This window comes from Sebastes fasciatus, chromosome 11, assembly GCF_043250625.1.
Source record: "Sebastes fasciatus isolate fSebFas1 chromosome 11, fSebFas1.pri, whole genome shotgun sequence".
Classification (NCBI taxonomy): Eukaryota; Metazoa; Chordata; class Actinopteri; order Perciformes; family Sebastidae; genus Sebastes; species Sebastes fasciatus.
The window spans coordinates 22,837,094-23,410,331 of NC_133805.1; the positions used below are offsets into that span (position 1 = coordinate 22,837,094).

The 573,238-nt window shown below is 39.1% G+C and overlaps 15 protein-coding genes across 33 annotated transcripts; 11 read left to right on the forward strand and 4 right to left on the reverse strand.

Annotated features, from left to right (window-relative positions):
• Positions 1–45,560: 45,560 nt before the first annotated feature.
• kiss1ra (KISS1 receptor a) lies at positions 45,561–70,182 on the reverse strand. The gene is made up of 5 exons (XM_074651643.1): positions 68,653–70,182; positions 65,046–65,170; positions 51,982–52,117; positions 51,560–51,798; positions 45,561–49,883 (listed from the first exon to the last, which is right to left on the reverse strand). The coding sequence occupies exons 1-5, from the start codon at positions 68,906–68,908 to the stop codon at positions 49,503–49,505; spliced, it is 1,137 nt and encodes a 378-aa protein (XP_074507744.1). The 5' UTR covers positions 68,909–70,182; the 3' UTR covers positions 45,561–49,502.
• Positions 70,183–93,945: 23,763 nt separating this feature from the next.
• atp6v0b (ATPase H+ transporting V0 subunit b) lies at positions 93,946–103,105 on the forward strand. Its single transcript, XM_074651645.1, has 8 exons — positions 93,946–94,214; positions 95,207–95,255; positions 96,400–96,483; positions 98,103–98,180; positions 99,097–99,166; positions 99,329–99,380; positions 100,425–100,615; positions 100,841–103,105. Exons 1-8 carry the CDS (start codon positions 94,130–94,132, stop codon positions 100,865–100,867), a joined length of 636 nt encoding a protein of 211 aa, XP_074507746.1. The 5' UTR covers positions 93,946–94,129; the 3' UTR covers positions 100,868–103,105.
• Positions 103,106–105,453: 2,348 nt separating this feature from the next.
• b4galt2 (UDP-Gal:betaGlcNAc beta 1,4- galactosyltransferase, polypeptide 2) lies at positions 105,454–303,738 on the forward strand. Its single transcript, XM_074651646.1, has 8 exons — positions 105,454–105,901; positions 131,988–133,050; positions 202,320–202,438; positions 203,777–203,893; positions 257,536–257,723; positions 265,501–265,623; positions 284,373–284,477; positions 299,314–303,738. Exons 2-8 carry the CDS (start codon positions 132,645–132,647, stop codon positions 299,462–299,464), a joined length of 1,209 nt encoding a protein of 402 aa, XP_074507747.1. The 5' UTR covers positions 105,454–105,901; positions 131,988–132,644; the 3' UTR covers positions 299,465–303,738.
• Positions 303,739–306,638: 2,900 nt separating this feature from the next.
• LOC141777419 (von Willebrand factor C domain-containing protein 2-like) lies at positions 306,639–311,213 on the reverse strand. Its single transcript, XM_074651647.1, has 4 exons — positions 310,638–311,213; positions 309,370–309,499; positions 308,525–309,120; positions 306,639–307,770 (listed from the first exon to the last, which is right to left on the reverse strand). Exons 1-3 carry the CDS (start codon positions 310,992–310,994, stop codon positions 308,930–308,932), a joined length of 678 nt encoding a protein of 225 aa, XP_074507748.1. The 5' UTR covers positions 310,995–311,213; the 3' UTR covers positions 306,639–307,770; positions 308,525–308,929.
• A 619-nt stretch (positions 311,214–311,832) lies between these two features.
• On the forward strand, positions 311,833–332,383 carry ccdc24 (coiled-coil domain containing 24). The gene is made up of 9 exons (XM_074651648.1): positions 311,833–311,951; positions 312,846–313,007; positions 317,827–318,011; positions 322,327–322,443; positions 322,543–322,647; positions 325,056–325,110; positions 329,772–329,835; positions 330,254–330,371; positions 331,079–332,383. The coding sequence occupies exons 2-9, from the start codon at positions 312,858–312,860 to the stop codon at positions 332,097–332,099; spliced, it is 1,815 nt and encodes a 604-aa protein (XP_074507749.1). The 5' UTR covers positions 311,833–311,951; positions 312,846–312,857; the 3' UTR covers positions 332,100–332,383.
• Positions 332,384–333,942: 1,559 nt separating this feature from the next.
• LOC141777421 (uncharacterized) lies at positions 333,943–362,180 on the forward strand. 2 transcript variants are annotated; one of them, XM_074651650.1, is made up of 26 exons: positions 333,943–334,055; positions 337,095–337,193; positions 338,637–338,766; positions 339,081–339,248; positions 340,158–340,295; positions 340,747–340,898; positions 346,553–346,656; positions 346,779–346,968; positions 347,391–347,522; positions 347,875–348,018; positions 348,227–348,362; positions 352,756–352,906; positions 353,020–353,162; positions 353,876–353,987; positions 354,894–354,957; positions 355,070–355,273; positions 355,360–355,505; positions 355,668–355,786; positions 356,864–356,985; positions 357,120–357,217; positions 358,561–358,694; positions 358,910–359,034; positions 359,179–359,324; positions 360,265–360,367; positions 360,501–360,637; positions 361,494–362,180. In XM_074651650.1, the coding sequence occupies exons 2-26, from the start codon at positions 337,176–337,178 to the stop codon at positions 361,624–361,626; spliced, it is 3,249 nt and encodes a 1,082-aa protein (XP_074507751.1). In that variant the 5' UTR covers positions 333,943–334,055; positions 337,095–337,175; the 3' UTR covers positions 361,627–362,180. The 2 variants fall into 2 exon arrangements, with proteins under 2 accessions (XP_074507751.1, XP_074507750.1); XM_074651649.1 differs by having other exon boundaries at positions 337,152–337,193.
• A 5,439-nt stretch (positions 362,181–367,619) lies between these two features.
• LOC141777422 (uncharacterized) lies at positions 367,620–389,403 on the forward strand. Its single transcript, XM_074651651.1, has 26 exons — positions 367,620–367,734; positions 368,266–368,307; positions 369,983–370,112; positions 370,620–370,787; positions 371,691–371,828; positions 372,282–372,433; positions 373,753–373,856; positions 373,979–374,171; positions 374,594–374,725; positions 375,078–375,221; positions 375,429–375,564; positions 379,967–380,117; positions 380,231–380,373; positions 381,097–381,208; positions 382,117–382,180; positions 382,293–382,496; positions 382,583–382,728; positions 382,891–383,009; positions 384,087–384,208; positions 384,343–384,440; positions 385,784–385,917; positions 386,133–386,257; positions 386,402–386,547; positions 387,488–387,590; positions 387,724–387,860; positions 388,717–389,403. The coding sequence occupies exons 3-26, from the start codon at positions 369,983–369,985 to the stop codon at positions 388,847–388,849; spliced, it is 3,234 nt and encodes a 1,077-aa protein (XP_074507752.1). The 5' UTR covers positions 367,620–367,734; positions 368,266–368,307; the 3' UTR covers positions 388,850–389,403.
• A 5,439-nt stretch (positions 389,404–394,842) lies between these two features.
• LOC141777423 (uncharacterized) lies at positions 394,843–418,459 on the forward strand. The gene is made up of 26 exons (XM_074651652.1): positions 394,843–394,957; positions 395,489–395,530; positions 397,206–397,335; positions 397,843–398,010; positions 398,914–399,051; positions 399,505–399,656; positions 400,970–401,073; positions 401,192–401,381; positions 401,804–401,926; positions 402,276–402,419; positions 402,639–402,774; positions 407,466–407,616; positions 407,729–407,871; positions 409,703–409,814; positions 410,731–410,794; positions 410,903–411,106; positions 411,194–411,339; positions 411,501–411,619; positions 413,070–413,191; positions 413,326–413,423; positions 414,695–414,828; positions 415,045–415,169; positions 415,277–415,420; positions 416,564–416,666; positions 416,785–416,921; positions 417,759–418,459. Exons 3-23 carry the CDS (start codon positions 397,206–397,208, stop codon positions 415,325–415,327), a joined length of 2,754 nt encoding a protein of 917 aa, XP_074507753.1. The 5' UTR covers positions 394,843–394,957; positions 395,489–395,530; the 3' UTR covers positions 415,328–415,420; positions 416,564–416,666; positions 416,785–416,921; positions 417,759–418,459.
• Positions 418,460–419,402: 943 nt separating this feature from the next.
• LOC141777459 (protein THEM6-like) lies at positions 419,403–422,451 on the forward strand. Its single transcript, XM_074651722.1, has 3 exons — positions 419,403–419,522; positions 421,440–421,947; positions 422,033–422,451. The coding sequence occupies exons 2-3, from the start codon at positions 421,444–421,446 to the stop codon at positions 422,138–422,140; spliced, it is 612 nt and encodes a 203-aa protein (XP_074507823.1). The 5' UTR covers positions 419,403–419,522; positions 421,440–421,443; the 3' UTR covers positions 422,141–422,451.
• A 2,289-nt stretch (positions 422,452–424,740) lies between these two features.
• LOC141777424 (protein THEM6-like) lies at positions 424,741–427,756 on the forward strand. The gene is made up of 3 exons (XM_074651653.1): positions 424,741–425,062; positions 426,373–426,877; positions 427,572–427,756. The coding sequence occupies exons 2-3, from the start codon at positions 426,377–426,379 to the stop codon at positions 427,677–427,679; spliced, it is 609 nt and encodes a 202-aa protein (XP_074507754.1). The 5' UTR covers positions 424,741–425,062; positions 426,373–426,376; the 3' UTR covers positions 427,680–427,756.
• Positions 427,757–431,765: 4,009 nt separating this feature from the next.
• Positions 431,766–437,338, forward strand: ftr67 (finTRIM family, member 67). Of its 2 annotated transcripts, none has more exons than XM_074651712.1 (7): positions 431,766–432,495; positions 433,550–433,645; positions 433,803–434,036; positions 435,056–435,215; positions 435,300–435,401; positions 435,862–435,960; positions 436,804–437,338. In XM_074651712.1, the coding sequence occupies exons 1-7, from the start codon at positions 431,887–431,889 to the stop codon at positions 436,869–436,871; spliced, it is 1,368 nt and encodes a 455-aa protein (XP_074507813.1). In that variant the 5' UTR covers positions 431,766–431,886; the 3' UTR covers positions 436,872–437,338. The 2 variants fall into 2 exon arrangements, with proteins under 2 accessions (XP_074507813.1, XP_074507811.1); XM_074651710.1 differs by having other exon boundaries at positions 431,768–432,495; positions 435,300–435,404.
• Positions 437,339–437,655: 317 nt separating this feature from the next.
• On the forward strand, positions 437,656–447,630 carry LOC141777444 (E3 ubiquitin/ISG15 ligase TRIM25-like). Its single transcript, XM_074651685.1, has 8 exons — positions 437,656–438,318; positions 439,956–440,042; positions 440,121–440,354; positions 440,948–441,107; positions 441,197–441,247; positions 443,337–443,396; positions 443,498–444,275; positions 447,590–447,630. The coding sequence occupies exons 1-7, from the start codon at positions 437,722–437,724 to the stop codon at positions 444,022–444,024; spliced, it is 1,716 nt and encodes a 571-aa protein (XP_074507786.1). The 5' UTR covers positions 437,656–437,721; the 3' UTR covers positions 444,025–444,275; positions 447,590–447,630.
• eef1da (eukaryotic translation elongation factor 1 delta a (guanine nucleotide exchange protein)) lies at positions 447,449–460,892 on the reverse strand. Of its 14 annotated transcripts, XM_074651700.1 has the most exons (12): positions 460,838–460,892; positions 460,551–460,649; positions 460,034–460,055; positions 458,558–458,593; positions 455,450–455,564; positions 454,357–454,428; positions 452,804–452,854; positions 451,627–451,708; positions 450,877–450,965; positions 449,366–449,566; positions 448,209–448,403; positions 447,449–447,555 (listed from the first exon to the last, which is right to left on the reverse strand). In XM_074651700.1, exons 1-12 carry the CDS (start codon positions 460,875–460,877, stop codon positions 447,517–447,519), a joined length of 1,041 nt encoding a protein of 346 aa, XP_074507801.1. In that variant the 5' UTR covers positions 460,878–460,892; the 3' UTR covers positions 447,449–447,516. The 14 variants fall into 14 exon arrangements, with proteins under 14 accessions (XP_074507801.1, XP_074507802.1, XP_074507803.1 ...); XM_074651701.1 differs by lacking the exon at positions 458,558–458,593; XM_074651702.1 differs by lacking the exon at positions 454,357–454,428.
• A 6,989-nt stretch (positions 460,893–467,881) lies between these two features.
• ghrhra (growth hormone releasing hormone receptor a) lies at positions 467,882–499,282 on the forward strand. Its single transcript, XM_074651713.1, has 13 exons — positions 467,882–468,196; positions 469,765–469,873; positions 480,977–481,084; positions 484,646–484,746; positions 486,149–486,246; positions 487,000–487,132; positions 488,364–488,517; positions 491,220–491,280; positions 492,220–492,289; positions 493,571–493,665; positions 497,474–497,603; positions 498,808–498,849; positions 499,088–499,282. Exons 1-13 carry the CDS (start codon positions 468,107–468,109, stop codon positions 499,223–499,225), a joined length of 1,329 nt encoding a protein of 442 aa, XP_074507814.1. The 5' UTR covers positions 467,882–468,106; the 3' UTR covers positions 499,226–499,282.
• Positions 499,283–502,212: 2,930 nt separating this feature from the next.
• On the reverse strand, positions 502,213–557,740 carry adcyap1r1a (adenylate cyclase activating polypeptide 1a (pituitary) receptor type I). Of its 4 annotated transcripts, XM_074651690.1 has the most exons (16): positions 557,611–557,740; positions 533,800–534,060; positions 529,662–529,846; positions 525,614–525,710; positions 520,297–520,407; positions 520,080–520,183; positions 519,900–519,997; positions 518,194–518,326; positions 516,544–516,697; positions 515,371–515,431; positions 514,445–514,514; positions 514,206–514,297; positions 512,568–512,651; positions 510,260–510,389; positions 508,608–508,649; positions 502,213–507,449 (listed from the first exon to the last, which is right to left on the reverse strand). In XM_074651690.1, exons 3-16 carry the CDS (start codon positions 529,701–529,703, stop codon positions 507,225–507,227), a joined length of 1,443 nt encoding a protein of 480 aa, XP_074507791.1. In that variant the 5' UTR covers positions 529,704–529,846; positions 533,800–534,060; positions 557,611–557,740; the 3' UTR covers positions 502,213–507,224. The 4 variants fall into 4 exon arrangements, with proteins under 4 accessions (XP_074507791.1, XP_074507792.1, XP_074507793.1 ...); XM_074651691.1 differs by lacking the exon at positions 557,611–557,740 and having other exon boundaries at positions 502,213–507,436; positions 533,800–534,107; XM_074651692.1 differs by lacking the exons at positions 512,568–512,651; positions 557,611–557,740 and having other exon boundaries at positions 533,800–534,106.
• Positions 557,741–573,238: the final 15,498 nt, after the last annotated feature.

Genomic DNA, 573,238 nt, shown 5'->3' on the forward strand with positions numbered 1-573,238 from the left:
ACCAGTAATGTTGTCAGATAAGTCCAGTGCAATCTTGGTTTAAATTAATACACAGTGCAACAGTATTTGAGTACGATAAACATACAAAGTATAGAGAATGGAGGAGATCAAGTAACTTTGATGAGTGACACATTGTCAGTCTGTGTAGTGGGGGTGCAAGCAAGCCCTCAGGAAGAGCGCCGGGCTTTGACGCAAACGGTGGTTACTACAACACAGCCCTGCAGGGTACCGGAGCTGAGGTATAGTGGTTCTGAGATGTGGTCGCCGAGTTTGAATAACTGTTTCCTGCTAGAAAGGAAGGAATCCACTGACAGACAGGACTGGAGACATTATGGAGTTTTTTTTACAGTACAGTTATCGTGTTGGGAGCCAACACGATAACGGAGTTGAGAGCAAAGCTGAAGTCTACAAATAGTATGCAGGCATACAATAAATATGTATGTGTGTGTTGTGGGTGCTGTAAGGATGTAGTGCAGGTTTCTGGCATCATCCACAGATCTATTTGCTCTGTATGTAAACTGCAGAGGGTCTTAACAACACGTTCTCATCACAACTCGTCACATACTGACGCTTTGTCACGCCCCTTGGCGTCACTTTAGGTTTAGGCAACAAAACCACTTGCGAAGGTTTGTTCACAAAGTATTTGTTCAAAAGAATGAATCTTTAGGGTGAACGAACTGACCTGAAAACTACATGGTTGGGCTTAAATCTACGTTTGGAAAGCCCTTCCACCCGCCTTGTGTGTATCTTTTCGCTCTTTAAACTACGTCACCACACTCCAAGCGCAGTTTCTCTGAGCGTTTACTGTTGCTGCAAATGGGTTTACATTGTAGTTAAAGTGGCAGTAGGCAGTATATTTTTGGCATCATTGGGAAAAAATTCCATAATAACCTTTCAGCATATTGTAATTCAAGTGTTCTGAGAGAAAACTAGACTTCTGCACCTCCTCATGGCTCTGTTTTCAGGCTTTAAAAAATCTAGCCTGTGATGGGAGACTTTGACCAATCACAGGTCATTTCATTGAGAGAGCATTCCTATTGACTGTGCTCCGGTCATGTGACCAGAACTTGGCGTTCCTTCGCCAGATTTCACAATGGCGTCACAAACTTTCTCATTTTACAGCTAAACCGTGCACTACAAGATGATTCTGAAAACATTTGAGGTGAGAAATAGGCATTAACGTATAATAATATTGATTCATATTTGATCAGCGCTGCCTAATTTGATCGTTTGGTCGGAGTGATTGATAGCCGGCTCTCATAGACAGCAGATGGATAGCAGACCTCAGATCAGTTCTTACTGCTTGTTTTCCTCCGGTCTGTTAGGAGCACCGGAGGACACAGAGGTACATGATTTTTTTCAGGTTACCTGTTTCATGTACTACTGTCGCGATATAGCGACCGTTTTAAAAAAATATATTTTTTTAATCGTACTCGTCTACTTTAGCTTAAATGGACAGCCCAGTGCATCTCAACAGCTACTAAAGGGTGCCTTGTATTGAGCGCAGACAGCCGTGACAAAGCCTCGGTATTTGATGCCTGGGAATGAGAACGGGCTGGTCTTGGAGAGAATCAGCAATGGTTTTGAGCTGTTGCAAGATGAATCTCTCAAAGCACTTCATGACAACAGAAGTCCTTGTAATCATAATCATCTGCATTTTGTGGAATAGAATGATGACAGATGTTTTGAAGCAGGCTGGCACAATGATGCCCTGATCCAAGGACACATCGAAGAGATCTGTCAAGACAGGTGAGAGCTGTTCGACACAGTGCTTGGATGTAGTTAGTGAAATTCAATCTGGTCAAGCAGCCTTTTTATTTCTAGTCATTTGTTTCTTGAGGTTACTGTAGACTTTGTGTGTGGTGGTAATGGTGTGAAACCAGGGGGGAGAGGGTCATAGCTGGGTCAGACTGTGGTCAGGCTTTGGCTTGAGGTAGACAACCTCTTTTCCGATCTGGAGTAAAAGGCATTACAGTTATTTGCAACTGCTAAACACAATTTCTGAAACTAGGGCCCTGTTTTTGTCGAACACAAAAAACAAGAACAAACACATCTCTTGCAACAGCAAACACTTCATTCAAAACTACACAAACTCCAAAAATGGTAATTTTGCATCACAACTTTACACACAAACACCATGTAAATAGCTCTTCCCACATGCCAACACTGCACACTGAAAACACTTTTGTCTTTGGCATCATCATTTGTAGCATGCTGTAAATATAGTCTATGAACACAAATGCAATGGATAAACAAACAAATGTATTTATTCTCAATAATCATATGCTCAACAGTATCAGACACAATTACTTTAACTGAAGACAACATGAACATAATAAAATATTACAGTCAAACTCTCTGTCCAAAATTGCCCTCCACTGTTGTGCACACCAAACAGCAAACCTATTTAGAGTGTTCAAGCTCTGATTTCTAAGTGATCTAATTGGTTACAGGTGTTTTCACAAGTGCATTCTGGGTGCAGGTGATTGATAATTGAGTGTGGTGTTTCAATGGCAGTGTTTAGCAAACAACATACACAGACCTCCGCTGTCTTAGGAATTTGAATTTTTTTTTATTTTTATAATATTTAAAACCCCCCTCCAGTGCAGCATTTCTATGATATTTCATATTTATTTGAGTCATTTCCTGACAATGTTGATTAGCCACACAGCTTGTGGCTAATTATTGGTGGCATGTAATGTGTTACGTATCGGCACCATGGAAACAATGCCAATGGAAAGTCAATTAGGATTCTATGTAGTGGTGGACACACTAATTCCCAGGTTCAACATAAATAGATTTTTATCAAACTCAATGTAGGGAAGAGGTTGTGGTGGATGGATGGGTCAAACATGTGACTTTCACCCAGGAGACTGTTGTTTGTGTCCCGTGTAAAACCAAAAGTCAACATCGACTTATTTTAAAAGTAAGAAATTACGTAACAAACATAGTTCTTTTAACTCAAACTATGATCTTTTCTTTTCTAAACCTAACCAAGTAGTTTTGTTGCCTAAACCTAATGTTAAATTGTTTCCGTGCTGGTGGCATAGAATTTTAAGCTGGTAAGAGGTCGTGGTCATCGTATGTATTTTTGTGAGATCACGTTGGTTTTACTGTATGTGGTCTTAATAAATCAGACAGAAACTGCAAGACAAAGCTGTACTAATTTTGTTTTGTGCATGGTAGTAATTATTACACATTTGTACATCTCTGAGTTTATGTAGATGTGAAATATATGATCCATTTTAACCCCAAAGTATTTAACTGGAGATGTTCTCATGCTTAAAGTTAATGGATTATTTTTTTACGTAGACTGGAATTTAAAAAGTGACTCAATCAGACAGGTTTAAACAATATGCTGATGACTCTCTGCTATTAACCTGCTCTAATTGACCGTGGCCACACCTGACACCTACTTTACCGATCCCTTTCACTGTGCGCTCAAAGCAGTAAAGAGAACAATGTGGTGGAAAATGTCAGCATCATGAGTCACATTAGGGTTCATGTCAAACTGAAAATCATTACGTGAACAAGCAGCAGCGCTATGGGTCAGCGACTCACAAATTGGAACCATTCACCCTCAGTTTTTGTTTATAATAGCCTGATTATAACTCTTGTTTAGTATCAGGTCACAAATGTCCAGCAGACTAATTCTCTTAGAGATACAAGTTGTTAAACCCAACTAGAGCACATCAGGTCTGAATTATGGCACTTTTACTGCACTTTTCACTGTGTATTTGAGAAATGTCATCTAGCAGTGTGGTCTGGATACCATCTACATGTAGAATTGCCCTCTATACATTTATGAAGACATGCTTTCTATATTTGCCCTCACAACTTACAGCTTTTAAATGAAAATAAACCACCCTGTAGGCTTTTTTATCATCATAATGTAACGCTACATCTTCCAATTACTTCTTCCATTCTTTGTACACAGTGTGAATATGTGTCAGCCATAGAAAGATGGATTTGTAATTAACTCTTCAAGTACAATGATGGATTACTTCCCTGTTCTGATTAATAACAAATGATAGACCGCTCTGAATGCACATGCATATTTTGGATAATTTCCCACCCTTGTCCATGTTCGCCAGATGTAGCAAATAGTCTTTGATTTTTAAACAGCCAGCTGAGACGTGGACCATCATTCACGGCTAATGCATTTGGGAGACGGCTTTGCCAGATCTGTCTTTTTAGTGTGGTGTAGTGCTCACTGGAGAGCCCTCATTGAAGAGACTTGATTTCTTCAGAGCATCTTTTCCCCCTTTCTTTTATATGATACACGCTGTTCATCCTTGAAGGGAAAGGTTTGTTTTTTCTTTTGAAAATTTCTGGACTTTTTGGCAGAATCAGCCAACTTGTGCAGTTTCCCAGACCCATGGATGGATGTGTAACGAGTGGCTTCTGCATTGTTAGTAACAAAGACGCTGTGACACAGGGTATTGCTTTTGAATTGATTTCCATTTATTCTGACAAGGATAAATAATAAAGTAGGACAATAGTATAAATAATAATATATAATAATATAATAATAATAATAATAATAATAATAATAATAATAATTGCCGGACAAAAACGCAACACCTGAAGCAAGATGGATTTTTGTGTAATACTGTATGTGATCTCATAATTCTTGTGTGATGTTGTGACATCTTGAGAATCCAGCTACCGTGCAAGGTAAGGAGAATAGTAAATAGTAAATGTAAATTAAAGTAGTACACTGTGGTACGATATTTGACATGGAATATACATTACAGTAATATACAAAGAAAAACATACTGGACCAGGACAGATAGTTAAGGAACACCTCTGTGGTAATAAAACTGTCCGTTCAGGCTACACAAATGAAATAAATAAGAGGCTAAACACAAGTGTTAGCTTAGTTTACTTTACTTTAAACTAGCAGTATTCAGTTAAGTTCAGCTGAAATCACATTCAATCATCCCTTTTTGCACTCAAAAGTAATGTCAATGTGTTTTTTTTTAATATATTGTTGTTTGTCATTCTTATTACAGTATTTTGCAATTGCTAAAACACGTTTTCTTAAATGAGGACCCTCTTTATCGAAATTCTACAAACAAAAAACAAAATCATATACACAAAAAAAAAAATCTTACATCTCTTGCAAAAGCAAACACAGTTCTTTCCACATGCCTAGAGTCGCATTTTTCATTTGTAGCATGCTGCAAATATAGACTATGAACACAAATGCAATGGGGAAACAAACAAATGTGTTTATTTTTAATACTCATATACTCATAACAGTATCAGACACAGTTATTTTAACTGAAGATGAACATAGATACTGTAGTGTACTGTAAACAAAATACAGTATATTGCAATTAAAGTCCTCTAACTCTCTCTCCAAAATTGGCCTCCATTGTTGCGGACACCAAAGAGCAAACCTGAATCTATTTAGAGTGTTCAAGCTCTGATTTCTAAGTGATCTAATTGGTTACAGGTGTTTTCACATGTGCATTCTGGGTGCAGGTGATTGATAATTGACACTCAGGCGTTTAGTTTTGAATGATGTGTATAATGTAGATAACTGTGTGTAGTTTGCCAAAAAATGTGTTTTAGAATTTCACACTTAGTGTAAAGCAGACAATGTGTTTTAGCATACCTGGTCCATAGATAGGCTACAAGAGTTAGTGGTTCAATAGTTATACTTTTTTTTTTGCGTTTTGGCAATTGCAAAAAGCTGTAGCCTATTAACATAAATGTAAACTGGCAGGCTGAGCACCGGCAGGGGAATGAGAGAAGTTATGCAATTAACTGTGAGATAGGACAGAATTTAAAAATGACACCCACCTCTCCCACAGGACAATATTACAAAAGGGGGAAGGTGCTATAGCTCCAACTCAACTAGCTACAACAGTGAAAGGCTACTTATATGTTGACGCATCAGTATTAATGAGTACTTTTGATATTAAGTACATTTAGCTGATAAAACTTTTGTACTTTTACAGGATTTTAAATGCATTATTTTTTATTTTTAACGGAGGATTTTTACAGTGTTATCGGTATTTCACTTAACTAAAACATCTGGGTACTTCGTCCACCACTTGTTATCTCCTGTCTTGTTCACCTATATGTCATGTTTCACGAAAAATGTTCACATACTAAGTTGGAGGCCTTTCAAGTGTTTAAATAACTATATTTTGACAGTTTTTGTGTACTTATACTGACAAAAAGTTACTGCACATATGACTCAGCTCCAGATGGATGGATGAAGAATGAACATTTTAAATTTTAAAACTGAAGGAGTGTGAGAAAGAAATGAAGCAAATGACGCATCAGTATTTTCATTAAAATAGGGAAAATTTGAAAAACCCTGCAGCTGTACTTCATAAAATCAAGTTCAATCTTTGAATCAACTACATAAGCAGATGGCGAAAGTTCCACTGTTTGGTGGATCTTGGTTTTAAAATGATTTACTGGCAGCACACCACAGTATATTAAGATATTTCTGATGGAAACCGACATCTGTGCCAGTTCTCAAATTCTACTAATCTAAAACATGGTTGGTAAAATCTGTTTTAGCTGAAACATTTTCATCCCCGCCAAAACTCTGGAAAAAACATCATAAAAGCGGGGACAAAATTATAGGTTGCAGAATAAACAATTAAAACTCATGATACATCTTACTGTACACGACTTCTGCCATGAGGATGTGTGTGTGTGTCTTGTTTTGGCTCTTCAGGTGAATTTCTGAGAATCGTAGAGATATTGACGTAAAATCGCCACTGGAAAATCATTTCCCACCTGATACCTTTGTGTATGACTGCTGGGAATACACACAGAGCAGGGTCCGTTGTGTGAGCCATGTGCTTGTGGATATCTGTTGGCATCTGGCTCTTATTTCCTTTCTCCATGTCACAGGCGCAAAGGCTTTAAGCATGAGTCACAGCCCTCAGACCTCCCGGGCATCCCGGCTCTCCTTAAAAGACACGATACACGATCACTGAAAATGTCACGACCATTTTACAGAATTACAGTAACAGAGTCACACACAACCTTCAAAAAAGTGATGTTTGAACACCACTGGGGACTCATTTACCAGCACCACATGTTAACAATTACAGTATCTAAATTCAATGTATTCAACTTTTAGATACCGTCTTGTGATGTTGGCTTCTGTTCTAGAGCTTTATTTGTTATGATTACAGAACTTTTCTCTCGGTGTTGAACAATTTGAAAGAGACAAAATTACAAATGACTTTTTGTTTCTCTTCGCCGCGATGAGCAGGCTGATGGGATCTGCTCTGATTGCACAAGATATCGGTGCACACATGCACAGGAAAACAAACATGCACATTGTATTCAGCGGGAAATAAAAGCCAGGGACACATCGAAAATTGTACCACTTAAAACCTGCATGATGTCTTTGAAACCAGACTGAACTAATGTTTGTTGGATCTGACAATTTAAAAAGTAGGACACATAATATGCTAGCAACATGCCATTTTGATTTCCTCTCCAAATTTAGAATGATCTCTCTGTTTGCATTTATTCTGTATTATAGTCCTCCACAAATATTGTTTTGATACACATGCCAACACGCATCCAATCCTGTTTTGTCCGTTGGACTCTGCGTGATTAGTAGTGGAAGTGTGGGAACAACGCCGGGACCAGAGGCCATGCTTTGTTCTCTTTCTGCTGTGGTCTGGTCCACTCTGGTCTGTAGGGGCCATTTTGAGGAAGGTGGCCATAACAATGATGCTCTGACTCACCAGTGAGTTGCACAGGCGGTTTGGCAATTTCCACAATGCATTCAAATCTGCGTCATTGATACTTGTTGAATATACAATGAGCAGACTGAGGCACTGCGCCAGCTACACAACAGATATCACAGAGGGGCTACAAAGGCTCAGGCGCTGGCAGGATGTTTCAGTCCTCTACGTTTTACTGCTGCTGCTGCTGCGTCTGGTTTGGCCCCGACTCTTATCTCATCCAGGACTGGATATGGAGGAAATACAGTAGGCCTCCGCTTCCAGACCTGATAGCAAAAGTTGAACTACTGTGGGCACATATAAGTTTGAGTCCACTACGTACTTGTGACCTGTTTTTTAAGATCTATGTTTTCAGTAGGAATGAATGGGCTGAGTGCCACGGACAGGGTAAAAGACAGGAAGTTGTAAAGTATTGAGAGATGGACTAAAGCGTTGTGGGTTTTTATTGTCAACAAAAGTGTAGAATAACACCAGACTTATCCTTTAAGTACATGCATAGATGTATTGTCAGACAAATTTACTTTAAGTACCAAAAGTACTCAGTAAACGGAGTGGGTCTTTCCTGAGTTATTTTATTATAGATTATTACTAATGTATTTATTATGTTTAATTACATAAGTAGCATTTTAATGTGCAGGAGCTGTCTAGTGTCATTTGTCTATATGTTATAAGCTGATTATTTGTTTTCAAATATGTATCTGTAAAGTAACTAAAGTTGTTAAAAGTGCAACATTTCCCTCTAAAATGTAGTGAAATACAACTATATTGTAACATAAAATGGATAAATGTGTTGAAGTAGAGTTACCGATTAACCTTTAACACAATAAGTAAACAGATCTTCAGCAACATAACAAAAATAATGACTACAACACAACAAGGAAGCAATTTTATGGACCGGTGCTCCTAAGGGAAACATTGTGCAGCATGTTGTATTTTCATTATTCAGTGTATTGTGTTAATTAATATCGTTTCAATATTACTGCATACAGTATGTTGTAGTTTTCCCACATCAGCCTCTTTCTGATCAATATTACAAGTACTTTTTAATATAATCCTTAATTTTCTAAATTAAATGTCAACCCTTGTGCTATTGACTTTTGCTTACAATCTCTTAATGAATACGGAAAATAATTTGATAGTACCCTCACATAAAACATGGGTTAATTTACGGCTAACATTCAGTAAAACCTTAACACACACACACGCATAAGACATACATGTACATTAATGGAACAAAAACATCATAGTCCTTCATCATTATCCTCTCATATTCTCTTCATCCCCATCTACATACATCATTATTTGCAATATTAAAAGTGTTATTACAGCAATTCATAGTCGTCCTGAACTGGGGGCAAGAAGGGGTGAAGTGTAAGAAATAGTTTCGATGCATACTGTTTCTCTCCATCATATCTCAATTGGGGTCGTACACTCATATTTTCCCACACTGAGGGTCAGACGACGCAGCCTCCGTCTGCTTCTGGTCTGCTCTGGTACAACTGTGTCGTTGTCCAGTCAGCCAGCTGGTCCTGACTGTCAGCAGGGCCTCGGCTCGGGCGGCTGATGGCGGCCAGATGGTGAGGCTCACACACACACACACACACACACACACACACACACAGAGTGAGATGCGTGAGTAGTACATCCTCCACTGGAGAACGGAGGACTCGAAGCTACCTCAGTCGACCCGACTGCATGCTGCTTTTATTTCAGGAAGAGCTCAGAGGGAGAAACATGAACTGAGGCTCAGTGAGTGAGGTCACCGAGATGTGTACCATCAGTTAAACACTGTTACAGATTAGAGACGAGTCATAACAACGCCAATACACTTATGAATGAGTCATTGTATTTTTTAACTTGCCGTTATTGTGATAACACAACGTATCATGTCGGCAAAACATGAAGTTGTTTCACTCACAGTTAAACTGTTAAAGATGTTTAAAGTCAAATTGACTTGACAGTACATCAGAATTGTTTCTGAATTTTTGACCTCTTTTTGTGTTTTTCTTGATTAATTAGATACTTTCTATTAATTATTACATTTTATTTTGCATTTAAATATACATTAATATATATATCATATAAAAACCATCAAATTTATGCATTTTTTCCAGCTGTCAAAACAACTTTTTTAGTGTATAATTTCACTGAGCAGCATCCAAACCTGTCTGGATACTTTTCTTTCTCCAGACCTTTCAGATTAAACTTCTTTTTTTTTTTAAAAGTAATTTGCATATCACACATATGCTTTCACATGATAATGATGATAATGTATCTGTGGATGCTGTATCAGTAAACTAAAAGCATACAGTGAATATGTGTTCTTCAATTTTTCTTTTATGTGAAAAATTAATTTATGTTTTTAAGGTTTTTTTCATGTTAACACGAGTTTCATCAATTATATTGTGCAGTGAAGTTCAGTAACTGACATGAATTAAAAGCTGAATTTGTGCAGAAAAGGGAAATATATAGTACTTGATGAAATACAATATATTTAACAGTTAAAAAAACTGTCTTTAAAGAGATTGATTCAACACTAACATCTACTTCATTGTTAAATGTGTAACCCCAACAGGCCGTGTGTCATGTTTGTCTAAACTCTGCTATTATCACTTCATGTAACTCGTCATTAATCATGTTAATGAAACGTTTGGATAGGCCCTTTTCAATGTGATGTTTGACCAGCTGAACTGTACAGCTTGTTTCCCAACAACGGCCACGACCTCGGAGAGGAACCACAGGCAGAAATGAGGAAAAAATTATCTGTGGTGCACCGGGTTCTTTTATTTTTATTACAAGAAAGAAAGAAAGACTGTCTCTTTCAGCTTACAGGTCTGCCACACTGTGTGCATGCATGCCACATGAAGTGATGAATTCTGATGGGGAATAGTCAGAGATTGCTAAAACAAAAAGCGAACTCAATCAAATAAGAATAGCAGTCAAGTTTTGCCTCCGTTTTTCTCCCCATGTTCGACTGGTGTTTACCAGAACAGAAGTGTTTTTTCTCTTCTCTTTTTTTCTACACTTGGACGCTCACCAACAGAGAGTATTCTGCTCTGGATGGTAGTGCCTCTGGTGAAGTGGACTGGCAGACAGCCGGGTTTTCAACTACAACCATCTGGGGATACTTGAACATTGGTAGTCAAAAACATCGCAACTACTATGTGCTTCTTATCCCCTTGAAGTGTATTTTACTGTGATACTTGTAAAGTGTCTTTCTTAACTTGTTAACTTGTTTTCGTCTTTCAAATAAAAAGGTTGAAAATGTGAAATCGCTTTCAGACTGTTACGTAGCTATTTGAAAGATTTGAGGAGTGGTAACAAAGAAAAAAACAAAATTCAGTCACTTCTTTCTGGTCATGTTTTGGTACCAGATTCGTCTTTCGTTGTTGTGCATTGAAAAAGAAGCAACACTGGGGTTCAGTCTCAATTATGTAGATTGAAATCATAATATGAAATCATGATAATTAGTCCGCATGTCCTTTTGTTTCTAAATTAAAGGATAAGGCTGCACTTATTTTATTATCAATTTATACTGAAAATGCATGAAAAAAAAGAAAAAGCTATGCTTTTGTCAGTGTCTTAACACTTTCTGGCTTCCCTAACCTGTCTGAGGCACTCAGACCAAAGACAACAACCCAGTCGCCAGAAAAAATGTTGGCATTGTACATTTCTGCAAACCACAGGATACGTTGAATGTCGATGTTTCTGAACCAAAAATGTGTTTCATGAATATGTTTTATATCAGCCGATACCAGCCTTGTATCACACTTGCAGAAACATACAATGCCATGTGGTTAACGTTGTGAAATGATTGCTTAGGTTTAGGTAACAAAACTCCTAGGTTAGGTTAGAAAACAGATTATGGTTTGAGTTAAAGTAATTACGCAACAACGTAACGCAACAACGTAACGCAACAACGTAACGCAACAACGTAACGCAACAACGTAACGCAACAACGTAACGCAACAACGTAACGCAACAACGCAACGCAAGCACAACGTTCTCCTGGGTGAAAGTCCTGTGTTTGTTTGACCCGTACACCACCCCTCCCACCTGCCCCTAGTGGACTTTCTCCTTCTATATTCTCATTATCATAACACGTAACTTTCAATAATGGCTGTTCCATATGCTACGTTACCTGCTCCGCACATCAAGGAACATGTCACCAGTGCAACAGTGCGGCTCAGTGATGTGTTTTTAATAGTTTTTGGACAACAAAGCTCTATGGAAAAGAGCAATAAGTTATATAAGGTTACACAGACAATACTTATTATAGATCAATTATGTGTTGGTTTTGGTCTTTTCATGGGATTTGTTTATACTACGTAAAAGATACAGAATTACACTGCCCTTTTAAGCTTAGAATAATGGTTCACTTATGGTTTAACTGTAATATAGTGTTTTGTATTCAGCTCAATATTGGGGAAGAAACAGAGAAAATAAACAAAACTGTCCTGATAAATGTGAATGAAAGTAGTGTTTCATATTGTTCTTTAGTATTCATCCAACAGTGTTTTATTATCCTCTGCGGGACACGCACTGGATGCCTTCCCAAAACCGATTCAGAAAGAAAATGTAATTCATCTTCTTTCCCTCTTCTCTGGAGAAGGATCTACTATAAAAGGCTTTACGGTAGAGACCACCGTCCATGCTCGTCATACTGACAGTTTGTTATTCCAGGCAACTGCACCGCCTGATAGACCTCCAGCACCCGCAAGCAGTCTCATTCAAACTGCGTCTCTCTGATTCCCCGCCACAGACTGTTCCCTCAGACTTAATCTGTCCGCTTTCTGTCCTTTCCCCCCCTCCTCCTCCTCCTCTTTCAGCTCATTTACCCGTGAGTCATCGCTGTGGTTTGGACTGGGGATCAAGAGGGTGCAGATGGATGAATACGTCTCGAAACAGGAATGGAGTTAAACCCGAGGGTTAAGGGAAGCCTGGATACAAACCACTACAAAATTTCTTGACTTAATTATGTGCCAAAGTTGCCGTCCAGCCATTTTTTTAGTTGGTGGTGAAGGAGAAAGTGAAAAACCAGGATGCGCCATTTTTTTAATGTGAGAGGGATGGGCCATCTGGGGCTAAATCCATCAGCCATGTGCATCCACCCTTAAAGGGAGAGGTTACGACGTGAGGCCCAGCATCGGAGAGGCAAATTGAATATTGTATTTCAGCTCAGTGAAGAGTGTCTTCTCAAAGAGAGGTTCAAAGACGACATCGGTGCTGACCACAAAGGGAAAACAGCACATAACCCTTATCTCTTGCATTACACTAAACAATAATTATGGTTTGGGTCTTTTTTTGTGCTTTTGGCCATCATTCATATTGGCAATATAACTAGAAAAACATGTAAACGCTGGGAAAAAGAAGGGCAACACAAGCAGTCAGACTATCATTTGGGATTTAAACAAACCTCCAGATTAGCCAAACCAATGTGAAAGAGATAACAAAGACAAACTTTAAAGCATCATTGTTGTAGTCATCCATCACAGTTTACAGACTGACCTCCTGGTCGACCTGCCATTCTTGCTTTAGTTATGTACATGTTTTCCTGCTCAATGGGGGATTACAACAAATATTTCTGGTGCATTCACATTCAATTCTGCCCCCAATTAAAGTCATCTGGATAAACTGTTTGCTTGTTTACAACCTCTCTGAACATCTGGGGGTTTCTTGTCCCGTTTGACCCATGGATGTATCCTCCGCATCCATGGGGCCCGTAGAGCAGGCACAGTAGTGTTTTCCTTTAACTCCGCCTCCCAGTCCTCGGTCCAGCCTCAGTCTGGGTCTCATTCACATGAACGGAGGAAGGAAAATAACTCTGGATTTGGCTATTAGTGCATTTTACAACTTTTAGGACCTAATGATTTAAATAAGGGCTATTCAAGTGTTCGTACTGGGAAGTTGATTTACAGACGTCTCTCTCCCAATGTAAGTCTATGGGGAAAAAGTATTTTCGGGCCCAAGGGCCTCAACGAAAATTTGCTACAAATCCATAAAATTCAGCATATTCATTTGCAATCACTGTCCACCACAGATTTATAGTACTATATTTCATATTTATTTATGTTATATTTTATCCCTATATTCTAACTTGCACTATTTTGTGTCTTAGATTCTCTTTTCTTTAACTTGGATGATTTTTTCATATTTAATTAGCATTGTTGGAGGGAGTTTGAGACTCAAGGTTTTCATTGACAACAACTGCTTCTGTAATTCTTGTGCATTTGTTAATAAATAATTTGGAAATTTGATTGATGTTATTATCATTGTCACTTCCAGATGTGATTTGTATCTATTATGCTATTTCATAACTCTTAAGTATTACATAATGTAATGTGAGTGTATACATGTGAATATAAATATATTCAACCTACAATCAGTAATATTTGAATATCCAAGGACAATTCAGCACCTTTTTGTGCAGGATATTATTATTTGCTGATACAGTGTATATTCCATACATATCAGAGTTACAGGTTATTTCACTAGTTATTTTATAGTATATGGCTTTTTATTGTATAACATTTAGTTTCTTACCTTTCTATGAAAATAAGACAAAAGAATTAAGTAAACTCCTTAATTTTTAAATATTTACATTATCATAAACTGGGTCTAATTTTAGAAGATTTGATTATCAATCAGAACAACAAGCAGCAACAAAAGCAGTCAGATGATCACACCAGTTGTAAACAAACCTCCAAATTTACCATTATTACTTGGAAGAGATAACAAAAGCAAATGTGAAAATTACAACCGAAAGCGTGGACTCAATTCAATTTTAAACCTATATATACTACATGATTATAACGGACATTTCAGATGCTTTCACTCTCAAATTCAATTCTTAAAAATCTTACGGTAAACTTAACAGCTATTTTTTATTATTCCTGAATGATCCGGCCGTTTAACTTTTCACAACGAGCTGCAGTGAGCCAACAACACCTGCAACCAATCTCACCGTGTGAAGATCTTTTAAAATGGTAGTGTGTCGAGTTAAAGCTATTACTTAAGTATTTTCTCATTGTATATTAGAACAACACAGCAAACACACACACTTGGGTATTTGTACAGAGTGTTTGGGAGGTCTCGCTGATCCTGATGCCGGTGCACTGTGGTGTTTTGGCAGCCATGTTTATGGGCCTCGTGCTTCACGTCTTATTGAGCTAAGGAGTAGAGGGCGAATTTAAAAGTTGAGTTTACAAGGCGCAAGTAGCAAAATGCTTCTCATTAAGCATTTAAGCATCATATTTAGCCTTATTTGCTCCGTACTCATTGTTATCTGAAACGACACGTTGCAGGTGATATCAGCAAATTAGCCGTCAGTGAGATTAGTCATGATATCTGACGCGCCCACTGACGTACATCAGCCCGGACGGATTTTCATTTATTTCACACTAACAAGATTTCCTTCTCGGAGATGTCCATAACTTTTCTATAATTGGGTGTATTTTTCATGGCCATCCATTCAATTTGGCCTAATAGGGTGTATTTTTCATAAACAGACTTGACAAACTGAGCGAATGAGTAACCACCCGCCTTATAATCCCATGTTAAAATATTTAATCTTTATCTGAAGCTTGTGAAGCTGCTGGGGGCTAACGTAAACCAGATCGCAGTTAATCTCAGCTCTAGTCAGCCCTCATTATAAGGCAACAGGGGAGAGATGCAGCAGACCTGAGCCCCAGATTGCAGCCCTGTCGTCTACATATGCTTGATGTGGGAACATTGGTACTGACAGGGACGTATATTGTTGCAGCTGAAATTGCCATGTTGCACAGACTACCTTTGTTTTGGTGTTGTTTTTCCTTCAAAAAGGAAAAAAAAGAGACCAGTTATAACCTGTACATGAATATTTACCCACTGTAACTCATTTTTAAGACCAACTTTTCCAATTTATCCACATATTTTGACAAAAAACAGCCAACAACATGAATCTATATGACGCCAAACTGATGCCAATGAGGTTGTTAAAATGTAAATTCTGTATCTGTGAATGTGCACCATGAGTTCTCTTTTTCATTATCAAATCCAGCACACAACCTGTGAGGTGACTGAGTCCCCAAAAATGCTTCAAATGATACTTAATATGCTGCTTAATATGTGGATTAAGCAGCCCTCCATGGCTTGTATTCATTATACTATATATGCTTGACATATTTCTACATTTATTTGAGCTCAATCTATTATTTTAGATTGTGGCAGTGGGGGTGAGTCCTTGTTTTAAATTGTTAGGACTGTCGCAAATTTGCATCGCTGCCGGTATGAATGGTTTTGATGCAAAATATTCGCAGTCGAGTATTTCGCGTATTTTCGCATTGTGTATTCATCACGTCCCCAGTGTGTAAAGGCCTTTCAGCAAGCGAAGCAATTAAGCATATTTCCCAAAATGTCAAATTAATGTAGAACTACATGAAGGGGCAAAAATTATCCCTGTTTTAATCCATCAAAATGCTGTTAAATTCTATGATTCACCACATTGGTAACACGTACACGAAGCCTTGAAATAAACCTGACAACTTTATAACCCCAGCGTTCAGTTTGTTCACCCGGGCTGTCAGTGAAAGTGAGCAAGAGACAAATTAATCGTTTCTCGACTGCCAGTGTGGCATTAAAAGTGCCTATTTAAACTGCCCACGCCCTCGATTCCTGCGCCACTTTCAATGTCTCTCCCTCTGTGGAAAAGAGGGAAGTGTGCCATCCGGTTACTGGAAGAGCCAGCCGACCATGTGGAAAGTCTGCTTCAGAGTGGCATTCTTTCATTCTTTACACTCACTCTGTAGCTATGTGTGTGTTTATGTAGAAGTTTGGAGGGAAACCTTTCTTTCTTGACTCACTGTTTTGTCTCTGCTCAGGGCTTGCAATCCTGCCCTGTAGCACGTTTGAAAAACATCATGTCACAAATCGGTCCAATGTGTATTTCAAACTAAACAGGATTTTAAACAAGGCTGTAAGGAAAGTGGAGTAGTAACACGTGAGCTCAACCATGCTGCAGCAAAACATTATTCAACGTGAACTTAAATGTGTGCATGCAGAGTGCGTAAAGACTCCAGATTCCTGCTAATGGATGTAACATTAAGAAATAAATTGAAGTAACATTATAATAATCCACTGAACTCGAGGCTGTTGTTTTTACTGGAAAGCAACTTATGTCTCAAGGGGAAGACATAAAGTCAAAGAAGGATAAAGTTTCCATCTTATTTTCCCTGTTTTTATGGGCACTATGCGTCTATATTTCCCTCATTGTAAAGCACTTTGTGATGCATTTCTTGTATGAAAGGTGCTATAGGCTCCAAATAAAGTTTATTATTATTATTATTATTATTATAATTATTATTAATATGCCACTGGGTCGTGGAAGGAAGGGTATTGCTGGAAGATACTGAAACAAATGTGGAGTGGTTTGTTGATTTATTCATGCTTTAACTTTTCTGGAGTGTGTGCTTTTGCAGTTTTTTCTTTTTTTAAAGAAAGGCAGTATTTTCTGATGGAGAGTACAAACATGTAAAGAATTTCCTAACCACTTTTCATTAATGCTGAGAAATCACTTATGTTGTACAATTTTATATATATATATATATATTCTATTTTAATATTAGTATTTTTCTATGTAATTTGTGTTTCAATGTCTGTGAATATCCAATGTTTTTGATTATTTGTGCTGGACTTTCTAACCTTAAGAATATTGATGGCTTGTCAGAATTGACCTAATTATGTGCTCACCTACCTGCTTGTTGACTGCACCTGTGTCAACCATCCAGAGCTCCTCTGATTGTGATTGCCGTGCAGCTGACACCAGCCGTAGTAGATGAGCTGTCACTTGGTTTTACATGCCCCGAGGAAGACTGCGATGACTTATTGATCACATAGCAAAGTCTAACCGTTCTCTTCTTTGGCCGTACTTTTCATTAATCTAAGAAGATAAAAAGTAATTAGTAATTAGTTGATTAGTAATCAAAGTATTAGCCATTAATTTTTTTTTAAGAAATCAAAATGAAACAACTCCCACACACCCTTTTGCTTCCTGCTGGTTTTGTTTCCAACATTTTTGGTCTACACAGCCTTCAGACAGGAATCACAACCGTCCGACCTTGAAATTAGGAAAAGAAAAAACAAAACAAAACAAAATATCAAAGATTATAAAAAGACAATGCAGATAAGGAAAAAAAAGTGCCAATACTCATCATAAATCAGAATAATAAAATTTCAACTTACATAAATAGAGCACTAATAATAATTAAAAGTAAATATGGACATAGTTATAGTATATAAAATATATGGGAGGCTAATGTTTTTTTGAATAAGTGAATGCACAAACTGGGGTTGGTATTATTATTAGATAAATAAACTCGGAAATAAATATTTGGAAATCTGTGTTTGGTGGATTATTTCTCTGTTGTTACAATGCTAATGGTCATTGTATTTTACATGGTTGGAAAGCCTGTTTATTTACCTTCACAATGATGTCCAACTTGTAAGGATCATGCATTTGTGGGATGAGCAACACAGCTGATTATGTGGGTAACGCCCAAGAAAAATTTGCCAAAATGCTCTGCCAATGGTAAACAGTGTATTCTCCAGTTGGTGTTGACTCTTGTTTTGAGTTGTTTGGTGGATTGGATGATTGAACTCTCTATCAGTAACAAGGAACAAACAAGACATATTGGCAATTTTACACTTTATTAATTTAATACACCGTCAGGAGCCTCAGTAGCGGTGGAAGATCCATACGCAGCCACAACAGCCTGGCACCTCCTCCTCATGCTGGTCACCAACCTGGTCACACGTTGCCGTGGGATGGCGTTCCATTCCTCGACCAGGATTCGTTGCAGGTCAAGTAGAAACCCTGTGTTTTTCGACCCATCCACAACCGCAACCTCCAACTTCCCACGTGGACTTCCACGGATTATCATTACAAATATATTTGTGATATGTCACATTACTTAACGTAATTCACAATACAGTTTAATTGTATTGGAAGTTATTTTTTAGGTGACAGGGCTGCAGAGGTAATCTGCTTTGCTTGTGTGGTGGGTCGCTTGTTTTCAGCTTGAATACTGACAGACTTGCATTTGAATTCATGAGCTCTTTTGATATTCTCAGCAAAGCCCTTTATGCAATGCAATGCATCATTGGCATTCAGTAGAAATCAGCGTTTCTTTCATGGTCAGTGTGACTGCCATCAGCTGAAATCTTACCCGCTGTGAGGACCTGCGGACCCCTGGAGAATCTATTCATGTTGATCACGAACATTGTCGGGGGGGTTTGTACTGAGATGTTAATGCATGGAAATGAGAGCTGCAAAAAAAAAGCCTATAGTGCAGGAAAATATGTGACCATGATAAATGTGAAAGGCAGTTTTACATGTAGTGGGGACGATCACGACTGCACAATCTGTGGTCCATCTAGCGTGGTGTAATGTTAGATCACTGGTTATGAATACAGTTCATATTATGAACTCCTTTATCACACTGGAGCAGGTGTTTATGCTTGAAAGGGGTGCATCATCCATTTAGCGATATATGGTGAGTGGATTACACTTAACATAAAGTGACACTCCAACTAAACTCTGTCATTTGAGTGGGAAGCATTTACCCCGTAAGCATGAGAAGTGGCTATAAAAAGTTTGAATCCTGCTCCTTCACAGAGCCAGATAGAATTAAAATGAAATGGTGACCAGATTTTGGCAGAAAAAATATATATATTTTCAGTCATTCTTTCATCAAGATATAGCGATATACACCGCCTATATGTTTCTGTCCACCCCGACGCTCCCCTGAAAGTAGTCCATTTGGACATGTTTTGGTGTAAAGACCACAATAAGCATATCAGAGTAGAAGTGGATTATATATATTATATCCTTAAAAGCTTTTTTTCATCAGGAATTCAACCTAGCAGCAGCAGCTTATCATTAAGTAGCAAACTGCAAATGGTTTACAGCCATTTTGTAAGCCTACAGGGGGTGATTGTTTTTATCACAGGGTGGAATATCGGTGTCAAGGAGAACCGGATATCTTTTCAGCAGCTTTACTGAGTCACATTATGTCACATTTCGAAATGACAAACATTTACAAAGAAAAAGTAATAGTTTGACATTTTGGGAAATTTTCACTTTCTTGTCAAGAGTTAGATGAGAAGTGTGATACCACTCTCATGTCTGTGCAGTAAATATGAAGCTACAGCGAGCGTAGTGCTGCCAGCTGTCCAGTATTAGCTGGGACGTCCCCTGTATTGGGCTAAATTGCTTTTATTTTGACTGCTACTCTACTCTGATCGGCAGACTGCACTCTTACAGATACTAGATCTGGTACAACAGCAGTAGCAGATCATGTGCTGATCACATCACAGGTGAGATCACCTGTCATCCAATCACAGGCCCCCTTATGTGCATCTGTTTTGTATAGCATAAATGCGTAAAAAAAAAAAAAAAAAAATAATGTCTGGTGTTTGGTCGGTTGGCATGTCCAAATACGGATTAACATGAAAATACGGATTAAAAGAAAAGACTGTGTAGCTACAACAAACAATGGGAAGCAAAAAAGACGTGGGTTAAGCCCGTCAGGAATTCTCAATTGGCCAAGGAGAATGACCTAACTCAGCATGCTTCAGCTAGCCTGGCTGAAGGTAACCGCCTACCAGCACCCGTAAAGCTCCCCAATGAACACATTATAACTTGTATGAACTGAATGCAAAGAAGACTATATGTTATTCTCTAGAGCCAGAGACATTGTGGACATCAGTTTGCACATAACCATTCTGAATGGACTTAGTATTGACAGGGTCTCGGAGTATAAACACCTTGGCATCTGGCTGGGCTCAAAACTTTCATTTAAATTTCACATTAATACATTGATACACAAATTGGATATTTGTACAGAAACAGAGCCAATTTTTCCTATGTTCTGTAGCAAGCGAATAATTGAGGCCGTTTTCTTGTCTGTCTTGGATTATGGTGACGTTATCTGTAGACATGCCTCTGACTCCACTCTCAAACCCTTAGATTCAGTTTACCACGCCGCCCTAAGATTTATTACCGGTGATTACTCATCATTGCATTTTGTATAAAAAGTTTGGGTGGGCATCTCTAACAGTGAGACGTGATAGGCATTGGTTTATTGGTTTATGTAAGGGATAATATACAGCGAGCCGGTCACTGTTGTGAAAGAAACCCCGACAGATCGATACCGCACCCCGACGCAGAGCGAAGTTTTTTTTTCACAACATGACCGGCTCGCTGTACATTATCCCGCTTATTACACTGCTACTTAAGAAATCAATAATTGGACACAAAAAATGGTCCGCCAGAGTCCGACATTAGAACTGCGCCCATAGCAACGGTCTGTTATACATAGCAACGGTCTGCTATCAAGAAATAACAGACCGTTGCTATGTATAACGCCGTTATTAACCAATCAGAATCGAAATTTCAACAACGTATTAATTATTTAAAAAGCCCTTAATGGCAACTTGCCGTCATATATCATATCCTCAATAAATTGGTCCTATAGTCATTATTCGACTCGTTCCAAGTGATTGGCTAAAGCTTGAAGTCCTGCGTACAAACACTAAAGTTGGGGAAACTGCTTTTGGTGTTTGTTCTGCAAAAACTTGGAACAGTTTACAAAACTCATTACAATTAAACACATTTGTACCTATAGGGGATTTTAAATCCATAATAACAAACTACATTGTTCTTTTGCTGTCTGGCTGATTGCTTCTTGTAATTCGTTAATTATGTTCTGTGTGTATTTATTCTGTTTTGTTGTACTCTCGACATCATTGTAAATGAGGGCATGCCCTCAACGATCCCTCGAGAATTAAATAAAGGTTGAATTAATGAATGCATATTTAATCTGTACAGAAAGTTGTTTACCCGTCTCCAGTGTTGATGCTAAGATAAGTTAAGTGAAGCGGTTGCTGGCTGTACAGCTTCATATTTATTGTACAGACTAGAGAGTGGTATTGATCTTCTCATCTAATTCTAGTCAAGAAAGCAAATAGGTGTACTTTCCAAAATGTCAAACTATGTTTTAAAATGATTGTGAAATATGTTTAACAAATAATTATTGGTTTTAGACTGCAGGTTAATTATTTAAAAAGTAAACTCTAACACTAGACTTCCCTTTTTAATCTGTACTTATTTCTCTCCAGCGGATTTCACACAAAAGCAAAAGTACACTGTAGGAGGACAAAACTTGACATTTGGCTTTCAGCACTTCATCATAACAGTCGGTGCAAATGTGGTCTCTTTAAACACACTATCCACTTCATACCGCTACCTTCCCACTACACATTTACGGAGGTATCCACTCTCCTCTTGTACTGAATTCATTGGGTATTTGTCTTTCTTTTGATAAACTAAAAATAAAATAAATTAAATAACATATAATAATACCAAGGAAAATAAATAAATAGATAAATAATGATATGACCACAAACATATTTAAATATCATATAGGCTATCCCAACAGGTACAAAGTCAAAGTAGTGGTCTAGTTTCACACAGAAGTCCCTAAAATATCTAGTACACATTTTAGAGATGCTGTTGTTCATCTTGTGGAGTAAAATATATATTTTTTAGATGTTGTTAAACAGCAACAGCTTATGAAGGCTGTTGTAAGAAAAGGATTGAGCCTCCCCTTGTAGGTGAGGAAGGTTATGGCAGTAACACATAAAATCTTTAAACATGTAAATGATTATAAATTATGTGTATGTGGGTGTTAGCATGCTTAACTATGACTAAAGAATTGGAATTTCAGACCATCCATGTGCTCCTGGCATAAACATGTGCTCATGTTTGAATTTGTCCGTGTGTGTGTGTGTCTATGTGTGTGTGTGTGTGTGTGTGTGTGTGAGACAGAGATAGATAGGGAACCGGTTGAGTGACTGGGTGTGTGTCGGGGTGTGACCCCAGTGACTCAGCCACCGGCAATGTTCTTCTTCAAGGTGAATGAGTCACAAACTCCCTCCGTGGGGAGATTTCTCTTTCCAACGAATATTTGCTTCTCCAACGAATATCTGCCTCGCCTTCGTTTCAAAAACTGAACCGAGACCGCTTTGTAAGACACGTACAAATTAATTGTTTTAGCTATAGGTCATTTCTTTATAAGAGACAGCTGCAGGATTCATTTGCTTTTTTTGATGCATAACCACAAGGTTATAACAGTTCATGCAAAACTAAAAGGTAGCTATGATAAGCTGCAGTCACCTGCCAACGCTGGCACCAACATAAGTGCAAATGAGCTTCAATTTCAGATATGCATTTTGCTTTTTCCCTCCTAAATGATGACAATCACATAAATCCATCAGTATGAACTACACTGTGAATAAGCTTTACTTTCTCAGCTAAAAAAAAGGGAGTAAGTGCACTTAAGGTTTGTTTACCATACACTGCATTCCTGCTCCGCTTACTGACAAAATATCAGAACCACTGAATCATATAGTTTTTCTTTTGCTGGAAATGAACATTTTGGCTTGTTCCACTTTTCTCTATTTCTTCTGCCTCTCCCTGTTGTTTCCTCTCCTCCTCCTCTTTTCCTTCCCTTCCCATCTCCGCACCACCTCATTTTCTCCAGCTTTCATCAGCATTGTCCTGCTGCTAAACTGCCCGTATGCTCTTCCTCTTGAGCTCAGCCTCGCTACTCACAAAGTAAAACCGATTTGCAGGCTGAAAGTTATTACAACAAAGCTATTGCCGCTGGAACTGTGAATATTTTTGGTGATATGAGAGTGGTCATCATGGTTGAAGAGTTCTCATCTATTCTAAGCCATGAAGGGGAGAAGTGAGAGTTTTGAAATAGGTGTGAGCCAGGTGTTGAACTATCTAATATAAATCTTTTTTTTTTTCCCAAGTTGAGGTAACAATTACATTTTGCTGTTACACCGTACAACAGTTTGATTTCCGGAGTGTGCACAGAATGTCCTATTTGTATTTGTTTGCGAGAAAAACCTCCATTTAGAGCAGGATGTATGTTTCAACACGTCGAGCCGCTGTTGCCGAGCCACTTGTTGAGAGTACCACAATGCTGCTCTGAGAAACACAGGAAGAGAGCAAACAAAGAACAGCATGGAGCAGACCTGGCTTTCTGGGGGGCGTCATTTGGCAAGGGGTCACACAGGAGGTTAGAGTGATCGATGGGGTAATGGCTTCCCTTTGTCTCTAATGGGCCGAAGGAAGAAGGAGACGGAGGGAGACGAAGAAGATGCAGCTGGACAGAGGAGGAGGAGGAAATAAACTGAACGAGACTGAAATAATGCAACATGTTTATGGGATATGGATTCACTTTTAATGTCAAACTGAAATTTTAATTATCATGTTTTGTGCAAGGGAATATAAACTATTGTGCACATTTTTTCCATTTTTTAAAAGAGTATAAAATATTGTTTTTTGAACAAATTTTTGAAAACAATGCTAAGCTTCAAGCCTCATGCAGAGTGTTTCCCATGGCAACAGAGACTAATATTTAAGAGGTAGTTCACTACTGACTGGTGCACGTCATAGCCCTAGCCTACAAACGTTGATACAAGATCCCCTTTTTCAACAAATACACATATAGCGCTGATTATGTAATATTAGCGATTTAAGAGGTCCCTTTACAGCATTAAACATTTGGGAGGACACATCATGCTGTTATGTTTGCGTATGGTGCCTCCAAATGGGGTCGTATTCACCGTGTTCACGAGAAGAGTCCATATAAACGCCCCCCTCTTGTGGTATTCACAACCTCGTAAGTGGAAAGTTTCTGAAAGTTCTGAGTTTTGTTGACATTGTCAGAAATAGCGGAGGCCATGAAAGTTATTTTTTTGGTGCATAATAAGTTAATATATTGTAATTTTAGTCGTAAATTGTTTTCCTTCTTAATTTTATAATATGTCTGAGGAAATGTTGATATTCCCAACGGCCTCATATTTTTCCTCTGTCATTATGCCTTTGCATTTACTGGCACTGGCATCATTTGAGGGCACCATAACTTCCACTAGTTGCACGCTAACGTTAGCAATTATTCCCACGAGACGTTAGTTTTTGTCCATGTTACTTTAACACATGCTGAGTCATCAGCACCTCCTTCACATTCAGCGTTGTTACCAAGCCGCAACAGCGATGGTATTGTATTGTTTTCATCTTGTGCGTCTGTATGAGTCATCTCTGCAAAATGTGGTCCTGGAGACATCTACTAGTGGGAACTACCATGCAGAGGAGAGGTTTTGAGTACTTTGCCAGGTGTTCATATTTCCTTCTGTTTGTGGACAGATACTATTGACGGTATCGCATCATCACAACCGTGCCAGGTGTGTGGTTGACATCAATGTGAAGGTCGAGATCACAGATGGGCATGGTCCGAGCAAGGGCACCAGAAGTAGGAGGGTTAGGAAGTGGGGAAGGGGCCATTGCCCCCTCACACATTTTACGCCCCTGGCCCAATTTGGTGTCGCAGCTGGTGTGATCCCATCACAAGATGGTCTCTATAGTGTTCATCCTGCATTATAAAAAGAAGCAGGGTGTAGCTAACATCAACTGTGTCTCTTTCCAACACGTTCTCATCCCAACTCGTCACATACTGATACTGTTAGACCCCGCGGCATCGTTGGTATGGCCATATCGGTATGGTTGCATTAAACACATGCTTATTGTAGTGAATTAAACAAAAACACTTGCTTGGGATTAGGAAAAAACTACATGGTTAGGCTTAAAATTACATCTCATTGTAACGTGAAAGTGAAACGTAACGCTCGGACACAAACAGTGGTCTTCTGGATGAAAGCCCTGTGTTTGTTGGACCCATCCATCTTCCCTCCCGCCCGCCCGCCCAGTGTGTCTCTTTCGCTCTTTAAACTACGTCACCACACCAATTTTCCCTGTGCTTTTACTGTTGCTGCAAATGGGTTTACATTGTATGGAAAGCCCAATGCGTGTCCTACCGCAACTAAAGGATGCCTTGTGCGTCTAACGCCGACGGCTGTGACAGAGCGTCATTATTTGACTCCCTGGGAATGACAATGGGCTGCTCTTTTATGGTTCAGTTGTGGCGATTGCAAAGGACTGTCAAAACTTACTACAAACATTGTCAGGTGGAACTAAAAAATCATGCTACCTGGAGAACACTAATGAAATAAAAAAAAGGTATTTCTCTTATGTCTCTTTTTTTTTTTTTTTCGAAATTAGCATTTTTACCAAATAAGTCATCAAATCAAAACAAGCATTGAGGATACAGTATATATAGAGATTTATTTGAATTTAATTTTGACTTTAAAGGCAAAGTTCAGTTTATTAGTTCAAGTGTTTCCCAAAAATTTTCAAAGAAGGTTAATCATCACTCAGCATCTCCAGAATAAAGGACATAACACCCAATCAACGGGAATAAAACGCTAAAAATACACTCACCGGACACTTTATTAGGTACAAGGTGTACCTACCTAAAAGTGGCAGGTGCTAGCACTGGGTGGTCTTCTGCTGCTGTAGCCCATCTGCTTCAAGGTTGGACGTGTTGTGCGTTCAGAGATGGTATTCTGCATACCTTGGTTGTAACGAGTGGTTATTTGAGTTACTGTTGCCTTTCTATCATCTCGAACCACTCTGCCCATTCTCCTCTGACCTCTGACATCAACAAGGCATTTTCGTCCACACAACTGCCGCTCACTGGATATTTTCTCTTTTTCGGACCATTCTCTGTAAACCCTAGAGATGGTTGTGCGTGAAAATCCCAGTAGATCAGCAGTTTTTGAAATACTCAGACCAGCCCGTCTGGCACCAACAACCATGCCACGTTCAAAGTCACTTAAATCCCTTTCTTCCCCATTCTGATGCTCCGTTTGAACTTCAGCAAGTCGTCTTCACCACGTCTAGATGCCTAAATGCATTGAGTTGCTGCCATGTGATTGGCTGATTAGCTATTTGTGTTAACAATTAATTGAACAGGTGTGCCTAATAAAGTGGCCGGTGAGTGTATATCATGGAATATCAAGAGAGAAAAAAAAGCAAGAGTGTGAGAAGACAAAAATGGAGATGGACAACAAAACAGGGCGAGGGAGAAACACAGCGTCTTCCCTCCAGCCGTTGCACACACTAAACCGCCTCTTCTAATTCCCTTGCATTTGGTTTGCATGAGTCTGCAAGAGTTTTCAGCCAATTAATGTTAACTTCTCTGGCAATGGAGATGACCAAAATTCTTTTAATAGTGTTTTTGACTGCTTCAGACGCCTTTTTGACACCTGAAATAATGGCAGTTAAGCCACTTAAACAGATAATGACGACGGTGGTTCTGAATGAACGGGCCTGTGGCAGGCTAATGTCATGGGAATGGGGAAAAAAACAAAAAAGTTGTCTAAATTCTCAGGATTTTTAGTGAGATGTAATTGTGAGCTTTCATTTAACGATTTAGTAGACTTAGTTTATTAAAAAATGATAGCCAGAGGATGTGGTTTTCTTTGCTGTTAATAAACTCCCAATTCCATTTGTGAGGAGCAAAGACTGTTTAAAGCTCTCAAATCATCAAAAATGGGTAGTTAAATTACTTGATACCAGTTTTGATTATTTGTAGCTTGACATGGAACTGGATTTTCATGTGGTACATTATTTGATTCAACTCCTTTTGATTTATTTCTCTTTTTATATTAATTTCCCCTAGCCCGCATTTCGTCCATGTGTTTTCTGCTTTGGAAAAGTTCAAACTATTCCAATATTTCATCGTGATAAGGTTATGTCATTACGCTGGCCTTTTTGTTTATGTTTTGGCAGGCCCGTCAGAACAATAAAGACTGAGTGTTTATAAGCTGACTGGCTGTTAACACTCTCACGCACATACTTCACTGAACGGCGCTCTGTCGAAACACATTGAATAATGTGGAGCTTTTGTTTGCTGTGTAAACTGCTTTTACATATAGCACTGTATATATGTGGTACTTTTATTTTCATCTGTCTACATCCTGCTGCAAGATTTGTTGACTCGTGTTTCAATAAACCCTTAAATTACAGTAAATGTCTAAGATTAAAGATGTGTTTCAGTTAATAAAAGTGGTTCTTTCGAATGGAAAATTTCCAAATAGGAAAAGTCATTCCAGGGCACTCGCTGTGGCACGACGCCGGAGAGACTGTATGTGAACTGCAGAGTGAATACAGAAGTGCACTCTTACCAAAGATATTTACACACACACACACACATGCCAAACTTGCTCCATTCATATTAAAGTGTGGGTTGAGTTTAACAGGGCTGCTTTGTTGTTGGATTTTGTTATTTTCTTCAGGTTAGAACATGGCAGAGGTTGTTTAAAGGACGAGTTCACCCAGATTCATCTCACTGCTAGCGCACTTATCTGTCCATGCAGATAGATTTGGTTTTACTCACTGAGATGTTGAGCTATCCTCTACCATCAAAGGCATTTTGTTTCTGGTGCTAAAAGCATTGAAAAATGTCAGCAATGTGTTTTTTTATTCCCCAGTTGTATGTTGCTGAGAACCATTTTCATTTTCCAAACACGTTTTTCATTAGTAAAAAGTTTTTTAAATGTAATTTTTCAAAGCTTTGATCAAAACCTGGCCAAATACTAACAAAACGATCTGTACAGCTGCTCTGACATGCCTGTTGTTATGATCTCAATACTACATCGTTAGTGACTGTATTTATGCTCAAGAGCTGAGATCCATGGCTTAAAAGAGAAAAATTGTTATCATTAGCGTCGCTCTAAACGCTGGAAACTACACAGAAACACCATCTGTCACAAAATGTCGTGACTGAGTGTAAAATCAATACGCATCCCGGAAAACTGAGATTGTCTGCGGCCTCTGGGCTCTTTCTTACAGTGTACAAATCAAACTGATGTGGTGTCAAGTTCAGGCCTCATGACACACTTTGATAACAACGTTGTACAACTGAATGCCTCATTTCCTGGCAAGCGTTAGCACAACTTCAAAAACTTTTTTGTCACATTTTTTGTTGTTGTATTTTGTCACCTTTTGAACCAGTAAATAACTTAATTATTTTTTGCTTCTAAGAGCTTCTTCTATTTTTTTTTTATTCAATGGTATTATTTTCTATGAGATGAGACTGTTGATTTTGGATACACACACGTGACACAACTTCTTAAAAACCCTCGATTCAAGAACACAAACACTTTCACACTTGCTTGTCTAGATAAATAAAAATAGCACCACTTTCTATTATTAACATATTGATAAATACTATAATATAAAACTTAGACCATTATTAGATTTAGATAAGATTTATATATATATATATATGTACACATATGTATATATATTTATATATTTATAATAATAATATAATAATATATAATATTGTATCTACTTATATTCATTTATAATAATAAGGTTTCATAAATTTAAAATGTAAAATACAAATAAACAGAAAATTATTATTATGTAAAGAAAAGAAAAAAATAATTCACATACAGTATTGAAATAAGATATTATAAAATGAGTTCATTCTATACAGGAAACAAATTATAATTTTGATGCCATTTTTCAGATTTCCCAATAATCATTTAATAAGGGAATCATCTATAATCATCTACAATGAGCTGTGACAATGCAGTCATTATTTTTATGAAATTGCCCAGTTGAATTGAGTAAGAATATAACTTATATTACCTTAAGAAAATGTTTTGAAAAATTGTATTAAAATAAATCCAGCTTAAAAAGTAATAATTGTTGCAACATAACAACTTACTGCTGCTGATTAGATCGCGATGAAAAGTGTCACCAGTGTTTTACACACTGTCTCGCCCTTCAGCCTCTTTACTTACAAAGTTTCTCGTCTGTGTCAGTTTGACCTGAAAGTCGACACCGCAGCCTGGATGCACTGAGAGCGAAACATGTTTGGTACATTGTGTGATAAAAAAATAAAACTGTGTATCAAGTTGATGGCAATTAAACAAATGAGGCAATTATCAAGACCACCCTGATGGATTACATAGCAGATGGAAAAATTGAACCAATTTAGACACAAATAAACGTTCCTGCAACTTCAGGGGTGCAATTATTGAAGCACATTATTACACAGAAAAGTACACAGTGTTCGTACGCCGTAAAGTGACGGGAACATCAAGTGACCCAGAAGACACCTGAAGCGCATCATTTTACTTTTCATCCTCTTGTGTTTCATCAGCTGTGCACATTTTAACACTTTCAGGAGACGACTGTGTTGGAAAAGATGAATGATGAAGGGCGATATTAGAGCCGAGAGGCGGCCGAGTGATAAATTCCACCATCTCTAATAAATGTGTGCTCCTGCTGGTTGAATTTCATCTGCTGTTTGTTACTAAAAATACTGAAGGTGACTGGACCGGCCACTCCCTGTGCATTTCTAATAAAAGACAAAAACACACAATGGTGGGTGAACCTGGGAGGTGTGTAATACTTGGGCTTTGTCAAGCTACCACGAAGGTGCAACCACACACACACACGCACATACACGCAGAGGTCTGATCTGTGCCCAGACAGGCGTGTCTGTACTAGACAGAGTGGCTGCATGTTAAGTGTCTCTTGGCACCATCACTAATAATACCTGCCTTGCTCCAGGTGGCTTGGCATACTCTGCTTGGCACACACACACACACACACACACACAGACACACACACAGACACAGACACAGACACAGACACAGACACACACACAGACACACACACAGACATGCATGTCGACGATGAATACATATGACAGTTTGATAGCATCTATATGTGAGTGCGGTCACCTGCCTCATTTAAGGGCGCCTATGTAGAAAGGATCTCTTGAGTGTGATCTGTGCGGCAATATGTTGCAACTGGCGAAGCGTCTATGCCCATAGCCGTGCTCTGTGTGTGCATGTGTGTGTACTCTGTCTTTGAAGTATGAAATGAATGCTGGTGGAGGCCATGGGAATTTTCCTCGTCTCTACCTTCGGTCCCACATGACGTGAACGCAATGTACGTCACGACACTGTTTTTGCATATACAGCGCGGCCAAATGAAACACAGAAGGTGCCCTCCCTTTATTTTTTTATGAGAAGTTGTGAGGAGCATTACAAGTTCACGGCCTGCGAGGGACGGGCAGGTTAGATGCATGATGGCAGCACATAAGATCCAGGGACCAGAGTACGGAGAAAAATGGAGGCCAAGTGTTTGTTTGTTTTTTCGGAATCTTCTTTGGTTTCATTTTTCCTTTTAATTTTTTTTTCTTAAAATTTTTTTATACAGCACATTTATTACATGATCTTATGTACATATCACAACAGGAGAAGGGGAGGAGGAGAACTAATCCTTACTAGTTCTGACAAAATTAACATTAGTGAAGAAAGGAGGTGAAACACGCTTCAACCGCTTCACAAGAAGCAGGCCTGTCCGGTGCTCACAGAATAGAGCAATCTTTTAACAGAGAGAGACTTAAGAGACTTAAGAGACCAGGTTATTCAAGAGGATGTGAGTCTTGTTTGACTCTGATGAAGACCCAGCTGGCTTCAGAATGTTAGTCTGTAGTAAAAGTTGATTGCCTTAAATCCGTGTGCTCCAGTGTGCTTTGGACCTGGTCTCTGAAGTCTCTCCTGTTAAAACTAACGTTAGAGTGCTAATACTGTATATGTCAGGTTTAAAGTAAATAATAAACAAGATAATGGAATATGGTTTGGAATAAAGTTTGCCTCGGTTTGTGGGTGGTGCTTGGTTTTTCCTCAACTGATCTCAACATGTCACAAACTTTCTCATTTTACAGCTAAACAGAACACTACAAGATGTTTCTGAAAACATTTGCGGAGAGAAATAAGCATTACAGTAACAGAATCCATCCATCCATCTTCAACCGCTTATCCGGGGTCGGGTCGCGGGGGCAACAGCTCCAGCAGGGGACCCCAAACTTCCCTTTCCCGGGCCACATTAACCAGCTCTGACTGGGGGATCCCGAGGCGTTCCCAGGCCAGAGTAGAGATATAATCTCTCCACCTAGTCCTGGGTCTTCCCCGTGGTCTCCTCCCAGCTGGTCGTGCCTGGAACACCTCCCAAGGGAGGCGCCCAGGAGGCATCCGTGCTAGATGCCCGAACCACCTCAACTGGCTCCTTTCGACGCAAAGGAGCAAGGACTCTACTCCGAGTCCCTCACGGATGACTGAGCTTCTTACCCTATCTCTAAGGGAGACGCCAGCCACCCTCCTGAGGAAACCCATTTCGGCCGCTTGCACCCGCGACCTCGTTCTTTCAGTCATGACCCAACCCTCATGACCATAGGTGAGAGTAGGAACGAAGATTGACCGGTAGATCGAGAGCTTTGCCTTCCGGCTCAGCTCTCTTTTCGTCACAACGGTGCGGTAAAGCGAATGCAATACCGCCCCTGCTGCTCCGATTCTCCGACCAATCTCACGTTCCATCGTCCCCTCACTCGCGAACAAGACCCCGAGATACTTAAACTCCTTCACTTGGGGTAAGGACTCATTCCCTACCCGGAGTAGGCAAACCACCGGTTTCCTGCTGAGAACCATGGCCTCAGATTTAGAGGTGCTGATTCTCATCCCGACTGCGTCACACTCGGCTGCGAACCGATCCAGTGAGTGCTGGAGGTCGCAGACCGATGATGCCAACAGGACCACATCATCTGCAAAAAGCAGCGATGAGATCCTCAGCACACAGTAACAGAATATTGATTCATATTTGATCAGCGCTGCCTAGTTTGACCGTTTGATCGGAGTTTGTGAGTGATTGACAGCTGCTCAGAGACGGCAAGGCTCCAGCTCGGCTCTGATTGGTTGTTTTCCACCAGTCTGTGAAATCTTGCAGATGCCCTTAGGAGCACCGGAGGACACAGAGGTACATGATTTTTTTCAGATTACCTGTCTCATGCACTACTGTCAGGATATAGTTACCGTTTTATAAAAATAACTTTTTAAATCCTATTTGCTCTATTTCTACCCACTGCTACTTTAAGTGACTGTGATTCTTTAAATATTTTATTCTAGTGGGGTGACACCTTTGTCTTAGTGCATGAAACCTCTGGCAGAGAAAAACATTAGGGAGACGTACCTCTCCGCGAGTAATTACTAGTTATCAGACACATGCACACTCGCCCTTAGAATAACACTGAGGAAAAATAAGCAGCTCTAAAGTTTCAGTCCACCATTTAATTGCTTGCACCCAGTCTACCATTTAATTGCCTATACAGCGTGGAGTCGATGGTCTGTATAGTTTCCGTAATCAAAGTGACATTACCCCTTCACGTGCAGTCAGCGGTGCACACTTGGTGTTACCTCACCTCGTTGAGTGTGTTTATATGTGTGTGTCTGCGCTATAGTGGGGGCAGCGGGGGGTACAATATTCATTTTCAGCTCAAATAAACCTGGGAAATGAACACACCTCTCCTCTGCACCACTTGCGTCTATACGTCATACACACACACACACATACTATGTTGTGTTTGTGTGCTCCATTTATTTTTAGACCAGAGGCAGGATATTAGGTTTCATTAAATGTCCCAGACCCCTTTTCTTTTCCCTCCTTCCCCAACCATTCCTCCACCTCTCTCTCTCACACACACACATTCAGTCCCAGGGGTAAGGTGGTGGTGGTGGTGGTGCTGGTGTGGTTTCCTGCTTGTGTTGTGACGTGAGGCAGTTCTGCTCGCTGGTAGAAAGGCCTCTTTGTGTCTGATCGTCTCTGCCTTTCCACCGCTGACAATTATTTTCCCCCTCCAACTTTCAGCTGACAGTCTGCTGTGCTATATACGCCGCTGTCGTCATTCTTCATCGTGCTGTTTGAGAAAGGAAGAAGGAAAAAAGACATAAAGAAAGATATTTTCAGCAGCTGCACCTTTCATTTTCACTACTTTAAGTGTGACGACGGCTCAGGGGGCTCACCGGCTGGAAATGGCCTCAAACACTTTGGGCTTCTTTTCTACAGCTTTATTTGCTGGATTTTTACAAGGCCAGGCCACCCAGAATTATACAACTTAATTTTTGTTATTTTACGTTTATCGCAAGGCCATCAAGGCAAAGACCACAAGGCAATTTCCATCTCCACACGTTAAGGAAAACATTTTGCATGTAACGCCCAAATTTGAATCACCAGCCAGTTTACACAACGTTCAACAATTCACCGAGCCGAGAAATCTGTCAGTTGAGTCCAGTTGCTCCATTACGCATCACCAGCCCCGTCTCATGGGCCCCCCCAAAAACATCTAATGTGGTTTCTGGGGCCAGAGCAGAAGCAGTGGTGTCAACAGTCACACTGGTGTTTCTGTTGCAGTTTGAGACTCTTTTTTCTGTCCTCACAAACATACACAAGAGTTTTCTTCCACAGAGCATACACCGTTGCCAAGAAAAGCTACCACAGATCATTAGCCGTCTCTGCCAGACATCCAGTTTTTCTCACAGTGATTTGCTGCTTTGCAACCAAAGTGTTTTCCCAAGTGACTCTGGCTCTCTGTCTCCCTCTTCAGGAACAGCAGCTTGTCGGCTCTCAGGAGATCATTCCCCTGATATTTGCTTCAAGCCTTTCTTGACTCTCTGATGTGTCTACCGTTAAAGGGGGCATATCATTTCAGTGCTTGTGCACATACATTTGGGTATCTGGGGCGCCTACCAAGCCACAAACCAGTGTTTTTTTGTTTTTTGTGGACTGCCTCGATCAGAAAACACGTGATTCAACAAGCCATTCAAATTTGGCTCCCCCTCCTATGTCACATGCACGCTTATTAGAATATACCGCCCACAGCTTGAGAACTACCGTTGCAAAGGTGCACCATATTTTTCTCATAAGCCAATCAGAGCAGACTGGGCTTTTTCGGGAGGGGGTCTTAAAGACGCTAACACGGAGCGTTTCAGGCAGAGGGTGGATACAGGTCAGTGGGCTACCTGCGGGTTTGTGAAGCCAATGCGGAAGTGCCTTAAACTTTCATTCTTTCTAATAGCCAGCAGGGGGCGACTCATCTGGTTGCAAAAAGAAGTCTGATTGTATAGAAGTCTATGAGAAAAGGACCCTACTTCTGACTTGATTTATTACCTCAGTAAACATTGTAAACATGAGTTTATGGTCTCAATCGTTAGTGGCAGGTCTTCATCAATACAGCATGATGTTCATTTCGTAAATTATGGTCCCATTTAGAGTAAAATAGACACTAAAGCAGGGTATGCTTTAGGGCGTGGCTACCTTGTGATTGACAGGTCGCTACCATGGCATTGTCCACTCTGGGAGTTGGCCGTGTTTTCGTCTTAGAACTTTAACCCTTTCACAGTGTGTTTTCTGTTGATGAAAGTTAATTAGGTTCGCCTAATATGTCTTATTCAGCATTCGGTAGTACTTAGCTCCACCCTCTTGTGTCACTTCTGGTTGCAAAAAAACAAGATGGCGACGGCCAAAATGCCGAACTCGAGGTTTCAAAACAGCAGTCCACAAACCAATGGGTGATGTCACGGTGACTACGTCCACTTCTTATATACAGTCTATATTCAGACAGACAATATGAGAAAAACATTAAAGCGTGTAAGCATTTATTATATATGGTTGTCTTTTTGTTCTGATTTACTATTCCTATCATGTGCTTCAGAGCTGAGGAGCTCCTCAGTATCCCATTAAACCTGTGCTTTCAAATGAGCTCAACCATAGCGCTGCCACTTTCATCATGGTGGCAGGAACGGGACTAAAAACCTCTCCAGAGTCCCACTGTGAGAAAGGCTTTAGCTTACTTTGACTTGATGCAGCTCATGGATTTGAGTGATTGCTATTGATCTTGACTTTACTCACATAACAAGATGCAAGCAGTCAATTGTCTTTCAGCAACACATTTGGTCTCGCACTGCAAGAAAGAAAAGACAACAGCGAGATGAAGAAATGTAGTGTTGCTAGCTGTGGTTTGTCCCTGTAGGTTGGTGATGCTAATTCTTCAGTCTTGTATCATTAACCCATTGTAGAAGAAGAGGGAGCTCCAGTCAAACCTCAAACGATGGAAAACCGAGTCGAAAACATGATAGAAATATGCAATTTATGTATGTTTTTATGTTACAGTCTCCTCAGCTGTCTACACAGGTCTGATGTTTTCGTGCACCAAATTTTTTTGTCTCTCCAGTGGAGCGAAGGCTTCAGTGATGTGCTTCATGTAATGATTTATTTGCAAAGTCTGTTTCCATTTACCTTGCATGGTAGCTGGATTCTCACTATCATGACATCACGCAAGAATCCATCTTGTCAGGCTTCAAGTAATGCGTTTGTGTCCGTCAAGCCAGACCACGGACCAATCAGGGTCCTGTACTGTTCTAAACAACAGTGGCAGCTCCTGAAGAGGGTAGCGTAGATGCTGCAATAGCATCAGTTAAATCAGAACTGGAGAGTATTTCTTCATTGAAAGAAGAGCAAAGAACGCCATTGAAGGCTTTTCTCGACGGAAATGGTGTTTTCGCTCTTCTCCCGACTGGCTTCGGCAAGATTTTGATTGACAGATGGTTCATCCAATCACCTGCCAATATTTTTACCTCCACCTTTTCCAAACAGTTTATGTTTCCATTGCACTTTGTAGCGTTTTGTTTTTATCAATACACCAACTTTTCCACCAAGTATTTTTTGGGATATTTCGACTTTTTTTTTGTAATCCAATTTTATGCACACTTTGAAAATGTGCATACAAACTGGTGGATGGACTCGCACTGGTCATGGTTACTGGTCATATGAAACACTGTAAAATTGCTGTGTCATAAAATGAGAAAAGTCACAAGGGGAAAACCATTATTGGACTAGCCAAGATATCAAATTGCTCTTGGCAGTAATTTCAGGTAATTGCTTTGCCCTTTATACCGAGGACACTGAGGAAAATACTTGAGTCCTTCAAGGGTTTCTTCTCCTGGAGGTCTTATACTATATTGTTGGCAAGATAATCAAAGCCATAAACAATGAGAGTTTGAACTTTGATTGATTGTCTGCATCTCCATCAGTGAGTGAGTGATGAATTGCCCCAAAAGAAGCCCAAAACTCATTTGGCGTGGATACAACTCTATTTACCAGCAGGCACTGGCAGGTTAATAATGGCTGTGTCAGAGTGACATTAAAATTATTTTCTGTACTCTATCACACTTCCAGTTTGCTGTCAAGTGGCGAGGCTTTAAACAAGATGGTAAATAGCAGCCCACGCATCTCTCGGCTTTCCTCCAGACCATTTTTTCATCATCGTTGTTGTAACATTTTCTAATCTGAAGATTAATTTCCTATGGGAGCCACACATTCAGCAAGGTGAACATATTAATCATGTAGAACAGTTTGTGTTATATTGAGAGCCAGATGAAGAGCTTTATGAGATCTTAAAAGTCTATTAGATTAAACACAACACCTCATTTGGAGTTGTTTACCAGTGGACAGATAAACACTTTTAAAGGGTATTGATATACCATAAAGATCGACATTATCTATTGTCTGCTTGTCTAAAGAGCTGCTGCCAAGGTAACTGAGAGGGAGTACTGCTGCGACAACAGGTGAGATATCTCAGTTGGAAGGAAGCCCACAGAAACAGGAAAGATGCTATTTGTCTGTCAGGAACTGAGACGTCTAGACAACAAGTGTGGGCAGGTACAGGACGGATGGCAGCGATGTTGATGAGTGATTATCTGTTAGGAAGCCAATGAATGTCAGTGTCATGATCTATGAATCATTTGTTTTCGTTACCTTAGAATGAGACGTTTATATCTACAAACGGAGCAGGTCCTCTTCATGGAGCCGGCCGCCATGTTGCTACAGTAGCCCAGAATGGACAAACCAAACACTGGCTCAAGATGGGGCCATTCGTGTTTTCACATTTTTGCGTCGCCCACCGTTGTTCTCATACACGCTTGGCACCAAAGAGCAGTTTCAGTTGGTTGAATTCGCAACCTCACCGCTAGATACCGCCAAATCCTACACACTGCACCTTTAAGTGTTATCTAATGCACCTTGCACTGGTAAACAGGAAAATTAAATCTACTGTATATATCTAGTGTATTCATATCTTCCCCTTACTGTTTATTCTACATTCTATAATGTGTTCTATATATTACTGTTCTATTACTCTGCACTTCACTGCTTTTTGCATTTCTGGTTAGATGCTAAACTGCACTTGTCCATTTGTCATTTCGTTGTCTCACTACCTGTACTCTGTGCAATGACAATAATCTAAATTGTGAAAGAAAGTAATTTATTCTGTTAAGACATAGGTATACTGAAAATGCAAGGTTTTGGTCATAACCACTTGTCAGGCAACGTTACTACTGTATATAGAAAACACACTACATGGCCAAAAGTATGTGGACATCACTGTACATCCATTTGTCATCTCATTCCAAAACCAAGGGCATTAAAGCTAGGGTTAGTAATCTCAAGAAACTAGCAAAAGTACGCTAGATTTTAAAAATTACAAGCACAGTTTTGACAACTCTTTTCCCAGTGAAGGTAGCTAGCAGCACTAGCTCCAAAAGTCCCTAAATATAGAGAGAAAGTCGCCAAGTCAGCAACACTGACAGTCCGTCCATTCAGGCCTCCCTCCAAAGCCACTCCCCCAAAATTACCATAATGAACATAAACATATAATAAACGTAAACATAATAAACGAACATGGCTATTGTTGTGACTGAATGGGAGCATTTCCCTGCAATCAAGTTTTCAAATCTTGTGGAAACCCTTGCAGAAGAGTGAATGTTGTATTTAAAGCTGGTGTTGGTAATGTCCTTCAAAAACATTTTTTGTTTTATTTTTTGAAATTCTCATTACATCCCGAACAGCAATCAACAAATCAAAAACTAAAAAAGATATCTGTGGCTATCGCAGGACTTCCACAAGCTCCTAGCTTGACAGCTGTGAGTAATAACATTTGTTTATTGTTTTTGAAGGACATTACCAACTCTAGCTTTAAGGACAACAATCACTCTTCTGCAAGGGTTTCCAGAAGATTTGAAAACTTGATTGCAGGGAAATGCTCCCATTCAGCCACAAGAGCATTAGGGAAGACAGACGCAGATGTTGGGCACACAGACTGTGTTCAATTTAAAGCCAAAAGTTCTGGACGGGGTTGAAATCAGGACTCTGTGCAGGCCAGTAAAGTTATTCCACACCAAACTTGGAAAACCATGTCTTTTTTAACTTGGCTTGAAAACTGTTGCCGCAAATTTTAAGGCACACTATTGACTAAAATATCATTGTATGCTGTAGCATTATGATTTCCCTTAAATTGATATTTAAATGGGGTCATAAAAAAAACGTGGACCAAAAGTACACATAATGACACACATTTCAGACATACAATGTAAATTGTAGAGAGGCTATTAGAATTGCCTTCTCAGCATTGTTACGATAGTGTTGGTAATCAGTATAAGTAAGTAGAAGTACTTTTGAGTAAAAGTCCCAAATTTGAAACTTATCACTTCGATGCTGAGTTGCTTTTGTATGAAAGGAAAGCAACACTGATTTCAACATGAAACTTGAGGGCCTAGAGAAAAGACAAATTACTGACGTTAAGGAGCAAAACAGATTGATTACTTAGAGCCTCTTTTACCGCAATACATCATCCTCCAGCCTCGTATGTTTGGCTGTGGATAAATTACACCATCACCGTGAAAACTGGTTCATTCATTGTGTTGCTTTGCATTGATTTATTTTACTAGGCTTGGTCCCATTTTTTGCAATGTGCTTGATGTACTTACAGCACAAAGGGGAGTGGATCAACCAAGAGAGAACGACCTTAATCTTTAATGAAGAGCTAGAGACTACAAATAGAAGGTAAGTAGCAGCATGAAAAAACTCAACAACTCAAAATCCTTTAATAAAATGTTAAAAGAAGCCTTTGATGGAGGAGGTAAAAAAAAAACATCAGGAGTGATATGCCCAGCAGAAAAAACAGCTCAGCTGAGAATTCACTTTTTTCGTTAGTGATAATAGCCATGGTGAAAGGCATGTATACGTTTTGTAGCGTGTTTTGCACTATATGCAGGGTGTGTGTTGCATTTCAGCAACTAATGGTAATGTTACAACAATCTTTTCTCAACATTCAGCATATGTAAAGTGGCTATAATCAATATATTAAGAATGTATCAAATAACAATGTGACAGGGGTTGCTCATAGTGATGAACCTAAGTGAGTTTCAGCCATAGACTGCATTAAGTAATGGGTTAGCTTTCCCCCGTAAGTGTTGCCACACCCCTTAATCACTGAGATTGAGAACTGTTGACACCTTGTTTACTCCCCTAGCCTAGCAGCCTTTTAAAAGAAGCAGTTGGTGGCCAAGCGGAGGCTCGACTCACTCTGTTCTGCCCCATTACTGCTGTTGAGGGAGATGAACATCAGACTAAGGTGCCATTTGCAATCTTATCTACCCCCCTGCGACGCCCGTGCAGCTTTATATGAAGAGTGTGGGTGTGTGTCCGTTAGCGTGCTGGAGGATCACACGTGGGCCAATTGTTCGGTCAGCGTAACTCGCGGAATTTTATTTTTCCTATTTTTGGTTAAGTTACTTTGGGTTTTATTGGGCTGTTGTATTTGATTTATTTTTAATAATCTGTTTACCTGTTTACTTCTAACCTCTGCATTTGTGGTTAATGTGTTTTGCTTTTGTTAATTTTTTTCTTTCTGTTTAAAGTGGTGACCCAACACCAACATAGGCTTCTTGCTGTAGTAGGGGAGGGAGGCATTTATTTTGTTTATCTGTAAACCAACTGTTGTGTAAGTAATTGGGTGTGTAACTTCTGTGTTTCTCCAACTACTGGTGGTGGTGAAGTTTTCTGGATTTCCTCCCCTCTCAGTCATTCCTCCTGTGGGCTTCCCTGGCACCCTTTCTTCTGTGCTGGTAAAGTTAGTGGTGTAGTAACATTTTTAAAAAACATTTTAACTCTATTTTTGTAATAAAGGACATCATTTGCACACGAGCACACCACCACGTATGCGGGTCTCGATCCCCAGCCTGCCATATGTCACTCACACCCTCCAGCTGGATGTTGATGTGAACATTATTTAAAGTTGGAAACTGGAAATTAAGATAATACCGATATGACGTGAATGCAAATGAAAGGTGACCTTCTGTCAAACTCTTCTCATGCTCTGAGTATGCCTCCTATTTCTACATAGGAAAACATTTTATGTACTTAATGTTCTGCTTACAACTGGGCATTATTGGCACACAAGTCATCACCAGTACTATATTTCTTTAATTTATTTCCCTCTTTCACACACAAAACTTTGATAACTTAAGATTGGTTTTGCTTAAAATGTATGTGTTCAGCTACAGTATCCATAAACAGAATCTATACGCTACAGGGTAAATGCATAATAACATTAAGAGATGCGTCATAGAGGAGCGCACAAGCTACAGTACACTGAGTAAAATGGATATACAGTACATGAGTAGTCTGTGGCCTTTGTGCTTCTGGCTTAAAGCTTTTTGGTGAATCAAGCTTCCCACGTTCTGACTATTGTGTCCTGCAGCATTTATTTAGCTCAACCTGGCACCGAATGACGTAAAAGTCGACTGTGCTGTACATGTGTTCTTCAGGTCTAAAAGAGAGTGAATATTGGACACATTTGGTCTACACTTTGGTCTAACTATTGTTGATGGTATCACATCTGATTTGTAATCGCACTCATAGTGAGGGCAAAAGAAAGGATGAGTCAATTCAATAATATTGGTAATTAACGTTCAAATGTTGTCCAGGGTTTTGGAAAATCTTCTAATATGCAACTCCCTCACCAAGTCTGTTTGATGAGGGAGTTGCAGCCAAGCTGGTGTCTGTGTTTTCAGAGCTAAACTGTGCTGCCTATGGTGATGAAAACAGAACCAAATAGGAACATTTATGGGTTATTTCACGGTCTTGACAGGAGTTTAAAAAGACTGAAAGACTTGACTGTTAACGTTCAGGGGTATATAAAAAAGCTTCCTCTGTAAGTTGTGACAGCAAAGTTATATCTAATAGCTCAAACATAAAAATAAAAAGAACATCACAGCATGAAAAATAACTTTAAATCATCAGTTATAATACACGGTAAACTAATAAATGTCATGAACAAATCAACAGAAAAAAACAAAGCAGAGAGCAGTGAGATGTAAACACAACAAATAGCTTTGTCTCTAACTGTCTCTGAAAAAATAAGAAACATAAATAATATATGTATTCTGGATGGGCCCTACTGAAGACTAGTTTATTTCACAGCACAGTTTTAAGAAAAATCTTTTTGGGTAGAAAAGCATTCATCTGATTCACAAGATAAAAATATTCATACATAGTGAATTTTCAGAGGTCAAGAACGTCAACTTGAGCTTTTTCCATGTTCAATTTCCTTTTCAATGGCTCTCCTCTTCAATGCAACCTTACACAAAAGGGCTTTCTTTTGATCTTGTAAAAATGCTTTTGCACAATTCCTCATCAAGGAGATGTACAGTGTTTGAAGGGCTGTCTTTATGATTTAGAATAAAACAGAGTAGATATCCTTTGAAATCCTCCGTAAAAATAGACAATGCTCCAAAAATATAAACGTAGAAATCGTTGAAATTCATCACCAGACATCAGACATATTGAGGAAGAAGCAGCATGACTAATCTAGAGTTATATTAGAACTACATGAATGTCATCTTTTGTTATTTTAAGAAAAAAACTGGGTGCTTAACCTCAAAAACATAAATCAGTTTTAAAGTAAAGCAGAGCATTAAACAGAGTTTAACAGCTGGTTACTGCTGTATACATTTACAACACAATCAAGACAATGACTTTGTTTTTATATAAGATTAGACAATGATCTAATTCAATTAGATCAATGTCTAATCCCACACAGCTGGACAAAAGACCGCACCCAACTTGAGGTGCAGATTCTCAGATTGGCAACTGGAGGCATAGCCACTGTAACAGTGCACAATAATGAGAACAATAATTATTTTTAAGAAGGCAAAACATGGTGCGCTATGTTCAATGTGTTTCATTAGCGTTGAAAACGTAAAGGCTGGGGCATGCTTGAAACAAACTACTTAATACAATGGGTGTTGCTCTTGTTTGTACAAATGAAAGTACAAAGTTAAAAGAATTGTTGAATGGTCGTATGAGGTTTAAAAGTGCTGTGCATTGACATTATAACTCTATAGCCATTACATTTGGGTTTAATTATCATGAACGACAGACTGGCTGATGTGAGGCATCCATGTTTGTTTGATTTTCACTTCTTCACGTCTATATTAATACATGTAGGGTTGGTAGTGTCATATACATTTTTAGTTATATTTGTTGAAATTTTCAATGAATAAATCTGCTAGCTGTGAGTACTAACAATAGCCATGTCCGTTGTTTACATTCATTATGATAATTTTGGGGGAGTGGCTTTGGAGGGAGGCCTGAAGCGACGCACTGTCAGTGTTGCTGACTTTGCGACTTTCTCACTAGATTTAGTGAGTTTTAGAGCTAGTGCTGTTAGCAACTTTCATTGGAAAGAGTTAGCAACACTAGGCTGGGTTTTTCAGTTGAATTGTTCTTTTTAAAATCTAGTGTACTCTTGCTAGTTTCTCAACATTACTAACCTGACCTTTAAGTACCAAGTCGGATGTACTGGAGCTTTCAGAAAAATCCAAGTTTCCATGTCTTGATTCAACGCGATCTCATGGGAAGGCGTATGAATAGCACAACATTACAAGGACATTCTGCGTGTCATGAGAATGCATTTTAGTCTTTCCGTGTGTCATTTGTACGCCTCTTTTTGAGTGTCATTTTAATGCCATGCAACAAAACTACAGTAATGGCCACAGTTAGGTTTAGGCAACAAAACCACTTAGTTAGGTTGAGGAAAACGTCATGGTTGGGCTTAAAATAAGTAAGTAAACTAAGTAAAATATGTACAGAAACAATGTAACAGAAGTATGGAAAACACGTCACAAACGTTACTAAAAAACCTGTGACAAGCATCACTAACGTAAATTCAAAATATCTCAACAACACTTTGGGACACCGGCCTTGAATGTCAATCTCCTGGTTGAAAGTCCTGTGTTTGTTGGACCCATTCACCTCCCTATTGCAGTCAGTACAGACAACATGGCGTAGAAATGAGGCGCCAAAAGCAAGAACGGCGTACTCAAAACTTATTTGTAAACACTATTTAAAGTCGGAAACTAGTAATTAAGATACCAATATGACATGAACGCAGCAAGGTGCATTTGGAAACTCTTATGTACTTAATGTTCTGCATACAAATGGGCATTATTGGCACACAAGTCATCACCAGTACCATTTTTTTCCCTTCATTTATTTCTGTCTTTCAAACACAGAACTTCAATAACTTCAATAAGAATGGTTTTGCTTAAAATGTATGTTTTCAGAAAAACTGCAGTATCCACAAACAGAATCTATACGCTACAGAGTAAATGCATAGAAACATTAAGAGATGCGTCATAGAGGAGCGCACAAGCTACAGTACACTGAGTACAATGAGTATACATGAGTAGTCTGTGGCCTTTGTGTTACTGGCTGAAACCTTTTTAGTGAATCAAGCCTCCCACATTCTGACTATTGTGTCCTGCAGCATTTATTTAGCTCAACCTGGCACCGAATGATGAAGTCGACTGTACTGTACATGTGTTCTTCAGCGCTACAGTTAACTCAGTGCTAAAAGGACAACAATGGAGCTCAGACTAGTTATTGTTATTGTCATCATCATCATCAAGTATATTGGAGCAGAGTGTGGGCAGATTTTCTGTTCAGGAACGGTGAGTCATGGTTGTTGTTTCATTATTGTCCGCTTTTTTGTTGTTTTTTAGCATCTGAAAATCAGTAATGGGAACAGTTCTTTTGTTAAGTTTTCCATTAGGGACCATAGGATTGCTTTATTGCAGACAGATGACACAGTGAAAGAGCACAAAATGGAATAAATAAATAAATAAAATGCACTCACGTCTCTCGCCATGACATTCGTATCAATCCGTGATATTTGAAGATAAAGCTGTTGTTTATATTCTACAGACCGTCCTGCACTCAACAGTTGTTGGTCAAATGCCACTGAACTGATGATTGAATATTTTTTTACTGGATTAAATCTTCTTTCTTACTGGACTAAATCTTCCCTCCCTTACATTCATACTCTTTGGTAACTTATAGCTGGAAAACAAAAGCACTATTCTCTTCCTGTTTTGGTTGTGCAATGGTTGACACATGTTCTTTGTGCTGTAAATTAAGCCTTCATTTTCCCAAGAGATCGTACCCGATGGCAGACAGAATTGCATAGTGAAAGCGAGGTTTATAGGGAACCAATCTAAACGCTGATGGTGTCATTATTCTACAGCCATTAAATTGTGCAATCAACATTCGCTTCATAACGATAAGTCAAAGGTGCAATGTGCGTATTCATTTAGACTCTAATAATTTACTCAGTTAGAAATCAACCAGTAAAGCAGACAAGTCCTTTTTTTTGTTTGTTTAATGGCCGAAAAAAAATAAAAACATTGTTTCCAGATGATTCCCAGTACAAATGTAAAGCTTTAATTTAGCTAATAAGAAACTATGAAGGGCTCTACGACAGCAACACCTCATTTTGCAGGATAATGCATGATTGGCCCCAACAAAATGACTTACAGTTTGAAATGGTCCATTACCTTATTCCCTCTGTTAAAAGTAAACTTACTACAGACATGATTTCACGTAACCCTGAGAAATGATCAAGTCATTTTGGTCTACCCAAACATTTAGTGGTCACTTTGTTTTATTGTTCAGGGTTGAAGCTTAAGTGAAGATATTTCCGAACAACCAGAACAGACGTGTAGTAGAATCACAATGTCAGAATAAGCGTAGATACAAGAGAGTACTTAATGCAAAGCAGAATACATACTGTACATATTACTGATGACCTAAGTCCTGATGGATTCACATTGTACTCTCTGTGGAAGGAATGCAGCACAATTAGCATACATTAAAAAGCAACAGCCAGTCATCTCATTAGCACTAAATTAAACATGTTAAGACGGGTTTTACAGAAGCACTCAGATAAAAATAAATGGATTTGCGATGATCTTAATACCATGTAATTTATTCCATGGTGAATTTGCAGATGAAACAGAGGGACAATTCTTTTTGTTGGAAAAGATTATAATTATAGATGGAGGTCTTATCACTTCCTGCAAAAGTAGAGCAACCTCATTTAAATGAAATTAAAGGGACTGTTTGTAACTTCTTACACGTATGAATCAATCCGGGTCGGTGTCCCATGCACGCTCCCGTGTGGCTACGCTGTTCAGACTCAGACTCCAACACAAACTACACGGAAGCACCAAAACGGCAAAGTTCTATCTAGTGAAGCCCGTCTTGGAAAACAGTGTTGGCCGCGGTCGGAGGACGCGGGGGAGACCGTAGCTTTGGTCTCCAGGGCCGGAGTCTCTGCTCCTCTGCCTGCTTGCCTTCACTCACAGCTCGCTGCACCATGTGCGCACAGTACACACTGCAGAAGAGTTAGTTTAGCTCTGAGAATATGTAGTGAATGTACACTGGACGTTTGCGCAGACATAAATGATGCAGCTCCTCCAGACCAACAGAGGTTTCCCCTGTCTTGTGAAGTGATGGCACTCCGCAACGAGTTACGTTATTGTCCCCGACCAAAACTCCGGTGTCTTCCCTGTTTACTCCGGCCGCGGTCGGGAGGCTGAAGCAGGAAAAGCCAACACTAGGATCAGCAGTGATTCATGGAGAGACATCCGTCTGGTCAGCTAACATTACTGCCAAGCAGGTGAAATATAGAGTGATATTGTGGTTTTAGCTGATGTGTGTCGCCTCACTGTTTTGACGGATGCTAGCTCACATTCACGTAGCGCGTGGACACGGGCGAGCGCGAGCAACAGGAAACTGACTTTCGTTGACTTAACGGCCACAGGTGTCACTGTTACAATCAATTTCTGATTCTTGCAAACAGTCCCTTTAAAATCAAGGTGCTTTTTTCAGTTAAAGTGAAAATGTGTTTATTTGTGTGGGTACCAGGTACATGTGCTAAAATTGTATTCAGGGGTACATATAATTATTATCTACAAGGGCTGTCAAAGTTAATGCAATAATAACGTGTTAATGCAAATTTGTTTTAACGCCACTTGCGATTTTTTTATGCTGAATGCAGTGCCTGTTCGGGTTTCTGGACAATATTTGTCATTGTTTTGTGTTGTTAATTGATTTCCAATAATAAATATATACATATATTTGCATAAAGCAAGCATATTTGTCCACTCCCATGTTGATAAGAGTATTAAATACTTGACAAATCTCCCTTTAAGGTACATTTTGATCAGATAAAAAAATATGTAATTAATTTGCGATTAAATGTGATTGAAAATCATGCGATTAATCACAATTAAATATTTTAATCGATTGACAAACCTAGTATCTACTACTGAACATGTTAGGTTACAGCCATAGATAAATGTTTGTCCATTTATGTATGCAAAATTATGGCAGCCGAAAGCACTCTGGTTCTTTTCAAGACACTTTGATGTAATTGAAATGGAGCAAGTCCCACAACCTCTAAAATTCAAATGAGAATTGCATTAGCAGATTTTCTATGAAGGCCTGATTTTGAATGTCACTGTGTGGGATGGATAGAAAAGGACTCCATCTCGAGTGTGGTGAGCTGGCAGGGTTTCTGCAGACATATTAACAATGATGGATGTATTTCCATCTCCAGACAGCTGCTCACTAAACAAGTGTTCCTTCAAAATGCCCTCTCAAAACAGCTAACAGGTCATACGGGTCACCTCCACCATTTAGAGTTTATTCCGCCCGACAAGACCATACAAGGTTGTTTCTCAAGGATGTCGCAACTAATTCCATTAAACAACACCTGGATGTGCCGGGTGGAAGTGCATGTGCATGCCTGTGTATGTGCATGTTTCTACAGCGTGCACATGTATTGAGGAAGGTGTGAATGTTTGTGTGTGGGACACAAAAGAAAGGTAAATACTGTCCATGCTTCACCGGTCGTAACCTCCGCTTCAGCCAGCTCCCCACTCATCACATTTGGCAGCAGAGAAACTCATGTTCAGCTGGATGAATAACACACTTTAACCCTGTGTTATCCTGAGCTTACTGATACTAACATCCTTCTACATTTTTCAGATGCAGGCTTATGACACCACCTCTATTATAATCTACTCCACTTGAGATGGACAACAGAGAGGTATTTGCAAAATTGGCTTCACAATATTGGGGGGAAAACATGAAAATACGCAGCAACTGATGCTTTTTGATGTTTTGGTTGGTTGTTTGGGTTGCAAGTTGAACAGGGGAGAATAGAGGGGCTCTATTGTTCGGATCCATCCTACAGCAAATGAACATCAAAAGTCTTGTCTCCGATTTTTTTAAAGGAATAGAATGACATGTCTTTATAACAACTTGCAATTTGACGTGAACACTATTTAAAAGTTGGTTTGTTTGTGCTATCGTGTGACTTTGGTGAATCCGAACTAACCAAAGTCACACAATAACACAAACAAACTAACGAATCCATTTTTTCAATGGAGTCTGGTTGCTTTGGCAGAAGCATAGATAAAGGCTTCAGTTCCCCGATGTAAACATAGACTGTAGCTGTAAAAATATTCTAAATATAGCGTACACTAGTATTGATTTTTTAGGTGGGCCTTTCTTTTAGGTGGCTAAAATGCATTTTGCTGCTGCCCCCGTCCACAGCAGCACTTTGCTTTGCTGCCATGCGGTAACTCCTGTCTGCTTCTTCAAACTGGGGGTGTGCTGACCGTCATCTAATACACTGACTATGGATAACTACCTCATACAACCCCACTTCAAAACACTCAAACTATCCATTTAAAGGCTGCATATAGGGGGAATTTATTTCTTACAGACAACCGCAAATTTACAGGAAATGAGGGAGAGAAGGTTCATGGTTGGCATCTTGACCCCTGAGGTTGGATAATGAATCATATCCGATATGTGTTACTTTATGAGCTTTAGAGGTGATGGTCGGCATATTTTTGAAATTTGGACAGATCCCGGCTAGCGGTTTCTCCCTGCTTTCCAGTCTTTATGCTAAGCTAAGATAATCACCTGGGCTCTAGCTTCATATTTAGTGTTCAAACATGAGAGCAGTCACAATCGTCTCGGCTAACTCTGCAAGAAAGCGAAAAGATTTCTTTCCCAAAATGTCAAACTATTCCTTTAATAAATGTAATTGTGTTAGCTGTTTCGCAAAATGACAGATACTGAAAGAGTCTCTTGCAATTTTCCTCTTTCTCTCCAGTGATAGGAACCACATAAATGACGAAAACAAACAACATGTCCATAGGCATCTGTTCTAGTGTATTCATTGTCCATTCAAAATGCACATTCAGCCTTCAGTCATTTCCAAAATACCCTATTATCATGCATCTTTGAATATATAATATCATCAGCTGTCCAAATGATCATTAGTTTATACCAAAGTTGCAGACCCTGTCAGCCATGATCCAAAAGGGATTATAGTATCGGGACTCATGCCGGCAGCTTTCAGGCAAAAATGTCCTCTCTCGTCATCACATGCTGTCCTCTGTGGTGTTTGGCAGCTCGATTGATGACATGTGCCAACGCTGCCTGGCCTTGGCAGTCAACAGGTGACATATTGTGCCAAACACTGTTAGTGTCCATCTGTATTATGAATCTCTGTTTCCCCGCATCGTTGTATTCATTAACATAACTAAAATATGTCTGCCAAACGAGGTCTGTTGCAATCAGCCAGTTGCTCTATGAAGACTTTCACACAATGAACACCAAGCCTGGAAAATGTTCATTATTTTCTTCTTGCAGCGGTTGCCCTGGATTCAAACAATAATCTCTTTCTTGCTATTTTTTAATTGTCAGATTCAATTTGTTGCATTGTTATTGTTGCCTTCCTCTGCAGCAACAAACTTGATCTCAGCGTTGGCAGTCCTGGAAGCCATGCTGCTATCTCTGACTTTGTGCTTGAACAGAAACGGAAAGGTTTTCCTGAAGGACTTTTGGAAGGTGGCTCCCATGAAACCGTAAACTATGGGGTTGACCGAAGAGTTGGCGTAGGACATGCAGTTGGCCCACGTCTTGATCTTGTATGTGGCGTAATTGGGCTGGTAGTTGGGATGGAAAGACTGGAAGAGGACGAAGATCTGGATGGGACCCCAGCAAATGGCGAAGAGGAGGACGATTACTACCACCATCTTGGAGACTTTGCTCCTGATACTGATGGTTCTCTCAGACAGGAGGTTGACCTGAGGAGGAGAAGAGGAGAAGAGAGGAATTGTCTAAAGGTGTGTTCAGACAGAAAGCAAAGGGAATCTTCACCTTGTATTATTTGCGTAAAGTTGGCCACTGGACTGTTTGTGCATTCTGTGTTTATTCGCCCCAAAACAGCCAATGTACAACCGTACAAATGTTAGCGATAAGATAGAAACTTACTGTGTGTGCGGCATGGGTGTGTTAAGGATTAAGTCACTTGGCACATATACGACACCAGGAACTTCATTTGTCACATTTGTTCACTTGTCAATGTGCGTTTATGAGGTAACCATAGATTCATAAAGCCCCAAGCATGATTTTGACGATATGGCCAAAAATCAATATAGACAATTATCACAATATATATTTAATGATAATAATGCACTAAAATGAAGCAACTAATCTAATATCTGCATAGTATTTGTCTATATGAAAAATATAAAGAACTGTTTGAAGGATCATTAATAACAAACAGTAGAGGGCAGCAATATGCTATTGCAGCATCTAGTCTGCCAAATCCAAAGAAGAAGAAGAAGACTTCCGTGGCCGAGTCAGCTAACTTCAGGTTAGTCCTATGCTAACTTAAATGGGGTTACAATAATCAAATTGTGCGGCTCTTCTAGACTTTCCAAATGTTATCGGACCAAATTGATCAAGCACTGATAGCGAAACGAGTCATTTCGTGGGGGTTGTGACGCTCAAAACAATTTATCCACCGTGTTAGAGACGCAGTAGTAGCGTCGAAGTAGGCTATGACCCCGCTGTCCGGCTGTTTGTGTAATGTTATTGTAGGTAGAGGAAAGCGGATTCAATAATTTTATCGAAAATAGATCTCATAAATGTATCATTATCGTGTAAGATCTTATCGCGAAAATTTTCAAGATCATTTATCGCCACGCCCTATTTTTTGCTCAAGTCAAAACATCTTTAACTCAAACGGACGCGTCTTCGCATCTATTCGCAAACACAAACTGTTTCACCTGCAATTACAGATTTTTTTGGCCAATTGGTGGCAGTGTAAACAAGCTGAAAACACAACACAGACATATCATCAGATTTTAAGTTGATATACCAAACTTGTCAAACATTTGTCAACTTACACATCCAGCAGTTACGGAACAACATTACCATTCATTTGGAGTTGTGTGTCTGGCCACCTGAAGAAGACCAATATTCACTCTCCTTTTGGGTCCTCATTTGGTCTCTACCAACTCTTGAGGGACATGTCTTGCTCATTAGCTGCTAAATGCTCCACTGTGTTCACCAGCTACCCTTTGTCTGTGTGTACTTTGGTGCTGAGCAGGTAGTGCATACTGAAAACAGCTGCCTGCTGCAGCTGAGAATAAAGCTAAAGAGAACTACAGAGTTGGGTTACAGTTCTCTCTTGTTATTATGAGCAACACTTTCACATTACACATAGTCATTTGATCCATTGTTATTATGTAAAGCTGCTTTAAACAAAGGTCCTTTAAAAGACATTTTCAAAGACAGCCAATATCAAAGCAAGGCAACAGATATTAAAAAAGGGACAGGTAGTGCCACCATATAGAGAAGCTTTTTAACTTAATTAGCTGACAATAGGATCAAGGGCTTGCTGTCAAATCTTTAAACCAAGTCAAGAAAATACAATTAAGCGCAATAAACAAAGCAAAACAAACCTTGTCCATACCTGATAGTTGTTGTCTACGGGTTCTACAGTGGGCTGGCCCACCCGCTTCACCATCAGAGTGTAGCAGAAGGAGATAGTGAGGACCGGCAACAGGTAGGCAGCAATAAACTGGTAGAGGATGAAAGCCCTCTCATGTGTCTTTGAGGGGAATCTCTCCATGCAGTACTGCCTCGGGCCGTACCAGTAACCCTCCTCTATACGCTGGTACATTAGTATCGGGGTGGACAGGATCAAGGAGCCTGGGAAGGACAAGGACTGTGTTAATTGAAGTTGTTTAGATCATGCTCACTATTTCCCTTACCTACTTTATATACAATTAGTCTTAATTATTCATTAGCTCTGTGGTGAATTAATTAGAAAACAACAATTATACATACATAGAGTAAATGTTGAGTAATTGTCATTAAACGAGCAGGACGTACCGATCCAAATGCAGATGCTGACAATCATGGCTACTCTTGGTGTGCGGTGGCGGAGAGATTTCAGAGGGTAGACTGTGACGTAACAGCGGTCCCCGCTCATAGCCGTCAGAGTGATGCAGGTGGCTTGGACTGTCACCTGGGAAAGACACATATACATGATTTACACATATATGCTGTTCTACAAATGTGTAAATTAGTTGTGTTTCTATTCAATTGTCAAGCGACTACTTTTGAAATGTTGCAAAAAAGAAATGCAAATTAAGTGCGTTTCCATGGAGTGAATAAACTAGACTACAGCATAGTTTGGTCAGAAGTTGGCGCAATCAACTACGCATGGCTGTAATCCGCCAGTAAACAGAGTAAAAGAAGTAGCCAATCGGAAACACAGCAAGTTGGCTCGGCCATCTAACCATCTATGAGAGAATAGTGGACAGAGGTCTTCAGGAATTTGTTTCAATTGGACAAGTTTTAATTGTTCTTTCATGTCAGCTAGTATTGTCCATGTTTCATGGTGTCCCGAGACGAAGACAAGCATTCATACTTTATGGGAATATCCGAGAAGACGCCGAAAGCGGAAACAGCTGATCAGTCATGTGAGTTAAATAATTGCGTCAGAACTTATTCAGCAAATGCGTTTCCATAACACATTTAGCGCATCAACTCTTTTTTCGACAAAGGCATAAAAACTTTCTTTCGAAATTGAGAAAGTTTGATAGAATTTTCATTCAGCTTTTCTAATGTGATACTTCAAAATGTGCATAAAAATATGTGAATGTAAACACGACTATTGTTAATTTGTGTGCCAAGTTGCACTGACACCATATTTAATTTGTTTTTCCAATATCCACCTGTAGCAACTAAAACATGATCAAACTATTTGATGTTTAGGCACTTCAAGTACTTGGTGAGCTCTTGGTTTATGTAAAGATCGTGATCTTAGTTTATAGCCAAAGTCATTTGAAAACCTTGAAACCTTATCCCACCCTATAGACTCAGGATGTGAATCCCAGGAAAGAAAAACATTGCCAGGCAACATAATTCAGGCAACAATATACGTTTCCCTCAAAATCTATTTGGCAGAACAAGTAGTATATAAACATGGATCTATGTTCTTGTTTCAGTCAAAGCTCAAAATTCTGGTTTTAGAAAAGCAATGTCAAATCATGTCTGGAACACAAAGACAGACATTACTCAGAATATCCATCACACTTCCTCCACTGAGGAGAAAGGATTGTCCAGTAAAAATACAAACATCAACTGTGACTTAGATCAGCAATGATCCAATGTTTTGCTATAAATTTGAAAAGATCCCATAGATATAGAGATCTTTTCACAAAGTCAATTCTCACTTCAGCCCCCTGCGTTGCCGTTCTCCAGCAATCCACCAGATGTCCTCAGACTGTCCCACCTGTCCCAGTCACCTGACTCTCATTCAGCTACTCACCTGTTTCCACTTTCCCTCATCAGCGCTGCTTTATACAACCTGCCGATTTCCACTCATTCCCTGCCAGATTGTCATTGTGCTTGTGTCTTTGCTTTCCAGCTGTCTGAAGCGGAAACTGATCTTTTCATATGTTCTGATATATTTAGTAATCAAAGTCCAAGGAATATTTTTAACAAAACAAATCACTTTTTCCTGAAGTGGCCGCACTGTCCTTAAATTTTCAGTTGAAATCTATGTTTTATAAGCATTTATCTTCTCTCCGTCTGACACCCACACATTACGGTTTCTACCACTGTAAATAAATTCAGCCCTTCTGTGGACAATCATGTGAATTTATCCACAGAGACTTCACCAAGCACTGGGTGTTTTAAAAGGGACATACTGTATCATGCTCATTTCCAGGTTCATAATTGTATTTTGGGTTTCTACTTGAACATGCTTACATGCTTTAATGTTCAACAACATTGAACCTAACTAAGTAGTTTTTTTTGCATTTTCATTTTGTTTTGTTTCAATTAACAATGTTAATTGAAAAACAATGACCGTAATTCGGGAGAAATTAGTTTCCCTCAAAACGTATTTGGCTATGCAGCTTAGTAGTTCGGGAACGTCATTTTGTGGGAAATAGGGTTGTATATTCTAACGAGCCTGCATGTGACCTAGGAAGGGAAGCCAAATCTGAATTGCTTGTTGAATCACATGTTTTCTGACTGGATTGTCTTATTTTACAGTTTGTGGGTTGGTAGACACTCCAGATACCCAAATGTATGTTCACAAGCACTGAAGAACTTAGTTTTTCATGATATATCCCCTTTAAAAAAAACAAAAAAAACATTTAGTATAAGTTGTATCACAGTTGTAAAATGATTATTTCCAGCGATACAAATAATACATTGTTACAAGATATAAAAATGCTCCACAATTTGTGCACAAACTATTAGAGGAAGCTGTTTTCTCAGAGAGCCTATCACAAACTTTTATATAGATTGGGTGGCTACCACCTTTCTAATGGTGTCTTGTGCATCGAGGCTTGTAGTTAATCAACCCCTCATTGAGAAGCAAAAGAGTTCAAGCAGACTTTTTTTTTTGTCCTCAAGTAATCATCTGTATTTCCGATTCACTCTCCAACTTGTCTGAGGTTTTGCTAATGAGCTCTTTTAAAAAATTAGCGAGAGAGAAACCGCATACCGAGGAACGGGAGGCTGCATTTGCGATAAGTATTTTTCATTAGCATATGAAAAAATCATTCAATTACATTTTAATAGGGTTCAATGGTGCTTGATTCAATTAACCTCGGCTTAATCACAATGTTAATTTTAGGCTAAATGTGGAATTCCGGTTACAACAGAAAATTTCAGGTTGCAAAACTCAACTCACACAGAATCCACAGTCTCCAACATATTTCATCACCTGCTGCTACAAAATCATTTTACTCAGGTCTCAGTCAGGTTGTACAGTAGAAACATAGACTTTAATAAGAAGCGGACAGTCACCATGATGTCATTTGTGGACTGCCGTTTTGAAGCCTTGAGTCCGGCATTTTGGCCGTCGCCATAGTAGTTGTTTGCAACCAGAAGTGACACGAGAGGATGGCGTTAAGTACAACTGAACGCTGAATTTTTAGACATTTTTAGGCGACCAAAAAGGTTATAATTAACTATCATGAACTGAAAACACACTGTGAAAGGGTTAAAATTGTAAACACGGACAACTCCCAGACCAGACAACGCCGCGGTAGCGACCTGTCAATCACAAGCTAGCCACGCCCTAAAGCATACCCTGCTTTATGGTCTATTTTCTTTGAATAAGACCATAATTTACTAAATGAACATAATGCTGAAGAAGGCTTGAAATTAGTGATTGAGGCCATAAACTCATGTTTACAATGTTTACTGAGGTAATACATCAAGTGAGAAGTAGGGTCATTTTGTCATTGACTTCTATACAATCAGACTTCTTTTTGCAACCAGAGGAGTCGCCCCCTGCTGGCTATCAAAGAGAATGCAAGTTTAAGGTACTTCAGCATTGACTTCACTTTTCAGACTGATAGTAGAAAGTAGCCTGACTAGAGTCGCTATGGATGTTTTCATTTCATACACATCTGTACATTGATTTTTAGTACAGACTGAAAACAAGCCTCTTTTCATCCTCTTCACAGAAACATTTTCTTCACTTCAAATACGCAGACTTCTGAGGTTCGTACTGTGTTATATGCAGGCAAACTCATCCATATTGCTTTGAAATATGTGCAGCAGGGGACACAAATGACAGGTCAGAAGTTCTCTCTATGCTCTTCTCCAAAGAGGATCTAATTTTGTCTCTCTTTTGTCTATCTGCCTCTTTCTCTCTCCACCTCTTATCTGTGACTGTGAAGCCAGCACCCATTACCCTCCAGAGGTTCGTAGCACGACATCAGTGTTTCAAAGGATATGATGAGAGTGTCGGAAAGGGGTCACGATGAGTTCAATGTTGAGGCCACTGAGGAAAGTGGGTACCACAGTCCCTCAATTTCTAAGACGCATGGTACATTAAGAACCCTCTGTTATCTTCACAGCATAATGTCTCTTCAGAGGAAAATGGGCTTGGACATGACAAAGAGAATACATTTAGATCATCTTTATTTCTACTCATTTATTTTAGTGAGATGATAAAAGATCAAATTATGTTTTACAAAAGGTGGATTTGGTGACAGGGTGCACGATAGTGAAATTAATTCAGTGTCTTCATGTTTGATTCGGTTTCCTGACAGGAAGAACCACTTCGTCCTGCTGAGCCATTTCTTTCTTAAACATTTCACCTCTAAATGACAAGTGAACACATTTAGCTTTATTGGGACATGCTTCTGTTTTTTAGGTATAAAATAGTTTCATAGTAATCAGTGAATAGCAATATTGCACAATGTTGCTTGTAGTCTTACTGGTCAGGGGTATTCATGTCTTGGTCAGTGTTTTACATTGTACGTGGTGTATTCAATGTTATATGTTGAATTTAAATATGACTTTACTTCTTGGGAAACATGCTTATTTGCCTTCTTTTCTAATGTCTGTAGGCTATGCTAAATATGCTTAACATAAAACAGGGGGAAATGCTAGCCTGGTTCTGTCCAAAGATAAAGAAAAACGACCACCAGCATCTCCAAAACTTATGAATTAACAGATTATATCTCGCTTGTTCAATCTGTACAAAAATAAAATAAACGACAATTGGTGGTTTTAAGAGGCATTACTATAGTGCTAAAACTAGCCAGGCTAGTTGTTTCCCCTCCTTAAGCTAAGCTAAGCTAACCACCTGCAAGCTGTAACTTCATATTTAAGACATGAGAGTGGTATCGTCTTTATTTTTCTATTTTATTCTGATGAGGTGAGGTCAAAGCCCCAACACTGCACAACAAAGTTGTATTGTTAAGCTTAATAAAGGTCAGTGCATAACGTAATCAACCATTTAGTCTATAATTTTAATTCATTTTAGTACATTTTGGTTTTGGTATTTTGGAAAACAACAACAACCTCTGTACATAATTATAGTACTAATACAGTGCCGGTTGTCGAGAACCGCAAATTGCTCATTGACTCCAAGTGAAGAAGATTTTGGTTGTAACTTTAATATATCCAGCATCCAGCAGCAAAAGTGAACTGCAGTCAATGAGTCACGGTCTGTAAAGGCCCGTCCAGAAGCCCCGCCCCTGCTGCTGCACAGAGCGCTGTGTGCTTGTTTATCCAAAGTTCATTAATATTGAACATGTTACTTCAACACTACACATCCTTGGGTCCCCAGCAATACACCTGCCAAGTGTGAAGTAGATCGGATGAATGGTTCTTGAGATATGCAAAGGACATACCCACATATACACACAGACAGAGATTCCTAGCTTTATAGTTAGACAATGCTGCCACAGCGCTACGGTTCCGAATTTGTCATGGTCACTTAGACGTCATATCCATACATGTCCACCAAATGTGGTTGCAATAGCACAAAGCGTTCATGATCAAGACATTTTTTGTAATATAGGCCCTGCCCACAGCATTTGAGACAACTTTGAGGGTCAGCTATAGCAAAACTACATGGAACATCAACAATCCAAAAGAGTAGCTTTTTCCGGCTTGGTCCAGAGATGTTCTGTACCAAATTTGGTGGCGATTGCTCAAAAGTTGTAGGAGGAGTAGCGAAAAAACTGATTTGGACACAATTTAAAATGGCGGTAAAACGATCTAGACACAAATTGGCGTTGCTGATATGTATAGATTTATATGGAATGATTAATATCTATAGATTTGTATGGACCCACAGATTCCAGGAGACACATTCGACACTGAACTCCCTTGTGTCCTCAGCAATACACCCCCCAAGTGAAGTAGATCAGACAGAGATTCCTCGCTTTATGGTTAGATATCTGCTTTGAAGACCATCCATATGCTGTCCTTTTCATAGATTAGAAGGAATAATAAAGAATACTAGGACAGCATAATGTAGTCAAGTACTGTAGGGCCTCTACATTTTCCTTTTGATCTTTTACCATTATTGAAAATGTAGCTCAACATGTGATTTTGAAGAAAACTCTGATTTATTCAGGCCATTAATTTAAATATACATTAAAAGAAATCTGTCTATCCAATCTATCTATAGGCCTATACTGATGTAAAATGCTGACGTAGGTTTGGAGAGGAGCTGTCTGAATCAACTGCAAAGAAAGAGAGGCTGTATGTACTCAAGCTCTCCTCCCAGAATAGAGAAAGTGGAAAGTAAAAACTCTCTGTCTTGGATCCATTTGTTGAAGATGAAGAGTCCTTCGAGGTGACAATCAGAAATAAAAATGAAAGGAAAGATGGGATTGAAGGGACATACAGTGCCTGCTCTCATCCTACTCAGTGCATGTCAAAAATAAATATTTAACAGGAAGAAATGCAAGTTGCTTCTGGTTAAATTATATGTGCTCTTCTTTTTCAGTACAAAACAGTTTAAAGTTTATTTACTCATCCATTAAATCAAAGACAGATTTTGTTCTTGTCAACAAACTGGAATTAATTTTGTCTTCCAAGTAACACCTCTTTCAATAAGTGCTGAATTTGAGATTGGTTTACATTTCTCGCACCAAAAAAAAGAAGAGGGAATAACAGACGTATGATTGTAATCAGCCTGTACCGATGATGCAATGAGCAGTATGAAATCTAACGACAGCAACAGGTGTCTGCAGCAGATTTTCAGTATTGCACGACTGACAGTGTAAAGCCTCATTAGTCCCTTCGAGAGGCTGCAAAACTCATTACCTCACATTAACATGACAAACAGTGGAAATTTTAAATGGATCTAAAAGTAAAGTCCGTTTGGAGGATGGTGCTAGAGGACAGATCGCTGGGTTATTAAAAACAGGGTTATATTGGATAATGTGTGTGGAGAGGTGCATTTTGCAGCCAAGATTTGAAAGTTTAATGTTGTTTTGCAGAACACACAAACAGTCGGCAACGTCTGACATGATTAATGGATGGATGGATGTTTGACATGCGCTGTCACTGTACAGTAGCTCACTCTTTCTCTCATTCCCCCTATTCCCTTGGAATAAACAATCTAGATGCTGTGTAGTTTCAGTGCATATTATTTTATCATTTTAAAAATGCATGTATGCTAATTAGTTATGTTACGACTTCAGCCAGCTCCTATTCATCTGTCATTCTGCCTGCTCTGTTTACCCTGCAATATGTAACTCTCCTGTCAGCCCGGTCTCAGTCCCAGGGCAGCAAATGCCGATGTTTTGCCTGTGTCTGATACCGACGCACCCTTTAGCGTCTATTCGCTTTTAAGTAACTCCTATGTAAACCCGTCCGTGGCAATATGAGCTATATTAGATGGTCAGAGCAACTGCTCCGGAAGTCAGGTGATGGAGTATAAAGAGCGACAAAGTCGTAAGGAGGACGTTGGGATTATGGATGGGTTAAACAAACACAGGACTTTCACCCAGGAGACCGCTGTTAGTGTCCCGTGTGACACCAAAAGTCAACGTTGACTTATTTTAAGTTATGTAAGAACGTTACGTAACATAGACTATGTTACTGAAGTTACGGAACAAATACAGTTATTTGAACCCAAACCGTGATCTTTTACTTAACCTACGCCAATGGGTTTACATTGCACGGCAGCTGGATTCTCGCAATGTCACGATGTTACGAGATCGTGCGAGAATCTCGGGGATCACATACAGTATCACACAAAAATCCATCTTGTCAGGCTTCAAGTAATACGTTTGTGTCCGGCAAGCCAGATCAAGGACAATCAACGTCCTGTGAGGAGCTACTGGCAGCTATGTGTAACACACCATCTGGCGAGTAAAAAGTGTCGCCATTGGGTACTGGCCAAGCGTCCGCATGTGATGAGTTGGGATAGAGAACAGGTTGCTCCTGTCATCTCAGATCCAAACACTCCCTCCTGCCTTGCAGTCAATCTTTCCCATCACCCGATACTTCCTTCATTAGTCTTGCAGTACTTACAGTATATCTAGCTTTGCCAGATTGTCTAGTTTGCATACACCCTATAGCTTCCAAGCCTTTGCTCTACCTATCTGATCCTTGGACTGATGATTCTCTGCCTGTTCCTGACTGCCTACCTGGTTTTGACCTGTGTCTGTTTTTTTTTTGTTTTTTTTATTCAAGTAAATTTAAGTAAACGTAAACTTTTATCTAAACTTATCTGCCTGTGAGTCGTGCATTTGGCTTCACCCTTGCTGATTTTCAGAGTCAAACTGTGGGTCATATGGATCCTGCACGTCATGCTGTACGCCTTAATAAGTATATAAGGATAAATAAGGATATAAGTTTAATAAAAAATTTTACCATTTAGTGGTATTATCATTCTCTATTGTTAAACATTTTGGAGCGCAAAATGACTTGGATTTGACGTGAGCAGCAAGACTTGAGTCTTACTTGTGACTTGCAAAACAAGGATTTTGTGCGTCTTACATTTTCATAGTCTTGTATGTCGTGGTAGACCTGAGACGTATTAGACAGCTTTAAAGGAATAGTTTGACATTTTGGGAAATATACTTTGTCGCTTTCTTGTTGAGATTTTGATGAGAGGATTGATACCGCTCATATCTGTCCGTTAAATATAACTCGGACTGTAACAAAATCTGCCCAATAGCGCCTCTAAAGCTCACTAAGTACCAGGTTATGTCTCATTTGTGCTAGTGGAAAGTTAGTTTTGAAGCAAACATTTTGGTGCCAGCTTTTAAAGTAGTTGCTGAGACTTTAGTATTGATCACCAATCCTATCAAGCTCTTGGTTGTTCCCTGCTGTGGTAACAATCAATTGTACAATATGAAGTAGTAACAGACACTGATGATGGTTGTAAACACAGCAGGCATAGTTCACTTCACCTGCTTTCCCCCTTTGGTTGTTTTCATCCAACTGTGGACATTTTGAGACTCTACTCTACTTAACAGTCCATATTTCTTTGACAAATGTGTGCGACTGAGGCAGAAAGAACGGCCAGTCTCATTATAATCATTAAAAACTTGATTAACCTTCTCTCATGCACATGCAATAATAAAAGACGGCAGGACTCCCTTCCTAGAAACTGTGTTAAAATTATGGGTTGGTTGATAAAAGGCAGAGAAGAGGTTCACTCATCATCCTCATCTAGGAGTAACAGGGTCCATAGGCTCCATGTTCTGATGAAAAACTAAATCACGTCTCTGTGTTTTCAATTAAAAATGCTTTCAGCCTTCCCACCTGCCTCCCAGACTGACAATCTTCCTCTTTTATGCTCAAATTAGCCGTGAACATCTTGTCATTCTGCGTACAAAAGAAAATCTCTCCATCAGATGATCAGACAGGTCGTCTCCTCCTCCCTTCTAGCTTCATAATGAATGAGGTACTTTTACATCAAGCTCAGTTTTAAAATGTAAAAGTTCTAAAAAGTTCATTCGTCACCGAGGGACAGTTTTGTTCTAGATTTTGCATCATTTGACAGATTTCATATTAACTGTGGCAACCCCTCAGGGACAGTATAGCTTTGTCAAGCTTCTTGGGTCTGGATGGCATATTTTAAGTAGTCCACAGTTATTAATGCTTAAGTAATTACAGTGTAGCAGGAAAACATGGCTTATTAATGTCTGAGCTTTACGCCCACTCACCGCCTCAAGCCCGGGCCACACAGCGCGCTTCATGCTCGCGTGACGGCAACGTCGCGTGTTGTTTTTTATTTCGGCGTCCATGTTAACAGGTTAGAGTGGACACACTGCCCGCATGAGACGCACGTCAGACGCGCGTCAGACGCACGTCAGACGTGCATCTATTTTATAGAATAGAAGGCTCGCCTATTTTTCACGCTTGCCGCTTACCTCTCGGCTGCGTCTCCCAGCAGCAACAGACAGTGAAGGTGATCTATTGACAGTATATGAGCAAGATTACTACAGTTTCCATGTCTAGACATCTGTAGAATATGTCACTGACCATCAATATTTTACACTTCCTATCTAGATTTCAAAATAAAAGTCCTCTAGCGTTTTTAGTGCACAGAATCATTCATTCATTAACACAATGCTTTTATTCTGAAATACTCTAAATAAAGCAGTTGTCTGCTTGCAGGTTTCCATCAAGTTAATATAGTACAGGCTTTTAATTATGTAAACACTGTAGTAGTCATAGCAGAAACCCTACATATGCTATACATATAATAGACTGGGTTAATAGGTTATAAGAACATCAGGTGATAGTTGGCAGTATTTTTCCGATGCGCTCTCTCTCTCTCTCTCTCTCTCTCTCTCTCTCTCTCTCTCTCTCTCTCTCTCTCTCAACAAACACCACGTAACTTTATTGTTCTTTCTTTTAGAGGTGTTATTTAATTTTTTTAAAGATATTTAATAATAATTTTCGTTTTCTAAAGGTTAACAAATAACGAAACTGTTTATTTTGCTTTGTTTTATAATAATAAAAAAAAAACACTTTACTTATATTTATCATTCTGAAATACTTCAGGTGTTTTTCTCCATCAAGGCGCAGTTCAGCAACAAGGTGGTGAAAAGCTCCAAGTTGCCTGAGATGTCGGAACATCAGCATTTATAATGTAAATTGCTGTCCCGCCCCAGATGTAAATTAAGTCGTTTTCGATAAAAGCCACCTGGAATACTGTAGAACAGGAACCCGAAACCCCCTGGAAATGTTGTTTAAAACTGTGCCAGTCAAAGTGAAGAGGGATTGCTGTAGGCTCTCTCTTACTACTAATGTATTTATTTATTTTTTTGTATTAATATATAGCCCACAGAAATCCCTCTTCACTGTCAATGAAGAGGGATTTATATATATATATATATATATATATATAGCCCATAGAAATCCCTCCTCATTGTCAGTGAAGAGGGATTTATATATATATAAATCCCTCTTCACTGACAGAAAAGAGGGATTTATATGGGCTATATATTAATATTTATGTATGAATTTATTTGCTTGTTTTTAATAATATTTACAAATTACCACACAGTTCTTACCCTTTTTTGTCTTAAATAAATATAAATCACATTTATTATGAAGTTAAATGGCCATTAAAAGGCAAACTCTATGTAGAAAGAAAGGGCTGTCAGCAACAGCAAAAACACAGCTGACAGGTAGCTCCGGGACGCTCCCGAGACGTGGGTAACTCGCGTCTAGTGTGAACACCCTAGGTGGGCATGACGCGGCCATGACGTGACGCTGCCGTCACGCGAGCATGATGCGCGCTGTGTGGCCCAGGCGTCACGCTGTGCAATGAAGCGTATTTTAATTTGCTATCCTCTTTAAATAAGCTGCATTGGGTCAACAGATTGCAATCTTTGCTTGGCTTCTCCTTAATTGTGCACTACTTCACATTTTCATATTCACAAAGGATCAAATTAATGTATGTGAAAGTCCAATCACAGTGATTGGTGTGCTTCAATCTAACAATTCTCATCAACCCAGTTTCTAAATGAAGCATGTAGCGCTGGTATGAAACGCACCAGGCATTCCATTAACTATAATGTAAACCCACCTGCGGCAACAGTAAACGCTCCGAGAAAGCGCGCCGGGAGTTACTGTGGTGACGTAGTTTAAAAAGCGAAAGAGACACACCGGGTGGCTGGGAGGGGAGGTGGATGGGTTCACAACGTTCAGTGTCATTTTCACTGTACAAACGTAGTATAAGTAATAGTGGTTTTGATGACAAAAATAAAGTGACAATGCGGCGGTATGTGACGTGTTGGGATGAGAACGTGTTGATTGTCCACAGTGGAAAAAGCTCAGATAAATGTACAGTACTGTATGCTACCTGTTCATCTCCAAAGTTGGCTACTAGCTGGTGAACATAGTGGAGCATTAAGCAGCTACAGAGCCAGATATTTTGCTCAGGAGTTGGTGGAGACCAAAAACAGAGCTAAAAGAAAGAGTGAATATTGGACTTAGGCTGCTTCTGTGAAGATAGATATAAAAGTCACTGCGAACCTATGCAGAGAAGAGTGTTATGGGTAACCATAGGTCACAGAGGCTCACACCTACCAAATCCTGGTTCTATCATGTTAAGCACTTTGTAACTTTGTTTTATTATTATTATTATTATTATTATAAATGTACATACAAGTATAAAACAGGCATGTGAACATGTGATCCCTGTGCACGTCATCTTTGTGCAGCTCTGGAAGCATAATTCACACTTTTGGGTTACAGACATAACTCCAAATAAATGCTCATATTGCTCCGTGTCTGCTGAATGTTTAAATCAGAATCTGCTGGATAACATGTTCACAATAATAGCTTTATAATATATCAGTGTTGTGTTTACAGCTTATTACGTTGCCCCCAGGTGGCCAAAAAATGAATTAATGCTCACATGCAATAAGCCTTTTGTCCAACATGAATGGCTTTCAGGTAACGTTGAGTAAAGCTTTCATTAGTTGTGCATTGTTCACAGACAAACAAGGAGTAAACGCTGCCTCAGTGCTCAACATCTTTGCTCTCTACATAGAAATAAAATGGCTCACATCATGTGTGGAGGGTTTAATGCTCCCTTTAGGGTAGGTGCTGGTTAACTCCTGGGTCAGATGGGGGCATACATCTAAATATTTCTTCAAAATTTGTGTTATTGCAACTTGCTGTTTTGTGCTTTTCCTCCTCTCTGTTTTTTTCTTCTGGAGTTTGGTTGCTGCTTGGACCTCCGACTGTCATCATCTTTCAGCTGTGTGAATGAAACTTCTTTCACTCCAAAGTCTTTTGGGGGAAAAATGGCAATAAATGCAACAATGGCTCTTTTTGGATTGAAGCTTTCTAAACCATTACTGAAATTTGAAAGGACAGGCTGGGACCTCCATGAGTGCATTCAAAAGATGGGTTTTTCTATGACACTCAGTTGAGTTATGAAACCACTGCACATTTTGCAGCTTTTGTACCTAAGTCCACCATGTCATCTCTGTGAGTAAATTTATTGAATTATAATATCATAATCATAATATATTCTGGGTTTGTTCAATTTAAGAGAACATCTGATGAATGTCTTTTTCTCAGGGCCTTTTGTAGAGAGCATAGCAAAATAACACTTCTTAGTGTGTGAAAGCACATTTCTGAGCCAGGAAAAATGTAATTATGGTTGTGATATGATTAAAAAACATGAGTCATGGTGTTACCTGCTGTAGAAAGGCAACGAATTTGCACATGAAGTTGCCAAAGATCCATCCAGGGAGAGGATAGAGGGTGGCGGTGAAGGGGACGCAGCACACCAAGAAGATGATGTCGGTGGCAGCCAGGTTTGCTGAACAGAGAGAAAACAACATAGAGGATGTCAGTGTTTTACAGATAGTGTATGTAAGTTCAAAACACGGCTACGGTTTGGTTTAGGCACAACAACGACTTTGGTTAGGTTTAGGGAAACATGGTACCTTGGGTTAAAATGTCTATTTCGTTAAGGTTAGGGGTTTCTATAATTAACACGTGTTTAAGGTTAGGGAACGATTGTGGTCATGTTTTAAAAATAAATAAATAAAAATGTTGACACCTTGGTTGGAAACTGGAAATGAATAGCGTTCTCCCGGGTTAAAATCTGATGCTCTGTTCACCCATCCATCCACCTCGGCCTTCTCCTTACGCAAACGTTGTCGCTGTATAACAACGTCTTCATTGAACGACTTCCTCCTTTGCTACCGTCATAATTCCTAATTCCTTTGTCAATTGAACGTAAACATATGTAGTTTTGAGGCATTGATGCCAAAATAATCTTCACTGTAGTTGCAGCTCTACACCACATCCAAAAGTTAAATATGTATCCAAACTATTGAGAGATTGTAAATGTGACTTAGTTGAGATTGTGCTGATCGTCACATGGACACATGGACAAACCCCTCCAACCGGTGTAAAATAATGATGATGATGATCAATAACAAAATTACATCATGGATAACTTTTTACTGAACTAAATCTTAATCTACAAGGAGTTGACGTATAACAACAAGCAACATGTGCAAAATCTAATGCAATTCCCAAGTCAAGTATTAGGTTCAGACTGCAGGAAAAGTGGCCCAAATCAGATTTTTTTTTACTGCATATGTGACTCAGATCTGGGGTTTTTTCCCACAGCAGTGTGAACAGCACAAATCACATGATTTGGGCCACTTTCATATATCATCCTAACTACAGGTCGGATTTTTTGCAAAGTGACATCCGAACAGTCATATCTGCATTCATGCGACTTTTACGTCACTTTAGATCAACATCCTAACATTTTGGATGAAATCTGTGAAGCCATTCACGTCACGATCCCACCGCTCCTGGCTACCACTCTGCATCCTCACACACCTCCGCACAGACGTAGCATCCATTACTCCACTAAATCCTTGTCATCCTCTGCTCCCAAATTCGCTGACTTTCATTGCACATCAACTTATAAATTAAACTGTAAACAACGACTTCAGTGGCCAACTTCCGTACGACAGCGTGCTTCGTGTTGTCTGATCTGAGCAATAAATCCAAATTGAGCACTACGGCTTACAGTGTGAACGTTGCCTGAGAACGTACTTCAGATTCAGCATGTGTTTACTTGATGATGTGCTGTAGGTGCTTTTAGAAAAACTGTTGATTCACTGAAAACAGGTCCTAGAGTATACCTACACGCGTGCAAAACGTGCAAAATGATTAATTTAAATTCACATTACCTACCCAGTGTCTTCATATGAATACACACAAAAACACAAATTCATGTTTAGATAGGACACCAAGCAGAGGTTGCAGTTATAACATTGGCTTTTTTCTATTTAACCTGTTATTCTGACTAATAGGCCACACTCTGTTTCCTATTTGTTTTACTAGCTGATCTAATCTCGTTATAGTAGCTGGACCATTATGTTGAAAGGATGGGCAGATGGTGCCGGCACTGATCTAATGCTGCTGAATATTAAACTGATTCAATGCTCTGGCAAGATTAAATTAATGTCACAGACACAAATGGTTTCTACAGTAAATCACAGAATTGCACAAACAGACAAGCTCATTTACAAACTGTATATGTGACATGCATTTTTATTATTTTATGTGTTTTATTATTTTAATTTGTATGTCTTGTGTACTTAATCTCAGTTCATCAATCACTTTTGCAATTCTTCCAAAGTGAAACCTCTATCAGATGTGCTGTAATTGACTTCAACAACAGAAATCAATCACCCGGGATTAAAGTCAGTGTGCCCTGAAAACCAGAGAAGACATGAGGCAGGTGCATGATGGATGAACTCCTTTGATTTCTCTTGTTTTACTTGATTCCATGAGATTAATGAAATCCCCCCCTGACAACATCCACCCATCCACCTGCTTTTTTCAATTTACGAGTAAAAAAGTCTGATTGTAAATGCCGGAAATTTGAAAAAAAGTCAAAATACCACAAAAAAAAGTTGTTATGCTTAGCTGAGGTGAATTGGATTATCAACAAATGCAAAGTACAATAGAAGAAGACGAATAAATTATGACGTACATGACACATGTGACTTAAACATGGAATTCTGCTCCACTGAAGAGAGGAAAATTAGGAAACTGTAACCTTCCCCAAATTAATACATGAAATAACCCCACTAACTGTTTATCTCAAACAGCAACTCTTAATATTCACATAACAGTAGTGGATGGAAGCGGACATTAATTTGCATTCACATTTTCTGGAAATTTGCTTAAAATTTCCACGTAATTCGCATGGAGACCAGACTTTTATCTCCTGTTTGCAGATGGCAACAAATTTCTTATCAATGATGTACTTTTTTTGGGACTTTCAACATTTTTCATTGTTGATTACTTTGATATCCAGCCCAGTCGCACAGCAGTTCGTGAAATAGTCACAAAATTGTAATGCATTGATTCGTGTACATAGACACGAATTTCAATTTTTTTTCGTGATGGTCAGCACGAAATCAATTCGTATCTAATCCACATCCTTATGAAACGAAGAGTATAAAGAGCGGCAAATGCCATATAGGTAGGAGGTCGCGGTGGATGGATCGGTTAAAAAACACTGTACTTTCATCCAGGAGACTGGTGTTCATGTCCCGTGTGAAACCAGAAGTCAGTGTTGATTTGTTTGTCACGTAACTTCTGTACTTAAATGACAGCACTTCCGGAGTTATATAAACCCAAACCACCATCTTTTCCTAAACCTAACTAAGTATTTTTATCTTGAAAAGATCAATGAGGAAATTCGCAGGAAAAAGCACAAAAAATAAGTTGTTAAAAGTCGTGCTGAGCATCACGAAAGTAAAGGGAAATTTGTGCCTATGTAAACAAGAGAAACACATTTTAAGCCCAGAGCTCTTGAGCTATAAAAATTGCATACTTGCACAAACCAGTTTCTCCAAATTGAATGCTGGAAGGCTTCTAAAACACCCCGGCAGATAATTACTCACCTGTTTAGAATTTGCAATTCAGGACCCATCTGAATACCTGTCTCTTCCTCTAAAGGTAAAAGTGAAAACTCTATTTATTTATGTATTTATCTTGTAATTGACATGGACATTTTACACATCGCTGTGTACTATAATGGGCAAATAAAGTGAGTGAAATTACATTCAGGTTATTCGTGAGCCCTTGAAGTTCTTTTGAACCCACTGTTGGCATGCAAAGACACGTTTCTGGATAGATGAAAGAGACCTGCATCAAATAACTGTAGAGTATATTTGATGTCGATGCACTGTGAGTTCATGATAAAGTAAACATGATCTCCAGGATGTCCTGTGTTTGAACCTAGTTTTTGCTCTTACTCACCTATGTAGAAGTTGGTTGCCGTCCTCATCTGCCTGTGTTTGGAAATGACATAAATAACCAGAGAGTTGCCCACCAGTCCGACCAGCATGATGAGGGAGAAGAAGAGGGGGACCAGCCAGGCATCTGTGAGGAAGGGGTGCTGATCTCCTTCCTCCTCCTCGTCCTCGTCCCTGCGTCTTCCCAGAGAGAAGTTTCCCTCAGAGCCGTTGATCCAGACCGGCTCGGTGGCGTTCCAGAGCTCCTCGGAGGAGTACATTGTGACAGGACGGGTAGGATAATTGTGAGGGAAGGTGAGAGAAAAAAGCACTGAGAGACGACGAGATGGCAATTAGGAGAGAGAACGAGTATGTGTTCAAACGCCGAGTCCTGGGTGCCCTCAGGCTCAAGACAGGAGAAAAAAATGGATGGTTGAAAATGGAGACAGAGGAGAGGACAAAAAGGGGGGGAAGGAAAAAAAAATCAGGCAAGGGACATACATGAGAGAAAAGAGGAAAGTGCAAGGTACAATGTAGGATGAGGAAGAGGTGAGTTTGTAAGAAAAGAAATAGAGGAGTGACAGAAAGCGGTCAGGTATCAAAGGGAAAAGTTTGCTTTGTGAATCAAAAGGTGAAGGTATGGAGGAGACAGACTGAAAAGGGGGCAGACAAGATGGGACCCCTCAAGTTGCAGAGAGGTGTTCATGATAAGTGAAGACACAGAAGAATAGATGGTGAATGAGAGAGAGGAGAAAGTGCTTCTTTCCTTAACATCAGGTTGGAGGAAAACCGCCCTTCCTCTGACGCTACATTGCCCCTCACAGCATGCTGTGCTGCTCACATGCGAGATAAGCCTCCAAGTAGCCCCGGGGATTTGTTCCCGAGCTGCAGAGTGTACGCTGAGAGGCAAACAGATTTCTTCTATGAGCTCGGTCACCAAATACCCAAAGGTAAACAATCCACTGTACTCACAGCTTCCTTGTGTTGGTTTTCACCTCTCTTTGTTTTCCGCCGCTCCGTGGTGAGGCTTAACCTTCCATTCAAGAGTCACTTGATTCAAAGAAAGAAGACACAGCCTTGTGTAGGAGTTGATATGCTGCTATATAACCTTGACAAAAGTACGTCAGCCAAAATTCGTTGTATTAAAAAAAGGAAAAACCTCAAGCACGATCCGTTGTTCATTCTCCAGACACTGCTGAGTTGACTGTAATTTAGCCTTGACTTTACTCGAGCAAGAGAGCAGAGCGAAAGAGATGCTGCCGGCTTTATAGTTCGAGCAAGAGCAAGGACACACAGACGCAGCAGGGAGAGGAGGTGCACAGACACACACACACACACACACACACACACACACACAGTCTGAATGCACGTGCGCTACAGCATGATTCTGGGGTAAATAGCTCTTGTCAGGGTTTCCTAGCAACGTTATCCCTCAATTCGTCTTTTTGTTCTTTTCCGATTCTGTTCCACAGGGAATTACGATATAGCGTAACTCCTTCATCTGACATAGGTCCCATACCGCTACACAAGAAGAGTGCAGACAGGAAATAGCAACAGGGTACATCTATCCCTGTGAGCTTCTCTATACATTTAGTGAAGTTGTACCCATAAATACCAGTATGTATCATTAAAACATCACCCCTAAAGGTCGTTATTTAGGATGTATTCAAAATATAGAGGATTCACTTTCTGACAGTATTATTGGTGATAATGTATTTTGTCAATGTGTTGGACCTGAAGAAGACCAGCCGAAAAGCCAATTATGGCTAGATAGAATAAAAAGAAGAATTGGGTAGGCATTTTTTCATCTTTCACTGCTATTTGCTTCCAGCACCTGTGAGGAGTTGAAGGACGTGCAGCTGCCTCTTGCCTAACTATATGTTGGCCAACCAAATAGCTGCAGTTTCTAAGTCTTCACTGGGACTAAAAACAACATAGAAAAATTGATAAAGTGTCAAATCAAGCAATTAAGTACAGAAAAAACTGAAAAAAATTATTTTCTGCGGATATGTTAACTTTGTTGCAAGCAGTATGACAACCAGCAATAACTCCACCAAACAGAAATAGCTAAACTAATGAGTCCTCCAAAGAAAACACCCATGTACAGGGCTTCTTCCCAATGCAAATTAACTATTTACATATGTACATTATGCACACACTACTAGGCCAGCATGTACTGACAGATGCAAGTACTGCTGCTTCAAGCCAAGGCAACAGATGCTATGAGCTTACCAGCCTCATAGGATTTTAGAGGGAAGGAGAAGCACCCTTGCCAACACACCAGATGCAAAGCCGAATAGAAAAGGTTTGAGTCCTCTCATATCTGGGATAACTGATGTCCAGCCAGTGAATTATTAATGTGTCTTTAGGCAGGAACCTGCACAGGTCGTGATGGACAAGGACGGCCTTCATTCTTTCAGCCTCTTGGTAGGTGCCAGCGTCAGAAGGTAAGAAGTCTTGACTGACAGCAACTTCAAGGTCCTAATGTGGCCTTCTTCGGTGCCTTGAGAACCAACTCCAAATGCCAGGATGGGATGGTCTGATGACAGCTTTCTCTCCTAGCAGAAACCAGTCTGCAGTACTCTGGCCAACTGGTCTTTCCCTTTTTGTACAGGTTTAATTGCCATTCCCCTAGACTCTACCTAGAGTCTAAGGCTACCTTCACACCTAGAAAGCACCAGAGGACATAATGAAACACATGAGGTTCGGTTCTGCATGACTTGCTTTCAGTCTCCAGAATCGGATTTCGATATAGAGGTCCATGAAGTGCTGATGATGCAGGATAACAGTCCCCAAAACTCTCCGATCAATGAGTTACCCATCAATCCATATGACATCAGATTTACTCCAATGGATAAACCAGATTCAACACAAAGTGGACCAGAACTATTGTTTTTTCCTTGGTCAAGACTAAATGAACCAAACTAAAGGTGTGAAACCACTCCAAGGATGTCCCTGGTGTTCTCTTCTCAAACCTCCTCCACCTTTGCAAGTAGATGTCAAAGGTGCCCAAGCCTCCTGCAGTGTCGCCACCTACTCCTGTGGTAGTTCTCTATAACTAACAGCTCAATCCTTTCAGGATGCTGGGGGCCAAAACCTCTAGTCTCTAGGGGAAGGGATGTGGTAACAAGCCCTGTGCCTGCAGCGTTATGTCATGCCGATTGGGGAGTTTCCATTGAATACTATCCAACAATGGTGGGATTTCTGGCATACCTAACCTTCACTCATTGCAAAACTGGTGGAAGGAGGGAGAAGCTTGTGGCCAATGATGGATCATCGTGTCCATTCTGAAAGGACGGGAGTCGTTCCGTAGACGGAATAACAGGGGATGATGGATTGCTGTGGTGGTACCAAATTCTTGCAACCCGTTGGAGGTGCAGCTTCCACCTTTCTGGGAGAGCTGATCTGCTGCTGAGAGGGGAAAATATCCTAAAGTAGACCACCTTTCCTGATGTAGGATATTGCACACCGTCATCCTTACCAGCACATTTTGGCCTTGAAGATGAGGAAAGAAGCAGCAAAGGACTAGATGTACCTTGCACTATGAACAGCTCCTGGGTGTTCTGGATTTACTGATTCTTGTAATGTAGAGCAGTGTTGTAGTAGCCTACTCGAGATCGTTCTTGGTCTGGAGACAGGTCTCAAGAACACTTTTTGAAGGTCTTGGTCTTGTCTCGGAATTATCCACATTTTTACTCGGTCTTGTCACGGTCTTAGACAAAGAGGATTTGAGATTTTACTTCAAGACTGGTCAAGACCACAACTCCGGGGACAACACTAAATTGTTTCTTGGTTCTTGGTCTTGACTCAGTTTCGCCCTGCCTTGGTCTTGGTCTCAACTCCTCAAAGTCTTGGTCTTGTCTCGGTCTTGATAGACTCTGGTCTTGGTCATGACTTGGTCTTGGTTTCGGCGGTCTTGATTACAACACTGAAGTAGAGTATAATTAAACACTTTTGATGCAGGTGTGCAAGTGTTTACAGTGTCTGCTGTAAATGTATGTATATAAACAGTCCTTAGGCTTCAGCACGCTTTAGGTTAGGCTGAGCATCTTCTGTGTCGTTCTGGGAATCCATAATTAGGCCCAGAAAGCTCTCAAGAAGACTCCACTGAAAAATAAATGTTCTGGGAACAAGACAGATGGGCCCTGCAGTAATCCTCTGACTTTGCCCACAGGATCCAGTCGCCTAAATTATTCAAAATCCGAATTCCTCTCGTCATGGGCTACTCAACATTTGCATATGGTTATTAATAACGCTTTCGTACAGGAGATGTGCAGATGAGGTCGACTGAACATGTCTCCAGTACATTTGACCCATCCGTGTATAATTGCTGATGGTTCAAGACTCCAGTCTGCAACACATTACTCCAATACCATAGAGGAGTTACATCACTTAAGATTCAAGATGTTTATTATCCTGTTATGTTAGTACTTGTGAAATTGTGTGAGGCTCCCGGCAAATTGCCTTCCTCTTACGGCATTTCAGCATCAGCTGTCTCTGCACACATACTCGTTGCTCTTTGACTTTCTCTCTATTTAGTCAAGCGACAAAATCTGTTGAACGTTTAGACGTCAATATGCAAAAGCCTAATAGAAAACCCCTGTTCACCAAAGCCGGTTTTCAACTGTCAAGAGGACGCTGCGTCTGTCTAATGATGTATTTCTTTTTATGATTGTCAGCAACACACATTTAGCTGGCGTCGAGCTCTCTGTCTGAAAGAAGCATGCATAATCTGAAAGAAAACAAAAAACTGTAACAGAAGAACTGTAGCAGTTTGAGCACTATGCATGAATCTTGTGTCTCTACGACTGAGTATATCCAGATTTAACACCCCTATGGTGTTGTCTTTATCTGAAGCTGCTGGTAAAGGCTGCATAAATGCTGTAAGGAGAAGGCCCACGGCATGGATCGCTGACAATTCATGCCAGTAAGAACACACGGTGACATTTTGGAAAGTCAGATTTTATGTTTTTTACATTAAGATCTGTGCTCAGTTACAAAATGGTTATATATTTATGAGGCATCTCTCAAAACAACACACTTGTTTCAAGCAGCCTGTTTTCATAGAAAAACAAAAGCAATCATGTTAGAGTGGCAGTTATCCACTGTAAGGATAATGAGACCAGACAATCCCAGGTGAAGTGGAGCCTCTCGTAAGATCACGTGGGTGTTATACTGTTCAACAACTGTTTACCAGTAATTACTTGCACTGTGTGACACAGGAGGACAATACACATTTTCTAGCGTTCCCTCTTGATTTTGTGAAATACCGTAGAATTAAATCACTGTTGCATGGACACAATGTTATTATAAGTTCACACACTGATGCGTTTTGACAAAATCTCTGTTTCCTTTGAGTCATAACATCTCTGATTGCAGAGTGAGCAGTCGATGTGCCTTCGGGACTGACTTTTAGAGTGTCCATTTGCTTTAATACATTTGTGTAGAAGAGCAAAATAATTATAGACTTAAAGAAAACCAGTCAGTCGGATGTTTTGTCGGAGGTATAATGGGAAAATATCGCTGTTAAAGATTGATTCACATACACAGCAGACAAAAAAGAGATTTCCTTAGACTGTGTGGTTGATAAATATAAGGCTGTGAAGCTATTCACAGTTTGTGTGTAATGTTTATTTGAATGTTTATTTATTTATTCCGCACACACACAAAGCGGTTAAAATCCCCAAAAGAAACATAAATCTATTTATAAAAAAAATCCTTGGATAGAAAAAGAGAACAAAAGTAAGACTCACAAGGTCACAGGATGACATAAAGCAGTCCCAACTTGTAGATAAACAAATTACTTTAGACCATACATATGACAAAACAGCAGGAAAAATTCAATCAGAAAAACTAATTAAAGTACTTTACAAAGAAGCCCATGTAAACAGGATCCATCTTCAACTAAACCTTTAATATTTTCTCTATTTCTTTCGTATCCAGTATTGCGGCGATATGGTACAAGAAAGTCAAAGTAACAACCAGTGTCACATACATTCAGACTATGTGGTGCTGCAATATACCAACGTATTGACGATAACCATATTTTTTTTTTAATGAAATATTGATATCATATTAATAATACACATATGATAACAATGTGTAAATAATCCAGCACTTTTTAAATCATTTTTTCTCCTTACACTCATATTTTGAGTGTAATGATTTGCCAATAAAGAGACAAAACGCACAAAAAACAAAGTTAAAGATGAATTTGACTAATAGCATTATTATTGTTTTCTCAAATTTTCTATAGATATCACAATAATATTGTTATCAGGATTTTTTTTCCTAATTCAGACCAATATTGTCTCCTAGAAATGAACTTCATATAGCAATTTCTTCCACAATTACAATGTGATGACGAACACAATCACTACCTGGATTGTGTTAAAAGGCAACGTTTTTTTGAGTGAAGGAAGCAATAAATTTATGAACCACACTGGAGTTGAACTGGTCAGGGTGGATGGTGGTGACAGGACTTTGACACCAGAGACTGGGGTTCGCACCCATTGGTGGTTATGTTTAGTCAACAAAAGCACTTTGGTTAAGATTAGGGAAAGATCATGGTTTCGGTTAAATATTGATAAAAAACATTGTGTCTCAAGTCACTGTCACCTTGAGTCACGAGTCCTTAAACCAGACCATTATCTTTCCCTAAACTAAGTTCTGTGACTGTCTAAAACGTAGTCAATATATGCACATATTGTATTGCGAGAACTGATGACACAGACCATTTCGGTAGAATATGACAATAGAACAGAAATAATTTTGTTTTACGTTTTTATGGCACTTTTTAGGCGGCCGTTTTACTGGCATCCGGTTGTCAATTTCAGTCCAAAATGGTGGAAACATAGCTTTGCTGTTGGGCGCTGATGTTGCAATGGAACGACCAATTGACTTTCACTTCTTGGCAAAGTACGTTCTTTGTTAAAATGCCCATCTTTACTGCAGAAATAATCATGTTTACAACCTGGTATAAAAAACGGTTTTGGTCTCTATATTCCAGTCCATGACAACTGTACGTGGGGTGAATTTTTATGTAACCCACCAGTTTAAATTATGGCTCAAAGTTTGGCATAATTGAGGGCGTGGCCACTTTGAGTGACAGGTGGGTGCCATAGGTCACTAGCTGTGAGTTGTCTGTTCTGCTGCGTCGCCTTAGCTACATCGACAATCCAACTCTTTGACCATTTTTCGATTAGTCGGGAGTTAAACTGTGTTGTCACTGCCGGCGACGGGCGAAGCTACCCACTTTGAGCTTCACAGCCTTCAGAAACCTACGGGTGACATCACAGAGACTACGTCTGTATTTTATGTAGTCTAAGGTAATTTCTAGGAGATGGGGTTGATTCGTACACATGATCCTTGAGCCTTCCAGAGAAAGACAAAGTAACAAGTGAACAGCACCGCATTAGCTGGGATTTAATCTCATGACGAGTCGGAAACAGACTGAGTGTATTGATTTGTGTTTTTCCGTGGAGGCTCTGAGCTCGGTGGTGGGGCGGCTCAGACATTATTTTGCATTCTGAGGACTGAGGACCTGAACTTTCGAAATCCATCAATAGAAGGCACAGAGGAAGCAATGGCAGAGGGAATGAGTAAACACTGACAGTGGGGAAGGAGAGAATGGGACGGAAAGATAATACGAGAGTAGAGAGAGGGGGTGAAGTGGGAAAGGCGAGGGGAGACTGAGAGGAGGAAGACGGAATAAACAACTTGAGTCGGCTTGACATGCAAAGCATTAGATGAGCATGAGTGCACAAGGTGTAAATCTGAATTTTAATTTTAACCTTTTGTCCTTTTCATACAACTCAGAATACAGGCATTTTCCCAGCGTATGGACACGCTGTGAATTAATGTGTCAGAACATTTTGTTTTAAGCCGTTCTATGTTGTTGTACTTTGTAAGAGTGAAGGAAAAAAATCAATACAATTAGTCAAATCATTATTATTATTATACTATTGGGCTTTAATTAAAGCTGCACTAATCAATATTTTCACATTCAAAATGGATCAAATGACAACAAATCCAAAGAGAACACCAGACTCTGCAGTTCCCCTCAGCTCTACAGAGCATTTTAACATCTTGGATCTCAATGTTTTGGTTTTAAGCTAACATTACTGTTTTGGTTCAATTCAATTCAATTCAATTCAAGTATCCTCAATCAAGAAACAACTCTACAATTACATTTTGTTTACAGTGTGTTTTATATGTTTTAATTATTTTACACTTTATATGTTATCATTGAGCAAACCAAGCTCAAAAGAGTAAATAGTTTACATTAAATTATTTCACATAACCACAATGACTGTGGACTATGGAAGTCAACAAAAGGGGGAACGTGTTGAGCAGCCAAGAGAAGTAAAGCTGTATTTAGTATTATGGTAAATTAATATTATCAGTAATCTTTAAGATTGCCTGCAACTCATTATTATTTTAATAGTCCGCTAATCTGATGATTATTTCCTTAAGTGTTTTTGAAAATTGTGGAAAACGCTGACGGCAGTTTTCCGTCTTCAAATGTCCTGATTTGTCAGACCAAAAGTCCAAAAGCAGCAGATCCTCCCATCGGAGAACCAGATAATCTTTTGCAATTCTGCTTGAAAAATCACAGAAACAATTAAGTGGTTATTAAAATAGTTGCATATAAATTTTCTGCTGACTGACTAATTTAATTTAATTACATTTCATCTGATTGTCTATTACAAGTTGGGTCTTATTTTTGTAGTTTTTGCCAGCATTTATATCAGTTATGAAAACATTTTAGTCTCCAGGGTAATTGCTGGTCTGGGTGCCAACGACACCGTGAAACTAATGCCTGAAAAACACAAGCAGTCAGAAGATCAGACAGGTTGCAAACAGCCAGATTATCTTAACCTCTTTATTTGAGGTAAAACAGAAAGTGAACTTTACTGCAACACAACTGTGTCTGAGGAGGCTTCATTATCCAAAAGCTCAGATTTACACACCAAAATGTGAGGATGGCATTTTCAAATGTATCCACTGCAGAAGGCCTTTTTTAGGTGTGAAAAATGCATTTCAATATTAGCCAGCTTGTGACTGTGAACAGTCTTAATGAGGAGGCTCAGTCAGTGCATATGCAGTACATTACTCACATAGAGTACTGACACGCTAATGCAGCACATACCCATACACAGAGTAGAGGAAAAATAATGAAAATATGGCGTGTGGGGAATTTTAAGATACTCACATTGTGAGTCTGTGCATTTGTGATGACCTTTAACAGCAATCCCAGAGGACTGCTTCTTTCAAAATGAAGGAGCTGAGTACGAGACGCGAGGTCCTCACATGAAATGAGCATCCAGTAGTAATACCCATGTGTGCGTATGTGGGAGAACGTGACAGAAGAGGAGAGATGTGAGAGATGTGACATGCATTCAAATGTTTGAGAAAGCATGTGCAGGTCTGACCACTAATACTACCCTCAAGTACACCAAGTCAACATATTGCCATTAAATCAATGTATACTGTATATCTGCCATTTGTTTTGACTTGAGTGTAGTGTAATTTAATTGGTGAAATATCCGTGTGGGCAGGGGCCTACAAATATTTTGTTATATCACTTCATTTTCAACAGCCAAAGGGGCCGTTTTGAGCACAGAGCAGTTTGAACTTGGGCTTGGCATTGTTTCCTGTTACTATGAGTTTTGATAATTGTTTTAAGGATATTTTACATTACTTAAATTTAGGAGATGTAAGTAAATACGTTTTTTTTTGGCCCTTTAATATTCCAAGTCCAATCCGACAGTTATTTAACCATTTATTAAATATTCTGACACATTGAAATAACTGCAATTGTAATTTCAGTTTCTCTTTTAAGTCTTTTTTCCCTTTCATAACTTAAAGTGTTTAATCGAAATAAAAAAAAATGTAAAGCTGCATTAAGCCACTAGACTGCCACCAGACTGACCATTAGGGGGCAGAATAAGAAAACAGTAGTAAAGTCCCAGTTGTACTCTCTGGCCCTGTTCAGACCTGGCATTAACATGCGTCCTGAGTGATCCGAACACAAGTGGACAGCTCGAAGTGCGTCTGTTCACACCTGGCATTAGGACGCGTCTCCACATACGTCTCCAGTGACCACTTGTGATCCAATCTCACTTCCCCGCTCTATATGCAAATAAGCACGTAGTAAACACATGGCTAATACAGCAGACGTTGTGATGTAATATTACAGGAATGTCAGTAGTATTATCCTATTTGTGAATTCGGGTACATTTTATTAACATCGAAATTTAAGTTTATTGTACCGGAGGTCCCCGGGGACCGTCCACCAGCACCGCTATCTTTGCCAGATAACAGCAGGGTATAGAGCTTCAGAGAGACGGGGATGACAGAGATCAATAGGGCGGGTATCAGCTCAGAGCAAAGCAGCGGAACAAAAACACTGACACATCTCCGACAGTATAATAATAATGCGCTTTGTGTGCCTAGTCTGACAATCTGTAGATTATGTAGCCTATAGATACATAAGATATATCTTAATGAAATACAGTTGTACCGTCAGAATACAGTAGAGCACAGAGGCCGTTTTCTGCTGCGAGGCAGACAAGCACTCGCGTCTGCCTGTCTTTTCACTTGAGGAGCGCAGAGACCCGCAGATCCCAGCGAGCGTCAGTTGATAAGAGGTCCTTAACGTGGCCCAGGACACATTGGCGTACACACCGCTAACAGAATGTGGCCATATGTGGCCCAGACCACCTCTGAATGTGGTCTGAGCGATCGGATCTCAATGCGTCCTTGATGCGTCTTGAGTGCGTTCACACCTGTACTTAGAGCTGTCCATGTGTGATCCAATCACTGATGTTAATACCGGGTCTGAACAGGGCCTCTGTATCCTGGTGACTGCAAAGGGGTCCAAGAGTTTGCGCGATGTAAAATTTGTCTGTGCAGACTGTCCGACTGCACACGCTGACAAACACGTGTGAATTTGATCGTCTATGCAGAAACTCAATGTAGTATTAATAGAACCACACGTGCACACACTATTTTTTACAAACAATACGGTAAATGGACTGAGCGCTTCACAAATGTGCCTTTCATTTACACACACACACACACACACACACACACACACACACACACACACACACACACACACACACTCACACATCATCGCTGGCCTGGCCATCAGGGGCAATTTGGAGGTCTCATTCAAGGACACTTCAACATCAAACCACCAATCCTACGTTTAATGGACAATCCACTCTACCTAAAAGGTCAACTAATGATAGTCGGGTTGTTCATGTAAATTTAGGCTTGTGGCAGTAACACAACTTTAAAAAAGAGGTGGAGTTGTGCACGACAGCCCTGCACAGCATTTGTACTGAGAGAAGATTAACAATAAAGGGAAATAGATGTCTGTGTTTGTTACCTACTGATTGGATTGTGCACCGCTTACCAACTGTGAACAGAAATAAGCACCCAGCATTGTCAAGGCATGATGGATGGCACACGGAAACAAGTAATCAGCCAAATAATCAACCAATCTTTGTACAAAACAAATTGATATAAGAACTTAAATTGTCCCTCGGTAACAGTGAGAGATGAGCAGATGAGCCGAAGGCTGAATTGAATTCCAATCTGCACCGCTGCACAGCCCCAGGTTGGACAGAAATAGCCTGCTGTTTTGTAAAAGCTGAAGATGAGGCTCAGCCACCACATTTAACAGAAGTTGCACAAATGGACCAACAACTTTTTACACAATTCACATGGTCGGGGTGAAGACCTTGTTTTCAGGCTGAAAGCAGCATCTTTTGTGTGAGCTATCATAATGGATGCTGAAATCAAGATTTTGTGACATTAGGTTGCGGTTGTTTTTCTTTAATTCAAAGCAAATGTAATGAAAATGATGAATTAGGCTGAGTGTCCATATTGGCGACTCCAACGCGGTCTCATCCCAACTCGTCACATACTGACGCTTTGTCAGACCGCTCGGCGTCACTCTTTTCGGTCGCAGTAAACACGTGCTTCATGTTGTAAAAACAAACAATAACACTTGCTTAGGTTCAGGCAATAACATCTCTATAGTTAGGTTTAGGAAAAAACAACATGGTTGGGCTTTAAAACTACTACGTTTGTTCAGTGAAAATGACACTTGGATGTTGTGAACGCGGGACACGATGAAAAGCTGAGTGTAACGTGACGCACGGCACACGAACATCAGTCTCCGGGATGAAAGCCTTGGACCCATTCATGCTAAAGGGTGCCTCAAGCGTTGGTATCTAGGGCCGACGGCTGTGATAAAGCGTTGGTATTTGATGCCCTGGGAATGAAAACGGGCTGGCCTTTCTGTAAAGTTCAGATATTTTCGATTAGAAAGTATCTGAACTTATAGCTTAGCAACAAAACTCTTAGCTTTTTCACAGTTCAAAACATTCATATATTCCATCTATGGTGCTCAACACTTTATTCCCTTCCTGTCAGCATTCAGAAAAGAGGCACCCATTCAAATGTAAATGTTGCTGAATGAAATTAACACAGATTTCAGCGCTTACGTCTCTCAGTCCAAACAAAGATAACTAAAGGCATCCGTATGCTTCAAACTAAATGGTTGCTGGATTGTCGAACAGCATCTGAAGCAGTCTCACTCTACAACATGTCGGGGTTGCGTCAGACAATTTTTGTAACTGTCTGAAGTCTGACAAGCACGTTGGAGTTGGAGCACTTCTTTGTTGGTAAGGTCAAGAGGATTTGGACTTTTTAAATTCTGCACACATCTTCTTTCATTACTATTCACCGAGTGCAACAACATCAATCTTTTATGGAAATACTGTTCAAAAGCGAGTTCCGTTATCCCCATTTGTATGATTTATTGCATCTGGCCACTCATTTGGTAGCAGGCATAAATTCTTTTGCCTTTGGATCGGACAAAACTTCGTATAAACAAGTTTGTTTCAAGCATACCGAGCCTTAATTGTTATAGGATCAAATCTACTGTTGTTTCTTTAAAAGTTAGACAACTAAAGAAACAAAAGTATCACATTTTTGTAACCAGCCTTTCAAGTTCAGCATATTTAGGGACAGTCTTATGCTGACCATTTAATAAAACTGTTATTCATTGACATTTTCAGTGTTTTATTAAGCATAACTGTTGTACCTCAGAGAACAACTTCCATTAGCTTTTTTGCTCTAACGTACATTCAGTTATTCTTTTACGAATCAAAGGCTTCTGCAGAACAAAAAGAACACTACATACCAAAACTTAATCACATAATGAGACATTTTGTAGAAGATTTAATGACTTGCTTTCATCAGCTCACTGTATCGTGAAGAAAGCACTTCTTATACTTCTGAATAATTGCCACTTAAACTGCGTTAACGCCCTGCAATGTTTGTCCTATCCACTTAACACCACTAATGGTAGGCTTTAATTCTTCATATGTCGACTCATGCTGAAATATGCATGTAAACAGCTTAGTATATAATAATTATATATTATATAATATCGCACTGCAGATTGTCATTATAAAAGAGTTTTTTTTTCCAAGGCTGTCCTGTCTGGGAATGAACAACAGTCAAGTCAGTCCATGCTTGAGCAGTAATTCTTCTTTATATGGCAGCTTTGCTTCAGCTCATCAAGCCTATTTGAATCAATCATGACAGATGAGGTGCTTCACTCTCTCTCCACTGCAGTTACTGCAGTCCAGGAAGGAGGGAAGACAGACAATAGATTGTGCCAAGTCAATTTCTCGTCTTGCGTAATTAGGGTTTTATCCTTTTATCTCAGATTATGCATTAAAAAGTCTCTCTGAATAAAGAAAATCCTCCATCCTCTCAGAATGTCTTTCCATATTCATACCTGCAGTCATATCTGTACTGGCAGCATTTACTGTAAAACATGTTTACTTTTTGAACTGGATTTTTCAACCTGGACCCTATTTCCCCATGTTTTTGTGTCTAACTGCCTAATAGGGACAACAATTTCTTTGAAATCGGTCCAGTATTGAGGGAGAACGTTGTAGACGGCAGCTGCTCACAGGCTGCAATATGGTGCTATTGGGGCAAGCTGGCACCGTCATTTACGTCCACTAAAAGTGTTTGTCTTTGCCATGACATGCTCTGATTGTGATTACAAATGTTTGACATTTTGGAAAGAGTCTCGCTCAAGGAGAAATCTCGTTCTGAAATCTGGCAAGGTGACGTGTTTTCAGAAGACGAAGGTGAAATAGTGAAATACATCCATGGTGGAAGCACGAGTGCCAGCCGGGCAGAGTTTGTTGTGTTGGAGTACAGAAAGAGCAGCTTAAGGATGGCCCATACTAAAAGATTTTTTAAAATCTTAACAGATTTTGAAAATGTGAGAGACCCTACACATAACGACATGCTATGTTAAATTTAACAGTTTGGTTCCTATAGTGTGTGGTAAGCAATGATTTGGCCAAAACAGCACACCACACACTAACAGATTCAATTCGTGAACAACGAGACTCCAGGCTCTCTCGTAAAATCTCTCGTGATTAAACGCAACTTTAGTGTAAACAAACATGGTGGACGACGTGCAGTAAGTATTAGCGATTAGCGTTTTTGCAATACTTACTACTGTACTGAAAATTGACAAAGGATGGATGGATGAAGTCATGGAGACACGTTAAATAAACACTTGTGTTGTTGCCACAAATCAACAAGTTGGTCCTCCATTTCTGAGGTCCATCTTACTACTACTTTATGCTTCACGTTTGCATTAGCCACGGCCGCCATGACTCGCCATGACCGCAGTTGCCGTCCTTCCTTCTTCAGTCAGCTCGGTTCACAATTGGCTATTGTTCTTTCCCACGTGACAGCGTCAAGGGCTGTCTTTGGGTTTCCCCACACACAACATGATATTCGATCGTAAATACTTAGCATGTTTGATATTTACAATCTGAAATCGGTGCAGCCAGGATGGACATCCGAGCAGATCGGGGGATGTAAAGAACACTCTTAACATACCTCACACCACAAGAATATCAGAAAAGATCATCTTTAACCATAAAGAAAATTACGACTTTGCTGTCAATTGTCGAGAGGGGGGTATTGGGCCCAAAATCAGCTTGATTGTCGTGTAGTGTGTTCCCTGCATTAGTGTTATCCAAAAGATTTTTAGTGTCATTGCTGAATATTTAGATGATTTCGACGATGTGGATGAGATCTTTGAATTCGATGGCCGCCAAGTATACGTATATTCAGATTTCACAATGAGACTTCTCCTTGAGCGGAACTTGGACACAATAACAAACAGACCAGATCAAATAAAAAAACATTTTATTTCCCTGTAGGGTCCTTTCCATAATGTTGTCAGACACTTTTAACAATCTGAGCCTGTCAGTGGCAAAAACAAGTACTTTTAGTGAACATAACATTACATTGATGCTGCTCACTCACCCTCGAAGCTCATTTTTCTCGCAGCTGCCAGTACAGCGTTATGTTATTATATATATATATACAGTATATATATTGTCAAGATGACTCAGACAAGTAGATGGGCGTTAAGAGGGCAGGTAACAAGCAGATGATGGCAGGAAGTCTAAACTATACAGGGCTATACAGACAAGAATGACATTAAAGTAAAACATGGATTGACATAAATACAAAAGATTCATGGTGAATATAATTAGATTGCACAACAACATCCCAGACAGGTCGATACCATTATAGGTTCTTTCTGCCTGCTGTTCCAAAACACCAGCAGTTAGATGATGAATGCAGGAACGGTACCTGAGCCGAAGGCAGCGCATGGTTGATTACTCTATCAAAGTGTTGAAACAGATTTATAAGTTATACACGGTAGGTTATTCATTAAAGCATTGGTTTATTATACTATGGTGGCTTGGTGGTTGAGTATACTATCAAATAGTTGGAACAGGTTAATACATTATTCACAGTGTGGTATAAAGTGATGGTGAACACATTTAACACTTAATTTACAACTACAGCTCTTACTTTTAGAGTTTAGGAATCAATGATAGAGACTTTTTATTATATAAAAATATAATTTCCATATTTATTTCAATGGACCTCATTAAAATCAGCTCTAATGTATTTTCACTATGATGTGGCCTTCATCCTTCAAAATGCTTTTTGAATTATGTCGAATTACGAATTACCTTTTATGACTGTGGCAATAAATATTTCACATTTGCATATGTTATGCTGTTTCCCAACAACATCAAAAACTTTCATTTAAACCTTCCATCTACAGTACATGTATGTGGCACTCATCCATCATACTGTAGGTTGTGACAGATTATGTGATCAAATTATATTTGTTTCTCAGTTTTGACCATTTTGCTAATTCTTCCGGGCTGCAGTGCTTGAGTACGGTCTTGGTCTAGGGATATTTCTTTTCTCACCAAAGTCCTACAACTTAAACAACAAAGTACATAATTTATCCACGCCCTAAAACGACATAATGACGTCTCCATCAGCAGGACATAATTTTTCGGTGGCTTCCAAAACTGCACAAAAACAACTTGGTTAGGTTTAGGTAAAGATCACTTAAGAGTTAGAGAGTGATGATTGTCGCAGATATAAGAGGCTGCTCTCAGTCAGCTGTCACTTCCCCCAAAAATGCAATATACATGTGCACTTTTCTGCACAGATCACTTGTCATTTACAAGTGCAGGTAATACTTCCAGTATATTCCATACTCCACATACGCTGCCCCTTCCTGCTGGAATAATGTACAGAAGGACTTTGTGATATTGTCAGAGCTGATTAGTGTTGCCAATTTAAGTTACAGAAACTGGAAAATACTTCTCTCAGTCAGTGTGAATGCTTTTGAATGTATCGTTCTTACTTTATTTTGGAATATCATATACTGTACCTGTTTATGCAATAACTGGATTTTGTCTTTATTCTTTTATTGCATGACTAGTCTGTTTATGTTATTTGTATTGTAATGTTTTTACTCTGCCCTCTTGGCCAGCTCTCTCTTGAAAAAGAGATTTCAATCTCCATGAGACTTTCACCTTGAATAAAGGAAAATTAAATGAATTAGTTGTGTGTTGTAGTTTGTATGCTCAAATGTGAGAAAAGATCATACATTCATACAGTATAGCTTGTAACATTGTGTGAGAATATTTTGTTTCTCATAACACTTTAGGTAACACATTATAATACAACCCACGACTTCATCATAACTTCAGGCGTAATATCGTTGTATGAACAGATCAGTACATATAAAATACTAACCGGTCACATACTGGTGCTTAAATATAGGTAAGGAAAAAAAGTGGTAGGCTACTGTATTTTAATACGGGGTATTTTAGAGGAAAAGAGAAATTATTTATACTGTAAGTATTTTTTAAGTACTGGGTACCACATTTGGTAACACTTTATAATACAGCCTGCATTGTTTGTGAACTATTAAAGGTGCAGTGTGTAGGACATCTAGTGGTGTGGTTGCAAATTGCAACCAAGTGAGTACCCATCTGCTCACTTCTCCCTTTCCAAGACTGCGGTAACGTGAGCCGCCGAGTGCATAACCGTGGTAACGCCGTTCGCTACTTTAGAAGCAACTGAAGTTAGACGCCGGCTGGCGCTACCACTGTTTTGCACTCTGCGGCTCACGTTGCCGCAGTTTCACAAGCGTGTCGGAGAACTACGGTGGCCTTCAGGCAACATAAAAACGTAAAAGTCTCTCTCTAGAGCCAGTGTTTGGTTTGTCCGTTCTGTAGAAATGTGGCGGAGCAACATGGCGGGCTCCGTGAGGAGGACCAGCTAACGAAAACACGATTCTTAGTTTCAGGTGATTATACACTAAACATAGTTATGAATATTATATTCCATTTCTGCTAATAGATCCCAGAAATGTTACATACACACTGTTCCTTTAAGTAAAAAAAAAAAGGTCTGTGAGTAAAAATTTAAAAAACAATCTCATTCCGTCATGTGTTTTTCTCAGCCGAGCCAGGAAATTAACAAAAACAAAAGAGCCTGAGTTGAACAGAATGGTTGTTATGAATCAAGCTTATGTAAGCAGCCCATAACTAATGCAAAACCCTTTTTTTTTTTTGGTTATCCCTGCCTATTATTGAGACTCAATGTACTTTTCTAAAGACAGTTAATTTGTGTGGATGGACGAGGATAGACGCATCCGTAGCATCCACACACACAATTATGGACTGTGATGATTACATGAACAGAAAGGCCTGGAGAAAACAGTGTGTATGAAAGCTTGCATGCTTATTAGAGCCTAATTTTAAGACGAGCAGCGTTATGCACCTCATATCCCAACCTCAAATCTCTCAGTACATGTAGAGGAGAAAACTACTGTGGCCCTGACAGCTCAGTGCATTGCAAATTAAGAAAATACATGCAACTACACACAACACAAAAAAAAAATATCTTCACCAATTTGACGACACACGCACAGCATTTACAAAACATGTACATTTTATATTGAATAAAATGGAATTCCATAATATTCTAGCTCATGGCTGTAATGTTTTCAGGATCAGGAGTATGTAATTACTATATGCAGCAAAACCTCAGTATCCCAGAGAATAACAGGGTGCTAGTGTGCCCGTAAACACACTCAATGGGGCTTTGATAATGAAGCTTGATGATCTTGAATGAAACATTATGCTTTCTGTCTTGTCTGTTTTATTAACCCCTGGCATTTGTCAGCATCTTAAGAGGGGACATTTGAATTTAGAGTGTTTCATTCTAATGGGGACAAAGTGGGGAAAAGACAGACGTCTAAAAAAAAAGGCATATGTGGGAACACAACGTCCTCTCTCGTAATGTGAAATGCATCACTCAGTGGACTGTGAGCGTAGCGCATGTAAATTAACTCTGGTCACTGTGACCTTTTTTTGTATTTGGTTTAATTTTTTTCCACGAACTTCTTCAAAACCGAACGGAAAATGATAAACAACATCCTTTTTAATCATCAGGATAGTCACATGTTTAAAAGTGGGTGTTTCATACCATTTGAAGGAACACTGTGTAGGGATTTATTGGCAGAAATGGAATATGATATTAATATATATGTTTTCTTTAGTGTATTATCACCTGAAAATAAGAGTTGTTGTGTTTTCGTTACCTTAGAATGGGACGTTTATATCTACATAGGGGCCGTTTCACAAACCACCCCCTACATCATCTCCCTACCCACTTCCGCTCCGTTTGCACGTTCGTGTGGAGGGTCCGCCATATTCAATGCCATCCCAAACCAGATAGTGGGCAGTGAAATTGGGTTATATAACCCTCCAACAGCGAACCTGCATCGATGCCGACTTATTTGCCACGCGCAACGCTGTTTTATGTTCATCATGGTACACGTTCCGCACAAATGTAGTTCTGTGCAACTACTGCTCAAACTAAGATAGACATTGAATATGGTTATACAGACGTTAACAACTTAAAGGGACTATTTGTAACTTTCAGAAATGCTTGTTAACAGCGACACCTGTGGCCGTGAAGTCAACGAAAGTCAGCATCGGGTTCGCGCTTGCTCGCTCTAAATAGACATGAACAAGCATCGCTCAAAACAGTGAGGCGACACACGTCAGCTAAAACCACAATATCACTCTATATTTCACCTGCTTGGCAGTAATATTAGCTGACCAGACGGAGGTCTCTCCATGATTCACTGCTGATCCTAGTGCTGGCTTTTCCTGCCTCAGCCGGACACTGGTGGCAGTACACCGGTGGCAGGAAAAGCAAGTCGGTGCCGGGGCTGAGCAGGAAGAGAAACGTTATTGTCTCCCGACTGCGCCCGCAGGAAGACACCGGCGTTTTGGTCCGAGATGGTAACGTTTCTCGCTGCAGAGCCCCGTCACTTCACACGACACGGAAAACCTCTGTTGGTCTGGAGGAGCTGCAGCATTTATTTCTGCACAAACTTCCACTGTACATTCACTAGATATTCTCAGAGCTACTAACTCTTCTGCAGTGTGGAGTGAGCGCACGTTCACGTCTAGAGGTGGAGCGAGAGAGCGAGAGAGCGAGAGAGCAAGGACGCGTACGCGCTGTGTCAGTAAAGGCAGGCAGGCAGAGGAGGAGAGGCTCCGGCCACACGCGAGTGCACATACGCGAGCGCGCATGTGTCCCGACTCGGTACATTTCTACGTTTAAAAAGTTACAAACAGTCCCTTTAAAGGTTACATCTTCTACACGCTTGGCACACGGGAGAAGTTGCAATCTGCAACCTCACCGCTAGATGTCACCAGATGTTACACACTGTACCTTTAAGCTCTGCATTCTTGGATATCATGGAAATCTTTATGAGTGATTATTTCCTCAGAGTCTGGCGCACTCTTGACTCTTCATTGTTTTGCTGTTGGACCGATTTATATATTTTCTTATATATTATGCTATTTTCATTATTTATTATACATATTATACTACACTATTATATTTTATATTCTATGCTATATTTTTGTACTATATTATACACATGTCACCTAATATATTTTATATCCCATACATATTATGTTAATATGTTATAATGTATTTACATTAAATATTTATTTCTGTATCAATACGGACAAACACTAAGTATCAATACTGAATCATGTATTACTCTGGTGTATGCTGTTTGCATATACATATATATTGCGGTTACTAATCACACCACAGTACAGTATAGTCACACTACCTTGTAATTTCGACTTTATTGCTCTTGTATAGTTTCTCTTTTTATTCTTATTTTTATATTACCTTTAATTATTTATTTTTTACTTTCTGTCCTTGTGCTGCTGCTGCAACACCAGATCAATAATATCTTATCTTAATGTCAGACATGATCGTCATATATCCCGGGGCATCATCCCAGACAGCACAATGGGTTTATATACATAACATTTCTATAGTTCTGTTTCCATGGCAAGATTTACATTATTCTATTTCTACTTGTGCTAGGGGCACAACACAAATAAGGCCTGGCTGGGTTTTGGGGCTATTTAGCAGAATGAGAATGCCGTGTGCATGTAAACACATTCATTGACACTGCGGCCTCGGAGCCATTGATATGGGGAAATGTGCCTTGAATGCAAACTTGTCATTTAGGACAATAAAATGTGTTTAAAGCTGCATGCATTAACATGAGTGCTGATGGGGTCAGTTATGACATCAAACCAATGTTCTGTTCTGTTTTATGAAATGTTCAGTGAGGCATGCACATTCATAGTTAGCTGGCTGTTTTTTGGATGCCAAAGGACGATTCAAAAGTTGAAGAAGAATCAGTTCTGCAGTTTTAATCAATATAGGTATCATGCACACCCATCACACCCATGTCTGATTGTTAAACATTTCAAAATCAAGGGTATGAATATGTTGATATGACTGCCTGCACTCTTCTGGGAAGGCTCTCCACAAGATTTAGGAAGCTTAGTTTGTTTTTCTGGCCAACAACACTCTCGCCCCTCTGTTTTCAGCAAAAAAAGCTTTGATAAACTGACTGTTAACTACTTGCCCAACACCAAACAGCAGAAAGACAACGTTGGCAACTAGCTTGTGGCTAGTGTCTTTTTTTGCCTTTCCAAAACCAAAAAGCATAAGAACAAAAACGTTTGGTTTCTATGCATAGTGTGTTCTAACTTGCAAATGTTATTTTTAAGGCTCATTTATATGGTTCTCATTTTAAACGGGTTAGCTGGAAAACGTTGGCTTTGTGTACAACACTAGGCTACACAAAAATTGGTATTGTAGCTTACTGGTGACACACATTTCTGTGCACTGATGGCAGTGGTGGAAATGAACTAAGAACATTTAATCAAATACTGTACTTAAGTACAATTCTGAGGTTCTTGTAGACTACTTTACTTGAGTATTTCCATTTTCTGCCACTTTATACCTCTACTCCATTACAATTCAGAGGCAAATATTGGACGTTTTAATCGATTTATTTTATCATTTTATTTAAGCTACTACTGTGCAGATTCATTTCAATAATACTAAATATAATCAACAAGTAAATTATATATTATTTTGGATAAAGATAAGACTTTATTGATCCCTTGGTGAAATTCACAAGCTAACTGGCAGTATACTGTGTATAGTTGAAATAAGCCACACCTTTACCAGCTGCAACATTAAAGTGATCCTTACACATAAATGCATCAATAATTATAATTAAATAATGTGATGCTTATTATTCTGAAATGGACCATTCTGCATAATGAGTACTTTACTTTTGGTGCTTTAAGAACATTTTATTTTTACTTAGGTTAAATTTTGAATGCAGGACTTTTACATGAAACAGAGTATTCGTACACTGTGTTAGATCTATTTCTTCCACCACTGGCTGATAGTGTTTGTACGTCTGTCTGTGTTCATCTTGCATTCAGACTGATAGTTTCTTTATTGATTTCCGCTCCGTTTGAAATTGATTCCTATATGGGAAACATTTGCTCTGTTGACATTCAGTTAAAGTTCAAATATATATATGGACTTTTATGACAAGCGTGTCTGAGAGAACTACTGAGACAGAAAACAAACAAACGGAACCAATTTAACCGTAGCTCAGCAATGAGTCCAAGAAGAAAAAAAGATTGCAAAAAATGTGTCAAAGTTACCTGGAACAAAAAAATGAAATGAGACATTAGACCAAATCAAAGGGATTCCTCACCAATACTGTATGTGCTGGAGCTGTGTGTTCCTATATCTGCCTTGTCATGTGATTTTATTCAAGATTTCACCCTTAATGTAAAAGAAACAAACAAATTATACCCAAATCCATGTAGAAGTTATAAAAGAAAATACATATACAGTGAATGCTTTATACTTTATTGTGGTTTACTGTAAGGAGAAGCCTGAGTTTTTGTCCAAAGATCAAATAAGCAGATTTTTTTGTGATTGTACATAAACTAATATGGAGAGACCAAATGTTGGGTAGGAAATTAATTAACTTTTTATTTTACAGAAAATGTAGAGGAAGGTTTTCTGAGCTCAATCATCAGGCACTGAACAGTTCTCTAGACACAAAACTCCTGATAGCCCATGGCGTTGAGAGCTAGAGGGCATGGAGGAACATGCTGAGTCCATGAGTTGAGATTATAATGGTAATCAGAAATTGTACAATATGTGGGCAAATATAAAGTATTTTGTTTTTCCACCATCCAGGACGCCTCAAGTGCACAATGCAGAGTGACAGTCGAGTTGAGAGTGTGGAGGCTTGTTGATGGAGAGAAAAACAGCCGCAGGTTAGATGCAAAAGAACGTCAACAGTTGTCAATAAACACAGAATCAACTATATTCATAATTTCAACAATTGCTAATAAGAAAGGAAGAAGTCCTTCTCTGCAGAAAGGCTGCATAAAACACACTCTTTGCATCTGTTTTTTCGAACACTAAGAGTTAGGGAGACTGAGGGTGATGTTGATTCTGTAGCTTTACGCCAGGCTTACATATCCATAGAAGAAGACTCCTGAATGAGGAGAAATACAGCTTAAGGCTTTATTTATCTTTTGTTTTTCTCTGAATAGAGGGATCTAGAGACTGTTTGTACAGAGATTAAAAAGGAGCTTTGTTCCAGTGACGTACAACTGATCAGTCTTGTAGGAACAACCACAGAATCTGCACTCAGTCTGCCTCACAAAAACAAATAATCTCATTTTCACTGGGATGTGAGGAAGAAGATATTCTTCTTCTTTTATTGCTGTTATATTTGTGTCTACCACACTTGGCACTCAAACATTTTGCACCTTATTTTTTGGTGTAAGCTCTGTGATAATGGAAAAATACTACTTTTCCATTTGTGTCACAGCATGCAGATCCAGATCCAGGGTGCTTCAGTTGGCAAGCTTGGGAGCTGAGAGCCTACATGTGTTCAAATATTGAGGCAGTCCTCTATATATTCATTTCTTTGAGCACATATAGTCTACAGTGACCGTTTGACACAAATTGCATCATTATTCCTTTGACTTACATGGTAAGACAGAGGGCTGGAGTCAAGATCTCAACAACAGTCAATAATATTTCTGCTGTTAGAAGACCTATGCAGGTATAGCAGCTACTGATAATTGCTCCTGACTGCCGGTTGGTCCTTTGGATGAAGAAGAGCAGAATCTATCACTTCCCAAGCTGCTGTGAATAAACCAATTTAATAAGGACCTCCGGGGCCTGCAGCCCTCGTTAAATAATTTCTGATCTGTGATGGAATAGAAGAGAAAAATAATAACTTTTATATAGCTGAGTGACTTCTGTGGCCTCAGAGGTGAAACCTGCCGCAGATTGCCTAGAATTATAAGATGAGGATGGGGATATTATTCTTGAAGGTAAGAAGTACTATAGGCAGAAAGCCTGTGTTTAAATTAATTAAGAGGAACATTCATATTTCTTTGTTCTGTCAGTCTTACAGCTTTGTCAAAGTTTTGTACTGTTGTTGTAATTTCTTTTATTTTCCTTGAGAAAAACATTATTTTATATCAACAGGGATATATCCAACAAGTTGGATGCTATCCATTTGCAGGATAACGAGGGAAAGCTTCACAGAAGGTTAACAGTTATGAAAAGGACTCCCTCTGGTGGATCATCAAAAGTCATTGTATCAGCTGCAACCACATGTCAACACTGTCTTATTTCATAGATTTAGTATTGCACTTCTATAATGTTGGGAGACTCCTAAGAGACATATTAAAAAGGAATAATGATCAAAATCAAAACAGCAGAAGCATAGTACCCTGACGTTTATTCTCTAATATTATTATTTATTTATTCCTACATAATGCATGCGTCATAGCATTTTTAATTAGATGCCTATGCTTTTCAACCTTCACAGCCCTAGTTTCTAATGCAGGATTACTGTTAAAAATGTTTGATAGAATATTTAGTCTCCAAGCCAAGATACATTATCAGGGTATCAGGGAGCACTGTATGGTATGGATGTACTAGTCCATTTCATTTATAATCATTTTAAATAAAGGTTTTTCAGTTATAAAATGTATTTTTGTGGCTGTGACTTTGCTAAGGTGATAAAAAAAAGATTTAGAATATAATACTGTTTTTACTGTGTACTACATACATTATATATATATATATATATATATATATATATTAATAATATACTGTACTCATACACGACTACAAGAGTGACATCTAGCGGTCCTCTACACGTACTGCAGGCAGCTCTCACTGGGACGCATTCAGTTATAACACTCATCTCTCTAGGGACTTGGCTGCAAACCTTTTTCTATCCTGTGAATAGTAAATAGTAAATAGTAAATAGTGAATAATACAATTGTTGGTACTCTCTGTGGTAACAGATAAAGAATAAATAAACATTTACATTAACGCCCGTCGCTGCAAAATCACTTCAGCAAGGTGACGAAAAAACATAGCGGGACGCAGCCCTCCAGTGTCCTGTCACATGCTAGTCAAGCTGGATCAGCTGACATCAGCCTGCTTCTCCTTTCTGATGCTCTCTGCCTCCTCCATCGGACTCATAGCGCTTCTTTAAACACTATTATTTCCTATTTCTGAGCTGAGTTACTGGCGTCAAATCTTGAAGTGTGAGCCGAGTACATCTCGCTGATCTTTTCACCGCCGGATAGATGCTGCTAGAGTGGATGATGAACGGACACGCTATCCTCTACACCGGGGTCACTCTGGCCTTCTGGACCACCATACTCGTCGTCGGTAAGATTACATATTATCTGAGAATTAGCCAATGAATCAATGAAATATTATATTTCTTACAATTATGCAACAATGACAGAGTAGTCAGTCGTTCTTTCTTCATGTTAAAACATTATATAGAGCTGATATTTAACACAAAGCGAGCTGATATCCTGTAACCAAGGTAGCAGTTGCTATGCTACGTAACGCTAAGCTAATGTCAGGTTAGCTCAGAGCTATAACAGCTTGCAGCAAAACAGACGTTCAAACGTTGGATAACAGTGTTTGCGACTAGTATTGACTAGTAGTTTCAGCCTCTATGTGATGGGGTTAGGGTTGTTGTTATTTCAGTGGTTAAAGTAGTTTAGCTTGGCTCAGCTAACGTTAGCTGGTTAGCTTTGTATTCGTGTACACACACACAGCTGACTGGATTGGAGACGGTCCCTAAACAGGAACTGCAGCAGTGTTTCACGTGAGTGTGAGCTATCTGTCACACTGAAGTTACAGCTTCTTTCCATGGCTGTTAGCACACAGATGTGACTCTGTTTCATGCATAGTTCAGGGAACAAGTTTATTAATGCAATAACATACTGTAAATGTCTGACTTAAAGGGCTCTCTCTATCTCTCACACACATCCACTGAGCTTAATGGTAAATAATAATAATAATCTTTATTTGTATAGCCCCTAAGTGCTTGCACAGATACAATGAAATACAGACACAATAAAAACAACAATAAAAGAGCAAAACATAAAGATCAAATAATGAGAAAACTAAAACCCCTAACCAGTGGTATCAAAACAAATAAGTTACTAGACATAAGCCAAAAGAGGACAATATAAGGTTTGGGGGAAAGGTGCACCAAGCTGTTGCCTTATGGAGTTAAAAAAGCCTTTTTATAAAAATGGGTTCTCAAAAGAGATTTAAAATTGGTATTAGAGCTACCTAAATATGCATCTGACTGACATTTTTTCCTCTTTCACATCCGATGTGTTATTTGTTTGTTTCCACAGGTCTCTGCTACACCATATTTGACCTTGGATTCCGCTTTGATATAGCATGGTAAGCAATGTTGGGATAAAGCTACTTTCTGTAGGTTAACAATAAGCTGGATGTGGGTAACTTTAGGACAAAACAATATTTAATTGTGGACTCAAACACTGGCACCAAACATGATTACCCAAGCTCTTTGTTTTCCCTCTGCCACCTGTCAGAATAAGACAGATGACAAGTGGACAAGAACTTCTGTTGATATTCTTACTTAATGTGAAGTAGAGCTGCAACAGTTAAATTGACAACTATTTTGTTAATTGGTTTGTTTCAGTCCTTTTTCAAGCAAAAATGCCAAACATTTGTTGTTTTCAACTTCTCAAATGTGAGGATTTGCTGCTTTTTTGTCACGTATAATGGCCGATGAAATCTTTTTTGTGTTTTGGACTGTTAGTTGGACAGAAACAAACTTTTTTTTTTAGATGTTGAAACAGACGGTTTACAGTAACAAAACTCCATTGCCCTTTCCTAGATTGCACAATTGTGAGAATATTGCTATAGTGCTTTACAACAAATACCAGTTTCAGGCGGTTCAATCTAGCACAGTGCTGTTGTAGTGAAGTAAAAGTTCTGCTTTTGATATTGCTGTGACAGATTCAGGGCCTGCCCTTCTCTTTATAGGGTGGCACTAACCTGTCTTCACATGACTATTATATGGAAGCATAAGAGACGATAAAGCAATTTTGCCTTCAGAGACTCATTCCAACCTTGTTTTATTTACTTAAAACTATGGATAGCTCATTTTAAAGAGGTTTAATCATTGTTCTGCAGTGAACATTAGAATAGAAGGTTGCTTTTTAACTATATCTGCATTGCCAAATACATTTTGGGCTTTAAAAGAAGCATATTGTCGTTAATTCTAATTGGTCTGTACCTACTGTATGTTTAAAACCAGTTCTCCTGTTTTGATGTAGTTGTCATGATCTACTGTATCTTCGATGTGGCCCTGGTTTCCATTACAGGAGGCATGTCAGCGGTCGACTGAATAGGCTAATTAGGCTAATGGGCATTATTGTTAAGTTATTAAGTTATTACATATTTAAATGAATCATCAGGTGCATGAGCCAGTGAAGAAAACCAAACTTCTTTACCACTTTAACACATTACTTTTCCTTATTAAGTGTAGTCTTCATCAGCTGTACTTCTTTGCTTGCAGGTTCCTGACAGAGACTTCTCCTTTCATGTGGGCCAATCTGGGCATTGGCTTGGCCATCTCTCTGTCTGTGGTGGGAGCAGCCTGGTGAGTACCTAACAAGGAACACTGTTTAAGGTAGTATGTTGGATGTGTGAGCCAGCAGTGATGGTACTTGAAGGCCTAGAATGCCGAAATGACATCCTCTTTCTTAAATCACTCAGGAATGTACGTCATGTGTAAATGTGGAACTGGAAAATGTTGGAATTAGCAACATAGGAACACGCTCGAGTATCTTTTGGATCTTTTTGTTCCTTTATTTAGTGTCTGAAATGAATTGGTGAATCATAAGCTATTCTGTCAGTTATAATAACAACATGTTTGCTGAGCTTTATTTTTACATTTGGCTTCAGAGGGGCTCTGACAAACTAAGTTGCTTGACTGATGCAAAGCGTCATGTCTGAGATGAAAAGTATAGAGAAGCTGCCATTAAATGGGCGAAATCATTGATTCACCAGTGTGAACAGTCAGTCAGAGAGCTCTCTCTCTCACTAACTGACTTCCTTTGATGCAGATTCAACAAGCAGAATTTGCTGAACAGCTGCAGATGAGGGCAAGTTAAAGCCACTGGTGCGGGACAAACAGCTTAAACTACAGTCAACCGCTGTTGGCTTGGTGTGTTGAGGCCCAGACATGTTGTATCTATATAGTCATTAAAATTGATTTAGCTGGAATCAGAGGTGTGGACTCGAGTCACACATTTGATGACCTTAGACTCAACAAAATCAAAAAAGACCTGCAACTCTACTTGGACTTTAACACCAATGACTCATGACTTCTTTTGGACTTGAACCTTTTGACTTGAAAATACTTGATACCTTCCCCCAAGCCCAAAGATTGAAAAGAATGTTACTTAAAAAGTGTGCCACAAATTAATTAATTTCCTCACATTTCCTGAATCAACTAACGTAAACATTATTCATTCCCAGCAAGTCAACATTTAATCTAATTTCTTTTTTTTACAAGTTCAGTTGTACTTGTTTTAACAATCTTGTTTTAACAAATGAATACACATTTTAAAAAGGATTCATGATTTTTGTATATTTAACATATTATTACTCTTTTGTTAAAATGACATTACATTTGGTGAAGAGCGCATTGTGACTTGTTTAGGACTCAAAACTCAAAGTTTAGGACTTAAGTGCAAAAACTTGATACTTGCAAAACAATGACTTGGTCCCACCTCCGGGCGAATTACATTTACACATTACACTAACGTTGTGTCTCTAATCTACATGTTAAATCACTGACACCTTCCGTCATTAGATGGACATTATGCATATGACTTCTTCATGTAGCATTTACATCATTCAAAATTAGTTAGCGGTACCTCATGTGTCTCATAGGTTCTCCATCCATTCAGCATCCTGAAAATCAATTTTTGGCTTTATGTTGCTGTGAGCTGCCTGCTTGTTTTGCATCCTATTGGATATTTATTCTCATTTAGTTATATCCATTTAGTAGATTTTGTTTTAGTTGTCACTATGATAGCACACATTTTAGGTGATCAGATTGGAAAGAGGGGCTTTTACTGTGTGTGTCTGGTTGTGTGCAAACCAAGTAGTTTTTTTGGGGGGGTGTTCTGCTTCTTCTTAATCCCTTCTCACCACCTGGTAGTTTTCTGCCGTGTTAAAGACATTGTGCTGATTGTTGTTTTTGTTTTCCAGGGGGATCTACATCACTGGCTCAAGCATCATTGGTGGTGGTGTCAAGGCTCCACGAATCAAAACCAAGAATTTGGTCAGGTAGGATCATTCAAGAACGCAAAGTTACTTACTGTCCAATTCTCCTCTATTTTATAGTATTTTCATATTTTATCTTCTCCTTTCTTTTTTTTGTGATTTATGTGAAGTAGCTGCAATTTCCCTTTGGGATTATGAGTACTGTAACGTAATCCATCCATCCTTCCTTCCTGAAACTTGTAGGCTCAGCTGTGTAGTATTATCTAGTTAAATGTACTTGAATGATGCTGCTAAATGTAAAAGGTAGTTAAAAAAGTCAGATTTTTGTGTTCATTTCTAACCTCCTGTAGACTCCAAAAATACTAGGCAAAATGTTTTGTAATTTCATTTCTCATGGAGAGATGTCGAAGCCATTTAATATCAGAAAGTGATCTCTTAACAGGGTTGATGTCAGCTTGAATATGCCGGCTTTTTGCTGGTGTCACGTGTAGTTACCGGGCAGATTAAATGATCAACGGCCAAAATGTCCGTTGGGAAATATTCCAAATGAATTAATAGCATATGAAATACCCTAATATTTTTTAAGATATGTTGCCAAGATAACTTAAATATAAACTCATATTCAAAAGTAAATCCTGTCTGTAAATACTTCTCATATTAGAAGTGCAGCTTTATGCAAGTGTTGGTTATCTACATATTAAGGACCTGACACACTAAGCCGACGGTCAGCTGTTGGCTAGTTTGGGGGCCGTCGGTGAGCGTCTGTCGGCTCTAGTCTGGCTGTTCAGCTTAAACAAAGTGTCTGGGTCTTAAATGTGTTCAGTGCATCCCAAATAAATATACCTGCTTTAAATTTTTATAACAACGAGAGTCCAGCTTCGAGTGAATTTCACTTTGTAGTGACTTGGGAGAACAAGCTGCCAATTTAAAACCCAATCACTTCTCTTACTGTGTTTCTGTTTGTTATGTCTCCCTCCAGCATCATCTTCTGTGAAGCTGTAGCCATCTACGGGATCATCATGGCCATTGTGATCAGCAACATGGCGGAGGTAAGCAAGTTATCCATTTTGTCTTTAGAGGGGGAACAGCACAGCCATAAATGAAAGCATTATAGATATGGAACAGAAAGAAGTTTAATATGATTTCGACAACAGAGCAAGAATGTTTTTTTTTTGGGGGGGGTGCTCTAAAAATAAACTCTCATCTTCCAGAAATTCAGTGGAACAACCCCTGAGACCATCGGGGCAAGGAACTACCAAGCTGGTAAGAAAGCAGGGATAAAGCTACTGAAGACATAAAAAAAACTATTTTAACATTTAACAGCCCCTGGAATTCACTGAATATCACATAAACTGCAGTATTCAGGGTGATTGTTTCTCGTTTTTAACACACATCAGTTTAATATAGACAACGGCGCTTCCAGCTGCAAAAATAATATGTTCTAATGTGACAGTCTGGTATTGAATGCTTGTTATGGTCTGGTATACATGTTTTATGCATTACTTATGGTTGCAAACAGTAATGAAAATCTTAAAGGGACAGTGTGTAGGATTTGGAGGCACCTAGTGGTGTGGTTGCAGATTGCAACCAACTGAGTACCCCTCCGCTCACTCCTCCCTTTCCAAGTCTGCGGTAACGTCAGCCGCCGAGTGCAAAACCGTGTAAACCCCATTCGCCTCATTCAGAGGTCATCCTTACCATAATAACTCTACTTTAGGAGCAATGGAAGTCAGACGGTGGATGGCGGTAGCACGGTTTCGCACTTTGCGGCTCACGTTACCGCAGTTTCACAAGCGTGTCGGAGAACTACAGTGAAGAGGACCCACTCCTCATGTAGATATGAAGGGCTCATTCTAAGACAACGAAAACACAACGATACTTATTTTCAGGTGATTTTACACTAATGAAAACATAGTTCTGAATATTATATTCCATTTCTGCTAATAGATCCCCCAAAATGTAACACACTGTTCCTTTAAGGTACTTTCAGCATTCATTGTAAGTATTAAATATGGATTGCTCAATACAGTTACAACATCAAATGGATTTTTGACAGATCTATTAAATTGTATTAGACCCCAAATAAAATTGAATTAACTCATAAAATACTAGGTATGAAAAGATGGCAATACTTTAATTCAAAGAGATTCAAGAAATTGGTATTTTAAGATGCTTTAAAAGTGACTTTGAAATTGAATATCAGCAACTCTTACTGTCTGTCTGATTTCCAAACCTGACAGGGAATTAGATTTTTGTTTGCCAGTTCCACTCGGAGGTCTCTGACTCATCTGATTTGCGTCCCACCAGGTTACTCCATGTTCGGAGCCGGTCTGACCGTGGGCTTTTCCAACCTCTTCTGTGGCATCTGCGTCGGCATCGTGGGCAGCGGAGCAGCACTGGCAGACGCCCAGAACGCCAACCTCTTCGTGAAGATCCTCATTGTGGAAATCTTTGGCAGTGCAATTGGCCTGTTTGGTGTCATTGTAGCCATTCTGCAGGTGAATGAGACAGGCTGCTTCACAAGCTGTCTTCTTTTCCCTTAGAGGAGGAAACTATCCAGAGCTGTTTGTCTGCAACAATGGCCTTTTTGTTGTGGATTGTTGCAGACGTCTGAGAAATGTAGTCATTATTTCCACAAAAGTCCAGATGGATCTATATTGTGTAGATGTGATGTTTGTTATATTTGAAATTGTAATAACCAGTTTTTCTTTTTTCTCCCTCAGACATCGAAAGTAAAGATGGGTGACTAGAAGATGCAAATCACACGCTGAGAAGATAAAAAGACACTGCTGGAAAATAAGATGGATTATTGTGTAAATACAGCGTAAATTATTTAAATGTCTCTATTTGTCTGGTATTGTTTTTAACCATCATTTATGCAAGAGTGGTACGTGCACACCCCGACTGTCTTGTCTTGAGAGAAACATGAATTTTGAATGAGAAAAGAATCCCCAGATGCCAGTGTTCTGCATTTCTTGATATAATTGAGTGAACCCTGTATCTCTCCTTCAGTTCAGCTTGATGAGCAGAATGTACACGAATTGTAGGATTTAATATCTGTTTCCTAACACCAGCCAATCTGTATTCTTGAGCAGCTTCATCACATGGATTGAATCGCTCTCAAAACTTACGGATAGGTTCATAGAAGTTGGGGGCATTTTCATGACTTCTCTGACCACTCTTGGATGAATGATGAGTTGAAAATGACACCAGAGTATTTGAAAATATTTGTGTGCGTGTGTGTGTGTATGCTGGACACGTGATTTTTCTTTTTTTCCTGTGAAGCATGAGGGTGTTTACCATTGTCTTTATTACTGTAGCCTGGTCTGTCAGTTGTTTTTTGTTTTTCTAACTGTTCTTCGCTAATAATAAGCAAGTGGTCCTTAATCCACGCAGTGGCCCAAATACAGTATTTGTGTGGCCTCCAGCTGTAGAAGTGACAGAGAATATATGAAGTTTTGAATCGGAGTACTGATCTGGAATCATTAGGAAGGGTCACAGGAGAGTTGGACATGCTCTTTGGGAGGCCAAATGGAGTGGGATCACAGCAGCAGATCTGCTCTAAATATGTCATCTTGTCATTCATTTCCTTAGTTCCCCAAAATGTTATGGAGCTAAGATGTCTACATGAGAGCCTCCTGAACATAGCTGCCAGCCATAACTTCCTTGTTTACCCCAGAGTCTCCTATATTTTTCTTTTAACCAGGTTCCTCTTCCGTAGTTTTTACAAGGATGAATTGGACATGAAAGTGTTCAGTGTTGACTAGAGAGAAGCCAAAAGATTGTGGATAATCAAAATACTTTTCTTTGCAGACGCCCAAGTTAAAGTTCAAATTGTTATCCTCTTTCTCAAGTCACAATTCAACCTTATATTATCTTAGACAGGAAAGAGGGATTTATTTTAGAGAGCACCTCAGTTACTAGTATTACCTTACGTAACTGTTAATATTTGCTGTAGCGTCACCATCATAGTCCTAGATGTCTTTAGGGAAAATTCGTTTTTGAACAGACTGGTCCTCTGTCTTTGATTTTATGTGATCTCAGGTGGTTTGGCACCCAGAACTCTGGGTAAAAACGACTCCATTACATAATCAAACAACTTTATGGATACATTTTAAAAAAAGATATCTTTATTTTACATTTATTTTACCCATAAATCACATTTCTTTCTATTTTTTATTAAACTGTCTTGTTTTGAATGTACGTCTTAACATGCTAGCTGTTCAAGTCTGTGTTCCCAAATTATTTTCTAACATTCCTTAAAAGTAGTTGGTTTTTTTGTGGGTAGAGTGCAATTTGAATGGCAAAACTTAGACTCCTGCTACATCACAACAAAGCCATCACAAAAATCTTTCATCCAAGTTGGCACGTACTTTCTATCAGCTGGTAGCTATGCAGCGTTTCAGCTGTTTCTTATTGATGCTGACTCGTAAATCTGGGTAAATAGATTATTTTTCTGAACCTTCGGTTGACAGAAGAATCAAGTTGATGTCGGCACAGAGAGCAGAATGCTTGTTGAAACACATTTTGTTAACACCTTTTGTTCTTGATGCATCATTCCACCTGTTAAGATGACAGACCATGGCGAAGTGTGAATCGTCTCAAATCTTTCCAGTAATTTGTCCCCTCCAACCCTCTCGTGGAGTGAATGAGTGTAAACTTTGAATCTTAACATGGGGAAACTGGATTGTGTTTAATAAATCCAGACCTGGCCTCCCAAAGGTGTCGAAGCAGTAACAACGTCTTTGCCCTTGTGATGGTTTTATAATGAAACCGAGGTGTAACTCCAGCATTCCTTTGGTAAACCAGGCTCTGAACCAAACCCCAGGCTTTCAGTGAGTGTAGTTGGTACCGTGTGTGCATTATGTTGATGTGATGGTGATCAGAAAATAAAGTCATTGTTTTTGACATTGTGTATGATGATAACAAAAACAGATCTTCCTTCTGGCTTCATAAATGTCCTTGAGAAAATAAAATTGTCCAATCAAGATCTTTTGGATTTGTTTCTGAGTCATAACTGTGTTCGTTTTATGGTTTGGACAGTCCTGTAGCGATAACCAAGTGTTCAGGCATCATAAACAGTGCTGAGTACTGCTGTAGTACACAGCCAGGCCACTGATATTAGTCTTTCTTCCTGCAGTGTTTACTTGCTTCCACCAGATGGAGCAGAGAACCACAACATCTGTCCTACTGAGACTGTTCACACTGAAAATTCAGCTGAGGAAACAATTAGACTCACATTTCCTGTTATTATTCAACATAATATTCATTTGTTGACTGGTGTAGCCGTTAACCTCGATTATACTGTAGTGTGAAATTCAATAAATTAGCATCAGTATAGAATTATTCAAATTATCTAAAAGTGATCATTAGGCTTCACAAATATATTGTTGTCCAGTTGCAGTTGATTCATACTATCTCATAATATCCAGTAATAATAAAGACAATATTTGTGAATATCATTTTGAGGCCAGATGTTTTAGAGCCATTTTACATTAATTCTAAATGAATAATAGCTTATTAAAGAGAACATACTGAATAAGCAATCATCTTAATCTAAGGGATATATAATCTAATAAATAAATTCAATAATTAAATAGATTAAAGATGATTTATTCGATCGCCATATAACCAGCTTGTTAACTAATCGAGTAAAAGGTCGCAGCTCTACGAACTGTTCTGGTTACCAAAGCTTAAAAAAAAGCAAAATCCAGTAAGAAGTCCATCTGCATTTTAATAAAAAACATAAAATTGAGTTAGTCTTACCAAGACTTTCTGACATGTTAGTCAATTAACTGAGTAAAAAGGAGAAAGTACAACATGTCATAGAAAACCTTTAAAATATGTCTGTTTTAGGTACAAAAACAAACAAACATATAAAGCAGAATTAGCCTGTTTATGTTGTAGATACATTTTTATTAACATGTCTTTTGAAGCACTCTGTAACATCCGTATCGAAAAGTATTAAACATAATCTTCATTATCAGTTGGACAACTTTTAATAAAGACCAAACCATATTTGTGAATATAATTGTGATGCCAGAATAAACAAGTGGAGTTAATTCATTAAGACCATAATGATCAATTAGTTGACTAATTGGGTAAAAAAGGGAGCAACCATACAATCTGTTAGAAAAAAACTTTAAAATATCAAAGGTTAAAAGAAGAAAAATACAAGAAAACCTTGTAAGAAGTCCATCTGAGTTTAAACAAAAATTGTGGTAAAAGGTGTTTTATTTACACATTTTCATGCTTTCTTACTGCCTTGTGAAACACTTTTTAACATCTGTTATGAAGTGCAATAAAAATAAAAATGCACTTATGTTTTGATTTCATTTGGATGTGTATTTGGGCAGAGTAATGGACTTATTGCAGATGAAATGTATTTCTATCCAACAGTTAAATTGTACTTTTGTACATGGTAAAGTTTATCAGCCTAATTTATCTGTAGTTTGGGATTTATCGAATAATAAACATTAATGTCAATGTTTACTTTATTTTCTCTTATTTATTTTATTTTAATTTTTTTAATCTTATTTTCTTTTTCTTTTAAAAAGAAATTTAATTATGTTTTTGTTCTTTATCTTGTTTGCATTGGCACTGGGTGAGGGTTGGGTGGGAGGGGCCTTTGGGGGAAAAATAGCAAAATAAGGAGGGACAATCATTTACATCCGTGCTCTATTTGTATGTTTCTGTACACCTGCTGTTACTCCCAATAAAAAAAATAAAATAAACTGTATTATTTGTATTTGTATTTTTTATCATGAATTGTGTTTTATTATTATTATTATTATTATTATTATGGTTATTCTTCTTATTCTTGTTATTCTTATTCTTATTATTTAAAAGTAATATGATTATTTCCTGTGTGTTCCTGTGGGTTGGGTGGGAGGGGACTTTGGGGGAAACATACCAAAATAAGGAGAGACGATCATTTACATCTGTGCTCTATTTGTATGTTTCTGTACACCTGATGTTACTCCCAATAAATTATTACAGTAAAATAAATAAATAAACTGTATTATTTTTATTTTTTATTATTATTAGGAATTGTGTATTTTACTATTATTATTATTATTATTATTATTATTATTATTATTATTATTATTATTATTATTATTATATTCTTCTTCTTCTTCTTCTTCTTATCATTATTCTTATTATTCTTATTGTTGTTGTTCTTCTTCTTCTTATTATATTCTTCTTCTTCTTCTTCTTATATAAAATATAATATGATTTCTTCCTGTGTGTTCCTGAAAAGTGTGTTATGAAACTACCAGCCTCCTTTCTATCAGATGAAGTAGAGAAAGAAAAGGGAAAAGCGTTTCTGGCCCGCCCGGGATTCCGTAGACAGCAGGAGCTGAAGGGACCTGCTCGCTGCTCAGCCTCAGAGCATCCTTTCTCTCTTCGCTTTCTTATCAGCCTCACCAAAACACAGGCGGGATGACGGAAAATCATGAGGATAGCATCTCTCCACTCACCGGTTTGCGGTAGAACATCGTTAGTCGTTCTGGCTAGCGTACTGCTACACAACATGAGGCTTTCTTCCTGATGGAGAGCAGACATAATAGCCTTGTGTCTGTGGAAAGAATATAGTTCTCCTTCTAGCAGCTCAGCTCGCTGGGCTCAGCCTCTAGCTTTTTACTGCTTTTTCTTTTTTTTACAAACATTTCTGGCAACAAAATGACTTCTTTTTTCCCTCCTTTGGCTGAATGAAACCAGTGGTGCTCTATCTAGTGAAGAAGATGCACAGATAAAAGTGGTCGCTTGACAACATCATCAAGGTAAGGTGCTCTGTGTGTGTGTGTGCTTTATCTGGGATGCATCATTGTTTCACAGTCAGCATCGCAATCCACGCTTTTCCTTTGTTTCCATCCAGCCTCCATGCATTTATCCTGCAGCCTTGTGTGCTTTTTTTTTTATTTCAGCTTGGGATATATTATGTGAACATGGTCTGCATGCACTGCCCCCTATCCCTCTTTTGTTATCATGCACATTTCCACCAACTAGCAGCATCCTTTACACCCGCCATACTAGAGGCTCCACTCAGCCTCCCTGCACTGCTCCTCTACTGTAAATGAACCATCTCAAGCACACACACTGCTGCTGAGGGGAACATCCAGCCATGCAAATTTTTTTTTTTTATTCCAAGCTTTTAAAGCTCTTAAAATCCACTTTCTACAACAGCTGTCTGAATTTGCTGTGACTATCCCCCCCTCCCACCCAGGATATCTATGGACCACTACAGCATCTCTTGTCTTGTGATCTGGTCACAAAGTGTCCAGCTTACTCAGGGTAAATGAGAAAAGAAGAAGAAGAAGAAGAGGAGGAGGGGGTTTCTTCTTCATCATGAAGCTTAACCTAACCAGGCGTTTACACAGAAGCTCTGTACCTAGACCATAATCCAATCTGACATCGCTCTCATTTATGACACAGCATCTCTTTAGGGCTGTAGAGGCTATATACTGTAGGAGCAAGTGGACTGGAACTACCTCGCTTTCTTTGTGATGTAACTAATAAGTTGTCCAGTGTAGAGTCGCCTCTGTTGTTTGAATTTTTCATGCTGTATTATACAAAACATTTTCTTGTCATGTTAAGGCCACATTTTAATATTTTAGGAGAACAATTTATTTAATTTTTAGTTCAGTGTGAGTACAATGTCTGTACTTGTATTTGTGGTTTAAAAGTTGCTCAAGAGCTATAAGTTAGGCCATTATCTATTCATCTTCTGATTATTATCTTGATTAATTATTCTATAAGATGTCAGAAAGTAATGAGAAATCATCCGTCACAATTTCTCACAAGCCAGGTGATGTTATCAAATTGCTTGTTTTGTCCGACCAACAGTCTAAAAGAGCCTAAAAGATATTCAGGTTGCTGTCACATAAGACAAGAGAAAAGCAGAAAATAGTCACAATTTAGAAGCTGTAATAAGGCAGTATTTGGTGTTTGTTGGGGCTGTCAGTCGATTCAAATATTTAATCGGGATTATTCGCATGATTGTCCATGATTAATCATGATTTTTTATCTGCTCAAAATGTACCTTAAGGGGGAAATTTGTCAAGTATTTGTGAGCAAATATATTTGCTTTATGCAAACGTATGTATATATTTATTTTTTGAAATCAATTAACAACACAAAACAATGACACGTATTGTCCAGAAACCCTCACAGGTACTGCATTTAGCATGAAAAATATGCTCACATCATAACATGGCAAACTGCAGCCCAACAGGCAACAACAGCTGTCAGTGTGTCAGTGTGCTGACTTGACTATGACTTGCCCCAAACTGCATGTGATTATCATAAAGTGGGCATGTCAGTAAAGGGGAGACTCGTGGGTACACATAGAACCCATTAGCTAGTATTACATGTTGGTACCAATGGATTCCTTAGGTTTTCTAGTTTCATATGATACCAGTATCTTCGCTCTAGCTTTAAAACAAAGCCTGGTAAAACCCGGTAAAACCTTGCGTTAATGCGTTAAATAAATTAGCGGCGTCAAAACAAATTTGCGTTAACTTTGACATCCCTAGTATTTGTACTTGAAATTTGACTGAAGCGTTTAATAAATGATCAAAATGGAAAAAACGGCCAGAGTATAGTAATAGTCAATCGACTACGCTCCTCTTCCATAAACAGAGCAGCCATCAAAAAGCCCCTGTTATGCAATAATCATTAATTCAACTCAATGAATGAGTTGAAACAATACACATGTTTATGTGTTAATCTGCTGCGCCTCTCATGTATGTGAATACAGCCTGGAAGAAAGTCCCCCACTTGACAAAACAATCTCAACTCAAGGACCAGTTTCTCTCTTGTTCCGGAGCTTTTGACTGCATCACATGGTCATCATGAATAGATTGTTGTCTGCCAAGTTGTTGTGGAATGATGAATAACACCTGTGCTTTTTCTTCTATGACAAGTAAAAATGTCTGCTGTGAAAAAAGCCCAATTAGTGGATTTTTAAGTCACGTAAGAGGTGCTCAGAATCATGAATATATCTAGAGTAAACTCTGCTGATGAGGACTGTGTGATGCAGTTGAAAGCTCCAGAACAAGCAGGTAAGTGGACCTTGAGTGGGCATCATTTTGTCAATTTCCAAGTTTCACACGGTTTCAGTAAACCAGTTCAGTATCGCAGAGCGCATATCTTCGTCCAGTTAAGTTCCTGTGCTGTGATATTGCAGAAACATCTTTTGGCCATCTGTTATGAAACCTGTGACTTGACTTGAGGCTGATCAGAGAGCAGAGAGCTGGTTATGGCATTAGGCTGTGCAGTTACATGGTGGTTTTGTTTGTTTTATTATTTTCTCTCTCTGTGTGTGTGTGTGTGTGTGTGCAGATGTAACTGTTTTCTGTAGATTGGTTATCACATGATTTGTCCTTTTAAAAAAAAAAAGAGAGCCTACATTACTGCTGTCATACACGCTCCGATGAAGGCTTCATGCGGAAATGCATCAGTAGATTTGTCAGCCTATTGATTGCAAATGAATTGACCCTAAAGATGATAACGTGGGTGATTCTTTTGAGGTTTTTGTCCTCTGGAGTGCTGCCTTTTTTTTTTTTTCTTGACGTTGTTTTTCAGAAATACAGACCGTAGGCGGCAGGGTGCTCTCTGTGGCTATTCAAGCTATCCTGGAAGCAGGAGGTCACAGGTTCACTCAGGGTTGCACCAGCTATTTGTTGATTTCTTGCTACGTTTGTGTGTAAAGTCTCTCCTAAATTCTTGGTTATGTTGCTTGGAAACATTTGTAAAGCAGTCAACAGTCACACAACTGCCTACATTGTAGGGAGTCTAGCAATATTAAAATGACAATCCTTTGTAAAGTATGACATTGTTTCATTTATACATGGAGATTTTCAGAGTTAGTTGTGTTCATGTAGTTTAGAATGAGTTGGAAACACCAGATCGTGCTAACCTAACTGAAGCTATAGTCAATTAGTCTAACTTTATTAGCAAAGAGTTTTGCAATTTGTGGTCATTGTGTTATTCTTTAAATGTTTTGATCAAGTGTCAGGTCAGACAGGTTGACCATATTTCATATTATACTTCTTTTACTCTTCAATTTAAACAGGTCGTGCTGTTTATTAGCATATTAATAACTTGGCTAATTTGTAACTTACGGAGAGCTTTGTGTTGAAATGTCCTCAGGGCTCTGATTTGATTGTGGAAGCGGAAACAAATTTCTAAGTAGAGGCTTGTCACAGTGGTGTTTTTTTAGGAACCTAAGTCTGCTCTACTGTTCCATGAGCTCGGACTGAAGGTTTATATATCGTTATGATGAGAAGAAATGAGTCTGGAGACACCTTGTAAAAATGTTTTTTCAGCCAAAAACAGCCTTGACCGGAGCATGTCGGTGTCACTATTGCAACTTAGTGTTCGTATCACCTCCTCCACGGCTTGATTCCATCTTTGATGAAGCTTTGTGAAGAAGGCCTAAACCAGTGATCCAGTGAATAGCAAAACCGCATGTTTCACATTGGACTCCTCAGATTCATCTCCACACCTTGCCGGCCCTATGTAACAGGTTGGGATTTGTTGTCATGGGAACTGACTAGGTCAGCCCTGAGTAACCGAGGTTGGTGAGTTCAGAGAAGGACAGCTGTGTATCTGTGTGTGTTTGCATTAGTGTCTTTTATTGTCTACATTTGTTCACTTTTTCTTTTCTTTAGACGCTGAAGTGAAGGTCCAGCTATCAGCTTCAGTTCATTAGTACAGTATTATTTTCTATTCTATTCTATTCTACCTGCCAGGGCAATGAAAACTAGTGCTGTCCTCAAACAAAGAAATTCTTAGTCGACTAACACTCATACGATTTTGTCGACAAATGGATTAGTTGATTTAATTGACAGACTTATAAAACTGAGTTTCTCCACAAAGAATCACGCAAAAGCACCTTTTTAAAGTTTGGTGACAACAAACAATTCCCGGTAGGTCTGTAGGCACTGGCCAAAAACGACTTAAAAAACCCCCACATAGGTTCGACCTATTTGAATATGTATTGTTGCACATTATGTGTTATGTTATATGACGCTGTGTCTTATCAATGCGAGACGGACGAGCGTCAGTGTCAAAATAAGTTTGATTTCATTGTTTTCCATTGGAATGTCCGAACTGTACGGGTCATATTGAGCTGAACTTTTGTTGGACGCCCTGTTTCTATTTATTCCTGTTTTTCCTGTTTATTCCTGTCGCTCGCTTTGAAAGCACCGCAATGGACGATGAGCGGCTGATTCATGAAGTTGAAACGAGGAGGTATCTATATGATACCTCCTCGTTTCACAACAAAAACCTAAATAAGAGCCTAATAGTTTTCCTACTTGCTGTTGGCTAAGTCATTTCTAGTAAATATCACAATATAAAACGTGTGTTTTGTTAAGCACTGAGCTCACAGCTGATTGGTTTGTTTTAATGACGTAACGTAACGCTTATTGTTAGGACACGGTGTCACTCTCGCTGCGGCCATCATTAGTTCTCTGCCATCATTACAGTTGTTGTTGAATTATTCCTCGTTCAGCTTGACCTAGCGTTACATTCCATTTTTAGTTAATGAAAGTGACGTTGTGTGACTTCCGTAGTGCTGTTTGCACAATGGAATATTCATTTTCATATTGGAAAGTTTTCTTTTACAATTCAAATTTATATATTCGTTGACAGCCCTAATTCCTTAGCATAGCTCCACTCAGCTTCAACCTGACTAGAGGTCTATTCAGCCAAGCGATTGAAAACATCCCGGTGGCCTCAGGAGAGGTTATGATGGCGATCATGGACCACAACGTTCCCGGTTAGTTTCCTGCCATCATGTTTCCACTATCACAACCTAATAATAACAGGCACAAAATACACACCATCTCCACGGGGGCCAGTGCTGTTTAAAGAAACAACTTTGACATTTTGGTAGATGGTTGACAAGCGGTGATGACTCCAGAAAGTTGCTGCTCCCGGCCAAGAAATAGTCCCGCACGTAACCCCGCATAAAACATAAAAGTTGTCGTTTTTATGCTTTGGTTTTGTTCAGATTAAACAAACGAGATACAGCGTGCTAATCAGGGAGCTTTAGAGGTGCTGGCAGACAGATTTTGTTACCTTTGGACAGAGCCAGTCTCACTGTGTCCCCCCTGTGTCCTGTCTTTGTGCAAAGCTAAACTAACCAGCTATACTGGCTGTAGCTTCAGATTGAACAGATAGACATGAGAGTGGTATAGATCTTCTCATCTAACTCTCTGCAAGAAAAAACAATGAGCCCAAAATGTCAAACTATTCCTTTAAGGCATTGAAGTTGTCTTGTAGTACCAAATAGGGGAACATTTAAGTAAAGCCTATGCAACAGCCCGTGATCAGATAACGTATATCGGGAGGTTAAATACTCCAGCTATTCACTAAATAACGTTACAAAAAACATCCAAGGATTCAGGTTGATTAAACCGACAGCCATTGAAAGCTTAATTGGACAGTAGTGGCCTTAAGCCTAATGTCCCACTGATGTTTTAAGCCAAAAAAAAATTACACTCATTTAAATAAAACTGTCTTTAAAACCCCTCACCAAATCCTCATCGCACTCCCTCTACCCACAATCCTTCTCCCAGCGAAGCCTTCCTTCCGCCGAAGCACTTCATTTATTTCTTTGCTCCATTGCCAAATGAGCAGCTGGATCAGAGAGCGAGAGACGGAGGGAGACACAGAGACAGAAGAGAGAGAGAGAGAGAGAGAGAGACATGATGATGTTTCCACTGTAGTCTATGGATTGTAGCTACAGACGGGACTTTGTTGTAATTGCGTAACGCGAGTGCAGCCTGCAATGCTAAGAAACAGCCGACGTAACGCTGGAGGAGAATTCCTCGAATGGCTTTCAGCCTCCGCCTTAACGTGATAATCCTTCTCCGGCGTCGGGAGTGGCATCAAATACCGATGTGTCTCGTTGATTTCATCTGTCTCTTGTCAATTTTGTCTGGCAAAACAAATTTACAACAAAAAAACGTGAAAGGGAGTGGGGACCTTTTTTAAAACAAAGCAGGGTGCACTTGTTCTTGGATGAGAGAAAGAAGAGCAGAGAGGCGATGTGATATCAGACTTTTAAACAGTCCAACCTCCTTCAGATCACAGACAGCTGAGAGGCAATTTAATATCCGAATGGGCAGAGCTGAGTAGAGAAGGGTTGAGCGCGGAGAACACTGGAGTTTTGTTCTGATTAGCTCTGCTTTTACTCTCCTCTCGTCTGTTCTGCCTCCCTCCGCTCGGCTCTTTTCATCTTTTGTTCTGTTCTTTTTTTTTTCTGCCGGGTTCTGTTTTCAGCTTGATGTCTTTGTTGCGTCAGTAAAACGCCCGCACGAGTCCACCCGCTTCATTAGGTGGAATTTGTCAAACACAATAATCAGATAACAGTATTGACTGATCCCTCAATCATGATTTCTAACATAATAAACAGTGAATAGTTCTCTCTGTAGTGAGCTGCAGCTTAAGATTTCAGACACTTTCATCAGGTGTAGTTTTGCATATATCTTTTTGAAATAATATTTTATTTCAGAAAAAGAACGTCATTCACAGATATTTAACATACAGCATTTTTTACTTTCTCCCACCCCCCACACTGCCTAGACAATATAACATATAACATATCTACACAGGGAATGATGGTGCAAAATTGAGTAGTAAGATTAAAAAAAAAAAAATGTAAATAACAAAATAAATAAATAATAAAATAATAATAAAAATGAATAATAAAAAAGCCAGCAATCACAAAATTAATAAAATAAAACATACATACAGATTAATTAATTTAACATTTTGCATAGGAAAAGATACATATACATTGTTTGAAATATAAACATATTTGTGTATGTTCAAGTAAATAGGCTTATTTACCATCAGTTATCAACACTACAGTCTAGTGTCTAGTGAGCGAGCGGTTCCTGTGCTGGGCTAATCATAACCAATAAAATGAACGCGTCTGCTTAATTTTGGCGAAGGGTCTTAAGCCTTTCAAAATAAGATACTAAAGGGTCCCAATTTTTGGGTTGACCCCGGAATAACTGTATAACTGTAATTTTGACATCTAAGGTGAAGCATAGCAGTGCGAGTGGCACACTTCTTTTATTTGTTCCATTGTGGGAAATAAAATGACATAACACAGGCTTAGTAAGATACTGAATTAACAGGTCAGGTGGTAACATTTTTAGCCATGCTAGCGTCATGGCTCTAGAGATGGCAATGTCGGTCGATCCAGAATGAAAACTCAAAGACTTTGGTGATCCCTGACCTTTCCTCTATAGCGCCATCCTGAGGTTGACATTTGTTGTTTTTAGTGAGGTGTGTCATCAATTATTGGATGGATTGCAATGAAATTTGGTTCACACATTCATGTCCCCCTCAGGAGGGATGCACCGATCTGACTTTTTCAATTCTGATACCGACACCTGGGCTTCGGGTATCGGCCGATACCGTGTACAGATCCAATACCAGTGTTTAATTATTAAGCTGTATGCCTCACTGTGAAGAATGATCATTCTTTTATGTGTAACATTGCTTTCTTAACTTTGTAAAACAAAATGTAACAAATAAATACCCCCCCTCTCTCTCTTTCTCTCTCTCTCTCTCTTTACAACCACGAAAATCAAGTAGGCTAAGAAACCGAACTAAGAAACCGTGCTTTGTCTATCGATTTCCTCCGCTCACTTTCAGTACTACGGACAGCGCCGCACCTGCACACAACAAAGAGCGCTGTCCATGGTCAGTCAGCGGGAGTCAGTGACAGTGATCAATTATCGTTTAGCTCGTTCCTACAAGTTTTGAGAAAAAACACAGATACAATTCAGGCTTTTAATATTGAAGCTTCCTCTGTCTAAACTTGTAGTCTTGCTTGAAAAATGTATTGTTCATGGAATCTACTTGTTCCTGACAGGGCGGCACGTAAAAATCACCCAACAGGACCATGAGAGTTATTCCCATCGACTTTAAACTGAAACGATGTCATGCTCATAAATTACTTTGGGAAAGTTGGACAAACATTTAATCTTCAAGGCTTAAAAATTAATAATACAAACCTTCATAATCAACATTGTTGTTTGATATGTCCTGTTTTACAGTTTTTACGGACGCTACACAGACAACAGCTTGGAGTTTTATGGCCGAACTCACGGATGTTAATTAGCTCCGGATGATTAAATTTTCCAGCGACAGATATCATTGTAGCTGGTGAAATCAACAACCACCAGCTAAAACTCTCAGCTCCTCTGGCTTGTCAAAACGACAGGATACGGTTAACTAAATGCAATTAGGATTAGAAAATTGCACTCTTTCAAGTTGAGATTTCCATATAAAAACAAGTAGGCATCCAGGTTGGCTGGCTGGATAGATGGATGGATAGAGGGTGGAAATTGGTCATTCGTCTCGTCTCTGTCGTTTTGTAAGCAGAGGACGACAGTGGGGGAGGTCAGAGATCACAGCCACTCTCATTTACCACTCCTCTCCTGGCTTCTCTTCTCCTATTTTCCACTATTTATTTGCTCTTTACTCTTTTTCTCTCTGTCAGCGGCAAACTTGCCTTTCTCTCTGTGGATCATATTTATAAGTAAAAATATAGGCCTGTGTATTGCATTTGCATCAACAAACATCTGTCAAAGTGACACACAGGCTCCCCCGGCTCAATGTAAACACGGTGCCGTCTCAATCCTACCTTCAGGCAGGACAGACTCATGATTTAGGCGGGCACCTCTGACAGCCATCGATCATGTAATCTACACTTTGGCCTTGAGTTATCAGACCCATCTGGGACAAATCAGAGGTTATCACGGGACAGCTTTCTGCTGCAGGATCCACTTCGAGCCGCGGTGTCTTCTGTGGCTTTGCTGAAGCAGATAAACATGGAGCAAGTTTTTAAATCTGACTTTCAGTTTTTCACCTGTCTGTTGTTTGTAGAAGTTGTGATGCTCCTTGTTTGTGTTGCAATAACTTTGTGCCATAAAGCAATCCTGCAGATATACGATAACATTTAAAAAAAGCTAGTTGCTATTTGCTCTCCTGCAGTACAAAGAAGAAAAGAAAAAAATAGAAGTATAAAATTAGACAAGTTTAAAACCAAATTAATAAAATACTATAAAAAATCCCATAAATAGTAATCTCAAAATAGTGAAGAATGTGGCTCATTTTGTTCAATTTATAATGATATAAAACTGAGTAAATCAGAAAATCATAATTTTTGAGAATTTAAAACCAGTCAATGTTTGACCTACACTACTAATAAAAAAAATCTAAACATTTTTTGTTTTGTTTTTATTAATCGAGTTCCAGCACATGAATAACCAAGCAGAATAGAGCTGTGTAGGATTAAGAATAGTGACATCATTTTGCTGTGCTAGAGCCAGAAAAAATGCCAAAAATGGCAACAAGCATGGATGAGATTGAAGCATTCATACAGGGTTTTTTTTTTTTTTTCAATTGAAATTGTCATATTTCTTCATTGGACATGACATGCGTTAAGTGACTGCAGCTTCTGTGTCGATTGAAAATGACAGAGATGGGATGGATTCATCGGTGAAACCTCGCCTCCCAAAATAGAAAATGGGTAACATAAACATGATGTCAAGCTGAATAATGAAATGAAAATGAAATGGCAGTTCAGTCAGATTTTCAGGCTACTCATGACCTTTCATCAATGTAGCAGTGTTGTAGTCAAGAGCTAAACCGAGACCAAGTCATTGCCAGTGTATCGAAACCGAGACCTTGAGGGGTTGATACCAAGTCGAGACCAGACCAGTGCGAGTGTCTTCATGACACACTTATGATAAAATTGGAACATGCAAACCTTACTGTAGGACCTCCTCAAATCTGAAAGATCCACATTCCCATTAAAACACACAGAAAACAAACGGATTCTCCTTCATTCACTTCTTTTATTGCCATATATACAGTGTATGTGTGTATGTGTAAGTGTACCATGACACAGGTGATAAAATAATCAAAGCCATTGCAGAGGTAAATTTTACATGTGGGAATTTTTCTTTGTTTTCTATGAGCAAACACAGCAATGATGTTCACAACTGTACTTTAGTGATATCCCTGCAGTTGTGGTCTTGAAATAAAATCTCAGGTCCGCTTTGTCTGAGCCGAGTAAAATGTGGTCGATTCTGAGACAAAACTGAGACCATCGTAAAGTGGTCTTGCCCCATTTACCAAGGCTGAGTCCTTACTGCACTGCCCACGGTTTGAATCCATCTGCGACCATTTACTGCTTGTCACCCCTTCTCTCTCTCCCTTTCATAACTAAGACAATCTTGAGACAGATCTCGAGTACTAAAACGCTGCTTTGTAGCCTAAAGTTCCCCATTATTATCATTACTTGAAACTGCAGTAGTCTTGTTTATTGACAGTAATTAAACTTATGTCATAAAATAAATTCATGTCAAATATAAGCCATAGGACAGCTATGGGTGTAAACAGGTGTTTTTTCACTCACACATATCACTTCAGCCCTGTCAATATCATTTATTTCCTTTTGTCTGATGTTTGTTTTTTCACTCACATGACTGCCACTCACATGTTTTTCTGTAAGGATGAGGGACGAACTCAGTAAACTGCTGAATCCAGTCAGTTAATGAACACTGAAAGGTCAGCGTTGTGGAGGAGCTGATTCATTCATGACGCACCATCATGCGTCTCCACAACGGCGAGACTGAAGCTCGCTCGCTGGAAAAAATAAAAAAATCATTCCATCAGTGGCCTCAAACTCAGTGACTGAGTGGTGTAATATAATATAGGTGGTTACATAACACACTGATGATGCATTTATGAGGTTAGAGCACAAAAGAGTTTGATTTTGACAGAATAGCATGCTCAAAGCTCAGAACTAGGGCTGTCAAAGTTAACGCGATAATAACTCGTTAACGCAAATTTGTTTTTAACGCCACAAATTTCCTTAACGCATTAGGACAACATGTAATTTTTAGGTTGTAGCCGGCTCAGTTTTAAAGCTGAAGGAGGCTAAATAACGCTCCAAACTTGAATTTTGGTGAGGAAAAACTGGCATGGGCATTTTCAAAGAGGTCCCTTGACCTCTGACCTCAAGATATGTGAATGAAAATGGGTTCTATGGGTACCCACGAGTCTCCCCTTTACAGACATGCCCACTTTATGATAATCACATGCAGTTTTGGGCAAGTCATAGTCAAGTCAGCCCACTGACACACTGACAGCTGTTGTTGCCTGTTGGGCTTGAGTTTGCCATGTTATGATTTGAGCATATTTTTAAGCTAAATGCAGTACCTGTGAGGGTTTCTGGACAATAGTTGTCATTGTTTTATGTTGTTAATTTATTTCCAAAAATAAAAATATACATATATTTGCATAAAGCAGCATATTTGTCCACTCCGCTGTTGATAAGAGTATTAAATACTTGACAATTCTCCCTTTTAGGTACATTTTGAACAGATACAAAATGTGGGATTCATTTGCGATTAATATGCGATTAATCACAAATAAATATTTTAATCGATTTTACAACTCCACTCAGATGTATTTAAGTTAGTAGCTGATATCTAAAATTTTGAAGTTGTTTATGATTTTACACACCTTAAAAAAAACAAGCTGATTCAGACTACCTGAAATGGAACTTGTTTGAATATTTTCTTTATTAATTTATTGAATATTTGGTCTAAAAATTGTCAAAACATTTTAAAATGCCCATCACAGTTTCCCAGAGCCAAAAGTGACATTATGAAACATCTTATTTTTTCTGACCAACAATCCAAATCCCAAATTTATTCAGTTTATATTCAGAGGACAGAGAAAACCACCAAATATTCACATTTGAGAAGTAAATGGTAAATGGACTTGGACTTATATAGCGCTTTTCTAGTCTTCCGACCACTCAAAGTGCTTTACACTACATGTCAGTATTCACCCATTCACACACACATTCATACACTGATGGCAGAGGCTACTAAGGTGCCAACTTTGCCCATCAGGATTTAATCTAAATACTCATTCACACTACGCTATGCCTCCGGGAGCAATTTGGGGTTAAGTGTCTTGCTCAAGGACACATCGACATGTGACCCAGAGCAGCCGGGGATCGAACCACCGACCTTCCGATTGGTGGACAACCTGCTCTACCCTCTGAGCCACAGCCGCCCACAAGTTTGAAACAGTGAATTTATTTAGGCATTTGTGCTTAAAAAAAACAAAAAAACAATTAGGGCTGCAACAAACTATTAATTTCATTATCGATTAATCTGTTGATTATTTTCTGTTTTAATCGATTAGTTGTTTGGTCTATAAAATGTCAGAAAATGGTGAACCAAAGATGACGTCCTCAAATGTCTTGTTTTGTTCACAACTCAAAGATATTCAATTAACTGTCATAGAGGAGTAAAAAAACCTGAAAATATCCACATTTAAGAAGCTGGAATCAGAGAATTTTGACTTTATTTCTTAAAGAAATACTCAAACTGATTAATCGATTATCAAAATAGTTTGTGATTAATTTGATATTTGACATCTAAACGATTAACTGATTAATCTTTGCAGCTCTAAAAACAAGAGAAACAATCACTTATCAGTATTGTTTCTGGTTCATTATGTCTTGATCCACTAATCGATCAACCGATTAGAAATTGTTGCAGCTCTATTTTGAAGATGAGAAAATGTGGGAGCAAGATTATATTTGGATGTCTGATATGTTTAAAATGTCTCTGAGCTTCGGTCTCAGTACAAGGCCAGATTATATTATTTATCTTGGCTGAAACACAACAGACAATGGTAGAATATGACAGTAGGTCATTTTCTGTACAATATGTAGTATCGTTAGCATCATGCCCTGCTTCTCAGTGACGTGACCCAGATCCTTCGTAATGACAGTGTGTAGTGTGCTCTGTCTTTGTCCCTCTGTTTCCATCCTTCTTCTCCCTCCTCCTTCCCTCTCTTCATTTTTATGATATCACTGCTGGGGGTTATAAATCTTCAGCGCAGACCCAACTGGACGTGTTTTTCTTTGAAAATTGATTTGTAGTGTTGAAAAATGTTTTTTTTGCAGACTTAAGATTGACTGCAAAAGCTCTGACTACATTTTAAAATTGTAAATAGAGATAAATAAGTCAAAACGTGTAATTTTATGAGACATGCTGCTTTGTGACCTCTTTTTGTGTGTAGTGAATGCAGATTTAAGCTACTTTTTCTAATACATTAGACGCACACTGTTGAAGCTGGTAGTGCCAAGCCAAAGATAACTTCTGTCTGTCCCACTGTGCGCCGGTTGGCTTGTGGGAGATGAACTCGCCTACAGCGAGATGTGCCGGAGCCATGAGAGAGCTCCGAGGCTCCACACTATCAAGTGTAGCATGGCTAATGCATTTTTGATAAGACCAGGAGGGCTGGGTTGTAGGTTAAAACGCAAGAGGCCCGGGGCTCAAGAGACACAGAGAGAGTGAAGGAGGGAAAAGAGAGAGGAGAGAGAAACATAGAGAGTTACTTTGGCTGTCTTCATCCAGCTAAACATTTTGCCTTTATACCAGGGCTCACTATTCATACCATAACTTTCTGTCTTTTTTACTCGCTACTTTGTTACGGTCAAAATATGTGTTTAGACCTGCAATAACAATTTAACAACACATATTATCACCTTTTAATTGTCCAATACTCACTTTCTTTTAGCTCTGTTTTTGGTCTCCACCATCTCCTGAGGGAAACATCTGTCTCTTTAGCTGCTTAATGCTCCACTATGTTCACCAGCTAGTTGCTAACTGTGTTTGTCTGCTGTTTGATGCTGGGCAGGTAGTGTACAGTGAGCTTTTAGAGCGTTTTCATTGAAGCGACTAACTGGTATGGCCGAAAATTACGTTATGAGAGCGAACCAAAACAGTCAAATTACAGGCTGGAAAATAATGAGAACAACAACAATGAGTTTAATGTCGTTATTAAAGCAAAAGTGTGACACTTTTGGAAATAAGGTTGTTTGCGTTCTAGTGGGGAAAGCCAGTCTGTGCACTAAGTATGAAGCTTCAGCCAGCTGCCGGTTATCTTAGCTTAGCACAAAGACTGGAAACGGAGGGAAACGACTAGCTAATAAAATGCGTCTGCCAGCACCTCTAAAGCTCACCAATTACCATGTTATATCTCTTTTGTTTAAACAAAGTGTGAAAACCACATGTCACCGTTTTACAGTCGGGGTTATATGCCGGACAATCTCTTGACTCTGAGCAGTTGCCAGGCAACCAGAGGAGACTCCAGGAAGTGGCTGTGCCTGGCCGAGTGGCCAGCTGTAGCTTCATATTTAACAGGGCAGGCAGAAGAGTGGTATCGATCTTTTCATCTAACTCTCGGCAAGAAAGCAAAAAATCCAATTTCCCAAAATGTCAAACTATTCCTTTAAACTCTGTAGGTTCATCACTATTGACACCTTTTCACATACAAGTAGTCATATGATCCACTGTTAATATGAAAGTATTTATTGAAGCTTTAAAGGAACAATGTGTACCATTTAGGGGGATCTATTGGCAGAAATGGAATATAATATTCATAACTGTGTTTTCTTTAGTGTATAATCACCGGAAACTAAGAATTGTTGTTTTCTAGCGTAGCCCAGAGCGGACAAACCAAACACCGGCTCTAAATAGGGCCATTCACGTTTTCACTTCGGCCACCCTAGTACTCCTACGCTTGGCACACGGGATAAGTTTCAGTTGGTTGCAATCCGCAACCTCACCGCAAGATGCCGCCAGATCCTACACACTGCACCTTTAATGGCTGAAGGAAGATAATATATGTGGTCAGAAGTATAGCTGTCACAGCTGTAAGACCAAATAAATGTTCACACGAGGATGAAAGTGGGATTCATTTATCTGTTGTCTTCCACATCAGTTGGTAAAGATAAGTATATAAAATAAACAAAACAAGGAATATAGCCTGAGGGCTCCGCTGAGAACATATGCTAATGTTGTGCTAAAGAATCAGTGTGAGATAGAGACTCCGGATGTAGCAGGGTGTGTGTGTGTGTGTGTGAAGCATCTCAATGCTGCTGGGAAAGGACAGCCTTCTGCTCCGTTGCATTAAACCTTATTATAAATTATCAATGATGATGTTACTGACAGGAAAATCAAGCCCTGTGTACAGTCTCATATTCTTAGTTTATTTGACGAGCTCAGCTCTCTGATGCTAAATGGATAGAAATACATTATGTGGAGGAGTCGGCCTCAGGCAATACAACTGTATTACTTAACATTCAAACAACTCATCTTCAATGCATCCCTCTGCAGCTATAAACTGATGTTTTCAGTTTGTTTGCATCTGCACCTGATTCACAGCTTTCACTCATCCTGATGCTCCAGTCCCCGTCCTTTCGTCCCTCTCTGATCTTCTGCCATGTGCTTCAGCAAGGTGACCTCGGTTAAAGCCACGCGTGTCCTTGCGTTTCTGTCCTGCTGAGGTGCCCTTGAGCACAATGACACTGGTCTCATAACAGCTCCAGTGTTGCTCTTCTGTGCTTGAACCTCCTTAGAGAAATTATTAAAAGGCCACATAACCCAAGTGTGAAGGTAATTCTGTGTTGGAACCTGTGAAATGTTGCGTTACGTGGCTGCGACTCACCTGGTAGGAAGGCGGCCTGTTGCAATTAGAGGTGTTAGAACGGCCGAGAGAACGGGTGGATTTTGTAATAAAAGGAAACAGTGGTAGAATGTGTGTGAAGACGAGAGAAAACCGGAGGTGTTTTTTCATTATGATTATGCAAACATCAGACTTATCTGGAATCCGCCAAAAACCAATAACTGCAGTGAAAAGCAGCCTTTTGTATGAAAGATGCCAATCTGTCTGCTCTGGCTTTTGATAGGTCCCATCAAAGCAGTGATGCTTTCATATATTAAAGGAAATGAAACTAAAGAAAAAAATCCCTGCTTGTAGCTTGTAACTTAAAGTACTGATGCATTTCCTTTTACATAACTAATCTGATGCTTCTATGGTGCACTGCAGGCAGCAGAGTTGCAGCATTGCCAGCAGGAATAGAGATAGTAATGTCACAGTGTCCCTGCAATACATAATGTAGCTATTATTGCATATTTTCTATGGTCTGTTCTAGAACTGAAACGATTAGTAGATTGACAGAAAAATAATTGGCAATTTTTTTTTATAATTGATTAATTATCTCCGCCAGGCGTAAGCGTCTTGGGAGATCATGCGTCTGGTCATGTGTGTGCTTGTGTGTGTGTGTGTATCTGTCTGTCCACGGCTAATCTCCCATACTACTGGACCCATCAGTCTGATATTTTTTGTGCTCATTTATGACTGTATGCTCAAGGACCTCTCGTGGTTGCAGTGATTCACACTTTTTAAAAACCTAATTTATTGTCTGTTTTATACCGTCCTTGACTGCTGACTTCTCACTCCTCTTAACCGGCTGGTAGGGGCCACAAGTGTGAACAACTGCTTCAGTAACAAAAGGCAGTGTGCAATTAGCTAGGATAAAAACAAGCCTCACCTAGTCTGTTGCAGGCCACATTTTGGCCTTTGTCGTAGCTCAAAAACTGACATCCATAGAAAAGTCTGGTCTCATTTTAAACCGGAGCATCTGCAGATTAATTCCATACCCAATATGTTAGGATCCCCTAAAGTTGGGCATGATACCTGTCGAATAAATCCCTATTATTGTTATCTTCGCCACCATCTTGACTAAGGGAGCCTGAAGGAACTATTGGGTGAGATTCAACTCTTCTTTATTTGGGAGGGGAGATTGAGACACACCTGGCAGAGATCTGCTTTCTAAGTGCACTTTTCTTGTTGTTTATGTAATATTGCCACCAAAAAATGCCCAAATCCCTCTAGTTCCAGCTTCTCAATTGTGCATCAGTATGTGCTGATGATTTTTCTTTTTTGTTTTAAATAGTAAACTGAATATAATATGGGTTTTGGATAAGTCAACTTTGGCTTTAGGAAGTTCTGATATTTTATTGACAGATCAATTAATTAATAAAATAAAAAGAAAATCGATAATGAAAGTAATTGTAAGTTGCAGCCGTATAGTACTCTATCATATGGAGACAAGCTAGTAGGACAGCTATCATTACATGCAGGGTTTTCATTATTTTCAATACATCTGCTTTATTACATTCAGAAGTTGGCATGTTACAGAACATTTGGGATTTTGTTAAATATTTGGTCTTTTCTTTTTGTTTATAAGAACATCCTGATTATAGACGTACTGTACACTCATCTTAATGATACAAACTGAATTTAAAAGGTGCACATCTCTCAAATGCGTTCTGGTGATTCCTTTTGTGTTCCTGTCCTTTTGGAGAATTTGAAGCACGGCTGCATTTTTGAATATTTGACAAGTCAAGTTGCTTGTTTGGAATGAGAGGTGGCCCTGCACAGATATAACTACTACACAGTATGAGTGGAAAGAAGAATTTAGAAATCGTTTAACTTGCACTTAAAGATTCCTCGCCTCCACACACTGACATTCAGTAAATCAGAGCTTCGCTGTAGACTGACTGGACTGAGCTCGGGTACTTGTGACTATAAAGTTACCGGTTAAAATTCCCCAGCTTTGCTTTTGACCCTTTGACCCTGCATATACTGTAGCTGAAGCTGAACTCAACCCACAAATGCATCAGTGGAGCTGACCAGTGGTTAACAGTGGAGGATAAAAAGTCTCCAGAGCAGCTCTGCACTTAATGCTACAAACTTTAAATGAAACCATCATTGGAACAGACTGGGATGATTGCTATTTATTGCTATAAACGTGGGCGTTGTGACGTTTGTGATGATAAAACCACTGATGTGACTGTGTGTAACAGACATTTCAGCTCAACATCTCGATGTATTGAGTTGTCCCTTCACATTAAACGCCCTCGGTTCAGTCGCAGACCATCTCTCCTTCCAGCATATGCCTGCTCTAGACTCGATGAATTATGTACAGTCACAAATTACCAGTCTGGCCACCCGTCTGGCAACCAATTAAAATTTTAAGATACAGATGTTGTAGACATTCTGCGAGCTTTAGTTGGCACTTCATCTGAATGTGCTTTTTGATACGTTTGTGTGTGTGTGTGTGTGTGTGTGTGTGTGTGTGTGTGTGTGTGTGTGTGTGTGTGTGTGTGTGTGTGTGTGTGTGTGTGTGTGTGTGTGTGTGTGTGTGTGTGTGTGTGTGTGTGTGTGTGTGTGTGTGTGTGTGTGTGTGTGTGTGTGTGTTAAGTCTAAAAGTGGAGGCATCCGTTACATTTATGTGACAAGAGCAGGAATTATTAAACAAGTACAGTGTCTTAAAGAGTTCCTTTAAAGCAAATGTGCATGTGAACGTAGAAGTGTTTCAACCTATATACTGCCACTTAACGCCTTGATTTGACTGACTGCACTTTGTGACAGATTGGTTTGAACATCCACACACTGTCGCTGAATCGTGTACATATGTTATATCCGTCTAGTTAATCTTAACATCCGTGTTCTTGTGTAGCGTTTCAATGCTAAAATGACATCAAATTCCACTTAGGTCGGGAATCCATCTACTGTACGGTGTTATTGAGGTCTGTGAGAGTCACATCTGTAATTGTGTACAAAGCACAGCCTGAAACCACAGTACTACAACTAAGCCCTGCAGTGTTATTAAAATGTAAATTTCAGGGCTGCACCTTGAAGGATGAACTTGGCAAAATAAATAAATAAATACAAGTTTAACATCCCAAAGGGCATTTTTTATTCTTAAAGTAAGAGTTATCAGAATGAGAAGGGAAGCTAATTTGCATGTCAATAACCTATACTAAATGTTGTGCATTTTTAGTAACAAACATTTCATCATACAAAGAAGAGGCAACATTTAGATTTGACCTTTTTATTTCAATTGATTCAAATATTTAATCGCATGATTGTCCATAGTTAATCGCGATTAATTGCCAAGTATTTGTCAAGTATTTAATACTCTTATCAACATGGGAGTGGGCAAATATGCTGCTTTATGCAAATGTATGTCTATATTTATTATTGGAAATCAATTAACAACACAGAACAATGACAAATATTGTCCAGAAACCCTCACAGGTACTGCATTTAACATAAAATATATGCTCAAATCATAACATGGCAAACTGCAGCCCAACAGGCAACAACAGCTGTCAGTGTGCTGACTTGACTATGACTTGCCCAAAACTGCATGTGATTATCATAAAGTGGGCATGTCTGTAAAGGGGAGACTCGTGGGTACCCATAGAACCCATTTTCATTCACATATCTTGAGGTCAGAGGTAAAGGGACCCCTCTGAAAATGCCCATACCAGTTTTCCTTGTCAACATTTTTTAAGTTTAGAGCGTAGATTAGTCTCCTTTCTGATGAGGTATGACATGGTTACCAATGGATTTCTTAGTTTTTTCTAGTTTCACATGATACCAGTATCTTCACTCTAGCTTTAAAACTAAGTCTGCTGCAACCTTCGGAATATCGATTACATTAATACGTTAAAGAAATTAGTGGTGTTAAAACAAATTTGCGTTAACGCGTTCTTATCGCATTAACTTTGACAACCCTACCTTTTATATTAGTTTTTTCAAACATTCAAAGCTCAGTTCTTTGGCCTCTGGCTTTAAGAGATCTAAAATATTAGTTTTCAATGCCATATTTATGCACACTTGATTTTCTTAACTATAAAAATAACATTTCAACCCACCGATTGGCAAGTTGCACGAATGCTGCGGTGATAGAATCCGTAGTTTGTCACGTGTACGTCAAGTGAAACATATTGTCTGCTGTCCTTACGCCCTGTTGTGCCCCAATAGCTACAGTATTTCCCTCCGCTGACTGGCGCTTACTGAACAAACTGTTTATTTTCTGATGACAAATGCAGTACAGTGCAAAGAGAACATTTTTGGAAATGTACAATCCCAGTACATCCTGTCACCGCTGAAGGCAACAAACCTGAAAAGGTGTTAAAACTTTCCCCTGACGGCACATTTCAAAATATAAATCCAAAAGTGCAAAAACAAAGTGTCGGTGGGTGAAACAGGGAACAAAAAATTATCAAAATGTTTGCGTCATGTCTCACTGACAGATGCATCACAACATTTCCCCTCTAACTGTGTGCTTGCATGGATGTTTTTATGTTGTGATGAATATAGCACTGCACACATGGAAAGCCAGAAGGCTGCATTTGTAGAGTATTTGAAAATGTTTCATAAGGGCAGTAGTCCATATTTAAAGTATGAGTTCAAAGAGCTCATTTGGCTTGTAGTAGGAACTGAGGAGTACGATGATCACAGCAACACATGAAAACAAGAAAGTGGCATTAACATTGAAAGATACTGGCAAAAATGAAATAGAAATGACAGTCTGTTAAGTTTGATGTTTTCTCTGTCAGTCTTTTTCCTCTCTTTCTGAGGTCAGTTGATCCCGTATGTTAATATTCTATTAAAAGCTTTAGTGATTCAACATCTTAAATTCTGGTTGAAGGGGTGCTTGAAACACTCTACTCTTTTATTTTGTACACAGCTCTTATGTGAAAACTTGTCAAAACATCATCCTCCTAACTCGAGATGTTCTGTAGACTTTGTAGAGAAAGTTGTCACATTTAACATAGTCAACATCAGCGAGTAAGCACGCTGCATTTCTTTCAGAAAGATCAAATGCCGAGCATTGTGTGGGTGAAGTGAGAATCAAGGTTACAAGTTCAACAAATACCAACACAAGTTACTAGAGCCCAAAGTTATTTATTAAAATTCTTTATTTAATTGCAAATTAAATTACAAATTGCAGCGTTACCAAACAGATAAAAGCAGCAGGTCCTCATAATTGAGAAGCTGCAACCAGCAAATGTTTTTACTGCATAAATAACTCCAAATTTACATTGATTTGTATGTTGTCTATCAGCCAATCAGTTAATTCACTGACGGTTTCAGCACTAATGACACACTGTGTTAGTTCAGGCAGAGCACTGATGTTGCTTTCTCATTAGCTGATTAGCTGATTCATTCATGCTCCGCAATCACTGGCTGTTTGACAACCAGCTGACTAGTTACATCCAATCATATTCATACAGGTGTACAACGTGACCATTATAATATCATACCTCTCACTATTAGTCTATTAGTTAACGCCCTGGTTAAACAGAAAATTTACGTTTTTATGCTTCAGTTATTATACGGATTAAACGGACAATAATGTGTTAAAGAGGATCATGTGCGTTTCCCCTTTCCTTTAGTGTGTTATATCATCTTTTTGTGCATGTAAAAGGTCTGCAAAGTTACAAAGCCCAAAGTCCACGCCAAAGGGAGTTACTATCCCCCACAGAAACACTGCTCCTGAACTGCCTGAAACGCCTTGATTGAAGTCCCGCCTTTTCTTCCTTAATGTGGTGATGTCACCAAGTAACACATTTGCATAATAGCTGCCTAGTAGCTAGTTTGACACGCCCTCAAACAAAGCTAGTTAGAGCGGAGCTGGAGCAGAGTCCGAAGAGTTTGGTTTGGTTGACCAATCACAACAGAGGGTGAAATTAGGTGTTACAGCAAGCGTTTTTTTAACCCTATGTAAACATGTTCTAGTATGAACCAAAATACAAGTATGACCCTGAAAATGAGCATAATAGGTCTTCTTTAATCAGTGAGCTTCTGCTGGTAGGTGGATTTGTTTTAACCTTTGGACAGAACCGGGCTAGCTGTTTCCTGTCTTCAGCTCCATATTTACCACACAGATGTTAAAGTGGTATCAATCTTCTCGCAAATCATTGATCCCCCAAAATATCAAACTATTCCTTTAATTATTAGTTTTTGCTTTAAAGTTTTGAAGTTCTACATTACATTTTAATTCAAGTTTGATTAATTAATTTGTAATATCTTTTTTTAAATTGGTGATGAATGCTCACCTTGGTGAGGTGTAACCCATTACCTCATGATCCCACTAGCTCACTGTGACTACATCCTCTTTCACATTCTCTCCATTGCAGTATTATAATTAATCTACAACCCATTGAACAATGAGTTAGCACGGTTGTTAACCTCCGTGACGGAGGCTGCACTTGCTGCAGATTAGAGAGCCCATTGCTCTCTGTGGTAGGGGGAACAGTGAAATCCTTTCAAATTACAAAGATTGGCCACATTGGGACCTCTGGTTTAACTGGGATGAAACTAGGAGGCGTGACAAAGTATTGTGTCCTTGATTGGTTTAAAGTGTACCTTTTACATTTTAGCCACATTCTTCTACCGCTCCATCATCGGTTTTGTTTACCATCTCTTTGATTTCCTGTCACCCTTTCCTTCTTTTTGGTTTTCCTCTGGACTGTACAGTCTTTCTTCTACTCATTTAGAAACAGCCTTGAAACTTAATAGAGACAGAAAAGGTCAGTTGTATTCCACTTCACATATTTTCATAGCATTTCTATGTGGGTTCCTTGGCGGACATGATATGACGGGGACTATCATAAAATGTATTGCTGTTAAAAAAGGAGTTACAGGCATCCTTGAATAAGCTGGTGACATAATGGGTCTATTTCTCTCTGTCGCTGTGGCCATCTCTGTCTTTTCTTCTCTCTCTCCATGATTTACAAGCTTCAAATACTTCATAGACTCGTCCCTGACTTTGTTGGTGACATTTACATTTTGAGTTGAAAAAGAAAACACTCGGCACCGCCTTGTATAGAGATGTCCCATTGAGATAGGGAATAAAGGGAGACAGGAGCAAGTGAGAGATTTCCTCTGCAACCTTTTATTGTCTTTTGTTTCAGTCTGCTGACCTTTTTCAAGACAAAAAAAAAAAAATCAAATCCCAAGATAGAACTTGTTGCCTTGAGAAAAGTCAGTTGAGTGAAATGTCAGCAAATAAAGAAGCCGAGGTGCAGATGGATTTAGTCCCGATGTGTGTTGTATCTACATTGATCTCTGATAAGTCCTGTGCAGCTGGTCATCCGCGGCAAAATAGGATCTCAATCCTGTATGCATCTTTTTTTTTTCTTCTGTTTCTCTGCTGCTGATTTTCAGCAGAGCCCCGCTGTACTATCACATGGTTCACCACCTGTTGGACACCGAGGGCAACCCGCTTGCCCCTGAGCTCTGTAGCTGAAGCAGAAAATGGGGCAAGACTCTTCTGTCTGTCTGACTGATTATCTGTCCTCCTGCCTCACTACATGTCATGAATTCCCTCCTGATGCATTACATGCCAGCCTGTTTAGTCACTGAAGAGCAGCACGGCTGGGAAATAAATCCTGACCTGCACAAGCATTATGGTGCGACTGGTGTGCGGCGTCCCGGTCAGCAGAAATCCATCTCATTAACTAGCAAGATTCTCACACACACACACACACACACACACACTCAGTCTTGGCAGTCTCAACTTTGCTGCCCACAGACAAAAGACAGACAGCAAGAAGCAGCCAAATTTCAGGACAGGCAGCAGCCATCAGCTCAGTCACTAAACATATGTTTCAATTTGCTGCATTTTGCCCCAACCTGCCTCAACGAGCGACATAGAAACTCACTTACAGTAACCAGTCAAACACAGATCTTAATTTATGCTGCATTTGACCTCATTGGGTTTAGATGTTTTTGGACAGTTTAAGAGCTGAGCTTGGTATAATTAGAATTTTATTTTTTATACAATATAGAATTTTGTTACAGATACCAACTTGATGGTACCATGTTATATCGTATACTTTAAAGGCTCTCTACAGGATATTCAGAGCATTAATATAGCAGCAAATTAGCTATGTAAAGATATAGAGGAATAACATCTACCAGAGCAGAGAATGAAGTCACTCTCCCTCTGTGTTTGTCTCTCTGTGCTTTCTTTACATAGCCGGGCCGGCCGCGTTTGTCAGTTTTGATGGACTTGGATTCAAGCTCACACTAGTCTGCACCTTCCTGAAGTTAGATTTTAGATTTGAATGTAAGTCAGAAGCTATCTGATCATAGAATAAGCAAAGGGAGCTATGAATCAGACCTTTAATCCCAGCTTTTGGTAGTTGACAGTATAAAATACTTGGTGTTACAATCTTTCAAAGAGGTTTGAGGTTTGATTTGAGTATTTAACATTCAGGCCAGGAGCCAGTTGCATAAAAATAGACCTAGTCTTAAATATAACTTTAAGTCAGACTTGCTATAGACACCTAAATGTACATGTTGCATAAAGCTTCCCTATGAGTGACTAACTTCTGATGCCTTCAAATGAAAACTCGTGAGCTTGTGTGTACAACATGGGAAGTCGTGTACACGATATGCTTGGTGTTCAAGTGGTTAAGTTGTAGTAGAACACTGCTGCTAAGCAACGGCAATATTCACGTTACTGTCTAGAAGCCACAGACGCTAACAACTTAGCAAGCTAGGAAGTGGGTAACATAATGCAGGAAATGCGAAGGCATAATGACAGAGGAAAAAGATGAGGCAGTTGGGAATATCAACATTTTCCTCAGACATATTATAAAATTACGAAAATATACTTCTAAAATTACAATATATTCACTTATTATGTACCGAAAAATTAACTTCCATGACCTCCGGCATATCTGACAACGTCAACAAACACGTAACAACTCGTGAACTTGGAGCTTTCAGAAACCTTCCATTTGTGATGTCTTGAATACAACAAGATGGGGGCGTTTATATGGTAAACACGACCCCATTTGAAGGCACCATTAGATAGCCTGTCCCCCAAATGCATTATGGGTGAAATAAGTCACTTAACAGTCACAGAAGAGAAAAAATGGCTAATGTAACAGCGACACCACACCAAGTATGGGAGAAAATAACAGAAAAGGTAAACAGCATAAATCCAATGGTCACAAGAACCATTAAAGATGTTCAGAAACAATTCAAGATATGATACAAGAATCCAAAAAAGTAATGGATAAACAGTTGAAATAGACTAGTCTAACCTGACAATCAAAGACCATCTAAGGCCAAGACTCGTCTTAAACTAAGTTTATGTAACTGATTACAGGTCAAAGTATCGGATATGTGTGAACAAAATAGACCAGAAATAGAATGAATCATTAAAAGTAATTTGTTAAAGACAGTCTAAGCGTATGTCTCCTCCTGGCTGATGGAACAGCCAATTTCCAGACATACAAGATATTTTTCAAATATCTTACATTTTCCTAATTTGAGGGGTTTTCCAAGGGGATATCTGTGATGTTAAGTACCATTTCTGAGCTGACATGTGCATTGGATAAACATCCTTTTCCAATTAGCAGAATTAGCATTTCAACATTGATCACTCCGTCTCGTTCTTTCTCTCTGACTGGTTGGTTTTTCATGAGAAAGTCTGGTGTCGGTCAGTGTTTTTATCGTCTACTTCAACCCCATCTTCTTATTTTATCTCAGTGATTGGAAAAGCCATAAAGCCACAATAAGCATCGCCTGTGGGAGAGCTTTAAGTGTCCGCCGTTTCTCTCCTTTGCTCATATGTTCACTGCATTGTGTATTCCCTCTTGCCGTCTCATTCCATCATAAATGCTTTTTAAACCACTTGACTGGAAAATTGACTTGGCATGTCAACAGCCCCAGTCAGAGCTTTTTGTTTGTCTGCATCTGTAGATGCTTTTGTCCTTGGTTCTGTTTCTGTCAAATTCTCATGTGTGTGAGAATGAACTTCTAAATTTATTTCACTGCTCTTCAACCAGGCGTTTATGGAATACGAACAAGGTCACTGAATACTCTTAAAATGCCAGAGGAAGATCAACGATGTTCAATTTGATTCCATATACAGCAAAGTCACTGTATTCAATGAGAATGTGCAGCTTTAATTAATGGCACTTCACCTGCATTGGTTTAAGTAAGCAGTCAAAACATTAACATCACTCAGCCATCCTTTCACTTAAACATTTGATAAAGTAGTGTAATTAAATTGTATTTAATGTAATTTAATGGCTTCATCCTAATTAATTTTTTCCCATGCCTTTTATTTTCCTTCAGGTGCCTGAAACTTTCCTGGTTTCAAACTTTCCAGAAAAGAGGGAAGTACTTTGGAGATCAACAACCAACAAACTCTGCGAGTCTGACTGACCTGATGCCATAAGAGGACATCTCGACTTCAGACCCTCTTTTTTACATCGATGAATGTTTGTCGGCAGCTTCCACTTGTGCTCCATCACTCATCAATTGGAGGTTTTAAGCCTTAGTCGTTGGACTAATTGGACTGGCTTTTAACATTGGGATCCCACATGGCCATAGCAGCAACTTGACACTGGGATAGTGATTAACCCAACATAAGATCACATGCCCATTTCAGCAAAGATTTATCTGAAATCGGGGCCTTATGTCTTAGATTAAACTGAATTTATCACCAGTGCTTATTTGCTATATCTACAGTTAAGTGCGTTAGTGAATAAGTTCCTGGATCATCTCACTCAGGGATTGAAGCTGATTAAAACATTTTAGTACTTTTGTCATGCAGGGAATCTGGGGACGCACCAGAAACAAGCTGGCAACTCCGACTTTAGGTACAGCTGACTGTGTAGCCTCCCTCTCCTCATTAATGACCCCATGACCCCTGCAGAAGTCAGATAGTCGGGTATCAGCTAACCACATGTCCTTATCAGAGATCTTAATAGCAGCCATCACGATGAACGCATGTCTGTAGCCGCGCCGCGCCAGCGTTGTCGAGGCTGGCGGTCATCGTCCTCGGCCATGACCCGGCTGATGTTGGGCCGGACTCTGGAGCGCATCTGTAAAGGCGTCCTGCTGCTCTGCCTGCTCCACTTCCTCATCATGATGATCCTGTACTTCGACGTCTACTCGCAGCGCTTCGACCTCTTCAGCCGCTTCAACAACGGCCGCAACGGATCCAGGAATAACGCCAGCGGAGCGGCAGGGAGCGGACACCATTTTTACTACTACAACCTCTCTAGGCCCAACGCGACATTAGCCAGCTACCTGGCCACGGGGGAGCAGCTGGTGCCGAGTGCGCAGCCGGAGACCAATCAGACGCCGTCCCCCAAACCGCTGCCGCCGTGCCCTGAGATCCCGCCCGGCCTCGGTGAGTAATAATGTCATAGGGTACTCCTCCACTTTCCATTTCCAAGTGCTATTAAGAATGAGTCGTATATCAAATTGACTCTATTTTTTTTTTTTTTGTACAATGTGAAAAATGTGTTCATCATGAAAACAGAGTTATTACAACACAAAAGGGTTATTTTCAGTAGATGATAGCTGGCTACATTAGCTGTCTTGAGTCACAACAGTCCCGTAAACTGTGTTGTGAATAGTCATAACAAGCTCCGCCAATGGTTTGAAATGGTATATACTTCCCACTCCTAAGTGGATGTGGTCATGGCGTGTTTGCCTCCAACCCCCCATGTTCGCCTCTCTCCCCCATTCCCTCTCCTCAATTGGAAGAGTTGTGAACGTCGTGTGAATGGCTCAAAGCACACTGGGTTATATTTAAGGTTATTTATATATTTATATTTATGGTTTATAAATGCCATTTTAGAAGTTTACTTCGGTGACTATGGGGCGAAAGAATCAGTCATAATTTGTATTCACGTTCACTTCTCCTATTGGAGTTAATAGTCCCAGGTCATGCCGCTAGTCTCCTAAAGAGGCGTGGCAGTGGTGAAACCCACGTGACACAGATACAGGAAACTGACTCTCAGAGCACCGTCTCCTTTCTGAACTGTCTCTGGTTACACTATTGTGACTCCAGGTATCTCCCGATTTCAGGCGTGGCTAATTTCCTGCTCTGGCTATATCTCGTGGTAAATTTAAACCGTCGCGTCCACACGAGTGACAGACGCAAAGACTGCAAACTGGTCTGCGCTCTCGTGTTGTGTTTGTTGACGAGGCCTCCGCTCTGGTTATGTGAGGAGTTGATGGAGCAATGTGTGCAATATCCAGTCTGTCTCTGGCATGTTACGCTATCTAGCCAGCAGTCTGCAGATAACAGGCCGGTGTCTTGTCGAAAATAAAAATGGCACGAGCAGATGTGAAGCAGACATTTGCAGACTGCTCTGCTCTACCTGTGGTGAAACTGATCATTAAAGTGGATATGTGCGCTCTTCTTGAAGCATGACGCACAGACAGTCTGCAGCTGTATCGGATAACATGTTTTTTTTAAATGCTTACGACAGCCTTGCAAGTGTTGCAGGTCGTTTTATCATTCTTGCTTAACAGTGTTGCTCACAAAGTCATAAAAAACATGATGCTGCAATCACTTTTTCTGCATTTTGCTGGGGAAAAAATCAACTTCATGTAATTGTCTCCAAGCTTGAAAATAATCAAGAGCCCAGCCCTATGTTGGACTGTCTCGTGCTTTGAGTACAATATGTTTGGGCTCTCGTGTCATTTTAAACAAACACCACAGTTATCCTGCTTCTATTCTGTAAACTCCTATTATAGCTTAATATACAGTAGCTTATATAGTCATATAGAAGTTTATGATCTGCATGAGTTAGCTTGAAATGTGACTTTTCCATTTTAATCACTTTCTATCTTGCTTAATCACCTTTTCTCATGACCTATTTGTTTGATTTGTTTATCCAGCCGGCTTGTTGTGTTTGTTGTTATGGCCTGTACACACATTTATGCCCGATAGCAGAGGATTTGCAGATCATTGATTAGTGTAATGAATGGGGAAGATGAGACCTTGATCGGAACTCGAAGCCGGAGCGTACTATTTTATATTCAGTAAATAAATGCATCTCCGGTCTAATTCCAATTAGCGGGAGAGCAAGTGTAGCCGTAATTTAATTTTTCCGGGTCAGCCCGCAACATAAAATGGATTTAATGTCAACAATTTACACTGTGGTATTTCAACCTTATACTCACAGTGGGGCTATTAGCAGAGATTCATGCCGTCACACACGGAAGCACACACTGTAACACATGTACACACCAGAGCTATAAGAATAGCTCTTTTGTGCTTTCATTTTCTTGTTGAAATAACTTTGTTGGGGCGGCTGTGGCTCAGGGGGTAGAGCGGGTCGTCTTCTAATCACAAGGTTGGCGGTGCGATCTCCGGCTCCTACTGTCTGCATGTGGAAGTGTCCTTGAGCGAGACACTGAACCTTAAGTTGCTCGCACGGGCGCTTCACAGCAGCCCACTTCTCTTAAATGCTTAGGATGGGTTAAATGCGGAGGTCACATTTCATTTCTGTACCAGAATCAAGTTTTAAGTTTTTTTGTAGTGACATAGTGGTTAGCAGTTTTTCTTCTAACGGTATAGATAGATAGATAGATAGATAGATAGATAGATAGATAGATAGATAGATAGATGTAATTTATTGATCCCAAGTTGGGTAATTATTGTTACAGCAGCAGGTTAGGCAATACACCAGAACAGTAAATAAAATATACATACTGTATCAGCACTAGAGAAATATATCTATAGAATACACGCTATAAAGAATATTACAGTACACTATAAATATACCTGACTACTACAGCCAGCATAAACTATAAACGTAGAATAACATACTATAAACATTAACAAAGTGTGCAAGTTACAATGTTGTGTTTTTAAATAAAAATTAAATGAGGTAGTGGGTTATTTATTCAGTGTTTCACAGTTTGTTACAGTCTGCATTGCCTGCATGAGCCCAGACAGTGCTTGACAACAAATCAAACATTAATCTAAGTAAGAATTTAAGTTAAGAAAGAAATGTAAAAAAAAAAGAAAAGAATAGAAACCGTGTTCTGCAGTTGTGAATCTGTAAGTGAGATGATAGAATCCCATAATCCTCTTTGTGTATTCATAAAAATAATCCATACATCATCACTGTAAATGCACCGCTGGACTGTACAGACAGAGAATTGCCTTCATTGGCGAAAAGCTTTCTAATTAACTAGCAGTGGCATTACATACACACACTAGTTATACCTGTCTTGGGATTACAATAGGTAATATGAATGTGCAGTTCCTCTGCACACTGGTACACACACACCTACACACACACATGAACACACACACACACCTCATCATCATCATCACTATCCATCCACCCAACAAATCAGAGGTTGATTGAGTCACACTAAGCCTCGGGTTTACTAAATCTATAATTACATAGTGGACACACACACACACACACACACACACACACACACACACACACACACACACACACACACACACACACACACACACTCCACAGCTCTCTGTCATGAATACTCACAGATAATAGAGCTCAGGCAGGAGGAACTAACTCCGGCTGTTTTTTTGTTTCACATTAGCCAGAGAGGCCTTAACCCGATCAACTGATCCTGATACCAATGACGCCCCAAAAAAAACCCTATATTATTCGGCTTTAAAGGACTAATTCACCATTTTGGGAAATACAGTTTACTCACCTTTTTGTTGGGAGTTGGATGAGAAGGTCAATACCATTATCCACTATATGTCTGCTAAATAGGAAACTGTAGTCAGGAGCCAGTTGTTTCCCTCTGTTTCCAGTCCAAGCTCAGTTAACCAGCTGCAGATTGTTGCTTCATATTTACTGTACAGACATGAGACTGGTATCATATCAATCTTATCATATAAGGGCAGAAGCAAGGTCAATACAAGTACGCGAATGCAAATGACAACCCCTGGCCCCGCTGGCATAAACGTGCGACCCCGGTAAACATACTCGTTGTATGTGCGTTCTTGCACACCAGTAGAGGTAACAAACGTCAATCTTCTATAGAGCTAATCAAAGCGTTTCCACGATCTTTGTAGTAAACACGTGCATCTGTGGAGGAGTGTGTGCTGCTGTACTTACAGCATAGAAGGAAGAAAAAAATAAAACATAGATGATTGGATGTGTGTCTGAATGAAGAGGTGACGAAATGTCATGCTGACGCATACATACATGTTCAGTTAGAGCTTCGTCAAACTGGTCCGACTGCAGTTCGCGCTTGTGTTGCTTTACGCTATTCAGGTGACAACGATCGAAGCGTCTCTGTTCGCGTACATGCATGGACGATGTTCCTGCCCGAAATCTCTGAGATAGAAAATGTGTATTTCCTAAAAAATGTCCACCCTGGCTGGATATTCTTACTATACACTTGTAGTGTACCTTTGATAACATTTTGCATCTGACCATGTTGCTTTTTTTTTAGAAAAAAAGAATGTTGTTGGTACATTTTATGCCTCTAGCTGACAATAGGGAGATGGCAGGAAACAAAGTGAGAGAGAGAGATTGTGAAAGTGATGCAACAAAGATACCTAGTCGACTACAAACAAGGGACAATGTGGCTCACGGTTGGCACCTCAGCCCGTTGCTACATTGCTTTTTTGCAGTTTATATGTCAATAATAAAGCCTTACCCCATAATAAACAGTGTGAGAGAGATGGTTGCTTATTATCATGCACAGCTCTGGTTGTCTCGCACTGTTACCTCCGTGTGCTCTGATGCTTAATAAGTAAAAGCAAATTAATTGGACCCCCGCCGTCCTTTTTTGCTCAGGTGTTATGTTTTGTCTTTCGTGTCTTCTTAGAGAGCTTGGACGGAGTCATGAACCAATGATATTGTCGACCTAAATGTCCATTTAGGACATACGAATAAACCTGATTTGATATGACACACATGATACATATAATTGATAATATATATATTTCTATTCACACTATTAGGCTTTCTTTCTTTCTCACAATCATTAATTGAGAAATATTTTTGTTACTCGTATGCAGCCTATTATTGCAGCATGCAGTTGTTGATGTAACAGATTTATCTTCCTTTTGTCAAGTAACACTCCGCTGTATATTCCACTGATGAAATGAAAACATGTTTCTTATTTTCTTCCACCTGTTCCATCTGTAAATGAACTTAATCCCTCGCAAGCACCATTGTGGCAGTGTCAACATTTTTCTTTTTTTTCTTTTTTCTTTTTTTTACTTATTGCTTTTCTCATTTGATAATGAGGTTTGTAACGGTTTGGAATTGGGAGTGGGAGATAAAGCTGTCAGGTTGATTTGTCTGAAGCTGAGGTTCGCTGATTCCATTATTTGGCCTGGAATTGGCTGTCACTGACTCTGGATTTGGCATTCACACCAGGCACAGGTGTACTCTTGTAGCTTATCTCTGCCTTTTCTGTGTGATGGAGTGGCTGCCTGGGGGGGCTGTAATGAGCAGGAAGGCAGTGAAAGACTGAGCGAGTCTGTTTTTCAGTCACAGGTGCAGAGAAGGAGAGAAGGAGAGAGAGAGAGATCTCTAATGGATGGTGGTATGATGGTTGGTATGAAGTGAGACAGACAGAGAGGCGGGGTGGAGTGAAGGAAGGAACGGCAGGTGGAGAGGTGAGGGGGTGTTGAGGGAAAAAGAGAGAGACCGTGGATAGATGCACACACACACACACACACACACACACACACACACATGAGAGAGAGAGAGAGAGAGAGAGAGAGAGAGAGAGAAACAAACAAACAAGCCCTTGGCTGTCCCAGAACACCAGCTGACAGGTGCTCCCTCTATGAGTGGCCAGCATCCACAGTTTATATCCTGGCTGCATGTGTGGGTTTGGGTGTGTGTGTGTGTGTGTTGGCATGTGGGATATGCAAATGAGCTGTTCATCAAAAAAAAAAATACAACCTTGACATTGAGAAATATTGTTAAAAGAAATGACCGTCTTTGTCGTTGAAAAGTCTTTTCTCAGTAAAAATTGAAAAAAATCTGGACTATAAATTGAAAACGGCAAACACATTAATCATGTTTTCATCTGTGTTTCTGAGGTTATTTCAACCCTGTTTCCTAGAAAGCAGTTGATTAATCAGTCAATAGACTGAAAATGTATTATTTTATAATTGATCAATAGTTTTAAGTTGATTTTTTTAAAGCAAAATTGGTTCCAGCCATAGGCACAGTTTGTGTTGGTTCAGAGGGCTCACTGAACCCCCTAGTGGCCGTAGTCAAACATGTATGTAGGGATTTAAATATTATATCTATATATTTCACAATTTCACAATAATACAGAACTAATGATTAATGTAATGATGAATAATATCGACCTTGTGGCGTTTTCTTATTGACAGAATAAGAAACCAACAATAACTTTTTGTGGTCTTTTTATTTACTTATAATAACATTAAAGCTCTCTGTCCACACTGAATCCGTTAAATATGAACTATCAATGTTTTGCGAATTGCCAGATATATTAAATAACAGTTTTTCCCCATTATGTATAAAATGATATCTGGCCGGCATATGTTACCGTCGAAACTGTTGCAAATTAACTGTTTAAAAACAGTCTAAAAATAGAGAAGAGTAAGAAAGTATTACTGTCTTCATATTGATATGAACTTGTCTGATTACTACGCTGCCTTCTCTCCGCTGTGTATTATCATGGACCTGTTTAGGAAGCCCTTTCCCACTGTTACCTGTGAATTATGTGATGTGGGACCAGCCTTTAAATTAAAAGCAGGTGCAGTCTTCATTGGACGGTGACATGAGCTTTAATGCGTTCGGTTTTGATCTGAGAGTTTTTAATAAGCAATTTCCTACTTATAGCCAGTGTGTGCTCAGACATCCTTGTGTGTCTTTGTGTGTGAATTATTCTCACGCCTGAACCCTATTATTTATTCATCCTATTAATCACTTCTTCCTACACACGCGACGTGTGGACGCTTGAGCACTCACACACACATGCAGCTCAGTGGGAGTTTAAAAGCTATTTTCCAGGCCTTGTTGTAATTGGATGCTCTACAGGGGTTTTCCCAATTACAATTAACTGTCTTCTTACATCGTACACAACCACAGATACTAGACGCAGAGCAGGATGTACCTGAGCTGTCCTCATACGGCAAGACATGAATTATTATTTCTTTCTACCTGCATTATCTCCGTGGCATGCTGTACCGTAGTGCTACTATAGAAAAATAGTACATTTTTGGAGTTTCTTATTCCCTACTAGTTGCTACAGGTCAAGCAGAGCAGCCCAAACACCCTTTTTTATGATAGAACAGGTGGAAGTTGTAATTCATGCACCGTCTCGTGGGTCTGCGTTGCCTGTCCCTGACGTACAAGAAGTACAGCGAAGAAGCAGTGGCTCAATACTGAGATCCCGCTGCAATCGCTGAGCTGCTCATCCATCAAGCAGCGTGAGACCAGTTAGGAGATCTCTCTCTAGAGATCTCATCTCGGCTGCTCGACTGTTCATTCAGTCACTGTTCAAAGCATGTGACACCTGTGAGAGTTGGAATAATGATTGAGCTCTGCTTCAAAGCATCTTCACGCACTACTCGGTAACACTTCACAGTAGTGTTTGTGTAATGAGCAGTTTAATGTGACTGTAAGTATATTTACTCAAGGACAGTAAATTTGAGGTACTTGTACTTTACTTGAGTATTTTCTTTTTATGACACTTTTACTTCCACTTCACTTCACTGCAGGTGGAACTATTGAACTTTTTACCCCACTACATTTATTTGACAGCTTTAGTTATTTTAAAAATGAAGATTTTTGTATACAGAAGAGCATTTAAAACATGATGCTTTGTTATCAGTGGGCTTCCTCCGGGTCTGAAAAGTGAAGCCAATGCAGAAGTGCCTTAAACCTGCATTCTTTCTAACAGTCAGCAGGGGGCGACTCCTCTGGTTGCAAAAAGAAGTCTGATGGTATAGAAGTCTATGAGAAAATGAGCCTACTTCTCACTTGATTTATTACCTCAGTAAACATTGTCAACATGAGTTTATGGTCTCAATCGCTAGTTTCAAGTCTTCTTCAATACACATGATGTTCATTTAGTAACTTATGGTCCCATTTAGAGTCAAAAAGACCATAAAGCAGGGTATACTTTAGGGCGTGGCTACTTTGTGATTGACAGGTCACTACTATGGCGCTATGTCTTACAACTTTAACCCTTTCACAGTGTGTTTTCTGACTGTGAAAGTTAATTATAACCTTTTTGGTTGCCTGAAAATGTCTTATTCAGAGTTCGGTTGTACTTAGCTCGACCCTCTCGTGTCACTTCTGGTTGCAAAAACCCAAGATGGCGACGCCCAAAATGCAGAACTGGAGGCTTCAAAACGGCAGTCCACAAACCAATGGGTGACGTCACGGTGACTACGTCCACTTCTTATATACAGTCTGTTTGTTATAGACTAAACTACCTAGTAGTATATAGTACAGTTGAAACGATGAATCGATTGGTAGAAAATTAATTACCAACTCTTTGGATAACCGTTGATGCAAAAGTGACAAATAACAAACTAACTATGGTTACAACTTCTGAAATGTGAAGATTTGCCGATGTTCCTTTCCCCTAATTTATTTTCAATAATTTTGAGCTTTTCTGCACTGAGTATATTTACTTTTAATACTCTAAGTAAATTTTCCTTATTATACATACACACTTTTACTTGAGTAACATTTTTTTAAATTTACTGGTAATGAATAGTGAAAAGGATTACAATTTTATGGATCATTTTACACAGATTACAGTACAGTTAATAATCCCAGTAATACTTCATCACTTTGATGTTTTGGTGGCTCAGCTTGTTTGCTGTCTGACCAGGAGGTGGACCGAGGGTCGATATCAGATTCATATCCCTGGAGACACTGGTCCAGGCTGGAGACGGGCTGAGTAACTGAAAGTAGCAAATAATGAACTAACAATTACTTCTGCTGTTGCGTAAGTGATGAAGCAATGCAATTGCCTTTTCAACAAATTGATTACATTTCATCAAGTAACTTCCCCAACACTGATAAACACATGTTAACATTCTTAAAAACATTCACAAATACACACACAAGCACAGCTGTAATTGCAGACAGTTTGTAGACACTTACACATACATATGTACACTTTGCGGACCACTTCTCCTCTTCTGGAACCAGAGAGGTGTAAGTCGTGTTTTATTCATAGCCAGAGAGTAGTATGAATGGAAAAATGTGAATGTACTGTTAAAACCTCTTTTTAAAGCCGGGTTGAATCCAGGGAGGCCTTTCACTCCTTAGACCTCCACCTTCCCAAATGCTCAGTGAACAGTGGGTTTGTGGCACAGCATGTTTTATGACCTTCTCCTGCATTTTTAATAGAAGGTTTAAACAGGGCTGCTTCGGTTTAGAACAGTGCTCTGTGTTAGCTCAGTCAGTGGAGCTCAAGACACATACATCATATTCTGGTTAGACTTTGAAAAACATCTAAAAACTTTGGAAATGTAAATCTGATTTTAGAGCCTCAAGGTTTGCAATTGACAGATGGGCCCTTTAAAAACAGCTGGTGTTTTATTTTGAAAAGGTATTTCATCTAAAATTACAAACAAGGAAACACTGAAAATGGGTATGAAGATTGATGATGTGTGAAACACACTGCAGAACTTGGTTTGTATTGATTTCTTCCCTGTAAATTATATTTCCTACACAGAGAGAGAATATCTTTTTCAACGCTGAACATGAGTTGAATTATGTTCATGTGTTTACCTCGGTGCTCAAAGTGAGCAGGAGTGAGTTCAGGATGCATGGTTGCTTTTTTATGATGGTATTAATCGAAGGCAATATTAGGTCACTTTCAAAACACTTGATCTGTAAAGAAAATTATATATTGTTGCCTTTTAGTTGTGGTGTGATGTGTCAACTGTTTTGATTATCGTTTAATCGGTTTGAGTAATTTTTTTAAGAGAAAAAAAAGTCAAAATTCTCTGATTTTAGCTTCTTAAATGTGAATATTTTGTGGTTTCTTTACTCCTCTAAGACAGTAAAGTGAATATCTTTGAGTTGTGGACAAAACAAGATATTTGAGGACGTCATCTTGGGCTTTAAGAAACACTGATCGACGTTTTTCAACCATTTTCTAACATTTAATAGACCAAACAACTAATCGATTAATCGAGAAAATAATCCACAAATTAATCAACAATGAAAATAATCATTAGTCGTGGCCCTAGTTTCGACCTTTTCTGCTTTATTTCCAACTTACATCAGATTAACCGTGTACAAGAGTTCCAAGGTATACCTCAAAATAAAGCGTACTGTACATTGGAACAATTATCAACCATATTATTCACATGATATTCTGTTTTACCCTGTAAAAGGTTGTAAACTATGCAAATAAGATGACGAAAAACAACCCCAAATTGAGCTGAAGTAAAATAGCCAAGAATGTATGTCTCATGTCCGTGTTTCCTCACCTATCGCTGCGTTTATTAGGCAAGAAAATGACATCAGTCCGGTGAGAAAGGAAAACAGCCCATTTCCTTCACTGCCTTCAATCAAGCCAATAAACAAGGTCGTTCCCCTCAGAAACACATTGCTATTCACTCCCACACAGCGAGGAAGCCGACGCAGCCATGGCCGCGGACGCAAAGGGCTCTTGACAACATAATGGCTGCCATAACTTCATTAAAATGGCCCTGCTTCCCTTCCTCGGTGCCATTCACTTCTTTCCACAGGACCATTCTGCTGTGTGTGTGTGTGTTTCCATCCACGCATGGCAGCATAATTTCATATTTTCTAGCCAATTAATTGGTCTGTCATTTCATCAATCTATCTGGATATTTGGTTATTGGGTGTTCAATTTTTTTTCCTTCTTTGCAAAAACATTATCTCCACAACAATGTTCTGCATTTGCCTCATTTAGAACCTGATTACAAGCAGTATTAGCAACGTCTGTGCTTTCATGCAGTGAAATAAGAGCTGGAACTCACTCGTTTCAAAAGGTGAAACGAGACGTCCTCTACCGTCTCACTGTTTCCTTTCCAGGCAACTGTGTTGTTACACACTGATACTGTATCAGTTGTCCCAGCGGCCTCATCAGCCCTAGTGATGTGTTGGGCACAGGGCAGAATTAGATCTTCACCAACGACTGTGTGGATTCAGGAAATGTGATATGAGGCTAGAAAGGACACCTTCAGGGCTTGTTTAGAGTGGTGTGTATGCTGAAGTTGATTGTTTAGCTGTGTGTCCGTGAACAATGAAGAATGGCTGGTGACTGACAAATACACAGAACAAAAATGATTATTAAGCCCAGGTGAGTAGTAAGTATATGGAGGATGCTGTATGTTGAACGATAGCCATATATCATGTCCAGTAGAATTGTAGCAGTATGTGCGAGACCGTTCTCCGAGGAAGAGGAACAGCAGTCGTTTCAGCAAGGGCCCCAAAATGACATGTTTATGTTCAAGTGACAAAGAGCAGCCATAGTAATTATGGTGGGAGCAAAGGAGGAAGTCAAGTGGTATTGTTCTAGAGCGACAAAGTCCACGTAGGGAACGGTGTGGATGGATGGGTCAACAAACTCTATCACAGGAGATTTTTTTACTGTTTCCAACTGTTAGTCAAAGTTTTAACCATTTATTATTGTCACCATCACAACAATGCTTCCCTAACCTTAACGGAGATGTCATTTTAACCCAAACCACGATGTTAACCAAGTCGTGTTTGTGCCTAAACCCAACCAACGGTTAACCATAGCGGTTTTGGAAAGCACTGACAAATTCAAATCAGATCAGAAAATACTTCTCTTTGACGTTTGCAAAGACGTGACACATTTTGTCATATAATTTGGAGGACTTTTTGGTGTACACATGTCATTTTCTGTGCATCTTTGACCATGTTCATATGGACACCAATGGCCAAACTCAATGGTGTCACCAATAGAACAAATCAGGGCTGTCACCTCTTAGTCGATTAGTCGACGATGTGGTCGTTTTTGTCTTAATCGACAAAATTTCTTTCGTCGATTAGTCATTTTTTTATGCTTTTTTCCATGCTGAATGACTTATTTCTAAGAAACTTATGAGCACATCTCTGGTAAACACAAGATTTAAAGTGGTGCTTTTGTGTGATTCTTTTTTGGAGAACCTCAGATTTACAGATTCTTCGATTAAATCAACTAGTCGATTAGTCATCAAAATCGTATGAGTGGTATGAAATATTGTATTCTTTAATCCTCATGTTATTTAAATGTGTGAAAAATCATTTCTAGAAAGAGAAACCAGACATCCTTCTTTGCTGCTATGCTTCCGCTGGGCCAATTCTGGGCTCTCATAGTGCCCAGAATTGGCTGCTGGCTGGTACACAGAAATGTGTAACAGCCACCAAGGAATCTATAAAATCGTCAGTATAGTTGTGTGTGTGGCTGCGTTTTTGCAGCCATATGATTGCTTGTATATCCAGACATTTTTTGCAAAGATACATACATGTGTGCATATTGTTCTGTTTTGTGTGTTTACCCACAGGAGGGTGTGTTTCTGCATGTCTGTGTGTGTGTATCCTAAATGTTTTGTTAGCATCGTGTGTGTCCGTCTGCACACTCTCACATTATACTGTGTGCTGCATGTGTTTGTAGTCTTGACGGGGTAATAAAATGCCTCCTCTCATCTCGGTTCTCCCGGTTCAGAGAGACTATTAAGATGTGTGTGCTCTAACAAGCGAGCTCTTCAAATGATAAATGACAAAACACACACTACTGCCTCCACACTGCTGCAAAACACTCTCTCACATGCACACACACACACGCTCTCTCTCTCTCTCTTTCGCTCTCACTCATTTCTTTCTAACCTGCCTCAGTTTCATTTTCTCTCTCAGATCTGGGATTGTTTTTTTTTCCTCACACACGTCGACAGATAGAGACGAAACGGAAATAGGGAGACGAGATGGGGAAAATATTTTGAAGGAACAAAAAACGTCTGCTGTGGCCCGTCAATGTAAACACAACAACATTTGAGGAAACAAATAAATATACCAGATAACAACATTTCAAAAACCAATATAAGGAACAGAAAGCATAGCTGCAGTGAATGTAGGATGGGAATGACATTTCCATAGATTGTATCTGTGTGGCAGCGTGCAGTGAAGGTCTGTTTTTAGTTTCCAATGTGGTCCAGGAGACACCTACTTTTTTTAATACTTTGCCAGATGTTTATGTGCCTGTCAATGTCAACGCGATACCGTCACAACGTTGCAAGATGCAGTCACAAAACTTTACAGGTGTGTACTTGAGATCAAAATGAAAGTTTGAAGATGGGTGTGGTCTGAGCAAGGGTGCCAGAAAGTAGGGAGGTCATCCCTGGCCCGATTTGTTGCTGCAGCTGGTGTGATCTCAACGCAAGATGGTCTGTAGTTTAAAGGGGGCCTAGTATGCTCATTTTCAGTTGCATCTTTCTACTAGAATGTTTTTACACACTTTAATGTTCGAAAAAAACACTTTACTTTTCTCATACCGGCTGTGCTGCAGCACCTGTTTCACCCTGTGTCTGAAGCCCTCTGTTTGAGCCCCCCCACACGAATACCCAAGTCTACTCTGATTGGTCAGCTGCTGGCCCACTCTGTTGTGATTGGTCAACAGAACCAAACTCTTCGGACTCTGCTCCAGCTCCACTCTAACTAGCTTTGTTTGAGGGCGTGCCAAACTAGCCGCTAGGCAGCTATTATGCAAATGTGTTACTTGGTGACATCGCCATGTTACAGAAGAAAAGGCGGGACTTCAGTCAAGGCATTTCAGGCAGTTCAGGAGCAGTGTTTCTGTGGGGCAGAGTAACTCCCTTTGGCGTGGACTTTGGGCTTTGTAACTTTGCAGATCTTTTATATGTGCAAAAAACTATATAAACACACTAAAGGAAAGGGAAAAAGCACAAAGCATAATAGGTCCTCTTTAATTTTGTTCCCAAATTAATTTAAAAAAATATTATTTCAAAACCTGAAAAAATCCAAACATACCACTGACTTAGCTGCAACTAACCTGCACTGTCAGACTGGCTCTTGGACTAAACTAATACTGGCATACAGCGTAGATGTGATGACTGTTTTATTTGGTTGCTAGGTAACAGTAGCACATGGAGTGTGAGGTTAAGTTAGCCAGATCAGTGTGTAAACAGGAAAGGAAGAGAGAAACTCTCTGCTGCAGACAGGAGGGCATCGACTGATCAGCCCAGTGCATTTTTTTGCCTTTTGTTGTGTTTCCTGTTTGTGATGCTCTGAACACATAGAGGTAGAAATGAAAAAGTAAGAGAGGTGACAGAGTCCTCGCTGTAGGAACAGAGAAAAAGTATTCCTCCTGCTGCACAACAACATGTCACAAAAGGTTGATATAGGTGGTCTGCTGGTGTGGAGAGAATTGGGCAAATCAGCAAAAATGAATAGAAAAGAAAACACTTGTGCCTTTTTATAATAAATCCCTGAGGGAGGGCAGCTGGAACCAAGTTAGTGCCTACAAAGGAATGCCCATAACGGGTGCACACAAGAAAAATGAGTGACCCTCTACTTTCTTGTAGTTATGTATCAAATCAGATATCTATTTTGGGGTTTTCATTTTTTTGTATTTTTATTGTCCTTAATTTGCAGTAATAATGTTTTTTTCTGTATTTTTTTGATCATTATTATAATGTTAATTTGGTATTTTGCACCTCGGGGCCACCTTGAAACATAGCTACTTTGCAGATTTGCATATGTCTTCACCATAAAAATTAACAAAGGAGATTGTTTGTTTTAAAGGTCTGTTTTCCTTTGAGCCCATTGGGTATCAATAGTTGTTGTGAGGAGGATGCGGTGCAGCTGAACTCTTTAGTGATGATGATTTATTAGCTGCATTGTGAGACTTCCTTTCTTCTTTGTCTCAGTATTTGTTAGCTTCTAAATGTGTTTGCCTCCGAGCATGTGTGAATGTTTGTCTCTGTGTCTAGATGTATCTGTGTTTGTGTGTTTAGTACGTGCAGTTAACAATAGATGGCGTGAAAAGATCAGAGGGATTAGCTGACATCCAATATGGGATAATCCTTCAACCTGTTAATGCAGGAAGTTTATCTGATTGGTCATGGAGAGAAGAGAATAGTTGATGATTTGATAATGATTTAAACATTGCAATGATGTCTCCTCCATCTCAGGTGTGCTAAAAGGAGACAATAGTGTCAACAATGCACTCGGAAATTAATCACATTTTGCCTGCACGCTGACATCCTTGAGTATGCTTAAGCCGTGTTTCCACTGCATGGTACGGCTCTGCTCTACTCGACTCACTTTTGGTACGAGGTCCTTCTCTCTAGCTGTGTTTCCACCGCAGATAGTACCCCCTCGGTGTAGGCTGACTTCATCTTCAACGGGACACTTGCTGAATCATTTGTACAGCAACCAAACAGAAACGTCTACACTTCGTCAATTGCACGGCGTACAGTAGTTTACGTTGTAGTTTTGCGAACTGCCGTTTTTAAAAAATCTGGGTCGAATGTATTAAAAATTGCGGTAGCTATTGACGACAGCTTGGCTATTTAAAGATCGCTGGTTTGTGTAGGATGTCCCATGTCGCGCGAGTGTTGATTCTCTCTGACCAATCAGTGGTCTGCAGTGTTTCAACTCCACCTTTTAGTATCGGCTGAGCTCTCTTGGAACCTCTACCTAGGTGGTACCAAAAATGGAATGGTTCTATTGGTACCATCCATAACTTTTGCTAATGGAAACAAAAAAATAACCGTTCTACTATGTAACGAACTTAACTTGACTTCTTGTTGCAGACGCGCCATTATTCTTATCGCTTTGTCAGTATTTTGTTTTCGCGTCATTCCCTTTTAATCAGTAACATCTGGTATCAAATGTGACCGTCACCGTTTTGTGCATATCAAAGCATGGATTATGGTTTTGTGATACCTTGATTTGTTTATTTTATTTCTGTAAGTGGACGGCATTATCTACCCATTCCCAATGGGGGCAGCCAGGTGGTTTCTAAAGTGTCTGGATTTGACAAGTATTTCCCATAGTATTTCCTGCAGTGTTTCCCAGTTCCAAAAAGAGAACAGTGTGACTGAGGTTGTCTGAAATCACCCTATTCACTATCAAGTGCACTATATTTACTCGCGGCTGTTTTCTTTGAGTGTCCCAATTAGGGCTGCTCCCTCTTAGTTGATTAGTCGACTAATTGGCCGTTTTGGTCTCAGCGGACTAAGATTTATTTTATTGATTAATCTTTTTTATGCTTTTTTTCATGCTGAATGACTTATTTCCAAGAAACTTATGAGCACATCTCTGGTAAACACAAGATTTAAAGTGGCGCTTTTGTGTGATTTCTTTGTGGGCGGCTGTGGCTCAGAGGGTAGAGCAAATTGTCCACCAATCGGAAGGTCGTGGTTCGATCTCGGCTGCTCTGGGTCAGATGTCGATGTGTCCCTGAGCAAGACACTTAACCCCAAATTGCTCCCGAATGCATAGCCATCGGTGTGTGAATGAGTATTTAGATTAGATCCTGATGGGCAAAGTAGGCACTTTGGTAGCCTCTGCCATCAGTGTATGAATGTGTGTGTGAATGGGTGAATACTGACATGTAGTGTAAAGCGCTTTGAGTGGTCAGAAGACTAGAAAAGCACTGTATAAATGCAAGTCCATTTGTGGCGAAACAGATCAGATTATTCTATCGATTAAATCAACTAAACTAAACTAAAAATCCAACAATGCAATGCTTCACTTTGTGTACAGATGTGTAAATCACAAATATTGTCAAACAGTTCAAAATCAAATCTCAATTCAGTGCTCAGCATAGAGAAAACGGTTGGTGTTTTATTAGAGTATTATTAGAGAAACTCACGCGGTGTTCAGCTGAATACATAGTGAAAATATCCAGTGTTCACTTGGTTTTCTAATAAAACTCACTCACTGTCCAAATGTGCAGAAAGTGTTTGATGGGGTGAGAGGAGGAAGAGAGTAAACAGTTTGTTTACAGTAATCTAATGTGTTCCCGCAAACATTAAACATCTTATCATATTTTTCAATATTGCAGCAGCTTGCCTTCTGATTATAAAACTAAAGTAGCTGACCTTAAGCCGTCTACAAATTTGCAGTTGATGTTTAAGAGCTTTTTGAGTAGATGTTGGAGCCGGCCGTTGTTGACTTCATTAATTAGGCCTCTAATCAGGGCTGAGAGTAATCTCTGGCGCCAGGCAAAGAATCCTCTGGAAGTTCTGTGAAAAGAGGATGGAGATACAGTATGTCGGTAATTAGCTATGCAGCTCTGCAGGAAGTTTGAGTCACAAATCAAATGTACCTTCCGTAGCACTTAAATGTTCAGAGTCACAGCTAGTAATGTTGGAAGAAGTCATTTTGTGGAATTGAAAAATGTTTAAAATTCTTTCACTATCATCCTTTAGAACTGATGATACTGAAAACCATGTGAATATTACGCTATCCGTCCTCCTACTGGTTGTCAGATTCGGATAAGGCTTTCCAGAAAAATGTGTAACAACGCTAAGAACAAGAAATCTCAGTCGATTAAGACCAAAATGGACAATAAGTTGAGTAATCGAGAAAGAGGGTTCATCCCTACTACCATCAGCATGTTAGCATTGTGAGCACGTTGGCATGCTGATGTTAGGATTTAGGTCAAAGCACCGTTGTGCCTCAGTACAGCCTTTGAGGTTTGTTTAGTGCTTTGACATGGAAATACAGAGTACACACACATCACGTCAAAGTGTTGCCACAGGCCTCGTATGACAGATGACAGTTCATATTGTAATATGCATAAAACTCTAATATATGCCTCCATGGAGTATGTACCACATACATGCACTGACCTCAACCCGGTTTCATTAGCATGATCTTAAAGAGCGGGCGCACTGCCAGAACACTAGCAGGGGAGAAGCAACGGTTTTCAAAAGTCCAAAGTCGTGCTCAGATCAATCACATCACGTCATTTAGCTGAATCCCCCGTGTTCGCATGCAGACGATAAATTCGATGAGTCGGCCGACGTGTTGTCATATTCACCACCCTGAGAGGTTAGCTGTTAATGCGTCTAAGTAGGCAGATCTCAGTGTTTTCAACGAGGGAATTGCTGTGCCTTGAAACAAGCGTTCATTCACAATGCTTTGCATATATTCATTAGCTGTGCAGAGGCTTGCCGCTCTAATATGCAGCCGCTTTGCAATGTAATGCTCCCAAAGTAACAACTGAAGGCCGAATGGATGTGTTTCATGCAGAAAATGTATAAAAAAGAAATCTGCAGTGCACTGGTTATATAACTCTGAACAGGCTTGCAAGATTTATCAATATCTCTATCTATAGGTCTATAATATGGTTTAAGCCTAAGCCTGTGAGGCAGTTACGTCACCACATTAAAGAGTCGGGACCTATTATTCGAAGAATGAGGTCAGACCGAGCGAAGCAACGTCAGCTGGTTTGGGTGTTAGAATAGGCAGGTTTTGTTTGTTTCGCACTTTACAAAATGTATTGTTTGATTCATTGGTGTTGCGATTTAACACATTTGCAGCACAGCAAAAATAAGGAATGCTCAAGAATGCTTTTCAATTTCCTGTTAGTTATTTTTTTCATTCAACGTAGTTTATTTGAGACTTCAAAATGAAACAGTGAAGCCTGCACGAGCCATTTAGAGTGGTGTCTTAGCAGCACGTACAGAAGAAACCTAAGCTGTACTTTAAAACATTCACATGTTTTCAGTATTGTAGCAGCTTGCCCTCTGGTGATATAAGCAAATCAGCTGTCTTGATTTAAGCTTTAATATCCAGGAGATGTTAAACTAAGTTAAGATCAGGTCACTGTGAAGGCCAGCTTGATTTACTTCATACATCATTTGGACCATCATCTTGGTGTGAGCTATAGATTCATTTATAAACATAGCCTACATTATTTTATAAGCATGCAAGATTTTAAAAGCAGGATTAAGTTAGCGTAGCTGCAACAGCATCAGTTATATCCGAACTGGAGAGTATTTCTTCATTGAAAGAAGAGCACTGAAGGCTTTCCGTTTCAGGGGTCAGGTTATGTTATTTGTGCTTTTATGTGTGACACTTTTATGCTGCCGTCTTGACCAGGACTCCATCGGAAAAGAGATTTTAGATCTCAACAGGCCTATCCTGGAAAAATAAAGGTTAAATGAAAAAAAAAAAAAGAATTACATAGTTTTGATACTCAATAGGTGTGGAAAATTGTTTGATTAACATTAAAATTGTAGGCCTATAGGTTAGGGATGCTTATTTTGAAAAAATGTCTTAACCGAAAACAGACTCTCGTTAAGCGATTATTAACCATTAACCGTTGAGATTTGTACCTCGCATGCAGCGGTGTGCCAGCTGCAGTGTATGAGCAAAACAGACAACTGATGTCCCCAGTTCACCCGTCAGGAGAGTTACTGTAGCAGCCATGCTGCTGCGTGTAGTGTCGAGGACATTCAGCCACTTTCCCAGTAAAGGTCTCCACCGCACATTTAGTTTAGTTTAGCAGGTTGTCAGCTGTGAGTCTGCCCGGCGTAACTTTAGCGAGTGTACGAGAAACAGTGTGTGTGTATTTGTGCTACGTTAGCAGCTCTAGCGTTTGTCAGCGCGGCGTGACTTTAACGAGTGTCCGACAGACCGTGTGTGTGTGTGGCGGCGTTGAGAGTGGGGTTGTTGGTGGCGTTATAGCTGTGAACGTAGGTGTATCAGTGTGTGTACAGTTTATTTGTCGGTGAATAAATACGACAACTCCTCCGCTCAAGCGAGCTCCGAGAGACCGGAGCCAACTTCCTGTATCCTGCAACTCCGGCTCCGCCTCTTAAGGTGGGCTGTTGAGGTGGACCAGCTTTTCTCTGTGACAAGCCACTCCTCTGAGCCGCTCATCTTTTTAATTCATTATTAGCATTTCTTTAATAAGCGTTAATCGGTTAAAATGCTTAATGTCGGTTAACGGTTAAACGGTTAATTATAAACATCCCTACTGTAGGTATCTCTCTAGGCACTTTTACATTGGTTTCAACCTGTGATGGTTACCACTTGGATTCACTATAGGTGTTGAATTTAGAGCCTTGTGCTGAATTTATTAATACCATACATAACAAATGCACAACAAGTTGTCAAGATATAAGAAACTCTTTTGGAGGCAAAGACTGCGTCATGGCGAAATGATGAGTCCATTGTTTTTTGGCTTTACCGGAAAAATAACATTATCGATTGTTTTCCTTCTAACTACTGCCGTCTCTACGTAGCAAAGGCAGAAGTACAACACATGGGGTGGATGGAGCGGTCAAAAAGGTGAAACTCACGTTTCTCATTGTACCAACATTCAACAGGTTTTCTTTTAACCATGAGGCCAATGTTTTCTAACTTTAATCATGACCTTTTTTCTTTTTAACCTTAACCAAGTAGATGTATTTGCCTAACCAGACCTTAACCATAGAGGTAGCAGATCAGAAAACACTTGGTATGACTTAGTTTTTGAACGATCATATTTTGGCAACCTGTTTGGTCTGCCTGTCGAATGATTTCTTTATAGTAATCTCTTGCTGCCCATCCACCTAACTACTATCTATTGCATCCATATATGTTTATTATGTACGTTTCATTCAAGTGTTTAGCACACTGAAACAGACATGCTGTGACTTTCTCTTTTCCCCCATCTTTGGTTATGTCACGCTTGTCTTGTACAAAATGCACAACGCTGCCTCGTCCCACCCCATTATGAATAAGTGTGAACCCTCAGCACATGAATAGTTAAGTCACTGCCAAGCCCCAGCAATACAACAAATTAGCATCACAATTTAATTATGCATGCCAGAGCACAGTTAGAAGTATTTACAGATGAATGGCTGCCGTGGACCGTCATGCCTAACGGATTAGCATTGTGAGAGATTTGATGTGGATTAGTTAAAAGGATTATTTACTAGTTGTGGTGCTCCAGCGGACTACAAATAAGGGGTTTGGATGTACTGTATTTGGAATCTGAATGAATGGGATGAGCGCTTGCTGCTGTATCACAGGGAAAAGGATCTACTGAAGAATTCACATTTGAATAGAAATGTCACCTCGTCCTACTTACTCTATTTTTGTCGTATGTGGTGTGGTGTTACTACCACCTACTGCAAACACTGTAGCTCTGTAAAACTCCCTCCAGACCTTTATTACTGTCTTACTTTTTCTTTTTTGAAAGTGTCAAAACAATGATAATGAGGGAGGAGGTCGGGTGGATGGGTGGGTCTAAAAACCCTGCATTGGTATGAATCCAGGAGGTGTTCATACCCGTGTGAAACCAGAAGTCTACGTCGATTTATTTGTCACGCAACATCCGTACTTGAGTTACGCCACTTCCGGAGTTATTTTAACCCGAACCATGATCTTTTCCTAAACCCAACTAAGTAGTTTTATTGCCTAAACCTAAGCAAGTTGTTTCCTGTGAAGACAAAGGTTTATTTTGAAAAGATTGTCTGAATGTAAGGAGCGGAAATTGACACGTGTTGCTGGACATTCGTAGGAAAACGCACAATAAATGAGAAATAACTTTTCGTAAGATATCATACAAACCTTTTTTTTTTCTCAACTCCACACCTGTAAAGTTTTGTGACTGCATCTTGCTCGGTTGTGCCTGGCAAAAAAACACTTCTGTGTTAGTTCCTGCTACAGTATGTGTCTTCAGGATGACACACACACACAGACTGGTGAAAGGTGAAAACAATACCAGCGTTGCTGTCGTGGCTAGCAAATATACCTGCCAAAAACGAAACGAAAAGACTGTAGACTAGCTTTTGCACCGTAGTGACCATTTGCACCGGACGTTTCGTTGTCTTTAGTGTGAGCACAGTTTTGTGCTTTCTGTGCTGATTTCTCAAGATAACTGGACGTGATGTATGAGATCAGATTATATATCGTATCTATTGCGTCATGTTTCATGTTAAGGTGTTAAGGAAGACTAAAGACCTCTCGGGTTAATAATTCACCACAGAGGAATGGGCGACGGAGGAGGAAGAGGCAGGACAAATGAGAACGGGGAGCACAAAATGAGGAAGGAAACGAAAAGATAAGTAGAGGAGGGCTGGAGGAGAGAGAGATGAGCTGATGATGAACAGATTAAAGATAAAGAGAGGAGGTGGTGGCGAGGAAGAGGAGGAGAAGGAGAAGGAGAAGGGGAGGGGTCGTGAGAAGAAAAATAAAATAAAGAAGAAGGTGGATTGAAGAGTTTAGTATGCCAGAGGCAGCAGCAGTGTGGTGTCTGTGCAAGAAGCCACATCCTCTATGGGAAGAATAGATCCATTTAGACTAGGGTCACACACACGCACGCACGCACGCACGCACGCACGCACGCACGCACGCACGCACGCACGCACGCACGCACGCACGCACACACAGTGAGCTAAGTGGATAGTTGTTTTAATTGATAACTAGTGTGCATTAATGTTCACGAGCAGCCACTTTCTCTCTGTAATGAGACACTGTATTAAGGAGCAGAGACGCACAAGAGTCCTTACGATTCAAGAAAAGGTTTTAATTGGACATTTGTCACAGTAAATAATTATGATGCCACTGTGCTTGTTTTAATTTAAAAGTTCTGGTTCCCCCAATTTTGAATATTTGTGTATTTTACTTCTCCTCTAATGATACCATCTGGTGATTCATCTTAATGGAGCAGGCTAATGCAGCAGCTAACACCTCTATTCAGGCTGCTAGGTGACTCACACGACGCCCAGGCGAGGCAAAGAGGATGAAAGATGGTTTATTTAGCAGGGCTCCGCAAATGTTTGGACAGGGAGGCCTTTGTTTGATGTGTCATCTCCATATACACTTTGAGGGTTTGAGATTTACTCAACAGGTCAACAGACGTCTGGCAAATTAGTTGGACGGAAGGCAAAAGTTGTTGCGTGAGTCAAAGACGGTTGCAGGAAGCAGGGAGAAAGTTGATAGCAGAGTTAAGTCGGTAGCGAGAATGTGGGTGTGTGAAAGTGGGACAGAAGGAGGAAGATGCTGGTTGGAGACTGGCAGAGCTGTGTGAATGAGAAATTTGTTCTAGTATTCTGGTTTTGACGTGGGTGTCATTTTTACTTTAGCAGTTCTTGATTATTCTAATCAGTTGTGGTTCTTATCAAATTTGTTGCATAATCTTTGAGTAAGGGCTGCTCGATTGTGGCGGAAATCATAATTATGATTATTTGGGTCAATACTGAGTAAATGGACTTGCATTTATATAGCGCTTTACACTATATGTCAGTATTCACCCATTGATGGCAGAGGCTGCCAGCTTTGCCCATCAGGATCTAATCTAAATACTCATTCACACACCGATGGCTATGTCTTCGGGAGCAATTTGGGGTTAAGTGTCTTGCTCAAGGACACATCGACATGTGACCCGGAGCAGCCGGGGATCGAACCACCGACCTTCTGATTGGTGGACAACCTGCTCTACCCTCTGAGCCACAGCCGCCCAATAGATAGTAGGGCTGTGTATTGGCAAGACTCTGGCGATACGATATGTATCACGATACAGGGGTTACAATATATTGCGACATATTGCGATACTGTAAGTTAAGCGATATATTGCGATATTTTTAAATCAAACTTCAGGAAAACTGTCATAGTATAAAGAACACACCACCATATGCATAAAATCTGAGTTAAAAAACTTTTTTTCCAACATCATAGCACTACTTTGAGAGGGTGCTTACCGTTGCAAATTAAATAAAGTATTGAGTTAATCTTTGCATATAAACTATTAATTAAAAATCAATACAGTATCACACAACACAATATCGCAATATTCAATTATTTCTATATTTTCTTACACCCCTAAAATTGATTAATATTGATAATCATGATTATTTAACACAATTACTCATTGACTTTGGAAACATCATGCATTCAGCAAGTCATTTTTGTAGCCTACATTTTAGAGTTAAAAGCATCAATCCAGTGCACTTTGAGAGCAGGGAGCTCCGTCCCTCCCCGTAGGAAGAGAGGACACCGTGAGCACTAAGTGGCGAGGTCTGCCTTTCCAAGCCAACCTAGCCGGTCATGGCGCACCACCACTGAGCAAATACGCCCGGCAAGAACCAGCCAACGCTGGATTTATGAAACAAGACAAAACAAGGTCGCCATTGTGAAATGTAATGCGGCATAATAATAGTTTTATGTCGATCTTATCTTGTTTTCATGGAAGCCAAAATCATAATTGAAATTCAATTAATTGCGCAGCCTAACATTGAGTGAGAAGAGAAACCAAAACTGTCTTTATTTCCAGCAGATGTTGGCCATGAAAGGTAATTAGTCTTAAATGACTTTGTATTTAGTGATTATGGTTTATAAAAATGTCGAAGAGATATGTAGATATTTTTCATCTTTACTTGCTCTTTGACATTTTGAGTTTGCTTGAACCTGAGCGTGAGCATTACCTGATTCTGTATCTGGGGACAAAACAGTGCATTCTCATTAGAAGTCGTCACGCGTCCAAACAGAAACTCGATCTGGGACTCGAGTCATCCAAATTATATTTAGTCTACTCTTATCCAATCCTGTTTTATTGCAGCAGGTCTCGGGTCTGTGTGTCGATATATCTCGTCTGATGCAGTGCTTGAATGGACTCACATTTCACATCAGCTCTTCATCGTGTGGTGCTTTGTAATCATCACCAGAGAAACATGTTTTTTGACACAAGAAGAAGAGTGTGAACTGAGAAGTGCAGGAAAAATGATAGGTATTTTTGTAAATTGGTGGAGCTTCATGCTGCTGCCAGGTTTGTTGTTCGGTCTGTTCGTGTCGACTGCATCTTGTACCTGGTGTTGTTGTCCTCGGGTCTTTTTCGGATCAGGTCTCTTTAAAAATAATAATTTATGGGGAGTCTCAGTGGCTTCGGGGCTGTGCCATGTAAACTGAAACCTCCCCAGTTTGATTCAGGGTGTGGAGCTTTGTTTCATCTCAGTCTCTCTTCTCTCTCTCCTATGCGCCAGATTCGGGTAGCCTTTTCACGGGTTCATCTAGGTTTGGGTTTAAAATTTTGGAGCACTGTAGACTTATTATTCTGCTATGTCATTTCAGTTATTTGAGATGCTTAGTAGCGCCTGTCCGCCGTATTGTAAAAACTACACCACAGACTGACCCCTGCTTTGTAGATGAAATCGTGTAGGGTCCAAACTTTCACCTTTAGGAAATGAAAAGCAGAATATTTTTTTTTACGAATCCACAGTTCTTATTAACGGTTCAAATTGAGAACCCAACCCAAATTTAAATCCATCTTCTACAGATACTGTGTGCATGAGGATGTGGAGGGGCATATAAGGAAAAGGTCAGAAGTAGGGATGCACTAATCCAGTCTGCCAACTCTGTATCAGCACTGTTACTGACCTTTTCAGCGGCTTGCATATCTGCCGTGACGTCCACATTAAACGCGGTTTCTCTGTCAGTTACATTGATTTACTGTAGTCACAGTGGGCTGGCGACTCAGTTTTTGGTTCCTGGCCTCATGTTACCTCGTATAAAAAATATTCCAAAGACGCAGCGAGGTTTGCATATTTCAAATTATTGGAAAAAGACAGCACAGGTATTGGATCAGAACTCGATATCTGCAGAAACTTTCAGTTGAGGTTGCGGAATCGATAACATAATCGAGAGAAAAGGCTGGATTCATATTCAGAAGCAAGTTTTAGCATTTTCACTATACTGGAAGTACATGCAGTTCTTAGCAGGGTGTGTACAGTATATATATGTTGTTTCCAGTATAAAAATAAATGACACAGTGGCAGTAAGGAGGTCATGTCGCAGTTGATAATAAATGGTTATGTAGTGATGATAAAGCTGACAAACAGTGAGCTGCATAAAGTTATTGGCACATTTTATTCCTCATTCGAAAATGATGCAGCGCTGTTACAGGCTTTCAGGTGAAGGATGGTATTTTTAGCCCAGTTCTAGTCATAGCCCTTCATTCAAAGACATTTAGACTCACTGAAATTCAAATGTAAATTATTGAAATGTAAATATTCTTGCCCCGCAATGACTGGTACGCAACCGATAAACACCACATTCCTCTTGACACCTCTGCTTATCTGTCAAATTCTTTTTCCAGCCGTTTTATGTTTGAGTTTATTTTTATGATTTAGCTGCGACTCCCCAGGGTGCTAAATTACTGTTCGGCTGCATGGTGTGCATGATTAGCTGACGGAACGCAAGTACATCAGGGTGTGATTAACCCAACCTGCTTCGCGTCTCCGAGCTGCTGCCTGAGAGCAAAAAGAAAAGCACGACATGTAACGGTTCATCTGGCGTGAATGAAATTACCATCCATTTAAGAAACAGCAGACTCTAACACCGCAGGCCTTTTATTATTTCACAACCGTAATGGAGAGCATCGAGCCAACACGTCGAGCATGTGGATACCTGCTCCCCCCTCTGAATTTAATCAGATGGTGATGATTAGCAGATTAGTCCATCAACAGAAAATGTAACTGTTTTAATTATCGATTAATCATTTTAAGTAATTAATTTATATCGCTTTGAACTAAATAATTTTTGTGTTAACTCTTGTTCCAAAAAAAAAGCAATTGAGAGATGACGCGTTGGGCTCTTGAAACTGACATTTTACAGAGTTAACGACTAATTAAATAAATAATCAATAGATAATGATGACAACAATCATTAGTCCTCCTAGTCCTACAAATAATAAAGAATGTGGTAAATCAAGAACAATGCACAAACAAGTTGATGCAACAACAGCTCAGGGTTCTCACAGTGTTTTATAGTGAAGTCCCACTATATATATATATATATATATATATATATATATATATATACAGTATATGGCTGTCAATTGATTCAAATATTTAATCGCGATTAATCGCAAATTAATCTTATCAACATGGGAGTGGGCAAATATGCTTTCTTTATGCAAATGTATGTATATATTTATTATTGGAAATCAATCAACAACACAAAACAATGACACATATTGTCCAGAAACCCTCACAGGTACTGCATTTAGCATAAAAAATATGCTCAAATCATAACATGGCAAACTGCAGCCCAACAGGCAACAACAGCTGTCAGTGTGTCAGTGTGCTGACTTGACTATTACTTGCCCCAAACTGTATATGATTATCATAAAGTGGGAATGTCTGTAAAGACGAGACTCGTGGGTACCCATATACCCATTTTCATTCACATATCTTGAGGTCAGAGGTCAAGGGACCCCTTTGAAAATGACCATGCCAGTTTTTCCTTGCCAAAATTAACGAACTAAGTAACTAACTTAGTTAAACTAACGTGCCGTACATATATATATAGACATAATATTAGGCTTATTTAATATTTAATGAGTGAGCGATTAAAGCACAATAATTAACTGTGTCAGGACTGGTCTTATTCAGCCTCAGCAGGTAATTGATCACATTGTACGTTTGCTTCGCAGTAATGAATCAGAACAACATGTTGTAATGCTGCAAAAAAAGTAAAGGTGAATCGGTATGTATCAAAAACAGACATGTGAGTCGTGGACTTGGCTACACTGATACACAACCGGACCCAAATTCTGCATGAAATTTGGAAGAAATCAATATGACTGTCAATCGTTCCAAATAACTTTTTGTGCCTCTACTGTGTGTGTGTTTGTGTCGATGTGTTTGACCTCTCCTGCTGGCTCACTACTTTTTCCAATCACATACTGTACCTGCTTTGAGCCGTCCACAACATCCCCACACTGAAAGAAATGTCGGGAGTACCGTGTACAACGCTGCTTACGTGTATCATGAAATTAGATGCCGTTGGCTTCTCTACAGTAAAGTTACAGTATTGAGAGAACAAGACAAGTACTGCTAGAATAAACAGCTACAGCAAAAGATGCTGCTCACCTTCATGACACTTTGATTTGACTCAATATGAAGTAAGCACCTGTCACCTGCGGCTCTTCATACAGTATATAATCAGCTCATTGTGGCCGCTACATCTCTCACTATTGCTCCCTTTAGATATTTATCTTTAATCTATATCAAGTGTTTCATAGTCATCAGTGATCATTGTCAGTGAGAGACTACTGCACAGGGGCCTTTTACCTCCACAGAGCAGCACTTTATATAAGAGCACAGTCACCGCTTCCTCTAGAGACAGGCTCATTGACCGCACTGTCAGTCACACACACACACGCACACACACATACACACAACACATCGGCGTGTAACATCCTGACATACTGTGTTTTGTTGCGTAGAAGCACAAAGACAATCACATACATGCAGACACTTTTGTATTAACACATATACTAACATGCACATATTTTGGTAATCTCTCTCTCTCTCTCTCTCTCTCTCTCTCTCACACACACACCCACACACACACACACACCCACACACCCACACACACACACACGCACACACTGGCCTATACAGATACTCCGTCAGTTCACCTAAATTTAGAGAAGAGATATTTTGGAGCTGTTCAATTTCCAGACAAAAGCAAAAGCCCCAAGCAAAGACCCACCTGGGACTGTTACCCTCTCACCTCGCCTGTCCCAATTTGTCTGAGCGTGTGTGTGTGTGTGTGTGTGTGTGTGTGTGTGTGTTTGCTTCAGACAGACACTGAGTTCCAATTACAACTCCTCAATCTCACCTCAATTACCTGTGAGGAGTTCATGTAGGCCGTTAGGGAGACACAGCCTTCTTTCTCTCCCCAGACACACACACACACACACACACACACACACACACACACACACACACACACACACACACACATACTTGTACAGACACACACACCTGCACACATCGACTCAGTAACAGACAGTTGGAAATCAATGCACTGAACAAATCAGGTAGTTCCCTTGAGTTACTGTCGGCTGCCGGTTCAGGTGGTTGTTATTTAAAAGTTTGGTCCCTTGATCATTAAACTTATCATGTTTTCCTTCATTTGTTTATTACAGCTGCAGTTAAATTTGAACTTTTCTCTGGTTCTTCTCACATTACAGTAGAAGGTATAGGAGCCAAATGTTTTTTTAAGCTTAAATGTTTACAAAAAGTAAGTAATTGCCATTTTTCTGCTAACTTGTCTTATCTTCCTTAATACCTCGGTAGAGATTTCAACTCCCTCGCCACCGTGTGATGCCACGCAGCTCAAAAGAAAGTTTCAAGCCCCCTGTTGTCACACAGCAACAGAATACGACTTAATCATAAACCGTCCACAGTAAAACTTACTGATTTGGTTCATTTTAGCTGTTTAGCTGCGCCACTCCCCACCGGTGTTTACCATCACAGCTAGTGGTCGGCGGCTCGGTCTTTATCATCCTCGTTATTGATGTTGCTCTATGTTGCCCAAGTCTGTGCTTCTTTCTTCTTAACGCAGCAAGGGCCCTGTGACTGTGGCAGAAAGTGGCAAAGTGCAACATACAGTATATATGAGGTTTATTAGTAATGCTCGTGGCGTGTCTGTCAGTCGACCACTCTGGTCCAGACTGAAATATCACAACTACAGTATCAGATTGATTGCCATGATATTCTGCACACATTCACTTCTTCCACCTCAGAAGGAATTCTACCAACTTTGGGGATCTTAACTTAACGCCTCAGCTGTACTTTGTGTTTAGTGCTAATTAGCAAATATTAGCACGCTAACATGCTAAGCTTAGATGCTGAATATGGTAAACATTATAACTGCTGAACATTAGCATGTTAGCATTTAACTCAAAGCACTGTACCCAGTTACAACCTCATGTAGCTGGAAGAGTAAAAGACAAAGACGCTGATGTTCTGTATATAAGAAGTGGACACAGTCACAGTGACATCACCCGTCGGTTTGTGGACTGCTGTTTTGAGCCTCGAGTTCGGCATTTTAGTCGTCGCCATCTTGGTTTTTTGCAACCAGAAGTGACAGGAGAGGATGGAGCTAAGTACAACCGAACACTGACATTTTTAGGTGACCAAAAAGGTTATAATTAACTTCCATGAACTGAAAACACACTGTGAAAGGGTTAAAGTTGTAAGACGACAACACGGACAACTCCCAGACTGGACAACGCCGTGGTTGCAACATGTCAATCACAAGGTAGCCTCGCCCTAAAGCATACCCTGCTTTATGGTCTATTTGACTCTAAATTGAACCAAAATATACTAAATGAACATCATGCTGTATTGAAGAAGACTTGAAACTAGTGATTGAGACCATAAACTCATGTTAACAATGTTTACTGAGGTAATAAATCCAGTGAGAGGTAGGCTCATTTTCTCATAGACTTCTATACAATCTGACTTCTTTTTGCAACCAGAGGAGTCGCCCCCTGCTGGCTGTTAGAAAGAATGCAAGTTTAAGCCACTTCCACATCGGCTTCACTTTTCAGACCCGGAGTAGGACCACTGGTATAAACATTTTGAGATGTCCACAGAAAAGTCTCTTGGGTTAAAAAAAAGACATCACAAGAGGGTCAAATATCACAAACATTCTCAGTGAAATAATGACGGAAATGATTAATTCCTCTTTGACAACATCTCCGCGTGTGCTCCTGTAAGAGCTGTCACCTAATGAGGAAAAACTACAGATTGCCATGAGCTGATCAATACAGCAGCTTCGCAATAGCAACAACAAATGTTCTCATCTCATCTCATCTTATCCCATCTGATCTCCTAAACAGGGGAAATTAAAACTGCCTCTGCCCTTCACGCTCCAGTTTGGAAAGACAATCCACGCCGGGTGCATTTCATCATAATGACATCATCTGACTATGCTTCGTATGGATGTGTCAGAGCGAATTAGAGCTCACATAACCAGCCAGTGATCTCGGAGATAAAATCCAGAGTAAAGTCAGTTCGGTGTGGTACATGCTAGTCCTGAAATCTTTGATCAGTAGCCTGTCAGAGCTTGGAGCCGCCTTATGTTGCATTTACATTTAAGATACCATATTTCCGTTTATACAAATTACCTCAGCCGTACCCCTGCATTTAAAATTGCTGTCGTTGTGTCACCAACTTACAATCCCCTGTCAGCTGTCAGAGAATAGCTAGCTAGAGAGATTGCATCCCAACTGTCTCCTAAACCTCTTATGCCTCCTGTCCCCCTGCCGGAAAAATGCAGCTTCCCTCCCGCTGCGCTTCATGCCTCATGTTTTCATGCTCTCTGTGGATGATCAGCCACTGATGCTTACAGTTGCCTCTGACATGTACAACATTGTCTAATCTGAAATTAGTCCATAACATGCTTGACAGCCGGGGGTGGTTGTTGTCATTTTGAAATTTTCTTTTCAGCATCAGGAGCAGAACAGTCTGGTTGTACAAGGCAGCAGGTCTGGTCAGCCTGGCATTTGAGTTGATTAGAACTGATGAGGCTTAAAGCGTGCAATACAGAAATAGCTTCCTAAAGCCTTTGGATGACAACTAAAATGTAAGCTTGAGATTTGACCTTTTGTTAAGTACGGGAAATATTAGAATTGGAGAAATATTTGTTGACGGATGAGGCGCCAACGTGATATTTTGAGGGATGTCATCCTGAAACCAGAGGATCCACGTTTCAGTTGTCTGTTGGGAAGAATCTGTGATCTTTATTTTTATTCTGGGAGTTCAATGAAAGAAAATGTTAATCATTCGCTCTCTGAAAACTCACATCATATACTCATACTGTAAAGTTATTATCGATTACTCTGTCGATTACTTTTTTGATTAATAATTTTGCCTCTAAAATGTCAGAAAATGGTGAAAATGTCCCATTACAACTTCCTAAAGCTCAAGTGGAAGTCTTTAAACTTCTTAATTTGTCCGACCAACATCCTGAAAGCAAAATATATTCAGGTTACTATCATAGAAGAGAAAGAAAAGCAGCACTTTCTCATATTTAAGAAGCTAGAACCAGCAAATGTTTGGCATTTTGTCTTAAAAATGACAGTTAATTTTCTGCGGATCAACTAATTGCTTTACTTTATTATATTAATTTATTTCTCAAAAACAACACACATAAATTAACTTCAATATGATGTTAATGTGTTAGAGCCAAAAAGCTAATTTTCATCTGCAGACCGTCAGCAGGTTGATGTTATACAAAGCAGAAAACAACTTTAATATATGTTTAAAATATTAATAAATTGGTTAAGCGACTAATTGTTTTAGCTCTAATTCCCATGAATATTAGAAGAGACAGGGACACTTTATGAAACATGAAGTCAAGAAACAATATCTCGTTGATGTTCACTCATTTAAAGCTGCAGTCGGTTGAATTGAAGCAAATATGATTAAAAAAAGTTATTTTTATAAAACGGTCACTATATCCTGACAGTAGTGCATGAGACAGATAATCGAAAAAAAATCATGTGCCTCTGTGTCCTCCCGTATCCTCCGGTGTTTTTAACGGCATCTGCAAGATTTCACAGACCGGAGGAAAACAACCAATCAGAGCCGAGATGGAGCAGCTGTCAATCACTCGCGAACTCTGATCAAACGGTCAAACTAGGCAGCGCTGATCAAATATGAATCAATATTCTGTTACTGTAATGCCTATTTCTCTCCTCAAATGTTTTCAGAAACATCTTGTAGTGTACTGTTTAGCTGTAAAATGACAAAGTTTATGACCCGGCAGCCATGTTGAGATCAGTTGAGGAAATACGAAGCACCGCCCACCAGCCGGAGCAAACTTTCTGATCAGCGCTGTCTAGTTTGACCGTTTGATCGGAATTCGCGAATGATTGACAGCTGCCTCTGTTGGATGAACAGCCAATAGGAACGCTCTCTCTCTGAAATGATCTGTGATTGGCCAAAGTCTCCCGTCACTGGCTAGATTTTCTAAAGCCTGAAAACAGAGCCATGAGGAGGTGCAGAAGTCTAGTTTTCTCCCAGAACACTTGAATTACAATATGCTGAAAGGTTATTATGGAATTTTTGCCCAATGATGCCAAAAACATTCTGCCTACTGCAGGTTTAAGTCATAAAATTGAAGAGATAAGTTGTGCAAGAAACTGAAATTACATATTAAGGTGAATATAAATTGTTTATTGCACTTTTAGAGCCTGATTCAGTCTGTGTAGAATATTTATATGGATCTTAGAGAAGAGTTTTCAAAACTCACTGTTATGATTTTAGGCGTTCTTTCATGTTTGCAATAAAAAAGTCAAGGCCTTGGTTTCTTTGTCCTCCTTAAAGGAGCATTATATAAAACCTATTTGTTTGATTTTTAATGTTTGTCTGCTGAGGGACTAATCGAGTTTTGTGAAGGATGATTTCACACAAAGATTGTGTCAGACACTTGTACTTTGTATCATCGTTACATTGAAAGAACTTCACTTTTCAGTGGAAATCAGAAGTCTTAGTTTGTCTCGCATCGTGCCTGGATCATTGTGAGGATTAAAGGTCCGTCCCCTTGGTACCTGGACTATCAGGAGGGAGGGATGTTTGAGCGATGTAGTTCTTCACATCATCCTTCCGCAGACAGCACAGCTCATTGATTAAGAGCTTATTTATGTAAAAACGCTGGATGCACTGGGCATCTGTTAAACTAAGCACATTTAAAGGATTTGTTGGCATCCTCCAGGCACCCTGTTAGGGCCGTCTCTTTTAATGTTCCTTTTAAGATTCTGCCGACTTGTGGGTGAGCGTGTGTTCGTGTGGTGAGGGCAATGAAATGTGAGGAAACGGCTTTAAAAGTGATCCTGGAGAGATTTGGTGGGCTGACATTATCATCATTTTGTCTTATCCTGTTTGATATCTTTGGTGTTTATTAATTGGGTTTGATTCCTTTTAAATAATGGATACCAAAACATCCACAATGTGTTGTATTATCTGAGGGAGAAGTCTCACCAAAGCAAACAATTATCTCACTAAGTTGCATGGAATTCACAAAGCAAATGAATAATTGACAGGAAATGTGAAAACTGTCATTTTTCAGACGTCGTCTTGTTTATTTATTTTTCCCACTCCTTCTGTTTGCGCCGAGTGTTTGCATAAAACAAAGTCCAGGAGTGTTTGTGTTTGTTTGAGAACCAAAATGCGGCAAAACAATATTTTGGGTAAACAGTCCTCTTCCCATTACTTTCATCCAAATCAAAGTAGAGAGGAGATTTAAAAAGACACATATACACACACATATGAGATGATGTGCGGTGCCTTGTAGCGCCGTGTTGCCAGAACTTGTTAATTTCATCTTCAGTTCACCAGTCATGAGGTGATTATATTTAAAGTGCCGACGAGGGAAAGTTATTTCCTCTGCACTGCCTTTAGTTTACAAGTATTACTTATTCTTCTACTTCCAGCATACAATGTCTGCAATGTTTTTAGATTTTTCTAGGGAGGTCTACAATGACTCAAAGCCCCTTATTTGGTAGGAGAGCCTCCATGAAAAAGCATATTAGTAAAATATTGGCTTCTTTTCAAGTAATTGATTACTTTTAATGACTGAGTGACGGCCTTTACACACCCGGGGCATGACGAATAAACGACAAGAAAATACTTAAAGGGATTGTTTGTAACTTTTTAAGCGTATAAATGTACCGGGTCGGGACACACGCGCGCTCGCGTGTGGCTGAAGTCACTGCTCCTCTGCCTGCTGGCCTTCACTAACACACCGCGCGCGTTCTCGCTGTCTCGCTCCACCTCTAGACGTGAACGCGCGCTCACTCCACACTGCAGAAGAGTTAGTTTAGCTCTGAGGATATCTAGTGAATGTTCAGGGGACGTTTGTGCAGAAATAACTGCTGCAGCTCCTCCGGACCAACAGAGGTTTCACGTGTCTTGTGAAGTGACGGAGCTCCGTAGCGAGAAGCGTTACCGCCACCGGCGCAGTCGGGAGGCGATAACGTTTCTCTTCCTGCTTCAGCTGAAGCAGGAAAAGCCAACACTAGGATCAGCATTGATTCATGGAGAGACCTCCGTCTGGTCAGCTAACATTACTGCCAAGCAGGTGAAATATAGAGTGATACTGTGGTTTAAGCTGACGTGTGTCGCCTCACTGTTTTGAGCGATGCTCGTTCATGTCTATGTAGAGCGAGCAAGCGCGAGCCCGACGCTGACTTTCGTTGACTTAACGGCCACAGGTGTCGCTGTTAACAAGCATTTCTGAAAGTTACAAATAGTCCCTTTAATACTCGCCTGCGAATATTATATGTCCAGGACTTTTATTGTGAAAGGTAAGAATGGAGGGAGTAGATCTGGTCTGTGCTGCCTTTGTCAAGGTCGAAAGGAGTAATAAAGTTTGCCGTCTTGGTTTGGACTACAGAGCCTCCGTGTTTTTGTTTCATAAATATAGGCGCAACTGAACTAGTTCATCACAATAAATGCGGTTGATGTCTATATTCGCGGTGCAAATGCTCAGAAATCGCTTTTTTCGTTGCGTAATATTTGCGTTCTGTTTGAAAGTATTCATGACTAAAACAGTTCTAAAAAATATATATTGACCTACAAATTAATTGCACGAAAAAAAAAACCCGTCCCCGGTGTGTAACAGCCTTAAGTTGGCTCCCAGTATAGTGATTATTGTGGTCAATCAGCAATACTGTTGTAGATCTGACATACACTCTTTTATTATGTCTTACAAAGTGCTGTCCTGCAGCACATTGAACAAAAACAATGAAATCTCTCACACATGAAAGTTAGATATTGTCACACATCAGCAGTTTATTCTACACTGTATTCTGTTCACTGCAGAATTATATTCCACAAGTTTTGGGGGGATTGTTCTTGAAGTTTTGAGATGGTTTTGTGTTACGTAAAAAAAGGTTTTATATAAGAATTCAATGGAGACCTTTCTGTGATAAACCAAGGGCCTGCATGCCAATGTGTTCGTATTTAAATTAAGAATACATCAAGAATGAGCAAACAAGCAGAGTCAACAAATCCTCCAAAATATGCATAACACATCTAAGCATCCCTTGGCACGACAACATCTTGTCAATGTTCTTCCAAAACCGTTGGGAAAAAAATCAACCAAACAAATGAAAACCGTTTTCTGATGTGACTCTGCTATGATTAAGACTGGATTAATTGGATTTAGGTGCAAAAACGACTAAATTAGTGTGAGAAAAAGATCATGTTTGGGGTTATAAAATAACTTTCTTGGTCGAGGTGCACTTTGCTTTCCTCTACTGTGTCTCATAATTAAGAGAAAGTCATACTGACAGGGTCAACACTGCAGGGATGAACTCGCTGACTGTTTGAGATATACCTTATTTATATTTCATACGCTTGGCAACAATTTTAAAAGGCACCATATTTTCCCACCGTTGTCATAGTGTTGAATGGTATTCACATATGGCCAGGTCTGCATTGTTCTGCAGTGTGGGCAGGCAGCAGAAGCTTAAGTGGTGATTTGTCACCTCGTCCTACGTCTCTCATTGTGCTTTATATCTCCGTCTATTGACGGAGGGGACGGTAGATTTAGCTTCACACATAATTCAGTCGCTATAAGACCTGACAAACAGGTCGTAATTATTGGAGTTTTATTCTTAGCTATAGTTTTTACCTCCACACATGTTCTTAAATGTTCTAATCATTTGAGCCCACATCCTGTGGCATTATACGTAAAAGCATCTTTTACATGGAGATTTTTCTATTCTCGTATCTAAATAAAAATGCTGTGAAAAGAAAAAACATTGCACACTAAAGTGTCTTGCCACTGCAAGGTACATTGAAGATAGAAGAGCACTGGGTCCAAAGGAAATGGCTCCAAATTTGGTGTATTCAATAGCTGTTTTTCAGGCTATAGAGAGAAGATCCAGTATACATTACCATGGTACCTGTACTGTATTTAGGTCACAGCTTTGAACTGTGGGATACCTTTATCTCTCTCTCTCTCTCTCGCGCGCGCTTTCACACACTAGCACATCAAGCGCACATATGCTGCCCGAATGCAAAGCATGTATACACTTTCACATGTATTGGGTCCATGCCACGGGGGAAAAAAACTCCCTGGAAACCTCCCTGAACAATCAGTAGTTGCAGCAATCAGTAATGGCTGACTAAAAGGCAGGCAGGCAGTATGAAAAAGTCTTGATCACAACTCAAAAGCTGCAGCAGTGACAGTATTTTGCTGTTAGTTGAAATCCTGTAGTCGATCTTAAAGGGCGAGTCTCATTTCATTCTATGTTTTTTCTTATCGTCAACAAATCTCATAAAGGCAAAAATCAATGAAATGATCCAACTAGCATGTATTGCCTGTGTATACAAAGTCTGATATAGTGTAGCTTATTCATCCGTGACCTCCATTGTTGTCCAGAAAATAATAGAAACACAATATATGAGCCATATCGTTGGGGGCACTGTAGTTTATTCCCCCGACATGCATTGCCCTGCTGCCATGAATACTAGCTATAGGTGAAAACGAGCTATAGGGCTGGAGCGGGTCGTCCAATAATTGCAGGACTGGCGGTTTGATTTTTCCTGTCCACGTGTTGAAGTGTTCTTCAGCAAGACACTGAACCCCAAGTTGCTCCCAAGAAAAGTGCTATTTAAGTGCAGTCCATATCTTAATCCGTGACTGAAAATAGTCCACAACAAATGCACGATTTACTCCTGTTTGAGGTTTTCAAAAAAACTACAATGCCCAACTGTTTTAGGAAATTACTGCGCATGTTTTTAAAATTAAACTACATATTTTGTATTTTAGAGATTCACAGCTTCAATAGGAATAGGGTAGAAAAGTCAGAACGTATGGAGAGACAGAATAACATGTTATTTTTATGTTTTTTGTTGACAATAAGAAAAGAATAAATAGAATAATGCCAGGCTTGTCTTTCAAGATCATTGGCCTATTTTCTTTGACTTCAACATCAAACTGGAAACTGAAAAGCTCTGTACATGTGGGCCGATGAAGTTACGGTTTATTCACACATAAAAAGATGTCACCAGGCAAAAACTAGGAGAGAGATTAACAAGAGGAGCAATTAAGTTAGAATGGAAATGAATTGTATTCATGATATTTAGTTTGAGGGTGTAAAGAGACTGAGGGCACAGACTTTTGGGTTTGGGACTTGTCCACACTCGGGCCAAAACTGTCTGGTTTGGAAATGATCCTTCTTTCCTCTTGCCCTAATTAGGCCGAGATACTGGATCAGCCTCGCAGCATTTGGACTGGGACTCAGCCATCTGTGTGTTCAGTACTGTTGTTTCTGTGCCACGACGTTTTCTGCTCTGTTGTGTTATGTTCCGGCGTTTAGTGATGCCTCGTGTTCTCCTATAATCCTATACAGAACAGAGCTTTAATTAATGATTAATTAAGTTTTTACTGGTACACTTTTCTTCTTCCTTCATTTGTCACCATAGTATCAAATTATTGAAAGAAAATTTCCAGCTCCAGTAATTATATTTGTGTCGACTTAACTTAAGTAAGTACTGCCACAGCTATTGAAGTACTGAAGTTGATTAATCAATTAGTCTATTGAAAGAAAATTAACTATTTTGATAACCCATTAATCATTTCAGTCATTTTTCAAACATAGAAGCCAAACATTCTCTGCTTTCAGCTTAAAAAAATATATGATTTTCCTGTTTTTCTTTGTCATATATGGCAGTAAATTGAATATCATAAGTTTTTGGATTGTTAGTCAGACAAAACAAAAGTACTGAACGTGTCACCTCAGGCTCTGTGAATGTCATTTTTTTTTTACTATTTTCTAACATTTCATAGACCTTAACTATTAATCAATGATGAAAATAAACATCCATGCAGCCCTATACTGAAGCAGAGAAATATATATATATATTTAATGTTGTGATTATTACTATTATTTTTTTTAAAGGTACCCTATGGAGTTTATGACCATGAGTAGCGCCATGGAGCAGTGTTGTTAAATATAACTTTTGTTTGTTTACAAGAAAACTCCACAGGGCAGCTTTAAGTTGTAGTTGCACATAAAACAGAGAAATATAACTCTCCAGCTAAAAAGAGTGTTTGCGACTTTGGTTTACATTTCAAAAAGGGACGTTCTTTGCTTTACTTTGCTTTTATTTGCTCTGTTTAAAGCAGGGCAGCAAAGAGTCTGATATATATTTATTTATTTATTCATTTTGATCTTAAAAAAAAAGAAAAAAGCAGGAATCTGTTTTAGACTTTTCCAACTTTACGCAGATACTTCACTAATTATTCATTTGAGTTGGCCTGTAGCTTCCAGGCATGAGCTGCCTTGAAATGCTTCCCTAGTGGGAGAGGAATGGGTGAAATGAAAGGAGAGAAAAAATGAGTACGGGATTAAGGAGAGTACAAAGGGCTGAAGAATGGAAAACACAAAGGAAGAAAGAAACAGGATTTCTGTCTCACCTGTGTGTCTTCAATATACCTAATTTATACTCTCTCTGCTGTTTTGTGTCCTGTGTGACGGTTATCTCTCCCCTTTATATTGTCTGTATTTTATTTGTTGTCGTAATGCTGCCTTCATGCTGCCTTGGTGCCGTTTCTCTTTTTGAAAAAGAGATGTGTAATCCCATCGAGACGTTTACCAGTTACATAAAGAAAAAAGCAAGAAAATCCCTCACAGAAAAACATTACAGATCAAACAATAAGCCTAAAATGTACTCGGAAAACATGCATTTATTCATCTTTTAAACATGTAAGAGAGAAATATAAGTTGATCCATGTAACTGGTGGTCTTTACTGGAAAAACAAGGTAGTAGTAGAAAAGGGGAACAGTGTGTGACAATTGTAAGAGTTCCCCAGCTGAGATGAAGGTCCGTCTCTTGGTGATAAAATAGCAGGGGATTAAAATAACAGATAGTTAATGATACTATATGTATACTCAATACTGTATGTTTTGTCTGAATTTAACAGGAGTAACTCTTTGTTAGTTTGACATCAGAAAGATAATAAGACAAAACTCAGTTGGTCTCCAAGGCAGCTTTTATTTATTTTTTTAAATCAAAGTTTCTGTGTAATTGTCTGACTGCCGCCTCGCTGAGGGACATTCAGGCTCTTATCATAGTGTTTATTGTCAGTAATGGGTAGTTCAATTTTCTCTTTTTAACTTAATCCTATTCATACAACTGATGTGTGTGTGTGAGCATGTACTGTGAGAAATGTGTTATTATATTATTGAAGTTATTGAATACAGGAATAAAGCACATTTTGACCCTTTAGACAGATCAGTCCGATAGTTAATTCCTGTGATCAGATGGAGACAGCTAATCCCAATCAACACCAGGTCCATCTCACCAAATGGATACATTTCCATTTTAACAAATATTCCAGTCCAAACCACCCTGAGAGAAACCCGTGTTGCACTTTTTTACGCTTTTTAAAGTCTTTTTTTTTCCAAACCTCTCACAGCTTGAAGTATAATCTCCAATCAAACTGCACAACTCCCAATGTCTATATGTTTTGAAATGATTACACCTGCCTACTACTGATTTTTTTCGTCGCTTGGTGGCAGCGGAAACTAGCTGTGAACACAAAAACTACATATTATCGTCTTTTAAATTGATATGACGAATAAGTTAGCAAACAGTTACCTGTTTAGACATCCTGGAGCAACATCAATCTGGAGTCGTGTTTCTGGGGAATGTAAGTCAAATATTCACTCTCTTTTAGCTCTGTTTTTGGTCTCCACCAGCTCCTGAGGGAAATATCTGGTTCTCAAGCTGCTAAATGCTCCATTATGTTCACCAGCTAGTCTCTAATCACTAGTTATACAGTTGTTGTTTTTTTTCTTTGCTGAAAACAGCTGTCTGATGCTATGAGAATGGTGAGAGTCAAAACAAAGTAAAGTGGTCGGCCAGAAAACCAAAACAGTGAGCTGCAAGAAGCTATAAAACTCTGTAGAGCTTAGTTTATCACTACGAGTGACCCATTTCACATACATGCAGTCATGTGATCCATTGTTATAATATTAAATCAGATAATTGATTATAGTCGCTTTAATTATATCTGTAATGATTGATCAAGGCTGGCAGGTTTTGCAATGTAGAGGTACAGCGGGCAGGCCAAATAAAATACATGAATCAATAATATATTCCTGTTTGCTTCTTACCTTCTTGAAAACTTCTTTTGTCTGTTCAATTTCTGATATTAGCTAGTTTAGTAAAGACAGTTTGTTCTGAGGACAGTGACGTTGCAACAAAGAGTTACTTCTTACTGGTGCAGTTACTGTGGTTAAATGGGTTCTGAATTGGAAGACTAGCTGGTGCCATTGGTATCAGCTATTGGGGATCCTTTTTAATTAAATAAATAAATAAATTAGTTAAAGATTAGATATTGACGGTGGTGGAGGAAGTATTCAGATCCTTTAATTCAGTAAAAGTACTAATACTACACTGTAAAAAAAATGCTCTGTTACAAGTAAAAGTCCTGCATTGAAAATATTACTTAGGTAGAAGTATAGTATAATCAGGAAAATGTAGTTAAAGTCCTCAAATGCATTTGAGAAGCTGAAACTATGAAATGTTTGGCATTTCTTCTTAAAAAAATAATCAATTATCAATATAGTCGCCAAATAATTTTGTTTCAGCTGTACTTGTATATATTGTTGGATAGTATTATTTATAACAAAACATCATCTTTTATAAGCTCTTTGTATATTTTGTACACAAAAATCTTAATTTGTATTGTAACTAGCAACTAAAAACTACAATATTCCTCTGAACTGTAGTAGGGTAGAAGTAGAAAGAAGCATGAAAAGAAAAGACTCATAATTAAGTACAGTACTTGAGTAAATGTACGTCGTTACAGTCCACCACTGGATATTGAGGTATACTCGAGACTGGTTCTGATGGACAAGAGGATGCATTCCTTCACTCTGCTATGACTTGTCGTAATTCATGTACGTAATTGTAATTAGATGTAGCTGTAACTGTAGCTGTAGGCATCTAAAATGAACAAGTCTGAAGAAGTTATAAAGTGACTTCATCATTATTAGCGGCTGACTTTTTCAATCTCACACAGAATTATACATAAATTCATGAAATACAGAATGGCAGGAGTCGAAGCTCTGTGGCTTTTCATTCCTGTCAAGAGAAGGAATTTATTTATACTCTCTCAGTAATTAAAGTTTAAATAAGCTGAAATAGTGAATCCATCAATGATAGCAGTGTAGCTGCTGCACTGGCTATGAATGTTCCTCTCTGCCACCCTGCTGTTATACAAGGATGAGCATCTGCCATGTTAAGCAAGTGATCATGGCTGTATGCGAAATCATTATCTTCTTCTCATCTAGTTGGAAAACACTACAGAGTGTGTACACTGCTGAGAGGGAGCCCGTTGTGTTCACTCGAGCAGAGAAAACAAAAAAATCTGACCAGTGAGTTCAACTGTATTTTTTCTTGAGCTTTAATTCATCGACAGTTTTCATTTCAAATATCACAAGCCCAGATTTTCCTTTTCTGACAGTTGATGCAACAGAAAGCTAGAGAAATATCTTTCTCAGCGGATTGGTTTTGATACTGTAATAAAACTTGACCTCCAGAGAGCAGCTCTGCCGTCACTGATCTGCAGAAGGAGAGGAAAATTAAAGCTGCAGAGCAATTAAACACTTGAGCGTCATTTCTTTTTCTGCTTTTGACTGAAGCAGCATAACAGATACGAGCACCAGAGACTGTGCCGTTGGATGTGATCCTTGCAGTCGGGCCATGAAATCCCACAGCCAGATTTTCACTGTGATAAAACTGTCACTTCTGCCAGCGTCTTTGGCAGAAAAGTAGCCAGTTGGATGCAGTTCTGAAATGTAATTTAGCTACTTACAAAAAAAAGTTGTTAAACAGCTGAGTCAAGAAGCCGTGATGGCTTGTGAAGGCAAAAAATTAATTTGTAGGACTGCTGTGATTGCTGAAAGGTGATTAATTATACTTACACATCATAACTACAATACAGTACATGATAATACAACATGTAGTATATTATCACACACCTTTGCAGAATGTGCCTCAATAAACACATATTGTACTCAGTACAGAGAGGGGTCACATGATTAAAGAGTTATTAAAGGATATAGGGTCCTCTTCACGGAGTCCGCCATGTTGCACCACCATGTTTCTACAGTAGCCCAGAACGGACAAATCAAACTGCTAACTTTTCCTGCTTGGGCCGGAGTTGATAACGTTACTCGCTCCCGTCGCCGCCGCCGCTCTCTCTCTCTTGCTTCATCACTCACTTCCCACGTACACATACACTCTAAGCACTGGCTCTGCTCCAAAAGACGTACAGCTGGCTTTAGAGAGGGACGTTTGCGTTTGTGTGTTGGCCACCGTAGCTCTCCAACATGCTTGGCACATTGGAGAAGTTTCAGTTGGTTGCAATCTCAACTTCACCGCTAGACACTGCCAGATCCTACACATTGCACCTTTAAGAAAGACAAAGAATATTTGTTTTACACAAAACTATTAAAAAAAAAAATATGGTACTGATATATGGTAATATGGTATGATACTTTTTCCCTTATTTATATAATCCAAGAAGGAAAAATTTAATTTTGGTTAAAGTGTTAATGTTCATGCTAAGTCCATAACCTGTGATAATGGGTCACCAGTAGACATTCAAGGTTCAATGTTAATGTGTTGTTGTTTTTTTGTTTTAACTTGACCGGTAATTAAAATTGACTTGACCCACTTGCCTGAAGTCCATTTTTACTTGCCCCTATACAAATATTTTTTTTTATTCGCAGTTATCAAATAACAACAAAGACCAAAGTGAATTGTTATGTTTCATCTTTATTTAAGTAAATAAGTCTTGAGTTTCGACCACATCCTCCATCCAACTACTCCTGTTTTCAGGATAAATTAAATGAATGCTTCAGCTCATAAACTTTGTCTGTACCTACCGCCATGTTCTTGCGAGAACCCTCCCAAAAGAGATAAGAAGGAAGCGAGATGGCTTACTCCTTAGCTACTATTATCATCAGCTCTAGAAAAAAACGATGTGTTTAATTCTTTTAGGGCAAGTGAGGTGCTAGATTTACCGGCCCTACGTGGCATTTTACTTGCCCCCGGGCAAACAGGCAATCCTTATTGTCGAGTCTTGACATTGCTTGATTTTAAGGGAATCCCTGCTTTATAATATGATGAAGAGTATTTTCTCCTGCTACTACCTCACAATTATCCAGACGGAGGAAAAAATATTGTTAATGTGACAACTTTCCAGAGTTGCAGTATCCTATCTTAGTATTATAAACAGATGTGAATTGTTTCAGCATCTGATAAACCTTCAAACTCATTGATGTATTAGCTGCACATCAAAATCTTCTATACACTTTTTGAGTGAAGTATCAGTCTGTGTTATTCATTGCGTCCTGGGAGCTGTTTTTACGATGAAAATCTTTTTGCACTCACTTTATTGCAACACAAATATTTATTCCACATTTCCCAGCATGCATTAAACAGCTCCCAGAGAACAGTTGTTTCACTTAACAATGTGGAGAGAGCAATGGTCTTAAAATAAGAACAAGAGTTTTTTTTTTTTAGCTGAGTTATAACCCTTACTGAAAATACTCTGTGAAACATGAATGAAATCTTTATAAGAACTGCTCACAACTCAGACAAGCACCCTGGCATCAAAGTACTGTTTATTATAAAGGCTTTCGAGAAAAATCAGTATCAAATTATCATTAATTGTTCTTTATTGACACTTTTTAATCCCGCAGTTCATTTTGTTTTCCAGCTTGTCACTTTCACTCTCTCTGCTCCTGCATGTTTTACCCTTTCTAATTCCCCTTTTGCCTTCATTTCCCTGCCTGCCAGTCTCATTTTCCATCCACCCATCCACCCATCCATCCATTCATCCACCCATCCATCATCTGTGATGCAGCCGGCGTCTGCCACATAGCTTATCAAGTCTCACAGAGCTCGGGCTATGCTAATGTGGTGCTCGCGCTGTCGTAAACAGTCTGTGTTCCCTGTTTGCATGGCTTAGCAGACAAAGAGTGATGCCCCTTTACCAACCCCTGCACATGTCTGGCATCTGTTTTCATCAAACCTCCAGCTCTGGTTTTTGTAGTTTGTTTTGGCATCGGTGGTTACATTTCCTCCCTGTATGCAGATGTTTCATCGCTGATTGTTCACGAAGTGATGAAATCCTCTTGGTTTGAGTTTCGGCTTTTCTTGTAGCTGCAGAAATGTTGAATCCTTTGACTTGTTTTGTTTTTTGCTATGATTTTAGGGGCAGACAGTGACCCCCATTTAAGATGAAGACACTCTGTGTCAAAAATGCCTCATGACAAACTAGAAATACTGTAAAAAGAAAAAGATAACTGGAGGCTGCAGTGACACAACGTTTTTGCAGGACTCAGACAGCATGATGTATTCCAGCGGCGGTATGTGTCAGGCTGGCATTTGAATATCGGCCCCATAACACCTGCGTCAGCAAATGTCTGGCAATACATCACATTCAAATACTCCTCCTTACTCATATTGCTTTCATGCAGCTGCCTGACATATTCCACACAACAATGGAAACTCTTTTTTTTTCTTTCAATCCCCAGCTGACCTGTCCTCTGAGTCGGCGTTGTGAGCAAAATATGCTGCAATACAAAAACATAATCCTTTCCAAATTACTTGCTTTTGTTCTGAGTTGTTCTTTCATTTTATGGAGAGCTGCTGGCTGTCTATAGATTAATGACTTGTAGTTTATTCAACAAAGTTTTACATGAAATTTCGCACGTCTACTCTATTCTAGTTAAGCCCTATCTGTCTTTTCAATACCGCATCGCATTGCCCCAAAATGCTGTAATGCATTCACTGAGAAAAGTATTAGAAAGTACAAGAAACAATATTAATAATTCATCAAAATCATGAGAGGGGGAAAAAAGAAGAAGAAACAAGAGCAGTGAAGTCCCAGATAAACAAACCCCTCACACTGTGAATCTGAATGCGCCTCTGAATGCAGGTTTTGTGCAAACAAGAGAAGCCAGAAGACCTGCAGGCCGTGTTGCTGATGAGAGCAGCAACCGTAGCTCGCAGCGCAGGGGAGCACAAAGATCGGTTTACCACGAGATGTGATGCTAGTTTTATCATCCTCTCCTCTTCCCTTTCCCTTCCTTTTCACCCCGCCATCCTTCTCTCTCGTCGTAGCCGCAGCACAATGATGATAAATATTTCAGACGTGGCCTCCAAATATATTCACAGTGATTTCTTGCTTGATACTGTTTCGGTCATTTTTTTAATACATCACTGAAATCCGTGCGAGGCGAGATGTTTTATGCAGAAATACAGGCAGCTTCTCAGCCTGAATCACAAAGTAGGGACGCGGTACAGGAGAGCAAATTAAGACCCCATGGATTTATATACTCTTTTTTGCCATGAAATCTTGGTATTTTGGTTGTCTACATATAGAAAAAGGGGTGTAAATTGTTCCTGTGTGATATATGATAATATTATGTGACATATACAATATGTCAGTGTTGTTTTTGCAGCTCCCAATAGGCCTAAAAATTGATTGTCACTACATAAACTGTATGTTTCCATACAGCAACAACATTGTCACTTAAAAATGCATTCCTAAACTACTTCTCTGCGTTAGCATATGTTACTGCAGAGCCACCAAGGTTATGTTTGTTTAGTCAACATAAAAAGTTAAATTTTAAATTAAACATATCTGCAAACTGTCGCCTGCCAACAGAAAATGTTTCAACTGCCAACGTATTTCAGTTATGTGCCCTGCTGTATCTGCTCCTGCGCCATTGAAGCAGGATAAACAGTTTTGTTTAGGTACCTCAAAACATTACGTTATGGTTAGAGAATAATCATTGTCTTGGTTAAACATTTGAAAACATCAACAGCGACTTGAAGCAAAAGATGGGACAGAGACTTTGTCAAACTCGAACCATGATCTTTCCCTCACCTTAACCAAGTTTGTAGCAGCCTCAATCTATCAAAAGTCCACCCAACTTCCTCTTCGTAACTTCTGTCCAAGAGCAAGAAACTGACTGGAACAAATGATGCCAGTGAATCCAGGCAGCAATTAAATTCCATCCAAAATGGATTTGGCAAAACAAATTACTACAATATAAAGAGATTTTGCAGGAGACAGGGTGGATCTGTGTAGTGCTTTATAAAAACATTACATTGAATTAAAAGCGCAACAGTCACTCTTCTGCGTCATGACATGTTGTTGCTGCATCCTAAGAAGACATTTATGTTATTTTTTTTTATGAAAGATTTTCTCTTAATTTCCAATTCCATATCATGTGTTGTTTTTTTCGCTGGCCGCTATTATTCAACTTCCTGTATCCACAAACTGTTGAGTCAAGACGCCATGATGAATTGTGGAGGCAAAAAAAGTATTTGTAGGACAACTGTACTGACTGAAAGTTGATTAATTGTACTATCTTGTACTAATACATGATAATACATACAAGCAGTATATTATCACACATATGACATGCCTTTGCAGAAGGTTTCTTCTCCACAACAGTTGGCAGAACATTAGGACTCCCTTTACACCGAACATTAAAATGCGTCTCATGTCCAGATTGTAGATATGATTTAACTTCATTACATTTACACTTGGTTCTAATATGTGTCTCCAGTGTCCAGATCAGATTCGATTGAGAGTTCAAACAACTGAACGTGAACTGAATCCGTCCTCAATGCGTTTCGGGTGCTTTTACACCTGTATGTATTTTCATGTGGTCAAGCACTATCCGATTGCAATCCAATCACCCAAGATACATTTTAATGTCAGGTGTAAAGGGGTGTGTGTTTAATGTCCACACTGCCATTAGCGCGGCATCAATAAAACACATATTGTACTCGAAGGGTCACAAGATGATTTAAAGAGTTAAGAAAGAACATTTATTTTACACAAAATTACACTCTTTTCTCAAATGTGTGCTCTTTTTCCTGTCAAATAATTGATACTTTTACCTTGCCAGGCCTCCAAAAAATCATATGAAACAATGCAAGAAGGAAACTTTTTGGTTAAATTGTTCATGTTCATGCTAAGGCCATAACCTGTAGTGATGGGTCACATGCAGACATTCACATTCTGCCTTATAATATGAACAGCATTTTCTCTTGCTGCTACTTCACAATTGTCCAGACGGAGGAGAACAATTTTGCTTTTGTGATAACTTTCCAGAGTTGCAGTATCCTATGTCAGTACTATAAACAGTTTTGCAATGTTTTAGCATCTTATATCCTTCAAACTCATTGACGGATATTAGATTGAACCGCATGTGCATTTTTTAACCAACACAAATTCATATATAGTATCTTTGAATGCATGAAATACATGAACCCGTTTTCCTCATTCCCATGTTGACCATGTTTGACAGGCTCATTGGGTGATTGGCGTTACTCCATCGTGGTAGCTGCAGCACAACTCACTCAGGTTTCCACAGGAGAGAGAGAGAGAGAGAGAGAGAGAGAGAGAGAGAATAAAGACGGGAGAAAGATCAGTTTACTTTGCTAATGATCTGTAGCAGTGTCCTCCTCTCCTCTCTGTCTCTTTATCTTTGCATGGCTGCAGACGAAAGAGCATGTTGAACAGGAAGGAGAGGACAGCGGCTGATGGAGAGGAAACAAAAGAAGCCTTCTGTCCTTACTCTCTCCTCCTCCTCCTCCATGCCATCCCTCCATATCTCTATCTCTATCTGTCTCTCTCTGTCTTGTTCATTCATTTCTCTCTCTCTGTCGCTGTGTGCTTTACTTTCTCCCTCTGCCTCACTTGACATCTCTCTCTCAGTTCATTATTCTCCCCCACTTTCCTCAGCTTTCTATTTCTCCTCCTCTGGCCTCCTCCTCGTCCCTCCAGCGTTCTCCTCTTCCCTCTATTCTCTCAGGTCTTTCAGAGCACTCTGTTGAAATCGGATCTGTCACTGTGTCTTTGGAGACAGATAGAGTTCGGTTGCCAGGGCTTTCAACCCAGTAGAAAAGCAAAGATGCAGTTACATCAGTTAAAATCAGCTCCCGTTAGAGCCACAGCCAAAGTCTGTGTATCGTGTGTGTGTATTGTATGTGTGTGTGTGTGTGTGTGTGTGGGCTGTGTGTCATTTGGTGAATGTGGCTTTGAGACGCTTTCTGTCCGTCTGTAGGTGGGTTTACATCCAACCGTGGTGTTTCAAATGAGATAAGTGGAATGGAAACTTAAATAATTCCAACAATAACTGTTTTAAGATTATCTGAGTGCAAATTTTTCTCAAATAAGAAATTATGTGTTAACTAGTATGTTAACTGCAACGACTACGTTTCATCACTTTTTCTCCTGGAAATGCCCGGTCTCACAAGAAGGCGTAATAATACCACGACATTACACGGACATTCTGCGTGTCATGAGTAGTAGTTAGGGTTAGGGAAAACGTTAGGGTTGGGCTTAAAATAAGTACATAAACTTACGTAAAATACGTACGGAAACAACGTAAACCAACTACTGAAAACACGTCACAAACGTCAATAAAAAACGTGACAATTGTCGTGTGACAAATGTCACTAACGTAACTTACAAAACACCAGTCATCAAAGGTTTCGAACACGGGTCTCCTGGTTAAAAGTCCGGTGTTTTTGGGCCCAGACACCTCACCACCTGCTCACCATAAGTGGTCTTTCTCGCTTTTTATTAGGGCTGTCCCAAATACCATTTTTTGGGCTTCAAAGCTTCAGTGAAAAATATTCAAAGGTATTACCATGGCAATGGTCGAAGCATCGAAGCATTCGGGTCCTACTTTTATACTGCGTCACTATCTCTGAGTGTGGCATTTATACGCGGATGCTTTACTTTGCGGTCAGTACAGGATTGAGGGCGTACAAATGACACATGGAAATCAAGAAAGGCGTACTTATTGCAACGCCTTGCACATTATCGTGGCATTTATACACCTTGTTGTGTGAACGGGCTGGAACTGAACATAAGTATGATTCTGTTATCATTTTATGTTGTCGTTCATATACTGTATGTTACTGTTCCGCCAGCAGGACACGAGCAAATTCCATAGCAACAGCCTGCCAGAACTCTGTTACACTACAAGTTGATATGAACATGTAACTCATACACTCAGTTGTCACTTATCACTTACTTGTCACACTTATTAGTTACACCTAGCTAAAACTAATTCAGTCTAAATCCAACATCATGAAGGTTGTAATGTTCAGTATTTGTTGAAACTAAAAATGTGTTTTTTTCCAGCCCTTCGAAGCAGTCGAGCAGTTCAACAAGTCAATAAATCTCTGCGACGAAAATTGAGAGCAGCAAGAGACTAACGATCAAAAATAATTTGTTCTAATGCTGGAGGAATTGGGTTGGTGTTTGCTCAGCTTGCCCACTATAATTAATTAGCCAATATCATTAATGCTAAATAATAATTAGTTCTTGAAAAACGTTCTATTTTCCATTGATTGAAGAAGCCAATTTATTCACGTCGGAGCAGCGGAAACATGTCCATTTCACATTTTATTTATTGTGATATTACAAATGTTTGTGATTCATTACTTTTGATGGAAATATAATTCTCTCTGTTGACTTTAGTGGTTCATTCATTATCTTTCTATTGCTGTATTTTTGCTTCACATTACATCAGAAGCAATGCAGAAGGTCGTCCTGTTAGATCGCCCTGCCATGTTTTCAATTTAGCATTTTGTTCTGTTGAATCAAGGATTGCTGCAGTTTTGGGGCACAGCACACGAGAGCAAGAGGTGAAAACAGCTGATTTGTCATGAAGGCTTATGATTTATTGTTATTGAGCGGTTCCCTCTGCGTTTGTATGAGTGTGCATCTGTAATTGAATTTGCTAAGGTGGCGTGTGTTCTCTCAAAACTGAAAGGAATCACACCTTGCTGTCTGTTCTCATTCCTACAGATAGATATCATCATCAGCTGCACACACACACACATGCATCAGGTCGTGATGTGTTTGTGTGGTGCTCTTTATGTTGGTACTTCTATATTATTGTGCTGTGGACATCATATCTCTTTGTATCAGTGTAAGCATACTCTAAACTCCACTTTCTGCCTAGTTTCTTTCTCTGTGTGTGTATGTGTGTGTGTGTGTGTGTGTGTGTGTACTGTATTGCTTCCTGTATGCAGGGTATAAAGTCATTTTTCATTGCTCATTTGCAGGACACAGAAGCAGCAGCTAAAGCAATGGAAATGGTGATTTCCAGGCCAGGAAAAAAAAATGTTTTGAAAAGAAAAGGTTTTAGAAATGTATTCATTTTATTTTCTCCGTTGCTTTTTCAACTACACAACAGAAGAGTTTACAGTAACATTTGAATCTAAATGCAGAAACACGGCAGAAAAACAAGACTCTGAATGTGCTGTCAGGTCGCACGCAAACGGCTTTTTAACAGCGGCTGCTGACTGGTGATTTAAACTACAGCTCAAAGCATAAATCATTAACGTATGCAGGTACGCTGCAGCTGAGGTTACTGAATAAGAGATTCAGGAGAAGAACATGTTTTATCTTTAGAAGTCAGGCTAATAAATGGAGAGAGGAGAAACCTCAGGTGTGGGGAAGTCTGTAGCAGCCTGACAGGGCTGCTGGCTGGGCGAACACCACCGGCTGGAGAGATTGAAAGCATCCCGCTCTCTGTTTCGCTCCGTCTCTGTCTCTTTAACAGTCGGCACTTTCCTTCATACCTCAGGCTGTTTTCAGCCATTCATTCCCTTTAACTTTCTGTGTTGTTGTCTGTCTTACCTGCAGCTCCGCTTAATAACATTTTCTGTTGTGAGTAGTTGGGACTAAATGACTAATTTGAACACATTAGCTTCATTGTTTCATCCCCATTATGAAGGGCACTTATGTTCATATTTTCTTTTTATGCAGTCAGTACTCTTACTACTCTTATCAGCCTGATTTCCACAGCCCATTTCAACAAAGTCAAAGTACGGCTTTTAGTGAATGTATTGCCTCTATTTCAGCTTGTTTGGACAGAGTAAGATTTGGCTTGGTAATTAAAAACATTTGCATATATGATCCATGTTTTATTTCATATACTGTGATTTGGATTCTACCTCATTTGTTGCTTCAGAGGAAAGCATCTGCCAATGTTCACAAATGTAAATGCACTCACTCACTGCATCTGATTGAACCGCAGAACAGCTAGAAAAACAAAATAGCTGTAGTTTAGGTGACGCCACCCACATTTTCAGCTTGGGTCAGCAAATGCAGCCTAGCAACATTTTGCATATGTATCCCAAAACCATACCCATCTGGTCTGTGTAGGCAGTCACCTAGTCCTGTCCCATCAAATGACTATTATATACATACATACATATTATATACATTATTGTTAGAGCTAATTAAACCTTTCATTTCAAGATGTCCTTACAGATTTCTAGTATTGTAAAGTAGAAGCAGAGAGAGGACTTGCTATTGGTTTCTTTTTGATTCTTAAGGCTATTCTTCTGACACAGCGCTGGTTCCTAAACAACGGCTGTGTGCAAAATGACTCCCTCCTCACTCGTTCATTTTCCCCTGTAATATAGATACTTAAAGGAGCAGTGTGTAGGATTTGGTGGCATCTAGTGGTGAGGTTGCAGATTGCAACCAACTAAAACATCTCCCATGTGCTAGGCGTGTAGGAGAACTACGGTGGCCGACCAAGGTAGAGCGGCGGACTGTGAAATTTGACATAGTGGCCAAACGGTGGTACTACAACTTCCCTGTCCGCCACGTGATGCCATTGGGCCCAAAAATACTTTTTCCCATAAACTTATATTGGGAAAGAGACGTCTGTAACTCACCTTTTTTTGAGGTAAATCAACTTCTCAGTTTGAACAGTTGAATAGCCCTTATTTAAATCATTAGGTCCTAAAAAATGTAAAATGCACTAATAATCCAACTAACGAATCCAGAGTTATTTCCCTTCCTCCGTACATGTGAATGATATCCAGGGCTGGGAGGCGGGGTTAAAGGAAACACTACTGTGCCTGCTCTTTGGGCCCAATGGATGAGGAAGAGCGCCGGATGATCCGGGTGCTTTATCTCTCGGCTGTCGAGCCATTTCGGCCTCATGCACCACTAAGCAACTCTCATAGGAATGAACGGGAGCCCGCTTCCAACGCTGTATCCAGTTCTCTATATACGTCAATGTGGCCGACGCGTGAAAATGCGAATGTCCCTCTCTAGAGCGTGTTTGGTTTGTCCGTTCTGGGCTACTGTAGAAACATGGCGAACTCCATGAAGAGGACCCGCTCCTAGACATTAAGGGCTCATTCTAATGTAATTAAAACACGATTCATATTTTCAGGTGATTATACACTAAAGAAAACATGCTTATTAATATTATATCCCATTTCTGACAATAGATCCCCCTGAGTGCTACACACTTTTCCTTTAATGTAATATTTTATATTCTTCAGCTGATTGCTGATTGAGTCGTAGAACTGTAATTTTTGCATCTATAAAATTTGATTTGATAGTGCATACTTTCACACTTAGAACTCAAATACTAACTGAACTAAAATAAACTGGCAATGTTTCCATATAGTACATAGGGGAGTAATTTCAGAAACAGCCAGGATCTCACACCATGCCTACACGGCCCGCATAGCGAAAGCAACACGTTAGTAGAGCAACAGCAGCTTCAGTGCTCTGCCTGTCTCTACAGAATGCGTTCAGGCACAGAATTGAGTGTAAATCACCTGCGTTTTGGCAGCTTAACACACAATCACTGGAGCTACATTTGAAGCATAAAAACTCACTTAGGGGCCATTATACGGCCTGTGTAGACAGCTGGATTGATTAAAATAGAAGTGTATCTCTTCCGTTGGATTCACATGAGACGACTGAAAAACGTGGCTGAAACACCTCTCGTGTAGACACACCGTTACCTGCAAAATAATGCCTCTTCCACACCTTTGAACTTGCTTTTCTCAAGCTACGTCGTCACCAAGTAAACCTTGTCCCCTGGCAACCATAAGCACCTCCGGGCAGCTGCAAGCATTGTGAGCATCAAGAAGAAAATATGAACAATGTAAAAATCTAAAAGGCTTCATTTGTCATGTGCCTTTATTTATTTATTTATTTATTTATTTATTTATTTATTTATTTATTTATTTATTTATTTATTTATTTATTTATTTATTTATTTATTTATTTATTTATTTATTTATTTATTTATTTATTTATTTATTTATTTATTTTCAATCCAGAAATCTTGGACTTGGTGTGACATCACTTTGACACAATTCAGACGGAAACTGTCATTTTCCAAACAGGCACTCTGTTAATAAAGGTCGATCTGCTACTTTAATGCTTCCACACTTCTATTTCTACTACAAACAATATAGTAATGATACGCAGCACAGTTGAAATCATATATTTTTGATTACTCAGTAAACACAATTTTCTATTTTTGTTATTTCCTGTGAGAATTCATCCGCGACTCTGTGTGGCTCCTAATTTTAGTGATGCAAAGGAGGGTCTGACTTATCGAGTTGCTTTTGATTCATTGTGCTACTTCTGCTACAGTAGCTGCGAGTTTTTGAGACAGGCGTGGCTGACTTGTAGTTTTTCTTTGCTTGTTTCCCTAATTGAGCAAAGTAACAAAAAAAAAAAAAAGCCATATGGTGTAGAGTTGAAAAACACTGAAAGTGTTCTGTTCATTTCTTGTAGCTGCTCTCAAATGAAAACATATAGTCTGCACTTTATCCCCACAGTCATTAAGTCATTTTACACCCAATACAGTATAATTGCAATGGAGTGCAACATCAATAAACAATGAGCCACTTTGTAACCACTTTTCAAGGTCAAATTAAGCTGTTTGAGATGATTTAATGAAGGAATCCGCTCAATTTGAGGACTTAGCTACATTTTTAATGAGGATCCCATCAGCTTTTGATGCATAGACTCTTTCATTCCTCGCACAATTCATCTTCATTCAAAGTCCCTGTCTCTTCTGTCTCTTTGTGTTTATGTTTAGAAAGCCGTGCCTTTATATCCATCCTCCATGATTACTGTAACTCCTTATGTTTCAGTATCACTCGTCCTCTTCTGTCCCGTCTCCAACTACTGTAGATGACTTTTAGGCTTTTAACAAGTTACATAATTAGAAACCATATTACTCTGATTATTACGTCCCTCCACTGGCACCCTGCTAGCTCTAGATACTCAGCTCTTCCTAGTTTCTCAGTAGCTTTCCCTTTCCGTCTTCCATTTGATCTCCTCCCTATTAACACTTTTAAGATTCAACTTAAATTATATTTGTGTCAATTTGTCCCTCAATTTGTCCATTTTCTTCTTTCCACCTTTGCACGACTGCTTTGAATTAATTTAGTTTCTTTCAAGAGGTCGGGTCCAGCTGTCTACACAGGCCGTCTGATGTCCGTGGTGTGCGTTTAGCATTTACGTCCGCACACAGTCGGACGTATTTGGATAGCCTTTAATGGTGACGGACAGAAGAAAGACGTTCCAGGGAGAAAAGAAGGAAAGGAGATTAAAGTAGAGGAAGATCAAGACAGACGTGAACAGAGGGACACTGATACTCTCAGATGGGTTTATGTGTGTAGGTGTCAGACACATGCAAATACACACATGCATGCAAAGACGTGTCAAAGTATACAGCCTTCAGAAATGTCAAATGTCAGATTCAGTCCAGAGAGGAATATGTGCTCGACATGAACTGATCCCTGAAAGAGTTTAGTTTTTCCTTCTCTGTTTGAAATCACTGCTTTAAAAAATCCTTCTAGTCTACATGTAGGTCAGGCAAAGACGATACACTCGCTGGTTTGTAAATTGTAAATTCATTTTTGTAGGCTACAGTTCATCCAGTCGTCCACATTGATCTAGTAGCCATCAAAAAAGTTGCTAGCATTTTGAAATCTGATTGATGTTGTATGAGATGAAATAACTGTATTCTATACAGTATATTTGATATGCCCTCAATCAGCCCGAAAATAGCTCTTGTCTCCTGAGACTATATTTGGACAAATTGTCCCACATGTGAATTAAATAGCCTTTGGGTTGGAGATGTATTTACAGACAAACAGCCCAGACTATACAAATGTTAGATGTGGCTGTGTTGTAATTATAGCTCAGTTGTCTCTAAAATTATAAGCAATTGTCTATTTGTGTTGAGTCGTAACATTTTAGCCTTGATATGGTGGACCAAGTTAGCGACTAACATTCGCCTTAGTCAAAAACGTTATTGACATTATTGACCATTTAAGCTTGTTGTTAGCATAACTGACATTGTAGCATTAGCCTTTATGATTAAAAAACGTTTAACATTATTGAAGTTTAATTCATGCTCAGTGTTTGCTCTTCTGATCAACAAAGTTGCTAACGTAGTTCACATTATAAGGTTATTGTTTTAGCTTAGCATTAGCCTATATGAACAACAAAGGTAGCTAATGTTATCGATGCTTCATTTTGCATTTGTGATGGATAAGATTAGCAGCAAATGTAACTGATATTGGAGCATTAACGCTTAGCATTAGCCTTTATACCGTCAACAAAGTTAGTGACTAACATTATTGACGTTTCATTTACGCTCAATGGTATCATCAATGGTAACATAATCATAGTGTCGGAGAGTAACTAGTTATATATGTAACAGAGTCACGTAATTAAATGACAAAATAAATGTAATTGTAATCAGTTACTGAGAAAAATATGTAATTAAATTACATTACTAATCAAATGTTGGGGCTACATCCCAATATATTTTTGTCGGTAAAAAGCTTATATGTAGAATATAACATTGCTCTGTTCCAAACTTAATTCAAGTTACATTGAAGAACTTTCAATAAAGGTTTGACACTAATCCGTGTTGAGTAGGCCTTGTGAGGTTTACACCGCCTGGTTAAGTTTATGTTTTTAGAACGTTTCAGCTTTATTGGCCAATTTAAAACATTTTTTGTTAGAAAAGTAATCAAAAAGTAATCAAGGTCAATAAGTTACATTATTTTGATGAAGTAATTAAAATAGTTACATGAGTTTTTACATTTTTAACAAGGTAATTAGTAATCTATAACCTATTACATTTCTAAAGTAACCTTCCCAACACTGTATAATCATTTTAGCATAGCAATAATTGGGCGGCTGTGGCTCAGAGGTAGAGCGGGTCATCCACCAATCGGAAGGCCGGAGGTTTGATCTCTCCAGTCTGCGTGTCGAAGTGTCCTTGGGCAAGATACTTAACAACAAATTGCTCCCGATGCCATCAGTGTATGACTGTGTGTGTGTGAATGGGTGAATGCTGACATGTAGTGTAAAGCGCTTGGAGTGGTCAGAAGACTAGAAAGGCGCTATATAAATGCAAGTCCATTTACCATTTACCAATAATAAGGTAGCTAACTGTATTGATTTTTCATTTTACCTTCATGACGGATAAAGTTAGCAGCTAACATAACTGACCTTGTATCATTTTAGTTAATTTTAGCCTTTTTTATAGACAAATGTTAACCTGTAGGATCCACAAAACAGCTAACCTAACTAACGTCACAATGTCAGTTAACGTTACTGACATTGTCTCATTTTAGCCGTTTAATACTTCTGTGATGCACAGTTCAGTTTTTTTTGTGTCTGTCTGACACGCATCAAGGAAAACTCTGAGTCCAGTTCAAATTTACAAAACGTGAAGATATACTGTATATTAAAATTGCATCATGCTGCTTTTTTACTTCTGAAGTGTGACTTCAACTCAGTTCTGGACCAGTGTTGAATATATTTCGCACTGTTATTTCTGGCTGAAGCGTCCTGGCAGCATAAAAAGTTGAGTCTATATTGTAATCCTCTGGCAGCCTGAACCCAGCTCCCAGCACCATTTCATGTCTGACCACACCGAGCCACACTGCGCTCTGACAGCCTCATGACCTTGGAGTCTTCATGCGCTTGGCTACGGCTGATTCAGGGTACTGATTCTTCTGAGAATAGTATTTGCAATGTGTGTGTGTTAGCATATGTGCCAACTACCACATCAGTACGCCAGCTGGACAGTGGCAGTGAGACCTGTAGCTGTACCGCCAAAAACACACACAGACACACACACACATGCTGGCGTGCTAGTGTCGACTCCACTGCCAGTCATGCAGATTTGATATCGTGTAATAGGGAGAATAGTCCAAATCACGCCAAAAACAGCATCTAGGGAAATACACAGGCACGTTTGCATGGTCGGTAGAGCCAGAACACAACACAGGCGTACTGCTGTCCCTAGATTACTTGGAATAGATTAATTCCAGATTAATAGGATGATGATAATCAAGGAATCCGTTTGCATAATTGGAAACTGAACAACAGTACATGATAACAAACAAAAACACACGTTTTGTTCTGCTTCTTCTTCTTTTTCCTGTGATTTGTGAAATGCAAAAGGAAAGCCTCATTATTTCTATTGTTGCTAAAGTAAATCTAGAAGTAAAACATCTCAAATGCACCCAATATTACCAGACATAATTGCGTTTCTTCATACTACATATTATAACATTCTGTATGTACTTATGATTTACAAGGTAATTAACAGGAATTAATCAAACTTTGGAAAGCTAATGCTAATCAACTTTAAAGTGTAAAATTAGAAAATGTGTGACATTGGTGCGTCCCAGTGGGTAGTAGCCTGTCCATCCCCGGACACTGAGATAAATAGGCTGAAAGCAAAGCAATTTTCACCGGAACCGTGTTAATTTGTCTGCGAACAAACACTTAGTAGTATGCCATGAGAATAATTTGCAAGAAGTTATTATCACATAATAATTAGATGGAAATTTAACACATAGAGAAGAAAATTTTCTCTGAGCTGTCTCACCACCATCTGCAGTTTGTTTTTAATTCCAGTTGTGAGTTGCGCAGTTGTTTCCTTAATTCATAGCATTGTAGGAAAATAGTGTCCATCAACGTCACACTCAAAACTTAAGTGAATTTAGTCTCCAAACTTTCCTCAAAATAAAGTTTTTAAATTACACACTTATGAATTAAAAGTGGGCTTACTTTGACGATGGATTGTACGCATACTCAATTGTTTTTTGTGGAGTTTCAGTCAGAACCGAAACGCTGAATTCACACCAGTCGGCATCGAAGTGCGGCTCTCTGCAATAATTAAATTATAATTTTTCTGCGGCCGGGAGGCGTGTTCATGTGTTTCAGGCGCGAAGAAATTATTTGTAACATAGGAGTCACAGGATCTATTTACTGATTGGCTGTAGGTACTCTCTGGCCACACTTTGCTGTTAAAAGTTCAACTTTTCCGAACTTTTATTTGATCGCACTTCGCCAGAGAATCAAACAGCCGCAGCTCGCAGAGCTCAGGAGTGGCTGACTTTAGCAGAAACTTAAATTAACTTAAACAAATTATGAATTATTTCATTGATTAATCCATCTATCTATTTATCTGGGTCAAGTTCATGTTAATTTAATTAATTATATAATTAAAACATATTACTATATACTGCTGGCAGGTACTGAAAAAGCGTGCTATGATAATAAATAATTCCATATTATCCCTACTGGTTCTACTTTCATACTTTCGCCAGTATAACCATGTAGGTAAACTGCATTATATGTGATATTAAAAAAAGTCTTTAAACAAGACACCTTGCATAAAATCTGATTCAAACAAACCAACTAATGTATTTTCATAATTTTTACCTAGCTATCTAGGTAGCAAGCCACCATGTTGGAGTGACGTCATTGCATAAGTAACGGGGTTGGTTCGCCTCCAGTGGCGGACGGTCAGACAATCCAAACTTTGCGTTGAAAAAGTGCGATATTGTTCGAAAAGGAAATTATTGTTGCTTACGTTGGTTCGTAATGGCTATGATAGTTTTTTGAGTATTAAATTTAAGTTTCTTAACAAATAAGTAGTTTGATTATGCAGTAAATTAATTAATGAAGTAATTGAGGCAACTACACTCTTATCATTACGGGTTTATATGTAACATCAATATGAATTTCTCTGGATATTTTAAGGGACGACAGCCTGTGTTATAAAGCAAATTAGAAACTTGACAGTTACAGTAACGTTGCGTCAGTGTAGTGAATGAAATAACACCTTCGTTGTCACTGGTGTTGTGTTGCCATGGAATCTGTCTCTGTCGCCCCCCTTCGCTTTGTGTCTCCATTATCTTCCTCTGTTTCTTCAGCTGTTTCATTCCTCTCTTTGTCTGTTTATTCTCCCTCTGCTGCCCTTCTATCTCTCAAGTAGTATCCTCCCTTCTTTAATGCTAGCTTTGTTCCTTTATTTCTTTCTGATGTCGTCCTTGTCTCTCTTTCACACACACCCCGTGTTTCTCGTGCCAGGATACAATGTTGCTCCTACATGCATTCTCCATCTGTTTCATGCCCCCCTACTTCCAACCTCTTCCGTCTCAGAACAAAAACACGTCGGTGAACATACTGTGCACATGGATTCGAGCCATTAAGTGCTTCTTGGGTAATGATCCACAACGCTGCTATTGAATAGAACATGGAGTAGTACTTCAGGACATGCTGATAAAAGTACTCTTACTTGATGTAAGAAACAGCACTTTTTTTCCAAAATCAATACTTGTATCTGAAGTATGAAACACTTCATCTATAATTAATTCCATCAGCTTCACTCATTAATGAAATTTCCCTGTTAAGGCTTGTTTGTGTACACGCAGGTTGCTTGTCGTGCAGAAAATGAAAAAAAAACACTCTATTTATGGCTGCAAGCGTGTCTGAACATGGGAACAAAACAAATCCAAGGGGAAATGTGCTCTTTGATTTCACGTTGCAATAAGTTTCAGTGGCTTTTTAATGAAAGTAATATACAAAAACTAAAATGAGATGAAAAATATTTTTATTTTATTATTTTATTTACACACACACACACACTGTACAGTAGTTAAAAAAACACAGAAAGTTATGAACAAGTCAGCTGATCAGCAATCTGACAAGCTCTCACTCTTTCCCTGTTTAAAGCTGTCGCTACTGGCTCTCTTGTTAATAGAGATGCAAAGTACTAATAGCTGCTGGTACTGGAAGTAATTTTCCCCACTTTAAATTCCCATTTGAAGGTTTTCTTTTAATGATATCCTCAGTGTGTCTTAACGTAGAAACACTGGAGTCATTTAACGATATATTTTATGGACTTTGTTTCTGAGAAATGATGTTCTTCAATCAGTTTGGTTTGGCTCCTAACACTACGATAAGCTTCAACCGCTGTTGCTGCAGAGACAAATTCAGGAATCAGAGCCGAATTTATAATCCAAAAGTGAATTTATTGAAACTTCTGAATGACTCATGTTTCTACAAAGCACACTTTTTAGGTTCCACCTGCCGTTAGCAGCGCATGCAGCAGAATTTTAAGCTTCATGAATAGTTGTTTATTACTGAAATGCACTTTGGGAAGTCGTGATTTACTTCTCTCCTCACGTATTTATGTATTTTTCTTACACAGTTGCTCCTCTTTTTAATGAATAAATCAGGAGAGAGTCACGCAATCCAAACCTCCGAAATGCTCCAGCTGTCCATCACTGAACATGAAATGAACAGGACTTCTGGAATAATCCTCCCACTTTGCAGCTATATTTCTCTCTATTTGTTATCTCTTGACTTGTGGGATGTGTATGCCATATCATCTCTGTTGTTTGGCATTACATCTAATGTAGAGGTGTAAGAAAATAATAAGTATAAGTATTGTGATATTATGTGTTGTGATACTGTATCGATTTTTAACTAGTAGTTACAACGTATTTATATACGGTTTGTGATATTTTACGAAAAAGTAATTCCTCCTTATTCGTTCATTTTCCTACAAATGTCCAGCAACACGTGTCAATTTCCACTCGTTACATGCATACAGTCTTTTCAAAATAAACTTCCATCTTCACAGGAAACATCTTCCTTAGGTTTAGGCAAAAAACTACTTAGTTAGGCTTAGTAAAAGATCGACTTGGTTAGGATTAGGCAACAAAGCTACTTAGTTAGGTTTAGGAAAACATTACACACAAATTGATTTTGTGGGATATACACAAAATACAGTGCATAACTTTTCGTACGTATAGCTACGAACGGTGTACGAGACAAGCCTGATAGTTTACATGAAAGATTCGTGACAGACAGTGGTTCATTTTGTGTTGCATTTAGATTGCAGTGTTGTAATGTAGATTATAAAATACGATTTTTACAGCTTTCCTAAAATTAGATTTAAAAACATCGCAATATATTGCCTCGCTAACGGTATTGCAATATATCGTAATACATTGAATCGTAACCCCTGTATCATGATACGTATTGTATTGCCAGATTCTTGCCAATGCAAAGCCATAACATCTTTCCAAGAAGCCTTTTGATTTCTGTTTATTTCACTGCAAGAGATAAATACAACTTCAACACTTTTCTTGTCAGGTTGTGTTGAAAAATTCAGTTGGACTAAAATGATCTATATTGTGCTCTCAAGGACACCGCAGCAACCTTTTGTACCCAAGAACCGACCAGTTTCACATTATCCGTTTCCTAACGTTCATGTTTCCTTTTGTCGTCTGGGTTTCATTTCCCAGCAACATGGCTTGTGACAACAAAGCTGTCAGTTTCGCGGATGTCGCGGCGTTCTTGGCAACCTTTTGTGCTTGCTGTTTGTGAGCTGTGAATACACCACTGTTAACCCTTTATCTCTTCCTCTACAGCCCACACACACACACACACACACACACGCACACAAACACACACTGGGTGTTATGCATAAATACACACCCACGCAAACAGATGACTGGGTGTTTTGCATGTCGAGGAGATTCCTAGATACCATTAATCCTCTGATCCAGTGAATTCTCACGAACACACACGCAGACACAGCTGAACGCAGCCTTTGCCACTTTCAGAGGATACATCCTCAATGAGGACTCTTGACAAAAGAAGAGGAGGATGACAACATGAGGAGAAAGAGATAAACAAAGTGAACGATATTGTAGATGGAGAAGAAAAAATACATTTTGTACACATAGAAGACTTTCATTTTCCCTTTCTTGTTCTCTCACACACATATTCCTCTCTCTCTCTCTCTCTCTCTCATGTCCTCCTTCCATCACATCCCCTTTTTCTCTGCATTCCTCTACCTACATCTCTTTTTCTCTCTTTTCTCTGGAAGAATTGCAGTCCACAGTTGGTGGAGGCACTTGTAAATGATTGAAAGAGAGAGAAATGGAGGACAAAGTTAGAGTGGACGGGCTAATAAGATTCAAAGAGCCGAAAGTCTCTATTGTCACAGAGTCTGTGTCAGTGGGAGGCAGGAGGAGAGCTCCCTCCTTCTTTTTCCTCCTTTTCACTTTCTTTTCTCCAGTTTTTTTCTTTCCATTTATTCACTTTCTCTGACTTATTTCCCCCCCTTATGCTGGAGCCAAAGAACCAAACTCAATTATAAACTCTCTCCGTTGAATCTGACCCTGGCACTGCTTCAGTTGTCACTTAAGGCATGAAGGCACAAAAAGTGTCAGAACAGGACCGCTGATTAACAACCAGCCTGTCGTGTAGTTTGCGTGGTCAGATGGCCTGACCAGTGACTCTGTAAGGACTCGGCCAGTCGTGGTGTTATGTTCACGGATTCAGACTTTAGAGGAGAGGGAAAAGAACGTTTTTTTAGTCGCTACACTTTTTGTTCTCTTTTTATTCAGATTTAATCCCAAGCACGCGCTGGAAGACGTTTTGTTGTGGTTGGTTTAGCATTCAGTTACTGTGCATGAGATGTGGTGTGAAATTAAAGATTTGATTGCAATCACTGAACAAAGACATCATTTCAAAGTTTGTCTTTTTATGTTATGCATAGCAATGTTTTAGACAAAGCAGTAAATACAGTCTTTAACAAGATGATGCTTTTTCCCTTAAATACAGTGGAAAAAAACCTATGCAGGATAATTGTAGACTTGATGACTCGTACAGTGTAGTTGCTAATCCATGTAAAAGTAGTTACTCTTAAAAGCTTATCCCACTGATTTAACATCTATTATGTTGTTGGACTCTCGATTGACAGGCAAAAAGTATCAAAATCGAGGCAGCAGAACCAGAGATATCATCTCTTTTATTCCATGCATTCTTCTTTTTGTCAAAATTTGGCGCCTACATTACCCACAATGCAACTTAACCACCAACTGTTTGGTCTGAGATTTGGTTGTAATGCTAGTTTTTTTCATTTTCAAACTTGCAGTCATCAGCTTCAACCGAACGCTGACTCAAATGACATCACCTGAGGCAATTTATTTGATTTAATGCGCAGTTCCTTGAGGAGCCACAAAAGGCTTTATACAATTTCTTTCACATAAGGTGAACATTCCCTTTAAATAGGACATTTGTGCAACTATTTGAATGGCATAAAAAAGTATTTGAATAATCGTTTTATCATTACATTAATCATCAAAATGAAACATTCCAAATATTTGTCAGTAAAACCTTAAAACGTAAAATCAATTTGTTTACTTTTTACAACTTTGTAACACTATAAGTTGAGTGTGTTATTGGTAAATAAGATATTTGAAACACAATTTGGGCTCTAATAAGTTGTGATTGCCATTTGTTGTTATTAATAGGATTAATTGGAAAACATAATCTATATATTAATTATGAAAATACTCTACAAATTGCAGCCCGACAAGATAATCTGTGATTGAAACAGATTTTAGTCTGCAAATTTAACATTTCTGATTTTACTGTGGATCCCACCCCACCACTACGCCCCACCCAAAGGGACCCGAGGTAATGAGATCCAATTAGAGCTACAACGATTAGTCGACTAATCGATAAATCGATCGACAGAAAATAATCTGCAACCATTTTGAGAATCACTTAATCGTTAAAGTTATTTTTAATGCAAAATGTCAGAAAATGCTCAGCTTTTCAGCCCCTCAAATATGGAGATTATCTTCTCTTCTCTGATTTATATCATATTAAAGTGAATATCTTTGGGTTTTGGACTGACAAAACAAGACCTTTAACATCACTTGGACTTTGAGAAACTGGGACGGACATTTTTCACTATTTTCTGTCATTTTATTGACCAAACAATTAATCGATTTAATTGAGAAAATAATCGGCAGAGTAATCGATAATTAAAATAATCATTTGTTGCAGCCCTAGACCCAATCCAAAATGCGGTCGACCCAAACGGATCCAAATAGAGAGCGAACATCAGCAGTGGCAGCAGCATGAAGCTCCACCAGTTAACTTGCACTTCACAGATCACACTCTCACTCTCAGCATCAAAAACCACATTCTTCTCCTGCAGTGATTGACACACAGAGCCGATATCTGCTGCAATAGAATGATCCAAAACCGATTAGACTGAATATAGTTTGGCTCTTTGCCCCTTCTTATGTTTGGGTCAAGTCTCTCTTACCAGGAAACAGTCGGCCCCGTTAAAACCTCTTCACATGGAGCCCACGTTCAGAACCACTGGCCTGGTGTGAGTGTGATGGAGAGGTGTGAATGTTGTCTTGAATATTTCAGTGATCTTTCAGCTTTGATATGTGAATTATGTGGTGAGAAGGACGGAACAAATCAAACAAGCTGAGACAGGAAGAGAGAGAAAGAGAAGTAGTACAATCTGCGGACGAATGCCACGTCTCACAAAACCCTGAAAACCAACAAAGCTCTCGAAGGCTCCCATTTCTCTCCTTGTTCTGTTTCCTTGTTATCCAGTTTGACCCAGGCTGAATCACAGCCTCAAATAGGCCGAGTCGCTCCGTTCTTGTGTGTGTGTGTGTGTGTGTGTGTGTGTGTGTGTGTGTGTGTGTGTGTGTTTACAGTGCTTACTGCCTCAGGTCTGCTCTCAGTATATTGTGTCGGTACATGTGCTACTAACCTAATAGCTCAGAGATTCGGTTCATTATTATTGTGGGGGGGTGAAATTTGGTGTGTGTACAGTTTGTGTGTTTGTGTGTTTGTGTGTGTGTGTGTGTGTATAGTGTATATTTGCAGACAAAGCAGTGATGTATCCCCCAAAGTGCAGTGGGTGTCCCAGATAGAGCGATCTAGCAGCGTGATTATAATGTATTACTGTAATATCACCACGTAGATAAGCATGAGATATATTACGTGTGTGTGTGTGTGTGTGTGTGTGTGTGTGTGTGTGTGTGTGTGTGTGTGTGTGTGTGAATGTGAAGTAATTCCACAGCTATCAACCTACCACACGTTGCAACTCTCATTTATCACTTCTTCCTTCACCAACTTTAGCTCAGACCCACATTCTCCCTTTTTTCCTACATGCACACGTACATGCACATCTCCTCCCAGTCTCCCTTTACAGTATGCACACACACACACACACGCACGCACACCCACACACACCCCCCCACACACACACACACACACACACTTTGTATTATTCATGTCTTCTGTGTCAGAGTAAAACAGGATGATGTCAGTGTTTGTTTTAAGAGGTTCCTCTTCTCACGTCACCGGACTATTTGGAAGCTTTTTCTGACCTTCACCTGTCACCATCTTTTTGAATCAAAACAACAACATGCGTGCGAGTCGAGCTCCATCAGTTAAGCAGTGAGAGTGAAGTGCATCACTTCCTGTGGAGATCGTCAGTTTTCGTCCGTTGGTTTGAACATTTTGTTGTCAACAAAATCTGGATCCCATTGTTTCTATCCCGCAACACAGAAGATTTCTTATGCCTAGTTCACGCTACACGACTTCTGCTCCCCGACAGTTTTTGGAGCTCCCCGACAAAAGCCCCACATTTTTACTGGGAGTTATGTGCTGTAGCTATCTTGGCAAAAATGTTATCCATCCAACTTCTGTGCAGCCTCTCCGCTGGTTGTCTGACAACCTAATTGTTGACAAGACTCCTAGAAGTCACTGCGTCTGGCTGCTTTTTGCCAAGAAAAAGTTCCAGCACATTCCTCAATACTGTAAAATCATAAATAGTTGTTTCTACATTTCTGTTTGTGTACGGATTAAACTAACAAAACATGTGTAATATAGTGAGGTTTAGAGGTTGAACTTTCGACAGGCTAGCCGTTTCCCTCTGCTTCCAGTCAGAGCTAAACTAAGCTCCCGACTTTAGCTCCATACTTTTTTTTCATCTTAAAGGTGCTATTGATAACATTGATGTCATTCAGCCACTACATGTCGCATCCTCCCTCCCCCGTTTCATTGCATTTACTTCACAACAAGTCATAGCCAGCCACTTACCATCAATCTCAAAGACTGTTTTTTTTCCCACACCAACTAAACAAAACATTAATTTTGGACCCGCCAAAATATAGTCATAATCTTCTTTTTTTCAGGAAAAGACATACTTTTATTCTGCACCTTTCTAAAAGCTCTGAGGATGTATTTATATATATATATATATATATATATTTGTCTACATAAACATGTTATCAATAAGACCTTTTACTCCTGGCAAGAAAGTAAATACTGTAAGTGTATTCCCTCCAAGTGTCGAACTATTCCTTTAAAACGATTGACGTTTGGCAGGTACTGTAACTATGAAATATTGGATGTCAGAGTTCTTCAACAGCACCTGAATGCTCAAACTAATGTAAAGACACTGATCCTTTAAATACTCTGTGCCTCTAACACTACGTGGTTATCAGTTTCATTCACACTCGGGCCACATTTTAGATTTTAGTGCAGTCATGTTGCTGCATAATTTTTGGATAGAGACTTCTCTGAAAGCCTAGTTTTTAATCCTCAAGAGATGATTCCAGAAAACCCAGTGTATACTGTGCAGCTACTGACTGAACACACAGTGAGAATATAATGAGGGAGCCTGGTCTTCTGCAGAAACACACAATGCTCCCAATGCCTTGTACTGGATTTAAGACTTGCCCTAAATAATGCATAACACAGGTCTCTGAAGTGGGGTTATTTGTTTATATTTAAAATATATATATTTAATGTGGCTTCAAGAGAAGATGTTTCTGCACTATTAACCCTAACCTGGTACCCAAAAGTAACTACATTGATTCATTAAATAATTTTAGTGTCAAAAAACAAAACAACTTATGATCTAAAAATAGCATCTTCTTTGTGCTTGTATTTTCTGTTTGCGGTCTGAGCACTAACTCACATTATTCTGAGACAAGATGAAAACACGGTGATCCACTTACCGTCTCATTAGTGTGAGAGAGGAAGAGAAGAAAAAAAAAGGGACCATGAGTGGGGATGAGAGTTGAGAGGATAGAGGGTGACGGGCAGAAGTGGTCAGACGAGGAGGCTGTTGGGACTATTTGCATTCAGCTCTTGTGGGTATGATGAAGAGGTGCGTTATGAACACGTAACCTTGTTGGCATCGATCACGCTGCTCGCTGTGCGGTGTTGATTGGAGGAGACCTCTCAACACAAAGCTCATACGTCAATGCTAAGTGGATTATTAAGTCATGTACCTGTATTGGCCTCTCTCTCTCTCTCTTTCTCTCTGCGGTACAGTGCTCTCATACTGGGTACTCAAACACATATGCAACTCATTATCTCTACTTTTGATCATTGGAAACAGAATCATTTATCTGGTTGCTGTGATTATCTAAGTGTCTTAAAAGAATATTCTGTTATTTTAATAGTTCTCTTATTGTCAACAAATCTCATGGAAAGCCCAAAACCAGCAATGTGTTAGTCCAGTCTTCAAAGAGTGCTGTATAGGAATGAGTCCAAAAACCTGAAAGATAGTTAGCACTCCCTTGTCTTGAAGTCAGCGGGTCAGTTTTTGGTTACATGCCTGAAATAAGGTTTTGTTCTACATATAAAATACGTCATTAAATATCTCCCTCGTGAATTTTGAAGCTTTTATGTGTCTTAAAAAAGGGGCGGTTGTACAGAGGTCACACGAATTTAAATTACAAGTTTGAAGCGGCTGGTGACGTTGAAGTCGTGCGACCACGGTGTAGTTTGTTTGTGAAGATTATCTTGCCGAACAAAATGTGTAAGTTTCATAAACGTTTGTTTGCCACAGAGCTTATTTTCTGCAATAATCCAAAACCAGATGGAAAAATCCCATTGGCCTTTTGTCGAGGGAACCCAGGGTGTTTGGCCTACAAAAATACATCATCCCTGGAGCGCTCTATGCTTCCGGACTTCCCTACCTTGACTACTTAAGACACCAGTATGCTTAAAAAACAGTTTTTGTTGAGTCACCAAACAGGGTCTGAAACCCGTCACACACAATCTTTGTAACTTTCCATTGATCAAATGTCTTCCACAGACATGATCTTCTATGTTTATAGATTTGTAGGGACAAACATCATGTGTAATATGTTTTTGTTGCTGTAAATTACCTAATGACTTATATTTCTGACACTGATATTGAAGAAAAAGATGCACTAATGAGTGTCATTTTGCCGCAGAAGGAGTGCTCGCAGTCTGGTTTGTTAAAACGAGGGTTATGGTTGCAGGACTTTTGGTTGAAGCCCAAACAGCAGAGCTTGCTCGTGCATTTTAATGATCCTGGCTCCCGTAACGAGGGGCTAAATTTATTGTGCGGGCCAGAGATTTAAAGCCAACCCTTCTTTTTAAATTAGTCTGAACCAGCAATCTCATGCACACAAACACACACATGCGTAGCCAGCATTTGATCCGGGAGTACTCAAAGGAGTGATGGATAGATTTGTAGTGATATATAACATATGGTGAGGCGTCATCGCAGAGCAGCGTCATTACCTTTCGTGTTGTGTTTACACTTACTGACTTCAAAGTCTTTGTTTATTTTGTAGGAATATATGTTTTCCAAAGCCTGTGCATCTTATTAAATGCTGCATTATGCAGAGCATATCCCTGGAAACCATTATTTCTGCACATATTGCTTTGATACACGTACAGTATTGCTTTGAAGCTAAAAACTCTCTCCTCTGTCCCTCACTCCCTACATCCCTCGCTCCCTCTCTTGCTTTCTTTCTCATCTGTTTTTTTTTCTTCCCACTTTATCTCCTGCCTTCTCCGTTATCCTCTTCATCTGGCTAACTCTTCCTCTCTTTCCTTGTTTCCTCAGTGGGACGTTTGTTGATCGAGTTCAGCTCCCTGATGACGATGGAACGAGTGCAGAAAGAAAACCCCAACGTGACGGACGGAGGCCGCTACACGCCTCCTGACTGTCGGCCCAGATGGAAGGTCTGTGTGTATTTGTCTATAATTCACATACTTTAAAGGGGACATGGTATAAAAAAAACTGAATGACTTGTTGAATCACGTTTTCTGATCGAGGCAGCCCACAAAAAACTGATTGAATTGTCTTATTTCACAGTTTGTGGGTTGGTAGGCACTCCAGATACCCAAATGTATGTGCACAAGCACAAGTGAGTTTTTCATGACATGTTCCCTTTAAATAAAGTATATATACTCACAGATTTTATTATGGAAGCCCATTTCTGGCAGTGATTAAAAAGAAGAAGTTATGCATGAAAAAATCTAATTTAACAGTAGTTTTAAGTTAAAATTATGATTTAGTAAGTACAATTTCGAGTCACAATGTCACAATCAATGAGCTATTAAATCAGAATTATGAGATTGTAAAACAATGAGAAATAAAGTCTCATTTTACAGTAACTAAGTCAAAATTATGAGCAACTAGGTTAAAGTTTTACTTGCTCATCATTTTTAATTACTAAGTCTTATATTTTTTCAATTTTATTTTTATTACATCTAACTTTCTATAAATTTTCCATTTTCTTGGAATAAATGTGGCTTCCATATTTTCTCAGTATTGTATTAAATTTAGAAAGGCAAACCAGAAGTCTGTACATAATCTTTTTTCACATTAAATGTGGCATCATATTTAGTTATAGTCATATATATATATATTAGTTTAGTTTATATAGTTTATATTAGTTTTAAGTCTTTCTCCTCCACATATGACTTGACTGAGGTCAGGGTGTTTCCTTTAGCAGTAAAATGACAGCAATCACCATCACAATGCCTAACTATACAGAAACCAAGGTCAGTTTGCTGTCAGTCTTCATCTCAGTGCGACATTACCGTGCTTACACGGTAAATTACAGTTCGACCTTGAACTGTTGGGACATCTGAGAACGACTCACTTAAAGCACAGAGATACAGGACAGCCTCGAATCTGTCTCAAATCTGCAATGCCACTGAGAGCTCCTTCCTTGAGCTGCTTCATTCATAATGAATGAGCACCAACTTTATGTACACTGTGACACTAACCAGGGGGATTTTCTACGGAAATGATTTTCTGGTGCAGAACAGTTCAGCGTAGGATGAAACAAAGCTCATTTAAGCATAATAACTCAAACAAACACTCTGAAAGACTGTCTCACAATCTCTGTCCATGTCAGCGGAAACAGTTTCAGGTGCTGCATCTTGACTGGTTATATTTGTTCTTTGCTTTCTTTACCAGTATTGATTTAAATATGATTTTGAATAGTTCTCCATCTGATACAAATGTGGAAATGTTTAATAGTACAAACCCAAACTATCCCCGTTGTTTAGGTGGCCATCATCATCCCGTTCCGTCACAGAGAAAACCACCTAAAGTACTGGCTCCACTACCTCCACCCTATCCTCAGACGGCAGAAGATTGACTACGGCATCTACATCATCAACCAGGTCAGTCAGCTGAGATATGCTGCAGATATACTGTAAAGTAGCACCAGCAGCCCAATGGCGTACGGCGAAGAGATTCTTGTTCACGTTTCGGTTCTTTGGGGTTGGTCCAAAAAGGAAACAATCTCGAGGTTGGGTCTTAACAGTTCTCAGCAAAACACAAACGGGTGTCGGCTCTCTCTCAGTGCAACCGTAGCTCAGCAAAGTCAACACCTCGACGCGATTCTCATGTTAAGGACTTGTGAGTGTTCACTATGGATGTCACGGTGAGGACATTTTCCCACCAGTTAATAAACTTGTGACAACACCGGTGTTACCGATTACACCGGACATTTTACAAGAAAAGACGGCGCTCGATATCAGTAGAGCGCTTACTTCGATCTTTACCGTCGGATGGTTGTGTGTCTGGCCTCTCCGGTCCAGCCTTTTTACTGCGAGGCTGCAGGTGTCCACCTGGAGCTTCTCCACGCACACACCGGCTGTGATCGCTCCGTCCTCCGCACAGCGATTGCCTCATTAACGTTATGTTTCCCTCATAGCATTGAATCCAAAGTATTGCCAAATAGCCGCTTTTGCTTTTCACTTCAACACCAAATCCTCCGCCATCGTCTTGTCTGTCAACTCGCTCTGTCATCCCGCGTTTGAAATCTGACTCCTGCTACTCTGTGCTGAGACTCCATACGGAGCAGACACTTTCACTTTCAGTTTGTAGCGTCCGTAGTCCGACTACGTATTGACAACACGGCGCTGATACGGCAAAATTAACTAAATGGGTTTTATTGCTATAAAAAACATCAAAACGACAGTGGGGGCGGTGGTAATGTAATCGGTGTATGCCCGACCACCGTGTAACACCGGTAACACCAACTACTGCGGCAAGCCTAGTCTTCACTTCATCAAGACAGTTGTATTATTAGTGTTGGTCATGTGGATTAAAATCCTGTGCATTGATAATATAACACCATTCAATTTGGGCTTACTTACATTGAACTTTAGTCATTGGCTGACTTGAGGCGTCCATGTTTGTTTTGTTTTCAGTCACTTCTGTATCAGCCAGTGCTACAGTCGTTATGGCTCACAACAGTACAGTATTTTGTAAATCCACAGATACTTTCTGTGGTGAGACTATGATTTGGATCGTCATTGTTTGTTCGTGCTTTTTCTCATAAAGTTTTTGTATACATTTCATTTGTTCATTCTAAATTCAGGGAATTAATTGTTCTTGCGTTGTTATATAACACTAAACATTAAGTAACCTGGACTTCAATTATGTAGCATATTAGCCCGGGATCATTCAATCTCATTTTCTGTAGCAGTATTATTTGTTATTATTTGTTGGGTCAAAATTCACCAACGCCTGCTATAAACAATCCAGCCCCTCCGTAGCTCCCCCAATCACAAATCTCTGATGCCACCGCTGATAATAAAAGTAATTTTGTTTGTTTACCAAATATTAAATTGTGCATGTAGGGGGGCCCAAAAAATACAGTCAGCCTAGTGTAATCTATTCATTTAATCCGGCTCTGACTGTGAGCTTGATAACATGAGCCTACTCAATCTAACATAATAGATTTATCGTTAATAGAATATCACAATTTCCCAGAGCTCAGGGTGATGTATATAAATTGTTTGATTTGACCAATCAACAGTCCAAAACCTGAAAGATATTCAGAGATATAAAACCGTGAAAAGCAGCACATCCTCACGTTTGAAATGCTGGATCCTGTGAACTTGGGCATTGAATAATCCATTGACTACCAGGATCTCTTCCTTATTTTACAGATTTGAAATCATCGCCTCCAAACCTGTCTTTTATGATAAACTGTATTACAGGTCAAGTAAAAAGGCTGCAGGAATATCTTCTTGCAAAGCTCAAATTACTGTCTGACAAGAAGTAGACCTGAACTACATCGATCAGCTCAGCTTAAGTTCTAAGCGTTGCCACCATCAGGTATTTGAAGTCATTACTGTGGTGGGAAAAAGTCAATTTGCAGGTGGTTGTCCTTCCTCTTCTCTCATCCCTGACTGGTCTTCATTGACTTGTTTCTTCTTCTGACAAAAGCTCATCTGCAACAAATTTACTTTCACTGCGCTCAGTTCAGCAGAAGCACAAGGAGCCTGATTTTCTAAGCAAACGTTGTGCGAGTATGTGTGAGTCTTTCACGCTGCGTTGGGTGAGAGGTCTTCTTCTTCTACATTATGGGTAATGAGATCTCCTTTCTGGCCTTTCTCTCCCCTGTGGGCCTCGCGCAACGCCTTAATCACTCCCCCGGTAGAACAGACCTTTGGTTCCGCCTGCCCTGCTGTGCTCTGCTCTTGATATGGCGACGTTCCAATGTCTTACTCTCTCGCTTATACACACATATAAACACACATATTGTCTCTGAGCATCTCTGAATCGTTCTTATCTCAAATGTAAAGCTGTTAGAGAGGGTAAGGTTTGTGTAGAGCTGTTAGAGTGGGCGCAACATTCGGAGCATTTTTTAACTTAACCTTCCCTTTCCTTTCATTTCTCTAAGAATGGGCTCATTTCTCAATGAAATTTCAATCACCGCTACTTCCGTTTCATCTCGAGGCAGTTTAGCTTGCTCCGAGGTCTCGGCACATGCCATGTAGTTTTAATCTGATTTATGACTGGTGCTGCATTCATTTCATTTTCTGTTCATCACTTGATTCAGATCAATCTCAACTTTGGAGGTTCTGCAAAAGTGAAAATGATGATAACAATAATACACTTTATTTATTTAGCACCTTTCAAAACAAAACATCTAACTCCTTTTCATGGGGAAAACAGCATTAAAACAATTAAGCACTCCAATTAACTACAACCAGGCAAATTAAAGTACAGATAAGTAAAGTAGAGTAAAATACCAAACAATAAAATAAGATCAAAACAGTCAAATAACAAATAAAACACATAAAACACAACTGACAAACCTAATAAGAATGATTTTTTTTCTAAAAGAAGATGTTACTAATTTTGCAAGACACTTTCTGAAGAAAATGTTCAGCCTCTCACATTAAGATTCAGATTTAAATAAAACACGGTAGTTTGGATGAACCATTGTAGACAATTCTCTTCTTGCTCATGTCCCTCTTTCAGAAAATCAAGGACAGTTTTACAAGGTAGACTGTTGGCACAGGAGCTCAATCGTCAATCTTCCAGCTGAAGGGCAGTCTAGTCATTAAGCAAAAGTCTTTATGTAATGTCACACCGCGAGGTAATCAGATTTTACAGTTGACAGCGACGTCAGCAGAGCTGCTGTTGCATCTTCAACTCTTTCACGTGCACTTCAAACAGACACAGATCCGGTGCCTGGCTCCAAACGTACTCCACTCTCTGATATAGAGGTTCACAGAGGGCTTTGTTTGAAGTGGACATTACACCTGATGTGTATTTCTAAATGCATTTGAAATTTGAGATTCTTAAAACCAGATATATACTGTGGCATTGTGTAGTGGGGTTAATTTCTGCCTCCCGTTTTTGGAGGATTTTGAACTGACCCGAAGATATAAATACCACAGCTGGAGGCATCTACTTCACTTCCGCTGCAAGTAATAATGACTGTTGAGAGTGCCTCTCTTTAAAACTGTTGTTTTCAAAAAGGCCTGGCTCATCAGCAACTGCTTACGGGTAAAAGAAAGAAACTTTTGGTTTCTCCTTGATTGAAGTTTACTTTTTATACTAATTGGTAAGGAAGGACATCTTAAGGTTATACTTTTTTTTTTTTCCAGCAGTTGCTCATCTAATATTATCATTGTGTAATTAGCTCCAAATCTGAGCACTGCTGCTGCTTCAGACCCAGGATTTATATTAGAATTAAGCTCTGGACAAATGCTTCCTCCAGATTAGTCTGAAAAGTTAGGTAGTTTGAAAACAACATGGTTTGGAGCCTGGATTTATTACTTATCAACATAAATGTGCAACGTTGATTCCACCTGTAGTGGAGTTTTTAGGCTAATCTTGTTGACGGATGATCAGTTTTATTTTTAGGAGCCTGATGACCCCAAATTAGAAAAAAATGAAAAAGGGCTCCTAATCTGCACCTCGACACATCAATAACTGTATCCTTAAAGGAGCTTGACGTAAGAAATCAGAAATGTCTTGTTAACGCTGACACTTGTGGCCGTTAAGTCAACGTCAGTCAGCGTCCTGTTGCTCGCACTACGTTGACGCGATCGAGCATCGGTCTAAACAGTGAGGCGACACACACGATACTGAATGTGATTGACAGGCATCATGTTGATTAATGTTAGCAACATTAGCCAGCTAAAACCACAATATCACCATACAGTATATTTCACATGCTGGGCAGTAATGTTAGCTTACCTGTCCAGTAGGAATTTTACCAGCTCTGGGTTCGTTTTGATACCCAAAACCAAAACGAAGGTCCCTCCATCAATCGAAGGCCCGGCTGATGTTGATCCTAGTTTACCCCCCGACATTGGTCACATTCCTGTTTTGCAAGACGGGCTTCACTAGATATACATTTGTTGTAATGTGCTTTCTCGGAGTTTGTGTTGGAGTCTGAGTTGTGGTGGGGGCTGGTCGATTGTTGCCGTTGGCGGAGTCTATTTCTAACTGAACGTTAGCTGTGGTTGCACACTGTTAGTCCTGGAGCGGAGCTGAAAATAAAGGCACTCGCAGTGCGCATGACGTCACATCTGTTGGATTTTCCCGGAAGAAACGTCCCGCATTCTTCACATTTAAAAGCAGACTAAAGGCTCGTAGAGGAAACCCAGAAAGTTGCAGAAGGTCTCACTTTTTAGTTTAGGTAACAACCTGTTCACACATTGGCAATAAAGAACAATTAAAAAACGTTTATATGCGTGAAAACTTACAAACAGTCCCTTTAAAATACAACACAAAACAACCAAATGTATGCAGGGGCATATATTAGAATATATCTTTGCATTCGGTTGTGTTTTGTTCCATGGTACTTTGTATCAAATCCTCAACCTGGATTTCCTTTAGAGAGGTCAGACAGGACTCACGGATACTTTAACTGCCAGACCGTGACGCAGGACGACTACAAACAGGACGGACAAGCAGGCAGATTGAGAGGAGCCGAATCAAAGCGACAGAGGTGGGATCTTGATGACAAGAAGTCCTGATGGGCGATTAAACCTTTACACCTGGCGCCACTTTCCGAAAGGACGATGGAGAGCAATTTTCTATCGTGCTCGCTCGAATGTTAAATGAGTGGAAGTCTGGAACCTTTTAACACAGAGTCACTGGAGGGGGATCTGAGTGTGGGGGGGCGGGGGGGTGAGCGGTGATAATTTTCCCCCTCAAGTCTCATCCTTGCTAACAGATAATGGCTGTCATGTCCTTAGAGTCAAAACAGGCATTTCGTGGAAAGGCCCCCTTGGAGATTTAAAAGACAAAAAACAAAAGCACAACCAAATATGCGAGCCAAATCCCTCTCAGCTCCTCCCATCATCCCCCAGTCATGTTTTCAAACTGGCCGGTGGCCTGGTCATCTGTACAGACAACAGCCAGCTGTTCGATATTCAGAATAGAAACAGGAGCTGGTGAAGAGAGATGCTCTTTAGAATATACTTGCTGTTTCCATTTGCATATTTTTATTCACATTTTGAAGTATTGCATTAGAAAAGCTGTATGGAAACCATAAAATTCGATAAAACTTCCTAAATTGCAAAAAATGATGCTTGAGGTGGTTTTTGCGTTTGTCGAAAGAGAGTTGATGCGCTAAATGGATCATGGAAACTCCTTTACTGAATAAATTCTGACATAGCGAACATCTGTTTCCGCTATCGGCGTCTTCTCGGATATTCCCATAACGTGCAAATGCTTGTCTTCGTCTCCGGACAGCATGAAACAACATGAAGGATACCAGCTGACATTCCTGAAGACCTCTCTCCATTTTCTCTCCTAGTTAGATGCATGGATGTATAAAAGTTAGATGGCCAAAGCGCTTCCAGTTCGCAAACCTGTACTTCTTCTTCTCTGTTTACTGGCGGATTACAGCGATCCGCAGCCTATAGAAACAACTTCTGACCAAACTACGATGTAGCCAAGTTTATTCGCTCCAAACACGTAGATGGAAACAGGCCTAATTCACATTTCTTTCTTTTTTTTCAAACATTTCAAAACTTTGCTTAAAATTTGCTTGACAATTGAATGATTATTTATAGATAATAAGGATTGTCACTTTGGTTGAGATTTAATTCTTACTCATTTTCCACCTTCAAAACACATATTTCTGGTAACTAAAGGTTCACTTACTATCTTTTTCTTAGGCTTTCAACAATATCTTCTTCAGCGGATGGAATCTGCTATTTCATTCCCTGTCCCCTGTCTCTGTTTAGGATGGTTTTCATCATTGAACAGAGAAATATAAAACCCTTGTTATCACATGACAGAAGTTTCATACTTAGGTCACTGAAGGTCGCTCAAGAAGATAGATAGTGGGATATGGTTGAAAGCTCCTGGAAAAAGCAAGTAAATATGTTATCACAAAAAATGTTTTCAAATCACAAAGTCTCATTTTCCATATCTTAAATAAGGCACCTTTAGGGCTGCAACTCATTTCTTCTTTCTCGATTAGCAATACATTTTTAGGTCAAATAAATGTCTGAAAATAGGGGAAAATGCATGCCACAATTTCCAAGAGCCCAAGGAGTGGTCTTCAAATGTCTTCTTTTGTCCCGAGCAACTGCCCATAATCCAAATCTATTCAATTTACTATCACTCAAGACAAAGAAAAGCTTTTAATCCTCACATTTGAGAAGCTGAAAGCTACAGTGTGTAACATTTCGAGGGATCTGTTGGCAGAAATGGAATATAATATTCAGAACTATGTTTTCATTAGTGTTTAATCGCCTGATAATAAGAATCGTGTTTTCGTGACCTTAGAATGAGCCCTTTATATCTACATAGGGAGCAGTCTCAGCTCCTAAAGAGCACCACAGACTGCTCGTCATTTCCTATTAAAACAGCTGAATCCATGTGAACATTGGTTCAGCTTGAAGGCTGGTCTTTCTGCATGCTGCACCGTCCCGCTGCCCTTGTTTTGGCCTCAACTGGACATTTTTAAGAAGCTATCATTTCGCTCTGCAAAGTGGTGTTGCTGGTGAGGTCCGGTGAGTAGGCGTTGCAGACGGATCATGCGGAAAGTTATATAGCAACCTTGCTGTTCTGCCCTGCTGCTCCGTGTCCTCTCTGCCCGCCGCGGACCGGGGCCAATGTTTGTTTTGCTGGCCACCAGCTCATCATGTAAACTGGAGGAAAGCCCAGAGAGAGGCAGAGAGAGAGGACGGAGCAAACAGAAAAACAGGTGAGAACGAGAGAGGGAGAGGGAGGTGAGTGACAGAAGTGATGAAGAAAGAAGAGCCATCTGCTGTTGTGATTTTTATGGGAGCTTAAGGTCGATCCAAAAGTGGATATCATTATTGATTTATAACGTCTAATACTCTGCAGCTATAGGGGAAGTCTATGAGGCTAAAGTCACATAATATCCTGCCTTTTCTTGTTTCCTCACTGATATTTGCAGTGGTGGAAGAAGGTACAGAAGTATTATCAGAAAAGTATGCTTAAGTTATCAAAAGTAAAAGTAGAGGTTCTGCAATACAATTCTATGACTGTATTAGATTGTTCATACTTATGCTTCAATGTGTTAGCAGCTTGTTTGAACTACTTTATATGAAGTTATGTCGTTTAATGTAGTCGCTCTTACGATATCCAGAGCATTGATATAGCAGCCAACAACTATTTGCTATGTGGAGTAATGTCTACCTGAGCAGAGAATGAAGTCGCTCTCCCTCTGTGTGTGTTGCAATCAGAGTTTCTCTGTGCTTTGTTGACATAGTCAGGTCAGCAGTGCAGTGCTTTTAGTGCATGTTAGTGCATGTGAGCGTGCCCCACTGGCTAGCTCAAGGCCGCTGCTCTGCACTACGCTCATACGGCGGTTAGAGCTGATACTGTAGTTTTCACTGTTAGCGCTGTTAGCACCGTTAGCTGCGTTTACAGGTGTTGGCGAGTACTGCTGCATATTCGGAAAAAAACTTGTATAAATCCTTTTGTGACCAAGTACCTTATAATTGTAGTCAAACACTGTACTTGGGTACTTAAACTTTCCACCACTTGATATCTGGTGGCAGCCGATATGTTTGGGCCTTTCCGCCTATAGTGTTAACAAAGTACACAACACAAACACAGCAGACAAACACAACAGTATACAAAAATGTGCATATTCTGAAAAAAGGAAATACACTGCTCAGGCTGTAACTCTAATATTCTGATGTGCTTTTGAAAGTAGTCTTAATCTCCATTTCCGTGGCATTTTTATACCAGCAGAAAATGGAGAGGACAAAAAGGAAAGCGGGATAAAATGCAACCTACTGACATCTGGTTTCAACTCACACAACACTGTAAGCTTCTGCTGCGCCGCTTGCTCCACTAATCCACCAAGATATGACCCGCTACCCCCTTTCTCCTTCTGCCACCCCTCACACACACACACACACACACGCTCTGACTGTTCAGTAACTCCTCTGCATCTGTCGAGAGTCTCAGGTTGTGTTGCAGAGGAATGAGAATCCAGTCAGCCTCTACACAGTTGGTTCTTCTCATTCAGGTCTACACTTCAGCTCCAACAGTGTCCGGCACTGAGGGGACACCACAGGATCAGGATGGATAACGCTCTGTGTGTTCTGTCTCTTTTTGTTTGGGTTTCATGGTTAAGGTCACATTAAGGAGGACCACATAGTTCATTTTGGGTGAAACTAAAGCACTTCCTGTAAAGGATTTTATCCATAATCATCAATTGCTTGTCACTTTTTTTCTTTCTCTCTTGTTGCCTTTAGTTTGAAACCTGCCAACGTTTTTTTTGATTTCAGATTAGAAGCCAACTCTGTTAGAGGAGATGTTTCCTATCTGATCAGTGCTGTCATACTGGAGCGATTAGTGTGCAATGCTACAGTACGGTGGTGCAAAAGTAAAGATTAAAAAAACTGGTGTCATTTGACACGGACTTGCAGTACAGCATATCACTTAGGGCTGCAGCTAAGAATCATTTTCATTATTGATTAGGCAATTAACTTTTGGTCTATAAAATGTCAGAATTAGTGAATAATGTCCATCACGGTTTCTTAAAGGGGAACTCTCCCTTAAAAAATTTGTTTACAGATGTAGGGGAGCACTACTGCATATGATAGCTGTGTGAAGTCTGGTAAATTGCCTCAAGTGATGTCACTTGAATCAGCGTTGGTTGGAGCTGAAGTCTACAAGTTTGAAAATCTTGAGGTGTGGAGTTACGCCGAATTCAAGTGCGACCTGCGGTGAGCTGACATGCATGTCTATGGAAAGCTGCGGTGAGCGCTCCTGACCTCAGTGAGCTGCGGCCGTTGATTCGGCGACAAAGTGAAGCCAACTAAAAGTTTAACATTTAGTGGTGAAGTGCGCCCAGAGAGGACCCGCAGCCAATCAGTAAACACATCCTGTGACTCCTGTGAAACAGGTGAACACGCCTCGCGGCCGCAGAAGAATGTAATTATTGTGGCGAGCCGCACTTGGCCGCTGCCTGTTGTGAATTCGGTGTAGCCCACTCCTTATCTGGAGGCAGGTTTTGACAAGGAAGAAGAATCTGTGGAATAAAAAAGACGATATATATATGACGATAATTTAGCAATGCTAAATTGGAGGAGTGCTCTTTTAAAGCCCGAGGTGATGTTGCATTCCTTTTTTTCCCGTCCAACCTAAATCCCCAAACCTTAAAAAATGACAGTTTACTATCACATAACACAAAAAGGCAGCAAATCCTCACAACTGACAAGCTGCAGTCAAGGGATTTAGGGCATTTTTGCTTGACAAATTACTCAAACAAATTATCAATTATAAAAAGTGTTGCATTATTATCGATTTATCGTGACATAATTCATCTGAAAATCCGTTATCAGCTTTGCTGAAGTGTGCAATTCGTCTCCAGATCAGTTTATTAACACCAGCTTATGTGAAGGAGCTTGTGAAGATTACTTAAAGAGTATAAGGACATCACGCTGCCACGGTGCATACAATTAGTGACCCCTATAGCAAAGGAAGATACGTCTGTCTTTGCATTTGTGAATTAAGTAACGAGTTTCAGTTTGATATAAGAGTGCGATTGTAAAATCCACTCCACATAGAATATTCTATGCATGGTGCTCTTTATCTTTAGTCGGTATTAGCATTTTTTTATTCAGCTGATAGACAGAACAAAGCCTATTTAATTATAACATTCATTATTTTCTTATCTACTTGGAAAGGGTGCAGGCTTGGGTGAGATATTTAGACCTCTTAGAATAAAGAAAAAGCTGTTCCAGGCCTTAGTTTTTTCTCCCTTTCAGTCTCCATTTCTCTCTTCCACTTTCATCACCACTCTACCCATGCATGGTTAATGCACTTTCCGTCTTCTACTACAGTAGAAATTGAAAATGTAAAAAAAAAAGAACATGAGGGAGAGGGAGTTTTTGTGCAGTTGACCATGGAATAGGATATTGATCTGATGAGCAACAACTCTGTTTCTTTCCTCCTCTTTGCCCCCTCTTCAACTTTATGTTTCAGTGGAGCGTTGTTACTGTTTTGTAGACGAACTGTACAGTAAAATAATGTTCTCATTCACTCCGTGCCCTTAGACCCCACTGAGTCCCAGGTGCAAAGTGCTTGATGTGATTGCGCCAGCCTGTGCTGTGATGAATTATAGATTTAGCTGCAAACTCTGCTTCTCCACAAAGTAGCACAATGTGGGATGTCGACATGACTTTACGCCCTGATATCCATTATCACCACCTACAGTGGATCATAGTGAGATAAAAACAGTGTGACCTTTTTAAATTCAAAACTCCTAAAATGTCTATCTTACTTTTTTAACCTTTTAAGCAAAACAAGTAAACCTTAAGCCGCACAGACAACGTACAAATATAGTCTGTATGTATGAATGAATGAAGTCTTTATCATTGGGTCATGCTTACAGTCCAAAATGCACGACGCAGTATTAGGGTCATTGTAGGTAAAAATATAAAAAAACAAATTGCAGAGCCGGGGGAGGAGGGTAATATTCTGATAAAAACTAATTTGATTAAAGTCATAAATTTGCGAGAAAACACTCGCCAGCCGCCGTCTAAATTTTGTTGCGCCTAAAGTAGTGTTATTATAGTAAGGATGGCCTCTGAGCGGGGTGAAGGTCCTGAAAGATACATACACATGTTTTCTTTCATGTTCTTTCTGTGTTATTTTATGAACATAATTCTGACACAGCATGCGTTGTACTTTATCTTTGAGTTAGATATGTTGTAGGTTTTATTTTGCCATGGATTATCAGATACATCCTAATATATATATATATATATATACGCAGCCCCATACACAACAAACTGTGATGCACTGTGTGTTCTGACACCTTTCTATCGGAACCAGCATTAACTTTTTCAGCAGTCTGAGCTCCAGTAGCTCTTCTATTGGATCGGACAACACGGGCCAGCCTTCGCTCCCCACGTGCATCAATGAGCCTCGGGTCTGACCCTGTCGCCGGTTCACCGGTTTTCCTTCCTTGGACCACTTTTGGTAGGTCCTTTTTTTTTCTCGTAAATTTGTGATTTTTTTCTCGTAACTTCACCACGTTAGTCTCAGAGAATATCCAAGCTTTTTTCTCGTAAATTCTGAGTTTTATCTTGGAATATCACCCCCTCTCCCTCGACTCCAGATTTTTTTTTTTTCTACCTACAATGGTCCTGATGTGCTTTTGTGAAAAAGAAGAAAAATTGACTCCAACATATTTCACAATCAAATCTACAAACCTTTATTGTCTAAAACAACATTTATAAATCACTGGCAAAAACATTTACCATATAATACTAGATCGTTCAGAATAAATACTATCTTGCCCTCTTCACCAAGCTTATGAGACAACATTAACAAACTTAAAGACATCAAAATGAAACAACCATTCCAGTTTTTGATCATCTGTACACCAAAATATTCCATGGAAAATTAACTCTCTTAAATCAATAAAGGACTCACTTTACACCCAAATCACACAGCTCACACAGTCTGTTTCCTGAATAATTTTCAATCTGCCAACCTAAATGACCGGAGGAAGAATATCTGTTAGTATTTAGCATGTGTTCCTTTTTCCAAATTTCATTATTTTTACATTAAAATCCCCCCAAAATAGCCTAAACTCAATTTAGCAGCTGATCAACCACAATAATGATTGATAAATCACAGAAGACAAGCCCAGTATAGACAAGCACATACACATGCATCTGCTGACGCTCCTTGCAGTAAAAATGCCAAACATTAGCTGCGTGTTTACTTGGATAAAGTGCACTGACGTAATTTGAGGCACGGCGCAACAACAGATTGACATTTCAGCATTTTAGTGATGCATAATTTAACGTGCCTTTCGTCCCTCTGCTTCCCCTTCAATCAAGCATCCATTAACACCGAGCTGTTGAGACAGCGGAAGACAGCGAGAGAAAACACAAATATGGTCCCTACTCACACATTACACCTCTACATAATACAGAAGTGAGGCAGTTATTTTACTTTACAGAGTTTTGTCTAACTTTTATACTCAGTTAAAGTTCTAGACAACTTTATATTGTCCCAAATGGGCAACAGAGATGCAGCAAGCATACAAAACAAATACACAGCACTCAGCATGGACCCAAGAGTAAACAGTACAAGATGTACAAACATAAAATGTGGAGGAACTGACTCAAAACCAATATTTAGTGTATAAGAGAGCTTCTCAGAGGCAGGCTCAGATGTAAAGGCGCACATTCGGTACAGTAAATGTAAACATACACACTGATACACGTCAACAGCACTATACATGTACATGTACATCATCTTCTGTGTCTTCATCATCTACAGGATCAGCATATTGCTTCACCCTGGCAGCAGATTTTGCACTGTGGATGGTGCTACGGTCTGTAAACACCAAATAACCTTCGTTTAAACTACGTTTAACTCAGACATTAATGGAAAAAACTGGCGTCGGCTCACAGATCAGAAAAACGGATGACAGAAAATGCTTAATGAGAGATTGAAGATGTAAAAGTGTTGTTCTTTTTCTTATTTTTATGTTGTTTTTATGTGCTTTAAGGATTCTCTGTCAAGTCCCGGCTGCATCATTTTAAGTTTGATGAATAAATAGAGATCAAGAACGTGTTATTCCAGGCCTCTGGCTCAATATTTTATTGGACTTTTACCAAGAGCTTCTGTGTTTTGGGGGCTACTTTGCACTATAATCTAATAGTTCTCCAATTATCCCTCATTTAAAGTGTCTTGGTTTGTGAATGTTTGAGGATGTGTGTAATATCTCACATTAATAACATGTTGTTGGGGTTTTTTATACAAACTCAAACTCTTCAATCATCCCCTTTTCCCTTTTCTTTCACCTCCACTCACAGCCACATTGTTGTGATATTTGGACAGCGGCCCTTCACTGTTCACACTTTCCTCTTGTGCTGTCAGCCAAACAGCCAAAAACTTGACGACCTCGCTATTCAGAGCGCTGAGAACAGCTGTATGAAACCTTCTAACCACCTTGACAAGCCTTCGTTAAAACGGCCCGGAAATGTCACTCTGATTCAAACCCATTCGTTCCTCGTTTCTGTTTCCCCTCCAGCGCTCACCTCCAGTCTCACGCTGAAGCTGTTTTGGCTGTAACTCTGCTCTGTTTACCTCCTGCACACTGATTTGGCAGGAAAGGCCAGGCAAATAAATGTTTTCTCTCCTTCCCTCTCGTAAAGGTTATGAGAGAAGATCAATTATGAACACACTCCCTTGCTTTAATGGTGATTGAATAGATTTTAGTTTGCCTGTAGGTGGCTTCAGTAGCTGGTTGAATATTGCTGCTATTCAGCAAGGAAAACAGACTAATTCACAGTTGGAACATTGTATTTGTAGTTCATAGATTGTTGGATTGCTTCACAAATGGACATGTTATTTTGAACTTTTGGTGGTTTTGGACAGGGAAGCGTGGTGATCTAGTGGTTAGCACTGTTGCTCACAGCATAATGGGTCTGAGTTCAAAGCTAGAGGCCAGCTGGAGTCGTGATGTGTGGAGTTAACCCCCTTGTTTTAGACATGCAGTTGAGATCAATGGGCTCTAAAGCGAACAGTTGTGTTTGCCAACCGTGTGATAGACTGGCTAACATGTGAACATCTTTACACACCCTTTATACTGTATATGAAATAAACTATTTGTACTTGGTGTTAGCACTGCTTTTGCAAAAAAGCAAGAGTGAACAAAAATATGATGTAACATTAAATAGCCCAAGATTATTTGTGCTGTAAACTAACAAATGTCATTTTAAAGGGGAGCAAAATCTGTTACTTTACTTTAAATAGGTACTCCAGCAATTTAAAGGTAGGGTCGGTAATGCTGAGAAACTAGCAAAAGTACACTAGATTTTAAAATTATCCAACCGAAAAACCAAGCACTATGTTGCCATCTCTTTTCCAATGAAAGTAGCTATCACCACTAGCTCTAAAAGTAACTAAATCTAGTGAGAAGGTCACCAAGTCGGCAACACTGACAGTCCGTCCTTTCAGGCCTCCCTCCAAAGCCACTCCCCCACAATTATCATCACAACGTAAACAATGAACATGGCTATAGTTAGTACTCACAGCTGTCAAGCTAGCAGCTTGTGCAAGACTCTGGTGACGCACAATGAGTGCACGGGCATAGTGCACGCAGATAGACAGGTAGGAAAAGGCAGGTAGGGCTTATTACAGTCCTGCAACAGCCACAGATACCTATATAGATTTTTTTTTTTGTCAGAGCATTTGATTTATTGATTACTGTCAGGAATTAATGAGAATTTCAACAAATATAATAAAATGTGTATTTGAACAGCACTACCAACAATACGTTTAATATTCGACTCATACATTTTTATGGAATTGGGAGCTATCATCATTTTGTGATTTTGCAGGGAATTTTAGGGGTAATTCGACTACTAACCGGGCATTGCAGACCCAAAACAGTGTTGCGTTAATAAAACAAGTACAATACAGCGGTCTGTGTTGGTGGGGGCATGTTGCTTTTCAGTTACGGGTGAGACAATGAATTGAATCGTAGATCCATGACTTGGATGGTTTATCAGACAATAAAAACACTGCACAGTGTCTTTTACTTTTATCCTCTGTTGTGAGGTTTGTGAGGAAAACAGTAGAATGACCTCCACGTTACAAAGTCTACCAGGAATGTGTAGCATGTATTTGATTGGCCAACGTAGTGCCTTACCAGATGACGTTGCATTGTGTTGCGAGCCAGGTTCTTTTTTTTTTTTTGCAGACGAACGTCTCTTGCGTTGGCACCCCCCGCTGCTTCAACACAGTGGCCTCATTGAAATGAATGAGGAGGGTGTGGTTTTTCTTTTTTTGTTTCAGTATGCCTTTAACAATAACATCCTGCATGAGTCCGCCTTGTCATTGACTATGTTTTATGTACTGTATATAACAACTCCCATTTCCTGAGTGCGGGCCATCTCTATAAAGAATTTAAATGATACTGTTATTGTCGACGAGACTTGAGCTGCAACCTTTCAGTGTGGGCTGAGGAAATCAATATTAATGTGGAGTGTGAATTTAATAATGGCTAGACACAGGGCGGACACGTGCTAATCTCAAGTAGGCGGCCTTAGATAGAGAGGTACAACTGAACGGATGAAAACAGAGGGAACGTTTCAACGAGGGTTATGCTTTATATTTCAAAAGGGAGAGACTTTATAATCAACCCACAGGTTTTTAATATTCTGCAACCTGCACGCAAACGCAAATGCATTTCCTCATAAAGGCCAGCGTCCCTTTTTAGTTATCTCTCCGTCTCCTCTCTTTGTTTCATTCTGCCCTGCCTCTGCATCTCACCCTTTGAGCCGACTACTGACAAGAAAAGGAGAGGCTGCACTGAAGATGGGTTATAATAATGTCAGCAGTATTAGAGATTACAAGCGGGGACAAGATCATTGTGTAAAACATACCGCGGTGTGTGAGCCATAAAGCACAAAAGTAGAATGGGAGAAAAAAAATAGTGTTAGTCGTAATTGGCCCCAAAATGCTTCCCATTTATTGTCGTTTCGTCCTAATGGCTGTGCAGTGTGATTCCAAAGCAAGATGGGGATAAGTGAGATATCCTGTAACTTTCAATTCTCTCTGTTATTAGAGGAGCACTTTGTTTTTTCTCTCATCTCTAGACAAACATTTGTCAGCACTGTCGCTGTTTTTGAGAAGATATACTGTATATGTGTGTGTGTGTGTGTGTGATCCCAGTTCCTGAGCACATCAGGTTCTGCAAACCACAGCATCTCATCTGTGTGGTAGTGTTGCGCTTCAGCATGCCAGATGAGGCTTACGAGTACACAATAGAATCAGAAGCAAGTGCTGTTTGTCCCCAATAACATTGGTACAAATGCATTTATCGTAAATAAATTTTTTCTTTTGATCTTGATGAAAAGCCCGCCTTGTCTACAGAGGGACATATTTAATAGTTTATCACACAACTACACACAAGCACTGCATATTTATGCAGAAATGTTTGTTTGATCATGTGATAATGAGATAAACTGCAGACATTGTGATATTAATCACTATACTGCAACACTCAGTGCAGTCTAATATAGAAAGAACCCAGAAGTAAATTAAGCTAATATGCATATGAATGAGATTTTGACAAATGTTTTAAGTAATTTAGTTTATGGTGAATCTAAAGATGTTGCTATCAAGATGAGATAAATGAGGAGGTTACAAATGTATTTGGTTTTGAGTCTCTGTTTTGAATAATCACATCAGATATCACGTGTTTTTGACATATATTGTACTCCTTTATTCCAACTTGAGTCTTATTTTTGTAGTTTTGACCATAATCAGTTATGATGGAACTGTATGCACCAAAGTAATCTCTAAGATCTAAGATGTGGGAACACTACAACAACGTTTTACATGCAGTCAGATGGTTGTAAATCCAACAATTTATAATCCAAATTTGAACCCTGATGAAGACAAGCCACTAAACTAATAAAAGCATTTCATAAATACTCCACAAACTACCACTCCTTTGCGTGTATAGAGTATAGAGTGGTGCAGGAATGAGTCCTAAAACCCGAACATGAGTTAGCGTTTTAGCATTTCCGGCGTCCTCGTTTGGAAGTCATTTTGTTAGTTTAATGGGTTTTTAGTTAGATGTCTGATATAAGGTTTGTGGTTTACACAAGATTAAGAGATTTTAACATTTTGAGGGGTGAAATAAGGGTTTACTTCAACCAAACCAGAGTTGGTGATTGTTGGAAAGACTAACGACGAAAGTTTTGGTGAGTTTTATTTTGTTTCTGTCAAGTTTGAATGAAGTGTTTTACAATGCTCCTCCACTATAACAGCTGATCTCAACATAAACAAATACACGTGGATGATAACGCAAGTGTACTCGGGTACGGAACAACATTACTAATGTGAAAGCTGAGCGGATCAATCATACCTAATATGAAAACGCCCTGAGACTACTAAACGTCATCACACCGACTCGTCCGCCTTTACTGCCTCGTTGTGTATACTCGTGCTCATGCGACCGTGGTGTAGTTCGTTTATAGTCTAACGTTAGCTTTTTACCTCTGGCGATTGCATTTACTCTTCAAAGATCATAAAAGTGGTGTTCATTTATCTTACAGAACAAAACGTCTAAGTTTCATAAACGTTTGTTACCACAGAGCTTATTTTTTGCAATAATCCAAAACCCAATGGAAAAATCCCATTGGCCTTTTGTCGAGGGAACTACGGCGATGCTAACGTACTGGGTTGGCCTACAAAAATATAACATCCCTGCACCACTGTAGTTGGTGAAAGTTGAACCAGTCTGTTAGCTATAATACAGTATAAGCTTAAAACGGACAGTTTGGGTAATGCTTTTACTGTTTACTTCCTCTTCCAAATCATTTTGGCTGACCTAGGGGTTAGATTGTCTGACTGCTCAAGTGTTTTTGTTTCATTATAGCATTGTTGTCACATCTCAGCAGTTACAAGGAGTGATGGCTAAAACTACGTAAATAGAAGTTGTATTATACTGTCATTATTCTGACGATGTGAGGGCTAAAAAGCAAAAAGAAAGAAATGTGTGACAGCAAAGCACCGATCACATTTTGCAGTCAGTTGTGTGTCTTAATACGTTGAAGCTCCATCTCTTGTTGTTTAGGGTAATTGAAAATGAAACAAAGTCATATGTTTAAAATAATATGTCTAATATCAGCGGGTGTGCAGTTGTCACAGTATTTATTATTGTCCTCTTTGGACCCCCTAGAAGTTTAAAGCTGTAAGTCAAGGATAGTGCTGTTACCATTGATGATGATGGATGTTTAAGCGATCAATGTAGCGTCCGCATGATGGGCAATGGGATGTAGTATGATAGCAGGAGCTACCGGGCAATAGAACCATCCCTCTGAGCGGACTGACCTTCAACTTGTTTATCTTTACCTTCCTGTCAGCAGCCCAGCACTCAGAGAAGCTCTATGAAATGAGAAAAGGTATTCGACATCTTGATGAGGTAACCCAGAAGGATATGAGCAGGGATGAAGCACCATATTAAATCTGTCAGATAGAAGAAAAAAAAAAAAAATTCTCTGTCGATAGCAGCTATCACATCTTTGAAAATAATACATATTGATTCGGCAAAATGGAGATGATACTGTTCTCCTCGAGGTCTCAGCGGGAGAAGCCTGTTGTACTCGGAGCTGTGAGACAGCAAAAGCTTCTTTTTGAAAAATGAAACAAAGACAGAGATTGTAGTGTGTTGGGAGAGAAGAGCATGACCTTCACTCTGTGAAAGACATCATTCTGTCTCTTTTTTTTCCAGTTACTCTCCATCCTTTTCTCTCAGTGGTATGGTATTGAATAGAAGTGAAAACTGACTGACTTTCAGTTTGTGTGTGAATATATATATATATATATATATATATATATATATATATATATAGAGTAGCTGTGTTCTGTATGTACAGTCCTTTTGTGGTAGAATCACCTAAAGAGTGTGAACAGGTCGACAGATCATCTGAGATTTTAAAGAATAACCGTGATTTCACATCAGATGCATCCAAGGTTATAAAGTGTTAAATAGAACTTTGACAAGAGGTGAACACTCTGACGGCACATTCTCTATTTCACATCGAGAAGGACGGAGGATTTGGAGATTGAGGTTTTTTGTTACTGTGTGTAACTCTCTTCTCTTATCCTACCAGAACTTGGGTATAAAATATCAAACGGGGCACAACAAAAAAGCTATTTCAGAGAGAAGCAGACAGAAGGGTCTACAATGTGCATTTGAAGGCTACATCCAGGATGTCAAACTGACTCAGCAGCAAGAACAGGTTCAAAAGATAAAGATAGAAGCTAAAACCTACAGATCACAGTGTAAAAGTGAACAACCACACTAAAAGTGCTTGTTTTTGCCACTGACAGGCTCAGGTGGTTATTATACGAATACAATCCTTTTTGTTTAACCAGAAACAGCAGCAATATCGCTTTCGCCAAATACACCAGACCCCATTGACAAAAACAATCATTTTACCGTATCTTAAAACACTTCTCATTCGAGTCGACAGAAACAGATGCTCTGATACCATTTTTTCCTTCCCTATACTGATTCCGATACCTGAACTTGTGGTATCGGCTGATATCAAGTACCATCCAGTACTAACGTGATGAAAAAATATAAAGTTATTATTATTATTATTATTATTATGTTGTGATTTAACAGCTGTTTACTGCTGGCCATGTATGAATGTGATATGATTACTATCTTTGTTATATGGTCTGGCTCAGGTTAAAGCCTTTGTGAAACATGAACAAATACATACAGAGAATGAATGCAAAAGAACTTTCCTTTATTATTCTGTTTGTAATTTACAAAGAACATAAATAAATGAAGCTAGGAATAAATAACAATTCTGTATTCTCTTAGCTGTCTCCTCAGTAGACAGCCTGTGTGCTAATTTGTCCTGCAGGGTGCAATATTAACACACCCTACTAAGGTACTGCCACCCTTCGAAGCCTTACATATTTTACATATCGCCGTTTTACTTGTTGGATTTTCCACTGTGAAACATTGCCCAATGGCTGATATTTTCCTCGCTCTGACTACCGTTAACACTCTCCATTAGCATCGCACTGTTGTTTTCTATCGTCACGTGGCAAACTACCTGCAATCAGTTCTTCTTCGCTGTTCTAAAACAGTAGTTGCCAGAGGCAGCCATGATACATCCAGAGTGACAGCACAGTGAAGGCTACTGCTTTGGAGCGGCGAAGAAGAAGAATTGATTTCCATTTAAACAAGTTGATTTTTTTTCTGGGTTAATAAATGATGGTATTGGATCGGCGCATAGACTGGCATACTTGCCGATACCGAATTTTGGGCAGTATCAGACGCATTTCCAATACTAGTATCGGTATTGGAGCAACTCTAAAACTCATTAAACCTGTTTTGGTTCGTCTTTCCACTGGTCAGAATAAATCCTTAATTCCTCGCGTTAGATGTGAAAATATTCTGTCTCTACAGCTATTTTTCCCCGCTGCTTCTCTGATGTCTGACCTCCCTCTCACTCCTCTCCCGATATTTTCACACCTAACGCGGTGAATGGTTTATTCCGACCAATCCAGAGTTGGTGATTGTTGAAACAGTAGAAAGATGAACAAGGCGGTTCCAACTCTCTTTTTTTTCGCTACTCTATGTGCAGACTTTTGAGTTTGTATGCAACGTTAGGATCACAGTAATTCTTCCTCCTCCCCATACTGCAGTGTTAAATGGAAGAAACGGCGACAAACATTTGCAAGTAGCAACAAAAAAAGTATTTTCTAAAGCAGTCTTTCAAGTACTACGACGTCTTTTCCTCTTTGTGTTTTTTTGCTGCATCAGCGGAGAAATGTATGCTGTTTGTCCCCACAAACACACAAACACAACATACATAATATTCTTAGGTACACACACTGGAAAGGCCAAAGCTCAGTGACATTTGACTCACCAGTTGGAAACAAAAGGAGTGGAAGTGAGACAAGGCTAATGGGGATTAAGTTAGGGCAAGCACCTTGACCTAGCTGACACAATTTCATTCACCTGCAAGCTCACAAAGTCTTATTACAGGCTGAAATGCAATGTTCCCTGAGACATGAAAAAAACACCTTTTGTACATAGAGAACAAAAGCGCTTTTGTGTTTGTGCGTGAGTGAGTGAGTGTGAATCGGTGGGAGGATGTTGATTTCAGCAGCTTGCAGCAATTTGAGACGGTTTGTCTGTTGCTAAGGAAGCAGCCATTCAACCCTGACTGTGTGTAATAGGCTAGTGTATCTCTGTCTAGCCTCACGCTACGCTCTTCCTCCTGCCTATTGTCTTAGATTTTTCTATCCCCATCGCCTGTTTCTCTCTTTCTGTTCGCTGTCCTTCCTCCCCTCGTCTTTCCTCCTCACTCTCCACCACCTGGCGGCTCCCAAAGAGAGTGTGTTGGCCGCTGATGACTCAGGGGAATGTGTGTTGGAGGAAAGGTAATTCAGGGAATCATGTCCATGCTCCCTCTTCCTCCCGCATGATGGATTACCCGGCTAGGGAGAGACCTCACAGAGCCTGAATAACCACCTCGCTGTGCCATGAGTCTATAAAATAACCTTTTTAACAAGCTATTCAACAAAGAGAAATAGCAGACAGATCTATATAAGCCTTTGCATGTATCTGAGTATCTGTCTACTGCCTGCTTTGGTTTGTTCATTAGTTGCTTTGTTATCTAGTGACTAATGAACCTCTGAGTCAAACACTTGTGATGCAAAAAGTCCTGACTTCAGCTCTAGTGCCGTGTTAGCAGAATTTTTAAGTAGTTGTCAAGCAAAGGTAATACACCACCTGGGACAGTCTGCACCCACAATAACTGTAACAGACTCATCTGTCACTAGAAACTAAAAAAAAAAGCAGCTAGCCCCTGAGCTGTATTGTTTATTCTCACCACCAAATAAATAAACCATACAATCATTTACGTTTTAACATTTAAAAGTCCTCTGAAATGGTATTGTTACTTCCTAAATGTGCAACCCCATATCACACTAAAGGCAAATCGCAACAAAACCACTTAGTTAGATTTAGAAAAAAACATCATGGTTGGTCTTAAGTACGTAACCTACGTACAATACGTACAGAAACAATACAACATAAGTACGGACAACACGTCACAAACGTCACTAAAAAGCACGAACACCGGTCTCCTGGTTGAAAGTCCTGTGTTTGTTGGACCCATCCACCTCCCCTCCAGCAACATCACTAGCTCTGAGTATAACATATTCACATGGAATAGGATTTGAGCAGTTTGTAATGACTTTATCGGTTCGATTTATTATAGTAGTTACACCTAGTAGTGCGGGATGATGAGTCATCACTGAAGATGCCACTGAAGTTTGTTTTGGAGGATCTTTACAGCCCTCATGTACTCCGATACGGACATGGATGGGCAGACAATGGCCGTGCACGCACGTCTGTTTAAGCTAATTATTGGGTGTTTGCGCCTGCAGACACACTTCAGTTCACACTTGCATTTACAGTCCACATGGTCTTAACATTTGGGCTGTAAACAGATGACAGATGGCAAAATCAATGTTTCACAGGTGCATACCCGTTTTCTGCAGACTTCCAAATAAACTACAAAAATGAGACAATAATAAAATACACATAATTGTGATCACTGATATAAAGCTTTTTTTTAATAAGGCTTCACTCTTATATACTCACATTTTCCTTTTAGAAATATATACATTAAAATGATTGTGTTGGTCATAAATTATCTTCACTTTTGAGAGTAAATTATGAAGAAAGATTTAAACTGAAGCCTCTTTCATCTTCCAGAGTGAATAAATTGTTACACGTTTACTTTTTTTGAGCAGCCCTTCTCCTTCCCAGACTCACTTAAAGGTGCCAAGCAGTACTGATTCAATATATCACTACCTTCAGAGGTGTTTTAGCAGTTTAAGAGCAGGTTGAAGGTTTACAGGGACCTCACTGACATAAGGTTGTCTAGACTTATACATGAATGATTTAGCTCAGGGGAGGAGAGTTTTATATTGCACATAATTTCAGCAGTTGCATGAAAGCAAGATGAACAGCGCTCAAGGCAGAAACTCAGACTAAATTAACGCTCATATACTGAAGCTTTGCACACACACACACACACACAAACATTTAAAACAACTTAAGCTGCTCAACTCATTATGTAAAAATGACTTAATTCAAGGACAGCTTTAGTTATTATTTCCTCAGCCCATAATATTTTAAATAACTCAATTTTCAAGCTTTTGAAACATATTTGAGGAGATAAAAATCCAACAGCAGTCAAAATTGAGATCGGCATTAAAAAGAAAGTGACTCCTGTACTCCCATTTCCCCGAGCTTTCAGTGCCGTGTACTGGACAGTCCTCTGAAAGATCTTAATTTGTGGTAAATGTGCACTTGGGAGACGGAGGTCACACGCTGTGTTAGCCTGGTCAGTGGGATATTGCCACTTTCCTTCACCATCCCTCTTTTTTATTATTTTTTCCCCCATCATATGTATGACCTTTAAAACGTTGCAGAGTGGAGGGCAGCTTCTGTTGGGGTTTAATTATAAACTGACCCGAGGTCACATCATATCACCGAGTGCCCTTGAATATTATTCAAGGATTTAAGACCAATGACGTCCTGTTGCCGGGCTACTGGCAGCGGACAGATGATGAAGAAAAGCAGCACAACAAATGTGGGAAAGAGGGCAATCTATCAAAAGCGCTTTAAATCAAGCCAATATAATAAACATGATACTGTGTCGTATTTTGGTATCAAACCTGTGCTCAATATTGAAATTCATCGACTTTCTCCGCATGTGGCTAGAAAGAAGGTTCTACTACAAAGAGGAACTAATTCACTCTAATCCTCTTCTGATGATCAAACCAATTCTGATCCTCTAAATCCAAAACAAAGATATTAAATCAAATCCATTATAATCCACTGTAGCAAACTTTCTGCAAACGAAACATCAGTGTCTGGTTTAAAAGGGGTTTTAACTTGGTTTTGATTAAATTTCTCCCAGAGATTGCTTTTCATTATAATTTCATAGTTAGAGCTAATTGGATTGTTAATTAGAAGTTTCAGAGGTGTCTCTAAAACACTTTGTACCCTCCACTCCACTCTCTGTTGGAGTACTATTTAACTGAGAATCATTAATACACGGATTAAAGCAGTTTGTAGACGGTACTTATATAAATGATATTGATCTCTTCCAATGTCATAGCCTTAGTCTGGAACAGATGGCAAGTATTTGACCAAAGTGGGTCAAATCTTTATTTTAAAGATAATATTGAGTGTGATTCTGGTGTTGCTATAATGCTGCTCTTATTCTCCGCATGTAGGCTTGTACTGTAGCCGTAGCAGATCTCCAGAGTCCGCTGGTTAAAAACACAAACATTTTGATTTTTGTTGACGTCACTTTTCTAGTTTCATATGATACAAGTATCTTCACTCTAGCTATAAAACGGAGTCCGCTACAACCTAAAAACTGCAAGTTTCGTTAATGTGTTAAAGAAATTAGTGACTTTAACGTTGGATGTTTTCACTATCACCATTACAAGAGAACCGTCTTTCAGGATGAGGACCAAACCGTGGTTTTGGGGAAATGTTATTATGTCTCTCGTAACAAGTTTGGTTGAGTTACTGGAGTGTAAACTTGCCCAAACCAAATAATGAGTCAGACAGCGCCGCTAACGTTAGCAAAGTAGCATCTTGGCTCCCACAAAGTGGATGTGGAATAATGTAGATAACTAATGATATGCTCCTAGGTTTTGAACGTAGACCTTTGTTGACCATTTGTACGCAACGCAACAAAACTACGGTAATGGCAACAGTTAGGTTTTGGTAACAAAACCATTTGCTTAGGTTGAGGAAAAACATCATGGTTGGGCTTAAAATAGTTACGTAAACTAAGTAAAACATATACCGAAACAATTTAACGTTTACACATTACAAACATCACTAAAAAACACATCACAAACGTCACTGATGTAACACTAACGTTACAAAACGTAACACTGGTCTTGACACTGGTCTCCTGGTGTTTGTTGGACCCATCCACCACCCCATTCCATCCGCCATAAGCTGTCTTTCTCGTGTTTTATTCGACGTCACTAGCTCTGATCGTAGCATATTTTTAGTCAGTACAGATTACATGGCGTACAAATGACACGCCATAAGCAAGAACGGCGCATATTTTTGTCATTCATACACCTTTTCGTGCGACCGGGCTCCATAAACACACCTTTTAATCCATTACTTGTAATTTTGTTCATGTGTTTAAAAACAAAAGACACAGTGAGTATAGCTCTTACTGCAGCACACAACAAAACACATACCTGAAACTATGTTCTCTATGCACGCATGAGACTGGGAAAGTGTGATATTCTGTTATGTAGTTCATTATGCTCACTTTGAGATATATTATAGCCATCAGTCTGTTATCATTTAGGATTTATCTGGCCGTCAACGGGTATAATTTCCTCAGTGCACATTTTTGAACATATTGAGACAAGAGCAGGCAGATGGTTGCAAACTAATTTCTCATGGCATCTTGATCACATTCCAAGACTCCAACCCTACTGGGACCAGTGCTCTAATTTCCTACATAGAGCTTAATAACATGAACTTCCTCAGCAACCACTCACCAGGTGTAAAACTGGCTGGGAAACACGCGGGCGACTGACCTTAATGACATGCTTGTGAATTATTAATTGAATCCCATTTGGTGCATTTACATATCAAACCGCAGAGAACAGGAATGTATAGCTGACGAGAAGCAAGAAGCGAGGTTCATATTTTTCAATCAGAGCTTTTTGTGTATTGATTACTTTCAAAATTCAATTTCAAACCGGTTATCTCTGTTGTGTTCCGCTTTATGCTTCCCTACTGGGTACTAGCAGCACAATATTAAAGCTCTGTTAGTGCTGAATATTTGTGATATGCAGCATGAGAACCGTCTGCCTCTCTATTGTCAGTGCTACTGTATAAAACAGGAAATTTGGGACATATTTTCAAAGTCTACTACCGACAGGGAATAGCTGACATTTATCTTAAAATAACCTTTAGTCAAATGGCCTTCAGTATCTCACAGCGGTGGCTTAGTCCTATTTGGCTTATCATATAGAGAGGGTATAATGAGGACAGCAGATAGGCGGAGGCTTAGGGAGACACCTTTAAAAAGCCACAAAGCACCAGTGAAGCAGCCGCTCTCTGTTTATAACAAAGAGAAGCCAGGGTGTGTGCGAGGATAACGGCTGGTTACTTCGGATAGAAAAATGAAATTAGATTTCGACCACTGAACATTTTTGGTGTAAATGTGAGCGTATGTTTTTCAGTGACATCATTTGTATTTGAAAAGCAGATTTGTTCACTCAGAGAGCTGATATTGTTTTATTGTTCTATGAACACATTTACACTATTGGTTTTGCTGTATCATAAAGCCAAGCAGGGTATGTTTTGGGTCCCGTTTGTCAGTTAGTTGTCAAGATATCCCAGAAAGATGGCTGGGAAATTGAAATGAAATGTAGTGGAGGGTTAAGTCGGTGACCAAGGAAAAAGAGATTAGGTTTTGGTGTGTATCCAAATCCAGGTGTTGACAAAATTATTTATTGGCAAAAGATTTTCAACACAACATTAACTAATAACAACAGCAGCAGCAACAACAGAAACTGATAAAATGCATTCACATTATCAGTGTTGTTAGTGTGTTCATTTGTTGCTCCGTTCGATGTTGCTGCTCTGAGTCTCATAGAGTAGAATATATAGAGAATATTGTCCATTTTTCTCAGGAGTCAGTTATTCCATTTGGAAAACAATAGCTTGCCAGGGGTCCTTGTCAGAGGAGCTATTTTCCCCTAGTTTGTCATAATAGCTTATTTACTTTCCACTAATAGTATTTTAAACCAATATAAATCACTTCCTAATACAGTTTTCTTCAGAGAGAAAAAGCACCATACAACTCATAGGCACCTTATATCCTACCTGCCTCAGCACCATGGGTGCTAGGGTTTTCAACTGCACTGCTCCCAGGCTCTGGAAGTCCTTCCCTCCATACATCCGACAGTCTGACACTATTACAACATTCAAATCCCACCTCAAAACTCACACGATCAAACTTGCCTACTTACTGTAGTGTCCATCACTTTGTGTGCTGCTAAATGTCTCCAGTTACCTCCGCCAAAGCCGAAGGCCTAGGAAGGAGGTTATGTTTTCACCGGCGTTGGTTTGTTTGTTGTTGGTTTGTTAGTCTGTTTGTTGGTTTGTCCGTTTAGAGGATTACTCCAAAAGTCCGCGATGGATTTCTTGAAGGGGTGGGGTGTGGCACAATGAACAATCCATTAGATTTTGGTGGCGATCCAGATCATGATCCGGCTTTGGGAATTTTTTTTAATAACTCTGCTCAGCCTGTGCATCAACACCACAGGCTTTAAGACATGCACAGTGTAACTGATGATGCGTTCATGACCTGTCACCCTTCCTCTTTCCTTCTGCCTGTAGAGAGACGGGGTGGAGGGAGAGGGGGACAACTGTGGAATCTGTGTTTTTTCATATTAAACTCTGTGAAATTACAGTTGAGTTATACCAAAGCACACTTGGTGATTGTTGGAAAGAGTAACGACGACAGTTTAGGTGAGTTTTACTTTGTTTCTGTACAGTCTCCGCTACGTACAGCTGATCTCAGCATAAACAAAAATACACGTGGATGATGGCGCAAGCTTCACGGAGAGGGGGGCGGAGGTCTGCGCTCTCCGAGTGTCATTCTAGTTATATTTGCTTTGCTGGTGTTTTTGTTATGTTTTCCAGTTAGGTTTAGGCAACAAAACTACAACTTATTTAGGTTTAGGCAAAAAAAACAGTTAGGTTTAGGCAACAAAACTTCAACTTCTTTAGGTTTAGGCAACAAAACTACAACTTTTTCAGGTTTAGGCAAAAAAAAAACACTCACACAAAGACAACTACACATTAATTAATTAATTTCTCCTTTCCCTTTTAGTCATTCTTCCTGCATGTCCCTCCAGCTAAGCTTTCTCTTCTTCCCTGCATGGATAACATTTTCTTCCACCATAGCCTCCACCACTGGGTCGGTAAACTGGTGCTGACAGCTAGAGCTCAAACTCCAACCGAGGCACTTGACTGAACAGTCCTCCAGGAGTGTTTTAGCAGCAAAAATTTAACCGCCAGCCGAAACAATTCCATCATCTCATGAGGAGTCATGGTTGAAATATAAAACATCACAGTACAGTAGGTCTTTGAGCGCTCCTCGTACGGATCGGATCAGAAAGGGGCACTCCCTTTGGAACAGCAGCACATCAGTCCAAGACAGAGGAGATGCACTTGTCTGTCAAGGACTGAAATATACGTCCATCGCTGCCTCTGTGCGGTATGGAGCGGTTTGTACGAAGTGGTTCATGGTTCAGTGGACATATTTGAGATTAAACACTCCAGTGGGTTGATTATCTTTCCATGAGTGAAGGTGAAGCTTATACACCAACCTACGCTGCTGCCAACATGCTGGATGACTTTCCTCTGCCTTATTCCATCTATGGGGGGTGGACACAATGACACGAACACCTGCACATTACTCAGTCCAACACCATAGCCCTGCAATGATTACTTTTGTTGAGAAAGTGGCAGAGAGGTGCTGATTAAACTTGGTAGCTTTTTTGGGTCAAATGTATTTGTTGTCACTTGATATTTTTTCACCTTACACCAGGAGAAAATTAGGTAAGGAGCATTATTGCAGACCTTTAATATGAAGACACTTCCCATGCAGTTTGAATTTATTTAGTTTGATCCTTTTTTGTGGTTAATCTTCCATCACGGCAGCATGTCTTTTATGGCAGTATTTAGTCTCCAGACATTCTGAGTAGGCGCTGATTGTTATAATAGCATTTGTTATTGTGCTGTATAGCGTTATTTAGTTGTACCAGGCTGTAAAGTCTGTTTAAACTGTTTATTTTTGCTGTAAAGTTTGGCATTTTAACATGGGGGTCTATGGGGATTGACTTGCTTTTGGAGCCAGCCTTAAGTGGCTATTCAATGAACTGCATTTTTTGGCACTTCTGCATTGGCTTCATTCTTCAGCCTGAAAGGTTGCCGCTTGGTAGGAGATAGTGTGCGCACATTTTTATCACAATTTAGATTACAATCTGCGACTACATATGGATAATCTGCATAGTAATGTGTATTACCATATAAGCGTAATAACATACGGGATCATATAATATAATCACATGACATTATATTATGCAACACCTTGGCTTGCGAGCTTATTGTAATTTGAAGTAATTAGTAATTTAAGTAATTTAAAAACATAGTCTGTGCCAGTTAGTTGGTTCTCTTGCCACAGATATGGCTTTCCTAGAAAAAACTCTCCCTTCGAACTCTGCATCACTACACCGTCAGCTCTTTTAGCCTCAGTAATGTCTTTCAACCATCAAAACGTCTTTTGAAGAGTTCCTGTCCTCCTCCTCCTCCTGCTTCCGTCCTTGAACATCTGCCTTCCCGTGTGGAAACATCCATGAGAAAATACGGTCGATATTCTGTGATCAGTCGGGCTAAATGATCTGATGAACGCACCGATTAAAGTAACATCTAGTGGTTATTTTGCATTGCACGATATGTGGAGTCAGTAATCCTCTCTCTCATCTTTATGTGTTTGATCATCTGCCAATCATAAAAAGTTGATTTCCATCATCCACATCATTAAATCACTGCTCTCTAAATTGGCGGATGATAAGAGCTGATTATATACAGTATATGGTGGAAAATAAAACCGTCAGATTTCTTTTAGCATGTGATAAGAGGAAAATCTGTTGCACTGACTGCTTAGCGGAGTGTTGAGTTTAAACTCTAGTGGGTGTTTTGACGTGAGAAGTGCGAGTTAATAAGTGCATTAAGGTACTTCAAAGGGAGCTGAGTGCAAGTAAATTTCTTCATGTGTATATGCGAGATGTTGAGAAAAGTGAGAGGATTATGGTGCAATTAGTCAACCGTAAAAATATTCTTGTTGCTAACAGAAACCCACGTAGTTTTAAGACAGGTGCATGAATGCCACATATGTTATTGCATATTACATGAGTGGGCTGCTTTGGTTACATTGTGCATCAGAATATATCCTCTCAGTTATTTGTGAGTAGAAATGTCTGCTCAGTGTTGCAGGAGAAAATGTGGTAAAAGAAACCACCGCACGTGTTGATATCGTTAGAGACTTCATATTTGTCAAAGTTATTCCTCAAGCATAAGTCCCACGCATTATGTCAGGCATGAAAAATAAAGAGACCCAGGAGGAAAGTATTATGAATTAAACAGCTTAATGAAAGTTTTTAGCGCTGACAGCAATATTCGTCTCCCTCTTCTCATTGTTTCATTGCTGGAACAACTGTTTGTATGGTTTATAGTGGTGGTATTCCCTGTAACTCATTTCTTAAGTTAATCCTCTAAATATATTAGCTTAATAACAGAAAAAGAAAAGCAAATGCAAAGGCCGGTGAATCGAATGTATCCAGATACAGATCACATGTTAATACCAGTGTAAACAGGGCTTCTGTTACAGTTGCACAATGCATTCAAGAGACTTGGCAGTGTCCCATGGGCTAGAATTTGGTAACAATAATGACATGTCAAAAAAGTAGCGACTGCTTTTTGGGCTCATACAGATACTGTGAGTTATGGACAAAATATAGCAGGTGTGATGAAAAACTGCTTTGCTAAAACTTCAAAATGTTCGAGGCATATACTGATAGATTTGTGTTGAACTGAGGGATCCAGATAACAATAAATCTAGCTTCTATTGTTTGACTCACAGTTGAAGCTGAAACAAAAACTGCTTTATGAATGCTTTTTGTATTCCGATATGAACCAAAGACTAATCACTTGTTCCTTTTCCCATTGGCCAATTGTAACAAAAAAACATTATTGAAATCTGTCACATACTTTTTTTTATCAAACAAATAAAAACACAAACATCCAGTAAAGAGCCACTGTTATCCACTCAGGAGGGACATTTTATTGCCTTACAATGAAGATGCGTTTTTTGTTTGTTTGTTTTTTAACAAATAACCAAATGTACTCTTTTAGAAACCAGCTTCTGCAGTTGTATGATGGAGCTTTTAGCATAATTATTCATTGTCATTCACAGCATTATTTATGAGAGAATCCTACAAGTAGCATCTTAAGTTGAATTGTTATTAACTGGATCAGCTTCCTTTTTGCTGTTGTGGTTTATGGTATGTTGTTACTTTTACTCTGATGATGATGGAACCCCTCTTCTTATTTTCATTGCATCATAACCCCTAATATCACCCACGTTTTAATACATAGGCGTACTGGGGCTCAAGTCCCAGGGCCCGGCTATATAAAAGGGCCCACGAGGCTCATGGGGACAAAAAATAAATGTGAAATTCACAGGGAGAAGAACGAAATGCTCCGCAGGGAATTTTACTCTGACACACAACCTGCCAGGAGAGAATAAAAAAACTTTTTTCTAGCATCTGTATATAATACACATACACACTTGCACATCTAACCACAAACACACAGCATTCCTGCTGTGCAGTAAGCTGACTGGCCACATTCTGGGTTTACGTGCCCCATGGGGCTCTATCCTCGCAGTGCTCAGTCTGAAAACTCCTTATCTCTCTGTCTCCTATCTCAGCTCTGTGCTCGGCTATGGCAAGGGCAAACCGCGGGCGTATTACTTTATTGGATGACAGAACAACATGCTTCCATCCAGCTATGAGCCAAAGGTTGTGGCCTTTGATTCAACAACAACTTTGAACAAAAACGCATTACAAATAGATTATTCTTCTCCTCTGACTGCTTTCTATTTGTTCCACTGCAAATCCAAAACACAAATAACACAGATGTTTTCTGTAAAATGATGCTTTACTTTGAATAAGCAGCTTGGCACAGCATATGGCCTCATGCCATTTATGACCCCAAAATACTTGTGATCACTGGAGAGAATGTCAGCGATGAGATGAGGCTTATATACAACCGTTACCAGTAGACCTGAGTGTTGAACCTAAATAAGGTTTGAGTACTGATTGAATTTTGTACTATCGAGAACTTTTATTTATCAAAAGTTGGCTCTAAATGCCTTGTTAGATCTTGTTTACTTATTCTAGGGATGAAAATGCCTTTTTTTCAGACGATTGGTTGGTCCACCACTTTGGTCCAGATTGAAATATCACAACTATTGGATGGATTCTTGTTTCCCATAAGATGCATTACAGTGACTTTGGTGTTCCCCTGACTTTTCCTTTAGCATCCTATGGTGTTTTTAGTAGGGAACCACTGATCCAACTTTTTCAGCCCCGATACCGATAGCAATACCTGGGCTTTGGGTATCGGCCGATACCGAGTACCGATCAGATACTAGTGTTTAAAGGGACTCTCTGTAAGAATCACAAATGTCTTGATAACAGTGACACGTGTGGCTATTAAGTCAACGACAGCCAGCATCCTGTTGCTTCACTAGATATAACTTTTGTGTTTGTGTCGGAGTCTAAGTTGTGGTGGCGGCTGGTTGTTTGTTTGCATTACTGGACTCCATTTCTAACCAAACGTTATAGCTATGTCTAAGGCACTCGCAAGCGCGCATCACATCACATCTGTTTAACTTTCCCAGAAAAACGGGCCTGGGTTCTTCACATTAAAAGCAGTCTACCGGCTGATAGAGGAAACCCAGAAAGTAGCAGAAGGTCGTTCATTGATTTGAATTGTCACTGGTACAGAAACAATTTTGAGCCAGCTCTACCAATGGAGAGGTACTGTGTGGAAAGTGCATTAAAGAATAAAATGAAAGATGGCAACAAATACTACTAAGCAAAGCTTGCTTGAAACCCTTAAGAGTTAACGTAGCAGCCAAGAAAGTACAGTTAGTTGCTGGGACACCACTTTCATCAACCAAATTATTCAGCTGAGGTTATCTTGTATTTAAAAGTTTGTCACCCATCATACATGCTCCATATCTTAAGCAATATAATTCAGCTCAGCAGTGTCCTCCTGCTGGTTACAGATCCATGCCAACAAAGTTTATGACCCTTTTGGCCCTCCGTAGCCATCGAGTTAACATCAAGTTAACACATGTCACATAATTCACTTAGAGGAGACTCAGCTGAAGGCTGTAAAATTTATCTTGAATGATACAGCGCTTTTAGACCTCTCATTCCCAGAGCGGCTATGTTGTTGACCCCAGCTAAACATGGCTATGAATAATATGGAGCAGCTTTAACATCCCAATAGATCATACTGCCTATCTCTTCAGAGTACATCCACTGCACATTTGTTTTAAAAGTCTGATTTATGTTTCTTTACCCATGAGGAGCTTATCTGCATCCAGTGACGTAAAGTAAATGGTTTTCCAATCACTGTAAAGTAAAAAAAAAAGTAGAAAGGAGAGACAAAGAAAGGAAAAGAGATTTATGAAGACGCCGCTTACGGCACGCTATGACTTTTATTACTTTAATTAGAGCTGATTGGTATTCATACTGCAGCCATGTTACCAAAAAACGTTAACAACTCCCAGGCTCTCCATGCTTCCTTCCTTTCACAGCAACATACTAATTAATAAATCCTCCTTGGACAGCTATCGGCTGTGATTAGATCCGCATACTTGTCCTTACACCCTCCTGACGGCAAGAACAGATGATGCAAGCTTAAGTCAATTGTCTAGAAGTGCGGCAAGTCACACTAATTTCAAGTTTAAAAAAACAAACAAAAGATGTTTAGTTTTTGAAAGATGTCATAGGTAGGATGTCAAATGTTAGCTTGGAAGCAGCCGATAAACAGTTTCACTTTCTTTTTTTTTAAGATTGAAAAATGCAGCGAGAGACAGCGATGTTAATGACTGCGAGTTTTAAAAAACAATATGCAAATATTTGCTGTGTAACTAATGAAGCAAAGGACAAAATCGAATTAGCTGATGAAGCATCCCTATCATTAAAGATTTTGTGACGTGAAATGTTTTAGGTCTTGACCCAGGTCAGGCCCAAAAGTTGGAAAGGCAGGCTCAAGAAAGAAGGCAATGAAGTAGGAAAGATGGAGAGAAACAAAGAAGGAAGGAAAGAAAGGTTGCAATAAAGAAATTAAGTTAGGAATGAAAGAAATATCAAATGAAAGAAAGAAGGAAAAAATAGGTAAGGATGGCAATGAAGAAGGAAAACAATGGCAACAGTAGTTAGAAAAGTTCAGCGAAACAATGAAAAGAGAAAATCAAAGAAGAGAAAGGCAGACAAAGGAAAAGAAAAGAAAGCACTTGAAAGGAAAGATATGAAGTAATGTGGGTAATGCACATGTCCTTGAGATATGATTTTCACTCACTGTCTCTCTGCCAGTAGATCATCTGTTTTTGTTGTTTATGTGACAGGGTTTCTTCACAGTAGTGATTCTCAATGGGACGTGCAATTTCTCACTGTTGGGTCAACCACCTCTCTGACAACAGTAACAGTCAATTTTCATGGGACTGAATCCTACAGGATGACGACCAAAGAACTCCAAAGCTCGAGTCCCGGAGCGAGACTAAATTTCTAATGTTGGTTCCTCTGACTGACAAAAAACGAAGAGCTCCCTGCTTCACAGGAGTTCGTCTCACTGGATGGGTTTTCATTATGCCACAACAGAAGTTTGAGATGCATGTGGAGAGAAGCCCCGAGGTAAACATTTTGTATGAAGTCAGTTGAAAAAAAACGTTCTTCAGAGGCTCAGGCTCAAGAAATGCGTCTTCCCTCCATGACACCAGTTTAATCAATAATTAAAATACCTAATTACAAATGCCATGTTGGAAGTCATTGCCCATGTTGGGTCCTCATCTTAGCTGCACTAATGAATAGTTATTATATCAACAAATCAAAAGATGATGAATAATGAGAAACACACTGAACCAAACTCTGCACTCCCATGAGCGTTTTGGCTTCTTGTTTTGGTTTTACGGTCTACAACTTTACTGTTTCGGTCTTGCCGTTCTCATCAACATTTCCTGGAACAGCAGAAAGGTTTTAGCAAAAAAAAATCGATCCATCCATGTGACTTTCCCAGCACCAAACGGCACAAATAGAAAGTTAGTGGAAAAAAAAATTTGCGGGTAGCAAATGAAAGTAGGCTAGTTGAGCACTTGGCAGCTAAAGAGACAGATAGTTCCCTCAGGAGTTTGGGAAGACCAAAACTCAGCTATATAGAAAGTGAATCAGATCATTGATCAGCCGTTGCTCCGTGTCTGACGGATGTGTTAATAGGCAACTGTTTGCTATCACTTTTACCATATCAACTTTACAAGGTGATACTATGTAAATGTTGTGTTTTCAGCTTTCTCCGTTGTTTCCATGGGAAACAGAAGAACTCAACAGCAAGCTAACAGACACACAACACTGCCAAGTCATCATCACCTTGTAAAGTTGTTATGGCAAACATGTTTGCAGACATGATTGCTTATTTCACATCCAGCAGACATGGAGCAACATAAGCATCCATTTAAAGTCATGTCTCTGACTGTCAAAGACTGTAATAACAATATTGTATAAAAACAAATCTACAGTCAACTGAGGGGAAATTCTGAAACAGTCTTTTCATGCTACACTAGCTTTCACTCCCAGAAAGGAAAGAATCATGATATCATTATCAGCTTGTCACATTTCTGTCTCCTAGTCCATACACTAACAGAGGAATGTTTCCGGATTCTTCCAGCAAGATCGGAAAAATAACTCAGTCTTCATTTGCTTGAGCTCAAACATAAACACACTGTCTGACACCCACGCAGGCCGAGCAATATCTCAACGTAATGGGGAAATTGGAGAAGGCTCTGTCATTATTAGGGGAGAGGCAGATGGTGTCCCGTATCGGTCCTGATGTGGAATGTGGAACGGAGAGCTGACTGTATCATCGAGCTGTAGGTTTGATCGACATGCAGCATGTAACACTGTATTTGTGTGTTTGTTTCTGTGTGAATGTGTGTGTCTTACGTTACATAACGAGGAGAGGGACAAATTAAGTCCTCAGCAGTCCTGCTGAAGGCGTGATGTCTTTGTGCTGCATGTTTTAGGGACATCATGCCATTTCATTCCTGTTTCCCACCTACGGACATAATCATGAACATTCTGTATTAACCATGTACTCTTACACTTACTTGGGATCTGATACTGTACATACATATCTATATGCAACCAGTGCTTGAAGTGGAAAATAATAAGTACCTGTAATTACGTTTATCCACATGTTGGCCGGTATTCGCAATCATTATTAGGCCTACATTCTGAATTTCTGCAGTCAAAAAATATATTAGGAGATATTGGGTTTGGAGGTCGTCCCCCAAGAAAATTTCAAAAGTTTTGTGACTAAAATTATGCAATTTTACATCATTTGGCCCGTTATTATTATTACTATAGATAATGCCCAATAAGCTTAAAGAAAACTTGCTATATTCAACTAATTATCTGATGATTTACACATATCACAGCCCTGATTCTTCTGGAAATGTTTGCCCTGTTAAATCATATTCTGTTAATCAAAAAGACCAAATTCAACTTTTCAGTGTTTCATTAATTATATTTTTTCTCAAATAAAATAAAGTTATGACAAACAATTTCACAAGAAGGACGTGAATATTGTATCGATAAATTACAGCACCCTCGTTCTCACCCCCCTCCCCCGTGCTGTGCGTCGGCTCGTCCAAATGCTCTCCACATTGTTCTTATATTCCAATCATACGGCTTATAAAAAATGTAAAATATATATTTAAAAATGCTGGTGCTGCGATGAATCTCCCAGAGAACCTGAAATGGAGAGGGCAGAGAGGAGTACCGGCAGCTTGTGAGAAGTGCTTGTTAAACTTAAACCTTTTATTTGCAATCTTTATATTAGCACTCTTCCCACTTTGTATTGCAGCTGCTGCACAGCAATTTCCCACAGGATGAATACAGTTTTATCTTATCTTATCTTACAGTAAGATGGCATTTGGTGTTTTTTAATGAACAAATTAGCCTCACACATGTACCCCATATTTTTATCAACCACCAAGGTGATATAGAGGCAGATGCCTGGTCTGAACTTGATCCCAGATACACAATCTCCCGATACCTCTGCTCATTTTATTCTCAGTGTTTTGGAGCTTTTTAGTGGAGGGCCAGCATAATGGCAGCATGATATTAATGTAAAGGAAACAAACACAAGGTTTGCGCCTTTTCCTTTTCTGAGGGATTTGAACAGATAACCTTGCAAACCATTGTGGAAGTTCAGGTAACACAGGACTGACCAGCAGTGACCCTGAAAAATGAGTCATTGAGTTCAACATTTTTAACTTTATGCAAATGAGAATGAAATTTGCCTGAATGCTCCACAGTTATATGTTATAAAAACGACATTGAAAAAGTGATGCAGTGGTGGGACAGGAAGTTAAGTCTTTACCTACTGTGGATACATGTCTGTGGAGGAGCGGATATTGTAGTTTATGGGATCACTCTTTTGTATTTCCCTTCACAAGATACAGATACGAACAAAAACAAAGTTCTGCTTGACGCAAAGTCACATAAACTGATACAAATTATTGATACAAACTTTTCTACAAATATAGAAAAGCACATATCGAGAAGTGACGGAAGCTTTGCCGCATTATTTTTTTGCTCGCAGTGGGTCTTCACCGTGTTTAGTTGAGCAATTTTGATAATCAATAGACCATATGAGTCATTTTGTTAAGCAAAAAAGCCAAACGTCAGCTGTTTCCAGCTTCACAAATGTGAGGATTTGCTGTTTTTCTCTGTTTTATGTTATAGTGTATTGAATAGCAATTGAATGCCGTCGCCTTGGGCTCTGGGAACTTGCAATTTTTCACTATATTCTGACATCTTAGGGACTAAACCATTCATCAAACAAATGATTGACAGAATAATCAATAATGAAAATATTTGCAGCCACACAAATGCCTTGTCTACAGTTAAAGACGCTGGTATTGCAGCTTCAAAAAATCTGTTTCCGTCAGGCACTCAGCTTTTTCGGTGCACAAATTGAAATTAGGCATAGGTGGATCAAAACATACTTCAAAATAAAATACTCCAAGATGCCGACTACTTCCAGAAACGTGTACTGATTTTTCACAACATCGGCTCCAATTTGGTACTTTTTCTGACATACTCTGCAATGTAGTCCTTTTTCTTGTGGTTGTAATGCTGCCATCAAAAATTGCTTCAACTCAAAGCTTCTTTGTAATGAATACATCTTGCCTGCATGCGTTCCCTTTGTGGCTATTTAATATGTTATTGTGGATGCATTTTTGTATTTTTACATGGACTTTTTATCGACCATCGTGAGCTTAATGTTAGAAATGAGTCGGTGCTGCTCGGAGCCTGATGTCTAACACTGCAGCAAAGGTGGTTTGCAGGAATATAGTTTCCAGCTGGGAGTGTTAGAGTTTGTGTGTACAGAGTGTCCTTGATGCTGGAGAGGTTAGATGTGATGAGGCATGCTAAGGCTGTGATGCCTGACAGAGAGAAAGGGAGAGGGAGAGAGACTCCTCTGCCTCTGGAGAGTGCCCCTTTTTTGGTTTTTACAGCACCACAGTTGTTTTTGTCACAACCAGAGCCCCATATGTCTGTGAGAGCAAGTCTGGCACAGCAGGTCAAAGCAACAAGCCACAGCAACCATCTGGCCCCATATTTGTCATAATGTCAGGGGGGTTTGGTTCTCTGCCCTTCACCTCCCTGACGCTCTCCTTTGGTATGCCAGTCTCTCCATCTACGCATGGCAGGTGGCAGCTCCAACAATATAATATGTGTGTGTGTGTGTTTTCTGTACGAGTCTGCTTTTTTTCTGAGTGACACATGTCGGCCAACTCCTACAGGGCAGCTCCAACCTTTTCTGTCATTTCTCTTGGCAGCTACTCTGTCATTATCATCCTCATCATCATCATCATCATCATCATCATCTTTTTCTTTCTCTCTCCATCTCCCTTTGTTTCTGTCCATCCGTCTTTTATTCTCTCTTTGTCTGTCTGTCTTTCTGTGTGTTTCTGACCCTCTTCCTCTGTGGCTTTATGCTGTCATGTTGATATATCCGGTTCAGTGCAAGTTACCCGTTTCTCTTCTCTTCTCTCTGTCTCTCTCTGACTGATGCTGTCATGTCAGGGCGGCTGCTAACTGTACTCTGGTTTGTCACTCTGTGGTCTCGACCTCGCACTGTACTCTCTCTGTATCGTTTACTGTCTGCGTCTCTGCCACATACTTCAGGTTTTTTATGGGACACATCTGAGTCTAGGTTTGAGGCCTATTTTCTTGACTTGGCTGCAGCCAAACAAATCCAGCTTTCAAGGTAGCTAACTGTTAAAAGACACCTAAAGAACTTATAAGGGACCTGGGATGTTAATGCAGACATAGCAGGGACAATGATACAGCAATGAAAATATAACATTGTTCAGTCAGAAACCATATTTGCCATTGGGCCAATTATTGAACAGAACCTTTTTTTTAATTTCTTTAAGTTTTGGAAAATATGTATAAAATCATCAAACATCTAGAGTATTTCCATTTAATCGAAAGGTGAAGCCTTTAAAAACATGGAGTCTTGGGTTTGAATATTTCACTCAGTGTAAACATCTTATAGCCTAAAAGGAGATCGGGAACAAGCTGATCGAGAATATATATATATATATATATATATGGCGGTATGGATAAAATCCTCTATTTTGATTTATGTAATTTTATACATCAATGTAATGAATCGTATGTAAAATTAATTGAGGAACTATTAATGAATACAATTATCATATAGGAATGTCTGTTTTTGGTTAAGCTACCATATTGAATATCTGACGTATCAACATACAATTATATAGAAATCTAATATAGCTACAAAGCCGTCTGTAGCAGTACTCATTAATTAATTTTTCCATAATAGGCTCATACGCCTACAGAATGTCAGACAGTTGACATGTTTTTAATCAACAAATCTGTATATCTATCAGACACTGTGGAATGATATGATTTTTCCTTAAAGCTACAATACTTACAAGAAGATAATTAAATAACCTATAGTGTCCGTAAATGTCAGCTGTGTCAGACGTTGGCTACACAGACAAGACAGGATCAATTGTTGTTTTTATGAAATTTGTTGACAATAAGAAAAAATACAATAGATCAGCATTTATCCTCTAAGTAAGAAATTATGTTAAGTTGCTCAAACTTTGTATAACTGGAACTTTTATACTTAAAATTAAATGCATTAGATTTTTTTTCTACAGTTTTGAGTCTGTGTGAATTAATCCTGCACAGTAAATCATGTTATATGCTGACATTTTAATATCCAGTGTTATTTCAGCTTTGCTCTCTTGAGACTATTTGGCCTTTCCAATGAACCGTTGGAAACATTACAACCTTTAATTAGGAATAAAACCATCACATTTGCTGTGCATGTCATACAGAGTATACATGTACCATATAGTGGGCAGAATTATTGTGATTTCCTTCACTCCTTGTGCACAAAGTATTAAAAAACACAGAACAGTACAATATTACAACATTTTAATTCAGCTCTGAGCCCTCGACACAACATCCCAGAAATAAAAAAAAAAGAGCTTTTCACTTTTTATTTCCATACGGACATCTCAGCCCAGATCCCTGCAATAAAAACTAAAGTTAGCCCGCTGTACAGTTTATATTGGGAGTGCTGTCCTGCACTTATTTACTCACAACAAATTACTTGCTCCATTGTTTCAGTGCAGCAGACTAGCATATCATCACCGGCTGTTGTGTTGATGTTGCCCTGATCTACGTCTATCGACTACGCCGAGGCGGAATAGTAATTGAATTGCCCGTCGTGGCCCGGCCTTTCGCTTTACTTGGGAGCTCCTCTGTGTCCGGACTGCCAGAAAGTCATTACAGCAAATTAGTTATTCTGGCCCCACGCCAGCTCTGTCACGCTCTTCCCTCCTCACTCTTTGTGTTCGGTGCCAAGCTCTCATAAAGCAGGGAACATGCTGCTGCGAGTATGATTGAAGATGTTAGGTTATGAATTAGATATACATAGCCTGGTGTGTGTTTGTGTTTGTGTGTGTGTTTGTGTGCATGGTTGACTGCAGTATCTAATCAAGCTTTGATGAGCCTCCTGTTTCCCAGGTGGCGGGGGAATGAAGGGATCATCATCTTTTATTAAGAACGCATGGCCGAGTGCATTTAGTCACAAATGTTCATACAGACTCTAATGAACACCACAGCTCTCTCTCATTTTCTCTCGCATGTGTTTTTTCTTCTACCAGGTGACCGTTCCCTTAGTTACTGTTGCCATCCTGTCAAGTTTTCCTTTCTTAAACGGCTCATGTGCAGTTTACAATAACTGTGGCAGATTTACCACTCAGAGGTAGAAGTAATTTTTTGAGATGATGCATCCTTGATTTCAGACAGAAGTAGACATAAGAAGCTTCTCATTTCGAGCCAGCGGCAGTCGATTTTGCCTTCTGAAATGCAACCGTTGCTAGATCTGTAATCTAGATCTGTAATTTTCTACATTTCAGACAGTTAAACTGTCACACAGATTCTAAGTTCATAAGCTACAGTCAAATAAGGGTAGACAGAGCTGCTAACGTTAGCCTAAACTCTTATGGTACAGGTCCACATGGGCGTGAGGGATTGCCTCGCTTCTCAGCATTGGACATCTGATGGGATGCTATATGCACTAGGCGCGTGATTGGATGAACGCTTTGACTCGTGGGATGTTGCTCCCAGCTTTCAAACCAACATGGTGGCTCGTTTGGAAACTTTTTTCTCGTATATTACGAAAATAGTTCACCGAAATGTGTTTCTGAAAACATTTTAGGCGAGAAATAAGCCATAAAGTTGCTGAATCTGTCTTCATTTTAGATCGACAACGATTAGTTAACACGTTTTTCGTGAGTTTCAAGAGGCGGTGGGTCGCGCCGGACGCCCCTGATTTGCATAAAGTAGCCTAGAGCCTCAACTTTATGCAAATGAGGAGCGGGCAACGTGACGGTCCGTCTCTTGAAGCGCAACGCTACGTTACTAGAATGCATTGCACGGGTGCTTACATAGACTATGAATGGGAAGCGTGAAACGGACGGATCCTGTGGACATGAACCATTAGCATCCAGGACCTTCTTCCACAGTTTACAAATGGGTGTTCTAGCTGTGAGCGGGCCTCTTTTTTTACGTAATCTGTAACCCCACAAACTAATGCAGTTGGTGAATAAGGTGACGTCACCCATAGGTTTCTGAAGACCCGGTGTGAAGCTCAAAGTGGGTTGCTCTGGCCATCCCCATCTTGGCAGTGACAACATTCCCAAGTCCCCAGGAAGAGCGCAGGGCTTTGAAGCTAAATTTCGTGGTGGCCAAACGGTGGTACTACAACTTCCGTGTCCATCATGTGATGCCATTGGGCCCAAAAAGACTTTTCCCCATAGACTTACATTGGGAAAGAGACATCTGTAAATCAGGGGATAATTTTTTTTAAGGGTAAAATGAACACTTGAATAGCCCTTATTTAAATCATTAGGTCCTAAAAATTGTAAAATGCACTAACAGCCGAATTCAGAGGTATTTTCCTTCTCCATTCACGTGAATGAGAGCCAGTCCAAGATTGGACTGAATACCTCATTTTAAGCCTTAATATCATTTAAACTAGTGAGTTATATAAAAATTCACCCCTGTACAGTTGTCATAAACGTGGAAATTAGCTATAGAGACCAAAACGTGTTTTTTTCCCAGGCTGTAAACATGTTTATTTCTGCTGTAAAGTCTGGTATTTTAACATAGGAGTCTATGGGGATTGACTCGCTTCTGGAGCCAGCCTCAAGTGGCCATTCAATGATGTGTTTTTCAGTTTCGCGTTAGCTTCATTTCTCAGCATTGGAGGTTGCCGCTTGGGTTAAACATGGTGGACAGACCTGCTGTGGCTACAATTGCTAAGCTATGATTGGACAATTGCTGTTCGGGGGAGGTCAGCTCCTTTTTTCCTCCTCAATCTCCATTAAGTGAGATAAGGTGAAATCTCTCTCTAGCTCTCCTGTGGTCTCTCTTTCCCTGCACTCACTGACCGGGCCAAATGATAGGATGAGAGGCCCCACCTCCGTCTATCTGCAGGAGACTGATAAATCTTGTCACACACACACACATGGACACTCAAAATCTGTGCACGGACATACACACACATTACATTAAAATACGCTCACACACGCTGACTCGCTGTCTGGTGACAATCAGTCAGGCAGAGCACTGGCTGGGCCTTAATCCATCTCCATGGCAACAGTCCAGGTATGTTTCGAACGTGTGTGTGTGTGTCCGGTGACCAGGAGAAAGTTATATGTTCATCACACACACTCACAGAGGGAGCAGCGATGGATTTATCTGGTGATACTCAGATATGGCTGATAGGGTTAATTGGTTTTCAGAGAGTATGGAGAGAGAGAGAGAGAGAGAGAGAGAGAGACACTGACCAGATAACCGGGAAGCACTGCCAGAGACAGAAAGAGCATGACGCATGAGAGGAGCAGAGAGAAAATACATGCAAGTGATGACATGAGAGCAGGAAGTGCGCATAGAGAGGTGGAAGAAGATTTACCTTTTACCTTAGAGTCAGAGTGAATAGAAGAAGAAAGGATCAAAGATGTGAAGGATGTTTAAGGTCATTTAAATTGGACCCAGCAAATGTTTATTTCCCTAATTTCTTTCTTTTTTCCGTGTTGTTCAAGGCCTTTTAAACTAATTGTCCCACCTCGTAATTTGTCACCGTACTTTCACTCCGTATTGATTGGAGTTTGGATGCAAAGGGTTTGAATTAGAGCCAGTTTTGAGGTTGACAAAACAGTCTCAAAGTCCATTTAGTGGTTGCTCTGGACCTTTTAATCATATAGCATGATCCTTAAAAACAACACATGGCGTTTGCCCCAGATATCGTGAAATTGTAGATGTTTGTCATTTAGATCATGTAATGTGATTGAAAGCCCACAGAACAGCTACTGGATGTTCTGGTACTAAATTGACCTTGAGGTGAGATTGTTGTGTCAACTGCTGAATTCAGTTTGTTGCATCTCTCCTTTCCTGTCATCTCTCTACTGTCAGCTCACTAATAAAGTCATAAAATACCCAAAAAATCCTGCTGTGTGAAATTCATGTTTGAGGTCATTTAGAAATACACCGTTTGTCTCCCAGAAGGCAATTTAGCCCATTTTACAACCGGTTATTTATTAACTGCAAAATATCCCACTCAGTACATAGCTCGGTCATAATTCATTCAAATCTAATTTAATTGCTCCTCTTCAAAAAAAATATATGTTTATGTAAAAAAAAAAAAAGGAAATTGGCCAATCAGAATTTTTTTCGGCTTCAAAAATCTAGCAATGGTCACAATAACAGTTGTGATAAAACAAAGTTAAAAAAAAAAAAAAAAAGAAGCAGTCATTTACAATCAGGCTTAAAAGTATTTAAAGTGTGATACCGATACTTGAGAATAAGTAAGGGATAATGAACAGCAAGCCAGTCATTGTTGTGAAAGAATCCCTTACAACGTGATGCTGCTGTCTCTCATCGCCCTGAAGGTGATTCTTTCACAACAATGACCCGCTAGCTGTACATTATCCCACTTATTACACGGCTACTTACTTAAGAGATCAATAATTTGACACAAAAACGGTCCGCCAGAGTCCGACATCATAGCTGCGCCCATAGTAACGGTCTGCTATACATAGTAACGGTCTGCTATACATAGGTCTGCTATACATTGCAACGGTTTGCTATAAAGAAATAGCACACAGCAGAACGCCGTGATTAACCAATCAGAATTGAGTATTCAACAACGCCGTGTAATAATATAAATTAATTAAGTTGAGTTAACTTTATTACCATCACAACAAACATTGTTAGCATAGACATCGTGGAGGACAGTCTATCTGTGCTTATTCCTAGATACAGCGTCACCATTTTGCTTTCACATTCTTCTCTTTAACAGAAAGTACATTTTCCAGATGACTTAATTTAATGAATAAATCTACATCAAAAATAACAACGCTGCACAAAGATGCACCTCTTCAATCAATCATTCGTTATTGATGCGACGAGGCTTTTGGTCTCCTGAAGCTTCGACTTTACAAACTTCACTTCAACTTTTGAATAAAATTCCACTTAGGGGGGAAGCAACAAAGGGGAGGTCAACGAGGGCATGATAAATGACTGTTCGAATGCCGAGTATGAGTGCAAACAGCGAGCTAAAGTGGTTTTAGTGTGGGTGGGTTTGAGCATCAATGTTACCTTCCACCGAGCTCCCTTGCTCTTTCTAACACGGCTAAAAAACAAGAACTTTTCTCACGACTCGTTTAAAACATTACTCTTTTTGTAGTGAGGTTCGTAAAAATGACACATAGCATTTTACATCTAAGTCCAGTTCCCCTTGACTTAGCACTTTGCAAGAGTAGCTGTCACTTTTTATAAATTGCATCAATCTAATTATGTAATAACTTTCTATTGAGATCCCCTCCTTTGTTTAAATAGCAGTGCGATGTCGGAAGGTGATGTTTCAGATTTATGCCTCTATGTCTCTGGGCATTAAGTCAGCAACAAGTTTTCTTCCAGACACTATAACCAGAATTTACACATCTTCGCTTTGCTGTGAAATTTCTAAAAACAGCAACACGTTCCATCACATTCGACAGGTGTGTGTGCAGAGGGATTTCTATCACTCAGGAAAACCCTTTTGAAAAAGTTTCAAGTGCACATTGAGCCTTCGAGACAGCTCAGATATCGGTGTCATGAATATTTCAGAAGAACCCTGAATGTCTGATGGCAGTTGTTTTTTACTTTCAGTTTTATCTTCAGGCTTGTTGAGATGGTTAATTGGCGATTTCACTGAAGTTGATAACCAGCTCCAGATGGTCCAAACCTCGTCACGGGAGACGGTGTTGAAATCTTTCCCGTCAGGATCGACTAAACACATTTCTTTCAGCGGTGTCCTGCCTCGCACACACCGTTGAACCCATTACAGGGAGCGTTGCAGCCACAGCATCCTGCTGTCAGTCTCTGAGCCGATGCAGTGGAGCAACCGGACACCTTGATGGCAGATGATGAGTGTTTTCCATTCAATTACCCGACCCATATTTTCCCAGGCAGCCAGTGATTCACCCCAGCGGTTTTCCAGTCAGAAGTCTGCTTTCCCAGCTGCTGCCTGCACTTAATCCCAGTTATCAACTGAAAGGTGACGCTTGTCACTAGAGCTGCAGTGTCTACGGAGGCATCTTTCAGCTCATTGTTTTGGTATGGCAACTTTATGGTTTTTGGTTAATTTGCACGGCTCTAATCAGCATCATTTTTCAACGGAAGCAGGGAACTGTTTTTAAGCGAAAAAGATTGGATAATCCCATTGTACACCTCCTGTCCAGCATCAAACAGAAAACAGACAAAGTTAGCGACAAGCTGGTGAACATAGTGGAGTGTTTAGCAGCTAAAGAGCCAGATACTTCCCTCAGGAGTTGGTAGAGACCAAACCAGAGCTAAAAGGATAGAGGATATTTCTCTTAGATTCCTCAAATGGCTGAAGCAAATGTATCCTCTTACAACTGTTTGCATGATAAGCTATCTTATGAAAAGTTGTTGTGTTATTTTTCAAGTGTTTTCCTTTAAATGTTGCCAACTTGGTTAGGTTTAGGAAACAATTGTGATTTGGGTTCAAATAATTACGGAAGTGGCATTACCTAAGTATGGATGTTACGTAACAAATAAGTCAACATTTGTGTTGAATTAACTACAGAAGTTACTTCTGGTTTCACCTGGGTGAAAATCCGGTGTTTTTGACCCACCCGTCCACCCTGACCTCTTCTCTAAACAGACTTTATCGCTCTTTATACTACGTCACCTGTGCTGGCTAACAATTGTGTGGATTGCATACAAATTGATTACATGGGTTGTATGTGAATTATAGTGCATTACTTTTCGTAGGTGTAGCTATGAACTGCCTGCTGAAGCGTGACTCCAAATGGATGATAATGTTGCTCTATAACTACTCAATATGTAAATATGCAACTGTTTGCTACCACTTTCACCATATCAACATACTGTAAGTAGATGAACTTGTTGCACTGCCCCAAAGTGGCCAAAAACAGGTGAGAAATTTAAGCAGAAAAGTTAGTGAGTAAAAGATGGATGTGCTGTGGGCTGCTGTTATACTTCAACCCAATAAGATGACACTTGGGTGACCTGATCTTTTGATACATACAGATCCAAAGATGGATATGAAAAGTAGATAGATAAATCAATGTCAAGCAGCTGAACATTTGTAGTTGCTTGAGGTATGCACTTTTCTTTTATCACATCTAGTTTTTCTTTCATATAGAGGCTGAATGCATTTATTGTAACTCCCTCTGGACAAAAGCATCTGCCATAAGAGTGTGATTTAATTTAATGTGAATTATCAGCACACAATGATTTCTATTATTTATCAATGCCAATTACTGCACAATGCACAAATAAAAGCATGTCGTTTGGAGACTATTGTCTGAACTCAAACAGTCCTGGCCAATATTTAATTCAAAGAGCATTGCAGCAGTGCGGGTCGGCTTGTAAAACGAAATCTGTCATTTTGACGGCAACCTGTTTGGTTCAACAATGAATTATGTGATAAATGTGGGGAAGTTTTATAAGCAAAGTAAGGGCCTGAACACACTGAATTGAGGGTTGAGGTGCTGGATGTTTCCTCCAGGTATCTGTGAGCTTGAAGAAACCATGCTTTTGACACACACATACTAGTCACACCTGTCAGTAAACTCATTTACACAAGACTGAGACTATGCTCACATGCAGATGCACACTGCATCATGGGTCCAGCCTGGTGAAAAGCTAATGGAGCAGAAATGTCCTTGAAAGTTAAAAGATGCCTGTGAAATTGCAAATGTGGCGCCAAAAATCGCCGCCTGCTAAATTGGAGTACCCTTTCGCGTTTCACCCTGTCAACATGTAATTTGTTGATTTGTCAAATATTCACACATGAGCGGTTTTACTGTCCCCTGTGGGCCACTGTAGGCAAATTGTGCAGTTCTTTCCAGTGCATTCTGGGTGAGAAAAAATGGAGACAGCCTAAAGCAGGAAGGACACAAAATGACAGAAAAAAAATGCAGCCAGCAGCAGAGGAAAATGCAGAGTCCACAAAAAAACATTGTCCCCTCAAAACAACCAATATTGAAAAGAAACTCAACAATGGAGTGGTGGGAGATGGACTGGTTTGAACACAGAGGAAGACTGCACCCTCCTCTTCTTAATGGATTCTTGCCATGTTATAAATGAACAAAATGCAGCTAAAAATAAATGCAGACTTACAAGCCTGCAAACCACAGTATCCATCAATTGGCCTGTCCAATATAATGGCTGTCAGTTTATCTCACATCCTGCAAGTGATATGAACTCGCTTATGGCAGGAAGTGATTATGGAAGATGTAGAGCGCCATAAAGCTGAGATGCTGGGAGGTTCACACACAGACGTCTTATTAAAATGGCATACACTGGCCGCAATAATGCTTAATGAGGTTAGGAGCACAAAAAGAGGGCTTTTTTTTTTTTTTTAAAGATACGATATAATATATCTAATGTTATTAGATCATCTGCAGGGAGCTACACAGTAGATAATCTCTTTCTTTCTGTCTCCTGCACTCCCTGACTCCTTGTTTGTATCTTTAATTTTATTTCTCATTCTTTCTCTCTATATATTTTCACGAAACTTAGAAGCTGTGTCTAAATTGATTGTAGCTTAAAGCACAAGAACGCTCTTTTTCCACTTTTGAGATGAAACTTTTTACAGAAACCTAAAGTAATTAGAAGTAAAAGAAGAGAAAACTAACACTCAAACGATAACACAAGGATCTTGTAACTTTTCGTTGTTTTTTTTCCCAGTAAACCTTTGTAACAGAGCTACCGGCTTCTGAAGTGTAAACTTTGTTTTGTTCCGTGTCAAGCTCACAAAATACTGGTGATAATTTGGAAAACAGAGTGCTGTAACAAACTAAAATCAATCTAAGTTAAGTCTTTGTACACAATGCATTATGTATCAAATACAAGAAAATGACAAAACATGCCACAAACGGGAAGTGGTAAAGGGGTTCTCGAAGTTCTTTAGCTGACCACACGGTTTCCTAAATTTATCAGATTTGAAATACCAAACAGACAAAAAAAAAAAACTCAGGACGCAAATTCAGTAGACATAAAAATATAGTGATAATGTCTTGAAATGTTTCACTTTTTAAAAGCTTATCATTTTAAATGTATCTGTTACCAAATATCAAAATGTCATTTACATAATGTTTTGATACTTTTAAAGCAATTTTGAATAATTTAACTGGACTCAGGACAAGGTGTCTTTTGCCCGAAAAGCCCAGTCTGCTCTGATTGGTCAACCGAACCAAACTCTTTGGACTCCGCAGAGCTCCGCTCTTACTAGCTTTGTTTGAGGGCGTGCCAAACTAGTCGTTATGCAAATGAGTTACTTGGTGACATCAACACGTTACGGAACAAAAGGCGGGACTTCAAGAAAGGCAGTTTCAGGAGCAGTGTTTCTGTGGGGGATAGTAACTCACTTTGGCGTTGACATTGGGCTTTGTATCTTTGCAGACCTTTTACATGCACAAAAAACTATATAACACACTAAAGGAAAGAGGAAAAGCATAATAGGTCCCCTTTAATCATATACAAGCAGAACTATATGAGGTATAAATTCAATTATATATATTTTTTTTAATTAATTATATTTCATTTTGAATTTTTCCCCAAAACTCACCTGTTTATTTACAGGACCTATCTTGTCCTAGTTCCCAAGAACCGCTGGATATTGTATTATTTATGTAAAAGATTTATTTTACTTTTTTGTTCTGAAATATCAGCTGCTGATCTTGCTGCCCTTAGTTTCTGAGCTGACATCAGCCATATTTTGCTCTCCTAACCTCATAGATGTTGTGCCAACCTACTGAACAGACTGTCGTTCAAAAACAGACAGAGGACCACTTCAGCTGATATTTGGAGCCGCAGTGGATTTGTGACAATAGATTTTTTGTTACCTGCACAGGGGATTATGCTCTCAAATCTCAGGTATTAGTGGGTTTACCAGGGGGATTACACATTGTACTTGATTCACGGTCGGTCCGACCAGATAAAGCACCAGTGTGGAAGCAAGTGAACCTCCAAAATAAACTGTATCCTGAACAGAATTAAAGACAGGCAGCAGATGCATTAATCATCTCGGAGAATCTCTGTACTGTCAAAAGTGGGTGGTTTTCCCTAATGGCCAAAGAATACGTGACAGCAGAAAATGTGTAACAGTAGTTCATTGTTCTGCTGCATACTGTAGATACTGAGACATTCATCAAACTGGGACCTTTTTTTATAATATGAGGAATGGAGCTCCGCACTGGGACCCAGTCACATCTACATAAACACGTAATCTTGTCATGTGGGGCCGCTCACGTCTTAGAGATTTTGCATAAGTACTGAACAGAACTACACGAGTCAGATTTGCATGAAAATCGTTACAGTCATGATAATTCAAAAAGCTCATTTTTCAGTGTGAATACAGCAGGTTTCTTTGTAGCTCACTATTGTTACTGTAACTGTATATCAGGAAACGTAACTTACACACAATGTAACGAATGAAAGAATGAATGAAGTTTTGACAAGTTTTGCTTACAAGACACCATAAAATCATATCATCCAACAAACATTACTACAAAAAGTCCTAAAATGAAGAGCAATTTGAATCATTTTCACAATCCGATTTTCAGATTTTAATGTCTGCACTTTCATTAGGTTTGTCTATTGCAAGTATTCATCAACTACTGGATGATAAATAGTTGTCATGTTATGATTGCTATTTAATCATATAATGTCCAACCCTGCTGGACATGAGGTATCAAATGTAGTTCTTGTATACAGTAGATTTTATTCCACCAAAAATAATTTGAAGAAACAGGATTAAAACACCAACCAAGGCACCCTTTCGCGGCAGTAGGAGACGCACCGGTCTTTCCATTAACTATAATGTAAACCCATCCACGGCAACAGTAAAGGCTCCGGGAAAGTGCTGTGATGAGTGAGTGATTGACAGCCGGCTCTCAGAGACGGCAGCTGGACAGCAGACCTTAGATCAGCTTGTTTTCCTCCGGTATGTGAAATCTTGCAAATGCCGTTTGGAGCACATTTTTATCTTAATGTTTTGCTGACCAACAGTCCAAAACCCCAAAATATTGAGTTTACTATCACATAACAGCAATAAAAGAAGCAAATCCTTACTTTGCTCTTTTTTTTGCTTGTTAAGTGAATAATTTATCATCACAATACTTGATGATTCATTTTGGCTGATGCTACAATGCATATAAAGATTGTACTTGCACTTGCGGATGTACTCGAGGCCATTGTACTGAAATAAATGGACTAGTTGTACACTAAGTGAATAAAAGCGTTTCCTGGGGACGGGGGGGGGAATCGTCTTGATGACTCAGTCTGTTAATGCATGTCCCAGGTACTGACAGTACAAGGGGTTTACATTTAGATCTCCCTCCTGGCCAGCACATCCCAGTCTTTCTATCCACTTCCTGAGCTTCCTCGCAGTACTTGTCATGAAAAGAAGAATAAATTCAGAGAGTATTCGTAGAGGATGGGCTGTCAACGTGCGTCAGAAAAGCGTCTGCCAAAGAGTGTCAGGATGCACAGTAGCTTCACTTCTTGCTGGCTGACCTCCCTGCAGCTTGACAAGGATTTAACCAAGCTGCACAAGGGCTCTGCAGAAAGAGATATAAAATACCTCGTACACTATTGAATTCATAACTGTCATATATATTAACCTCGACTATCTTACACTGCTGTGCTGCTTGGCAAGAATGCATTTATCTTAGCCAAAGAGTTGAACCTGGGCCATGCATAGACTGAAAAACAGATGCGTTTCACTGCAGCAGCAGCAGCCGGCTCTCTCGGGGTCAATGCAAGCATTAGTTCATGCTGCCTGTAGAGATAAATACAACACAAATACCAGCAGTGCAGACACTAAATACTGATGTTCAATACTGCTCTGAAACTGAAGCATCACCTCCGCTTAGCTTAGGTTCATTTTGAACTTTGTTATAGAGATTTTGGAAACACGGCTCTGGCAAAGCATTCATCAGGGCGAGCAGCACCTTCTAAAGCTTTCTGGGCAAATTAGAATTTAAAAAATGATTTCAAATGCTTGTGTCTGAGTCCAAATATAAGAAGTTAGCCCCCTGAATTAGCTGTTTGTGCTGAATGTATGGGTACGGGCAATGGTGATTTTAGACTCTTTTTAGCGGTGCTCAAGCATACCTGAATTTCATCTTAGCACCCCTATAAAATGATTATCAAGTCCTCTGAGACCTGCGATCCTGGCTGACATTATTGTCTTTAAAGGGCTGTAGTGGGCTTAGATACTTGTATCTTATGAAACTATAAAACCTAAAGAATTCATAGGTATCAACCATGTTATGTTAATCATGTTAGCTTGTCGGGAAGGAGGCAAATAACGCTCCAAAGTTAAGCTAAATTCTGGGGAGGGAAAACTGGCATGGCCATATTCACAGGGGTCCCTTGACCTCTGACCTCAAGATATGTGAATGAAAATGGGTTCACTTTATGCTAATCCTATGCATTTTTGGGCAAAACCCTTGATTTTTTTGGCATGCAGTATAAATGTGTTATTTTTGCATATTCTAAAAATGGTGTATTTTAATATTTCTGCATATTGGGTTCCCTAAACAGTCTTGGAATTGCATAAATTGGGTATGACTGGAAAGCTGTGACTCTTGTGGATCCAATTAATTGAATTGTCACCTGGCACATGATTTTTGTGTTTTCCTTTACATAAATAAAGACCTTTCTACAATAACTTGATGCAGAAATCGGTGCATTCAAATTCACCAGAATGCAGGAAATGAAGTGCTCGATGCTTCAAATTTCTAATAACTAACATTTATTCCGTATCATTTCATATATAGTATGATTGTACTTCAACAGAGTAAAGCGGATATTACAAAAAATGATTGCTACTGGACTTTCTCTTTAAGGTGTTGAACTTTAGCCAGACAGAGTCTCAGAAAAAGTGTTTTTTGCTGCTTCAGGCAACTGATCTGTTCTTGGGGTCAATAAACACATCAGTTCATTTTGGATTAATACAGAAAAACACCTTTCATGCGAGTCTAACTGCATTTGGTTTGGTCTGACTCATATTGTCTTTGTTTTTGGTTACAGCGCCTGTGGCAGTTAAGCATCCAGTAGTTGTTTCCATAATGAAATAGCATGTTTTATATATTTTGGCAGTGTTTCTTCTTTCTTTCTCATTTAGTGCCCCTTCAATGCCTCTTTAACTCTTGTATTAGTCTACATTTAACCTTACAAAGTGGCAGTTTGAAAGTACATGTTGTATCTTATAAAAACATTAATTGAACATGTTATCAGATCCTGAGTTTGTGTTTCAGACGACGACACGTTCCAAGCTGTTAAACTTTATTCACACAGAGCCGCTCAAGCAGATGACGTGCTGATGAAGCTACATGATCTGTCCTCCTCGTCGATATGTAAACAATGAAATAATGATCTTTCCCGTTGTGTGTTCTTGCAGTTGGGTGAGGACACCTTCAACCGTGCCAAGTTGTTGAACGTCGGCTACACGGAGGCTATGAAGGACGCAGAGTACGACTGCTTCATCTTTAGCGACGTGGACCTGATCCCAATGGACGACCGCAACCTCTACCACTGCTACGACCAGCCGAGGCACTTCGCCATCGCCATGGACAAGTTTGGTTTCAGGTGAGGTGATGGTTTTCAACTTGGCATGTGATTTTTTAGCGCTGACAAGAGTGCATGGTACCCAACTTTTTAGCACAACTTTCTACTTGCATTTACCTCAAAAAGTATTGATGCTTAGGAACTCTAATGGTAGAATAAATTAAGTCACATATGCAAACACACACACACACACACACATACTTTTGCAGGTGCGTTCTGCACCTGCCTGTCTGCTCAAATTATTACTACATATGACTCACACTTTCTAAAATGTAAATATGTAAAATATAAATATGCAATTGGCTGCCTAACAAAAAGAAAAGAGATGGCCCACAGTCTGTGTTCTGACTGACAATAGACAGAGAGCCGTATTTAATTTGACTAAATCTCATTATACTTTGAAATCCTTGTCTGAAGCCTAAATTAGCATGAAAATGCACCACAGTTCACTGCTGCCAAATTTGATTTGGTCATATTTCTGTAGTCCTAACAAGAGCACATGATGCAAAGCGTAACTAACAAGTCGAGACTACACTGCCAAGAAGACCATTATTAACTTTGAAGACTGTGTTGGTATACTGGACCTGCTAGATCAACTTGATTCTGAGGTCTCCTGCAGCTTTCTGCAGCATGAAGGAGGTCCACAAGGAGCCCATTATGTGTGTTTTGCATATTTTATAACAGTGAGGCACTGACTTTGTTGGCAGTGTGCCATTGTTATTGGTAAATTCACTGATGAAAATCCGAAAAACTTGACTGCAAAACACACTGTACACATGGAGTAAAATGACTGCATTAGGGAAGACTATTTGTTTTGTAAGATTTGCTCTTTTGTATTATTTGTATAACTTATTTGCTGGTACCTGCTCATTTGCACTATTATACTATATATTCTGCTTGTAATCTGCATGTCTGCTGTCACTGATATGAACACACATGACGCGACTAATACTTCAGCTGTCAATCACAGCTGTCAAATAACTAGTTAAACCAACCTTATAAGAAAAATTAACATTTGAACATACATCAGCGTTATAAAAACTACCTAAAGTGACAGAAACCAATTTTGGGAAAATAAAATGTATTTGACGTATACTCCACTAACATGGAGGGGGCGGGATTTATGACCTATACTGCAACCAGCCACCATGGGGCGATCAAGATATTTTGGATTCACTTTTGGGGAGCTGTCATGTCGCCCATCTTTATATTTTAAACAGTCTATTGTTGAGACCATTAGTCAAGTGATAGACAAATAATCTGCAGCAATTTTAATAATCAATCATTTAGGTAATTTTTAAAGCAAAAATGCCAAACATGATCTAGTTCAAGTTTCTCAATTGTTAGAATTTGCTGCTTTTCTTTGACTTATGTGATAGTAAACTGAATACTGTGTTTTGATGTGTTGGTCATAGGCCAAACATGGAATCAATCAATCTAGAAAATAATCACCAGGTTAATAGAAAATTAAACATCTAGAATCTCCCCACTTGATTAATTTTGTGTAGTCAGCAGCAGATTTGTTACATTTGTCAATGTGATGATTGATGACTTGTTACATGTTAATATGTAGAAGGTCAAAAGTTCACTCTACTTGGCTTTGTGCGCAGACTTCCCTGTTTAAATGCTTTTATTTTGAAACTCCTTTATCACAAACAAGTCTCAAAGGACTTTACAGAGATAGAAAAACAAAACTGGAGACTGGAAATAGGTAAAAATCTTACTAGACATAAAACAGAATGAGAGGGCAGATTATAATGTAGCCTTAACCAGCACTATGAAACTTAGAAATCTTTGAGGGAGGAAAACCAAGGAAACCTGAATAGGAACAAGTTAGCACAAGTCGAAAAGGTACGCCCCACCTGGATGGTTGAGTGTGCAATGGATGCCAGGTTAAAACTAAGGAATAACCATGAAAATAGCAGGGATCTGCAGTATATAGTCTAAGTTTGTAGGAGATGATTTGGTGCATTGTAGCCAAAAGAGCTCCAGAGTTTACTGCATCCTTACAGCCAGCACTGAACGGTAGCGTTCTGTTTTAGTTGTGTCTTTTTGCATAATGACACCACACCTGCCCTCAATTATCTAAAAGCACCAGAAGCATTGATTAATGGTCTAAACATGGCCGGCGAATGCGACCTATCCAATCCAAGAGCTGTCATTCCACAAGAGTTATCCTACTGAAAACGCTCAGGAGCTTCAGCAGGTCTCTGATATAGTGCTCAATACTCTAATGCTATCTGGCAACAAATGCAACACCAGGTGGTAAGCGAGGTTGTTGTAGCTAACATTTCTTATTAGCAATGAATCAGTAAAGGCTTAAAACGAGTTGTTTTGGCTGCTAGAAAATGAAGGAAAAGAGGGATGGAAGTAAAGCCTGGTGTTTTGAGCGAGTGGAAGGTCACAGGATTGATTGCAGTTAATTGCTGATGTAGAAATCAGATCATTGTAGAAAATTGGTTTCCAAGGTCAACGTGGTCTGAGTCAGCCTATACCACCTTTTTTGTTTGGCAGTTTTAGCATTTAGGAAGTCTCCAAACTAAAGGAAAAAAGCAAGAAACAAACAAAGAACTAATGACATTTTTTATTTAAGCACCATGACACGGATTTGGGGCGAAAGAGTTAATGTTGTATTTTAGCTGAGTCATTTCAGGAAGACAACCTTAGCTGCTTTCAAATGTAAAAGCATTATACGTTTTTTGAGAAATGGTGAAAACATTGCCAGTGAAAGTCAGGTCACATTAAGTGCTATTCCATTACCTCACAACACCTGACAGCTCTCTGAGCAGAAAGGGTCACCTTGAAGTCCATTTCACAACGCAGCTCTTTCAAAAACATTTCACAAGTTATACTCTCTGAAAGGACCTTATGCAATGTGTTAAAATTATATCACCATTATATTCTACTTCATTTTTGGGATGTTTAAGTACTCGTTCCCTGGGTGAGCTCAGTATGAGTGTGCTACAGACCATTTGCACATTTACAGAGAGCAAATTTATACAAGGTCATGACCTGCTCCTGGCAGCATAGGCACGGTATTCAGGGATGTACATGGGTCAACATGTACTGTCAGTTTTGATAAAATTAAAGAAAGCAAAATGTGAAATTGGTAAAAGGTAACAATGCACCATTAAAAGCTGAGGAAAAGGAAGCAAACTGATATTTTCCACCTCGTTTGATGGAGTTTAAGGATAGACATTAAATGTAAAACATGACAGGTTAAAACTTAGTTTCACAACTTAAGTATGTATCTGTAACATTAAATATGCATTAATAAATAAAGAGCAATGGATGTTTAAGTAAATAAAAAAGAAGCTGTCTTCAATATAAAGAGTTTAAAAGTCAAAAACTTCTTTAGATTTGATTGACAGTGCTGGCAACACAAGCAAACAACCCCAAAACCGTCATCAGATTCTGATTCATAGGCTAAACTCAGATTCTCTGAAATAACCTGTGATTGGCCAAAGTCTCCCGTCACGGGCTACATTTTTTAAAGCCTGAAAACAGAGCCAAGAGGAAGTACAGAAGTTTAGTTTTCTCTCAGAATACTTGAATTACAATATACTGAAAGGTTATTATGGAAGTTTTGCCCAATGATGCCAAAAACGTTCTGTCTACTGCAGGTTTAATGTCCATCTAATTTACAACCGTGGGCTATTTTGACCTTTAATTACGGCATCCATATTAGGAAAATCAGTGCAGTTTGTGTGGATAGCTGCAAGTTTTGTGTGAACTGGACATAAAGTTGAAGATTTAGGGCAGGTCCACCTTTCCAGCTAATCGATGTAGCCTTAAATGTCAGAACACAATGATTAACTTCATCGTCTGTCCAGTGCTGCCTGAGAGGTATTTCAAATAGTTTTTTTATCTGCAGAATGAAATCAACTTAATGTCACAAGCAGAAACATGAATCATCTGCCTCAGATGTTTGTTTCTCTGCCATCTCCATGTTATTACTGCCTGTAAACAAGTAAACCGGAGGAGCTGACGTGACCTTTGACATGTGTCAGTCACTCATGAGAGAGAAACATAGAGACGAAGTGCAAAATAAACACACCACATAAGAACATTCACATACAATTAAAATCAGTCATTAAAGAGCCAAGAGAATAAAACATGAGTATAAGCAGCAGACCTGCAGTTTGTTCCAGATGTTATGGAGCATTAAAAAATGAACACTGCTTCTCCATGTTTAGTTTTGATTCTGGGGACAGAAAGCAGACCTGTCCCAGACGACCTGAGAGGTCTGGATGGTTCATAATGTAGCAGCAGATCAGAACTGTGTTTTGGCCCTGAACCATTCAATGCTTTATAAACCAGCAGTAGTATTTTGAAATCAGTTCTTTTACAGACAGGAAGCCAGCTGCAGCTGTTTCATCGATTTTTCAGGGAGACCTGTAAAAACACCGTTACAGTAGTCAAGTCTGCTGAAGATAAATGCATGGACATGTTTTTTTCAAATCCTGCTTGAGAGGAAAATATTAAAACTGAGAATGATGGTGCAAAAATTCAAAAAAGTTATTGTTGTACAGAATAAAACGAGGACAAGAAGTTAGTTTTTGTTTTTTTGTAGGACTGTCAACATTAACGTGATAATAACGCGTTAGCACAAAATCGTTTTAAGGTTACTAATTTCTTTAACGCAATCGATCTTTCAGAGGTTGTAGTGGGCTCAGTTTTAAAGCTAGTGTGAAGATACCGGTATCCAGGGTTGGACATTAGCACCAGCCACTAGCCAAATGCTGGTAAAATATGCAAGTGGCTGCTAGATTTGCTTCACTTACCAGCCCAAAAAAACAATGGTAATCTATAGATTTTGGAATCAATCATCCACACTGGCAGGTGGACAAAAAAGCACTCATAAAAATTTCCAACACTGCTGGTATCATATGAAACTATTCATTGGTACCTACTAGTCATACTAGCTTGTCGGGGTTAAATAACGCTCCAAAACCATCATTGCCATTTTCGAAGGGGTCCCTTGACCTCTGACCTCAAGATATGTGAATGTAAATGGGTTCTATGGGTACCCACGATTCTCCCCTTTACAGACATGCCCACTTTATGATAATCACATGCAATTTGGGGCAAGTCATAGTCAAGTCAGCACACTGACACACTGACAGCTGTTGTTGCCTGTTGGGCTGCAGTTTGCCATGTTATGATTTGAGATATTTTTTATACAAAATGCGGAGTATTAAATACAAATCTCCCTTTAAGGTACATTTTAAACAGATAAAAAATGTCTGATTAATTTGCAATTAATCGCGATTAAACATTTTAATCGATTGACAACCCTAGTTTTTTTTTAAATTTCATACATTGTGTCCCTAAATTGACATCCTACCATTATTGCCAACTTTCCGTCGAGCCTAAACTGTACCTCAGTAGAGTTTGAGATTTAGCTTTTCATGACGGATATCACACTTCTCCTAGGAAATAATCAGACAAATAATGGAGTTTATGGAGTCACAACTGTTGAACATTTTATATATGAGTTTTGTTTATCCTCCTTCTAGCGAGATTTAATAAAAAAAATGAACTCAGTTATTAAGTTCTCAAGAAAACATGCAGTTAATCAAATTTCAAGTCTCTCTTTCTGTCTTCCAACACACACCTACACACGCACACACACACACACACACACACACACACACACACACACACACACACCATTTTGACGCTGGGAGAATTTGTGCAGAAACATACGGTCTCATTACTTTCTTCTTGTCATCTTTCAACGGGGAGCTGTCATACTTTTGACAACACACACTGTCCAGAATATACACACGTGTACATACACACACACACACACACACACACACACACACACAGAAACACACTTGCATCAGCCTCTGGCTAGACTCCAGGCGCCTGTCATGACACTCGCAGCTGACGTCCGTCCCACTCCGCTGGCTCTCACGACTTTTGAGGAAAAAATAAAATGCCTGTCCGCCTTCTTTTGTCCACTGTCTACATACACACACATGCACACACACACACACACACAAACACAAACACACACGCACGCACACAATTTACATGGCTGGTACTCTTCTCCATCATTTCATCGTCTTGTTCTTTCTGACTCTTATATTCTTACTGTTTCTCTTGTATTTGTTCTCTTCATTTCTCTTTTCCTCATTCATTCTCCTCTAAACTTATTTCATGTCGGGGCAATTATCAAATTTAAATTTAGCGTGATCTGACATTTCCATTGTCAATGGCCAACGCCGCTCATAGGAAACTTCTATTATCAAGCTAACAACTTAAAGCAGCCTTTGTCTGTTTGTTTGGCTGCCTGTAAGCACCAGAGGCCGACAGTATGCAGGAACACTGTGGCCCCTCTTTACACCCGCTCATTTCATGTGTCTTGAGTGGATTATGTATGGATGCAGATTATCCACTTACTGTAGAAAGGCACCCATAAATTATCCACTTAAAAATGCATCCAAGACAAACACACATTAAGATCTGATTGCCTAAAACACTTCAAGATGTTATTCAAATATAAGTCCTGCCATCTCTACACACCACATATAAAACCTGTGATGCTGCTGATGATGATATTTCAGATCAACAAATGCTGAGAACATGCACAGAGACTGTAGCTTGCATCATCCAATAACTTTAAGAAACTGCGGAAAAAAAAATATTTTTCACAATAATCTGAGTTAGGGTTTGGTGATAAGGCCAAAATCCTCTATCACGATATAAACCATTTCATATCTCGATAACTATATATATCACGATATAGCATGTTTTCTGGTAATTCAATAAATAAATAGTCTATATGGAATAAGCACATGGTAAAGCCTATTTTTTATACTCCTGTGTGAATTAAATACTTGACAAATGAAAAGTATGGATTATTTTCTCATTTTAAGAACTTGAGTGCAAAATGAACAGAACAGTTTTAAGTGAAACTTTAGAGATAAAAGAAATAAATATAGGCCTAGCCTATATCACGATAAAAATGATATACAAAAATGTATACGACAGGCATTTTTAAAAAGGTTTGACGATCGTCATATCGTCATATTGCCCAGCCCTAATCTGAGTGGGTAGCCATGTTTATTGGTGTCATGTCATATATTAGTCTATGTGATTTCATGATAATTGTTTATGTTTATTGTTGAAACTCTGTGTTGCTGCTATTATTGGCCAGGACTCCCATGTAAAAGAGTTTGTCATACTGTGTTAACACAGACTTAAAGGAAACCCCAACTTCCTTCATAGGTTGCACTGAATGTGTGTTAAATGTATGTTGCTCCATCTTTCTCAAATTATGAATGATAATACCGGCCTATACATGCTGGAAACAAATGGTTAAGATGATGGTTAAGACGATGGTAGTCCATACCGGGGTCATTTTTGGTGTTGTTGAGTCCACATTTACCATAAACGCTGATGCTTCCTGTTGCAAAGATGCTCCTCTTTGACATGTTAAAAGTGATTTTTAGTTTGTTTTTTTCACTTTACCGGTTGAAGCTTTAACTCTTTTTCCACATTAAGGACAACACAAATTTTGTTTGTGTTACCAAAAAACTAATATCAATTTCTTTCATAAAGAAATGCAGAACATTTTCTCTGAAATTCAATTCTTTGACACAGAAGCAACATGCAGCTGAGCAGAGAGTTGAGGCTGCCAATCTTCTTACTGTCAGAAGGCTCTTGTTTGTTTAGGCAATTCTCAATGTATTTTGTAATAATATATTCATTCACTGCTTCCCTTATAACCTCTCACCTTTCCTCCTTCCCTCATCGATCCCATCTCCTCCTCTCTCTCCTCCTGCAGGCTGCCCTACGCAGGCTACTTTGGAGGAGTTTCAGGCCTCAGTAAAAAGCAGTTTCTGAAGATCAACGGCTTCCCCAACGAGTACTGGGGCTGGGGAGGGGAGGACGACGACATCTACAACAGGTAACCGTGGAAGGACCTGGCATAACCTGCTGGTTCTGCCCATAATATCTTCACAATAAAATGTGACGTTATCCTACCTAATAGATTTATATTTAATCCTCTATAATGCATGTTTGTTTTACTACTCTAGATTAGCATTTTGCAATGAGTACAGCACATAGAAAAAACAGAAATATACCATCTGTCAGGGTTATGTTCGGTAGTTTGGTTGGACTAGAATCGTCACACCACCAACTGTCACACAGTCACACACATTCATGCGCACCCAAATATGCACATTATTTCAGCCTCCACTGCCAGTAAAATGTGGAGAAATCGAGTCTCTCGACTGAAAGTGACACTGAAGCTCCTCGTGGAGTGGATGATTTATTGTAATTGTTCACAGAAGGAGAATGATTAGCAAATAAATTAAGCTTTTGAAGCACTTCAGTCAGCTTTTAATGACTTGCTCAACTTCACTGATAATATTACGGTGGAAATGTGCTGGAATCAAATCTGGGAGAAGAATATCTGTTTGACAGGAAGACGGAAAGGTGACTTAAAAAACGGATTAAATGAACCACTTACAGGACCATTAGTTTAATTTATCGTCTACTCGGACGGTTGTTTGGACTGAAAACTGTTGAATTACCTGGTGAACTGATGATCTGACTATTAAACAAATTATAACTACAACAATGCACAGTCATCCATCTGTGTTTGACAGTACAGGGATGAAAGAATCATGAATGATACAATAAATAAAGATTTAGCATAGAAAAAATGAAACTACCTACCTTAATCACAGCTGACATTTTCCGTATATTCCTCAAGAGCCGCTGTGTTACACGTTTACCTCCATCAGTCACATCAACAAGCTGGAAATGTCCGCTTCACATTGCTGCACAACTGAAATCAACACAAGATTTTCATATAATGTTGAATTAGCGTCAAAAGAAAATTTATTTTAGTCACATCAACAGATACATTTGCATCCAGAGAATCGGTACACTAATTATAAACACACACACACACATGGCTGCACAGACTCACGCAGCAGCAGGACAGTTCCACACAGACAAAATGCGATCGCCATCTTTATTGTCCTGTATTCTTCACTATGAGTTTTTTATTGTTCACTCTCAGTGTCCCGCTGTCACCCTCACACTATGAAGCTTATCTTTGTCCTTTCAGAGTAATAGCATTATAAGAAAACTGAAAATACAGCATTTTGAAAATTGGTGTATTTGAGAATGGGTTTTGTCAGTAGACACAGTATTCAGGAGATTACAGTTGTTTGTCAGCGTCTGGCAAGATGTGATAAAAGAGATATATGTGTGCGATTCACTGAATGGTTGTCTGGATGACAGATAAAGTTAAAGCTCTAAGTTTTTTATTGGATGGTAGCTGCAGTAGGTCATTAGATGCTGTAGATTTCCCTCGAGATCTTTTCTGCACTCCAACAGAGCTAAGATAAGGGAAGCTACGTGCGGGAATATAATTGAAAAAAAAAAAAAAAAAACTAATTCATTCAGTCATTGATTTTTTGCAATTCAAATTTACCCGAATGCATATTGTCCATACACTCAGAAAGCTACATTAAAATCATCCTTAGCTCACAGAGCTTTTCACTGGACAACTAAACAATGCTAAATGTTCATATTTCATTGGGTAAAGTGCAAAATATAAACAAAATGACATCCTTTATTTTGAGCACAGCCATAAAATGTGGATATTGTTTCCTCTGAATCCAAGAACAAATGTTTCTTTGAAACTTGTCCTTCCTTTGCAGTATGCTGCACTTAAAGTGAGACTACATAATGTAACTATTGCTGTTATGTGTGGACACTCTGGCTACATGATGCAGTTACAGAATAATGGCTAATTGAATTTCCTTTTGATTTTCCAAGCTTGTCTGGGGTCAGTTGCGTTAATGATGTCAGTGGGGCATCCTGGTGGCGTAGAGTTTTAAGATACCATCCATATAATCACTACAGTGTGTCCATCCAGGGGCCGCACTCTCTCTTTTATTTCCTCTCAGCTCTTCACTGTACACCAGAGGATTAGATTCAGTGTGACTTACACTTTTCAAGGATATCATTATCTCTGTCCATCGTGGAGAAATGTCCTTAATTCTGTTAAGAAATATATATAGAAAAACGAAACTCCTCATATCTCCAGAACTTGCCTGAGAATCCCCACATTTTTTGATACTTCAGTATCAAAGTAATCCAGTCGTAGTTGTCTGGAGCTTCTAATAGCTAATTTGGTGTACTTTTAATGGTGCAAAATTGACAAAATGTAAACAAATACTTGCTAAAAAAAAACTTAAAGTTACAATCTCGAATATCTCTGTTTCGTTTTCTTTGGCGGTACCTACTGTATGGCTATAGGCGGTGATTGCAGGTGTGTTTTTGGATCTCTCTTCCCAGAGATCCAAACAGTGTCGCCACTTGTGATTTTTCCCGGGAATATCGCCACAGACACCCAGTTCGTAATACTGCAAATGCAAGGGCTATCATCAGTGGGCCATAGGCTCAAACACCATTGTGTTACCTCATCCAGTAATAGATAGCAACTTAACAGACATTTATTCAAATTAAGTTTTAATTTATATTAATCATTACTTTAAGTTGGAGCCGACAACGTAACTCTAGATTTTGTCAAACGGGCCCACAGTGTGCCAGACTTTGAAAAACCTTTCTATGCAATATCTAATAGAAGCAAAAATACAACTTTTGTTTTTTTTCAGAACAAATATGTTCTGTTGCATGATAAAATGTAGTGTAACTGTAGCAAATGTCAAAAAGTCAACATATAATCTGTTACTTGTCAGCTATGCTGTTACCAAACAGCATCTAAAGTTTGCTAACTAAAGCTAGCTGTCATTTGCCACCATAATCTACCAAGGCTGTAGCTGCAAAACACCGCAGTGTATTAGCAAGTTTCAAGTTATTTATTATGCACATCAATTACAGAGAAGCAGTCATTGGCAGTGAAAATCTTAGATCTCCAGCAATGCTCATTAAATATGAATACAAAGAAAATCCTGCAAATAAAAAATGAGAATGTAAGACCTACAATAGTGTAAGTTAGCAAACATACTTGGGTGCAACAAAGGGGAACTGCTAACTGTGCTGTGTGTTTGCAACATATTGAGAATCCAGATGGACAGTGGTGAGAGAAGTGGGTTGTGCAGCAGGAGTTGTTTAAGAAGTTTCTTTGGACATTTTGATACTTTTTTCAACATGAATCTGGGTCACCGTTGGAATCCACTGTAAGATTGTGAATATACACCGACTTTAAGTGCTGTCTTCTGTAGGAGAACGCGACACGCCCGCAGGCAATGAGTATTAATGGCCACAGTGTTTTTGGTGGAGTCAGACTTTATAGTTCTATGCAGCATTTAGACACTTTTAAGATATTGCTTCAGATTTACAGCCCAAATATAATCCATATGGATGACTCTCACAATCATCATCAACCCATCCACGTAAAACTGTAGACAGAGCCAGGTGTACGCCACCTAGCCAGCATGAAACGTCAGAGCTGAAGTAAACAAATTAGAGCTGTCAAAGTTAACGCGATAATAACGCGGTGACGCAAATTTGTTTTAACGCCATTAATTTCTTTAATGAATTAACGCAACCGATCTTTCGGCGGTTGTAGCGGAATCAAATAATGGTAGGGTGAAGATACTGGCATCATGTGAAACTACAAAAAACATAAGGAATCCAGTGGTAACAACTATGTCATACTAACTTGTTGACAAGGAGGCTAAATAACGCTCCAAACTTACATACATTTACATAAAGCAAGCATATTTGCCCACTCCCCTGTTGATGAGAGTATTAAATACTTGAAAAATCTCCCTTAAGGTACATTTTGAACAGATACAAAATGTGAGATTCATTTGCAATTAATCAGGATTAATCATGGACAATCATATTTTAATCGATTGACAGCCCTAAAACCAATATATGGTGCACAAAGTTGAACATCTAGCAAGCTAAAATTCTGCTATTTTTTCTCAGAAGTTGGTGAAGACCAAACCAGAGCTAAAAAATAAAAAAACAGTAATATTGTACATGCATTCATCAAGTGGCCAGAAACATGACTCCAAATGGGGTGTTGATGTTGTTCTGTGTCAGCTGGATGCTAACAGTCTTTTTACCTCCCAGTGGTCAAAAATTGCTCAGTGCTCCTTTAATCGGCACTGCAGCTGATTTAAGTTTCTGCTGGTAGTAGTATTTTTTATATTAACATGGTGATTGGTTTAATGCATCATTATAAGAGGCTTTTGACAGCATGTATATATATCCTGTTCTGTATTTGGTTTTGGCTGTGTGGTGCAATCACTGAAACGTACCATGAGATGTGTTGAGTTTTATCAGGGTTGTGCATCAAATGGAGGTAATGATAGAAACAGGATGGACTGGACACTAACAGTCAGTTCTCTTCTTCTCTTCCTCTTTTTCTCTCTGTTTTTCTCTCCCTGTTTACTACAAACTGAGACTATAAAAATCCCAAAGTCAAATTTATAATAAATTAATATAAAAAAAAACATTGGCAGAAACAGGCGAATATAGCTGAGCGTGAAGGTTTTGCCTTGCTTTACTCTCCGGCTCACGCCCCCCTCCCACCATCCACCTTCGCTTTTCAGGGCTGGCTTGTTTTTAAGCCTTTCACGGAGCAATCAGAAGGGAAATGCCCTTGAAAACACACTTGGACAAGCTGTTGGAAGAAGACGGTGTGTGGACAGGGCTGTGTGTGGATGTTGCCGAGGTTATCGAAGCAAACAGAATAGGCTGCTACTCGCTTTTTTTTCATGTACAATCTTGTTATTGAATTTTTGTGGATTTTTAGGGAAGGCAATGCCGGTCAGTTAGTCGGTCCACCACTTTGGTTCAGACGGAAATATCTCAACAACTATCAACTGGATTAACATTAGATAAGATAAGATAAGATATTCCTTTAGTAGTCCCGCAGTGGGGACATTTGCAGTGTACAGCAGCAAAGGGGATAGTGCAAAAAACAAGATGCATCAGCTAACACAGTAAAAAAAGAGCTAAACAAAGTGTAACAACATGACATATGGTACAGATGTTCAGGTTGTCCAGAGGTTGACATGTGTGGTTTTGAGTAAAACAACTATATGGATTTCCTTGAAATTTGGTACAGACATTCATGTCCCCCTCATGAATCGTAATCATTTTGGCAATCATCTGAGATTTGATCTAGTGCCATCCTCAGGTCAGAATTTCACTTCACACTAATACTGTATTTAGTGCTAATTAGCTGACTAGCTGCTTTCTTTTTGAAATATAAGCATTATTTTTATGTGATCTGATGCTGAAATAGTTCCAACAATGAAAGCTGTAGTAGCGTGCAGTGGAGAGGATGGAGTCTCCAGCTGAGTGAACTAACATGTTAGCCAGCTCCGTCTCTCAGGACTCAGCAAAACGACCAGAGGAGGGGAGGGATACAGAGATAGAGAGATAAAAGAACAGTGGTATATATCAGAGAGTGTGGCGCCTGTGAAATCTGCCTCGTTTTTTTTTCCTCTGTCGTTAAAAGGTAGCAAAGTTCACGGGTTTGAACCGTGCGAGCAGCCGATGCGTCCATCAGCCCGGCGTCCAATCGAAGTGTCCTTGAACGTGGCACTGAACCTCCATCTGCTCAGTCTTTGAAAGCTGCTCTGGAAAAAAATGACTAAATTGCTCTTATACTCTCTTCTTCAGCCCCCTCACTCCCTCACTCTATTTTTTTTCCCTCTCCTCTGCCCCTCTAACTCTCCACGTCTCGTTTTCTATCTCCATCTCTTGCTTCCCTCCAGCAATTTCCTTTTTTATGCTGGTTTTGATGCCACAGACCATGGCACAACCACTGCCTGAAATGGGTCCTGCTAGCTTAATGCCCGCCCGGGGGAACCGGCTGTCCCTGCTGCTCAGCGTGGCCCGAGCCGGTGGCGCAGAGGACACATGCCACTTATACAACTGCCAGTGCCACTTGCCCCACTCCCACCCCCCCCCCATCTGAAAAGTTGGTGGATATTACAGAGAGAGAAGGAGAGAGGCGAAGGGTTTTCTCTCTCGCCCTCTCTGAACATGCAGCACTAGCCTTGGGCAAAGGCTGTCCCAAGGGCCTCCATGGCGGACCAGCCTTCAACACAAACACACACTCTCTCTCTCTCTTCTTCCAGTGCTCCCTCTCTTTCGTCTTTGCCCTTTCCCCCCTTCCTCCCAGTAAAACCTCCCAGCGGTGGCTTTCAACAGAGCCTGAGCCAGCATCATGTACACATGCAGCCACAGCAGCACAAGGACTGCACGTGTTCCTGTGAAGCCTTGACAATGGTGTAAGAGTCGGGATATTTTGGGCTCAACACTTTTGAGAATGCCACGCCTTTGATAAGTTCAATCACACCTCCAGGTTGTGGAAGTCTCCACCCTCGGGTCAGGTCATGAAAACACTGTCGGGTGTTTTAAATCTCATGTTTAGACCTGTCTTTCTTCTCTTTTTATTGATATTCTCGCTCGCCTTGATTAATCCTCGGGTTCTTGTTTGTCTTTGTTTCATCAAACATTATTTTTCTTGTTTCTGTGTGTTTTGTTTTTTCTTTTCACTTCATTTACAACTGTGAGCCACTTTGTAAAGTTTCAAAAAAGAGCTATATTAGGCCCTATTTAGACAGAGAAATGCAAGACACACTGAAAACTAGTAACAATACTACGAATACTTACATACAAATACCCAAGAAAAGGGTGCTGTTGTGTGCATGCCTGCAGTGATCACCTAATTAGTTCAAGGAACACAATAAACATTTTTTGTTATTTGCTATTAAAAGCTTGTCTTAAGTACGTGGTTAATTAATAAACAGAGAACAATAAGAAGAAATGCCTAATGTTTGGCAGTTTGCTCAGTAGTAATACAAATTTATTCAGAAGGCTATTAATGATGCATTAAACTCATAAAAACTCTTTATTATAAGTGTTACATATATAACCGAGTACAAAACTATGAATGCCTTCAAAGCTCGTCCTTGTGAAAGTGTGCTTTATTATCTCAATATGTATCATTCGTTGCGTCTTGTTTCTCTCTATAGCGACAGGCTTTTAGCCCCCACCTTCGAGTTTGGCCATTCAAAACAGCTATTAACACTTAATGGATTAAAAGGTTCTCTACATGATATCCAGAACATTAATATAGCAGCAAACAACTACTTGCTATGTAAAGATATAGTGGAGTAATGTCTACCAGAGCAGAGAATGAAGTCACGCTCCATCTCACTCTCTGAGCTTTGTTGAAATCGCCGGGCCAGGCTCGCGTGCCTTTTAGTTCATGTTTGTGCATGTGAGCATGCCCCACTGGCTAGCTCCCGGCTGCCAGTCTGCACTGCTCTCATACGGCGGTTAACACCATCCCGACTGACGGCGCCATTGCAGAAGCCTAGCGCCATGGGTTTTTATTCATTTCAGCAAAACATCTCCATGTGAACAGGCCATTATTCACTTTCTTTTTCAAGGCCTGCATCAAAAGTCACTTATTCCAAGTACTAAAAGGTACAATGGGTTTGCAAGCACGCACATTTTTCTCACGATATGATACTTACAATACGTCACAGAACAGAAGTCAACGCGACGCATCAGAGAGCTCCTCCTTGATATTGAGTGGAATCGATGTGAAGGTGAAGGCGAGGTGACAGCAGGGAACAGAAGGAGCAGCGTGAAATGTGAAGCAGAGATGAGGTCAGCTGAGTGTTTTACCGCTAGCATTGTGGCTCGTGCACATCATTGATCAGTTGATATCTTAATGTGTCTGAATGAGGTGATCTTCTGCAAACTCCATTAGCTTAAAAAGAGGTTATTAGAGAGGAACAAAAGTTGTCTTCGGTTGGATCGTGCCGCCAGACATTTTACTTCAAGGCTGTTGAAGCATGAAGGTGGTGCTCCTCATTTCCTCACTCGCCATTGTTTTGTAATCTTAGTGTTGGGTACGAAGACTCAGAGGCAGCAGGTCTGTGCTTATTCAGAGTCCCAAGGCCACTGACCAAGTCAAGTTATTATTGATGCTGACCTGAATTTTGATTCGCACATCAGCAGCATCACTAAAATAGCCTTCATCCTCTCAGGGATCAATGCTTTCCCAGTCAGATTCTTGTCCATGCTATTGTTTGAAACTATTTTGTTTAGTGCTGTCAAAGTTAACACGATAATAACGTGTTAATGTAAATTTGTTTTAACGCCACTCATTTTTTAAAGATGAAGATGCTGTCATCATATAAAACTAGAAAATCTCAGGAATCCATTGGTACCAATCATTTCATACTAGCTTGTCGGGGTTAAATAACGCTCTAAACTTACGCTAAATTGTGGCGAAGAAAAACTGGGGTCCATTAAATTCTGACCCCAAGATATGTAACTAAAATGGGTTCTATGGGTACCCACGAGTCTCCCCTTTACAGACATGCCCACTTTATGATAATCACATGCAGTTTGGGGGCAAGTCCTAGTCAAGTCAGCACACTAACACAGAGACAGCTGTTGTTGCCTGTTGGGCTGCAGTTTGCCATGTTATGATTTAAGCATATTTTTGTATGCTAAATGCAGTACCTGTGAGGGTTTCTGGACAATATTTGTCATCGTTTTGTGTTGTTAATTGATTTCCAATAATAAATATATACATACATTTGCATAAAGCAGCATATTTGTCCACTCCTATGTTGATAAGAGTATTAAATACTTGACAAATCTCCCTTTAAGGTACATTTTGACCAGATAAAAAAATACTTTGCAATTAATTGCGATCAACTATAGACAATCATACGATTAACCGCAAATACATTTTTTAATCGACTGACAGCCGTCATTTTTTTGTTTAATTTGGAGGACTTGTTGCAAGGGAGGGGTGCAGTGGATTACTGACAGCTAATTATTGTAGTGCCCTCCACCTTCTAGAGATGTAAATCAGTATGCCAGGTGTTCAGTAAAAATTCTATTTTCTGCAGAGTTGTTTGACACAAACAACTCTTATGCATTTGCATATATCTGATGCAAATTGTGTGTCTTCTAAAGTGCATTTGGTCTCTGAACACACTATGCATGTGTTAATGAGGAATAAGAATACAATCCGAAGCTCTGTGGGACTCTTACATTTCTATTGCAGCCACATGTAACCTATCCAGTGATCCGAAATCTGTGCTTTTACTTTATTACCCTCCTACAGTAGTAAGGGCTGGACCTTTTTAGAGTTTTAAAACTGGATACATACAGCTCTGTCTTTTTCCCTTGTGCCCCCTCCGCATTGAATTGAGGGCACAATAATGAGGGATGCACTAATAGACACATCAAGTACATGGAGGCGAGGGAGGGATAGAGAAAGTGTAAGATGCTCAGGAAGAAAATGAGAAGCAAGTGCAGGGAGTGGAGAGGAGAGGGTGAAGGAAGAGGAAGGGAGACGTTCAGAGAAATGAAGCATTGAGCTGAAGGTACGGTCGGGCAGAGCGGCCACAGTCAGCAGTTGGTACAGGAAATCCACATGTAAGAAAGCAGTGTAGTACAAACTGACCAAAAGTCATCGTACTCACCTTTTTATTTTCTGAAAAATGCCTGTCTTTGTATGCAGATTCAAATCTTTATAATGTCAGTAAGTGGTATTAAAGGGGACATATCATGCTCATTTCCAGGTTCATATTTGTATTTTGGGTTTCTATTATAACATGTTTGCATGCTTTAATGTTAAAAAAAACACGTTGTTTTTCTCATACTGTCTGTCTGAATATACCTGTATTCACCCTCTGTCTGAAACGCTCCATTTTAGCGCCTGTCTCTTTAAACCCCCTCCTGAAAAAGCCCAAAACAGAAGAACCCAAAATATCCAGACGGGAGGGTATCGATATTGCAACGATATTGCTGGGCTGACCATTGGTGCTTTTACAAAATATTTACACAATGATATTTTTGATAAATAATCATCAGTAATGTGGATATAATGAACAAGTGGGTAAAGGCAAATAATAGAACAACTACAGTCTGGAAAGTTCAGAAAATGATATCACTTTAATGTAGCCTTTAAAACCAGGAAAAGACAACATTTATGTCATATCACAATATTTCAATATCCAAAATCTAGGACGATATCTAGTCTCATATCACACATATCTCGTACATATCATATCATCATATCATATTGATATAATATCGATATATTGATTTGTGTTCCCTGCTCATGCTTCTGAAAAAAGGCATCTTCTCAGACATAAGATCATTTTATTTCAGTCATTTTAATGGATACAGTGTCATTAAACAACCCTTTTTTAAGCGTACAATCTTTCAGTTTGTGTAGGAAAAAGGCCATTTGAATGTGTCTCACTCGTGCAGCACCCAGATGTGTTCCTGCTGAGATAGAAATCTTTCTCCTGTTCACACCCACCTTACTTTTCTATTACTTTCTCTCTGCCCTCCACACACCGCCACCGTCATCATCATCACCACCCACTCCTCGTCTTCCTCTCCCATCTCATTTCTGCAGGCGGAGGGAACTGAGCCAGGACATCAGACTTAGCTCCCAATTCTACTCCACTCTATTGCTCTAATGCAATTAACTCCACTGGTGGGAATAGACGAGGAGAGCTGGAGAAATTCCTGATTAATCCAATCAAATAGGTCCATGGTCTGTGAGTGTGTGAGTGTGTGTGTGTGTGTGTGTGTGTGTCTAAACCACTGTCCAAAACTGCTATAATAATGGTCTTTAATGCATACACACACACACACTCCTCCTCTGCCTCAGGCTGCTAATGAAACTTTTCATGTAGATCATATTAGTGGGCAGATATTTTTGTAAGGGGGAGAAGTGCTGGCCAGTCCACAGCTTTTCAAATGGACAAGATGCCTCCGTTAGTTAAGTTGACCGTACTGTTTAATGGATTCACTCCAGGGGTCCAACAGTAGCTGCTATATATGGAGCCCTTTATTTCACTAATGACCAGAGTAATGGCTCAATCAGAATAAAATAGCCTTATGTAAAGTTATTAGCAGTACAATACGCTTCCTGCGACTGCTTCACAATAAAAGCCAGTTGACTGTTTTTAACGTGAAGCAGCAGCAGCAGTATGAAATGTGAAGGATCTCATTAGCATCTGAACATAATACTGCTCTTATACGGTGTAAGGAGAGTGAACTGTAAACAGTGAGGCTGGCATCAATGACATAAAGTTAAAAACTGGTAATAGTGTGGGGAATAAACACAACATATCATAACAATTGCTCATTTTGGGATAAAAGCACCAAATTTGGCAAATGTGATGATTGATATATTGGGAACAAAACTGGATATTAGCCAAAATCGTGATGGACCCTGGTTGTCGTGGCAGCCATATGACCACGAGCAGTTGGTCAAACTTTCCTATCCCATTAGACCCACAGGCAATAGAGCGCTCCTGGGATGATGTATTTTTGTAGGCCAACCAGGGAGTTAGCATCGCCCTGGTTCCCTCGACAAAAAGCCAATGGGATTTTTACATTGGGTTTTGGATTATTGCAGAAAATAAGCTCAGTGGCAAACACAAGTTTATGATACTTACACATTTTGTTCAGCAAGATAATCTTCACAAATGAACACCACTTTATGATTTACACAATCGGCAGAAGTAAAAAGCTAACATTAGGCTATAAACGAACTACATCATGGTCGCATGAGCGCGAGTATGACGTTTAGTAGTCTTATTTAGACACTTGTTAGCAACCGCCTTTTTTAAGACTTATAAAAGCTTCAAAATTCACAAGTGGGGTATGTATTGATTTATTTTATGTCGCACAACAAAACGTTAAAATCTCTTAAGCTTGTGTTACCTTATCTCAGGCATCTAACTAAAAACCCATTGACTTCGAGATGAGGGAACCAGAAGTCCTAAAATGCTAACTCATTTCCGTGTTTTAGAATTCATTCCTGTAGTACTCTATAACGGATATAATTGAGATCCTAGTTACCCTGAGAATCAAATAATACTCACTCACAATTGTATGGACTTGTCTGGTCCTGGACTGATCATTTTCATTATATAAAAATGTTATTAAATAGTGCCGTGAATCAGTAAAAATAGTTCACGTAGTATTATTTGGTCATCAGAATGCTCCAATGGCCCAACAACCAGATTTCTTGGAAATACATTAAGCTATATTTGTACCAAATTTGGTTAGGTATATAATACAGTATATGTTTATAAAATGGGTAGATTAAATCAAGCAATCTGATTGGTTCATAGCTGTGATATATTTCCCACATAGCACTGCTCTAACCTTTGCACTTTCAGTATCACTCCGCGTCTGAGAAAAAAACATTTGACTCCTTAGATACCTCCGCCAACACGGCACAGGTTACAGATACAAAGTAACAACAAAGTTAACGACAAAATGGAACTAATTAAGGTTAACTTCTATGGAGGAGTGGAATGAGTCGTGTCCATCTCCAGAAAAACATCCACCTGCTAAACGACATGCAGAGCAAGAGAATATGCAAGCAGGAACTCCACGACTCAGACACTCTCTGATGCGGGTCTTGACACGGGAGAGATTATGGCCGTAATTGGATTGGCAACCGAAACTCATACTCATATTTAAATGTATGTAAAGTATGGCACAAGCATCTAATCCTGACCCAGTCTCTGAAGAACAGAGTGGTCTACTTCTGTCTCCATTTTTTTGTCCTACTGCTCCCAGTCGTATTTACTTGACTCTCCAAAAAAAAAAGTCATAAAATGCTTAAAGGTCCCCTACAGTGGGGGATTTCACAGCAGCCACCCACCTGCTGTGTTTCGGTGGAGGTGGCTGTCGAATGTGTCGGCTCCGGATTATATACATCACACAGGGGAACGCTGAAGCTTTCCATCCTGCAGCTCCACTGTAGCATCAGTGTCCTCTCCCTTACATAATATTCACACTACGCTGTCATGCCACGTTACTGCCTACTGCCTGTCAGAGTAGTGAAAAATAATGACTGCACTGATGTGTTAGCGTGTGTGTGTGTGTGTGCGTGTTAGTTGATGCTCCAGCTGAAGTTTTGTTTTGGTCAAGGACACAATTCTGTGCTGTCTACAAGAATGAAGAGAAGCCAGCTAATTGGCTACTTCACAGCTCATTACAACAAACACTTATGCATACACAAAAACACACTCGCTAAAGCACACAACCCTGCAAGGTCGCAGTCGAAGTGGATGTTTCTTTTAGACAGTTTTTGTCTTATTTCAAAGTGTCCCTCTATAACCAAACGAACCCTATTAGACACAACAACCCTGAGCTTCATTTATCAAACAATGTGTGAGCGAGCGTACGTGTGGAATAATAACAGTTTCTTCTTTGCCTCGTGTCCGTGCCTGTGTTCCCTTTTTGTGAACAAGCATCTTGGACCAGCATTAATCAACATGCAAAGTCTCATATTGACAGATGATGAGATGGAGAGCCAGCCCACCCTCAGTGAGTGTTTTTTGGAGACTTTCAGAGATGATTTTTTGAAAGCAGGCAGAGAAGTTAACAAGCAGAGATACAACAGCGTAGCAAAAGATACAGATTTCAAAGAAGCTCTGATGATAATTTGCACAAGCAAACACAGTTTTGAGGGGAGCTGCAGAGATGGATAATAATTCTCTGTGGGTTCATGACTATGAGAGACCCCTTTCACATTACACATAGTTATGTGATCCATTGTTAGTATAAATATACTAATTAGAGAAGTTTTAAATGGTGATGATTCAAAGACTATAACTTTAAAGCACCAACTAAACACTCTGAGGTGTTTGTGCATTCACACCTTTTTCGAGCTGTCAAACACCACTGATTATATCATCTGCAGACTTTGACTCGCGATATTCCTCACCTTCTAAACACTTCACAGTTGCTTAGTGAGTGATGTATTTGATTTTAATACCTCCCATATGTACATTAGTTAAGTGGCTATACATCAGTCCTTGCAAAGTCAACCACAAATAAGACCACAAGCACAGATCTTAATGTGTTTTGTCCCCTCAATGCATTGTTACACAGAATCACCGTCACCTCTGTGGTGGTTTTATGTCCATGCTTGGTACTCTTGTTTGGGCACATTTTTTCAATTGCTGAAATGTAAAATGTATGGAACACTGAAAATGTACTATATGTTATGAGTTATAGAAAACTGTCCAAATTATCATTATTGGGTGAAACCTTGAACCACAGTATTTAATGTTGATTGGGCCTCTTTTTTGTTGATGTTCACAAGTCCAGTCCAGTGGTGAGCTTGTAACTAAGAACATTTATTCAAGTACTGTGTTAAGTACAATTTTAAGGTACTTGTACTTTACTTGAGTATTTCCATTGTTTGCCACTTTATACATTTTATACCACTACATTTCAGAGACAAATAGAGTACTTTTTACTCCACTATATTTACCTGACATATATAGTTACTTTTCAGATTCAAATTTTATACAAATACACGTATGATATGATTATATAATAAGATGCATTGTTATAGATTAAAGCAGTGTTTTCCACCTTTTTTGGCTTGTTAATCCCTACAAAAAGTTGTGTCCAGTTGGGGTCCCTTGTCACGTTTCAGATGTCTATGAGTTGTTATTCCACCGAAGAAACATTTCCCCTCTAAACTTTCTGTTTATAAAACCGGTACCTTGACCAGCTACAACAATAAAATAGTTAATTCATTGATGCATCTATATTAATAATGTCATATATAATCATTTATCTGTCGGACAGGCTGATTTTCTGCAAAAAATGGGTACTTTTAATATTTAAAGTTAATTGAGCTGGTAATACTTTTGTACTTTTCTTTAAGTAGGATTTTAAATGCAGAACTGTTACTTGTAATGGAGTATTTTACACAGTGGTATAAGTACTTTCACTGAGGATCTGAGTATTCTTCCACTGCTTCAAAAGTCTCATCAAAAGGCAAAACACAGCCAACAACAAATAGTTCTTTGCAGCAAACAACAAAACAAACAAATTGTTGATCTGCTCTAAAATATCTTTTACTGAATTGAGTCTCCAAATATATAAAAATACCATTTTGAGATTCATACTGAATCAGATGAAGCGGGAGGGATTCAAATTTCTAGCTGATATCACCACAGTCGAGCCGTGCACACTCTGCAGGGCAGCGGGCACAAAGCAGATTATTTTAAAGATGCAGAACTGTGCATAATGTATAACTAAGCTCACTGCACTGAAAAGCTGAGGAAGAGAAGGAGAGGAGAGGGCTGGCGCGCTCACTCTCCCACTCTCACATTATTTGCACCATAATAAATCTCTAAATTATGCAAATGCATGCATGCTCGGATGTGCATGCGCAGACACTGACAAAGGCAATCATCTATGCATGTGTCAAGTCAGCAAAGTCACTGAGACATGAGAGAGAGAGAGGGAGAGAAAAAGATGCGTTATTTAGTTTTCCGATGAATTTATTTATGGGAGGGTTGCATGTTTTTATGGAGTTTGGGTTTCGCCTCTTACGGGTTGATGTGCTTCTGATGGCACATTCAGGGTTATTTACATATTGCTGGTTAGTGAAGAAGAAGAGAGCAGAAAAATGAAAGGTGAAGGGGAGAGGAGAGGAGAGGAGAGGAGAGGACAGGAGAGGAGAGGAGACGAGAGGAGAGGAGAGGAGAGGAGAGGAGAGGAGAGGAGAGGAGAGGAGAGGAGAGGAGAGGAGGAAGGTGAAAAGAAACAAGGCGTGAAGAGAAAAGCATTGAAGGGAAGTAGAGAGGTGAGGCGAACAGAGGAGAGGATGAAGAAGCAAAGAGATGAGCTGAGAAGGAAGGAGGGAATAAAAGAGATGGAGAAAGGACAGTGCAGAGAAAGATTTAGTCCGATAAACCAATACAGACTAGCTAAATATTGGAGGCAGAAGGAAACAGCTAGAATAGATGACTCTGTCCAAAGTTCATAAATATGCATACCATCACCTCTAAAGCTGACTGATTGGAGGAATAGTTTGACACTTTGGGAAATACCCCTTTCTTACTGAGAGCTTGATGAGAAGATCGACCAGTGTTGCCAACTTTGCGAATTTGTCGCTTGATTTAGCCACTTTTCAGACCTTCTATAGCGACTATTTCTAAAACACAACTAGCAACAAATTTTGTGATTTATCCACATCAGGGATGTGAGAAAAACCAGAAATATATTATATTGTAATTCATTCCAATGCATGCCACTCAGAGTAATCACAGTCCACAGCTCTTCTGCCAACAGCACGGGGTCTTTCCCATCTCCTCTTGTCAGCCGACACAACCACTAAGCTTTATTCAAAGATATAAATGAGCGTACGCCGTCATCTGGCGACTTTTAGTGCTTGCTACTTTCATTGGAAAAAACGTTTGCAACACTGAGATCGACACCACTCGCATTTCTGTACGGTATAGAGCCAGCAGGCAGCTAGCTTAGCTTAGCATAAAGACTGGAGGCAGGGGGAAGCTAGGTAACCTGGCAATGTCAAAATACACCTGAGAAGATTGATGCCACTTTCCATGTCTGTACAGTAAATATGGAGCTAGAAGGTGGTGAGCTTAGCCTAGCATGAAGTCTGTTAGCTAGCCTGGCTTCTGTCCAAACTTCAAAAACACGTCTACCAACACCTCTAAAGCTATAGTTTGACATTTTGGGAAATTCACTTATTTGCTCTCTTGCTAACAGATGGATACGACTCTCATGCCCATGTGTTAAGTTTAGAGCTGGAGCCAGGAGGTGATAAGCTTAGCATAAACAGATGAAGTAAGGGGATTAACTAGCGTGGCTCTGTCTAAAGTTATAAATATACAGTATGCCTACCACCATCTCTAAAGCCAACTAATTAACATGTTGTATGTTGTATCTCACACATAAATGTAAAAACTACAGTTTGTTTTTTGACTGTTTATCTGCCAGTAGGCCTGCTACTTCTGTGTGTTATGGCTACAGTTCAGGTAACCGGAAGAAAGCAAGTACTGTAGGCATGTTTACCAAAATGTCAAAACTATTCCTTTAAATAAGAATTTGCTCCTTGGCCTGCATAAAAGTTGAACATTTATTTTCCTCACATTTTATTAATTAATTGAACTGAGTTAATCGTTCAGCAATGAGTGGATTCACCCTGCATTAACCCTGAAATGTTTTCATTGTTATTGGTTTCAAATGCCATTGCAGAGGCTTTTTCACTATTCTACTGCCAATAAACGCTGAATCCTTGACATTTTACATCAGCACAAAGTACCAGCTATTAACCTTCAGTAGGCCTATACTGTACAAATATTTGGTATCTGCCCTCAATGACCCGTAGGTGGAAAGAAGAGAAGTCGGAGAGAGAAGGAGTTAAAAGAGGGGGAATAAAAGAGAATAAAGAGAAGGAAACAAAGAGACAAGAGAGGAAGAGATATAGGAATAAGGGGAGGAGGTGAAGATGTGAAAAGAAGAGAGAGAAGACGAAGCGAGGCGTTTGTGGACAAGAGGAGGCGTTGGAAGTGTAGACGAGCAGTTGTTGAGGAGTAATATCAGGCATGGATGCTTTTTAAGACAGAGAAACTGCACGAATCAGAGCATTACGACAAATAAGAATTCCGTACACACAAACACAATCCGTTATATCATGCAGGTATTTCAACCCGTGGGTTTAACTCGGGCTTTATGTGGAACAGATCCGTTGTTTGTGTTGCCAACACTCCATTTGTTGTAGCATTAGATATAAATCTCTGTGCAGATGTGCCCTTGTATTGTATCTTAGTGGTAATACAACGTTACCACTTTGTCTCTGAGTTGCGATCTCATGCTTTGTTTAAAGTGAAACACACTGTAAATCCTCGTCTTATTCCCCAGCTGGTGTCCGCGCACAGCTCCTGAAGTTGAACAATGTTTTTCTCTTGGTGTTATAAAAGTCTCTGATCAGAGTTGTTCTTTCTACTTTTTTTTTTTTTTTTTCCCAGTAAGAGCCAGGGGGGGTCTCTGTTTGTTTGTTTTTGTGTGCAACACTGTTTGCAATGTGCTGTGTTTAGGGCAATTATTATGCACTCTTTAGGGCAAACACAGCCCCGAGAGCTCCGTGTGAAGGAATGCAGTGTGTGCTTGAACGCCTTGAGCAGCTGTAGAAGTCAAACAAGCTTATTTTGGTGTTAATAAGTAGAGTTTTTAAATATTTGCTGACTCTATTCAGGTATACCACCACAAATTTAAGTTTAAGGTCATTTTTCAGGCAACAATTTCAAACATTTTCTGCTTCCAGTCTCTAAAATGTGATGATTTGCAGCTATTTTATGTGTTATGTGCCACTAAACGGATCTTTCTTTTTTCTTTTTTTGGACTGTTGGTTGTACAACACAAGCTATTTAAAACATCATCTTGGCCTTTATATATTTGTATATTTGTTATGTTGTGATTTTTTTGACATTTTGTAGACCGAATAATTTATAAATTAATTGAGAAAATAATTAGCAGATTAATTGATAATGAAAATATATTTTGAAAATATAGTTTGTCACAGCACTATCACCTTGGGCTATGCAAACTTATGATTGACATTTTTCTCTATTTTCTAACATGTTATACACTAAATGAACAATCAATTGATTAAAAAAAACATATTAAAGGATAATGAAAATAATAATAAGTTTCAGCCCTAATTAATTTTTTCATGAAACCTCAAGGTGTCTTCTCCTCTCCTGCTTTTTTTTTATTCAGCCAATTTTCTTTCTTGTCTGTCTCTTTGTATTTTTTTCCCCTTTCTCTCGCTAACAGATATTGTATCTGTGTGTGTTGCAGGATCACTCTGAATGGGATGAAGGTGTCCAGGCCAGACGTTCGCATCGGCCGCTACAGAATGATTAAACACGAGAGAGACAAACACAACGAGCCCAACCCACAGAGGTACTGCATCATTGTCCAAACTCGTTCTCTGGCTTCACATTTGGATCGATAGCGCTGCTTTTGTCTCGTAGCTACCAGCTCAGATGTTTCTTTCCAACTTTTTCATCTCCATTTGAGAGAATTATGATTATGTTGCGCTGCAAAGGGCATACTATCAATAATGTGTCCTTATAATTAGAGTTAGCTACAGATACATACACTGAAACATGAGCAACACAGGCAATATAAGGCCAGCAGTGAGAGGTAAAAACAGTTTATTATGATTCCTTTGTCCATTGTCGTCCACATTTTCCGCTTTGATTCTGTCCAGTTTTGCTGAAATTACATGCTAAAGATATTTAACATTTAACCAGCTTTGCCCTTTTTAGCTATTTCTTGTTGCACACTCACATCGTGCACATTCACACCTAAGAGCTACTGTTAGTCTAGCGCTCCTGCTGTTGGCCACTGAGCAGCTCCTCATAAGAAATTGCAAGAGAAATGATAATAGAACACATTATAATGCATTTTAACTGATTTAAAGTGTATTATTATAGACTTATTTTGCAAACTGCATCACTAGCTGGTGAAATGTACTGTATATGCTTAGGGCAGGGGGACTTTTAAAATACAGAAGTCATGAGTCAAATTCTCCTTAATTCTTGTCCTTTATTTATTCAGTTAACTGTTCACTTATCGTTTCTGTAAATTTGATTTCCTATGATTCATTGTCTTCTACACACTGCTAGGAATTCCAGTATTTTCTGTCTGCTGGAGAAATACTGAGTCCTTATATATATATATACATATATATATATACAGTATATTATTTGTACGCACTGCCAGTCATCAGATACCCAGCTGGGATCATAATCTGGCCAAAGGAGGAGATAGAAGCCACAGATATCAAGACAAGAAAGCTCCTTACCATGCATGGAGGGTTTCACCCCAAGTCCAGCAACCTAAGGCTATACACTAAGCGGAAAGAGGGAGACCGAGGACTAGCGAGTGTCAGAGCCACTGTCCAGGATGAAACATCGAAAATCCAGGAGTACATCAAGAAGATGGCCCCAAATGATGAGCTGTTAAGTAAATACCTCAGACAGCAGAAACCTGATAATACTGAAGAGGAAGAGGAGCAGACAACATGGAAGGACAAGCCCTTACACGGCATGTACCACCGTCAGATAGAGGAAGTGGCTGATATCAAGAAGACCTACCAATGGCTGGAAAACGCTGGACTGACAGACAGCACAGAAGCACTAATCATGGCAGCACAAGAACAGGCCCTAAGCACAAGGGCCATAGAGGCCAGGATCTACCATAGTAGATCAGACCCAAGGTGCAGGCTGTGCAAAGATGCCCCTGAGACGGTCCAGCACATAGTAGCAGGGTGTGAGATGTAAGCTGGATCAGCGTACATGGAGAGGCACAACCAAGTGGCTGGGATAGTGTACAGAAACATCTGTAACCAGTATCGACTAGAAGTACCCAAATCCCAATGGGACATACCACCGAATGTGGTTGAGAACAACAGGGCTAAGGTCCTGTGGGACTTCAGATTCCAGACTGACAAACAGCTGCTGGCTAACCAACGGGACATAGTGGTGGTTGACAAACAGCAGAAGAGGGCAGTGGTGATAGATGTGGGGATACCAGCTGACAGCAACATCAGGAAGTATACTGTATATTATGATACGATATTATCACGATTCTTAAGTTACAATACAATCTTATTGCGATATTAAACATTTTGCAATATGCTGGGTATTGCGATAAAATATATTGCTGTATTATATTGTGATTTTTTACCTTTTTTTCAACTGCAAATTATGCAGTTTGTCAACATCTGTTTCATCTAATAAGATACAGTGTTCATCTCATAGTGTTCATTAACATATTTTAAGGTCAGAGGTCAAGGGACACCCTTTGAAAATGGCCATGCCAGTTTTTCCTCATCAAAATTTACTTTCAATTACCTTTGAAGCGTTATTTAGCATACCGATTGATTCATTAGGTTTTCTAGTTTCATGTGTTACCAGTATCTTCACTCTAGCTTTAAGACTGAGCCTGCTACAACCTCTGAAAGACAGAATAGCGTCCAGAATTGTAATCGATACTTGACGTCTGTGTATCGTTACAATATTGCCAAGCAAAATATCCCGATACTAAGCTGTAGGAATTTTTTCCCCCTCACCCCTTTGTCATGTTTAAGTTTCTTCTTTCTTCTTCTTAGTCCTCTTGGCCCCCTTGGGAGCATAGGGCGTCCACCATGGATCTCCACCTCACTCTCTTCTGTGCAGTGGTCTTTGCTTCTTGCCAGGAGGTCCCGATCTTGTTTAACTCGTCAAGCATAGACCGTCTCCAGTGGTTTTTTGGTCTCCCTGGCTTCCTCTTTCCTTGTGGGTTGTAGTCCAGAGATTGTCTTGTTATGTTTGTTTCTTGTTTTCTGAGTGTATGCCCGATCCATCTCCACTTTCTCCTTTTGATTTCTTTGTTGATTTGCTCCTGGTTTGTTTGTTTCCACAGGTCTGTATTTGTAATTTTTCTGGGCCACCATATCCTCAGTATGTATCAGAGGCAGTTGTTGATTAAAACTTGCAGTTTGTTGGTGATTGTGTTTGTGGTTTTCCAGGTTTCACAGCCATAGAGAAGGACAGATTTTACATTTGAGTTGAAAATTCGGATTTTTGTGTTTTTGGAGAGCTGGGAAGAGAGCCATACAGGTCGGAGTGTTCTGAAGGCATGTCTTGCTTTGCTGATGCGTAGCTCCACATCCTTATCTGCTCCTCCGTCTGTGCTGATGTTGCTTCCCAGGTAGACAAACTCTGCCACATTTTCTAGGGGTTGCTCCTTGATATTTATTCCTTGGTGGGATTTAGTGTTGATCCTCATGACCTTGGTCTTTCCAACGTTGTTTCCAATGTTTAAGTTTGGAAATATGTAAATGCCTGAGGTTGCTAAAAAATATCTGAGGGCCTTAGTGTCCTAAATGGTAGCTACAACCCTGAATATATGCCTCCCCACAAAAAAATGACCACCATCACTTCTGCTGCTATTACAAAGAGAAATGGGAGCATAAAGCCAGAAAAAGCAATAAAACTGGTATCACAGTAAGTCATGTATTGTTTTATGTTTGAGGAGTTACAGACCACCCTGCAGAGAGACACAGAGAAACATGTTTCCTATGACTGACATTTCACTGATAAGAGGATGTCAAACGATTAATGCAGGAAGACATGAGGACATTTTAAAGATGCCATAGTAATTTCTTGTCTTCTCAGTATTTATTAAAATGTGGTTTCTGCTAATATGCAAGTTGCATAAATACTGACACTATTGAATGTGTACTATAGTCTTAGTTTGCTGTAATGTCATTAGATATTAGCTGCAGATAAGGATGGGGTTTCATATATAAAAGATGACTGTAAAATGTATCGGGATGTAAATAAAAACAGTCCTTTGAAGACCACAGCTTGGCCTTTCTGGTCACTGAAAGATTGGAAGATTTTAAAATGCCAAGGACAAAACATTTTCAATAAACCCAGAATTGCTTTTCAGAGATACAGCTCAAGGGCTTAAATGTTGCTCTTTTGGCTACACCCATTTAAATTGCTTTTCAGACAAATGTGTAAAAATGCTTCCCGTATAAATGTGTTATTTTATGGTTTGATGAATGGGACCCAATATGCAGAGATGAGCCCTTCTAGACACATTAATCACCAGGAGTATAGCACCTCACATTAAGCTGCTTAAACGAGGATTATCACTGTTTATTCTCCTCTAAGAGCCCCCTGTTTTCATGCCTGGATAGACCAGGCAACGACGCCTCCCAACACAGAAATCGATAGCTGCTGCAGCTGAGGGCAGAATGAAGATATAGTGAACTCTGTTCCCTCCTTTGATATTGTTTAAGTTTGATCTCATGTGACATTATTATATCAAAGCATGTTGACAGGACTACGTCACGGCTCACAGTTGAGGTCTAGTTAAATTGGTTTATAAGAAGATTAAAAACGAGAGTCATGTGAAAGAGCAGTGACAGCCAAACAAATTGTAACATGTTTGATTTGGATTTTGCATACAGCCCCTGAACATATGTTGTTTGAGTCTCTGATACATGCTATATAATGTGTTTTATGAAATATCCCATTTGGTTTGAGCATTACAATAATTTATTTTTTGGAAACCTCCTTTATTTTATGTTTTATTATGTTATTCAACTTTAATTTCTTTTAACTTTCAATTTTCAAAATCAATCAAATCATACCTAATGGCTTTGCATAACTGTGTTTATCGCTCTATATCTTACCCTCATTCAGCTGTCTATGAACTCTTGTAGCGGCACATTCATTCAGCACCAAGTTAGTGTAATAAATGCCTGAGTTGACACTTTAAATGCATTGTTCAGTCGTGTATTTATGATACGAAGAGTCTGATCCTGACATTATAATTACTGATGTAAGAAATTAAAGCTTTTAAATGGTAATTGATATTGTAGGAAGCAGCAGGCAACCTATTTATCTCAAAAGATGATAAAACAAGAAATGTTTAATTTCTAAGCGGCAGAGAAAGTGTTGCTCACATCCTGGCTTTAGTTACATTCATACCTTTTACTGACTGTACTTTGATGTGATCACATATAGAGTGCCCTTCTCCGTTTAACAGTTAAAGATAAAATCCACCCCTACAGGTGTGGGAGGAAGGAAAATGAACCTCAAGTAGACTGAAAAGAAATGAAAGATTTTTTTTTTTTACCTGCAACAAGCATCTGCTGATTATGAGGAGGATATCTTTATATGATACCAAACACCTTCACAGGCAGTTTTGCTTCACTACAAGACAATTTGCTAATCCTGTAGTAATTAGCTGGCAACTTGTCTAAAATAAGGTTGGAACAAGCTTTGTTGGAGAGAAAAGCCCTGTTCACCACCTGGCCTTGCATTTATAAACTTTTTATTGATTTTATATGCCTCCTTATTTGGTCAAATCACCTGCAGGGGGCCCTTCTCAGACGGCAACCTCCAGGTCTGAAAACTGAAGCCAATGCAGAAGAGCTTGCATTCCTTCTAACAGCCAGCAGGAGGCGACTCCTCTGGCTGCAAAAAGAAGTCGGATTATACAGAAGTCTAAAAAATGACCCTACTTCTCACTTGATTTATTACCTCAATAAACATTGTATGATTGAAGCATGAGTTTATGGTCTCAATCGCTAGTTTCAAGTCTTCTTCAATACAACATGATGTCCGTTTAGTAAATTACGGTCCCATTAATATAGTCAAATAGAGAATAAAACAGGGTATGCTGTTAGGCCCTGACACCACAAGCCGACGGTCGGCCGTTGGACAGTTTGGGACCGTCGGGGAGCGTCTGTTGTCCTAGTTTTTGCAGTGTGTCCCGCACCGTTGGCTCTAGTCTGCCCGCGTCTGAGATTTTTTCACTGATTCAGCATGTTGAATCGGCGGCAACGCCCGTCGATGAGAGAAATCACTCTGATTGGCTGTCCAGCTTAAACGAATAAGTGCACGAGAAGAGAAGTGAGGGAAGCAAGCGAATGAGTGAAGTCAAGAGGACACACACAGAAGGCTCTTCTTATTTTTCATCTTCATCTTACACTGATATTTTCACGAGATGGCCATCTGGAATGAAGCTAAGTGCTGAGTGAGAGTGGTGTGAAAATGATCAGCAAACGCTGCTTTGTTTCATGTACGTATCATAACAACGGCTTGTATATCTGCAGTCCTCGGTCTTCCGGTTTCCCTGTTTGAATGAGAAATACAGACTACCGTGACCTGCTGGTGTGGAGAGTTATTTCATCTCACGCAGGCGCAGAACGTACGTGGTAGTTGGCCGTCAGCTGTAGTTTTTGTGGTGTGTTCGAGTACAACTTTTTGGCCAAGACGAAAATTACGTGAGGCGACGCTAGTTCTTTGATGTCGGCTTGGTTTGCCCCCAGCTTTAGGGAGTGGTGACCTTGTGATTGACAGGTCGCTATCACAGCGTTTTGCGGTTTGGGTGTTGTCCATGTTTTCGTCTTAGAACTTTTACCCTTTCACAGTGTGTTTTCAGTTCATGAAAGTTAATTGTAACATTTTAGTCTCCTTATAATGTCTTATTCAGCATTCGGCTGTACTTAGCCCCACCCTCTCGTGTCACTCCCGAACTCAAAGCTTCAAAACGGCGGTCCACAAACCAATGGGTGACATCACGGTGACTACGTCCACTTCTTCTATACAGTCTATGGCCCTTCTCATTGCTAACCAGAGATAAAAATCCACCCCCTCATACAGTTGTGGGAGGAAGGCAAATTAGTCAAAGAAAAGTTTTTACCTGTAACAAGCTCCTGCTGAAACTATAGTGAGATGTCAGACATCCATCTAGAAGTGGTTTAACTTTAAAACTAACAATCTATACCGTTAAATGGCAGCAATAACTTAAATGTGACGGCGTCTAAAATAACCAGGCCAGCGTAATATGTCATCCATCATTGTTGTGTGTGTGTGTGTGTGTGTGAGAGAGAGACAGTGTGTGTGTGAGAGAGAGACAGTGTGTGTGTGTGAGAGAGAGAAAGATTCAACGATCCCTCAGTAATTGCTTGCTGAAATGACACCAATAGAGATGGGAACCGGCTAGGTCAGACTAGTCGAGTTGCCTTCATCAAAATCAATAAATCCGCCACTAGACTGAAAGAGAGTGTGTGTGTATGTGTTTGTGTTTGTGTTTGTGTGTGTGTGTGTCTGTGTCTGCTTGATACTCAATTCCTGTTTTCCTCCTCCTGTCTCTCTCTCTGGTCCGTGGATCAGACTTCCTCAATAAGAGGTGACACCAACAGGGACGCTATTTATTTGGGGCCGATACATTATTCATAACTGCAGCGAGGGGCAGAAAATATCGGCCTATTAGTCGGCAGTCCTTCTGGACACTCATTATAATGTCTCGGAAATTTTAGCTTAAAGGATTTGTTTGAAAAGAGGTGGTTTTTGGACTTAAATAAAGCGTGGCGGCTCAGAATAATCAGGAGGTTGTGAAAGGTGGATTGGCTACCTCATGGCAGTATTCAGGCAGTGTGGGTGGAGGAGAGAGGGGTTGTTTCCCCCCCCTCCGCTGTATCTCTCTTCGGACAGAAAAAATTAATTCATCACTTTTCATGTCCTGAGGAAAGGTTTTCAAATTTCTGTCAGTGCAGTTTTGAGGGCTTTTTGATTTCGCTGCCAGAGATTGTTCAACCCCGAGTCTGTCAAGTCATCTGATATTTTGTATGATTGAAAAAAGTCATGAGGGGAAAAATAGGTACGGACAAGAAGAGTTGTTTGGTTACCAGGGTAACCCTGGTTCTTCAAGAAATGAGTGAGGTATCTCACTTTCGGCGGCTGTGGCTCAGACGGTAGAGCAGGTCGTCCACCAATCAGAAGGTTGTTGGTTCGATACCCGGCTGCTCCGGGTCACACGTTGATGTGTCCTTGAGCAAGACACTTAACCCCAAATTGCTCCCGAAGGCATAGCCATCGGTGTGTGAATGAGTATTTAGATTAGATCCTGATAGATCCATCAGTGTATGAATGGGTATGTGAATGGGTGAATGCTGACATGTAGTGTAAAGTGCTGTATAAATGCAAGTCCATTTACCATTTACTTTAGGAAGCATTAGCTTTGAGCTAACTTGTTTATGCTAGCATGCCCACAATGACTATTTTTAAATCAAGGCTGAAGACTTTTCTGTTTGCCGCTGTTTTTGTTACTAAATCAGTTCTTACACAGCACTATTTTAGATTGTTTTTATTTTCTGTTCTCTTGGATTTTTAATGACTGTTTCTAATTGTATTTAAATGTGCTTTTATAATGTGTCTTTTGCACTTTGTCTCAATGCTTTTGATGTTTTATGTAAAGCGCTATGTAAATCAACTTTCCTTGCCTATGCTAACATGCTGATTAAGCGAGTTAGCGTAGTCCTTTTTGCTAAATAGCACTAAACACAAAGTACAGCTGAGGCTGATGGGAATGTCACTAGTGTTGCAGCCATTTGGTCATAAACCAAACTAAGTATCGGACTAATTCAAATGTTGACCTGATGATGATGCTAGAGGAAATGTCAATCACAGAAGTGATTACAATTCATCCTGAGGGGGACATGAATGCCTCTGCCAAATTTCATGTCAATCCATCTGATAGTTGTTGAGATATTTAAGTCTGGAGCAAAGCAGTGGATCAACCAACCCAGTAACACATCAAAGTGTGTAATAGACCCGCCTACATGCGTGTATGATGATAGGGTCACCTAGGATTAGGCAACAAAACCACTTAGTTAGGTTTAGGAAAAATGTCATGGTTAGCCTTAAAATAAGTACGGAAAACACGTCACTAACTGACTTACAAAGCACCAGTCTCCTGGTTGAAAGTCATGTGTTTATTGGACTCATCCACCTCCCCTCCTGCCCGCCATAAGCAGTCTTTCTCACTTTTTATTCTACATCACTAGCTCTGAGCGTAGCATACTTTCACAGATACATAGCCTTGCGCATTATCGTATCATTCACACGCCTTTTTGTGTGACCGGGTTGGATTAACTGACATCGACATACCACACTACGCCACTAAAAGAATAACTAAACAGAACAATATTTGAAAGTTAGTTGTCTAGTATAAACAGAGAAGTACGATAGAGAAAGGGTGTGTTTAGATCTCTTCAAGGACTTTTTGAGATTTTTTTCAGTTTCATTTTTCCAATTAGAAAAATGCCTTTAATTACTTTCTATTCCCTGAAGAACTCCAGTGTTTCCAAGATCACACTATACAACATGTTTGTCTTTTGAGATGATCACTGTGTCAGAGTATAGGCCATCATGGACTTGTCTTGACTTGCCAATAGATATGGCTAGATGTCGGCCCTTGATCTGAATTGCTGTTTATGACTAATATGTATTTATAACACAACACTTGAATGACCTCTAAGGTGCAAGGGATCAACAAATGCTTACTCACATTTTTATGAATGAAAGTGAACCAGAAATCTCTCACATCTACAGCAACAACCTACTACAATCAATTTGTCTTTGAGTTTCAGGCTGTACACACAGAGGCCTGTCACTCAACTACACAGATAAACTGAGCTTCTGTTTCCGCTCTTTGTCTTCAGGTGCAGCGTCGCCTTTCTGTTTAGATCCAGAATCATGATTGAGCCTTTGGGGAGAGTTTATCTGGAGTACTTGCGTAATGTCCAGCATTTACCAAGGGAGGCGTAGGCGTTGTCTCGACTGTTTGATGAATGTTCCCCATCTCCTCTGCATACGCACACACACATATATATAGCCTACATATACATACACATTGACACAAACGTGCACACACTCTCACACAAGAGTCCATTCTCTCAGCCCTTTCGGAGATGCTGCATAGCAATGAGATATTGGGCCAGCGTAAGTAAGAAAGAGGCACATTCATCACCAGTCGCGAGTATCGCTTTACACACACACACACACACATTTTGTCTAGAAAATGGCGCTTCATGCATTGCAAATGAATCAGTCGCTCAGTAACATTGTTCAATATTCCATTCATATGTTATCATCCTGGGACAGTGCAGATACAGGGTGGATGGGGTGTGTTTGTGTGTGTGTGTGACTGGCTTCTGTAAAACTGTATTTACCACGAACACAACTTTAAGTTTACCATCTTATTTAGAATCCCTTAGTCTCGCTTAGCCAGATCTATCTCCACAGCGCTAAAGAAAGGTCTGGCTCCGCACGTTCATCATTCTGTATATGGGGAAAAAAATGCTCTGGCTTGTTTGTATTTCTTTAAACCAATCACAATTGTCTTGGGAAGTGCAAAGCATAGGATGAAGTGACAGTGCCCTTGCAAAATACATAGCGCAGACAGCGGAAGGGGAGGAGAATGCCGGCTGAAATTGGCGGCCAATGGCTGGCTTATACTCACAGTCTACATCCAGAGAGTCAGACTAAGAATCCCTTAAAGGAATAGTTTTACATTTTGTGAAATACTCTTACAGAGTGTTGGATATACTGTTAATATGATGCTACGGCGAGCATAAAGACTGGAAATAGGGGGAGAGTACTGGCCTGGTAACAAAATCCACTTATTAGCCCCTCTAAAGCTCAACAATTAACATTATTATATATTAACGTTAAATCTAATTTGTTTAATCCGTACACAAATTGAAGAGTATAAACAATTGTAGGAAGTTCCAGCCAAGAGACTAGTGCAGCACATAGCCCCCCATTAAACAACGGGAGACTCTCGACAGACAGAGCTTTTACAATGTTATCTAATAGACCACACTGACTGAAGGTTTGACTGTGTTGTTATATGAGGTTTTATTTGTTTAAAAAATGGTTCAATGGACACATTTCAGTAGGAATTGACTTTTGAAAATCACTTGTTTTCTAATAATTACTTTGGCATTTACCTGTGTCTTCTTCATTATCAATATTTCCTTAGATATTCTGAACAGAGTGGTGACAGACCCACAAATTTGAGCGAAACTTTGTGATGCAATATTGATTAACTATAGAAATTATGTGTGAATGATTATTCACAATGCATATAATGTCATATTTTGGAGGGAGGTTAGCGTCTGTGCCTCTCATGATCATAGTTTTCATATTTTAAAAAGTTTAAATGGTTCAAATCACAATTTTATCAAAACTTCAGGTGAAAGAACAAAGAAATGTGGCACATTGATTAACAAGCGTTACTGTGTTTGTCTTTTCGCTTTAGACATTTTTACTTATTTTTCAAGGACGGTTGTGTTATGCAGTTCTTCACTGTTTACCTTCTTCAACAGTACAAGTAGACCTTGTGTCCTGTCTTTGTGCTAAGTTAAACCAACCAGCTGCTCACGGTAGCATCATATTTAGCATACAAATGTGAGGGTGATATCAATCATCTTATCTCTGAAAGCGAATTAGCGCGTCTACCCAAAATGTCAAACTATTCCTTCGAGACATTTTCCTACAACAGGGTCAAGTGGGCCAGCTCAAAATATATGACACCAGAACAAAATAAGCCTCAATAGCTGGCATGACGAGCTATTGTTGAGATCCTAAACCAGAAATGTTTTCCTGTGAGACCCTCGGTGGAATTAAAATAGAGCTTTACTTAGCCCAGTTAGGACTCCATCAGGAAATCAGGCTAATGAATATGTAAGGAGGACTGCCTTTGTCTCGTCCTCTAGAATAAAAGTAAGATAAGCGCGACCAATAGAAACGATACATACAGATTGAAAAGAAGTATTTTATATCCTCTGCATGTATGTAGGGATTAGTTTATTGCTCTTAATCTCTCTCTCGCCGTTTGATAGATTTCATCCAAAGATTTCTCTTCTCATATTTTTAATATCAGTCTATCTTGCTCCCTCCATCTGTCACTCTCTTTCTCAGATATATATTTATCTCTCTCTCTGCTTATCTGGCCTCCATTTGTCTCTCCTGCCACCCGGCCCTCATTTCAGTTTAAAGGTACAGTGTGTAGGATTTGGTGGCATCTATGGTTGCAAATTGCAACCAACAGAGTACCCCTCCGCTCACTCCTCCCTTTCCAAGACTGCGGTAACGTGAGCCGCCGAGTGCAGAACAGTGATAACACCGTTCACCTCGCTCGGAGGCCATCCTTACCATAATGACACTACTTTAGGAGCAATGGAAGACAGACGGTGGCTTGTGGGGCCACGGTTTTGCACTTTGGGGCTCACGTTACCGCAGTTTCACAAGCGTGACGGAGAACTACGGTGGCCTTCAGGTAACGTAAAAATGTGAAAGGCTCTCTCTAGAGCCAGCGTTTGGTTTGTCCATTCTGGGCTACTGTAGAAACATGGCGGTGCAACATGGGGGACTCCGTGAAGAGGACCCGCTCCCTATATGAAGGGCTCATTATAAGCTAACGAAAACATGATTCTTAGTTTCAGGTGATTATACACTAATGAAAACATAGTTATGAAAATTTATTTTTCATTTCTGCTAATATATTCCCCGAAATCCTCCAACTACTTTTCTTCCTCACCTTCCCTTCCTTTCCTTGCACTCTTTCTCTTAATCTAATTCCCCTTCCTTTTAGAAGTGCCAATCCTTAGAACACGTAATTCTATTTATATCTTATTGTGTTATATTGTTCAAGGGAAAGATGCTTGACAACATTTTTCCTGCGGCCATTCATGCTATTACAACCCTTTTTGATTTGATTTGCGAGAGACAGAGGGAGAAAGCGATGCAGAGGGAGGAGAGAGATCTTCACTAGTCAGTTCTGACAAGGCTCTGTAGGCTCAGTGGTCCATGTCGGACTGAAGTGTCAACTCCAATTGTACGTCCAGGCATATCATTAAGAAGACGTCTTTTGTTAGAGTCAGTCACAGCTGTCTTTTGGGAAGTGAATGTGCGCGGCTGGGCGTTTGCACACATCAGCTCTTTCTCTGTTCACACACCAAAAATGGCATTTTTAAGACAAGAGTGTTGTGAACACGCTGTTAGACACTGTGGCCTCATTTCCACCCCGACTGGCTGCAAGAACTGATACTACTACGCTGGTGACAGGATAGTTTGTGTTATGAATCAGTTTTGATGCCAGAGGTTGCATCACAAACTGAAGTGAAGCACAGCAGCAGCACCGCTGTGTAACTCTCTGACACACTGTGTGAATTATTTTCCCATCTTAAATACTAAAATCAGAGCAGATTTCTAATGTAAGAGCAGATTCTGATGTAACTGCTGAATCACAGCCAACGGGGAAGGATATTCCAGCATAATTCAAACAAACCGAGGCGGATGTGATGGATAATACCGGTCAGTGAGTCACAGTGCAGCGCTATAGCCCCACCTGTTGGTCAAGATCTACATAGTAAAGGAAACTGGATGTGTACTTCATTTAAAATAATCCAAGAGAACTGTTTCTTCTCTGCTTTCAGGTTATTGAACATGTACAGTTACCTAGAGGGGTTCTTATAAACATCAGGTTCTCATCAGGGTTTAAATGTGGATTTATATGTCAGTGTTCACGCTGTAAATGGAGTTTTGCATGTGTCTGATGGTTGTAGTTACAGCACTTTATAATGACTTGTTTTTCTCTCGTATTACTTCCGATATCTATTTACATTATTTGATTTCCTGTATTGATTTATTCTCCACTTGTGGGTTGTGTTTGTTTCCTATGAGACTCTCTTATGTTTTTGGACCTTAGTTTAGTTTATTTGAATGAAGGGACAGTGCAAGTGTTACACAAAAACATGAGGTCACATTTTTGTGACGACGGCCATCAGAAATGGTGACCCTACTGTACCTATCTTTAAATCTTCTTTTCGAGTTTTTTGAATATATCTTTGAATTGAAAATATTAAAATACATTTATGTTTTTCAAAAATTTAGTTTTTTGTGTTTTCTGTCACATAGTTGTCTCATTTATTATAGTGGTACAGTGGGGTCACATTTTCTGACGACAGCCATCAGAAATGGTGACCTCGTGTTGCTGACTCTCTGCATTCACAGATTTTGTTGTAACACTGGAATTAGCCAACAGGCTACTTTTATTCTCTAGTCCCTGGCCAAGGTGTTACAAAAGGCTTTCTAAAATACATCAAAACAGAAACAAAAATGTGCAGTGTAAAGTTTGATACAGGACCTTGTGAATTTCATATCTCCTACCTGCATGACATGTGCTCTATTTCAGTAGTTCCCGACCTGGGAACCGTGACTCCCATAAAGGGGTTGCTAATAGATTTGAGGGGTTGAAAAGAAGAAGAAAAAACACAGTTATGTGCTTTTTGTGATGTCATAGGGTATAAAGTGTGGAGCGGCTCCATAGACAATGAATAGGGAGAGATGTTCTAGATGACACTGAGGGTGTTTTCATATTAGGTAGGATTGATTCGTACCGTGCCCGAGTACGATTGCCCCCCGTCTCCACTTCCCCACCGCTCAGCTTTCACATTAGTAAAGTTGTTCTGTACCCGAGTACACTTGTGTCATCATCCATGTGTATTTGTTTATGTTGAGTTCAGCTGTTCTAGTGGTGTAGCATCGTAAAACACTTCATCCCAACTTGACAGAAACCAAATAAAACGCACCAAAACTGCCGTCTTTAGTCTTTCCAACAATCACCAACTCTGGTTTGGTTGAAATAAACTCTTATTTCACAGAGTTTGATCTGAAAATATTCCGGCTCTGCAACCCCCGCTTCCTCTCTTATCTTATTATATCTCTCTCTGCCTGCTGAGCAGCTGAGCTGCTCTCGTTCTTCGGAGGCAAACCAATAAATTAGCTAAATAAAATAACAAACATCACCCAATACCATCACCTACTATTGTACTATTATATTTTAAGGAACCTCTCGCCTGCCTTCCTGCTTTATCACCCATGACTGTGCAGTTCAGAGCACGGTGCATGTCATAAGGAGCAGCTCCAGACTTTACACCCTATGACATCACAACTGGGAGAGAGTTGTTCATGTTTACGAATATTTTTTAGACTGTCTTAGACCATAGCAATAACATGTTTGAATTTTGAAAATGGGCGTAGTTCCCCTTTAACATTGTGTTCTAAGAGGAGTTATCGTTCAATCCAACAGAAACCACAGTCAGTCGTGTAATTATCTGCATTTCCTGAAGCATAATATGCAAACACAATAACCCAGACCTCCCAGTCTCCAAGCAATCAAACACACTTATACACCCACAGAGACTCACACAAACATGCACTGATATAGAGGCAAAGATTTTACTTTGAACTTTTGTCAGTATTGTTTTTAATCACATTTTCTTCCTTGTCTCCCCATTTCATCTTTACATCTCTTCCACCTCTCTCTCTTTCTTTCTTTCTTTCTTTCTTTCTTTCTTTCTTTGTCCTTCACCCTCCAGGTTTAATAAAATCCAGAACACGAAGAACACGATGAAGAAGGACGGCATCAGCTCTCTGACCTACAGAACGATCCAGGTCAAGAGGTGCCCTCTGTACACAAATATCTCTGTGGAGATCGGCAAACCGCCCCCCCGGCCTATCAAGGGCTAAAGAGAGAGGAAGACGAGGGGGTCGACACACGTATTGACTGGAGGGAACAAGACGACAAGAAGAGCGCCTTTAGGAAGGGAATAAAGAGATCTCATATCCTAGACATCTGGAAAGATGCAGGAGTGAAAGAGAGAGGACAAAGACACATCCTGGTCTCTTTCTCCCTCTTTACCCCTCATCTCTCTCCGTTTGTTCGTTTTTTTAGATTTCAGCTTGCCGTTTCTGTAACCAGGACTCAGGCTCTTTCCAATTTTTTCAAGCAGCCAATGGCTTCACACCTCCTACCTTTACCAATCAGTGACTTCAGCATTTAAAGAGTGTGGACCAAAGCTGGAACATCAGTGACCGACCGAAGGTTGGCGTCAAAACTTGGAGTCTTTCCATTAACAATCTTTTGTAAACTGGAGGGCATCCAGTGGCTGTTGAGGATATTGACAGGAACTACTGTCGGGAGATTAGAGGTGAGACAATAACACCATTTGGAAGTTTGGAAAGTTTTCATGACCTTTTCTGAAATACTGGACGGCATCGAGTGGGATTTCTTGGAATATTTGACCAAGTTCATAAAAGCAGAATGAAAGAAACGGCTTTTTACATGGATACAAAGACAGATAGACAACGGAGACATTGCTGGTTTGGAAATGAAATATCTGGAGAACAACAAACTTGGCGGACAACAGACGCTATCAAACATTTTACTTCCCAAGCATTCACAGTGATGCTCAAGAGAATGGGGATTTCCATTAAAGGCAAACTGTAACGAAATATGATGACATGCAGTGATGCTCCATGGACTTGTATCTGATGGATCGCATATCAATGAGATCGTCTGACTCTCGTCTTTACAAATGATGCTAATAGACGATTTAATATTGACGTCTTTGTCAGGGAGTTTGGATCTAATTACTCAATCGAGTCCTCCGGTATCAATTAATGAATGTGTATTGTGCCTGCATCTACAGTGCTGGGACACGCTGATACAACATGTTCGTCAGCAGCAACAAACTCCTGAGAACTCTCTTTTTGTTCTCTTTTTTTACATATATATATATATATATACAAACTAAAACTTTGGAAACTGACATATTGGCGTGACGGAAAAGTTTCGCAACAAAAGTAAAAATGTTGAAGACGTGAGGAGTTTTGTGCTGAATGCAACGTTGTGGAACTACCCTGGGAATGCATTTGAAATCAAATCGAGGAACTGAAGACAACAAGGCAGATATACACTGACTGCTCAGTCGTGATTTTAACCCCATGTGTGGCACATGTTTTTTTTCACTCCACTCGAGGAAAGATGAGAGGTTTATTTTGGTAATCTGGGCTTTAAACGTACATTTTTGTCTCTACAAGGTGCAAATGGCTTGAGGTACATTAATGTTCCTTTAGGTACAGATTTGATTAAGTAGAAATATGCATTTTTTGTTAGAAAATTAGACATTTACCACATTTTTTGAACACATATGGGACAGAAAAACTTAGCTATCAGAATAGTGTCACGGCTCAAGTGTTATGGAAACAAAAGCTGAGTGGAAACTTTTACACTAGCAGACAAGAACAGGTGGAAAGTCATTTTTAGCCTTCAATGTGACCTGGACATCTTCTTTTTTACCACAATTCATTAAAACTCTATTGATACTGTTACTATGCCATTATCTCTCTCTGCTATCTTTTTCTATTTATCTTTAGGGAAAAAGACGATCATATCTGTAAAGAGGAAATTATAAAGGTGATAGGCTCCTGCTGGGGGAAATTGTGAATTTCATGGCAGTAATGAGAAGTTATCGTTTGAGCAGTTTGACTGACATCTCCATTGCTGCTTCAGATTTTATCATCATCAGCTGTCAGTATTGCACTTTTTCATAAATGATGATTACCTTTTTTATGTTAATTTTCAAACTTTTTTGTCTATGAGTTTCATAACTTTCCCTGTGTGAAAAAGGAACAAACTAAATATTTGATCATGATTTCCTAGTCAGCGTATTGAAGCCTTTGACTGTCTTATGCTTTGGTACATCACTCTTCTTCCTCTGTTTAAACTTCTCCTCGTCTCTACTGTTGACGCCTAAACACCAAACTGATGCCTTCAGAAGTTATCCATACTAAAGGGGCAGAGAAGGTTATTTTTTTATTTAAAGGTCATCTTAGGGTGTAAAATCAGTCAATGATGATGTGTGTTTTAAGATGGGTAATACAGAAATGAACCCATTTTTGTTTTAGACTCATATTTTAAACTTATACAAAATATTTCCACTTCTCTTTTAAATGCTAAACAGGCAGAGGATTTGTGTGCAATGCTGTAACTGTAATTTTGTATCATTCAGAACAGTTTGGGGCTTTTATTTTGGTCACGATTTGTGTATTGTTGGCCTCCTCTTTGGTCAGCCTCAAGGCAAAAATCCCCAAAATGTTCCCATCTGTTTGGCTCTCCGTTATCTTCGTCTCAAGCCTGTCGGAAGCTTTGATTACTCCTCTCTCTCACACACACACACATTCACACAGTCTTCCCTTTTTTCTTTGCATTATCTCGCCTTCCATTGCCTTTTCTTTCTTACTCTGCCGGTCCAGGCTGTGTGTGTCAATGGCACTCTGTTGTGCTTTGTGGTGGGCCTACTTCAGGCACAGCTGTGTCTCACAAGAGTGCTTCTTCTTTCAATAGATATCGACAGGGCCTCTCTTTGTGTCTCTGAATCTGTGCCACTTACTGTATCTTTATCTGTCTATCTCAGCACACATCCCCATTTGTGAATCCTTCTGTGCCCCCCCCCTTTTCTCCCCAACTTTATCTGACTCTCCTTTTCCTTTTCACCCTCCCTTGATTCTCTCCTGGTGAGTTTAAGTGTCCTCAGTGGGCAGACTACCTATGGAGAGGTCAATACAGTCCCCTCTCTGTACCGTTTACAGCTTACCCAATGCAATATTACAGGTTGGGTTGAATTCAGTTCGGGTTGTCATATTTTTTTTCCCTCAATCCTTTTAATACGTACACAGCAGACAATATGACAGCTGTTGCTTTGATTTTTCCAGTTCTTACAGTATTTAAAGGGACTCTATGTAAGAATCAGAGATTGCTTGTTAACAGCGACACCTGTGGCCGTTAAGTCAACGAAAGTCAGCGCCCTGTTGCTCGCGCTCGCGCTTTTGCTTGCTCTACATAGACATGAACGAGGATCGATCAAAACAGTGAGGCGACACACGTCAGCTAAAACCACAATATCACTCTCTATTTTACTGCTTAGCAGTAATGTTAGCTGACCAGACGGAGGTCTCTCCATGAATCATTGCTGATCTTAGTGTTGGCTTTTCCTGCCTCAGCCTCCCAACCGTGGCCGGAGGGAACAAGGAAGACACCGGAACCCGGTCGGAGACGATAACGCTTCTAGCTGCAGAGCCTTGTCACTTCACAAGACACGGAAAACCTCTGTTGGTCTGGAGGAGCTGCAGCAGTTATTTCTGCACAAACGTCCACTGTACATTCACTAGATATTCTCAGAGCTAAACTAACTCTTCTGCAGTGTGGAGTGTGCGCGCATGCACGTGAGAATGGAGCGAAAGAGCAAGTGAGAACGAGCACAGTGTGTGAGTGAAGGCAAGCAGGCAGGCAGAGGAGCAGAGTACAGCAGAGACTCTGGCCCTGGAGACCAAAGCTACGGTCTCCACCGCGTCCTCCGACCGCGGCCAACACTGTTTTGCAAGACGGGCTTCACTAGATATAACTTTGCGGTTTCGGTGCGTCCGTGTAGTTTGTGTTGGAGTCTTATCTGAACAGCGTAGCCACATGCGAGCGCGCATGGGACACCGACCCGCAATGATTTATACGTGTAAGAAGTTACTAACAGTCCCTTTAAGAAGTATAATGATTCAGTGTTTTACTTCCATAAAGTTGGGTGACTTTTGAAAAAAAAAAAGAATGGTAAAAATTGGTTGTGTCTAGAAGGTAACCTACAATTTGGGAAACCCTCACAATATGGTTAAGGTTAGGCATTGACTTTGAATAGTTAAAGTTAGGATTGGTCGTCGGGCAGCAAGTCTCACAAGAGATTTTTATTTGCGGATTAGCTACTAGACACGGACGTCAAAATTGAAGCAGCAGAGGCCAAGATATCCTGAATTTTAGTCCCTATATAGTCCCTATATCTGGATTGTGTCTCTCATAGTGTTGCGTAGTTGGAGGAGCTATTTGGGGTGTAAAAGTAAAAGTCTCATAAATTTTTCCCAAAGGCAATATTAACATGTCTCACAGTTGGAGCTCTTACCGCTCGAATCACCATGAAACTCTTCTGGTTAAATCATCCGTACAAAAGATGAACAACTGCGTTAGAAAATATCGGACTCTTTCATAAAAAGTCAAAGACCCAGGACTGTGTACATAAAAAAACATTATTGGAGCCGTTAACTACAACTCCCAAGGTGCATTTCGGCAGGAAACATCCAATCACAGGGCTTAAAGGGGACATATCATGAAAAACTCACTTATTTCACTGCTTGTGCTCATACATTTGGGTATCTGGAGTCCCTACCAACACACAAACTATGAAATAAGACAACCCACTCAGTTTCTTATGGGCTGCCCGGATCAGAAAACATGTGATTCAACAAGCCATTCAGATTTGGCTCCCCTTCCTATGTCATGCATACATGCAGGCTCATTAGAGTATATCGCCCATGGGTGAGAACTACCTTTGTAAAGGTGCACCATATTTTTCTCGCAAGCCAATCAGAGCAGACTCAACTTTTTCGGGAGGGGGTCTTAAAGAGACAGGTGCAAAAACTGAGCATTTCAGACCGACAGTGAATACAGGTATATTCAGACATGAGAAAAATAAGGTGTTTTTTGAACATTGAAGCATGAAAACATGTTCGAAGTATGAACCTGAAAATGAGCATGATATGTCCCCTATAAAAACATATCCATTTTGGATTTCTGGATCCATTATGGACACATTTGCCAACTACGGCGTTGCATTTTGTTCACAAATTCAAATGGGAAATGAATGAAAAATGACTCTGGAACCAGCAGCTCCTTCCACTTCAACGCTATTAGACTCTCCCTTCCTCCTAAATGCCCACTTTCAATCCCGACACCTCCAGTTTATAAAGCAAGCTTTCTCAGGTCTCAAGCCCAAGCTGAGATAACCCTGATTACCCGATTTATTTTTTATTTTGCTCCCTCCACAGAAGATGTTGTACAGCTGTTTTCACAGGCTGAGTAGTACTCCTCATGATGAGTAAATTGAACTTTAAATTAAGATAAATTCTAGCTTCATCAAGGCTACTCTGACAATTTACAGGCAACCCTTTATGAGGTCAGTTACATGAAGAAAGTACAAGCTGAGCAGTGACAGTTAGTTTTGGAGACGATGACAGATGCAGCAAGAGAGGCCCTAGTGTGTATAAACAGTAACATGATGGGATATAGATGTAAGAGAGCAGCAACAGAAACTTCAACAAAAATAGTATTTGAAGCATTTCCTTTACTTGAGAATAAGAACAACCGTGAGGAGTGCTTGATGTTTCTTAACGGACTCTTGACTTTTGAAGCTGTTCCAGTTGTCGAGCACACCTCACGGGTGGTGAAGTATTGGAAACGCTTTTTCGAATACATTTCTTGCTGCAGAGAGCAGACAGACGGGACTTTCAGGCCTGTGGGCATTTTTAAAAACTTACTGTATCTCTAGCTATGTTTTTTTTTGTACATTGAATGTTGAAAATGTTATATCTTATATAGAATGCATTACGTCATATCAAACCTACTTTTTCTATACAATCAATAAATCTGAGTTAAAGATTATGTGATGGTGTTGTCAGGTGTGTGTGTGTGTGTTGCTTTTCTCAGGTTACTGAAGAAGACACTCGAACTCTGCTGGATGAATAGAAACTTCATAATGAGTTTTCACCTGCAGGCTGAGGTAATCCCAGAGCCTTTCAATGTAATATCGACAGTTTTTGGCACCCCTGTTTCCTGTTGCCATGACAACTCACATAAATGTGTTTCTGTGTGGTCCCGGTGACTTAGCAGACTAAAAGGCTAAACCACCTTTTGGATTACATTCGGCTTTACTTCTGCAGTCTTTCATTTTCTCGTCTTTAATCTCTTCTCTAATGCTACAAAGTGAAGCTTTCTCTCTTTTACTTTTTACTTCTTTTCTCATTCTTTTATTGTTTTGCGGGGGAGCACTGGTCCCAAACTGTCAGCAGAAAAGCTCTGCAGGGAAATAAGGATTTGGTTGTTTATTTGTTAGTTTGGATCCCCATTAGTTGCTTCCAGGGTAGCAATTATTCTTCTTGGGGTCCACACATAAAAACTAGGGCTGTCAGTCGATTCAAATATTTAATCATGATTAATCGCACATTTTTTATCTGTTGAAAATGTACCGAACGGGCAGATTTGTCAAGTATTTAATACTCTTATCAACATGGAAGTGGGCAAATATGCTGCTTTATGCAAACTTATGTATATATTTATTATCGGTAGTCAATTAACAACACAAAACAATGACAAATATTGTCCAGAAACCCTCACAGGTACTGCATTTAGCATAAAGAATATGCTCAAATCATAACATGGCAAACTCAAGCCCAACAGATGACAACAGCTGTCAGTGTGTCAGTGTGCTGACTTGACTATGACTTGCCCCAAACTGCATGTGATTATCATAAAGTGGGCATGTCTGTAAAGGGGAGACTCGTGGGTACCCGCACAACCCATTTTCATTCACATATCTTGAGGTCAGAGGTCAAGGGACCCCAAAATTTAGCGCAAGTACAGAGCGTTATTTGACCTTCGCAACAAGCTAATATGACATGGTATAGTACCAATGGATTCCTTATGTTTTCTAGTTTCTTATGATGCTAGTATCTCCACTCTAGCTTTAAAACTGAGCCTGCTACAACCTCCGAAAGATCAACTGCGTTAATGCGTTAAAGAAAATAGTGGCGTTAAAAAGAATTTGCGTTATTACCGCGTGAACTTTGACAGCCCGAATAAAAAAAAACACACAAACATTCATGAACACTCAACAACACAACCCACACGTGTCTCAACAAAACCCCAGATTCCCCTAACATCCACCCAGCACCCCTAGATCCCCCCGTACCCACAGAAACCTCTCAACCTCACAAGAAAAACATCAAATCGTTGAAATACAGTAAAAAGACGCAACTCGAGGAAAAACAAAGTGAGAGATTTTTAATGGACATGGAAAGGTGTTTTGATTTTGGAATATTTTACAAGATGCCAGTGTATATTACCAGCAGAACACACTACATGTTGGGTGTGATTCATATTGGTTCCCTTTTCTTATAGGCAGTAATTGAAGCTCCACTTGACATTTTTAGCTAATTCTGTTAGCTTTGGACGGAGCCAGGCTAGCTGTTTCTACCTGTTTCCAGTCTTTATGCTAAGCTAAGCTAACCTGCTGCTCGCTGTAGCTTCGTATTTACAGAACAGACATGAGAGTGGTTTCAATCTTCTCATCTTAACTCTCAGCAAGAAAGCAATATTTCACAAAATGTCAAACTCTTCCTTTAACCTTGTGTCATTCTGATTATTCGGTAATTAGGATGATAACTACGGAAGAACAGCTTTCAGATCTCACTCTTACACTGTTTGATTTGACTACCACTCCCCTCAAGGAAGCAAGAAAGAGTGTGTTCATTCATAAATTCTCCTGATAAAATAAGATTTAAAAGGTGTCCATAGCCGTAAAAGTTTCATCTTAATCCCAAACCTTGCATAAAGAAGCTTTTCGGGGAGAATCAAGTCAGTGAAACATGTCAGTTGTAATGATTCATACAGCAGCAGCTTGGGAGTCTTATATATAAAGTAAATGCCATTATAGGCTCCGACACTGCACATAAACGTTTAATAAGACAAGGTTATTTTTGGTTTTCATTCAAAGGTCCCTCATGATTAAAGTGGTAGATAATGACAAATAACAGTAGGAAAATCTGCTGCATATAAACCTATATCAAAATGACACCTCTTTTTCATCAAGATGTTTCTGAAGAAGTTAAATGACAACTGATAACAGTGCAAGGAAGGCTGTTTCTAGAAAAGGCTTCACATTCTTTCCACTAGTGAAAAATCAATAAAGCAGTTCATTACAGATTGTTTTTCCTGCTCTACAGTGTACATGCACAAATAACAACCCTGTTTTCAAATATCGCTCGTGTCTACAACTACTGTACGGTCATATGTTAGGCCATAGTCTCATACCTTATATTTCAATTAGCCTAGAAAATGAACTGCGGAATTTATAGGACAGTTACCACTTGTTAATTGCTTTGCTCAGCCATTTCCTCGTCTGAATTGCATCACAGCTGTGCATACATTTGGCTGGTGCATCAACCCGTGACAGGTCAATTACAATTTCTTATCATCCAATAATCTCATTGGTTTTGTTATGTTGCCAGTTTTTTCCCCCAAAGCAGTTGTCTGGAAATTGAAAATATGCCTCCTGGGCTTCTATAAAGTCTCTCTCTTAAAACATAGACTTTTTGAAGAAATCATAGTCGGGCAGATAAAATATAAAAGGGTAAATATCTGGAGTGTGGTCACCTTTTAAGGGTCAAGTTTGTTTGTTCTAGTTCCTGTCAGATTTGTTAAATTATGGATTTACCTATTGTTTTTACAGTACATCTTATTTTTACATCACTGCAGTCCATATTAAATGGAGAGGGCTTTAATCCTGTTTTCAGTGGTTTTCAAGGACTGTAATTACCTTCCCAGATAGCAGGGATTAAGTCTTCTTCTTACAGTACAGCACAGCCAGATTAAGGTATTGGGGGTCTATTGATCCTCCACCAACCACGCTCTATGCATCGTATACCTGGCCACAAGGTCTCTGTGCCTCAGTTAGTTTGTAGTAATTTGAGTAAACACAACTTATTTATGAATATGCACCATGGAAGCACAACATAAACTAAACTAATGAGGGTCTTATATCGAGATATTGACTCAGTGGCCGCCTACATGACAGGACCACAACGTTAGACAATAACGCCTTTGTTAATATTGTACTTTGCACTTAATCAAATTGCCAAAATCCACTGACATGCAGAGAACCTGGAGGTTTGACCGGTCTGTAAATCCGCCTTGAATTTCAACCTTGTTTGTAATATGCAGCTAAGGCCTGATAATGGGCCAGCCTTGTCCACCAAAGTGACAAATTCAGTGGGTCTCATCAGTATTTTGCAGAAATCTTGGATGAAAAGTCCTTGTGGAATGGCAGCTGATCTGTTCGGATGGCTTTTGGTGTTTTTTAAAATGATTAATTTGGTTCTTGTTTGGTTCTGTTCCCAAAAAACTGATGTAGAAAAAAGTTGAAAAAGTTGCATTTTATCCATTTCCAGCTGCACACGATGGACCGGCGTGTTCTTGATGGAAGGTGTGTAGTCGATCCGTCATCAGGGATATTTGTATATTTTAGGGTATAACAGCTGGTTCTCTGGTGACAGAGTGAATCAGTTTTTCTTGGTGGATGGTTGTTCAGGCGTACAGTTTTTGAGGCGGGAACAGGTGGCGAGGCGGTTTCCCTCCCAGTAGCCGGCATCCTGGCCGTCGTGACAGCGACACTTGGTGCAGGAGTCGACCCAGATGGGCTCTCCTGCAGGAATCACCTGTTTGCGTGATGCATCAGTGTAGCAGTTAGGACCTGGAGGGAGATGAGCAACAGAGGTAAGTGAAACTACAGCTGAACAGATACTACAAACAGGGGAGCAAATAAAGTCAAGTACACTCGGGATGAGTGTATGCATGCAAATGCTCAAATGCATTATAACTACACTTGACAGTGGTGTTAATACAGAGAGGTTAAATCTCCTGTGGCATCTCTGAGAGGCCCTCTGTGTTTTTTTTTTTACTTACTTTCTACATTTTTAGTTTTTCGCTATTTGCAACTTACCATCTCTGCATTCAGGGCAGCATGTGCCAGGCTGGTAAACAGGGTTGACACATGGTGGAGGGGCACAATCTGCAACTAGACAGCGGGCGATGCCATCACTGTCACAAGTGCACTGCTCACATTCTGATGGCTGGGAAAATGCATGCACACACACACGCACACACACACAAACAACGTGAGCATCATGGATCTCATTTCTAACCAGCACCTTTCACTGAGCCCTCCTCATGCCATCTCAAAAGGGGGCGCCATTCACCTCCAATCCCCAGCTGTATACTCGAGTTGCATACCAACATACCAGAACTCATTGGTTCAGAGTTTGGGAATACACTGAAAAAGGTGTATAAAGGTTTATAGGTATGGTTATAACACACAAGCTTAGGGAAACTGTGACATAAAGTTCCATTTTAAAAGTATGCTTGTGCATAGTTACACATTTGAATGATAGGCAACAGTAGAACAGGATGAAACCTGCATGACCTGAGGTTTACACATAAACAGTATTGAGCCGCTGCTCACCTTTTGTTTTTGTGATATGTGTGATAGACACTTTAGTTATTTACAATCTGGGTCTGCTGCATATTATCTAAAGCTGTCTCAACAACAAAAAAACTTGATATTAATTATGCTGTGTCTGGGGAATTTGACACGTTGTCCATGCCGTTCTTTTTAATAATGTGGTATTCCTTTAACATTTCAACAGTTGGACATTAGTCCTATACTAGTCTATACAAATATACTGTAAAGTATAGCTTTGCAGTGACATTTAAACCAAGTCTAAACATGATGACATTAAAGCCTTCATAAATGCTATAGTAATTAATTTGAGAGAAGCAAATTTAGATTTAGTGGCAATATGTAGCCTATGTAGGCCTTTTTTCCCAACAGAAGGACACACAGCATACTGCTGTATTTGTGTACTCTACCCTTACCTTTCAGGAAAGTTAGGAGAAACGCATTTTTAGATAAGGTAAAAACTATCAAGTGTGTTATAAGTAAATAGCAAAAATTAAGAAAAAAAATGAATATACTTAATCCCTTAGATTTTGCTTGAGACCTGAACTCCAAAAGTGGAAACACTGCGTTGTGTAGGCCAATATTTTGTGGTGGGTATTATTTCTATATTCTGATTCCATATGGGAAAAGACAACTAAGTAGCCTATAATGTCAAAACATTTAACGCCCTATAATAACAAGATGATCTATATGGTCACGCAGTCCCCATCCACCAAGCTATAGCTACCAGGTGTCTTTGTTTTCAGGATTACCTGGAAGTCCTGCCCCAGCTCGTACACCACTCCCCGGTACTCGCAGCCGATCTTCTCGCACCGTGGGCAGCAGTCGGTGGGGTAGTGGCTGACATGGATGCAGGCAGCCGGCAGAGAGGTGCACTCAGTGCGGGAGCATGCGGAGCCCTCGGTGGTGCATTCACACTGGGTGCAGTGATCCGAGTCCAGAAAATACCATTCTCCCACGAAGTAGATGCTGCCGTTAGCGTCGCAGGTGCTTTCCTGCTGTCCGGCCACTGAGAAGCCCAAACCGGCCTGTGCGTAAAGCAGCAGTGCCAAAACGGCCGTGCGCATTATTACGCGCTCCAAGGAAACGCGCTCGCTCGAAAAAAACATGATGATGTAATTTGATTCACCTTATTGTCCAAAAACAAAAAAAGTTGGGATTGGGTAGACAGATTGCAGAAGTTTGTTACATTGTTGGAGGCAAATATTCTTGGCGTTACTTCAGTCCTCCTTCCACAGCGGTGTACTACTACTGGGGCTGTGCAGACTTCTGCAAAGAGCCCGGAAGAGGGTGGACGGTGGACGATGGACGGTGGAGGGCGTAAAGTAAAGAGGGAAAGTTATATTCAATGCCTCTCTGAGGGTTCACACGACCAGCCTCAGCAGCATAAAGTATGTCCCTCCCACAATTTAACATCTTGAAAGAGGCCTATATAGTAAGTGCAGACTTTTACTAGAGCGCAGGTGGCCTAGTGTGTTCATTATGAGTGATTACTGATGTCTACAAAGCATATAATTGGGTATTTATAGGTAATTTGTGCAATTTTTATTACGTTTATGCAAAAGAGAAAAAACAACAACAAAAGGGTGTTAATGTAGGAGAAAAGTCTTGTAATCACCTTTTACAGTCACAAAACATCAGGACTTTTCATTGTCAGGTCTATTGGGGAATACAACAGATAAAATATATAGTGTGAAATTATTCTGTTTTTAAGATAAACTGATCTAGTTAAACAAATCTAGAGTCCTCATTATTATTATTATTTATTTTTATTTTTATTTATTTATTTATTTATTTTATTTCTGCACAATCTCCTGCTCCACACTCCAGTCCAGATGGTGGCGGTAATGCACCTCTAAGATGGTATGCCAACCTCCAATAAACACCAAAGAAGCAGAAGAAGAAGAAGAAGAAAAGTGTTTAGATGTCTCAAGAGAACCAACTGTTGACAAATATCGCAATATTTACCCCTCCCTAGCAACCAACTGTTGACAGATCTCGCGATATTCCCTCCCTCCCTTAGCAACTGAAATCGTTACCTTGGATACCTGCTAGATACAAGTTGGGTGAGCGTTTTGTTTTTCCTCATTATTAACATTGAAAACTCATGTTAAGAAATGTTTCAGTGGTTTTACACAAACAGTTTTATCACTTGAAGGTTAGCATGAAGCTGTACACTTGTTTGTGAGATATTCGGTGATGTTTTGCAAAAGTTATTAGAGGAAAGACAACAGAGTAGTTCAGAAAAACAAGTCCCATGATCCTTTGGGGTTGGAAGTGTTATGTTTTATAAAGTAAGATACTATAAATCTGTAGCAATGATATTTTACAAGACAAATATATATTTGGTAGACACATCTTAATCTGTATAAGTAACTAGGAACTGTAATTTAGCTGTCAATAAAATGTAATGGGGTAAAAAAGTGCAACATTTGCCTCTGAAATGTAAAGGAGGAGAAGAAATATAAAGTGGCATGAAATGATAATACTCAAGTAACTATCTGCACTACCTTAAACCTAAAACACACTATCTGGACTATGTGCACTACCTGCAACCACCTCTCCTAACCACTGGTGCACTTTAAACTTACTTTACACTACATCCCATATACCATTTAATAGACTGCACATATTACATCTATTTATTGTACACTACATTTGTTTATTGACGTACGGTACACGCTATGTCCATTCACTATGTTCATTCACTATGTATATTATGTATTTCTATTTATTGTTTTATAATCTTTTTGTACACCTGTACCTCTGTATCTGCGCTTTGCTGCTTTGACACCTGAATTTCCCCCCGGGGATTAATAAAGGTTCATCTTATCTTATCTTATCTTAAAGTACAAGTACCACAAAATGATTGTTAAGTACAGAATTTGAGTACTGTAAATGTACAGTTACATTTTTACCACGATGTGTTACTGTTTCTTTCTCTGTTCCTTCACTCCTAGATTATCATTCCTATGCAGTCTCCGGATGGAAACCAGCTCTGGTGCCCTGGCCAGTCCCTGTGGAGCCTGATCGCTGAACATGTCACTGGGTCAGAGCTGCCAAAGATCCACACAGCACTGGGCCACTCTCTGGTTGACATGTACACAGATGTGCACACTGAGGTACATGCTTTTAAGTTGGAACATTCCTCTTTAGATTCAGCGGGTAGACCTTGTTTCATCATTCATGTTTTATTCGTTTAAAGAATTCAGACATCCTGAAGTAGGATCCCACAAGAATACCACCACACCATCAACAATAATTTCCTTTTCAGCTCAGTTTCGGGGTGAAACAAAAAATCTGCTCAGCTAAGCATTCCTGACCAAAAGAATTTATGAACTGCGGTGTTAGGTTGTGTAAGTAGGTTAGTTTGGCTGCATACACTCATTAATTCCCAGACTCCCTAATAAAAGTGAAATGTGGGTTAACTGGCTGTGTGCTGCAGTGAAGTCCAAATGGGAGCCAAGCAGACGGACATCAATATTTACTCAAGGTCAGCTAAACTCTCTGCCCCAAAGCTTCTTGCATGGAAAGCACTAAGCTCTAGCAAAATGACCTCACCCTAGAAAGACTTGTGGGTTGATGAGAAACATCCCCAGCTAAGGTGGAGTGGCACACACCTCACTAAATAGGCCAATTCAAGGTCAAGAGTGCTGTTAAAGTATTTAATTGAATTTGAAAATGCAAGCATTTTGAAAAGGAGTCAAAGTGATGTAAAAAGGGAAAACAAATCCAAAGAAAAACAGTGTAAGTTTGGTCACAAATGATGAATACAAATTGAAGAATTAATATATATAATACAACTTTATATAACAGGACTTCAGTAATTGTTGTAGCTTGCACAGTTTGCTATGATACTGACATGGAGTATATCCTGACTGTGTTAAAATGACTCTAGGGCTGCAACTTATTATTATTTTCACTGTCGATTTGAATTTAAAAAAAATTCTCAATTAATCTGTTAATTGTTTCATCTATAAAATGTCAAAAAATAATTAAAAATGCCCATCACAAGTTCCAAGTGCCCAAAGTCACATCATTTAATGTCTTGTTTTTTCCAACCAATAATTTAAAGCCTGAAGATATTCAATTTACTGTATAGTGATATAAAAAAGAGGAAAACTGAGAAAAATAACTCAAATTATTACACTATTATCAAAATTTTTGCGTGTCGATTTACTGATTGATTACTCGACTAATCATTTCAGCTCTAAATTAAACTCAAAACATTACAGTGCATCAATATTTACTCAAGGTCAGCTTTACTCTCTGCCCCAAAGCTTCTTGCATGGAAAGCACTCAGCTCTGGAAAAATGACCTCACCCAAGAAAGACTTGTGGGTTGATGAGAAACATCAACACACACCTCACTAAATAGGCCAATTCAAGGTCAAGACTGGTGTTAAAGCATTAAATTAAATTTGAAGAGGCAAACATTTTGAAAAAGAGTCTAAGTGATGTAAAAGGGAAACATTTTAAATAACAGGACTTCATAATTGTTGTAGTTTGCACAGTCTTATATGATACTGACATGGAGTCTATACTGACTATGTTAAAATGAATCTAAGGCTGCAACTGATTATTGTTTTCATTGTTGATTGATTTAAAAAAAAATATCTCAATTAATCGATTAATTGTTTCATCTATAAAATGTCAAAAAATTGTGAAAAATACCCATTACAAGTTCCCAGAGCACAAAGTCACATCATCGATTGTCTTGTTTTGTCCAACCAACAATCCAAAAGGCAGTGTATAAGTAGTGTAATCACCTGAAAATAAGAATCATTGTGCTTTTGTTACCTTAGAATGAATTATATCTACATACGGAGCCTCGGGTCCTCTTCACGGCCGCCGTGTTTCTACAGTAGCCCAGAACGGACAAACCAAACACTGGCTCTAGATATGGCCATTCGCGTTTTTCCGTTTTCATTTCTTCTCGTAGGCCACCGTAGTTCTCCTACATGCGTGGTACACGGGAGACGTTTCACTTGATTGCAATGTGCAACCTCGCCGCTAGATTTCGCCAGATCCGACACACTGCACCTTTAAATGATTAAACTATAATCACTATGACTAAAATGGTTGCGTGTCTAGCAACTGATTGATTAATAAACTAATCATTTCACACTCAAAACATCACAGTGCAATGAAAGGGACTCAGCGGTTTACTTTAAAGCTATGTGAGGAAATGTGGACTAGTCTACAGTACTGAGGGAACATTCCTTTCAAGCTGAATAATAATATTCAGTAAGAGAGGTCATGCCATGTGCACAGAAGACCAAGTCTGCAGCTGTAGATTTCACACAGACACAAAGAATTCCTCTAAACAGTACTTTCTATAGGTTATCGAAACCTCTGTATTTGCTGTTTTCTTGCTCACATTGTATAGTGTATACAAACCCAGCCTGTCTCTTTCGCTTTTCTACTCTCCCACCTTCTGCCATCTTCTATCGTTTCCACTTTTCATGTGTTCAGTAGTGAAATCTCTCCATCTGTAGATGTTATCAGCCCGCACTGAGCCACCCGGCCAGTCGCTGTTTGCAGAAAAACATGTGGATATAGTCTGTCTCAGCTCTCAAGACGTGCCATGTAGACGCTGACCACGAATTGTTTTTGTGACAGTTAACATATAAACATCACCGTTTCACACACATACACAGGCATGTACATGTACACACCCTCATCCACTCATATTCAATTCACAATTAAATTATCAAATTAAATGTCTTTTTACATTACAAAAACTGGATTTAAAGCACCATTCAAAGAAGCATTAAACTAAAAATCAATCCAGAATGATGCAGAGTAATTCAGCTCATACACACACACGCACACGCACGCACACACACACACACACACATATATACACAGAAAGAGGCCCAGTAAGCTTAGTGAGTCAGGGGGTCGGTATAACAGGGTTAAATAGGCTAATCCTCAACTGTTGATAAGACCGTTAGTGACACATATTCTCTGACTCGCTTGTGTCCATGTAGAGAAAGTAGATGTGTGCATGTGTGTGTAACATGTGTGTGACTTTCAGTATATTTTTTTCACTTGCATTTCAGTCGGTGTATGCAGTGGGTGGCTGTGAAGCCCTCAGACGGAAAGAAAGACTTTAGGCTGAGAGGTTTAAGACATTTTCAGGAAAACAAAACAAAACAAAGCACAGAGCGCCTTACAGTAATCAAGTGTCAGACTAGTACATGCAGGTTTCCTTCAGTTATTACGTTTACTGCAGGGTGGCTCGCTTCCTTTTCTTTCTTTTTTTCCCTGTCCATGTCTGCTTGTCTCCATGTCTTTCTGTTTTTTCATGTTTCTCTTACAGCCGTGTAATGAATTCCATCCCTCAGTGAGCCACTGTGAAAAGTAATAGTTGATCTGCAGGCGACTCCTCCATTCCTCAACATCGCCATTCCTCCCTCCATCAAGGTCTCCATTGTCTCCGGCGGTTAGATCAGAGGGAACATTAGCCTCTCTTTTCAAGTCTCTCTACAAGGCCAATCTCTCTGTAGCTCCCTCTGCACTCTCTCTTCTTACTCTCTACTCTGAATGAAAATGAGACCTTTACGTTAAATGTATTCTAAACCCCAAGTTAAATAATTCAACAAAATAGCTTCTAGTAGCTTTTTTTTTTTTTTAACTGACAGGTTTCAACAGCGCTCCCTTAAAATAGCTCCTGGATGAGATCAACAGTCTCACAGCAGAGGGAAGGAGAGGGGGGGAAATATCCAGGAACAACTTGTTAGCTAGCGAGCCATGAATCCTGTAACATAAACACCTTGACACCCACCGACAGACAGAGGAAACCAGTGTGAGTGTGTGTATATGCGTGCTGGTATGTGAGTGGACACGCACACTCATCGACACACGTGCAAAGACCAGAAGCGTGTGTGTTTAGTATCCTCCAGTGTATTCCTTTGAAGACTGCGACATGACAGAAAATGATTGGCAGGCAACAGGTGTGGAGGTGTTAATGTCATCCAGACTTCACTGACATACGCAGACAGGCATTCACACGCACTTTTCCTTTGGCTGGAACATTAGGGTTAAACTATGGCGATTTTTCAGGACAGGTTTTTGTAAAGATGCAGAAAACAAGCTGCTGATTGTAAAAAGTACACCTATAGTCCTTCTGGGCGCTCTGCCCTTCTACCAGCTCACAGAGGAAGTCACGCATAAAGACTGACCTTTTCCACATTTTTCTTTTTTTTTTAACAATTCCTTGATCTGCAGTTATAATCCGACTGAATTACAAAGACTAAAAAGCTGCCTGGTGGTATTCTTAACATTCTCATTCAGATGTTTGCATCATTGATATTTTTATCTCATATATTTTCACCATTCTTAATAGTTAAAATAAACACACTTTTATTTCTTTTCACCTTTTTCTTTGGCAGAATATTTTGAGCCTTATGTTTTGTTTTGTTTTGGCCCAGCCCAGGATACCTTTACAGGTAACTTGGTCAATAATGCCTCTTTATCCTGTACAAACAGTGTAGCGTTCAACTGAGGTGAGAGGCATCCTGCACCTACCCGCACTGCTGAGTATACACCGTACACTCACAGTTGAATTGCTTTTTCACAGATTATAGTCATAATTTGAACTTTAAATAAATAACATTATCCCCCAGCGCCTTCCCTGAGACATGAACAGTCCTGCTATCATCCTCAATCAGGGAGGCTGTCAGGTGAGCCACTGGATGATGGACGTCTGGAATATTGCTTGCAGCATATTGCAAGTGGACTGTCCACTCTGCTTTAAAAGAGTGGTTCACTAAATCAAATGAAAATATTTTTCCATTTATCAGTACCATAACTTGGTGCAGGATCATAAGCTGTCAGCTGGGAATGTGTCACCTCGACAGACAGAAAAAGTCTAAGTTAGTATGATACATTATTGTATGTATAACCCCTTCACTAATCATTCTAATAATATTTGCAGGCGGAGATGTGGTACAAGATGTGGCAGGAGAGCCAGCAAGGGATCAATAGCAGCAGGACAGGGACCCCGCTCCCACGTCAGCAGGCCTCCCCTCTAGCCGACCCCCCTGCCATCAAAGAGCTGGTGCGAGCCGAGGTCAAGATGTTACTCCAGACTCTCAGAGAGAGAGCCAACAGGGAGGGAAGGTAGGTGTAAGATTGCACACATACATCTACTCCACTGTGCATTATTAGGGAATTATTGAAAGGTTAAGGCTGCGTCCGATATCGCTTACTTTGCACTACATACTCAATATGTGTACTATTGTTCAACATACTTTTGTGTGAATAAACAGTAGTGTGTATCTTTTCGAATGCACTGAACTGTAATTACCACGTCACTAGTAGTTTAAATCAAACACAGCGATCTGTCTTTTTCACAAGCCAAGGCATGGTATGAAAAGGAAGGTTAAGACCCTGCTCTCATACTCTCTGCGTCATTTTCCCCCCAACAAAGAGTGCCATAAAATGCTATATGGTGTTCCCATGTCAGTTACGAATGGGATGGAAAGCGGAGGAACAAAGGTTTTTGGTGTTGGGATGTTGCAAACTGGTTTGGGAATTGTGGAACAATGGGACAATTATAGGACGGAGACTTCCATGCATTCCACACCAACAACATTAGATTTTAAAAGCCCAGTCACTGCTAGCTTTATTGGATTAATTATATGTTTTTATGTTAAATGGGAAGCTAAATACTCGTCTTAAAATTTTAAAGAGTGTACAAAAATGCGCAAAAATGACCTTGATTCAGTTGTTTGTCAGTGAAGTGCTCACAGGGAGAAGACAATGAAGCTTGGTACTCTGTTTCCTATGACGCACATTCATCGGGGAGTTATAAGCTCCTCAAGAGGTCGTAATAAAACTTTCTAATTGCTGTTTGGTTTTTAATTCCTACAGCATTTGGCAATTTAATAACATGTATTAAAATGCTCTGAAGAATGTCATAAAAACTGCTGGCAGGATAATATTGATCAGCGATACTGCCCTACACCATTACATTACAATTTAAAGGTCCAATTTATGTATTAAAATGTGTTAGTGAGGAAGTGTGTGTGAAAGTCTGAGTATGTATGAGCTAGTAGTAACTATCCAAGCAACCAGCTCACAGCGGCCAGGAATGCTTCCCTGTGTCAACCCTCAGGTTTTGTCGAAGCCTTTTAGGGAACATAAGATGGATTGTTCTCCGTTTTTGTGACAAACCATTTATCGCCTGTCAATTTGTCGACTTCCTTGTTATTGTGATTATGTTGTGTTGTTAACCTATAGGCTGCAGGCAGCTCTTTTGTGGTTTGGGTCGGGTTTTTTTGTGCGTTTTTGTGCTTATTTTGTGTATGCCATCATCCCCAGTCCTCTGTTAGGAACCACTGGTCTCACAGATTTGCTCTATGTTAAGCTGTTCTTAATTTTTTACCAAAATTGCTAATTCATTGTATTTTGATGTCTCATTTGATCCAATCCATCCCCATGCTAAAACAAACAACATTAAGTGTCATCAGCCATGCTAGGGACTCTGTGAGTGAGCTAAATAACTTTAGCATACTAACCAACACTCATGATGCTAACATGCTCACAATGACAATGCTAACATGCTGATGTTTAAAGCAGCAGTGGTTAGAATTGGAGCAAATATAATTAAAAAAAATTACTTTTATAAAACGGTCACTATATCCTGACAGTAGTGCATGAGACAGGTAATCTGAACAGAATAATGTGCCTCTGTGTCCTCCGGTGTCCTCCAGTGCTCCTAATGGCATCTGCAAGATTTCACAGACCTGAGGAAAACAACCAGTCAGAGCCGAGCTGGAGCCTGCCGTCTCTGAGGAGCTGTCAATCACTCGCAAACTCCGACAAAACGGTCAAACTAGGCAGCACTGATCAAATATGAATCAATATTATGTTACTGTAATGCCTTTTTCTCGCCTCAAATGTGTTCAGAAACATCTTGTAGTGCACTGTTTAACTGTAAAATAAGAAAGTTTGTGACCAGCCATGTTGAGATCTGTTGAGGAAATATCAAGCACCGCCCACCAGCCGGAGCACAGCCAATAGGAACGCTCTCTCTCTGAAATGACCTGTGATTGGCCAAAGTCTCCCGCCAGGGGTTTCGATTTTTTAAAGCCTAAAAAACAGAGCCATGAGGAGATACAGAAGTCTAGTTTTCTCTCAGAACACTTGAATTACAATATGCTGTAAGGTTATTATGGAAGTTTTGGCCCAATGATGCCCAAAACATATACTGCACTGTATGTCTGTGCCAAGTTTTGCAGCAATCCATCCAATAGTTGTAGAAACATTTCCCTCAAAACCACAAATGTGAGCCTCATGGGGATGCTGGAGAAAAAGCCAGAGGATAATAATAATAATAATAATAGCTTGGATTTATATAGCGCCTTTCATGAAACCCAAGGACGCTTAACAAAGACATAAATAAACACAACAACTGTAACAGAAGCTAGAGGCCATAGGCCTTGGTGAAGAGGTGGGTTTTGAGGAGTCTTTTGAAGGTGTCCAGAGATGGTGCGTTGCGGAGCTCTATGGATCACCTAAGTCAGTAGAATTCATCCTCTGGGGACCATGAATGTCTGTACAAACTTGTATGTGAATTCATCCAATAGTTGTGGAGGCATTTCAGTTTGTACCAAAGTGATAGACCGACCAACATTGCCATCCGTAGAGCACAAACAGTTGCAGCATTGTTGTGTGCGTCTTTACTTGTGTAGTCCCCTGCAGAATCTAAGATATTTCATGCATCAAAAGAAATATAAAATGTATAATGTAACTGCGGTGCTTGTTATGACAGCTCAGTTGACAGGGATTTATTTTGAAGTAATTTTACAGGGGGTTCTTTTAAGTTAGGATGACAGCAAGGCCTGATGTTTAAGCTGACAGTCCAATATCTATAAGGCCACAGGTCTGATGCCCACAACAGCACTGTGTCTTATTAAAGTGTCACTGAGCAAGACCTGAAGAGAGGCCTTACTAGTTCGCACACCACAAGTCACTCTTGTAAAGTGCTTCGGCCAGGATGTAAATGGATTACAAAAAGTCCCATTCAGAGGGGAAAACACAGCCCATTGTTATTGGCTGTGTAGGAGCACTACCAAAAAAATATTTGTGCCACACAGACTGTGCCAGCACAAATCGCTTTTCCTCTTTGAAGTTGGCTTCGGTGTACTTGTAGACCTTGATGCATGGTACCGTGGTTGTGTGTTTCAGGCCTTTGATCATTCAATTAGGCTAAATCCCAAGTGTATATCAGCTGAATGGCTTTCACGAGTAAACCCAACACAATTCCCCGTAATAACACTTCCACTTAATAATGCTCCACAGCCCTCTGTTTGTCAATTTAGTTCGATTTAATACGCTGTGTTGGCATGGAAATTGAGAAAATATTGCCAAAGCATCAAGATAGAGACCAGCATCATTCTCTCTCTCATACTCCCCACCGGAAATTGTTTTGTGTGTGTGTGTGCATAATGGTAACGTAATTTACCAGACTTATTAGCTAAGACCACTTTCCTAGCAAAGGCCCAACTAAAGCCACATCAACGGGAGGGGGATATAAATAGCTCTCATTCCTATACCAGATTTGATTTGAACCATTTGAGGGTGTGAAGGTGGGTGTGTACCTTGTAAAAGTCAACTGATTTATCTTATTGGCCTCCTCCTCCTGTGTGGTCCTCATGCCCTAGCCATCCACCCACATTCACAGCCACACCTCCCTTTCATTGTCTGAGTGGCTACAAAAGACACATTTTCCCTCTTGTCGGGACTATAAAATGAAGCAGGGCTGACCAGGCTGTCACCCCGCCTGCTGCTGCCTACACCATCTGCTTGTTTCTTTTTCTCCCAGGCATCATTCAGAAAATATATTTAGATATTTAGATAATATATATAAATATATATTTTTTTAAATAATTATTGTAGATATTGTAAATTGAGCCCAGCTCTGATAATGGAGTTCTAGTAAATGCACGTGTTGTACAGTCTTTATGGATCTGAAATCACCACCAGATCATCTTGCATAAAGACAGAATGTGATCTCTGTTCAGGCTATTGGTAATTCAGTCAATCATTTAATCAATCAAACTTTATTTTTTGTTGTAGTTTTCATACATATAAGTTCAATTAGAAGTGCTTTACAGGTGAGTGACAAATATATATATATATACAAATATAAAGAGTAAAACATCAAAAATACAAATCATGAAAGTGAAATAATCAAATATATGATATGCATTACAAACATTACAAACAAAAATACAATAAATAAATACAATAAAAAATAAATAATGTCTATAAAACATTAGAATCGAAACCCAAACAAGCATAAACTTTTAAGTTTATGTTTAAAGACATCAACAATTCCAGCGCTGCGGAAAACTCATTTATATAAACACTGAAAGAGCTGCAGATCCAGTAAACTAACTTTATTTATCATGTGCTGTCGTTGCTATAGAGACAGTGAGGAGCTCGTGTTTCGATACAAACCTGAGACGGTGGACTACGCCCTGGGTCACCTTGACAGCTGTTCCAGAAACTTTACCAACCCTGGAGATACTGATGATGGAAGCAGGTAAGTAACACTGCTACGGCATAACTTACTGAAATGATGCAGAGCTTTACATCATGCATAAAATCTCTTTTAAACTTCTCTTCATGTCCTCTCCTTCAGACGGAGCTCTCACTGTTCAGTCCAGCCCATTGCTGAAGATGAGATTGAGGCAATGAGAGACAAGCTGAATGTCTCTGACATTGACCAGGTGGTGGACCGCCTCAGGTAAGAGAGCAACGTGTCTGAACCTTCTTGGCTTGTGACTATAGCCCGGCCGATATCGGACCGATGGCCCCGATTGTAGAGGCCGATACTGAAAACAAATCTGATAACGAGATGTATCGACTGATGATAATCACATAAACACCAATTTCGACGCGGCTCCCATAGATTTGTATTTTAAAAGAATTGTGACCACGATACATACTATGCGGCACACCGAGATGGAAAAAAACTCAACCTTTTTTAATTCAGCAAACGCACCGCAGTTAGCCAAACAGCTCCACAGGACTTGCTACACCCTTTCCGTCCAAGAACATCACAACATCTGGTTGAAAGGTCAGCCAAACTGAAGACTTTTTTTCCACAAACAAATCGAGCAGTAAAGCTACTGTGAGGGATTTACGGTGTTGGAAATCCATTTATCTTAGTTTTGATTTTTTTCGGTTTATTTATGGTATAGGTCCACAGGGGTGTTTTTTATCGCGAGGGGTCGCCTTGCTTAACAGCATTGGAAACTTGATAGGCTGCCACTAGACACAAGGCACTCAGCCCCTGATTGGACAAATGCTTTCACTCGTGGGCTGCTACTCACAGCTTTCACACCAGAACCAACATGGCGGCTCGTTTGGAAACTTTCTTCTCTTATATCACGAAAATAGTTCACCGAAATGTGCGGCCAACGTTACGCCCCGTCTCTCGAATCACGCCGCTACACTACCAGGATGCATTGCACGGCTGCTTACATAGACAATGAATGGGAAGCGTGGAAAAGACGGAGGCTGTGGACACGTACCATCAGTGAGGCTTTTACTGCTAAATTACCACAACTTTATCATCATCATTATCGCAGCGCGTAGGTTTTAGTTGCTTAGTAACAGCAGGCGCGACAGGAGCGCAACCTCTCAAGCACCATGGATAAAAGGATGAAAGCGGCACGGCTGGCGTTTTCCACGTGTTTTTAGACTCAACATGTGAATGACCTACCAAGACGATTGTGACTGGTTTAAAGGAACACAAACAAGCCAGAGCGTTTTTTCCCCCTATACCAGAATGATAATGGGTGGAGCCAGACCTTTATTTAACGCTGACACAGCACTGTGGAGACTATGCAAGACTACAGGTTATGTGACATGAGTTGTGAGGGATTTTTCCTCTAGAGGTCTATCCAGTTTTTCAGAAGAAAAAAGAAAAAATGAGACAAGTGAACATAATGTTATGCAACATCATTTTCTTGAATTACTCCAAGACCTGTCAGCATTTTCTTGGAACTCCCTGGGTGGTCACGACCGGTTAGGAACCACCAGTACAGAGGATTAACCTGGAGACAACAGGACATATACAGTATATACAGATTGAGTAAACAACACATGTCACACTGGTACAATACAAAGACATGTGTTGTCTGGACAATCTTAGATTTGTAATACTAACTAGCAGAGACCCATCATGCAGATTGTTTTTCTTTGTGGTAGAGATTCATTTGTTGTAAGTGATATACTGTAATTCAAATGTGCTCTGTGAGTTCCTCGAAGCTCTTTCCTTTTCCTCTTTTTTTCCCCTTAATTTCCCCTCAGCTCTCCTCGGTGGCTTCTGTCCCTCCTTTCCTTCCTCCATCCCTCACTTTGAGGCCCACAAGGCAGCACAGTCACTGGGGCTACCTTAGAAGAGAGCCTCCCTCCCTCTCTCTCTCTCTTTCTATCCCTCTCTTTCCCATTTCCTGACTCGACCAGAACAAAAGGCCCCATTGTCAGAAAATGGATCCCAGAGCAGGCATAATTTTGTTTTTCATTTGAAAGAAGTGAATAAAGTCTACTATGGTTATGTAACCAGAGAAGGAGAAAGTGTGTGGGGGGAGAGAGGGAAGGAAAAGAAAAATAGGACAGTGTATCCTCGGTATCCTTTATGAAAACTGTAGAGGATAAACTCTGAGCAGACACCAAGCGCACCTATTCTGTTGTCACTGCCTCGTCTGTGTGAGTGGGTTGTACCCTTTTGCTCATAAATCTATGAGTGTGTGCCTTTGCAACATTTTGAAAATGTTATGTTGTGAATACTCGTCAGATTCAACTACTGCACAAATCTGTAACATTTTGCAAATTTCACCTGCTACCTTCAAGTTGATAATACTCATAAAAGTAGGATATAATATCAATAAATCAATATTAAATATGTGGACACATTTTTACTGCATTTATCAAAAAAAAACATCGACTATGAAAAGAAGACTCAGCTTCTAACTAAGGTGTTTGGCTGTGTGTGCGTGTTGTGATTATCTAATGCAGAATTTCCACTTTGACCTAGATTTTAGATTTTGGCTCAATAGTTTTTTTTGAATGAAAAACAACTGGAGTACTGATGATAAACACCGTGGCTTTCTTTCTCTCTTTCTTTGCTTCTATCTATCCACCTAGGTCTGTTCTAATGGAGGAATGTGAAGCGTTGAGCAGGCTGATGAAGCATTTTAAGGTAAGAAGAACAGCATGAAAACAGCCAACTACCAGCCAAAAACTAGCTGTTTCTCAGCTACCAGTGCAATGCTGATCCAAATCCTACTATTATTTATGGGAAACCAGGCCAACACCTAAATATTGATTTGCTATATTGATGCTACTGTGAATAGATTTTACAATCAGATTTCATACAATATAACTTCGTAAGCAACCTGAGTTATGACACTACGCTGCACTTGCATGTCTGGACATAGTATTCATATTACAGTTTATGTACACTTGACATCATTTTACCTACCAAAAGCAAAAAAATCACAATATTAAATACTAGTGTTCTTTGTAGCTGCACTTCCTCGACCAGGGTACTCTTTTTTTTACCAAAAGAAAAGTTTGAATACCAGCTTGAACCCCCTCAGGTAGATATGCTAACTCTCTATTGGCACTAAAACCCTGCCAAGGTTTCCATCTACACACACACACACACACACACACACAGGAAACCTGTGAGGGCTCAGTCTGAGCTTGTTTTTTTCCATCCGTCTGGCCAAGAGCTTTGCAGTGCTGAGTAAGATCGATCTCTTTCCAATCACTCAAACGACTTATTACATGCAGACAGAGACATTTAGACACACGCAGTACAGTAACAAAGAAGCACACATGCATGCCTGCAGTCTGGCTACACTGTCACGCTTGTCTGAGAGAACCAGAGTGAGTTAGTTAGAGGCGAGATGTGAGACATTTCTGCAGACCAGATGTGGAAGTTATCTCTATGTACCCTCTGTGTGTGTGTTTATGTGTGTGTCTGCCTGGAGGTCTCTCGGTGTGTGTTTCAGATGTTTGTTAAGAACCAAAAGTGAATATGGTGTGTGACCGTAGGGTATCATTGTGCCTATTGCATGAAGATCTTCTTATTCTGTTAAGAAAAAACAAATAGTAGTGACGAGAAGATCATTTTGCAAAGATAAACCAAACAGCAGTGGTATTGTCTGTGGAAAACCCCATCAGGCATTTTCACTATAGGAGAAAACTAAATGAAACTGTGTCCAGGAAAGTGAGGAGGGGATGTTTAAGGGTGTGTAGTTCCAATTTTAAAGACTGTGAGGTCTTGGTCGTCATCAGACATTTACTGTCAAGACAGTTAAAGTTGTATTAATTATTATTTTTTCAAAACAATAAGTTCAAATATCTTAAACAACTAGTTTGTTGTTCACAACAGATTCTTATTTCTCATTCATTTTAGCGAATTGCACAAGTTTTAGCACATGTGTGCAAAAGAATATGCACAAATGTCTTCAATTTGCACATTAACCACTTCCACATGGCTCACTGATCAAAACTGATGAGTTGATTCTCAGTGAAATTGTCATACTCTTCACAACTTCTAAACTTAACTTTACTTAAACTTAACTCTAAGTTCTTTCATCGTTGGAGCCATCACATGCAAAATGATCCATTCAATTATCAAAGCCTATCAGACATACATGTATGTTCCATAAATATCTATGACATGGTGTTACGTACTGTGAGGAGGTATGATTTGTTGTTTTTTACTGAACTATCACAGGTTTTTTCATTGTTGCACTGTTTCTGTTCACTGTATATGACTTTACATAAAAGATTTAAGGTGAATTTTCTGTTTATACTGTAATACATGTACCACATTGCTACACAAATAGATTAACTGTACAGATGTGCATACCTTTTTTCTTCATTTTGGTGGAATTTACTGACACAATCACTAGGTTTTGAAGCATGAATGAATTGTTTTGGGTGAGTTACTACCTTCGGCAGACATACAATAGAGCTGTGGTGTCCCATTAAATAGTTTTGGCGATTGCACTTACAGTTTAGAGAATGTTTAAGACTGTTTTAAAAAGAAATGAGACAAAGTGATTGAGAAAAACTGTTAAACAAAAAAAAGGATCTAAAACAGAAACATGGCACTTTTCTCTGTAAAGAAATTGTTTCGTCAAGCGAAGGGTTGCTGTCTGGTGGTTAGGCAGGTGGGCAGGTGGGATGAAGCCGTGGCTCTGGTGGTGCTGTGCTATTATGGCATGAGCTTATTGTGCATGATGTTGATACTGTGCGGTGCAAGACATCTGATGACTTACCAGTCTTTGGCTGTGAAGTCAACCATTAGAATCTTCTGCGTGATTTTTAGTTTTTAGAGTAATACACATTTTATATCTACAAATATGTTAATTCACGTCATGTCTTAAGTTCAAGCTTTCATTTAGCTGCTGAGACGATCATACGATAGTGAAACTTTTCTAACTACTGAGCAGAGTTTTAAGAGGTGAATGAGACAGAAACAACCGTTTTGAGTTTAATTTTACATGCAGAAAAAGAGATATCTACACTATCCTTTCAGTCAGTCACTAATCCACTGCCTCAAATTCCCAGTACGCAGATGTGTTTGATGGAGTAAAGGAATTTGGATTCTGATCCAGATTTGAAGATTTTACCCAGAGTGCACGTTAAGCAGGAAAACATTCAGACTTTCCGACTCAAATCGTGTTTTTTCAGATTGTGATTGTTAACATCTGTTGTATATTTCAAGGCTTGTCCTAATTAGCTATGCCTGTTGCAGTGTTTGTGAGGAAAATATGCTAAATGTCATGAAACATCTTGTATCAGTGTTTGCCAGTAAGCTGTGCTGCACTTCAAGATGATATAAGTTTCCTGCCTGACTGTCATGTCACGTTTGATGCAGCTGAGTTTAGTGTTATTCCATGTAGTAAATTATACAGTTTTTAAAATGGATGTTAAATGGAGCCAAATCAGGCATTTAGAGGCTTTGATACGGTATGATCCAATCGTAAATTTTCTTGTAATGACCAGGAGGGAGGCTCATATAACGACTTGGTAACTTCCACATGCATTCCTACAGTACACAGTCTCAGTTGTTCAAAGCATGTGTTGATTATAAAGTGTGTTGATTGGGAAAATCGTATATCACCCTCAAGCTGTGGAAACTATGCGTAAGTTACTGCAGCTTTACATATTAATTCACTGTAACTGTAATAATTGAATATTTTCTAAACCAGTGTAGTGGACACGACTCAGCGGGGTAGAGTCATGATGAGGGCTCTTATGTCTGCTTACTTACTTATTCAGTCCTAAAGCCACATCGTTCCCTATCTTTGGCAACATTTTGAACTCGTTTGTCACAGACTCACAGTTCTACACCAGATCATTTTTTATTTCAGTGATGAAGTTAATGCTTTTAGGTTTTTTTTAGGTTTTTGTGTTGTCCTTCTGTCCGTTCGACGTCCATCCATACGACTGTCCGTATGTCCGTCCCATTCTTGTGAACGCGATATCTGAGGCGCTGAAGGTTTCACGGTTTTCTTTGCTCTGTTGGTGTTTTATGTAAGTTGGTTAAAGTTTACCTTTCTGTTGCATTTGTTAGTAATATTGCAGATGATGTGGGTTTACACCTTCAAAGCGTCCTGAATGCTTTCATAGCCTCAGCCATAGACGCTTTTTTCTTTTGTTGGTCTAAACTGGGCAAAGGTGGCCCACAGATCACACCAGACAGACATGTGGTCAGAATATAACTTAACACTGTTAAACCACCATTAAACCAGTATCCACAGTCAGAGCATGACCTTTATATGCTGACCACACAGAGTAAGGAATCCAACCCAGATTTCTCCGTCAGGATATTGAAGGTTTTTGCTGGTAGACCAGCTAGATGAAACTTGGCCAGCATGGTTCCAGTATAGAGCAGAGCAGATGGCAGCCATCAGTAGATTATGTAGCAAGAACGGTAACCCCGTTCTCCTGTTTCTGGTTCTGCATCAGCTGAGGGAGATGCTGTGTATGTTGGCTGTGTGCAGATGTGGATTTGGGTTCTAGAGATTCATGTCTTAGACAGTAACAGCTTTCCTAAAATATCAGCAAGTTAGCGCCATGGTAATGGGTTCAACCCCCACATGGACCACAAAGCCTATTTTCAGAGTATGTGTGTGTGTACGTGTGTGTGTGTGCTTTAGAGTTGTTTTCCATTTCAGTCACTTGACTGTCAGAGACACCAGACATACTCTGTCTGCCGCTCTGAAAGACAACACTAGGAGGTTTGGGTTTGAATCCCACTGGGAAAAATTCCCAAAATATATGTTTTAACTGTCAGTCTCCAGGCCTGTGGGTATGTTTGTGTGTGAGTGTGTATGTGTGTGAGTTAGTGTAATATAAGTCTGTGGTTGCTATAAAGACTCTTCATTAGTGTTTGAGCTGGTGTAAAACGAGGAGGGGAGGCTGCCAGTCACTCAGAACAAACACACCAAGACACACTTTTCAATCATGTCTTTGGTTTTACATTCTATAGGCGCACACACACTCACAGCACTATGGTTTTCATTTGCACATGATGGAGATATATGAGGCCAAATTATGATGGAAGACTACTGCTCAATCGTTTAGTGGTCACACACACACATTCCTCTTTCTCCTGCTGTTATTTTTATCCTTTTTGTTCCTTTGCTATTTCCAAAGGCTCATGCTTTCTTGAACATGTTTAAAACATTTACCTCCTATTTTTCCACGTCCACTAAACTGTCACTAGAGGCTGAATGTGTCCTAGTTTGTGCCGTAGTATTATGTTAAGTGCCCTCAAACTGCATGATTAAACATAAGCGCTGCTTCTCTCTGTTCTGTGATTTGTGTTTCTCGCAGGGGAATATTAAACAAAAGTGTCTGAGCCAATGTGAATTTGATAAATCAGAGCCTACGCTTGCAGGTGAGTCCACATATACCAACATGTTTGTGTTTTGCTGCCATCTGGTGGCACATTATTGTTTAACACACGGTGTGAGAAGGTCCCATTTAATCTTTAGCTCAGTGAATAGATTAACAGATGATAATTTTACCCACCCTCAATTATCTGGTAAAACTCTAATAATATAACATGTTTATGAATGAAAAAAGAGCAACTGAGGACTCCAGCCAGACCCATCTACTCTGGGGAAAACAGCAATAACGTTCATTTTCAGAACTCTATAATGACTACTTGCTTTTTTCTTATGCTCTAAGTGATTGTTATCTTTTGACGGTTTTCTGTACTTAAGTATCTGAGAGTGTGTTTCATACTTCAGAGTGATGGTTTCAGTATTTTCAGACTTTTTTATTGTACTTATTTTGTATATGTGTATGTGCAGAGCTGAGAGAGCTAAGAGGAGCTATACAAATGGACTTGGAGCTCTACCCCTCTTCGCTTGCTGCTTCACCGTCATCTTCCTCCCCTTTCCCTGTGAAGGAATTGAAAAACAGGTGCAGGTCAGTATGTTTTGCTGTTACAACCCCCAGAAAGACTCTATTTTATGAGAGCAATAACATTGTTCACAGAGTCGAGGAGTAGCAGAAAAACAATAATTTAATTTGATAATTTTCTTGAATTAAAAAAAAGAAAAAGAAATACAAATAAAATAAAAAGTATATTTAAATAATGTCTGAAAAGGCTGAAAAGTGAATTTTCTCTTATCATTCTATATCTAGTATTTGGGTACATGGGACTACTGTTTTTGCTTCATTATATTTTAGGAAAAAAAACAGTAGTCCCATGTGCCCAAATACTAGTTATAGTATGATTATAAAATGGCTCTATCTCAGAAACCACAAGGAGCACAATCAAGTATTTGGTATCTATGAACTCATAACAAGTTGAATATCAAAGATATTCACACATATGTAGTGTAAAATTTCATAACATTCATAAAGCATGAATGAACACAATGTTATTGTTTTTTCTGATTTTGACTATTAATAAAAGTATGATCTAAAAATTGTAAAGTTGTACTTTTATATACTTGCCCAAAGTATGTCTGTAGTACCAGATTTCAAGAATTTTAACAAATCAGAACAAATGTTTTGGCATTTTTCCTCATCAAAACTAAGAAAAACAAACTAAATATTCTTCTTTTCGTTGTCTTCATGCAACAAAAATGTCTCTCGATCTGATTCTCTTTCTGTTTCCTTTCCTCCAGACTGTCAGCAGGACAAAGCGTTACTGATGAGACTCAGAGCTTGCGAGCTTTAAGCACTCCTTCAGCCCTAAGACCACATCCACCTCCTCCTCTGAGCCTTCCTAAACCCAGGCCACCGCCGGGCGCTCCTCCTAGCAAGACCTCTGCATCACTTAAACTAATTAATAATTCTTCACTGTCTAGGACTCATGGACAGCATGGAAGCACATCAGCCTCCACTGGAGCTCGTAAAACAAAGATACCTATCTGCAACAGGATCACCACGTCTGGGCATGTGAGCCGCCAATTCACCGCTTCACTACCAGGGTCTGACAGTGACGAGATGATGGTTAAAACCCACTGCAGTCTTTCTCCAGAGCAAGATAGTGCCGGTCTCCACTGTAGGACCCCGACTTCTAGTCCTAGTTTTCAAATAGAAACTCCAAGAAACTCACCCATCCACGAAACCAGTCTGTCATCCCATCGCAGTATTCCTAGCCCGAGCAGAAAGTGTGATTTGTCAGAGACGGAGAGAAAAAGCAGCCCTGACTGGAGGTCAAGAAACATCAATACTATCCCCTCATCCCCTCGCTGTGAGGATGCAGGCAGTTACAGCAGCAATAGTACTGACCCTTCTGTGTCAACGACGCGGAAATCAAAGACACAAAATGGGCAACAGAATAGTACCTGCGGAGGTAGTTTAGTGTCAACAACAGATCATGTCACAAGGAAGAGTTCTTCTGAGAGATTTAAGTCTGAGACTGGGAGCTCTCCTGCAAAAACAGGAAGTAGGAAGAGCAACGTTGGAGTTAATAGAAATGAAAATGGTCATCTTGGGAAGGACGTCACCCAACAGCAAAGCCGTGTAGCCGCATGCACACATCCAGAGCCTATACGGATAAATGGACAATTCTTTACTTCCCCCAAAAGACCGCTTCAGGGCACCACAAGTCAGCTGAAAGGAGTCCAAGAGACACAGACGGAGCTGGAGTTCATCAGCAACTTTTACCAGCCAGTCCCTCCTTCAAGGGTGTCAACTTGAAGTCGGGCCACAGACCAGACAGCTGAGGCTGAAACAGGAAGATAGTCTGAGTCTGTTGCAGGAAAAATGCAAGGGATGTCTGGTATTGTCTTTTATGAGATTGCAAACTATTGAACATACTGTACCCTCTGGAAACATCACACACTCACTACTGTATTATATTTGGGAGCATAACTACTTGACAGTTGCATAAATTGTTTTACTCTGGAATCATTTCACAACGGTGTCTGGTCCTTGCAGGGTTTAATTTCCATAAAGCAAGAATTAAAATGAATTTGAACTCTGTTATCTACAGACAAGGAATTTGAGTGCTTGTAATTTTGCACTGTTTAAATATTTGATTGAAAAATGTGTGTTGTTAAGACAGGTGCAGCCTCTGCAGCCCTGCTTTCATGAAACACACAAATAACACTCACACACAAAGTAAATGTGTTTTAACTACTTAGGGGTGTTTTAACTAATCATTAGAAAATGACAGTGTATCTCTGTGATTCTTACAGGTATAAATAATAACATTTATGATGGGTCATATCCATTCAGCTGCTTCGTTAATGTTCTTAGTAACACCTGTGCTTCACCTACAGTGATAAGTCAAAATGTCTGTTGTTAAAAGAAAAGGCCTATGTTACTGAAAGTGTTGGAATATTATGGAAGTAAAACCAAACCAGAGAGATAATTATCTAAAATGTGGCACAATACATTTAAATATTATTAAACAAACACCATTTGGGAGTCCTGCATGACAGAGCCTTCAAGATCTTCAACAGAAACCTCAGGTCAGTGGTGAAACAGTACAGCACAATGTACATAATAATAATAATTGCTAGTTGCTCCAATAGGATGGTCCAACAGCTGGATGTACACTTTCTTAGCACATTATATATAATGCAGAGCTTTATATTGCTTTATAACAAAGTATACTATAGAAATACAGATACTATTATGAACATATAGATACCTTATTGATATATCTAAAGAATAAAATCAGTATTGATAACAGTATACATTATATATTATTATTTCAACGCATACAGAGGTGTAGTTGCTCGTGGTCACCTCGGGAGGACATTGTATAGCCATGTCAATTATTGGTCTTAAGCAATGATAACATGACAAATACACGACATTTAGTGTAATTTTTCATTTTCCTGTATGGCTTTCTTTGTTTGAACACCTGTCTAAAGTCTGAGGTCCTGGATTTATTTTTTCTGACAGAAAAATATACTGGAGGGAGCAGAGCTTAGGCTGTTTCATATTATATTATTGGCTGTAATCAAGCTTCAGATTTAACACACACACACATAGGAGTTTACTGGTGGATTATGATATAAACATTGATTAGGATTTTTATGCAATTCCTATAAGGCTCTTCTCTCTTTTCGTTAATATACAGGTATTTTCTGGTGTGTTTACATGTGGATTTGCAGGCCACAAATCTAAATGATTTGCAGTATTTTCATAAAATTGTTGTAACAGAACATCATGCACCACTTGTCGAATCATGACAGTTTTGAGTAAGCTAAATACTCTGAAAATAGCAATACATAGCATGTAGTGAGTCTACATTAAGCCTGTTAATGATAAAGGAAGTAAAAACCAGCCCAGGGTTCAACAACATTCACTCTAACGTCCTAAGGGACAAATGTGGCCAAGCAACCAACAGATCTCCAGATATTTGATGTTGGTGCTCGTGAATGTATAAAGAATTGGTGTTGCTTTGCTGACATTTTCAGTAGTTTCGTTTTCTCCAAGTCACACCTAATCCAGTGAATAGAAACTGAAACTAAACAACCGTGTCACATGATCTTTGATATGTAAAAAAGTCGATTTTTCTCTTCATTTCCATTTACTAACGGATTAGATTCAACTACTAGATCGTACTTTTCGATGCAACAGGATCTGTGTGTTTTCTCCAAATAGAGTTGCCTGGGAGCGGCTGTTGTTCTCCAAGACAAGGTAACATCTCAGTGTTTCTTCGAGCTCTAACTATAATAATAATAATTATGTCATGTTTTCTCTCTTATTTGTTATATTGTAGTCTATAGTTTTTTAACTTGCCAATTTAAGTATTCAAGAAAATGGTGTTAACCGTGCTAAACTGTCGTGGAAGTAACGAACTACATTTACTTTTGTTACTATAACAAAGTCGTTTTTAGCTACTTGTACTTTTTGGAGTAAAAATACTGTTTATTTTCTCTCAAGACTCTCACAAAAGTCTCAAAAAACAAAAGTCACATGAAAAGAAAAAGTCCTAATAGCCTTAAATGAGAATGAAGACAGGTGACATATAATATAACATTATAGGCTATATACATAGCCTAAAGCGATGTATTAAGCAGTATGCTAGACGGGGCTTTAATCTTTAAACCAGCTCTTAAAGCATTTTGTTTTTGTTGTTTATGTTATGCTTGTTTACTTTACAAGATACTGCGGGTTTAAACTATTTATTCTAACAGCTCATAATGAAGTCAGACAAACAGGATCATCAACGGACAAAATTTACGTTACTCAAACTGCTTTTTCAGTTACAGCAACTAAACAGTGGACTGATCTCCCTCCAGATATTAGAGAATGTTAAAAAGGGTCATGTTGTCTCAGCAGGTATCTCTCTGCCCCGTCAGAGGCTGCTCTTCCTCTCTCCTGCTCCCTCGCCTCTCTGCTGAATGTGGCCGCTCTGAGAGCGTCACTGGCCGGCTGGCGAGCTACGCCCGCGGGCGATTGTGGAGCTTTTCAACTCCAAAAAGTCAGATAATCACAGGTTCCTGTTAATTTATAATGGACATCTGTGTTGTGATATTTAAACAAACTATCCGTCAACAAGGAAAAACAAGTCTCTCATCTACAGACCGGTCTCTAGATCGCTCCAGCCAGCTCATAGCGGGGTCTCTGAGAGTGACTACCCGGCTGGCTGGCAGCGACCCCAGCAGGCGCTCGCTAGCTGTCACGGCAGTTTGTGGAGCTTCTAAACTCCAACAACGGTGGAGCAAATGTTCGATTCGTCATCTAACTTCGTAAAACTGCCGATATTAATAATCTACACAGTTGATTTCTCGCCTCAAAAACTTTCAGAAGTGAATTTAGTGATGAAATAGCTACAAAAAAATGTAAAAAAGGAGCGGCTTTTGGCTGCTGTTTTTGTAACTGTAGCTTTAAGTACAGGCCCTGTACTGTTCCAGTGCTTTGCATTGTGCGATACAGTAGGCGAGATAGACTGGGCTGCGTTCGAATAGTCAAATAATTACGTCCTAACGTCTTTTCCTAACCACTTTTCCTTGACCTCAGTGGAAAACGTCATGAGGTCAAGGAAAGATGAGAAGGAGAATTCAGAAGGAGTTAGGAAAAGACAACAGCGGTGTTAAGAGAATCCGACTGCTCTTTCACTAGGCTCCGTTATTATGATGCGACGGCGGCGGATGCTAGTGACGTCAGTTTGCTGTGGTGAAACTACAATGTTCTGAAGATGGACTACAAAAGGCGCTCCTTCTCCACGTGCGTTATTAAATAGGTCTTTCAGTGACAGACTGCTTCACCTGCGGTGTGTGAAGAGAGATACCACAGCTCCTCCTCCACTCTATCAACAGATAATAAAGATAATATGACCTACCGTGGAAAAACATCACTTCATTACCACGGTTGGAATAGAAATAAACAGGAATATATATAAATATTGAGTTAATTGTTGGAGTTATGGAGAAGGGGTTGGACCATATACTGTAAGTGTAGGCTGTACTGAAATATGTATTTATGTTGATTATTTGTTAATTGGTTGTTTACTGTTCATTTTATTAGTTATTCTTGTTTTGTTTTTTACTGAGGTATTTGTTACATGTTCAAAATAAATAATTAATTAAAAATAAGGTGAAACGAAATGGTTGTCACCGTCCACTCATATTAAACATGAATTCCAATTAGTGTATGAGCGTATGAAAATAATATGCAAGATAAGCATATAGTTTGTTATTATGAACGGCCCAATGGTGCGTCGCTATAAATGCTACGGCCGCAAGGAATTGTGGGATGTTATTCTCTCGTTTCCTTTGGTAAAGGATGGTCCAGTGTATCCTATGCTAAAGGAGATAATAAAGGAAGGATTGAAGCTCCTTTCCTTAACTTTTGGTGAATTCGAACGGCTCTTACGGTACGTGTCCACAGGCTCCGTGCTTTCCACGCTCCCCATTCATTGTCTATGCAAGCAGCCGCGCAATGCATTCCGGTAGCGTGGCGTCGCAATTCGAGAGACTAGGTGTGCAGGAAGCCTGCTCCTCATTTGCATAAAGTTGAAGTCCTGGCTACTTTATGCAAATCACGGGCGTCCGACGCGACTTGCCGCCTCTCGAAACTCCCGATAATCTTTTAAACTAAACGTTGTCGAGCCAAAATAAAGACAGATTCAGCAACTGCATGGCTCATTTCTCGCCTCAAATGTTTTCAGAAACACATTTCGGTGAACTATTTACATGAAATAAGAGAAGAAAGTTTCCAAACGAGCCTCCATACTGGTTCCGGTTTGAAAGCTGGGAGCAGCAGCCAACAGCGGGAAAGCGTTCGTCCAATCAGGAGCCGAGTGCCTTGTTTCTAGGGACAGCACACCAAGCGTCCAATGTTGGGAAGCGTCGCGTCCCCTCGCGATAAAAAACGCCCCTGTGGACACGTACCATTATCATGGCTGCTACTGAGGTACTTCCGGGTCATTTCACTCAGTTAGGAACCTTCCTAAGCAAAAAGGACTATTCGAACGCAACCCTGGTCCGATGCATACTGGAGATTTTTCCAAATCAATACGACATCCGGGTATTTTTGGCATACTGTAGAGTTTGCTTTTGTTCGCATACTGCATTTTGGCCAAATCAGTACGTACTACTAGTATAGTATTTCGAATTTGATTATGTGATAAGGTTTGCATACTTCTGCCTTGTTAAAACATGTTGCATCCACCTTAATTAAACGATGACGTAATGGACCAACCCAACAGGTGCATGCTGGGTGTTCTTACAGGTGCATGCTGGGTGTGGCTAATTGCTAGATGCTGAAATGCTCATGGCTTTCCTCCAGGTGGATTTCTGCCTTCACTGAGGAATGTCGACCGTTAGAGAGGTGTGTGGGGACTTTCTCCTGTTAGTCTCTGGCACAGTTGTGACTACATGTGTTACAGCTCAAAATGTATTAAAACAAAAAAACAACTTTGAGCTCAGCAGGAGAGAGTAAGTGAAATGAATGCCATGATTTTTAGCTAGTTTACACATTCATATCCCCTTCATGATGAATTATAATAACTTTGGTAATTATTTTTTTTTAATCTTGCACCATCATCAGCATGTCAATATTGTCATTGTGAACAGGTCAGGTCATGTTAGCATCATAGATATCATTTCATTTCATTTCAAAATGTATTTCGAACATGTAGAATACAAAAAAAAATAAAATAAAGAAAAAGAATGAACAAGTGAACAGTCAGAAACAAGTAGTATTTACATACAATGAAAAGCATAAGAAAAATAAATTGTCAAAAACTTGATGCCTTGATTTACATATTCAAAAAAGAGTGAGAAGAAGTATAAATGTATTTAATCCCACCCTTTCTCCATAAGTCACTTATTAATTATTAACCAGCTTCCTTATTGAGCCATACATATACTCTAATTCAATTTTCCTAAATTTGTCTAACTATAATTATTACCTTTTATCTCTGTCATACAGAAATATAAATTAATTAATGATATAATTATCCTTATCAAAATATAAATATAAATAATAAATAATATAGTTTTAACAGTTAGCATGCTGGCATTAACATTTAGTTCAAAGCCCTGCTAGCATGGCTGATTAAGTTAGTCCTGTTTCCTGCCTGAAAAAAAAAGTAATTAATTGATCTGAAAAGTTAGCAATAAAGTTGCTACATTGTGAAGTAATTCTACCAAACCTTTCCCCTGTGTGCTTAACCTTTCGAGTTCAGTTATATGACATTTTATAAACAATAGCATTTAGCTCAAATCCCTGCTTGCATGGCTGTAGTTAAGAGTAGCTTGTTAGTGTAGTTACAACAAACTGACTTTTTGTTCACTGTGGAGTTTATATTGTTGTATCTGTTGTCTGCCTTGGTGGTGTTTTATTGTGCTGTTGATTCTATGTCCATAGCTCTTTTTATTTAGTGTCGGTCATTTATGTTTAATTGATTTTTTGTCCTCTTTTCTGGTTAATGTTAATTGTACTAAGGCTATATCATAGACTGTGTATGTAATGCCGATGGGCTATATAGAGGAAGGAGGTTGTATAGCCTGAATGTAATGTTGGTGTTGACATCAGGGCTCTGTGGTATAATGTTGTTCCACTTGTGTCTGTTTTTGAAATATAACATAGTAACTTTTACTTTTAACTTTAATTTTAACTGACCTATTTTGAGTTTTATCTGAGTACATTTTTACACAAGTACATTTACTTCACTAAAAGTTCTTCAGAGGAACCCTATATTTACTTGAGTATAATATTTTCGTATTCGTTAAATCGCTGTAAATTAAGTATCTTGATGTATTTGTTTAGATGGATGCAATATTCAACATACTTAAGCAGTTCAGACTGCAATCTTACTACGACCAGTTTGTCCAGTTGGGCGTAGAGGATGAAAGAGATTTCCTGGACAGCGTAACAGATGAAGATCTGAACGACATGGGTGAGATGAACCTCAACTTGAAACCAAAGATATGTTTATTTTTAATTGTTGACACTGTTAGACATGTTGATTCAACTGTATGGTAGTTTTGTAGGGTATATGTGTGATAGTTTTATAAGGTAGCAGACTAACAAGTGTTTCTAATATATGCATTACCCATGTACAATGAAAAATTGTGTTCAGTGCCATCACACATGACAATGAATAACTTAAAATTGATCAAAACAAGTCATTTTGAGTTAATTGTCCACTTAATTATAAAAATGTATGTAATTAATTAATTAAATACTATTTTTGCGCTTACATTTTTACAGGTCTAACTCAGGTGACGAAGAACCGATTTTCAGCGATGAAAAAGTTCATTCAAGGACCCAGAACTGCAGAGCTTCATGTTCAAACTGTGATGCCTGTGCAAAAGTCACTGGAGTCGTTCTGTCTGCAGTACACTTACCCCAAATGTCCTCAACCAAAACATATTAACGGTAAGAGGAACATATCTTTTTATAATCCATTGTCTGATCATTAGATGAATAGCCATTGACTTGTTGATCACACAGCTGGGCTGTGATGTGTTAGAAATAGGGCTGTCAATCAATTCAAATATTTAATCCCGATTGATCGCATGATTGTTCATGATTAATCACGATTAATCACAAATGAATCGCACATGTTTTATCTGTTCAAAATGTACCTTAAAGGGAGATTTTTCGAGTATTTAATACTCTTATGAACATGGGAGTGGGCAAATATGCTTGCTTTATGCAAATGTATGTTTATATTTATTATTGGAAATCAACAACATAAAACAATGTCAAATATTGTCCAGAAACCCTCACAGGTACTGCATTTAGCATAAAATATGCTTCAATCATAACATGGCAAACTCAAGCCCAACAGGCAACAACAGCTGTCAGTGTGTCAGTGTGCTGACTTGACTATGACTTTCCCCAAACTGCATGTTATTATCATAAAGTGGGCATGTCTGTAAAGGGGAGACTCGTGGGTACCCATAGAACCCATTTTCATTCACATATCTTGAGGTCAGAGGTCAAGGGACCCCTTTAAAAATGGCAAGTTTGGAGCGTTATTTAACCTCCTTGGTTGTAAAGGGAGTATGACATGGTTGGGACCAATGGATTTTTTAGGTTTTCTAGTTTCATGTGATAACAATATTTTCACTCTAGCTCTAAAACTGAGACCGCTACAACCTAAAATTCTCAATTTGCGTTAATGCGTTAAAGAAGTTAGTGGCGTTAAAATGAATTTGCGTTAAAGCGTTATCGCGGTAACTTTGACAGCCCTAGTTGGAAATAAAATGTGATGATTGTGTGAGTGATCATTGTGCAGACATCGACATCCAACTTAACACAATGGTTATTTCAAACTTACAGATTTGGATCCAGCGATAAACACAGTTGAGGATTTGATGTTGAGGATCGGCCATCTTGAAAGTGTTGGTAATTCCAAAGGAGTCTGTCTCTACACACTCGATGGGATGCCCTTGACAGATGATCCCTTCTTCAACACATGTGAGTAGACCTGAACACATTTTACGGTGAAGGTTTCCAGATGTTAAAGTTTATTTTGCTAAGATTTTGTCTGTTAGTTTCATTTCACTGCGGTTGTAAACAATGACAATGACTGCATAGGTACTGAAGCATCCATAACCTTGAACCAGGATCCAGCTCTTTGTTTTGGTTTTACAGCCCTCGTCTTTACTGTTGTGGTTCAAGCATGCAGCTTTTTCAGAGGAAAAGCTGTAAAAAACAGCTGTACACTACCAGCTCACCCCAACGAACATAGTGGGACATTTAGATTTTAAAGATACAGATATCAAAAACAGAACTAAAAGGAGTGAATATTTGACTGGCATTCATCAGGTGGCCAGAAACACGACTTCAAATCAATTTTAATTTTGCTGTGGATGTGTAAATGGATGTTTGTTAATAAGTTCACTTAAAATGTTGTCTCCTCATACAGGGTCTTTGAAGGACAGACATATTAAAAATGGAGCTGTGATTTATGCCATTTTCACACCAAAGGAAAACCTGAAACAGGCTCCTCAAATACCAAAGCGAGAGTTTGGTGAAACCTACGGAGGCAATGTGGTTCGATGCCACATCATGCTCAAGGTGCGTCTTAACTACAGTATATTGGTCATGATGCAACTAATGACGATATTAACTGATAACAGTATATGGATATTATGTACAATCTGATTATGTTTGATTTATGGCCCTGTGTTAAAAAACAAAATTCACTGATCATATACACTCACCGGCCACTTTATTAGGTACAAGGTGTACCTAATAAAGTGGCCGGTGCTAGTACCGGGTGTCCTTCTGCTGCTGTAGCCCATCTGCTTTAAGGTTGCATACCTTGGTTGTGACGAGTGGTTATTTGAGTTACTGTTGCCTTTCTATCATCTCGAACCACTCAGCCCTTTCTCCTCTGACCTCTGACATCAACAAGGCATTTCCGTCCACACAACTGCCGCTCACTGGATATTTTCTCTTTTTCGGACCATTCTCTGTAAACCCTAGAGATGGTTGTGCGTGAAAATCCCAGTAGATCAGCAGTTTTTTAAATACTCAGACCAGCCCGTCTGGCACCAACAACCATGCCACGTTCAAAGTCACTTAAATCCCCTTTCTTCCCAATTCTGATGCTCGGTTTGAACTTCAGCAAGTCGTCTTCACCACCTCTAGATGCCTAAATGCATTGAGTTACTGCCATTTGATTGGCTGATTAGCTATTTGTGTTAACAAGCAATTGAACAGGTGTGCCTAATAAAGTGGCCGGTGAGTGTACATTATACATTCTTGGGATCACATCTCCATTTTAATCACACCTCATCATTAATACTTTTTGTAATCAAGGAGTTTCCAAATTGTGTTTGTTACATTTAATGATTGTAACTTTTTAGAAATCAAATTGGTTCAAACAGATGTAAACGGTCAGAAACTACTTTATGTGCATTTTCAAATTTAAATTCAATAAATACATTTAGATTTCATCTTTCTAGCCCAGCTGCTGTAGGCAGTGCTCAGAGCTCTAAGGTAGCATCATCTATTGTTCATTAACCACTTTGGGAATGGCAGTGTGTTTTTTTAAAGGTATAATCTGTATCGGTTGTCGGTTGTTGTTTGTAAACACACAGCATTCAAAGTTTTCCCCTCCTCGGCTCGACAAGCAGAGAGGGAGGGAGGGAGAGAGAGAGAGCAGCGATGGTCGAGAGAGCTATAGAGTAACTGAAGAGAGTGCCGCTAGTGAGAACAAAGCAGCAAATCGGAGATATAAAACATTATTTTCTGATTGTTTCCTGGCGGTTATGTTCTAAAACACAAAAGTAACTCCGCACAACGCCGCATAATCCTGCGGGAAGGTGCCAAATTGCCGGATTTTGAATGAATGCAGGCTTCCTGTCAGTGCTGCTCTAGTTAAGCTACAGACACACACCAGTCATAGCTGCACTCACAGCACAGAAAGAAGGGTCTGGGTATCATCGGATAATCCGTTATTCCTTTTGAATTCAAAAACGAAAAAACTATTTTTTATTTTTTCGTTTTAAACCAAAAATGAGAAAATGGCCGTTTTCTCGTTTTTGGTTCCTGAATCAAAAAAACGAAAAACGGATCCAATCCGGGCCGTTTTTTGTTTTTGCGAATTCCTTTCATCATTATTAATTTTTAATTGAAGAACAGGAGTCACGTGGGTTTTTTGTTTTTTCGTTTTAAACCAAAAACGAAAAATGGAATCACGTGGGTCTGGGTGGTCTGGGTATCATCGGATAATCCGTTATTCCTTTTGGATTCAGAAAGGAAAAAACGTTTTTTTATATTTTCGTTTTAAACCAAAAACGAGAAAACGGCCATTTTCTCTTTTTTGGTTTCTGAATCAAAAAATGAAAAACGAACCCAAACCGGGCCGTTTTTTGTTTTTGCGAATTCCTTTTCTCATTATTCGTTTTTAATTGAAGAACGGAAGTCACGTGGGTTTTTTGTTTTTTCGTTTTAAACCACAAACGAAAAATGGAATCACGTGGTGCTCTGTTTGTTTTTTGTTTCCAAACGAAAAACGAAAAAAACAAATTAAAAAAACGATCCGATTTAGTTTCTTCAAGTTTCTTTCTGTCATTTTCTGTTTTGAATCAAAGAGCGGAGAGCGGCAGTCACGTGACCAGGAAGTGAAGGCAAACATGTCAAAATAAAAGCCAAGAAGATAGTTTGGTCATTCTATAAAAGTGTAACATTATTTAAGCACAGGATCAAAGTAACAGTAGAAGATAAATAGGCTAAATAAATACACAAATAAGTACACACATAGATATTTTTTTGTTTTGTTATTTTCATTAACACATGAATGTCTTTTATCCAAAAAGTGTGTGATAAATCACAGGGAGGGTCTCTACAGATGTTATACAACAGGGAGGGTCTCTACAGATGTTATTCAGATCTCTCACATAATTGACAATTTTCTCTCTCACACCCTTACTATGGGCTGTTTCTTTATGTCGGCAGGTGAGAAGCACTATGTGGCTAATCCTTTCAACACACATGACACTTCCACCTGATCCCCTGCACTCCATTAGGAAGACTGTAGCCGAGTAGTTCTACACCATGATAATGCTGATTTTTGAACCAGCGATTATGACATTAATGCCAGCTAGACAGAATAAAGCTCTGTCTGTCATGACAATAGTCACTTCGTCACTCCAGATACTGTAGATTTAACAGATACCTGTTGTCTTCAGATGGCTGTAAAGAGTCACCCGAGTAAAGGAAAGGCCTTCAGTACAGTTCTATTGTCATGACAGACAGAGCTTTATTCTGTCTAGCTGGCATTAATGTCATAACCACTGGTTGAAAAATCAGCCTTATCATGATGTCGAACAAATTAACTAAATTACATATACTACCAAATAGACTAGAAATGATTGAAAAGCATCATAAACCACCAAACAGACTAGAAATGATTGAAAAGCATCATAAACCACCAAACAGAATACAGAAAGTTAGTGATTTCAGTTTTTTAGTGAACTCAGGCTGATTAATCCTCATATTAGACTATGATGTCTGAAGGTTGGCAAACATTCTGATCAACCATATTTATCTATCATTGACCATGTTTATTGACTTGACTTTTCATCTATAAATGCGTCAAAATTGAAAATTTGACTGAAAAGAAAATCCTTGGGGATTGAGGAGTGGTGACCTCTGACCCCTACGGTGGGTAACGTCACAGAAGGCCCACTCATAAAATGTACTGACTTCACTGGTACCGAATCTCCCTCCAAACTAAATTGTAAAGCTGACGGCCCCTCAATATGATCTGATCAATACAATACAATCAAACTTTATTGTTCACCAGGGTGGAAATTTGTCTTCAGCTCACAAAACACAGAAAACAACAGACAGCAGTTAGTAAAAAACAGAGACAGGTTATGTTACACATTAAAAACAGTTAATATCAGTGTCTGTGGCTCAGATCTGCTCAGTCACTGTGTTGAGGTAAGAATATTGATGGCATTTGGGATGAAAGACTTTTTAAACATATGTTTAGTTGCCAGAGGGGCTCTATAGCGCCTCCCGACTGGCTGCAGAGAGGATAGGAGCTATCTGCCAGGATACTCCTCGCTTTCTTCCTCGTCCTTTCTGTAAAAAGTTGAGTCAAGGGCTTTTGGGGTTTACCACCTATTTTGCCTGCCATTGACACAATCCTAGACAGTTTATTCTTCTATCTACAGTGTAGGTGACCGTACCAGGCAGGAAGGTTACAATAGTTTTGTACACTAATTCTAAAATCTGCCGGCTGACACCGAGGCCACTAAGTTTCCTTAGAAGATAAAGTCGCTGTGAGCATCTCTTGAAAATATACTCTGTATTTTCAGAGAAGCTCACCTGGGTGTCCAGGACTGTACCGAGGTATTTAAAGTGTTCCACAGTTTCAACATGTTGGCCATCAAGTGAAACTGACTCTGTGATCAAATGTTGTTTTGTGCAGCACATGATTAATTCTTTCTTCTCGGCCACATTGATTTCTAGCTGGTTAGTGTGACACCATGTCTGAAGGGTGTCACACTAGCCAGCTAGAAATCTGTAAAAAAAAGCTGTAGTGTGGGCCAGATAGGCAGCTTCACCTAGTGGGCCTGTTTCCTGTAAAAGGCCAACTAAGGCCATGTCATCCACATACTTAAACAGTCTAAAATGTTTCTCATTGATTATAAATTCATTAGTAAAAAGAGAGAATAGCACAGGGGAAAGAACACAGCCTTTGGCAGCCTGTGCTCACAGTGAGCATCTCTGACATGTTCTCCCTGACACAGACCCTCTGATCCACACAACTAACCCTGTGTTGATGTTGAGATCAATGAGCCTTTTCAGGAGAATATGTGTCTTCATTGAGTTAAAAGCTGAGCTAAAATCCACAAATAAAGCTCTGGCATAACCTTTAGGATGCATAAGGTGTTTTGTGGACGGTGTTAAGCAGTCAGCACAGCGTCGTCTGGGACTCTGTCGCTCTTATTTAAGCGAACTGGAGCAGATCTAGCTTAGTAGCCACTGTGCTGGTCAGGTGGCTGGCAAGAACTCATTCCATGGTTTTACACAATATGGAGGTTATTGCGATAGGCCACAGATCATTTGGCTTACTTGCGCCTGGCTTTTTTAGCCTAATTATTGAGAATTTCCATGATTTTGGCACAGTGTATGTGTCGAGGACATATAATTAATTAGGCTTTTTTAGGTACAGTATGTATTTATTTAGCCTATTTATCTTCTACTGTTACCTCGATCATGTGCTTAAATAATGTTACACTTTTATAGAATGACCAAACTATCTTCTTGGCTTTTATTTTGACATGTTTGCCTTCACGTCCTGGTCACGTGGCTGCCGTTCTCCGCTCTTCGATTCAAAAGAGAAAATGACAGAAAGAAACTTGAAGAAACTAAAATTAGATCGTTTTTTTAATTTGTTTTTTTCGTTTTTCCTTTGGAAACAAGAAAACAAACAGAACACCACTTGATTCCATTTTTCGTTTTTGGTTTAAAACGAAAAAACTAAAAACCCACATGACTCCTGTTCTTCAATTAAAAATGAATAATAATAAAAGGAATTCGCAAAAACAAAAAACGGCCCGGATTGGGTTAGTTTTTCGTTTTTTGATTCAGAAACCGAAAACGAGAAAACGGCCGTTTTCTCGTTTTTGGTTTAAAACGAAAAAATAAAAAAAAGTTTTTTCGTTCTTCAATTCAAAAGGAATAACGGATTATCCGATGATACCCATACCAAGAAGCAGGGGGATCACTGGAACACATGCACATAACACAACCCGCCCCCAATCCGTGAAATACGGACGCTTTGTATCTAACAAAGTAAAGGGGGACTTGTGAGTCGGTATTAGAAGCCAAGCATGACAAAGGGGGGGTATTGACCAGCTGAACAGGTTGCACACCCTGCACGCTGTTATTGGCTGGGGGTTACACCCCGACATTGGGCCCAAAGGCTGTTGGCTGAAGCCCAGCAGCGTCCCAAGTAAAGCAAAATAAGAAGAAAAGAGAAAATACAGGCAGAGGGCTGCAGGGTCTCTACAGAAACAGACACTGCCGCACACTTCTAGTGAGGCAGAAGTGATGATAGAGATGGATTATTTTCATATCAGTCTATACATTGTTTGTTAATTCATTCTGGCATATTTACCTTTAACATACGATATAAACACATACATAGTATTTATTTCAAATGAATCTGTTCTTTATCATAATCTTTATTTACTTATTTCATACAGGGAGACTTTGAGGTGACGGTGAACTTGTCAAGTGACACCATAACCAGTCTGAGAATCAAGCTGGCGAATGAAAGTGGAATCCCAGCACACATCCTTCACTACAAGTAACTCAGAATTACCACACCAAGCACAGATCTTATGTCTTGTGACCCTCTTTGTCAACACAGTCAGATTTCTTTTTTCATACAGTACTTCTGTTCTCTCCTGTGCTTTATTATATTTGCAGAGGTCAACATTGTGGTGGTGACACACTGCAAAGCTGTGGGATCTCTGAAGGGTCGATGGTTAACTTCTCTTTGTCCACATTTTCTGACGAGACTTCACACCATGAGACTTTCTTCATTAATGATTTTGTGCCTTCAGTCCAACAAACCCAGAAAGGAATCAGTGTGTTCTTGTCTTCACTTTATGCTGTTGTAAGTTTTACCCCGCGCTTTATCATCTGTATTCCTTTATATAACATTGTGCAGAGACTAGAGACACTCAATGCACTGTTGAAGACTCCTCCATGGAAAGCAGCTAATATTTACTCAGTAATCTTTTCACTATGTTTTCAGCCATGCTAGCAGCGTGACTATAGGGATGGCAATGTTGGATGGTCAGTCGGTCCACCACTTTGGTCCAGACTGAAACATCTCAACAACTATTGGATGGATTTCAATGAAATTTGGTACAGAAAGCAGCACTAGCATGGCTGCAGACACTTGTTTTTTTAAAACAGTAAATCTGAAAAGATGGCAAATCTAGCAATAACGTTGCTACATTGTCCTTTTACCCTTCCTTCCCATGTGAGCTTAATCCTGCTTTGAAATACATTTTATTAATTGTTTTCTTCTAGAAAGTGCATTATATAAAACAGCAACTGAAGAAACTGATTTCCTACATACGAAAACTGACTGGATGCAACCCTCTCGCACAAAGTTTGCATCAGTTACTCTGCAGGAACGAACCGGTAACCAGGAATCAGAAGGTAAACAACATAAGCTGATATAATTCTGCTTTTAATATCCATTGCATTTTATTCAAGTGGGTGTTCTCATGCTGCATTACATTTCAACAATTCACACATTATATTAGGCTACTAGTGCTGTGAAAACATTTAAATTTTGTGCAGAATTGCTGTGCTACAAAAAGAAAAAAAGCCCATTCACCATCATTGTATTGGTCACAGCAGCAGATTTCTCAGCAGATAGAATTCAAATGATCTGCGTTGTTTCGGGAAGATGTTTTCCTGTAATTTGGGTGAACTGAACCTTTACACAGTGACGTGTGCTTTTTCACCAGTACCCATTTCTTCAGACACACTTGTTCTTTTGTTGTAGATTGCAGTCGTTGAAGGCTTGTACATGCTCTTCAGAGAGCTTTTGCCTCAACGTGGAACACAACAGGGGGAGAAACTCATTAAGGACCTGGATGTGTTTGAGAATTCACTGTACTGCTGGGCACATCTCCTATCAGAAGCAGAGGTATGAAGATACTTAGGTTTGACTGATACAGCTTGTGACGGGTAAAACCAGTAATTTTAGACTGAAATCCCTAACTGCCAGTGTTTTATGTGAATAGAAGTTGCCATTCATTTGAGCGGTTGTACATGGCTTGAATGTATTTATGAAGGCATTAAGGTAACATTCCTATTTGATGTTTGACCACGTAGGTAATGCCTTATTTTGACAGAAACTAGCAGCAGATCATGAGGACTACGCACCAATCACTCTTGAGTCTGAAGATGGCAGCCGCTTTTCTGAACCAGTCAGAGTACCTGGAGTACCTGGAGCTTTTGAACGAGCATACGTTCGCCAGAAAATCAAAGGTAAAACTCAGTGCACTTTCACAAGCCAACATTTAGTCTGTTTTAGGGATGTTAATGATTAACCGTTTAATTGCTAACCGACATTAAGCATTTTAACCGATTAACGCTATCGGTTAAAAGAAATATTAACAATTAATTAAAAAGCTGGGTGGTTCAGAGGAGCGGCTTGTCATTTTAAGGAGAAAAGCCCGCCACCTTAACAGCCCACCTTAAGAAGCGGAGCCGGAGTTGCAAGATACTGGAAGTCGTCTCCGGTCTCTCAGCTCGGTTGAGCGGAGCGGAGTTGTAGTTTCGTAGCATTTATTCACCGACAAATAAACTGTATACACACTGCTACACCTACGTTCACGTTCACAGCTATAACGCCACCAACAACCTCACACACACGGTCTGTCGGACACTCGTCAAAGTTACGTTGGGCAGACGAAGTACGATCCATGTGGAGACGCATTATAATGCCAGGTTTGAACAGACGTACGTATTTAAAGCTGGCCACTTGTGATCCGATCACTCAGGACGCATCTTAAAGTAGCAATAGGCAGTATATTTTTGGCATCATTGGGCAAAAATTCCATAATAACCTTTCAGCATATTGTAATTCAAGTGTTCTGAGAGAAAACTAGACTTCCGCACCTCCTCATGGCTCTGTTTTCAGGCTTTAAAAAATCTAGCACGTGACGGGAGACTTTGACCAATCACAGGTCATTTCAGAGAGAGAGAGCGTTCCTATTGGCTGTGCTCCGGTAATGTGACCGGTACTTGGCATTCCTTCAAGCCATCTCAACCTGATCTCAACATGGCTGCCGGGTCACAAACTTTCTCATTTTACAGCTAAACAGTACACTACACGATGATTCTGAAAACTTTTGAGGCAAGAAATAGGCATTACAGTAACAGAATATTGATTCATATTTGCAGTGCTGAACTGCCTAGTTTGACCGTTTGGTCGGAGTTCACGAGTGATTGACAGCCGCCACTCATAGACAGCAGATGGACAGCAGATCCCAGATCAGCTCTGATTGGTTGTTTTCCGGTCTGTGAAATCTTGCAGATGCCGTTAGGAACACCGGAAGACACAGAGGCACATGATTTGTTTCAGGTTACCTGTTTCATGTACTACTGTCACGTAGGACTGCACCTAACGATTATTTTTTTAACGATTATTTTTTCGATTAGTCGATTAATCTAACGACTAATTCATCAATTATTCGAAATATTTGTTTTTATAAATAAATAAATATCAAAAACTTGACTCATTATTATTTCAATACTTTATTCAAATATCTTCTCTTATAAACATATACATAAAACACAAATATTATTATGGCATTATTTCACAACAAAAAATATCCCAGTCTTTACTGGTAATTTGTTTTCAGTCCAACATACAATTTCTCCAAAAAAAAATTCAAACAAGAGCTTGTATTGTAAATTCATGTAAAAGGAATAAAGTGCAATGTTCTTTTTGTGGAAAAAGTCCTCCACTCTGCTTTGTCTTATCCTGAAAAAGAGACACAGAAAGCCCATTAGAATAATAATAATAGTGGCACATTTTAAAACAGGTCTAATTCCACAGCACTGTTGTGTTATGACATTAGGCTAATAATAATAATAATAATCCTCATCAGTATTTTTACTTAAGTACTTAACTTAAAACTTAAAATGGTTTAGACATGGATTTATTTCATCACTGTAATAATATGCAGTTAAGATAAACACTAGCAAATGTACTTTTGCATCAGTGTGGAGCAAGAGAGAAATAGTTGAAACTATTTACAGACTAACAGTCACAGACTTTAGAACAATATGTAATGTTACTATAAGCCATTTTCTCACTCGTACATCGCCGTTAAAGTAAACAGAAAAAGTTACGTTACTATAACAGTGGGCCATAAAATACTTTTAACATGGTGGTGATGAAGAAACATTTTAAAAACAAACTTTAAATGACTACTGCTAACAGAAACACGCCCGTGCTTTTACAATCTTAATATATCATGCCTGGGTGATGAAAAAGTCAACAGGACTTACAGCGGTGTCTTGCTGCTGTCTTCTTCACGCAGCGCTCCGGGATGCATTCTTGTCAGGTGATGGTGCATTGCACTTGTACTGCTGTGGTACACCATCTCCATTTAGCACAACTTACAGAGCACCACATTGTTGGGTCTCTGTTTGAAGTATTCCCACACTTTAGATGAACGTTGGCGAGGGTTTTTTGACCAATCTTGCTCTCTGGGGGAATCAGAATCCATGCTTGGACCGGGCGCAGCGCATTTTCATTACGTCATCCGATGCGTCGACGCACGTTACGTAAATCGACGTATTTACGTAATCGACTACGTCGACTACATCGACGAATCGCCCCAGCCTTACTGTCACGGTATAGCGACCGTTTTATAAAAATAACTTTTTTTAATCATATTTGCTCCAATCTCGCGTACTTCAGCTTTAATGCCAGGTCTGAACAGGGCCTTACTGTAGTTTGCATGAAACATCAAACCTAATTATTTTTGTGCATGGCATGGGTGTCCCAACTGTATGGAAACCGCATTAGTAATTATTAGGGCTGTCAATCGATTAAAATAATTACTTGCGATTAATCACACATTTTTATCTGTTCAAAATGTACCTTAAAGGGAGATTTGTCAAGTATTTAATACTCTTATCAACATAGGAGTGGACGAATATGCTTGCTTTATGCAAATATATTTATATATGTATTATTGGAAATCAATTAACAACACAAAACAATGACAAATATTGTCCAGAAACCCTCACAGGTACTGCATTTAGCACAAGAAATATGCTCAAATCATAACATGGCAAACTCAAGCCCAACAGGCAACAACAGCTGTCACAAGGCCTTTCCCATTTCTGAATTTATACGGCTTGATTCCTCTCCTCGACTCCTCTCCTCGTCTCTTAGTCCTGCCCATGGGAGATGCGAGCGGAGGATGCGAGGAAGAGACTCGAGGAGAGAGGAAGAGAGGAAATATGTTTTTAGAGACATGAGACGTCCTTTCCTCTGAATCGTCACGTGAAGCAACGTATGTTTCTGATGACCGCAGCAGCTGATCACAGTTAGATCAGCTGTCAGTCGACTTTAACAGCTGTTTATGTCTGAACTGTACTAATACTAATGAAGAAACAGAGTTATCAGAGTAGCAGTGTTTCTCTCTGTAGCATGTTACCTGTTTAACAAACACCTGCACATGAATAACAGCTGCAGTCTGTATTTCTACTGTGGACTGAGTCCTGTTTAGAGGACCAGAAACCATTTCTACTGGCACAATGCCTTTATATTATTTATTCATTATTAGCGTCTGTTTTTATTGATATTCTGACACTAGAAATTATTTATTAGGCTGAATGTTTCAGGGAAAATGTAAATGATGTAACTCATATCAAACCCGACGTTCAGGAATTATCAGCCTCACATGTGACTGAATGGAAATGATTTAAAAGGTGTAAAAGACAGACCCTCCTTCTCTCTGACTTAAATAGTATCCTTAAAAGTTAATGGGAGGAAATAACAGATCATCAAAAGAAAAATCGTTCTAATAATTGAACAGAGTTTACCATCTATTCGTTGTCAGGTCTCATAAAGCTCTTTCAGTGTCAGACTCCTTCAGCCGCGGTGTGTGAAGGAGAGATACTGCAGGCCCTTCTGCTGCTGGAACACTTTACCATCAACATGGTCCGTCCGTTGTTCACACCTACAATTAACACAGATTTTAACTAGATGGTGAATCAGAAGACAACTAAACTATACAACTTTTAATCTGTGATTTGTCTTCACTCCGGTATGAAACTCCAGTGATGTTGAGAAGTAAAGTTATCAGATCAGTCCGATCGGCAGCAGTGTCCAATCAGTAACTGATATCCAATAAGGGGGCGTGTCGGTCAGTAAAAGACTTCCTTGAAGGCTGCTCTTGTGTATCCTCGGTCATCGCTCCTCAGAGATCCCTCCTTGCTCCACGATCCTCGATCCTCGATCCTCGCTCCTGCATGCAGAAATAAGAGCTTTGGGACGGTCTTCAATCAGGCGCACCAGAACAACTTCCGGTTCAAGCGAGGAGCGAGGAAACGACAAATAAGAGCTTTGGGATGCACCCATGGTTGATACCAATGGATTCCTTAGGTTTTTTTGCCAGTATCTTCACTCTAGCTTTAAAAATGAGCGAGCTGCAACCTAAAAATCGCAAGTTGCGTTAATGCGTTTAGGACATTAGTGGCGTTAAAACAAATTTACTTTAACGTATTATTATCGCGTCAACTTTGACAGCCCTAGTAATTATACAAACTCTTGCGCACATTTTTCTTTCAGAACTGTATTTAAAATATTACTGAATATACTATCAGCTTCACTTGATTTTCTATTCTTTTGGTTTAGATGGAGAGAGAATTCCACATTGCACTGAAGAGGTTTTGCGAGAGACGTCAGTACAGCGAGCCAATGACATTGAAAAAATCCTGCTCAGTTTGCCTCCATTCGTCAAAACTTATCCTCTTTGGATTGACCAAGATAAGACGACTGGTCAAAAGTATGTATCCTCAAAGTTTTACTTTTCTTAAAAGTACTTCAATGAGATGCTTTTTTTCTGTTTGATTTAGACTTGAGCCGTGTTTTTCAGTAACCTGTACAATCTAATGGCAGCTTTCAGATAAACATGGAGAAGACCTTTGGAAGTATGGTGGAAGAATTAAAGTCTCCCCACAATCAATACCTCAATGTGACCCCACCTCTGCATTTGAAGGAGCTGGGACAGTGTGATGCACGCCTTCTTCTACTGAGTGAAGGTGCTCCTTTAAATACTTTCTGACTGTGCACACATATACTGTATGTTTGAAATGGTATTGTCTCCTTAAAGGGTAAGATTCATTGAAAGGTTAGACAGAGAAAAAGTAAATAAAAAATGAAATACATCTGCAGATGAGGAAGGAACCCCTACAGGCTTATCTATATAAAAAAAAACTCACCTAAAAGAGAAATTATATATATATATATATAAATAAAAACGATGCAAAATAAAATATCAAATAACATGCATGTCTTTTATATGCCTAATCACATTATATTTTACAAGTTATGCTGCTATAGATGATGGCAAATAAGGTTGAAGACAAAATCAAGATTATTCAATACAATCTTTTTGACATCAAAGCACTTTTGAGTCTCATTTTGTATAAAGACAAAGACGGAGAATCATTCAGTAGGTACAAGTTTTATTGGACTGTATTGAACGAGTACTGTCCTCGAGATGTACACTACATTGGTAGGTAAAGGTTATTGCTGTTTGCTTTTACGTACAAAAGATTGTATCTCTTGTTGCATTATTTATAGATTAAAGTTCCTGCAGAAAAAAACAATAATATTATGCACTACATTCTAAACTCATCTGAAAGGAGCTTCCCATTGGTTTCCTTATTGCCTCTGATATTTAGTACCATGTTTGTGGGAAGCTTTGTGTTGTACATTGTTTTACTTAATGTTTATTTTTTCTCTTTGTCAGACAACATTGGCGTATGTTTGTTTAAAGGAAAAGGATCTCCTGGTATGATTAGAGTGCACGATTGTTTGGATGGCAAAGACAAAGCAGTGGATGTGAATGTGTTGGCAGCCAGGTAAGTACCTTACAGTATTTACCTTAAGTTTCTGTTATGCTGTGATGAAATATTTTTTCTTTTAAATTTCTGTTTATGGAGGAATTGGGAACATGAATTATTGTTTTGTTTGACTCTGGATGCCTGTGATCACCGTGCTCCTGCATTTTAGCTTCCAGACCCAAATTGTTCAATGTTAGATAAATAAATATGACATTAAATAACAACAAAATTAAATCAATAAATACAGGTAATATACAGTATATACTACAATCATACATTTGTAAAATAACATATTTTTAAACTCAGCGTTATTTTGAAATGTTGTGTCCTGCTTCTTTCATAAAAACAAAGAGTATATTACAGGTCTTTTTTTATCACATTTTTGTATTTCAAAATGGCCTTTTTCAAAGTAAACAAAATGAAATGTGGACTGCATGACGTCTATATAAACAACCAATAGAGATGACCAATAAATTACAATATAAGAGGTAGGTTAATTATATTTTGGTGAATAACAACTCAAACTCTTTCGCAATGTGTTTAAATATTTTTTTAACTTTTAAAAACGTGTTAAAGTTAACTTTTTATTGTATTTTTTACATGTTTAATGAAATAAAGGATGTACTGTAACTGCAGAAAACATCTTTTTTTTTGTTCTTTTTCTAAAGCCAATACCAAAGGCCTATGAATCCCTCTTCTATCGTTTCTGTATACGCTTTACATATCCTATAGATTTTTTCTAGTTTCTACAGCAATTTGTATTTTGCCTGCACAAATAGGGACGACAAAGTGCCAATCAACCCTTGTTGTTTGATACAGTAGCACACAAAATAGTGAGAACAGATGTAGCAGCAGTAAACTGTATACTCTGTAAAAGTCACTACAGCATTTTGCGGACAGTTGCGTTTTTGACACTTCACACAGGACTGGTGACTATAGAGATGACCGAACATTTGTCACAACCAGGACTCCAAAAGAGGCCATACTGGTAAGTCTTTGTCTGTCTCTTGTTTGATCATTTCTTTTGAGGAATGTGGGACTGGCTGGGGAACACAGGACTCGCCTAAAATGTGATTATGCTTGACTTGATTTTTCATTAGGTGCTGATAGACACAAGCTCCTCCATGAACGAGGAGTGCTATGCAAGTGCAGAAATAAAGAAGATCAATGTTGTGAAAGAGCTCTTTGACAACTTTGCAACAAGAACCATGGCTTATGATTTTTATCATGTCATCGGCCTCGTGAGTTTCGACTCCCAGGTGAAAATTCTCCACACATTTACAGAAAATCTGGAAAAGTTCAAGGTAAAGTCAGTGTTCAGATCTGTCGTAATTTTATTACAATTTACGTCTGGATTTAATGCAGTAATATACCCTTTTTCTCATTGTAGGAACACGTACGCAACATCGAGGCAAGTGGATGTACTAAGCTCTACGACGCCCTGCAACATGGGGCGTCTGAGTTGGAAAAGGTCAAGACGAGGTTCCCAGATTGCAGACTTCGCATCATGTGTCTCACTGATGGAAATGATTATGGGTACATTTCTTCCTCTGTTCTTATCAGTTATGGTACCTTTTTATATTTGACATCTTCGTACATATATTGAACATCTTACTGTGAACAGTAAGAAAATGTTAGGAGTAACAATGACTTCAAAATGTCAACTAGAGATTATGATGATCTCAATTCTTTCCATAGATCCTCCATGAAGCCAGACGCTGTTACAGCCAAACTGCTGAAATCTGACATCATTGTGGACTCAATCCTTCTTGGAAAGGTGAACAACACTATGCTGCATGGAATCAGCAATGCAACAGGTATGGCATCTTTGAAAGACAGCTTCCTAAATTGAATTCCTGTGATGTACTTATTAAATCTTGCATCAAGTGTAAAATAATGCAATATATAGTATATGCCATCAAACATTCTGCAAATCCAAGACATCTCATCCAACTCATCATTGTAGAGTCTTATTTAATGTTGTTGACTGTTATTAACATTATTGCATTTTCATTACAAGGTTCAAAGTTTTTGACACCAGACAGCTCAAGCATACATCAGTTGTTGGTATGATGTTTTAGCCTAACACCAGGAGTCACTCTAAATTGTGTTTCCTGGCTGAAAGTCCTAAACTAAGAGAAAGATCTGGGTGGACCTTTATGCCACAAGCCGTGTTGTCTCTACACGGCTTAGGGAGAGTACATTTAGCTCATTCAGGCATCTGTGTTTTACAAAGTCACAATTAGCCTTCAGTGTTTTAGTACAGTCATTCCCAAAGACTGAGAGATTTTATTAGAGTCACAAAATAAATGTGCAGAATGTATTTCATAGTCTTTTTTTATATATATCTGTGGTACACCTTTGAACCACATGAGGGAGCCTGAATGTTCGTATTGTTCTAATAATTGTAGCCTACTATAACATTGACTCTAATATGAAATGTTGCGTACCTTCTGTTTGTTTTACTGATGGGAGGAAAAAAACAAGAGCATGTTAACTCCGCCTAAATGCATTTATTTGGTCTCATTTAAGTACTTAACATGTGTATATGTTTTCAATAGCACGTGCATAAAGCAAAGTAATTATTTATCAAACGTAAATCTCTTCGAAATAGCAGGTTTACCTATTCAAGATAATATAAGGTGATGCGGAAATGTCAGTAAAAATGGTCAGGAATGTTTTCGCTCTTCTCACGATTTATAGATGAAGCCTATTGAGAATTTGGGAAGTTTTTTTCGGGAAGGAAAGGTTTGGGAAACACTGTTCTAGTAAACATATTGTAAGGCAGGAAACTGTATTGTAACTCAAAACATGTGTTTTGATGGATGTTGATATGTACTCTAAACAGATCTCTATTCAGACACTTGTTAACCTCACATCCACATTGCTTCCAGGTGGTTGCTGTTTCAAACCACAGACAACCAAAGAGGGTCTGAAGCTCTTTGAGATTGAGACACTTCTGTCTTTGGAGCAGAGGAAACTGAAGGAAAAACTTGACCCGTCTTCCATCAGTCAGGTTAGTTATTGTAGATTGTTTTCCCTCGTTCTGTTGATAGTGATATGAAACTGAAGCGCATTACTGTTACACAGGCATAAACTTTGATGTGTTGTCTTGATGTATGTGATTCATTTGTACCTCTCCTTTTACAGCAGAGCTTGTTGAACTTCTTCACTACTATTGGGTATGACGAATGTCCAGAGACATCCTTGCCAAGCCAGATCAACAGCAAAGCGACGGTGACAGAGAGGTGAGTGATAGAAGCAGCAGTTCCATAGAGGCTAATAATAAACCTGGTCAAGTAAGTAGGGCTGGGCGATACGGCTTATAAATAATATCTCGATCATTTTAGGCTATATCGTGATATACACTATATATCTCGGTATTTACATATTTTCTCTAAAATAAAATAACTTTGATTTAACCCATTGATGCATATGATCATACCAGCGTGATCATTCTAGCAAACTAATCTGAACACTCACGAGGTGGTGTACTTTCAGATTGGTCTTTGGAAATGTATTCTTATTAAGTTTGACTAATTATTCACAGAATTGAAATAAAATTTTCTTTCTCCGAAATACAGTTTGCAGGCGATATCATTCATTTTATTTAATATTTATTTATTTTGTTTTATTTCTTTATATATTATTAACTGACTGACTGACTGACTGACCGACTTATTGAATTTATGCGTAATTGCTTTCGCTTTCACCGGAAGAACACTTTTATTTTTGAAGTATGTTCTTGGTTGATTTTATTTGAAGCCAGTTCTTAGACGCTCTTATCGTAATGCCTAGTAGGTTATATACTTCCATGTAGGTTATATACTTGTACCGCAAAACAACGTGGGGGCTAGTTTGACCGTCTTTTTCGAAGTGGAGGCTGACATCTTCATCACCTTTTCCGACCTCAGCATGCTTCATGGCTCGTTTCCTGCTTCCCTTAAGACACAAAATCACACGCCCCATACGCACATCCATGCTCATACTCCACACACTCGCCCAGGAGAGTGTGTCTGTGATATGGATGTATAAAGAGAGCGAGAGAGCTGCAGGTGAAGCAAAACACCAAAGCGAGTCTCATGCCGGCGGCTTAAAGAAATTACGTGACGATTAATATACTCGATCTTCGTCATTTACTACATCCCACATAGAACAAGCTGCAATACATTGAGTATATTCAATATATTGCCCACCCCTTACTCCAGTGAGATTATTATATTATCCATCTGCTGATGACCACTTTATTTACCTGATGTTATACTTTGTCTGAGTTGTCGAACAGAGAACGAGTTGACAAAGTGAAGGTGTCGCACATAAAAAGAGGCATCCTTTTTTTAAATTGAACTGATTACTCTGACAATACTTACAAAAAATAGTGTAAACAAGACAAAGACTCCAGCCAAGCTGGTGGCTGTAAAACATGCTGATGATAGGAAATACATTATTTATTATGTGAAAAGAGAAGTGGTATAGTCTCTTAGACCTATGATTTCAAACTGCAATAATTATATTTTATACTTATTATATTATATTTACTGTCTTCAAGTGTTGGCATTACATTTGAAGCATTGATAATCTTTCTAAATAGTGCTGTGAAAAAGAAGATTTCGAGGGGGGATTGGGGGCTTCTGGAGAAGGACAAACGTATCCTGGAGGAGCTGAAGAGCCTGCATTGTAACCCACATCCCTTCTTCAGAATCTTTCCATCAGAGTCGGACTTTAGTAAGTGGCATGTTCTCTTATTTCACATGACTGGCACGGGGTGAAGTTTTAGCCATATATTGTTATTATATAGATGTACAGGATGATACATTGCATTGATGCACAATACCCAGTACTGTGTATACCTTGTTTTCAGGTACATTGTTTTTTTATTCATGCAAATAAATGTAGTTTTCAATAGCGACAAGGTTGAAGCTTTTTTGTAATCTTTTCAGCGTTCTGGAGGATCCTCATGCAAGGCCCTCCTGACACACCGTATAAGAAAGGCGTGTTTGAGCTGTACTGCCAGTTTGGTCCCGACTACCCAGCGAAACCTCCACTCGTCCGCTTTGTCACACAAGTATCCTGCCAAAATACAAATTACTGAAGAGTTATTTGTTTGGGTTTCATTTGCATAATATATAGACGCTCATTGCAATTGTTCATCACTAATAAAGTAATGTTATCGGTTAGAAATGTGCGTGTTTTCTTAACATGGTAACAGGTGTACCATTGCAATGTCAACAGTGTGGGCCGCATCTGCCACAACATATTTGACCGCAACTACAACGCCCACATCTCCATGAGAGAGATCCTAGAAGCTGTGTATGGACTGCTCATCATCCCTGAGCCTGATGATCCCCTGGACAGGTGAGAGAGATGTACTGTATGTATACACTTTCATAAATAAGTCATTGTTATGGGCACCAAAGCTCATTTTTACCATGAGATGTTTCTTATGCTGAGGATGTCTTTGATCCATTTCAAAACTCATTCCAACTAAGGCTGCTTTCACACCTAACCCATTTGGTTCGGTTAAAACAAACTCAGGTCTGTTTGCCCGGTTAGTACGGTTCATTTTGTCTGGTGTGAAAGCTGTCAATCGAACCCTGATAAGCACCAGAGTCCTGCGGTTCGTTTGTGGTGTGAAAGCAAACAAACCAACCACAGGATGTTTTTATAGCAGATATGTGATTTTAGCATGATTTTTAAAAACTAAACTACTAATAAATCCATCTGCTGATCGTGAAATCTGTTCAGGAAGCAATCTGTGTTGAAGGCCATGTATATAAGCACTTCAGCGCGTGTATTTTCCCTGATTAATACAACAAAAGCTGTTAAAACTGCTGTGCTTGTATCCGACTCCATGTACTTTGTCAGTTCATTAACTCCATTTAAAAGTGTGACAGCAATCCCACAGTACGCCGATCATGTGCGTGTCCGTGCGCTTCCTGACGTTCGGACTATGCGTTCGTTTTTTCGACATGATACAAACAACTGACAGACATATGAAACGGTTTCAAAATAGATTTTGATGTTCATGAGTGGCGCCGCTGCTGCCCTATTTCATTCTACAGGCTGCATAGAAATCAAGGACAAACTGTTAAGGGTTTCAAAAACACAATAACAGCCTCACCAGTACAATGAAATGCAGTAGCTCTTCGTAATCATACTGCCATTATAATGCTATTTTTTTGTGAGATTGTGTAAGGGAGGTGTTGATTCAGCTCTGTAGAACAAGCAGCAAACAGACAAACGTATTGGAAGATATAATGTATCTGACTTACATATTAATTTTTTTCTTTGGAAGCATTTTGGCTGAAGAGTTCCTGACGAACCGTGAGACGTATGAACGAGAAGCCGAGAAACATACAGAGGAAACTGCAGGAAAGTCCCTGGATGACATGGAGAAAGTAAATGCGCACCAATATATACATATTTGTGGCGGATATCACCTTTTTTATGTCTTACATATATAAATGTGTCTTGCCGGTTTTACATTAAATTACTCTTTTATAGTGTGTCTTTTCTTTGTTTTTATTTAAGGAATTGGTGGAGCCTGTGCCACAGTTCATACCTCAACATCTGATCTGTCCACTCACCAAGAAGATGTTTGTTGATCCTGTGAAAACAGTGTATGGCACCTTGTATGAACGCAAGGCCATTGAGGAACACTTGAAGCAGTGAGTTCATTTACTAAAAATGTGTTACCAAAATAATCATAACTGATCCCTGTTTAGAAACCACAATTTTACATATGAACTAGGGCTCTCATATTTAATGCGTTCATGCAAATTTGTTTTAACGCTACTAATTTCTTTGACGCATTAACGCAATCGATCTTTTGGAGGTTGTAGCAGACTCGGTTTTAAAGCTAGAATGAAGATACTGGAATATGAAACTAGAAAACCAACTGAACCAAGATAAGGAGTCTATTGGGACCAACCATTTCATTCTAACCTACACAGAAGGAGGCTGAATAATGCTCCAAACTAAGTTTTGGCGAGGTAAAACTGTCGTGGACATTTTCAAAGGGGTGAAAATGTGTTCTATGGGTACCCCCGAGTCTCCCCTTTACAGACATGCCCACTTCATGGTAATAATCACATGCAGTTTGGGGCAAGTCATAGTCAAGTCAGCACACTGACACACTGACAGCTGTTGTTGCCTGTTGGGCTTGAGTTTGCCATGTTATGATTTGATCATATTTTTTATGCTAAATGCAGTACCTGTGAGGGTTTCTGGACAATATGTTTCATTGTTTTGTGTTGTTAGTTGATTTCCAATAATAAATATATACATACATTTGCATAAAGCAGCATATTTGTCCACTTCTATGTTGATAAGAGTATTAAATACTTGACAAATCTCCCTTTAAGGTACATTTTGACCAGATAAAAATGTGCGATTAATCCCTATTAAATGTTTTAATCAATTGAAAGCCCTAATATGAACCCTTCTTTTAATCACCCTTGAACACAAAAACTCATCAGCTGCATTGCCATGTATTTTCATCGTTAACTGTACGCTCTTTTGCAGACACCAGTACGATCCGATGGCTGGCCCAGGACATGAGCTTGAAATGAGCTTCCTCAGAGCAGACCAGGACATGAAGAAAATGGTGATGGATCATCGCTCTCGTCAAATTCAGTTTGACAATCCAGTTGTGTAGTTTTACATCAGGTTCATGTTCATGTATTACTCAAACTTATGTTTTATGTATGCAAGTTTGTTCTGCCAGTTGGGAAAGGTTAGTGTAGGTTATTTTCTCTCCTTACCTGACATCACTTTGACTTAGTATGAACAGTGACGGGCAGTTATTTGTTTTCTCTGTTGAGATGCTTGTGTTTAGAGTTCATTGTTGCTTTTAACTTTTGATTGTTGAATTCACTTTTGCATGCCGTATATTTCCTTAATCACTGTTTTAGCACTCAATCATGTTGTTTGTAACATTTTAAATGTTTTTCTTGTAGTTCAGTTTGCATTGCATTTGTCTTACTAGTGCTAACCGAAGAATGAAGGATGAGAGTAATTTAGTGAAGGACGGAGCATTTTTTCTTTCATCAATTTAAAATATACAGAAATGCTTCTTTTCTTTAAGTAATCCATGTTGAAGCTCATGTGTATGCAGGTAAGCCATAGCCCTATCTTTATAAGTGAAAGTAACAACTAATATTTATGACTTTGATGCAAAGATTATTAAAGACAAATAATTTCTCAATAAAATTAATCTGGTTGTTGTCAACTTTCAAATAGTTCTATATTATAAATAGTATATAGATAGTAAAACATTACAATTTGGACATACAATATGTTACATTTTTAATTTACATGAGACAGTTTGTGAAGTTTATAAACTCTGTCACATGCACATTAAAATAGTTTGGGTGATAGCTTAATGTGACAATAATAAAACTGCAAAACACTCAGTCCTGGCTTATAATTAAAACTGTTGAAGATGAAAACATAAAGGTAAAAATTCCAAGATTGATATTAATTTGATGATTCTTTTCCAAATAGGACAGATGATTGGTCACTAAGACTCAGTCAGTAGTTAGGCTTCAGCTTTTCACATTTATCTCCAGTACGTGACTTACATGAACTGAATAATTAATACGGTATTATTATTGTGTTAGGTGTTAGTAATATTAAATTCATTATTTATTATTATAATGAGCTATTATATATAATATAATTATAATCTATATATATTAGATTTTAGATATTATTTTGATTATAATTATATATATGTATGTATGTATGTATATGTATATACATATATACATATACATATACAAATATACATATATACATATATATGTATTATCATTATTATTATATTATTAATTGTGCATACTATGAAACCAATCACAGCTGCCCAGTCTGCCTCTACGTCACGCCCCCAAACAAGAGAGGAAATGAATCACTTCAAATTAAATTTCCTCGAATTAAGAAAACAATATTAAAGGCCTACACGCTATACTAAAGGGTCATTTCACAACATTCTAAACGGATTCCTTAAAATATAAATCCTGTTATTCATGTCTGTACGCTTTGTTCCCGATTTAATGTCGAAAACACCTGCGCCAGCTTTTATTTTGAAGGCTTTAGCCGGAAGTGTATTAAACAGTGTATGTAGAGCTTCCGGTTTTCCACACACACACGCAAAAAGGATGTGCATGCCTTTTTTTCTGTGTACAACACATTGTATTAACCTTTCCCAGTAAACTTCAACCTTTAGCTGGACAAAACTGGCATTCTTGTATACAGTAAGCAGTCAGCATCAACAATCAGAGATTTGTATATAAGAAACATTTCTAGGGTTTACTGCCATGGTGAAAAACATGTAAACATTTTGACCAGTACGGCTCACACGATGACAAAACAACTTCATTTTGGTGGAATTTACTGACACAATCACTAGGCTTTGAAGCATGAATGAATTGTTTTGGGTGAGTTACTACCTTCTGCAGACATGCAATAGAGTTGTGGTGTCCCGTAAAACAGTTGTGGTAATGGCACTTACAGTTTAGAGAATGTTTAAGACTGTTTAAGAAAGAAATGAGACAAAGTGATTGAGAAAAACTGTTAAACAAAAAAAAGGATTCAAAACAGAAACATGGCACTTTTCTCTGTAAAGAAATTGTCTCATCAAGCGAAGGGTTGCTGTTTGGTGGGTGAGCAGGTGGGATTAAGTCGTGACTCTGGTGGTGCTGTGCTCTTATGGCATGAGCTTATTGTGCAATGATGTTGATGCTGTGCGGTGCAAGGCATCTGATGACTTATCAGTCTTTGGCTGTGTAGTCCAATTAGAATCTTCGGCGTGATTTTTAGTTTTTACAGTAAAACTCATTTTTATAAAGTCTTATTATCTACAAATATGTTCATTCACGTCATGTCTTAAGTTCAAGCTTTTATTTAGCTGCTTACGATCATACGGTAATGAAACTTTTCTAACTACTGACCAGAGTTGTAAGACGTGGATGAGACAGAATTTGCTTGATATTACTTGATCAAGAAAATGATCAAGTAATATTTGATCATTTTCTTGAATTTAAAAAAAAGAAAAAGAAATACAAATAAAATAAAAAGTATATTTAAAATGTATATTTAAATAATGTCTGAAAAGGCTGAAAAGTGAGTTTTTTCTTATCGTTCTATATCTAGTATTTGGGTACATGGGACTACTGTTTTTGCTTCATTATATTTAAAATAAAAACAGTAGTCCCATGTGCCCTAGATACTAGATATAGTATGATTATAAAATGGCTCTATCTCAGAAACCACAAGGAGCACAATCAAGTATTTGGTATCTATGAACTCATAACAAGTTGAATATCAAAGATATGCACACATATGTAGTGTAAAATTTCATAACATTCATAAAGCATGAATGAACACAATGTTATTGTTTTTTCTGATTTTGACTATTAATAAAAGTATGATCTAAAAATTGTAAAGTTGTACTTTTATATACTTGCCCAAAGTATGTCTGTAGTACCAGATTTCAAGAATTTTAACAAATCAGAACAAATGTTTTGGCATTTTTCCTTATCAAAACTAAGAAAAACAAACTAAATATTCTTCTTTTCGTTGTCTTCATGCAAGAAAATGTCTCTCGATCTGATTCTCTTTCTGTTTCCTTTCCTCCAGACTGTCAGCAGGACAAAGCGTTACTGATGAGACTCAGAGCTTGCGAGCTTTAAGCACTCCTTCAGCCCTAAGACCACATCCACCTCCTCCTCTGAGCCTTCCTAAACCCAGGCCACCGCCGGGCGCTCCTCCTAGCAAGACCTCTGCATCACTTAAACTAATTAATAATTCTTCACTGTCTAGGACTCATGGACAGCATGGAAGCACATCAGCCTCCACTGGAGCTCGTAAAACAAAGATACCTATCTGCAACAGGATCACCACGTCTGGGCATGTGAGCCGCCAATTCACCGCTTCACTACCAGGGTCTGACAGTGACGAGATGATGGTTAAAACCCACTGCAGTCTTTCTCCAGAGCAAGATAGTGCCGGTCTCCACTGTAGGACCCCGACTTCTAGTCTTAGTTTTCAAATAGAAACTCCAAGAAACTCACCCATCCACGAAACCAGTCTGTCATCCCATCGCAGTATTCATAGCCCGAGCAGAAAGTGTGATTTGTCAGAGACGGAGAGAAAAAGCAGCCCTGACTGGAGGTCAAGAAACATCAATACTATCCCCTCATCCCGTCGCTGTGAGGATGCAGGCAGTTACAGCAGCAATAGTACTGACCCTTCTGTGTCAACGACGCGGAAATCAAAGATACAAAATGGGCAACAGAATAGTACCTGCGGAGGTAGTTTAGTGTCAACAACAGATCATGGCACAAGGAAGAGTTCTTCTGAGAGATTTAAGTCTGAGACTGGGAGCTCTCCTGCAAAAACAGGAAGTAGGAAGAGCAACGTTGAAGTTAATAGAAATGAAAATGGTCATCTTGGGAAGGACGTCACCCAACAGCAAAGCCGTGTAGCCGCATGCACACATCCAGAGCCTATACGGATAAATGGACAATTCTTTACTTCCCCCAAAAGACCGCTTCAGGGCACCACAAGTCAGCTGAAAGGAGTCCAAGAGACACAGACCGAGCTGGAGTTCATCAGCAAGTTTTACCAGCCAGTCCCTCCTTCAAGGGTGTCAACTTGAAGTCGGGCCACAGACCAGATAGCTGGGCCTGAAACAGGAAGATAGTCTGAGTCTGTTGCAGGAAAAATGCAAGGGATGTCTGGTATTATCTTTTATGAGATTGCAAACTATTGAACATACTGTACCCTCTGGAAACATCACACACTCACTACTGTATTATATTTGGGAGCATAACTACTTGACAGTTGCATAAATTGTTTTACTCTGGAATCATTTCACAGCGGTGTCTGGTCCTTGCAGGGTTTAATTTCCATAAAGCAAGAATTAAAATGAATTTGAACTCAGTTATCTACAGACAAGGAATGTGAGTGCTTGTAATTTTGCACTGTTTAAATATTTGATTGAAAAATGTGTGTTAAGACAGGTGCAGCCTCTGCAGCCCTGCTTTCATGAAACACACCAATAACACTCACACACAAAGTAAATGTGTTTTAACTACTCAGGGGTGTTTTAACTAATCATTAGAAAATGACAGTGTATCTCTGTGATTCTTACAGGTATAAATAATAACATTTATGATGGGTCAACTCCATTCAGCTGCTTCGTTAATGTTCTTAGTAACACCTGTGCTTCACCTACTGTGATAAGTCAAAATGTCTGTTGTTAAAAGAAAAGGCCTATGTTACTGAAAGTGTTGGAATATCATGGAAGTAAAACCAAACCAGAGAGATAATTACCTAAAATGTGGCACAATACATTTAAATATTATTAAACAAACACCATTTGGGAGTCCTGCATGACAGAGCCTTCAAGATCTTCAACAGAAACCTCAGGTCAGTGGTGAAACAGTACAGCACAATGTACATAATAATAATAATTGCTAGTTGCTCCAATAGGATGGTCCAACAGCTGGATGTACACTTTCTTAGCACATTATATATAATGCAGAGCTTTATATTGCTTTATAACAAAGTATACTATAGAAATCCATCCATCTGCAACCGCTTATCCCGTTAGGGGTCGCGGGGGGGCTGGAGCCGATCCCAGCCGACATTGGGCGAAGGCAGGGTACACCCTGGACAGGTCGCCAGTCCATCGCAGGGCTGACACATAGAGACAGACAACCATTCACGCTCACTATAGAAATACAGATACTATTATGAACATATAGATACCTTATTGATATATCTAAAGAATAAAATCAGTATTGATAACAGTATACAGTATATATTATTATTTCAACGCATACAGAGGTGTAGTTGCTCGTGGTCACCGCGGGAGGGCAGTGTATAGCCATGTCAATTACTGGTCTTAAGCAATAATAACATGACAAATACACGACATTTAGTGTAATTTTTCATGTTATACAGAGTATTTATTTAACTTATATAATGGGAAAACTATTTTCCTGTATGGCTTTCTTTGTTTGAACACCTGTCTAAAGTCTGAGGTCCTGGGATTTATTTTTTCTGACAGAAAAATATACTGGAGGGAGCAGAGCTTAGGCTGTTTCATATTATATTATTGGCTGTAATCAAGCTTCAGATTTAACACACACATAGGAGTTTACTGGTGGATTATGACATAACATTGATTAGGATTTTTATGCAATTCCTTAAGGCTCTTCTCTCTTTCCGTTAATATACAGGTATTTGTGGTGTGTTTACATGTGGATTTGCAGGCCACAAATCTAAATGATTTGCAGTATTTTCATAAAATTGTTGTAACAACATCATCATGCACCACTTGTCAAATCGTGACAGTTTTGAGTAAGCTAAATACTCTGAAAATAGCAATACATAGCATGTAGTGAGTTTACATTAAGCCTGTTAATGATAAAGGAAGTAAAAACCCAGCCCAGGGTTCAACAACATTCACTCTAACGTCTTATAGGGGACAAATATGGCCAAGCAACCAACAGATATTTGATGTTGATGTATTTCAGTAATTTTGTTTTCTCCAAGTCACACCCTCCTCCAGTAAATAGAAACTGATAACAACCATGTCACATGATCTTTGATACATGAAAAGGTAAGATTGTTCTCTTCATTTTCATTTACTAATGGATTAGATTCAACTACTAGATCGTACTTTTTGGCGCAACACAATCTGTGTTTTCTCCAAATACTGAGGTGCCTGCAGGCGGCTGTTTTTCTCCAAGACAAGGTAACATCTTGATGTTTTTTCTATTATTTGTTATGTTGTAGCCTATAGTTTTTAACTTTCCAAATTTAAGTATTCAAGAAAATGGTGTGAGTGCTTAAGTGTCGTGGAAGTAACGAACTACATTTACTTTTGTTACTATAACAAAGTTGTTTTTGGCTATTGGAACTTTTTTGAGTAAAAATAGGTTTTATTTTCTCTCAAGATTCTCACAAAAGTCTCAAAAAACAAAAGTCACATGAAAGAAACAGTCTTAATAGCCTTAAAGTAGAATGAAGAAAGGTGACATATAGCCTATAATGTGTACCTTCACTGGCTGAGTAGTGAGGTAAATGCATATAAATGGAAAACAATGTAATTATGTGGTACGGTTTGCATACCTGCGCCTAGTTAAAACATGTTGCATCTACCTTAATTAAACGTAATGACGTAATGGACCAACCCAAAGGAACAGGTGCATGCTGGGTGTTCTTACAGGTGCATGCACGGTGTGGCTAATTGCTAGATGCTGAAATGCACATGGCTTTCCTCCAGGTTGATTTCTGCCTTCACTGAGGAGTGTCGACCGTCAGAGAGGTATGTGAGGACTTTCTGCTGTTTTTCACTTAGTCTCTGGTAGAGTTGTGACTACATTTGCAGGGTCGGCGAGTGTTACAGCTCAAAATGTAAATAAAAGAAAACTTTGAGCTCAGCAGGAGAAAGTGAGTGAGTGGAATGAATGCCATGAATTTGAGCTAGTTTACACATTCATGTCCCTTTCATGATGAATTATAATAACTTTGGTTATTTTTTATTTTTTTAATCTTGCACCATCATCAGCATGTCAATATTGTCATCGTGAAGGTGGTTAGCATCATAGATATAATATAGTTTTAACAGCTGTTTTATATCTATATCAGGGGTCTGCAACCTGCGGCTCTTCAGCTCCTCTCCAGTGGCTCCCTGTGGATTTATAAAAATGGAAATGAATAACTTTTTATTGACATTTTCATTTATATTTATCATTGTTGTAGGTCTATGGCACGACGGGGTATTAGGCCCACATTGAGGAAAATAAAAAAAAATCAGAGATTTTGAGAATAAAAGTCATAGGTTTACGAGAATAAAAGTCGTAATATTACAAGAGTAAAGTCATAATATTACAAGAATAAAGTCATAGGTTTATGAGAAAAAAAGTAATATTATGAGAATAAAGTCATAATATTATAAAGTAGTAATTTTACGTGTTATTTTCTTTTTTTTTTCCGTAAGGTTATAATTTTATTCTTGTAATATTATGACTTTATTCTGGAAATCTCAGATGTTTTTTCCCTCAATGTGGCCCTAATACTCTGTAGTACATTTGCACTTTGGCCCTCACTGCATTAGACTTATATACTATATACTTGGACTATAAACTGTGTTACCTTCATCACAATGCTCTAATGTTTTGCGGCTCCCTTTTCCTTTGCCAAAAATGGCTCTTTTGATAGTAAAGGTTGCTGACCCCTGTACTATGGTTGGCATGCTGGCATCAGCATTTAGTTCAAAGCCCTGCTAGCATGGCTGATTAAGTTAGTCCTGTTTCCTGCCTGAAAAAAAGTAATTAATTGATCTGAAAAGTTAGCAATAAAGTTGCTACATTGTTAAGTAATTCTACCAAACCTTTCCCCTGTGTGCTTAACCTTTCGAGTTAAGTTATATAGCATATAGCTCAAATCCCTGCTTGCATGGCTGTAGTTAAGAGTAGCTTGTTGGTGTAGTTACAACAAACTGACTTATTGTTCACTGTGGAGTTTATATTGTTGTATTATACATCTGTTTTCTGCCTTGGTGGTGTTTTATTGTGCTGTTGATTCTATGTCCATAGCTCTTTTTATTTAGTGTTGGTCATTTATGTTTAATTGATTTTTTGTCCTCTTTTCTGGTTAATGTTAATTGTACTAAGGCTATATCATAGACTGTGTATGTACTGTCGATGGGCTATATAGAGGAAGGAGGTTGCATAGCCTGAATGTAATGTTGGTGTTGACATCAGGCCTCTGTGGTGTAATGTTGGTTCCACTTGTGTCTGTTTTTGAAATATAACATAGTAACTTTTACTCAAGAGTACATTTTAACTGACCTACTTTGAGTTTTACCTGAGTACATTTTTACACAAGTACATTTACTTGAGTAAAAGTTCTTTAAAGTAACCCTATATTTACTTGAGTATAATATTTTCGTATTCGTTAAATCCCTGTAAATTAAGTATCTTGATGTATTTGTTTAGATGGATGCAATGTTCAACATACTTGAGCAGTTCAGACTGGAATCTCTCTACGACCAGTTTGTCCAGTTTGGCGTAGAGGATGAAAGAGATTTCGTGGACAGCGTAACAGATGAAGATCTGAACGACATGGGTGAGATGAACCTCAACTTGAAACCAAAGATATGCTTGACTGCCACTCAGTGGAAAACAATTAAACCTATATCTAGTGGGATCTTCTTTAGCTTGAATTGTAATGTATTTGCAATTTCATTTAAGGCTCATTGCACTGGGTGACCGGAAAAATATATATAATGTACATAGCAATACAATCTAATACAACACTATAATAAATACCTTTTGTAAAACATTTTATCTATTATAAATTTTAATTGTTGACACTGTTAGATGTGTTGATTCAACTGTATGGTAGTTTTGTAGGGTATATGTGTCATAGTTTTATAAGGTAGCAGACTAACAAGTGTTTCTAATATATGCATTACCTATGTACAATGAAACATTGTGTTCAGTGCCATCACACATGACAATGAATAACTTAAAAATGATCAAAACAAGTCATTTTGAGTTAAATGTCCACTTAATTATAAAAATGTATGTAACAAATTAATTAAATACTATTTTTGCGCTTACATTTTTACAGGTTTAAGTCAGGTGGAGAAGAACCGATTTTCAGCGATGAAAAACTTCATTCAAGGACCCAGAACTGCGGAGCTTCAAGTTCAAACTGTGATGCCTGTGCAAAAGTCACTGGAGTCGTTCTGTCTGCAGTACACTTACCCCAAATGTCCTCAACCAAAACATATTAACGGTAAGAGGAACATATCTTTTTATAATCCATGTCTGATCATTAGATGAATAGCCATTGACTTGTTGATCACACAGCTGGGCTGTGTTGTGTTAGAAATAGGGCTGTCAATCAATTAAAATATTGAATCCCGATTGATCGCATGATTGTTCATGATTAATCACGATTAATCGCAAATGAATTGCACATGTTTTATCTGTTCAAAATGCACCTTAAAGGGGAGATTTGTCGAGTATTTAATACTCATATCAATGTGGGAGTGGGCAAATTTATTATTTACTATACACAAAACAATTACAACTATTGTCCAGAAACCCTCACAGGTACTGCATTTAGCATAAAAAATATGCTCAACTCATAACAAGGCAAACTGCAGCCCAACAGGCAACAACAGCTGTCAGTGTGTCAGTGTGCTGACTTGACTATGACTTGCCCCAAACTGCATGTTATTATCATAAAGTGGGCATGTCTGTAAATGGGAGCCTTGTGGGTACCCATAGAACCCATTTTCATTCACATATCTTGAGGTCAGAGGTCAAGGGACCCCTTTGAAAATGGCCATGCCAGTTTTTCCTTGCCAGAATTTAGTGCAAGTTTGGAGCATTATTTAACCTCCTTGGTTGTAAAGGGAGTATGACATGGTTGGGACCAATGGATTTTTTAGGTTTGTAGTTTCATGTGATAACAATATTTTCACTCTAGCTCTAAAACTGAGACCGCTACAACCTAAAATTCGCAATTTGCGTTAATGTGTTAAAGAAGTTAGTGGCGTTAAAATGAATTTGCGTTAAAGCGTTATCGCGGTAACTTTGACAGCCCTAGTTGGAAATAAAATGTGATTGTGTGAGTGATCATTGTGCAGACATCGACATCCAACTTAACACAATGGTTGTTTTAAACTTACAGATTTGGATCCAGCGATAAACACAGTTGAGGATTTGATGTTGAGGATCGGCCATCTTGAAAGTGTTGGTAATTCCAAAGGAGTCTGTCTCTACACACTCGATGGGATGCCCTTGACAGATGATCCCTTCTTCAACACATGTGAGTAGACCTGAACACATTTTACGGTGAAGGTTTCCAGATGTTAAAGTTTATTTTGCTACGATTTTGTCTGTTAGTTTCATTTCACTGTGGTTGTAAACAATGACAATGACTGCATAGGTACTGAAGCATCCATAACCTTGAACCAGGATCCAGCTCTTTGTTTTGGTTTTACAGCCCTCGTCTTTACTGTTGTGGTTCAAGCATGCAGCTGTTTTCAGAGGAAAAGCTGTAAAAAACAGCTGTACACTACCAGCTCACCCCAACGAACATAGTGGGACATTTAGATTTTAAAGATACAGATATCAAAAACAGAACTAAAAGGAGTGAATATTTGACTGGCATTCATCAGGTGGCCAGAAACACGACTTCAAATCAATTTTAATTTTGCTGTGGATGTGTAAATGGATGTTTTTTAAATAAGTTCACTTAAAATGTTGTCTCCTCATACAGGGTCTTTGAAGGACAGACATATTAAAAATGGAGCTGTGATTTATGCCATTTTCACACCAAAGGAAAACCTGAAACAGGCTCCTCAAATACCAAAGCGAGAGTTTGGTGAAACCTACGGAGGCAATGTGGTTCGATGCCACATCATGCTCAAGGTGTGTCTTAACTACAGTATATTGGTCATGATGCAACTAATGACGATATTAACTGATAACAGTATATGGATATTATTTTCCAATCTTGTTTATGTTGATTTATGGCCCTGTGTTAAAAAACAAAATTCACTGACTATATACATTCTTGGGATGACATCTCCATTTTAATCACACATCATCATTAATACTTTTTGTAATCAAGGAGTTTCCAAATTGTGTTTGTTACATTTGATGATTGTAACTTTTTAGAAATCAAATTGGTTCAAACAGATGTAAACGGTCAGAAACTACTTTATGTGCATTTTCAAATTTAAATTCAATAAATACATTTAGATTTCATCTTTCTAGCCCAACTGTCGGTAGGGCAGTGCTCAGAGCTCTAAGATGGCATTGTCTATTGTTCATTAACCACTTTGGGAATGGCAGTGTGTTTTTTTTTAAAGGTATAATCTGTATCGGTTGTCGGTTGTTGTTTGTAAACACACAGCATTCAAAGTTTTCCCCTCCTCGGCTCGACAAGCCGAGAGGGAGGGAGGAGAGAGAGAGAGCAGCGATGGTCGAGAGGAGTAACTGAAATAGAGTAACTGAAGAGAGTGCCGCTAGTGGAGAACAAAGCAGCAAATCGGAGAGATATAAAATGTTATTTTCTGATTGTTTCCTGGCGGTTATGTTCTAAAACACACAATTAACTCCGCACAACGCCGCATAATCCTGCGGGAAGGTGCCAAATTGCCGGATTTTGAATGAATGCAGGCTTCCTGTCAGTGCTGCTCTACTTAAGCTACAGACACACACCAGTCATAGCTGCACTCACAGCACAGAAAGAAGCAGGGGGATCACTGGAACACATGCACACAACACAACCGCCCCCAATCCGTGAAATACGGACGCTTTGTATCTAACAAAGTAAAGGGGGACTTGTGAGGTCGGTATTAGAAAGCCAAGCATGACAAAGGGGGGGTATTGACCAGCTGAACAGGTTGCACACCCTGCACGCTGTTATTGGCTGGGGGTTACACCCCGACATGGGGCCCAAAGGCTGTTGGCTGAAGCCCAGCAGCGTCCCAAGTAAAGCAAAATAAGAAGAAAAGAGAAAATACAGGCAGAGGGCTGCAGGGTCTCTACAGAAACAGACACTGCCGCACACTTCTAGTGAGGCAGAAGTGATGATTGAGATGGATTATTTTCATATCAGTCTATACATTGTTTGTTAATTCATTCTGGCATATTTACTTTAACATACGATATAAACACATACATAGTATTTATTTCAAATTAATCTGTTCTTTATCATAATCTTTATTTTTTATTTCATACAGGGAGACTTTGAGGTGACGGTGAACTTGTCAAGTGACACCATAACCAGTCTGAGAATCAAGCTGGCGAATGAAAGTGGAATCCTAGCACACATCCTTCACTACAAGTAACTCAGAATTACCACACCAAGCACAGATCTTATGTCTTGTGACCCTCTTTGTCAACACAGTCAGATTTCTTTTTTCATACAGTACTTCTGTTCTCTCCTGTGCTTTATTATATTTGCAGAGGAGTCAACATTGTGGTGGTGACACACTGCAAAGCTGTGGGATCTCTGAAGGGTCGATGGTTAACTTCTCTTTGTCCACATTTTTCTGACGAGACTTCACACCATGAGACTTTCTTCATTAATGATTTTGTGCCTTCAGTCCAACAAACCCAGAAAGGAATCAGTGTGTTCTTGTCTTCACTTTATGCTGTTGTAAGTTTTACCCCGCGCTTTATCATCTGTATTCCTTTATATAACATTGTGCAGAGACTAGAGACACTCAATGCACTGTTGAAGACTCCTCCATGGAAAGCAGCTAATATTTACTCAGTAATCTTTTCACTATGTTTTCAGCCATGCTAGCAGCGTGACTATAGGGATGGCAATGTTGGATGGTCAGTCGGTCCACCACTTTGGTCCAGACTGAAACATCTCAACAACTATTGGATGGATTTCAATGAAATTTGGTACAGAAAGCGGCACTAGCATGGCTGCAGACACTTGTTTTTTTAAAACAGTAAATCTGAAAAGATGGCAAATCTAGCAATAACATTGCTAGATTGTCCTTTTACCCTTCCTTCCCATGTGAGCTTAATCCTGCTTTGAAATACATTTTATTAATTGTTTTCTTCTAGAAAGTGCATTATATAAAACAGCAACTGAAGAAACTGATTTCCTACATACGAAAACTGACTGGATGCAACCCTCTCGCACAAAGTTTGCATCAGTTACTCTGCAGGAACGAACCGGTAACCAGGAATCAGAAGGTAAACAACATAAGCTGATATAATTCTGCTTTTAATATCCATTGCATTTTATTCAAGTGGGTGTTCTCATGCTGCATTACATTTCAACAATTCACACATTATATTAGGCTACTAGTGCTGTGAAAACATTTAAATTTTGTGCAGAATTGCTGTGCTACAAAAAGAAAAAAAGCCCATTCACCATCATTGTATTGGTCACAGCAGCAGATTTCTCAGCAGATAGAATTCAAATGATCTGCGTTGTTTCGGGAAGATGTTTTCCTGTAATTTGGGTGAACTGAACCTTTACACAGTGACGTGTGCTTTTTCACCAGTACCCATTTCTTCAGACACACTTGTTCTTTTGTTGTAGATTGCAGTCGTTGAAGGCTTGTACATGCTCTTCAGAGAGCTTTTGCCTCAACGTGGAACACAACAGGGGGAGAAACTCATTAAGGACCTGGATGTGTTTGAGAATTCACTGTACTGCTGGGCACATCTCCTATCAGAAGCAGAGGTATGAAGATACTTAGGTTTGACTGATACAGCTTGTGACGGGTAAAACCAGTAATTTTAGACTGAAATCCTAACTGCCAGTGTTTTATGTGAATAGAAGTTGCCATTCATTTGAGCGGTTGTACATGGCTTGAATGTATTTATGAAGGCATTAAGGTAACATTCCTATTTGATGTTTGACCACGTAGGTAATGCCTTATTTTGACAGAAACTAGCAGCAGATCATGAGGACTACGCACCAATCACTCTTGAGTCTGAAGATGGCAGCCGCTTTTCTGAACCAGTCAGAGTACCTGGAGTACCTGGAGCTTTTGAACGAGCATACGTTCGCCAGAAAATCAAAGGTAAAACTCAGTGCACTTTCACAAGCCAACATTTAGTCTGTTTTAGGATGTTAATGTTTAACTTTTAATTGCTAACCGACATTAAGCATTTTAACCGATTAACGCTATCGGTTAAAAGAAATATTAACAATTAATTAAAAAGCTGGGTGGTTCAGAGGAGCGGCTTGTCATTTTAAGGAGAAAAGCCCGCCACCTTAACAGCCCACCTTAAGAAGCGGAGCCGGAGTTGCAAGATACTGGAAGTCGTCTCCGGTCTCTCAGCTCGGTTGAGCGGAGCGGAGTTGTAGTTTCGTAGCATTTATTCACCGACAAATAAACTGTATACACACTGCTACACCTACGTTCACGTTCACGTTCACGTTCACAGCTATAACGCCACCAACAACCTCACACACACGGTCTGTCGGACACTCGTCAAAGTTACGTTGGGCAGACGAAGTACGATCCATGTGAGACGCATTATAATGCCAGGTTTGAACAGACGTACGTATTTAAAGCTGGCCACTTGTGATCCGATCACTCAGGACGCATCTTAAAGTAGCAATAGGCAGTATATTTTTGGCATCATTGGGCAAAAATTCCATAATAACCTTTCAGCATATTGTAATTCAAGTGTTCTGAGAGAAAACTAGACTTCTGCCCTCCTCATGGCTCTGTTTTCAGGCTTTAAAAAATCTAGCACGTGACGGGAGACTTTGACCAATCACAGGTCATTTCAGAGAGAGAGAGCGTTCCTATTGGCTGTGCTCCGGTAATGTGACCGGTACTTGGCATTCCTTCAAGCCATCTCAACCTGATCTCAACATGGCTGCCGGGTCACAAACTTTCTCATTTTACAGCTAAACAGTACACTACACGATGATTCTGAAAACTTTTGAGGCAAGAAATAGGCATTACAGTAACAGAATATTGATTCATATTTGCAGTGCTGAACTGCCTAGTTTGACCGTTTGGTCGGAGTTCACGAGTGATTGACAGCCGCCACTCATAGACAGCAGATGGACAGCAGATCCCAGATCAGCTCTGATTGGTTGTTTTCCGGTCTGTGAAATCTTGCAGATGCCGTTAGGAACACCGGAAGACACAGAGGCACATGATTTGTTTCAGGTTACCTGTTTCATGTACTACTGTCACGTAGGACTGCACCTAACGATTATTTTTTTAACGATTATTTTTTCGATTAGTCGATTAATCTAACGACTAATTCATCAATTATTCGAAATATTTGTTTTTATAAATAAATAAATATCAAAAACTTGACTCATTATTATTTCAATACTTTATTCAAAATATCTTCTCTTATAAACATATACATAAAACACAAATATTATTATGGCATTATTTCACAACAAAAAATATCCCAGTCTTTACTGGTAATTTGTTTTCAGTCCAACATACAATTTCTCCAAAAAAAAATTCAAACAAGAGCTTGTATTGTAAATTCATGTAAAAGGAATAAAGTGCAATGTTCTTTTTGTGGAAAAAGTCCTCCACTCTGCTTTGTCTTATCCTGAAAAAGAGACACAGAAAGCCCATTAGAATAATAATAATAGTGGCACATTTTAAAACAGGTCTAATTCCACAGCACTGTTGTGTTATGACATTAGGCTAATAATAATAATAATAATCCTCATCAGTATTTTTACTTAAGTACTTAACTTAAAACTTAAAATGGTTTAGACATGGATTTATTTCATCACTGTAATAATATGCAGTTAAGATAAACACTAGCAAATGTACTTTTGCATCAGTGTGGAGCAAGAGAGAAATAGTTGAAACTATTTACAGACTAACAGTCACAGACTTTAGAACAATATGTAATGTTACTATAAGCCATTTTCTCACTCGTACATCGCCGTTAAAGTAAACAGAAAAAGTTACGTTACTATAACAGTGGGCCATAAAATACTTTTAACATGGTGGTGATGAAGAAACATTTTAAAAACAAACTTTAAATGACTACTGCTAACAGAAACACGCCCGTGCTTTTACAATCTTAATATATCATGCCTGGGTGATGAAAAAGTCAACAGGACTTACAGCGGTGTCTTGCTGCTGTCTTCTTCACGCAGCGCTCCGGGATGCATTCTTGTCAGGTGATGGTGCATTGCACTTGTACTGCTGTGGTACACCATCTCCATTTAGCACAACTTACAGAGCACCACATTGTTGGGTCTCTGTTTGAAGTATTCCCACACTTTAGATGAACGTTGGCGAGGGTTTTTTGACCAATCTTGCTCTCTGGGGGAATCAGAATCCATGCTTGGACCGGGCGCAGCGCATTTTCATTACGTCATCCGATGCGTCGACGCACGTTACGTAAATCGACGTATTTACGTAATCGACTACGTCGACTACATCGACGAATCGCCCCAGCCTTACTGTCACGGTATAGCGACCGTTTTATAAAAATAACTTTTTTTAATCATATTTGCTCCAATCTCGCGTACTTCAGCTTTAATGCCAGGTCTGAACAGGGCCTTACTGTAGTTTGCATGAAACATCAAACCTAATTATTTTTGTGCATGGCATGGGTGTCCCAACTGTATGGAAACCGCATTAGTAATTATTAGGGCTGTCAATCGATTAAAATAATTACTTGCGATTAATCACACATTTTTATCTGTTCAAAATGTACCTTAAAGGGAGATTTGTCAAGTATTTAATACTCTTATCAACATAGGAGTGGACGAATATGCTTGCTTTATGCAAATATATTTATATATGTATTATTGGAAATCAATTAACAACACAAAACAATGACAAATATTGTCCAGAAACCCTCACAGGTACTGCATTTAGCACAAGAAATATGCTCAAATCATAACATGGCAAACTCAAGCCCAACAGGCAACAACAGCTGTCACAAGGCCTTTCCCATTTCTGAATTTATACGGCTTGATTCCTCTCCTCGACTCCTCTCCTCGTCTCTTAGTCCTGCCCACGGGAGATGCGAGCGGAGGATGCGAGGAAGAGACTCGAGGAGAGAGGAAGAGAGGAAATATGTTTTTAGAGACATGAGACGTCCTTTCCTCTGAATCGTCACGTGAAGCAACGTATGTTTCTGATGACCGCAGCAGCTGATCACAGTTAGATCAGCTGTCAGTCGACTTTAACAGCTGTTTATGTCTGAACTGTACTAATACTAATGAAGAAACAGAGTTATCAGAGTAGCAGTGTTTCTCTCTGTAGCATGTTACCTGTTTAACAAACACCTGCACATGAATAACAGCTGCAGTCTGTATTTCTACTGTGGACTGAGTCCTGTTTAGAGGACCAGAAACCATTTCTACTGGCACAATGCCTTTATATTATTTATTCATTATTAGCGTCTGTTTTTATTGATATTCTGACACTAGAAATTATTTATTAGGCTGAATGTTTCAGGGAAAATGTAAATGATGTAACTCATATCAAACCCGACGTTCAGGAATTATCAGCCTCACATGTGACCGAATGGAAATGATTTAAAAGGTGTAAAAGACAGACCCTCCTTCTCTCTGACTTAAATAGTATCCTTAAAAGTTAATGGGAGGAAATAACAGATCATCAAAAGAAAAATCGTTCTAATAATTGAACAGAGTTTACCATCTATTCGTTGTCAGGTCTCATAAAGCTCTTTCAGTGTCAGACTCCTTCAGCCGCGGTGTGTGAAGGAGAGATACTGCAGGCCATTCTGCTGCTGGAACACTTTACCATCAACATGGTCCGTCCGTTGTTCACACCTACAATTAACACAGATTTTAACTAGATGGTGAATCAGAAGACAACTAAACTATACAACTTTTAATCTGTGATTTGTCTTCACTCCGGTATGAAACTCCAGTGATGTTGAGAAGTAAAGTTATCAGATCAGTCCGATCGGCAGCAGTGTCCAATCAGTAACTGATATCCAATAAGGGGGCGTGTCGGTCAGTAAAAGACTTCCTTGAAGGCTGCTCTTGTGTATCCTCGGTCATCGCTCCTCAGAGATCCCTCCTTGCTCCACGATCCTCGATCCTCGATCCTCGCTCCTGCATGCAGAAATAAGAGCTTTGGGACGGTCTTCAATCAGGCGCACCAGAACAACTTCCGGTTCAAGCGAGGAGCGAGGAAACGACAAATAAGAGCTTTGGGATGCACCCATGGTTGATACCAATGGATTCCTTAGGTTTTTTTGCCAGTATCTTCACTCTAGCTTTAAAAATGAGCGAGCTGCAACCTAAAAATCGCAAGTTGCGTTAATGCGTTTAGGACATTAGTGGCGTTAAAACAAATTTACTTTAACGTATTATTATCGCGTCAACTTTGACAGCCCTAGTAATTATACAAACTCTTGCGCACATTTTTCTTTCAGAACTGTATTTAAAATATTACTGAATATACTATCAGCTTCACTTGATTTTCTATTCTTTTGGTTTAGATGGAGAGAGAATTCCACATTGCACTGAAGAGGTTTTGCGAGAGACGTCAGTACAGCGAGCCAATGACATTGAAAAAATCCTGCTCAGTTTGCCTCCATTCGTCAAAACTTATCCTCTTTGGATTGACCAAGATAAGACGACTGGTCAAAAGTATGTATCCTCAAAGTTTTACTTTTCTTAAAAGTACTTCAATGAGATGCTTTTTTTCTGTTTGATTTAGACTTGAGCCGTGTTTTTCAGTAACCTGTACAATCTAATGGCAGCTTTCAGATAAACATGGAGAAGACCTTTGGAAGTATGGTGGAAGAATTAAAGTCTCCCCACAATCAATACCTCAATGTGACCCCACCTCTGCATTTGAAGGAGCTGGGACAGTGTGATGCACGCCTTCTTCTACTGAGTGAAGGTAATCCTTTAAATACTTTCTGACTGTGCACACATATACTGTATGTTTGAAATGGTATTGTCTCCTTAAAGGGTAAGATTCATTGAAAGGTTAGACAGAGAAAAAGTAAATAAAAAATGAAATACATCTGCAGATGAGGAAGGAACCCCTACAGGCTTATCTATATAAAAAAAAACTCACCTAAAAGAGAAATTATATATATATATATATATATATATATAAATAAAAACGATGCAAAATAAAATATCAAATAACATGCATGTCTTTTATATGCCTAATCACATTATATTTTACAAGTTATGCTGCTATAGATGATGGCAAATAAGGTTGAAGACAAAATCAAGATTATTCAATACAATCTTTTTGACATCAAAGCACTTTTGAGTCTCATTTTGTATAAAGACAAAGACGGAGAATCATTCAGTAGGTACAAGTTTTATTGGACTGTATTGAACGAGTACTGTCCTCGAGATGTACACTACATTGGTAGGTAAAGGTTATTGCTGTTTGCTTTTACGTACAAAAGATTGTATCTCTTGTTGCATTATTTATAGATTAAAGTTCCTGCAGAAAAAAACAATAATATTATGCACTACATTCTAAACACATCTGAAAGGAGCTTCCCATTGGTTTCCTTATTGCCTCTGATATTTAGTACCATGTTTGTGGGAAGCTTTGTGTTGTACATTGTTTTACTTAATGTTTATTTTTTCTCTTTGTCAGACAACATTGGCGTATGTTTGTTTAAAGGAAAAGGATCTCCTGGTATGATTAGAGTGCACGATTGTTTGGATGGCAAAGACAAAGCAGTGGATGTGAATGTGTTGGCAGCCAGGTAAGTACCTTACAGTATTTACCTTATGTTTCTGTTATGCTGTGATGAAATATTTTTTCTTTTAAATTTCTGTTTATGGAGGAATTGGGAACATGAATTATTGTTTTGTTTGACTCTGGATGCCTGTGATCACCCCGTGCTCCTGCATTTTAGCTTCCAGACCCAAATTGTTCAATGTTAGATAAATAAATATGACATTAAATAACAACAAAATTAAATCAATAAATACAGGTAATATACAGTATATACTACAATCATACATTTGTAAAATAACATATTTTTAAACTCAGCGTTATTTTGAAATGTTGTGTCCTGCTTCTTTCATAAAAACAAAGAGTATATTACAGGTCTTTTTTTATCACATTTTTGTATTTCAAAATGGCCTTTTTCAAAGTAAACAAAATGAAATGTGGACTGCATGACGTCTATATAAACAACCAATAGAGATGACCAATAAATTACAATATAAGAGGTAGGTTAATTATATTTTGGTGAATAACAACTCAAACTCTTTCGCAATGTGTTTAAATATTTTTTTAACTTTTAAAAACGTGTTAAAGTTAACTTTTTATTGTATTTTTTACATGTTTAATGAAATAAAGGATGTACTGTAACTGCAGAAAACATCTTTTTTTTTGTTCTTTTTCTAAAGCCAATACCAAAGGCCTATGAATCCCTCTTCTATCGTTTCTGTATACGCTTTACATATCCTATAGATTTTTTCTAGTTTCTACAGCAATTTGTATTTTGCCTGCACAAATAGGGACGACAAAGTGCCAATCAACCCTTGTTGTTTGATACAGTAGCACACAAAATAGTGAGAACAGATGTAGCAGCAGTAAACTGTATACTCTGTAAAAGTCACTACAGCATTTTGCGGACAGTTGCGTTTTTGACACTTCACACAGGACTGGTGACTATAGAGATGACCGAACATTTGTCACAACCAGGACTCCAAAAGAGGCCATACTGGTAAGTCTTTGTCTGTCTCTTGTTTGATCATTTCTTTTGAGGAATGTGGGACTGGCTGGGGAACACAGGACTCACCTAAAATGTGATTATGCTTGACTTGATTTTTCATTAGGTGCTGATAGACACAAGCTCCTCCATGAACGAGGAGTGCTATGCAAGTGCAGAAATAAAGAAGATCAATGTTGTGAAAGAGCTCTTTGACAACTTTGCAACAAGAACCATGGCTTATGATTTTTATCATGTCATCGGCCTCGTGAGTTTCGACTCCCAGGTGAAAATTCTCCACACATTTACAGAAAATCTGGAAAAGTTCAAGGTAAAGTCAGTGTTCAGATCTGTCGTAATTTTATTACAATTTACGTCTGGATTTAATGCAGTAATATACCCTTTTTCTCATTGTAGGAACACGTACGCAACATCGAGGCAAGTGGATGTACTAAGCTCTACGACGCCCTGCAACATGGGGCGTCTGAGTTGGAAAAGGTCAAGACGAGGTTCCCAGATTGCAGACTTCGCATCATGTGTCTCACTGATGGAAATGATTATGGGTACATTTCTTCCTCTGTTCTTATCAGTTATGGTACCTTTTTATATTTGACATCTTCGTACATATATTGAACATCTTACTGTGAACAGTAAGAAAATGTTAGGAGTAACAATGACTTCAAAATGTCAACTAGAGATTATGATGATCTCAATTCTTTCCATAGATCCTCCATGAAGCCAGACGCTGTTACAGCCAAACTGCTGAAATCTGACATCATTGTGGACTCAATCCTTCTTGGAAAGGTGAACAACACTATGCTGCATGGAATCAGCAATGCAACAGGTATGGCATCTTTGAAAGACAGCTTCCTAAATTGAATTCCTGTGATGTACTTATTAAATCTTGCATCAAGTGTAAAATAATGCAATATATAGTATATGCCATCAAACATTCTGCAAATCCAAGACATCTCATCCAACCCATCATTGTAGAGTCTTATTTAATGTTGTTGACTGTTATTAACATTATTGCATTTTCATTACAAGGTTCAAAGTATTTGACACCAGACAGCTCAAGCATACATCAGTTGTTGGTATGATGTTTTAGCCTAACACCAGGAGTCACTCTAAATTGTGTTTCCTGGCTGAAAGTCCTAAACTAAGAGAAAGATCTGGGTGGACCTTTATGCCACAAGCCGTGTTGTCTCTACACGGCTTAGGGAGAGTACATTTAGCTCATTCAGGCATCTGTGTTTTACAAAGTCACAATTAGCCTTCAGTGTTTTAGTACAGTCATTCCCAAAGACTGAGAGATTTTATTAGAGTCACAAAATAAATGTGCAGAATGTATTTCATAGTCTTTTTTTATATATATCTGTGGTACACCTTTGAGCCACATGAGGGAGCCTGAATGTTCGTATTGTTCTAATAATTGTAGCCTACTATAACATTGACTCTAATATGAAATGTTGCGTACCTTCTGTTTGTTTTACTGATGGGAGGAAAAAAACAAGAGCATGTTAACTCCGCCTAAATGCATTTATTTGGTCTCATTTAAGTACTTAACATGTGCATATGTTTTCAATAGCACGTGCATAAAGCAAAGTAATTATTTATCAAACGTAAATCTCTTCGAAATAGCAGGTTTACCTATTCAAGATAATATAAGGTGATGCGGAAATGTCAGTAAAAATGGTCAGGAATGTTTTCGCTCTTCTCACGATTTATAGATGAAGCCTATTGAGAATTTGGGAAGTTTTTTTCGGGAAGGAAAGGTTTGGGAAACACTGTTCTAGTAAACATATTGTAAGGCAGGAAACTGTATTGTAACTCAAAACATGTGTTTTGATGGATGTTGATATGTACTCTAAACAGATCTCTATTCAGACACTTGTTAACCTCACATCCACATTGCTTCCAGGTGGTTGCTGTTTCAAACCACAGACAACCAAAGAGGGTCTGAAGCTCTTTGAGATTGAGACACTTCTGTCTTTGGAGCAGAGGAAACTGAAGGAAAAACTTGACCCGTCTTCCATCAGTCAGGTTAGTTATTGTAGATTGTTTTCCCTCGTTCTGTTGATAGTGATATGAAACTGAAGCGCATTACTGTTACACAGGCATAAACTTTGATGTGTTGTCTTGATGTATGTGATTCATTTGTACCTCTCCTTTTACAGCAGAGCTTGTTGAACTTCTTCACTACTATTGGGTATGACGAATGTCCAGAGACATCCTTGCCAAGCCAGATCAACAGCAAAGCGACGGTGACAGAGAGGTGAGTGATAGAAGCAGCAGTTCCATAGAGGCTAATAATAAACCTGGTCAAGTAAGTAGGGCTGGGCGATACGGCTTATAAATAATATCTCGATCATTTTAGGCTATATCGTGATATACACTATATATCTCGGTATTTACATATTTTCTCTAAAATAAAATAACTTTGATTTAACCCATTGATGCATATGATCATACCAGCGTGATCATTCTAGCAAACTAATCTGAACACTCACGAGGTGGTGTACTGTCAGATTGGTCTTTGGAAATGTATTCTTATTAAGTTTGACTAATTATTCACAGAATTGAAATAAAATTTTCTTTCTCCGAAATACAGTTTGCAGGCGATATCATTCATTTTATTTAATATTTATTTATTTTGTTTTATTTCTTTATATATTATTAACTGACTGACTGACTGACTGACCGACTTATTGAATTTATGCGTAATTGCTTTCGCTTTCACCGGAAGAACACTTTTATTTTTGAAGTATGTTCTTGGTTGATTTTATTTGAAGCCAGTTCTTAGACGCTCTTACCGTAATGCCTAGTAGGTTATATACTTCCATGTAGGTTATATACTTGTACCGCAAAACAACGTGGGGGCTAGTTTGACCGTCTTTTTCGAAGTGGAGGCTGACATCTTCATCACCTTTTCCGACCTCAACATGCTTCATGGCTCGTTTCCTGCTTCCCTTAAGACACAAAATCACACGCCCCATATGCACATCCATGCTCATACTCCACACACTCGCCCAGGAGAGTGTGTCTGTGATATGGATGTATAAAGAGAGCGAGAGAGCTGCAGGTGAAGCAAAACACCAAAGCGAGTCTCATGCCGGCGGCTTAAAGAAATTACGTGACGATTAATATACTCGATCTTCGTCATTTACTACATCCCACATAGAACAAGCTGCAATACATTGAGTATATTCAATATATTGCCCACCCCTTACTCCAGTGAGATTATTATATTATCCATCTGCTGATGACCACTTTATTTACCTGATGTTATACTTTGTCTGAGTTGTCGAACAGAGAACGAGTTGACAAAGTGAAGGTGTCGCACATAAAAAGAGGCATCCTTTTTTTAAATTGAACTGATTACTCTGACAATACTTACAAAAAATAGTGTAAACAAGACAAAGACTCCAGCCAAGCTGGTGGCTGTAAGACATGCTGATGATAGGAAATACATTATTTATTATGTGAAAAGAGAAGTGGTATAGTCTCTTAGACCTATGATTTCAAACTGCAATAATTATATTTTATACTTATTATATTATATTTACTGTCTTCAAGTGTTGGCATTACATTTGAAGCATTGATAATCTTTCTAAATAGTGCTGTGAAAAAGAAGATTTCGAGGGGGGATTGGGGGCTTCTGGAGAAGGACAAACGTATCCTGGAGGAGCTGAAGAGCCTGCATTGTAACCCACATCCCTTCTTCAGAATCTTTCCATCAGAGTCGGACTTTAGTAAGTGGCATGTTCTCTTATTTCACATGACTGGCACGGGGTGAAGTTTTAGCCATATATTGTTATTATATAGATGTACAGGATGAGAAATTGCATTGATGCACAGTACCCAGTACTGTGTATACCTTGTTTTCAGGTACATTGTTTTTTTATTCATGCAAATAAATGTAGTTTTCAATAGCGACAAGGTTGAAGCTTTTTTGTAATCTTTTCAGCGTTCTGGAGGATCCTCATGCAAGGCCCTCCTGACACACCGTATAAGAAAGGCGTGTTTGAGCTGTACTGCCAGTTTGGTCCCGACTACCCAGCGAAACCTCCACTCGTCCGCTTTGTCACACAAGTATCCTGCCAAAATACAAATTACTGAAGAGTTATTTGTTTGGGTTTCATTTGCATAATATATAGACGCTCATTGCAATTGTTCATCACTAATAAAGTAATGTTATCGGTTAGAAATGTGCGTGTTTTCTTAACATGGTAACAGGTGTACCATTGCAATGTCAACAGTGTGGGCCGCATCTGCCACAACATATTTGACCGCAACTACAACGCCCACATCTCCATGAGAGAGATCCTAGAAGCTGTGTATGGACTGCTCATCATCCCTGAGCCTGATGATCCCCTGGACAGGTGAGAGAGATGTACTGTATGTATACACTTTCATAAATAAGTCATTGTTATGGGCACCAAAGCTCATTTTTACCATGAGATGTTTCTTATGCTGAGGATGTCTTTGATCCATTTCAAAACTCATTCCAACTAAGGCTACTTTCACACCTAACCCATTTGGTTCGGTTAAAACAAACTCAGGTCTGTTTGCCCGGTTAGTACGGTTCATTTTGTCTGGTGTGAAAGCTGTCAATCGAACCCTGATGCGCACCAGAGTCCTGCGGTTCGTTTGTGGTGTGAAAGCAAACAAACCAACCACAGGATGTTTTTATAGCAGATATGTGATTTTAGCATGATTTTTAAAAACTAAACTACTAATAAATCCATCTGCTGATCGTGAAATCTGTTCAGGAAGCAATCTGTGTTGAAGGCCATGTATATAAGCACTTCAGCGCGTGTATTTTCCCTGATTAATACAACAAAAGCTGTTAAAACTGCTGTGCTTGTATCCGACTCCATGTACTTTGTCAGTTCATTAACTCCATTTAAAAGTGTGACAGCAATCCCACAGTACGCCGATCATGTGCGTGTCCGTGCGCTTCCTGACGTTCGGACTATGCGTTCGTTTTTTCGACATGATACAAACAACTGACAGACATATGAAACGGTTTCAAAATAGATTTTGATGTTCATGAGTGGCGCCGCTGCTGCCCTATTTCATTCTACAGGCTGCATAGAAATCAAGGACAAACTGTTAAGGGTTTCAAAAACACAATAACAGCCTCACCAGTACAATGAAATGCAGTAGCTCTTCGTAATCATACTGCCATTATAATGCTATTTTTTTGTGAGATTGTGTAAGGGAGGTGTTGATTCAGCTCTGTAGAACAAGCAGCAAACAGACAAACGTATTGGAAGATATAATGTATCTGACTTACATATTAATTTTTTTCTTTGGAAGCATTTTGGCTGAAGAGTTCCTGACGAACCGTGAGACGTATGAACGAGAAGCCGAGAAACATACAGAGGAAACTGCAGGAAAGTCCCTGGATGACATGGAGAAAGTAAATGCGCACCAATATATACATATTTGTGGCGGATATCACCTTTTTTATGTCTTACATATATAAATGTGTCTTGCCGGTTTTACATTAAATTACTCTTTTATAGTGTGTCTTTTCTTTGTTTTTATTTAAGGAATTGGTGGAGCCTGTGCCACAGTTCATACCTCAACATCTGATCTGTCCACTCACCAAGAAGATGTTTGTTGATCCTGTGAAAACAGTGTATGGCACCTTGTATGAACGCAAGGCCATTGAGGAACACTTGAAGCAGTGAGTTCATTTACTAAAAATGTGTTACCAAAATAATCATAACTGATCCCTGTTTAGAAACCACAATTTTACATATGAACTAGGGCTCTCATATTTAATGCGTTCATGCAAATTTGTTTTAACGCTACTAATTTCTTTGACGCATTAACGCAATCGATCTTTTGGAGGTTGTAGCAGACTCGGTTTTAAAGCTAGAATGAAGATACTGGAATATGAAACTAGAAAACCAACTGAACCAAGATAAGGAGTCTATTGGGACCAACCATTTCATTCTAACCTACACAGAAGGAGGCTGAATAATGCTCCAAACTAAGTTTTGGCGAGGTAAAACTGTCGTGGACATTTTCAAAGGGGTGAAAATGTGTTCTATGGGTACCCCCGAGTCTCCCCTTTACAGACATGCCCACTTCATGGTAATAATCACATGCAGTTTGGGGCAAGTCATAGTCAAGTCAGCACACTGACACACTGACAGCTGTTGTTGCCTGTTGGGCTTGAGTTTGCCATGTTATGATTTGATCATATTTTTTATGCTAAATGCAGTACCTGTGAGGGTTTCTGGACAATATGTTTCATTGTTTTGTGTTGTTAGTTGATTTCCAATAATAAATATATACATACATTTGCATAAAGCAGCATATTTGTCCACTTCTATGTTGATAAGAGTATTAAATACTTGACAAATCTCCCTTTAAGGTACATTTTGACCAGATAAAAATGTGCGATTAATCCCTATTAAATGTTTTAATCAATTGAAAGCCCTAATATGAACCCTTCTTTTAATCACCCTTGAACACAAAAACTCATCAGCTGCATTGCCATGTATTTTCATCGTTAACTGTACGCTCTTTTGCAGACACCAGTACGATCCGATGGCTGGCCCAGGACATGAGCTTGAAATGAGCTTCCTCAGAGCAGACCAGGACATGAAGAAAATGGTGATGGATCATCGCTCTCGTCAAATTCAGTTTGACAATCCAGTTGTGTAGTTTTACATCAGGTTCATGTTCATGTATTACTCAAACTTATGTTTTATGTATGCAAGTTTGTTCTGCCAGTTGGGAAAGGTTAGTGTAGGTTATTTTCTCTCCTTACCTGACATCACTTTGACTTAGTATGAACAGTGACGGGCAGTTATTTGTTTTCTCTGTTGAGATGCTTGTGTTTAGAGTTCATTGTTGCTTTTAACTTTTGATTGTTGAATTCACTTTTGCATGCCGTATATTTCCTTAATCACTGTTTTAGCACTCAATCATGTTGTTTGTAACATTTTAAATGTTTTTCTTGTAGTTCAGTTTGCATTGCATTTGTCTTACTAGTGCTAACCGAAGAATGAAGGATGAGAGTAATTTAGTGAAGGACGGAGCATTTTTTCTTTCATCAATTTAAAATATACAGAAATGCTTCTTTTCTTTAAGTAATCCATGTTGAAGCTCATGTGTATGCAGGTAAGCCATAGCCCTATCTTTATAAGTGAAAGTAACAACTAATATTTATGACTTTGATGCAAAGATTATTAAAGACAAATAATTTCTCAATAAAATTAATCTGGTTGTTGTCAACTTTCAAATAGTTCTATATTATAAATAGTATATAGATAGTAAAACATTACAATTTGGACATACAATATGTTACATTTTTAATTTACATGAGACAGTTTGTGAAGTTTATAAACTCTGTCACATGCACATTAAAATAGTTTGGGTGATAGCTTAATGTGACAATAATAAAACTGCAAAACACTCAGTCCTGGCTTATAATTAAAACTGTTGAAGATGAAAACATAAAGGTAAAAATTCCAAGATTGATATTAATTTGATGATTCTTTTCCAAATAGGACAGATGATTGGTCACTAAGACTCAGTCAGTAGTTAGGCTTCAGCTTTTCACATTTATCTCCAGTACGTGACTTACATGAACTGAATAATTAATACGGTATTATTATTGTGTTAGGTGTTAGTAATATTAAATTCATTATTTATTATTATAATGAGCTATTATATATAATATAATTATAATCTATATATATTAGATTTTAGATATTATTTTGATTATAATTATATATATGTATGTATGTATGTATATGTATATACATATATACATATACATATACAAATATACATATATACATATATATGTATTATCATTATTATTATATTATTAATTGTGCATACTATGAAACCAATCACAGCTGCCCAGTCTGCCTCTACGTCACGCCCCCAAACAAGAGAGGAAATGAATCACTTCAAATTAAATTTCCTCGAATTAAGAAAACAATATTAAAGGCCTACACGCTATACTAAAGGGTCATTTCACAACATTCTAAACGGATTCCTTAAAATATAAATCCTGTTATTCATGTCTGTACGCTTTGTTCCCGATTTAATGTCGAAAACACCTGCGCCAGCTTTTATTTTGAAGGCTTTAGCCGGAAGTGTATTAAACAGTGTATGTAGAGCTTCCGGTTTTCCACACACACACGCAAAAAGGATGTGCATGCCTTTTTTTCTGTGTACAACACATTGTATTAACCTTTCCCAGTAAACTTCAACCTTTAGCTGGACAAAACTGGCATTCTTGTATACAGTAAGCAGTCAGCATCAACAATCAGAGATTTGTATATAAGAAACATTTCTAGGGTTTACTGCCATGGTGAAAAACATGTAAACATTTTGACCAGTACGGCTCACACGATGACAAAACAACTTCATTTTGGTGGAATTTACTGACACAATCACTAGGCTTTGAAGCATGAATGAATTGTTTTGGGTGAGTTACTACCTTCTGCAGACATGCAATAGAGTTGTGGTGTCCCGTAAAACAGTTGTGGTAATGGCACTTACAGTTTAGAGAATGTTTAAGACTGTTTAAGAAAGAAATGAGACAAAGTGATTGAGAAAAACTGTTAAACAAAAAAAAGGATTCAAAACAGAAACATGGCACTTTTCTCTGTAAAGAAATTGTCTCATCAAGCGAAGGGTTGCTGTTTGGTGGGTGAGCAGGTGGGATTAAGTCGTGACTCTGGTGGTGCTGTGCTCTTATGGCATGAGCTTATTGTGCAATGATGTTGATGCTGTGCGGTGCAAGGCATCTGATGACTTATCAGTCTTTGGCTGTGTAGTCCAATTAGAATCTTCGGCGTGATTTTTAGTTTTTACAGTAAAACTCATTTTTATAAAGTCTTATTATCTACAAATATGTTCATTCACGTCATGTCTTAAGTTCAAGCTTTTATTTAGCTGCTTACGATCATACGGTAATGAAACTTTTCTAACTACTGACCAGAGTTGTAAGACGTGGATGAGACAGAATTTGCTTGATATTACTTGATCAAGAAAATGATCAAGTAATATTTGATCATTTTCTTGAATTTAAAAAAAAGAAAAAGAAATACAAATAAAATAAAAAGTATATTTAAAATGTATATTTAAATAATGTCTGAAAAGGCTGAAAAGTGAGTTTTTTCTTATCGTTCTATATCTAGTATTTGGGTACATGGGACTACTGTTTTTGCTTCATTATATTTAAAATAAAAACAGTAGTCCCATGTGCCCTAGATACTAGATATAGTATGATTATAAAATGGCTCTATCTCAGAAACCACAAGGAGCACAATCAAGTATTTGGTATCTATGAACTCATAACAAGTTGAATATCAAAGATATGCACACATATGTAGTGTAAAATTTCATAACATTCATAAAGCATGAATGAACACAATGTTATTGTTTTTTCTGATTTTGACTATTAATAAAAGTATGATCTAAAAATTGTAAAGTTGTACTTTTATATACTTGCCCAAAGTATGTCTGTAGTACCAGATTTCAAGAATTTTAACAAATCAGAACAAATGTTTTGGCATTTTTCCTTATCAAAACTAAGAAAAACAAACTAAATATTCTTCTTTTCGTTGTCTTCATGCAAGAAAATGTCTCTCGATCTGATTCTCTTTCTGTTTCCTTTCCTCCAGACTGTCAGCAGGACAAAGCGTTACTGATGAGACTCAGAGCTTGCGAGCTTTAAGCACTCCTTCAGCCCTAAGACCACATCCACCTCCTCCTCTGAGCCTTCCTAAACCCAGGCCACCGCCGGGCGCTCCTCCTAGCAAGACCTCTGCATCACTTAAACTAATTAATAATTCTTCACTGTCTAGGACTCATGGACAGCATGGAAGCACATCAGCCTCCACTGGAGCTCGTAAAACAAAGATACCTATCTGCAACAGGATCACCACGTCTGGGCATGTGAGCCGCCAATTCACCGCTTCACTACCAGGGTCTGACAGTGACGAGATGATGGTTAAAACCCACTGCAGTCTTTCTCCAGAGCAAGATAGTGCCGGTCTCCACTGTAGGACCCCGACTTCTAGTCTTAGTTTTCAAATAGAAACTCCAAGAAACTCACCCATCCACGAAACCAGTCTGTCATCCCATCGCAGTATTCATAGCCCGAGCAGAAAGTGTGATTTGTCAGAGACGGAGAGAAAAAGCAGCCCTGACTGGAGGTCAAGAAACATCAATACTATCCCCTCATCCCGTCGCTGTGAGGATGCAGGCAGTTACAGCAGCAATAGTACTGACCCTTCTGTGTCAACGACGCGGAAATCAAAGATACAAAATGGGCAACAGAATAGTACCTGCGGAGGTAGTTTAGTGTCAACAACAGATCATGGCACAAGGAAGAGTTCTTCTGAGAGATTTAAGTCTGAGACTGGGAGCTCTCCTGCAAAAACAGGAAGTAGGAAGAGCAACGTTGAAGTTAATAGAAATGAAAATGGTCATCTTGGGAAGGACGTCACCCAACAGCAAAGCCGTGTAGCCGCATGCACACATCCAGAGCCTATACGGATAAATGGACAATTCTTTACTTCCCCCAAAAGACCGCTTCAGGGCACCACAAGTCAGCTGAAAGGAGTCCAAGAGACACAGACCGAGCTGGAGTTCATCAGCAAGTTTTACCAGCCAGTCCCTCCTTCAAGGGTGTCAACTTGAAGTCGGGCCACAGACCAGATAGCTGGGCCTGAAACAGGAAGATAGTCTGAGTCTGTTGCAGGAAAAATGCAAGGGATGTCTGGTATTATCTTTTATGAGATTGCAAACTATTGAACATACTGTACCCTCTGGAAACATCACACACTCACTACTGTATTATATTTGGGAGCATAACTACTTGACAGTTGCATAAATTGTTTTACTCTGGAATCATTTCACAGCGGTGTCTGGTCCTTGCAGGGTTTAATTTCCATAAAGCAAGAATTAAAATGAATTTGAACTCAGTTATCTACAGACAAGGAATGTGAGTGCTTGTAATTTTGCACTGTTTAAATATTTGATTGAAAAATGTGTGTTAAGACAGGTGCAGCCTCTGCAGCCCTGCTTTCATGAAACACACCAATAACACTCACACACAAAGTAAATGTGTTTTAACTACTCAGGGGTGTTTTAACTAATCATTAGAAAATGACAGTGTATCTCTGTGATTCTTACAGGTATAAATAATAACATTTATGATGGGTCAACTCCATTCAGCTGCTTCGTTAATGTTCTTAGTAACACCTGTGCTTCACCTACTGTGATAAGTCAAAATGTCTGTTGTTAAAAGAAAAGGCCTATGTTACTGAAAGTGTTGGAATATCATGGAAGTAAAACCAAACCAGAGAGATAATTACCTAAAATGTGGCACAATACATTTAAATATTATTAAACAAACACCATTTGGGAGTCCTGCATGACAGAGCCTTCAAGATCTTCAACAGAAACCTCAGGTCAGTGGTGAAACAGTACAGCACAATGTACATAATAATAATAATTGCTAGTTGCTCCAATAGGATGGTCCAACAGCTGGATGTACACTTTCTTAGCACATTATATATAATGCAGAGCTTTATATTGCTTTATAACAAAGTATACTATAGAAATCCATCCATCTGCAACCGCTTATCCCGTTAGGGGTCGCGGGGGGGCTGGAGCCGATCCCAGCCGACATTGGGCGAAGGCAGGGTACACCCTGGACAGGTCGCCAGTCCATCGCAGGGCTGACACATAGAGACAGACAACCATTCACGCTCACTATAGAAATACAGATACTATTATGAACATATAGATACCTTATTGATATATCTAAAGAATAAAATCAGTATTGATAACAGTATACAGTATATATTATTATTTCAACGCATACAGAGGTGTAGTTGCTCGTGGTCACCGCGGGAGGGCAGTGTATAGCCATGTCAATTACTGGTCTTAAGCAATAATAACATGACAAATACACGACATTTAGTGTAATTTTTCATGTTATACAGAGTATTTATTTAACTTATATAATGGGAAAACTATTTTCCTGTATGGCTTTCTTTGTTTGAACACCTGTCTAAAGTCTGAGGTCCTGGGATTTATTTTTTCTGACAGAAAAATATACTGGAGGGAGCAGAGCTTAGGCTGTTTCATATTATATTATTGGCTGTAATCAAGCTTCAGATTTAACACACACATAGGAGTTTACTGGTGGATTATGACATAACATTGATTAGGATTTTTATGCAATTCCTTAAGGCTCTTCTCTCTTTCCGTTAATATACAGGTATTTGTGGTGTGTTTACATGTGGATTTGCAGGCCACAAATCTAAATGATTTGCAGTATTTTCATAAAATTGTTGTAACAACATCATCATGCACCACTTGTCAAATCGTGACAGTTTTGAGTAAGCTAAATACTCTGAAAATAGCAATACATAGCATGTAGTGAGTTTACATTAAGCCTGTTAATGATAAAGGAAGTAAAAACCCAGCCCAGGGTTCAACAACATTCACTCTAACGTCTTATAGGGGACAAATATGGCCAAGCAACCAACAGATATTTGATGTTGATGTATTTCAGTAATTTTGTTTTCTCCAAGTCACACCCTCCTCCAGTAAATAGAAACTGATAACAACCATGTCACATGATCTTTGATACATGAAAAGGTAAGATTGTTCTCTTCATTTTCATTTACTAATGGATTAGATTCAACTACTAGATCGTACTTTTTGGCGCAACACAATCTGTGTTTTCTCCAAATACTGAGGTGCCTGCAGGCGGCTGTTTTTCTCCAAGACAAGGTAACATCTTGATGTTTTTTCTATTATTTGTTATGTTGTAGCCTATAGTTTTTAACTTTCCAAATTTAAGTATTCAAGAAAATGGTGTGAGTGCTTAAGTGTCGTGGAAGTAACGAACTACATTTACTTTTGTTACTATAACAAAGTTGTTTTTGGCTATTGGAACTTTTTTGAGTAAAAATAGGTTTTATTTTCTCTCAAGATTCTCACAAAAGTCTCAAAAAACAAAAGTCACATGAAAGAAACAGTCTTAATAGCCTTAAAGTAGAATGAAGAAAGGTGACATATAGCCTATAATGTGTACCTTCACTGGCTGAGTAGTGAGGTAAATGCATATAAATGGAAAACAATGTAATTATGTGGTACGGTTTGCATACCTGCGCCTAGTTAAAACATGTTGCATCTACCTTAATTAAACGTAATGACGTAATGGACCAACCCAAAGGAACAGGTGCATGCTGGGTGTTCTTACAGGTGCATGCACGGTGTGGCTAATTGCTAGATGCTGAAATGCACATGGCTTTCCTCCAGGTTGATTTCTGCCTTCACTGAGGAGTGTCGACCGTCAGAGAGGTATGTGAGGACTTTCTGCTGTTTTTCACTTAGTCTCTGGTAGAGTTGTGACTACATTTGCAGGGTCGGCGAGTGTTACAGCTCAAAATGTAAATAAAAGAAAACTTTGAGCTCAGCAGGAGAAAGTGAGTGAGTGGAATGAATGCCATGAATTTGAGCTAGTTTACACATTCATGTCCCTTTCATGATGAATTATAATAACTTTGGTTATTTTTTATTTTTTTAATCTTGCACCATCATCAGCATGTCAATATTGTCATCGTGAAGGTGGTTAGCATCATAGATATAATATAGTTTTAACAGCTGTTTTATATCTATATCAGGGGTCTGCAACCTGCGGCTCTTCAGCTCCTCTCCAGTGGCTCCCTGTGGATTTATAAAAATGGAAATGAATAACTTTTTATTGACATTTTCATTTATATTTATCATTGTTGTAGGTCTATGGCACGACGGGGTATTAGGCCCACATTGAGGAAAATAAAAAAAAATCAGAGATTTTGAGAATAAAAGTCATAGGTTTACGAGAATAAAAGTCGTAATATTACAAGAGTAAAGTCATAATATTACAAGAATAAAGTCATAGGTTTATGAGAAAAAAAGTAATATTATGAGAATAAAGTCATAATATTATAAAGTAGTAATTTTACGTGTTATTTTCTTTTTTTTTTCCGTAAGGTTATAATTTTATTCTTGTAATATTATGACTTTATTCTGGAAATCTCAGATGTTTTTTCCCTCAATGTGGCCCTAATACTCTGTAGTACATTTGCACTTTGGCCCTCACTGCATTAGACTTATATACTATATACTTGGACTATAAACTGTGTTACCTTCATCACAATGCTCTAATGTTTTGCGGCTCCCTTTTCCTTTGCCAAAAATGGCTCTTTTGATAGTAAAGGTTGCTGACCCCTGTACTATGGTTGGCATGCTGGCATCAGCATTTAGTTCAAAGCCCTGCTAGCATGGCTGATTAAGTTAGTCCTGTTTCCTGCCTGAAAAAAAGTAATTAATTGATCTGAAAAGTTAGCAATAAAGTTGCTACATTGTTAAGTAATTCTACCAAACCTTTCCCCTGTGTGCTTAACCTTTCGAGTTAAGTTATATAGCATATAGCTCAAATCCCTGCTTGCATGGCTGTAGTTAAGAGTAGCTTGTTGGTGTAGTTACAACAAACTGACTTATTGTTCACTGTGGAGTTTATATTGTTGTATTATACATCTGTTTTCTGCCTTGGTGGTGTTTTATTGTGCTGTTGATTCTATGTCCATAGCTCTTTTTATTTAGTGTTGGTCATTTATGTTTAATTGATTTTTTGTCCTCTTTTCTGGTTAATGTTAATTGTACTAAGGCTATATCATAGACTGTGTATGTACTGTCGATGGGCTATATAGAGGAAGGAGGTTGCATAGCCTGAATGTAATGTTGGTGTTGACATCAGGCCTCTGTGGTGTAATGTTGGTTCCACTTGTGTCTGTTTTTGAAATATAACATAGTAACTTTTACTCAAGAGTACATTTTAACTGACCTACTTTGAGTTTTACCTGAGTACATTTTTACACAAGTACATTTACTTGAGTAAAAGTTCTTTAAAGTAACCCTATATTTACTTGAGTATAATATTTTCGTATTCGTTAAATCCCTGTAAATTAAGTATCTTGATGTATTTGTTTAGATGGATGCAATGTTCAACATACTTGAGCAGTTCAGACTGGAATCTCTCTACGACCAGTTTGTCCAGTTTGGCGTAGAGGATGAAAGAGATTTCGTGGACAGCGTAACAGATGAAGATCTGAACGACATGGGTGAGATGAACCTCAACTTGAAACCAAAGATATGCTTGACTGCCACTCAGTGGAAAACAATTAAACCTATATCTAGTGGGATCTTCTTTAGCTTGAATTGTAATGTATTTGCAATTTCATTTAAGGCTCATTGCACTGGGTGACCGGAAAAATATATATAATGTACATAGCAATACAATCTAATACAACACTATAATAAATACCTTTTGTAAAACATTTTATCTATTATAAATTTTAATTGTTGACACTGTTAGATGTGTTGATTCAACTGTATGGTAGTTTTGTAGGGTATATGTGTCATAGTTTTATAAGGTAGCAGACTAACAAGTGTTTCTAATATATGCATTACCTATGTACAATGAAACATTGTGTTCAGTGCCATCACACATGACAATGAATAACTTAAAAATGATCAAAACAAGTCATTTTGAGTTAAATGTCCACTTAATTATAAAAATGTATGTAACAAATTAATTAAATACTATTTTTGCGCTTACATTTTTACAGGTTTAAGTCAGGTGGAGAAGAACCGATTTTCAGCGATGAAAAACTTCATTCAAGGACCCAGAACTGCGGAGCTTCAAGTTCAAACTGTGATGCCTGTGCAAAAGTCACTGGAGTCGTTCTGTCTGCAGTACACTTACCCCAAATGTCCTCAACCAAAACATATTAACGGTAAGAGGAACATATCTTTTTATAATCCATGTCTGATCATTAGATGAATAGCCATTGACTTGTTGATCACACAGCTGGGCTGTGTTGTGTTAGAAATAGGGCTGTCAATCAATTAAAATATTGAATCCCGATTGATCGCATGATTGTTCATGATTAATCACGATTAATCGCAAATGAATTGCACATGTTTTATCTGTTCAAAATGCACCTTAAAGGGGAGATTTGTCGAGTATTTAATACTCATATCAATGTGGGAGTGGGCAAATTTATTATTTACTATACACAAAACAATTACAACTATTGTCCAGAAACCCTCACAGGTACTGCATTTAGCATAAAAAATATGCTCAACTCATAACAAGGCAAACTGCAGCCCAACAGGCAACAACAGCTGTCAGTGTGTCAGTGTGCTGACTTGACTATGACTTGCCCCAAACTGCATGTTATTATCATAAAGTGGGCATGTCTGTAAATGGGAGCCTTGTGGGTACCCATAGAACCCATTTTCATTCACATATCTTGAGGTCAGAGGTCAAGGGACCCCTTTGAAAATGGCCATGCCAGTTTTTCCTTGCCAGAATTTAGTGCAAGTTTGGAGCATTATTTAACCTCCTTGGTTGTAAAGGGAGTATGACATGGTTGGGACCAATGGATTTTTTAGGTTTGTAGTTTCATGTGATAACAATATTTTCACTCTAGCTCTAAAACTGAGACCGCTACAACCTAAAATTCGCAATTTGCGTTAATGTGTTAAAGAAGTTAGTGGCGTTAAAATGAATTTGCGTTAAAGCGTTATCGCGGTAACTTTGACAGCCCTAGTTGGAAATAAAATGTGATTGTGTGAGTGATCATTGTGCAGACATCGACATCCAACTTAACACAATGGTTGTTTTAAACTTACAGATTTGGATCCAGCGATAAACACAGTTGAGGATTTGATGTTGAGGATCGGCCATCTTGAAAGTGTTGGTAATTCCAAAGGAGTCTGTCTCTACACACTCGATGGGATGCCCTTGACAGATGATCCCTTCTTCAACACATGTGAGTAGACCTGAACACATTTTACGGTGAAGGTTTCCAGATGTTAAAGTTTATTTTGCTACGATTTTGTCTGTTAGTTTCATTTCACTGTGGTTGTAAACAATGACAATGACTGCATAGGTACTGAAGCATCCATAACCTTGAACCAGGATCCAGCTCTTTGTTTTGGTTTTACAGCCCTCGTCTTTACTGTTGTGGTTCAAGCATGCAGCTGTTTTCAGAGGAAAAGCTGTAAAAAACAGCTGTACACTACCAGCTCACCCCAACGAACATAGTGGGACATTTAGATTTTAAAGATACAGATATCAAAAACAGAACTAAAAGGAGTGAATATTTGACTGGCATTCATCAGGTGGCCAGAAACACGACTTCAAATCAATTTTAATTTTGCTGTGGATGTGTAAATGGATGTTTTTTAAATAAGTTCACTTAAAATGTTGTCTCCTCATACAGGGTCTTTGAAGGACAGACATATTAAAAATGGAGCTGTGATTTATGCCATTTTCACACCAAAGGAAAACCTGAAACAGGCTCCTCAAATACCAAAGCGAGAGTTTGGTGAAACCTACGGAGGCAATGTGGTTCGATGCCACATCATGCTCAAGGTGTGTCTTAACTACAGTATATTGGTCATGATGCAACTAATGACGATATTAACTGATAACAGTATATGGATATTATTTTCCAATCTTGTTTATGTTTGATTTATGGCCCTGTGTTAAAAAACAAAATTCACTGACTATATACATTCTTGGGATGATATCTCCATTTTAATCACACATCATCATTAATACTTTTTGTAATCAAGGAGTTTCCAAATTGTGTTTGTTACATTTGATGATTGTAACTTTTTAGAAATCAAATTGGTTCAAACAGATGTAAACGGTCAGAAACTACTTTATGTGCATTTTCAAATTTAAATTCAATAAATACATTTAGATTTCATCTTTCTAGCCCAGCTGCTGTAGGCAGTGCTCAGAGCTCTAAGGTAGCATCATCTATTGTTCATTAACCACTTTGGGAATGGCAGTGTGTTTTTTTAAAGGTTTAATCTGTATCGGTTGTCGGTTGTTGTTTGTAAACACACAGCATTCAAAGTTTTCCCCTCCTCCTCGGCTCGACAAGCAGAGAGGGAGGGAGGGAGAGAGAGAGAGAGCAGCGATGGTCGAGAGAGCTATAGAGTAACTGAAGAGAGTGCCACTAGTGAGAACAAAGCAGCAAATCGGAGATATAAAATGTTATTTTCTGATTGTTTCCTGGCGGTTATGTTCTAAAACACACAATTAACTCCGCACAACGCCGCATAATCCTGCGGGAAGGTGCCAAATTGCCGGATTTTGAATGAATGCAGGCTTCCTGTCAGTGCTGCTCTACTTAAGCTACAGACACACACCAGTCATAGCTGCACTCACAGCACAGAAAGAAGCAGGGGGATCACTGGAACACATGCACATAACACAACCCGCCCCCAATCCGTGAAATACGGACGCTTTGTATCTAACAAAGTAAAGGGGGACTTGTGAGTCGGTATTAGAAGCCAAGCATGACAAAGGGGGGGTATTGACCAGCTGAACAGGTTGCACACCCTGCACGCTGTTATTGGCTGGGGGTTACACCCCGACATGGGGCCCAAAGGCTGTTGGCTGAAGCCCAGCAGCGTCCCAAGTAAAGCAAAATAAGAAGAAAAGAGAAAATACAGGCAGAGGGCTGCAGGGTCTCTACAGAAACAGACACTGCCGCACACTTCTAGTGAGGCAGAAGTGATGATTGAGATGGATTATTTTCATATCAGTCTATACATTGTTTGTTAATTCATTCTGGCATATTTACCTTTAACATACGATATAAACACATACATAGTATTTATTTCAAATTAATCTGTTCTTTATCATAATCTTTATTTACTTATTTCATACAGGGAGACTTTGAGGTGACGGTGAACTTGTCAAGTGACACCATAACCAGTCTGAGAATCAAGCTGGCGAATGAAAGTGGAATCCCAGCACACATCCTTTATTACAAGTAACTCAGAATTACCACACCAAGCACAGATCTTATGTCTTGTGACCCTCTGTCAACAGTCGGATTTCTTTTCTCATACAGTGCTTCTGTTCTCTCCTGTGCTTTATTATATTTACAGAGGTCAACATTGTGGTGGTGACACACTGCAAAGCTGTGGGATCTCTAAAGGGTCGATGGTTAACTTCTCTTTGTCCACATTTTCTGACGAGACTTCACACGATGAGACTTTCTTCATTAATGATTTTGTGCCTTCAGTGCAACAAACCCAGAAAGGAATCAGTGTGTTCTTGTCTTCACTTTATGCTGTTGTAAGTTTTACCCCGCGCTTTATCATCTGTATTCCATTATATAACATTGTGCAGAGACTAGAGACACTCAATGCACTGTTGAAGACTCCTCCATGGAAAGCAGCTAATATTTACTCAGTCATTGTGTCACTATGTTTTCAGCCATGCTAGCAGCGTGACTATAGGGATGGCAATGTTGGATGGTCAGTCGGTCCACCACTTTGGTCCAGACTGAAACATCTCAACAACTATTGGATGGATTTCAATGAAATTTGGTACAGAAAGCAGCACTAGCATGGCTGCAGACACTTGTTTTTTGAAAACAGTAAATCTGAAAAGATGGCAAATCTAGCAATAACGTTGCTACATTGTCCTTTTACCCTTCCTTCCCATGTGAGATTAATCCTGCTTTGAAATACATTTCATTAATTTTTTTCTTCTAGAAAGAGCATTATACAACACAGGAACTGATTTCCTACATACGAAAACTGACTGGATGCAACCCTCTCGCCCAAAGTTTGCATCAGTTACTCTGCAGGAATGAACCGCTAACCAGGAATCAGAAGGTAAACAACATAAGATGATATAATTCTGCCTTAAATATCCATTGCATTTTATTCAAGTGGGTGTTTCTAATGCCGCATTACATTTCGACAATTCACACATTATATTAGGCTACTAGTGCTGTGAAAACATTTTAATTTTGTGCAGAATTCCTGTGCTACAAAAAGAAAAAAAGCCCATTCACCATCATTGTATTGGTCACAGCAGCAGATATCTCAGCACGATTTATTCAAATGATCTGCGTTGTTTCGGGAAGATGTTTTCCTGTAATTTGGTTGAACTGAACCTTTACACAGTGACGTGTGCTTTTTCACCAGTACCCATTTCTACACACTTGTTCTTTTGTTGTAGATTGCAGTCGTTGAAGGCTTGTACATACTCTTCAGAGAGCTTTTGCCTCAACGTGGAACACAACAGGGGGGAAAACTCATTGAGGACCTGGATGTGTTTGAGAATTCACTGTACTGCTGGGCACATCTCCTATCAGAAGCAAAGGTATGAAGATACTTAGGTTTGACTGATACAGCTTGTGACGGGTAAAACCAGTAATTTTAGACTGAAATCCCTAACTGCTGTTTTATGTGGCTAGAAGTTGCCATTCATTTGAGCGAATAGGTTGTACATGGCTTGAATGTATTTATGAATGCATTAAAGTAAAATTCCTATTTGATGTTTGACCACTTAGGTAACGATCGCTTTGCCTTATTTTGACAGAAACTAGCAGCAGATCATGAGAACTACGCACCAATCACTCTTACGTCTGAAGATGGCAGCCGCTTCTCTGAACCAGTCAGAGTACCTGGAGTACCTGGAGCTTTTGAACGAGCATACGTTCGCCAGAAAATCAAAGGTAAAACTAAGTGCACTTTCACAAGCCAACATTTAGTCTGTTTTAGGGATATTAATGATTAACCATTTAATCGCTAACCAACATTAAGCATTTCAACCGATTAACGCTATCGGTTAAAAAAATATAAACAATTAATATAAAAGCTGGGTGGCTCGTCTGAGCGGCTTGTCACTTTAAGGAGAAAAGCTGGTCCACCTTAACAGCCCACCTTAAGAAGCGGAGCCGGAGTTTCAAGATACAGGAAGTTGTCTCTGGTCTCTCAGCTCAGTTGAGCGGAGCTGAGTTGTAGTTTCATAGCATTTATTCACCGACAAATAAACTGTACACACACTGCTACACCTATGTTCACAGCTATAACGCAACCAACAACCTCACAAGCACGGTCTGTCGGACACTCGTCAAAGTTACGTTGGGCAGACGAAGTATCATTACGCCAGGCAGACACATAGCTGACAACCTGCTAAACTAAACTAAATGTGCGGTGGAGACTTTCACTGGGACAGTTGCTGCATGTCTGCGACACTACACGCAACACCGTGGCTGCTAAGTTAACGCTTCTGGACGGGTGAACTGGGTACTCAGTTGACCGTTGTGCTCCTACACTGCAGCTGGCACGCAGCATGCGAGGCACAAATCTTGTCGGTTAACGGTTAATAATCAGTTAACGGTTAATAATCGGTTAACGAGGGTCGGTTATCAGTTAAGACTATTTTTCAAAATTAGCATCCCTAGTCTTTTTTAATCTAACTCTGGTGCGGTTCAACCTCTGGTGTGGTTCGTTTGGGCAGTTGTGAATGCAGTAATTGTACTCTGGTGTGGACCAAAACAAGTGGTCCGAGACCGCTTGTGAGATGTGGTCTCAAACCGCTTCCAAGCGAACCCTAGTGTGGTTTGATTACAGTGGGAACATAATCCAAACCAAAATGCAGGCTGCCTGTGCGGACATTTGTTTTGCTTGACATCTGGGCCAAAGAGAACATACAGAGTATGTTAAAGTCCACAAAAATAATGATGTTTATAAAGTAATCTTAGATGAAGGATAAGGGATTCGTAAACACAGATGAGTGCAGAGTCAAAGAGAAACAACTTCAAAGTCTGCGATTCCCTCCATAGAAGTGGCAGCTCTGGAGACGAGTTAATTTGTAACCAAATGGACTATGGCTTGTGGAAGCGCCCTAAAACATTTACAAGTCATAAAACTTTTCATACCTAAAAATGTGTAGAAGAGACGCATAATAGAAGATGTCTGAAAGGAAGCAGAGGTCAATTAGAAAAAGCCGTTAGCAGGATGTAATGCAAACGGCTTCTGTGCTCTACTGTATTCTGTCGGTACAACTGTATTTTATTAAAATATATCTTATCTATAGGCTAAATAATCTACAGACTATCAGACCAGGCACGCAAAGTGCATTATTATCATACTGTCGGAGATGTCACCCGCTCTTCCGCTCGCTCTCTCTCATCCCAGGCTCTCTGAAGCTGTGTACACCGCTGTTGCCTAGTAAAGACAGCGGTGCCGACGGTATGGAGGTCCCTGTGGACCGCCGGTACAATGACCTTATATTTTGATGTTAATAAAATGTACCCGAATTCACGACTATGTAGGATATTACTACTGACATTCATGTAATATTGCGTCACAACGTCTGCTGTATTGGCCATGTGTTTACTACGTGTTTATTGGTATATAGAGCGGAGAAGTGAGATACGATCACAAGTGGTCACTCACGATACATGTGGAGACACATTATAATGCCAGGTGTGAACAGACGTACATATTTAAAGCTGTCCACTTGTGATCCGATCACTCAGGACGCATCTTAAAGTGGCAGTAGGCAGTATATTTTTGGCATCATTGGGCAAACATTCCATAATAACCTTTCAGCATATTGTAATTCAAGTGTTCTGAGCAATAACTAGACTTCTGCACCTCCTCATGGCTCTGTTTTCAGGCTTTAAAAAATCTAGCCCGTGACGGAAGACTTTGACCAATCACAGGTCATTTCAGAGAGAGCGTTCCTACTGGCTGTGCTCCGGTCATGTGACCGGTACTTGGCGTTCCTTCAAGCCATCTCAACCTGTTCTCAACATGGCTGCCGGTTCACAAACTTTCTCATTTTACAGCTAAACAGTACACTACACGATGATTCTGAAAACATTTGAGGCGAGAAATAGGCATTACAGTTACAGAATATTGATTCATATTCGATCAGCATTGCCTAATTTGACCATTTGGTTGGAGTTTGCGAGTGATTGAAAGCCGGCTCTCATAGACAGCAGATGGACAGCAGATCCCAGATCAGCTCTGATTGGTTGTTTTCCTCCGGTCTGTGAAATCTTGCAGATGCCGTTAGGAGCACCAGAGGACACAGAGGATCATGATTTTTTTCAGGTTACCTGTTTCATGTACTACTGTCACAGTATAGCGACCGTTTTATAAAAATAACTTTTTTTAATCATATTTGCTCCAATATCGCCGACTTCTGCTTTAATGCCAAGTCTGAACAGGGCCTTACTGTAGTTTTCATGAAACATAAAACCTCATTATTTTTTGCATGGCATGGGTGTCCCAACTGTATGGAAACCGCATTAGTAATTATTAGGGCTTTCAATCGATTCAAATAATTACTTGCGATTAATCGCACATTTTTTATCTTTTCAAAATGTACCTTAAAGGGAGATTTGTCAAGTATTTAATACTCTTATCAACATGTGAGTGGGCGAATATGCTTGCTTTATGCAAACGTATTTGTATATTCATTATTGGAAATCAATTAACAACACAAAACAATGACATATTGTTTTTATTGTATTGTTTATTGTAATATTGTCCGGAAACCCTCACAGGTACTGCATTTAGCATAAGAAATATGCTCAAATCATAACATGGCAAACTCAAGCCCAACAGGCAACAACAGCTGTCACTAGGCCTTTCCCATTTCTGAATTTATACGGCTTGATTCCTCTCCTCGACTCCTCTCCTTGCGTCTTAGTCCCGCCCACGGGAGATGCGAGCGGAGGAGGCGAGGAAAAGACACGAGGAGAGAGGAAGAGAGGAAATATGTTTTTAGAGACATGAGATGTCCTTTCCTCTGAATCGTCACGTGAAGCAACGTATGTTTCTGATGACAGCAGCTGACCACAGTTGGATCAGCTGTCAGTTTACTTTAACAGCTGTTTATGTCTGAACTCTACTAATACTAATAAAGACACACAGTTATTATCAGTGGCAGAGCAGCAGTGTTTTCTCTCTGTAGCCTGTTACCTGTTTAACAAACACCTGTATATGAATAACAGCTGCAGTCTGTATTTCTACTGTGGACTGAGTCCTGCTTAGAGGACCAGGAACCATTTCCGGCATAATGCACAATAACTTTATATAATTTATTTATTATTAGCGTCTGCATTTATTGATATTCTGACACTAGAGATGATTTATTTGGTTGAATGTTTAAGGGAAAATTGAAATGATGTAACTCGTATCAAACCCGACGTTCAGGAATTATCAGCCTCACTAGTGGCTGAATGAAAAATTATTATAAATGATGTAAAAGGTGTAAAAGACAGACCCTCCTTCTCTCTCTGACTTTAATAGTATCCTTAAAAGTTAACGGGGGGAAATAACAGATGATCAAAAGAAAAATCTTTCTAATAATTGAACAAAGTTGGTTAATGTCTGTTCGTTGTCAGGTCACATAAAGCTCTTTCAGTGTCAGACTCCTTCAGCCGCGGTGTGTGAAGCAGAGAACACTTTACCATCAACATGGTTCGTCTGTTGTTGACACCGACAATTAACACAGATTTTAACTAGACGGTGAATCAGAAGACAACTAAACTATAAAACTTTTAATCTGTGATCTGTCTTCACTCCGGTATAAAACTCCAGTGATGTTGACATGTATCAGATCAGTCTGATCGGCGCAGCGTCCAATCAATAAATGATAACCAATAAGGGGGCGTGTCGGGTCGGTAAAAAACTTTTGTGGAGGATACCCTGGAGGATACACTGGTATATACACCGGTGTATCCTCGCTCATGGTTCCTCTGGCAAGCCTCCTCGATCCTCGCTCATCGCTCCTTGAGATGCATTTCAGAAATTGGGACATCCTTCAAGATGGAGCGCTGGGATCGATTTCCAGGTCACAGCCGGAGGAGCGAGGAGCGAGGAGCAAGGAGACAAAAAATCAGGAAATGAGATGCAGCTTATGACTTGCCCGAAACGTCATGTGATTATCATAAAGTGGGCATGTCTGTAAAGGGGAGACTCGTGGGTACCCGTAGAACACATTTTCATCCACATATGTTAAGGTCAGAGGTCAAGGGACCCCTTTGAAAATGGCCATGACAGTTTTTCCTCGCCAAAATTTAGCCTTTGGAGTGTTATTTAACCTCCTTCGCAACAAGCTAGTATGACATGGTTGGTACCAATGGATTCCTTAGGTTTTCTTGCCAGTATCGTCACTCTAGCTTTAAAATGAACCTGCTGCAACCTAAAAATCGCAAGTTGCATTAATGCGTTTAAGACATTAGTGGCGTTAAAACAAATTTGCGTTAACGTATTATTATCGCGTCAACTTTGACAGCCCTAATAATTATACAAACTCTTGAGCACATTTTTCTTTCAGAACTGTATTTGATATATTAATGAATATACTATCAGTTTCACCTGATTTTCTCTTCTTTTGGTTTAGATGGAGAGAGAATTCCAAATTGCACTGAAGAGGTTTTGCGAGAGACGTCAGTACAGCGAGCCAATGACATTGAAAAAATCTTGCTCAGTTTGCCTCCATCCGTCAAAACTTATCCTCTTTGGATTGACCAAGATAAGACGACTGGTCAAAAGTATGTATCATCAAAGTTTTACTTTTCTTAAAAGTACTTCAATGAGATGCTTTTTTCTCTTGGATTTAGACTAGAGCCTTGTTTTTCTGTAACCTGTACAATTAAATGGCAGCTTTCAGATAAACATGGAGAAGACCTTTGGAAGTATGATGGAAGAATTAAAATCTCCCTACACTCATTGCCTCAATGTGACCCCACCTCTACATTTGAAGGAGCTGGGACAGTGTGAGGCACGCCTTGTTCTACTGAGTGAAGGTAATCCTTTAAATAATTTCTGAAAGCAAAGTCTGCTTTTACTTCTATTAGTCTTCAAGAACCAGCAGAAACTCCCATCATCTGAGATAAATATAACATGTTCTTCACAAAGGCTTTATGTAATTACACTGTTTAAACAGGTGATATGAAATATTAATTTGATGTCATGCATGTAGAAGAGTACAGGTAGTAAATAGTGACTGTAAGCAACACAACACATTTCTGTTTCACAGTCAAACTTTATTTGAGTAGACAGATGACAATATTAATTATACACAGCATTTTTAATTCCACCTTCAGTTATGTTGACATGGTACACGATAAAGTCTTTCAGCTCCGGTAAGCTCCGGTGAGTGTAACGTCAACCGGTCCGTAGTCATGGAAACACAGAGACAGCTTCTACAGTAAATAATATACCAGCACTCTGATTACTTTACTATGTTTATCAGGTGTCTTTTACCAGAAATAATGAACTGACTACTGTTTAACGTCTTCTATTTTCCACCCTGATGTTCGCTGTGTTTACACACCGTCTCATAGCATGTTAGCTCTGTATCTCCCATCTGCTCACAGCAAATGTTTTCTTCTCCTCTGGGATGATTCTGTCGGTCATTTCTCACAGATGGATCTGTAAAGACAAACGTAAAACAGAGTGTATGTTTACGGTTTACAGAGTTGATGCATGAGGTAAACACTGAGCTAACTAACAGAGCTATAAATAGTATTATTTACCGGCGAAAACCTGGAATCTGGACCACAGATGTTGTTCATTTCTCGCCGATTTCTGATCAGATTCCTCCGGTAACGTGCGCTGGGTGAAGTTTCTGGTTTATAAACTTTTAAGTAGTTTATAAACTCTTCTTGCTGCTTCTCTTCGTGTAGCGCAGGGGGAGCTGCACGGAGGGGGAGAAAGTGGCGCTGTGTTGAGGGCGTTTGATTGACAGTGGACAGTAGGAAACGCTGACCAATCAGAGCAGACTGGGAGGAGACAGGCTCTGAATCAGGGGTTTTCAGACAGAGGCTGAAAAAGGCTCTATGCAGGCAGACTGAGGCAGACAGTATGAGAAGAATAACGTTTTTTTTTAACATTACAGCATGTAAACATGTTCTAGTACAACATTAAAATACATCTATGAACCTGGAAATGAGCATAATATGAGACCTTTAAAGGGTAAGATTCACTGAAAGGTCAGACAGAGAAAAAGTAAATAGAAATGAAATACATCTGCAGATGAGGAAGGAAACCACTACAGGCTTATCTATAAAAAAAAAAAAAATCACCTAAAAGAGAAATTATATATATATATATAAAAATATATAAAAATGATGCAAAATAAAATATCAAATAACATGCATATCTTTTATATGCCTAATCACATCATATTTTTTACAAGTTAGGCTGCTATAGATGATGGCAAATAAGGTTGAACATAAAATCAAAATTATTCAATACAGAATCTTTTTGACATCAAAGCACTTTTGAGTCTCATTTTGTATAAAGACAAAGACGACGAATCAGTCAGTATGTACAAATTTGTATTGGACTGTATTGAACGAGTACTGCCCTCGAGATGTACGCTACATTGGTAGGTACATGTTATTGCTGTGTTTACTTTTACGTACAAAAGATTAACTTATAAAATATGTTGCATTACTTATAGATTAAAGTTCCTGCAGAAAAAAACAATAATATTATGCACTACATTCTAAACTCATCTGAAAGGAGCTTCCCATTGGTTTCCTCATTGCCTCTGATATTTAGTACCATGTTTGTGGGAAGCTTTGTGTTGTACATTGTTTCACTTAATGTTTATTTTTTTCTCTTTGTCAGACAACATTGGCATATGTTTGCGTAAAGAAAAAGGAACTCCTGGTATGATCCAAGTGCACGATTGTTTGGATGGCAAAGACAAAGCAGTGGATTTGGATGTGTTGGCAGCCAGGTAAGTACCTTGCAGTATCTACATTATGTTTCCGTTATGCTGTGAAGAAATATGTTTTCTTTTAAATTCCTGTCTATGGAGGAATTGGGAACATGAATTATTGTTTTTTTTTTTACTCTGGGTGCCTGTGATCACCGCGCTCCTGCATTTTAACTTCCAGACCCAAATCGTTCAATATTATATAAATAAATATGACATTAAATAAAAATTAAAAAAATCAATAAATACAGGTAACATACTACAATCATACATTTGTAAAATAACATATTGTTAAACTCAGCATTATTTTTGAAATGTTGTCTGCTTCTTTCATAAAAACAAAGAGTATATTTCAGGTTGTTTTTTTATCACATTTTTGTATTTCAAAATGAACTTTTTCAGGCTAAACAAAAAGAAATGTGGACTGCATGACATCTATATAAACAACCAATAGAGATGATCAATAAATTACAATATAAAAGTTAGGTTAATTATATTTTGGTGAATAAAAACTCAAACTCTCTCGCAATGCGTTACATGATTTGTACTTTTTAAAGTTAACTTTTTAATGTATTTTTTACATGTTTAATGAAATAAAGGATGTACTGTAACTGCGGCCTGTGTGGGCCTCCTCTATCGTTTCTGTATACGCTTTACACATCCTGTAGATTTTTTCTAGTTTCTACAGCAATTTGTATTTTGCCTGCACAAATAGGGACGACAAAGTGCCAATCAACCCTTGTTGTTTAACACAGTAGCACACAAAATAGTGAAAACAGATATAGCAGCAGTAAACTGTATGAATCGAGATATGTGCAGTACACTAATGGCCAGAGCCACACTGTTGCTGCTGATGTATTTTCTTTTATATACTGTATACTCTGTAAAAGTCACTACAGCATTTTGTGGACAGTTGCGTTTTTGACACTTCACACAGGACTGGTGACCATAGAGATGACCGAACATTTGTCACAACCAGGACTCCAAAAGAAGCCATACTGGTAAGTCTTTGTCTCTTGTTTGATCATTTCTTTTGAGGAATGTGGGACTGGCTTGGGAACACAGGACTCACTTACAGTTTGATTATGCTTGACTTGATTTTTCATTAGGTGCTGATAGACACAAGCTCCTCCATGAACGGGGCGTGCTATGCAAGTGCAGAAATAAAGAGGATCAATGTTGTGAAAGAGCTCTTTGACAACTTTGCAACAAGAACCATGGCTTATGATTTTTATCATGTCATCGGTCTCGTGAGTTTCGACTCCCAGGTGAAAATTCTCCACACATTTACAGAAAATCTGGAAAATTTCAAGGTAAAGTCAGTGTATCAGATCTGTCGTAATTTTATTACAATTTACGTCTGGATGTAATGCAGTAATATACCCTTTTTCACATTGTAGGAACACGTACGCAACATCGAGGCAAGTGGACGTACTCAGCTCTACGACGCCCTGGAACTTGGGGCGTCTGAGTTGGAAAAGCTCAAGACGACGTTCCCAGATTGCAGACTTCGCATCGTGTGTCTCACTGATGGAAATGATTTGGGGTACATTTCTTCCTCTGTTCTGATCAGTTATGGTACCTTTTATACTTCACGTGTTCGTACATATATTGAACATCTTACTGTGAGCAGTAAGAAAATGTTAGGAGTAACAAAGACTTCAAAATGTTAACTACAGATTATGATGATCTCAATTCTTTCCATAGATCCTCCATGGAGCCAGACGCTGTTACAGCCAAACTGCTGAAATCTGACATCATTGTGGACTCAATCCTTCTTGGAAATGTGGAGAACAATATGCTGCATGGAATCAGCAATGCAACAGGTATGGTATCTTTGAAAGGCCACTTCCTAAATTGAATCCCCTCTGATGTACTTATTAAATCCTGCATCAAACAAGTGTAAAAATAATGCAATATAGAGTATATGCCATCAAACATTCTGCAAATCCAAGACATCTCATCTTTAATGTTGTTGACTGTTATTTCCCCTTAACATTATTGCATTTTCATGACAAGGTTCAAAGTATTTGACACCAGACAGCTCAAGCATACATCAATTGTTGGTATGATGTTTTAGCCTAACACCAGGAGTCACTCTAAATTGTGTTTTCTGGCTAAAAGTCCTAAGCTAAGAGAAAGATCTGGGTGGACCTTTATGCCACAAGCCGTGTTGTCTCTACACGGCTTGTTGAGAGCACATTTAGCTTATTTAGGCATCTGTGTTTTACAAAGTCACAATTAGCTTTCAGTGTTTTAGTACAGTCATTCCCAAAGACTGGGAGATTTATATTGTTCTAATAATTGTAGCCTATTATATTATTGACTCTAATATGAAAGGTTGCGTACCCGCTGTTTGTTTTACTGATGGGAGGAAAAAAACAAGCATGTTAACTCCGCCTAAATGCGTTTATTTGGTCTCATTTAAGTACTTAACATGTGCATATGTTTTCAATAGCACGTGCATAAAGCAAAGTTGTGATTTATCAAACGTAAATCTCATCGAAATAGCAGGTTTACCTATTCAAGATTCATCAATCAATCAAAATGTATTTGTGTAGCCCTTTACAATAACCAAAAGGTACCCAAAGTGCTTTACATTAACATCAAGAAATAACAGGAATGAAAACACAACGTATCATAAAATCATAAAAAGGTACATAAAAAGCACAGGAAAAATGTCACCGGGTTACTGGGTATTAAAAGCCAATCTAAATAAAAAAAGTTTTGCGTTTAGATTTAAAAAGTACTAGGTCAGTGACAGTGCGTATATCAGGGGGTAACTTGTTCCATAGTTAAGGAGCAGCGTCAGCAAAAGCACGATCACCCCACATCTTATACCTCTTCCTTGGGACTTCTAAAAAAAAGTTGACCCGATGACCGCTAAGCCCCGTTATGCTCGCGGAGAGTTAAAATCTCGGACAAATAAGGTGGGGCGAGGCCGTAAATGGCGTTAAAAACAAACATCAAGAGCTTAAAAATGATTTTAAAGCGAACTTGAAGCCAATGGAGCGAGGAAAGTACGGGGGTAATATAAGGTGATGCAGAAATGGCAGTAACAATGCTCAGGAACGTTTTCGCTCTTCTCACGATTTATAGATGAAGCCTATTGAAAATTTGGGAAGGAAAGGTTTGGGAAACACTGTTCTAGTAAACATATTGTAAGGCAGGAAACTGTATTGTAACTCAAAAGATGTGTTTTGATGGATGTTGATATGTACCCTAAACAGATCTCTATTCAGACACTTGTTAACCTCACATCCACATTGCTTCCAGGTGGTTGCTGTTTCAAACCACAGACAACCAAAGAGGGTCTGAAGCTCTTTGAGATTGAGACAGTTCTGTCTTTGGAGCAGAGGAAACTCAAGGAAAAACTTGACCCGTCTTCCATCAGTCAGGTTAGTTATTGTAGATTGTTTTCCCTCGTTCTGTTGATAGTGATATGAAACTGAAGCGCATTACTGTTACACAGGCATAAACTTTGATGTGGTGTCTTGATGTGTGTGATTCATTTGTACCTCTCCTTTTACAGCAGAGCTTGTTGAGCTTCTTCACTACTATTGGGTATGACGAATGTCCAGAGACATCCTTGCCAAGCCAGATCAACAGCAAAGTGACAGTGACAGAGAGGTGAGTGATAGAAGCAACAGTTCCATAGAGGCTAATAATAAACCTGGTCAAGTAAGTAGGGCTGGGCGATACGGCTTATAAATAACATCTCGATAATTTTAGGCTATATTGCGATATACAATATATATCTTGGTATTTACATATTTTCTCTACAATAAAATAACTTTGATTTAACCCATTGATGCATATGATCATACCAGCGTGATCATTCTAGCAAACTAATCTGAACACTCACGAGGTGGTGTACTGTCAGATTGGTCTTTGGAAATGTATTCTTTGACTAATTATTCACAGAATTGAAATTAAATTTTTTTTCTCTGAAATACAGTTTGCAGGCGGTATCATTCATTTTATTTATTTATTTTGTTTTATTTCTTTATATATTATTAACAGACTGACTTATTGAATTTGTGTGAAATTGCTTTCCCTTTCACCGGAAGAACACTTTCATTTTGAAGTCTGTTCTTGGTCGATTTTATTTGAAGCCAGTTCTTAGACGCTCTTACCGTAATGCCTAGTAGGTTATATACTTGTACCGCAAAACAACGCGGGGGCTAGTTTGACCGTCTTTTCCGAAGTGGAGGCTGACATCTTCATCACCTTTTCCGACCTCAGCATGCTTCATGGCTCGTTTCCTGCTTCCCTTCAGACACAAAATCACACGCCCCATACGCACATCCATGCTCATACTCCACACACTCGCCCAGGAGAGTGTGTCTGTGATATGGATGTATAAAGAGAGCGAGAGAGCTGCAGGTGAAGCAAAACACCAAAGCGAGTCTCATGCCGGCGGCTTAAAGAAATTACGTGACGATTAATATACTCGATCTTCGTCATTTACTACATCCCACATAGAACAAGCTGAAATACATCGAGTATATTCGATATATTGCCCACCCCTTACTCCAGTAAGATTATTATATTATCCATCTGCTTTTTACCTGATGTTATACTTTGTCTGAGTTGTCGAACAGAGAACGAGTTGACAGAGTGAAGGTGTCGCACATAAAGAGGCATCCTTTTTTTAAATTGAACTGATTACTCTGAAAATACTTACAAAAAATAGTGTAAACAACACAAAGACTCCAGCCAAGCTGGTGGCTGTAAAACATGCTGATGATAGGAAATACATTATCTATAATGTGAAAAGAGAAGTGGTATAGTCTCTTAGACCTGATTTCAAACTGCAATAATCATATTTTTTACTTATTATATTTACTGTCTTCAAGTGTTGGCATTACATTTGAAGCATTGATGATCTTTCTAAATAGTGCTCTGAAAAAGAAGATTCAGGAGACGAAGGGGAAGTATCTGGAGAAGGACAAACGTATCCTGGAGGAGCTGAAGAGCCTGCATTGTAACCCACATCCCTTCTTCAGAATCTTTCCATCAGAGTCGGACTTAAGTAAGTGGCATGTTCTCTTATTTCACATGACTGGCACGGGGTGAAGTTTTAGCCATATATTGTTATTATATAGATGTACACGATGAGAAATTGCATTGATGCACAGTACCCAGTACTGTGTATACCTTGTTTTCAGGTACATTGTTTTTTTATTCATGCAAATAAATTTAGTTTTTCAATGGCGACAAGGTTGAAGCTTTTTTGTAATCTTTTCAGCGTTCTGGAGGATTCTCATGCAAGGCCCTCCTGACACACCGTATAAGAAAGGCGTGTTTGAGCTGTACTGCCAGTTTGGTCCCGACTACCCAGCGAAACCTCCACTCGTCCGCTTTGTCACACAAGTATCCTGCCAAAATACAAATTACTAAAAAGTTGCTCATTGCAATTGTTCATCACTAATAAAGTAATGTTATCGGTTAGAAATGTGCGTGTTTTCTTAACATAACAGGTGTACCACTGCAATGTCAACAGTGGGCCGCATCTGCCACAACATATTTGACCGCAACTACAACGCCCACATCTCCATGAGAGAGATCCTAGAAGCTGTGTATGGACTGCTCATCATCCCTGAGCCTGATGATCCCCTGGACAGGTGAGAGAGATATACTGTATGTATACACCTTCATAAATGAGTCATTGTTTTGGTCACCAAAGTTAATTTTTACCATGAGATGTTCCTAAGGCTGAGGATGTATTTCATCCACTCCAAAACTCAGACTGTTCTGTTGATTCAAAATGTTATGCACAGTGGAAATCCTTAGCTTCATTGTTTTACTATTAATTTGAAATAGAACGTCTCTGAACTCATGATTATGTTTGACATTGATTATTTGATTACTTAGAGGGAAGAGGGACCTATTGAGTAATTCACACCCAAAGTCCAAAGTGTATAGAGGAGGGATTTTGTTTTTGTTGTTGTCAAAATAGCCTCAACTAAGGCTGCTTTCACACCTAACCCATTTGGTTCAGTTAAAACAAACTCAGGTCCGTTTGCCCGGTTAGTACGGATCATTTTATCTGGTGTGAAAGCTGTCAATCGAACCCTGATGCGGACCAGAGTCCTGCAGTTTGTTTGTGGTGTGAAAGCAAACAAACCAACCACAGGATGTATTTATAACAGATATGTGATTTGAGCATGATTTTTAAAAACTAAACTACTAATAAATCCATCTGCTGATCGTGAAATCTGTTCAGGAAGCAATCTGTGTTGAAGGCCATGTATATAAGCACCTCAGCGCTTGTATTTTCCCTGATTAATACATCAAAAGCTGTTAAAACTGCTGTGCTTGTATCCGATTCCATGTACTTTGTCAGTTCCTTAACTCCATTTAAAAGTGTGACAGCAATCCCACAGTACGCCGATCATGTGCGTGTCCGTGCGCTTCCTGACATTCGGACTATGCGTTCGTTTTTTCAACATGATACAAACAACTGACAGACATATGAAACGGTTTTGATGTTCATGAGTGGCGCCGCTGCTGCCCTATTTCATTCTACAGGCTTGATAGAAATCAAGGACAAACTGTTAAGGGTTTCAAAAACACAATAACAGCCTCACCAGTACAATGAAATGCAGTAGCTCTTCGTAATCATACTGCCATTATAATGCAATTTTTTTTTGTGAGATTGTGTAAGGGAGGTATTGATTCAGCTCTGTAGAACAAGCAGCAAACAGACAAACGTATTGAAAGATATAATGTATCTGACTTACATATTAATTTTTTTTCTTTGGAAGCATTTTGGCTGAAGAGTTCCTGACGAACCGTGAGACCTATGAACGAGAAGCCGAGAAACATACAGAGGAAACTGCAGGAAAGTCACTGGATGACATGGAGAAAGTAAATGAGCACCTATACTGTATATACATATTTGTGGTCTTACATATATAAATGTGTCTTGCAGGTTTTACATTAAATTACTGTTTTATAGTGTGTCTTTTCTTTGTTTTTATTTAAGGAATTGGTGGAGCCTGTGCCACAGTTCATACCTCAACATCTGATCTGTCCACTCACCAAGAAGATGTTTGTTGATCCTGTGAAAACAGTGTATGGCACCGTGTATGAACGCAAGGCCATTGAGGAACACTTGAAGCAGTGAGTTCATTTACTAAAAATTTGTTACCAAAATAATAACTGATACCTGTTTAGAAACCACAATTTTACATATAAACTAGGGCTGTCATATTTAATGCGTTCATGCAAATTTGTTTTAACGCCACTAATTTCTTTATTGCATTAACGTAATCGATCTTTTGGAGGGTTTTAAAGCTAGAATGAAGATACTGGAATATGAAACTAGAAAACCAACTGAACCAAGATAAGGAGTCCATTGGGACCAACCCTTTCATACTAACCTACAGAGAAGGAGGCTGAATAATGCTCCACACTAAATTTTGGCGAGGTAAAACTGTCGTGGACATTTTCAAAGGGGTGAAAATGAGTTCTATGGGTACCCACGAGTCTCCCCTTTACAGACATGCCCACTTCATGGTAATAATCACATGCAGTTTGGGGCAAGTCATAGTCAAGTCAGCACACTGACACACTGACAGCTGTTGTTGCCTGTTGGGCTTGAGTTTGCCATATTATGATTAGAGCATATCTTTTATGCTAAATGCAGTACCTGTGAGGGTTTCTGGACGATATGTTTCATTGTTTTGTGTTAGTTGATTTCCAATAATAAATATATACATACATTTGCATAAAGCAGCATATTTGTCCACTTCTATGTTAATAAGAGTATTAAATACTTGACAAATCTCCCTTTTAAGGTACATTTTGACCAGATAAAAATGTGCGATTAATCCCTATTAATTGTTTTAATCAATTGAAAGCCCAAATATGAACCCTTCTTTTAATCACCCTTGAACACAAACTCTCATCAGCTGTATTGCCATGTATTTTCATCGTTAACTGTACGCTCTTTTGCAGACACCAGTACGATCCGATGGCTGGCCCAGGACATGAGCTTAAAATGAGCTTCCTCAGAGCAGACCAGGACATGAAGAAAATGGTGATGGATCATCGCTCTCGTCAAATTCAGTTTGACGATCCAGCTGTGTAGTTTTACATCGGGTTCATTTGAAAAAGAAAAATTTACTTTATTACTCAAACTTATGTTTTATGTATGCAAGTTTGTTCTGCCAGTTGGGAAAGATTAGTGTAGGTTATTTTCTCTCCTTTCCTGACATCACTTTGACTTTATATGAACAGTGACGGGCAGTTATTTGTTTTCTCTGTTGAGATGCTTGTGTTTAGAGTTCATTGTTGCTTTTAACTTTTGATTGTTGAATTCACTTTTGCATGCCGTATATTTCCTTAATCACTGTTTTAGCACTCAATCATGTTGTTTGTGAAATTTTAAATGTTTTTCTTGGAGTTCAGTTTGCATTGCATTTGTCTTACTAGTGCTAACCGAAGAATGAATGATGAGAGTAATTGAGAGAAGGACGGAGCATTTTTTCTTTCATCAATTTAAAATATACAGAAATGCTTCTTTTCTTTAAGTAATCCATGTTGAAGCTCATGTGTATGCAGGTGAGCCAAAGCCCTATCTTTATAAGTGAAAGTAACAACTAATATTTCTGACTTTGATGCAAAGATTATTAAAGACAAATAATTTCTCAATAAAATGAATCTGGTTGTTGTCAACTTTCAAATAGTTCTATATAGTATAAATAGTATATAGATAGTAAAACATTACAATTTGGAAATACAATATGTTACATTTTTAATTTACATGAGACAGTTTGTGAAGTTTATAAACTCTGTCACATGCACATTAAAATAGTTTGGGTGATAGCTTAAAGTGACAATCATAAAACTGCAAGACACTCAGTCCTGGCTTATAATAAAAACTGTTGAAGATGAAAACATAAAGGTAAAAATTCTAAGATTGATATTAATTTGATGATTCTTTTCCAAATAGGACAGATGATGGCTCACTAAGACTCAGTCAGTAGTTAGGCTTCAGCTTTTCACATTTATCTCCAGTACGTGACTTACATGAACTGAATAATTAATACGGTATTATTGTTAGGTGTTAGTAATATTAAATTATTTATTTATTATAATAAGCTATTATATATTAAATAATTATAATCTATATATATTAGATTTTAGATATATTGATTATAATTATATATATGTATGTATATATATATTTATATATATATATATACAAATATACATACATATATGTATATGTATGTATATATATACATACATATATATGTATGTATATATATGTATACATATATACATATACAAATATACATATATACATATATATGTATTATCATTATTATTATATCATTAATTGTACATACTATGAAACCAATCACAGCTGCCCAGTCTGCCTCTACGTCACGCCCCCAAACAAGAGAGGAAATGAATCACTTCAAATTAAATTTCCTCGAATTAAGAAAACAATATTAAAGGCCTACACGCTATACTAAAGGGTCATTTCACAACATTCTAAACGGATTCCTTAAAATATAAATCCTGTCATTCATGTCTGTACGCTTTGTTCCCGATTTAACGTCGAAAACACCTGCTCCAGCTTTTATTTTGAAGGCTTTATAGCCGGAAGTGTATTAAACAGTGTATGTAGAGCTTCCGGTTTTCCACACACACACGCACAGTGCTGGATTGAATGTTGTCGACTCTGCAAGTCTGAGTGGAAACACACAGCAGGTGAGTTTCACTGGATTTCTCATAAAAGTCTAAATCATTATTGTCTTTACTTTGTCATTATTAAGTTAAACTCTTGTCTGACAAAGCAGTACTTTCAGACTATAGTACCAACTAGACTAAAGGCAGTAATTTCATGTCCACTAGTTCTGCAGTCATGGCACTGATCTCTTTAGTTAATTATTATTAAATACGTTTTTATGTCGCTAGCAATAATCTCAGAGTTGGCATAGCCTTGGTAACAACACCTTTAGTGGGTGTGATTAGTGTATATAATATGTTTTAATCTTTTGCTCTGAACTGATCATGCACTGAGGTTGAGAGCAGCAGCACCTGTCTTTCCTGCAGAACCTGTTCACACAAATCAGTTCACAGGTATCCTCCTGAAAACTTCCTTTTGAAACAGTCAAGTTGAATGTCAATGGATCGGTTATCTGTGTTGTGTTTAATGCCAAATAATGGAAGACTTACCTTCAGGATGGGCCACAACTTTCATGTCAACACAAAGATAAGATAAGATATTCCTTTATAAGTCCAGCAGTGGGGAAATTTGCAGTGTACAGCAGCAAAGGGGATAGTGCAAAAAACAAGATCTAAACAAAGTGTAACAAAATATGAACCATTTAAATAGAAGGGAGAATAAAAAAGGAGCAGTATATACAGTGGAAAATGATATTGCACAGTATGAATTACACCTGAGTAGTACTGATGTGGTCTACTGGGAGCAGTAAGGGGAGTTAACCTTGGATTAAATCCATTAAAACACACCAACATACTGCAAGTTTATGTGGTTGAAACACCACACAGTCTTTCCTCTTACTTTTCTCAGAAACATTAATTGAAATACAAATGCCTGGATAAAAAAAAGATGAGAATTATAATAATAATCTTTATTTATGGAGCACTTTTCAAAGCCCATGTTACAAAGTGCTTCACACAGGCATGCAAAAAAAACAGACATGTCATAAAATAATTATTATAAACATTATTTAAAAGAAATAAAAGACAGTTCAATTACTTGCCTTATTATTATTGGCCATTATAAAAATCAATCACTGTGATCTAATGGGCATTGAAGTGAGTCTTAAGCAGATACAGAGCCCCTGTTTGCCATTTGTGTTTCTGAACCAATCAGACTATTATTTGCTATAACACCATTTAGAAAAAATGCAGATTAATTAAAAAAAAAATACCCTTTTAAAGCCAGAAAATCTGAGACAAATTTGGACAAATTATTCTCTCATACTACTGAGAGGTTCACAAATGCCTTTTTCCTGGAGAAATGTTCCCTTAGAACTGCCAGTCAAAGCAACACATCAGAAACCAATAACAGCTAAAACATGCAACAATGCAAATTGGGCATTAATCTAAGAAATAGAATATTTATATAGCGTTAATAGTAGCTGATATTAAGATTGTTACTTTGTCATTTTCTTTTATGTAATGTAGCAATATGATGAGTACAAGCTGTGGAATAATTCATTAAGATTAGTTTTTCACTTTTACTTGTCGTAAAAACATTTTTTAGTTTTTTTTTATTTCTTAAATAACTGGAATCAAACACCATAACTATCATACATCTACCTCAGCTTGGCTTATTTAATTATACACATCAGATGGTGCGGCAGTAGCTCAGAGCGTGGGGACTTGGTGGGGACTTGGCGGGGATTAGCTGGTTCAAGTCCTCGGACGGACCAAATAGGGGTGCCCGAGGTGCCCTTGAGCAAAGTGCTGTATCCCCAAACTGCTCCATGGGCAGCTGTATAGTAGCTCCCCACTGCTCCTAATACTAGGATGGTTTAAATGCAGAGATTAAATTCACTGTGTGTGCTGTGCTGTGTACAATACAATGTGTGACAATTAAAGCTGATTTACATTTACATCAAAGTAACCCCACTGCCTTCTCTGTCCTTTCTCCAGAGAGATGTGGTGGGTGCTGTGGGTGCTCGCCGCCTTGCTGGCTCTCTTCTCCACTTTTGATGTGTGGTACTTCCTCCGGGTAGCTGCTGTGGTCCTTCGAGCCTGGTTCCAGCCTCCAATCTGGGACGTCACAGCAGAGCAGATCCGAACAGGCCGGGTCACTTCCAATGACATCGACATGTGCCACATGAACAATGCTCGTTACCTGCGGGAGTGTGACTTTGCCCGCATCTCTCTCTACATGCGTAACGGTGTGTTCAAGGCACTGCGAGCACTCAAAGCTACAATGGTAGTGGGGGCCACCACCATCCGTTACCGCAGGGCTCTGTATATAGGCGAGGGGTACGAGCTGCGGAGTCGCATCGTCACTTGGGATGACAAAGCTTTTTTCCTGGAACAGAGATTTGTGTCAACAAAAGATGGGTTGGTGTGTGCAGTAATGTACTGCAAGCAGAGCATCATACGCAGCAGCCCAGACAAGATCTTGGAGCACCTGTGTAAGCGGAAGGTAAGGAATTAATGATTAAACACACATGCAAATTTGACTCCGATAATTGAAATCAAACATTGAGTCTATGGTGTGCTTCTTGCAGGTGGAGTGCCCTGAGTTTCCGGAGGACCTTCAGCACTGGGTCAACTTCATCTCCGCCAGCAGCCAGACCCTCAGAGCCGAGAGTGGACTGGAGGAGAAGAACAAATAAGACATTACGTGGACAACTTTAAGATTGGCTTTTTGTGAAACAGCTAATTCACCAGCTCAGGATTAAAAAAGACATTTGTCTTCTGTTCAGAATTACTTGACTTAAACACACTTGTGCCTACTGCACACTAAATTAGCTTTACTTGGAGCCCAATTCTTACCTATGTCAACACTACAAGAACTAGCACACCAGTTTTGAGAGGCTGGAAATTGATTACTTATTCAATAATAATAATAATAAAGTAATAACATTGTATAAAGTGTATCTTTGTGTACTATGACAGCAATAAAACAAATCAGTTTTGAAGCAAATGTGAGACTGTAAAAACAGTTTGTTATACAGTATAACACAGCTAAATCAGTGATAGTGGTCCCAAATCAGAAATAGATGCAAAACAGCAAATGAGAATTTGACCTACGGTATTATAAAAATGAAGAAGTACAGTGACAAGAAAATTGGACTAAATGTAACATCAGACACACAGTTATACTGTCTCTCTGTAGTGGCATATACCAGGTAGAAAGAAACAAATCACCAGAGACGGAGCAACTACACAGTCATTCACGTAGTAAACAGATTCCACAAGAGCAATAAAATACCTAACATTAACAGTGAGCTATAATGTTACATTAGCAACACATTAGTTTAAAGATGCCAACATTTGCTTGGTCACAGATCTGACAAAAGGCTGTAACAATGTCAGTGGTGGTTGCAATAGCAACCCACTACCGGTTGCAAAATACACCGATTTTTGTCTGAGCTCTTAAACGTATTTTTAGGTTTTGTTTCCAACTACAGATCACTTGTTTTTCTTCTGTCTTTATAGCAATACTTTCTGGTGTGATATGTATTTTTATTTTATTTTTATTTAACCTTTATTTAACCAGGTAGTCCTCATTGAGATTAAGAATCTCTTTTGCAAGAGAGACCTGGCCAAGACAGCAGCATTTAAACATACATTAAAGTTTCAGACGCCACAACCTAAAACAAATGCAAAATAAATACATAGCATAATATCATACAAAACACATTAAAATCAAGTGTTTGAAGCCAACGTTAAAGTGAAAATATTCAGAAACACAGACAGCTCCCGATTGACTCTGCTTATAGGTCTTTCATTAATGAAATGTATGATTGGCTGGAATCAAAAATATTTTCTCTCCCCCATTTTACTAGAAAGTATATTTCATTTACTTAATGTATTTTTGTATTTTTTTTAATCCATAAATATATTAAGGACCCTTATTGGTGTTTTTTTTAATGAGAGAACTAGCACTGTGTTGCATATGAAAAGGAAAACAGCAGAAAAAAACAGTTATTATAAGAGACCCTTTAGCTGTTTTAATTTATTATTTATTGTCTTTTATAAGTTATAATTCTGGTTGCATTGTGTGCTCCATTTTCTGAAGAATTAGCATCATCATATCCATATGTTGTTTTTCTACTTTAATAAAAAAAAATATCTATCAAACCAGACACTGTAGGGGTTAATTAACTCCAGAAGATGGCAGTGATGCACCACAGAATGCCAGCTGCAGTTAAAACCTCAAAGAAGAAGAAGAAGAAGAAGAAAAATTTGTGCTAAGACTGCACATATATATTATTCTATTGGGTTCCAGCACATGAGGGGGTGAAAGGGAATGAGTTTGCAGATAAACCAGCAAAAAGATCACTGCAAAAGAAAACAACAGTACCAGTTTTACTTGGGAAAGGAGAAGGAAAAGCGGTGATTAAAAGGAAAGGAGTGGAGATATGGCAGAAAAGATGGGAGGAGGACCAGAAAGGAAGGGGATATATTTCAGAATACAAAAGTCGGTCATAACAAAGAAATATTAAGAAAGGAACAGAAGGGAAGAAATCATCATAACAAGACTCAGACTGGATCACACAGGTCTTAATGGTACTTTGGCTTTAGTGGGGGAAAAGGAACAGTGACAAGTGTGGGGGATTGTGGTGTCAAAGGAAATGTGCAGCATATCCTAATTAATTGTAAAAAGCTAAAACTATTAATGTTATTATTAATGTTCTTAGGAGACACAGGATTGGTGGGTAGAATTTTTTTATTTCATTTTTTTATTTCATTTTTTTATTATTATTATTTCAAAATGACTAGTATACATAGTAACAGCAGAAATCATTAAAACATTTACATACAGAAGAAGCATAGCGAAAACGTAAACAAAGAGCTGTGCCAAACATAAAAGGACAACAGAAATTAAACAAAACCAACATAAAAAAAACTAATTAATTAAAAAAAATTAAAAACACGCGAGAGTATGACAATAATTTCCCTTAAAAACTTTAAAGATATTGCATACATTCATTGTTTTCATTCCTTTTTTTGTTTTGTGAGGAAGAAATTGTTGACAGATAAAGATCCATTTCCTTCATAAATACAAAGAAGTTAGGCTTTTTTTTGGGTAAATCTAAACCTGTGAATGTGGAACTTTGCGAGAATTCAAATTAAATTAATAAGAAAAAATGCATTACTGTCTTTGTCACTGTAATCATAGCAACCAAATATAATATTTCTCAAATATAGTGCAAAATCTAAATAACAAGTATAAAATTATTGACATCTTTCCACAATTCACATGTAAATCTACAGGACCAGAATAAATGAGAGCAAGTTTCAGGATGTGATTCGCAGAAGGAACAATTTACATCTATGTCACTCTTTAACTTGTGAGTGGGTAGAATATAAGAGTAGCAGTAATGTGTAAAATGACATGATGTTACACCCTCTTGTACAGTAGGTGGCGGTAAGAATGCATAAAGTTGGTTGCGATCCGCCAGTAAACTGAGAGAGGAAGAAGAAGTAGTGTCGTCACAGACCCGGTAGTCATGTTCATTCATCCTACCGGTTTCTTCAAGTTACACTGCACATCGCATCCCATGGTAGCACTCTCTTCTGGACGCACGGTGAGTACTACAGACGCAACAACATAACTCTACCGTATTTGTGGTTATTGATTAAATTTTGAGGGTGAGAAAACGTAATATAATAGCGACTTTAACGCGTCCAGAGTATATCTCTATACTGCAAGGCCACATACTGCAGGCAGCTAGCAGCTAGGCTAACAGATTCAGCTGTCACAGCAGGTTGGTTCATCTGAACTGAACTGAGCTGTTCAAGGTTGAAGTGGATGATTATTATGGGGATGTGATGCTTCAATATTTTTAGCTATAATATTAAGCCAGCGAGTGAAAAAACCCCACTAACCTCTTGTTTTTCTACACATCTGCACTGACATTGATGAGGTCAAAGGAGCATTTGATTACATGTTGAGTGTGGTCAAGATTAATTTAGTAAACAGCTTCTTTATGTAAGCTTTTTTTTTTTTTTTTAAGAAAATTTCTCATAGTCATAAACTTTGGAATTGCTATTGTAATATGTGAATCAAAAACTCATTTAAAGGCAACTTCTATAAGTTGCCTTTAAATTAGTTTTTGATTCTTGTCACTGATATGTATTAAAATAGTATATTATTAGAATATAATATACCATGCTATACTTAAAAAAAATAATAATAATATATATGTATGTATATGTGTGTATATATATATATGTATATATATATATGTATGTATGTATATACAGTATATATATACATACATACATATATATATACATGACTTATGTCACATATATGCTATTGTAATATGTGACATAAGTTGCACTTTAAATGAGTTTTTATTGTTGTCACTGATATGTATTAATATAATATATTATTAGAATATAACATACCATACTGTACTTTAAAAAAATAAAAATAAATAAAAAAAAAATATATATATATATAGATATAGATAGATAGATAGATAGATAGATAGATAGATAGTAACTTTATTGATCCCGAGGGAAATTCAAGTTTCCAGCATCACAGTTCCATAGTGCAAAACATGTTAGTAAAAAGGCAGTAAAAAAGTTAATAGTGCAAAGTACAAAAAAATATACCAGATATAAAAATACAAGGAGATGAAGAAAACTGTTAAAACTGAATATAGTGAAAAAGTGAAATGTATATATATATATATATATATATATATATAGTTCAGAAGAAATATATATATTTGATATTGTATTCCATTCTATATTGTGTTATATTTCTGTACTATTGATTTTACTTTCTCTATTCATCTGTATTATTGCTGTCATTGTGCTGCTACAACAACCAAATTTCCCCACTGGGAATCATTAAAGGTTTATCTTCTTTGGACTGTCATTCCAGAGAGATGTTGCTGCTGGTGCTGGGTGCCCTCCTCCTGCTCTTCTGCACTCTGGATGTATGGTACTTCCTACGGGGGGCCCAGGTGTTCATCCAGGCGTGGTTCCAACCCAGGATATGGGACTTGCTGGCTGAGCAAAGCATTGATGGCATGGTCCTTCCACATGATTTGGACTACATGGGCCACATGAACAACTCCCGATATCTACGGGAGTGTGACTTTGCCCGCTTCCACCATTACATGCGAAACGGGCTGTTCATAGCCTCGCGCAAACTGGGGGCCAGAATGGTGGTAGGGGCCTCCACCATCCGGTACCGGCGCTCCCTGGCCTTCCGTGAGGCTTTTGAGATTCGGACCAAAATAGTGGGATGGGATGAGAAGGCGTTTTATGTGGAGCAGCGCTTTGTGTCCAAGAAAGATGGTTTTGTCTCTGCTGTCATGCTCTGCAGACAGAATGTGGTGCACTGCAGCCCGGAGACCATCATCGAGTTTGTCTGCAAAAGGAAGGTGAGGAATGGCAAAAAGTATTTGTATGACTGTAGTAGGGCTACAACTGATGATTATTTTCATCACTGATTCATCTGCTTGTCATTATCTCGATTAATCGTTAATCACGTCATAAAACTACTGAAAAATGCGTTACAGTTTCTTAAAGCCCAAAGTGGTGTTATCAAATTGTTGTTTTTTCCCCAAACAACACTCAAGAATATCAAAATATTCAGTTTACTATTGAATAAGACAAATAAAAACAGCAGATTTGCAATGTTGAGAAGCTGGATGTAGAAAATATTTGGTAGTATTGTTTGAGAAATAACTTAAAGGGATAACTGACCATTTTTCCGTCGATGGAATGATTGAATAATCGATCATTTCAGCTCTACTGTTTGGCCTAAAAAGTAGTGAAAAACTGTCCCATCACACATTCTTAAAACCCGAGGTAAATCCTTCAAATGTTATGTTACATTATGTGCAACTAGCTGTCCAAAATCCAAAGATATTCAGTTTTCTATCACACAAGACAAAGAAGAACATCACATTTTGGGAAGCTGAAACCTGGGAATTTTTAGCATTTTTCTTAAAAACAAAAACCTTAAAATGATCAAACTTGTTGCTAATTAACTGTCTGTCAACTAATAGTGTCAGCTCTAGACTGTGACTTTATTCTACTTTGGCGTTCTGCTAACTTTGTGTTGGTGTGCAGATCGAGTGCCCCGAGCTTCCTGAAGACCTCAAACACTGGATCAGCTTCATCTCAGCCAGCAGCCAGGCTCTGAGAGCAGAGAGCGGACTGGAAGAGAAGAACAAGTGAAACCCCACGCCATGACACCATGTGTCATGAGTGTAGGTCCACATATCATTAGCATTGCACGCACAGTATACATACATGCACACAAACAGTTAAACATCGTACTTTAGAGAGTTTTTAGTTGACTTACAAGATTCCATTTATCTCTGTTTTTGGTTCGATCCTTCCTGCCGTATATTTTTTTTTATGATGTGAACAGATATATTGAACTTATGAAAACTTGAACCGTAGGGTATTCCATGTTTTAAAACGCACCGTGCATTGGCATCGTATTGAAAGTTCTCTCAGAATAAAGTGACACAAGAACGTAGCTTTATCCTTGCAGATTATAGGCTGGCATTAGACATCTTCATTTTCATTTTAGCAAAATCCTCGAACTTCAGATAAGCATGTAGAGCGAAATTTAATCTTCCACCGACACCAATGCATGTTTTAAAACAAACATACGATTTTTTTTGTGCCTGTTTCTCTTGATTAGCCGTAGTTTACAGTTATGATCAGAGAATTATTCATTTTTACAAGAAGAAAGTGTAGGTGTGATGAAATACTTGAATGGACATTATGAACATGTACTGACAATTATATTCCCATCAGCATTTTGTATAGAAGTAACCCAAGTGAGTAGACAAACAATCGACCTCAAAGGGAATGTTTGATTTTGAAGGATCATTTAAACAGTACTGTATCGTTCTTTTACCGAATGTCTAATACATGCATTTAAAGGGCGGGCTTTATGATTGGAATTGCATGTAATTTGAAGAGAAGGTGCTCAAATTAAAATTAACAGGCATAATGCTGATATGAGGTTGCTAGCAACTTTTCAAAACCTGCAACGCAAAAGAACCACTGATGTTAGGATGATGCTTGGCCTTTTGAAATGTGGAACCTTCCCTTTAATGCATCAAAGCTTTATTTTGTGACCAAAGTAATGTATTGTTCTGTATGAAGAGGAAACAACCTGTCGAACCTGTTATTTATGTTGTTGATACACTGAAAATTATTTGTTTGAAGATGTTCACTGTCCTTTTATTTTCCGCACTTATATTATTTATGATCTATTGAAATGGGTTAATGTACCAAACTTTATTTATTGTGTTTGTTAATTATTTAAAGGAATTTTAAATTAAAAATGCATTGGAAACTATGTTTCTGTGACTGGGCTTGCCTTTTAAGTGCTTGTTATTCATCAATAACCCGAGCTACTAATGTACTGTGGTTTGTGGTCCTATATTGAAGACCAGTATTTGTACCTCACTAAGTATTTACAGCTCAATAAGGCTACTGGATATGTATATTTGACCAGTACAGTCAGCATGTGAAGTATGTTCTTCAGGAACTCAACAAAATGAAGCGGATGTTTACTCTCCACACACAGCTCTTTTTTACCCCTGAAGTTTCTGTGTTGAAGAATTTGTTTCCTTTTTGGTCAAACTGGATGTCGGTGCCCTGTGGCGTTCCTTGAGATGAAGTTAAATGTACTTTCTTTCCAGAGTGTAGTACATGGCTTTTGGCAGTGGTGGAAAGTGTATATTAAATTATTTCTTTTTCATAATGATTTTAACAAAACATGAGGCATCGTTATAGATTAAACTACCTTTAACAGTATATAAAGTAGTTAACATTAACTCCATCTTGACCAGTTACAACATAAAGATGCTGTTTACACGTTAATACATCAGTAATAATAATGTCTGTTGTAATAAAAGACTTTGAAATGGGATCGGATGGAGGAGCTTTACTTGTAATGGAGTATTTATTTTTAATCTTTCAAAATATACATTAAGTATTACCAGTGGCGGAATAAGTACTCCGATCTTTAGCAATACCACAGTGTAGAAATACTCAGTTACAAGTAAAAGTCAATTATTCAAAATGTTACTTAAGTAAACGTACAAAAATATTACTATCAAATACACTTAAAGTACAAAAAGTAAAAGTACTCATTATGCAGAATGGCAGAAAAATGTGTGATATTGTTGAATTATAGTCATCGACCTTTTACGACACTGTGGTGGCATCAGCCATTTTTTATGGAGTGGTCTACTGGGGCAGCAGCATCCCGGCTGCGGACAGGAAGAGACTAGACAGAGTGATCAGGAAGGCCAGCATCTCGGCTGCGGAGAGGAAGAGACTAGACAGAGTGATCAGGAAGGCCAGCATCTCGGCTGCGGAGAGGAAGAGACTAGACAGAGTGATCAGAAAGGCCAGCATCTCGGCTGCGGAGAGGAAGAGACTAGACAGAGTGATCAGAAAGGCCAGCATCTCGGCTGCGGAGAGGAAGAGACTAGACAGAGTGATCAGAAAGGCCAGCATCTCGGCTGCGGAGAGGAAGAGACTAGACAGAGTGATCAGAAAGGCCAGCATCTTGACTGCGGACAGGAAGAGACTAGACAGAGTGATCAGAAAGGCCAGCATCTCGGCTGCGGAGAGGAAGAGACTAGACAGAGTGATCAGAAAGGCCAGCATCTCGGCTGCGGAGAGGAAGAGACTAGACAGAGTGATCAGGAAGGCCAGCATCTTGACTGCGGACAGGAAGAGACTAGACAGAGTGATCAGAAAGGCCAGCATCTCGGCTGCGGACAGGAAGAGACTAGACAGAGTGATCAGGAAGGCCAGCTCTGTCCTGGGATGCCCCCTGGACCCAGTGGAGATGGTGGGAGAGAGGAGGATGCTAAGCTGTCATCCATGATGGAGAATGACTCCCAACCCATGCAGGACACCATCTCAGCACTGGAGAGCTCCTTCAGCGACAGGCTGCTCCACCCAAAGTATGTGTGCTGGTTGTCAGACTCCACAACCAGCACTGCTCCCAGTAGACCACTTACTTACACACCAAAAACTGACAATAACTGCACTATACTGTATAATGTCTGTGCAATATCATTATCATTATTACTACTAAGGTGTAATTCATACTGTGCAATATTTTCAGGTGGCATTTAATTTCATTCTCACTGTGCAATATCATTTTCCACTTGTGCAATTTTGTTAATAATCTGTTTATTGTCAATACTGTATATACTGCTCCTATTTTTATACTTCCTTATATTTAAATGGTTCATATTTTGTTACACTTTGTTTAACTCTTTTTTACTGTGTTAGCTGATGCATCTTGTTTTTTGCACTATCCCCTTTGCTGCTGTACACTGCAAATTTCCCCACTGTGGGACTAATAAAGGAATATCTTGTCTTATCTTATTGATGCATATAAATACAGTATAAATACATAAAGTCTTATCTTTACTCATAATAATACATCATAATTTATTTGTTGATGACATAACATTTCAAACCTTCTTGTAATGTGTACAGATCCGGACTAATGTGGTCTTGGTTGCGAAAAACATGTGAAATTGCCATTTTTTTAAATGTTTTTTAAAAGTAAAATAACCCAGTTTCACTAATCTAATCTAGTCCAATATTAAACCAAAAGAGCTGCATTACTTGTTGATCTAGACCTGGTCTAAAACATAAAAGGACAACAGAAATGAAACAAAACCAACATAAAATAAAAAATAAATAAAAAAACAATAAAAAATAAATAAATAATAATAAAAAAGACCACGAGAGAGTATGACAATTATTTCACTTAAAAGCTTTAAAAATATTGCATACATTCATTGTTTTCATTGCTTTTTTGTTATGTGAGGAAGAAATTGTTGACAGATATAATTCCAGATACTGTCATTTAAAAAAAAAAAAAAAAAAGATTAAATCCCCTGCTTCCGTTTCCGGTGACGCCTCCGCTCTGATCACGACCCCTACGTTTCACTTCCTGTCAAGAAAGCAGCAGCTCTCTGTCAGAATATCTTTAAAGTTTTTAGGTGAAATTATTGTCATATTCTCTCGTGGTCTTTTTTTATATTATTTATTTACTTTTATTTTTTTTATTTACTTTTTGTTTTTATTAATTTTATGTTGGTTTTGTTTCATTTCTGTTGTCCTTTTTTGTTTGGCACAGCTCTTTGTTTATGTTTTCGCTATGCTTCTTTTGTATGAAAATGTTTTCTGCTGTTACTATTGATACTGTCATTTTTAATAAAAATAAATAAAAAAGATTAAATGCCCTGCTTCCGTTTCCGGTGAGACCTCTGCTCTGACCACGCCCCCCTACGTTTCACTTCCTGTAAACAAAGCAGCAGCTGTCTGTCCTGTTGTGTGTTTTCACTCTAAATCTAATCTAACGCCAAACTTCAGCGTGTTTTCGACGATGGCTCAAGCCGGAGTGGTCCTGGACAAGGACCAGCTGAACTGCTCGGTGTGTCTGGACGTGCTGCGGGACCCTGTGACGATCCCCTGCGGTCACAGCTACTGCTCGGGCTGCATCAATAACTACTGGGACCAGGACGACTACCTGGGCATCTTCGTGTGTCCGCAGTGCAGGCACAGCTTCAACCCGAGGCCGGTGCTCAACAGGAACACCATGCTGGCCGACGTGGTGGAGAAATTCAAGAAGACTGGACTCCAAGAAGTCCCCACGTCGACGCCGACGTCTGTGAACCAAAGTTACGCTGAGGCCGACGACGTGTGCTGCGACGTGTGCACCGGGAGGAAACACAAAGCTGTGAAGTCCTGTCTAGTGTGTCTGGCCTCCTACTGCGATGTCCACCTGCAGCCACACTACGAGTCCGCTGCCTTCAAGAAACACAAGCTGGTGTCGGCCTCCAAGAAGCTCCAGGAGACGATCTGCGGTCGACACGACAAGCTGCTGGAGGTGTACTGCCGCACCGACAAGCAGTGCATCTGCTACCTGTGTCTGACGGACGAACACAAGGGCCACGACACGGTGCTGATTGAGGCCGAGATGCAGCAGAAGCAGGTAATCGATTCAATCAAATCATCTTGATTGATTCAAGACAAGGCTGGTGATCTAGGCTGGTATATAGACCTGGTCTGATGTGATCTACATGGTGTAAACGCAAATACAAATTACAAATTGCTTAAAGGCTTCACAACTTTTTTGTATTATATTTCAGGAAATAAACATATTCAATATAAATATATGGACAAACAGAAATTCACAACAACACACACAAATATACATTTGTTCCACATTAAATAAAACAAGTACAATACATTAAAAATATCCAAAGTATAATGTTTTAATATCTGCAAAATAAATACAATTTCAAACCTTCTTGTAATGTGTACAGATCCGGACTAATGTGGTCTTGGTTGCGGAAAAAAACTGTGAAATTGCCATTTCTTCCTGTTTTTAAAAGTAAAATAACCCAGTTTTTCCATAATCTAATCTAGTCCAATATTAAACCAAAAGACAGCATTACTTGTTGATCTAGACCTGGTCTGATGTGGTCAGCATGGAGAAAAGGGTACAAAATGCAGTTTTTCCTGTTTTAACAAATTACTTAAAGGTTTCACAAACTGGATTATCTATGATCAGTGTCCATGATAATCAAATCTAAAATTGAAATGTCTAAATAGATTCCTTTTTTTAATCTAATGTGTCTAAAATTTGATATGGTCGAGGACAAGTTTTTTCCTGCCACTGTCGCATAAGAATGCAAGCTCTTTGGGGGTCTCTTGTTGGGTCTCTCTAAATTATAGAGTATAGGTCTAGACCTGCTCTATATGAAAAGCGTCTTGATATAACTTCTGTTATGATTTGACACTGAATTGAATATGGTCTTGATGGAGATAAAGCAATGAAATCTACTTTCTATTTTCATAAACAGAATAAAGGCTTCGCAAATCTGGCAAGATATTTTAAACAGTCTCTAGAGAACAATATAATGAAACCAGCAGTCGTTGTATTTGCAAAATCCAGCACGTAGTGATGTAACCATAAAGATGCTGAGATCTCCATGAAGTGAAGAGTGACTTTGATTTAAATTTTTCACAATATTTTTCCTCAGAGGCAGATTGGTGACATGAAGCAGAGCTCTCAGCTGAGAATTCATGAAAGGGAAAAGGAAGCCCAGGAGATCAGACAAGCCATTTTCTCTCTCACTGTAAGTGGCAACATCCCGCTCGGTCTGATATATAAATACAGTAGATCACTACATAGATGCTAAAAATATGTCTCACCTCTTCCAGAGTTGTGTGAACAGTTCATAATTAGACAATTTAGACAATGCCTGCTGTATGTTGCTTTGTGTCTCCCTCCAGCGCTCTGCTCGGGCAGCAGCCGAGGAGACCGACGCTGTCTTTACCGAACTGATTCGGTCGATCGAGCTGAAGCGTTTCGAGGTGAGAGAGCTGATCAAAGCCCAGGAAAAGACCGCCGTCAGTCAGGCCGAGCGGCTGCTGGAGAAGATGCAGAAGGAGATCGCTGAGCTCAAGAAGAACGAGGCTGAACTGGACAAACTTTCCCACACTGAGGACCACGTCCATTTCCTTCAGGTAACAACGCCTAGATTGTAGTGGAAAGGGAGAATAGAGAAAGCTCAACACTATACATAAAAAAACAAATGGGAATCAGCTAAAGAAATTTCAGACGAAGAATGATATAAAATGTGTTTGACACAAAGTTTGTTTGGCAGAATCTGACTAGGTTCTTTTTATTTATATATATATATATATATATATAATAAAACGCCATCAAATAATTATTTTTTTGCATATTGAGTACTTTTTATACTTAAAGGGACTGTTTGTAACTTCTTACACGTATAAATCTACCGGGTTGGGATCCCATGCGCGGTCGCATATGCGCGCTCGCGTGTGGCCGGAGTCTCTGCTCCTCTGCCTGCTTGCCTCACTCACACACCGCGCGCGTTCTCGCACCACCTCTAGACGTGAACGCGCGCTCACTACACACTGCAGAAGAGTTAGTTTAGCTCTGAGGATATCTAGTGAATGCACAGTGGACGTTTGTGCAGAAATAACTGCTGCAGCTCCTCCAGACCAACAGAGGTTTCCCGTGTCTTGTGAAATGACGGGGCTCCGCAGCAAGAAACGTTATCGTTTCCGACCGGGTGCCGGAGGGAGACACCGGCACCCGGTCGGAGACGATAATGTTTCTCTTCCTGCTTCAGCCCCGGAGGCTGAGGCAGGAAAAGCCAACACTAGGATCAGCAGTGATTCATGGAGAGACCTTCGTCTGGTCAGCTAACATTACTGCCAAGCAGGTGAAATATAGAGTGATATTGTGGTTTTAGCTGACGTGTGTCGCCTCACTGTTTTGAGCGATGCTCGTTCATGTCTATTTAGAGCGAGCAAGCGCGAGCCCGACGCTGACTTTCGTTGACTTAACGGCCACAGGTTTCGCTGTTAACAAGCAATTCTGAAAGTTACAAACAGTCCCTTTTAAGGTATATTTTGCTAACAATACTTTGTCTATCACTTGAAACTAAATGGGCTGATTTTTTTCTCGGATTTCCAACACCTCAAACTCTCTGCCTCTGTTTTTGTTATTCCAGAGTTGTCAGTCTCTCCACGCTCCACCCGTTCTGTCAGCTTTGCCTCCGGTCACCATTGACCCCAACCTCACCTTCGGCCCGGTGATGACAGCTGTGTCCGATTTTAAAGGACTGTTGCAGGAGGTCTGCCAGGGAGGATCTGTCAGCATCTACGAGAAAGGTTATTAGATACAAAGGGGTTATCATCAAATTTGTGTTTTTATCCGATACAAATTATTCTGTCAACTCTGTTTCTCTTTTGCAGTGAGAGATATAGTGATTGTAGGTCCTCCAAATCCTGATGTACAGCTGGACACAACACAGCCCAGTGACGGTGAATCAGCTGTACAAATGGAGGCAACACTCGGTAGTGAGTCTATAAACCTGTTCATGCTTGTCTTCAGAATATGATTTGGATGAGTCAGTCACAAAATTACAGCTTTTAAGATAGGTGGTAAAACACCCCAAAACTTTTGATAATCAAAGATGCATTTATCAACTAGTATTGACAAAACTGTGATATGAATATCAATAAATTCATGCACTTGGTAGATGATTCTAAGTTGTATCATCCGCACTGCTTTATATTGATATTTTTCATACTTTGATTACATTCTATGTGATAAAAAGGTCTTAAATGTAACTCTGTTTGTGCATCCCATCCTAACCACATTATTATAGAGCACAAACACCTTACCCAACTTGTTTGTTTATAATAGAGTTTGTTGAGTCTGCTCAAGTGGATGGATGACAGTGCTGCAGATTCTTACAGTTTGGACAGCTGAGACTCTGCAGTGTTACAGTGTTTGTTCTCTTTGTTCCTGCAGTGTGCCCTCGACCTGGCCTGGACCAAAGACCTGTGAACCCTCTCAACCCTTTCCTCCCTCCTGGAACTGCTGTGCCCACCTTTGCCTTCTCACCTTTCGGTAAATAGAGCTATTATCAAAATGTTTTATATATATCAGCATTAAAAAATGTGCGGAGCCGATTTTACACGAGAAAACCAAATGCAAATCGTATCAAAAATTTTACAATTTTAGTGACTGAAAGAAAGAAACATAAATCCTGCAGTGGTGGAAGAAGTATTGAGATCTTTTACTTCAATAAAAGTTGCAATACCACACTATGAAAATACTCCTTTACACTTTACTTGTACAGACATACAAGTTTTATACAGAAGTATTAGCGGTAAGGCTGCGTTCACACCAGATCAGGCATTGCGGCGATTTACCACAGGATTACGCAGGGGTGTGGGAGAGTCACTATAATGGCCCATTGACTACACAACGGTTAATGTCTTCTGTTCCCTCATGGCTGGGTTGTACAGCTCTGGATCGCCGGTCACGTGATTGGTCACCCGCAGTGTGACGTCGGGTTGCATTTCTCCAAAAGTTGATTCTGTTTCGACTTGGGCGGATTCAAAATGAAGACATTTGAAAGGGGAGGACTGGCATTTTCACCGCACTGTCTGATCTGATGTGAATGCAGCCTGAATGTACTTAAAGTATCAAAAGTAAAAGTACTCATGAGGCCACAGAATGAACCCTGTCAGAGTGTTATATTATATTACTGGACTATAATTTCTGATGTGTAACTAAGAAAGCAGCATTTTAATATTATAGCTGGTTTAGGTGGAGATCATTTTAGCTAGTTTACAGTACCAGTATGCTACAGATCACGTCCAGGAACATATTTGTGATTTGATTTGTGAGCGTTTTTTTATCGCCTCAGGGTGCTGTAGACTACTAATCCCTGTTCTGTCTGCTCAGGCTCCAAACTCTCCACAGGATCCAGACAGAGGCACCTTCAGCGACGCGCTCACCCGCGGAGGAAATAGACTCGTAGTGGACATCATAATCGACATTTCACACGCACCTACACGGTTCTGAATGTCTTTATACCTCAGTGCTCTTCTCTCACACATCTGTACTGACACTGAATTGTACATTTTATAATTCATCTTTTGGTAATAATTTAATAGTATTTTCACCAATCAGCTGCATCTTGTATTCTAGTGCAGGTAGAAAAGAGTATTTAGAACCACAGAACATACATAGACAATGCATTTACTTTAAGTATAAAGCAGCATGAAGGACTGACTCACTACATCTTTTTTTTTTTTCATTATTTTAAAGGAAATGCCTTGAAACTTAGTAACGTTTTAGGTTGGTTTTTTTTAAACAAGTTTATGCTTTTTTAATATTTTAACTAAAACTTCTAATAATAATTTTGATTTACAGACATGTGTAATAATATATTGTGATTTGTGACATTAAAAAAGGAAAACACTTGTACAAACAAAAAGGCTTTTTAAACGGTGGTGTTTATTTGCATGGAGGCTGGTTTTACATTTCATAGTGCTTTGAACAAATATGGTCACTATGGTTTCTGGTGTAGAAGTGGAATAACCGGTTGATCGTGTGCACACACACAAAGTGCAGTGCTTTTGTGTCAAATATTTGTGTCAAATAACATTAGTGCATCTAAAATAAACTCATCTACGTGGGAGAGGTGGTTCAATAGAAGGGTTGTTCTTTTATTTGGGACAGCCTATTATTAGCTGGCTCTCTGGCTGTGATTGGACGCTTCCTGGTGCAGGTGCAGCAGGTGAAACCTGATCCTGTTATCAGCACACCTGTGAAGCTACGCCCATCTTGTGTCCAGTTTCTGTTCAGAGTGAGGAGGAAATGGCAGCAACAACTATTTCTATTGAAGAAGACCAGTTTTCTTGTTCAGTGTGTCTGGAGGTTTTGAGAGACCCGGTTACGATCCCCTGTGGACACAGCTACTGTTTGGACTGCATTGACGACTACTGGAACAGGGCCAAGCAGAAAGGCCAGTACAGCTGCCCACAGTGCCGGCAGGTGTTTAACCCGAGACCTAAGCTGAGTAGAAACACAGTTCTTGGGGAAGTGGTGGAGAAGTTTCAACGATCTGGAGTTCAAGCTGCAGCTCAAAACTTGGCCAAAAAACCCGAGGAGGTGATAAAATGCAGCGTTTGCACGGTGCGTAAAAGCAAAGCTGTTAAATCGTGCCTGGTGTGCTCCGAGTCTTACTGCGCGGCTCACGTGAAAGTCCACGAGGAACACTTTCACGGGAAGAGCCAGCACAAGTTGATCCCAGCTGCAGATCAGCCCAGAGAGAAGTTACTGTGCCCACATCACGATAAAGCACTGAGGCTGTACTGTCGCACCGACCAGCAGCGTGTGTGTTCCCAGTGCGTTAAAGAGAGACACAAGGGCCATGACACAGTCTCCGTGTTCGAGGAGAGAGCAACACAACAGGTGAGTTTGGTTATTTCATGAGGCAGTAATGAATTATTCATTTAAATTGTGTGGGCGTTTGCTTTGCAGTCAGATATACTTAGATTATTACTTACTTACTTTTTATTTTAGTGCTTTAAAATAAGTACATCATTTAAGTTTGTGCACCAATATCCAGACAGAGGATTTATCTGAAAGTATGTATTTGATATTTTTTTTAAAGGGTAGGCTACTCAGCCTGTGATATTTTCTTTTCAGTGAAGAGTTTTGTCAAGTTTGATAAAATAACATTGATTACATCACTATGACATCACAAGGGTTATTTTAGCTGTGGTATTGACAGAGGTGTAAGAAGTATTCAAATAGTTTACTTAAGTGAAATTATAAAATACCACAGTGTAACTAAAAGTCCTGCATTCAAAATCTTATTTAAGTAAAAGTACTAATTATAGGCTACAGAATCACCCATTTCAGAAAAATGTATAGACCTATTATATGACTGGATTATGATTATAGATACATTAATGTGTTCATCAAAACATGTATCTGTTTTTATTTTATTTATTTTTTTCCCACTCACAATGTTTTGTTTGGTTACGATTGCCCAGAAGTCTTTATAGATATTTAAATCAATATCCTCACAAACACTAACCACACACACACACACGCACACCCACACACGTCTTTTTTGATATATTTACTGTATTGTTATTGTTGTTATTATGTATATCTTGCCCTAATTGTTTATCACTATTATGTAGTCATATTATTTATTTATATTAACCTTGTCTGTAGGTGGAGGCTCCAGATAAGCCCAGTGTTTTTTTTTGCCTCTTCCTGCACTGTATATTATTCATTTATTTTTTATGTTATGTTGTATAGTCTTAAATTGTGCAAAAAAAAACATCAATGCTGCAGCTGCTAAAGGTGGAGCTAATTTTAATTTATGGATAGCTTGTGATTTTCACCTTGGATCAATTGTCTTATCTTAACCGATCATAAAACATTATTATAATTCATTTGTTGATTTAAATTTTGTATTATTAATTTTAAACTGCAAAGTAACTAGCAACTTAAATTATTAAAAAAAAAGTAGTGGAGTAAGAAGTAGGCTACAATATTTCCCTCTGAAATGTAGTAAAAGTATAAAGTAGCAGAAAATGGCAATACTCAAGTTAAGTACTAGTACCTCAAAATTGTACTTAAGTGCAGTTCTTGAGAAAATGTTCTTATTATTTTCCACCACTGGGGATTGATGGTAGAGATAAGAACCTACCGTTTCCATAATGCTCTGGGGGATGTAAACAGGAAGTATTATGTTGTCATGCATTCAGTGAGTTATCCGCATGGTTAGCTGTGGGTTACAACATTTTTTAGCCTTTATATTTTTTTTAGTGTCTTTTATAGCCTGGTGTGAAGGCCTTAACATTTCAAATATCAACTGGGGGATGTAAAATGTGCCCTGGTCATGCAGCCATATCTTGTGCCCTGATGTTACTGTGTCAGAAGTTTAGGTTGATAGACCAAAGGCCTTCCAGTGCAATCTAATCCTTTTGATTGTAAAATCCAAAAAGTTGAAAGTCAACTGTGGGGGGAAAAAATGACTGAGCAGCCTGAGGGACTGCGTTGTGCGATATTCATCTTTTTTATTCTCTTAGAAAAAACTCCAAGAAGCCTCTTTGAAGTCTGTGCAGAAATTGAAGGACACTGAGAAGGAACTTAGATATGTTGTCCGATACATCAAGGTGAGTGCATTTTCAATATAGGAGCTTTACATATGCTGTTGACATACACTATAAACAGAAAATGTTTCTCCTCCACAGCACTCCACAGAAGCAGCGGTGGAGGAGAGTGAGAGGATTTTCTCCAAGCTGATCCGCTCCATAGAGAAACAAAGCAGTGAGGTGAAGGAGGTGATGAGAATCCAGGAGAGAGCAGCTGTCAGTCAGGCTGAGGAGCTGCTGGAGAAGATGCAGAGGGAGACCGTCGAGCTCAGGAGGACCGATGCCGAGCTGGAGAAGATTTCTCGCACTGAGGACCACATCAACTTCTTTCAGGTTTGGAGCAAAACATAACTCGGTGATGTGGGAAAAGGTCTCTCTAACCATGTATTTATCACAGTGGTGGAAGTAACTAAGTACATTTACTCAATTTTTTTAGGTACCTACTAGGATATTGCCATTTTCTGCTACTTTATACTTCTACTCCACTACAATTCAGAGCCAAACATTGTATTTTTCATTCCACTACATTTTATTGAGAACTTAAATTGCTGGTTACTTTCCAGATTCAGATTAAAAATATAATCAACAAATAAATAAGGTTATATTAATAAAACTTAATTAATCCCTTGGGAAGTCCACAAGCTACCCAACAGTATATAAAGTAATCTATATAAAATATACATAAATAAATTGAAATGATCCCTACCTTTACCAGCTGCAACATTAAAATGATGTACACATTAATGCATCAATAAAAACATAATCTCAAGCAATGATTATTGCAAAACTTGGCTACAGACTGTATACACTGTACTACATGTTTTCAGGCTTTTAACCAGAACTAAAAGGTGTGACCTTTGTCAGGGTTGTTGCCTTTTGCATTTAAATACTGTCCTCTAATTTGGCTGTGTTGCATGTCACCGCAGAAGTGCAAGTCTCTTCATTTCCCTACAAAGACTGTGGAGATGCCCAGCACTGATGCACTTCAATACATGATGTATAAAACCATGAGAGGAGCCCTGGCTGATCTCAGAGGCAGTCTGGATGAAACACTTGAAAGAGAATTCAACAGGATCTCTGATAAAGGTATGATGTCTCTTTTACACATGATTACCATAAATGTGATTATTTTGTGAACAGTAAATACTCACTATTTGCTTTTCTGCATTTCCAAGTAATTTCACTGAAGGAAACCAACAATCAAAGTACATCTGAAAAGACTAAAGGTAAGTGAGTTTCTTAAGTGGTTACACTGACTAAACCCCTCCCCCGAACAGCGATTGTCCAATCACAGTGTAAGACCAGATTGTTTCACGAGTAGCCAGTTTACAAGCTAATTTGAAACCAATAAAAAGCTAAATCATCGTCAGACGATAGCCAGTGGGTTCTCAGATTGCATTTCTGCCGATACGTTCTGCCTCTTTTGCTCTCCACGCGGACTGTTTACCCGCATTCAACCAACCACAGCCTGCTCGAACGTGATTGTTCAATACTACTCGGACTACAAGCGGAAACCAGAACGCTTCTGGTACAAAAACCTTTTGTTGCCTACAGATTCAACATGAATGCAGAATCTGTTTGTAGAGATTATGGCAAGTAACTATGGAACGGAAGGTCTGTAAATACAAGGAATGGATTATTTTAGCACGATGTCATGTATGTAGTCAGTAAGGGCACATTACTGCGTCTTTGAGATCACTAAAAAGCGCTATATAAATCTAATATATTATATTATTATTATTATTATTATTATTTAAGATCTCTTTTACAAGATTTCAGATTTAAAATGAGTCTGCTTGACACCATTAAAAAGACAACCCGACTGCGTTTTAACCAATTTATGGAAGCAACTCTAGCTTAATCTAGCCATATAGTTTAGCTACAGTTAATAAAATCTATCAAGCCAGCTTTTGTGTACTCTGTCTGAAGTCAAACCCTGACCTATAGATCACTGAAAATTTGCCACCGTTGCCTTTGTCATAGGTGGAATTTGCTTGATGGTCAAAGTCACTGTGACCTCACAAAACATGTCATTGACCATAACTCAAGAATGCACAATGCCAGTTTCACACAATTGTCTAATAGGATAAAATGATGAAGTGATGACATTTTGGACAGACATGGATGTAATCTAATTAATCCAGTTAACTAATTCTAGTTAACTGGATGTGTGCCTTGCCAGAAAGGGAAGGTTTAAAGGGACAATATGAAATATATTTACTGCATTAAATCATAAAATAACCATGATATGTCATCAGAGATTAAGGAAACATACTAAATTGAAATACTGGTTTCTCTGACAACAATGCTACAGCCAGTATGTTCTCCTTTTTGAAAATTTCCATTCCGGTCCGGAACGTCTTTTTGTATTTTTGGCCTGTGTGAATCCCGTCCACTGCCCATTTCAACACCCTGTGTTGCCACTTGTGAAACAAATTGGCAATTGTTTAGCCATGGAAGCAAGCACACAAACTGGATCAACAGAGATAATGTTGGATTCTACCTGACCTAAAAAGCCTCGGGATCTTTCTAAAAAGCTACATGACTTGTTGGATTTGCAGGGCTTAGCTAACTGTCAGTTAAGTTTCTGTCAATAAGAGACACATGAAGAGGGAGGAGTCGCTGGTTCCTCAAGTGTTCTGTAAACATTCTGTTTTCCCATTTCAATTTCATCTTTACATAATATCCTCAACTTAACATAGAAACACAGGACTCCAGACAATGTAACGATCCTGTAGGTTTATGTTATATCCACCAGTTTTAATAATTTCAACTTTGTATCTGAGAAATCATGTTTTGTCTGTTATTTTAGCATGGCAGACTGATCTAAAAACTACAAAACCCACGAGCCTTGGCCACCGTTGCCATGGAGGAGACTGTTGGCATATTCAAAACGACTTTGTCATTACAGCTGAGACCAAAAGATGGCACATAGTTGCTGAATTCATCCACAATTGACCCAGAATTTAAACGCTGAAATGCACCTTGGGAGTTGTAGTTAATGTCTACCTTTTTTAAGTTTTTACGTACACAGGCTTGTACCTTCAATTTTTTTGTGAATGGGAGAACCAGCTGTTTCTGAAGGAATATGAAATCTTTAATACTGATGATTTAACCAGGAGAGTTAATGCTGATCCAAACAGCAGATGTGCTCCAACTGTGAGTCATGTAACATTGTCTATAGGAAAAAGAGTGTACGTTTGACTTCTGGAACCAGGAACCATCCGACATGGCACCTCCCACTCCATTACTTTATTTTCTTGTATTTAATTTTTTGAAAAAATGAATGTGTTATCCCCTACATCTGTCTAACAGCAAAAGACACTGATATACCATACAACTCAGAACCGAAGACAAGAGCTGATTTTCTACAATGTAAGTACAATTATTTTATAAACCCTAAGTAACATCCATCTTTATGAAAACCAATGACTAGTATTGTTATTAGTCTGACAATGTGCATCTACTGTGTCCAGATCACAACGATATAATCCTAGACCCGAACACAGCCAACCCTTATCTAAGCCTCTCTGAAAGTCGAAGAGCAGTGACCACACGGTCGGAGCCACAGCCCTACCCAGACCACCCGCATCGCTTCTCCAGCTGGGCCCAGGTGCTGTGCAGAGCTGGGATGGCTGGACGCTGCTACTGGGAGGTAGAGTGGGCCGGTAATGGAGGGGTTTCCATCGGCGTCTGCTACAAAAACATGGGCAGGAGTGGAGGAGGGAGCGACTGCAAGCTTGGACATAACTCCAAATCCTGGAGCCTGGACTGCTCTCATTTGGCCTGTTCATTTCAGCACAACAAGGAGAGTGTAACCGTCGCCGCCATCTGCTGCACCAGAATAGGAGTGTATCTGGACTTTAGGGGTGGGATTTTGTCTTTCTATAATGTTTCTGATGCAGTGGTTTTACTCCATAAAGTCAAGACTACATTCACGCAGCCTGTATACCCAGGGTTTTGGGTGGGTTTGAGCTCTTCTTTGAGGCTGTGCTCTCTTTAAATATACAGATGAGTGCACTCCATCAACAGTTCTCAAGTAACCTTGTAAGTATGGGTTTCAACATATTTACGTTTGGCTGGGAATTATAATGAAATTCAGACAGATGTTTGTCATTTTAATAACTGTGCAACCCAAAAGCCCCAGCAGCACTTTGGTGGAGCAGGTAAACAACTGGTGGAGCTTAGGTCTTATGGAAGGCAGCAACATCTACTCTCTCGATCTGTAAAGGAAGAAACGTACAATAAGTCAAGGTGTGTATTTGTCTTATATAGTGATTTTTTTGCATGAAATTCATTTTATTTTAAATTAGTAATTTGTACATCAAAGCTATTTTATGAAATTAATAATAAAGCATTTAATATCAACAGACTACGAATATTTTTTATACTTCAAGGATGTAATTCCCCCTCAACCTTTAGAGAGAAAGTTTTGCTATTTTCTGGAATAATATATACTGTACATACTATACTATGACATTTTTAAAGAAAATGTTCTGGCATACTATAGTATGACTTTTTATGACATACTATACTGTGACTTATTATCGACATACTATACTATGACTTTTTTTTTTTTTTTACCAAAAAAACCATATAGTATGCCATAAAGTCATAGTATAGTATGTTGAAAAAATGTCATAGTAAAGTATGTTGGAAAAAAAGTCATAATATTGTATGACGGAAAAAATGTCAATATAGTATGTTGAAAAACAATTTAAAAAGTCATAGTATAGTACGTTGTAAAAAATGTGCTTAGACTCGGGTGTCTGTACAAATTAACTTCAGTATTTCCCAAACATCCACAGAAGACACCTGGACAGCTCTGAGGCAGGCCAGGGCAAATCCACCGGTCAAAAAGTCTGCAGACTGTCAAGATATTATACTGACAACATAGCATAATGCTAATTTCCTTTTGTGTTCATCTTTTTTTCCCCTCGACTGTTGTCAGGCTTCCTAGGGGCCTCCCCGTCCGTCCAAGTTACACTGGGATGGTATACTTCTGTTGATGTGAAGGTCAATCATTGGCTAACTGGCTGAAGAAGTTACAAGCTTTTCAGACGTATACAGTATGTTACATATTTAACTTTGTTTCTACAGCATTTCACTGAAATGACGGAACAACAGTTATACTTTATGTAACCAAACCAGTAAGTACTGGTGGTTTTAAGCCCAGATGTGTAGGTTCTGTGGTGGAATAGCCTCTAACTAAGTTAATTTACTGTAAGTATTGTACTTAAGAACAAACATCAGGTGCTTATACTTTGAGTAGTTTGTGCCACTTATGTGGCAAAAGAAAAAATAATCAGTGTTGTATGTCGAAAACATAAAAAAGTAATGGTATAGTATGTCGACATTTTCTAAAAAAGTTATAGTATAGTATTTTGAAAAAAAAGTCAGAGTATACTATGTCGAAAAAATAAGTCATACTATAGTATTTCGAAAAAAAGTCATACTATAGTATGTATAAAGTCATAGTATGGTATATCGAAAAAATAGTCAAAGTATGTTGAAAAAAGTAATATGGTATATCGAAAAAATAAAAATCATAGTATAGCATGTCGACAAAATGTAATTTTATAGTATGTTGAAATTTTTTTTTTAAAGTCATATAGTATGTCGAGAAAAAGCCATAACATAGTATGTCGAAAGAAAGTCATAGCATAGTACGTCGAAAGTTATAGAATAGTACGTCGAAATTTAAAAAAAAAAGTCAAGAGTATGTCGAAAAAAGTAACATATGTAAAAAAAAAAATGTCACAGTAGTCTGTCGAAAATTTTTAAATAGTAATATAGTATGTAAAAAAATAGTCATTAGTGTCAAAAGTCATAGTATATCGAAAAAATAAGTCATACTATAGTAAGTCGAAAAAAAGTTACAGTATAGTATGTCGAAAAAAAAATCAAAGTATAGTCTGTCGAAAAAAATAAAGTCATAGTATGTCGAGAAAAAGTTATACTGTAGTATACTATGTTGAAAAATAAAGACATAGTATAGTGTCAAAAAAAATCTCATAGTATAGTCTATCGAAAAATTTTGAAAAGTCAGAGTATGGTATGTTGAAAAAGTCTTAGTATAGTATGTCAAAAAATGTAAAAAAGGTTAAAGTATGTATGTAAAGTATGAACATTTTCTTTTTTAAAGTCAGTTTATTGTCAATTTTTTTTTAAATCCATACTATAGTATGTCGAAAAAATAAAAAGTCACAGTATAGTCTAAAGAAAAGGTAGCATATTATGGTTGAAAAAAATCAAATAAAGTCATAGTATAGTATGTCCAAAAAAAGTCATATGTTGGAGAAAGTCATAGTATGTGTTGAAAAAAGTCATAAAAATATCAATGTCTTCAATTAATTGTTTCATATCAGACATTTGTGTGGAATTATAAGTAGCTTTTGAGTTCTTGAGTTATGCCAAAAATGTGTATCGTGAGGTCGGTTACCTCGACCTTTGAACATCAAAATCGTATTATCATCCTTCAGTCCAAGTGGACGTTTGTGCTCAATTAGAGAAAGACGTTCCTGAGAAATTGCGTTCACGATAATGGACCGGATGGACGACCTGAAAACATAATGCATCTGCCTGTCGCAGATGAAGTCTTACAAATGTCATAGTATAGTGTGCCATAAAAAAATCATAGTATAGTGTGTCAAAATCATTTTGATTGCATTGTTTTCTACTGGAGTGTTCTAACTGGCGAACGATGCAGAGTGACTGAACTTTTGTCAGACGCCCGGTTTCTATTTATTCCTGTCGCTCACTTTGAAAGCCCTGAAATGGACAAAGAAGGGCTCATTTGTGAAGTTGAAATGAGGAGTTATATTTAGGGATACGATCGGGAGATCGGCATTAACGCTTTCTAGCCACTGATAGCAGGCGGGGGGGCAGCATAGTCCTGTTTTAATATCATAAAAAATGTCATGAGTCATCGTAGAGAATGCCATAAAAATAAAAATAACTTTTATGGCATACTATACTATGACATTTTAATGATATTTTTCTAATACTAGTGCACTGCCCCTTTGTGACGTGGCCATTTGCTTGGCCCCAAAGAAATGTCTGAATGACTGAGTGCCAAATTAGGGAGCTAGCATGTGATTGAGGGCCGCCAGGAAAAGTGCACACATAAAGCAAAATATTTTCCATCTCACTTCCACATTAAACTGCTAAGTTGTCCTTTGAAATCACTAACTATAGCTAACAGCACTAGCATTGATGACCAAATGTATTTGCAGGGACACTCGCAAGGTGCCACTAGTTGCCAGACTACATTCGCCCAGCCTGTATATTCAGGATTGTGGGTGGGTTTGAGCTTTACTTTGAGGCTGTGCTCTGTAAAGATGACTGCACTCCAACGATTCTCAAGTAACCTTGTAAGTAAGGGGTACACAATATTTGTTTGACTGAGAATAATAATGAAACAGAGGTTTGTGCTCAAAACTTAGCATTTTAATAACCGTGCAAACTGGAAGCAGCAGCAAGACTTTGGTGGAGCTTAGATCTTATTGAAGGCAGCAACATCTACACTCTGGATCTGCAAAGGAAGAAGAAAAGTTGAATAAGTCAAGGTGTATATTTAAGCATATTTAGGTTACATAGTGATTTATTGTGCATCAAAGTTATTTTATTTAAACTTTCTATAATTCAAGCATGTCACTTATTCCCCCTCAACAGTTTGGGAAAAACGTTTATTCTGTTTCTGGCGAAGATTTAAATGAGAAGATCAATACCACGCTCTTATCTATTCTGTTAAGGCTACAGCAAGCAGATGGTTAGCTTAGCTTAGCACAGAGACTGGAAATGGGAAAAGAGCTAACCTAGCTCTGTCCAAAGTTACAATATATGTCTACCATCACCTCTAACGCTCAATATATGAACATGCTACATCTCATTTGTTTAAACCCGAATTCTGGTCAAACATTAGGCCTTTTTGTGTTTATTGAGCTTAAAAACAATTGATAGGCCTATCAATGATGTGTGTAGATTGGAACACGCATTTATGAGTACAGCAGTTTTCCAATGCTCTGCGTACCACAAATTAAATTCCATACATCTCCATAGTATTGGGGTGGAGGCAGAAGTATAACAGATGTCTTAAAATCAAAGCGCTCTACATGGCACACGAGGTAAGATAATTAAGTCCTCTGATTATGGTGTAAAGATTACATCAAAGTGGTTGTTACTTACATAGTCCTCAAACTTGGTGATCTCCTCCTCCAGGATGTCGGTGCCAACTTTGTCGTCCTCGACCACGCAGTTGATCTGCAGCTTCTGGATGCCGTAGCCAACTGGCAGCAGTTTGGATGCTCCCCACAGGAGCCCGTCCATCTGCACCGAGCGCACACACTCCTCCAGCTTCTTCATATCTGTCTCATCGTCCCACTAAAGGAACACATGGAGGAGAGCAGACACACAGAACATTAATTTAACCAAAGACACAATTCAACACAGTTTGCTGCAAAAACTTCAACATATGTTGAATGACTCAGCATACTTCCTAGTTTTGACTACATGCATGTTTAACATCATTTTGCTGGAGTGATGAATAAATAGATTGGGTTTCATTTTGGCTGAATGATTTTAAATTATTTAAGTTTATTTAATGAGTCAAAACTGATTTAAAGGACATTAAATACAAACTTTTTGCAAGTTTTTTCTTAACCTTTTCCAAAACAGAAAAAAAGTTAATCATTATACCAGCAAATTCATGGCCTGGGAAGAAAAATGTTATGATTTTAATAAAGTTATGTGGTTCTTAAAGGACCAATATGTTATATATTTACTGTAATAAATCATAAAAAAACCTTGATACGTCATCAGAGATTAAGAAAACATGCTAAATTGAAATACTGGCTTCTCCGACAACAATGCTACAGCCAATATGTTCTCCTTTGACATTTCCATACCGGTCCGTAAAGTCTGTTTTTGTTTTTGCCGGTGTGATCCTGTCCACTGCCCATTTCAACACACTGCTGCCACATATGGAACAAATTGGCCTGCATACACAGCCTTCTGCAGCCACGGAAGCAAGCAAACGAACCGGACCAACAGATATAACGTTAACGTTAGATTCGACCTGAAAAGTCTCGGCACATCTCTACTGCTACACATCGACTACTGCTGGCCAGAGGCTAACACAGTCGTGTCTAGAAGGTAACCCTCAAATTGCAAAAACATGTGCTAACTGATATCAGTCACACTGGAGGAGCAGACGGGCCACAGTTCCAATGTTCTGAATTTGGACTGCTTTTACCGAAGTGCTACACATTGATCCTTTAAGTTATATGAAAACACAACTGGCATTTTAATATGAGCTACACGATACAGGTTAGGAGGACACGTACGGGCTTGACGTCCAACAGGATAGATGACTTGGCGATGAGGGTGGGTTTCTTGGACTTCTTGGCTGCATAGGCATCTATGCGCTCCTGCTTGAGGCGTTCTGCCTCCTCGTCGTCATCATCACTGCCGAACAAGTCCATGTCGTCATCATCATCGTCGTCACCATTTTCCACCTTTACTTGAGCAGCGTGTACAGGGGCAGCCTGGTCAAAGCAATGGAAAAGGACAGGATTACATCTGTTAAGGTGTGCTCTTCTGAGGGCTTTTTCCAATAAGGTTTTATCCTTCCCTTTTTATCTCCATTTGTTCGAACAATTAAAACATCATACATTAATAGAGCATCTTTAGATATGGGCGGGGAAGGAAGGAAGCCAAAGGGATTATACAAAGTCCTCCCCAATACAAAACAATTTCATCAAGTTAGGGCCGATCCAAATGTTTCAAAGCTTCGACCATTGCCATGGTAACTGACCTCCAAATAGAGGTATTCGAATGCTTCGTTTTCTTATATACAAGAATGTAATAATAATGTATAAATCACAAAATAGCCCATGAAATAAGGAATAATCCCACAACATTATTCATATTTAGCATTAATCATTATTAGTTATTCTCAGACGGATATCGCTGTTTGTTGTGTGTAGAGGTGCGTGTGTGTACAGTAGTGCGGCAGCAGCACTGTCCCAGGCACTGAAACGGGGGAGATGGCAACCGATAGACAGAAGAACATGTCAGCCTGCCGCGCCGCGAAGCTTCAAATACCTTTCTTCGAAAACATTTCTCACCAAAGTTTCAAATCCCAAAAATGGTATTCGGGACAGCCCTAAATCAAGGATTATCATAAACATCAACACCAAGACAAAGCAAACTAAAATAACAAAAGCAGATAATCAAAACAGAAAATAGGGAATTTACAATAAAAAAACGAGGAAAGAAATAAAACATAAAAAATGTCCTTGCCACTGTAAACGAGATTATTTTTTTCAATTACACATGTAACAAAATAGATTACATTATATTCTATTTCAAATTGCTCCAGAGAGACAAGGTTGTCTTGCCTCTTTCAGTTGTTTTTTAAATACAGAGAGCGTATGCATGTAGTACGGCTGCACAATTAATCAAAAGCGCGATATGGCCTACTGCAATTTTCAAATCACAGGATAAGGAGGATATCACATTATTTGTTAGGTGAAATGTCCAAATACTATTTTAAATTAAATATAGTTGTGCTGCAGAGATGTCCTGATCTACACATCATATTCTACAGACTTAACAAAAAATCTTGTTTGGTACATATCCCCGCAAAAAAAAAAAAAAAAAAAAAAAAAAATCATTTTAATGTTTTTCAATGAAAATTAGAATAATGATGTAAAAATGATCATACCCTTCCACATCGCAAATCATATCGCAATTGCAATATCAGTCTAAATAATCTCAATTACATATTTTTCAAAATCGTGCAGGCCTAGCATGTAGTAAAAAAACAACAACTACCACATTCTTAGTTATCTACCTTAGCACATGGGACGCCTGCTGGGCTCTTTTCCAGCTGAGCCACTCTGGACTCCAACTTCTGCAGGGCAGCTCTCATCTCCTCCACCACTAACAAGCAAACACAACAGAATAGAAAATACTTTGTCTACTTTTTGCGGACAAAAAGGAACAAATTTGTCTCTGGTTCGCATGTACAAAATCTATTAAAAAAGGTACATTAAAACAACAAATCACATCCAGACAAGACGCATTAAAACACATTTACATAATAACACGATTGAAGCTACATTAAAAGGAGCGCCAGGTGAGGACTGAATCAAAGTTAAATAAACAGATAGAAGATGTTGTGTGCGGAGGTAGCAAGCTGGCTTCAAAACGTAGCTCTCCTTACTGAAGATATTTTATGGCAACAGGGACAAACTATTTTTTATAGATGTTTTTCTTTGCACAGGGGACTGTACCTTTTCCCTGAAGGCAGTAGCTGAAAGTGGTGATTTAAGGGACGGCTGTGGTCGTCTAAGATTTTGACAGTGAGGTTTGCTTGCAGCCTGTAATTTTACTGCCCAGTTTGACTACTTTAGAAAGCTCGGTCTTGCACTTAGGTGCTCAAACCAGGACACAATGTTAGAAGTAAATATACTTTCAATTAGGGATTGGTATACTCTGTTTAAAGTGCAAAAAGGAAAGAGAAAAGTAAGTATGAATACTGTGTAACATGTAAACAAAAGCTCAAGAAGACATGAAATAAAAAACACACAAACACACACACCTGTGTGCAGAGTGTGGTTCTCCAGTTCCATGCTCTTCATGCGTGTAACCAGCTCCTGGTCTCCTCCTCCATATGAAGATGACTGTGGAAAGATGAACACAAATTAATTAGCAAATGTCGCAGGTCAGGGCTCAAATGGTGACAAAGCAAATGTACTCTCATCCAGGTTGAGAGCCAATCGAAGCCTGGAGAGAAGAAGCAAGCAAAATTCAAAGTGGTGAGGTTTAAAAAAAATAAAAACAAAAACCATGCAAGGCTGAAACCGATTACACAATGATTTGGATACATTTCAAACACACACACAAACACACACAATGCTAATGCTAAAATGAACTCCCTTGATCTCCAATAAAGAGAGGATTTAATGTTTAAAATGACAGCATGCAAGCAAACTCTGTGCATGAGAACTTTAATTTTCCCCACCAATAATAATCCTTTAAAGGGAACAGTTCAACATTTTGGGAAAAACGTATTTGCTTTCTTGCAGAGATAAGAAGAACGATACCAATCAAAAACAGACACTTTGGTATTTGTATGAATTAAAGTAACAAGATATAATGTGTTAATTAGTGGAGGTGCTGGTAGGTAGGTGGATTATTTGATATCTTTGGAGAGAGCCAGGCTGGCTGTTTCCCCGTTTCCAGTCTTTGTGCAAAGCTAAGATAGGACAGATATGAGTAGTATCGATCTTCTGATGTAACTCGGCAACAATGTGAATAAGTGTATTACCCAGAATGTCAAACTACTCCTTTACGTTTCAGCAATTGTTGATCACTTCATTCAGAAGTTACACAAAAGGTTATCTGTCACTGTGTATAAGAATTGAGCTTTCAAGATAGAATATGTTGAAAGGAAATACTTGACTTCTGAACTTTGTTAGAATCTTAAATGGCATTTGATAATAATGATCACCATATCTAACAAAATCACCAAGATTGTTATAGTTTCCACCCCCAAACTCTGAATCAGCAAGTGGTATTGTATGAAGCTTAAAAAAAGAAAAAAGAAAAAAAAGGTGCAGGATGGTAAGACGGTGATTGAGGATGAGAAAGTGCTGTGACAATAGTAGCACACTCCACTCCAGGCAGCAGCAGACACAACCAGCTCACCCAGCTGGCTGTCTCAGCCATGCAGCGCTTCCAGGCCTGAGCAGCAAAGCTGGATGAGGAAGACTTACGTTTCTGTGCTGCCGTTTCTGCTGGCGCCCTTTGGGCAGGGCTGTTTTCACCTGCACCCGGTGATGTACAAAGTTGAGGTAAGGAGGAAAACACGAAGACAAAAAGAAAAGTACTGGTTGTAGATAGAAAGTCGGATGCTACACATGCTACAACTGCAGAGTTGTCAGTGAGAGGATAGAAACTGATGTCAATATTGTCAGAGATGCGATGAAACATTTTAAAACTGCATTAATCAACTTTTTACATCACAACTAAATCAACCAATCCAGAAGCTCAACAGAACCTTTTAAAACTGTTTTAGCACATGTTTGTCAGTGAATACCATACAATAGCTATTTTTGATTTGACGAAGCCTGGCTTACACTTAGAAATATAAATAAAAGTATATAATAAGTCATATAAATTGTCCAAATTAGTCATTTTAATATGAAACTCTCTTCTAGTTACTGCCACAGACAGCATTTGTTTGCTGAGAAAAAGCAAAAGGTAGTAACTCAAAGAGGGAATTTGGACAGTATGGACAGGAGGAACAATTACAGCTACCATTAATGCTTTTAATGTGCATAGGGACATGCTAGTATTGTTTTTAAACGGACTTAAAGCTGCAGTAGGTCACTTTGGGGAAAATATGCTTAAAGGTTATTTTTATAAAACAGTCACTACATCCTGACAGTAGTGCATGAGACAGATTTGTGGAAAATATCATGTTCCTCTGCCTCCCCCTCATGCTCCTAATGGCATTTGCAAGTTTCTACTGTGCCCGAATGAAAACAACCAATCAGAGCCGAGCTGGAGCCGAGCTGGAGCCGGCCAGTATCTCGGCAGCTGGCAAACTCTGATCAAACGGTCAAACTAGGCAGCGCTGATCAAATATTAATCAATATTCTGTTACTGTAATGCCTATTTCTCGCTTCAAATGTTTTCAGAAACATCTTGTAGTGTACTGTTTAGCTGTAAAATGTAAATGTAAAAGCACTGCCCACCAGCTGGAGCAAACTTTCTCTCCTCGGTTCTGATTGGTTGTTTTCCTCCAGTCTGTGAAATCTTGCAAATGCCATTAGGAGCACTGGGAAGAGGGAGAGGAACATGATTTTTTTCAGATTACCTGTCTCATGCACTACTGTCAGGATATAGTGATCGTTTTATAAAAATAACTTTTTTCATATTTGCTCAAAGTTACTAACTTCAGCCTTAAAAACATGTTAACTTATCCTTTAAGGTAACACAATTTGAGAATCTACTGATGAAAAAAAGCTGATTTTCCTATTGAACACTTGTTTATGCAAAAATTACCACACTTACTGTATACTGCTAACATATAGCAAACGACATAAAGACAAACACAGACGCAACTTACTGAAAGACTGCAATGAAGATTGTGGGAGAAGCAAGCAGAGGCGAGAGGGAAAAAGAGCGTCTGCAGCATGCATATAGCACTTGTCAAATATAAACTGCCATTACCCTGTTTTAAGGCTGGTACACGAACATTAGTGAGTACAGTCCTGCCACTACAGGGGGTGTGCCTGCGGCTCATTTGTAGCACAGTACTCACTCCGTTTAGGGACTGCAGGATATTCTGTCGGGATTTAGCAATGTCCTGCAGGATGGCATTTACGTCTCTCTCCTGCAGGTATATGTGGGTAAAGCAGTGATGAAGCGGGAGCAGTGAGAGAGATGGAAAGCAGCAAGCAAAACAGACAAAAGCAGGATGGACTATACACCCAACATTCAGTATGACTCAATGTAATTGCAAGTAGCAAATAAATGTGACCTACAGAGTTATCTAGTTGTGCCTCATGATGAAATATAAAAGGTTACACACATGTTGGCACCATGCATGAGGGTAACACAAACCCAGGATGATGACCTACAACCCTCAGGGTGCAGCTTCATTTTCCCACTTCAGTACATGTTGTACCAAAATGGGAACCATTTCCATTGAAACTACTTTCCAGCCAAGAAATATACCCAGCGAAATAAGAACGTGAGAGTGTGAGCTGTCGATTACAGAAACAATGTCCTGGTTATTTAGGATAAAGATATGTTTCACTCATCTCTTTTGCATTTGGGCAGCACTAGAAGAACATATCTCAAAAACTCAGCACATGAAACCAAAACTATCTGCATCGCTTGAAATCACAAGGCGTAGTGAGCACATATGGCTGTCTGTGTTGTGGGTGAAACAGAGCTGGAAGTGATCATTCTCTGATCTCCATTGTTTACCAGGCTTATGTAGTAAACTCTCTGCTGCCCTAGACAGCATGAGTAGCAGAGGCAGCTGCCAAACCACCTGACCCCTCTCACTAGGACGTGGCACTTCTAAATCGAGTGGCTTAAACTCTCATGCACACAGCTGCTCCGGGCTACAGAGGGCTGACTGACAGGGCAGCATGAGCTGGGGTGGTGGCATGGCAAGGGTCAAAAGGAGCTTCAAAAGACGGCAGCAAGAGACAACAGGAGGATTGGAAATAAAGGTTGTCTAAAAAACAAAATGTCCTTATTTCTATGAATGATCAGGTTTATGCACAATAAACAAGGTGCTGACAACAAAAGAAACACATTTGCTCTTGAGCTGCATAAAAATCAGTCAGGCTTTAAAAAGCGATTTTTCTTTGTGATTTTAACAAAATGTGTTCTTGTTCTACCTGTGAAGACGGTCCGTTGGCTCCCTCGTAGAAGCACTTCTCAGCTTCATCGTAGCGCTGTTTGTCGAACCAGATGTTCTCGGAGGCGAGGCACTGCAGTCCACTCATTTTGGTACTGAGGAGGAAAGTCAGAAAGTCAGGAGAAATAAGATAATGCAAAAAAAAAGACCCAACTAAACATTGATTTGCATCCAACATTTTATCTGCTAAAGCAATAGCCATGACCAGGTGTTTAGTCGTTACAGCCAGCACAATCAGTGACAAGAAATGAGTGACAGAACACGGCTTAATTAGATGCTTGTCCAGGTATATTACAGGTTACAACATCATGCAGAGCCACAGATGGTGTTGTGGGTGGAATAGGGAGTGACAAAACAAAGCGTAACACAGACAGTTTCAACTAAATACACAGTAAATGAATAGCAGAATAACAGGTATGTTTCTGTAAAATAAAAAGAAACATTTAAAAAATGAGTGAAAAGACTACTGCATATACTGTATGCTTCACATCCCTTCTCATTTTGCTGACGGGTTACTGCAGCAGACAAGCATCTACACATTCCTCAGTCAGTGAGACACAGTTGCCTCGTCTGCAAAGTCTGGATTATAGGACAAAAGGTCAGTCGCTGCCTGCTAACAACCCCCTGATAGCAGAGGTCCACTTCATTGTTCGATTATCAAGTGGGCGTTAAAAAAAAAAAAAATGCAAGGGACTGCACTGATATAGGCGGAGATACCAGTGAGACAAATTAAAGGCTCGTCAGATGCCAAAACACTCCAGAGCGCTTTATAATATTCTGTGACAGGATTTTACGAGTTTTATCACAGTGAAAATCATTTTATCTTTTGCCACAATGATCGTGAGATAAATAGTAGAAATACAGCTATCACATTACATAATCACCCGGCCACTGCAGCACCTTGAGATGATGTGTTGCTACAATGGTTGACAAAAACGCGAATGGCCCTCTCTACAGCCAGTTTTTGATCAGAGTAGAGTGCTTAGAGCGTGTGTACCTGGGAAGTGAGTGGTGAAGCAAGAGGGAGAGTGGCGGCGATGGGAGCGAGTAACGTTATCGACTCCGACCCAAGCAGGAGAAGTTAACCACAGTAAACATGGCTGTGCAAAATGCCGGACTCCATGGAGAGGGGACAGCTTCCGTATGGAGATATAAACGGCTAATTTTAAGATAATGAAAACACAGTTTTTATTATATTCCATTTGTGCCAATAGATCCCCCTAAATGTTACACACTAGTCCTTTAAAATCAGTCTGAATGTGGTCTAAACAAAAAAACTCCAAACAAAGGCTCATCTATAAACCTGCATCTCAAAAATATTATACACAATACACAAAACAGCATAACTGAAAAAGGCCAAACAACAATGCGTGACAGACAACAAATACAAAAAAAACTTCATAGAAGTTAAATTATCCGAAAACACACATCACGTCTCTCCCATTCCCTGTGTGAGAGGTGCCATACTTGTCCCATCTGGGCCTGCTTTCCGTCTCAGAGAAGCCCCTCTTCCTCTGGGTCGCCCCCCTGCTGCCTCTGCCCCCCTGCTCGGTCTCAGAGGAGGTGCGATTGCGGCCTCTACTGTACCGACGGTGGGGGGTACCAGAGGCCTTCACAGTGGTGACGGGGTGCCCCTGATCCTGCTGTTGACCGCGGCCGAGTCTGGACTGGAAGGTCATGTAGCTTCTGGTGTTTGGACTCCTTGGAGAGGATGACAGCGGTCCGTTGCCATTGGAGGCGAGCCACCGTTGGTAGTTGTGCTCAGCCTTCTCAAAGGCACTGCGGTTGTACAATGTTCCCTCTGCCTGCATGCCATGGAGGTTGGGGCTTTGACCATAGGATCCGCTTGCTTTCATGGAGTTGCTCAAACACTCCTCTTCAGCCCCAGAGCTTTGGCTCTCGGTGTGTTGCCGCAGCCTCCCAAACTGGACTTTGTCTCCGCTGATGATGCTTCTCTCCATAGTGGGATTATTACCCTGCCTGAAGGTCCCCACTGGTACAGCATGCTGAGGGGCTCCTCCTGGCTGATGGTTTGGCCCAGACTGATCCATTTCTCTATTAAAGGGGTCTCTTCTCTACTCACTTTTGTGTTTATGAGGAGAGAAAAGAAGCAACAGGTGGAAGCTAGAGCCATTAGTTCAGTGTGAAGTTAGCAGTACTTTAGTTAACGGTACTTTGGTTAGACGCATCAAAGAAAGCTCATAAAACAGCTGATACGTGATGCCAATGTGGTCTTGAGGGAAAAGAGACGGTGGATTGATCAATTACTTCGATTCTCCAGAAAATGTCATATTTTCCTTTAGAGCTGCAACGATTAATCGATTGTCAACTATTAAATTAATCACCAACTATTTTGATAATAGATTAAAAGGTTTGAGTCCTTTTTTAAGAAAAATAAAAGTAAAAATTCTCCATCTTTGACTTGTGGACAAAACAGTCGTCTGAGGACGTCATCTTTGGTTTTGGGAAACAATGATCCACATTTCTTTTCACCATTTTATAGACCAAATAACTAATCAAGTAATCAAGAAAATATCGACAGATTAATTGACAATGAAAATAATCAATTGATGCAGCCCTATTCCTTTACAGAAGAGTTCAGAATGAGTTTAACCCTTCTGAGAATAGATCAACCAGACAAGGGACTCATTTTAGGATTATGGAATAATGTCCAAAAAGGTCGAAACCGCTCATTGATCAATCTCACATTGGACTTTCAAAAACCAAAGCCAAACCAAACGATGCAAAACGTGATGCGGCTAACACAAATGACAGGTGAAAATGGCCAACATTCAGGTTAGGGTGTGTTTGCAGTGTTTCCTCAATATTCATCTCAAATCTAAAAATAAATGTAGTACAATTATTTACTACACATTTTTAAATAATTACTTTATGATTAAAAATAATTCAATCTTAACTTGAAACACACTTGGTGAATTACGCCCAGATAATGACAGGTGTGATGCTAAACTTGACCAAGGCTATCCCTTCAAACCCACAGCAGCTGTGTCCATTAATGAGGAAACACTGTGTTTATGCATTAAATATGTTTCTTTTGAAACATTCAGAAACTCAACCTCTGGCTCACCTTTGTTTTGGCATGCTGGAGGATAATGTACCCTGCCTATTGTGGAATGGAATATTTAAATAAATCAAAGTAATCACATAAATTTGAATAAAATTGAAAAGCACAGACGTTTCACTAAAGACAATCCAAATGTTTCTGATAGCATCGCTTCCTTTAAACATGCAGGCAAACAACCAAAAGACACCATTTACATTTTCAAGCCTGAAATAAAAAAGGAAACCACATAATGAAATTAAATAAATAAATAAACACTCACAAACATGAGCAATGCATTATTCACAACACAGTGCAGATACATAATCTCAGTTGCCAGTTTGTTAGGTACACCTAGCGTAAACTAATGCAGAAACAGCCCCGTAATAAATACTCCCCAACTGTCATCAAGAGGGGTTTTCATTGGGTCATTTTGGAGGCTACAGATTTTAGCTGTTGAATTATATTGTGTTAATCTGAGAGGAGTTTCTAATAAGGGTGTAAATCACAAGTTTCATCACGATGCAATATTATATTGATTATTTGGACAACGATAAGATATTTACTGATGTCACAAAGTCTACCATGATACAATTTAAAATTGATTCAATTCAGGTGCCTGCGATCAATAGATGACACCATATGTCCATTTAACACAATCAGTTACATTTATATCAACTCAAAAAAAGGAACTAAAGTATGATTTGACAATTTTATTACTGGGAAGGAGGGGTCGCTTGGATGGAAATGGTGACACAGACGTGCCACGGGAATGTCAAAATAAATGTGTATCTTAATGATGACGATGTGTAGCAATGTTTTCACTTTGCATTGATTATATTGGATCGTTGAATCAATATATCAATCCAGATTGATGTATCAACCCATTTTATATCAGTGCCAATTAAATATTTTGGATTTTGGACTGACGGTTGGACAACGCGAGCAATTTGAATATGTGACCTTAGACTATGGGAATTGTGATGGGTATTTAAAAACACATTTCTGCCATTTTACAGACAAAAAAGATTGATAATCTGAGAAAATAAATCCACAGATCCAGATGTTATCATTGATTTTGGTGGCTATTTTCTGGGGACAGAAGAGCCCAGTCATAAGCACTGATGACTGTAGAGCTGACATACATTGTATTTATTATTTCACATTTTTTACACCTTTTCAATCAGCCTCTAGTCAAAACAGCCTTAAACAGGAGAGTAGACTAAACACCTCTTAGTGTAATGCATTACAGTTCAAGTGCACCACAAACTACAGCCTCCAACATGACCATAAAGTTGAATCAACACCTCTCTGAAACAGTTTCAATGATAACATTTTAACCTTCATAAAGGTAGGATTTATTGCACGTCTGCTGTATTACTTTTAACTAGGTGTATTTAATAAAACTTGCAACTGAGAGCAAAATATTTCCATTACATCATAAAATCAGTGCATGTGTTAAAAGAGCATCAACTGAAAAGCAGCTGCAACACAAACACTCACCTTTGGTAACTTGAATGGGAAGCTAATGCCCAACAGAGAAATAAGAGATGTTCATAAACTTCCTTATGGAAAGACAACCACAGCATGACTATTATGTATACAATGTTTGAGGAATACCACCATCAAAACAAGATGAAATGCATTCACATTAATGGAAATAGGGGACACAAATAACCAACAATGTAACAATTCACCGGCAATGTGTCACTTGAGAATCACTGAAAGAAGAAGTGTGCAATAAGTGTATAACACCAGTCATAAATCAGGCAAATGGCACAGTTTAAGTAGTAGTAATAATAACAGTAGAAGTTGTATTTCATGTGCTGTTGCTCACAAAGACACTAGATAAAGTTTTGGTGTCACAAGTTTGTTTGACAGCCCGGCAACTTGTAGCTAGTTCAGCTGACCACGTGGCGCTTGGAAACTCTACATTAAAAATGAGTTGTGGGTTTTTCACAAACAGTATAACTTTTTGTTAACTTCCAGGTGGTAAAAAATACAGCTCTTCTGCACTTACTCTTGGTTTTATTCGACGTTTTATGGCTCGGTAAGCGTCCCGTTAGCGTGCTGCCTCGGCTGTAATCCAGAGAGAAGAGGACTCGTATTAGCGGACCGGCTGTATTCTACAGAGACAGAGGGGGGAGTGACGTCAGTTTTACCACTTTATACATGATTATACATTTATTATACATCGTTTTTGTTTAATGTGTATTTAAAACTAACATACAAACACACAGGAAAACAAGTTATTGTCTATGAATCCTGAAGATAAGTTCCGTGCTTTCGCTGCTATTTACGTCCTACCTTCATATTGGTATGATCCATTTTTGGCCAAATACTTCATTTCCCAGGATTCTATGCGATTCTAGGGGCCAGCCATAGATGTTTTTTGTGTTTTTTATTGAAGAAAATTAATTTACAAACATTAAGGCACAACTGGATAGGAAAGATAATTTAAATTATAAAAAAATAATATCATAACAAAATAAAAGGGGGTAGAAAATAATTCAAGGAACAAAAAAAAAAAAATGTATAAATACATAAATAAATAATAATAAGACTGCAATCTTCCATAGTAGCTCTAGGGGTCATCATCATATATGTTCAGTTCTTCATAAGCTCTGAGGAGAGACTTTGCATGTTGTCCTTTCATTAGTCTTAAAGCACTGAGATGATTGTCCACAAGGTCCCTTTTGAAAGGCCAGCCATGAATGTATGCATAGGATATATGAGCCAAGCATCCCATTTTATTCATATGGGCCCAGCCTCATACATAACTGTGATTTTATATGTTTAAGTTTGAACAAAATGCAATGTTGCTTTTGTCTTTCCAGATGGCAAAATGGACCTCTGTGAGTACATCTTTTAAAATAAAACTAGGCTAAATGTTACGAATTTAAAGTTTAGCTCAGGTTTAGGTTCCTTGTGGAGCCAAATCCTGCAGAAAAACTATTCAAGGCTACTGAATATTAATAATAATATTTTGTATAGACCAGAAGACAGATTATTTGGCGTGATAAAGTTTGATATAATTTTAATTTTAGCAGAATTTAGCTAGTTTTCAGTGTGGCTTAGGTAGATGTATTTGATATATTATTATTTTTATTATTATTGTTATTATTAATAATAATAATAATAATAATAATAATGTATTGATGTGTTTTTTTGTTGATTACAGGCTAACACTTACAAATCCAGGCTTTTTACTATATCTTTATTGCCAGGTGGAGGTAAAGTTACAATGACTGATTGAATGATTACATTTTACATAATTTGTAAGGTATTGTACGAATAAAGAAATTAATGCCAAATTATTGTTTTATGTTAAGCTATCATAGAATCACTTCATAATTTGTCTAAGAAGGACTTAAAGGGTCTAAAAAAGCTAAATACATAAATAAAATTTAAAAAAACATACTACCATCATCACAGTTCCACAGTAAATTGACCACAATCCCCAGTCAATACATTGAAAGCAATGCTAACATTCTTTTAGAACTGTGAAAACCTCAGAGGAAATATATATATATATATATATATATATATATATATATAAGAGATATAGATTTCAAAATGAGTGGCATCAGCTTTTAAATCTATCCTGTGAAACTGAGATTGATGTGTTAATCCTGACAGCTTCAGAAATCTGACAGAAGTCAGAAAGCTGGCCTCAGCTAACCTCCTGTTTCAAGGAGTGTTATCATCTTGTGTAAAATGATGAGAAAGGTTTTGACCCATGACGACATCACAGAATCAGACCTACATCTTATTCACATCCAACCACTCTGGTTGACAAATAATTTACAACTTTCATCTAATCTTTGCTCTTCGAAAGGCAAATAGGGCAAGTATGAAAAGCAGCAAAAGCTAAATTGTGAGCAAAGCTTGTGCTCTACTTCGTACCAAAGTGATGGCATCAGTACACTGCAATTTATGATTTATCATTTACAGGAGACCTACTCTTTGCCAAAAGGACAAATCTGCATCACTACAATTAGTAAAACAACTTCCTTTGACTTTGTTCTGGGAAGGAGTTCAACACTATTTTCACTGATTGGCTGATTCATTCCTGCATCATCCAGCCCTTTTCTGACCTAGTTTGTTATTACTAACAGTTCTTGTTATTGCATTTCTTTATTTTTGCATTATGTATGTCCCATATCTGGGTGATACAGTATGTCTCTACTGGGTTCTGTTCTGTAGTGCTGTGTATTGCTTCAGGGTTTGTTTTTTATGATTTATTATACTTCTACAATTCATTTGAGGACCCATTGCACGCTAAACCACCTCCACAAATAAAAGTGCACATATCTGTTACAATAAATGGTCTAAAAGTCCTTTGACATACGTTTTTCTTACTCAACATCAAAGGTGCTTATTATAAGAATGAAATATTTGGGCTGTAAAATTAGCATTTATGAATGAGGCCAAGAGCATTGCTAACAGGTATGAACAAAAATATAAACAATTCGGTTGCATGAACTGACACACATCACATTATATGGGACAGAAAAGTGAGCGTTTCATTTTTACACACAGCAGAGCCTTCTTACACCCCTGACATAAAAAATGAATGGTTATTCGCTTCAGGTTTTAGGAAACACAATTACACAAGTATTGCCTGACCGATGTCTCAGCCTCAGGAATAATACATGATGTTTGAAATTGGGTGACATTCCTCTTTTTAAGCAATCCTCATTATGTATATGTCCTGTAGCACTGACAAGGTCTGCGCTGGGCTTCAGGGCCATGACTAAGGAAAAACAACGGAGAAAAACAAGGAAAAACATGTCGCAACCTGTGTTGAGTCAAAAATCTATCAGGGAGAAGACTATGAATGGCAGGGCAAACACATAATTTGGCGTGTTTGCATAATTTAGTGGAACATAACATAAAATAGCATAACAGTGCTGATCTTGTTTGTAGTCAGAACTTCAACTTGTAGCAGTACTGTCTTCTATTTTCATTATCAAATAATCTGTTGGTTGTTTTATCAATTCACCTCATCTATTAAAATCAGAAAGTTCAAGTCCAAGGTCACGTCTTCACATTGCTTGCTTTGTCAAACCAACAGTACAAAAACCCAAACATACTCCATTTACAATGATATAAAACAGAGAAACGCTGCAAATCCTCAGATCGGAGAAGCTGAAATGAGAAAATATTTGGTTTTTCTTTGTGCTTGAGAAATGACTAAAACTAAATAGTTGCCGATACATTTTCTGTTGATCGACTAATCAATTCCTATTGTAATGCCTTTTGTCAATTTAACTGCAATGGAAATTAAAATGATATATACATATATTATTAAAATAGGCTATGTTTATACAGCCTCATATGAACCTCCGCAGGGTGAATGTGCATCGGTAGATCTTCCCTCGACTCCTGTATAAAATGTCTCTTTACTCACTGTCCTGCATTATTATGAACTCTATTAACAATAAGTCACTGCTGTTAAATCTAATGTAAAAGGCACAACAAAATGCTATTTTGTTTATTTATTTATAAGCACGAGTGTTCACTGCCCTCTATTGGTCACTGTGAACAACTGCAATATCAAATTTGTCAAGTTAGCGTCAATGCAGCCATGTCAACATATTTGCACTTCTTGGAAATGTACACTTTCTTAGCACATTACATGATAATTGGCAAATCATCAAATCATTGACAAATGACAAATCATTTCAAAATAAAACTTTCAATGTATACAGAGGTGTAGTTACTTGTGTTCACCATGGGAGAGCAGTGTATAGCCATGTCAGTGATTGATCATAAGCAATAATGATAATTAACAACATGTCAAATACACAATATTTAGTATAATTATTTAATGTTATACAGGGTATTTTTTTTTAGGGATTATTTTGTATACACATAAAGGAAAAGAAGCACAACATCCCAATAGTGTTTTCCTTTGTATTCCCCATTTGTGTTGACAAGAAGATGCAGGGATCAACAATAAATCATTGCTGTTAAATCTAAGGTAAAAGGCAAAACAAAATGCTCGCAGGTTGTCCAAAGCAAAGAGATATAACCTGTGTATTTAAAATTACGAGTGTTCACTGCCCTCTAGTGGTCACGGTCAAGAACTGCAATATCAAATTCATCAAGTTAGCATCACTTCTGGGAAATGTACACTTTCTTAGCATATTACATGATGCAGGGCTTTATATTATTTTATAACGGAGAATACATCAGAAATACAGATACTATTATGAACATAAAATGTATTATTGATATATCTAAAGAATATAATCAGTATTGATAACTGTATTATTCCTAAAGTCTGCAATGGCGCTAGCTTGACAAATACTATGATGCAGTTCCTACTTGTAACCACTGGAGGGCATTCAAACCCGTGCTTTTAAATACACAGTTCAAGTAAGCAACAGGCCATTTTCATTTACCACTTGTTTAACCTGAATAATGTATGTATTTATTTAGTATTAGCAGTTCCTGAGTCTACCTCTATGCTGATGCGACAAATACACAATATTTATTTAGGTATATTTAATGTTATACAGAGTATTCTTTAGGGATTATTTTGTACACAAAAAGGAAAAGAATAAATAACTGCTGTTAAATCTAAGGTAAAAGGCAAGACAAAAAATGATCGCTGGTTGTATAAAGCAAAGAGATATAACCTGTGTATTTAAAATCACGAGTGTTCACTTTGTCAAGTTAGCATCAATGCAGCCATGTTAACATACAGGAAGGACCCCCAAATAGGTGAAATACAACAACAAAGCAATGCAAAAGAAGAAACTAAAAATTCAAAATAACTACAAAGAGATATGAAACAACCTAAAAAAGACACAATACAACTACAGAAAGATACAAGCTGACCACAAAAAGACATATTACAAGCACAAATCTGAATATTTTCTGAGGTTTTGTAGTCTCCTATGATAGTTAAACTGAATATTTTTTTGGTTTTGGACAGTTGGTCGGACAAAACAAGACATTTTAAGACATTGCTATGGGCTCTTGCAACTTGTGATTGGCATTTTTTGCTATTTGCTGACATTCTATGGACCAAACCATTAATTGATTCACCAAAAAACTACTCATTAGGTTAATCGATGATAAAAAATATTGTTATTTGTAGCGCTAGTATCAATCACTGATCACATCTGACCTGTGCTTTTCCCATTTTCAGTTTGCTAACAGTACAATCGGTTCTTGTGAAAACACTCATCTGTTTTCACTTTATACAAGAACCTTACTCTGTTGTTCTCCACAAAATTGAAAGGAGTGATCAAACAGGTGATGCAAAGCCTTGTTTAAATGCAAATAATCAGTATGTTTGAAAAAATATGCCATTAGCCAACAGCAGTTGGTGGTATCACACAAACCTTTTGTTAACCTGTGTTTGTAAACGGGTCACAGTATTTTAGGATTAGCTTTATGGGAAGCCCCACGCTGTATGATGACCGGAACCTGATAACATGCTACCAAGAGGTTTGTTTTTAATTAATTTTGAAGCCAGTGGGACACCATGTTTCACACTGAGGGACTCAAATTCAATTGTAGTGTACCTCTGTTTGCAAGGAGGATAAAAATGTTCCTGTAAATTAATCACTATAGCTCCAGAGGAGCAGGTGAAGGTTGAATCCTGTGTTCCTGTTCTTGGGAACCTATTCTGTAGGGAAGGATTTAGCTTTTTTAGCGTTGGCCTGCTCCACATTCACACCTGCAAACTGCCACATGTCCCCAATTACTGTCCATAAATCAGCTCCAGCGGAACAACAATTTATATTTATATACTCTTTGTTCAAAGATACCAAGGTGATAACAGCATTCTGGAGATTTTAACCTCTATCCTTCAAGTCATGGTGGCACACCTTGCCTTTAGCTACCGCATCCTCTGTGTTTTGGAGCCCCGGGACCTGCTGGTTGGTGATCCAGCCTTGTTAACAGACACCATGTCAGTGGGGGAAGCATTCACATCCTTAAAAGTAGTAAAATAACTAATACAACATTGTAAAATACTCCATCACAAGAACAAGTCGCACATTCAAAGTCCTAAGAATAGAGAAGTATTATTAGTAAAACATGATGTAATATCAAAACGTATATGATTTGATAATATCAAAAGTAAAAGTACACATTAGGCATCAGAATGATCCCTCCCAAATGCTAAGAAGCATTTTGATGATGTAACTTCTTTCTTTTAATCTACAACAATGCATCATATTTTGTCAGTGGTGGAAAGTAACTAAGTATTTACTCAAGTACTGTACTAGAGTACAATTTTTGAGACATTTTACTCAATATAATACAGAGTATTTCAATTTTATGGCACTTTATATTTCTATTCCACTACATTACAGGGAAATATTGTACTTTTTACTTCACTACTTTTCAATTCATAAAATATGATCCTGTTCCATAGATTAAACTCTCCAACAATAATAGGCTACTGTATAAAGTTAAAATAGGCTCCAGCTCTCACATTAAAATGCTGCTTACGTGTTAAAGCATCATCCTCAAATTTCTCATAATATTATATCTATAACAATATAACTCTCTTGAGAGGAAGCATTCTGCCAAACAAGTGCTTTTAATTGAATACTTCCATTTTGCTGTGATACTTTTGTACCTTTAGGCAAAGTGAAATCTTGAATGTATCATATGAGTATTTTTACAGAGCTGTAATGCTACTTTTACCCTAGTAAAATATATTTATTCCACCACTGTATTTGATAAACTGATCATGTGTTCTGCATGTAAAATCTTAAAGGGGAACACCACCCAAATAAAAAAAATTCTAATATGTTATTTCCATGGCCTAGGAAAGTTCAATCAATACTTGTGAACATGAACTCCTCTCTCTCAAAGCCAGAACCAGAGAAGTGAGTCTCAAACTTGTGTTGTCATAGGGTATAAAATCTCGCATATGCAAGCGCGCATGGGAAACAGACCCAATAGATTTATACCTGTAAGAAGTTACAAACAGTCCCTTTAATACATTAAATTTCGTAATTATTTCACAAACTGCTGTGCGACTGGGCTGGAATAACATGTATGAATTTTGAAAATGGGCATAGTTCCCCTTTAATCTGCAAAGTAGGCTAACAAGTAACTGTAGTTTGCATATAAATGTAGTGGATTAAAAATACAATATTTGCCTCTGCAAGTAAAGTACAAGTACCTCAAAACTGGTAATAATGAACAATATATCCTCTGTTAAATATGAATTACTTTGCCTATCATAATAATAAATACATATTTATGTATTTTATGACTTGAAATCAGGTCATTGGCTGTTTGTTTTATCACTGTCAAGTCTGTGAATGGAGAGAGAGAGAGAGAGAGAGAGAGAGAGAGAGAGAGAGAGAGAGAGAGAGCAGATGTGAGGCAGCAGCTCTTCACTCCCGCAAGTTTTGCAGCTCTCACCAGGAGAACATGGGGATTCATCTATTTTAAGGTTGACAGAGTGCATTTTCATACCGAGGATATAACGAAGAAGTCACAGTCTTTAAGAGGCTCCAGAGGAACAAATAACCTGGATTTGTCATCATCATCATCATCATCATCATCCGATGAGGATTAAAGAAGACAGAGAAGAAAATGGAAGTGTATTATTGTAAGGCGCTGCCGGGACGACAGGAGACATTCATACTCCTCATCTTTTATCTTCATCTGTGCTACAGGCCTATGGTGAGTGTGTTTATTCTTTTATCATGTATATATACATTCTCCCTATATTTGGGATACAATACTCTCATTCATGAAGTGATGAAAAGTTTAATGAAAAAATGTTTAATCTGCAAATTAGGAAAAGCTACTTACTTATAGCCTAGTAACAAAGTCTATTTATTGCAGCGCTATTACCTTTATTATCCTCTGTCCTTTCCTGGCTCCTTGGAGCACACGCACATCCTCTTGGACAGCAAATGTCCTCATCTAGCTGCCGGCGCTAATTAGTGCTTATCAAGGCTGGAGACCTGATCCATCACCACCTGTCTGTCTGTCTGGTATCAGTCTGTCAGTCAGAGACAAAACATCAACAGGGGAAACAGGGATAAGAAATTAAATGAGTCCAGATGTTGTCTTATAGTTTCAGCATGCATTTGCAACATGCATGTTGGTAAGAAATTAGCTTATCAATTATGTTATTATTTGGAGGCAAAATGTCAACTTAAACCTGCAGTAGGCAGAATTTATTCGGCATCATTGGGAAAGAAATTCCATAATAACCTTTCAGCATATTGTAATTCAAGTGTTCTTAGCGAAAACTAGACTTCTGCTCCTCCTCCTGGCTCTGTTTTCAGGCTTTAAAAAAATCTAGCCGCAACAGGAGACTTTGACCAATCACAGGACATTTCAGAGGGAGAAAGAGCGTTCCCATTGGCTGTTCATTCAATGGAGGCAGCTGTCAATCACTCGCAAACTCTGATCAAATGGTCAAACCGGGCAGTGCTGATCATATGAATCAATATTCTGTTACTGTAATGCCTATTTCTCACCTCAAATGTTTTCAGAAACATCTTGTACTGTACTGTTTTGCTGTAAAATTAGAAAGTTTGCTCCGGCTGGTGGGCGGTGCTTAGTATTGTCTCAACTGATCTCAACATGACTGCCGGGTCACAAACTCATTTTACAGCTAAACAGTAAGATGTTTCTGAAAACATTTGAGGTGAGAAATAGGCATTACAGTAACAGAATATTGATTCATATTTGATCAGCGCTGCCTAGTTTGACCATTTTGTCGGAGTTTGCGAGTGATTGACAGCTGCTCAGAGACAGCAAGGCTCCAGCTCGGCTCTGATTGGTTGTTTTCCTCTGGTCTGTGAAATCTTGCAGATGCCATTAAGAGCACTGGAGGACACCGGAGGACACAGAGGCACATGATTTTTTTATTTTCCAGATTACCTGTCAGTACTGTCAGGATATAATGATGATTTTAGAAAAATAACTTTTTTTAACCATATTTGCTCCAATTCTACCTACTTCAGCTTTAAAGAGCAGGGACATTAAAAATGTATATATTTATTTTTTACTTTTACAAATTTGGGCATCTTACGAGAGGATTTTATGACAAAAGGGGACATATAAAAACTAATTCCTTGAAAAATAAACATGCATGAGTGACAAAAATAAGAAGTTCTCTATCCAAAGATGTGTGGCTGTCTGATATGTTTCACCCAAGCAACAAGCAAAGAGCATTGACTTGTGGCACATGTGCTGCTTTAGGCTAGATAACTTAAGTTGTCTGGTATTTTCAGGCTGAAGCCATTCATCCGGACTGCGCCATCATCTCTCAGCACCTCAGGGCTCGGGAGGTTTGCAGCCAGACGAGGAGGAGCGAGGCGCAGAACCAGAGCGACCACAGCGGTGGGTTCATTTGAGATGCTGCTGCTGCTTTGTGTTTCTTTGAGAGATAACTGGGAAATCCTTGGCACACTGCGAGAGGTTTTTAATAGACAGGAATGTGAGCTAAACTGAAAAAAGGAAGAAGAGAGAGGAAGGAAAATGATGTGCGTTAAACTTTCTGTAGGATGTTTTATTATCTGCCAGTTAGTTTTTAGATTTTCTTTTGTGGTTTGCTTTTTGTAGCATTGTGAGCATCTTTGCAGCTCAATTGACCCTCTGATGACCTTCATGTCAAAATACAGTCCAAATGTTTAAGAGTCTTTAACAAAAAGTCCAGTTGTCTTTTAGACTCAGTACATAGCACTTAAATTACAATGTTTTTTTAGGTGTCTTTATCTGTATTGTACCTGGATGTCTTTAACAAGACAGTAGGGCTGAAACTAATGATGTAATGCCTAAGCCCAAGGTGATGTCTTCAAACAGTCCAAACCCCCAAATACGCAGCAGTGGGTAGAATTGGAGCAAATATGATTAAAAAAAGGCAGTCATGTTGAGATCAGTTGAGGAAATACCAAGCACCGGCTACCAGCCGGAGCAAACTTTCTCATTTTACAGCTAAACAGTACACTACAAGATGTTTCTGAAAACATTTGAGGCGAGAAATAGGCAAAGTTTGCTCAACATGGCTGCCGGGTTTATAAAAATAACTTTTTTTTGCCCTGAGAAATGGAGTCATGCAACATATCCTCAGACAACGGTTCGTACGATATCTTATGAAAAGTTATTCCACATTTTTCTTGCGTTTTCCTACAAATGTCCAGCAACACGTGACACGTGTCAATTTCCTTTCCAGTCTTTTCAAAATAAACCTCTGTCTTCACATGAAACAACTTGGTTAAGTTTAGGCAACAGAACTACTTAGTTAGGTTTAGGAGGAGATTGTGGTTTGGGTTAAAATAACACCGGATGTGGTATGTGTGTTATATGACAAATAAATCAATGTTGACTTGACTTGATTTTACATGGGGTATGAACAGCGGTATCTTGGGCGGAAGTGTTTTTTGACCCACCGATCCACCTCGACTGCGCGGTGTTTGTCGCTCTTTATACTTCCTGGTTCACAAGTACGTGGACGAATTGATTTCATGGGATGTTTACGAATTACAGTACATTACTTTTCATAGGCTACGAACGGTGTATGAGACCAGCCTGAGTCATGATACCCATATAATTTCACTTTAATTTCCTTGTGTGGGATCAATAAAGTTACTTATCTTATTTTGAAAAGACTGACAATGCAGAGACTGACTGAAATCGGTAACATCTAATCTTCATCATACTGATCTAATATCCATACTGACACCTGTTGTTCCTCCTGGTGAGGCTTCACCTGCTTGTCCCTCCAATCTGACTCGTTGACGTCATTGTATACTAATGGATCTGGCGTCTCCCAGAGGGCCGCACTGCATGTCTCCATTGCGAATTGTGTCACTGAAGCCGAGCCTTTCACCACTTCATCAGAAACTGCCCCAGAACAACAACACTCTGGCAACTCCCCTCCGCGAGAGTGATGAACTTTAACATTTCCAGACTAATTTGATCTTAATTACCACTGATGACTGAACGTCGGAGCAACACAACACGTTGGCGCAACATTGTCCTCTGCTGCTCGTTATGCAGATAAATGTCTGCTGATGAATTTCACTGTCGAAGTAAGTGTGTTTGTGCGTCCATCAGTGTGATGCCGACCATGCCGCTGACATGTAATCATGCAGAGCTGGAGAGCCATGCAGAGTTGAAATTTCACTTTTGTGAAATAATGTCATCAGTGGCTGACTCCTGGTGGTAATGGGCCCTAGTAGACGTCATGTGCTGCATACTGCTGTGAGACGTGTTGCCATTGGCCAAAAATAAGTCACTGGTTTGATTTAGGCTTCCACAACTTTGGTCCATAACTCAACAACTGTTCGATGGATTGACATGAAATTTGGTGCCCAGTGGATGAATCATCATGAGTTTTGTGATCCTGACTTTTCTAGCACCACCAGGTTGGCATTTGTGGTTTTAAGTGAAATATCTCAACGACTATGGGATGGATTGACATGAAATTTGGTCCAGACATTCGTGGCATTGTAACTTTGTTGATCCTCTGACTTTTCATCTAGCGCCATCATTAAATTTCTCCAATACTTTGGTTTATTACCAAATACCTACCAAACTTATGGCATGGTGAACATGGTAAACATTACAACTGTTAAACATCGGTATGTTAGCATGGTCACTGTGAGCATGCAGACAGTAGCATTTAGCTGACAGAGCTGCTAGCATGACTGTAGACTCTTAGGCCCCCGTCACACTGCGTGGTGGACTAAACTCCGTTTGTAGTCACACTCACAGCTCAATGAAGATTCTTTAAGCTGGAGGGTAGAAATACAGCAGCCACTTTGGGACGAACGTCCCTCTCTCTGGCAAGGAAATAAATATCCGAATCAGAAATACTTTATTGATCCCTGGGGGGGAGATTGAGCTGTGTTTTGCTCCCGTTATAGAGTATAAATATAAAAAAATAAAAATAGAAAAATCAGAAGAAAAATATAAATAACAAAGATATATAACAGCAGTTCAAATAAAAATGCTGAAAAATAGGATCTCTGCAAATTATATAACTGCATGCATTTATAAAAAATCGTGAATAGTGTAAAATAAGAATATTAGCTTAAATGTTCAGTATAAATAAATGCAGTGTTAATGCCGGAGTAAACCAGATTATTGCACAGCTGAGTTTTTGCACTAAATTATTGTACCGTTAAATCTGTATTGCACAGTTGAAGATATAATAAATTATGGGGTTATAACTCCTGATTGGTTAAAAAATAATAAATATACTGTATGTGGTATGTATATATATTCTAGACTGGACAAGGGTATATTTGATTCTAAATACAATCTATTTACTTTATGTTGTTGACATCTGTATGACAGGCATTTAATTTATTCTACTTACTTTATTCTACTATCAGTTTGAGCAGTTTACCAGTAAATGTTTGTACTAGTAGTCGCACAGAACTGACATTGGAGCGTGTTCCATGACGAACACAAAACGGTGTTGCACGTTGTCAGTAAAGGCAGCTGGTTAAGTCGGCATCGATGCAGACTCGCTGTTGGAGGGTTTCATAACCCACTTCCACTCCCCGTGAATTGGTTTGGAATGGCACTTAATATGGCAGACCCTTCACGCGAACGTGCAAACAGAGTGGAAGTGGGTAGGGAGAGGGTGTAGGGAGTGGTTTGGAATTGGGCCAGAGTCTTGTTCTTTATTAAACAACTACACAATTGATCCATTATTGGAATTGGTACCGATGATAGCACTTTACAAAAAACACCGAAAAATGAATTGACTATCTGTTTCAGCCTTAGTTTGGTTCTGTGTTGATTCTGCAATTCATCAGCAATCAAACATGTTTTTGTGATATTAATCCAAATTTTCTGTAAGAACTGATCATTTTTTTGGGCATAGAAATAGATTGCAAGTAAAGCTGTTTAAAACTGGTTTGAAAAATCAGTCATGTTTTGTCAAAAAGCAATGATATACTTTCTGTCAAAAACACCCAAATTTACACTAATCATTACCATTAAAACATTAAATCCCACTGAGAAGTCAACTGAATGCATGCTGCTAAATAAATGAATTTAGAAATGAAATGAAATAAAAGATGTCATCCAGTTCTTCCCTCAGCGGCTCTCTGGAAGCACTCACTCTGTGTCCAAAGTCATTTCAAACGTCATTGTTAATCCTAAATGAGGTGACACTCAAGTGGTGAAATGTAAAGCTTCCTCTAGATCGGTCTCTTGATAAAAGCCCAAGAATAGAGCCCTGCTCAGTGGGAGACAAAAGCTCTTGGTCGATCTGAAAGGAAATGTTTGAAACTAGTCATCAACCTCTTGACATGAGTGTTAATTGTGAACTGACAGACACAGCAGGGGACATTATGGTTTCCCCACATGATAGTTGAAAATTCCCCCTATGATTAAGCACCAACACAAAGATGTCAGTCGCAGTGAAACAGTGTAAGTTTCCATAATTCTAGGTTTCCACTGCACTCACTGTGGAAATTTCTACAAATGTTTCTTTTAAGACAGATCATATAATTATGACTCTTTCTTTTCTTTCTAATCTCAGGCTAAAAATTAAATCTTTTCATAATCATCACATCAGTCTCAGTGTCTGTATGACTCAAATCCAGAAATCTGAATTTATGCATCTAGGAGCAGGAACTCCCTTATGGGAATATTATTCCACCACTTGACAGACAGTAAAACTTTAATTCACACTTGCAAGCAATTTAATCTGCAAGAGCAATCCAACAAACAGCTTGAAGTAAACAACCTAGATATAAACTTTGGTTGAGACACAGTGCAAAACAGCTGATCTGTGCAGAAGGCTTACAGCAGCATGTTGAGATAGTTTCCTGAAAAATCTGTGCACACAGAAACACCCAAACAATAAGAAACAAGCTGAAGAGTCTCCAGACAGCTCTGTGAGGATCATCAACATCAACATCAGCATGCGGACGTGATCACACAATGGGTGTTTCTCAAACTCAAGGAAGGATCCTTCAATGGCTGAATTTCAAGGATGCTATACGTCATCGAATCCCGCCGAAGGACTGTTCCAATGTCAAGGATCCTTTGAATTCTACCAAGGACTGAGTCCTTCTTTCAGAGGATTTTCAAGGAGGCTTGTGTGTATACTCCGCGCTCGTAAAACACCCACAATCCTGTGTGCACGATGCATTTCCTGTCCCCCGTTTTGGAAACAGAGGAAATATGCTAGTAAACTTTAAGTTATTTCACTTAAGCAGTTTGTGAAAATACGTTTCTGAACTTGAGGTGTGAATTTGAGGTGAGAAATCACCAATCCAGTTGCTGAAGTGAATCTTCACTCATATTAGATCTACAAGGCCTAATTTAAAAGTCTGTTCCGACTTTCATCGCTCAGCGACAGACTCGTTGAGCGACGGATTTGATTAGTTTTATTTTGTTGCTGTCAAGTTTGAATGAAGTGTTTTACAATCGGCAAGGTAAAATTGCTTTTTTTCAATGGAGTCTTGTGGCTTTAAGGAGAGCATATTAATTGTATGTTTTGTATGTTTATGATGTAGATGCTAAATCAGCATTTTGTTGTCATCCAGCACCAAATTGGAGAAAGTACAAAACTTCCCTCATAACATCATTTTAATATTGCTCATGTCAAGTAACAAATTGGGAGACAACCACCCAAAACTAACCGACATAGGCTGCACGTCAAACACCCACATCCATTATATTCTATGTGAGCCCACATACTGTCATCGTGTCCGAATATGCTGTCCTACACTTGACATCCTAGCCACTATACCTTCACTACTGATCCTGTTTGTGTGGAGCATGCTGTGTGTGTGTGCTTCATGTGTCAATTGATGGCAAATAATGCAACACCACAGTACATGATGGGGCTCCCATCACCGTTTCCTCTGCCACCTTAAAATCAGACCTTTTTGATGAAGCTTCTTTTAATGAATTCATCTGCTGCTTTGTTGCCGTCTACTGCCAGTGCAGTAATTTAATCAGTTCTACCTTCAGCTCTCCTGTCCTTAAGTGTCATTAACTCCGCAGCTGGGTCTGTACAAACACTGCTGTTTGGTTTTGTTTGTTCAACCCACCAAAGTGCCCATAAACGTGCCATGAACTCTGCCGTGAAAACTGAAATACTATTTGGAAGCTGTTTCCTCTCTTGATTAGACGCCTTGTGTTTTTCTATTAGGATTAAACCCATGTAAGACGATCCTCCCACATACGATATGTTTCCCCTCTCACCAAATCTAAAATTTAGAGGCCAACATCCAATTCCGGAATTAAGAAACCACAATATTGGAGAATAAAATCTCTTAATCCTTGATACCAATTACCTCAACACAGTTATTTAGTCACTGTATAAAGACACCGTATGTCTTCCTTTAAACCCTAACAGATAGTTAACCGTAAGCTTGTAACCACGTCCGTTATTTTCAAGCCTATACTTCACTGCCACTCTTAATCGTCTTATCCACAATGGATTTCAACAAGATGCACTTGACAGGGGGGCGGTTTGAAAAGCGTTATTTTTTTGGAGTGATTAATTGTGGCTTAGTGTGGATGGAAGCCCACAATGGAGAGAAAAACAATGCATCTTCATATTTAGCAGGCTTATAGTGTGTGGCCACATCAAGAGTTTCAAGTTAGCTCTCTAAGGAATCAATCTTTTCAATAGAACGCAGGCCATAATAAAGGAGGAATGGAGTAAATTGTACATAACTCAAAAACAATAAATGAACAGGCAAGGAAAAGATACAATGTGTGGCGAGACTGCACTATCTGGGAGGTTGGTGTAGTGTTATAAGTAGAAAAAGGAAATTGTCACAAATTATGTAGGCAAATTATGAAAAAAAAAAACAGTACACGCAAACCAAATCGAAAATGTTCTACAACACTCAAATGTACTCACAGCAGGCTAAGGTGACTCAAACCACACAATAAAGCACACATGCAAGATGAAAACTCTACCACTAAGTCCCACCTTTAACACAGCAGAAAGCAACACAATAAAAATAAAACAGAAAATGGTTCATTCAGTTGATTAGTTAAAGACACACTGAAATCTAACAGGTCTGGGAAAAACAGTGGTTGGCTCCTCTAGTGTTAGTTGTCTCTCAAAAGGACATTTTACAATAAACATTTTACAAAACATATGCAATGTAAAAGTAAATAACATACCGTACTAACCTGTAACACAGTCCCCTACCCCAGTTGGAGACATGTAGGTGACTGGAATCTATATTTATAAAGAGCCATGTTAATTTTGTATTAAAGGGACTCAAAACCAATTCAAAAACATCTGTTCTGCTTGAGCAAATCTTGTTTCTTGGATGATGTGCCTAAGCAATCTCTCCAAGTTTTAGTCCCTCACCATGAAGAATCTGACAAATAACACATTTCAACAAACACAGTCTTTCATTTAGTGTCTTTGAGCTAAAAGGAATATGTTTTGGTTCTGCAGTTTCACTATTAAAATCATACTTTTAAACGTATTTTAAAAAGAAGCCTCCATCCATCCATCTGCAACCGCTTATCCCGTTAGGGGTCGCGGGGGGGCTGGAGCCGATCCCAGCCGACATTGGGCGAAGGCAGGGTACACCCTGGACAGGTCGCCAGTCCATCGCAGGGCTGACACATAGAGACAGACAACCATTCACGCTCACACCTACGGGCAATTTAGAGTCCACAATTTAACCTAACCTGCATGTCTTTGGACTGTGGGAGGAAACCGGAGTACCCGGAGAAAACCCACGCTAACACGGGGAGAACATGCAAACTCCACACAGAAGGGTCCCAAGCCGGATTCGAACCTGCAACCCTCTAGCTGTGAGGCGCCAGTGCTAACCACTGCACCACCGTGCAGCCCTAAAAAAAAGAAGCCTATCAAATTTAATTCAAGTGTCCTAGTGAGAATTGTCCAGGAACTGATCGATTATGAATGTACTTTTCCTGCTATAACATGTCCAAATGTCTTCAGTAAATTAGGGTACAAGCTCTGCAGAACCCCAGATTTGTTTTTACTTAAATGTCTTTTTTGGTCCCCAAATATAGATCTATAAATATTGTATACTTTAATTTCACGCTGCTCTGGCTCCATCAGACTCCCTCATAATTTATTTTCTAAGATATCATCCATGTTGTTTTCTGAGACAAAGCGGAACGAGCAGAAATACAATTTGTCAAGTTTTTTTCTCGTGCATACTGAAGCCAAGTTTTTCTCCCCTGGCAGATTTTGGTCAGGAGACGACTGAACCCAGAATATAAATGAGGAATGGGTCCAATAAAAACTGTTAATTACTACGTCTAACAATAATAGCATACTTTATTTAAATAGCCTACCACTTGGCATACAAATAGATGAAATTAGAATGTGTTTCACAAGAGCTGAATAATAAACCCAAAAAGACAGATGCAAAAGGACAAAAACATAACAAAAAGACAAATAAAAGTTTTTTAAAAAGTACATTAAAAGTAGTTAAAAAGAGGAATGTTCCCTGAAGACAATGATTGTCATAAACACCTGCATGTGTTAGCTGAGTTTTGGCTGCTGTGGGAATCAACGGGAGCTTTAAAACACATCTGGATTAGGCTTTAATGCCCAACAAATATTACTCATGATTAAGCTGCTCATGCACATCACTCTCACTCTCTGTTGTGGTAAAGCCTCACAATAAATAGCACCGCCCCTGAGACAACCACTCACTGAGCTAACAGTCAGTGAAAAGACAGACCTGAGATATGAAAGTGCATTTTGACACAATCCCTCTGCCCCTCCTGGATCCTCGGCTTCAGGAATATCAGTCTGACTCAGCCTGACAGCAACACAGCAGACGCTGACGTGTATTCTAAAATGTGCAGGTCCTGCGTGAATAACTGCAGCCTGTTGCTTCCCAGAGTTACGTTGGAGGTGACATCATTTTTCGTGCGACCCCCTATTTGTATGTAAGTTGTTTTTGTGAGATAGGGACACACAGGAGGAGTGGATAATATATTAAATACGCTGATATTTCACCCAGACAGACTGCTGCCTTTAAATCAATGCTCTGTCTCAGATTAATGTCAGCAGCCACAGTGGATGGCTCGAATTACTTGGACTCTTTATTGTGATCAGTTTTTTAATTTTAATTCATTTTCAATGATAGGTAATTAAAGAACAGAACTTTTGAGGTCTTATGAACCAAATCGTGTTATTATATATTCTCAGTGTAGCTCTGTGGATGTCTTTGGTTCATGACCTGCTAGCGTGGCTGCAAACTCTATAGTCTTGTTATAACCATAGACTGTATAAAAGAAGTGGACGTAGTCACCGTGATGTCACCCATTGGTTTGTGGACTGCCGTTTTGAAGCCTCAAGTTTGGCATTTTGGCCGTCGCCACTTTGGTTTTTGCAACCAGAGGTGACACGAGAGGGTGGAGCTAAGTACAACTGAACGCTGAATAAGACATTTTTAGGCAACCAAAATGTTACAATTAACTTTCATGAACAGAAAACACACTGTGAAAGGGTTAAAGTTCAAAAACAAAAACACGGACAACTGCCAGACCAGACAACGCCGTGGTAGCGACCTGTCAATCACAAGGTAGCCACGCCCTAAAGCATACCCTGCTTTATGGTCTATTTTACTCTAAATGGAACCATAATTTAAATTATTGCATTTAATGTTAAATGTATGGATAAATGTTGTTCACTAATGTCCTGAGAGAGAAGAGGAAGAATCAAATTTTACATGCAGTCAGACTGTGTTTATGTTCCAGTCAGAAATCACTCCCGGCCCTTTGAAACACTTTTATGTTCCTAGAAACTTAAAGCGCCTGAGGAGTTGAAACTTTTTTTTTTACAGAATAGATTTCCTGCTGAAAATGTATTTGACATTTATTTTGGTCTTAACTGCAGCCTTGGGGATAAATGAAAGAACTCCTTGCAATTCCTTTAATGTTGACATTTACCCACTGTGGATGAAGATGACTGCAGATATTTGCAGCACCACACACACCACGTTTTTCACAATGTATTAGAGTTACTCCGTCCATTCATTCATTTATTCACTCCTGTCAAACCTGTCACCTTGCCTCAGGAGACCACGTCCTCATTGATATGTGAATGAGTCCATTATAAACCGGTAAGTAATCTTGAATCTGGGAAATATGGGACAGTAGATGGAAAAACCAGAGCGTGTGTGACATTACGCAAAAGCTTTTACCGCGCAGTCCATTTACAGAAACAAGATGAGGTGAGGACTGTGGATAAGACCTGTCAACTGGTGTAGATTTATTAGGCCTGCATTAATAGAAATATCCTCATTTGGTTACATGAGAAGAAGTATGTGACTAGGTAATAAGGTCACCTGCATGTACAGTACTGTTGTCTCTGTGGTTAGTGTGGGTGGATTTTCTCCAATGAAAGGCTGGAGGTGGGCCGAAATGTTTCAATCCTCTTCTCAATAAATGTATCGGCAGGGAGTCATGTGAGGAACTCATCATTCATAGAGGATGAATCATTTGACTGATGCATAAATAGTGCTGAATCTGCTTTTCCTTAGTAACATTTGGTTACATTTACATGCACACAATAATGTCACCATATTGTGAGAAAAACAATATTCTTTTTAAGCCGCTTATGTGAATGCATAAACTGGCTCCTCCTTATTATAAGCAGAAAATATTCTTTTAATCATACAGGGGTTGCCCTGTTGTGCACTTGCATTGCAGAAAACACAACATATTTCAAAGAAGACCACTGCTAGCAGCTCTGTGAGGCTTAGTGCAATGCTTTGAGCTAAATGCTAACGACAACAAGCCAACAGCTTACAATGACATGGTATTGCCATGTTGTTGAAGAAATGTGAGTGACAGTTTCAATCTAGCAGACAGAACCACTCAACTGATGTTAATGTGATGACACAGGACTGACAGAACGCATGGACTCTGCAAGAGTTAGATATGAAAGAAGCCAAACACAAGAAATTATTCAAATGTAGTAATAATACTAAATAATAAATGATGGATTTTGTATTATGTATCTATTGTCTCTTGTCTGTTTGCAACATGCTCTATTTTTAATTGACCCTTGTCTGTTTTTGACATGCTTTATTTTATAATTTTTGTAATGGCCTCCTGTCTTGGCCAGGTCTCCCTCGAATTTTTTTTTTTTTCAAATTTTAATGATTTTAATGACTTATTTTGATTTGAATCTCAAGGGACTTCCTGGTTAAATAAAGGTTAAATAAAATTAAAACATGACAATTGTTATTAATTAATAATATTTTATTTCAAGTGGTAACACTCCCTTATTATTATTATTATTATTATTATTATTATTATTATTATTATTATTATTATCATTATTATTATTATTATTATTATTATTATTATTATTATTATTATTATTATTATTATTGGATATTTTATTCCATTTTATTATTTTATTATTTTTAATTGTCTGATTTTATTTGCCTCATTATTATTATGTATTATTATTGACTTACCCTTCTTCTCTGTCTGTGTTTGTAGGATGTAACACAGAGTGGGACGAGATTGGCTGCTGGCTGAGAGCTGAAGTCGGGCAAGTGGTCAACATATCCTGCTCTGAGGTCTTCCAGCATTTCTCCAGCAATCAAGGTTTGTTTCCATGTTAATCCCAATCTCAACAAACACAGACAAGAATAACTCAACTCAAGTCATGCAATCAATACAGTAGTTAAAATACAGAAGGTAATGTAGGAGTCCCATTCTCTGCTGGTGTAACACAATTATCTGTGCTGTATAATCTGCATTGTTTATGCAGACCGGAGTAGCTCTGATGCACAGTATGAATTATTCATACATGTTTGTTGGCAAGGATATATTTATATATGCTTTGGGAGGTTTCTGGCAGTAGAAATTACATGAAATCTTGTCTGTTTCACATGTCAGTCTCACTTCCTTTCGGGCATTTGTGATCTGCGTTTCCAGAAAGATGTTGCTAATGACACCAAGAGAGACATATTCTGAAGTTACAATGATATATTCATGAGATTAAAAGTGTTGTCGAGTTTCAGAGGTTATATATTTAGAGTAAAAGGTGCTCTATACATACGATATCCAGAGCATTATTATAGCAGCAAACTATTTGCTATGTAAAGATATAGAGTAGTAATGTCTACCTGAGCAGAGGTCGGGTCGGCTGGGTCGGCAGCGTGTGCGTTTCAGTCCATGTTCGTGCATGTGAGCGTGCCCCACTGGCGAGCTCACGGCCGCCGCTCTGAACTGCGCTCATACGGTGGTTACAGCTGATAACGCCATCCCGACCGACGGCGTTGTCATGGAAGCGTAGCACCCACCCTCCTGTTCCTGTCAAGGTTAACACTGCTAGGTCTGACAGCACTGTTGCTATTGTTTCCACTGTTTGGGCTGTTAGCACCGTTACGTTATTTTCGAATTGTTTCACAGTGGTTGCATTCTAAAGCACAAATAAACACACAACTAACTCTGCATAACCCTGCGAGAAGATGCAGAGTTGCCGGATTTTCAATGAATGCAGGCTTCCTGTCTGCTGGCTGTGGCTCAGCGCTGCTCTCGTCATACCACAGACACACACAGATCATAGCTGCACTCACAGCGTGGAGAGGAGCAGGGGGATCACTGGAACACATGCACACAACACAACCAGTTATCATCCATGAAATATGGCTGCTTTGTATCTAACAGAGCTAAATGACTTGTGCCTCTGTATCAGACGCCGAGGAGCGTGACACAGCAGTGGTATTTAACCACTGGAACGGGCTGCACGCCGTGCGCACTGTTATTGGCTGGGGGCTACACCCCCACATGGGGCACGAAGCCACTTTGATGCCCAGAAGCGTCCCGAGTAAAGCAAAATAAGACAGGCAGAGGGCTGCAGGGTCTCTGCAGAAACAGACACCACCACACACTTCTAGTGGGGCATAAGTGATGATAGAGATGGATTATTTTTGTATCAGTCTACACATTGTTGTTTTTTTTTAAAGAAATTCTTGCATATTATACCTTTAATATGCGTTTAAACATAGTTACAGTCAAAATAATAAAATGTTATATGATAAGTACATTTAAATCAATTCTTAATCATTTGCTCCTGTAAATTTGTGTTTATAGGACAGCTACATTTTGGGAACCATTGTCCTCCAGTCTAAAGATACACATAAAAAATGGGACTGTTTGTACTCTGTTGTCTTGACAGGATTGCCATTATGAAAGCATAATTAAAGGAGGAAAGGTCAGGATCATTGAGGAATAATGTTCTTCCCCTTCTTACCTTGATGGAAATCATGGCTCATTATGATCTGAATTGCAGATCACACAAACAGACCAGAGTCTTTGCTTTGAGCGGTGCAGTTGGCAGATTTAGTTCCTGTTTGCTCAGCTCAAAGGGAATAGAGAGAGAAAAAAAACACTGTCATGCATTTCTGTATGTCTTTGTTCAAACAGTCCAGCTACAGCCTGCATGCACTGTCTGGTACACACATTTAGATGTTCAATTCCACAAACACAGCAGTGCAGAGAGCAATCCAGCTGACAACCTTCTCCCGTCACCTGCTGTGTCCAAATGGATGTTAACCAGATCTAAAATGTCAGTAGACTTGAACATGAAAGCTTCACATTTTTTCTGACTGAAAGCACTAATGGAGTGAAATCCAAGTCCAAGAGAGGAAATATCAAGTGTAGCGGCCCAAATGTGCACAGGAATGACAACTTTCTATAACGGTGTAGTTTACAGTACGTCATTTAGAATATGTATATACCGTTTCTTATGCTCAAGAACATAAACTTGAAAATAATGCAGTTTGAAGCAGTACAATCAGCTTTTTTAAGACATTGTTTTTAAGATGTTTCCCAGTGGTGTTGCACAATGTCAGGGGCTACAGGATTTTAGGACACTGATTTAGGACTATATAGGACTTTAATGTAGTAAATTCAATTATAAAAACTGGTATTAAACAGAATGAATTGGCTGAATGGTCCATAAATATTGTGAGGCTATGTGGCATGCACACACAACAATGGTAAAACTTTTGTAATATTAGGCTGTAAGAATATTAACAATCATAGGGTTGGAGGGCCAAAACACCGGTGGAGGAGGAATTAATCATATCCTTTACTCAAGTAAAATGTAGCCTGCAAGTAAAGTACCGCAAAAAGTACTGCATATCTGTATATCTATATGGATATCTGTATGCTTCCGTGTGGAATATGTACAGCTGTAAAAACAAATCTGTCTCTGGGACAATAAAGACTACCTCTCCTTACAAGTCAAAGTGTTGTATTGATATAAAATAGGATAACATGCCTAAACAAATATAACATATAAGATTCATTGACCTTTTCCATTGAACAAACATTTTGAGAAATCTAGGAACCTTTTTAGGAACTCGGGAACTTTGACCGAAGGGACCAGCGTCTAGATTTCTGTAGTGCTGAATGTAACGAGCAGTGGTGGAAGAAGTACTCAGGTCTTTTACTTCAGTAAAAGTACTAATATCACAGTGTAGAAATACTCTGTTACAAGTAAAAGTCATGCATTCCAAATTGAACTGAAGTAAAAGTACAAAATTGTTAGCATCGAAATATACTTAAAATACCAAAAGTAAAAGTTGTCATTATGCAGAATGGCCCATTTCAGAATCATACTATATATATTATATTATTGGATTATAATTAGTGATGCATTTATTAAGTGTACATCACTTTGATATTGCAGCTGGTAAATGTGGAGCTAATTGTAACAAATTGATATACTGCCGTGCTGCTTTATCTATAATAATACATCATAGTTCATTTGTTAATTATATTTTGTATTGATAATCTGAATCTGCAAAGTAACTGAAGCTGTAAGAAGTATAAACAAGCATAAAATAGGAATACTCAAGTAAAGTACAAGTACCTTAAAAATTGTACTTAAGTATTTGAGTAAATGTACTTAGTTACTTTCCGCCACTGGTCATTTGCATATTAAACCATTTTCAGCAGCATTTCACAGCACAATTAATTTAAACTACATGTTCTAAGAAGTTCATGTTCAGACAAAATGAAGCCACGGAGAAGATTAAGAAGAAAGTGAAGAATAACAAATTGGTTGAGCTGAATAGATTGTACAATGTATTCTGGAAATCTTTGTAGTTGTTGAATCCCTTCTTGTCTCCTTGCTGTCTGCTCCCACATCAGGGTATGTTTACAGGAACTGTACGGCAAACGGCTGGTCTGAAATCTATCCTCCCTATGACGAGGCCTGTGCTTTCAGTGATGACAGCGAGCCAGAATCTGAGGTATACACACATGTTGTTGTAATCATGCCAATCAGTTAAGCTCATTCATATTGTCTCTGCTTCCTCTTCGCTCTTCCTCCCTCGCTGCTTCCTATTCAGTTCAGACCTATTTGTAGGTTTAGTGCAAAGACAACATGCATTTGTGATATTTTTGTTCTAAGAATAGAAGGACTTAGATCTTTTATTTAAGTAAAGGTAGCAATACCACAGAGTAGAAATATACTCTGTTTCAAGTTAAAATACTGTATTCAGCATTTTACTTAAGTAAAAGAACAAATATATTAGCATCAACATATACTTTAAGTACCAAAAGTAAAAGTTCTCATTATGGGAAATGGCCCATTTCAGAATAATGTATATTATATTATTGGATCATAATTATGATGCATTAATGTGTATATTACTTTAATGATACAGCTTTTAAATGTGGAGCTAATGTTAACTAATTTATACACTGCTAACTTGTATATTTTCCCCTTATCTTATCTTATCTTATAATAATACATTAGAATTTATTTGTTGATTATATTTTGTATTATTAAACTAAGTAACTTAAGTTATTAAATACATGTAGAGGAGTAAAATGTACAATATTTCCTTCTGAACTGTAGTGGAGTAGAAGTATAAAGTAGCAGAAAATGGAAACTCAAGTAAAGTAGAAGTACCTCAAAATTGTACTTAAGTACAGCCCTTAAGTAAATGTAATAAATTATCTTCCACCACCCCTTACCAAATGAAGTTTATTCAAGTGTGCTATTAGTATACTTCTTTTGAACTTAAAATAAAAGAGTATACTTTTAGTTTACTTTTTATGTACTTATCAGAGATATACTTAACAAAAGTATACTTAAGTATACTTGGCTCATACTGACAAGTATACAGAAAAGTCTTAGTATATTTGGCTTATAGGCCTACTTACTTAATTGTTTGATCATGATATACTTTTAGTATAATTAAATATTCTTGCCTTATAGGCCTACAGAAAAGAACAATTGGCTTAGTTGTGCTTACTTTTTGATAGACTAGACTATTCAAGTGTGTGAGAGTTTGTAAAAGGTTGTTTTGATATGAATTTACTTCAATTCATCAAGTTTTTGGATTATCCGTTCCCCGTAGAGGCAACACATTTTTTATTTTTTTTTATCTTATCACAAATCATCAAGTGAAATAGCAAAAGGAGCAAGTCTCTTTATTTAATACATCAATCATTGGCTAAGTACTATAAGTTAAAGTATACAAAGTATACTTTCATGAACTCCAAGTCAAGTCCAGGTCTTACTGCACTTCTGTCGGATCAACACTTTAAGACAAAGTGTGTGACATTTCACCCATCGAGTCATTTCCTATTCACACATTCGACAGCATCACAATTTACTCAGACTCTCTGTTTGTCTCTCTGCAGACGAGTTACCTCTCTACGTTCAGACAGGTTTACACTGTGGGCTACGCCACCTCGCTCATCTCCCTCATTACAGCCATCGTGGTGTTCACAGCCTTCAGGTAAGACAAGAGCAGCACACAATTTATCAGTCTCTATAAGCACCATAGATGTGGGTCAGTAAGGGCCTACTACTCCTACTACGTTATAAAAGTGAAAGTAAAACTTAAGAGCAACACGTTCTAACACGCAAAACTGTAACATCCTGTTTTGAACACAAAAGGCTCAAGGCTTCTTCAGGTTTAGGCAACAAAACTACAATTTATTTAGGTTTAGGCAAAAAAATAACAACACTTAGTTAAGTTTAGAGAAAAACCTTGTGTTTTTGGTTTAAAAAACGACAAACACAAAGACAACTACAAGTTGTTGGTTTCACACAGGATGCAATCTCTGGTCTCCTGGAGGAAAACCCTGTGTTTTGTGTCCCATCCCTTGTGCCTGACCTCCACCCCTTATGGAGTTTTGCACTGTCTATACTACAGCACCTGACTTCTGCTTCTGCTCCTGTCATAATTACTACGGTCGCTAGAGGTCACTGTTGTGTTCTTTTTACATTTTTTCTGATGATCTACCATGTGAATAGATGATAAAACCTACTAGTTGGTGTAGTAGGCCCCTATTGACCCACATCTATGGGGCTTATAGCGACTGATAACGTCTATTTAATAGCCTGACAACAGTCTAATCGCCTGGATATTCAGATGATCGACTGTCAGATCAACAAAGGCCCCTGTAAAGCCTCTGTTATATATAGAGGCTTGGGAATATATTAGTAGTACTTTTTGTGTATATGTGAATTTGTGATTTTCTTTCAGGAAGTTTCGCTGCACTAGAAACTACATCCACATCAACCTGTTCTCCTCCTTCGTCCTGAGAGCCACCGCTGTCTTCATTAAGGACACCGTGCTGTTTGCAGACGAGACCCTGGACCACTGCTCCGTGTCCACGGTGAGCACGCTAATTAGCCAATCATGTTCCCATCATAAAGCAGATTCCCACATCTGCTGTATGATTGAGTTAACAATGGAAAGAAGAGTGAAAGAGGGGAAGGCACGTGATGAACGGCAGCTGTCATTTCGCAGCAAATATCACTTCATTAGTCGACAAGATTGATTAATTCTTTTAGCGAAAACATAGTTTAAACGTAAACAACAGCAGGTGTTTTATTTTTTTAATACCGTGAATGAAATGTTGACGAAGTGAAATGATAAATCTATTCCCAACTGTAATTGCTTTGCCATTTGTATCATTACCAAAGCATGTAGTGAATTTTGTAGTGATTTTTTGATTTTGAAGAGAGAGGGCCAACAATGCGGCCTGTAGTTGAGGTGGAAGGTCCTTGATTTTCACCTTTTACATAGTTCCTGTCTACTGTGCATTGTTCCAAGTGGTTGTGAAGTGGACCGTGTTAGCAATGACGTCAAAAACACAAATATTAGGAAGCCATAATGAAAACAGACTGTTTACACACATTATTTCGCACTGTGGTGGAAATTGCTTAGAAAAAACATCATTATATAATCAATCCATAACCTGCCATCTCAAGAGTGGTCTGACAATGCTTTGTTGAGGGACATTTTGTTACAAAAAAATGACATTTTATGAAAAATATACGTACAATAATGGCCTGAACATTGAAAGCTTTGCTTTTTAAGTTGCCTTATGTGAATGGAACAACAGCAAAGATGAAAGAACCAGATATACTGATGGAAACAGAGAATCAAAACAGGAAGAATAAGCTTTACCAAGTACTACAACTAGCATTTGCAGTACTTCTACAAAAGAATTCCAATTTGCAGCAAAACATTTGAGCTGTTGTACAAAGGAAGTAGTTTGTGTGAATCATTGAGAAAGTTGTTTTAGGCGTTGTAAGCTTGTCAAAGACTTATTTCTTTTACAGACACACCTTAACGATTAAACCTTTTCAAATCCTGCACGAACAGATTTGTATGTTGTTGCCGTCCACTGAAAACCATGAATCCCCAAATTTGGGGATTTTGAATTTTTCAGCTAAATCGAACAGTTAAGTGTTACTTTATGTGTTGAGAAAATGCTCCTACATCTTAAGCTAAATAAACTATTTCAAAAACAAATAAGAATATCTGTTTTTCTTAGCTCATGAAAAGTTGACATTTTGGAAACATCCACTAGTAACTTTGTTTCGCTGTGTCCTCTCTAGACAGCGTGTAAGTCAGCCGTGGCTTTCTTCCAGTTCAGCATCCTGGCCAATTACTTCTGGTTGCTGGTGGAGGGCATGTACCTGCAGACCCTGCTGGCCCTGACCTTCGTCTCTCAGAGGAAATACTTCTGGTGGTACATCCTGATTGGATGGGGTGAGTATTGAGGATGACAAGCCTATGCCAGACTAACAGTGTCTGACTGTGATGTCTGGATATATAATATCATAATGTTATTCTATATTATATTTTTTGGAGGCCAAGACTTCAATGGGTGATTTTTTGTATTGCCATCGATAAGCTTAATCAGGGAAGCTAAAGGGGGAACTTTCTTAATGTGTTCAGACAGAAAGTAAAACGAATTCTTGACTTGTGTCATTAGTGTGAATTTGACCGCTGGACTGTTTACATTTATTTTTTTGTTACTGTGTGAGGATTTTTGCTGTTTATCTTATGTTTTGTTGTGAACTTTTATTGTGAAGTTTCTGAGTGGTGCAGATTTTTTTAGAGGCCGTCCATCTACTGTATGTTACTAGTTCTCATTGGAAAACTGACAAAGTTCAGCCGTCTTGCAGAGTATATGGCAGTGTTCGAACTAAGCTGTGGCTTTCAACATGCACGGTGAGATCAGAGAGAATCTATAGGCTATCACCACGTCTTATACCAAACATTACAAAGAAAAAAATAAAATAAACTCACCACTTTGTGAAAAATGTTGGCCTGATTCAATACTTTGTCATTGTGACTCTATTCCGAAATCTTGCTTTTGTGGCTGATGGATAGAGGAGATACTCAGCTTTAATGCATGGCAGAAATGATCAGAGGGGCTGCTGAACTCAATAAGTTAGCAGGAGAGCCCATGAGCCATGATACATAAAAACACCCTGCACATGTCCACATCAATCATGTTACACACATTATTGACAGGTTAATTATCAGTTTTTCAAGACTCAGGTCTATATTGGCGGAGCTAAGCCCCCCTGGCACCTTGACACTAATATATCAGCCCGGTTGCGTGAAAAGGCGTGTGAATGACACGATAATGCGCAAGGCAAAAGCGTGCAGTAAGAACGCCGTTCTTGCTTTAGGCACGTCATTTGTACACCATGCAGTCTCTACTGACTGCAATGTAAATGCATCTTCATAAATATGCTACGCTCAGAGCTAGTGACGAAAGAAAAAAAACAAGAAAGTTTGTTTATGTCGGTTGGGAGTGGAGATAGATGGGTCCAACAAACACAGGACTTGTGGACTCGTGTGGTTTGTTTTGTAAGTTATGTGAGTGACGTTTGTGATGTGTTTCTCAAACTTTTTTGTACTTATATTATGTTGTTACGTATTATACTTATTTTACATACTTATTTTAAGCCCAACCATGATGTTTTTCCTAACCCTAAGTAAGTAGTTTGGTTGCATAAACCAAAGTAAGTGGTTTTGTTGCCCCCTGCTGGTAGCCTACTGCACCTTCATACACGTGTATCATTTTTACACCTCGGCGAAGCAAAACGTGACCCTGACACGCTATCCTCTGACGGACAGGTGGGTCTATTACACGCTTTGACGTGATACCAGGTTGGACGAAGGCCCTAAGCTGAAATGCATTGCTGAAATAAAGATGATTCTTCCAGTCAGTCAGCTGGTGTTACAGAGTCGTTTTCACTTTCCGTCTTTGCAACTTGATCATCTGGTTGGCTGGTTTAGTCATGACAGCATAATGATCCTAATAAATAACAAAACTTTTCATAGATACTTGAGACTGTGTCAGAGAGGTAGTGATTCAGCTGGTCATCCCTAAGCCCGCTGTTTGTGGTGTTATTGTATTACAGTACACTGAATGATACTGAAAGGTTTTCCTGTCTTGTTATTACACAATATATTCACATTTTGGTGATTGGAAATCTATTTCCAGACGGTAATTCAGTCCGAAAAATTCTGGCAGCATTTTATTTACACAATAGCTGTTCCTGAGCAGCGATTACGGCTGCACTCTTGGTTCCTCCACTCTCCCTTTGTTTATCTCCCTTATCTTTTGCTCCACTGAGCTGGATGTTTTGAATGCTTTCCCTTTGTGTTATCCTGTTTGGCTCAGGATAACACAACTGATTTCCATGGGCTTCCCATTCCTAACTGTTAGCTTTACTGCATATTTTCCTGTTAAAGCCTGCACTCTCAAGTGCTTCTAGTGACAGTCTGTATCATTCTGGTCCTGTTATTACAATGTTACAGTATAATCGAGCGACTTCAGGCTGAGAAGACTAGTCGTGTTTAGTGCAGCAGTGAAGGTGAGAAATAGCAGCATATCCGTCATGATGTTGTGGAGACAGAAGCTGATTTTTTTAGTAAGGAGTCGGAGTTCCTGAAACTTTTATTTACTCCAGTCTGCTTGTTAGAATCAGTTATAGTTATGATAAAACATGACATATTCTCCATTCAACCATCTGAACCAACAAAACCACAATCAAACAGAAAACTAGGCATTTGCAAAGGGAAATCTGGACCTAAATATCTCTGTCCTGAGTATCTGTGTTGTTGCAACCTGACAAGGAAGCCAGGCTGTGTTTGATGCGGCGCTCACTCAGTATCCAGAGTGGCTCTGATGTGTGTTATCAGCTTCTTTCTGGTTCCTCCTATCTCGCTCTTTCCTGTCTCCTGTCTCTTATCCTGTGTCTGTTTCTTCTTCTGGCATGGAAATGCAAGTGGGCGACAGATACATTTAATACACAATGTTTTATATGCCTAACAACATTTTCATTAAAAATGCAGTAAACATGTGAGTTGGGGCTTGAGAGTCGTTCAGATTAATTTAATTTGACAGATACATAATGTATTAATAATTAACCTCTGCTCTTACGTTGCAGGGCTCCCGTCAACAGTTCTTATACTTTGGGTGTTGACCAGATTCTTCTATGATGACAGAGGGTGAGATTTATCACTTGATATGGAGCAAAGTAGCTCATAGACCCTTTTACATCTTCAAAAATATGCATGCACATGTTGGCAACGGAAGTGGCATTTTACCCCAGCCATCCAGACGAGTTAGCAAGCTTTACACATTTGATTAAAATGGTTACCGGCATTAAAATGTCTGGTTGTTGCGTGTTCGATTGTGAGAATCGATATTCCAACAGCAGACTCAAGTTCTACAGAATTCCGACAGGATTACGACCGTTTCCGAGCAGCAGATGTTTCAGTTTAACGAGTGACCGTGTTAACTGGTAACTTATGGCCGAAGGCGTCTGTGGTTGCTCGTAGTAATTTATGCAAATTGTTGGCCTAGATTACACAGAAATAGATTGAAGGCTTTAGTTCGTGTTTTCAACAGCTTCCTTCACTATAAGCAACACTTTCAGCTAAGAGTCACCTGTTAACACGGTCACTCATTAAACCGATGGCTGCACGCTATTAAATGTGTTCTCTGGACTGAGGACACGATGAAAAATGCTCGTGTTTGTAGGGCCCATTTTTAAAACTCAATACTCTGACTCTAAGTCTGAGGTATACAGTATATCTGGCCACTGAATATTGGGCCACTTGCTAATGTCTTCTACTGTCTCACTAATAGCACACAGATCTGGAAAGTCAAATTGTTTAGGTTGCATTCATTCGATCTTTGGTGGTTAATGTCCTTGCATAGCTTAAGAAGTACTCCGCCGTACTTCCATTGCCAAACTGCGTGCGCACATCACCATTGTTTGCAAACTGCAAAAGGGTCTATATATTCTAATAATTTCACTGCTATGTTAACATTGTATAACTTAATTTTATCAGTTGTAGTAGTAGTAATTCTTCCAGTGTTTCAGTGTACTTTGATTTGAGTGTAACATGATTTTAATGAATTGAATTTGGCTTTAATTGCAGTTGCTGGGATGACACAGACAATGTTGGTATTTGGTGGATTATTAAAGGACCAATAACAGCCTCGCTGCTGGTGAGTGGAGAGCAGGGAAACTGCACTTCTACTAATTGATTGTGACAGTGATAAGAGTGGAGGGGGGGTCTTAAATTTTCACTTGATGGTTATGCCAAAAGACTGAGGCTAAAGCTGCTCATGTCCCAGGCAAAGAGTCAGATGATCCAGTTAGTCCCAGTATTTTGATTAAAGTCTGATCATGCATTTTTCCTTATTTCACTCAAACATAAGATGTTTACATACACAAAATATTCTTTTTTGCCCTTATTCCGAAAAAGACAGTATTCCTACCAAGCTGTTTACATGGCTAATGGAAATGAATATTGCATTAATATTCCCGATGACAATCAGCCGTGCTCCGATTAACATAATCGGTGGAAAAACTTGTTTGACCGGGCGAACAGCCTCTTTCTTTTATTCCTTCAATCTCCTTCTTGAAAAGATCGGTGTTGTGATGTTTGCACAGATCCAAGAACCTGTTGATATCCAAATCTTTCATGTTTAAAAGTAGGTGTGTTTCGGTTTATGTTCAACGCACAGAGAGGCCGTGTGTCGCAAACTACCATAAAAACCTCAATTGAGACCCATATTCCAAATGTCCAGAAATGCTCCTAAATCCCGAATAATATCAGCATATCTTGCATGTCTTAATCGGAAAATGCGCAGAATAAGACCACATTCAGACTATTCAAATGGAATAAGCTGTTTACATGAGCAGGATCAAATTTGAAATATTGTCATATTTGGAATATTAGTGGAATATTAGTGTGCATGTAAATTTAATCACTGTTTGGATGCAGTACGAAAATAACGCAACGATTTTCTCAGAGCCCATACGAGTCTGATAAGTCAGCATGTACCGCACGCAACACGTACCAACACATACCAACACATACCAGAACTGCGAAAAATCGAGTGGATACTTCATACTGTTGCGTGTTTTACCCGGAAAGCTGTTTTGGATCATGGAAAGTAAACACTAATGGCTCTTACTAGAGCCCTTCATAGTGTCAACAGTACACCGTGCCTAATTATGGTCGCTAAGCTATGATTGGACAATCGCTGCTCGGGGGAGGGGTTTAGCCAACGGTCAATTGCTAATAGCTCATCAATTTAATACATACAGTATTAAGGTTTGCTTTGTTTGAGTGGATTATAGTGGGTTTAAATAATTGTTTTTTTGCATTATTTATATATACTGTATATAAATGTACATATATTTATATATTTCTTTCTCTCACTGTGTGTACTGTATCTTTCATTTGGGTAATTGTGCATATTTGCATGTATTTCTACCAGATCAACATAGTCATCTTCATCAACGTGATCCGGATCCTGGTTCAAAAGCTTAAATCTTCAGCCATGGCCGGGAACAATGACACTGGACACTTTATGTGAGTCACAACACAACTGGACCAAGACATTAAATATGGCCCCTCATATAAAACAAACAAACAATCAGAAACTAATTCAGAGATCCTTCACAGAGCAACAAGGATTCTGCTGCACTTACCCCCTCCTAACAAACAAATAGATATATGAATATTATATCTTAGTAAAGCAATACCAAAGGCTTCAACACAATACTAAGGTGAGAAGCATTTGGGGTGATGGAGGCAGCTGCAGCAGCAAACCGTTGGCAAGAGCAGAGCAACTAGTGAGTAGAGTCTGATAATGACACTGGCTACCTGCTGGGAGGTAACATTCAAACAGCTGATGAATGGACCACTGATTGTGAGGGAAGAAAGAAGCAGCCGATGCCAGTCAATTAGGAACGACTTCAGAGCTCTGCCTGAACTTAACAAAATGCTTCATATGTGTCAATCATCTGAATTTGTTTAGTTTCGTTTTTTTTCTGTCATTTAGATATTTTGGAAGTAAAGATTTTAATAATTTTTAAGAAATTATAAAGAATGAATAGAAAGGTGAATAACAGTTTCTATATTTATGAATTAAATAATTAAGGGGGAGTTTACAGTCGTGGTGATTTGTATTGCATAATACCACTTACTGAAGAATGACACTTTATATTATGATCCTGTTTTTATTAAGATGTTGTTTTCTGAGATACATATTAATTATGGCAGTAGCATTGAAATTAAAATGTAAGTAATGCTCTTTTAAAGAACAGTCATTTTAATAATCTGTTAAATTAATGTTTTTCTTATTGTGAAAAGTGAAAGGTTCAATCTTATAGTTAAAAAATATTCCAGTAAAAGAAAGATTGAAAGAATAAGGGGAAAGCTGCACAATCATAACTCTGATGCAATCTTTTATTTCGGGTTTTATCCAGATTACGTGGGAGTTATAAGTGAGAGGACTTATAAGGGTTCTTTCTTTGATGTCTGCCTGCGAGCCAGCACTTCAAACCAATAGGTGTAAAGATTGAAACCATGTTCACACACACAGAAAATATTCAGAAATAATTGAGTTCAAAGCCAAAAAATAATTAATTTAACCCTTTAAAGGACACTGCCTGACCAGATGCTGATATTGTAGTAGTCTGTGCAACACTAGTGACAAACAACGATAGAAACCACAAACATCAAATCTACTGTAATGGTCCACCACTTTGTCCAGACTGAAATATCTCAACTATTACTACTGGATGGATCGCCATAACATTTTGTACATTTATTTTTTCTTCCGGATTACCGGAAGAGGAGGGCCTTCGCCTCTTTTTGCTTGCACTAGAAGTGTGCAGACCCTCCTTTTCTCCATAAAATACATTTGGAGACAAAGTTAAGTCTTGTAAGAGCTTCTTTTAAACTGTGGAGCAATTGTTCAGTGTTGAGGAAAAACTGCTGAGTAAGAAACTGATATGTCGGAAATGGATGGCAGTTTCTTTGAAGAGTTTTCTATGAAGAGGGAAAGAAATCCCTTGATAAAACGCTGAAGTCTTCCTCACAGTTTAAGAGTGAAAATGCTGCGTCTATGAATCTACTCTTGGAGCCCAGAAATCCTGCTTTACCTGAGTGAATCCTTCCTTCCTTTTGACATTTGGTTGGTTCAGATTCCAGCTCAGCTGAATTAATTTACAATGAGAGCAGCACATAAAAATAGCACCGGATACCAGAAATAGATGTCTCCTCCGTCGCCGTGCGACAGGATTGTTCCACCGGTTCAATGAATGTTTCACGCTTTGAAAGCTTCATCTCTGTCTTACAAACTTCAATCTGATTCAGACACATGAACACAAAGGCACAAATCCCAGGTGTGACATAAAATGAACTCAATCCTATTATAGGCCTGGAAATAATCCAACCTTTTCTTATAAAAAAACTAATCTTTCAGCAACCAAAGCGGTGATGTCATTTCAGATCAGAGTGATTATTTTGGTTCTTTAGAATATTTAGACAACTTTTGTCACGTCTTTGTGACAGCTTTGAATCCGATATAATAATCAGAGAACAAGGCAATTAACTGCTGATTGATCTGTGATAGATTATGCTTTGAATCGGCTGTGGGTTTAGATCATTAGATATATGCCCAGCTCATTTACCATCTCTGTGACAGACTGTGAAAGATTAAACCCTAGAAAAAGAAGATTAAGAGAATAAGACAAGGGTACTAACAGCCCGTTCTCGTTCCCAGGGCTCTAAATTCAGCGGCAACAGTAAACGCTCTGAGAAAGTGCGCCGGGAGTGTGGTGACATAGTTTAAAGAGCGAAACAGACACCCAGGGCGGATGGGAGGGGATGTTGATGGGTCCAACAAACACAGGGCTTTCATCCGGGAGACCGCTGTTCGTGTCCCGTGCGTCACGTTACAAGCAGTTGTTTGTTCGTGTCCTGTGTTCACGACATTCAGTGTCATTTTCACTCTACAGACATAGTAGTTTTAAGCCCAACCATTTATTTATTTCCTAAACCTAACGAAAGTGGTTTTGTTGGTTAATCCTCAAGTGTCGCCAAGGGTAACTAATTTATAATGGTTTTGATGCCGAAAATAGAGTGACGTCAAGGGGTGTGACGCCAAGGGGTTAGGATGAGAACGTGTTGGTACTAACCTGTGATTTTGTGATTTTTTTGTGGGATATAGCGCAGAGGTGGAGTTAAACCACATGACTTGCAGCAAGTTGTTGCAGTAATGTAATGTCTCCACAATTAAAGAAGCAGTGTAAAGGATCTGGGGGCATCTAGCGGTGAGGTGCATATTGCAACCGACTGGAAACTTGTACTGAGTGCCAAGTGTGTTGAAGAACTACGGTGGCCGACGCAAAACACGTGATTGGTCCTATCTAGAACCAGTGTTTGGTTCGTCCATTCTGGGCTACTGTAGAAACATAGTGGCCAGCTCTATTCTCATAGTGTAACAAAAACACAACAATTCTTATTTTCAAGTGATTATACACTAAAGAAAACATACTTATTAATATCATATTCCATTTCTGCCAATAGATCCCCCTAAATGCTACACACTGTTCCTTTAAATAAGCAACATTTACATGATATACAGACATCACAGATCTGATTTGAACTAAACTCTGAGTACAATGCATCAGGGTTTTGTTTTTTGACATTTTAATCTTTTCCACCGATGACGGAGTTGTTTTAAAGGTCAGTTTGTTGAATAAATATTTGATATCAGCCACATCCGCTCTACCTTTGATGAAACTTGGCGGAATAATGCATTCTGGCATTTAAAACTAAAACACTGATTAGACTGACGCTGATAAAGGTGAATATTTCATACTGAAAAGCTATTATATTCAGATTGTTGTTGTTGAGATGATGCATCTTACTTTAAAGCTCCTGAAAACATTCAGATCTTCAGGTTTTCTCTTTAACATTAAACATTAATAAGAAACAATCAAATTCAGAGTGAAAAGAAACATTGTTATTTATTATTTATCAAGACATCATCAGATTGATTAACATTGGCCAGGCAAAAATACTAGCTTAGAATCACATTTTGATTCAAAGTTGCTAAATCCTGTTTGGTGCATGCAAGTATGTGATATGACATTTTACAAATGAGCCCCACCCACTTCAAATTACTAAAAAGATAAAACAAAAAATACAGAAATCTCTCATGTGAAGCCAGAAGATTGTGTTCTTGAAAAACCAATCACTCAGGAGACGAAACTAATTGAGAAAATGTGTTTTCAGGGTGGATTAGCCCGAGATTGTGCCTCTACATTACCTGGTCAGATGTCAAGCCTTTCTTCTTTCTTTTTCTTTCATTCCTCTGTTCCCCCAGGAGGCTGGCTAAGTCCACCCTGTTCCTCATCCCTCTGTTTGGGATGCACTACACAGTATTTGCCTTCCTGCCCGAGAACACCGGAGTGGCAGCCAGACTCTACATCGAGCTGGGCCTGGGATCCTTTCAGGTAGAAAACAGCAGAGAGGGAGCACAACAAAGAGTCAAGACTTAAAAACTAACAATGACAACAAAAAGTTACCAAAGATGAATGCTTACAATAGGATGCTCCCAAGATCTTTTTCACAGCAGACATGACTTGTCATGGTTGCAAAAGCACCGGTGTTACTAATGACACTAATGATACCTCTGCTCCATTCAAGTGTCCCAGTCAGCCATGAGCCATTTCCTACTGTGACATGTCAAAATATATCTTCCTATTTGAATTCAAATTATTTTGTAAAAATAATTTGTAACACTTTACCTTTAATTTGTGGGCATTTTTTGATGTCTTCATTAAAAATTTGACAGTAGAAAGATGACAATGGAGGGAGGGATGTTGGTCTGCACCTCAGACCTAAATATGTATATATTTATTACTTATTAAAATGTGTATGAGAGAAAAATATCAATACTTTCAAATATCTTCTTATTTGTCACTTGAAGTGTGTAAAATAAAGGTTGTAGTGAGATGTCTTTTTTGATTATAAAGCAGATCTAGGCGATGTAAATACTGTGAAAGTATCAAAGCACTCAATCCACAGAGAAATGCACACAAGCCGTATTCAGAAACTGTGCCTTTTAAAAGAGCCGTCAGGACTTCCGTAAGGTTGTGATATCACAACTATACAGTCACCGGTAGAAGTGTCGCTAAACTCTGTGTAGTTAACACACACAGCGAGTCCCCAGCTGCAGTTACGCTGTGAAGACGGCGACAGTGCAGATGCGAAAGACCAGAAAACCCTGACCAATCAGAGCAGACAGGGCTTATTCTGGAGGGGGGCTTAAAGAGACAGGCGCTAAAACAGAGCGTTTCAGACAGAGGGTGAAAACAGGTATATTCAGACAGACAGTATGAGAAAAATAATGTGTTTTTTTAACATTAAAGCATATGAACATGTTCTAGTAGAAACCCAAAATACAAATATGAACCTGAAAATGAGCATGATATGTCCCCTTTAAGGAACAACCTAAACAACTTAGTTAAAGATTAAAATCAGACCACATCTGAGACTGATTTTCCAAAATTGCATTATCTGAAAAATGTACCTTAAAACTTTTATCTTTAAGGCTGACTACACATACAATCAGCACTTACTAAATGACTGTAGTTATTTAAGCAGAGTTTCTAGTGTTATGATTTTAAAACAGTCGCTGTGTCTCTTGTGTTGCAGGGTTTTGTGGTGGCACTGCTTTACTGTTTCATGAATGGAGAGGTAAGTGACTGTACGGGTTTGTGATACAAATGTATTACAAACATTTATTATAGACAGACAAAAACAAACTAGATAAAGCTAACATCTGTACCTTTCTACAAGTTTGTATTGCTACATTATCTGCCACAGTGTATTTTCTGATACTGCCACTGGGGCTATAGTTGTACATTGTACACATAGTGGCTTTTTACAAAACCAGTAAGACTATTCCTCTCTGCATGTATGCGTTTGTCTGCAGGTCCAAACAGAGCTGCGGAGATGGCTGCGGAAGTGTCACAATCAAAATCATCTGAACCCAGCCAAGCGAAGCATCACTCAGATCACAGTTCAAGCCCGCGGGCGGCCTCCTTCTAGCGGCAACATCTCGTCAGTATGATTTTTAAGAGACCATCCATGAGAGACAAGTTGCTGTGAGAATGTGTAGCAACCTATCAGAGGCTCTGTGAGAGGAGCATCATGAACACTGTGAGTGAGTGAGGAAATGTTGCTTAATATCAGTGTCAGATTAGTTGCACAGAAGCACAGTTTCTTCTATAATGGTTGCAACCAAAAAATACTAAAAAGTAAAGGAATACTGGTGCTTGATTTGTAAGGATGTCATGGTGACACAGACAGAGCTGGCCCGGGAACTCGTAGGAGGAGGATTTCACTTGGTTGTGTTCACAGTTTGGAGTATAAAAATGAGCAAATGTCGAAGGATTATATAGAAACGGCTGTGGAACAATGGATGTTTGAACTTGGCTAAATTATTTGTAACATGCTTGACTTGTCAAATTGTTTTGTGCTGCACTGAACAGAAGCAGTTACACTATTTTGGTGCAGGCTGAAAATATGTGCAGAACTGATACGGACTGAATGTGCTTATTGATTTTTTTTGCAGCAATTCACCTGCTGCTAGAGAGAGAAATTTTCAATCATGAAAATCCAGAGAGACCTGAGCAAATGTATTAAAGGCGTGTGTGTGTGTGTGTGAAGCTGCAATGCATTACATGTATTGGGTACATCATGTCTTAAAAGACTTCTTATTTTGAGGAGTTCTCTGCTTTGATGAGCCATCTTTGAAACACAGTATTTGTGAATATTTATAAGCTTGTTATTTTCATTCATCTGTCATTTTTTTATGCTGTTGCCAGATGTGATAATCCTGCTTTGTTTGGCACATTTGTTGCACTAGAGTAGATACCAAATTGATACGAAACAGGGTGCCAGGCATTTACATGGTAAAGTGGCATCAAAATGGTACCGCATATAACTAAACGAAGCATTTCAACTTGACACAGTGAGAGTGTCTTAAGATACAAAATGTGAATGATAGTTATGTATAATAGAGTCTTTTTATAGCAGTCATTTTGACATGTCATAGCAAGGTAAACAGGTGTAATTAATAACGTAAATGATGGCCCTTGCAGACACTCACAGGGCGCCAAATACGGACGCTTGTGGCCCTTGACATCTTGATACTGTACAAGGAAACCTTTAGCGTCTGTAAGAGATGCAGAGCAACGTATGTAGTATTTAAGAGCAAGAAGTCTGCTGAGGGCGGATGGGACGATTAAACACTTTCACTGAGGGAACCGGCGTTCATGTTCCGTGTGAAACCAAAAGTTGAGTGATTTTATAAACGACTTTATGTCATGCTATGCCTCTGAGTGACAAGATATTGCACACTAACTAAGTAGTTTATTGCCTAAACCTAACCACACTGTGTAAAGATACTACGCAAAAGCCTGACCCCGGAGGCTTCTGCCCAAGTGGCAAAATATGACAAGTAGGGATAAGATTACATCGATAGCCCTGTTCCATTTAGGTGGGTCAGGGCCCTGGTATTGTGCATGTTTTTGTTACAGGTCCCAAAGCGTTAGGATCCCATAGACAGGTAATATGTGAGATGCTGTTTAAAAAAGGAGAAAAGGCTAGAAACGAAGACAAGGGAGCGTTAGCTGTGTTCTTCAGTCGTGCTTGTTGGCGTCTGAGGCACACTGGCTTACTGGAATGGCTTTGACACACTAAATACAACGGGGCCATAATTCATTTTATCAATGACACCTGTTTACCCTGCTATGATGTCAAAATGGCTGCTGTGAAAAGGGCCTATTATAATTCAAGTCCTATCTGCATGTGCAAAACTCTGTGTTGGGAATTTTCCAGTTGTGGTGAGGGTGGGTGAGGGGTGGTGAGGGCTGGGGGGATTTGGAGTAAACAAATGAAGGGGGGGGGGTATTAAAATTACATTTTTCCTGCAATGTAATGTTGAACCAACCCTTTGCAAAAGAATGTCAAGAACAGGCAAATGTGACTCAGCCTTGGAAATGTCTGTTAAACACTGCACTCATTAAAGGGGACCTATTATACTGTTGTGATTTTTCCCTTTCCTTTAGTGTGTTGTATATTTTTCTGTGCATGTAAAAGGTCTGCAACGCTACAAAGCCCAAAGCCCACGTCAAAGGGAGTTACTCTCCCCCACAGAAACACTGCTCCTGAACTGCCTTGATTAAAGTCCCGCCTTTTCTTCCGTAACGTGATGAAGTCACCAAGTAATACATTTACATAATACCTATGGCCTCAAACAAAGTTAGTTAGAGTGGAGTCGGGTCAAGTCGAGTTTTGTTCGGTTGATCAATCACAACAGTGGGCCAGCTGACCAATCAGAGCAGACTGGGCTTTTCCGGGGGGTTATGAACCTGAAAATGAGCATAATAGGTCCTCTTTAATAAAGAAATTAATTGAAAAAATAACTCTTCGTTTGGTATTGTATTCAATATTGGTGGAGAAAAAGTTGGATCGATGCATCCCTAGTTTTTTATTTCATAAACCATGAATAATGCACTGTACTGTTCCATCAAGCAACTTGACGGTCATTGTCAGTACACACTATGATTTAATGTTGCAATTTATTTTACTTTGAATATACTGTATTTCCATTGTTGTCCTTCTAGTGAGGGTCAGCCTTTGTAGGGAAAAGCACAGTAATAAATTAAACATGTGGTTTGTGAAGTAATAGCTGCTCTGTTTTTGTGTTTTGAAATACTGTATTAATTAGTGATACATTTTATCAAAACATTATTTGCTTGTTTTTCTGTTTATAGGATTGTGGTAGAAAAGGCATGGGCCAAAAATGTTTTCTCATTGTTTGTACCTTGATTTGGATGAAAATTAGGAAAGAGAAGCAGGAAATTGGTCTGCTTCATAATCGTGATATTAAAGTTCATTAGTTTTAAACAAGGATCTTATTCAGCCAAAAAAGATTTATACAAGATCATTTCCACTTATGATAAAAAGTAACAGTATAACCATAAATCTACAATCAATTCTTTTATTAATGGATGGGAAAGTTGAGCGAAATAAAGCACAATCTCCACTAAATACAACAATTAACCACAGATAGATTTATTTTGCAGTCAAATTTACACAACCTGGGACATGAATGTTGGACACCAGAACGCATGTTACACATGACACACTGTCACAGGTAGAACATAATATGGGTGAGGGTTTATAGATATTCTTTTGACATTTAAGTTTACGTATATCCTCATTAATGCTTGTCATTACATACACATGCGCACAGAATACACTCTCCAACTTTCAAACACACACTCACTCTGAAAACAGTTACATAAACATACAAAAACACAGTCACAAACATTACAGGTTTTCGTCAAGAGGTCCACCTGTGTGCCAAAAATATACATAGACAGTGTACTCACTGTATATGATCAAGAAAAGACATCATTTGTACACCATGGCAAATTGATAGCAGGCGACATTTAAGAGCAGCTGAGCAACATCGGTACATTCAAAAATTCATTGGCAATCAATAGAACTCACACTCACACACTCAACACTTGATAAAACTGGCTCAACACGCACAACCGCGAAAAAAAAGGCATCTAAACACAGAAATATGCCACACTGACATTAGTTACAGTAGCTCGACATTTTGGGAAATACACAAAATCTTCGCATTCTTGCCGAGAGTTGGTTGAGAAGATTGATACCACAAAAACTGGAAATGGGGGAAACTGATAACTGTTTTTTGTAAGGGGGGGGACACTTAGCTAGTCGAGATAAGGTAGCTATTAGTTAGCTAGTTTATAGCTAGTTATTTTATCCCAGTTAATATGACACATAAACAAAATCTTTCAAAGTGTTCTCAGCTTTCCCCCTATAGGTCAAATGTTCAATGTATGTTTCCCGGGGTCAGTTATCTTGAAATCACCCACCTACGGCTTATAGCCTACGGACGCCTTTAAACCTACGCCCTCAAATTTACAGACAGTTTTCTTGACTTTAGACATTGATATCTCCGCAGAGGCTGAATGTATTTTAACCATTCAAACTACATTTGAAACATCCATCTCCCTTCCTTCTCTTGTAATTTGAACTGCGAAGATGGCCCTTGCCAATCTCTTACAATGCAGCTTGGTCGCAAACAACGAAACTGCATTGTCAATCACGATTCAAGGGAAACGTATTTTTTTCCCAGATTAAATTGTTTTTTGACGCATCACAAATACGCATCTAATGAAGTCCATTAAGGGAGGAGGTCGGGGTAGATGGTTGCGTCACATAAATACAGGACTTTCAGAGACCTCTCTTTACATCCCATCCAAAAGTCAACGTTGACTTATTCGAATTTACGTCTGTAACTTAAATGATGTACCAAACACACTCATTTAAGCCAAACCATGATGCTTTACTAAACCTAACCAAGTAGTTTTTTTTTGTTTTTTTTCCATTTACCACGTGTTAATTTTGTAGGAGATAGGGTTGTACAATGAGCATCCTGGGAACATACAGTAGAGATGCTAGCTGTTTCCCCCTGCTTCCAGTCTTTATGCTAAGCTAAGCTAACCGGCTGTGGCTTCATATTAAGCGTACAGACATGAAAGTGGTATCAATCCTCTCACCAAACCCTTAGCGAGAAAGTGAATAAACCGATTTCCGAAAATGTCAGACTACTGCTTTCAGAAAACTTGTCAAGGGTTTTTCTTTGACACAAATGTGTTACCGTAACACTAAACTAACTATAAGAAGAGGTGTGTGTGGAGAGAGGTGTCAGCTTTCGCCATAATTACATCCCACAGCCTGACTTTATTATAGCACTAAGAGGTGCCCCCAATTCTCAATATTTCCTCACATCTCAGAAAGTTTTGTTTACTGATAGTTCACAGTTTGCTTTAAAATTAAAGAGAGCTGGAAGGAAATATTGTGATTGAGAGGGGGCACATCAGGCCTCATTTAAAAAAATCTCATTTGTAGGCTTGTTTGTTGATTTGTGTAAAGAAAAAAAATCACATATTGTATATGTGAACAATGTAAAGCATGTGGCATTCAAGTACCTCAATGCCCCACACTACCCCTATGTCATCCAAAAGTACAAGGCTCAAAAAGCAAATTAACACCACTCAAACTTCCCCCCAAACTAAAACACTAACACTTTGCTGCCACCTTGTGGTAAACAAATATACAGCATAGACACGGTCAAGTAAGGAGTTTTCTACTCTTCTTTTCACAGACAGTAACAGCTTTGAGACATGGTCGTTTCCATCTGAGCTGATTCAGACTCAGAGTGACGGCTGGTGATAGAACACGTAAGCAGCAGCGGAGTGGTTTTTAAATCACACCCTCGTACACACTTTGTGTTTTATCTGTCGCAGTTGTTCCACCTTCTAACGCCTTCCTAATTAAAAAAAATCTTTTTTTTTTTCTCTTCCTCTGGCTCTAGTTCCCTTGATAGTATCTTGTCACACACTGTTGTGCCCAAAAGCAGCCAAGCAGATGCATGGAACAGGATGCATCTCTTCAGTAGTATGTTTTATCTCTTGCTTTTTAGAGTTTACATCTTTGTTTTTATCTCTCACAATATCCTCTGTAGCTTTGGACAGCAATTTCCTGTGAGTGTTTTTTTGTTTTCTTTAAAATTAGAGCAGAGATTGTGCCAAACATCTCACCAGTTATGGCACTTAGACCAAGAGAGTCAATATCAATCAATGCAATGATATCAGGCATACAACTAACCGACACATAAGAAAGCATGTATACTGTACATTGAGTCATTTCACATTGCACTGGTTTATGGAAAATAAATATACATCCTTTTCTGTTCAATTCATTGTTTAAAGATACTACATTCTTTTAATCCATTCAGATGAGAGTACAAAAAAATAAATATCTTGAGTAAACACTGTGGATAAAATCCTTCTGTACATATTGTTTCACATTGTATTAAATGATTTCCCCGCCTGGACTGTTATTGTTTGTTTGCTTGGTTTGTGCACAAACAAAAAAAGACAGAAAGAGAAAATGGGCAACACTCCGCGATTGTCAAGAGCTGTCACATTAAAGCATTTTGTGTTGACTGTTAAAACATATATTGTTTTGAAGCTGTTTATGTGTTTGACGGTGCTGAATTGAGACTTATCTTGAATAGATGATGGTTGTAACCAGGAGGCTAAATAAAGCAGCTGTTTTGTAGAGCTATTACTCAAGTCTTGTCAAACTCATGATTAAAAAGAAGGAAAAAAAAAACACTGGACTATTTTCACTTGGAGAATTGCACCAATAAATGAGCAAAACATTTTTTTTAGTAGCACACAATGATAAAAAAAAAATCATAACTTTGCTCCACAATAAAAACACTATACATTCTTTGCAGGAAATGATTATGACTTTAAGATATCTGTTCATTGTACTGGAAATAAAAGTGATAGCTATTTGTGACTGACTAGGCACTTTGGAATATGAGTGTAGGAGATAATTCATTCAAAGAAAATGTTAAAATGAAGAGCAATTTAATATGGCACGATGGGTTGAAGCCCGGTGAAAAGAGGACAAAGAGTCCTGTTATCTTTAAGAGCATATTGAGGGTTTGATTCTCGCTGATAAAATGCTGAACTCATGGCACTATATGAGGAGCTTTTGGATGAAAGCATCCACTAAATGGCACATGTACCGCTTATGTTCACAGTCTGCAAGAACGTGACTGACAAGTCTGTGAAAGAGAAATCAACTGGAGGAAACTACTAACACTAGCTGTGAGGATAAATCAGTTCAGAGTGTATTTCTTTTCTTTTTTTTTTAATCAAATGCTGTATTCCCTTATGTACTGTGATATCCTCTACAGCAGTGGTTCCCAACCTTTTTGCCTTTAAAACAATACAAAGTCAACATTTCTACGATCTGTGAGCACTTCAAGCAAAGCGTGATTTTACCTTCTCAGATGGTTTAATTTGACTATTTTAGAAGCCTGAAGACGTGAATCTACTGTGTATGGGGATTTACATGAAAAAATAAAGTGAAATAAATAAAATAATACAAATAATAATATAAATATGTCCTTAAAAATAAACATAATTTAACGGAGCAGAAAGAATGTTGCACCTCTTTCCTATCTTGACATTTCACGAACCCTCAGATTCATCTTGTGACCTTCAGGTTGGGAACCACTGCCCTACAGTACTCATTCATTTTGGCACTGTGTTCTTTCATAATACTGAGTGTGGTTTTATTCAATACAAATAAATAGTTCAGAATATAGTGGGCAGGATCTTTTGGGTCCTCAGGATATGTGATGAAGTCTACAGATTTGGGCTCCAGTTCCTTTTGTTTGAAAAGGTCATTACAATACTGCGTTATGCAAAAGAAAGAAATTCTGATCTCGACACCAAAAGTAACTATTTACAAAGTCCATTAGTTGTTGTTGTTTTTTTCTCAATATATTTTTTTGACATACTCTGTACTTACGGCTGATTGTAGAAAAATGTTTAGGATGAAACATTTAAACAATGAGCGTTTGTACAAGCAAGGTGAACGTTTGGTTGTTATTTCACTTTGGACTGTTATGAGATCGGATCCAGTCAGGCAACCTGCATGGCACTTTGAAGCACATTTACTTTACACACCAACAGCCAAATATGACCCCTACATTTGATGTTTAACTACTGTTTTCTTTTTTACAACTAGTACTGTTTTTTGGCACCAACTCTACATTAATATTATTTATACATGGCACAATAACCAGGGCTAAATTTAAAATAAAACCATTGTTAGGAAGAGGGTTTCTAATATCTCTTTGTTTTAATATATGGAGTGGAATTAGTCTGTTGAAATATCAAGTGTGTCATTAATCAGAAAATATCGTAATCTACAGAGTCAAATACTCAAATAAATTCAATTATATCCTTAAGTAAATGATAAAGTATGAAAGTCAGCTATGCACCTCTAATGAATCTCCAGTAAATGCTGTCAGAAATACCTCATTTTCAAAAGGCCAGACTAGAAAATGTAAAGAGGTACGAGGGGCCACTTTGGTCTGCTCTGGTTGGTCTGGATGTACATAAGTGGAACGGCACCTGGAAGTTGACTCCTGCCAATCAGACGCTCAGGTCGGGAGGCTGATGTTGGCGTTCTCCGCCAGTGGGCTGGACATGCGTATCTGGGAGCTGCTCTTGCTGAGGATCGACAGCTGAGTCCCGCCGTTCACTCCGCTGCTCGCCAACGAAGGGTGCCTTTGTTGCTTCAGGTCCACAGCAAAGTACCGGTTCACCGTCCAGCTGCGCCATTTCCTCTTGATCTCCGACTGCACCTTCAGGGAGAAACTTCACAAGGTCATTTTTTAATGTACTTTAAGCTGCATCAGCTCCATGAAAAGGTACAGTACACTTACGTTGTGTGGGCAACATTTTAAGACATTAAGTGTTTATGTATGTATTTGTCACAAGTTCAAATTCCTTTGAAGCATTCATAATTAGTGTATTTAGTGAAGGAGTGACAATATAATATATCAAAGCTGTAATCACATAAAAGAAGTCTTCATCTTTTACATCAGAATTCAGCAATTGGGTTTGACAATAGGACGTTTTTTCACATTGTGGAAATGCAGACCTGTACTGTATGATGCAATATTTATTCTCTGTACCGCTGTCTGAATTTTAACATTTGATGCCATAACTCTTTTGTGGATTTTCCTCCAAAGGGACTGCTGATGAAATTTAGCTATCTAGCTAACTCTGAGACAGTCAATGACTATCCATTGTCCCTGTTAAATGAACAAATTAAATTAAATAAATACTCCATGTTTTCACATTATGTTTATTTCTTTTAAGTCATTTCAGAGCAGATGTCATTTTTCTTTATTAATGAGTGAGGCCTTACAATGGTACAGCACTTTATGTGAATACTCATTTGGCAAAAAGGAATGGCTTCTGTTTTTGTTGTTGTTGTTCTACTCTGTCATCAGCAGACTTGTTTTGGCCACCTATTTGTGTTTGTGAGACGCAAAAGTATTACGGTCAAAGAGGCTAAAGCCATGGACTTTAAACTGCGTTCAAAATCAAAAATCATTTAAATGAAGTGAATATTTCGAGGTACATTATCGTGTTTGTTACAGCTACTTACAAAAGAAATCAATAATTTGACTCAAAATATGAATTAAAACATTATTTTATTGCTTCCACTAAAAAATAGTCCTCTAACACACTGCAGAATGTCGTAATTGACCAATCAGAATCGAGTATACAACAAAGCGGTGTAATAAAAATAATTAAGTGTTTATATATTATAAATGTTAAATAGAGGTCTTAAAGTTTTGTGTTACAGTTTTGGGTAATAATCATTTAGAGACGTTTATCCTAAAATATGCCCGTGTGCTATGTGCATCAAACATAGTATGAAGAGCATTCCTGGTGTCAATGCAACAAGACATTGATGCAAATGTCCCAAAAGGAAGCAGTTAATGAACAGGGACAAAAGCTTACCTCTCCATTGAGGAAACAGTAGAGGACCGCTACGACAAAGCCCTGAGGAGGAGAAAAGAGACGACACATAAGAGGAAAAACTGCTTGAGATTGAAATATGCTTTCATTTTTAAAAATAACTGCATCTCTGTCAGCAAAGGCTTAAAACATATCAAAAAGAGTGACTGTGGGGATGGATACGCTTTTAAAATGTTCAGCCATCTCTATTAAAAGCGAAATAACTGTATCCAGGTTTTGTAATGTGTCATCAGTAAACTGCACGTCATGTCTAAGGGTGTATGAAAGAATATGAATGAAGTGTATATTTCCCTCTAGAGGTGTCGATACCTGAGGTGGCCGTGGCTGCAGCCACACAATTGAAGGTTTAAGGTTTCACACACTCACCCACATCATTACCACATGTTCAGTTACTTCCATTTGCAGTAATTTAAAATGACATAAAACAGTTTGTTTGGTTTAGAGTTTGTTTATTAGCACCTTTGGCAAAGCATTTGGAAGTGCGCACATTTAGTTTACATTGTTTTGTCATATTGCTAGTTGTTTTAAATAAGTTATTTTAATTAATTTCTCTTTGCCTTTGAGTTACCTGGCTGCTGAGTACTTTTTCTGGTCTGACTAAAGGTGACGCTCAGGGTGGAGCCTGGTTTTATTCAGGGGAACAAGCCATGGACCATACCAAGAGCTGCGACAGCATGGGGGGGATCAGGGTTTCTCTATGTTGTCTTCCCCTGTGTTTGGGTTTATTGGTATGACCAAACAGTATATAAATATAGATACGTATATATATATATTTCCCTTGAGTCAAGTTTTTTTAGGTCTGTTAGTTAACATATTGTTTTGTTGACCTCTTTTAAGGGCACCTATAACTCTGCTCAGTTGTTGGCAGTTATTTGTTTTGTTGAACCTTTTTTTGGGGGAAAATAGACTCAACTTTTGAACTATGTACCTGTGTTTCCTTGTGCCTTTAGTTGACTGCTTGGACCACAACAATGCATAATATTTTATTTATATAATTTGGCAGAAATATAGGGTGTTGAGTAGAATGATTGCTGGTAAATGTGTGTATTTGTGTCCTTGGGCAGCTATATACTGTATGTTCAGCAGAGGATTTAGATGATACGTATAAAAAAATGAAAGCATAACTTTCAGGGCTGCAATTTAAGATCGTTTGTGTTATCGATTAATCTGCAGATTAATTCATCAATTCATAATTTTGTCCATAAAACGTATCACAGTTTCCCAAAAGGTATTCAAACAGCGTATTTTGTCTGAACATCGGTCCAAACCCCCCAAAAGAGACATTTGCTAGGATCCAGTTTGCTAGGATCCAGTTTCCTTGTTGCAATTCATTTTTACAGTAGCTATGTTAATCTTGTTTATGGTGTCATCTTCTTCTGATTTGTAATCACTATCGCTGAATTTGTTGTCCAATGTTGTTTTCATAGTTTCACAGCTGCTTCCAGGAAAAGCTTCAAAAGGCCAACTGCCGTCCTTCAACCTTTATTGGAAGTGTGTTTAGCTTGCTGCATAGCTGTGTGTGATTATTACCATCACTCTCCTCCTTTGTATCTTGTATACTCCGATGAGTCATTACCCCGTTATGTTGTCTCATTCATCCTCTGGTATTTCTAACTGGAGCTGTAAAAGCGTACCTGGAAGGATCCCAGTCCCAGTTCAAAGACCAGTCTCTCCCGCTTGCTGACATCTTCAGGTGAGAAGGCGAACACGGTGTAGTGAATACCGAACAGAGGGATGAGCAGGAGGGTGGAGCGCGCCAGACGCCTACACATACATACACACACACACACACACACACACACGCGCACACAGATTAATAAGTCATGTGTTGCTGGTGCTGGTCAGCTGGACGTGATGAAAGAACAGAGCTACTGATGCAATGTTGTGACACATTTTCTGACTACTGTTGTAAACATTTACACACAGGTTTCAATTTTCAATCAAGGCAAAAATTGAAAAATGAATTAATCTGTTAATTCTCAAGTTCAATCAAGGCATCGATGTTGTTTGAAATGCAGGCTCAGTCACAACTCTATGATTATTTTTAGAGTTCACATTTATGGATACGGCGTGAGATATTTTCTTAATTTTTCTTATTGTCAACAAATGAAAATACCAACACCAACAATGAATTGATCCTACTAACAAGTATTGTCTGTGCGGCCAAAGTCTGATATCCTATTCTTATTTGCAATAGAGCTCGATTGTTAAAAACACATTAATGAACCACACACGGTTGCACTGGGTGACATGTTTCTTCATTACGATGAACTGGGCACTGTGGTTTATTATGAGTCAATCCCACATACCATCATTTACTCATGTTTGTTTACAGTGCCCAGCTTTTTTAGGAAATTACTTAAAATCGATGACTACGCATTTTTTACCCATTTTTTAAAGAGCTCCATCTTCAATAAGAAGGACTGGACATGGGGAAGTGGAAGACAGAAAGTATGGTAGTAAAGTACTGATTGTTGTACACATGGTTGGCTTTGGTCTTTTATGGGATGTGTTGACAATAAGTAAAATATTGAATATCTATAGCCTTATCCTTATCCTTTAAATCTGAGGTTAGATTTAGGGTACAAATCCACTTTCAGGTGAAAATGATCACAGGATTGAAACTGAGACAAAACACACATAAACTCTTGACATGTACGATCTATCCCGGTAGTCATACACAGTCCTTATCTTATGTGTCCGTATCATGCAGAAAAACATAGTGCTTGACATACACATAATGAATGGAAATACTCAGAAACACACAACAAAGGACACTTTAAAACAATGGAAGACACAAATGTGCAACACAGTGGTTTTTACAGTGCAGTCCAGTGATCCCCAGGGGTCCTTATGGAGCAAAACAAAGACATTATACTCTGAACTCTTTCATTGGGAAATGTAGGAAAATGTACAAGTACTATTGTGTATCATTTTGTGCTGCTGTCTCTCCACTAGCACTAGAAAAACAACTAAACCAAATCCAAACCCCATTTTTTTTCTATGTGTCTATCTTTGTGAGTACTGATTTGAGTTTTAGTGAGGCCGATTTGGCCGTCCTGACATTGGGCTGGAACTTCAGAGGCCTGTTTGAGGGTTAAAACTTGGTTCAGCCGATTAGACTGTTATCAGGCCATTAAATAGGTGTTATCGGTGGTTATAAGCCTCATAGATGTGGGTCAGTAGGGCCCTGCTACACCCAATAGTAGGTTTTATCATCCATTCACATCCCCATCTATGGTGCTTATAGCAAACGATAACGCCTATTTAATGGCATGATAACAGTCAAACTGGGTGCTTGGTCTTAAGGCCCTGACACACCAAGCCGATGGTCGGCCGTCGGACAGTTTGGGGCCATTGATGAGCGTCTGTTGGCCTTGTTTTTTTGGTGTGTCCCGCACCGTCGGCTCTAGTCTGCCCGTGTTGGAGGTTTTTCGGCTGATTTGCTGGTGTGGAGACTTATTTCCTCTCACGCAGGCGCAGAACGTACGTGGTAGTCGGCCGTCGGCTGTAGTCTTTGCAGTGTATTCTAGTGCAACTTTTTGGCCAAAACAAAGGTGACGTGAGGCGACGCAGCTGGTGTCATTCATCGCCGCTAGTTCTTTTGTGTCGGCTTGGTGTGTCCCCAGCTTTAAGGTTCAGTTTGGGGTATAGGTTGGGGTCAAGCATGTAGCTGTGATGGTTGTGGTTTTGGGCTAGAGGATGTTTTTTACCAATGAGGGTCCTCACAAGTATGGAAGTACAAATGTGTGTGAGAGAGAGAATGTGTTTGTGAGTCCAGACCATTAAAAAAAAAAAAGACCCCTGGTGTAAAACACACATATACACACATGCAGTCAACAATAGACAGACACACAGAAACACGTGTCGGCGGACAAACACAAAAACACACACCCACACACACACACCCACACACACACACAAACACACACACACACTTACAGTGTGATGGTGGATAACTCTGACATCCTGCACGAATGCTGAACAGCCTGTGTGGGCTCACTGAAGCATTTCTGAGCACAGCTGCTACACAGCACAAAGACAACACAACAATACAACAAAGACAGTGTCTTTAGGGACACAGACACACAACACACACACACACACACACACACACACAAGTCTTCACACTTGGTCAAGCACGCACAGGTCTAAGCAACAGATGAGAATGACATTATCTGCAGAGCCTCAAAAGACGGCGTCCTGTGGGAGCAGAGCAGGAGTGACGTCTGGCTACAGCACAACTCCATAATGAGGCTCAGGCTTCCTGCCAACAGGTACTACAAATTAATATATTCTGAAAAGTGTCCAAGAGGACACATCAAAGGTGTAATGGTATAAGAATTTGAAAATAAGACAATACAACCCATTTATAAAAAAACATGTCTCCTGTATAAAAATGATCAGTTAGTATTAGATAGTGTATTTTAAGGGGAGACACTCCAGGTGAATAGGGTGAAAATGTAACAAATAGATATCACCATGAAACTTCCCCAGTTGATTACTTACATTAAAACATATCTTTTTTGTATTACAAGTTTTCTGAAATGTTATGTTTAAATATGCAAATGAGGCACTATCTAATACTAACTTTGGTTGAATTTATGAGAAATCTACAGACGCAAAAAGACAAAGTAGTAAAATAAACAGCTAAATGTGTATGTTGGATGTCACTAGTCTGAAAGAAGACATGTTATGGAAGCAAAAAAGCCCAAAATCTCAAAATTGACCAGTGCATGAAAAACGATGTTGTGCAATGAGTGTCTCCCTTAAAGGGACAACGCCAAAAACAGTAGCTGTAATAAAAGGCCAGAGATAGTTAAAGGGCACATCTTCATCTTGTGTCCAGGGCATCATGTCATGTCTGAAAAAGCTATTGTTCTATACTTTTCTTATCATCAAATACTCCCATGAAAAGACCAAAAACAGCAATGTGTTAGTTCGTCTTTCAATGCTTTCCAACTTCCCCAGCCTGTCTGTGGCACTTCCGCGCCCATTTGTTCCCACTGTGAATCTTTCAAATCAGGCCACATATATAGTTTATTGTTTTATTAAAGGCTCAGTAATTTCCTGAAACAGCTGGGAACAGTAGTATTGTTACTCACACATGTGGCAATAGGGAATTTGTTGGGGACTATTTTCAGCTGCGGATTAATACACATTTGGTGCTTACAGCAGCAGGACGGGGCACTGTATGTGAGATTGACTCAAAATAAATTACAGTGCCCATATATTGTAATGAAGGAACAACAGTGTGGCAAATAACTGTGTTTTTAGACAACAATAGAGCTCTATTGCAATGAAGAGTAAGATATATCGGACTTTAGATACACAGTCAATACTTGTGGGATCCATTCATTTTTGGTTTCAATATTCTCATGGGATATATTGACAATAAGAAAAACATAGAATAGTGACAGGCTTATCCTCTAAGCAAAGTTATGTGCACGGTGGACTAGAGATGTTAAAATCGTGTCAGTTCACTTCATTGTTTTTTGTGTATAACATTTCTCACACACAGACTTTTTTCTCTGAAGACATAAAACATTGGAGTTAGTGAATTTGCTGATTGTAACTTACAGGTAAATGCTTGATTCGTTGCCTCCGATGTCCGGGGACTGCAGCTTCTGCACCAGGATGATGATTATCCCAACGAAGAGGACAAAATTGATCTGAGAAAAACAAAAAACACACAAATAACATAAATCTGGAGGGGTTATTATAAATTGCATTCCAGTCAGCTTAGCAATGGCTGGACATTTATAAAACAAATAATACATAAGGAAACAAATGAATGAACAAATCAGCATCCGTCTCACCATAATGGAAGCCACAACTGGTCCTTTGATAACCCACCAGAGGGCAGTGTTCTCATTTGTATCCCAGCATCTGGAGGAAGAGGACCACATCAACAATCATTTAACACTTTCTCTCAACACTTGGAAATAAATGGCATCATACAAAACGTCAAGGAAGTGGCCATTTGAAAAAATAAGGAGAGTCAGAGGGGAGAGGAGGATTTAAAATAGAAGCAAGGCTAAAATGATGATTTAAACTTCTTAGAAAAATCACTCCAATAATTCTAAATTATGTTTTTGTAAAGGAGGTGGCGCTTCAACAATGGGATTCACAGTGGAGTGCTAGACCCAAAGTCCAACGAGCATAAAAATGTGATAGGGTAGCACATCCGGACAAAATACTAACACGTCACTTGTTTAATTAGCTCACACCACTACGCGTTTCGGCACGGAGCCGTCTTCAGAGCGGGTGTTAATTCTAAATTATGTTTGTTTGCTAAATAAATAAATAGATAGATAAAGATGAGCTAACACAAGCTTGTTAAACGGCTACTGAAGCCTCTGAAAGGTTCAATTTGCATTTGAAAACATTGGTATCTTACTTTATCCCATGCAACACATGATCAGATTTATTCAATGATTTTATGAATAAATTATCTGTGATGTCAACAATGAAGGGAGTTATTTCCCTTATTTATTCCCCTAAATTCCTGAAATTGCATATCCTCTCTTCATGTTAATTTGTATAATTGCCGAGATGAAGAAGAGACACATTTGCGAGGAGTTATCTTATAACAAAAATTGGACTTCTGGGTCTCAGCAGCCCGAAGGCCTCTGCCTCTTTGCTCTGATACAATATGTTCTCAAGTGCCTTATACCCTATGAACAACATGGCCAACAGTCGACATGCATTTCTTCCTTTTTTGAGAGTGAACCTAAAGTTATACCCAGTGTCATGAAAGTGGAGCCTCAGCACAGCCCAGACAGTCACGCAGATGGTGGGAGTTCCTGTAATAACAGGAATCATTAATACATTGGAGAAAAATGCAGTACATTTGTCATAATAATTTAGATTAGATTTGGGTAATTATAACACTTCTCATTTGTCCAAACATACTTTTGTGAAATAAACAGAACTATTTTGTGGTTGTGACCCTGTTTATTCTGTATTTATCTATATGAAGGTTAAAGATAACTATTACTACTTTATAAATAACCACCGTACTTATTGTCACTCCTGTGTCTGAGACATTATACTCATAACACCCGTTCTCAGGACTGGCTTACACTCATGTTACGGCAGTAAAGTTTAATCTTGGAAAGACAGCCTTCAGATATTTTGATCCGTTTGTCTGGGATAATTTACAGAGTAGACTGAAACACTGATATGGATAGGGCAATTAAAAAAATTGGTTAGACGATCTATTGATTTTAGGTGTGACTGTTTTACATATGCTGGTGCTTTATCTCCTTTTTATACCTACGTCAAGGATATTTCAGAAGGAATTCATTTATAACTTGTCATGCTGTTGTCTATATGTATATGTATATGTATTAAATGTTTATACGTCATTACCGTTATCATTATTACTTTATTTTATTGTGTTTTCTGTGTACTCAGGTCTCACTTGTAAATAACATCTCAATTTCAATGTGACTTCCTGATTAAATAAAGTATATACATTACAAGGTGTTATCATAATCAGCTGAAGAAGAATGGTTAAATGTTTGTCTCAATACTTCAGCTGTATTTTACTATGGTATTTAAGAAAAAACATTTGCTGGCAAGTTCGGCTGAAATCTCAAAGGTCTTGGCAAATAAATAAATAAATAAAAAGCTGTTTTAACAAGACCTCCAGGATAAAGACGTACAATAGAGGTGATGAGAATCCAGAATATATGTTTTATTCACAGTATATCCCATTGTACTATCACTATTTCTCTAAACATAAAAAAAAGAGAATAAAAATCTAATTTACCCAAAAAAAGTACAAGTAATTTGACTTTTGAAAGTTGAACTTGTGGCATAAATGGCTGAATTTACAGTGTGAACAGAAAGAGAAGTTGCTATTTTAAGTACTTTAAGTACTTTGCTTACTTTCCCCATGACAACTACTCACCCCATCCGACAATGGTGTACCAGTAGAAGTAGCGTCTCTCAGGAAAGAAAGTCTCCACCAGCAGAGTGAAGAGATACAGACCTTCAATGAACAGCCAGAAGTAGTTGGACATGACACAGTAATGGAAGAAGATCATCACTGCTTTACACGCCACCTGCACGGGGGAAACACAAGGGGAGGTAAGGCAGAGGGAAATGTGTTTTATTAGTGATTTTACATCTGATGTTGGACGATCCTGTTAGGGTGTTTGGCTTTCTTATCATCTCACTTAGAAGCAAGTGCAACAATATCATGAACAAGTAGCTAAAACATATTAAAGGTACCATCAGCCATTTGCTTGACCTTCAAAATTGTAGGTGTATATGTTCTTGATGCAGGAAGAATTGCCAGAACACACGCTGAAGAAGGGCATCTTGCCCGAATTGGAGTGCTTTCCTAGTTTCCTTTTTATATTATCTACATTAAGGATCCATCAACTGTCTTATTTTTAAATTGCTGAGCGTGTTGAACCTTCATTTTTACTTGATGTAAGTGAGAAATAAGCTTTCTTGGTTGTTTTATCCTCAGTAAAAGGATTTTGCTGCGGCTTCAAAATGTACAATCGCATGTTTAATGACCAGCCTTTCTTTTAAAAGCTCAAGGCGATAAATGTCAGAGTGACAAACGTCCTCATTCCTGTAAATCACAGTGTAAACAGAGATCGTTGTCACGAGGGTGACGAGGTCCCAACACACTACACAACGCCGCAATTAACCCTCAAAATGTAGCATTCAGCAACTATGTGTGGATTAAAAATGTTTTCACCACCAGGTCAGGTGGCCTGTATCTAATGACATCATGTTAATGAAAGAGTCCACATTCTGAGTGGGGTCAACCAATTACAGCACGGTACCACGATGCCATGATGGTGACCTGTGATCGCCATAGCGACAACGACAAAGCGGCGGGTTTGAAAAAGTAACGATTGATATGTTAATGAGCCTCTAGTAGAAGATTTCCACTGGCCTTGCTGAAGCCATTAGTGTACCTAATTAGGTTTATTTATCATGCCTGCTTAACAACGCCGAACAGTGTGTTGTTACCAGACAAAGGCTAAGAGCTTGTTCTACATTTGTAATCAGGGAGTATTAGTCATCTAATAGCGTGTTTGCTTTTTGTACAAAATTTGCATGTGATTGAAGTTCCTTCAAAGGTGCGTATCAAACAGGAAAGACTGGAGGAGGAGTGTTTCAAACTCTCTGTCTATAAACCTCTCGCTGTATCTCAAACAGAACACACTTGATCACATTTTACACGCATGCTTTCCTTTATAAAATGAGTGGCTGCACTTCGATGAAATCCTTTAATTATTCTCTCTGGAACCGATTAACCAACAGTCTTGAAAACATTTTGCTACTGCCAATACTCTTATACTGACTCCAAACCTGCCAGCAATCCGAGTAGGGATCATTTAGAATAATAAATGACTCATTTTGCAATTATCTGCTTCTTTGAATTAATGGAATAATTAGCCTTGTGAATTGAAAATTCATTTTTTTCATTAATAACCAAACAAGCAGTCGTGGTTGTTTTCTTTCCTGTTGATAAGTAATTTATCAGCCACAGATAATGTGTGTATGACCACACAGTATATATGATGTGGTTACTGACTGTGTGTACGAAGCAGTGGTCGCTGTCCTCCTGAGCGTACAGCACGCCGTCCTTGATGAAGACTGAGATGGCTCTCAGGATGAAGGACACAAACAGGTTCATGTGGATGAAGTTCCTGGTGCAGTGGAGCTTCCTGGAGAGAAGACAGAGGAGTGGAAATATATCATATCTTATCTTGTTTTCACTCTTAAAAGCTCCTCAAAGCAAACTGATTAATGCAGCTGGATTTTATTGATTAATGACCAGATGTTTTTGTGTTTAACCCTGTACGCTCAGCTGTTTTGGCTTGATTTTCACTCCCATCATTTACAGGCTTAGTCACAAAAACGCAAAATCTTACAAACTATATTTGTCTTATTACTGGTCAAAATATCTCATAACACTTGATATAAGACACAATAACCTAACATGTCAGTGAGATATAGGGACTTGTTTTTAGACAATGTATGTTGAATATCTTTTAATGTATAATAATAATAATAATAATAATAATAATAATAATAATATAAAAGAATACATCTTTTTAAGTGAGTCAGTACAGGTTTATTATGACACAACATTTCCTAATATTAGTGAAATATACTTCAAAATGAGTTTTCCCAGCTAATTTCAAGATCTCTTTTTATCTTGATAGGCCTTAATATTCCATCTTATTTCAAGAAATCTTTTCATTTGTTCCATTGGCAGATTTCTTTTTTCACTTATTACAAGCAAAACACTTTGTATTCATTGCTTTTTTTTAAACTTATTTTTGAAATGGTCTTTTTTCCAGTACTCTGCCATATATTAGCATTTTCTGAATACGTCAGGCTACTCACTGGTACTGTATATGGTCCAGGGAAGTTTACATGAACAAAATTAACACTCTACTTCAAGTCCCCCATTTAGCATTTATAATCAGTGCATAACATTAATAAATGGTTTAAAAAACACTATCATTTAATTGTAAGCAGTTATGTATTATTATTACAACTGTGTTTCACTACATTCATCATTATTAGTTAATACACCGGCCCCCACTTACATTAATAAATACTTATATCCACTAACAACTACATTATAGTGTGTTAAAAAACATGTATTGATTGTTTATGTACTGACTATAAATGCTAAATAGAGGGATTTTTCAACACACAGCAAACATCTATTTGTATATGAATAGAACAGAATGCCAGAAGGGCTGCAAACAACTTATTGAGTTTTCTCATCATTGCTTAGTCTGCTGGTTTATTTTCTTGATTAATTGATTAATTGTTTGTTTTAGGAAATGTGAGAAAAGAAAAAGAAAAAGGGCCATCAAAAGTTACACTTTGAAATTGCTTATTTTGTCTATCACATAAGATGGAGAGATGCAATAAATCGATACAATTGAGAAGCTGGATTGTTTGGCATTTTTGCTTGAAAAATTACAATTAATTAATATAAAAAATACCGTCGACTAACTAATAAGCATATAGTAATTATTTTGAAAGGACTTTTGATGCCTTGACTTTAAAGAAAAAAAAAAAGTAAATATATAAAAAAAGATAATTTTAATGAATTTTGTTACTCCTACTGTTTTTCTTTCTTATTTCCTTTTGGGCTAAATTTGACATTTTTAGGATTCAAATGGTCAAAGAAAATTCAGAGAACCAGCATAAATGAAACCTTTTTTCATTTCATTTACCAAACTCAACAAACTAGAGATCTGACTCTGTGCCGCTCACCTGAACCTGCAGAGAATGACCATAGCGGTAGTCAGAGAAACCAGCGACGTGCTGTAGCCGACTGTGTACAGGGCCTTGACTGAGGCATAGAACATGTCCTGATGTTGGAGACAGAGGGTTAGTCACGTGTGTCTGTGATAAATGTAACATGAAACTTAGATGAGGCTAAAGAGGTCGTACAGGTTTAGCGGTGTTGTTGTCATAGAAGAAGCAGACTTCCACATAGTGAGGAAAAGGTTCAGACCAGCCTTCCTCGGTGCAGTTACGACTGATCCTCCCCATCTCTGGAAATAAAAAAACATGCCTTGGGCTGAACTGAACTGAAGGGAATTCATATTTAAATACAAATTAGATCACATCAAATGAGAGACACAACTGATCTCCTTGTTCTTCTCACCGTCCTCAGGGTCCATGAAGTCGTGGAAGAGCTCTGGACAGTTGACCACCACAACTTCACCAATGTTGGCACCCTGCCAGCAGGTCAGGTTATCCCACATCCACGGACACGCTGAGGAGACAAGAGAAACACACTGAGGTCAGTATAAAGCTCCTGTCAGCATTTCTGTTATAAAGGTGACGAAATGATACTGACACTAATTTAATTAAATTGAACTGAATTAATTTGAATTCAAGGTAATTGAACTGCGTGGTATTAGAGTTTAATTTCCAAAGATATTGAGCATTTTCATGACACCCACATGGACAAAACTAATTGTATTACCTCTCTTAGGTAATAAGATTAGGCAGCCTGTGATGAAGCCTGAGAAACAAAACCCTGAGCAAAAAAAAGCTCATTTAGCTCATGGTTCTGATAGTAATATTTGAAGTTGACTCAGATGAGGGTATAGCGGCCCGTCCTGTCTTGTAATACTACTTGTTCCTCGAGAGGCGATAGTGAGTCACTGTAGCGTCCAGTCTGCCCTCAGTCCGACATGAGAGGACGAAGAAGTAGAGCTGTTGAAGGCACATGTCCGTGTACGTTTTGATAGTTTGGATTAAATGGACAAACTATCAAAGCGTACACGGACCGCACGGCCCTCTGTTAGTGGCACAGTAAACACAAAAACGGCATACGTAAACTATAGACCGACGCCACACGTGAAGATTATAAGATAGCAGTGTTATTTTGACCGGCCTGAAGCGTAAATTTCGATTTTATGGACCCCCTATTTCATCGGAGCAGGTGGCCAGGCTTTACACATTGCACCTTTAACTGAAATGTTAGACTGAGATTCATGTTATCACACATACATACAAAACTGTTAAAGTTGTTTTCATGTAAGGAAGAAGGGACGAGTTCAAGGCAAATGTCCTTGTTATATACAGCAACTAACAATGATCAGCTCCTTGTCTCCATATTACTGAGCAGCATGCTGTTAGTGTTTTTCGCAGACTGTTTAACCTCCTTGTTACTAATTAAATTTCACCACTAACACGGCTTCCAACAGCATATCACCTCTAGCACTCGAAAGGCGGCACATCAATTAGTACATGATGTTGATAATCATGGTGAGGTTAAATGGCAGAGCATTGTAAGAGATGTAATTCAGAGAGAAGGGTGAGCGTTTATGCAAGCGTTGGAATGAGAAGTCAACATGAATTAGCTGTGAATGGTTGAGTGTTACTACTGGTTTACTTTAGCTGAACTTTAGATCTGTACACAGTTTAAACCTATAACTAAAACTAATGCCGTCTAATACAACAGTCTGCAATAAATTCTACCTTCATGAAGGTTATAATGTTCAGTTTTTGTGTTTGGAGAGGTTCAACTTTATGATAATTTTGGAAACTGCAGTTGGTGGAGCTGTTGGATTATGTATCAATGAGTAAAACAGTTTCAACGCAAAACATTATAACCTTCATGAAGGTGCAATTTGTTGCAGGGCTAATGTGTTAGACTGCATTAGGTTTAGCTTCAGGCGTACTTAAATTGGCAACTAAAGGAGTAGGATTCAAAGTACTCAAATGCACTTTTGCACATTTTCTTTTTATTGTCAATCTCATCTGATACTATCCGAGCTGAATGTGAGAGTCTCCACCATAGACGGTATATAAAGATGGACGACGCGTCTCCACTTCCTCCCTCTGTACAAAAGTGAAGCCAAAATATCCCAAATACGGGAAATGCCGTCTTGAGATTTTGACGTCATTTGGTGTCAGAGTTTGCGCAGTAGTGATCCGGAGGCTGGAGCGGTGGTATCGATGTCCCGCCCACACACCCGCCCGAGCCAATCACGAGACGAGTACGGCCGCAGCTTGCTAGCGTGAGCCACCTAGCTGCTACGTTAGCATCACAGTAGCTGTTTGGCTAAAAAGACACAACAACTAACCATAATATCTCTATAACTACATTTATGATTAAATCAACACATGTTCTATCACACGGACTTGTGACGGTTAAGGAAAGTTAAAGTTACATCTCTCTCGTACAATTCCCGAGCCTCCGGTTCCACGACTGCTTCACTCTGTGAAGCTGTCAATCTTGAAATCTGACCCCCTTTTTATAGCATCAAATAAATAATTAAAACCAAACTTATCAGAAAAATGAACACTTGAACATACATCAGCGTGACAAGAACTACCTAAAATGAAAGAAACCATCTTTGGGAAAAACTTAGTTGACATGTATACTTGACTTTTTAGTTTGGCCCATGTCCCACCCGCTAACATGGAGGGGGCTGGATTTATGACCTATACTGCAGCCAGCCACCAGGGGGCAATCAAGATGTTTTGGGTTCACTATAGGGCTGCTGTCATGCCATCTATCTTTATATATGTCAATGGTCAACCATCTGGTATTGAAAATATGCTGCAACTAAATCTTCAATAACCGATTTCCATCTATTTTTTTTGTTTCGATTTCCTTCTAGTTATCTGCCTCAATCGTTACCCGACTCATGCTCAGTTCTCACATCCTGTGTTTTCCGTACTGCCTCTTACAGCTTTGATTTGTCTGTGACGTCTCTCTTTCTCTCTTTCTGCTTCCTTGATGTCCTTTATCTTGAGGACCTCCCCATCCCTCCCCTCTCTCTTTCTCCATCTCTCCAGGTTTACCATTTGTGTATGCCCGGGTGGTTTTATAGTGCTGCAGAGGCCGGCACAAGTCTGATTGTATGTGTGTTCACTCGCATGCATTTTGAGGGTGTTTTTGAGTAATGGCTGCATCTGTGTGTTTGTGTTCCTGGACACACATGTGCATGTGGGTATGTGTGTGTGTGTGTGTGTGTGTGTGTGTGTGTGTGTGTGTGTGTGTGTGTGTGTATTTGCAGACCTTTCTCTATATTCTGCTTGGCTCTCTAATCTGTTTTGGTTCTGTCTGGTGAGCCGGACACGAAGCCAATTACCTTTTAAAGGGCAAATCGGAGCCAAATGAGCCGCACAGAGCTACACAGGTAACCGGCTTAATAAAGTACTCTGTCTGCATCACTGGCTATCTCACACAAGATCCTACGCTGAATCTTTACCGGGCTGCAAAGATACAGCATGGTATCCACACACATACTACACATGCATATGGTGTAGAGTACACAAACACATACAGACATTTTTTCCCATTAAAGCCGATCTTATCGGACGACTGAACGAGATTTGTTTTTGTGTTCTGAGTCATAAGGTGCAACAGTGGTAGAATACCTACCAGAGCTGATTTCTTCATTCATTCATATTTTTTTTATTAAAATTTAAACACTGGGCTGAAAGGAAAGACATGTCACGAAGCTCCTGGAAAGATCTGCATGTGGATGCGATCCATTTGCTTTTGTGAGAATCTTACAAATGCTATAAAAGAAAAGAAAAATTAAGCTGCAAAATTTAAGAAAGGCTGCATCTGTTTCCATTACTCTCTCTCTGCTGATTACTTTCTTGATTAATTGTAAATAGTGAAAAATGCCCATCACAACTTCCTAAATTCTGAGGACAAGCATCAAATGTCTTGTTTTGTCTGACAGTAAATTCTAAATAATACAAAACAGGGAAAAGCCGCAAATCCTCACACTGGAGAAGCTGGAACCAGAGAATGTTTTTTTCTTTTTTTCTTGAAAAATTACTCACCATTAATCGATTATCAAAATAGCTTTCAAGTTTCTGAATCGATTAACTGACTAGTCGTTTCTAAATTTAAACCACTCTAAAGGGATTTTAAGTGTCCTATTGGGTGACAGTCATTCATTCATTCTCATTTAGGTTTAGAGAAACTGTTGACTAAAGATGATTTAGTTCTGAGATAATAAACACTGTGCAGTGGCCATTTTACATTCATTTTGCACTGTGCTAAATTCAGCTGGATGGTGATTACAGCACCAGACAGCAAATCATTATGTAGCAATTTCACATGGCCTGCAGACTAATCTGAGGCCAGAGTGCCTCAATTAAAAATATAATAACAAATAAATCATGAAATATGCTTTTAGAAGTGGATCTTGATAAATCAGGAAAAATTCATCTGACCAGGCTAAAAACAGACCACCAGCTACAGTATCTCTTTTTCCTTTCTCTTATTTATTATTTCCCTGTCCTCATTTGTCTTTTTCCTCATTTTTTTATTTTATTTTTTTAACTTTTTTTCTAAAGCCTCAAGTCTGATTTCTGCAAAGCAGGCGGTTTTATTTCCTCACCAACGATTTGCTGTCAGCAGAAACACAGAATGGTTCCTTTTAAAAGGACAAGAGGAAACAAGGATCGGTGAAAGGCTCGAGGCAGGCCAACACGTGTGACTATACGGTTTGAAAATGGTACAAAAACAAACTGCAGAAGTTGCAGAGGAATAAGGGAATAAAATAACATCTAAACCATAAATAGAAGTGTGAACTTACTTATGCACATGAGTTCTGTGTAAATGAATCCTGTTCCCTAACCTTCCTCAGGGCATGAGACGATATAAAAAAGATTTAAATACACAAAAAAACGTAGATGAAAACACATTAAAAGAGCACATGCAGTCAGCTGTGTAGCACACAGGAAGACTGCAGGCTCGACCTTTAAGATCGACAGATGAAAAACGAGCTGAATTTACGGCTCCTCTCCTCTTCTAACTTGTTATCATACACTCTAAATCTTTTATGCTTCATGTTTTTTTCAAGCAGCCCCGTGGCTGTCGGTGAAGCCGTGAGTCACGGTGCAGTCTGGGAGATGCAGTCTGTTGGGCAACTTTGGCGCAGCGGGAGGGCTGCAGCAGTTGCTAATAAAAACCACGATCCGTAGCCAAGAAAATAATTGCTTCCAGGAATCACACACCGAGTTTACTGTGTTTTTTGGAAAAGGGACACGAGAAATGTGAAAGCAGCTCAGCGTGACATTACAGGCAGACATTTGGTTTGTGAACTGTACATCACCGGATGGTCGCCTGTCCTGTATAGCGGCCTGTCAAGGTGATGTATTTGTAATCTGAACATGGTAGAAAACTGCACTCATCTTTCATCCTTACATGTTCCTCTGTGACCTTTTCAAACTCTGATTGGATAAACAGAAAAATGACTGATCGTTGAGTAGAAAAACAAAGCCTGTTTTTTTTTTTTTTTTGCTCCTGGAGAGTTAGATTTTTAGGAGATGCATGACTTTCATCAGCCGCTCTGGGCTTTCTCAGCAACCCAAGACGTAAACAATTTAATCGCAGCAGCGGAGGCATGAAAACCTGCAACTTCATGCCAAACATATGCACACAGAAGGATGCGAGAACAGGCACACACATGCTTACTCAGGGACACATCCTCTCTTACCTAATTCAAGGTCATCGCTGGGATTGTGCAGAACGATACTCTCCATGCATTTCTCATGTTCACGCTTGATTATACAGTGCTCGGACTCTGAGGCCACCTGGAGAGAATAAACAAAAAACACACACAGTGTCACAATAAATATTGACTATACTGACACACTGCACCATTGACAATGGTGTTAAAAGCCCTAAAAAACTGTTTTTCGCTCTTGCCAAGAGGTACGACACAAACACAGTAATATCTGAAAAAGTTAAAATTGTACTTTTACATGACATTAAAGCTGCAGTTGGTAATTTTGAGCAAAAAAAATATTTTTATAAAACTGTCACCATATCCTGACAGTAGTGCATGAGACAGATAATCTGTGGAAAAAATCATGTTCCTCTGTATCCTCCTAGTTCTCCTAATGGCATTTGTAAGATTTCAACATGCCGAAGGAAAACAACCAATCAGAGCCGAGCTGTCTCTAACACAGCTCTCAGTCACTGCTCTTGTGCTCGTGAACTCTGATCAAACGGTCAAACTGGGCAGCGCTGATCAAATATGAATCAATATTGCTACATTAATGCCTATTTCTCTCCTTAAATGTTTTCAGAAACATCTTGTAGTGTACTGTTTAGCTGTAAAATGAGAAAGTTTCCTTCGACCGGTGGGCGGTGCTTGCTTTTGGCTCCGCTGTTTTCAACATGGCGGCTAGGTCACAAACTTTCTCATACAATGTGTTATAATATATCAATGTGCTGCCCCTGAATGGGCAAAAAAATTATATTAATTGTTTTACTATCTGTTGGTATATGTGAAATATTTGTCAAAGCATTTATGAGAAGCCTTTTCTCTTCCTTCAAAGTGTTTTGATGACTCATCCTGCACTATAGTAGCTACTTGGAGTGATATCATGGGTCTGTGTTCTTAAACAAACTTTTAATTCTATCTTTGTTGTTCATTGCCTCCTGATATTAACAAGCCACTGGATGACGGAGTTGTAAGTGGAGGCTCCAAATAGTGGTTCTCCAGAGATTTACTAAATCACATCCACTTCTGAGCGATCAAATCAAATCCCTGCGCAATTTGATCCAATCCCTCTTTAACTTGCATCCCGCCCCCGTATTCTGCTTCACTTCGAAGGTGTAGTGAGGGAAACGATTTACCCAAAGGTAGCAGAGTTACTGCATGTCTGTCAACTTCTCTATAACTCTTCCTCTTGCTTTCTTAAAGCCAATCTCTGTTTTGCACCTTAGCTTTCATGCATCCCCCTCCCTCACCTTCACAGTGAACTGATAGGTGTAATATGTCCCAGCCCTCTGAGCCATGGCTGACTCATCACTCTCTCTCTCTGCCCTCCAATATGAATTCACTCCAGGCCTCGCTGCCTAGATAAGATAGGGCATCAACCGACTGTGAAGATGTCCTAGGATTCACTTCCTTTCTTCATCGCGCTGCACGTGGGCAGAATTTCCAAATGCAGCAGGAATTATGTGAGACATCATCAGAGCCGTCTTTTATCTAGATTCTGGTTCGATTCCATTTCCAGACAACACTTGTCAGATACTGGACGCTGGACAGAGACGGTCTCTGCCTCACCACGCCGGCTAAACAAAAACAAACACAAAAAAGATCTCGCCCACTTTTTCATGTTGTCAATAGTGTTTGATATTATTTAATGAAACTGGCATTGCTTGAAAGAAAAACCTCTTTGTACCCGTAGCAGGCATCCATGTTGCTAAGCAGCAGGTAACCAATACATATTGTAGGCAAGGCTTCCCAGAAATGAGAAATAATTGGATGCAGATGAATAATATCTGTTTGGCATGAGTGCCTGTAAGATGACAATATTAAATGTATTCTGCATGAATTTATTTACATAGGATCCTGGATAACAGATTATGTATGTTATTTTAGTTATGTGACTATTTTGTTTTTATTTTCCTATAATTACATTTCATGTTTACTGTTGTTGTTCTATGCTGATCTGATGGAACAGAAACGTCTGCATTTACACTTCTACCACACACACACGCACACACAGAGAGAGAGACACTCACTTGGACACATTCCTGAAGAGTGAGCCGCTGTAGCTGCTGCTGACGTTTGCACTTCTATGTAGGGGTTATGTGCAGGACTATTTTTGAAGCTCCAGGAAGTTATTGCTCCCAACCGTACAACAGACAATTCTCATTTTTACACTTTTTGCTCAGAGACATAATGTTTTAATTAGTGAGCCTTACATGTAACCTGACCTGCCGCAAGGGTTTGTTACACAGAACTGTCTGAGAAGCCGTCCTTGGGAATTGTTTGGAAAAGGGCAGGCACGTTAAAAAAAAATACTATGCAGGTGATTGGATGAACCATCTGTCAATCAAACTCTTGCCGAAGCCAGTCGGGAGAAGAGAAAAAACATCTTCTCAATCGAGAAAATCCTTCAATGTCGTTCTTTGCTCTTCTATCAATGAAGAAATACTCTCCAGTTCTGATATAACTGATGCTGTTGCAGCTACGCTAACCTCTTCAGGAGCCGCCATTGTTGTTTAGAACGAACAGTCGCCCATCTGCATCGCCTCAAACACACCTAAACCACACCCGTAGCTGCCAGTAGCTCCTCACTGATTGGTCCGTGATCTGGCTTTGCTGGACACAAACGCATTACTTGACGCCTGACAAGATGGATTGTCGTGTTATATGTGATCCCGCAATTCTTCCAGCCGCTGTGCAAGTTAACCTTACAAATGCTAGTAGGCAGATTTTTGCAATCGTTGGACTGAGCCATGCGTGCTCTTTCATCCTGTTTCCAGTCTTTAAGCAAAGCTAAGCTAACCGTCTGCTGGCTGTAGCTTCATATTTAAAAAACAGATTTGAGTGTTGTATCAATCTTCTAATCTAACGCCCCTATAAGTTTTAAAGGTGCAATCTTTAGTAAATCACTAGTTTGAAACTAGCTAATTTAAATTAGAAAGAATTTTACACACTTAATTGGATTTACCAAGAGCTGGTGCAAACCGATCCAGGTTAACCGAGGACTGCTAAAACAGGCACTATGACAACATTGCATAGAGGACAGATCAATTCATTTTTTTTTTAAAGTGTGCTTTCTCTATGTCTGCTTTTCCGTTGAACAGATGTCTGTCCAGATAAACCGTCCATTTGGTAGCAGCAGAGCCACGTTTCTCTCCCCGAGGCCATTTCCGAGGGCCAGATAAGTCAGTAGCTCCCACAGCATCCCATCAGCACAGATAATAAAACTCCAATTTGACGTCGCAGACCACTGGCCCAACGTACAGACCCGTTTGACACACAATGAGTACATCACAACAGACGTATCTGCCACATCAGCCGCTGAAGGTCAGCCTGAGACAGCGCTGTGCAAAGATGTCAGCTGGAGGAACCCGTCACACATGTTTGGGGGCAGTGTTAACTTAAAGGTTAGAAAAGATGTTTGTGACTGCAAGGTCACATTGTGAATTCATTTTAGTCTCCCTAGTAACCATCATTAGACTGGTACTAGTACATTTATTTCCACACAGACCAAAAACAATGTGTGTAGCTTCACCAGGGAAACTGCTGCTGTGCCGCATCAGAGTGCTGGATATAATTCCTCCCACACATCTTGCACAACTCTTCCATTTTTTCCATTTTTCTTTCAATGAGACCGCTAATAAAAGTGAGTCACAGCAGATGGATATGCAGCTCTCTCTGGTCAGGCGGGCCATCTGTTATTGTTCTAACAGGCGGCCAGTCGTCTTAGCGCAGAGCTGATCCAGGACCTGTAACGTATGCTGATGTGCTGATGCGGCATATGGTGATTTCCACGCTTCCAGTGCCTGTCACTTACACACATCCGCGAGAGTGTGCATATGAAAATAAATCAAATCTGAAGCTGAGTAGGAGTGGGCCGATGATGGAGATATGTGGACACACTCACTCCCTTCTACATGGATATGGTTATACATTCCTGTATGCTCCTAAACACCCCCACACACACACCTACACATGTGCACAGTACATAAATACACACACACACACACACACACACACACACACACAAAGTACTCACCAAGGGCAGCAGAAAGATTGCAGTCAGCAGGTAGCCTCTCATTGTGTCCTGTGAAGAGCTTGTATCCAAAAGGCTCCACAATACGTGTGTGTGTGTGTGTGTGTGTGTGTGTCTGGGTGTGTGTGTTCACAGGGATGCACTGAAATTGCTCCCCTCAGCGTCACCACACTTCAGCATCAAGGACTCTGAAATACAACACAGAGGAAAAATGTTCTGTGAGAAAAGAAACAACAACAACAACGTAACACGAGAGCACCGTCACCGTGTTAGGCAACTGCATCACTCTATTATTTTGTTCTATTAGCGAGAGACATAGTAAGAAAAGCAATATGTTGTGATTATATGATATATAACATTTTGAAATGTTTTACTATCAATTGATATGTCTATATGATTTGGAAAGTTGAGCATTGAATAATTGTAGCAGTTCAAATCTTTCAGTTTTTGACATTCTAGTTGCAGAGTGTTTTTCTTTAAACAATATCCTCAATGTTACTTAACATAGAAACACAGAACTCTCCCAGATAATGTCACAATCCTACAGCTTTATGTCTTAACCACGAGTTGTAATACTTTCACCTTTGATTCTGAGAAACCGTGTTTTGTCCATAGTTATGGCATTGCAACACATTCTCACTCCCAACTCGTCAAATACCGCTGTTTGGTCAGTGCCTCTCGGCATCGGAAACCGACGCACGGGGTACCCCTCTTGAAAGGGACGCAGTGTCAATATACGCCCCTTACATGCATAGTGTCCTTTCAAAATAAAGTTCTGGCTTCACAGTTAAGTTACGTTTAGGCAACACAACCACTTAGGTAGGGTTAGGAAATGGTCGTGGTTGACGCTGACTTCACTGACTAGTGACTCACGGGGTTGATGATACTAAACGACATCAGTCACGAGTCACGTGAGTAAAGACTGACGTGACAAAATAAGTCAACATTACTTTTACTTTCACACGGGACACGAACACCGGTCTCCTGGTTGAAAGTCTTGTGTGTGTTTGACCCATCCACCAGACCTCCCACCCGCCCTAGCGGACTCTCACGCTATTAATAGTAAGTCACTTGCTCCGACCGTGGAATAACGCCGCGAGTGGATTTACATTGGAGTTAGTTGAAAGCCTAGTGGTCACATACTGTTGCTAAAGAGTGCCTCCCTGCATCGTTTTCCAATGCCGAGGGGCAATTACCAAATGGCGGTATTTGACGAGTTGGGAGTGAGAATGGATTGGCTATGGAGTCGCCTCAGCTGCCGGTGCTATGAAAAAGAAGCCAGTCACAGACGTGAATCAGAGCGTTAGCGAATTCAAAATGCCTTGTCTGTTCAGTTGAGAACAAATCAAAATGCCACAGTTGCTGAATTCATCCAAAATTGACCCCGAATTTAAAACTGAATTCATTTAAACTGAAGGTTGTAAAAATCTGTTTTCTTTAGCTTCCACTTGCAGTTAGAAGCACACATGACTACATTTCGAGCTCTGTGATTGGATGTTTCTTGCATTAATGCACCTCAGGAGTTGTAGCAAACTGATAGTTAGACGTTTTTATCCACACAGGGATGTAACTTCACCTTTTTCTAAAAGAAACAGATATTTTTAGCCACAGTTATTAATCTTTTGTACTGGTGAGTGTGTACAAGAAAAATGAATGAGATTTTTACTTCTGGAAACCACAGACGCCTGAAATCGTTTAGTCTGTGGAACAAGACAATTTGTTGACTTATTAACCTGTAACTTTATATTTTGTCATAGGTCACTACTGGAATTTCCCAAATTTCCCAGTTCAACTGGTAAAACTGGTGAAATAGAAGCCACAGTCTATTGAAAAAACTGTGTCTGAAACAATAAGTTGATTAATTGATTAGTCTACTTACAGAATAATTAATCAGCAACTGTTTTGATACTCGAATAATCATTTAAGTAATTGTAATGATCCGCTTCTTTTTATTGTCTTATGTGATAGTAAAATGAGAATATTGAGGTTTGGAGTTGTTAGTTGGACAAAATAAGCAATTTGATGACATTAAGTTGAGAAACAATTGATTAATCAAGAAAATAATGAGAAGATTAAATGATAATGAAAACTGTTGTTAATTGCAGCCCTACAACAAATAGTTTAACTGCCTTATCTTCAACTCTCAGACACATAAACATCCTTCTTCAGTGGGCATGCATCATTTCATATCCTATCCCAACAGAATCCTGCTCTCATAAAAAACCCCTCGATCAAATCACAGTTTGTTGTTTTTCACTGAGGTGATATACGACCACAGAAGATGTGTCATCACCTGCACTCTAAATTAAAGCAGCATGTTGAAACAAAAGCATGGATTTATGAAGGACAAGTTGATTACCGAAGGCAAGAAATTTGGAAGGATCACATAAATTTCTTTTAAGATAATAAAATTGATATAAAAAAAAAAAACCTGCACCCCCACCCCCCTCCTTTTAGGTCTTACTCATCCACACAGCTTCATGAAAACACAATGATTCACTGCAAACACAAAGAACACTGGCCAGCACCAGCAGAGACACATAACACACACACACACACACACACACACACACATCTAAGCTAGCTAAGCTAATTCATGCACACACACAGACAAATTCCTCTCTGTGTCCCTTCCCTCTAGTACCAAATCCAATTACCTCTAAAGCATCTCTCGGATGCTCTATCAAGTAATAGGACAGACCGTGCTCAGAGGAAAAATCCGGAGATATAGAGGAGGGATAACATGTGTCAAATAGGGCTGGAATCAAACTGTCGAGATACACGTTTTTAAATAGAAAAACACACCATCAGACAGACAGAAGGACAGAGAGAGGACCCTGCCAGACATGGTATCAATTAGCTCCATCTCTTCAACCCCAAATCTCACAGCAGCCATGTTGCTGGAGGCTCCAAAAGAAGTAAAAAAAAAAAAAAGTCCTTGGTATTTAGAAGAAATCAATATAAGGCTTGTGTATTGAGGAATCGCTGGTGCAGGAAGCAACAGAAGGGGCTCAACCATCGAAACTATCCTGAGGGCAAGAAAGCAGGAGAGTCTTTGCTTTGCTCAGCACTGAATACATGTGTAGCAGAAAGCATTAAAGTGATGGGAATTTAGAGGAAAATTCAAATGGTGTTCAGTCTGAAAATGGAGGAAGTGGAGCACTAAATGTGTTTTTTACAGAATGCACTGATTGCCTTGTTTATTTTACCCAGTAATACAACACACATGGTATAACAGGAGGATTTCCAATCATAAATAATGGCTGAAGGCACTGAATGTGACTGTCAAGAAACATCCACAAACAGACTGTAACCCTTGATGGGAAGATTGGGATCCACATCAACTGAAATTAGCACAGGGATCTTGTGTAAGTGTATGTGTGTGGCCCTCCTTAATGATTTATCTCTATTGAAAGTTTTATTTTTTAAAGATCTGTCTCCACACATCAGCCTCCTCCTCATCATGTGTGCTGAATTCCTCTGAACATCGTGGTGCATTAATAATTCATTCTCAGTTTACAACGACCCCAGTTAGACAAGAGAACGAGTCCAATTAACCCAAATGCAAGTCTGTTAATGCCTGTAAAGGGGGATTGCATGTCTGTCAGTGTGTGCAATCACCCATCCATTGAAAATCATTAGTTCTTCTTGACAGCTTTTTGTTAATACGTTCAGTTAATGTTCCTGTGCCATGATCATACATACAGGCCATAATATAGGCTTCATGACAGGAATAACAGCATATCTCTACTGCAAAAAGATTCTTATTGAAATTACAGCTGGTTTGTGGGAGGAAAATGCAACAGTCTTAATTACAATCAATCAGTGACAAATGGGTTTCTCCCTTGATGATGCATAATCAATAAGCTAATGTTGCCCCAGCCTTTTTTTCCCGCAGTTGTAAACGTTTAATTCATCAATGCATGTGGGTGACCTTCGCTTTGCACATGGAAAACATCAGCATCTACCTACTTAAAAACTCTCACTCGAAATCCAGCTCGCTCTCCTGTCATTTCAAAATACATGTTTCAATATATTTTCAACATATAGCGAATGGGGTTCCAGTGAAAGCTTTCTTTAATTGCAGCCAAATCTGTGAGTAAAAGCGCGCAGCTTGGAAAAACAAGTCGAAGGAACTTACCGATGCGTAATTTTCAGAGGCGCAAAATCTCTACACATGGAGCCATCGGTATTCACGGACTCCCGCCGTGTTTTGGCTGTGAATTGTTTCCTAGAATCTCTTGTTTTACTCGTCCAGAAAAAGAAAAAACGACAGGTGCTGCTGCTGTTGTTGTTGCTGCTGCTGAAGCTGCTGCAGGAGACACTCACTGCTGCTGCTGCTGCTGCGGCACCACGACGATGTGGAGGAAGAGGAGGAGGAGGAGGAGGGAGGAGGAGGTTCCTTCGGGATTCGCACCTCGTCAGACACAGAGACAACAAAGTGAGACAACAGTTTAGTCTACAAATGCAGCTGGAGGAGGAAGAGGAGGAGGAAGAGGAAGAGGAGGAGGAGATGTTTTAAAACCAAGTCTCAACTCTGGGATGTTGAGCTTAAAGGGGAAAATCATCATCGTCTACATGTCTTTGCGTTGCATGCGTGGGACTTAAAATAAACTATTCTTGACATTTTTGCTTCTGCACAAGGTCCGGTTCCCTGCTGGGTCAGATTTGTGAGGCACTGAGTTTCGCTCCCGTGATGTGCATGACTCACTTCTCCTCTAAGATTTAACATCTGAAATTCCCGCATGTGTTCCACAGTAATCCCCCCCCCAAAAAATACTGGTTAGTCAAGCTGCACTGTGGCCTTTTTAGTTCAAAAAAGCAGCGATGTGTTCCCATGAAATTGATTAGAAGTGGTTGTGTGGCCTCTGGCTATCCTGTTTACTTTCAGCACCACGGACAGCGACCATGCCTCAAGGCATGGATGGACGCAAAAGTCCTTTAGAACATTTTATCTGCAAATAAAAAAACAACAGTCTATGAATACTAAGAGCTGCTTTAATTGAATCTCAATAGGACTGATCCATGCTGGGCCCCTGGACCAGAGTCTAGGTATGGAGGGACTGTTAACATTTCTTGTTTGAAAGTCAGTCAAACAACTACAGAGATATGAAAAACAACCACTGAGATGCAAAATGACCACAAACTGATTCAAAACAACCACAAAGAGAAACGAAACAACCACAAAGAGAAACAAAACAACCACAGCGATGCAAAACAACCACAACGAGATGCAAAACAACCACAAACAGGCCAAAAACAACTACAAAGATGCAAAACAACCACAAACAGACCAAAAACAACCACAATGATGCAAAAACAACCACAAAGAGAAACAAAAAATCACAACGATGCAAAAAAACACAACGATGCAAAACAACCACAAACAGACCAAAAACAACTACAAAGATGCAAAACAACCACAAACAGACCAAAAACAACCACAACGATGCAAAACAACCACAAAGAGAAAGCAAAAAAACACAAAGATGCAAAACAACCACAACAATGCAAAAAAACACAAATAAATGCAAAACAACCATAAATAGACTAAAAACAACTACAAAGAGATGCAAATCATCCCAACAACGACACTCAAAATTACCACAAACAGATGCAAAAAAATCACAAAGATGAAGAACGACCACAAAGAGAAACAAAACAACCACAAAGAGATGTAAAACAACCACAAAGAGAATCCAAACAATCATAAAGATGCAAAAAACGACCACAAAGAGAAACAAAACGACCACAAAGAGATGCAAAACATACACACAAAGACACAAAACGACTACAAACGGACGCAAAGCAACATCAGACACAAAAACGAAACAGATATGCAAAGCAACCCAACCACGACACACAAACTTACCACAAACAGAAACAAAACAATCACAAAGATGAAGAGCGACCACAGAGAGAAACAAAACTACCACAAACTGATGTAAAACAATCACAAAGATGAAGAACGACCACAGAGAGAAACAAAACTACCACAAACTGATGTAAAACAATCACAAAGATGAAGAACGACCACAGAGAGAAACAAAACTACCACAAACTGATGTAAAACAATCACAAAGATGAAGAACGACCACAGAGAGAAACAAAACTACCACAAACTGATGTAAAACAATCACAAAGATGAAGAACGACCAGAGAGAAACAAAACTACCACAAACTGATGTAAAACAATCACAAAGATGAAGAACGACCACAGAGAGAAACAAAACTACCACAAACTGATGTAAAACAATCACAAAGATGAAGAACGACCACAGAGAGAAACAAAACTACCACAAACTGATGTAAAACAACCACGGAGATGCACAGACCAACCACAAACAGAAAAAAACAACTACAAAGAAACCAACAACAACTACAAAGAGACAACCATAAAGAAATGCAAAATGACCAAACCGACTTAAAACCACAAAGATGTCTGTAGTCATTCTGTGTCTGTTTCAGTCTGGGCATCTTGCCCAGGAGAGGTGAGAGGTCTTTTATATGTCTGTGTCCAGCGGCCTGTTGTCTCATAATCTGTCCATGGCTGTAGACTATTTGGAGTTACTTCATATTAGAATATTTAAAGATGTTTATGTGGCATTACTTTATTACACTAAATAAACAATTGACAAGGTACAGCTTATTCCTGCTAAGAACCGGGACTTTAAATGTGAGTCTTAACACATTTTTATTAATTTTCCAAATGTACCCCCTTCTTTAAAACTGTGTCCCAGTCTGCCCCCCTCATTCAGCTTCTAGACCCGCCCCTGGATCCAGCCTAGACAATTTCCAGTGGCAGCTATATGCAGGATAGTGTTTTGAGTGCGGGGTGATTGATCACCCAGCTGAGGCCTTTTGATGGGTTGGCCATAAATCAATGAGGCATAAAGAGTATTAAACCCTGCCATGATGTGGATATTCTTAGAGAACAAAACAGAAAACAGGAAAGGCCACAATAACTGACTTGAAGACACTCGCCCTATCAAAATGTTGAAAAAAAAGAGAGAAAAAAATCCATGAAAATGCCTGATTGGATGAAGGGTAGTGACGCATGTCTCCTGCTGTTCCTGGAACATTTTAACACTGTTACTGGCCTCAAGGACATCAATGGAAATGCTCCCATTGAGAGAAATTCAGAAATGCTCTTCTATTCATCAATCTGAGAGCTATTTCTGTAGCATAATAGCAGGTTAGACAATGATTTGAGCCTTGTTTCCATGGAAAACACTCAGCTGCATCTTCCAGTGGCTTTGAGTGTTTCTGTATGAACTTCAGACAAGGCAGCAAGGCAAAGACAGTTGTGATCATTAGAGATGTGTGTGAGCAGAATAGAAACAGAGACACACAAACACAATTTAAAAACAAAAAACACATTTTTGTCTAGATTTGGATTTTGTTTTTCTGAAATATCTCCACAGACAGTGTCTTCATTCTGGTCACAGCATAAAATAATCAATTTAAGGTTTCAGGCATTTACTCAAGGACACAATGACATTAATGGTGAATACCATGATTGAAATGTCTGTCAGTGTCAAGGGTCAAACCGGCAACCTTCTGGCTATTAAATGGCCTCTTGACCCCGAGGACAGAATATAATAGATGGTTATTTCAAATATTTAAATGAGAACTTTCAATGGAGCTGGCTTAGTCTAGTGGGATGTTGTGTTGGGTAGAGGAGGATTGTTGATTTTTTATATTGGACTAATTAACTGGATACCACGTTATTTTGTTTGGTTCACATTGTAACCTTGGCAGTACAACACATTTTACCTTTGTGGATTCATTTGTACCAGGCTGCAAACACGGTTATTTCTGCTGTAAAGTTGGGCATTTTAACATGGGGGACTATGGGGATTAATCAGTGGGCTAGCTTCGGGTCTGAGAAGTGAAGCTAATGCTGAAGTTCCTTAAACTTGCATTCTTTCTAATGGCCAGCAGGGGGGGACTCCTCTGGTTGCAAAAAAAGAAGTCTGATTGTATAGAAGTCTATGAGGAAATGAGCTTACTTCTCACCTGATTTATTACCTCAGTAAACATTTTTAACATGAGATTATTGTCTCAATCGCTAGTTTCAAGTCTTCTTCAATACAGAATGATGTTTATTTAGTAAATTATGGTCCCATTTAGAGTCAAATACACCATAAAGCAGGGGATGCTTTCGGACAGGTCGATACCACGGCGTTGTCCGGGCTGGAAGTTGTCAGTGTTTTATGTCTTAGAACTTTAACCCTTTCTCAGTGTGTTTTCAGTTCATGAAAGTTAATTGTAACATTTTGGTTGCCTAAAAATGTGTTATTCAGCGTTCGTTAGTACTTAGCTCCACCCTCTCTTGTCACTTCTGGTTGGAAAAAGCCAAGATGGCGACGGCCAAAATGCCGAACTCGAGACTTCAAAACGGTCAGTCCACAAACCAATAGGTGACATCACGGTGACTACGTCCACTTCTTATATACCGCCTGTGGGATTGATTCGCTTTTGGAGCCGGCCTCAAGTGGCCATTCGAGGAACTGCAGCTTTTGGCACTTCCACATTGGCTTCACTTTTCAGCCCCAGAGGTTGCCGCTTGTAGCCCAAAACGTTTCAGATATTGTGAAATTAAATGCTAAATATATGTCAAACAACTAATATACTGGCATGTCCAGCTGTCCTACTGTTTAAAGAATTAAGATGCACTTAAATTATCATAAGAGATGATCGGTTGTTTTCCCCCCTGCCTGCAAAACAGAGCTCATGGTTGTGGCTCCCAAGGCCCTGCGCCGGAGGGTTGAAGATATACATCTGGACGTCGACAGCTGTTCTTTCTCCCCATCCTCGGAAGTCCGCAACCTGGGTGTCATCCTGGACCCGACTCTCTCATTCCAATCGCACATCAAGTTCATCACCAAGTCCGCTTTCTTCCACCTAAGAAACATATCTCGACTCCGGCAATCACTCTCTGACTCCGTGGCAGAAACCCCCATCCATGCCTCGCGTCCTTGGGTTTCTTGAAAGGCGCTATATAAATCCAAATTATTATTATTATTATTATTCCCTTGACTTGTTGGCTCCCAGTGTTACATGATGCAAACCACTAGTGTTAGTATTAAACTGTACACAGATAATGAACCTGTTTTTTTTATGTTCTGTGCAGTTATGCAATAGATTTGAGAAGATGCCCTCGAACAGATGAGAAGAGTTTGTTTCCTGTTTGTTGCTTCATTGATATAACTCTCTTGTTTATGCTTCATTGCGCCGCCACTCAATGAGGCTCTCCACAGGACGTATCTCCCTCTCTCTGTCTGTCTCTCTTTTTCCATCACGCACCAATCACACCGTCGGATTGCCATGGCGACTCATCTTCGACAGAATGTGGGAGGGAAGCATCGAGTGGTTGAGTGCAGAGCCCACCTACCCACCTCATCTCAAAGAGGACTCTGTCGGGAACCAGGCAAGACCTCATCCTAACCCCCATCCTCTCTTCATTCTCCTCCCACATATCTGTCTCCCACTGAGTGTCCCACTTAGGTGATTAATCAGTCGGCTATGCACATGGGAAAAGGCAGGATTATGTCAGCAAGAGATACCAAAAAAGTTGAGTTACATGGGACAATTCAAAACCAGTTTTGACCTTTTACAATGGACAAAAACTTAACTGGTTATCAGTTACCAAAAATGGCCTGTAGATATATTGTTACAGCAAGTTTAAAAATCAAGAGGGTAAATGGTTTTACCTATTCCAGATCTTAATCCTTTTTTAATTTTTTTTTATTTTTAAAAAAAGGTGCTCTATAAGATATCCTGAGCATTATTATAGCAGCAAACAACAATTTGCAATGTAATAATATAGAGGAGTAATGTCTACCTGAGCAGAGAATGAAGTCACTCTCCCTTTGTGTGTGTTGTAATCTGAGCATCTCCATGCTTTGTTTACGTAGCCGGTCCGGCCGCACATGCCTGTTAGTGAACCGTCTCAGCTGCCACCATATGGAGAGCCGTGTGGAGGCAATCTCTCAATCATAGATATGCTCTGAATTTTGAATTTAGCACCTTTAATAAAGAATCCTTACTGTTCAGTAGGTTCTGCCTTGAAATGTTTAGGTGGCGTTTTCTCCAGTTTTAAACCCTGATGAAGACCTGCAAAGGTTTATTTTAAAGGTACCTGTGGCGTTTTCGACCACTAGTAATATGGAGCAATATTCTCACGAGTGGCTCACAGTTTTTGTGGGTGATAAGATGAACATTCATCCCACTTGTTTCACGCTATTCTGCACAATAGTTGTTGGCAGCAATATGCAAAGAAATCAGGGCTGCCCAACATTTTTTGGGCTTCGATGAGAAGAATTTGAAGGTATTCAAAGCTTCATGGCACAGGCTGTCCTGTTCTTCTGTCTGTTTCCATCTCCCCTGTTTCAGTGCCGCTGCCGCTCTACTGTACACACTTGCACCGCTACACATAACAAACAGCGATATCCGTCTGAGAATAACTAATAATAATTCGTGTTGAATATGAATAATGAATAATGATGTGGGATTGTTTCTTATTTCATGGGCTATTTTGTGATTTATACTTTATTATCACATACTTTCATGCATCCGAATACTGATTTGGAGGCCGATTACCATGGTAATGGTCAAAGCATTCGGGTCAGCCCTAAAATAAATGTAGCAATGCACCGAGAAAGGCAGCAAAGACGAGGACATGAACCTAAAAGTAAACAATGCAGGATTTAAAATATGCTGAAATAATCAGCTCTGCAAATGTTTTATGTGAAAGGAAATGCATTCAACTCTCAACCTTTGGTGAGTGACGCTGAATGTAAACATAGACTTTGTTTGTTTACACGAAAACCCCACAGGGCACATTTGAGTTACAAATTGCTCCTGCTGCTATGTGTGAATTTAGCTTTTCTTGTTTGAAGAAAAGGGCATTCTTTCAAGTAAAATGAATTGCCATATTGGCGTTAACCTCTGCAGTTTACTCTGCAGATAATTTGTGGCTTGTAAACAGCTGGCCTAACGTATAGCGATTGGATTTCTTGCAGCAGTGAGTGACGATACATACTTTATATCTGCATGCCGAGATTCATCTGTCCATCATTTTTGGTAAAAAAATGTTCTCACTGCAGGACATCACTGCCATTATTTTGTGTCATTAGAATAGGTGTTTTTAAATATTTAACGTCTTGCGTGTAGCATGTTAACATTAAAAAAAATCACTACCATCATTGATTTTGATAAATTAACATAATTACCACAAACAAAGAGATCACCGCCAAGACGATTGGCAGCTTCAACCGGCCTTACCGCTACATTTTGTGTGCTACCGGGTTAAGATTTCACTGGAGGTCGGTTGGATTGCTTTATGGCGCAAAAAAATGAAGGAGGAAGAGGAGGAGGGCTGCTGATCCTCCAGCACAGAAGGACCTAATGTTTTCTCGCAATGGCAGATGGTGAGATGAGCAAAAAGGCTGATGGAAAATTTTCAATTCTCAGTTACGAGATCTCGCCCTCTTTCTTGCTCTTAAAAACGAATGCCTGTGGAGAAATGCCAGGCAGTTGGAGGGATGCAGCATGGTTTGTGGGAAAATGTGTCTTTAATTTTATGATAGCATGGTCACACCAACCAACTAAATATCACTACCATGTGAGACGAGTTGAATATGATCTCATTAGGTCACTTATTTTTTGAACAATACATTGGGCAACAACTTTTTAAAAGCAAAATAGAACAATTTGTTCTTGCAAATACACTGGTGACTGGTGATACTAACTGAATTATTCTAGGACTCTTCAACTACAAGTTATTGACAGTAATTTGAGAATGATATATTGAGGGTAATATGTAACAAATAGAGACTTTCATGATGTTTAAAGGGTCTTTCAGAGGCTTTTTTTCTGAAGCCGTCAGTATCAGTATAGGGCCTGAACCTCCATTTTGTTCCTAACAAGTCTGTTCAAAAGCTTTTGATTGCCTTTAATGTGCGGCTGGCAGTGTGAATTGACTTCTCAGAGCATGCTGATATAATTGCAGGTTGTCAGAGAAAAAGAGAAAAGCAGCTCAACGAAATGTTCTGTAATGGATGACACATGTCGTCACGAGGTCCTTTCACCAGTGTGGGAGAGGAGAATGACAAATCACGCTTCAGACGACTCAGTAGGGGAGATTTTAGTACGTGTGAGAGAGTGTGTGTGTGTTTACTGTATTTATTGTTGGTTACCATGTTCAGGCATCTAACCAACAGTGGTACATAAAAGCAGATAAATGACAACCAATGTCTACTTGTCAGTTATAATTTGTGTAACAATACAAAGATATATAAATGGTCACTTACTGTAACGAAACAGCTGAAACATTATGCATAGTAAACAGGACTACAGCACCTTTGATCTGTGAACATAAACACTATTCCTCTTAGAAAGTAGTTCCCAACCTTTTTTATCTTGTGACCCCTTAAAACAAAGCAATGTCTACCTGTGAGCCCTTTTTTACTGGTTGCATTTGTCTACCGGTTGTGACCAGTTTTCCCATGTTTTAATAGTTTTTAAATGGCGTGAAATGCTTTAAATTATCCAGTAATTAAAAAGAAAAAGCAGTTGAGGAAAGTCTAAAAAAATAACATAATTTGATGTAGCAGAATTTTTTTTTTTTTCCCTTAATCTATTAATAATCTATAAATAATAAATTTGTGACCACTTGTGAGGGTCCCAATACACACTGGTAAAACTTTAAAGGTGTGGTAAAGGTGTGTAGGATTTGGTGGCATCTAGTGGTGTGGTTGCAGATTGCAACCAACTGAGTACCCCTCTGCTCACTCCTCCCTTTCCAAGATTGCGGTAACGTGAGCCGCTGAGTGCAAAACCGTGGTAATGGCGTTTGCCTCGCTCAGAGGCCATCCTTACCATAATAACAATACTTTAGGAGCAACGCAGGTCAGATGGCAACCGGTGGTGCCACGGTTTTGCATTCTGCAGCTCACATTACCACGGTTTCACAAGCATGTCGGAGAACTACGGTAACGTAAAAATGTGAAAGGCTGTCTCTAGAGCCAGTGTTTGGTTTGTCCATTCTGTAGAAACATGGCGGTGCAATGTGGCGGACTCTGTGAAGAGGACCCGCTCCCTATGTAGATATGAAGGGCTCATTGTAAGCTGATAAAAAACACAACGATTCTTAGTTTGAGGTGATTATATACTAATGAAAACATTGTTATGAATACTATATTCATTTCTGAAAATAGACACTGGACCTTTAAAAATTACTTTGAGAGCAAAGATTGTCAGCCTCTTCCATGCCTCAGTAACTTTCATTTTGGAAACAGGATTATTTTGGATCAGCTTTACACATTAATCTTTGTTAGAAAAGCTTTTATACATCTACTATGCAAACTCTTTCTTTTCTCAAGTTGATTGGAAACATTTTTCTGTGGCTTTTGCAAGCCAAAATACATAAACGTAACATGCGGGACCAATTAGATCAAGGTTCTGCTTCTCAACACTGTTGTTATTGTAAACATTACGTGGACCATCAAAGAGATGAGTTGTGCTTGATTGTGTCTTTAATATTCCACAAAATACTGACATGGGAACACGCACAAGTTCAGCACATAGTTTTATATCATTGTTTTCTCTGTTGTGGTTTATGTGCAGGTTTTAGTGTTAAAAAGAGAAAAGGCAATGCATCCTATTTTCAGCAACAAAAAAGAGACAAACTCAATAAGCAGCACATTGATATGTAAATGGTTGTAACACAGAGGATCAGAGCAATATTCAGCAGACACGAAAACCAGAACTGTAACCCTTTAGATAGCTCTAATTTCATATTCAGCGTGGCTCTGTTTATTTTAAAACAGTGTGACATTCACGTCTTTGTTTTATGTCTTTTATTTTCCTGGCAGGCAACAGAATTACAAACTCTTTCAAATGGTGTTTCACAGGTTGTGTCTAAACTTAATGGTTTGTTTGGAACATTGTGCATCTCCTGTACACATTAAGGTTGAGAAAGAGATAATTACGGGTAATTCCCACCTCCAGTCAGTGAATAATCTCCCTAAATGCACATTTTATCTAGATGACGCTCGCTGTGAGTAAATCTGATAGATTTTTCTGCTGCAATGTGTGTTAGGATTTCCCGTCTTTTTTTCCAGTGGTATAGGGTTGCACCTACAGTATAGGCATAGAGGGTGCTTTTTTCAGTTTCTTTTTATATTTTTGTCGAGATTTACTCTGCTGGTCATTCTAAACATTTACTCACAACATCCTCAAACTACCGTCAAACAGGTCTATGTATGAACAAAGATCACTATGCAGTTGCTCAGTTGATTAATGGTTGCCATGTTCTACATAGTAATCACTGTCATTCTGCTTTAGACAATAATTATAAGGCAAGTGGAAGCCAGCTGTATGACTTCCGGGCTTTGTTCGAGCAGCTGGAGCTTTCAATACGCTACAATGACCATTTGGCCTTTTTCTGATGACTGCGATCACATGAATCTCCTGAGGCTACAGCACAGAATTATTACTCAATGCTACTTGTTGGTGATCCCTGAGAGGACGCACCCTAATGACCTTGTTGATCCCCTGACTTTTTCTCTCTAACGCCACTATGAGGTTCACATTGGTTTCGAGTAAAATATCTGAACTGTTCTTAACTATTAAATGGACCGCCATGGAATTCAGACAATCATATTCCCCCTCGGTATGAATTGTAACAACTTTGATGATCTCTTAACTTTTCATTCAGCGCCATGATCAGGTTAAAAATGTAATTCACTCAATAGTCTGGTTCATGGCCGGCAAAACTAATGCTATTCCCATCAGTCAGAGCTGCACTTTGTGTTTAATGCTAATTAGCTAAGATGGTACACACTATCTCCTAAACATCAGCATGCTAACATTGTCACTATGAGCATGTTAGCACACTGGCGTTGTATGAGGATATGTTGCAGGCTGTTCTCATACACTGTCCGTAGCTACTGTATATCTACGAAAAGTAATGCACTGTAATTCATATATAATACAGAAAATCAATTTGTATGTAATCCATGTAATTGTAAACCAAGTGTAAAGAGTGACAAACGACACATATAGAGGATGCCGGGGTGGATGGGTGGGTAAAAAACACCGCTGTTCATACTGAAACCAGAAGCCAACGTTGATTTATTTGTCACGGAACTTCCGTACTTAAGTGATGCCGCTTTCAGAGTTATTTTAACTTCAAACCACAATCTTTTCTTAAATCTAACTAAGTAGTTTCCTGTGAAGACGGAAGGTTATTTTGAGAAAAGAGTGTATGCATGTAACAAGCGGATATTAACATCTGTTGCTGGACATTTGTAGGAAAACAAACAAAAAATGAGGAATAACGTTTTGTAAGATATCATACGTACCGTTGTATGAGGGTACGTTGACTACTGCTGTGCATAATGCCTCATTTGCACTGCATGGCATGGCACAACTTGACTTGACTCGCCTCACTTGGAACCGTTCATTTTTCATTTGCAAAAGTTATGGATAGTACGTGGTACCTTTTTTGGTACCATCGCGGTTCCAGGCAAGCTGAGCAAATACTAGAAGGTGGAGTTAAAACACTGCAGACCACTGATTGGTCGGAGAGAATCGTCACTTGTGCAACACGGGACATCCTGCAGAAACCTGACATTTTTTAATAGCCAAGCTAACGGCTGCAATTTTTTTTATTGACTTGACCCAGATTTTAAAAGAGCCCGCAAAACTATGCCATGGTCAATTAACGAATTGCAAACGTTTCTCCGTTTGGTTGCTGATGAAAAGGATCCAGCAAGAGAACACACTGTGTTTGTGTCACATAAAAGATGATGTTGTAGCAGTTGCGTCAGTCAGCTAAGAATCCCGCCTACGTTGACTGTACTGCACTATCTGCAGTGGGAAACAAAGTCACCCTCCCTGAGCTTCTGAGGAGAACTAGCTATTATTCATTAGTGTCTTTGAGTCTTTAAATGGTGTAATCACTGTTCAGTTCATACACCCCCGCCTAATCATGACTTCATTCAATAATTGTCTGATCTTTTGTCTCTTGTTGCATTTATCATTGATTTAATAGTATGCCTATTGATTTTATCATCACCACATTTGTGGATTTAAAGACCTAATGGAGTCTTTTAACATGAGAGACTTAAAGTGACCACATATGTCAAAGGTGGACGACAACCGTCACTGCGTCTGGGACGCCTCACGACGTCAAAAAGATTAGTGCGTTTTTTGCCTTCTCTCGCCGAGTATGACAAATTCCATGACCTGCTGTGTCACGTTGACCAATGAGATCACAGAGCGCTCTTCGACACTGTAAACATGGTGACACGAAAGAGGAATGATGTAGATGGTGTTGCTGTGAAACATAGGGAAGGTCACTGTCGTTTTTTTTTTCTTAGGTTTTTCTCAAACACAAGACAGACAGTGTCATATACATCACTTTGGACGCCATTGTTTGTTTACATTCTTCTTCTCTGAAGTCGGTCCCGCAGTAAACAGCAACAACTTAACAAGCCCTTGGCATCACTTTTCGGTTGCAATAAACACTTGCCTCATGTTGTAAAGTAAACAAAAACATGTGCTTTGGTTCAGGCAATAAAACTGCTATAGTTAGGTTTAGGAAAAAACAACATAGTTGGGCTTAAAACTACTAGGTTTGTAGAGTGAAAATGATGCTGAACGTTGTGAACACGGGACACGAATGAACAGCTGATTGTCACGTGACGCACGGGACAGGAACAGCGGTCTCCTGGATGAAAGCCTTGTGTTTGTTGGACCCATCCACCTTCCCTCCCATCCGCCCGGTGTGTGCGCTCTTAAAGCTACGTCATCACACTCCCAGGACACTTTCCCTGACTGTGTATATATAGACGCAGATGGGTTTACATTGTAGTTAATGGAAAGCCCAGTGCACCTCATACCGACGCTAAAGGGTGCCTTAAATGTCGGTATGTAACGCCAACGGCTGTGACAGAGAGTCAGTATTTGACGCCATGTGACTGAGAATGGGCTGATACAGTAGGCTTTCATGTCTCTGGGCTAAGACTGACTTCTTCTTCTGCTTCTTCTTTGTCTTTCGGCTGCGCCCCTTAGGACTCACCACAGAATTTATGACTATTATTGCCTAATCTGACACAGTGACCATCGTAACAGACAAACCTATTGTGTAATCTGAACCTGCCTGCCATTACTAATGATTAAGTCATTAATGATTCATTAATTATAAGGTCGTTCCTCAGTAACTCCTAACATTTCTACTGTAAAGTGTTATCAAAGTATAAATTGAGATTATTATTTTGCGTTCAGTGTTGCATCCACAATGCTTGTTGTCTGTATGTCTGTTTTGGAATAAAAACATACAGCAGTTTTAAATAGCACACATCCTGTCAGTCACACACAGTATGGATGTGGCTCCCACGGCATCAGAGAAATCAAGGAACGCAACGTCCCTGTTGTCATGGAGACCAAAGGAGTATGGAGGGCTTTATATATACAGTATTTGTTGGTTTTGTACAGAATTGAGATGACGGTCTTTTCCTTTTAGGTCTTACAGGAAAAGGGAAATGTATAAATACTCTGTTTTTGTCTTGCAGTGAAACTTCCGCCATCCATAGAGACATCAAGTTTTAGGAAGAGAAATTCACATCAACACGTTGGCAAATGTAACTGAGACATTTCACCCCATTCAAATGTGCAGAAAAACAAACAAAAAGGGAGCACGATGTTCACAAACATGACAAATACTAAATAATCACTGACCATAAATCTCTCCTGCTTGGGAGTTTTCAGAGGCAAAATAGAAGTCATAGTTTTTCCCCACATGCAAGAGGAAGGGGATCCAGCTTGAGAGATACTGTATATGATAGTATCAACGGACTATTAAGGTGCAAGGATAAGAAATTAGCTAGAGGTTGCCCAGAATCTCGCTCTGGGAGCACAGGAGGAAATTAAGAAACAAAATGAGCCATAGATCACTACTGTGGTGTTTCACTGCAATTATAGATATTTAGAGATCTTCCATCATCCCAATGCAAAAAAACAGAAAAGTTACCAAGCTGATTTACTTCAAACAAAGGCCCCAGTATTACAGCTAATAAGTGATGATGTCACCAAATAACTGTGAAATCAGTAAATGGTTTGTCTTTGTGCAGACGACTTGGCGACTCGCCCGAATGCTCAAAACAGACATGCAGAATAAAGGGCTGCCCAGATCACCTTCTCTACAAATAGCTTGGCGTACAGGGACACACAGCTTTACTTAAAACTGTTAATATGCATGAGGATTTTGACAATCTGAGAGGAGCCTAAACTTGTGCCTACTACTAGCCCATGCTCTTAAAAGGGGTACACCAGCAATTAAGAAGTGTACTTCCATAAAGTTGGGGACTCAGAGGAGACAGAGTTTTAATAAAACAAAAAATTGAAGCAGCAGAGGCCAAGATATCCTGACTTTCAGTCCCTATATTGGTCGAGCTCTAAAGAAACTGGATCCTAAATTTCACGTAATGCTACACAATAGTGTTTTTCTTCCTGCACTATGAGTGTAGGTGTACAGCTTAACAGCTAAACATGTTTCCAAATAAAGGTTGAAGACAGCAGTTTAGTTGTTGGACAGCAAATTCAATGATACAAATCAGAAAAAGAGGAGACCCTAAACAACAGTTAGACCAAAGGTGTTGTACAAAATTAATAACAATGACACTGATTCACAAAAGTAGGAGTCAAATTAGTCAGCTAACGGTAATGTCCCTCATGCTAGGAGGAAATTGTACAAAGAATAAAATACATCAACACATTAACCCCAGAAAAGCTATATAGCTAGCTTGGTTAGATCTGATCACAGGAAAACTACCTTTAATCTACAGATAATGCAACAAGGGTATTTGGTAAGTAAATAAAAGATTCCTGTCAATATTTGTTTGGTCCATAGACTTTATATAAGAAGTGGATGTAATCACCGTTACGTCACCCATTGGTTTTTGGGCTATGGTTTTGAAGCCTCAAGCTCGGCATTTTGTCTTGCTATCTTGGTATCTTGTTTTTTTGCAACCAGAAGTGACCCGAGAGGGTGAAGGTGAGTACAAAAGAACATTGAATAAGACATTTTTAGGCGACCAAAATACTACAATTAGTGAACTGAGAACTTGTAGAAGTTGTAAGACGAAAATGTGGAAAACTCCCAGACTGCACAACGCCATGGCAGCAATCTGTCAATCACTAGGTAGCCACGCCCTAAAGCATCCCCTGCTTTATGGTCTATTTGACTCTAAATGGGACCATAATTTACTAAATGAACATCATGCTGTGTTGAAGAAGATTTGAAACTAGCGATCGAGACCATAAACTCATGTTTACAATGTTTACTGAGGTAATAAATCAAGCGAGAAGTAGGCTCATTTTCTCATAGACTTCTATACAATCAGACTTATTTTTGCAACCAGAGGAGGACCCACTGGTTTGGTCACAGATCTGACGAAATCGCGAATGTAAAAATGTCAGTTAAACTTGAATTTTATTGTTAGAGTTACACATTTTCATGTGTAAAATTGGTGGTGGGTCCCTTTAATGAGTGAATCCTGCACAACCAGCTTGTGTACTGTACATGCATGTTGATAACGAAAAAACAAATTAAGGCAAATTATTACTGCCTACACCTAACTGGAATATATTAATTGAATTAAGGTTAAAAAAAAATGAGAGCATGCATAATACAATTAACACACCTGAATTACAGCACTCAAATCTAAAGTTACTGTGGCATGTACGACACATATTAGTCTGATGTTGATAATTCTGCACATTCAGAGTGGTTACAGTTGGTGACAGCAAAGTGAAACCAACACAACAACTCTCAGATTCACATGTTTTTTAAATTTCATCACCAGAAAAGAACAACAAACTCCCTAGTGTATGTCTCTTATTGTATTTTTCTTATCACTAATAACATGTTTTCTGGTTTCTTCCATCCTTCTGGACATTATAAACTGGTGTCAGGGAAATCAGGTTGCTGTGAACCTTGTAAACACTTTAATCAAATTATTGCAGTTATTTGTTTAATTCACAGTGATTGGGGTCTCTGCTTTAATCAAGCTAGTACTCAATCTTGTAATTTACACTAATTGGACAGAATGTTAAATGCATGGAAAGTGGGCAGCACAGGAGAAACGGATATTATCTGGTGGATTGACTTGGTAAAAACAGTATTACCAATCTTACCAATCATTTCTATCAATCACAATTATGCACACACTTATTTATTTGCATGCCTACAAATAAATAAATGTACACATACCCAAACAATTACCAGATTTTTTTTAAATTTCTCTGTAGCTGCTGCTGGAAAAATGTGTTTATATGGCACATACTACAACAAACAAGACAACAGTTACATCATTTCTCACAGTGTCGTATGTCAAAGGATCTAAGCTCATGTCGAGATCTTTATTTCACAAAGAGATGTACCACCAAAGCATCAGACTATTAGACAGCACACATGAGAAGTTCTTTCCTACACACACACAAACACACACACAGATGTTTGGTTTGGATTGTTGAAGAAAAGACATGCCGTGCAACTTGAAAGCTTAGTGATGCGAATAAGCATGAAATGTTGGCAGCCTGCGACGGGCGCTGAGTCTGGTGAGATGAGACAGAGAACAAGTGAAAAAAAAAGAAAGGAAAAGTGTTCTGGTTTATGCAGCATGTAAAATTATATGTGAAGAATATAAAGTGTCACATTCAAGAGTGGAGAGGAAATGCTGTGTAAGGAATCAATAATTTGTGTTTTACTTTTTGAAGAGCATATACAGTAATAAGGACATTACATTTCTGAGGGAACGCACAGAATAGGGTCTATGTAGTTATGTCGTTGTGGGCTTCAAAAATAATAGTATTGAAATAGTACTATAAATTTAGATTTTTTTCTTCTTCCCTCATTCGGTGCGTCCCTATGGATAGATGGCGTCCCAAGCATTCGCCTATGAGGCCGGCTGTTTGACGGAGTCTGCAGTTCAGCGTGCTGAGATGCCACCAAAACATTAAAAAAGTACGGCTACACGTCTGTAGCATTTGATAAAAAAAAGTGTGGTGGGGATGGCATTTCAATTCACATGATGGGTATCGAATGAAATAGAAAAGCAAGCGGTATAAAGTGAAGTACTCTATTAGTATCAATATCACTTTAAGGTTAATGGTATTGGTACTGGCATCATAGTTATTTAAATGAATAATAAATAACCCTAACCCTAATGAAAAACAGCTTAATAAATTGTGACTGCAAGCGAATATGTTCCACCCTGCAAATTATAGAAATGAGCAGGGAGCAAAATCCGATGTTACCAGACCATTAGTTTTTATTATTTATAATGCTGCTGGGACATAACTTATTTTGTTTACTTCAACACTAAGCTGTTGATTCTATTTCTCTAGAAATAAAGTGGTACCCAAGCCCACCCAGACCAAATTGGGCCTGTGTCGCTTGGGTTTTGGAGCGCACCTAATGGTCACAGTGTTATGTTAACCTGCCCTATTATATGCTGTAGGTGCAACAAATCTAACAGGAGAGGTGAGGGAGATGTCAATCAATGTTCATGCCCACACAGTCCTGACTAGACGTCTAATCAGACGAGTGAAGAAACCTGTGGGTGGACTATGAGTGTGCCGGGGCTTTAATGCTGCGTTCCAGACAACTCGGAACTCGAAAAATTCCAACCGCCCACTAGAAAAAGTCCAATGGACACCACTCAAAGTCGGAGTTCCTACTTGTGAAAATCCATCAACAATGGAAGCGCATAATGTAAATGGTAAACCATCAACTAAAAGGCAACGTTAAGTATGTATTTAATTAAAATAATACATGCTATCGTGTAAAACCTGTGTTGTATTTAAATTGATGTCAAAATATGTCGCCATGTTATTACGTAGCTTGTTGTAGTAAACAAAGTTATCTTCTCTGCACAAAAGTTATTTGGTTAAAAGTAAAAAATGCCAAAAACACTGTGGAGTGTGCACTGCTGAGGATTCAACTGTGTGTACACTTGCCAAAGAAACATCAGTTTGTCACGGTCAGCCATGGTTTTAGTTAACGTTTGGCGTTGTGCACCTGGAACGCTTGGAGGTCGGAAATTTCAACTGGGAGATATCCGGCCTCCGAGTTGTCTGGAACGCAGCATAATGCTAATAAGGTACGATCACATTATGTTTCCGTTCAACAAAATCTATCAACATTGTACGAAGGCGACACTGCAGTTTGCAGTGATAATGTACTAAAGAAAATAACACGCTAGAATAACAAAAGCCGGGAAAACAGGAAGTGTGTGCTTTAATTTGGCCATCTTTTGGACTTTAATATAAGTGAATGAGAAACGGAGCAAATATTTGTATACCTGAAATATAAAGTGGCCATACCTTACACTGGAATCTTTTCATATTTACATTCATGATGATATTCGTTTTTAGGTTTACAACAACTCTGAGTAGAATATCCAACAATTCGAAATGGTAAAAGAACGACATTATGGCATTTAATTCTAATTTAAATGTAAATTGCACCCTTAATTTCTTTCATTGAAGCATCTTTTCATGGCATTTTACAATATTTTACAAAGGCAATTTGAGTATGTGGTGAAAGAAGAGCCAGGGCTGCTTTAACCTGACCACATGGTGCTGAACTGTAAGTCACCAGCAGGTCAACATGGATTCATCTCACAGACAGACACACTTTCTCCCCTTGCAAAGAAATATTTCTTTGAAAAGCCACTCTACATGTAAAATGCATTAGTATATTGATTGATGCTCAAATCCAAAGCTGGCCAAGCCTTTTATGTCCAGTCCTATGACAAATACAAAATGAGTTATTTCTATGCTATGAGCTGAAGTGTCCACTTCCTACTAGGCTGAAAGGCTTTCTTAAAGAGGATAACCTCATAAAACACAAAAAAAACCTTCTGCTCACAACAGTCTGCACCATGCAAGCTTCAGCATGGACCTTCTTCATGCACACAAGGCAAACAGACAGAAAGAACACGTCGGTGTATAGAGATATGCCAGTAACTAGCCCTAACGCAAAACATCTGTGTATCTCTGACACAAGATCACACTCAAATATACAGGTATTGTGCCTTCAAATGGTGTCGTGTTTACCGTGTTCACTAGAAGAGTCCATATGAACGCCCCCCTCTTGTGGTATTCACAACCTTGTAAGTGGAAAGTTTCTGAAAGCTCAGAGTTCAAGAGTTGTGACGTGTTTGTTGACGTTGTCAGATATGACGGAGGTCATGGAAGTTAATTTTTCGGTACATAATAAGTGAATATATTGTAATTTTAGTCATATATTGTTTTTCTTCATGATTTTAAAATATGTCTGAAGAAAATGTTGATATTCCCAACTGCCTAATCTTTTTCCTCTGTCATGCGTTTGCATTTACTGCATTATGTTACCCACTTGCTAGCTTGCTAACCTCTGTGGCTTCTAGATGCCGACAGTAAAGTTAATATTGCCGTTGCTTAGCAGCGGTGTTCTCACGACTTAACCACTTGAATGCCAAGCATATCGTGTACACAACTTCCCATGTTGTAAACACAAGCTCACGAGTTTCATTTGAAGGCACCAATAGACTTATGGCATGCATGGACTACAAAAATGAAGAATAAGAGATACAAATGTATGAGACAAACAATGATGAAACATAAGACTTTCATGCTGCATCATATATTTGTGTGGAGAATCACAGGTACAAATTGTACAGCAATTGTATATAACAATTAAAATCTTTTAAAATAGCTTTACAACACACACACTGTTTTGACTATCGATGCTGTCCAGGGGGAATGATGAATACATTTAATCAGATTTTTCAAATTAGGCACACATGCATCTTCTTCACCTTAGTTAGTTTAATCTGGATCATCACAATATTTGAACCTCAGCTTGACAAAGTTTAGCTTTTGTTCTTCATCTATTTTAATGTTATGTATTTCCATGTATATGTACGATGTGACAATGCAATAGACATTTATTATTTAGACTACACCGAGTAATATTAAACATGAATTTGGACTACGTCTCCAGGCACCCGCTGATTAAATCGGCGACTGTGCTTTAACCTACAAATGCATATTTTAGCAGCTCCCTGGGTACAGTTATTGTCACGTTTCTCTCGTATCTATGCATGAATGTATGATCAGAGAAAATCTTCCCTTTACGTACATGTAGCACATTAACCACGCAGTGAATCTGTTAGCATTATTTATGTACAGAGGTGTCTGTGTCTGTCAATACGACATAGAGTTTAATATGAACATAGATATGTGTGTGTGTTAACTTATAAACCTCTCGTGGTTCCCAGTTTACTTTACATGTATTGTCACAGCATACATGTACTTCATTAAATCTTAAACTTGGGCCTAATGAACCCATGTGGTGCTCACACTGTGATGCTTCTATTTCAGTAACAGACAAGGCGCTTGGGAACATATTATTAGGTCACATATCTCTTTGCAGTGAGTTCAGCTAAGTGCACAGGAAATAAAATATACAAAACATTTCTTGTGACATCAATTTTATTCAATTTGCAGTAAAAGCAGGCCTTTTCTGGCTATTCTTGATATATAATCACTTGAGTTAATGGAAAAGAAAAAAAGTAAAGTATTCTACTTTCAAGTGATGGGGGAAGGTTTTGTAAAATTTCCTAAATGTGGTTTGGTTTTGTGAATAAATTAGTCAATCATGTTAGACAAAGTTTTTTTTATTACATATTTACATATTTTCGCTACAAGCCTGGAAACATCATATGCACCTATTTACTTTCCACCTCTGGTATTTCCACACAAGGACAGACATCAAAAGGTTTTTTCCCATTGCTGTTCTGTAACTTAACACAGTGTAAATATTTAGTGTTGTGGCCTGATCTTTAGTAGATGTGCCAATATTTAGAAGTAAACACTGTGTATGTGGGCTTTGTGCAGCACTGCGGCTTCACCATGTGTGTGTAAGGTTACAGCACTTTGATGACAACGTGTTAAATGAATGCTGGTATTGCTGACTGAAATTAGTTAGACAGAGAGATATCAAACAATGCAGCATTTAATGTTAAATAAAACATCAAATAACAGCTAAGAATTACCAGAGTTTATTCTGACTTTTGTCACATCTATGCCAGGACTGTATGGACGTTTCAATTAGATGTAAATAAAATGATTGACAACCACAGAAATAATCATGATGACCTTAAAGGTCTAGTGTGTATTCGGCGACATCAAGTGGTGAGATTGCAGATTGCAACCAACTGAAACTTCTCCCGTGAACCAAGCAGTGGGCAACTCCAGGGTCTGAGAAGTGAAGCCAATACAGAGGTGCGTTAAACCTGCATTCTTTCTAACATCCAGCAGGGGGCGACTCCTCTGGTTGCAAAAAGAAGAAGAAGTATATGAGAAAATGACCCTACTTCTCACTTGATTTATTACAACTTTAACCCTTTCACAGTGTGTTTACAGTTCATGAAAGTTAATCATAAACTTTATGGTCACCTACAAAATATCTTATTAAGCATTCGGTTGTACGCCACACTCTCGTGTCACTTCTGGTTGCAAAAAAACAAGATGGCGAAGACCAAAATGCCAAACTCGAGGCTTCAAAACAGCAGTCCAGACACCGATGGATGACGTCATGGTGACTACGTCCACTTCTTATATGCAGTTTATGGTGCCAAGCGTGTAGGAGAACTATGGTGGCTGACGGGAAAATGGAAAGGGCCCTCTCAAGAGTCAGTGTTTGATTTGTCCGTTCTAGGGTACTGTAGAAACATGGCGGCCGGTTCCGTGAAGAGGATCTGCTCCCTATATAGATATAAACAGCTCATTCTGAGGCAATGAAAACACATCTATTCTTATTTTCAGGTGATTATACACTAAAGAAAACATACTTAATAATATTATATTCCACTTCTGTAAATAGATCCTCATAATTGTTACACACTGTTGTATACACTCGCCTAGTTACAGATCTCTGATCTGACATCTGTTCTCCTGCTTTCACATTTGCTCCGTTATTCAGATGGTAAAACTGAAAAATAAATGGCAATTTTGTCTAATTACATACCTCAAAGCTACACACAACAGCAAATCCATATTGTCCTCGGCTGCTATGGCAATACACAAACATGACACACTGTGTAAAGAGGACAGAGGAATCTCACAAAAATTAATTCGGAAAAAACTCCAACAATGCACCGCCTTCTGCACAATATTGACAATCAAAAGAGTTGCTTTGTATCAAGTTTGGCTGAAATTCATACCACACAATTTTTATTGTCACTTTGAATAAGATCCTTGGAGGTTTAATAGTGAACAGTATTTTTCCTGTTTAGCACTTCACAGAAGTTGAGAAGTTGCATTCTCTCAACACTGATTAGTTAAATAATGTATTTTTTTTCCCCCAGGATGACAAAACACCAGCCACCCTTTTTCTAAAACCCAGCGTTTGAACCAGGAAATGTAGATAATTTGCAGCTAGATAGATAACCAGCAGAGCAGTTAACTTAGTACTCTCATAAGGCTGTTCTCATACTCTGTTCGTAGCTATACCTACAAAAATCAATGCACTACAATTCATATAAAACCCACGTAATCAAGTCGTATGTGATCCGCGTAATTGTGAGCCACGACAGGTAAACTATAAAGAGCGAAAAAGTCTGCTTAGGAAGGAGGGCGGGAGGAATGGGTGGGTCTAAAAACATATGACTTTCACCCAGGGGACCGCTGTTCATACCCCGTGTAAAACCAGAAGTCAGCGCTGACTTATTTGTTATGTAACTTCTGTACTTACTGTAAGTAATGCCACTTCCGTAGTTATTTTAACCCAAACCACGATCCTTATCTTTTCCTAAACCTAACCAAGTAGTTTTGTTGCTTAAACACCACAGGGGCTCGCACAAGCGCGCCTATCGCTTGTGTTGCTGGACATTCGTAGGAAAACGCATGAACAATAAGACTGTAACTTTACGTAAGATATCATACATGACTGCTGCTGAGGCTGATTGAGATGGACTGTAGCAGTAAGAGTAGTCATAACACAGCTACTGAAGCCACATCCATATAGATTCAACCACAAATGCAGCTGAACGATCAATAACCATCCACAACCAGGCAGAGCTGCAGCATCTGTGTTCACAGTGGCTGAATACTGTCGGAGCTCCGCCTTTTGGGAGAGTAATGAGTAATATATGTGTTGTGTATAGTGTCACACTTTGTGTGGAATCTGCAGAGCGTTTTCCTAAACTGGCAGTGTATTATAACCGGACTGGACCAAACCGGAATGCAAAAGTTATTGTAAGCAGTTCAGAAAAAGAAAATCCACTTTGACCCTTCAGGGGCTCCTTTACTTTGACAGTGACAGTTTTCAATTTTATTTTCACAGTGTGGGATTTCCGGGACTCAACACAATGCACCTGTGCACATCATGTTATTCGCAAACACTCACACTTACTTTAAAACATTCTCACAGGCTACATTGTGTAAATCAACAGACATTGTGGATGTCTTGCCGATGCAACATGTTAATGAAAAAGGAACACCGTCGCCTCCTTTGAAGGTGTAGAAGGACAAAATACACACTGAAACCTCTCCCTGAATGACGCCACACACTTTGCTGTAAATTTTATCGGCCACAATTACTTCAGCTCAGCTCACCAGAAATGATAATAATAACTGCAGCAGGTCGGTGACGTGAACGGCAAAATCAATGGCTATGCAGCACAATGTTGCAATCAAAGCACATGTTCATTTCTACCTCAGCCATTCAATCATAACTCCTTATCATCAGATTGCCATGGCAACTTGGTGCAATATGTGTGTGTGTCTGTGTGAGGGACAGAAAAAGGCCAGAAATATCTTAGGTGACTGGCCTTCATCATTTCAGTGACACAGACGAGAGAGTACAAAAATAAACTTGCAAAGCTCTCACCTGTCCGCTTGGCTGTGAAGTTCAGGGAAGGAACAAACGGATCCAGAAGATGCTGGGAAAGAAAGGAAGAGGAGAAGAGAGATATTCAAAGTCACAGAGAGCAGAGAGGTGCAAGATGAGTGGCAAATGGAGGAGAGTCTGGTGCTGACAGGTGGTTTCAGCTGTGCGGGAAGTTGGAAGCGAGTGTGCCAGTAAAGTGACGTGAACGTCATGTTCTCAGTCCACAACAGAGCTGCTTTTCTCAGCCCTCTATCCTGTTGACCTACAAAGCCAAATGCAGCAGCTACATTTGTACTTTGGCACAGCGATGCTTTGAGCTAAAAGTTAACATCACCATGCTAACATTTTCTAATTAGCACTGAATAGAAAGCACAGCGGGGGCTGATTCCCAGACAATTAATCCTAATGACTTTTGTGATCCTCCGTCTTTTTCTCTATAGCGCCGCCACAAGGTTCACATTTGTGGTTTTGAGTAAAATGTCTCAACAACTATTGGATGCACTGCCGTAAAATTTGTTTCAGACATTCATTCCCCCTCAAGAGGAATTTTAATAACTTTGATTATTATCCCTTAAAGCTGCAGTGGGTAGAATTGGAGCAAGTATGATTAAAAAAAGTTATTTTTATGAAACGATCACTATATCCTGACAGTAGTTCATGAGACAGGTAATCTGAAAAAAAAATCATGTGTCTCTATGTCCTCTGGTGTCCTCCGGTGCTCTTAACGGCATCTGCAAGATTTTCCAGACCGGAGGAAAACAACCAATCAGAGCCGAGCCGGAGCCTGCCGTCTCTGAGCAGCTGTCAATCACTCGCGAACTCTGATCAAACGGTCAAACTAGGCAGCGTTGATCAAATATGAATCAAAGCAAACGTTCTCATTTTACAGCTAAACAGTACACTACAAGATGTTTCCGATAACATTTGAGGCGAGAAATAGGCCTTACAGTAACAAAATATTGATTAATATTTGATCAGCGCTGCCTGGTTTGAGCGTTTGATCGGAGTGGGTGAATGATTGACAGCTGCCTCCGTTGAATGAACAGCCAATAGGAATGCTCTCTCTCTGAAATGATCTGTGATTGGCCAAAAGATTTTTTAAAGCCTGAAAACAGAGCCATGAGGAGGTGCAGAAGTCTAGGTTTCTCTCAGAACACTTGAATTACAATATGCTGAAAGGTTATTTTGGATTTTTTTGCCCAATGATGCCAAAAACATTCTGCATACTGCAGGTTTAACTTCTCATCTAGCATCATCAGGAGGCCAAAAACACAACTCTTTGGTTTATGACCAAATACCTGCAAAACTAATGACATTCCCATCAGCCCCAGCTGTTCTTTGTGTTCAGTGTTAACTATAGACTGTATATCAGAAGTGTACGTAGTCACCGTGACGTCACCCATTGGTTTGTGAACTGCCGTTTTGAAGCCTCGAGTTCGGCATTTTGGCCGTCGCCATCTTGGTTTTTGGCTCTCACCATCTTGGGTTTTTGCAGCCAGAAGTGACACGAGAGGGTGGAGCTAAGTACAACCGAACACTGAATAAGACATTTTTAGACGACCAAAATGTTACAATTAACTTTCACGAACTGAAAACACACTGTGAAAGGGTTAAAGTTGTAAGACGAAAACACGGACAACTCCCAGACTGGACAATGCCATGGTAGCGACCTGCCAATCACAAGGTAGCCACGCCTTAAAGCATACCCTGCTTTATTCTATTTGACTCTAAATGGGACCATAATTTACTAAATGAACATCATGCTGTATTGAAGAAGACTTGAAACTAGCGATTGAGACCATAAACTCATGTTGACAATGTTTACTGAGGTAATAAATCAAGTGAGAAGTAGGCTCATTTTCTCATAGACTTCTATACAATCAGACTTCTTTTTGCAACCAGAGGAGTCGCCCCCTGCTGGCTATTAGAAAGAATGCAAGTTTAAGGCACTTACGCATTGGCTTCACTTTTCAGACTCGGAGGTTGCCCACTGGTGCTAATTAGCAAATGTTAGAACGCTAACAAAAATGGTGAACATGGTAAACATTAAACCTACTAAGCATCAGCAAGTTAGCGTTGACATTGTCCACAATGGGGTCATAATAAGACAAAGTTTATGAAACCTGAAAGCTCATATTATTCAAAGCTTGTTACTTGTGAAAGGTGAGGTTTTGATCTGGAGCCGCGGCCAGTCCTGTCCTAACCATCTGCTGTGCTCTGAGGGCCGGGCTGCTGTCAGCACATTGTGCCCCCTGACTGCCCTCCTGTCCCTCACACACACACACACACATACACACAACACACACACAACACACACAACACACACACACACACACACACACACACACACACACACACACACACACACACACGCACACACTTCCTCTCCTCTTTCTTTCCTACCTCCTCCTTTCCTCTCCTCTTGTTGTCACTCCAGCTGGTGGTTTTCAGTGAACACTGTCAGATGCTGAGCTCCCTGGTGCGGAGGCGAGGAGTGAGGAAAAGAGGACGAATGGATGAATAAAAGATCACAGGACTAGCTACAGTATTACCCTATCCTGTTCTCCAATGGAAAAAAAAAAACACTCTGACGCAGATGCACATGAAATGAAGTGTTCTGAGAGACACTCATAGGATATAGATGCAGTTTTGAAAAACATCAAAATACTTCAAAGGATTCTTCAAAGGTCCCTTGGTGCAGGGGAGCATAAAAAATGTAATGACTTTTTGTTAAATGTGGCATCTTTGGTTTAGTGGCCATTGAGTGAGTTCTGTGAAGGCTTTATCCTTGGATTTTCTGTTGATGAAATTTGACTTTCAAAATAAATAAATGGAGCTCTTTCCTCTTTCGGTTCAAGACCAAAGAAATAATACTGTATGTGTCACACTGCTCTTTGTTTTATTCCTAACAAACCCCTGTTGGTAGGAGCTTTAAACTTTTCCAGGAAAGACATCTCCAGCAAAAATGCAGTTTTATGAATTACTGATAATTTGAGAGGTTTGAATTTTCATCTACTGATTCATTATTTAACTTTTTTACATCTTATTTGGGATATTAAAACCAGGTGAGCTTGGTGCTCTAGCGTATCAAGACATCTTCTGTTAACGCCTATACAAAACCAAAGAAGAACATCAATTATTTATTTGTGTACCTTCAAATAACATTTTTATTTGCAAATTTGCAATATTATGTTAAAGTGAAAAAAATAACAGCTACAAGTCTGATCACTGCCTTTTTCCAAGTAGCTCACTAATTTAAATGTTTAGCCATGTCATCAGCCATGTCTAAAGAGTCGACATCACATTAACTAATTAGCGCAAAACACAAAGTACAGCTGAGGCTGATGGGAATGTCATTAGTTTTTCAGGCATTTGGTCATAAAAGACACAATTTTGAACTGATGACGCTAGATTAAAAAAGGTAGGATTTGGTGCCTTCTAATGGTGTGGTTGCAGATTGCAACTAACTGAGTACCCCTCCACTCACTCCTCCCTTTCCAAGACTCCACTGCCGTTCACCTCGCTCAGAGCCCTCCTTACCATAATAACACTATTTTAGTAGCAACGGAAGTCAGACGGCGGCTGGCGGTATCACAGTTTTGCACTCTGCTGCTCACGTTACCACAGTTTCACAAGCGTGTCTGTCTACGGTGGCCTTCAGGTAACATAAAAATGCAAAAGGCTCCCTAGAGCCAGTGTTTGGTTTGTTCGTTCTGAACTACTGTAGAAACATGGTGGTGCAACATGGCGGACTCCATGAAGAGGACCCGCTCCCTATGCAGATTCGAAGGGCTCATTCTTAGCTAAAGAAAAGGAGATTATACACCAATGAAAACATAGTTATGAATATTATATTCCATTTCTGCAAATTGATCCCCCTAAATGCTACACACTGGCCCTTTAAGGGATCCCCAAATTTGTTACAATTCATCCTGAGGGGGATATAAATGTGTGCACTAAATTTCATGGCAGTCCATCCAATATCTGTCGATACATTTCACTCAAAACCATAAATATGAAGCTCATGGTGGAACTAGAGGAAAAGTCAGAGGATCACTAAAGTCATTGGATTCAAGCTATGGGGATCACGAATGTCTGAACAAAATTTTATGGCAATCAATCAAATAGTTAAAGGGACTATTTGTAACTTTCAGAATTGCTTGTTAACAGCGACACCTGTGGCCGTTAAGTCAACGAAAGTCAGCGTCGGGCTCGCGCTTGCTCGCTCTAAATAGACATGAACGAGCATCGCTCAACACAGTGAGGCGACACACGTCAGCTAAAACCACAATATCACTCTATATTTCAGCTGCTTGGCAGTAATGTTAGCTGACCAGACGAAGGTCTCTCCATGAATCGATGCTGATCCTAGTGTTGGCTTTTCTTGTTTTAGCAAAAGCGAGTCGGTGCCGGTGCTGAACCAGGAAGAGAAACGTTATCGCCTCCCGAATGCGCCCGCAGGGAGACACCGGCACCCGGTCGGAGACGGTAACGTTTCTCGCTGCGGAGCATCGTCACTTCACAAGACACGGGAAAGCTCTGTTGTTCTGGAGGAGCTGCAGCATTTATTTCTGCACAAACGTTCACTAGATATTCTCAGAGCTAAACTAACTCTTCTGCAGTGTGGAGTGAGCGCACGTTCACGTCTAGAGGTGGAGCGAGAACGCGAGAACGCGAGAACGCGCGTGCTGTGTTAGTGAAGGTAAGCAGGCAGAGGAGACGAGACAGCGGCCACACGCGAGCGCGCATGTGTCCCGACCCGGTACATTTATACGCTTAAAAAGTTACAAACAGTCCCTTTAAGTGGTGACAAATCCTTTAAATCTTCTGCTTAAACTCCAAACCTTCTGTTCAGATGATTCCATCCTCAAAAAAAAGCCATCATCTCTGACAATCACACCATTTTGCACACAAAAAGCTGAATTAGGAGGCCTCGCTCTGCGTAAACACCACGTCCTCCCCGCCTGTACTCCCCTCAGAATGAAAGCGAAAGTAATTGTGTGCTTTTCCTCACCCTGAGGTCCACAACGTTTCATCCCCATGGTTCAACGTGGAGCGCGCTGTTGTAATTAGCGGGGTTAATATCCCGGGCAGCATCTCTAAATTAAATCTCTAACTCCATGGCGATGCGGCTGAGTGATGCACCTGTTCACGGTAATTACAGATGCAGCCTGGGAGTGTGCTGGTAATGAGTTGGGAGAGTCAAGGTTGAATCACTTTAAAGGCACATCCCACCACTTTGCCAGCAATGTTTGTTGTCTGTCTACATGGAAATTGAGTCACCTACTGGGAAACAAAGCTTGGAACAGACCCACTGGATGTTTTGAAACCCACACTAATGTCAACAATTGTCCTAAAGCTGCAGAATGACGTCCAGACTGGTGGTATGGCTCTACGGGCGGCAATATCGGTCAGCCAAAAGGTCCACTTTGATTCAACCTGAAATATTTCAACAACTATTGTGTGGATTGCCATGAAATTTGTAAAAAATGCATGGTCTCCAGTGGATGAAGCCTACTGACTTTGGTGATCACTTAACATTTCATTTAGCTCCACCAGCAGGTCATTGCACATTATGCACAGACATATATGGTTCTTTGGTTCCCAGATGATGTATTCGGATGACTTTGGGGTTCCTATGGCTTTTCCTTGAGTGCCAACACGAGGTTGACACCTTCTAGTTTTGAGTGAAAATCTTAACAACTATTGGATTGATTATCTTGAAACTTCATAAACAAATCAGCGTCGGCTATACATTGTGTTTAGTTTTATTAATATTAGAATACTAAGATGGTGAACTTGGTAACTATTGTATCTGCTAAATATCAACATTGTGAGCATGTTAGAATGGACATTAGCATTTAGCTCAAAGCAACTGCTTTGCCTACGTACGGCTTCACAGAGCTGCTGTAGACTCTTTGTGTTGTTTACTATTAGGGCCACACCTTTACTGAACTAGTGTTGAGATCCAATGCCCACAGCTACTAAATTCATATTTTTAAAATGTTCCTTATTAGATTGAAGAATCATAAAAAACACAAGACCTGGCTTTGCAATATTGAAAAGATTCATTAAAGCTACTAATGTGCAAAAATACCCAACAAGCAAACATACTGTAAGTGGCTAAAATATACTGATAGGTAAAGGCAACATGTCTCAAACTCAGCACTGTTTTTTTAGATGGCTGAGTACTCCTGAAATAAGAAACATGGAGGGAAAATGGGGGGGCAAAGATATAAGCTCACCTGTAATAGAGCACATGATGTGAGAAGCCACTTGAAATGAAATGCACAAATATACACCGACATTATGTGAATAGATAATGTCTATGTATATCTGTACAAAAACAAAGCAAAATAACAAAATATGTCAGAAAAAAGAACCAAAGAAGTTCATCATTGAGTTCCTCTGGAGCTAAAGTATTTCGCAGAACAAAAATCCATTTGGCTTATGCCCGGAGCAGAACTTGGTTGTGGTGGGAGTTTAATTGTCTGTATAGCCTAGAGTTTTAATATTGTGACTGATGAATGTCTATACTCCAAGAACTGCAGATGAAGAGTCGCTAGTTTAATGCTTCTTTTATGCTGCAATTTTGGGCACAAAATGCCATAAACCCATAAGGACACATACATTTAGAGATTCAAGATGGATCAAACGTCCATTTTTAGGATTGATAAACTTCAGTTTGTGGGAAAGAGTGATGAAGGAATAGTTCATAATAATTTTAGGTGTGATTTAATAACACTACTCACTAATCAAATGTTAAATTAAACCTGTTATAAGCAGTAAATAAAAAAAAAACGGACGCGAGCAGCTGTACCAGCTGAACTAAATGTTCCTACCAGGGCACAATTTAAAAAAGTCTAATTTGTATAATTTTGTCCTGAAAGAAGATCTTGTTCCTTCATTTAGCAGCTTGAGATTCAGAATGAGGGGTTTAACAGATTATCGGCTGTAGTAACAAGAATCTAAACAGTGTTTTTGTTGTAAGTTGTGATCTAAGGGAAACGTGATTTGCCTGGACAGCTTTTATCGTTTATTGCTTCGCAGTGATGTCATGATGGGGTCTCAGTTTAAATTGAAATGTCTCTCGTTTTGTTTTGACAATCTCCCCATATTTAAATTAATGCCATTACACCATAAAGCCTCTCTGTGGCCCTGAAGTCCTCTCCGACGTATCCCACGCCCTCAGATCTCCTCAGACAATTTTCTCCAACCCTTTGAGCCCGGCTCTCTGTGTAAGTATGTGCTTAGGCAAGACGGCCTTCTGCACTAATTGAAGTCAATGACACAGGCTGCACAGGCGCGTGAACAAACTGCGTCTCCATGGAAACACATGCTGGCAAGTGTGTCCACGGAGGAGCCTGCAGGGCTACATTGGAATTGCGGTGTGCACCAATCTGAAGCCCATTACTGAAAAGAGGCAGCCGGAGACACGGAGAGGGACTCTTATTGTTCTGCTTTGCCTCACTGTATGTGGTACAGAACATCAAGACATCCTAACATGGGAGGGACCCATAGAGAGAACATGACATTTTGTTATTTTTCATGCACTTTCCTACAAATGTCCAGCCCCTAAGGTGTTTAGACAAAAAAAACACTTGGTTAGGTTTAGGAAAAGATCGTGGTTTGGGTTAAAATAAGTTCAGAAGTAGTGTTACTTCAGTACGGAAGATACATAACAAATAAGTCAACGTGGACTTCTGGTTTTACACGGGACATGAACAGCCGTGTCCTGGATGAAAGTCTTGTGTTTTTGGACTCACTCATCCCCCCCGGGCCTCCTTCCTCCACACACTTTATCCCTCTTTATACTATGTCACCTCTCCTGGCTTACGATTACGTGGGTTGCATACGACTTGATTATGTGGGTTATATACAAATTACAGTGTATTACTTTTCAAAGGTGTAGCTATGAACAATGTATGTGAGCAGCAAGCCATGGTTTTGTGTCTGGTTGGGGAATTTTGTTGTACGTCAATCCCTGCCTCTCTCTCTCTTCCCCATTTCCTGTCATCTGTCTACCGTCAACCATTAATAAAGGCATAAAGCCAGCATGGACGATAAGTCCATAACTTAGACTTTGTAAGAATTTGTCAACTGATGTTTTTACTGTCAAAAATTTAATTACTTTATATTTTATGTTGCTCTCCATCGCCGTTGTTCACAGTACAGTAAAACCTGCATACTTTAATTATGATGAATTGACTTTTATATCCACGACCATCACACACACACACACACACACACACATTCTTCTTGGGTTGGGGTTGTTCATCCACCAGCACCATGTGATCACTCTTGTACAACCCCTCATGTAAAGGTCTGATTATGTGCTTATTTCGCTTCACATTTAATAGATAATGACAAAAGACATGGACTGACCTGCAGCTTGACTTCCACACAATGCATGCTGGGATAGGCTCCAACCTTTTATGACCCCATATACTGTAGGAAGAAGGAGAGACCATGTCAAAAGGCTTTTTACCAGCATTAAATTAGTTTATGCATTTCTAACAAGCAAATATTATTCATTCCAAGTTACCGATATTCACTTTTTTTTTAAAATATATACTACCATTTAGTTAAACTCAAAATACCTGCCTTATTACAACAGAGGAGCAACATTTCTGATGTTCAGCTTGCAAGAAATCTGGTGAAATACAGAACTTTCTGTATTTTTTTAACCACACAAATAAATAAAGGGACCACTCATAGCTGAACCTGCTGCACAAACACCTAAATATTCTCCCACTTTCCTCATTTTCAACTTGAAGAGAAACAAAATTCAGTTCTAACAAGTTCAAACTTTCAAAAAATACTGTTATCACTTTATGCCACTTGAGGCCGCCAAGTGTAAAGCCATCTCGAATATTTGATATCATGCCAATAAAGCAGTCATGAAGTGCTGCAAAGACAGAGTTATTAAAACAGAGGGAATTTTGCATGTATGTATTTTTAAGCTGCAACAAAGCAGTTCAAATATTCCAATTTAGGAAAGTAAAACTTGCTGTCTTGTTCTCTCAGAATAACGTCATTGCAGGTAGTGAAGGTCAAGGTTTTTCAGCTTCTCCACTGCCTGTTTGTGCAGTGACCCTGCTCCAATCAAAGTCCCACACAGACACACACAGATGCTGTGGCCTCTGCACTGCACATTTGTACTGTTTGTACAAATGTGTTCACTGTATGTGTCAGTTTTTGTTCTGTATGAGAATTCATGATTTTCTTTAGACACCATCTCGTCTTATGTTACTTTAAAAATAACATCTCTGATCTTTTGAGATGTTGTGGGCGGAGGTTGCTCTAACTGAGTTGCCATGGAAACAGTGGCCATCAAGCTACCATTTCACTATCTACCTCTAGATAGAAGAAAAGGCTGTAATGAACAACTATGCCCCCCCTCTCTCCTCCTCCTCCTCCTCCACTCTGCTCTTTTCCATCTACATGTGATTTAAGATGGTGGGGATTTGTGGGTGGATCAATGCATTACTGGAAAAAGAGGGACTAAATATGGCTCAGCTGCACATACTATGTCACTCATACAAATACTGTATATAAAGACACACATATATACATACATTATATAGATTACTCCGTCCTGTATCTCATCATGAATGTGTTTCAGTTAGTGATCACCCTGCTGGATCTGTATCCCCAGCCTTCTGCAACTCTTCCACATTCATCATAACAACTCAGACAAGGCTGGCTAAGAGGCTGCAGGGTCGTAACTACAGAAACAAAAACTCCAGACACGATGGATCATAAAGAGCCAGGGGGGGGTGGGAGATAAACACATCACTACTTCATCAGATACATGCGGCAAAGAAACACAAATTTAGATGTAGGAGCTGGTGACACTGCTCTGAAAATACTGCAGTAATGATACTTCAGTCGGCGACCACTGCAGGAGAAATGCAGAGAGATGAGGTCACCATCACTGACTCACAACTCACATCAGTGGTGGAAAGTGACTAAATATGTAGATAGTATGATACAAACGGCTCATTCTAAGGTAACGAAAACAAAACAATCCTTATTTTCAGGTGATTATACATTAAAGAAAACATACTTATTGGGGCTGTCAAACTATATAACGCGTTAACGCAAACCGTTTTAACGCCACTAATTTCTTTTACGCATTAATGCAATTGATCTTTCGGAGCATATAGCAAGCTCAGTTTTAATGCTAGAGTTAAGATAGTGGTATCTGTGAAACTAAAAAAACAAAGGAATCCATTGATACCATGTCATACTAGCTTGTCGAGATGGAGGCTAAATAACGCTTCAAACTTGCACAAAATTTTGGTGAGGAAAAACTGGCATGGCCATTTTCAAAGGGGTCCCTTGATATCGGACCTCAAGATATGTGAATGAAAATGGGTTCTATGGGTACCTACGAGTCTCCCCTTTACAGACATGCCCACTTTATGATAATCACATGCAGATTTGGGCAAGTTCATAGTCAAGTCAGCACACTGACACACTGACAGCTGTTCGGCTTGAGTTTGTCATGTTATGATTTGAGCATATTTTTTATGCTAAATGTAGTACCTGTGAGGGTTTCTGGACAATATTTGTCATTGTTTTGTGTTGTTAATTGATTCCAATAATAAATATGTACATACATTTTTTTTTTATTTTATTTAACCAGGTAGTACTCATTGAGATTAAGAATCTCTTTTGCAAGAGAGACCTGGCCAAGACAGCAGCATTTAAACATACATTAAAGTTTCAGACGCCACAACATAAAACCAATGCAAAATAAATACATAGCATAATATCATACAAAACACATTAAAATCAAGTGTTTGAAGCCAATGTTAAAGTGAAAATATTCAGAAACACAGACAGCTTCCGAGTGACTCTGCTTCTAGGTCTTTCATTAATGTTTTAAATTCATCAAAAGTAATCAGATTTCCCAGTTTCAACTTAGCTTGTAGTGTACTCCAGGAAAAGGGAGCGGAATAGCTAAAGGCCATCTTACCTAGTTCTGTGCAGACCTCAGGTACAGATAGTAAATACAGGTCAGACGAGCGTAGGCTATAGCTGCCACACACATTTTCATAAAGCAGCATATTTGCCTACTCCCACGTTGATAATACTTGTCATATACTTGACAAATCTCCCTTTAAGGTACATTTTGAACAGATAAAAAATGCACGATGATTAATCATGGACAATCATGTGATTAATGACAATAACATATTTTAATCGATTGACAGCCCTAATCCTTATTACAACTATATTACATTTCTGCCAATAAATCCAGCCAAATGTTACACACTGTTCCTTTAAGTAGCCTTCATTTTGCTATACTTACTTCTGTACTTTTACAGTAGGATGACAAATGCAGGACTTTTAAAAGCAATGGAGTGTTTTAGGGGAGAGGTGGTACGAAAGCAACACTTTTCAGAAAAATGTAATTTTAAAAGATAATGTTACAGACATAAACTCACGTTGTGCATTGTTACTTTTGACCCCCTCAATCGGGACGAAAGTGTCACAACGTTATAAACTTGGATTATCTATATTATTCTTGTTTTTATTAAACATGTGTGACAATGTCCTTGTTAATATGTGATTGTAAACATATTATGTCCTCTATCTTACGAAGAAAAATATTACATTTTAATTTTCAATTTCATTGAACATTTTACAACAAAAGTATAACTGTTAAATAAAATGTAACCGGATATAAGAGTGATTCTGATTCATATTCAGACAACTTTACTGATAATAACACATTTCATTTTGTTGTTAGACTCAACAGCAACACAGGTGTAGAGGGAGGAAAGGAACATCTGTTACCTTCACCCTGGCAGTGACTCTTGACAGTTAAACCTGACTTGTTGCTATACTGAAAAACTTCAGGATGTGTTAAGATACTAAATACTCGGTCAAATGAAACAATAAATACAACTTGTTATTCAAAAAAATGACCGCTTGTGTGAATTTACTTTTCCAAAACAGCTTTCCAGGTGAAACGCCGCGACAATATGACGTATCCACGTGATTTTTCATAGTTCTAGTACGTGTTCTGTATACGTACTGGCGTAGTTAGGCATATCAGACTCATATCGGCTCGGAGAAAATTGCAGCATTACTTTCGTCCCGTGTTACTTTTGTCCTGTGTTACTTTCGTCCTGTGTTACTTTCGTCCTGTGTTACTTTCGTCCTGTGTTACTTTCGTCCCGTGTTACTTTTGTCCCGGCTATCCCATACATTCTTGTACTTTATTTAAAGCAGCTATATTCAATATTTTTATTCTAATAAAATATGAAAAGGGTCATTTGTAGTGATGAACCTTTATAAGGTTTCAGTTCATTGTTTAGCTGTCTGTAACTTTACTCTTTTGGTTCACTCTCACCACTCTCATAGTGACATTTATAGCTACGGCAGGCAGATGTTTTCAGCAAAAAAAGCTTGAAAAACTCACTGTACACTACCTGCTAAAAAAAACAACGGTAGACAGACACACAAAGACTAGCTAAAGTTGTTGGTGGAGACCAAAAACAGAGCTAAAAGTGAGTACATTTTAGACGTACACTCATCAGGTGGATTCAAACATGACTACAATAGAAAGTTAATGTTGTTCCCTACCTGCTGGATGTGTAATAAACTTAAAAGGAGACAACTTGACAATGCTGTGTTCACAACTCGTTTCCTTTGTCCCAAAGTGGCCATTGTTAATAAAGGTTTGAAATAAAGGATCTGAATACTTCTTCCACTATACTGTCCCTCATAATCAAAACTGAGCTTTAGGTTGAATGAATGAAAGAGAGAAAGCTCATGTTAGTTTGAATGCATGTACTTATGTACAGTATCATGAACAAGCATGAGGCAAAAAGGAGACAGGCATCAGGGGGAAATGGAGAGAGTAAAAAAATAAATAAAAGAAGAGGAGTCAAGTGGAGGAAACAAGATCTGCTGCTGTGTGGGGAAAGTCTCTGACAGGCTTGTTGTGATGGAGGGTCCCACTGCAGCAGGAGCTGAAACCGTTAGGGTGAAACTATGTTTGACAGGAGCTAACCGTCTAAGAGGGGCCAACACGACCTGCCATTACCACTACAGGGGGGCTGCAAAGCCTGAGGAGAGAAATTGTAGAGAGAGGAAACACACACACACACACACATACACACAGTGAGCAGACAGATGGAGGTACACTCACAAACACACATCAGGATGCCTGTGCAGCTATACTCACACACATTCATGCACACTCTGCAGGGACACAGTGGCAAGTTCATATGAGTGCTGCTGTGCCCTCTGCACACAGAGAGGCTGCCAACTCACTCTGACCCATCTTTATTCAGTTATGATAATGCAGTGTCACGCAGGTACAGATTATGTTAAGGTGTCTGAGGGGAAAGCTTAAATAGGATGAGAGCTCTCAAACTGGGAGTGTTACTGTGGAGAGCGCGCCGCCCGAGACTTCATCTGCAGCTGTGATTTGGAGATGCTTACAGGAACAGTGTGTAGGATCTGGCGGTATCTAGCGGTGAGGTTGCAGATTGCAACTTCTCCCGTGTGCCAAGCGTGTAGATTGCTACAGTGGTGGACGCAAAAAATGCGAATGGCCCTCTCTAAAGCCAGTTGCTGTAAGAGTAGAGTGCGTAGAGTGTGTGTGTGTACGTGGGAAGTGAGTGGTGAAGCAAGAGAGAGAGGGCGGCGGGAGTGAGTAAAGTGGATTCCGGCCCAAGCAGGAAAAGTTAACAGTGTTTGGTTTGTCCGTTTTGGGCTACACATGGCGGAGCAACATGGAAGAGCAACATAGTTGATACAGATACAGATACAGATACAAACGGCTCATTCTAAGGTAACGAAAACACAAAGGTTCTTAGGTTCAATACACAAAAAAAAACATACTTATTAATATTATATTCCATTTCTGCCAATAGATCCCCCTAAATGTTACACACTGGTCCTTTAAGTCTACAGTACTAGAAGTTAAGAGTCTGCTCGTGCAGGCTCTGTATGGGCTCATAGTCTTTCTTCCCTATTACCTGTTAAGGGGCCCCTTAGCAGGTTAATTCCCAGTGTACAAAAAGGTACAAATGATTCCAGTTTTAAAGATCTAAATCATCTATAATTTACCATCATGACCTTTTACACTCTTCCCTTTCATGTCCCCCATCTGTCTCTGGGATTAAGCTTTTGAAACCACCAACTGCATGGTGGATATTATGAAACAAAGCCTGCTCTCATTTTCAACAGATTTTGAGAGAGAAAACAAAAAAAGCGCAGGATTGCTTTTCATACTGAACACTATTTTGTTCAAGGATGTGTTTACTATTTATCTAAATGAAAAATTAATAAAATATGAACTGTTGTTTTAATAAATTACTTTAGTTATCACTGGCCCTTTGCGGTTTATGAAACTATTCAATCATTCACTTCTTCATTTGTCCCCAAACGGCAGCAGTGAAACAGAAACACATCTTATTATTACAAATTATAAGTGTGTTGGAAGAAAACAGAGTACACAAGTGAAAACTGTTTAGAAGTTATATGATGAATAAAAATATAAAATCATGAAGTATTTTAAATGAAGGCACTGAGATATGAGAGAGAGTATGAAAACGTTTTATTTTTTAATTTTGTTAGTTTTAGTTTATGGAAGTCTGAAAAAGGAACCTACTTTTCTAGATTATCTGTCTTTTAGTGGGTGTAATTATTTCATTATGTCTCCTTCAACCACTGACTAGAGGGGATAAACTGTGAAGAGCACATCGCTTCACACAAGAGCACTCTAGAAAAATTATTTCTGACACATTTCAGGTGACAGACAAATACAACGTGGCTGACACTTTGCACTCTTTGATTCTCTTTGGAAAAAGAACGTTGCGAAACGTCTTACATCCTTTGTTTGAACAGCGGGGAGACTTTGACAAGCTGCAAGGCGCCGATAATAAAGTGTTTCTCTTTTTCTTTTACAAGAAAAAGGAAGTTCAACGCTGACAAGTTGTTGCAAATTCCTGTGTAACTGTCAAATACACGATATCCACAACTGAGTAGGGGAGAGGTGAAGAGAGGTTCTTCATCATATTATAGTGTGTGAGTGGGTGAAGAGAATCATGTGAGCGGGAAATGATATTGCTTGAGATGGAAGAATGCTGTATGGAAATAAATGCATGCACAATAATGCCTTTACCCCTGCATGCTTATGTGAGAATGTCCCCATCTGTGAATTGATTACAGGTGTGTGTATTCTGTGCTGCATTAGCATTCAGCACACACACACACACACACACATACACACAAATTCACACATGTGCATGTGGGAATGACAGAGTCAGTGAAGGCAGCAGGCAGGAGGAGAGGAAAGCAGGATAGAGGAGTCATGGAGGAGGAGGAGGAGGAGGGATAGGTGGATGTGACATGATTTACAATGAGATCATTAACCTTGAGAAACAGAATGGCCTTTACGACATAAACACTATCTCTCAGACGGACACCTTGCAAGAACAATACCTTGTGCACACACACACACACGATACACTCAGGATTGCTCAGAAAAACACGATGCATGCGAGGAGGCTTGTACGTAAAAGCAAGCATGTGCGCACACACACACTCACTCACTATGTGATCCTTAAAATAACAAGTCATTAGCTCTGTCCCAAATACT

Excerpts from the sequence above, each read along its gene's own strand:
- LOC141777424 (XM_074651653.1), top strand. The coding sequence starts at position 426,377 with ATGTTGCTGCTGGTGCTGGGTGCCCTCCTCCTGCTCTTCTGCACTCTG. Across the intron at positions 426,878-427,571 it reads AGTTTGTCTGCAAAAGGAAG|ATCGAGTGCCCCGAGCTTCC; the intron begins GTGAGGAATGGC and ends GTTGGTGTGCAG.
- LOC141777419 (XM_074651647.1), bottom strand. The coding sequence starts at position 310,994 with ATGTTTTTTTCGAGCGAGCGCGTTTCCTTGGAGCGCGTAATAATGCGC. Across the intron at positions 309,500-310,637 it reads AGCTGGGGCAGGACTTCCAG|CCATCAGAATGTGAGCAGTG; the intron begins GTAATCCTGAAA and ends GCATTTTCCCAG. Across the intron at positions 309,121-309,369 it reads CTGCCCTGAATGCAGAGATG|GTCCTAACTGCTACACTGAT; the intron begins GTAAGTTGCAAA and ends ATCTCCCTCCAG.
- ccdc24 (XM_074651648.1), top strand. The coding sequence starts at position 312,858 with ATGCAGTCTCCGGATGGAAACCAGCTCTGGTGCCCTGGCCAGTCCCTG. Across the intron at positions 329,836-330,253 it reads ATCAGAGCCTACGCTTGCAG|AGCTGAGAGAGCTAAGAGGA; the intron begins GTGAGTCCACAT and ends GTGTATGTGCAG. Across the intron at positions 330,372-331,078 it reads GAATTGAAAAACAGGTGCAG|ACTGTCAGCAGGACAAAGCG; the intron begins GTCAGTATGTTT and ends CCTTTCCTCCAG.
- LOC141777459 (XM_074651722.1), top strand. The coding sequence starts at position 421,444 with ATGTGGTGGGTGCTGTGGGTGCTCGCCGCCTTGCTGGCTCTCTTCTCC. Across the intron at positions 421,948-422,032 it reads AGCACCTGTGTAAGCGGAAG|GTGGAGTGCCCTGAGTTTCC; the intron begins GTAAGGAATTAA and ends TGCTTCTTGCAG.
- eef1da (XM_074651694.1), bottom strand. The coding sequence starts at position 457,520 with ATGGATCAGTCTGGGCCAAACCATCAGCCAGGAGGAGCCCCTCAGCAT. Across the intron at positions 452,855-454,356 it reads TCCTGCAGTCCCTAAACGGA|GTGAAAACAGCCCTGCCCAA; the intron begins GTGAGTACTGTG and ends CACCGGGTGCAG. Across the intron at positions 447,556-448,208 it reads TCACCAAGTTTGAGGACTAT|ATCCAGAGTGTAGATGTTGC; the intron begins GTAAGTAACAAC and ends CTTCCTTTGCAG.
- ghrhra (XM_074651713.1), top strand. The coding sequence starts at position 468,107 with ATGGAAGTGTATTATTGTAAGGCGCTGCCGGGACGACAGGAGACATTC. Across the intron at positions 486,247-486,999 it reads GTGGTGTTCACAGCCTTCAG|GAAGTTTCGCTGCACTAGAA; the intron begins GTAAGACAAGAG and ends ATTTTCTTTCAG. Across the intron at positions 492,290-493,570 it reads CAATAACAGCCTCGCTGCTG|ATCAACATAGTCATCTTCAT; the intron begins GTGAGTGGAGAG and ends TATTTCTACCAG.
- LOC141777444 (XM_074651685.1), top strand. The coding sequence starts at position 437,722 with ATGGCAGCAACAACTATTTCTATTGAAGAAGACCAGTTTTCTTGTTCA. Across the intron at positions 438,319-439,955 it reads AGGAGAGAGCAACACAACAG|AAAAAACTCCAAGAAGCCTC; the intron begins GTGAGTTTGGTT and ends TTATTCTCTTAG. Across the intron at positions 441,248-443,336 it reads TACATCTGAAAAGACTAAAG|CAAAAGACACTGATATACCA; the intron begins GTAAGTGAGTTT and ends TCTGTCTAACAG.
- b4galt2 (XM_074651646.1), top strand. The coding sequence starts at position 132,645 with ATGTCTGTAGCCGCGCCGCGCCAGCGTTGTCGAGGCTGGCGGTCATCG. Across the intron at positions 257,724-265,500 it reads ATGGACAAGTTTGGTTTCAG|GCTGCCCTACGCAGGCTACT; the intron begins GTGAGGTGATGG and ends CTCCTCCTGCAG. Across the intron at positions 265,624-284,372 it reads GACGACGACATCTACAACAG|GATCACTCTGAATGGGATGA; the intron begins GTAACCGTGGAA and ends TGTGTGTTGCAG.
- ftr67 (XM_074651710.1), top strand. The coding sequence starts at position 431,887 with ATGGCTCAAGCCGGAGTGGTCCTGGACAAGGACCAGCTGAACTGCTCG. Across the intron at positions 435,216-435,299 it reads TGTCAGCATCTACGAGAAAG|TGAGAGATATAGTGATTGTA; the intron begins GTTATTAGATAC and ends TCTCTTTTGCAG. Across the intron at positions 435,961-436,803 it reads CTTTGCCTTCTCACCTTTCG|GCTCCAAACTCTCCACAGGA; the intron begins GTAAATAGAGCT and ends CTGTCTGCTCAG.
- LOC141777421 (XM_074651650.1), top strand. Across the intron at positions 340,899-346,552 it reads GATGCCACATCATGCTCAAG|GGAGACTTTGAGGTGACGGT; the intron begins GTGCGTCTTAAC and ends TATTTCATACAG. Across the intron at positions 357,218-358,560 it reads AAAGCGACGGTGACAGAGAG|TGCTGTGAAAAAGAAGATTT; the intron begins GTGAGTGATAGA and ends CTTTCTAAATAG.
- LOC141777422 (XM_074651651.1), top strand. The coding sequence starts at position 369,983 with ATGGATGCAATGTTCAACATACTTGAGCAGTTCAGACTGGAATCTCTC. Across the intron at positions 381,209-382,116 it reads GTGAATGTGTTGGCAGCCAG|GACTGGTGACTATAGAGATG; the intron begins GTAAGTACCTTA and ends CACTTCACACAG. Across the intron at positions 386,258-386,401 it reads TCGTCCGCTTTGTCACACAA|GTGTACCATTGCAATGTCAA; the intron begins GTATCCTGCCAA and ends ACATGGTAACAG.
- kiss1ra (XM_074651643.1), bottom strand. The coding sequence starts at position 68,908 with ATGTACTCCTCCGAGGAGCTCTGGAACGCCACCGAGCCGGTCTGGATC. Across the intron at positions 65,171-68,652 it reads GGCAACCAACTTCTACATAG|CAAACCTGGCTGCCACCGAC; the intron begins GTGAGTAAGAGC and ends CTCTCTGTTCAG. Across the intron at positions 49,884-51,559 it reads CCGTAGACAACAACTATCAG|GTCAACCTCCTGTCTGAGAG; the intron begins GTATGGACAAGG and ends TCTCCTCCTCAG.
- atp6v0b (XM_074651645.1), top strand. The coding sequence starts at position 94,130 with ATGCTGCTAGAGTGGATGATGAACGGACACGCTATCCTCTACACCGGG. Across the intron at positions 98,181-99,096 it reads AAAACCAAGAATTTGGTCAG|CATCATCTTCTGTGAAGCTG; the intron begins GTAGGATCATTC and ends GTCTCCCTCCAG. Across the intron at positions 100,616-100,840 it reads TCATTGTAGCCATTCTGCAG|ACATCGAAAGTAAAGATGGG; the intron begins GTGAATGAGACA and ends TTTCTCCCTCAG.
- LOC141777423 (XM_074651652.1), top strand. The coding sequence starts at position 397,206 with ATGGATGCAATGTTCAACATACTTGAGCAGTTCAGACTGGAATCTCTC. Across the intron at positions 399,657-400,969 it reads GATGCCACATCATGCTCAAG|GGAGACTTTGAGGTGACGGT; the intron begins GTGTGTCTTAAC and ends TATTTCATACAG. Across the intron at positions 411,107-411,193 it reads AAAATCTGGAAAATTTCAAG|GAACACGTACGCAACATCGA; the intron begins GTAAAGTCAGTG and ends TTCACATTGTAG.
- adcyap1r1a (XM_074651690.1), bottom strand. The coding sequence starts at position 529,703 with ATGAGAGGCTACCTGCTGACTGCAATCTTTCTGCTGCCCTTG. Across the intron at positions 516,698-518,193 it reads ACCACTGCTTCGTACACACA|GTGGCGTGTAAAGCAGTGAT; the intron begins GTCAGTAACCAC and ends TCCCCCGTGCAG. Across the intron at positions 508,650-510,259 it reads TGGGACTGGGATCCTTCCAG|GGCTTTGTCGTAGCGGTCCT; the intron begins GTACGCTTTTAC and ends TCTCCTCCTCAG.